This window comes from Triturus cristatus, chromosome 7, assembly GCF_964204655.1.
Source record: "Triturus cristatus chromosome 7, aTriCri1.1, whole genome shotgun sequence".
NCBI lineage: Eukaryota > Metazoa > Chordata > Amphibia > Caudata > Salamandridae > Triturus > Triturus cristatus.
The window spans coordinates 1,279,069,872-1,279,646,587 of record NC_140590.1 but is presented as its reverse complement, the minus strand read 5'-3'; the positions used below and the strand labels follow the sequence as shown (position 1 = coordinate 1,279,646,587).

General features: G+C 45.4%; 2 protein-coding genes, 1 long non-coding RNA gene and 1 pseudogene across 4 annotated transcripts; 2 read left to right on the top strand and 2 right to left on the bottom strand.

Annotated features, from left to right (window-relative positions):
• Positions 1 to 24,834: 24,834 nt before the first annotated feature.
• TBX6 (T-box transcription factor 6) lies at positions 24,835 to 86,573 on the top strand. Its single transcript, XM_085618828.1, has 8 exons — positions 24,835 to 25,615; positions 51,100 to 51,343; positions 57,583 to 57,850; positions 58,258 to 58,404; positions 59,870 to 59,940; positions 62,592 to 62,659; positions 78,837 to 79,113; positions 85,362 to 86,573. The coding sequence occupies exons 1-8, from the start codon at positions 25,504 to 25,506 to the stop codon at positions 85,789 to 85,791; spliced, it is 1,617 nt and encodes a 538-aa protein (XP_085474954.1). The 5' UTR covers positions 24,835 to 25,503; the 3' UTR covers positions 85,792 to 86,573.
• Positions 86,574 to 270,415: 183,842 nt separating this feature from the next.
• PPP4C (protein phosphatase 4 catalytic subunit) lies at positions 270,416 to 511,248 on the bottom strand. Of its 2 annotated transcripts, none has more exons than XM_085618825.1 (9): positions 511,098 to 511,248; positions 378,817 to 378,940; positions 335,702 to 335,753; positions 335,507 to 335,557; positions 335,240 to 335,341; positions 319,571 to 319,744; positions 308,099 to 308,225; positions 273,630 to 273,819; positions 270,416 to 271,200 (listed from the first exon to the last, which is right to left on the bottom strand). In XM_085618825.1, the coding sequence occupies exons 2-9, from the start codon at positions 378,912 to 378,914 to the stop codon at positions 271,071 to 271,073; spliced, it is 924 nt and encodes a 307-aa protein (XP_085474951.1). In that variant the 5' UTR covers positions 378,915 to 378,940; positions 511,098 to 511,248; the 3' UTR covers positions 270,416 to 271,070. The 2 variants fall into 2 exon arrangements, with proteins under 2 accessions (XP_085474951.1, XP_085474950.1); XM_085618824.1 differs by lacking the exon at positions 511,098 to 511,248 and adding an exon at positions 410,101 to 410,651.
• A 6,028-nt stretch (positions 511,249 to 517,276) lies between these two features.
• Positions 517,277 to 519,793, bottom strand: LOC146811833 (E3 SUMO-protein ligase KIAA1586-like; annotated as a pseudogene).
• A 12,478-nt stretch (positions 519,794 to 532,271) lies between these two features.
• Positions 532,272 to 533,565, top strand: LOC146811832 (uncharacterized). Its single transcript, XR_014965841.1, has 3 exons — positions 532,272 to 532,392; positions 533,120 to 533,182; positions 533,324 to 533,565. It is a non-coding gene; the product is annotated as an uncharacterized LOC146811832 (long non-coding RNA).
• Positions 533,566 to 576,716: the final 43,151 nt, after the last annotated feature.

Below are 576,716 nucleotides of genomic sequence, written 5' to 3'. Positions count from 1 at the left end.
GGAGGTGCTACCAATATTTTTTCTACGCCACCCAGAATAAATAAACTTACCTTTCAAGAGTCAGCACATTCACGTACCCCCAAACTCATAAATGCCCGTACGCTTAAGGAACTTCTTGTAGATTGTAGATATGACCCTGTGCCCGGCAAAGAGGACGAAATGACCCTGGCCTCATTGCGTATCAGACGAGCCGCAGTGTATTTAGGGAAGTTACCAGGAATGACTGCGCATCTAGATAAAATATATCATTTTGTCCAAACAGGGCGAGATTCAGAATGTATTAACAGAGCTATGGAATACCAGAAAGTGGAGATACAGGGGGAACTGTTACGTTTCCTCATAAATTGTGTGATCAGAAATCAAGATCGACCGGGGGTAGACCCGGAAGCAATGCAAATTCTTACCAGATGGAGCCAGAATATATCAGAAGGTAGACATGATAAGCAAAATTGTATAATAGCCATGTGCCGAAAGATCCGTAAAGAAATAGAACGCCTACACGAAGAAAGATTAGCGGTAGACCAGTTCGAACAAAGCGAGGAGGAAGGGTCAGGACTGCCCGCAGGACAGTCAGACACCATAGCCTATGTAGGTAGAGGAAGATCTTGTAATAGTAATAGATGTCTTATTGACCCGATACGTCCGATATGTCCAGATAATAACAGGAATTTCCAAATACCTATAATTAATATAAGATCTAACGAGCATTCGTTCCAAGCCGCCGACAAATTACTCCGAGAACGAAGGGGTTATCATTTTCTCGATTCTATGGATGAACAAGATTTAGCTAGGGCAGCTGTCCATTGGGTGGACAGTCCCGGAAAATATGGTGATGATACAGTAGCACGCACATTTTTGAATCTCACCCCAGATGAACAGCGGTTAGCTGGGATTTATATGATTCAACAACTCCTTATACTATATCAGAGTCAGCATTCGGACCCTGGTCCCTTACCTGACATATTGACTGAATTGCTCATGAATAGATGGAGAGGTTCAGGTACTAAATTAATTAAAGAAATTCTAGAATCAAGAAAGCAGTATATTCTTTTTGTATGTTCAGAACGTGTCTCATTGCCCATCAAGGAAAGAACCACGTATTACATGGATAGACAGAATCCCTTACGAGAAGTGCATCCAATAAAAGGCGAGGACAATGAGTTTAAACGCGTATTTGTATATACGCCCATATCGAAAATAGAATTGTTAGAAATGAAGAAAGTGGTACCCAGTCATGACAAAGATCCAGCGGGTTTTCACCGAGAAATTAAAGACATGTTACTCATGGGAGAGTATACCTATCCCGACATTATGACAATATTAAAGGTATTGATGCCTGCTGGCATTTATGAGAAACTCAGGGAAAAAGAGTGGGAGGTAGGAGACCAAAAGATAGAATGGTCAGTATTAGAAGCGGAAGAAAAGGCCCGAACTGCAGGAGCAGGACTTGGGGATAAAACTAAAGCGCTACCAGGTTTATTAGTACAGGTACTGCCACGTTTATTAACTACGAAAAAGGAAGATTGGGGTACAATTTCAGCCTGCAAGCAGAAGCAAGATGAAGACACTAGTGATTACTATGCCCGATTTGAAAAATGTTTTGGTATAAATAGTGGCATAAAAGCAAGTAGCGAATCATACCCGCATCTGTTTGTAACAAAATTAGTAGAAAATGCCCTGCCCCAAGTAAAGAATAGAGTGTTAAAATTCGAGAGTACCTGGCAAGGTAACACTCCATCACAAATGTTACAAATGTTACAGTACCATCACAATAGAATTAGAGAGGAACAAGAACATGAACACAGACGCATGAAAGACACGAAAATGAAAATGCTAGTTTCCCAGACAGTTCCAGCTGAAGGACATAAAAAGGGTATGACACATTCCAGTGATTCAACAGGACCTGTAAAAGGGACATGCAACTATTGTAAAAAGCCAGGTCATTACGTACACGATTGTCCAGTTTTGAAACATAATATCGCCATAGGTAATACAAAAGAAAGACCACGGCCACCTAGACAGGATCAGAATGAACAAGGAGCCCCGCAGCATGCACAGTCCATGCCAGCTCCACCACAGTCTATACAGTTTGTGCCAGCTGCACCAGCGCTGCCTGTTGCTGCCACACAAACCACGACACGACAACTGTACCAGACCGCACAGTACGACTATCCTGATTACCAACGATACGCATGAACAAGCCTAGAGAGGGAAGTTGACTTACCCCTTATCGAGATCCCTGTAGATCAAGAAGGACCTTATGTACATAGTGAATTATTAGGCCAAGACAGAAAATTTTTACTCGATACAGGGGCAAGTCGAACCACCATAAAACGTAGTGAAGTTCCAGGGGCACCCCTCTCAGGCTCACAGAATATTTCCCTTGGTTTTTCAGGAAAACCTATTGTTAATGAAGTATCACAGCCTCTTCCACTTACGATAGGACCTTTGACCCGAACTACAGATTTATTGCTTACTAAATCATGTCCAGAAAACTTGTTAGGAATAAAAACACTGAAAGCTCTAGGAGCTATAATATGTTGTTCTCCGGAAGGAGTAAGATTGTTTTTACGTGATTTTAAAGGTCACTATGTGTCTAAAGACATGGATCCCCGATTGCAGACTTTACCTGCACATCTATGGGCACAAGGCCCTACTGATGTTGGTTGCATGAATATTACACCATATCGAGTCACACTGAAGGCAGGAGTGGTACTACCACGAATGCGACAATACAAGTTACCACCAGATGCTGTAGTGGCTTTACTACAAATCATTGACGAGCTCATTGCCCAAGGAGTGGTTGTGGAAACAGACTCCAATGTATGTAATTCACCGATAATTCCGATTCTTAAACGAACAGATCCAAAGGCCCCGCCAGTATATCGATTGGTTATTGATCTGCGCGAATTAAACAAATGCATTGTGCCGCAATTTCCTGTGGTCCCAGATATCTCGGCATTACTGACAGCTATTGATTCCGAAGCGACATTCTTTACTGTAATTGATCTCAAGAATGCCTTTTTCAGCGTCCCAATAGATCCGGAAAGCCAATATTTGTTCGGATTTAGTTTAAATGGGCGTAGCTTTAAATTTTCACGCGCACCTCAAGGATTTACAGAAAGCCCCAGCATCTATAGCCAAGCACTGAAACGAGAACTCGACAGTATCCACATGCCAGTTAACACTGCTCTGCTTCAATATGTCGATGATCTACTGATCACCGCGAGAAGCGAACCCGAATGTGAGAAAGCATCACTGATAGTTTTACAATTTCTAGCCGAAAAAGGGCACAAGGTGTCCCCTTCTAAGCTGCAATTCTGTGTCCAGCGAGTTGTTTATCTTGGACACTCGCTGTCCAAGGAGGGAAGGCAGCTTACACCCGACCGCATTCAGTTAATAGCTAACATGCCAATACCCAAGACACAAAAGGAAGTACGAGCTTTCATAGGCCTCACTTCATATTGTAGACAGTGGATCCCTCAGTATGCATTTCTAGCAAAACCACTCATTCAGTTGACAACACAGGAGGCAGCCACATCGACTGTTCTCCCTTGGACTCAGGAACATACACAAGCTTTTGAAAGCCTAAAGAAAGCTTTATGTCAAGCACCTGTTTTAGCAACGCCATGTTACAGAACACAGTTTACACTCTTTGTTACAGAACGCGAAGGTACTGCCTTGTCAGTACTCACACAGGAACAAGCAGGAGCACACAAACCATGTGCTTATTTTTCTAGTACATTAGATCCCGTAGCTCAGGCTTTGCCTGCATGCCTAAAATCAGTGGCAGCGACAGCTTTAGCAATAAGACAGAGCGACGCCATAGTGTTAGGACATCCATTGACAGTTCAAGTACCACATGCAGTAGAGGTTCTTGTAAATAGAACGCAAACACAACACTTGACTATTGCGCGACTCACTGGGTACGAACTAACATTGTTTCAGCCACATATAGAAATAAGACGTTGTAACACATTGAATCCTGCCACACTTTTACCTGTAATCGGAACAGACCCACTAGCCCATGACTGTATTGAAGTTATTACAATAACGACGAAACCTAGACAAGACTTAACCGATGTTCCATTGTCAGATCCAGACCTGACATTGTATGTAGATGGTTCATGTATGAGAACAAGTACAGGAGAGTTAGTGGCTGCTTACGCAGTCACAACAGACACTGAAATAATTGAAACTGATCACATAAATATCTTGTCAGCTCAAGCCGCAGAGCTTATCGCTCTGACTCAAGCCTGTATTCAAGCCACAAATAAAAAAGTCAACATATACACTGATTCACGTTATGCATTCGGAGTTGTACATGACTTTGGCGTGCTGTGGCGAGAGAGAGGTTATTTAACTTCCCACGGTGCCCACATTCAGCACGGACCCCTCATTCATGCCTTATTAGACGCAATACATCTACCCACTGCAATATCAATTATGAAATGTAAGGCTCATACGAAGGTTACTGATACCATTTCTCAAGGCAATGATCTAGCCGACAGAACAGCTAAATAGACTGCTCAAACTCAAACCTCCGACATGACAAAGACAATAGTCCCGATGCCGACACATTGTATGACAGTTAAAGATCCTACTCTTGACGTAATTGACATACAGACACATGCTACACCAGACGAAACAAAGAAATGGACTGAATTAGGAGGGATCCAAACGGACCAAGGATGGATGATGAAGGAAAAGTCTGTGTGGTTCCTTCCTGATTCAATGGTCCAAGTTATAATTAACACTATACATAGTCCAGCACATCTAGGAGAAAAAGCTATGCTAGACAGCATTCAACACATTTGGTTCAATAAACATTTGCGAGCAGCAGCCAAACAAAAAGTTCGTACCTGTATGATCTGTTGCCAGTTCAACCCAGGAAAAAGCGTTCCCGTAGAACAAGGTGGATTTCATCCTCCTAATCACCCTTTTGAAGTACTCCAGATGGATTATATCCAGATGGAACGGTGTCGAGGATTCAAATATGTTCTCGTAGTTGTCTGTGCTCTTTCCCGTTGGACGGAGGCATACCCGGTCTCAGATTACACTGCCCCGACTACTGCCAAACAGTTGGTTCGAGAATTCTTCCCACGATACGGTTTACCACGTGTTGTTCACTCAGATAACGGCCAGCCGTTCTCATCTGAATTAATGAAACATGTTTCACTTCTGTTAGGATATCAGTGGAAATTCCACTGTGTCCGACACCCCGAGGCAGCAGGTCTCGTAGAAAGACATAATCAGATACTGAAAATCAGATTGTCCAAAATATGCAGAGAAAAAGGTGTCGACTGGGTAGTAGCGTTACCAGTCGCACTCTTTTACATGAGAATGGTAGCACACTCTCGAACAGGGCTATCCCCGTATGAGGTGATCTTCGGCAGACCACCAAATATGTGGGGGACGCCCATACCACGCAAAATAACTGATATTGACTGTAATATGCTGACAGATTACTTGGCTTCCTTGATGTCTGCACTACAATCTTGTCGTTCACAGGTAGCTGCAGCCTTTCCCGACAACACTGAGGTGAAACCCCATGACGTAGTTCCGGGAGACCTCGTTCTTGTGAGGAATTTTGATCGAAAGACTCAGCTGGAGCCCAGGTGGAAGTCACCCAAGTTGGTCCTGCTGACCACAAGGACAGCCGTGAAGATTGAAGGCAGAAAAGGATGGATTCATTCAAGTCATATCAAGAAATTTCATGGACTTCCTGCAGATGTAAATAGCCCACCTCGTGTGTCTTCACCAATTGACTCAAAACTACCTTTGGCTGAGGCCAACAGTCAGGAACTCTATAAACTAAAACTCAGGCCTAGACCGTCGGACGATTTGATTGTTTAAGTCCTCTCCAAGGTGAAGCGGTTGAATCTGTCTCCGACATGTATCCCTTAGACCTGAATCATGGAAAATCACGAAAAATGTTGAAACGACAGGCGTATTGTAAATCACTGCGTAGTCATTGCATAGTGACATTATTAATCTTGTTTTTCTTAAGTCTTTTAATAATTACTGCAAGTATATTGTTGCACATATATTACCCTATTGCCAGAAATGTTTACAATGTTACTGTTGAACATTCTTTTAGTGACCTACCCCCGCATGAATTGTCCTATAGACTTGCGCTGCGCAATAACACTTTCATTAGTATGTTACATCATTCCCATCAGACTAGTAATGCTACTAATTGTTGGGTGTGTGGCCGGCTCCCTCCCTATCAGAATTATGAAGGAGTCCTGCCTTTCTTTCCACATCCGTTTACACATAATGGCTCCTGTGGAGCGTGGTTTAGTTTAATCAATTCCATAGACTCAGACACAGCAGTTTATCAAGACCATTGGGTATGGGGAAATCTGAACCTAGTTTTATTTAAAGTCTGTTACCCTGACAAGGAGGGTCGCCCCAAAGGAACAGGAACTGATCTAGAAAATGAAGTATATGGATTAGGTAAATTTACACCTAATCTCATGATTCTAAAAGTCGAATCCGAAGTTGAACTCGTTTTACCCACCATGTCAGTATTCCCAGCGAAGGGTGAATTGTGTGTAAGAAAAGTTGGTTCCATACATATGGGCCATAGTAAATGCACTACTATAGTAGAATTCAGTGATCAAGGCAAATCTTCATTTAGAGCTTCTCGCCACTCCTACTTTATATGTGGTCAGACTGCATATATGCGTCTACCTCTAGATTGGGATGGTACCTGCTACATTGCATTCCTTTTGCCACCTGTTTTCCTAGCTCCTCCTGATTATTATAGAAATATTCATTTAGTACACAACAGAGAGCGGAGAGACCTCCCAATTGTCGATTATACTGAGACGGCATGGGACAAGTATGTAGATTTTAATAAAGGCATCTTTCCCTATATAGGTACTGTTACTAATAGTAAGCTGATACGTAGATTAACTAGAACCCTTGAAGCAGTAGTGAATGAAACTATTTCCGCTTTAGGCAATTTAATAGAAGAGCAGTCTGCTATGCGGATTGTTGTGCTTCAAAATCGTCTTGTCCTTGACGTCATCCTGGCTGATAGAGGCGGAGCTTGTAGGGTCATCGGATCAAGCTGCTGCGTATTCATACCAGAAAATTCGCCATCTGTATATAAAGCCATAACTCGCCTTCATAAGATTGTGAGCCAGATACACCAGAACCCAGGCACTTGGACTTGGTCCGGGTGGTTTTGGAGTGTGATATCAGCCTGGGGATGGAGAGTTCTATCCTTCCTAGGTATTGGCCTTCTCATACTATTCAGTTGCTGTCTATGTCTACAATGTGGACCAGCGATCTGTGGTCTGTGTGCCACATCGTGTATTCCACCACCAAGATTTCATTCGTCACGGAAGAAGAAAGAAGAACAAATGATGTTATATGAACAGATCAATGGATTGATGAAGATTGATATCTCTTAACGGGCAAGTAGGGGACAAGGAGGTAATGTGGAAATATGGATTTTTCTGATCAGTTATGTCCCCTATCTTGGACCCCAACTGTTTCATGTATGAATCACAAGTACATGTATGTTCCCTCCAGTTCCAGTTATGAAGACGCAAACATATGTGCGTCCACCGTCAACATGTCCTCTGTCAGATCCGCCATGAATAGGCCGGATATTCCATTCCTAAGTATGAAAGGCCACCGGCTTTATATGGTTCACTTATGCCATTCTACAGTCCAGGCAAGTAGGCCCTGATTCTGTCATCAAACTCTTCTTGCCTTCTGCCTCTGAAAACTCCAGTCTGAGCCTGCATCTGTGACCATGAACTTTGTCTCATCCTCTGCACGGCTCACGAAGCCTGACATCAGCCTATTCTCTGCCAAGAACTGTATTTCACCTTCGAGTTATCTGCTTCGCTCCCTGCCCAATGCATTCCTGTCTAGTAGTTTAAGTAAACATCCTTCCAGCTACCGAGCAATGGCTCGGCTTCTCTGTCTTTATGCAAGTAATTCATAGCCCTGTTACCATGGAATATTCCTACCCCCTCGCATTTAGTGTAGACACTTAGACGCTTGTACACGCACGCACAGTCAGTATAGAATAGATCCTGTCCGAGAGTCCTTTTTTTTGTGGATAACATAGTTCTTTAAACATAGGATGTTAGATATGATTTGGGATTAGGTTGACTTGACCCCCCAGACTTCTTGTCTCCACATGTAGAGCTAAATGTCAAGTCCCCTTCACCCCCTAGTTGCACGTCAATCACACGTCATGCTGCTGCGCGCGCATCTATGCCAAGTATAATCTTATAGATCCACCTATATATGACATCATAACCAATTATGTTCCTTTTTACTCCTTATTACGCCCATTTTCGGTTACGCATATGAATCGTCATTTTCCTTATCAATTGTTACGCCTACCGCATTCGCTTCATTGTAATGTATGTTCTATAAAAGTCATTTCTTGTCAATAATGTATGTACTTCACTTCCTGAACCCCCGTGGTGATGGAACTTGGAGCAACCGATTATAATCGACCATTGGAATAAAGCCCATTCCGAACCTCTAATACCACGGATTCTGCCTCTTATTTACTGAGCTATTTTATTATGTTTCTGTATCAAATTTAGTCCCGGTAATTAAATTATTTACCACACTATGCTCCATGTTCTCTTGTTATCAGTCTACAGCAGTGGTCTTCAAACTTATTTAATGCGCCCCCCCCCCCCCAGTGTGGAGTGGGAAAAAAATTGCCAGGCCCCCCTCAAACTTTCACAATTCTATTAAACTGGCAATGTTTAAACATGTCTAGACTTATTTAAACATTGCAGCTAAATTCTGTCACTGTTTTAGAAATGCAAACAAATACAGGATTTCCAAACATACTGTTCTGGTGAGGCAGGCCTTACTAATGTGTAATAGTATCCACAGTGTGATTATTCGAAATGGTAGTGGGGGTTTTGGAGAAAATTTGGAGTCCCTTCCCCTTCGACACCTTCTCGCAGCAAGTATTTAAATGACAAAGGATGTTAATGATGGCCCATTACAGACGTGCTTACTGCTGCTCATTTTATTAGGCTGAAAACAAAGCATAATGTTTCTTCTGGCCAGAGCATGGCGCCCCCCCCCCCCCCCCCGGGATCACTTAAGCCCCCCCCTCGAGGGGGGTCCGCCCCCCAGTTTTGAAGACGTCTGGTTTAGAGGAAGCCTGGAGTGGGCGGTGTATCCAACCTATGGGGAGCAGCGAGAAGTCCAAGGCAGTCAGCGTTGGTGGGTCATCCCCTGTGAGAGAGTTTCTGACTTTCTTCTGGGACCGCACCCTAAAATAAATAAAATATTCCTTACCACAGGGACATATGTGATTTACAATGCATTAATCAAATATTCAGAGAAAGAAGCTGCAGAAGGAATTAGGTAAATAGATCCAGAAAATATGCAAACAGTTTTTCAGTTTATCGACAATGGAATGCTCATGCTTTCTAAAAGAGTTTACTCAATAAATCACATTTTGTCCTCAGCCTTAGGCCTCCTGAAAGGCGACCTGAATTTATTACAGCACGACAGGCTCAGTTAAGAGCAATTATAGACTTAAATTGGGCACTACAAAAACTTAGATCATGTTTCAAACCATGGCAACTTCTGAATGAAACAGCCGTGTTTGAACCACACAATCTGACGTTCACACAAAAAAGAATGGTCTAAAAAGAATCTGCATATACCCTATTAAGTATAGACCAAGTTGAAGATGCATCATTTACAGTCAGTGGCACTCCGCCTATTACCAGATAAATACACAGTATTATTTCACTGCCCATTACAATCTTTCCTTTTCATGACTGTCAAAACTATAAATCTGTTGGCTGGTATGAAACTATGCACAATTCACAATTATTCCATTCATGGAAGTTTCCTTTTTCCCCCATCTGTTTAAATGAAAATTAAGATAACCCTGTGTATATCAGTACAGCAAATTGTAGAGACCCTCTAGGACATGCCCTTCTGTGTGACACCTGTTATCAGGTGGGAAAGATTAGTCCAACAAAGAGGTTATATTTTTACTTATATCTTTATTTACTAAGATTTCAATGATAAGTAACTGTTTCTTCTGGTTCTCTTTCCTTTATAAGTGTCGAAATCCAGGCCCACCGGGACGGTAGAATGCCCTTTAGAAAAGTAAAGAAAATGCATCAGGTAAGTGTTCGGTTCACAATTACCATCACTGTAGGGGAGGGAGCGTGGGGATTCAAACACCAAACAAGCATTGCTCCGCGGGAAGAGGAGACAGGGAGCGTTGGCGCCACTATCTCAAAGACTGAGTGAAGGGAGTTTGATGGCGGTGTGGGTAACGGCAGCGTCTATGCTTGACCACGGCTGACATGGAGCAGGATTAACGTGACAGGTACAAAGATTGTTGTAGCACCTAAAAGTCACAGGTTTCATTGCCAAGAAGTTAATTCTAGTGATTAACGTGTCAGCTACAGAGGGCTAGGTGGCACACAAGATTCACAGGTCCCAGTCACAGTAAAATAGCCCACTAGTATGATGCCCATGCTGCAGAGAGCAATATCCAACCTGTGGGTCACCTAGCCAAATCCAAACACGATACATCAAAGGCAGTGGGACCGTTGCAGAAATCTGCGTGTACCCTGCCGGTCTTAGGGTCCACTCTAGATGCCACAGCTCAGTGGGTTAATGCGCCTGCTACAAGGACACATGTATTGAAGGCCGCCACAGGTCTCTCTTTTAATAAAATAGTTCAGTGGGACTGCGATTCCCTTCTGCTGGGGGAGTGTGTGTGCGTGTGTGATATCTGCCAGTCACAGATCCAAGTGTCAGTAAGATAGCCCAGTCTGTTAAGGCTCTTGCTGTAGAAAGGTGTCTTTCCCGAAGGAGGCAGGATCGTCTTAGAAATAAAGCCCAACAGTGTAAGACAACTGGCACTACGATGTGTGTCTCACTTGTGGCTCTCTTTTTCATATCACAACAGGGCAGACTCAGCCTTTCATCCTTTGAAAAAATATAAAACGTCCATTGGACTAGGGTAATGACAAGGCCAGTACTAACACCTATCAGTTAAACGTCAAAATGCTGACCAATTTGTCATCTGCGCATCGCACATGGTCACAGTCACAATAAAGATAATGCTCTTAATTTTGCTCAGATACAGGTATCATGCGTTTGCAAGACAATCACCACAAAATACAGGCTTCAATCCACAATCAAATCTCATGTTTACCCTCGAGATACATTTAAAGATTGTGAAAGCACAAGAAGTATGCAGAACATGAAAGTTCATTTGAAAATACCAAAACCTGAAAGGGAAAGAAAAAAAGACGCACGTTACATTGTGTGAGGGTAATGAGAGGCCAAAGCTTGGAGCATGGCCCTGGGTGAATAGGAGCAGAGGGCCAAATGTATGAAGGCTCTGTTTTGCGATTACCTAATTGTGAATCCTTGCGATTTACAATTAGGAAATCACAAAACAGCGTGCATGAAAGTGTGTTGAACACTTTCTGTGATTCCTAGGGAATCGCAAATGACCTTCCTCATGAATATTAATGTGGTAGGTCGCAATTTGCGACCCCCTAGGAATCGCAAAAATCACAGGGATGGTGGCCTACTGGTGTCAGCAGACCACCATGTCAATGACTGCTTTTAAATAAAGCAATCTTTTTAGGTCTCGGCTAGCGAAGGCTGCGCTTGCGCAGTCTCGCTTGCGAGATTTAACGTTTTTCAGTAGTGGGGCTTGAACCCGCCCCTCTTCTCCATTGGCTGGCTTCCTAATCGGAGGCCAGCCATTGGAGGAGAGGGACGTCTGTCCATTTAAGCCCCGTCTTTTTTGGATTCGGGGGCGTGTTTTTTAGTTTTTTTCTCTCCTCTGGAATGTAAACATTCCATCCAATGGGAAGAGGAGAGAAAGAAAAACACGCCCCCAAATCCGAAAATGACGCTGCGTTTCTCCGAGGCATTTCTGCTTGACCTCGGAGAAAGATGGTGTTCATGGACAGAGCTGCAGCAAGTTACGGGGTGCCTTTGGTAAAGGTTTGGTTGCACCTCCAGTCTTGTGTTGGGTGCTGTCGCAGCCTACGGTTAGATGCCACCGGTAGAGATTAACGCCATTTTACAGCGCAGTGCAGTTTCTGGTGCTTTTGTGCTCCCAGTGTTGACATTTTTTTTTACTTTCAGCGCGAGGCTTTCTGACCCTTGACCCCGTCTCTCTCTCTCTCTCTCTCTCTCTTCAGCTCTCGTGTTGTCACCCCTCTCTTCCCCGTGCCCGCCTCTCCCCGAGTGACTCCCCCCAGGGGTTCTCCATTTCCCTCCTGTGGCTCCGCCCCCTGCCCTCGACTCACACTCTTGGCTATAGGGCTACTGAGCCCCCAGAGTGCCTCGCCATGGCTGCAGAGCTAGAGTCGGTGGAACGGCCCCTGGAGAAGCACCTTCCTGAGCGGGAGCTGCGGGAGGTGAAGAGGATCTTGTATGGGATGGAGAGCAGGTGAGGGCGGTGGCCTGCAGTCGGGGGGAGAAGGTGACAAACATGGTTGGGGGTTACAATGACCTGGGGAGGGGACTGGGGCACCTGCTCCCTATCGCTCTCGAGGGGTCCCATGCCCTGCTTACACCTTCAGAATTAGATAGTTATGACTTTGTAGCCTGCAGCATATTTTTTGTTGTTGCAGTTTTTATATAGCGTGAACTCGAGGCAAAGGTATTGGAGCGCTTGACACGAGCACCAGTTACGCACATATTCATTTTTGTAGGCACGGGATAAAAATTGATTTGGCCGCAATCACAGGATGTTGCACGGATGCCAAGACTCGATCCTGGTTCCCCAATTCCAAAGTCAGAAGCGTAGGCATCTCTGGTGTTAGGCCACACTGTCGTTCAGTATTGCAACCATGACTATTTACTCACAAAGTTGTAACAGTAAAGGCTCAACTACAAGTCCCAGAATGCAGTCTGTCCTTGATTACAAATCTTGCAGTGGCTGAAGGTTTCACAAGATTCAAGGCCGCTTGTCAACGATTATTAAGCAGGCTAGGGGTAGAGTGTTGGCTGGTCCAGGAAACGTGGGCGAGGGGTTTACCAGAGGTAAGGAGAGGCATCGGGTGACCTGAAGCCTGATGGAGGGGGCATCTTGAGGGCAGTGCGATTATATGAGACAACAGATGAAAGGAGACAGGCGGAAGTGGGATAATAAGAAAGAAGCAGTGTCGGAGGGCACTTATGTGATCAGGAAGGGGTGTGCAAAATTCACACAATTTAGACTGCTTAATGGCACAAAATTTTAGAAAAATTATGCAAAATGGAAATCTCGCATTTAGTGCTTTAAATGCGCCCTCTTGTCCATTGTGAATGCATTTCGCGCCCAGAAAATAGTGCCAAATCCATAAGTGGCGCAAACAGCAGCAGCTCGTGTTTTGTTCGTTCATGTTATGCTCGTGCTCTCACAGTAGGATTTTTAACCGAACAGACTTGAAATTATGCAACATGACATAATGGCATACTTTCGGGAATTTTACGCAACAAGCATAATGTGAAATGCCCAAAAATATGCAGGATCACCCTGGCATTACCAAAATGTCACCATGGCCTGCTTTTTCTGGAGAGAGTGGCTCTCATTTTGCAGTCATTTATGGTAAAAACAGACCTGTTTATTCATATATCTTGTACAGCACCGGCTCGTTGCCTCATGAACACGTCACGGCATTTGAGCACGCTGGTTCCATCCAGCAGTCTTCATTGGCTCAAGGATGGCGTTGCAGGGTCTTACATACAATTGCTGGTGAGGCCATGTCTCTTAGTCATGTCTGTCAAGTGACCCCGCCCCCCCATATCAGGTGACAAAAGTGATGAGGAATGGGAAGCAGGCAAGGATATCTGACAACAGGAAGTATGTTGGGATATTGAGATATAGCAGCACCCTGGAGAGGACAAGAACAACACAAATAAGGTAATGTCAGTGGGATCACGTGGTTATTAGGGAGTAGGTAGGTTGGTGCAGCGATAACATCATAAAGCGGTGTGTGGTACACCAGAGAGCTGGTGGGTATTAAAGACCCACAGCAAGCAGGCCAAGACCATCAGGGAGCCGCTCGGGGCACAGCGGTAGTAAGAAGACAATTTCTGTCAGTACCGATACGGCTGGTCACTCGGCTGCTGCCAGCAGACACCCTCGCTCCGGTGAATGCTTTTCACCACCACCATCATCTCTCATTGTCTTTTTCACCCATTCATTGGTTCTTTACAAACCTGAATTACACCGTACTTTTGGAACTGGGGTGCTATGGTTCTGACCACCTATCCCGATGAAGATCCCTCTCATGTTGTTCCATAAATTCGAAACATGTGTCGTCAACCATTAACGTTTTTGAATTGTTTTATCTCATTACTATTCTAAAAAGTGCATTCCTTTTACAAACCGACCTTTTCAAGATTCCACATTCCATTTGTACAAGAATGCACAATCATATTCATACCTTTCATATCCACCCAACAAATGATAAACAGAATGACAACACGACTACACCAGCACATGCGCTGAAGCAATATTTGAACTCATGTCTGTAGATATGTAATCCTTCAAGTACCGAGGTCTGCTGTCTATCCTTTCATTGGTTGTCCCCAGTCACTTTCTTGTTCCCTAACCTTTCACTTATTCCATCCCAGACCATCGTTGGTGACTCGGATACCTTGCTTTTGTTCCACACTCAACCAAAACAAGCATTTGCAATGCAATAGGTCTCGCATTTGCGAGAGTTTAAGCTATTGGCATTGTAAATTACAATGCCTTTTATTTATGTTTTAAAAGCCAACACGTAAATAAAAGGCATTGCCATTTACAATGCCAATAGCTCAAACTCTCACAACTGCGAGACCTATTGCATTGCAAATGCTTGTTTTGTAAAGCAGCCCGTTTTCCTGCAAATCGACCCGTCTGAGAACGAAAAAATCGTGATACATGTGACCCTAAATGCAGATTTCTTTAAATTAACAAATAAAATATATAATATGGTAAAACCTAACAAATTTGTATCGGTTTATTCAAGTCAACAATTGGATTATAGGAACAGTGCATATACTCTTTTTAAGATAAATTATTTACTTTCATGTTTTGTCCATTATTTCTAGAATGTTGCTTTTCATTGTGTAGAATGTTTTCACTATTCTATTTTTATTTTCGTTTTAACAAAACTCTTACTTTTGCGTCTTGTAATATTTGATTGCCCCACAGAGTAACGTTTATAGAGTTCTGGCCCCATGCATTAGACAGCAGAGCTGCCCCTCAGGTTACACAGATTCCTTTGGATTACATCTCAGAGAGAAGATCATTCTGGATACGGATATCCTATGGGCTCAGGCTGCTCCATTGCCCTTCCTAAGGCCACACAGTCCTTCCCGGCTCAAGCTGTATACTTCAGGCCAGTCCCTGGGGTTAGGCAGATCCTTCAGGCTCATGAATCAGGCGGCATAAATATTCCATGAAGGACACAGATTTTACAGGCTCAGGTCTTGGACAGCTCGTCTCTCCTTCAGATTACAGATGACTACTGTGCTTGGATTGCAGAACTATTCATCGGATGACAAAGATGGTTCCAGCTTCAAGCCTCAGAAAGCAGAGCTAGGCCAGAAGTTTAAACATAATACAGGCTTAAGCCTCAGAAATGTATGACAGGTTCCACCGATCACAGACACGCCTGCCTCTGCTTACAGAGACCTTGCAAGTGTAGGCCTCCGACATCTGGAATATCCTGAAGATACAAACAACTTACAGCCTTGGGCATCAGAACTATCCCTCGTTTTACCCAAATATTACATGCTGTGGCCACAGACAGTATGGCTATCTCACAGGCTCAGGTAGCAGACAGCAGAGTTATCCCTAATGTTACAAAGATCTTTTCGCCTTGAATTAGACCAATTTCCCAGGGTGCCTGTACCCTCTTGGCTCGTGCCACAGTCAGCAATGCTACCGTAGAAGAGAGACTTTACAGCTCTGGCCATTGATCTATCAATCAGCTTCCACAAATGCTAGCCAATCAGACAACAGAGCAATATTGCAGATCATACGGATCTCATGGCATATAGCGTCAGACAGCAGAGCTATCACCCAATGTACACTGTACTACGAGCTCAGGCCTCAGACAGTAGACCTATCGCTCAGCGTACACTGACCTTACGGGCTCAGTCCTCAGAGAACCAAGATATTGCCTGATGTACATAGACCTTACAGGCTCAGGCCTCAGACAGCAGAGTTATCGCTCGATGTACACTGACCTTACAGGCTCAGGCCTCAGACAGCTGAGCTATCCCTCAATGTATACTGACCTTACGGGCTCCCGCTTCAGACAGCAGAGCTATCGCTCAATGTACACTGATCTTACGGGCTCAGACATCAGAGACCCAAGATATTACCCGATGTACATAGACCTTACTGGCTCAGGCCTCAGACAGCAGAGCTATCGCTCAATGTACACTGATCTTACGGGCCCAGGCCTCAGAGACCCAAGATATTGCCCGATGTACATAGACCTTACTGGCTCAGGCCTCAGAAAGAAAAGCTTCCCTCAAGTTGCACATAAAAACCAGGCATGATTTCCGACACTGGAGTCATCCTTCAGTTCAAATAGATTTTAACAACTCAGACCTCAGAGCTATACCTTATGTTACACAAACCTTACATGTTCAGACATAGACAGCAGAGCTATGAATCACGATAGAGAGACCTTACTGGCTCAGGAGACTGAACATTCAGATTATACAGACATTACAGGCTCATCTAGCAGGTCTTGCTGGTCACACAGATCTCAATATCGTATGCATACAGGCCTCAGAACGATTCATTAGATTACTTTCAGTCAATACTCTTCATTTTGGCCAGTTGCCATAAAAGAGACATGCATTTATAAAATATTAAACATACAAAATCATGTGTTTATGTAAATAATATGAACCATAAAAGTGGCCTCCAGCCATCAATTAAATACAATGAAAATTGATAAAATATGAACCCACATTGTGCACAAAGGTAGTGCTACAAGATAAAAAAAAAAACAGTAATTATCAAAAAAGCTAAAAACTAAATCCATCTACTCGATACATAGTACCAGTGTTCTCAGCAATTAGATGGTGGAGGATGATTAGTTGTTAAAATCAGTCACCTTGACAGTACACCTCAATATGGGGTTCCCCTAGCGGCCAAGCAGTGCTGCCGTCCTATCTGCCGGCCGTTCTTAGGACATTTTTCCGCCTCATTCGCCACATAACAAATAAGAACCTGGAGACTTTAAAAACAATGTGCCTGCTGGTATCAGAATGTAAAATCCTGCAGGCCTCTGGGGTGCCAGGTTCCTGCAAATGGGGATTATCCATTTGGCTCTGGGCCTTCTATACTTGGGGCAGAAGAACAGGGCATGTGACACTGTTTCTTCGCCAATTACACAAGATGGGCAATCCGTCTTGGCCGTTCTATCAGCACTTGCCCATTTCAAAGTAATGGAACGAATAGGTAATGACCCGTGCCGGAACTGGACATACAGCTTAGTGGCCAGATTTAGTTCGACTTCATCTAAAAACTCCTCAGTTTTAGAAAAATATTTTATCCATAGAAAGGAGTCTGTCATAGAACCCAGGGCCAGGGTCGACGTGAGCATATCAGTTTAAACATTCCTAAACCACCTCTTCATCTAAAATTTGCTAATTAATAGGCCATCCCCACCTCCCCGCATTTTCGTAGAGTGGGACTAACTCAAGGCCTAGCAATTTATCACTGACATATTTAATCCAGGGGAGATTGCCGGCCCTGGAAAAGCTAAGTATCTCTTATAGGCCCTGGTAATAGTGGAGCAGTTCTGTAGTGACCCAAAATTTCTCCAGTACATTATTGGTCTGACAGCGATTCTTTCTTGGATTGACCTGTGCCCCAAATCTAGTCTTAACAGGACTATTAGAGAGCTGACCGGAAGGCTCAGCACTTGCCTAAGGAACCTATTCTCAACTCTTTCTAGGGGTTTGGTGTCCTTGTGACCCCAGAGCTAGGCGCCATAGAGGGCTGCACCTAGTGCGTGGTGGGTGTATATTTGGACCGCTGGTGTAACTGGTTTGAAAGAGGAGCTCTGGTGTACTTTCAGCACCCTCCTACATATTGCTCCAGTTTGAGCCTACGTTTTGAAATGTGTGGCACTCAATCATGCTTCTTGTTCAGGGTAATGCCTAGGTACTCAAACAAATGGACCTGCTCTAATAGAGACCCATTCAAGGTGGGTTTGGCACATGTAGTACAACACAGATTAAACAACATGTACTTAGTTTTGTTAATGTTTATTTCCAATCCTTTCTTTGTGCAGAAGCTACTAAAGTCATCCAGAATTCTTTGTATGCCCATGGGTGATTTGGTTAGGGTCGTCCACAAACATTAGTGCCGGGAACCTCATGTTAGCTGTATCTTTTTAACAATTTTAACTACTTTTTGCTGTATTTAAGATGAAATGTATTTTTTTGCCTGTTTTGCTCTAAATTGTCATGATTTTAAGTAATCGAACAATAAACTACTATACACCCTCATGTTAGCTGATCTAGGGCTGTCATTATCACAGGAATTCAGGCAGGAAACCAGGTCGTTGACACAGTCTAAAAAGTGTGGGCGCAAGAACACAGCCTTGCCTAACACCCCTATTGAATGGGAAGTGTTCTGTTACTTCTCCCAGTTAACCACAGCAAAGCAGGGCAACGTTTTGTTCATGCAGCCGTTTGATTCTTTGACATAAGTTGCTGGGGACACCCACCTCAGCCATTATTTCCCATAGCACATTTCTGGGCACCAAATCAAATGCAGATTGAAGATCAACAAATACTATGTAAAGTCTGTCCTTCTCAAGGACGATAGTTTTCCAGCATATCAACTGCACCCTAAACACTTGGGGCCCGATTCACAGAACTAACTTAAGACAAAATCCTAAACTTACTACTTTTGGTATTCACAGAAGGCATTTTGTAGTCTTAAATTAGGATTTTGTCTTAAATTAGGATTTTGTCCTAAATTAAGATTTTGTCTTAAATTAGTATTTTGTCTTAAATTTGGTTGTTGTCCTAACTTAGGATTTTGTCCTAAATTAGGATTTTGTCTTAAATTAGGATTTTGTCCTAAATTAGGATTTTGTCATAAATTAAATTTAAGTGTAACTTAAGTTTATCTTAAATTTAATTTTAGACAAAATCCCAATTTAAGACAAAATCCTAATTTAGGACAAAATCCTAATTTAATACAAAATCAAATTTGAGACAAAATCCTAATTTAAGACAAAATCCTAATTTAAGACTACTAAACTCCTTCAGTGAGTACCAAAAGTAGTAAATTTAGGATTTTGTTGTAAATTAGTTCTGTGAATCGACCCCATAGTCTATTGTTGATCGGCGATTGCGGAATCCAGCTTGCAGTGGGTTTAGGATGTTGTTAGCCTCTAGCCACTCTTGTAATTTTAGTAGAATAGTTCTACTAAAAAAAATCTGTGTGTTGTCAATTAGGCTGATGGGCCTATAATTCACTGGAACCAGGGGGGGACATTTTTTGTATATAGGGATTATTTCTGCCCCCGCCCAAGAATGGGGGAATTGGTAGCCCACTCATTAAAGAGTACCGAAAGGTAGGGACCCCATACATCTGACTCAGCTAAAAACAGCTCACCTGGAATTTTGTATAGGCTGGGGGCTTAACTCAAAGACCGCCCCGGGGTACCGACGGACAGAGCGGGGCCCCTTTCCCTGAGTCGAGACCAGGTTGAGGTGAGGGCAGTACCCACTGTTTATGGGTATCCGGTTTTGATTGCCTCTAAACCTGACCGGTGCGGTAGGAATAATTTATCTGCACACCCCACTTTTGTATATTTTATTAACACGTTTTTTCACATAAAAAACCACAGCAGTAATGTAGGTCCTGACGAAAGCCCAGATACATTTGATCGTTTGAGGGCAGAAACATGTTGACCGTACTTGCTATGGACAATAGCATAATGTCAATTTAATTTATGCCATATTGCCATTTTGCTTTTTAAATGTGACAGGGGTCCTCTACTATTAAAGAAATTTTGAGTACCTTTAGCCATTTTTAAATCTCACTATTATAATTTTACTGCTGACTTTTAGGATCTCCCACCTTTGATCTATGGGTAGTACCTCATCCAAGACAATACTCGTGAGAGATCAGGTGACAATCCTCCTTGGTTGCTCCTTCTATGCTAGTGACCGGATCACTGCTTCATGAACTGGTCCTGCTGGTTGGAGTACACAGACCCAGATGATAATAACAATTAACCACCTTAAGTGATTGATGGGTCCTGTTGAAGGGAGTGCTCTCCTATAGAGTCGTCACGTTGAGAATGGGGTTCACCTAGACCATTTTGTGTTAATTCTTTGCTCAATCACAGACCCAGGTTGTATTAGTGTTTTGAGTCTTCCTAATGGCCTGAACCACTTCATTGTAAGTAATGATCAGATACTCAGGCGTAGGTTGGAGGCCCTCCATAGCTGGTAATTGAGGCCTTCTTACCAGAACAGAAAGGACACTGTCACCCCGGATTGGAACATAGAAATGAGAGAAGTGTGTGATCCAGTCACCAGCTGCGATGTTTCTTTCGATGGCGGCAGTCCCCTGAGTGTTCCCAGTGGCTACTATATCCCAGAATGCTGCCTGAGCTTTATCCCTGGAGGCTCAAAGTAGAGTCGTCCACCTTACTTGGTCCCATTCCCTCTTGGCATTATGAACAGCCTTCTTGAAAGCTGCCCTCGTGGCTTGGATTGCGCTCCTCTCCTGTGTTTTTTATTGTGGTCATTGAAAGCCAGTTTGGCAGACCTGCAAGGCCACAAAGGTGGGTTGAGGCTCTCTCACTCGTGCCTGGCTTCTGCAGAGAAATGCATTTTTAAATCTTCAAAAAGTAGGTTATGTGCTTCCCTAATCCTTACTAGAGCGGTTTCCTGGCCCAGGTTGTAATTAATATTGCACAGGTCTACCAGGCTCTTTGTCACTTACCTGTAAATGGACTTGACTGAGTCCTGTGACTGCGCCACTGTCTAGTTTTGTGCTTAAGCCTGCAATGTTGCATGATAAGACCCTTAGGGTGGGCATAGGATCAACCGATCTTGGGCCCTTGTTGTAGGCTATTTGTACAACCATTGCCCTAGTGTCAACAGATGTAGAAACCAGGGTGGGGCTGTGTTGCTGTAATCGCCTGGTCTACTTACTGCACCGGATGTGTTTCCACCCATGATGCCCATGTGGGATTTGATGGCCCACTCAGTTGCCACACCACCCTTCGCCATGCCTAAATTAGTGACTAGATTACTCAAATCTTACAGGCAGGGTTTTAAGTGGGGCGGGCCTTGGACCCAGCAGTGATTAATACAAGCATTGGCATAGCCAATAGGTCTCGCCTTTGGGACCTTATAAGTCTTTAGCCATGCAACAGTTGCATAACTAGACACTTATAAGGTACCAAAAGCGAGACTTATTGGCTATGCCAAGCGGCCGCGAAAGTGAAAGTGATCGAGATCGCGATCAAACATCAAAGCGGCCGCGAAAGTGAAAGGAAATCGCGGTAAAGCGCGGAGCGCGCGCCCGCGCACATGCACTGTGGCTCTAGGCTGGCCTGGTAGCACTATTTGGAGCCCTCTCAATAAGTCTCGCCTGACCAGCGCATGCGCTGGGTCAGGCGAGACCTAAAAAACGACTTTGAAACGGGTCCCTATTGGGATCTGTATTAACATCCTTAATTGTACAAACAAAACCACTGATCAATTTCTTCTCAATAACTGTAAAAACCGTTAAAATATTCCAGATGCAATTCCTGTTTACATTTCATGTTTTACTTCATCTTCCATCCCCTAGGACCTTTTAAATGTTGTGTTTCTATAGGTTTTTTCATGCAACATATGAATCTAGTATAGTGCACAATTTGAACAGAGCTGCCTCCCGGTAGGTTGCGTGCCCGCTCAGGTTGTGGGTGATTTTGACATCGCACAATTGAGAGCTCTGAAGATGAAGCAGTAGGCAGGGCAAGTTTCTCACAGCGGCAGTCAGTGTGTCATAAAGGTGCACAAACTACATGAACATCCACTCCTTGGCCTCTGCAAAGAGCACAGAGTGATGACCCCATAGGTGCGAAAGTGTGAGATATGCAGATGGAAGACGTCAGCGAGATGTGAGGAGAAAAAAAGGAGAAAAAACATACAAGTAGCTAACAATTAGAGATTGTAGAGGAAAGTGGTGTGAAGGAGAGAACGGTTGTATGAAGTACAACGTTCAACATCCCTTAGTAAACTTTATTTCCAGAATTAAAATGTTTCAATTCTAATTATTCACAACAAAGTCGTTGTAACTCATTTCTCGGATACAGATAACACGCATTGGCAAAGACAATAGGTCTTGCTTGTTTTAGGTATTTGTGATGGTTGTTCTGAAACACATCTGGATGCAGAAACAGAAAACTCACATAGAGGTACCCAAAGGCTGCTCAGGTGACACTCTGTGAAGCTGGAGATTTTCGTTGAATTTTATAATCCATGCCATTAACCATATAGGCCATACCTCTTACAGCGGATTCCTTAGTTATGTTTCTTCACCCATGTCCCTTTTCAAGACCCGTCCCACCTTTTCTATCCTACTTAATCCACTGCTTACAGGCTTAGAAGCTATACTCATCAATGTATACGGGCAAACCCTTTACTGTAGAGCGGTCTCTGAAGATGCACAGAAGAAACATACAACAGGGCTACCTGTCACTTCATACAGATTTTACAGGCTTGGGGCACGGAGCTGCACAAGTGATGCAGGCTTAGAGCAGAGACAAGCGAGCTATCCGACGTCATTTTACACACAACTTCCGGGTACAGACAGCAGAGCTTTCCCTCAAATCACTGAGACTGTGTTGACTCAGGCCTGAACACTGTCTCTCGGAATACACCGAGTTCAAAAGCCCAGGTCTAGGCCAGCAGAGTTGTGCCTCCAGACGTACAGATCATATAAAACCAGGCTGCCCACACTGCTGTTCCTGGGCTCCTTTTGGAGTTTTCTCTCTCGACTCAATTTTCCTCCCCTTGTTTGTTTGTGGAAGGATGTGGGCCTGAGAGGAAGTGGTCATACCCTTTAATGTCCTCTGAAGGTCATTTGAAGGTGTCAGACTAAATATTATGCTACCTACTGCTTCAATGGAAGCTTGTGACCAGCACATGGGGACCAAGTGGCCCTTGAGGGCTGGACTGGGCTCCGAGGGGATGAAAGGCCAGGGGGTAGGGGAGAAACACGCTTTCATCCGACTCACTGTTGCTAATTGTGTTTATCTGATCGTGTGTTGACTATTTCATTGTCATGCATTGACAGTACTGACCAATCCAGGTTACATGGGCTGTCTATGTGTCAAATTTCACCCACCCAACATGGCGCATATTCTACATCAGAAATCACGCGGACAGGATGAGATGCGGGGCATGCCTCTTTGTGGCGGCTGAGAGAAATGACAGAGACGTGTGGATGCCTTCAGGCTATGGATAGAGTGGAAGCGGGAGAGGAGACACGTGGCAGAGCCACTGATGTACCACACGGGTCAAAATGCAGAAAAGTATTGAAAGGGGCCCTTCGGGTCGAGTCCGCACTATATACATCTGCATAATAAATAAATGATAATTGGAATATATCAGGCTGCACACTGCGGGGGGGCTACATGGCAGAGACTAGCTGAAACATGCCAACACCCCCGCTCAGATGGGAGACGGTGCTAATGCCATGCCAGCAGTTCGGCATGCCCAGTTCACCCACCCCCTCCCATGAGAACCAGGGGCTGGCCAGCAGCACTTCAAACAGATTTTAATTGGGAGCAGAGGGAAGGGGGAAGCCCAGGTGGGGATAGGGAGGGTGTGAGAAGTGTCCTCGCACTAGGGTGGCAATGAGGTGAGTAAACAGACGAGAAAGTTCATTATAGTCAGTGCCATGTAATCCTTCAAAGATGAAACACAGGCCTATGCACCAGAAGGTGGCGCCAGGAAGCTTCGGGAAACGTTCCTATATCGGGAACAGCCCCACAGATGGGGCGAACTAGTCCTCTGCAGAAATGTTCAGTGCAGTAGCTTGTGATAAGCCCCGATATCTTTCCATGTATTTATCTCTTTCGATCTTATGCTCTATTTTCCAGCCCCCCACCCCACTCCGCCGTCTTCAATAATCTTTCTCTGCTCTCTCCTCTTTCTTCCGACTCTCTCGCTCTACCTCGTGCCCTGTCCCACCGCTCTCTCATCCACCGGTTCTTTTTCATGGGCTCCCTCTCTCTCGTCTTTGTTTCACTTTTTCACACAGCCTCCCAAGGGGCTTTTCTTTCTTTACTCCCTCCTCCTTTCCTCCTAAGGATTTTTGAATTTATTTCGTTCTTGATATGACGCGACCCTACTCAGAGGAAGGGCGTCAAAGCGCTTCAACGAGTTTGGAGAAACAAAGCAATCATGCAATTAGGCCTGTCTTTCTCTTTTGTCTCTTTACCCGTCTTCGCTCCCACTTCTCTGTGTCACCCCATTTCGCTATCTCTCCCCTCCCAACGCCACTCATATCTCCTTCCTTCCTTCTTCCTCGTAACCAGCCTTCTTCGCCCCCTCTTTCTCTCCTCACTTTCCTTTCTGCTGCCTTCCCTTTCTCCCAGCCTATCCCCTGAACCCAACCATCACCGGGCACCTCTGCAGCCGTAAATCGGACTTCAATGAGGGTTAATTCAGTAGTAATGTGTTAAAAGCACCCTGGCCCCTCCCCTGTCTGCCCAGGTGTGAACACTCGGGGGGTCTGCGTCAGAGCGAGCGAGGGGGGTTATAAATAAGACCCAGGTCACCAGTCCCCCATTGTAGCCCTCGGCAAGAGCAACCAGGCCCCTCGCCACACCGGAACATCTGGAGAGTACGTCCTCCTTGTCCAAACCGGGATCTCCAAGTGGCTGTCGGTGCCCTCAGCTTCCAGGAGCCCCGGGAGTAGCAGACTGTGCCCTCGGAAACAGAAGTCCGTACTCTCGGGTCCACCGAGGGGTCCCCGAAAGCAGCAGCCAGTGCCCTAATCTGGCCCAGGCTCTCTGGGTGCACCAGCGGCCTGTGAATTTAGCCGCCTTCCATTGGCCCTCAGCCATCATCAAACCAGCAGCCCCTGGAGCAGCGGCCTGTGCCCTCTGACCCTCGCAGAGGACCCTTAGGATCAGCTCTCTGCCATTGGACCCTGTACACGCAATCTTCACTGGCCCTCTGATTTCAATAAACTGGATTTTATCAGAAGCAACAGTGTGTCTCTGACCCACTGACGTCATGGTTCCCTGACGCAGCAGCCTGGGCCCTCGGTCATTATTAAATAGAATCTTCTGGAACGGCGGCTACCTCACCCGTGGTGGAGCGCGGGGATTCTGGGGCAACAGGGTGCTGGCCCTTTCAGAATCCTCTGTAGTGAAAAAGCTGCCCGTGCCCGCGGCCCCATCGGGCGCTAAGCAGCAGCAGTGTGTGGCCCCTTGAAACCCGGACCCTCTCACGACATCAGAGAGAGCTGTCATGTACCACCCGGATGTCTTCTCGCACTATGGACCCTCATATGGCATCAGGACCCCTCACACCATGGCATCGGCCTATGCCGCTGGGCACCACGAGGCCTTTCGTTATCCAGGTAAGTGATGTGGATTCTGGGACGGAAAAGGGAAACAAAAACAGGGGGGTATCCAAGCACAGTGCCACTGCTCTAGGCCACGAGGGCACCTCCCCAAGAACAACATGCACCGACCCGTTTCCAATTATATCCCTTAAAGGATATATCTAGTGAGCTGGAGAAGCCCCCCCCCCCATACCAAGGGGCCCTGTCCAGAGTAGGGTGCACCGCGTTGAAATCGGAGCAGAGATGTGGCACAGGGGACATGGCCATGCATTGTGGCACACGCTGCTAGTACCCAGGGCGAGGATGTGGTGGTGGTGGGGGGGGGGGGGGGGGGTATTCTTATCAATCGAGCATCAGTAATCAAGGGGCCCCTTTTCGGCACCCGAGGGCACATGAGACATTCCACCATGGCGCAGGGCACTGACACACCGCCGCTGGTGCTAAATTTGGGGTCGGATGTTCGGTAGAGTCCCGTGCAGTGGCCCAGCAAGGGTGCACTCGGTAATAGTGCAGGCAAATTCAATGTTGCACTATTTTGCTTCATGTGTGATGGCAGGCGGGACAAATTGTTTCCCCAGTGGATATTTCAGAACGATGTTTGCACTAGGAAACAATTAAGAACATGAATGGATAAATGTACTCGAGACGAATGGTTTATTAATCATTTTACATGTAGACCTGACAAGAACATCACAGAGCATCAATAACTTCTTTAAAAAAAAAGCATTAAAGAGGTTTCGCTCCGTCCTTATTACTTATGTAAAAGCAAATAGAGCAGAGTTTTTACCTTAAATTAAGCTATATTATTCACATCAGTAAAGTGGAGACACTGACACGGCCTGTGTTTGTTTTTGAAGATAACAAGTCTGAAGTCAGTTTGCACTCTGGTTTACCCTGAATTAAAACTTTAGTCTGCAGCAAATTGGGGGCAGCCCTTAATTATCACACGGGCAGCAACTCTATCCCCCCCTTCAAATTAAGGCTGCTCCAGCAAATGGTTTGGTTAGAGGGTGAGTGTGAGACACTGCAGCGTTGGGGAGGGACAGTCTGGGGCCACCGCCCACTGTGAGCACAATGTGTACTAGAACAGCGGGGGGGCCGCTAGCAGGGGTGAGGTGACATGGCGAAGCAGTCTAAGGCTTTTTACATAACTAGCGCTTTTTAACAAACACGCCGTTTCTAAGCATTATAAATACCATTTTACTATGACACAATGTATAGTATTTCGATTTACCGACCACGGAGGAAACGAAAGCTGCGAACGCGATGGGCGTATAGCGACTATGTTTGCCATCCATCCCACCGGCGCGTGAGGAGCGAAACAATGTATACTTAACTTACTCTATGCACCTTGACCTAACGTCAGTGTTTTATAAGCGCCGACATATTGCTTTATTGCCAAATTAGAGCGCCATTTATGCACCTGGAACCCGGGCACTGGATACTTTGGGAAGGTTATGTGCTAAGCGCCCTGTTAGTAAGGTTACATTGGTTTTAAGGACAGGAATGGGACAGTGACAGCGAAGTACAGTTGCAAAGCAAGGGGCAGGGTTGAAATGCACGGGCAGAGCCGAGTCAGAATACAAATTGTTGTTATACACTGGAACCGTCAAGTTGGAAGGGGTTTGGGGTGCCCTGCAGAGCTGCACCAGAGTCAGTGTGCATGTACTCAGGGCGCTGAGGTGGGATTGGGGGCGCATTGGTAGAGCGGAGTCTGGCTCAAGACTAAGGTGGCAGGAGGGAGGCTGGACTGCAGTGGGCGAGCCATGCGTGGATGAGGACTGAACTGCAGAGTTGAGTGGCGCTGATGGAGCTGACTGAACCTTGGTGGAGGTGCAATGAAAGACTCAGAGCCGAGTCTGAATCATGTGTGATGTTGGGATTTGGGTGGGTTCCAACATGTACGAGACGAGGGGTGTAGGCAAGCTTCCCCCCTAGCACGGTTATGGTGGTTGTTGCTGCAGTCACGTGCAGGGGGGGGGGGGCAGATAATAAAAGAGGTCGAGGCCCCACTGAAATGAATTGAAAAAGAATTTCTAAAGCGCATGGCTGCCCTTGAGCGTCCCAGCGCTACGTGTACACACAGACAGACCTCCTCTGAATCGCTCACCTCCTCCACAGTGCCGCGTCACAGTGACGTACTTTTGGGGCCCTTGACACGCTGCGTCATCTGGCCTGTCATATTGACACCCACTCAAGGGTGCAATGAAAGAGCCCAGACTGAGTTAGCACGGAGCTTGGTCAGGGCACAGGTGAAGGGCTGAGGTGCGCCCAGAGGTGGCTCTATCAGGACTGGGGTACAAGGGCAGAGCTGAGTCCCTCGGGTTTGAGGTGCAATGGGAGAGCAGAGTCGGGACCAGGCTCGAGGCTCTCTCGTGCTGCTTCTCACGCACGGCTGACTTCTCAAGCACTAAAAAGCGATAAAGCGATCTCACGTTCAGGCTTCATACCCCCCCCCCCCCTTCCACCCGCCTCCAAAATATAGCGCTCATTCTATACTTATATATTATCAAAGCTGACAATATGCTCGCGCGTTACATTTCCGATTCGTCACATTACGTGGTTGCGCCGGTTTTTTTTTTTATTGTATCTAACCAGACATTGTAGCGAAAGTCGCGATATAATCTGGGGGCCAGATTACATCCGCATTCATATACGGCAGGGCCAGTGTGCAACCTGCAGGTCAATTGTGTGAATCTCACCGACATAGCAGAGCGGGTCAATGCACTCACTGCTGACATCTACACGTAACCTGCAGTTCTCGAGCTCATTATAGTTTAGTGAAATAGCCAAGTGAGTCACCGCACGCGCTTTATAGGTACCGAGATTGCAACCCGTGGTACTCAGCTCTTATTTTCCTTGAAGAATTAATGTCCTGAGATTTTTTTTACTGTGATTAGCACGTGTCTCACCTTCAGGGGGTTACACCCAGTAGGAACCTGATGGCCGCACTACTACTTTAACTACATTATTCCGATCTTAGACGGAAATGTTGGAAAAATCATATCTAGAACTACCAATAGGCGCTTTGACAAGGAAGTAGCCAAAACATGTACATAGCCCCCACTTTGAACTAAAGCGCTGATGACACCAAGCAAGCGGAGCAAATGAGCGAACCCTCCCTAGAACAGCTTCCTTCTGTCTCTTCCATCCATGCATCTATCTATTCATTCTTTCACCCTTTCAGGCACCTACTGATATCCACAATTTCATCTTTATATTCTGTTATCCATACTTTCATCATTCAGTCTGTCCCCATTCCATCCATCCATCTGCACAATTTGCCATCCATCCATCCATCATCCACTCAGCCATCCATCCACATTGCCCTCCATCCATCAACTCAGCCATCCATCCACTCTGCAATCCCCCCATCCCTACACTCTGCCAGCCATCCACCCTTCCATCTATCCATCCACTCTGCCATCTAGCCATCCACTCTGCCATCCATCCGGCCACTGCCATACATCCACCAAGCCAGGTCTGGTGGCTCAGTGGACTAATGCATCCACTGCAGGGGCCTGTGTTCGACCTCATGGTCACAATTTCAAATCCGGGCAGGTCCACTCAGCCTTTAATCCATCTGAGGTCGATAAAATGAGTACCATTGAGTTGGGTAACAATAAAGATCTGTTATTCAGCGCCAATATGCCCCGTCAGGGGGTGAATGTGCGCTTTACAAATACACATGTTATGTGATCCATCAACTCAGACTTCCAACCATTCATCCACTCTACCATCCATCAATCCTCTCTGCTATCCATCCTTCATCCATCCATCTATCCACTCTGCCGTTCATAGATTCATCCTCTCTTCCATCCATCCAGTCATGTACTCTACCATCCACTCTGCCATTCATCCATCAATCCACCCACTCTATTATCCATCCATTCACCCACTATGCCATCCTTCTATCTATTCTGCCATCTATCCAGTCACTCTGCCATCCATCCATCAACTCTTCCATCCATCCATTCCAACACCCATCCAATCTGCCATTTATCCATCCACTCTGCTGTCCAACCATCCATTCATCCACTCTGCCATGCATCCATCTACTCTGTCATCCACTTGTCCATCCATCCTTCATCCATCCACCCTGCCATCATCTATCAACTCTGCCATCCATTGATCCATTCACTCTGCCATCCATCATTCCATCCAATCTGCAACCCATCCATTCATTCACTAAGACGCCCATGCATCTTTCAATCCATTTACTCTGCCATCCTTTCACTTGTCCATCCACTATCCACCCGTCCCTTTACTTTGCCATCCTTTCACCTGTCCATTCAGCTACCATTCACTCATCCTTTCACCCACTTTTTTTATCCACACTTTCTTCTCTTCCCCCTTCCTTCTGATGTTCCTTCTTTCCTACCCCGTTCTATTCACCCAGACTTTGTTTATCCTTGCTCCTGCTGTTCTTCTATTGACCCTGTATGCCAGCATTAATTATGTTACAGATACAAGAGACCCATAAAGAACCGCACCCCACTGTAGCTGCTAAAGCGGGGTTTCACTACATCCCTGCGCTGTGATGCCACGCTAATGGTAGATTGAGCACTGCACAGGTGCTAATTAACCAACTGTTTTGATGCATAAAAAATGTGGGAACTGTGGTCCTGAGTGCAGCGGGGGCGTTGTCAGTAAGTGTGGTAGGTTTTGAGATGTGGCTAAAAGGAACACAATGTTCTTTAACCTTTTTGTTGACCTTTCACCTAGGTAACTGTGTTGCAAGGGCATTGTGAACCACGTGTCTGTATAAAAGGGGAAAAGGGTGGAAGGTTAAAAGGATGAATGGGGGAAGGGGTGGATGGCTTAAAGGATGCATGGTTGGGTGAAAGGATGGGTGAAGGGATGAAAGGGTGGATGGGTGAAAGGATGTGCGAGTAGGTGAAAGGGCAGGTGAAGAGTGAAAGGTGGATGGGTGAAAGGATGGATGGAAATGTGGATGGTGAAAGAATGTGTCAGTGGGTGAAAAGGTGGTTTGGTGAAAGGATTTGTGGATGAGTGAAATGATGCATGGGTGGGTGGAAGGGTTAATGTTTTTAAAGGATGTGTGGATGGGTGAAAGGATGGGTGAAAAGGTGGATGAGTGAAAGGATGCATGGGTGCATGAAAGGATGGGTGGAAGGGTGAAAGGATACTTATATGGACGGATGGGTGGGTCAAAGGGTAGATGGGTCCAACGTTGGATGGATTGATGGAAGAAAGGAATGGCCCCAGTGGTCGAAGTGGGGGGAAAAAGTAGGGGAACTGTAGGCGGAGAATCAGAGGGCGGGAATAACCCAAGGATCGGCACAAAGTGGGTTATGCTTCTAATCACAGAATGTCCCAAATAGGATAAAATGTGGAAGCACAAGCCATTTGTCTCCGAGCCATGGAGTTTCTGCCATCAGCACTTCTCCCTTTTTCCACAACAGCTGTTCAAACATGAATGGCAAAATATCCTAGTTTGCTAATGTTTTCTATATAATTATGGCTCTGCTATATTTGCCTCATAATGCAAGATCTGCTGCATGATCTGACCATTTAAACTAATAAATTGTTTATAGCTCGAACGCATCAAAAGTTAATAAAAAATGTGACTTGTTTTGCTGCAGAGTGGATGGCCTATTGCAAAGGTTGACTGATCACCTTTCTCACTGCTGCATTTGTATGTTACACTGGTACTAATAAGGCAAAATCTTTCCAAAGACTGTTAGCGTTTACACATATCAAAATAATAAAATATCTGAAAATATATTGCATTTCGCTGCAGCCTTTTTTTTAATGCATAATTTAGTCAATGCTGCAGCATAATTTTGTCCTCCATTGCTGCATAATTAATTCCAGTGGCCCCACAGCAGGCACCACGTGTTAAAAGTGCTTGTGAATGAAGCAGCGAGATTTTGAAGTTTGCGAACTTAGTTTGGTGTGAGTGCAAATCCTGCATTGCCAATCCCTGGTGAGTTGCAGCTACTACTGCTGAAACAAGGCCAATGGAGGTACCTATGGGTGAGGCAGACTGGTCTCAAGGGCAGAGCCGGCCTTAGCACTGGAGGTGCCCTGTGCATTAATGTTTGTTATTGCCCCCCCAATGACCACCTCTGCCATGGATTCCCTCACTACCACCCTTTAACAGTGCCCCTCAAGTCTCCATAACCACACTCTCTCTCAGATGCATTTAATTTGAATTACAGTGCCTCTCATCCCAGTGTAGGGTGTCAGAGAACTTTACATCACACACATTACACAGAGATAATCAATATGTGTGTAAATCTCTGTATAGAAAATGTTACATATGACTAAGGACTACAATGTGTAGGAGTCACATGTCAACTATACTAGTAGGCCGTATAGTTTAATAGTGATTGGTGTGGGGAAACACAAGCTCAGATTTTAAAACATAATACCATGGTTGGGGGGTTCTCTTTAATAATCAGTATTGATTTCTGTCCAAAAGAACACTTTTTGCAACATTAGGATAATCAAAGAATGGGGGAAAAAACAAAACGCTCGGATTTATACCTTGCAGTTTGTATGCAGCTCTTAGATGACAGTTAATAGCTCACTGTTCTATGTTAGGATTTTAACATATAAACTGCAAGTAACAAAAGGATCTCTCTGACAAAAGCAGTAGCCCACTGACCTATTTACATTATGTGCACTTTGTGATCTGCATGGTACATGTTCTTTGCAGCAGGTACATAAACCCTCTGAGCTACCTTTCCATGAGTCAAAACTTCCGCTAGACAAAATTCAGATCTCTCTCTAGGAAGAACATTAATCACCAGAGCCATCATGGCATTTTTATTGTTGCCGAAAATTGCTGGAGGCCAGGAAAAAGGCAGTAAGCGCTTTTAAAACCATAATATACTTGCAAACATGGTGCCTCCACCTAAAGTCAGCACCCGGTGCGGTCACACCGGTTGCACCGCCCTAGAGCTGGCAATTCTCAAGGGTCCTGTGACCTCAGTGACAGGGTCACTGTTGTTCTAGGGTGTGCTGTTTCATAGGCATGCCCGCAAGACTGGAGGTGAACTTCAGTATGGATAGTGGTGGACAAGCCTTGAAGGTTAACCTACACTTGTCATACCTGTAAGTGTGGGCGCCCACACATTGTTAAAGACGTTTAATCTAGGGGCAAGGACGGCAGGCAGACATCGGGGCTTAGACGTGGCATGCTAAGGGAAATTACTGTTTCTGGGTGGCAGCGAGGAGGGTTTATTTGTTTACGCCTTCCTCCTCCACTGCAAACTGCTTGACAGTTCATCTCTAGGCTCTGGGACATGTATATCTCGCACTGCGGAAAAACCGGTCTCGGAAAACTCATAGGGGAGTTAAAAACAACTTCTCAAGCACAGGGGAAACTCCATCATTGCGTTAAACTGATCACACAATAGCAGGCGACGAAAGAGTAACTAACTGCCCTTTTATGTGCCTGTTTATTTTGCATTTATGAATGTATATTATTTTTGAATTCATCTTCTAATGCGCCTTTTGTCTTACATGTGGCGAGAGCTCGTTTTATATAGGGTTGAACTGTTATTGTCTTCTTTACAAGGGAATGCGGTCAAAGTATGCAGTTTGAAAGAGCCTGCCAATACATCGATATTATCTTGCTTGGTTTGCCGTTATTATGTATTTATTGTTCGCTAATTACAATTCAGATCTAAGCGCCAGCATGAACATAATACGTTTCTTGTCTGGCTCTCAGTTAAGTACCCGGGTCCCCCATTTCGAAGTGCGCTTCTCACCCCCACCCGTGGTCGCCCATTTGAGCTAAAAATAGATCAAAAAATGTACCAAGAACCGAAATACATAAAGTGATTAATCCAGGATCACACGTTTTGGTTAAGTGTCTGGAAGTAGAACTCAGATCTTTTGACAGAACAAAATATAACGGCAAAAGAAATTTAAATGCAGATGAGCAGGACTTCTCTTCCCCGAGAGCGTCTTCAGTAATCCACACTTACTGCGGAGTCGGACAGAAATCGTAGTCAGTGCACCCTACCTACGTCGTGGTGTTTTTGAGATGTACTAAACAGGAACCAGGAAATAAAGAACAGATTCTTACCCGTCCCGTTTGCATCTTTGATATTGGGGGACAGGGGTTGCCTTTCTTTAGTACACATTTCTGTGCAGCGCGTGTGCGTTAATGGCAATGGCAGAGGGGGTGGAGTCTCACCACGCCTGGCTGAGCTGCTAAGGCACGGTCGGCTTTCACTTTCGTCCTTCGCAAAGCTTTCTTGTCTTTATGGGGCCATATGTTTGAAACACATGTCCCCATAAAGATAAGAAAAGCTTTTACCACAAACGTAAAGCAACCGAGACAGTCCAACTGGGACGGCTCTAAAAGAGAAAACTGTTCGTTACTTGACGCTCTTTTCCAATGGCTGTCCACCGTTTAGCATAAACGGTGACGCCAGCCAATTGAAAAGAGGGGCGGGCTTAAAGCCCTATAGAGAAATCTACCCTAACTCATTAAATCTCGCCAGCGAGACTGCACATCTCTGCGCAGCCTATGCCAGGCGAGACCTAAAAATCCATGAGGAATGAGAATGATGTCAGGAATTATTCAAGATAATTCAGAGGCATGCCAGCAACACCTTGATTGATGGCATTTAAAACCATCACAGTTACAGCAAAATCAATAGCCAAAGGCACTTTGTAATACAAAGTATAAAGATAAATTGGCACTTTCAATAGTGAATTGAACAAAATAATTAATCAGAACTTTATAATTTATTGACGAAGTACTCATATTTGGAATAGCTTTCTCGAAATGCCATTTGTTTGTACATGTTACTTTGATGAGCGTTGGCCGAAGATTTTATAGTTCAGCACATATTTATAGGTCTGGCCTAAAGAAGCTTTGCCCAAGCCCCAAAAAGCTTCAGTGATGTCATTGATGATGTTAAAGGTGATGCTATGAGTGATGTAACATCATGCAACACCAAGTGCGAGGGTATGAATAGTACAATAAAAAAATGGCACTGTGTAGTTACAGTTAGGTCAGACTTTCCATAGGAAGAGTGTTTTTTGTTTTGCTAATAATTTTGGTGCAGTTTGACAAATTTCCACAAAACTTTCCCCCCAAAAGTTCACCCACTTCTGCTCCTTCCTGGAAGTTTTCTGGGTAGTATGTAGGGGGGACTGGGGAGGGGGCAAAAAAAAAGGGAATGTTCCAAAACATTGATTTTCCAAGTTATTTGGTGTAAATCCGTTCAGCAGTTTAAAGATAGCCCGGGGTCCTCATGGGGGAGTTAAAAGGTAGGCATATCTGGACGGTTAGTTCTGCGTGAGTCCCACAGTACTGTAAATGAAAAACATAGGGTGCTTTGACCAAGGGGAGCTTTTTCCCCATCAGCCCTTTCACTACCACCTTCCTATGCATCTGATTTGCAAGCCACAACTGGATAGGCCATTACAGGACTAGGGTATTAGGTCCAAATGTCCTGAAAATAAAAAAAACTGTATGAGGCGACAGGGTAGGGATACCCTGAAGTCCAGGAACTTGTAGGTGTGAGAGAGGAGACCAGCGGGACACCCCCTGGGCCCAAAATGAAAACAAAAGTTTTGTGCCCCAGGTACCGCAGTATTTTTGCTGTATTCAGCACAGCCCTCCAGCGGGAATCGCCATTCAAGCATCTACCTCTTTACCATGCATGCTTCTCCAGGAGAAACTTGTATGTTACCGCCTTACCACGGAGGTGAAGCTTGAGCACCAGTAGCCCAAGAGTAAAAATAAAAGAAATGTGGGTTAGGAATCCACGGTGATTGGGTCATAATAAGGCATGGTAATAAGATCTTACCTTAAAGATAAAATCTCCAGAAATTCATTGAAACAACACAAAGTTCAAAGTCACATCATACTTAGATGTTGAAATAATGTAAAAACTAATATTAAAAACAAAAAAACCCTGCTAGTCACCAGTTATAGTTTACAGACCTAATTATAACTTGCGCCCCTGGTATTGCACTGCTTATCAGCTCACTTAGAACATCACTGATGACATCTCAAATGACATAATTGATGACATCACAAATGACAGCATCCCGTCATTTTTACAATGTCCTATAGAGTTTGTGGACTTGAAGTAAACCAACATGCAACACACAAAATGTGCTCACTATGCCATGGAACCAAGCTACACTCGACTGAAGAGCCCCAATCAGGGAGAAAACTGTCTTTGGTTGCTTGTGTTCTGGTTCAGGGTGGACCTGGCCTGCTAGTCGGCTGGATTGTTCCTATTGGAGCAGGGTCAGGACTGATTTGCTTATGGCTGGGTCTAAACTGAGGTGGCATGATGGACAAAAGAACGATGGGTTGGAATGCTACCCAAGCAATTGCTAGTGGTTAGGCTTATTGCAAGCATTCCTCCCCTCACCTTTTTTGTGACTAATTCAACGTTCCAGCTGTGGCAAACTTGACAGGTATGCATTTGCCACTGAAAAACACCTTTTGCCAGGCCCTATCAACAACACTCCTTAGTTTGGTAAAATACACTGCACACATTCCTGAAATGGGCACAATGGTATACAACCACTGAGCCATGTTTATAACGCCAGTGTGAGATAAACTACCTCTAAGTGAGACACCGCTACATTCTACATTATTCAACAATCTGCAATGCCACAAAATCTCCAGCGAAGGTCTTGAAATAAAAATCTCCACTTCTAAATCTCATTGCTACATAGAATTTGCCTTTAGCAATGTACTGCAAATATTTAAAATGGGCACTTTCCCAGATAACCACTGGTGGATAATCTATTGTCAAGAGATGCTTTGACCTTTCTCACACACTTTTTTTGGAACAGGCTGTGGTTTGAAGCCACAACCTACCTTAAAACACACCTGCAACCCATATCAGGTGCGCTCAGCCATTTATTTATTTAACATAGATAACACTTTTACCTCAAACTTGAATGATTTTTAAATGGTGCATAATAATACTTCCACCATGCACATCCACACTTGCCTGCAGTAACTGCGTTATTTCAATACTATACACCCACAAGTGCTCACACAATAACACTATGCTGTGTATGACTGTGTTATCAGTAAAGCCATCAGTGATATCATTTAACATGTCATGAGTGATGAAATATGTGAGGTCATAAGCAGTACATATGCAAAAGAAACAATTGATGGACGGAATGCTGGACAATGCAAGCATTCCCCCCCAGTCACAAGGATCTGCCTTAAATCCATCATTCTTTTGCTCACCACACAACCCCAGTTTAGACCCAGCCATATGCAAATCAGTCTTGACCCTGTTCCTTGTGGGAACAGTCCAGCCCGTACTGCCAAGCCATGTTCTCCCTGGATGGGAAACAAGCAACCTGGGACCGGTTTCAGGGCATCACCCTTCATCAGCCAGGCTAGCTTGAATCCAGTGGTGTAGTGAGCACGGGACCCACGTCTGGGCATACCCTTCCCACTTAGGGCGACATATGCAAAAGAAACAATTGATGGATGGAATGCTGGACAATGCAAGCATTCACCCCCAGTCACATAGTTGCAGAGTTAAATGAGTGCAGCGAAGATGCTTGCGGAATCTCCGCAAACAAAAAAAAAATCATTTTTGGACTCATAACTTTTGTCATTAACACCACCGTCAAACATGGGATCAGAGTACCTCCACCCTGATCCCTTATATCACCTTTCACACACATTTTCAGCCCTGAGAATAGTTTCACGATCCATAAAATGGTGGCTGCAGCTTTCTAATTAGGTTACGGCCGTCCAATCACAGCATTCCTGTCGGCTCATGCAGTTGCAAATAATCGCGATGTTGCTGCAAAATATTCTCAAACACAGATATCACTAACTTTTTCATCTTAAATGTCCCCAAAACTAACTAACAGATTCACACCCCGAATAACTAAAAGCGTGATCTGCGTAAAAAAATGTACCTTTCTGCCAAATTTGGTGTAACTCTGTTCAGTGGTTCGGGTGGTAGGCATGTTGACAGATCCTATGGGAATTAACATTGCAAATGCACCTTTTTATTAGCCCCATTTTTCTTAGCCCGCGATTCATGAATCACCCTAAAACTTTCTCTGAGCAACATGATTCACTGCAGAACATTTTGTAAAGATTCATCAAATGGAGCTTTTCCTGTGGATACCAGATCCTAACTATAAAAAAAAAGCACACCCACACCCACACACCCACCCCCAAGAGGGAAACACCACAGGTACAGACCACCAACGTATTTCAAAGAAGTTCTAGAGACGCGGGTTCACAGTTCCATATTTTATTCGGTATTCACCCAAGTGGTACAGACAAGTGTCCGCCCCAGACGCGTTTCGATCGCCACAGTGATCTTGATCACCTGACGCGCTGGTGACGGGTCACCACATTTGAACTCAGTATATATATTTGTTTTTTTTTGTTTTGGCTAATTAATAATGTTTGTATTAAGAATTCTATATTTATTCTAAATTAATGGGGTTATACAAATATGTAATGTGATTGAAGTGAGGTACTTTCCCTACTGTTGCTTAGACTGGAGTGGGAATAGTAAATCCTACCTCTCTGAAGTCCCAAGTTTTCCCTATTGTTGCACAGACTGGAGTGGGAATAATACATTTATCCTATCCCCTGCATGCAGCCAGCTCCATGCCAAGCATGGCTCTGGGCCAATTAAATCCTTAGGGACTCCATCTCCCAAGGCCCGTCCTTATTATGAATGGGGGCATGCATTATTGGTCCCGGGGACCCCATCCCACCAGCCCACGCAGTAAATGGTGAATTCCCTGGAGCACACCCAGGGCACCCACTGCATATTAAAAATGGGGAAGGGGCATGAAGACCACTGCCCGGGATAATATTGGCCCCAGAGACCTCTTCCCCTGGGGCCTATTTAATTAATAATTGGGGTGGGGCCCGTGCAGCGCCTCTACCCGGGCCAATATCAGCTCGGAGGAGCCCAACTCCCAGGGCCTGGCCATATTATGATGGGAGAGGGGGGCAAACAGTCCACCCTTCTGGGTAACACCATCCCCCAGGGCCCGGCCATTAAATGGTGAGTACCCTGTAGCCCACCCAGGGTGCCCAGTGCATGTTTGTTGGGGGCTGCAGGGGGTGCCCCCGTGGCCCCAGCTGGCTCGTTGGCTCTAACGGGACCTGGTATTGCTCCTGTCAAAAGGAGCAGCAGACAGGAGCAATTTTTTAATCTGTCTGAAGCTGGCAGGAAAACCGATAGAAAGCCCGCTCGCAGTGGGAGTAAGCATTTTTCATGCCCCGGCCCACTGTGAGCGGTCTTAGGGCCTCATTCCGACATTGGCGGTGTGGGAGCATAACGCCATGCCAGCATCCCGCTTCCACACCTCCAAAGTCGACCTCAACATGCCGGCCAAGTTACGAGTTTCCCCGTGGTCTGGCGGGCTGTGCTTTGGCGGTCCACGTGGTGGTGCAGTTCTATGGCTCATATGTGAGCCTTAGAACTGCAGCGCCAAGGGAGCGCCAAAGCAAATTCCTCTACGGCATGGACTGTGTAGTCCATGCTGTGCAGGAACTGGGGTTCATGCACACAGGGGGCCCCCTGCATGTATCCCCAGGTCCTGAGGCAACAAGGGGCCCTCTAGTAGGGCCCCCTTAGTTTCTTCACCGCCAGCATTTTCATGGTGTGAGCACCGCCATGAGACTGCTGACGTTGAGGAAACTCGCCATATGTTTGGCAGTGGGACCACCAAGCATATTGCAGCCTCAGACCACTGCGCCACCATCAGGGAGCGTGGATCCCTGGTGGTTGCGGCAGTCCTATGGTGGTCCGACCGCTGTAGTCATAATACGGCAGTCGGACGCCGGTGCGGCAGTCCCCAACCATCACCGCACCTCCACAGCGGGTTTGGCAGTCCGATGGAAATTGCATGCAGAAAATATGTTTTGGGCTCCCCCTTTTTCTTGGCCCCCCTCCCCCCCGCTTGACGAATCACCCCAAAACTTTCCAGGCAGCAGCTGAAGTGATTAGCATACTAGGTTTGAAAATGTCATGAAGATTCGTCAAACGGCACCAAAGTTATTACAAACATAATCTATGTTATGGAAACCAGGTCCAAGCTATAACTAGCTACTGTCGAATGCCAGATAAATATATATATAAAACCGAACTTTTCAACTAATCAGTACTGAGCAGAGATATTGTGCTAGGATTATAAAGACAACTATAATAGTACACTTTTCACGCTGACTTTGAACATCATAAAGCCACGCAAATATATTACAAAAGCTGAGTTACTGCCTTGATGTATATTGGACAACAACTCCCATAATGCCTTGTTATGGATGTATAATAAAAATTGACTAAGTAGTAGAGGTAACTCACTCAACATGAACTACTGTGAACAAGACTGAGGGCCTGATTACGAGTTTGGCGGTGTGGGAGCGGGCCGCCATGCCCCCGCATAACTCCTACACCACCAAACAGGACCGCCAGATTACCAGTAATTATGAGAGCATTGGAACTACACCTCCGCGAGACCACCAATGCATGGTCCTGCACGGCATGGATTGTCCAGTCCATGCTGCACAGGTGCAATGGGGCATACTGCAGCGCCACCACCAGGAATCAGGGATCCCAAGCGGTTGTAGGAGTTCTCTGGAGGTCTGACCGCCATACTCATACTACGGCAGTCAGACCCTGGTGCGGAAGTCCCCAAACGCCGCCACACCTCTACCACGAGTTTGGCAGTCCTATGGACCGCCAAACTCGTAATTAAACCCAGAGACTGTAGAAACGAGTCGGTGGTGGTGTTTGGCGCAATACGGATGTCCTTTGCCAATAAAGAATCTAGAAATTGAAGCTCCGGCGAGTGCAGCATCACCTTTTCGCAGATGTAATATATATATATATATAGAGAGAGAGAGAGAGAGAGAGAGAGAGAGAAGAGAGAGAGGAGAGAGAGAGAGAGAGAGAGAGAGAGAGAGAGAGAGAGGGAAGAGAGAGGGAGAGAGAGAGAGAGGGAGGGAGAGGGAGAGAGAGAGAGAGAGAGAAAGAAGTAGCAAATTAAAATAATGATAAATGTAATATAATGTAAAATACATATTTTTAAGAATTGCATTACATTTTATAAACAGAAACACACATATATGTGTGTGTTTCTATAAGTATATATTTATATCTAGTATTAAATATTATTTCAATTTATTTAATTTACGTTATATCAATGTTACATATTAAAATATTTAAGATTTACTATTTTAAACTATATATATATACATGTATATATATATATATACATATATTTATTTATTTTTTTGTATATTAAATGAAATTAACGTGAAATGATTTTTTTTCGGTTAATACATTTGTACTTACTATTATAAGTATAGGGAGACGATATTTTTCACACAATATTTTTGTTTCACAATATCATTGTTGTCGATATTGTGTCAGTGATCCGTAGGTGTTGCAGTTCCCAGTTCTCAGTGGTGGTTTGGCTGATGGACATCGTTCAAACGCTACAGGCCCTTTATTTTTTTTTAAGTAGTCAATGTCAGCAGATACGTAGTCCTAACAATGCACGGATGCTTTTATACAAAAATATAATCATACACATTTTTGAAACCAGAATATATACTATGAGAGTATTGTGAAGGTAAGTATGTACAGGTAAGCATAGATTTACGATGCTTAACTCCGCATTTATGCACCCTGTTGATATATAGCATCCAAGTTCATATATGTGGAGCTTAGTATAGTGAAACTATACTTATGTATATATATATTTACCTTCAAATATTGTGGTAGGCAATATTGTGACCCATATATTTTTGTAGGACGATATTTAAAGCACAACATTCTGGTACAACACCTAAGACAGAGACTGCATGTACAGAAAGGATGACAGCCACTGTTTGATGTTTGAAGAGCCTCTGGTTGTGTTGGTGGTCATTGGTGAATATTAATATAATGGCTTTTTTTTCAGATTTCTCATATAATAAAGGGTACCAGGTTGCTGCCAAGGCCTTTGTGTAAAAACTAGGGGTGTGCAAAATTGGTGTAATTTGCTTTTGTGTAATTACTCAAAATTTCAAGAAAATCTACGTGAAATTACATGAAATGTAAATCTGTCATTTAGTTCTATATTTTAGAGCAAAATGTATCCTTGTGTCAATTTTTTAAGTGAAATACTCAATAAGTAGTGTTGCTTGCTTCATCGGAACCCTTTTTGGTGCACTGGTTTAACTAAAGCTGGATCCCACCACGTTTTCTTTATCTTTTTCACTTTTTATTATTGTTTCCTTCAAGATAGTGACTATCCTTTTTAACACTTTTCACCGTAGTAACGTACCTGATACTGTTATTTTCACGTAGGTTTATCCTGACACTGTGTTTCAGTCAGTTAAATAGCAAATTTTGTATGCATTTGTTTTGAACCCATGGATGGTTTCCTTGCTGCATTATTGCATTTTTTTGTTTAATTGTAGAGTGATCCCTGATGAAGGGCACAATGCCCGAAATGCATTGGATTGTATTTGGAATGACAAATGGACGATAATTATCACTGTTGAATTATCATCATTGAAATGAAGTCCATCAAATAGAACCTTTTGACTGCAAACTTTGACTACGGCTTTTGATGTCCAAACAGCACTAAATGATTTACACCATTCTCTGATAGGGTGAAAGATTGTGCCCAGGAGGATTCAGCCTGGTTTCCAGGGTTGAACTATTTATTGAGTATTTCACTACGCTCATGGTCGGAGAGCGATACCCCTCAGGCATTAAAAGTTGAACTGAATAATATATTGAATCTAGAGGCTGATCACTGGCATCTTTATTTTTAATTTTTGAAGTGACACATTTCATGCTAAGAAATTGCCCAGAAAACACAATTGCTGGAAAAAACAGGCAGTCGCATTCTGGATCTTGGCGTTGTTCCCAAGATCCTGTGCTATAATTTTGCTGCCGTGGCCTAATTATGTGATGTACCATAAAGGAGTAGTTTGTGAATTTCACGTAATAAACAAAATGCAAAATGTTCTAAATTATGTCAGCAAATGGAAAATGCTACTTACCAGTATGCATCTGTTCTTGGCATGTAGAGCTGCAGATCCTCACACTTGCATTAGATCGCCATCTGGTGTTGGGCTCGGATGCTTGCACCTTGTTGTTGTCTTGGAAGAAGTCTTTGTAGTCACGAGATAGATGACCCCTTCCTTGGACGATAGTGCTCATGGGCATTGACTCCATTGTTTTTCGCCATGATGCGAAATGATGGAGTTAGTAGAAAGAAAAAGATGTCCATGTGTGTATATCTAAGTGAGATAGAACTGGAACAGATACGGGTCCCGGGGAGGTGGGTGGGCGTGTGAGAATCTGCAGCTCTACATGCCAAGAACAGATGCATACTGTTAAGTAGCATTTTCCGTTCGAGGCATATGAGCTGCAGATCTCACACTTGCATAGACTGTATAGCAGTATCTCCCCTAGCGGTGGTCACCTGTATCGGTTGCAGTAGTTTGAAAGAGAGTTTTAAGAACAGCTTGGCCCACAGAAGCTTGCTGCTTGGCTTGCACATCTACACAATAGTATTTGGTGAAGGTGTGTGTTGTAGACCATGTTGCTGCCTTACAAATGTCTTCTAGGGGAATGTTCCCTAAGAATGCCATAGAGGCCCCTAGTTTACGTGTGGAATGCGCCCTAGGGGGAATTGTTAATGTGCGTTTTGCTTTTTGGTAGCATATTTGGATACATTTAACGATCCACCTTGCAATCCCAGCCTTGGAGATGGGAATACTCTTATGTGGCGGGGAGAAAGCTACGAACAGTTGTTTTGTTTTGCAAAATTATTTGGTTCTGTCAATGTAATAAAGCAGGACTCTTTTTACATCTAGGGTGTGTAGAGCTCTCTCCGCTACGGAGTCCGGGTTTGGAAAAAACACTGGTAACTCCACTGATTGGTTAGGATGAAATGGAGAGATGACTTTAGGAAGGAATTTTGGATTTGTCCTGAGAACCACCTTGTTACGATGTAATTGTAAGAATGGTTCTTGTATGGTTAAAGCCTGGATCTCACTTACTCTTCTAAGAGAGTTGATGGCAATAAGGAAAGCCACTTTCCATGTGAGGAACTGCAGTTCGCATTTATGTAAAGGCTCAAATGGGGGTCCCATGAACCTAGTAAGAACAATATTTAGATTCCACACTGGAGAGGGTAGTAACCTAGGAGGAATGACTCTTCTGAGGCCCTCCATGAAGGCCTTAATTGCAGGGACTCTAAAAAGTGACAAGTGTTGTCTGTTTTGCAGATAAGCAGCAAGTGCTACAAGATGTAAACGTATGGATGAATATGCTAGGTTACATCTTTGCAAGTGCATTAGGTAGCAAATGATATTCTGGATGGAGGCATCCAGTGGATCAATATGGTTGTTGGTGCAGTAAATGGCAAATCTTTTCCATTTTGCAGCATACAAAGCTCTAGTAGTAGGGCATCTGGCTTCTTTAATGATGTTCATACAGTCTGGTGGTAGGTTAAGGTAACCGAACTCTAGGACTTCAGGAGCCAGATCGGCAGATTCAGCTGACCTGGATCTGGATGACTGATCTCTCCATGGTTCTGCGTTAGCAGGGATGGGGACAGGCGTAGTTTTTGGTGCGGAACTAGTGAGAGTTCCAACAGTGTTGTGAACCACGGTTGGCGTGCCCATGTGGGAGCTACTAAGATTAGTTTGAGAGACTGTTATCGGAGCTTGTGTACCACTAGTGGAATCAGTGGGAGTGGCGGAAAAGCATACGCAAATCTGCCTGACCAGTTCATCCATATCGCATTGCCCTTGGACAATGGGTGTGGTAACCTGGCGGCGAAGGTTGGGAATTTTGCGTTTTCGTGTGTGGCGAACAGATCTATGTCTGGTTGGCCCCACATGTGGAAAAATGATAGAAGAACTTGGGGATGTATTTCCCATTTGTGAATCTGTTGTGTCTGTCGACTTAACAGATCCGCTATCTGATTGTGAACTCCTGGAAGGTGTTCGGCAAGCAGATATATTTTTTGCGGGATGGCCCATCTCCAAATGTTCTGTGCGAGCTGAGACAGCTGCAGAGAGTGTGTGCCTCCTTGTTTTTGTATGTAGTACATGGCTGTCATGTTTTCCATCTGGATCAGGACAGCTTTGTTTTGTACATGTACTTGGAATGTTTTTAAAGCTAGAAATATTGCTAGTAGTTCCAGGTGATTGATGTGGAGCAGTTTTTGTTGAGTGGTCCACTTGCCTTGGGTTGTATGTCTGAGGAGATGGGCTCCCCATCCAGTGAGTGATGCTTCTGTCGTGAGTACTATCTGTGGAATAGGTTCGAGGAACGGCCACCCTTTGGACAAGTTTTTTGTGATCCACCACTGCAGAGAGCGATGTGTGCGGCTGTCTACCAACACCAGACCTGTAAGTTGTCCTTGAGCCTGATTCCACTGATGTGCTAGACATTCCTGTAAGGGTCGCATTTGAAGTCTTGCATAAGGTACAATAAAAATGCAAGATGCCCTCATGCCTATGTGTTGCATGAACACTCCGGCTGGGAGAGAGTGTTGGGCTTGAAATTTTGTGATGCGAGTTTGTATGCTGGCAATCCTGGTTGGACTGGGATATGCTAGAGCTGTGGAGGTGTTTATTGTGGCCCCCAGATATTGGTGTATATGAGAGGGCTGGAGATGCGACTTGATGTAGTTGACCTTGAACCCCAAGTTGTGTATTGTTTGGATGGTTTGGTGAGTGTGTTGAACACATTCGTTGAAGGACTTGGCTTTTATTAGCCAGTCGTCCAGATATGGGAAGACATGGATGTGTTGTCTTCTCAGGTGTGCTGCTACTACGGCAAGACATTTCGTGAATACCCTGGGTGCGGTGGTGACTCCGAAGGGAAGGACTTTGAACTGATAGTGTTGTCTGTCCACTACAAACTTTAGATACTTCCTGTGAGCAGGATGCATGGGAATGTGGAAGTAAGCGTCCTTGAGATCTAGTGTGGCAAGGAAATCGCCCTGTTGTAGCAGCGGGAGCACTTGTTGGAGAGTGATCATATGAAAATGATCTGCGTGTATATATAGGTTGAGGGGTCTGAGGTCAAGTATCTGTCTTAGAGTCCTGTCCTTTTCGGGGATTAGGAAGTACAGCGAGTAAACCCCTGTTCCTTGATGTTGTAAGGGAACAGGTTCTATTGCGTGCTTTTGAAGCAGTGAGAGAAGCTCTTGTTTTAGGAGCATGAGATGTTCTGTGGACATTGGACGCTGCTTGGGTGGTATGTGTGGGGGGGGAGCTGTAAGTTCCAGGCAGTAACCATACTGGATAATCTGTCTTACCCACTTGTCTGTTGTGATGGAATTCCAGACAGGTAGTAACTGTGATAATCTTCCCCCGACTGGAGTGGAATGGTCTGGGAGAAGCGAAAGGGAGTCACTGTTTTGTAGAGGGGGAGGTGCGAGTGTTGTTATTACCTCTGCCTCTTCCTTTATTAGGTCTCGCCTGCATAAGACTGCGCAGACATGCGCAGTCTCGCTGGCGAGATTTAACGTTTTAGGGTAGATTTCTCTAGTGGGCTTTAAGCCCCGCCCCTCGTTTCCATTGGCTGGCGTCACCGTTTATGCTAAACGGCAGCCAGCCATTGGAAAAGAGCGTCTAGTGACGTACACTTTTCTCTTTTAGAGCCGTCCCAGTTGGACTGGCTTCCCCGACTTACTGCTGGCGTAAAAGGTTTTTTTATCTTTATGGGGCCAAACACATGGCTCCATAAAGATAAGAAACCAGTCATGCGAGACAGTCCAACTGGGACGGCTCGCGAGCCAGTCCAACTGGGACGGCTCTAAAAGAGTGAAGCAGTGAAGTCGTGTTTGCCCGTTTGTCGCTCGACGGAGTGAAGTCGTGTTTGCTCGTGCCTGTTTGTCGCTGGACATGGAGAAGTCAGGTAGTTTCTCGATGGAGTTGAACTGCTTGTATCTGACAGAGTAAGGCTGTCTCTGTTTCTGGGAGGAGGCGAGCGGTGCCTGCCTGGTGCTGGGTGGAGGGGAGCTGCTTGTATCTGACAGAGTGAGGCAGTCTCTGATTCAGAGAGGAGGCGCGCGGTACCTGTTTGTTTTTGGGTGGAGGGAAGCGGTACCTGTCTGTTGCTGGGTGGAGGGGAGCTGCTGCTGTAGCTCTGGTCGTTGCTGTCCGAGTCTTGTGGCATGCCTATCAAAGGAGCTCTTACGTTTCAATGGCTGGAAAAACAGAAACGTAACCACCATTTTAGTATGGTCACATTCTCAGATCTACGCAGCAGTCCCTTTTTTGTTTTAATGACAGGTGCCTGTAACGGTAGGCAAAGCCGGCAAACGAAAGCAGAGGACGGTACGGAGCGCCTAGTGGACCAGAAAGGTTTGAGGGCGTTTACTTTCCCGTGCCGGTACCAAAGTCAGGGTGCCGGTGCCCACGCTTCGCGCTTCTTGCCACGGACCCACGTGCCGGGCTGCCTGACTGCAGCGGTGTCTCTGTCCGCAGTGCTCCGATCACGTCTCTTTCAGCAGGCAGCGGTCTCTCCACCAGGACAGACTACCCTCTGCCTCCGCTCCTGCCCCTAATCACCCCAGCCGGTCTCCGCACACCGCCGTCTCTCCCTGGACTCTCCGTGAGCCGTCTGGGTCTTCTCAACCCTGCTAACTCTACCCTTCACTGCTCTCTGACTCCCCGGTGCCTCCTTCTACACCTGTCTAGCTCTGCCCTTTTTAGACCCCTTAATCTCCCGCTCTGTCTTTGGACTGACTGTCCCTCTGGCTTTTTCTTACCCTCCCTGACTCTGTCCTTCTCTGTCCCCGCTCTGCCAGTGGTCGTCTAATTATCCCCTGCCTCCTTCTACCTCTCTCTGACTCTGTCCTTCTGTCCTCTTACTCTCCCCACTCTGCCTGGGGTTCTCAACTGCCCCTCTTTCTCTGCCCTGCGCTCTTACTCTCGCCGCTCTGTCTCTGCCCTCTCTCTCTCCCAGCTCTGTCTCTGGGCTGACTACCCCTCTCCCTCCTCCTACCACTCTCTGACTCTTTCCCGCAGTTCTCTCTGCCTCCCAGGCTCTCCCTATCTGCCGTCGATATCTCACTTTGTTTCGGTGACATCTTTCGCTATGCTTGGGGGCCGCTGTGGTTTCTGGTAAAGCGGCGCAGAGAACCATGAAACTGGAAGTCACGTGGGTTGGAAACTTTCCGCACTGAAAGAAAACAGGCATTGAAAATGCAATAGGCCTCGCCTTTTATTAAGTTAAAGCCATTTGCTTTGCTACATAATACCATTAGCAAAGCAAATGGCTTTAACTTAATAAAAGGCGAGGCCTGTTGCATTTTCAATGCTTGTTGTTATTCCCTCTGTATCCGCCTCTAAAATATCCTCTACTGGGGGATGTCTGTGTAGTGGTTTTAAATGAAGATGAGGTGTCTGCTCCAATGTTTTTGGAGGCTCCTCTACAGAAGGAGCGATGAAAGGAGCCACGTGTTTGTGGAGACTAACGCTCCCATGGACTTAGCAGTCTCAGTGTCTTTCTTCATTTTTTCTAGTGCAGTGTCTACAGCCGGGCAAAAAAGTTGTTTTTGGTTGAACGGCTGGTTGAGGATGGTAGTCTGGACCTCCTGTTTAAAGCCTGAAATGCGCAGCCAGGCATGGCGTCTAAGGAGTACACTGGTATTGATGGATCTACAGGCAGTGTCTGCAGCGTCAAGTGCTCATTTATTTGACGCGTTTGAAATTAGCTTGCCCTCTTGTATGAGATCATTTGCTTGGGTTTTATATTGGTCAGGCAAATGTTGTAATAGGGTTTCCAGTTGGTCATAGTGGGCCCTATCATATCTAGCCAACAGTGCTTGCGTGTTGGCTATGCGCCAGTGTTTGGCTGCCTGCGCAGCTACCCTTTTGCCAGAAGCGTCCAGTAATTTGGATTCTTTATCTGGGGGTGGCGCATCCACAGAGGTTTGTGAGTTGGTGCGCTTTCTAGCGTTGGAAACTACTAGAGAATCCAAAGGCAGCTGTCCCCTAATGTAAGCAGGGTCTTCAGGGGCAGGTCTATATTTTTTATCGATTCTAGGGTTAAGAATCCTGGCACGTACGGGATCTTTGAACACTTCAGGGGCATGCTTAATGACTCCCTTGATCATTGGCAATATTTGCACTGTGTTTTGGGACGGTTCGAATGTATCCAAAAGGAAGTCCTCCTCTGTTGAGTCTGAGTGCATTGTGAGGCCGTGGTAAACGGCAGCCCTATTAAGTAATTGTCCAAAACCAAGATTATCGTCGGGGGGTGATGGTTTTGATGGGTATGGCTGGGGGCTTGGGAGGTCTGGTAGATCTATTGGGACAGGGTACTCCCAATCATCTTGTGGTGGATCGTCTGGATCCATGAACGGGTCATTTGGTCACCTCCCACCCCTAGGTCATCATCATCATCTGGAGGTGGTGTATTTGGTGGAGAAGTTACAGGCAGAGGTGGTGTAATAGATTTAAGGAGAGGAGGTGGGTTAGAAGGAAGTAGAGGAGAAGGAGGCATAGGTGATGTAGCAGAGTCCTTCTTCTTCACAGGCACTTGAGGGGCAGGTGCTGTGTGTAACTTCCTCTTCTTACATGGCACAGCTGTGACATGTCCTGTTTCAGGGTTAATATAAATCTTTTTCTGTCTAGGATCGACAGGATCTGGATGAAAAAGTTCCTTTTCCTCGGGAACCGTTTTCGGTACCGATTTTTTCGGTTCCGAGCGGGGCTGGTGTTGTGTTTTATGTGCTTTGGCCTCAGGAGGCGTGGTAGAGTTCTTAGGCTTGTCTTTCGGTTCCGAGGATCTTGGTTTCGGAGCCGAAGCTGGATCTTTAGGCTTGGAAGTGTTCAAAGCCGGTTTATCCACGGACCTCGAGGTTTTCGGGGCCGATTTGTCTTTGGAGGTGGAAGGCGTCGGAACCGATTTCGGAGCCGAGTGTTCCTTTGGCTTCGGTGCCGAAAGCGCCGGCGGGACGATTACATGAGGTTTGCTCGGTCCCGAGATACCGGAAGGCTTGTCTTTTTTCTTTGGAGCCGGGCCCGGAGGCGGAGCTTCTGAAGTGTGTTTTCGATCGCGACTGGGGCAAACAGGCGAAGTCTTGACCAGTGCCTTCGGTTTTGGTGGTGGGGTTGGGGCAGGGGCAGTAGTACTCACTCGTTGACCAGGAGTGATGGGGTCGTCTGAGTCGTCTGCCTCTGACACGATTTCAAGATCTTCGGAATCTTCTTCAGGGACATCTGGGCCTTCGTCGAAGATGTCCTCTGGTTCCGGAGTTGATCTCTGCGCCATGATGTGACGTCGAGCCCTTCGATCTCGAATAGTCTTCTTCGATCGAAAGGATGCGCAGGCTGGATAGCTGGACTCGTCGTGTTCAGGTGATAGGCACAGGTTGCAGACTTTGCAATGGTCACTGTGCGGGAACTTTGCTCCACACTGGGGGCATTTCTTGAATGGCGTCCTTTCCATGAGCCGTAGGCCTTACGGCGTGGATAGGCCCAGCGGCCCTCGTCGACGACTGGAATCAAGCCGAAGATGAAGATGATCGATGTGAATCCAAAGAGTTTCTGGAAGTTTTGCGCGGCGAAGAAGTTTGAAATGAAGATTTCGAACCGGAGCGCAAAAATTGCGTCCGAACTCAATGGCGGAAAAAACAATCTAAGGATGGAGTTGATGCCCATGCGCACTATCGTTCAAGGGAGGAGTCACCTATCTTGTGACCACCAAGACTTCTTCCAAGACAACAAGGGGCAAGCATCCGAGCCCAACACCAGATGGTGATCTAATGCAAGTGTGAAATCTGCAGCTCATATGCCTCAAACATTTAATTTCGCCCTTGCTTAGTGAATATATGGAGATATGGGGATGGCGAGTTCTATGCTTTTGGAGTCTGTGTGTTAAATAAGGTGTCTCTTAATGCGCCTGAACTCTGAGGGACTGCCTCACAAAGGTAAACTTTTCTGTAAGCTTACATTTGTTTTGGAAACCACAGAACTGCATTTTCATAGTAAGTTTGCGAGTGCGGAGACTCCATAGTTGGGGAGTAGAACTCCCCACATAAAAAGATTTTAAAAAATTGATATCTTTTTATGTGCGGAGTTCTCTGCCCTGACTGCGGAGCCTCCACATAAACCTACTATTAAAATGCAGTTTTGGGAATTCCAAAACAAAAACGTAAACTTGAACAAAAGTGTAAGTTTGCCTTGGCCCAGTACAGTACCCCAGAGCCTGAGGGAATACTGGGGGGCGGAGGGGTTAGAACCGATCCACAACTCCTGAGAAAGGGCCCAAGACTGCAAAATTAATAATAATAGTGGGGGTCCCGTACTGCTCTTCAGCTCCTGAGAGAAATTTGATGGAGTATTACTGCTTGTTGACTCCCCGGATGGGATCAAAGGGTGATACCTGCCAGTTAGGTTTTAAGTCTTCTCCAGGAGTCTCAGTGTGTATGTTGTTTGCATCCAAGCTGTGCTGCTGTACTCGTGTTCTTCATCCTTAACATCTGCTTCCCTTTTCGACTCCTTCTAGACCTGGATCACACCGGCCCGCGCTTTGACTCCCTTTTCCCATCTTTGGATCCTCATCAACGTGGGCTGCCCGGCCCACAGGGCCCTGCCCTCTCCCTGCCCGCCCAACTGGGCTATGGCCAGCCACCTCCTCAGTGCCAGGCACCCAGGCTCCCAGGTAATGTGAAGATAACCCTGGAGAACATCGAACTGTGGAAGCAGTTCAATGCCATTGGTACCGAGATGATCCTCACCAAAGCGGGCAGGTATGTCCCCCACTGATTCACAGTGCAACAAAAAGGGACTTACACAAGTCTTGTGATGTGGGAGGGAGGTGAGCTTTTCTTTTGTCTTGCTGAAGATATGTGCAATGGTGCAGTAAGGTACGTGATGGTAAGGGATATGACATGGGTTGGCAGGTTATGTTACACATGTTTTACATAATATTCGTCTGGTAATCCCTTGGCCTGTCAGCAGGCATTTGACAACATATGCTTACTTTCACTCTACTTCAACCCCTATAACTACTTTCTCCATTTGAGCTTCCTTTCACATTCAAATTTCCACTAAAAAGGGAATATACTGGTTACCACTCCACACATGCCTCATCGCTTTTCTGGCACACTGAACTGAGAACCAAGATATACCTCTTGTATACATATAACTAGATTCAACATAACTACTTCCCACACTGCACCTCTACTTGGGTGACATTGGACTGCATAAGATCTTTGTCTTCTTGGACACTAGACTACATGGCACAATCATTTAATATGACCACAGATGCCAAGAAGGCTTGAAGAAGCCCACTAGACTAAACAGGTGTTGCCTTTTTTTGTGGAAATGAAGAAACGACAAACATCAGACCTCCCGATAACTGTCTATGCTTAACCCATATCACCTTGGCTTAATACTTTGTTTAAACTGTCTGCCTGCTAACAACCATTATCAGTGTGTTGCTAATGCTCCAGAATGATAGGATAGAGGAGCTGGAAAGGTGGTGAGACAGAAACAATTTCAAGTTCTGGGGATGCCTACAGGAGCAGAGGGTGAGGACGCTATACTCTTCATGCAACACAAGCCTTGGAAATTAAAAGTGAAGAAAGATACCCTAGAGGTCAGCAAATATAGTGGAATTCACATAATTAGGGGCTCCGACTGAGAGGGAGAGAACAGTGGTCCAATTATAACCTCCAGGGGCATTGGTGTGAGAGACAAGGAAGGAATAATAACAGCTGTGAGAGTGAGGAGAGCTCTCCAATACCAAGGTCACAGAACCCTGCTATTCCCAAACATACCCCGGAGAGGATGCTAAAATGAAGGCTCCTGAATGCAGTGAAAAAGAAGTTGATAAACTGGAAAGTGCACGTTGTTCTGCTGCTAACAGCAAAGCTCAGTGCGACTTGAGAGTTGACTTTTTTCCACAATGGCCTTGAACAACTTTCTGAGTACACTCGCAAATATATCACTAAAGCATGAACTGGTAGCTCACTGTCATTTACAGAGAGCACATTTACCTTTGAAATGGGCACTAAATTTGCAGACATACAATTTTTCTAATAAAACTATGTAAAACATATACGATAATGTGTAAAACACGGGTTTCATTTAGTGTTTTGATTTGTTTTGGTCATATTAAAATCTTAGTTCCCACCACACCTCAGAATTAAAAACGTCCTTCATTTGAGCTGTCTTAACTGACAATTTATTTTGAAATATTTGTACAATTCACTTACAGGTATTTCAATGTTCTTTGTGTCAGACAAAAATTGCATCCTGCAGCGTTTGTTTTCACTGCCCCTACCCCAGAGAGATTGTCACATAGTTCAGTTTAAAAAAATCTCTCACTTTGCAGTCAAGGAAAGAAATCTACATGACAAAAGAATAAGCAGCAGTTTTTAAGAAGACATAGGGCCTAATTACGATGGCGGGCGGACTTAAGTCTGCTCGACATCCTCTCGGTCGTGGGACCGCCCGACCTCCTGTCGGCGGTCCTGACCGACCAATTAGGATGCGACCAAACACTGTTCGGTCGCACTCCTATTATTTACAATGGGAGCATGCATTCCGACCAGAATGCATGCTGTCATTGAAAAACAAAGAAGTGCCGTTCATCCTTGCACCCCGTGGCAGGCACCTCAAGGTGCCTGCCACGGGGTTCAGGGATGAACAGGGGGCACCATAGGGGTCCCCTTAGCCACCAACCGGAGGACGTGCACCCATGGGGGCCTTGCTGGGGGCCCCCAAAGTCGACTTCCGACAGCCTTTCTGTGTCGGAAAGGCCGGCACAGAAAGGCTGTCAGAATCCGTAATTGTAATCCCTCGGGAGCATTGAAGTTATTCCGACTGGCGGACGGGATCTCCGAGCCCATCGGAAGACAGTCAGAATGACCAGTCAGATTCCTTTCCATCAAAATGGGCCGGTCAGAAAGGAATCCAACTGCATGATTAGATGCAATAGAAAACGGCCCAGACTGATCGTCTGAGCCGTTTCCTAACGCATCATAATCAGCCCCAAAGCCTGACATTTGATCTCTGTCTTTGAATGCACAGCAAATGTGACAAGATGAAAACAAAATTTAAAGGCATCTTTACTGCTTATTCACCTTGTGAACACCAACATGGTCCAGCCCCTACAATTTTTCAGGATGCTGAAAAATCAGCCACTTTGCTTAAAACAAACATTGCTAAAAACCAATTGGTTTCTCCTGTGCAAGAGCTACTGGCTTTACCAATGTCTTTTAGCATTGTTGTCCAGCAGCGTGGAGTGGAGTGTGATGGCATTGAATGGGTGGATTTGCACAGAGTGGAGTGGCGTAGAGTGGAGGAGAGTAAAGTGATGTAGAGTGGAGTGCAATAGAGTGGCGTACAGTGGAGTGAAGTGGCGTAGAGTGGCATAGAGTAAAAATGGAGTAGGTATAATGGAGTGGAGTTGATCAAACTAGACTGGAGTAGAGTGGAGTGTAGAGAGGCTTGGAGTGGCGTAGAATGAAGTGGGGCAGAATGAAGTGAGGTAGAGTAGAGTGGCATAGAGTAGAGTTGCCTTGTGTGGAGTAGGGTAGGGTGGCATAGAGTGCCACTGTGTGAAGTAGTGTGGCATAGAGTGGCACATAATTGGAGTGGCATAGAAGTGGAGTGACAGAGTGGAATGGCATAGAGTGGCATAGAGTAGAGTGGACTTGCATAGACTACAGTGGAACAGGGTGCAGTGGCATAGAGTAGAGTGATGCTGTGTTGTAGAGTACAGTGGTATAGAGTAGAGTGGCATATACTGCACTGGGGTAGAGTGCAGTAGCATAGAGTGGTGCACAGTACAGTAGAATGACAGATTCAAGTGGCAGAGAGTGAAGTGGCGTAGAGCAGAGTGCCTTAGAGTAGAGTGGTGCAGAGTACCGTGCAGTGGCATAACATAGAGTGGTGCAGAGTAGAGTGGTGTAGAGTAGAGTGCAGTGGCGTGACATAGAGTGGTGCAGAGTAGAGTGGCACGTAGTGCACTGGGGTAGAGTGCAGTGGAGTAGAGTGGTGTACTGTACAACAGAATGACATAGAGTGAAGTGGCATAGAGTAGTGGGGTGTACATTGCAGTGGCATAGAGTAGAGTGGTGCAAAGTAGATTAGAGAGGTGTAGAGGGCAGTGGTGTAGATTAAAGTGCAATGGCATAGGGTGCAGTTGTGTAGAGTGCAGTGGCGAAGACTGGAGTGGTGTAGAGTAGCATAGAGTGCAGTGGCATAGAGTAGGATGGTGTAGTGTAGTGTAGCATAGAGTAGAGTTTTGCTGAGTAGAGTGGTGTAGAGTGCAGTGGTGCTGAGCAGAGTGGTGTAGAATGCAGTAGCACCGAGTTCAGTGGCATAGAGTAGAGTTGCACAGAGTGCAGTCATGCAGTGGCATAGAGTGCAATGGCATAGAGTAGAGGGACATAGAGTGCAGTGGTGTAAAGTATTGCAGAGTAGAGTGCAGTGAATTGCAGTGGCATAGAGTGTTGCTCAGTAAAGTGGTGTAGAGTGCAGTAGTGCAGAGTAGAGTGGTGTAGTACAGTGGCCTAGAGTATAGAGGTGTGATGTAAAGTGCTGTGGTGTAGAGTGCAGTGGAGTAGAGTAGAGCAGTGTGATGCAGAGTAGAGTGCTGTCGAGTGCAATGGCATAAAGTGCAGTGGTGTGTAATGGTGCACAGTAGAGTGGTGGAAAGTGCAGTGGCTTCAAATAGATTGGTGCAGAGTAGTGTACAGTGACAGAGTGCAGTGGCATAACAGAGTGGTTCAGAATAGAGTAGCATATAGTGCACTGGGATAGAGTGCAGTGGAGTAAAGTGGTGCACAGTACAGTAGAGAGACATAGAGTGAAGTGGTATAGAGTAAACTGGTGTACATTGCAGTGGCATAGAGTAGAGTGGTGCAAAGTAGAGTAGAGTAGAGCATCATAGAGTGTAGTGGTGTAGATTAGACTGCAACGGTGTAGGGAACAGTGGTGTAGAGTGCAGTGGCGATGACTTGAGTGGTGTAGAGTATTATAGAATGCAGTGGCATAGAGTAGGGTGGTGTAGAGTAGAGTGGCACAGAGTAGAGTTTTGCAGAGTACAGTAGAGTGGCGTAGAGTGCAGTGGAGTAGAGTGAAGTGGCACAAACTAGATTAAAGTGGCGTAGAGTGCAGTGGTGCAGAGCAGAGTGGTGCACAGTGCAGTAGCACTGAGTTCAGTGGCACAGAGTGCCGTTACATACAGTGCAGTGGCATGGAGTAGAGTTGCATAGAGTGCAGTGGTATAGAGTAGAGAGGTGTGGCGTAAAGTGCTATGGTGTAGAGTGCAGTGGAGTAGTGTGATGCAGAGTAGAGTGTCGTAGAGTTCCGAGCTATAAAGTGCAGTGGCATGTAATGGTGCAGAGTAGCGTGGCATAGAGTGCGGTGGCGTAACAAAGAGTGGTGCAGAGTAGAGTGGCGTAGAATGCAGTGGAATAGAGTATAGTGATGCAGAGTAGAGTGTCATAGAGTGCAGTGACATAAAGTGCAGTGGTGTGAAGTGGTGCAGAGTTGACTGGCATAGAGTGCAACTGCGTAGAGTGCAGTGTCCTTGAGTAGAGTGGTGCAGAGTAAGGTGCAGTGGTATAGAGTGCAGGGGCGCAAACTAGAGTGGTGCAGAGTAGAGTGCAGTAGCGTAGAGTGCAGTGGTGCAGAATAGAGTACAGTGGCACAGAGTGTAGTGGCATGGACTGCAAGAGCGTAGAGTAGAGTGACAAAGTGCAGTGGTATAGAGTAAAGTGCTGCAGCGTAGAGTGCAGTGGCGCACAGTAGGGTGCTGTGACGTAGAGTGCAGTGGAGCAGAGAACAGGATAGGTGGTGGGAGGGAAAAGAAGCAACATGGAAGGAGGATGAGTAGGATGTAATTAAAGCTACACTGAGGGAGATATAGGAGATGGACTGAAAACACAAGCACTCAAATGGAGTGCTTTAACACAAAGGGAAAAGTAGCTCCAGAAGCAGGAGCAGTAGATGGACACAAGTACTTAGTCCATGTCCAGGGGAGGGCCAAACAGGAGAAGAGGACATGACACCCACATGCTCTGACAAAGGGGGACGAAGGAAATGAGAGCGACGCTGAAGCTAACAAATGATAGACCATGGGAGGGTTGTAAGCCCACTGTATGTAAACAACGTCTCGCAGGGCCAGTGCATGCTCTCTCTAGGCGAAACCTAAACATGAAGAACCCTGCTGGATGGAGGGGAGTGAAAGCATGAAAGGGACTCATGCCAGAAAAGACTATTGCCCCGGAAGCACATAGGTTCCATTAGGATTTCAATCAGTAAGTTCCAAACAATAGTTGTGCTAGGGAACATGTTGATATAATTCTAATGTATAAGTTGTTGTCCCTGCCTGCTTAGAAGTCATAGGCAAGTGTCGTTTACAGGAATGTCTATACTACAATGGGTAATGGGTGCTACTGCAGGGGAACCCCCCTGCTTGCTTTGTATTTGATGCTTTTCTATCGTAAACCAATAACGTTTTTAAAATAAATGTATAGGCTTGATTTACGATGTGTAGTTGAACCACCAGTCTAGAGTTGTGGGGAAAAAACATCTCCTGCACATCAGCGGGGGTCAGCCGGCCACATTGAAACATTTGACCTGTAGCAGCGGGAATTACCTCCCCAGGCCTAGGGCATCTACCACCAGTAAGGAGGAAGCCGCCCCCAGGGAAAAAATCCTGTGTGGCTGATAGATTCAGACTTTTCCACCTCTATCCCCTGCCCCATAATTCATGCCCTGGACAGTCTGATGAGTGATTCTGGAAGCGTTAACTTGTCAAAAATGTATGTCGGCACCATGACTGACACGGTTCCTGCAGAAACTCGTCATCAGATTCCTACTTAAAATGGCTAAAACATTACTACTAGAAATGCAAAAAGATTCCCAGTGAGTACAATGGATTTCTTGACAAGTTTCGTGGTAGTTAGTTGTTCTCTGCTGAGTAATTTGCTGGTGTAAAACTCACCTTTGATTTTGTCGCCTCCCGTAGACGGATGTTTCCACAGTGTAAAGTTTGTGTGTCTGGACTGGATCCTCATGCCCGCTATATGATGCTGCTGGACATCGTGGCGGTGGACAACACGCGGTACAAGTGGCAGGAGAAGCGTTGGGAAGCAAGTGGCAAAGCCGAGCCGCAGCTGCCCAACCGAGTCTACATCCACCCGGATTCCCCGGCCAGCGGCGAGCAATGGATGAAGCAGTCCATCTCCTTCCACAAGATCAAGCTGACAAATAACACCCTGGACCAGATGGGCCATGTAAGGAGGGGCAGGGAGTCATGGGACATGGCTAAGACCTTGGCTATATAGGACTAGGCATGGGATTCCAACGCCAGAGTTGTTATCAAGGGTTCCTTATGACCAACATGGCCTGTGCTCTAATGCTGAAGGTTGCTTTATTTCTTGTGTGCACCAGAGAGGGGAATCCATGTCCTACATGCATCAGGAAGCAGCAAGGGAGTGGGCTGCACCTCCAATAAGTTGGATACAGCAGGACAGAGGTGGTGGGAGTGGGTGAGGAATCTCTAACATGAGCCATACCATACTGAAAGAGGGTGATGGGCAACCATCATGGCCATACAGGACAACGGGCAGTGGACAGTGTACCTTTTATGCTATCATTGTTTTTTCATGCTTTTATTTGCATACATTGTACCCCCTTCCAGATCATCCTGCACTCCATGCACAAGTACCAGCCCCGCTTTCACATCGTCCAGGCGAATGACGTCTTCAGTCGGCGCTGGGGAGGCTGCTCATCCTTCAGCTTCCCAGAGACCTCCTTCATCACCGTCACCGCCTACCAGAACGAGGAGGTAAGCCATGTCTTGTGTACGGCTCATCTGTGCCTGCAACTGTTGATTTCAACCTGCGTCCAACACTCTCCACCTGTCCGTCAATTGACCATAAGTCTCAACTCACACCCTTCATTTCCACAGCCATTCTGTTAATATAGTCCTCATTTCTGTTGTTATTGGATCTTACCGGGACACTTATCGCTAACCTCTTGACAGAGACTGCAGGGCGATAGACACCGGTATAGGCTAAGCCAGCACCTGAAAAATGGATGTTAAAATCATTAGAACGGGAAGATGAAGGTTTCAGCAAAATAATCCCTGAACTAGATTGAAGTAACATTGGTAGAGAAGTGCCCCGCAAGGGACCAAAGGAAGGCAAGCTGGAATAATAACGGAAATGGGATAAAAAGCTCGAAAGGTTCTGGAGATAAAAAACACACAGAGCCAGCAGTGACTGCAGGGCGACGGGAGCAAATTTAAATGACTAGGAAACGGTATTCATAGCAATGGGATTAAAAGGCGATGAAGTCTCTGCATTAGAGAAATGTATAAAATAGGCCGTGGACTCAATCCTATTCTCAAATTATATTTTCTCAACCTAAATCTCAGCAATGTTGCTCAAAAAAGCTTAGAAATGCTAACATGCTCACACAGTATTCCTTAACCTGCAGCTTGATGCACTGAACCCATTTTCTCATATCCTGTCACCAACAGAAGATCCTGGAAATATACAGAATATACATTTCTCTATAAATTGCACTGTTAGTGTGTCTTGTCTCATTTACCGCTTCCATCACTTCACAAAGAGAGATGCATTAGAACACAAGCACCTGGCTTGGCGCTCTTCCAAAAAAAGGCCCAATGAGAGGACCATCACATCAGCAAAGCGTGTAATCAGCATTCAGTATGCACCTCTTGAAATCGCAGCCAATCATCTTACTATGCATGTTCAGGGTAGGCAACCCAGGACTATGTTGGTTCCATTTGCTTCAGTGTTGAGCTCATCCTCTACGTACATCTCCAGAGTACTCTGTGACCATGCAGATTATGGAATCAAACACCAGGTCTTTTGTGCTACACCCTGTGTATTGTCCAAGAATAGCTGTCAACTGACCAAATGTTCAACACAGCCCCCAGGTTTGCCTCTATGTCTTAGCATGGGACCTGTCACTTCTAAAAATGTATTGAGTGTCCGTGAGCAAAGAAGATTTCTCAACACACCACCCCCAAGATTCATCCGTAATACTGTTCCCGACTGGTACCAGAACACCACGACAGGATGGGTGTCTATCCCGTTAATCAGCAGCCCTACCTTGCTTTGTCCTCGTTTGCATCTACTAGTCCCCCATCTCCCTCTCCTTTCTCCACCCCGTTGGTCAGTCTTCCTCCTTCAGTCTGTGCCAGCACCCTATAGACATTCCACTCATCCATGCATTGCTCAAGCTCATGAACTTAAGAAATAGTTTTTTTATTCTTTCTACAGATCACTCAGTTGAAGATCAGCACAAACCCCTTCGCCAAAGGCTTCCGCGAGGATGGAATGAACCACAAGCGGTGAGAACCTATGCCACAGCTCAAGTCTCTAAAGCCAGACATGTTAAGCTCTGTGTAATCTGAATAATGGTTCTGCCAACTGAGGTGTAATCCGGAAACAACTGTGTAACCTGTAGGATAGAGATGTCATCTTAGCTTGGGCGATCTGCATAACCTGAGGAATGGTTCTGCTTTCTGAGGCTTGAGCGTATAAACTGTGTAGCCTGCTTGATAGCTCTGCTCTTTCAATCAGTAAGATGTATGCAGGCGAAGGAAATGGAATTGGTGGCATTGGGTATCATGCAGGAGGAAAATTTAATGCGGGCTTATAAACAGATCCGATTAAGTTTTTTTAGGATTAGTGTGATATGGTCATATTTCTGTTCATTGGTGATCAGCTGGGGAGCTCTGTAAAGGACAGCAATCATTTGACAAGTATCAAGAACCTACTGCTAGGTGATTAGGAACTCTGATTAAGTGGTGATTTAAATACAGTGTGCAAAAGCCATGTGATTGTTGCAGTCTGCGAGAGAGGAGGTCTTTAAAACACTGATTCAAGACATAATGCAGCTGTGACAGTTTGTTAGTAATTTAAAGATACAACTCATCATCAGATACAAAGATGTTAATATTTGCATCCGTTTCTTGGGGTTAGCCCTAAAGCTCCAAGAAATGGATGCACATCTCTAAAGTGTACAAGAGAAAAGAAATTCGCCGAAATCCCATGAAATTGACTGAAATGACAGCAGGTCGACATAAGACAAACACACAATATTTCACTACTAAGTATCCTGCCATTGATCAACAGATACACTTTCGGTATGGTTATTCTTTAGGTAGATGTCAGCCTTGTTGTAGGGTGTTGATGCAAGCTCTAAGATCAGGATCTCACTGATCAATGGCACTTCAAGGTAGAGTTCCGTGTGTTGATTATGTGAGATATCATTTTTCAAGAGCAGGATTCTATGTACACACTAAACATCATAGTTGTCAATATAGAGCCGTGAGAGATGCTATTGGAGACCTATGGGGCGAGGTGTGAGTAAATCCCGAAACACAAATTGATATCTCTGATAACATAGAGGTGAACTAGTGGTCTAATACAATATTTGAAGAGGGGGTCCCAAAAATGTTACTTAGGCTATGCAGATTTAGAATGTAGGGGTGGGTGGAACTCACGGAGTTCTACTCCGTGGAATTCCGTGGAGTTGTCTAAAACCTCAGTGAAACTCAGCGGAGTTTTGTCTGCGATGGAATGCAAGGGTTTCTGTGCTCTATTATTTATGGTGTTATTTCTGAAACGTGCCTGATAAATATTTACCAGGAGAGGGTGCCTTGCACGCAAAGCGCTCACAGTGAGTCACTTACTCTAGAGCCAAAAGACTTGGGGGCTGGGGGAGTAGGAAGGGGTTAATCAGCCCGAAGCGTCGCGCACAGTGGCGAGGTTCTTTTCAGGGCTGCCCGGAACAATGCAGCTATCAGTCTGTAACTGGCCTTTGGCCTAAAATCATTTATGGCTGATTCTCAGGTGCTGATGAAAATAAAACATTCCTAATGCCTGTACACAAAGGAGATGTTACAAGCTGACTCAGCACTCACCTCTTCGCTCTCTTGAGCACTTCTTTAAACTTGTGCTTGCCTTTATTCTCTGCACGTCGATGTTGGTCATGTCTGGCGCCGGGCACGGCTCCTCTTCTCGTCCCTACTGCTGTTGCTGGTATGATTGCCGGTGCTCATCCCGCCCCGGTGCAGTGTGTGGGGGCCTGGGCAAGTCAGTGTGCAGGGGCCTGCCTCCGCCACTCTATTATCCATTCCTCACTGACTACTACATTCAGCTGCCAAAATGGTGACCACGTCATTAACTTACTTTGTTGCCAACACATATCAAGTTTTACGTTTACAACGCTTGGGAGGGGTTGACGTCACTCACATTATGATTGGCAACCACATTGTATGTGTGACGAAGGCCTCTGCCATTGGAGAGTTGTGTTACTAAAGAAGAGAGAGGCTCTTGATGTTTACATCAGGCACGCCTTCTACCAAATGGAGCTCTGCCCACCTCAGCTCTATAGTGAGTGGTGCACAACGATAAACTCCCCTCCGCCACTCCAAGCGGAGCACGGTGGTGCAAAACTCTGTGAACTCCGCTGGCGAGCGTCCACTCTTATTAGAATGGCGTTTGGCCAAACAAAGTAACTTTGGGAGGGTTAGCCCAGCACCCCACTCTCCCCCTCTATAGTGGCAGCTGTGATTAAGTTACACTTTTGAGATGGACAACTCCAGTAGTGTTCCAGAGAGGCCCTGCTGAAGGAAAGCGTGGCATAGGTGCCAGGAGTCAAAGGCATAGAAAATCACTAACAAGTCCATTACAATTGTAGGTAAAAGTTATACTTTGTGTCTGATTCTTAAAGCATAGTCGATCAACTGCATTATCTTAGTTTCAATGCTGAAGCATGGACAGACCCTGGACTATTAGGCCTGTAGCAGCTGATGGGTGTATTGGTGCCAATTTAGATTTACAGTCTGATGTGATACTGCACCTTCTAATATCCATAGTCTGTCCTAGTCTAGGATTCCTCTAGTCATTGGTGCATTGAATGGGGAGTGGGGAAATTCACCCATTGCACATATTTGCTAATTGTTTTTTTTTTGTGGTCTTTTTCTGTTTTTAGAGAACGAGACTCTAGGATGAAGAGAAAGGCGAAGAGTCCAAGAAGAGAAACTGAGAGTTTACAGAGTGGTCAGTGAACAATCTGTTTCACCTTACCTAAATACATCTCCGGATGAAATAATGTGAAAAAAATTAAACGCTTTTCTTCCTGTACTTAACATGGACGCAGCCACCCAATTGAAAGTAACTGTTAAAAAATAAACACAATAAACATCAGTAAAGCAATGCACAGAAAATGTAGCCCCTCTGCCTACAATAAAATCCAATTTAATATTAATCAGCAGTATTAAAGGTGGCAATTACATTTCAAACCTTTAACATGTGAGGGACCAACATACCCCTCACCTTAAAGCTGTTAATTTGCTCGAACACTTGAAAAAAGCGATGGGAAAAAATCTTTAAGAGATGCCATGCCCAGTTGGTACATAGCTTCTACATTTCTCTTGATCCTTTTTTCATTCTTCAATCCATGCCCAAAGCCATTGTCCAATACACACAAAAGTGGCCAAATATAAAAAAGTAAACTTTTGTGCAAAGTGTATGCTATTGCCACATCGTAACGTGCAATAAGGTATTTGGAATAAGTATTTTTTTATAACTAATTCAATCAGTAAACTTCACACAACTTCTCCATCCCAGTCTGATTTCAAGCAGAAAATGATAGTGAAGAGCTGAAATCTACTTTATCTAAACTCGTCCCAGAATGCAAAGATGTCAATATCTGTATCCTCTTCTCATGTCCCAAAGAAAATAATTGCTTGCACTTCACCTAAAAGTTGATGTAAATTACAGCAAACAAACATGGATGGCCAATTTCTCACAAAAAATACAACTACCTTCTCAAAATTATTTTGAAACAGATGCAAACATTGACTATGAAAACATATTTTAATCCTTATATGAATACATTGACCATTTTTTTAAATGAATTTGCATTATATATTAGATGTTATTATCACTCAGCTAAGAAATATTTCTTTTATTGGCCTCAGAGGAGGAAATTTGATTCTATTGTGTTGGGTTCAATCTTTAGTCCTGAAAGTTGCACACAGATCTCGGCAGTGGTCTCTCAACATTGTACTGTGATGGCCGAACACTGACCTTTCTAGGCTATCTGGATCTAAAAGGATAAAAACCTGCTTGGCTTCTACGCTTCCTTGATATTACTGTTCGAAGACAGCTTCCAAAGGTCCTTCAGCATTACACCACTAAGATCCAAACCTACCATAACATCCCAGTTACAAAGTTTCACTCTCGCTATCATACTATTGAAACTGATTTTCCAAGCTTGAAGCATGCTTAGCAACTTTTTTTGTGTGCTATATCCCTTCCAAAGTAAATGCAGTCAATTCAGACTGAACTGAAGAACACAGAAAGAATTGTCTTTAGTGAAAGGTAATGATTTCCTTTACCCAGGAAGTTTATTTGAATCTTGGGTAATTTTTTAATTTTGCAATTAATTTGCAAACTTTTATAATCACTAAGCAACTTCAGTCTATTACAACTTTTAAAGGTCCTACAAGTTTTTGGGTGTTAATTTATCAAAAAAGTTAAGAATATTATTAACAAAGAAACAAACCAATTTTGTAATTGTTACAGAGGTTGTGGATAATTTAAGAGAGTTGAAATTGCTTTCTAAAAGTTATTTAGAAGTTTAAATTAAGTTGGAATTGTTTATTCAAAAATTGCAAAGGGCATTTGGACCTTTTGAAACATGTGAACTCATTGATAAAAAGTTTTGAGTGTCCATTTCGCTAACTTGTCAACAACCAGTTCACCATCCTTAAAAGTTAAAGATCATTTGTTTCCTAGAATTGCCACACATGAATTGAGAATTTTGTCCACATCCTGTCTCACAGTGTTTTCTCTCTTCCCTCATCCATTACATTTTGTTCCGCCCTGTTTTCTTCTCTTACTATTTCCATCCTTCTGCCCCTTTTGGTCTTCCCTTCAGAGTCTCATATCCTCTGGGCATGCTGTTTTTTCCCTTTCATCCTAAGCCATAATCCGCCCTAATTTTCTTCATAAGGCTATAAGGGAAGTGGGAAAATGTATTACTACACAGACATATATATATCTGTTCTCAAGAGTAGTAAGAGTCCGAGTAATTAGCTAACATGTGCTAATTAAAAAATGCATAATATGAAATAAGGTGGAAAATTTGGAAGCCTACTGATCTCTACACAAAGAGGCTTCTGGTCCTTGTTTGCATCTCTTTTTAACCTGTCATTCTATTATTTATTTATTTTTATTTATTCAAGAGTTTTATATAGCACTGGCTAGACCCAAAGGTATCAGAGTGCTTTACAGCATTATCACAATGACGTCAGACAAAAATGATTTCAGAAAATTGCAGTGTCGAGAATTAAAACTGGTGATGACCTAGAGGGAAACACAGAAAGAGGAGCAAACAAAACAGGGTATAGAAGCCATCACGTGTTGGTCGATTGTTCTCCGCTTGGATGAGATGCCGGTTGTATAGAAACCCTATTGTGCTGGGAGATTGCTGTCCAGCTGGTTGAGGTGCGGATTGAGGAGGAGATCCTCTAGCTGTCTCGTGAAATCTATGAAGGATGGGTTAGTCCTCAGTACTGGGATGGAGTTCCACATTTTAAGAGCTTGGCCTGAGAAGGAGCATGCCAGTGTTATTTGTTTGTGATTTTTTTGGTGGAATGAGAAGCAGGATGTTAGTGCTTTTTAGGTTTCTCATCTGACCTGCCTTTTTTGTTTGGAAGAAAGGTAAGCTGGTTTACTGGTGTGAAGGACTTTGTAAGTGAGACATACAGTTCTGAAGCTGCAGCAAGCTTCAATCTGGAGTTTCTTTAATGGCTACTTTCAATGCGGGGCAAATGTGATCATATTGTTTTTTGGGATTCCTGTGACCATCCTCGCTGCTGCATTTAAAGGGGTTCTTAGGGGGCTAAGTGAGCTTTTGCTGTGCCTATGAGGGTGGCATTGCTGTAGTCCATACTGGACAGAACCAGAGCTTGCCAGGCAGATTTGAGAGCATTTGGAGGAATGAAGGGTTTGATTTTGTTTAGGAGTCTTAGGTTGTAGAATGCGCTCTTAACAGAATACTTTATATGTTCACTCATGTTCAATCATGGGTCCAGTGTGATTCCCAGATATTTGACAGAGTCAGAGAGGGTTGGATTGTAGTTTAGAGCATCAATGGCATTTAGCCATTTAACCATTCTTGTATCGGGTGGAGGGGGGGATCTGTTTGTTTTTGGATATGAGAAGGATTTCTGTGTTATCTTGGTTGAGTTTTAAGTGGTTGTGAGATAACCAGAGTTGGACTTCGTTGAGGGTGGCATTTAGCTGGTATGCATCATCTAGTTAGGGAATTTCTAAGTAAAGCTGAGTGTCATCGGCGTAGAGGTGGAATGGGATGTTTGTTTGTTTGAGTATGACGGTAAGGGGCTCCATGTACATACTGAACAGGGAGCACAGACTGAGCCTTGGGGGACACCACAGGTTATAGCAAATGTGTCAGAAGAATTGCTTATTTTTTATTTGTTGTGAGAGGTTTTGTAGAGAAGATGTGAACCATTGTAGGACCACCCCATCTGCTTCAATCCTTTTTCGAAGTGAGTTCAAGAGAAGCTTGTAGTCGACCGTGTCAAAGGCCACCGACAGGTCTAGGAGTATGTGCAGGCAGCATCGATCTGTATCATAGGATTTGTGCAAGTCATCTATTATATTCAGGATAGCTGTTTCTGTGCTGCATCCTTCTCTGATGTTGTACGGAAACAATGGCTCGTGTGGATTAATATTTACTAATACAATGTATAATACATGATAGCGATCCAAAAAAGGGTTAAATGTGATGTCAGAAAGAAAGGCACAGCCATACACATTAGGTCTTTTGTAGAAAATATTTTTCTTTTATATAACAAAAAAGCACAAAACTTTATGCTAGAACCTTTGCCTCCAGCATAGATCCCACTTACTTTTGCTTCACACACTGAACTTCTCTACTTTCTCATTTTTTTTTGCATTTTCATACTGCTTGACACAGTCAATAACAATATTCTCTACTCTACTTTCTTGGCATCTCGTACTGTGAGCTTTCTTTGCTTTCTTTTTCCCTTTGCAGTTCAGTTCAGTCTTTCACACACCTCCATCTTTTATACAGAGTTTCTCAGGTCTCTGTTCATAGTCTGATCCTGTTTAATATACACATTACATCCCTAGCTTCCAACATCTCTTCCTTTAGTCTTTCCTTCTTTGAGGCACCTTACATCCGCTCCAATAAAACTAGAGCGCTGAGTTAATGCTCCATCCTCTCACATATTTATTTCCTTCTTTAGTCCCTCTTTCCCTTGTTCCACTATTATCTTCTGCCTGAAATCTGGGTCTACTTTTCAACTATTTCTTTCCGTTTCCGAAACATATTTCCTTAGTTATATGCACCTCTAGATCTAGTCATACAGCATCCACAAATGTCAGTGTATTCAGGCATTTCAGACAACTGAAATGAGTATTCTTTGTTTTTTGTTTTTTTTACAAACATTCTTTACACCTTGCTTCCGATGCTCTTCAGATTTTCGCTATGTCTTTAAAACAGTGATATATTTTTCCTTTCAAGGTTTCTCTCACAGCTAGTATTTTTCCGCTCCTGTGGCTCATCATTCCTTGGCTGACATTTCCTACACAGTATTGCTTTCTTTCTATTGCATCAAAGTCCTCTGTTTTTTGGTCTTGTTCCCATTTACCCTTTTTTTTTTTTTTACCACAGTTTGCGTTCCTCTACCTACCATACAACCTGATGCACAGGTCAAGATGCTTACTTCCATGCTGTTGTGCCCTTATCCTTAAACTCTGGAATGCTCCACCTTTCTAATTTCACTCTGCCACCACCATATGCATCTTTCGGACCGACCTCACAGAGCCCTTTCTCTCTTCTATGTCAAGCTTTTTCTTTATGATGCTATTTAATTTTCCTTATATCCCACCTATATAATCCATATTTGTGTCACTGACCCCAACAGAGCTGCCCTCCCCTTAGCACCTTGAGATACTAACTAACTGAGTAGTGCGCTCTACAAAACCCTGAGTGATTGATTGACTGTCTACACCACTTTAGGGAAAACATTTTTATGTCCTCTATATCAACTTGATTACAAATGCGATCTCAGCAGGTATGGACATTCTTCCCTCATGGAACATAGTGGAGATTGTCCCAATCTTTAAAAAGGGTAATAGAGCAAACCCGGCCAGCTATAGGCCTATAAGTTTAATCAACTCATTGCAGAAAATCTTCTGCAAGCAGGTGCTACAACAAGTACAGGGATGGATTTCTGAGCACCATATCTTGAGTGACCTACAGGCAGGCTTTCATGCAAAAATCAGCACGTTGGATCAGGTCTTCCGCTTCTAGTGTATCTACTGGAGGGAGGATAGCATTAGAGGGGGTAAACTATATGTTGCTTTTGTGGACCTACACACTGCATTTGATTTGGTCCCGAGAGTAAAAATGTGGAGAGTGTTGGCCGAAATAGGGTTGCCACACATTTTATTAGAAATTTTAATTTGGCGGCACTCCTCAAACATGGCACAAGCTAGGTGGGGGGATAACAACCAGCTCACCAAGCAACTCCCCGTTCACTATGGAGTGAGGCAAGGGTGCTGTTAGACCTGTCAGCCCTTTGGGTGGTCCCTCCTCATCATTATTTATTTTGTCCCACTTTTGCCTCAAACCCTGTTTGAATTTTTCCTTTTTGGGAACCACCAGACTTTTTCGTGTTGCTGCAGATTCAGGGAGCCATTTTAGCTACCCCTGAAACTTCTGTCTGAGGGCCTGGAGCACAAAATGGTGGCCACCTGTGACATCACCAGCATCCACTGGAACCTACCAGCACCTTCCAGAACATTCCAGGAGATTCCAGAACTCTGTGACAGTTGGAGACCGTTTAGAATGTTGGGAGGATAAGAGAGGCAGTTGGCAGTTGGAGCTGGCAGTTGGCACCTGACTGGTGAAGAGAGAGCAGCACAACAGTGAAGGAGGAAGGAGTGAAGCAGCAGGGGTGGAAACTTGTGCCTGGAGTGGGGTCCATAAACCCACCCTTGATACTTGTCCCTACTGATGGATCCCAGCCTATAGCCCTGTGTGGGAAGAAGACAGAAGAAAACCATCCTAAGGACCTGGACAGCAGGAACAGGCCTTAGAACCAAGAAAACAGCAAGATTCTGACCTGAGAACTGGTTTCCCTGGAGTCCGGCGTCGAGTAGCCTGAAGACCTGGAGCCCGAGGTGGAGAAGCGGCGCTGACTGAAGTAGCAGACGTCGTACCCGGAGCCGCCTGAGGTCGTGAGAGGGCGCCGACGGGGGTCGAGAGGAATACCAGAGGTCGAGGAGGAAGTGGACCGAGGTCGAGCAAGCGGCGTCATCGGAGGAGTGAAGTCCGCCCTCCGGAGTCGTCGGAGACCGAGGTAGAGGTGAACCGGAGGTCGGGAGTGAGGATCGCACTCCGGAGTCGCCCGGAACCTGAGAGGAGGAGCACCGGAGGTCGGGGGTGAGGATCGCACCCCGGAGTCGCCGGAAGTCGACATCGAGGCCAGGCCGGCCGACGTCATCGGAGTCGAGAGCGCCATCGGACCGGAGCCGCCCGAAGTCGACATCGTGAAGAGACTGCCCGACGTCGTCGAATCGGAGGTAGAGATCGAACCGAGGCCGCCGACATCGGACCGGAACCGCCTACCGGCGTCGTCAAGGAACTGACATTGTGCCAAGGCCGCCGAGACCGAACCGGAACCGCCTCACGGCGTCGACACGACTCCAGCGGCGTCGGAACATCAGAAAAAGGGCAGTAAGTGGAGTAGAGGGCGCCTAAGGCCCTGTGGAGACCTGAGAGACTGCTCTAAGGGGCTAGGGAGGTGCTGAAACCAACCTGACTGTGCCTGGGGTGAACTGGGACTAACCTAGAGAGGTTGTGTGGAGAAGGAAAGCCAGGGCATTGGTATTCCCCCCTTTGATCTACCTCAGTTTAGGCCTCAGCCTTGTCCCAGCCAGGGAGTAGCCTCCCCCCTCAAGCCTTCCACAACCCTACAAGCTGTGCCTGGGCCAAATCAGCCCTTAAGAAGTGAAGTGTTATCTGATTATATGAGGGGTGCTGTATACTTTTAATTATTTATTGGGGATACTGTATTTATTGAATTTTTATCTATTTATTGCTGCACTATATTTATAGGTCCACAGGACTTGTTGGTGTACAATATTTATTGGTACAGTATTTATTGCCTCAAAGTATTTAATTGTCTGTATATATTGCACTTGTATTTATGCCCTGTTATTTATGATCACCCCTATTTATTTCATCAAACAGCCAATATTCATTTGACCTGCACTAATTGAAACTTGTATATTGTGATTGACCTATTTATTTTTCCAATCAGCAACTAAGAGAAAAAGATAAAGAAAGAATATTTTCATAATTTTTACGGTGTAGAGTCGTTTTTGGAACGGATGCACGCATGGTTATTGTATGGGTATATTGTATGCTTAGCACTGTGCCTGTTTCCTGACCACTCGAGCCAAGCTACCACAGTGTGTTCGGGGAGTCCACCACCACCCTGCGGAGTGGGAGTGGGCGTTTCCAACATAAATTGGTGCTCAGCGGTGGGATAGAGCTGTGCCTACATATACTCAACAATAACTGTGGGTAGTCCATAGGCCTACACCGGGAGTTTTCTCACAGCGGCCTTCCAAATTGTGGGTTTTTGTTTTTTTCCAAATTTACTCTGGTGGTGGGAGGAGGTATTACTAAAGGTACCCCCCTGCATTGTTACTGCACAAAACCTGACCTCTAACCTGAGTGGGCAGGATGGAGTTTGTACTGGAAGATTTAGAAACGTACACTGTGGCCCAACTCAGGGAGTTTTGCCAGCGGGAGGGGGTGTACTGTCCCCCAGGAGCAAAGAAGGGTGCACTCCAAACCAGCTTAAGGGCTTGGGGGGAGGCACGCCGAGAAAGCAAGGCTGAGGAGGAAGACAGGGATGGAGAGCCTAACCCCGAGGGGGCTGAGATGTACCAACCTGAGGTGGGGAACCTGTCAGCAGGGCCCAGGACACTTTCTAGGAAGGGCAGCACTGTCTCTAGCGGGGGCTTATCCAGCGTGGAGTTAGCAGATCGGAGAGAGAAAAGACAGCTCACATGGGATTTAGCAAAGCTGGAGAAGGAGAAGGAGGAACAGAGGTTGGCTCATGAGACGGAGAAAGAGAGGATGGCTCATGAGATAAGACTGAAAGAGATAGAGCTTCAGATCCTAAGAATAGGGGCACAACCTGTTCCTAATGGTGGCAGCCAAAACCAAGAAATCACCAGGGAATCCAAACCTTACCTGCCAAAGGACATAGTAGCTAGCTATGGGGCGGGTGATGACATCGCTAAGTGGCTAGCAGCCTATGAGGTCTCGTTGAGGGCCCATGGGGTTCCAGTGAAGTACTGGGGAGGGGGATTGTATAAGTACATGCCTCCAGCTGGTAGGGATGCTTTATTGGCCCTCGAAGAGGATGAGCAGACCCACTACCCCACCATGAAGCTGGCGCTCATCAGAAAGTTTGGACTAACACCTGAAAAGTACAGACAGAAGTTCAGGGGTAGTCACAAGCTGGGCACACAGAATTGGGTGGACTTCCTGGACTATGCAAAGAAGGCACTGGAAGGTTGGATTCAGGGCAGTGAAGTGAGGAACTACGAGGAGCTGTTTGACCTAGTACTGAAGGAACACCTACTCGAGAAATGTTTCCCTGAACTGCGGCAACACCTGGTGGATAGCAAGCTGACCAGCCCCCGGAAGCTTGCTGAGGAGGCGGACATTTGGGCTAGTACCCGGGTGTCCACAAGGGGGACTGGAGGGGATACTCAAAAGGCCGGACAGGGCGCCCCCCAGAAGAAAGAAGGAGGGGAAAAGAAAAAGGAGTTCTCCAAAGGCCCCCAAAATAACTTCCAAGGGAAGGGAACAGGATTCACCTCTAAGGCTAACCCACCCAGAAACCCTAATCCTGGCCAGAGTCAGCAGCCAAGGGTTGTCCATTGCTATGAGTGCGGTGGCGTTGGACACTATAAAGGAGATCCGAAGTGTCAGAAACGATCACCCCCTCCCACTGGAGGAAAGCCCCCCGGAGTAGCTAGTGTAGTGCTCGGGGAGGAGATGCCCTTAACTAAGGGAAGGGAGTGGGCGGGTGTCACTTTAGTGTCCCTGGGAGAACGGGAGATGGTTCCTAAGATCCAGGTGCCCGCAAATACCGCAAAGTATGGGCAGTGGATCACCATCAACGGCCAAAGAGGGGAGGCTCTGAGAGACACAGGAGCCAGTATGACTATGGTGCGTAGCCAACTGGTGTCTCCAGAGCAGGTAATTCCCGATGTACTCCACCCAGCCGCGATGGCTGACGGCAGAACAGGTCACTATCCAGTGGCCGAGGTTCCCTTTGAATGGGGGGGGGTTGCAGGTTCACTTCGAGTTGCCGTAAGCCCTGCCGTGCCAGTCGATTGTCTGCTGGGCAATGACATGGAGCACAACGCTTGGAAGGAGGTGGAATACCGGACTCACACCGAGATGCTGGGTACACCTGACTGGGCCTGTGTTAGCACAAGGTCCGAGACTACCCGAAGAGGGAGTTCATTCCGGCTGGAGCCTGGAACAAAGGCCCAGCCAGCTGCCAGTCAAGGGAAGAACCGAGGACAGGAGGAGCCTGCCTCGGCGTCTCCACCCCGTAGGACGGATAGGCCACCGGAGGTGGTGGACCAGGAGTCTGCGGAGGGGGACGTTACCAACCTGGAGGACCTACCCATCCCGGCCGAGTGGCACGTGGAGGGAGGCCCGTCCAGGGAGGAATTCTGCCAGGGCCAGAGGGAGTGCCCTACCCTTGAGGGGCTGAGGCGACAGGCCGAAGCCCAGGCAGCAGGGAACGTTGAAGGGAACTACAGTGTTTACTGGGAGGATGGCCTCCTCTACAGTGAACCCAAGGCACCCCTACATGGATCGTCACGAGCCTTGGTAGTTCCTCAACGTTATCGAGCCTTCCTTTTAGAGTTGGCTCACGAGATACCATTGGCAGGACACCTGGGGCAAGACAAGACCTTCGCCCGTCTTGTCCCACACTTTTATTGGCCTCAGATGAAAGTGTCGTCCGATACCTACTGCCGGACATGTGTGTCTTGCCAAGCCAGTGGGAAAACAGGGGTGAAGCTGAAAGCTCCCCTGGAACCACTTCCTGTCGTTAGCACCCCCTTTGAAAGGGTGGGCATCGACATTGTGGGTCCATTAGATCCGCCGACTACAGCTGGTCACAGGTTTATCCTGGTTCTGGTGGATCATGCCACACGGTACCCAGAGGCAATACCTCTGAGGACCATAACAGCACCTGTTGTGGCTAGGGCCCTGATGGGAATCTTTACCCGAGTGGGTTTTCCCAAGGAAGTTGTGTCCGACAGGGGGACCAACTTCATGTCAGCATATATGCGGGCAATGTGGAAGGAGTGTGGAGTGACCTACCGGTTCACAACTCCTTACCACCCCCAGACCAATGGTCTAGTGGAAAGGTTTAACAAAACCTTAAAAGGCATGATCAGAAGTCTGCCTGAAAGCCTGCGGAGGAAATGGGACGTCCTCCTACCCTGTTTACTTTTTTCCTACAGGGAAGTGCCACAGAAGGGAGTGGGCTTCAGCCCCTTCGAGCTTCTGTATGGGCACCCTGTACGTGGACCTCTTAACCTGGTGAGAGACGGATGGGAAAGAACTCCCAGAAAGCTCCCCCAGGATGTGGTGAGCTACATGCTGGCCTTCCGGAGCCAAATGGCTAAGTTGTGGAAGCAAGCTTCTGACAACTTGGAAGCCAGCCAAGCAGTAATGAAGGCGTGGTATGACCACAATGCTCACCCGGTGGAGTTGGAGCCTGGCCAGAAGGTGTGGGTGATCGAACCCGGAGAGCTTAGTGCCCTCCAGGATCGCTGGTCAGGACCCTTTGAGGTGTTGGAGAAGAAGGGTAAGGCTACCTACTTGGTGGACCTGAAGACCCCTCGTCAGCCCCTGCGGGTGCTGCATGCCAACCGCCTCAAACCCCACCACGAGAGGCCCGAAGTCATCTTGATGATGGTGACTGACGGAGGAGAGGACGTGGAAAGCGAGCCTCTCCCTGATCTGTTTGCGTCTCAAGAAAAGGATGGGTCGGTGGAGGGAGTGATTCTCTCCCCATCTCTAACTCCTGAACAGCAGGAGGACTGTCGCCAGGTCCTGGGGCAGTACTCTTCGTTGTTCTCCCTTGTCCCGGGTAGGACTCACCTGTGCGTCCATGACGTGGACACAGGAGACAGCCCACCTGTGAAGTCCAAGATCTACCGGATGTCAGACAAGGTGAAGGCCAGCATTCATAGTGAAGTCACTAAGATGCTGGAGCTAGGAGTGATTGAACCTTCTAGCAGCCCCTGGTCTAGTCCGGTGGTGTTAGTACCGAAAGCTGCACCACCGGGTGCCCAACCAGAACTGAGGTTCTGTGTGGACTACCGGGGACTGAATTCAGTGACAAAGACTGATGCACATCCGATCCCTAGGGCGGATGAATTAATTGACCGGCTGGGAGCTGCCCAATATCTAAGTACCTTTGACCTTACTTCGGGGTACTGGCAGATCTCTTTGACTGATGGAGCAAGGGAAAGGTCAGCCTTCTCCACGCCCAATGGCCACTACCAGTTCTGTGTGATGCCCTTTGGGCTCAAGAACGCACCTGCCACGTTTCAGCGCCTGGTAAACCAGATCCTCACCGGAATGGAGAGTTTCTCTGCTGCTTATCTGGATGACATAGCCGTCTTCAGTAACAGCTGGGAGGATCACTTGCGTCACCTGCAAGCTGTTCTCCAGGCCCTGAGACAAGCTGGATTGACGATCAAGGCCAGCAAGTGCCAGATCGGGCAGGGGTCGGTAGTGTACCTTGGACACTTGGTGGGTAGGGGAGCGGTGCAACCCCTCCAGGCGAAGATCGAGGCCATCATGGCCTGGGAACCCCCCAAGACACAGACTGAGGTCCGAGCATTTTTGGGCCTCACGGGATATTACCGCCGCTTCGTGAAGGGGTACGGTACCATCATAACCCCCCTCACGGAGCTCACGTCCAAGAAACAACCTCGACGGGTAGTCTGGACGGAGGCTTGTCAGCAAGCCTTTGAGAGATTGAAGAAAGCCATGTGCGAGGCCCCGGTCTTAAGGGCCCCAGACTTTTCCAAGAAGTTCATTGTCCAGACAGATGCATCAGAACATGGCATTGGGGCAGTGTTATCGCAACTCAACGAAGAGGGTCTGGATCAACCCGTGGTCTTCCTATCCAGGAGACTACTTCCCAGGGAACAGAAGTGGAGTGCAATAGAGCGCGAAGCCTTTGCAGTGGTATGGGCTCTGAAGAAGTTGCGGCCATACCTGTTTGGAACGCACTTCCTGGTTCAGACCGACCACAGACCCCTTTGTTGGCTGATGCAAATGAAGGGGGAGAATCCCAAGTTGTTGAGGTGGTCTATTTCCCTACAGGGGATGGACTTTCAGGTGGAACATCGGCCTGGAGTGGACCACGCCAATGCAGACGGTCTCTCAAGGTATTTCCGCCTTAGTGATGAGAACTCCCAAGGGGTTGGGTAGCTCTCCCCACTTTCAGCTGGGGGGGACGCGTGTTAGACCTGTCAGCCCTTTGGGTGGTCCCTCCTCATCATTATTTATTTTGTCCCACTTTTGCCTCAAACCCTGTTTGAATTTTTCCTTTTTGGGAACCACCAGACTTTTTCGTGTTGCTGCAGATTCAGGGAGCCATTTTAGCTACCCCTGAAACTTCTGTCTGAGGGCCTGGAGCACAAAATGGTGGCCACCTGTGACATCACCAGCATCCACTGGAACCTACCAGCACCTTCCAGAACATTCCAGGAGATTCCAGAACTCTGTGACAGTTGGAGACCGTTTAGAATGTTGGGAGGATAAGAGAGGCAGTTGGCAGTTGGAGCTGGCAGTTGGCACCTGACTGGTGAAGAGAGAGCAGCACAACAGTGAAGGAGGAAGGAGTGAAGCAGCAGGGGTGGAAACTTGTGCCTGGAGTGGGGTCCATAAACCCACCCTTGATACTTGTCCCTACTGATGGATCCCAGCCTATAGCCCTGTGTGGGAAGAAGACAGAAGAAAACCATCCTAAGGACCTGGACAGCAGGAACAGGCCTTAGAACCAAGAAAACAGCAAGATTCTGACCTGAGAACTGGTTTCCCTGGAGTCCGGCGTCGAGTAGCCTGAAGACCTGGAGCCCGAGGTGGAGAAGCGGCGCTGACTGAAGTAGCAGACGTCGTACCCGGAGCCGCCTGAGGTCGTGAGAGGGCGCCGACGGGGGTCGAGAGGAATACCAGAGGTCGAGGAGGAAGTGGACCGAGGTCGAGCGAGCGGCGTCATCGGAGGAGTGAAGTCCGCCCTCCGGAGTCGTCGGAGACCGAGGTAGAGGTGAACCGGAGGTCGGGAGTGAGGATCGCACTCCGGAGTCGCCCGGAACCTGAGAGGAGGAGCACCGGAGGTCGGGGGTGAGGATCGCACCCCGGAGTCGCCGGAAGTCGACATCGAGGCCAGGCCGGCCGACGTCATCGGAGTCGAGAGCGCCATCGGACCGGAGCCGCCCGAAGTCGACATCGTGAAGAGACTGCCCGACGTCGTCGAATCGGAGGTAGAGATCGAACCGAGGCCGCCGACATCGGACCGGAACCGCCTACCGGCGTCGTCAAGGAACTGACATTGTGCCAAGGCCGCCGAGACCGAACCGGAACCGCCTCACGGCGTCGACACGACTCCAGCGGCGTCGGAACATCAGAAAAAGGGCAGTAAGTGGAGTAGAGGGCGCCTAAGGCCCTGTGGAGACCTGAGAGACTGCTCTAAGGGGCTAGGGAGGTGCTGAAACCAACCTGACTGTGCCTGGGGTGAACTGGGACTAACCTAGAGAGGTTGTGTGGAGAAGGAAAGCCAGGGCATTGGTATTCCCCCCTTTGATCTACCTCAGTTTAGGCCTCAGCCTTGTCCCAGCCAGGGAGTAGCCTCCCCCCTCAAGCCTTCCACAACCCTACAAGCTGTGCCTGGGCCAAATCAGCCCTTAAGAAGTGAAGTGTTATCTGATTATATGAGGGGTGCTGTATACTTTTAATTATTTATTGGGGATACTGTATTTATTGAATTTTTATCTATTTATTGCTGCACTATATTTATAGGTCCACAGGACTTGTTGGTGTACAATATTTATTGGTACAGTATTTATTGCCTCAAAGTATTTAATTGTCTGTATATATTGCACTTGTATTTATGCCCTGTTATTTATGATCACCCATATTTATTTCATCAAACAGCCAATATTCATTTGACCTGCACTAATTGAAACTTGTATATTGTGATTGACCTATTTATTTTTCCAATCAGCAACTAAGAGAAAAAGATAAAGAAAGAATATTTTCATAATTTTTACGGTGTAGAGTCGTTTTTGGAACGGATGCACGCATGGTTATTGTATGGGTATATTGTATGCTTAGCACTGTGCCTGTTTCCTGACCACTCGAGCCAAGCTACCACAGTGTGTTCGGGGAGTCCACCACCACCCTGCGGAGTGGGAGTGGGCGTTTCCAACAGGTGCGTTCTAGTGTCTACGCTATTTTTTCTTTTTATAAATGGCGTGATTGATTACTTGGACAAGGATGAATGTGATGCCCCAAAGGTGGGGAAGCGAAGATTACCAGCCCTACTCTTCACGGATGACACCTTATTAATCTCTAAATCCCCCCTTGGTCTGCAAAAATTGTTGAATAATTTTACTGACTTTTGCAAGGCGCATGGCCTGGTTCTAAACGAGGCAAACACTAAATATATGATCTTTTCGAAGGGAAACACTAAGCAACCCAAAAGGCAAATGTGTGTAGGAGTTACCACCCTTGAACAAGTCTTTGGATTCGAATACTTGGGTATTCATCTATCCTCAAATTTAAGCTGGGCACCTCAAATTGAAAAAACTCAACTATCATTAATCAAACAAACTGCCCACCTAAGCAAGATGCAGAAAAAAAACTATGTCTAGGGAAGTGGCCCCAGCACTAGAAATTTATAACACCAGAATATTGGAAGGGACTCTATGGGGCCGAATTGTGGGGCATTGGAAAAACAAACACCCTTACCTCAGTAGAAAACAGGTTTATTAGATCAATGCTAAACCTTCCCATTAGTACTCCTCTGGCCCCCATGTTTTTAGATTTTGGTCAAAAAACAATACTGCACAAGATGGGTTATAAGCAGTTAATATTTTGGCACCGCCTGTGGTCGGTAAACGAGCTTACACCATATAGAGCAGAGACGATGGACCTCCTAAAGTGATCTGATGTGAATTCTATACCATGGTTTATCTGTTTGAAGAATTTATTGAAGAGCATTGCATTGGGATGGAGGGATACCGGTCGACCCCAGAAAACCTGGCCCTTATTCCAAAATGTAGTCTTAAAAAGCTATACTAGGATACGATTATGGAGAAGAAGGCTGCCAAACGGGTGGGCAACCTGACCCAAGATTTTATTAATTTAAAATTTGCCTCTTTTTACGAGGAATCCATTGATGAAATTGTAGCTCCACTGGCACGGAAATTATTCATTCAATACCATTTTAAAACGTTACCAACCAAAGTGTTTTGTAAAATGTGGCCTAATAATGCCTCCACAGACGATGAGTGTCTTGCATACAATGCTTGCCCAGAGTCAATTGTCCACCTGCTATTCTTCTGCCCCTACTATAAAAATCGGCGGGCAAAGTAGATTGTGCCACTATGTAGATTGGTAGGACCTGGGCATTACTTGGAGGTAATAAGAATCTTAGCCACTGACATGAGTAGGGTGGTAGTCAGTCTGGCCAGATTGTGGCAAGCATTATGGATCAAACGTTCCAAATGTATTACATAGTTTCCCAAATCCTTGTATGGTGCTATTTTTATTGAATTTATCTATGCTATATTCTGTATTTTGTATACTGTTTTTATTGTTTGCATTATTTTTACATTTTATGGCACTTTGCACTTTATAAGATCCTTGTGATCGAAAATAAAGAATTTTGATGATGAAAACATTTTTATGTTCATTACAAATAAATTGCTTGAAATACATGAACCTGCCCACCTATACAGACTATTGACACCTCAAGTTGGTAACAGATGATATACAATCATAAGAATAAAATATATAAAGCTGCCTCTTGTTTCTTCCCAGAATATAAACAGGTGCGCTTGTCTGGGCCATGTGATTCCACATTGGATGAGGAGATGGGAGTGCGGCCCCTGGACCTGGTCATGCAGCTTCCCAGCCCTGACTGCTCCTTCCATCCCATTTCTCCACCTGCCACTCCCTCTCCAACCACTCCTTTTCCTCATGTGCAAGAGAGCCAGCCTCAGGAAATAGGGGTGCCTGCAAGCGCGGAGGCCTACTTGCAGCACCCTGCTGCATTCCATGGAATGCAAACTGCAAAAGAAAGCAGCATGTTTTCCAGGTATGATCTATAACATAAGCATTCACAACTATTTTCCCAGGGGCCATAACGTATGGTCGGAGGTGTGGCTGTCAACAACAATGATGCACGCATGGGTCTCTGCTGGGAGTTGTAATGTGGGCACAGGGGAGCAAACTGTGAGTCTTAAGAGTTATTTTGATGTTTTTGCAGCGTGAATCTTTTCTGTATTCAAGTGCTGTGCATTATTCTTCCATCTAGTGGTTGGGTCCAGAACTCTCCTATTGTAGTAGTCTATTTTCTCTTTTTTTTGGTGAGTGTTGACTGTCATCACCATTTGGTGATTGGTCCAGCCTTATCCTGATGTCAGATGACCATCCCAGAAGCCTCTGCGCAAGGTCGCCATCTTCAGATTCTTTTTTCCGTTGTTGAGTCTAAAAGCATTGCTGAAGGCTCGCCAACCGTCATAAGAGAGAAGAGTAAAATGAAGGATAGTGGAAGAAAAGTCAAAGTTCCAGAGAAAAAACAAAAATCGCAGCAGTCGCAAAGAAAGGGGTTTGGTTTGAAAGAATCCACCGATTTCTAGAGAGGGACACCAAAGAAGTAAGTGCAGCATGTGGGCGGCCAACAACAGAAGCGCGGAGAATATATGGGTAGGGGGCCCCTGCTCTGAGTGACATGGAGAACACACCCTTCCACTTCTGCCTGGAGTGCCACCCAATGTTTGCCCAGAAAAACAACCACCAGGTGTGTAATCTCTGTCTATCGCGAGATCCCCACATTGAGGGCTGCAAGGTTTGTGCAGGGTTCAAGCCCAAAATTCTAAGGGCAAGAAAGAAGCAAAGGCAGGCACACCATGCCATGAGAGACAGAAGAAAACTCTGTTACTGAAGGACTTCGGACTGTCAAGAGAGGAGGAAGAGGACAACATCGCAGAAGGTGCAGAGGGAGAGGGACCGGACATTAAAAAGGAGGTAATCGATGTCGAGCGAGAGCACAAGAAATACAAAGGAAAACAGGCAATGCTAAAGAAACAAAAGTGTGAGGAAGTCTAGAACAATGGATTCTAGAGCCCAAAAGGCTGCCTCTGTGCTAAAAGTTTCGCCGATCAAAGCAAGTCGAGGTCAAAAGAACCCCTCGAATCCGACAGCAAGGATACTGCAAGCAGACAAGCTTCAGAAAAAACATCGGCATCTAAAGCTGACCAAAGTCGAGAGAAACATAAGAAGGAAGCAGCCGAAACACCTGCAAACGAGACCTCGACACCGAAAAAGAGCAGCAGACAAGTACGGTGTCCAGTTGGAGGAGGAAATATTGCAGACATGCTTTCTGCCAGAGACACTACTACCCTCACAGAGTAAGGGCCAGTACTTGTCAAGCTTCCAAGCATCCTAGTCCAGGGTAAAGAAGCCTTCAAAAGCCAGGAACTTGCAGGTCATTGACACCCAGGGTCGAGAAGAAATAAAAGCACTCCTCGAAGGACCCTGCATACATATTAGGTAATGCGCTAGCGGACTCCAGCATTGTGACCACCACCAGGAAAAGAGCGAAAGTACCAACTACTTCTAGACCACCCCCAGATAAAGAAGGCAATGAAAATTGTTGGGAGGAAGTTTGAAAGTGGAGCTGCAACACAGTGCCACATTGCAAATTCTAATGCCCTGCTTAACAAATATGCCCAACTACACTTGGAGGAGGTAGCAGAACTAATGAAACATTTGCCAGAGCAGTATCAAAAGAGAGCGACCTCCCTCATGAAGCAAGGGAAGAACATCGGTAACTCTTACCTAAAATCTGTGCTAGACACTGCAGACACAGCATGCAGACAGCTGATGACAGGGTAAACCCTGAGAAGGCACACCCGGCTGTGAGTGTTGGGCTTCAAGAATAAAGTCCAAGCCAATATAATCAACACCCCGTACAATGGGGAACACCTTTTTGAAAGTGCAGTGGACGACACACAGTTACAATTAAAGAAAGAGCAAGACACAGCAAAGTTGATAGGAGCCCTACAGTTCAAAGGGCAACAGAGAAGAGAAGTCACACCTACAAGAAGACCGCCTGGATGAGGGGGCTCCCAAATTGCCACAATCCAACAGGGCTTCTGTTGCAATGATGGATTGTAGTCATGAGGTAAACCAAAGTAGAAGTTTATTTGTAAGTTACAGGATGGTAGTTACAAATAGATGAGTTAGTTCAAGCTGAATCCCATCCTCGTCGCCAATGTTGCTATGATGGATTGTAGTCATGAGGTAAACCAAAGTAGAAGTTTATTTGTAAGTTACAGGATGGTAGTTACAAATAGATGAGTTAGTTCAAGCTGAATCCCATCCTCGTCGCCAATGTTGCTATGATGGATTGTAGTCATGAGGTAAACCAAAGTAGAAGTTTATTTGTAAGTTACAGGATGGTAGTTACAAATAGATGAGTTAGTTCAAGCTGAATCCCATCCTCGTCGCCAATGTTGCTATGATGGATTGTAGTCATGAGGTAAACCAAAGTAGAAGTTTATTTGTAAGTTACAGGATGGTAGTTACAAATAGATGAGTTAGTTCAAGCTGATTCAAGGTCCCACCAGGAGCTGCATCTCTGCTGCTCAGCCCACTCTCTCTAACTGTCATTCCTCCAGTCCACCAGGCACACCAACATTCCACACAGTCATCAGGCATTCCAACATTCCATACACATACTCATGCATACTGGCTAAGCAGCAGGAAATGTAAGTACAACAGCTTCCAACACACAAGCCACGCACAGACACCAACGCAACAATAGCAATATCAAGCGCCACAGAGAGAGAACCTTCACAGATGAGCGAGAGGCAGAGGACAGCTGCATACTGTGCGACATACTGTGTTATGCTTTATCTGATTTGCTATCAGTCTACCACACCTTTGAGTAAGCCTACTCTGCTTGTTATGGTACTAAATGGTCAGATGGCCTCATAAAGGACAGCAGTATATTGGGTAGAGTGCACCTCCTCTGCTCTTCTTGGTTCTATGGCCTCATGATCCCCACATTCCAGATGGAAAAAGAGACCATCAACATGGCACATAGTTCTGTCGACTTTAAAAGCATCACTTGCATGAGTGGAACCCATGCCACCAGAATACCATACCATCAGAAAACCTTGTAACTACATAGGCATATGGGATAAAACAGGACACCACCACTCCATGCGGGTAGATAAATGTAAAAAATTTAAATCTAGTATTCTTTTTTTTTTTTTTTTTTTTTTTGAAAAACCTTTATTGACATTTCAACCAATAACAAGTATGGGCCTACAACCCCCGGGGCCGGCCGCTAAGCAGTCAGAGTAACAGAAATCAAATTTTATCACAGGCAGCACCTCGGGGGGCAGAATCTCCATTCTAGTACACTCTTGGCCACTTGAACAGCCCAAGTAGGAGACCAGGATACAAACGGTTTTCATTTTATAATAAGGGAGGATGGAAGGATCAGGTGCCAAACAGTTTCCCAGCAGCGAAGAATGACAGGCAGAATAATAAACGTCAACAATAAACAGCAATCTATCTAATCAATGGCGTTGAAACAGGAAGTTCAGGATGTGGAGGAATATCACGGCCATTTGCGCCTGCAGTCTCCTGCCCTAAAATCCAGAAAACACCACGGAAATTGTGGCACACACGAAAATGCGGTGATTAACAACGAAGGAGTTCTACCATGCTGATCCCAGAGAAGAAAGACCAAGAAGAATAAGAGAAGAAAAAGGAGGCCATGAGAAAAAAAAAAAAAAAAAAGGGGAGTAAAGACTAAAGAATCCCCTCCCCCAACCCCCCACCCTGCACCTCTGCAGATGAGTACGGCCCCCCCCCCCCAGCAGTGTGCCTGTCGCCCCGGAACCAGACCCGAAATATAGAAGAAACAGAGAAAAAGGAGTAAGAAAAGAAACCCCACCAGACGGGGGGTAGAGAGAGTATTAATAAACTGGAGGAGGGCCTTCAAAACCTGCCCCCGGCTTCTCCCTCCCGCACAATATGTTTTCCCCCAAAGCAAACAATAAACAACACAAAATCGCCCATGTCAAAGAAAAAAGGGGAGCATTATGCACCTATTACACTAACAGTTATGCCGTGAGAGCACGCAACCCCTGAGCCCGCCCGCCTATTGAATGACCACCTCTGAAGGATTAGCCTCATCCTTGGCCACTCTTTGCGAATCCACCCATGCATACCCATCGACCCAGTGCCATGTACAATGTTACAAGGAAGAGGAGCGTCCAAAAAAGACCAGGAAGCGACACACACAGGTAGGGTGGAAGTCTCTGAATACCAACACAGTCAGCATTATGGAGGGTCGTCTTTCCCAGTGCTGCCCCAGGATCTGAACTGCACACAAGGTCCAGGAAGGCGAAATCAGCCAGGGCAGGCGACCGTTGCTTGTATATTGCCTGGGTGGCCGGAGGCCGCGCACGGGACAAGGCCACCACCCCCCACTCAGGTCCAAGACCTCCGGAACAGACCAGACCCACAGCCGGCCGATCACACGTTAGTTCACTGTCCGGAGTTTCCAGCTGTTCGCTATTCACGGGGGCGGCCATGACACTATCCTCCTGTGTGCAGTGTAGGAAGTCCCTGTGTACCTGGGGACAGGCAGGCCGCAACTGTTCCGACGCTGATGCCACCCCATCAAGCTTACTCCCTAATACCCGGGCGCCGTGAACCAAGGTGGAATGAAGGGCACCGAGAGCTTCGAGAAGGTCACCGTACCCCAGGACAGCTCCCGGCGCTCGCTCCGCTACGCTCCTCATAGTTGCACACTCCCAATCTTGCTGCGACCTAGTGGACAGGATGGTAGACCTCGTCCTATCAAGATGGCCGCTGGGTAGGTCCAACCCAGAGTGGGACCGGGACTCAGGGACAAGCGCCTCGAAGTTCCATGTCACTGAGAACAGGGTTCCGGGGGCAGGCAAAAATTTATCCGGTGTGTGGTCACGGGTAACAGTCATCCCCACCACGGACCAGCGCCCGCGAAAATCCGGGAGCAGCCCGCAAGAATCAGGGCGAGTTATGGGCGGCGTCCGGCCAGCTCACCGGCGAAGGCTGAGGCAATCACCGGAGAAGCTTGAAATTGCCACCTCGGGCATGCACTCGTTCCGCTACGCTTAGTGGTAGGAACGATCACGGCGAAATGTAGGCCGATATTCGCACCGCTCCGGTAGTCCGACTCCACCCAGTCACCAAAGGCCGCTGTTGTTGAACTGCCGCCCGGCCATGTTGTCCACTCGAGGTCCCGGTTCCAGGGCGGCACAGGCCGCAAACTTCAAATGGACATTTCTCCGGCGGTACCACCGCCAGAAACTTCGGAGTCACACGATCGGTTGCCGCTCTCATTCACCAACACGGGGATATAGCGCAGGCTAAGGATCTCATGCAGGATATCTGTGCGGGATGTGGAGGTTCACGGAGCCGGGAGCCTACGCTGCCGTTCCGGTCGCCATCTTGGCTCCTCCCCTCCTAAATCTAGTATTCTTAAAGCGCACAGGTACCCGTAAGCATCCCTGCGCTGGGGGCCGTCGGGAACATTACGCGAGCTATTGCCCAGAGTCACATGGTGCTGGGCTGACCTGCTGCCGGTGCAGGGGATCGGACCGTGATCCTCAGCGTCCGGCGTCAGTCGCCCTGGCCGCTGCGCCACACCTCTTCCCATTTATTTAATTTATAATTAATTAATTTAATTTATATAGTGCATTACTGAACCATTGGTTAATCAAGCACTGTATCAAAGATATAAAAGACACCGCAAGAGAATTATTCATTGCACAATTTTAAAAACACAGTTCAAGTGAAGTTATGAAACCACTGAACTTTGCCTGTCATGGTTAGCTTTCATAACAGCATGCATACCATAACTCACACACCAAATGCAGTGATCATTCCCTCACCCTTGATGCGACTTATGAACAATATTCAACAATATAACAATTTCAGTATTGTAGTCATGCAAACCGCTACAACTAATGTCACCAAATATCAACTTTCTTTTTCCAGAACAGAGATCAGTGTAGTCTCTGTCTTCCGGTGTGGGTATGCAAGCGCCCCATTACACAAACTGTCCAGCCATATGAATACCGGTAGGGTGCCTGGTTCTGCAAGATTCCTTCTATTGACTATAACGTTTAGATGCCCATTTATGTTTAAATAGAATCTTCATTTGCCTTTTTTATTTTATGTTCTTTGGGTATAGTTTAGCATGCTGAATGATATAATGAGGATTTAAAACTCTTTTACCACAACAAATGTTTAACTCCATTTCTCCATTTCTTACAGACCTGCTGGTGATGTGCCCCAGGAAAGCAACATAGGGAAGTCTGAAGGACTCAACATGGCTTACCTCGGGCCTGAAGACCCAGTCGAGCCAGAAACCAGCCCCTCAGCTGAGATCTCCCATGACTTCCGTGCCCAACCTTCTACCAACTACTCCACCTGCTACAGCTTTGACTTCAACTCACTCGTGGGCCATGGAGGAGCTGACTTCTCGACCATGAGCTATGGTCCCCGCCTGGAGGAGGGCCCGTTGGCAATCCGTGGTGTGGCAGGTGGGCCGGCCTTCCCTGCCAGCAACGACCTACGCTTTCCGGCATTTATGCAGAACTCTTGCAGTGCCTATGCCCTGCCCTTCCCAGGTGCTCAGTTATCCCGCGCGTACAGTACCCAGGCTGCCGCCGCCTACCTGGACACGGACAAATCAATTTTTTAACAATCATAAAGATGGTGGTCTGCAGCACAGACACTTACATACCACAGTTGATTTCAACAGATCCCTATGCTCTTTCCGAGGCAGCAGAGACCATGGTGTAGTATGAAGAGGCTGCATTCCCCATCCTACATCTTCTAAGCACCAGCAGTGATCACTGCATAACCGGACAGGACAATGCTGCTCTAGTGCATTCTGCCCATGTGGGTAGAACACAGGCTGTTATGCTCTGTCATTGAGAGGTAACATAGGAATTCTAAAACCCAAAGTCCCTTATCTCTTGACTAATTATTTTTTTATTTAAGAGTGCCTGTTAGCAGATCAAAGATACAGCCCACACATGTAGAATGGGGCAACAAGTGGTCTGACCAACTGCACAAGGCTACAGGAACAGAGTAGTAAATAGTCTCGCTGGTCCCGTGCTATTTCTCTACCTGTCCCTAAGTTTATGCGTGACTTCAGGAAAGTCCAGTTAGCTCATTATGTCACTGTCCAACTCTAGCCAGCCTTGTCCAACACCGGCTCTGCAATTTCAGGAAAACCCATTCACCTCATGGTGCCTTGGTCTCACTCCAGCTCTACCTATGACCCCTCTCACTCTCTGACCTATCCTAGAAGAGGTTACTTGCACTTCCTAGCCACACCGAGGTTATAAACTATTAGATTTTCTCTCCTATCCTCTTCTTACTTCCCTATTTATCTGAACAAATTGCCTGTGTTTTTTATAGTTAAAATAAAAGAGATGTAATTACTGAAAATTAAAACAAATGCTCAGACTTTTTCTTAAGAACTGTTGTCTTGGTTTTTCAAATGGACTTATTGCATAGACATTACATATACAGTCAGTGAAAGCAGCTAATAACTAACTAGTTTCAAATAAGAAAGATACTCAGCATACACAAAGTTAAACAAAAGGGACAGCGTGAAAGTGAGTTTCTATTAATGAGGGAGTAATTGTACACTAACCCAGACAGAAAGTCATAAGGAAACATCTGAAATGGTAATGTTGCGTACGTTACGACTTTGGTGTAACTCTACAAGGTGTGCTTTCCCACCCATGAGCAAAAGGTAGAGAGGATGGATGGAATGCTGAACAAATCAAACATTCACCCCTAGCCACAGATCTGGGTTTAATCCACCGTTTTTTTGCTTACCACGCCACCCCAGTTTGGACCCAACCATATGCAATTCAGTTTTGACCTTGATCCCCATGGGAAAAGTCCAGCCCGAACTGCCAGGCAAGGTCATCCCTGGACCGGAAACAAGCAACCTGGGACCGGTTTTGGGGTATCACCCCTCATCAGCCAGGATAGCTTGAATTCAGTGGCACAGTGAGCAAGGCATACCCTTCCCACTTAGGACTACAAAAGAATAAGGAACATAGGATGACATGGATGACCTTGGTTCAATGCACCAGTGATGAATGTGAAAGACAGGCTTTGCAGCATTAATCCTTTTCTGGATTCACATGCTGTGCATTATTCTGCCATCTAGTGGTTGGGTCCAGAATTGTCACTGTTTCTCTCTTTCTTTCTTTTCGCGGACATCGTCGACCACCATTAGGTGTTAGGTCTATCCCTTGTGTGACGTCAGACGGTGCCCTGGAAGTTCCTGTGCGTGGTTGCCATCTTCAGAATCTTTTTTCCGCCGTAGGGTCTGGGAGCAAGGAAAGAGTCTCCAAATTTTTGGCCAGAAGTCCATAAAATGTTTGGATTTTAGGCTTAGAAACCGTTTAGCATCGATTGAGAAGGTATCGGAGAAGGAGAGGGACCTCCTTCCACAAATTCTGTCGAGGACCCTATTGGAACAGCTCAACTACGCTTGTGGACTGAAAATGAGGCACGGTAGGGCGATGGAAAATACCCCTTTTAAGTTTTTCCCCTAATTGTCACCACAAATTCGCACAATGCGATCCGCACAAGGTCTGTCACCTCTGCCTACCAAGGAACCACAGGGTCGAGGACTGCGCCATATTCATGTTGAAAACTCTCAAGGCAAGGCTAAAGCAGAGTGAGGAAAATCACACCGCAATGTAATCATGCAGCAATGTTCAGCAGTCAGAAGCAGCAGGTATCAATGAAGGGCTTAGGCCTCTCAACCGATGAAGATGAACAAGGTGTGGCTGCAGAGTCAACCCACAGTAGATCGGACTTTGAGATCTCGAGGGGGACGCCGAAAAGAGACGTGCCGCTAAGATGATTTGCAAGGACATCGAAAAAAGACCTGACAAAGTATCTGAAACCCCTCACCCCTCGGATACCAGGGGCCCCGAAAGGAAGGTGCAGAAGGCAGCCCAGGGGTAAAAAAAGACAATGACCGAGGGTCAGCCATGGCCAAAAGCACCACACAGATACCATGCCAGGGATACCAATGATGGGAAAACATCAAATTCAATGAAGACCAGTTCCGGTCGAAAGGTCTCGAAGGATAACACTAAACCTTCGGAAACAGCAACCACCACGCCTAGAAAAAGGAACTCTCCGACAAAGAGATCAAAAGGGCCCTTGATGTGGAGAAGAAAAGAAGACGGCTAGAAGCAGAAATGGCAGCACTCCTTCAGTGTAAGAAAGAGTTCAATGAGGCATTACAGGAATACAGAATTCCTTCAAAACCATCCACGGCTTTAGAGGCCAAGGAAGAAGAACATATACTTGAAACACCGGCAACCCCCAAACCTCATGAGGAGGAAGTAGAAGAACTCTACATCCCAGAGGAGGAGGAAGCAACAGGGACTTTCGAAGAAGAGTGGAACGTCCTCGACATGGAGAACACCGAAAAGGTCTGTAGTTACCCCTCGGAAGGCTTCGCCACCAGACGACATTGCCTTTTCTAACAGTATCATTAAAAGAATAGCTGATACTTTCTGGGTCCCCTTAGAGGAGGAGAAAGAAGACTCATGTTTTCTCCTGAAAATATTGATGACATCCACAAAAGGCACCCAATATCTCTCAATGCTACCAAGCACACCGGACCAGAGCAAAGAGGCTTTCAAGGAGTCAGCCTCAACAAAGGGAGTGACACCAAGAGTCGAGAAGAAATACAGATCCTCCACAAAAGATCCCAAATGTATTCAGGGGAACACAGTGGTAGACTCCATCATTGTCCCCACAGCAAAGAGAAGGAGCAACAGTCATTCCTCCACTGGTCCACCCCCTGAAAAAGAGAGTAAAAGAATGGACATGGTAGGTTGGAAAATTGAGCGGGAGGCAGCAACATAATGGCACATCACCAATTCTAATTCTCTTCTCAACAGGTATCGTCGCCAACAATGGGACAACATCGAGGAGATAATGAACAAGCTCCCTGAAGAGGGCTAAATCAATAATACAGGAGGGGAAAACATCTATCTAAAGTCAGCTCTAGATGCAGCTGATACAGCCAGCATTTAAATGTGCACAGATACGACCCTTAGAAGGCACGTTGGGTTTAGAATTACAGGATTTAAACAAGAAGTGCAAACAACTATAATTAATAAGCTCTTCACAGGAGATGCCTTATTTGGACGTGAAGTAGATAAGTCCTCACAACAAATAAAAAAGGACAACGAGACAGCTAAGTCAATGGGGGATTTGCTATATAGCGGCACCTTCAAAGGGGGAGGAAGTCATCTCAGAAGGCCCACAGAAAGGGGGGTTTTCTCGACAGGACAACAACAACACAGACGCAAGGCAGCAGACAACAGTCTAGCCAACAGTCCGGATACCAATCCTGGCAGCAACAACCAAGACAGTCTTTTTGTGACAAAAGAAGAGCCAGAGGACAACCCTCGAGGGGAGGACCATGCTCCAAGTGACTTGAACACAGAAAAGGACCCCCACACAACACCTGTGGGAGGCAGAATAGCACATTACCCTTAAGAATGGGGAAATATACCTGCAGACAGTTGGATTTTAAATGTAGTGCACCACATCTATTGTATGGAATTAACAAGCAAATCTCCACCAAAGAAGAAAAAGTTTTTAAAAAAACAGAACTTTTAAAATTAAAGGAGGAAATAAAATAACTCTTACAAAAACAGGCAATAGAGAAGGTACCAACAAAGAAGCACAACAAAGGAAATTACTCACCTTATTACCAGAGCAAGATCTCAGATTAAGACCAATATTGGGTCTCAAATTCATAAAACAATTCATTTGCACGCAGCATTTCAAATGACAACTCTACAAGAGTTAATTCCAATGCTATAAAAAGGGGACTACATGGCAACAAGACTTAAAAGATGCCTATCTGCACATCCCCATGAATCCAGAACACAACAAGCATTGGCATAGCCAATAGGTCTCACTTTTGGGACCTTATAAATATTTAGCTATGCAGCACAATATCCTTGGTGCAACAACATCAACTGTTGCATGGCTAAACACTAATAAGGTCCTAAAAGCGAGACCTATTGGCTATGCCAATGCTTGTTTACATAGTAACTGTTGAGTATCAGCTACGTCCTACTCCCAAATAGACAGCTAGCATGTCAACCGACCAGAGTGAGAGAGAGAGAGATTTAGAGAGAGAGAGAGAGAGATTTAGAGAGAGAGAGAGAGAGATTTAGAGAGAGAGAGAGATTTAGAGAGAGAGATTTAAAGAGTGAGATTTAGAGAGAGAGAGAGAGAGAGAGATATTTAGAGAGAGAGATTTAAAGAGTGAGATTTAGAGAGAGAGGGAGAGATTTAGAGAGATTCAGAGATTAAGAGAGAGAGAGAGAGAGATTTAGAGAGAGATTTAGAGCGAGAGATACTTAGAGAGAGAGAGATTTAGAGAGAAAGAGAGATTTAGAGAGAGTGATTTAAAGAGTGAGATTTAGAGAGAGAGATTTAAAGAGTGAGATTTAGAGAGAGAGGGAGAGATTTAGAGAGAGATTTAGAGAGAGAGATTTAGAGAGAGAGATTTAAAGAGAGAGATTTAGAGAGAGATTCAGAGATTTAGAGAGGAGATAGAGAGAGAGAGAGATAGATTTAGAGAGATAGATACTTAGAGAGAGAGAGAGATTTAGAGAGTGAGAGAAAGATGTAAAGAGAGAGATTCAGAGAGAGAGAGAGAAAAAGAGAGATTTTTTAAAGAGAGGGAGAGAGAGAGAGAAAAAGAGAGAGAGATTTAGAGAGAGGGAGAGAGAGAGATTTAGGGAGAGGGAGAGAGCGAGAGAGAGAGAGAGAGCGACCTTGTGCCACTGACAGTGGCTGGTGTAAAAACAAGTACATTGTGGTGTACTAGTGTGCACAATGTTGCCTGGTTGTGTCGTAATATAAACAAAAGGCATTGTGATGTACCAGTAAACACAATTCACCCAAATTGAGGTATAAAATAAGGGTACTGCAATGCACTAGTGAGCACAATGCACCTGGATTGTGGTATATTTCGTACAAAGGTGATTGTGATATACTGGTGAGTTAAATGTACCTTGTCTGTATTGTTATGTAAACAAGGGCCTAATGATACAGCGTGCAAAATGCATCCTGTGTGTGGGTTATTATGAACAAAGGACCTGCGAGTGTACTTTTGTGCACAGTTTACACTGTTTGTAGTAGACGATTCACAACTAATACTCGATATACTACTGATATCATTGGAATTTCTATAAAAACATGACATTGTGATATACTAAAGAACATAGTACTATTTGATGTGGAGCACAATCAATAAAGACTAGTCTGCCGTACTACCATTCACAAGGCAACGTCATCGAGGTATAATAAGAACAAAGGGTATTGTAATGGCCTGCAGACTCAATGTACCTTGCTTGATACTGTAAAGAAAAATCACAATGATGTACTAGCGTACACAATGCACTCTGATTCTGGTATCCAAAAAGCAAATGCACTTTGATGCACTAGTGAATACACTGCACCATGATTGTGATAAATTAACAAAGAGCATTATGGTCTACGAATGGGCGTGATTCACCCAGACTGTAGTGTAGTAGACAAATGTTATTGTTATGCACTAGTGTAGCCTGATGGTGGTAAATTGGAAACACAATGCAGTGTCATGTATTATGCACTATGCTTGTGGTATACAATAAATAACGTCCATTGCTGTAAACTGGTGAACAGAGTACATCCTGCTTGTGATACAGAATAAATAACAACCATAGTGATGTACTAGTGAACACAACACACCTGAGTGCACAATGAACCCAGACTGATGTACTAGTGAGAATAATATGACATGCCGGGATGCTGGTGAGTTAAGATGGCAAAGACACGAGACCAGCTTTTAAGATGGCAGATGAGGGCAGGGGGTCCCTTTTCAGATCTGCAAGATTGATGGGTTTAAGACTCCCCACTTTCCTGTTGCTCCAAAGGAGACCTGGTTCACTAAATTCCCAATTGTACCCCTATATTACAAGGAAGTTGACAAAAATTACGAACTGCAGAGACCCGTCTGTGAGGGGAGACAGAGTGAGACATGAGACAGCGGGCAGAAAGAGAGTGGAGCTAGGCAGAGAATCAGAGGGGGGAGTAGGGGTGAGGTGAAAAGCACGTGAGAGAGGTGCGAACCCCTAAAGAAGAGGAAAACAAGCATTGGCCCATCTGGAGAGTGTTAGGGAACACAGGCAATGGGGGGGTGGGGGGCGAACTGCAGAGACCCATCTGTGAGGGGAGACAGAGTGAGACACGAGACAGCGGGCAGAAAGAGAGTGGAGATTGGCAGAGAATCAGAGGGGGGAGTAGGGGTGAGGTGAAAAGCACGTGAGAGAGGTGCGAACCCCTAAAGAAGAGGAAAACAAGCATTGGCCCATCTAGAGAGTGTTAGGGAACACGGGCGGTGGGGGGGCGGTGGCGAACTGCAGAGACCCGTCTGTGAGGGAAGACCGAGTGAGACACGAGACAGTGGGCTGAAAGAGAGTGGAGCAGGCAACTTGAACAGCAAATGTAAACAAGAGAGGAAAGCCAGATGGCGCCGGGAGCAGCAGCAGCCAGCAGGTGGAGCGGGGAGACGGAGCTTTGGCGGGACATTAATAGGAACACTTAATAAATAAATAAATGCATGCTTAAAGTGAAAGCGGCACCGTTCTCGTTGGGAGGGGTGGGGGTGAGTTTTGAAATTGATCATGGTGCCCTGTACCAAAAAAGCGCCTGGCCACTCTGTAGCTGTGATGTCGCCTCATGTTCAGCTTGCCTGAGGCACTGAGGTGCATCCCTGTAATAGGAGGGAGGGGGTGGGGGGGCGAGAGTGGGGGCAGAAATAAGCAGAAACAAGATGCGCGGCCTCGAGATGCGCTCTATGGTGGGAGAGGGGGAGGAGCGCTGAAGCAAGCGCTTGGGAGAGCAAGCGAGAGGAAAGCCAGATGGCGCCTGATCGTGCGCTGTAAGGGTGCCCGCGAGCGATGCGAGGAATGCACGTTACTATGTGCATAACCGCACGCTCTAGGCCACACAAAAAGTTGTGGTTGGCTTTTTAAAGCCCACTCACTAAATATCTCGCCAGAGCAGCGCATGCGCTGGCTCAGGCGAGACCTAAAAACGACCTCAGATTCATCCACAAGAACACACACTACCAATTCAAAGCCTTACTCTTTGGAATAAGATCAGCACCCAGAGCTTCCACAGAATGCCTACCGGCAGTGGCAGCATCCTTAAGAAGGAAGGGAATCCATGCCTATCCCTATCTAGATGACTGTTTGGTGAAGGCAAACTCAAAAATGTTACAAACACATTGAGAAGATGATCACAACGCTGCACAGATTGGGTTTCTCAATAAACTTCAAAACATCATCACCAAATCTGAAGCAGGAAATAATTTTCCTAGGAGTAAGACTGATAATCATACTGACAAGGATACTGAGGAATTACTAGATATTATGTCCTGTTTTGGCTTGCTGCCGAGTGTGGAAGGACCAACTTATTCAGCAGGTCACACTCTTGAAGTCTTTACCAATATTCCAAACTTAAATTTCATAGAGACTCTTAATCTGATCTGGTCTCATCATGCAGCTGTAATTGTTGCCAGCTCTATTTTGTTTAAAAGCGACCCTAACCATGTAACTGGTAACACAAAAATCAACCATCCATGGCATAAATTACAAGAAGTTGACCTAAGATCATATTTATTAGACTCAACTGTAGATCCTGAGACTGCATCAAAGGACTATGAAAAATGGTTGCACTCTGCAATTAATTCTCTTGTACCTAGTCCAGACTATCTAAAAGATTAACACCTTTTCTCCATGGTTTAATGATAACCTTCGAGGCTGTAGTGTGGAGGAAAGAATACAGCTTAGTTGAAAAAGAAAAATATAAAAAATGCTTAGCAAGATATAAACAATTTATTATTGAGGCTAAATCAGACCATTTCACACAAAAAATTGCGCTTGTTGAACATTAAGATTTCAACTAACAAAACTTCTACTGTTCTTAAAGAATTTGCTTGTCCAACAGTGGAACAAGTAAAGCAGCTAACTCTCATTACAAAGTCAGGTTCTCCAGCAGACCCATGTCCACCATCTATCATTCAGCTTATTCCAGATATCATTGCAGAACAGATAACGAAGATTTTTAACAATATGTTTTCTACAGGTGTATTTCCGACGCTTTGGAAAAAGGCCTCCGTTTTCCGCTCATAATAAAATCTAATCTTGATCCCCATGATGTTATTAATTATTGCCCTATATCAAGACTTACCTTTCCAGCCAAATTGGCTGAAAAGGCCATGAATATACAGCTGACAACATATATTGAGTCAAATAATCTTCTGCATGTGACTCAGTTTGGGTTCCGCAGTGGACATGGTACAGAAACCCTTCTCATCGTGGCAACTAAGGAAATCAGGTCCATACTTGATTGGGGCAGCAGAGTGGTCCTCATTCTGTTGGACCTATCCACAGCCTTCGACACAATCGATCATTCTCATTTGCTCGACCAGTTGAGGAACCTGGGGATTAAGGACACAGCCTTGGCCTTGCTTCACTCCTTTTTGGCTAATAGGACACAATCAGTGACTCTTGGCGATTGTACATCTGAACCATACACGTTGCTCTGTGGTGTTCTACAGGGCTCATTACTGAGTCCTACATATTTAATTTATATATTACCCCTTTGGCTTCCTTAATTAATTCTTTGGGGTTTCATTGGTGTCCTATGTTGACAATACCCTGTGGAAATGTGCTTTTTAATGAGCACACCGGAGCAGGGGTCACCCTTCTCTGTCCACGGGTCCATAGATCAACAAAATAGAGATTGGCACTGAAGCTGGAATTCAAATAACAAGTTTATTAATCACTCATGAGTGGGACCACGTCCACACAGCACTCTCAAGTGCTGCCTGAGGTAGTACATTGAAGTCACAGAACACAGGCCTTATCTACAGCTTTTTCTGCACTCTTAATCATGTGGATACAAATAGAAGGTACAGGCCTACACAGGAATAGTTACCGACAAACATGGGCAGATGGGAGATCACTTAGTCAGCAAAGTGGGAGGGGGAGCAGGAGTGCTTATGGCAGCAGTAAGAGATTGACAGTTGAGTCTGAGACCAGGTGTTCTGGCAGTTACAAACTCTTAGCATGCATATTGCTTTTAGCTGAATCAGGAAGTCAACTAAAATAGACAGCACAGGCAGGGAAAAAGACGAGCAGCAGAGGATGGGAGAATTACAAAGCCAACAAAATGGATGCCACAAAAAAGATGGTTTCAGCTTATGCTAACAGAAATGATTTCAGATTTCCACAGACGACCCTTTTAGCATATGCTGAAGACATTTTCTTAAGCTTTTGAGGGAATACGAAAATTATCGTTTATATCAATCTGCATCATTTCATATACCCAGCAGTTGGTAACGTTCGTGGAATTGTGTGTATGGTGCAACATCTGAATTAAAGTGTTATTGAGGTAGGACATTCTGTGCTTCTGCTCATGATAAGGAAGAGTAAAGTAATGATGTTCAATGGGGACAGGAGTAGTAGCAGTCAGTAGATTTCGGACAGGAGCTACTTCCTTCTCAATCCATGTTATTATAGCAACAGAAACAACAGTCAAAGTAAGTCCAGTAGCAATTATTGTTCTTTTGCTACAAACTCTTGCAGCAGTTGGTTTCTTCTCCTTAGGCATATTCATTTCATTGACAAACAACAAAACAGATGGTGCCCTAAGGTCTTGGGCAGACGTTGGTTTCTTCACTAACATTGAGACAAGTAGTCACTAATAGACTACCCCTCTTTGAAGTCAGTCTTTAACCATCCAGGACAGTGGCTCAGTCTTTTTCAGCAACAAAGTGTCTTTCTTCCTGGGTCACAGCTGATATCGGAATGTACCAGGAATCGTGTGGTTCGGGAAGAATTCCTCAGATCCTTCAGGTGACGTGACTTGTCCTTTCTTGGTCACCAGGATATCGCGGTGATTTGCCAACGCAGCTGGGCTCACTAGGTCTTGCAACACTTTTCGACAGTGTGTCGCAGGGACCCAGTTTTTCCGGTTCGTCACTCGAACTGCAGTCCTGGTAGCCAATAGTACCTGCTCCGGTCCTTACCACCTCGGTGCTAGGGGGCTGGTCCTCTGGAAGGACTTGATTACCACGTAATCTCCCGAACCTGTTGATAAATAGAAGACAAACTGTCAGTCAACTGAGACAAATAGTCATTCATCAATACATAGGGTACATCATGTATAGGGCGTGGCTTAGGAATCTCCCAAATATTCATTGGCCTTCTGAAAACCACCTCATACGGTGTGAGGCCAGATCGTGTATGTGGTATCGATCTAATGGATAGCAATGCTAAAGGCAGTGCATCAGGCCATTTCAAAGATGTGGAAGCCTGTATTTTAGCCAATTTCAATTTGAGGGTAGAATTGTAACGTTCCACTAGTCCTGCTGATTGTGGGTGAAAAGCAGCATGAAACTTCCACTTAATTCCCAACCCTTTCATGAGATACTCAACAACTTTCCCAATAAAATGAGGTCCGTAGTCACTCCACAAAACTCTGCAAATGCAGAATCGGGGAAAGAACTCCTTTAGGAGCACCTTTGCTGTAGTAAGAGCTGTATTATCTTTTGTAGCGTATGCCTCCACCCATTTACTAAAGGCACAAACCACTACCAAGACATACTTTAGGTTGTTGCAACGCTCAAACTGATGTAATCCATTTGCAGGACCTCAAAAGGTGCAGTAGGTATTGCAAACCCTCCTGTTGGAGTTCGTGTTCCCTTTCCAGGATTATACTGGAGACAGATCAGACAGGACTAGACTATTTTCTTAGCCATACTGACAATCTCTGGATGATCCCAAACTTACATAAGTTGCTTTGCTATTGAGGATGCTCCAACATGTGCCGGCCCATGTGCCATATGAATCATAGGGTGTAAATAGGCTGTGGGTAACTTCCATTTGGTCATTTCTATATTCCTCCAACAGCCCTCATCATCCAATGCTCCCTCCTTGGACCATTGGTCTAATTCATTAACAGAGGCAGATTGCTGCATGTCCAGGACCTCTTGCCTGGCATCACGCCAAAGTTCAACCTGTAATTTAACTACATACATAGATGTGGTACTTTGCTGCATTGCTATCTTCCGAGCTGTGTAATCTGCAAAGGCATTGCCTGCTCCTATTTTATCGGTCACTCTCTTATGTGTGCTACATTTAACAATTGCCACTTTCTTTGGGTAGATCAAGGCAGTAAGGAGATTATGTACTAATTCCCCATGCACTATTTGTGTCCCATGTGAAGTGAGAAAACCTCTTTCTTTCCATACCTGCCCAAAGTTATGAGCCACGCCAAAGGCGTATTGGCTATCAGTGTAAATGTTAACAAGCAAATTTGTACTAAGCTCACATGCTCTTGTCAGTGCTATCAACTCAGCTGCTTGAGCTGACTTCTGTGGGATACGATCTGTCTCAACTACTGTCTGAAGTGTTGTAATTGCATAAGCAGCAGATGTAGTTCCATCAGGCAACTTCAAGCAGGATCCATCAACCCACAATTCCCAATCAACAATAGAAAGAGGTGTATCTTGTAGGTCAACACAACCCTTTGTGTGTTCTTCAGTAAGGGATATACAGTCATGTAACTCTTGTGGCTGAGACTGGGTTGCTGGAAGTGACAATAATGTAGCAGGATTCTGAGTCAAACATCTTTTCAACATGATATGAGGGGCCAAAAGTGTCAGTTCATATCCTGTCAAGCGGGCACTGGTAAGATGCTGTGTCTTTGTTTGATTTAAAAAGGCATCGACTGTATGAGGTAGTAACACAAACAATCTATGTGACAAGACTATTCCCTCACTCTGACGTATGGACACTGCTGCTGCCGCTACCACTCGAAAACAGCCAGGCAGCGTGCGGGCAACTGGATCAAGGACAGCAGAGAAATATGCACAAGGACGTTGTTTATCACCGTTTGTCTGTCTTAAAACCGAGAGTGCACAACCTTCCCTCTCGTGTACATAGAGTGTGAAAGTCTTACTGTAGTCTGGAGTTACTAATACTGGTGCAGAACAAAGAGCTTGACGTAGCTGTTGGAAGGCATGCTAGCATTCAGTAGTCCATGGGAGAGGCATTGGAGTGTCTATAGTCAAAAGGGCCAGCAAGGGTTTAATAATGTATGAAAAGCTAGGGATCCACTGCCTACAGAAGTAAGGCACGGACGTCCTTCAGAGTACGGGGCACAGGAGTATCTAAAATGGTCTGAATGCGATCTGGTGTGAGTGCACGTCCTTCCTTAGACAGGAGGTGACCTTAATAGGTAACCTGCTGTTTACAAAACTGCAATTTCTTCAGAGAGACTTTATGATGATGAGAAGCAAGAAATGATAACAACAACAGTGTTCCTTCTTCACACTGTTCAGAGGTATCAGTCGCCAACAAGATGTCATCGACATATTAAATAAGAGCCACCCCTTTTGGTACAGGAAAAAAATAAAGCTGCCTTTTCCATGCTTGACTATAAATGCTATACTCTCTGTATACCCTTGTGGAGCTCTACAGAATCTGTATGATCTATTATTCAAAGTGAAGCCAAACAAATAACGGCTATCAAGGTGAATAGGTATTGAAAAAAATGCATTCTTTAAATCAATGACACTAAATGTAGTGGCAGTAGGAAGAACCATAGTAAAGAGTGTTGTGATGTCAGAGACTACTGGGTATTGGGACACCATGATTTTGTTAACCTCTCATAAATCAATAATGAATCTGTAAATTTTAGTGTCAGTGTCTCTTTTCAGAATAGGAGGGATAGGGCTTTTACAAATGTTATAAGGGACTTCTTCTACAACCCCCACCTTGATCAAATCCTAAACAATGTGTGTTAATGCTTCACCGCTTCAAATGGATCTTGGGGTCGGCTCGATTGCAGTAGAGGTCGCCCTTACACCCTTGTTATATTGGCGTCGTCTATGGAGCACCCCTGAACTATCTGTGTATAGAGAGGAACTGAGGGAAGTGGCAAACCTCAGGGGAGCAAGCAAAATCCCATGGCTGGCCCAAGAACGCTCCAAATTCCATGGAAATGGGTGACTTATGGGCTAGTGCCGAAGACAGTTGTTCGTCAACTCCTAGGAAGGCTCTGTGAAAGATCTACAAGGAATACAATCTTAACTTATTGCAGGGGAGTCTCGGGACCGGCACACTGACAACATCTTACTTAGAAGTAAAACTGCAATACAGGTTAGAACCTGTCATCAACGATATACAGCCATCCCTTGCTAAAAAGCTATATTTGCAGTTTAGGTATGGTACACTTCCCCTATGCTCTTTTACATATAAGTGGGGGTGGCAGTTCTACTAAGGGCTGTCCGACATGTAACAATATACCGGAGACAGACCTACACTTATTATTTTTCTGCCCGGCATATAAGAAAGCGAGACACCATTGGTTAAGGCAGTTGTGCAGAAACCTCAGAACATCCCATTGCTCCCAGGCTTTCAGGATTTTAAAATATGATACTAGTATTCCCATTGCCTATTCAGTTTCACGCTATTTGTTTTCAATGTGGTGTGTAGGCCGAGCAATTCTAAAGATAGGGTTAGCCCAATCAACTCATCCTGCTCCCCATTGTGAATCGTTGTCTTTTAAATCTGATTTTATTACATTTTATGATCTTCTGACATGTATTTTTTAAATATTTACTATATTATATAACTCCCATGAATTCTTGATTAATATTTTAATGTGTATGCCCTTCATTGCCGAATAATTTGTATTGTCTGTATTGTATTTTATATGCTTTTCATCTGTGCTTTTATGGCCTTGTCAGGCCGAAATAAAGAATCTCTCTTGAGTTAATGCTTCTTCGCCTTCCCGAGATATTTTGTATTGGGGCAATCGAGGCAATGAAGCACCTTCCTTCACTTGAATATACACTGGTGGAATAACCACTTGACCCACATCGGTATCTGATTTAGCCCACAAATTACTAGGTAACGATGCCAGAGCGCTATCCTCTTTAATGAGACAAGACCACTCAACCATTGGATCGTTATCATTTAAGATAACATGCACACCTTCTGGGGAACAACGTATTGTAGCACGAAAATGTTTAAGCATATCGATAGCCACAATATTATCCGGCGAGGTAGGGGAGAGCAAAAATGGACATGCTGCAGTGAATTTAGCAAGAATAAATGCAAGTGGCTGTGACAGTGGGCTAGATGTAGGCGACCCATCGAATCCTATCGATGTTATCATTGTGCCAGACAGGGAAGCCCTAGCAACCAATTTTTTAGACAGAGCACTACGAATAGCTCCTGTATCACCCAGAAACGGATCAGTAGAGCCCAAGACATTTGCATCAACATAAGGACCTTTCTGATCTACTGGGACCTCAACCGGTTCCTTACCCCATCCTAGGCATTCCTATGCGTAATCAGAATCTGCAAGACCATCAGCAGGAAAGTCAGACATTTGATATTGGTTTCGTCTATCAAAGGTATTAGAGTAATTTGGTCTGTGCTCAACTGCCTCAAATCTAGGACGAGTTCCTGTGCCGCCTCTGTTCCCTAAATTCCCTGGGCGTCTTCTTATAGTTCCTCTACCCCGTTGATACTGCTGACCTCGCAAAAGGGGGCACTCAGAACGCCAATGTCCAATCTCTTTACAATAAACACACTGATCAGAAGACAAAGTTGATCGAGAGAAAGGGGGTACCCCAGGGGTATATACTGCACGTCCGCCTCTATCACCACTTCTGAATGGTGGACCATATACTTGAGCCAACACAACTTTTGTTTTTAACTCCTTTACCCTCTTTAGCTTTTGCTTCCAATTTCTGACGCTCATAATACTGGGCCATAGTCAAAAGGGAGACTGGGGAGGACGTAGTCCACGAACTCTCACTGACGTTAAGGCGACTAGCTATTTCTGGCAACATATTAGCGACAAATTTGTCAGCGAACAAATGCTTACCCGTGTCATCTGTCAATGACTGCCCACTAAAGTCATGGAATGTCTCTTCAAATCGTGTAAAGAAATCTGAAACTAACTAATCCGGTTTCTGTTTACAGGACGCTAACGTAGTCCAAACTATTTTTTTAGGGGGAATAAGAGTTTTCAACTTAGTCACAAAAGCTTTGGGAAGATCTAAAATCTCCTGCTGGGGTTTCTGCTCAGGCTCCCTGGCCGCATCTATTTCTTCTAAACGTGCCCAAGTATCGCCATATTCTACATTATCATCTATTTTCCGAATCGTTCTCCACATATCAGGGGGCAAAATAAGTCCAAACAACATATCGATATCTGGCCAAGTCATAGTGCAGGAGCTAATGGCTCCTTTTTCTTCTTCATAGAAAGCGGCAGGATTTTTCCGCGGATCGGGCAAAGCGGCTTTAAGAGCCATAACATCCACTCAACGGCAAGAAGTATAAACCCAATTATAAATAAAATATCCTTTTGCATCATCTGAATCTTTATCGGCACTTGTTCCCGCACCCTTCGGAGGAACTTACAAAGGCCCAGCTTCACGGATCGCTTTTACAGTAACCACAGTATCACTAGGGTTATTGTCTGTCCCCAAAACTTCTTTTTGCACTGGGGTCTGAACTGTTTGTGCAGTTTTAACTTTACTAGCTGATTTTTGCTCCACTTTTAAACGTAGTGTATCATGTCTTAATTTAACCACTCGCCTAATTAGGTCAGGTATATTTGAAAAAAGGAATGTTCCATCATTTAATTGTTTATAATCAGAATGGATATCAGTGGGCTCTAAGTTTTTAGAAATGTTTCTAAAACCAAGTATAACCTCCCAGGTGAACTTCTCTGCAAAATATAACTGCTCTAAATCCTTCCACTGCTGAACCATTGCTACAAGGTCTGGAGCAGAAGTAGTCCCACGAGCTTCTCTGCGAGCAGTGGATCTGATAGTGGCTTTTTCGTCAACAGTCAAAGTAGAGTGAGTCTGCCGCCCATCTTGCTTCTCTAAGTCTTTATGAAAGATCATCCTCAAGGGCAGAGGGAAATATATACGGGGGCGGAAGTCGATCTAACAAAATGGAGCCATCCTGAGGTTTATTAAGTATGGGACAAATGGGGCGCCTAATAGGGTACTGGTCAGTTACCTCTAAAAGACGCTCCCTTTCCTCTTTTTCTTTTATTGCCTTCATCTCTTTATTTTTTAATTCTAACGCTTTTTGATATATCGTTTTTCGCTGTTCTTTTTCTGCTATAGCTTCTTCTTTCCTCACTCTCTCTTGCACTTCTTTCTCCCACATTCGTACACAATCAAATATCTTGTTGACTTTTTCTCTTGAATAAACACTGCTCTACGTATTGAATCTTCTTAAAGTCAAATGACCCATTCACTGGCCATTGTAGATCAGGATCCTTTTTTAGGTCTCGCCTGACCCAGCGCATGCGCTGGTCTGGCGAGACATTTAGTAGGTGGGTTTCGAAAGTGTTACCCACATTTTTGTGCTGGCTACAAGCGTCAGTGCACGATGGCGTGCACGCGCACAGCTGCTCCCCACATTCCCCCCTCCCTTCTCGCCCAGCCATCTGCCTTTCCTGCGCCAGCCTTCAGCCCCATACCCCTCCCCCGCTGCTGCGCGCGCATCCCTAGCATGCGTCATCGCGATCACTTTCGCTTTTAGAGTGATCACGATGAGGGATTGATGGCTCCTTCACACTGAGGCCCACTGTGTCAACCGAAGGCTAACGCTCCGCTCTCCTCTGGAAAAGCACTCTTCCCCCTAACCCTCGAGTTTGCATCAGAGACATTCAATGTCCGCACTTTACAGAAGTCTCAATTCGGGTTATACTACCTGTTTTTGACCATTCACTATGTATCGAGCCCTAACCCCTCCCTCTTGGAAGATCTCTTCTGACGTGAGGGACCACCTAATGGATTATAGCCAGCCTCACCCTGTTCTCCGTATCTGAAACATTCCTTCATTTGGCCAGCCACATCCTCCTCTCCCCCCCCCATTAACCATGTAACCAGACCCGTCGCTGCCACTTCCTTAGCTGCATAAATTAGTGACCACCGCTCCCCCAGCGCGATTTTGTCTACGTCTAACCTTAATCAGAATCCTAAATCGGCCCGCTCCCTTATCTATTCTTATATTTCACTCATTATATACATGTATTCAATATTTTTAAATGTGTTCCTTTACAAGTAACATATTCAACACTATCAGCTGTGTTCCTATTATAAAAACCAACAAGCATTCTCTTTACTTTGCTTCTTCTCAAAGATTTCCTTTTACGTTCAGGTGTTCTCTCCAGATAACTGTTATAAGCCACACCCAGTGGCTTTGCAGTGCCAGATACCTATATGCTTCTGAGAGTGTCTGGCAATTCTCAGCAGGTCACATGCCACCCAAACTGCAAAGTCTCACACAAGTCTCAGAAACCATATCCCGCTCATACTCAGAATGAACTACTTCTCCCAGAGGTCACTGTAAGTTGTCATAAACGAGAGACAAGGCAAGCACTGGAACAAATTGCCGCCCGTACACCAACCCAACCCCCCTCACTCGCCTTCAGCTCTCCCCAGACAGCCCCCGACCCCAGCCATGTCTCCCAAGCGCCCGTAGGAATTGCCACCAATCCAGCCGGCCTCATAAGGATGAAAGGCTGAGATAAATGGAAGTCAAATCACTGGTGTGTGTGATTCACTCCTAACACATCAGCCCAAGCTCTGCATCCCCTAGCTCCAATCCAGGATGGCGCTTTGCAGCAGCTGCAGTAAAATGAAGCGCCACGAACTGCACAAGGAGCACATCTGCCGGCCAGGCCCCGGACACAGAGCACACAGGCCCGCCGTCAGCCACCCCCTTTTCTGCTCAGCTGACTGCCTCCCTCCCTGTCGCTCTCCTCCTCTGCTGGTCTCTTTCCTCGGCCCTCACCACTGGCTGCCATGTCTGCCCCCACTCCCCCCCAGTGGGTGCCTGCTGCTCCTTCCTTTTTTTTTTTTTTCCCGCATCTTTTATATAGCGCAAACTCGACCCGAAGGTATTGGAGCGCTGTACATGAGCACCGTATTTACATTACATTGGTCTCTGCCCTGTGTTCCAGCCAACCTGTGGAGAGCCCAATGATTCCAACCTGGCCTGAGGAGGACCCCCAGGCAATGCACCTCTACAGATGTTCACTTGCGCCATTACTGAGGTGCTGCATTTCATCATATTCTTCGCGCCCTAGTAAATATGAGCCAATACTCTAATGCGAGATTAGCCCCCGCCTCCAAAGAAACAACAACATTCTCACCCAGAGTTGCTGACTGCAAAGTACATGAATGTCCTTAACTAACATGATATATTTCGAAGTCGCTCGTAGAATTTTGTCTCACTTCATGTTACGTCATTACTTCAAAGCGTTTTTTGCTACGTTGATGCAGCAAAGTGATTCATATTACGACACTGCCTCAACGTATTTCATTAAGTTCCACTCTTGCAACGCACTTCACATCATTCACTCGCTACTAAGTGCTTAATGGTACTCTGCAGCAAAGTGCCTTTTCTTAACCCTCTGTAGCACAGCACTTTGTTACTCAATTTAAAAGGGGTCAAGTCTGTGGGTATTGTCGAGTGTTGGCTGTTAAGGCTCAAGTAAACACAGGTAATAATGATAATCTTCCCACAGTCAAATCGCACTTTGAACTCAGCACTCCATGTACAAGTTATATCTCGTTTGTGTAGCATGCAGGATAAGTTGGTCACGGTGAGAAGGTGAAGGTGATAGCATCTTCTCACCCTTAATCTGTAAGTGTGCACAGTGGCCCAGCTGCACTGACATGCATCAGGCAAGTGTCTTGACAGTGAGTGTAGTTTCAATGTACCCCTCACAGATGTCAACAAACTCATTACTTCTTTCATTTTCTGTGGTCAAATCCAGTGGCGACCGGCATCTACGGGGGCAAGCAAATGGGAAGTCTGCAAGCTCTTACAAGCACAACAGACCTCTGCACTCCAGCCTCCATCCCAGGAAACCCGATGCCTTTACGCCCAATTCTTCTGCATGACAGGAACTGCAATGTAACACATCTCGCATTTACGTGAGTTTGAGCAATTGGCAATGTAAATGACGATGCCTTTTATTTATGTTTTGGTTTTTGAAACCTAAATAAAAGGCAATGTCATTTACAATGCCAATAGTTTAAACTTCCGTAAATGCGAGACCTATTGCATTGCAAATGCTTGTTGTATATTTATTCCACAGTGTACTATACATTAGGGAAGAAATACAGTATTTAATAAACATATGTCTATTAGGTGTCCCCTCTGGGGGAGCCGTCTGACTTCTTTCTAAATCCATATTGGTACCACCAAGACAGCAGCACAACCTAAGGAGTGTGCTGGAAACAGGCATGCTACAAAGTTTTTGTAAAATATTACTTTTCAAAATATTCAAAAGTAGAGAAAAATCTCCACATTACCTGCCTTTATTTTTTGCAAACAAAACCAGAATCTTGGCCAAGCAAACAAGAGTGCCGCTTCAGCGACCTTACCAAACAAGAGTCTCCAACTTCCAACTGCCAATCTCTTGGTCGACCTAATGGTCACTGCAAAAATAACGCCAAAGGATACCTCAGTCGGGACCCGCCAACACCTGAAGGGTCAAATCGAGAAAACCAGAAAAATCACTTTGGCTGCAAAGACAAGGGTCTTCTCATGCAGGACGTCTCCTCAGCAATATTCCACTATTCCGTAAAGACCACTCCTTCGGACGGCCGCGTCTCCGATGAGGACCCACGTGTCGGGCGCCAACTGTGGAAATGTGCTTTTTAATGAGCACACCTGTGAAGGAGTCACCCTTCTCTGTCCACAGGTCCATAGTCCAACAAAATAGAGATTGGCACTGAAGCTGGAATTCAAATAACAAATGTATTAATCACTCATGAGTGGGACCACTTCCACACAGCACTCTCAAGTGCTGCCTGAGGTAGTACATTGAAGTCACAGAACACAGGTCTTATATACAGCTTTTTCTGCACTGCTAAGCATGTGGATACAAATAGAAGGTACAGGCCTACACAGGAATAGTTACCGACAAACATGGGCAGATGGGAGATCACTTAGTCAGCAAAGTGGGAGGGGGAGCAGGAGTGCTTATGGCAGCAGTAAGAGATTGACAGTTGAGTCTGAGACCAGGTGTTCTGGCAGTTACAAACTCTTAGCATGCATATTGCTTTTAGCTGAGTCAGAGAGTCAACTAAAATAGACAGCACAGGCAGGGAAAAAGACGAGCAGCAGAGGATGGGACAAAAAAATGGATGCCACAACCAAGATGGCTTTAGCTTATGCTAACAGAAATTATTCCAGATTTCCACAACCCAAATAGTGATTTCACTCTCTAAATCTGATCACAGCTCAGATGAGTCATTTAGAAACTGCATGTCTGCAGTTAGTGTTCGGATGGGCAGTAATTTCCTCAAATTAAACTCATCCAAGACAAAGTGATATTGCTCGGTACAACCCTTCCTTCTGGTCCTCATCTTGGTGGCCACAAGAATTAGGGTCTCTGCCAATCCCCATAACAAAAGTTAAAAACTTTGGTGTCACTCTTGATGATAGATTCACATATAAGAATCAGGTGAATGCAGTTATGTCATCATCCTTCTGTGTTTTAGAAACCATTAAAAAGATCTTCCATCGGATTCCACTTGAGCTATTACATATAGTAGGCATTGCATTGGCCGTTTCTCATATTGACTATTGCAATGGACTGTATTTAAATCTACAGAAGGGACTGTTAACTAAACTACAAACTCAGCAAAACTCAGCAGCAAAAATGCTGTTAAATCTTCCTAAATTTAATTTGGCTGCTCAGGTTCTTAAATAACTCCACTGGCTCCCTGTGGAAAAATGTACTATCCCCAAAGTGTTATGCATAGCATTCAAATCCCTGAATGGTATAGGACCTGATTACCTAAAGAGGAACTTTAGATTATATATTCCAGGCAGAGATCTTCCTACCAGTACCTCCAGAAATCTGGTGGTCCCCTCTTACAAATGGCGGTTGTTTCAACAGAGGTACAGCCTTACACTGGAACAGTCTGCCTCACAGTATAAAATCTGCTTCAACTCTTTTTACTTTAAGGAAAACCCTAAAGACATGGCTATACAACAACTAAGTAGGGCTTCACTACGTTGTTATAGGCTAGCACCAAGACGACTCCAGGCATAAGAGCGGTTTACAAAACTCTAAATCAAATCAAATTCCAAGATGGCACGGGCATATCGGAACCAAGGAGGATCCAAGCAATCAAAGAGCAAACTCGCCTCTACCAGACGGGACAGTCTCTGACAGTGAGGACAGTTATGAAATGAATAGGCATGATGGCATCATGCATCCCCCTCATTACCCATACACATCTACACATGCGCCCTTTACAAGAATGGCTATGCAACAGTTGGTCACAAACCACAGGGAGTTTGGAGTATGTCGTGGTTGTAACAGAAAAGGTACACAAGGAGCTACAATGGTGGGCATCCAAGAATATAACACTAGACAGACCTTGCAAATCACCAACTCCCTCAGTGACCATTACAACAGATCTGTCTCACAAAGGATGGGGAGCGCATTCAGGAAACCTAAAGATACAGGGTCAATGGAACAATTCATAAACCCATAAAACATATCAACTTCCTAGAGATGAAGACTGTGTTTCTGGCACTAAAACTATTCAAGCCCACATTGCAGGGAAGATGGTATTGTCAAACTCTGGGGAGCCTCAATAATAGACCTGTTCGCAACAGTGGAGAAGTGGAAATGCCAATCCTTCGCTCCTAGGTTTCAACATCACATATCAAAAGGGAATGTCCTGTCACTTAATTGATCAGGGAAATTTCCCTACGCCTTTTCTATGATCCCTCCACTATAGAGGGTACTGGACAAAGCCAGATAACCAGAAACAAAACGAATCCTCATAGCCCCTCAATGGGCAAGACAAACCTGGTACTCAAGCCTACTCAAACTGTCCAAAGGACAAATGATCAGATTCAAGGCAGAAAAAGACCTTCTCACAATGTAAAAGTCAAGTATTTCACCCCCGGAACCAGCAACACTCAGTCTAGCAGCTATGGTACATAGAATTTGGACATCTGAATGTACCACAAAGAATAATGGAAATACTAAAGGACGCAAGAAGGCCAGCCACAAGGCAATGCTATACAACTAAGTGGAAAAGGTACCTCATATGGTGTAAAGAGAATACCCTCAATTCAATATCTCCACAGGAAACAGTGTTAACATATCTTACCCACTTGCTAAAGTGTGCAATCAACTATTCAAGCATCAAGGTACACCTGGCAGTAATTGTAGCTTACACTAGGAGATCATCATATAAAGGTATTTTCACATCACCAGTCATCAAAGGGTTCTTAGAAGGTTCCAAAAGAATTGCACCCCCAAGGAAAGCTCTAGCCCCTATGTGGAGCTTAAACACTGTTCTAGCACAGCTTATGACAGAGCCTTTCGAACCCATGCACAAAGCAGAACTTCAGCATATCACAATGAAAACTGCATTCTTAATCGCAAATCACTACCAAGAGTAAGTGAACTACAAGCATTAACTATTAAGGAACCATACATGAAAATCCACAAGGTCAAAATAGTTCTATGGACCAATCCCCAGTTCCTACCCAAGATAGTAACCAAATTTCACATGAATCATAGCATTCAGTTGGCAGCTTGCAGTTTTCCTCAAGAACGCTCAAACACGATTGGAAAGAAGTCTTCATACTCTGGATGTAAGAAGAGCGTATATACCTATATATGACTTTAATCCATTGAGAGCCACACTCGAAGTGGGCTTAAAACTATGTACAATCCTCATTAAGGCAGAAGACAAAGTTGATCGAGAGAAAGGGGGTACCCCAGGGGTATATACTGCACGTCCGCCTCTATCACCACTTCTGAATGGTGGACCATATACTTGAGCCAACACAACTTTTGTTTTTAACTCCTTTACCCTCTTTAGCTTTTGCTTCCAATTTCTGACGCTCATAATACTGGGCCATAGTCAAAAGGGAGACTGGGGAGGACGTAGTCCACGAACTCTCACTGACGTTAAGGCGACTAGCTATTTCTGGCAACATATTAGCGATAAATTTGTCAGCGAACAAATGCTTACCCGTGTCATCTGTCAATGACTGCCCACTAAAGTCATGGAATGTCTCTTCAAATCGTGTAAAGAAATCTGAAACTAACTAATCCGGTTTCTGTTTACAGGACGCTAACGTAGTCCAAACTATTTTTTTAGGGGGAATAAGAGTTTTCAACTTAGTCACAAAAGCTTTGGGAAGATCTAAAATCTCCTGCTGGGGTTTCTGCTCAGGCTCCCTGGCCGCATCTATTTCTTCTAAACGTGCCCAAGTATCGCCATATTCTACATTATCATCTATTTTCCGAATCGTTCTCCACATATCAGGGGGCAAAATAAGTCCAAACAACATATCGATATCTGGCCAAGTCATAGTGCAGGAGCTAATGGCTCCTTTTTCTTCTTCATAGAAAGCGGCAGGATTTTTCCGCGGATCGGGCAAAGCGGCTTTAAGAGCCATAACATCCACTCAACGGCAAGAAGTATAAACCCAATTATAAATAAAATATCCTTTTGCATCATCTGAATCTTTATCGGCACTTGTTCCCGCACCCTTCGGAGGAACTTACAAAGGCCCAGCTTCACGGATCGCTTTTACAGTAACCACAGTATCACTAGGGTTATTGTCTGTCCCCAAAACTTCTTTTTGCACTGGGGTCTGAACTGTTTGTGCAGTTTTAACTTTACTAGCTGATTTTTGCTCCACTTTTAAACGTAGTGTATCATGTCTTAATTTAACCACTCGCCTAATTAGGTCAGGTATATTTGAAAAAAGGAATGTTCCATCATTTAATTGTTTATAATCAGAATGGATATCAGTGGGCTCTAAGTTTTTAGAAATGTTTCTAAAACCAAGTATAACCTCCCAGGTGAACTTCTCTGCAAAATATAACTGCTCTAAATCCTTCCACTGCTGAACCATTGCTACAAGGTCTGGAGCAGAAGTAGTCCCACGAGCTTCTCTGCGAGCAGTGGATCTGATAGTGGCTTTTTCGTCAACAGTCAAAGTAGAGTGAGTCTGCCGCCCATCTTGCTTCTCTAAGTCTTTATGAAAGATCATCCTCAAGGGCAGAGGGAAATATATACGGGGGCGGAAGTCGATCTAACAAAATGGAGCCATCCTGAGGTTTATTAAGTATGGGACAAATGGGGCGCCTAATAGGGTACTGGTCAGTTACCTCTAAAAGACGCTCCCTTTCCTCTTTTTCTTTTATTGCCTTCATCTCTTTATTTTTTAATTCTAACGCTTTTTGATATATCGTTTTTCGCTGTTCTTTTTCTGCTATAGCTTCTTCTTTCCTCACTCTCTCTTGCACTTCTTTCTCCCACATTCGTACACAATCAAATATCTTGTTGACTTTTTCTCTTGAATAAACACTGCTCTACGTATTGAATCTTCTTAAAGTCAAATGACCCATTCACTGGCCATTGTAGATCAGGATCCTTTTTTAGGTCTCGCCTGACCCAGCGCATGCGCTGGTCTGGCGAGACATTTAGTAGGTGGGTTTCGAAAGTGTTACCCACATTTTTGTGCTGGCTACAAGCGTCAGTGCACGATGGCGTGCACGCGCACAGCTGCTCCCCACATTCCCCCCTCCCTTCTCGCCCAGCCATCTGCCTTTCCTGCGCCAGCCTTCAGCCCCATACCCCTCCCCCGCTGCTGCGCGCGCATCCCTAGCATGCGTCATCGCGATCACTTTCGCTTTTAGAGTGATCACGATGAGGGATTGATGGCTCCTTCACACTGAGGCCCACTGTGTCAACCGAAGGCTAACGCTCCGCTCTCCTCTGGAAAAGCACTCTTCCCCCTAACCCTCGAGTTTGCATCAGAGACATTCAATGTCCGCACTTTACAGAAGTCTCAATTCGGGTTATACTACCTGTTTTTGACCATTCACTATGTATCGAGCCCTAACCCCTCCCTCTTGGAAGATCTCTTCTGACGTGAGGGACCACCTAATGGATTATAGCCAGCCTCACCCTGTTCTCCGTATCTGAAACATTCCTTCATTTGGCCAGCCACATCCTCCTCTCCCCCCCCCATTAACCATGTAACCAGACCCGTCGCTGCCACTTCCTTAGCTGCATAAATTAGTGACCACCGCTCCCCCAGCGCGATTTTGTCTACGTCTAACCTTAATCAGAATCCTAAATCGGCCCGCTCCCTTATCTATTCTTATATTTCACTCATTATATACATGTATTCAATATTTTTAAATGTGTTCCTTTACAAGTAACATATTCAACACTATCAGCTGTGTTCCTATTATAAAAACCAACAAGCATTCTCTTTACTTTGCTTCTTCTCAAAGATTTCCTTTTACGTTCAGGTGTTCTCTCCAGATAACTGTTATAAGCCACACCCAGTGGCTTTGCAGTGCCAGATACCTATATGCTTCTGAGAGTGTCTGGCAATTCTCAGCAGGTCACATGCCACCCAAACTGCAAAGTCTCACACAAGTCTCAGAAACCATATCCCGCTCATACTCAGAATGAACTACTTCTCCCAGAGGTCACTGTAAGTTGTCATAAACGAGAGACAAGGCAAGCACTGGAACAAATTGCCGCCCGTACACCAACCCAACCCCCCTCACTCGCCTTCAGCTCTCCCCAGACAGCCCCCGACCCCAGCCATGTCTCCCAAGCGCCCGTAGGAATTGCCACCAATCCAGCCGGCCTCATAAGGATGAAAGGCTGAGATAAATGGAAGTCAAATCACTGGTGTGTGTGATTCACTCCTAACACATCAGCCCAAGCTCTGCATCCCCTAGCTCCAATCCAGGATGGCGCTTTGCAGCAGCTGCAGTAAAATGAAGCGCCACGAACTGCACAAGGAGCACATCTGCCGGCCAGGCCCCGGACACAGAGCACACAGGCCCGCCGTCAGCCACCCCCTTTTCTGCTCAGCTGACTGCCTCCCTCCCTGTCGCTCTCCTCCTCTGCTGGTCTCTTTCCTCGGCCCTCACCACTGGCTGCCATGTCTGCCCCCACTCCCCCCCAGTGGGTGCCTGCTGCTCCTTCCTTTTTTTTTTTTTTCCCGCATCTTTTATATAGCGCAAACTCGACCCGAAGGTATTGGAGCGCTGTACATGAGCACCGTATTTACATTACATTGGTCTCTGCCCTGTGTTCCAGCCAACCTGTGGAGAGCCCAATGATTCCAACCTGGCCTGAGGAGGACCCCCAGGCAATGCACCTCTACAGATGTTCACTTGCGCCATTACTGAGGTGCTGCATTTCATCATATTCTTCGCGCCCTAGTAAATATGAGCCAATACTCTAATGCGAGATTAGCCCCCGCCTCCAAAGAAACAACAACATTCTCACCCAGAGTTGCTGACTGCAAAGTACATGAATGTCCTTAACTAACATGATATATTTCGAAGTCGCTCGTAGAATTTTGTCTCACTTCATGTTACGTCATTACTTCAAAGCGTTTTTTGCTACGTTGATGCAGCAAAGTGATTCATATTACGACACTGCCTCAACGTATTTCATTAAGTTCCACTCTTGCAACGCACTTCACATCATTCACTCGCTACTAAGTGCTTAATGGTACTCTGCAGCAAAGTGCCTTTTCTTAACCCTCTGTAGCACAGCACTTTGTTACTCAATTTAAAAGGGGTCAAGTCTGTGGGTATTGTCGAGTGTTGGCTGTTAAGGCTCAAGTAAACACAGGTAATAATGATAATCTTCCCACAGTCAAATCGCACTTTGAACTCAGCACTCCATGTACAAGTTATATCTCGTTTGTGTAGCATGCAGGATAAGTTGGTCACGGTGAGAAGGTGAAGGTGATAGCATCTTCTCACCCTTAATCTGTAAGTGTGCACAGTGGCCCAGCTGCACTGACATGCATCAGGCAAGTGTCTTGACAGTGAGTGTAGTTTCAATGTACCCCTCACAGATGTCAACAAACTCATTACTTCTTTCATTTTCTGTGGTCAAATCCAGTGGCGACCGGCATCTACGGGGGCAAGCAAATGGGAAGTCTGCAAGCTCTTACAAGCACAACAGACCTCTGCACTCCAGCCTCCATCCCAGGAAACCCGATGCCTTTACGCCCAATTCTTCTGCATGACAGGAACTGCAATGTAACACATCTCGCATTTACGTGAGTTTGAGCAATTGGCAATGTAAATGACGATGCCTTTTATTTATGTTTTGGTTTTTGAAACCTAAATAAAAGGCAATGTCATTTACAATGCCAATAGTTTAAACTTCCGTAAATGCGAGACCTATTGCATTGCAAATGCTTGTTGTATATTTATTCCACAGTGTACTATACATTAGGGAAGAAATACAGTATTTAATAAACATATGTCTATTAGGTGTCCCCTCTGGGGGAGCCGTCTGACTTCTTTCTAAATCCATATTGGTACCACCAAGACAGCAGCACAACCTAAGGAGTGTGCTGGAAACAGGCATGCTACAAAGTTTTTGTAAAATATTACTTTTCAAAATATTCAAAAGTAGAGAAAAATCTCCACATTACCTGCCTTTATTTTTTGCAAACAAAACCAGAATCTTGGCCAAGCAAACAAGAGTGCCGCTTCAGCGACCTTACCAAACAAGAGTCTCCAACTTCCAACTGCCAATCTCTTGGTCGACCTAATGGTCACTGCAAAAATAACGCCAAAGGATACCTCAGTCGGGACCCGCCAACACCTGAAGGGTCAAATCGAGAAAACCAGAAAAATCACTTTGGCTGCAAAGACAAGGGTCTTCTCATGCAGGACGTCTCCTCAGCAATATTCCACTATTCCGTAAAGACCACTCCTTCGGACGGCCGCGTCTCCGATGAGGACCCACGTGTCGGGCGCCAACTGTGGAAATGTGCTTTTTAATGAGCACACCTGTGAAGGAGTCACCCTTCTCTGTCCACAGGTCCATAGTCCAACAAAATAGAGATTGGCACTGAAGCTGGAATTCAAATAACAAATGTATTAATCACTCATGAGTGGGACCACTTCCACACAGCACTCTCAAGTGCTGCCTGAGGTAGTACATTGAAGTCACAGAACACAGGTCTTATATACAGCTTTTTCTGCACTGCTAAGCATGTGGATACAAATAGAAGGTACAGGCCTACACAGGAATAGTTACCGACAAACATGGGCAGATGGGAGATCACTTAGTCAGCAAAGTGGGAGGGGGAGCAGGAGTGCTTATGGCAGCAGTAAGAGATTGACAGTTGAGTCTGAGACCAGGTGTTCTGGCAGTTACAAACTCTTAGCATGCATATTGCTTTTAGCTGAGTCAGAGAGTCAACTAAAATAGACAGCACAGGCAGGGAAAAAGACGAGCAGCAGAGGATGGGACAAAAAAATGGATGCCACAACCAAGATGGCTTTAGCTTATGCTAACAGAAATTATTCCAGATTTCCACAACCCAAATAGTGATTTCACTCTCTAAATCTGATCACAGCTCAGATGAGTCATTTAGAAACTGCATGTCTGCAGTTAGTGTTCGGATGGGCAGTAATTTCCTCAAATTAAACTCATCCAAGACAAAGTGATATTGCTCGGTACAACCCTTCCTTCTGGTCCTCATCTTGGTGGCCACAAGAATTAGGGTCTCTGCCAATCCCCATAACAAAAGTTAAAAACTTTGGTGTCACTCTTGATGATAGATTCACATATAAGAATCAGGTGAATGCAGTTATGTCATCATCCTTCTGTGTTTTAGAAACCATTAAAAAGATCTTCCATCGGATTCCACTTGAGCTATTACATATAGTAGGCATTGCATTGGCCGTTTCTCATATTGACTATTGCAATGGACTGTATTTAAATCTACAGAAGGGACTGTTAACTAAACTACAAACTCAGCAAAACTCAGCAGCAAAAATGCTGTTAAATCTTCCTAAATTTAATTTGGCTGCTCAGGTTCTTAAATAACTCCACTGGCTCCCTGTGGAAAAATGTACTATCCCCAAAGTGTTATGCATAGCATTCAAATCCCTGAATGGTATAGGACCTGATTACCTAAAGAGGAACTTTAGATTATATATTCCAGGCAGAGATCTTCCTACCAGTACCTCCAGAAATCTGGTGGTCCCCTCTTACAAATGGCGGTTGTTTCAACAGAGGTACAGCCTTACACTGGAACAGTCTGCCTCACAGTATAAAATCTGCTTCAACTCTTTTTACTTTAAGGAAAACCCTAAAGACATGGCTATACAACAACTAAGTAGGGCTTCACTACGTTGTTATAGGCTAGCACCAAGACGACTCCAGGCATAAGAGCGGTTTACAAAACTCTAAATCAAATCAAATTCCAAGATGGCACGGGCATATCGGAACCAAGGAGGATCCAAGCAATCAAAGAGCAAACTCGCCTCTACCAGACGGGACAGTCTCTGACAGTGAGGACAGTTATGAAATGAATAGGCATGATGGCATCATGCATCCCCCTCATTACCCATACACATCTACACATGCGCCCTTTACAAGAATGGCTATGCAACAGTTGGTCACAAACCACAGGGAGTTTGGAGTATGTCGTGGTTGTAACAGAAAAGGTACACAAGGAGCTACAATGGTGGGCATCCAAGAATATAACACTAGACAGACCTTGCAAATCACCAACTCCCTCAGTGACCATTACAACAGATCTGTCTCACAAAGGATGGGGAGCGCATTCAGGAAACCTAAAGATACAGGGTCAATGGAACAATTCATAAACCCATAAAACATATCAACTTCCTAGAGATGAAGACTGTGTTTCTGGCACTAAAACTATTCAAGCCCACATTGCAGGGAAGATGGTATTGTCAAACTCTGGGGAGCCTCAATAATAGACCTGTTCGCAACAGTGGAGAAGTGGAAATGCCAATCCTTCGCTCCTAGGTTTCAACATCACATATCAAAAGGGAATGTCCTGTCACTTAATTGATCAGGGAAATTTCCCTACGCCTTTTCTATGATCCCTCCACTATAGAGGGTACTGGACAAAGCCAGATAACCAGAAACAAAACGAATCCTCATAGCCCCTCAATGGGCAAGACAAACCTGGTACTCAAGCCTACTCAAACTGTCCAAAGGACAAATGATCAGATTCAAGGCAGAAAAAGACCTTCTCACAATGTAAAAGTCAAGTATTTCACCCCCGGAACCAGCAACACTCAGTCTAGCAGCTATGGTACATAGAATTTGGACATCTGAATGTACCACAAAGAATAATGGAAATACTAAAGGACGCAAGAAGGCCAGCCACAAGGCAATGCTATACAACTAAGTGGAAAAGGTACCTCATATGGTGTAAAGAGAATACCCTCAATTCAATATCTCCACAGGAAACAGTGTTAACATATCTTACCCACTTGCTAAAGTGTGCAATCAACTATTCAAGCATCAAGGTACACCTGGCAGTAATTGTAGCTTACACTAGGAGATCATCATATAAAGGTATTTTCACATCACCAGTCATCAAAGGGTTCTTAGAAGGTTCCAAAAGAATTGCACCCCCAAGGAAAGCTCTAGCCCCTATGTGGAGCTTAAACACTGTTCTAGCACAGCTTATGACAGAGCCTTTCGAACCCATGCACAAAGCAGAACTTCAGCATATCACAATGAAAACTGCATTCTTAATCGCAAATCACTACCAAGAGTAAGTGAACTACAAGCATTAACTATTAAGGAACCATACATGAAAATCCACAAGGTCAAAATAGTTCTATGGACCAATCCCCAGTTCCTACCCAAGATAGTAACCAAATTTCACATGAATCATAGCATTCAGTTGGCAGCTTGCAGTTTTCCTCAAGAACGCTCAAACACGATTGGAAAGAAGTCTTCATACTCTGGATGTAAGAAGAGCGTATATACCTATATATGACTTTAATCCATTGAGAGCCACACTCGAAGTGGGCTTAAAACTATGTACAATCCTCATTAAGGCTTCTTGAAAAGCATCCTCATCTTCGTGAGTTACTACTTTTGGTAAGGTCCGGCACACTATTTATCCCTCTGAAACCAAACAATGCAGCAGAATATTTTTCTTTCGTTCCTGGGACATATCATCATTTATTCCCTACATGTAGGTAAGAACTCCTCCTTCCAACGCATCCAAGGAATTGGTGGATCAACTTTTTGTTGAAGAAATTTAGCTGGTGGTTCGAATTGAATGTTTTCTTTCTTTTTTTTATAGCACAAATATCACAAATACCCAAAAACGATGTGCAAAAGCTGGATATAGGGTTGTCACAGGTGTTCATCGCACAAGAAAATTATTTTCCACCACAACGGTAATTAACAATGATAAATTTGAACTGCTCCCTCACAACATTGTTAAAGCAAATGCACTTCTTGCGCCAAAGAATTGCTGGATACTGGGACACATTAGGCATTTCCAAAATGGCCGTGCACCATACCCGCATAACGTGAGCGTCCTCACGTGAGGACGTTGCACAGCAGTTGACGAAGCTAAAAAGTCAGACAAGCCGCTCTGATGCGCATACAGTCAGGCAACAAAGATGGAATACTCAGGACACTCATCAGCCAGCGCATGCAGTAAGTTTCAAAAGATGCCCTCTGTAACTGCAAACAGATAGTGCTATGCTGTGGACCTGATACTTCCCAAAATACTGCTGGTACGTTCTCTTTCCTCATAAAGTACGATTTGCGACTGATGCTGTCAGTACCAACATACTGTTCTTCACTTCTAATTTCATCCCGCATACTCCGGTGAACGTTTCCTTCTGAGGTTCTGCAACGCTGTAGGGTCCAATGGAGAAAACATTGCTCTTGTGCTGCCAAATAATAAGTATTTCTCCAGCTCTTCATCACCTGTTAGATATCACACATACCACAATGCCTATGCTTAGGAGCAAGGTTTAATCCATGCAGCACAGTGCTGGTCCCAGCAGGTAATGACCAACACAAACCTTACATCACCAGGCTCTAAAGTTTAGACTATTATTAACAGTCTATGACCACAGTGTTTTTAAAGGAAAACATGAATAACATGGAGGTGAACAATATAAGAAATGCAACAGCTATGCTGATATTTAGTTCAATATCATCCTGACAAGAGTGCGTTAAATGTATTCCCAAGTATTTTTGGGATTTGGGCTGCCATATTAATCCCATATCGGTAAAGTGTGCCTCCATTCGTTCAAAGGGCCATGGTACCCATGGGAACTAAACATGATTTGTTGCAACTGGTCTGTATTTCTGACAGCTTTCTGAAGTCCTTCAATATTTTAAGCACATGCAACACCACACTCTCTGGGTCTTTCACACAGATAAACATAACCTGTGTGGAGTAACACCACATGCATCAAATCTCCCACCTTAATGCTCCTATCCACCATATCTAATCTCATTATAACGGCCAGTGGTCCCATGGTAAGGGCAAACAAAGGGGGCAAGAGAGGGCACCCGTCTCATAACACCACCAGACTTCCATTTTGTTGCTATCACATCTCTGTTCTATACTCTCACCTCAGGGTGAGTGTACAATATTGCAATCCAATACACTATACACGGGTCAAAAATTAAATTCAACATCTCCAGAACCTTGATCATAAATTCCCATCCCATGGTAGTGAATGCATTTTTCATATCACCGCATAGCCTGACTTGACCATTTCTATATAGTACTTCACGTGTGCATGCAAGCTTGCGCAGGTTAGATTCCATACTCATCTTTGGGATCAACCCAGACTGATCAGTATGTACCAACTTGGGGATTACTTTCACAATTCTCTGAACTATCACTTTAATAATAGTGTTAACATCTGTATTATTCATTTATAAGGGTTGACAGTACCCCACATGCTTGGGGTCCCTCTATGGTTTAGGAACCACCGTAATTAGGACTGCTCTCATTTTTTCAGGCAAACAGCAGGCCTATTATGCCTACTCACCAAGTTCCAGTAGAATACTCGGGGTCTTGCCATACTGCATCTCCCAGGGAGCCTCACCCCAAGTCCTCCCAAGTACGTTGCAATTCCATTTACTGCCTTGTTTCTTAAATATGCTTCAGCTTGCTCCAGATTCAGGGTCTCTATTTGTGAATATAATCTTTGAAGATATTTCTGAAAGGCGCCATTTATAGCCTCTTGTGCTGTTTTTATCTGGCTGGCATTATCTGTCCCTGCAATTATACTTCCTCTATTTAGACATCTTGCTCTCCCTATGGAGTCTACAGTGACATGATCTGTGAGTGTATTTATCTAATCTGTGGTATAATTTCCCCAAGAGGTGTTTTCGGTCAAACAGGTCCTGGCTTTTGCCCAGCACTTGCAGGGACTGCTGCTCTGGCTCTTCTATTTTCCTTTCTACTTAACTGATGACAACTCCTCCAACCACTATCTTCATCGCCTCCCATTCATTGACATTGATCTGTGTCAATCCCAGTTTGTGTCAAAGTAGTCTTTTAGTGCAGGTTTCATTGTTGTTTTGATCACTTCATCTGGTAGAGCCTCTCCTCTTAACCACCACAATGGGATTGGAGGTTATTGCTGACCCTGGGTGTATTGTAAGATCAGTGTGGAGTGGTCAGAGGGAATTCTGTTTATGTGCTCTAATCCAGTGCAGCCTGAGTATAACTTGAGGCTAATAAAAAAGTAATCCAACCTATTATAGGATCCATGAAGAGGTGTGTAAAAGGAATTTACCACATCATCTGGATGTCTTACCCGCCAAGGCTGTAAAGTACGTCTAGTCTGGATTCCCAATCTTGGAGGCAACTATCTTTCCCAGTGGGCATTAATGAACCGAAATCACACACCCACGCCATTGGGATTCCTAAGTGGGCAAAAATGTATTTCTTTTTTTGGGAAGAAAAGTCATGTCCTCTATGCTAGAGGATTAGACATTCAACTGGCACACCTCTCATCAATTTAAATCTCCACAGAGCATAATTTACCTCCTCTGAGAATGGCAATGAATCGTCAATACCCCAAATGGGATCCTACTTTCAATCCACATGGACACTCTCCTCAAGTAAGTCAAATAGGTGGCTGAGTAAATTTGACCCATCAACTTTACAGACAACCGGATATGTTCTGGGGCAGCATAGTCTCCTGCAAGAAATCAATTGTAATGTTTTGTCTTCACATAAAGTACACCCTATGCGATTTTGTGTAGTTTTTAGCCCTCTGACACTCAAACTGATTATATTTACAGAACTCAGTTAATGTTAATGTTAATGTTAGAGAGATTTATAAGAGCGCACAAATACCCGGAGGTGTCTTGGCGCTAGGGAATGCCAGACGCAAACTCGCCCCTAATACTGAAAGAGCCAGGTTTTTAGTTGCTTTCTGAAAACCGTCAAGAAACTAACATTCCTAAGTTGGAAGGGAAGGGAGTTCCACAATTTCGATGCACCATAATAAAAACTACGGCCTCCCCAGTGCGCCGTGTGAATTCTCGGTACCAACAATAATCGTGCCCCCATAGACCGAAAATGTCTGGTTGGTTGGTACCATGTAAAAAGATCCTGCAGAAAGGATGGACCTAGGTGATGCAGAGCTTTGAAAACAATGCATAGTGTCTTGAATTCAATGCGCCAAGATACTGGAAGCCAATGGAGATTGCGAATTTCATTAGAAACTGAGCTATGTCTGGGGATGTCAGATAGAAGGCGAGATGCCGAATTCTGAATCATCTGAGTTTCCTCAGACACTGCTTCTGGGCGTTAAGGTAAAGGCCGTTACTACTGTTTTCCTGGTGTTGTCGGGATGTACGGAAATATTTTCCTTATTTTCTTTATGAGAAAATATGAGGCAGACACCACGGCATTCGTTTGATGGCAAAATGTCAATCTATTGTCCATTAGCACACCCAGATTCTTTACTTTAACCACTGGCTTTGGTGGTGGGCCCAACTCCACTGGCCACCACAGATTGTCCCAGGGGGGCTGTATGCTGCCAAAAATCAAGACTTCCGTTTTATTGGAATTGAGTTCTAAGCAGTGTGCCGTCATCCATCTATTGATGGCACTCATGCAGCATCTAAACTGCGAGGCCGGGGAATGTTGAAGTTTATGTGCCGCTATCACAATCTGGGTATCGTCGGCATACGTGGTCAGGGTGAACCCAAATTCCCGTATGAGAGGGGCCAGTTCAGAGATATAGATATTGAACACTGAAGGGCTTAGTGAACTGCTCTGAGGGACACCACAAGGTCGAATGTAGGGATCTGAGTTAAAACCGTTGATAGATACGGTGGATTTTCGATCAGTGAGAAAGGAGGCCAGAAGTGCCCGCGCCTCCTCTCCTACTCCCAACTTCTCCAGACAATTTTGCAAGAGGGAGTGATCCACCGTATCGAAAGCAGCGGATAGATCAAGAAGCACGAGGGCCGCCGCGCCTCCTCCATCCATAACTGCTCTGATCTCTTCTGAAGCTTTGATCAGTGCGGTCTCCGAACTATGATCTTTGCGGAAGCCGAACTGGGAATGATCCAACAAACTGTTCGCGTTAATAAATTGCGACAGTTGATTGTTCATAATTTTGTCCACTATTTTTGCAGGCAAAGGCAGTCTAGCGATAGGTCGATAATTGATAGGGTTGGTAGCGTCTAAGGTAGATTTTTTTAATAAAGGCAAAATAGATATCTCCTTCCAACTGATCGGGAAAGTAGCAGACGAAAACATCAGATTAAAAATATCTGTAAGACCTGGACTCACCAAATCTGCCAGTCCTTTGAGAAACGTCAGTGGACATGAATCCAATGGTGAACCTGACTTAGATTGATGTACATATTTTCTTACTTCATCTAAGGAGACCGGGGCGAACGCAATAACGTGTGATTAGTAATATCTAAGCCACATGAGTGTGGTAAAGGGCAAGAATTAGGAGCCTCCTTAAATGCTTGAAAGATTTCGAAGACCTTAGATTTAAAAATATCGGCAATGTCGTTACAGAATTTCTGATTGACCTCTGATTGACCTTCCTGCCTGTAATATTGGGTGTGGCCAGTTTGTTGATCACCGCAAACAATTCCTTGGGTGAGTTAGCAGCCGAGTCAATCAAATGTGTAAAATATTTTTTCTTTTCTGAGATAAGAAGTTTTTTATAGTTTGATAACGCTATTTTATAGGCTAATTTACCCGGCTCATCATAATTTATACGCCAACGCCGTTCTAGATGGCAGCACATCTGTTTTTCTATCCGAAGATGTTCAGAGAACCAAGGGGCGGAAGGCGTAGTCCTATTGCCTGAAAAAGTTTTTAAAGGAACCGAGGCGCTAACTGCACCCAGAATCCAGTTAGTGTAGTTGGTAACGGCTAAGTCCACCTGATTCTGGGGGGGAGGGCGATAGGTTTCCAGGTATGTGTAAAGGGATGACTTGTCCACTTTGTTCCAAGCTTTACAGGTGGAGGCTGGCCGTTTGGTAGTATCATCCTCTCCCACCCTAAAAAAGGGAGGTTGAACTTAATTAATGAGGGATCTGCCCATGTTAGTGGAAGAGTTTCCTTAACCGTAAGGCCTTGGGTTGAGGAGAAAACGCCATCCAGCGTGTGTCTGGCTATATGTGTCGGTGACTGTACCAATTGAGTGAGTCCAAGTGATCTTAAGGTATCTAATAACCCCATTGAGTCTTTATTTTCTAACTCTTCCAAATGGAAGTTGAACTCTCCAAGAATAGTAAAATCTGAATTTAAAATGACTGGCTCAAGCAAAGTGTCTAGATTGGTTAGAAAGGTGTTACGGGTGCCTGGAGGACGATAGAGAAGAATTCCCTTAAAGGTCACTTTGGGATTGAGTGTAAACGAAAAATGTAGAGCTTCATACAAATGAGTAGAAACAGAATGGTATGTGGCCAAAAAATGATCCCTAAAAATAATAGCTACTCCACCCCCTTGTTTAAAAGACCTGTCCACTCTTTCACAGTATACCTCTTTCTTTTGCTCAAGACCTACATATCCAGCGTGGTACAGCCATTCATTACTACACTTCCACTTTCGACCATCACGTTCTCTCTCTTGCCACGTACTCATTTACAACAGTTCCAAACGTTTACCCCACCCACTGACTCATCGAAGAAAATGATCCCTAGTATTATTATATCTTTGCATCAGGTATAAACTATTCTTGCAAGGGTAAAGATCTCATTCTTGTTCGTATCTACTTCAAGAACATTTATTTTTTGTTTCCTGGTCCAAACTCAACTTACAGCAACTAATAAACTCAGAAACAACAAGAACTTATAACTAGTGAGGTATGCTGGCAATCCATGGCTCTGACTGCGCCCCGTTGCAGGTATTCAAAGGTCAGTACAAAATCCAGAATTATCTTGAATACAAGGCGGTGAGGAAAACTCTGGCAATCTTCCTCCTTCTGGCCCGTACACCGTGCAGGTGACAAAGTAAAAAGGTTGTTACTTTACATGTAGGTTGCCTTCTGGTTTATCTGTCCGTTGGCTGCCCATCTCTCATTTAATCAGATATTAAGTTTCAGAGTTCAATTCTCAACATCCCATAGGGATATACACTTTTAATTTTTTATTTTTATTTTATAAGGTTTTTATATAGCGCGAACCAGATCCCGAGGGATATCAGAGCGCTTTACACAAGGATGAAAGGGAGAATAAGAATCCGGTAACGATATCAAGTAAAAATAGCAAACAGTTGTAGTCACAATAATCACAGACAAAGGGTACACAGCGAGTAATAAAATTAACAGGTAAATAACAGGCTGCTACGAGGGGCACACCTTACAGCCGAGAGGAGCAGAGAGCAGAAACACAAGTTGGTAAAAAAAAGTTGTAGGGTCAATGCAACACATGTTGGTGCACTAGTTAAAGGATCAGTGGTTACGAGCAAATGCACATAGCCCAACTTAAGGTAAGAATTTTTTCATTAGGAATCTTTTGGCTTCAAGTTTGAAAGCAGTTATTGATGAGATTCTGCGCAATTCAAGAGGAAGAGAGTTCCAGATATTTGGGGCAGCACCTGAGAAGGCTCTACGACAACTTCTCTATTTGTTCATGATACGTGGTTTCAGGAGGAAATTGTTAGCGCTTCTTGAGGTTCTCTCACCACACGATAATTCAAGCTTGTGTGCTAGGTACCTGGGGGTGTTGGCGTGCAGGGCTTTGTGCGCTAGAACGACAATCTTTAACTGAATTCAAGCTTCATAGGGCAACCATTTAAGAGATTTTAGGACTGGGGAAATGTGCTCATTTCGTTTGGTACCAGTAACTAGTCTGGCCGCAACGTTCAGTGCTGACCTTAGTGGAGCCAGGGTGTATTTGGGAAGGCCACAGAGCGTAGCAATGATTCACTTCAGTGGGGCAGCTGTTTCAGACTGAGGCCTTTCCTGTTTCAAGTGTGTGTGTGTTCCACCCGTCACACCATCTTTCTCACATAGGAGGCCCCAGACCTCCCTTTGTCTCCCCACTGCTTCCATCCAACCAGCCAAGCCCAGATTCTAGAGAGATAAAGCAATGAGTTTTGTTGTCTTTGATCACTTTCAGCTTAGCAGAAGAGAGTAGCATCTATTTTAATTCCCTGTTGCAATGTCTTCGCTTCAAGGGCCTCGAAATATTTCCTGTAACCCTCTATTTGACATCCACAGTTCATTGTGCTCATTCAGCACTTTGAAGCAGCAGGAAGGAAGAATGAGGCGCTTTATACTGCAGTAAATAAATACATGCTGTACTGCACAGTGCTACCGCTGCCCCCATTCACACAGGGTTAACATTAAGTAATGCTATGAGGAAGAGGGTTACTTCCCAATTGTTTCAAAGCTCTGTCAGTTATAAAAGCGCAAGCAATAATAAAGATTGGACTAAGACCACACAGCGTGTGAACGTGGTGAAGCTGGGCTTAGACCCACGTGTCCTGATTCTGAAGTAAACAATACACTGCAACGATAGCAATTATTAATGCGAACACCGGCGACGCACCTCTTACACATGTTTTCAGCAGGCGCTGCCATGTGTGACCCCGGCATAAAACCGGACGAAGTGTTATTATTGAATCTCGCTTTGAAACTCGGGTGAAAGAGCACCAAAGCCTTGGTAAGTAAATGGTCTTTTTAAAGACCTGCGAAGTACTCTGGTGTGGCCGCAGTAAGAGACGGCAGACCACAACAGCTCCTCTCCCCCCACCTGAGCCAGGCAGGGGGCCTGGTGTTGCTCTGGCCCTTGGGCCATTCACACCTTGGCTCCCCCATGTGCCGTACCGGCTGAGAAGCAGTGTTTTCACTAACACTTCCGCGCCAGGCCACCACAGGCAGGCCAATGGGGGTATGGATACAAGGGATGCTGGGCCTTCATTCCACCTCGTACCTCTTCCAACACCCTGGTTTGGGAGGGTCCTGGTGAACACGGACTGTCGCTCCAGATTCTCGGCGTACAGATGGCTCCATCAAGTGGCCAAGTGGTGCAACAACTATGAAAATCAGTGACACTCGGTTTAAACCGGGTCAGCTGATTTTCATCCGGTAGGGTACTGTTGGGCACAGTCGGTTTTAACCGATTTCCGGACAGCCTACTTATATTCAGTTCAAATCATTTAATTTCTTTTCGATCCTTTCCTACTTCTTCTTTTCATTATGGCAAATAGATACACTTCAAAATGTCTTCTTTAAATGTTATCCAATAAAGAGAAGAACAATATTAGACTATTTAAATAAATGTATGGTGGGTATATGTGTTCTACAAGAAACTCATATTTATTACAATATTCTGGCGTATATGACAAAATAGTGGGTTGGTAATATAATTTCATTGCCTGTACTGGGACATAAAAATGCTGTAGATATATTTTTCTCTCGTAAGATGCAAGTTACCATTTTAAATTGCAAACATGATTCTTATGGTCAATATGCATATGTTCAAACATTATTTGATAAATATTCTTTAATATTTTTGCTCCTACACAAGATGATCATATGATGCCCTATTTAAAGTATTCCTGGCTAATACTAAGTTAATTAACCATTGAAAACTCACTTATCCCACTGATAAGGATTTTACTTTTTATTTTAATGCTCATTCTACATATTCCCGTGTTACCTAATTACTTTCCTCAAGAAATGTATGCTATTCAATTTCAAATCCTAAAATAGAACCTATAAATGTTTCAGACCATGCCTTAATTTCATTTTCATTAATTCTCGAGGATATTCCCAAACATATGCCTAGATGCAGAATGAATGTTGATACTGTACTATCTGATGCAAATCAATAGAAATTTGTATCTGCTATTTGTGAAAACATGCATAATAATCAACCAGAGGAAACATCTAACATTACTCATTGGGACGCTTTCAAGTCTTATGTTAGAGGTGATGCTTTCAAGGCATATGGCAGAGGTGTTGCTATCTCTAGCAAGGCACATAAGAATAAAATATTTAACTTAAATCCTTATAGTTTAGATCAACAAATTTCCAAAGCTGAAAATCAGTTTCTATCATCTTCAGACATTCAAGTCAAAACACAATCACAAAATGTATGATACAAACTTCACTAAATAAAAGACCAGGTGTTTTTATTTGCAAACAAAAAGTCAGTTTCCTATGCAATGCAAGCAAATCTGGATGCACTTTTGCTAATTCCTTACAATCATAAAAGATAAAAACGTGACACATGCTCTAAGAAATCCAGATGGGTATTTACTTCTCTCTACGACGGAAATAGCTACACAATTTCAGAAATGTTAATCAAACCTTTGTAGCAAAGCTCAAGATATTCAAGATATCAGATTAGATAAATTTCTACTTAATTGCGACTTACTGTCTTTATCAAAGAAGTGGCTTACCCATGCCACAAGTAGTGTTGGTCGGCATGGCACACAGGGATGTGTACCATGTCAACTTCTTCAGTTTGGTCTACAACACGCAGCCTGCACTGGCAGTGTATGGGTGTTAAGGTGAGGGGTCTCAAAGGTTGGCATAATACAGCCTTCAGAGGCCCTCTCTGGTCACGGGATCCTTGGTACCAGGGGTACCTTTTTACAAGAGACTTACACATGGCCTAGAGGTGTGCCAATTGTGGAAACAAAGGTACAGTTTTTGGTAAAGAACAGGTGCTGGAGCCTGGTTAGCAGGGTCCCAACACACTCAGTCAAGTTGGCATCGGGTATCTGACAAAACGTTAGGGGGTAACCATGCAAAAAGGGGCATAAAGCTTCTAAAGAGAAATGGAAGTTCTGTATACCCCATGGTTGATATTTAGGCCATGACATCTCAGCTTCGGAACAGCAAATGTCCTTCAACCACATAGAAGCTATCTGTAAACTACTCATATTTGTTACCGTATCCCACATATGCAATCTTTTTTAATGCCAGACTATTGCCAACAGTGGTTTTTGGGTTATGCTAATATTGGCAAGCTTATTCAATAATTTATTAAGAAAGACACCCATGAACCATTGGCTTGGTCCAAGGAGGCAGAACAATTCTTTGTATCTTTGAAACAAGCATTTTTCTCTGTGCCGCTTCAAATTACAGAGTTGTACCAAACCTATTATCTTGCGTATCCTTAAGAGGGAGAGTTTTGCTTTGGGGCTTGTTACAAGATAAAGGGGAGAAAAATAACCGGTTTTCTTACAATTCCTCTGCCCCCAGTGCAGTTGCAGCAAAGTTGCCTCTGTGCCTGCAAACAGTGGCCGCAACTTCACACCCGGTTGAGGTGTCCAAAAACATAGTACCTCGGTCACCATTTAAGGTTGCTGTAACTCCAGCACCTTTCAATATCTAAGTTATGAAAATACGAAATGTGTTTTTTCTGCTTCTCATATTATACTAGTACAATGTCCTTCTGTTGAATTGTACTTCATTGTTCCCCACTGCAACCAATGCCACATGCCTGCTAGCTCACCAATGCCTCGCTAACGTAACCTTGCATTGGTCTCTCTGAAGCACCTTTGTCGACTTGTGATTTTATATATTATGTTGATGTCTCTTGCCTCAGAAACAATAAAGGATTCCAGGTAGCGGGTTATGCTGTTTGTACAACACATGAAGTTATTCAAAATCAATGTTTACCTCATGTACACTCTGTTCAAGTAGTTGAAGTGATAGCCCTCACTCATGCATGTATCCTAGCTACGTTTACTGCCGTAAGCATTTTCACTGACTCAAAATACTTGTTTGGAGGTGCTTATGGCTTTGGGCCTCTCTGTATGCCATGTAGATTCCTCACCTGTACAGAAGCACAGATCAGAAATGGGTTTTATATAAGGGTTATGCTTGCTTCTCTCATGGCTCCATCATAGGTTGCTATTGTTAAATGTGCTGCTCACCAAGCCACCCACAAAAAAAGTAGCCAATGGTAATACTTTTGCTAATCAAAACTGCCAAAGGGACCGCTCTGTGTTCCCTATCTTGAGTTGCACAGTGTATATCCCAACTCACGGAGGCCCTTATGCCTACCCTAAACGATCATGTTGAGTTACCAGAATGTGCCCCAATCAATAAAAAAAAAACACCTGATTAAAACATAATTATAACATGCATTTGCAATGCAATCGATCTTGCATTTGTGAAAATTAGAGCTATTGGTGTGGTGAATGAAGGTGTTTTTTATGGCGGTGCTGATGTAGGCCATTATGCAGAGTACACCAGATGTGAAAGGTAAGCTTTTGATCTGCTGAACCATCTTGCTGCTTAACTCGCGGAGCCACCTTGCAGCTTAACTCTGTGTCTGGGCTGCAGTTTTTCCCCACTTTACAACATGGCTAGCCAGTGTTCATGGCAATTGTATGTTTTGTGGTCTACTGGTGTGCAAACACCAGGGCACAAAACAAGACATTTTAAAATATGGGATCTACTTGCAAATATCATATTGCCTAGCTAAAAAAAACAACAAGAAAAAAACAATCAAATACATCAGGAAAATGTGTTTCTTGGTCTCCAGTTCCAGTTCCTCACATCTGATTTGAGTAACCTCTTGTGTCTTAATGGTTTTTATCTCTCTATCCTGGTAGAAGTAGTCCTGAATTTATAATGGGAAATACCACGTGTACCAGAATGCACAGAGAGACCGGTATTGGATGAACCATTGAGCCTGTTGTCATCCATTACACATCAACCCATGCCCCTTTGGGACATTGCCAGATACCCACACTCTTAGCCTTACCCTGCGCTCCGACAACCGGGCATGGCATGACACATGACGTGCACAACACATGAAACTGATGCATAACAACAAGTGCTTTCTGACACACAGCATCCATCGCTCACATTACCCAGCACCCCCTGGGGAGCACCCGGAGGCACAGCTCTTCCAACAGGTTTTATGTACCCTCTGACAAGAACCAACTTGTGCCTGGCTTTGGAATCTGTGAGCAGGCAGCACTTTCTTATGACAATGCTTACTACCAGATGGCCTTTAAAGGTATCAAACACACAAAAGGTGATGGGCGAAACTGGTCCTGGGCTGTTTGCATTCAGTTCAGAGAGGACCTGGCCTGGCAGTTCAGGCTGGACTGTTCCCATTAGAGCAGGATCAATAGGTCTCGCCTTTGTGACTTTATAAGTGTTCGGCCATGCAACAGTTGATGTTGTTGCACCAAGGATATTGTGCTGCATAACTAAACACTTATAAGGTCCCAAAGGCGAGACCTATTGGCTATGCCAATGCTTATTTTTATTATTAAGCAGGTTACAACAAAGCAGTGTTCTATGCTTAAACAATATTGACTTTGATGCCCCACTGATGCGATCAGAAGAGAAAATTCTATGCTGGATTGTACACTGAAATCAATGCAACGAAGATTTCAAGATTAAACATGGACATTTAGTTATTTACAATGAAGCGAAATAAAGCTTTGGAGTAATGTACAAGCTCATGGACTTCACGTTGATTGCTTGATTTCCTACTTAATGCGGAATAGCTGTAACCTATAAGGTCAGTGTTACACGGCGCAGCCCACCACTTTTATGTGACTATTCCCAAGTTAGACACAGGTTTAGATTTAGCAACACTTTGAGCAGGTGTAAAATCTCCGAAAGTTACACAAGCCGGAACAAAGAGTGGATTTATTTACTTTACAGCGCAAAAGATTTTTGGTGTGGTGGTAAATTGCATAAAAGTGACGCAAAGTAGCGCTGCTTTGTGCTGTGTTGCCTTACTTGGTGCCAAGGAGTGGGCATTTCCACGCTACCACCGATTGTTTTTGATGCAAAATTCTATCTAGGAACATTTGTAGGCATGACTTTGCACCACAAATAGTGCCTCCTTGAGGCAGGTGTTAACATGAAAAATCTAACTTTCCTTGTGTGCTGCACGGTAGAGCACACGGGTAATATTTTTGTTAAGTTTTAAAGTATTTCTTGGTATAGTAATGTACTGGAAGAGCGAACACCATTCCAGTATCCGCACACGGAAAGATATATGAGAGAGAGAGAGATGGAGAGATGTGTGTTTTTTTCTCCTGAGTTAGATTTATCTACATGTATGTCATATTATTTTAAGAAAATATAAATCCACATCTGAAATCTCTAAACACAATCTTTGGCTGCAGTTCTTGTGTCTCCCATTGACACATACAATTGTGCAGTCTACAAATGTGCGCGTTACTTACTAGTACTCCAAACTATTTTTAAACACGCATTAAATCAATAGCACAAACCTAACACAACTAATGCACAATAATTTTTTTTTTTTTTACTAATCTACTAACTACTAACCTTGGGTTCCAGCATAGGGTGCTTCTCGCCGAAAAAGCGCTTCAATGCCTCGTCAGGGGTCGTAAGTGCTATATGAATACATTTACAATTATTAATATTATTTAGTCTTTGGCTTCGGAATGTATTTATGTCAGGGCGGGTTACACACCGAGGCCCAGATGTACTAAAGTTGTCTGCTCGTGGAAGCGCCATTTCTTAGCAGATATGTGTCTGCACTGTATCCCCCGGGCGCTACGCTGCGACTTTGTGTCCTGCACTGCACAACTTTTGAATAAATCTGCTCCACAGAGACGACAACCTCTTCCAAAAAAATGTTTTGAATACATGCGTACTTCTTTATTCGTTAACTTATTGATTAACAAAGTAAGCACTGGAGGTCACCATGTCCGCAGAGCAGTATTCATGAGCGCTCGAGGCTACGAATTCGATTTTGTACTAAATGCCCTACCTTCTCGTGCCCAACTTCAGCATGTGGGGGAGGGGTCGCCCAGTTTCAACAGTAAAAGAAGACAGAACACCTGGGTCTTAAGGAGGCCTCCTGCACCCATACATAGCCTGCGGTCACACTGCGCCATCATCACAGGGGGTGGCCTGTCGCCTGCAGCGAAATGATCAGAGTGGGCCCAAGTCACACCTCGGCCCCCTTCAAAGACGCGGAGCTTCAATGGACTCGGACCGCGGCCCCGACTCTATCACTGCCCCATTAAAGAGCAGGGGAGGGGCAGGGAAAGGAGGGCTTTTAACTCATTACCAGATGACAAACTTCCACAGCTGGAAGGGGGTGCAGGAAGGGCACTAATGAAGGACACGGGACGGGGCGGGGCAGAGGCTGTCCAGGGATCACACAGAGTGCCCAGGGAGTGACAGTCGCAAATTCGAATGAGATGAAACGTACCTGACACGATGAGACCTGGTGCCCACCCTTGGCGTGCAAACAAACGATGCCTTATTAGTAGGAAAAAGAACAGTCCATGACCCAGTTCTGGCAACGCGTGTAGTCATGTATTGTCATTGCACAGGAAGCTGGGGCGCGAAGAGCTCCAGGGGCTTGCAGAGGTCAAGTTAGTGGGCGCTAGGGACCACCGACCGCTGAGATACCCTTGAGAGCGCACAAGCCTATACAGAGAGCACACAGGGTGTCACGTCACGACGTGCACAGAACAACACCTGTAGTCTACGCCAGTGAAGGCCTCAGAGGCCTGGGCGCAGAGAAGCCTCGGCTCAGCGTGCGGCGCCTCCTTTGCTTCCCCCGAGCCCCTTCTCATTTGGAGTTCTCACGTACCTGTGAAAGGTCAGGCGTTCCCTTCACACCACAGCCCACATCCCGCCCTTCCGCGGAACCAAACGGGCCTGATGGAGCGGGCAGCTGCAGGGAGGGGGGCCGAGGAGCCTTCCTGCGCCCTCTGGCCGTGTGCAGGGGGGGCCGTGGCAGGCGGAGCGCGCCCACCTCTGGACATCATCTGTCACCCTGGGCTCTACGGAGGAGCCGGAACGACGGGCCAATGCGCACCAACGTGAAGGGACAACGAAGGAGAGTGTTTTTTTGCTAGAATTCGGCGCTTGTACGGGCTCATGGGCATACGATCAGTGATGGCTATTTGGTAAAGTGGCAGTAAAAATAAACAAGTATTGGCAAAGTCATTTTTTACGAGCTTGAGTTTTACAAAGAGGCGGTAGCACCAGGACGGCAGCAGCGGATGTTTACTTCCCATAAACAGAGATCCTTGCACTGCTGCTGCACGTGAGGGACTCTTTGCGTGCACTGCTGTGTCACAATCTGGAACCGACCTCTGTGATATTGAAACGTGTGCTGCTGTTACCCGCGCCACACCTCTGCTGCACATGTGTATTTATTTATTATTGAATTATTGTTATATAGCACAGACCTCATCCAGCAGGGGTTAAGCGTGCTCTACCTAGGTGGGCGGGAAAACAAATATTATATTGTTAGTTACCTAAACACAGAGGATTGGTACACAGGGTGGGTCGTGGTACACAATATTGGGAATTAAAGAGGATTACAATGCAAATGGTTAACAATTGCGTAGATTCACAAACACTAGTAAACAATGCATATCAAGTAAATATAGGTGGAGTGTAAACTAGGATGAAGCCCGTGTGGGTAAAACATGGTAAAGTATAGACATCAGGAAATAAATAAATATGTAAGTGGTAAAAATGAAGATGCCAATGGTCTTACAAATAGGCTTGCGAGCAATAAAGAGGCTTGGATTGGAAGTAATCGAAGTACAAAACAGCAGAATGTGTTTGGGTAGAGTATAGTAACCCTTAACAAAATGTGTCATTAGTTACAAGAGGCCTCCGAGGTTGAAAAGTGATGCCAAGGCAAGCAAATGGTAGTGGCAGATCACAGATCTGCCACTACCAATTAAGGATGTCATTCATCTCCAGAGTTAGTTATGACGGTGAACAGTTGGTTAAATGGACACTTTATAGAATCTACCTGGAAGATACCTACTGACAGGGGGCTCAGCTAGAAGATGTGGATTAAACAGGGTGGGGGCAACTTCTCATCAAATAGCAGGTTCTTGAGGACGGATGTGAAGCGTTGAAAAGGGGGGGCATTTTTAAGATAAAGAGGGCGGCTCTACCATACTTTATGGGCATTGCCGGAGAAGAATCTGCATAGGCTGGATTTTTTCAGCAGTGAGGTGTGTAGAGTGATGTGTATAGGAGCAGAGGTCGGCGTGCCAACAAAATAAACGGGAGAGCCAGAGTAAAGGGTTGGCTCTAGGAGCCTGTGCACATGCTGAGTCATGACTATGTCTGTCATGTGTAAATCTTTCAAAAAGCATAATGTAAGAATAGGAAATTTCTTCGAAATTAAAAAAGCGTATTTCTATTATGCAGAAGTGTCTCACCTTAGTACATCAGATTAAATAAATGCATTAAGAGGTATTTATCAAAAGTGGGTTTTTAAACATAAACTTAGAAACATTCTTGCTCCCCGATATGATGACAATGCCCTTAATGAAGCAAGAGGCAATTAAGTTTTCAATGTACCATATATGTGGCCTAAGTTGTTATTTTAGATGGAGCAAAATTATACTCTAATAAAACATACACACATAAGAGCTTTTTGTGCAGCGTGCATCCTGAACCGAAGAATTTCAAGGTGGTCTCATATGTGACAATGAACAAAAAGGAGGGACAGTAAATTAAAGTATTTGGCTAGGATCACACACTTTGGTCAAATGGGGAAGCAGAGATTGATCCCAGGGTTTCACACTGTGTAGTTTGGTACTAAATGGATATCTCTTTCGCTCTCCTTTTTTACATCAAGGGTTAAGGCTTTGTCTTTAATTCTTGGTTCATCAGGTTACATAATTGGGTGGCAACCAGAAGCCGCATGAAAGCTCAGCTTGCTTTGGGCTCAAGGGTCCAAGAGGACCTTGAGCTGAGGCAGAGCTAGGCATCTGTCTTTAGCCTGGCTCAAGCCTCTGTGGCTCACCCACCTTTAGATAGGAGGCATGTTGAGGCAGGAGGAGCTCTAGGTCAATGAAGGATTAGGATGGATCTGGTGTTGATTATGAGGGGCTCCGAGTGCAAAAGCCAAAAGAAGGCTTTGGACAAAAGCACATTTTGCAATATTCAAAGATGTGAGTGATCTAGCTTTGAAGTGACAGTGTACAAAAGGATGTGAACTATGACAGGAGAATACAACTTTTAGCAGTAGAAAATAAAATTTATTGAATTGATTGAAGAGTTTTATATAGCGCTGGCCAGACCGGAAGGTATCGGAGCGCTTCACAGCATGGGTAAAAAACACATAGTTTGGCAGTCGTAAGCATAATGTTTCAAGGCGCAATTGGAAGTCTCGGCGCACTGAACGATAAAGCAGCAAAGGAAGACACAGAGGATCACAATATAGAGCGAAATGACTTGAGCCGAGTGAGCCTAGCCTCCTTTAGGGGGAGGGGAAAGAAAGCCGCAAACTACTGCAGTACCCCAGCAAAGGAAGAAGAGCTCACATTGAGCATAAGGACATCCAGCTTATGCAAGATAGTTACATTTCTGGCATTTCCACACAAAAAAACAGGGCAGTCACAAAATAATATGGAAATCACCTGGTGAAAATGAGAGCACAGCCTTGGCAAGATGGTGAGACTTCTGGTAATACAGCGAGATAATACAGTACTGTAGTGAGGAAACCAGCACTAAGGCTGGACAAAGGGATATGTATCTTTGGAAAAGGAGTTAATTTATTTAAAGGCGAGTAGTAATTATCAAGGTGCGAAGTGTAGTCAGAATTGGTTCAGAAATGCTAAGATCTAAGTAGTAGAGTGCTGCAGAGTGTAATAGACAGACGTTGCTTTTGGAGAATAGCTTGAGTCTTACCAGCACTCAATGGTTAGTTCAGGTCTTGATGGAACATGTCGTTGAGCTGGGAGGAGAGGTAGAAAGTGGCGAGTGCCTAGCCCTAATGCACTTATAACAGGCCCAAACGGGTGAGGCCAGCAGCTGTCACTGTCCGTTTGCTAGGGATTTCCTGGTTGGAACGACCTGGGAACTTTTCTTTTACTAAAATGCAGCACTAACACTAGGTGGTGGCCAGTCATGCGTTGCGTGCATTCAGTGCTAGTGCTGCATTTTGGCTTCGGTAACAAGACCTCCCCCTGGGGCTCCACCTGGTGGCCGTCGGAGCTAGGACCAACACTCACGACCATGCAAGAATCAGGGGATCGTCCTAGATGACAAGCTCAACACGACAGCACAATCAACGCAGTGAGCACCTCATGCTTCCACATCCTGCACATGCTGCGAAAGATCTTAATACGGCTGCCACAGAATACTAGAAGGACCTTCATGCAAGCACTCATCACTAGCAGACTGGACTACGGCAACACTTTCTATGCCAGAATCTTCAAACGACTCCTACAAAGACTCTAGATTGGCCAGAACGTAGCTGCAATACTCATACTCGACCTCCCACACTGCACCCACATCACACCACTACTCCTTAAAGAGCTTCACTGGCTCCCCATTCGCAGGCGCAGCCAATTCAAACTTTTCACACACACATACTAAGCCCTACACAATACAGGACCAGCATACCTAAATGACCACATACACTTTTACTAACCAACCAGACTCCTACGCATTGCCTCACTCTCACTCGTACACACCCCCTGCATATGCCAAAGCAAAGCAGGAAGTCACTCATTCTCCTACATTGCACTCAAAACATGGAACAACGTTCCTCTACACATCAGAGCCTTCTTCTCACTTCTTGAGTTCTGCATGAAGCTGAAGACCTGGCTCTTCGAATAACACAGCGGGAACCCCACACCTACACTCCTGCCCAATCGCCTGGATACCTTCACGGGTAATTAGTGCGCTATACAAATCTACATAACATAAAAGGCCAGGCACTGTGAATGGAGCCTTGGAGCTGCATCATATCAGGAGCAAGAGCTGAGGCAGAAGTGTAATTAAATTAAAAATAAATAAACAAAAGAATAATAGGTATGAATGCTGCTGTTGTCCCAACTGAACCCACCTTGCAGGGTATAATGTTTGTAAATAACACGCATTAAGAGTGTGAGTGAAGATCAGGGAAGAATACACCGCCTGGCCTATCCACACACAAGGTGCTTTGCTTTCTTAGTATATAATGGTGGCTGTGACTCACACCACCTTTTTAGAAGGTGGTAGGAATGCTAACACACAGTATAGGGAACACATAGGGAAATGGGTTTCATCTGCTGGGGTCTAGTCTGTGAAGTGGCAAGTGAGGATCACTGTAGACGAAGATTGTTAAAACTCATTCCTTCCTTGTTTCTTTCTCGTATTCCTTCCTGTCTGCCTGCTGTCCATGTTATAACATACCAGCATAATTCTGTCTAAAGCGATGATGTGATACAAGAATGATATGAGGTGAGAGTCTGTATAGATTCTGTGATGGTTTAATGTCACCATTATATTTTGATTAAACCCACCCCCATTGCTTCACCTTCAAGTCCTTTGTACCTTGAGCACTGTTTTCTGTCACACTGCACAAACTCTTGGTAATAAACTTTCTTTGTAATTTGATATTGAATTTCAGTGGAACGTCACATAAAATAGAGTTAATCACAATACAATGCCTGCAGTTTCAAAAGTCACAATATTTAGGATTGTTCCAGGATTGGTTCTATTACGGGATGCTTTTCTTCTATTTGCACCTCTTGCGCTTGTACTTCTATGTGAATAATACTGAAAACAAAATTACAAGAACTGGAATGCATGGGTATGAAAAGTTCTGCAAGATCCCAAGTAATTCACACCAGGTGTATACGGAAGAAAAGATTTGGCTATGCGGCAACTGGCGGAATTTGGCTTGAACTCCGTGTTACAAGAGTAACGCAGAGTCACCAAATTCCACCAATTCCACAAGTGGAATTACATTTTCTATCCAGGCCTAATCATGATCCTGCCTTGTTTTTGTTTCATAAGGCTTACTGGTTGAGCTGAAGAACTCTGTATGATGCGCGTGTACTCAAGAAGTGCTACTGTGATTTGAAAAGACTATTGAGCAGCATTTCCAGCCCTCTACCTACATGTGTTCCTCTCTACTGATGAAGGACGACTGTCCTGAAACACGAGGTTATCTCCAGAGATACTCAGCACTGACTGCATCAACCACAGTGAAAACAAAAGATTGTTTTAATGGAAGTAAGTGTTACCATGCACTGCTTTTACCATAATGCCTGAGCGAACAGGGTGGTGGGATGTCAAGGCAGTGTGATCCCGCTCTTTTTTTGTTCCATAAGGCTCACTTGAACTGGTTGAGCTGACGAGCTCTGGTAATGCACCTGCACTCAAGGTGTGGTATTGTGACCCGAAAAGACTGTTGAGCAGCGTTCCAAGTACATCTAACTGTATGTGTTACTCTGCTAATGAAGAACAACTATCCTGAAACATGAGATTATGACTAGAGATACTCAGCACTGGCTGCACCAACCACAGTGAAAATGAAACTTCGTTTAATGGAAGTATTACAATGCACTGCATTTATCAGAATGCATCTGATTGAACTGGATGTGAGGATGTCAAGGCAGTGCGATTAGGGGTGGGCAGAACTTCCAGAATTTCACTCCATGGAATTCGGCTTAGTTACATAAATACTTTGCGAGATTCCATGGAGTTCCTCCAACAGGTGGAAATATGCATGTCACACTGCAATTTAGTACCATAAGCGCTTTCCGCGCCGAAAAATCAGTGCGAACGGCACCACGCGGCGCACAAGAGCGCACAGCCATTCAAGTTGATTTTGCTGCTGCTTGAGTAGATATCTACTCAAGAAAAAGCCCTCTGATCGTGGGGGTGCCCCTGACCGCCCGCGTTAGAAAATCCAGTCGGAAGTCCTCTTAGAGACTCGAAATTGCGCTAAGGGATGCTAAATCAAGCCTGTGCTTGCCAGGTCAACTTTCTGGAACCTCGTGGAAAGAAAGGATTTTGCTATGAGGCAATTTGCGTAATTTGGCTGGGTGTTACAAGAGTAACGCAGAGTCACTAAATTCCACCAATTTCATGAGTGGAATGACATTTTACTCCCTGGCCTAAGTATGATCCTGTAAAGAGAAGGGAAGTAGTGGTTTGGAGTGTAGGACAATGGCGCCACTTTGGGAGAGTACCATCTATAGAGTATTCTGAGCAGTCAATATTGGTAACGGTGCTGAAAGGTGAGGAGCACCACTAGTCTCCCCAGGTAATCGGCATGTGCCAATTGGGGTTCTAGAGTGAAGGCGACGTTCGTGGTGATCTAGTATCAGGGATCCAAATATGTCCCAAGATTCAAAGTAACTCTTCCGATATGTCGTGTTCCGTGGGTCCAACAGTCGCCTTCCGTTCCTATCCGAGTACGATAGGAACGGAACGAGTGCGGGTTGGAAGTATCACCGCAAATCAAATTTGACTAAAGGGGAACATAGCCTTGATAAAGTCGCGGGTGTAATACCCTGTGCGACGAAACACGTGTCGGCCGTTGGATGAACAAAGGAATAAAAGAAAGAAAATCTCAAGAATCATCGCATTTTGTCTTACTTGATGCTCACAGCTTGCTATTTTAACTAATGTACTTGTTGCTCACGTGTGCTGGGGACATTATTTGTTAAGTATGATCCTGCCCTGTTTTTGTTTCATAAGGCTTCCTTGAGCTGGTTGAGCCGAAGAACTCTGTATGATGTGCCTGCACTCAAGAAGCGCTACTGTAACCTGAAAAGACTGTTGAGCAGCATTTCCAGCCCTCTAGCTACATCTGTTCCTCTCTACTGATGCAGGACAACTATCCTGACACATGAGCTTATGTCTAGAGATACTCCGCACTGACTGCACCAATCATGGTGAAAACGAAAGCTTGTTATAGTGGACGTGTGTGTTAGCATGCACTGCATTCACCAGAATGCACCTGATTGAACTGTATGGTGGGATGTCAAGGAAGTGTGATCCCGCCCTTTTGTTGTTTCTTAAGGCTCCCTTGAACTGGTTAAACTGACGAGCTCTGTGTGATGCACCTGAACTCAAGGAGTGGTACTGTGACATAAAAAAGACCTTTGAGCAGCATTTCCAGCACCTCCAACTGTATGTGGGACCCCTACCGATGAAGAACTACTGTCCTGATACAGGAGCTTATGTCTAGAGATACTCAGCACTGGGTGCATGAAGCATGGTGCAAACTACAGATTTTACAATGGAAGTAAGTGTTACCATGACTGCATTTATTAGAATGCATCTGAGTGAACTGGGTGCTGGGTTACCAAAGCAATGTGCACCTGCCCTGTTTTTGTTTCATCCTCATTATATACTGGAAATGTATTATATATATTTTTGCTTTATGAAAATTAACAATACAAGAGATCTGAAATATATAACTGCATCCTGACTCCACATATAGAGTATTGCTTGCTCTTTAAGTCATTTAGTGACGACCTTGAGGCTGTATTGATTAACACCGTTGAGCAGTGGTCCTAGGAAATGCCACGGAAAAAAAACTTCCATCATGTTAAGGTTATTCATTAATTTAGGTCTCTGAGACGGCCTGACTGAGAAACCAGGCGCAGTGGGACCGAATTGCAGACACTGCGAAGCAGGTCCAGTTCCAACCACAGCTGCAACCTGGAATGCTACTTGTACCAAGGATTCCTCACCATTCACAAGCTGGTGCAGCATGATGAGGAGGAAAAGAGTAAGAAAGGTCCAATTATGGCCCAGTCTCCTTCAAACTCCTCTCCACCATCACAGGTACGACCAATTGTCAGCTGACTACTGGCCACTGTTGGTGTGAATCATCCAACTTGTACTGGTGTTTTAGCTAACAGCACTATTCATGCCAGGAAGTCTATGTCACTGTTTTCAATAAGAAATCTGAAGCTACAAATTCGAAAATACCACGTGGGCTTAAAAGAAAAGGTTGGTGAAATGTCAATACTTTCTTTTGCATGTGTACTGTTTTCTGAAAACTGTAGCCTTGCTGTCAGATTTTCTAGTCTGGACCTCAGAGTGTATGCTCCTTCCCACAGAAATCACCAAGCCAATTAAACACATAAGATTCCCATCCTTGCCCTGAAGCCACTTCCCACTTCTTGTCACCTGACATAAAAGGCCTCAACACTGACCTCGCCTCCTGTTTTTTTCCCCCCTGCAGATCACCAAGGAGAGGCACAGCAAATTTTTTTTTTGTGACTGGAAAGCCTGCTTTAGCTCATCTAGAATCAGAGTCCAGTGTAAGAGGTCCTGCTATTGTGGACTGAGCATGGAAGCTTATGCAAGGATGTAAGAGTCAAGCTGGTCTGGAGATCTCATAGCCCTGGGAGCATCTCTCACAGCTCACATGCTCTTCAGTTCGAGCAGGTGTGTAGGGCTTCCGGCGACCTCGCTGTCATTGGTCCAAGTAGCAGACGCTACTATTGGTTACAGGACAGTGGACTTCAGGCCGCAAGGGGATTGGACCACATTATTTTTGTAAAGGCTGCCATTGGTTCCAGAATGTCAGGATTTTGTTTTAGCAAATGATGGTGCCACGGGCCACAGCGATGATTGGAAGGAAGCTGGAGTTTTGCTCTTTGGTTACTTATGTGGAGCTTTGTGACTGTTTTTTCAAAGCTCGTTTCTGGGGCAAGGCAACAAACTATTTATTTAAAGAAGAGTGTTTCTTTTCTCATTGTCAATTGCAGGCATGGTGACAGGAAAGTGCAAGGAAAAGAGAAAGAATACTGAGGCTTCTAGCCCTCATGTTGCTCCAAAATTAGCAGAAGTACAGCATATGATTCAAGCTGCTGTAGCTGCTGTTTTTCGTGTGAGGAACTCTGTCTCTGAGAAAAAAAACAACAAGCATTGGCATAGCCAATAAGTCTCGCCTTTGGGGCCTTATAAGTATTTAGTTATGCAGCACAATATCCTTCGTGCAACAACATCAACTGTTGCATGGCTAAACACTTATAATGTCCCAAAGGCGAGACCTATTGGATATGCCAATGCTTGTTTTATTTCCTCGTCTTTATCTGCAGTCTGATGGTGTCACAGCTGCTGTGCCTGTGCCGAGAGCCACCAGAGATGGTGAGCTTGTCTTTAAAATAAGCGGTCCTGCTGGTCCTAGCGTAAAGATAATAACTCCCATTGTGAGATGGATTGTTAAACAAAAAGTCGAGGATCAAACATTTCACCCATGGTTAGACAGAGTCATCTGGTAGCCATGTCTAGCCAGTAAGGACTGACCACACTTAAAGTGACACCAGTCCAGATGGGTGGCGCTCTTTGCTCGGTTTGCCTGAGCGCGAGGGTGTTGTTTGTTTACCGTAAACCGGAGTGAATCCCGCCTCCCTGATGCTTTTCCTCACAGTACGTCAGCGTCGCCGAGCGACTCTTCGATGTGAAGATGACAGCGCCAGTCTGTTCCCTCTTTGTAGTTTGACTGCTCCAGTGATTTTCTTTTCTGTCTGACTTGCAAGGGAAAGATGACAAAAAAGAAACAACCACCAACAAACAAGATGACAAGAGAAGGGGCTGTGGCAGTCGTCCCTGCCATTTACTCGGAGGGAGACGACACCCAGGGTGCGGGGCAGCGGCCTGTGTTGAGAAAAGAGGAGAAACAAAATGTGACGCCTCATAATTAAGAGGCCTTTAATTGCTGCCACCAGCTGTTGCGCGACAAACATGAGTGCTCAGCAAAAGATTTAGCGCCAGTGTCAGTAACTGAAATACACAAGGACCGCAAACACAATGGAAGAGCTAATTAAACAGGCATATAACCGTCAAGTCATCATCTATCTGAGCTGTGTCAACTACTGCAGGGAAATACGCAGGTTCTATGAAATATAAAAGCCTCATCTTAAAAACAACTAAGAACAAGATCTCTTCAAGGTGCTTTGCATTTGAAGAGCGAGAAGTTAAAAAAGATGTCAAAAGTGAAAGCAGGGGTGCGCGCGCAGCAGCGCCAAAAGTGAAAGTAATCACGCTCCAGATGGCGCCTCGGGCACTAAAAGCTGGCAGCTGTGCACATTCACGCTCGCATGAACGCAAGCTTTAGGCCAGCAAAAGCCGGCGGGTAGCAGTTTGAAAACTTTTAAAACCCACTTACTAAATGTCTCGCAGAGCAGCTCATGCGCTGGCTCAGGCGAGACCTAAAAATAGGTGTCTCGAACCTTCCAGATCCTGATGACGATGATATGGAGGAAAAGAGGTCAAGGAAAGGTTCATTCAGGGATCAGATCTCAGGGATGTTTTACAACATGTCAGAGATAATATGGCTTAGAGCAAAATTGACGCAGGAAACCAGACCAAGTGATAGTAAAAGGCCTCTTTATTAGTACAGATCTACAGTTCTGAAACTCATTAACATTTACACATTTTAATTAATTGCCTCACTAATACAATAAGCAAAACCTAACGCCCCACACTTAAACCTCCACACAACAATAAAAATGTCCCAAATGATTCTCAAAAATGCCCAATCTACCCCATCCCCTTTCTTTCATTCACTCACTTTCACACGTAACTCAACCCTCGCTCCCCTGTGTCCACTCTGCCAAAGGGTCCTCTGCAATGCCCCCAACCCATCCAGCCTGTTGCGAGCTCGTCCATTTCTACCACCAGGAAAAAACCCTCATAAGGCTTTTTTCCTGAACCCCGCCCCAAGATTGTTTTCATATAAAGAACAACTCCCTCATCACTTCAAACTGTTGCTGCAACATTTAGCACCACAAAAACAAGCAGGGCTTGAAATTATGTCTGTCACCAAAACAGCTTACGTAATTAACACCACCTTTTAAGGGCTAATGTCAACACTCATTTTTGTCTGATTTCAAGCAGATACAATTCATTCCCCACAAATGATATATGGACTCAATCCTGCTGAAAGAACTGAAAATCCTCTATTTTAATATCCATGTGTTCTAACCAACCTATAACCCTATGTTCACAAGAATGATGCATCTCCCGGTTAACCTTTCTCCTAGCTCTTTCAACTGCTGTGAATTTTACTGCTCCTCGCCTAACCCTTTGAGGCACCAAAGCTGTCAATACTATTTTTGGACCTGACCATGATTTACATATCAGCTCATGGTCCTACTTCATTTCTTTTATCAAGGCCAAACAAGATCATTCTCGCCCAGGTGTAGGAGTAAAATGTATGGGCACACTCTGACAGACACCAAATTAGACAAGCAAGGCAACAGTTACCCCATTTCATACCCCCCGTCCCTACCAATCAATTCGTATCCCATCACTACGGAAACCAAGATTCCTTCCAAGAGGACGATTTTCAGCCTGTTTTGCCGCCCATTTAATAAAAGAGTGTCGGACGATCCAAATGGAAAAAAAAGACACCAGCAGTCTGCCACACAACCTGAAATGAAGAACAAGAGTTAGCAACAACTTAAAGGTTAAGCATCATCAATATCCCTGATGTAACGAAGGCCAACGTCCTAATCTTTTAACCTCATTCAAAGAGAACCCCAACCTGGAAGCTTCAGAAGCAGCGCCAGTTCTGAAATAAGTGCCAAAACACTTCACCGATTTGACATCAAACTTTTCTTATTACCCCCAGCACATGAGATGCTAGAAGTCTAGACCCTTCTTGATAAACAAAAACAAAATCAGAAACCACCCCCCCTCTGATTTAAATACCAGCCATGCTGCCACTGGACACACTGAATCACCAATTTTGTTTAGCACAAATTTAGCTCCTCTTCCTCTCTGGTCTGTTTTAGATTTCTCCAAAAAGAATTGTATAGTATCACCAGTCAAGGTTACATTATCAACCCTCACACACCCTGACTTGCCTCTCCGCAAGAGTTCATATATCCTAACAGCACCAAAAAATAGTCAACACATCAATAAACTAAGCAATAATTCTTCAAAGAAAGAAAAGCATATGGAAGAAGGCCTTTCACCATACACAATAACAACTTCAGGGAAATGGAATCCCTAACAAAACTACCTCATTTATTTTCTTTAGACCAGCCTTGCAACATCCTCCTACCCATCCCACCTGCCGAAGGCTCATATCCCCAGAAATATTTTTCATAAAACTCAAATCAGCTAACTTACCAGAAACTGTCGTGGCTTTAATCTTCTTATGTATGTTACTCATAATGAAACCAAGAACATCATCCCATATCATACAAAGCGGGGAACATGGTGGCTGGCAGATAACGGCCGCAAGCGTTTCTCTGAAGTTGGCGGCCCCTCCTCCCACTCCCCAACACTTACCGGCATTGCGTGCATAGCACCCACTCTCTTTGATGTGCCTGCCTCTGCAGCCCCTTGGCCCAGGCAGGATGAAGGCCTGGGGTGACTCCCCGCTGGGAAGCAGCCGCAAGGGAGCTGCAGAGGCTCCGGGCTGCTAGCACCCAGGTCCGGGTTTGGTGTGGCAGAGACAGTCAGGGCCGGACTGGGAACCAAAACTGGCCCTGAAAAAGTGCTCGGCCGGCCCCCTCGGGAGGGTTAGGGGTGCGGCCGAGCTCTTTGCCAGGGCCAGTTTTCGGCTGATTTTGTTACAGTGCCGATTTTGCAGCTATGCTGCAAAAACGTCCCTGTAACAAAAACGTCGCCCATGGGCCCAAAACCGGCGCCCACCCGTACGGCGCACCAGGGGATTGCCTGGTGCCCGCTACGGCCAGTCCGGCCCTGGAGACAGCACAATTTGCAAGGAGACTCTGGAGGGCCTCCCACATGCTCTGGCTATGCTCGATGAGTTGCATGGTGTTCTCCAGTCCCCACAGTGGATTTGGAAGATCTGGAGGAGTATCCTGGGGGCAGTAAAAAAAAGTTCAGTGGGCCCAACCTCTTTTGTCTATGGAGAGGAGAAGATCACCTCTAGAGAAGTCTACAAAACTGTGTGTTTAGGTCTCAAGGTATACTTTAAATACCAGAGCTATAGCAACAGCGTTGAGGGTAAGCCCTGGGTGTGATTGCACCCCAGTATGTGTAACCCCTTGCCATCGGTCGCACTCTGCCGGCCCTGTCCTGTTCACACCGGAGTCCAACAATTGCCCAGTTTTTAGGCGCCCGCATCCTGCCTCCCCAGGGCACTCCAGCCATCCCATGCTCCGCCACCTCCAGAGCCCCCAGCTGCGCCTATGCAGTCACTGTGGTGGGTTGCTAGCATCTTGCCATCAGCCAGCTGCGTAGTCCCAGCCCATTCGTTAAGGCGAGCCAGGTTGGCAAAACTCCTCATTCTGGTCATCTGGGGGGCACCAGCAAGGTGGCAAACACCGCCACAACCCCCTCAGAGGGTGAGGGAAAATATATGTAAGAATCTTACCAATGTTTCCGCAGGAACATCATGGAAGTGTAGCAAGATCCACTACTTCTCCTAGTCACCCATTGCACCTGACATTATGAAGGTAGCAATGGTAACCCGGGGAAGAAGGGAAACAAAACAAGGAAAAAAGGGAAGAGTCTCCAAGTCGTGACTCAAACAATCACAGGATTCGCCAGGACAAGTCAAGAGGCTGTGGGCTGCAAAGAGAATCAATGCGTAAATAATAGGACAATATCTATTTTAGTTTGTCTGTTTTTCTTATATGTCTTTACACCCTACCTTATGGTCTCCCTTCTTCAGTGACTGGGTAGCAATGTAATAGTGGTTAAGGCTGTGTGTCTGGCACTAAAACAAAAAGATAATAATATAATGTAATGCAAAGACCCTTGGAAAAGGAGGAGATACTGTATGCAAAAATCTATATGTGTGCCTACCTCTTTCACCCTGTGCTGCTCGTGGAAATAATCCCAGGTAACTATCTGTAAACAATTTAACTAACTGAAAAGAAATAGTCCTTTTACTCAGGTATTGTAACTTTTATTCGTTTTCTTTTTTTTAGAAAACCAAGGAAGGGGCGGATCACCACAGCGCAGGAAACACAGGACATGGTAAGTACTCAATTGTTCATAAAATAATAAGTCAGCGCTAATGCGCTGTTACCGCAAGACTGATGTTTCTTTGTCTTTCATCTTCTTTTCTGTATCTTAATGAGCAGAAAACAGGAACACTGGAAACAACAATGGCGTCCACTGGAATGCAGGCGAAGAGAACCCGAGCGGAGGGAAAGCAGCGAACACGCTGGGCAACAGAACGCGACAACCGAGCACCACTGGAGGAAGGAGCCCGAGAGCAGGAACACCGCGTCCCCGCCAAATCTACCGCGAGGAGCACGACGACCCAGAAGTGAATCAGGTAAGTGAGAGGCTCCCAACAACACTAGAACGCGAAGCGCGGCGGGCAGAGGAAGGCCGGGGTTTTAACTCGCCTGACCTGTCCTCGCACATGCGCTTCTAGACCAGCAGCCATTTTGGTAGTCCGGTCAGCACCGCGCAATCGTGACAAAAAAAAATAAAAAAAAAAATATATATATATATATTACCTACTGGCGGTCGCCAGTAGGTAGTTATAGTTAGGACCCCTTTTCCATAGGAAAACCTCAACATTCTATTTTGAATAACTTTGGCGCCGGTCGACGAATCCTCGCGAATTTTTCAAAATAGGTGGGGCGCTACGCTCCGCTCCTACCCTGAAAGTCTCGGGGGGATTCGTCAAGCGGGGGCTGAGAAAAAAGGGGGGTCCCAAAACGCGTTTTCCCCATGCATTTTTCCATAGGACCTTTAGACAGTGCTACAGCCCGAACGGCTGAACAGAGTTACTTGAAATTTGGCAGAGAGGTAGTCCCCAGGTCAAGGAAGTGCCTTTTGTAGGTTTGGTGTAAATCTGTTCAGTAGATTCTGAGAAAATAGCCTTTAAATCAATATATATATATCTAAGCGCGCTCCGTGCGCGCTGGGTGCGCGCACCTCGCCGTGCGCGAGCGCAATTCTGATTGGTTGTTAGATCTTAGTAAACATTCGAATCGGTGGAAATCAGGAAGCAGCGGCCGCCATTTTGTCTATCGCATAAAGAGGGGGTGATAAACAAAGGGGGAGAACTTGAAAAGGGGGCAGAGTGGGTAGAAATAGACCCAGTAGGCATTGTAAGGGGGTCAAAGTAGGACCTTGTAGGGCAAAAAAAAAAGATTAATATTTTGTTAAAAAATATCACCGAAGGGAGGAGCCAAGATGGCGACCGGAGCAGACGCTTGAGCGCCCGGCTCCGTCGGTCCGTGGCCTCGGACTACTATCCTGATGCCCATCCTCGCCGATTCTCGAGGTGCACCGTGTGCGAAGACGCGCTGACCGCGCTGCTGCTTTCCCGGAGTCTTAACCCGCCCGGATGCCCGAGTTCTGGGTGCTTTTGTCCTCGGCACTGAAACCCTGCGCCCTTACGGCCTTTGCCTGCCTCCTGGAAGCTCCGCAGTTACCGGACCAGCTAGCGCTAACCTGAGCCCCGCGGTCCCGATCTCGCCTCGCACCATGGATCGTTGCCTGATGAGCCCGGGGAGAGACGGCCGGACACCTTCTGCACCCTGTGCCTGACGGGCTGGAGCTGTGGGGTGGGCCCCGGTGCGGTGAGTCTCCTGCCCCGCTCTGAGGACCGAGCTGTGGGGGGCTGCTGCCCCCTTTGCCTATTGCCTAGCCGGCGGCGAGGGGGACCGGCGAGAAGATAAGCGACTGTCGGCCTTTCCTGTTGCGGCGTAGACCTGAGGGGAATTGACCCCTTGCCACGACCCCCCCCCCTGGCCATTGCACCGTATAGCGGCAAAACATGGCGTTGAGTGCCTGCTCGCGGCTGGGGGGTGACACTCCGGTCTCGCCCGCTGCTCACTTCGCCCTCCCTCTTCCGGACACCAGCTCCACAGTGCCGTCCCGGATTGCTGCCGATGTTGGGGCCCGGCTTCCGCTGACATGCGGCTCCGTTCTGGCTGTCCTGCGGGCAGGCGCGTAGCTAGGGGGGGGCGGTGGGGGCGGTCCGCCCCAGGCGGCACTATTGTTGGGGCGGCAGCCGCGCGGCACTACTGGTGGCCCGTTGCGGCGGCCTTTATAATTTATTTGGGGACACTGACACTACTGTTACAGTAGTGTCAGTCAGTGTCCCCAAATAAACTATAAAGGCCGCCGCAACGGGCCACCAGTGCCGCGCCGCGCGCGCGGCCCTGTTTGAAATGCAAGCGCATGCGCACCGTCACCACCCAGCATAGGCCCGTGACGTCGCAGGACACGAGCTTCTGCAAGGTTGACAGCGATCCGGGCGGAGGTAGTGGCAGGCCGACGGAGCTGCAAGCAGAGAGGAGATACAGAACGCCGGGCGCAAGTAAGTGATGTTAGATTAAGGGTAGAGGATGTGGTCCGTCGGCCGGCCTAAACTGCCGCCTTTGGTGTTCGAGCCTCGAGGTCACCACACCGGGTGCTGGCTTCCTGGGGGCGCCGTGTTTGAGTCGAGTTTTATTATGCTTTTGAAGCACCTGCTGCAGCATTTCTTCTCCCCACCCCCGCAATTACCAGGCCTCACATAAATGTCAAGATAACTCGTGTGATTAATTACCTTCCTGGCGAGAGATCCGCATTTTGTATAGTTGAGGTTTTGATTTAGGTGAAGTTAGTGCAGATGGTTAGTATTCCTGCTGCAAAGAACGTGTACCAAGTAGATTACAGAGTACGTATGATGTAAACAGATCAGCAGGTTACTGCTTTCAAAAGAGACATCCTTTTGTTACTTGCAATTTATAACTTAAAGTCCTAATATATAGTATAGTGAGCTATTAACTTTCATCCTGGAACTGCATACAGACTGCAAAGTATACATTATTAGAACATTAATTAATGTTGCAAAAAGGGTTAATTTGGCTTGAAATCGATTCTTATTATTAAAGAAAACTCCCAACTATGCGGTTTCATTTTCGCCTCGGAGTTTGTGCTTTTCCACACCAAGCACTCTTAAACTATACTGCCTATCATTATGGATGACATGTGACTCCTACACTTTTAGTCCTTTGGCTTATGTAACATTTCCTACACACTGATCTACACGCGTATGATTGATTGTCTCTGTGTAATGTGTGTGTGATGTAAAGTGCTCGGACACCCTACACTGGTATGAGTGGCGCTATAACTAATTCAGTGCATCTGAGAGAGTGTGGTTATGGAGGCTTGGTCACTGTTAAAGGGTGCTAGCGAGAGATACCTGTGGTGGTGGAGGTGGTCATTGGGGGGGGGGCGCCAACAAACATTGTCGCACAGGGCGCCACCAGCACTTAAGCCGGCCCTGGCTCTAATACCTTCGGGTCGAGTTTGCGCTATATAAATATGCAAAAAAAAAAATGTCAAAGTACACAAGTTTTGTGAGTTCTGCTATAAGCACAGTTGCTCCAATGTGCTTCCGTGTTCACACTCCACTGAGTGGGGGTGAAGGAAGGTGTGTTTGTGATATGTTTATAGCTTCTTTAGTTTCTTGAATTAAACTTGCCATGGGTTTATGGTGAGCCTGTGTGTCAGTGTTGAGCTGTGATATCTAGCAACCATATGCATGACGTTACAAATTCTGCAGTAAACATGTGGTAGGTGCATAACATCTTGAAATAGTTTTTCACGTGTGATGCACTGGACAGTCCATGAACTGATTGGCTACAGACCGCCACTGTTTCACAGCCTAGCTAATGCATGCAGTAGATGACCCGAGGCCTGGTGATTGCGTGCGAGTGAGCAGGTGATTGTGTGCGAGCAGGTGATTGCTTGGAAGTGAGATCACAGAGAGCCATCACTGGGTCAGATCTGTGGAAGTTCTGCATGCTTTCACAGATACACAGCACCAAGTGACAATGGCTGTCTCTTCAAAGCACCAGCCATAGTCTGTGCCTACCTGCTCCACAGGGTTGTATGTGATTTCATAGAAAAACGGTTAAATGCCACATAAACTGACTGTTGGAAACTTTCGGGATGAATTGCATTTACCATTTCATAGAAACCGATGAATAGATTTAGCATGCTTATTGTTTAAGGTGTAAATCAAACCCTTCAGGATGTCACGATTGCAAAAAAAATCACAATATCAACACTTTTGTAAAAATGCCTCGCATTTTACAAAAGTGCCTGTGAAATTTTGATAATGCTTAAACTTTTGCCCTCTCCACCGCCCGCTCGTGAGGTTGGATCACTGCATTTCTAAAATGTTTTAGTGGCGCAGGCCCTGCGTCTTCTGCAGCAAAGCAACTCTTTCTCTCCTCTTCAGCGCGAATATCCAAAACCAGCCTTACCCCAGCTAATTTAGCAGCAGAAGTAGGCTCCAGCCCCTGAAGGTGGGGCTAATATGTGCGTTCTCTCTCTTTAGTAATATAAAACCTGCGGGACTGTGAGACTGAATAGCTCCTCCGCACTTCTTTCTGGACTGATTAGTTATGTTTCAAAATGTGCACACACTGCACTACGATGCTGAAGGAGTGGGTGGAGGAGTGGTAATACGTCAGCAGCCAGCAAGAAGGCCCAGCAAGTTAAGACCTCTAGTTTTACCTGCAGGTCAGAAGTTTGAATCGCAGTAAAGTGGATCTTAGCCTTTCATCTTTTCAAGGTTGATAACCAGAGCACTCTGTGAGTAATTATAGAATATGTTATTTAATTTGAAAAAAAATCCAATTTACTTTTATTGTAGTAATGCTTCAGGTGCCAATAACTCTTATTTATTTGAAGTTTTTGAAAAGTGCTCTTACAATTGTCCTTTCTCACATTCTCCATGTATCCAAGGCTGACATTCAGTTCTCCAGTGTGCAGCATTGAAGTAACAATTACCATGCAGCACTGTACCCTGCCTTCTCATCACACCTCATTCCACCCTGGCCCACTCCTTCCTGTCCCACCCTATACCACAACCCTACCCTGTCCCATCAAACCAAACCCCCACCATGCCCATCTCATCCCTTACCCTCACATCTCATTTCTTCCCTCACATCTCACCCCACCCCATCCCATTTGCATCAAATCCCACCTCACCATCTTCTCAATCCATCCCATCTGAACGCTACAAGATCAAACCCCAACCCTACCTACCCTCTACTCATCTCATCACATCACCTCGCATCATAGCCCATCCCAAAGACCACCCCATCCCTTTTACTTTCCCATCCCCTATCCCATTGCATTCCATCCCACCATTCTCCCATCTCTTTCCATCCACTTACATTCCATCCATTACACTTCAGTCACCATTGCATCTCCCTTCCCCACCCTCCCTTTTCCCATTTCATCCCATCTTCTCACGCCCCATCTCACTCACCTGATTCCAGGGGCATAGCTAAGAGGGGGGCGGTCCGCCCCAGGCGGCACTATTTTTGGGGTGGCGGTCGCGCAGCACTGGTGGCCCGTTGCGGCGGCCTTTATAATTTATTTGGGGAATCTGACATTACTGTTACAGTAGTGTCAGTGTCCCCAAATAAATTATAAAGGCCACTGCAATGGGCCACCAGTGCCACGCGCGCGGCCCTGTTTGAAGTACGAGCGCATGCGCACCGCCACCTGCTGCTTGCAACTGCTGCCTGCAGCGTACGCACGCCGCCACCACCACCTAGCATAGGCCCGTGACGTCGCACGAGCTTCTGCAAGGTTGACTGCACACTGGGCGGAGGCGTCCGGGTTCATTGTGCGCGGCGCCTGGGGTCTGGTCCGGGTTGGGACACAAAATAGTGCTTGCGCTTCCTGTGGACGGCGCGGTGCAGCGGAGCTTGGGGTGCCTTGGCTTGGGGTCTCCTGGTGCTTGCGAGGACGGGACATTTAAACCTGGAGCACTGTTTGTGGAATGTAGCGTGAGGGGAGCTTCATTCAAACAGGTAAGCCCCGGCGCAGTTCTTGTCTATTAGGTTCCTCTTGTGAGAGAAATGGGGACCGGGACAGGAAACGTTTATCCTTGCACACAAAGGCTTTCTTCGTTACTTTTTAATATAATTATGTGAAATGGTGACAGGCTGTGCCCTTACAGCCCTAGATGATGCAGACTTGATACATACAACAGTGTATTCCTGGTGTACCTACATAGAAGTTTGATTCAAACTGTTTGAACGTCAATATTCAAGCTTAATTTGGGAAATTTTATAAAAAAAATAATGGAAACACAATTGTAAGCAGCTAAATATAAAAAAAAATTGACAAGGACAGTCATTTTGATTTTTTTTTTTTTTTAAGTGGAACGGTCTCTTAAAGCTTCGCTAATTCACACACAGCATAGGGACAGTATGGACAGCTGGTATGCAACGTTTTCAAACACACAGAGAATTTTTTAGCATGTGTAGCAGCAGTTCTGTTATGTTGACCTGCCAGATATGGTTCAGAGTTAGCCAATTACTTGGCCTCGGCACTTTATGCAGACATCAGTCTGCGTTTGTGATTCATCCATCAGAGGTTTTCCAGTAGAGGAACTGAATCACATTAATGTGGGTGGCTGGCTTGGAAGACATTGGTTATCCTCATAGAGCTGTTCTATAAAGGGAGTTGGGGGGGAGGAGAGACTCTTGACACTTTCCAGCCTAACCTGTGTTAATGTTGAGTGTGTTTGGGGGTTCTGCGTGGTGGTTCACAGTGGAGGTTAGGGCCTTGAATCCTTCCTCCTAATTAGTGTCAGCTATGGTAGTGTTGTTTGAAAGTAATGCCATGTGCCCTTCTAAATGACACAGGTGGTTGATGTAAGAGTCATTCTAGTGCAATATTTGTGGATTTTATGGTTCTCCTTTGGTATGCATTGTTCCTCATCTAGGTTCAAATTCAAAAATTCCACCCTAGGTTCTTATTTGCCTGCATCTTGTAGTTGGAACTGGCCTGTCTCTTGCTTTCATTGTCTCTGTTGTCTTGTTCTAGCCTTCCATTTCTACTCTGCCTGATGTTTCCCAGCCTAAAGCCGCTCAATATTGAGGTCTCTCTGTCTCCAAGGCCTATCTATTGCGTCTCCCGGTTCCTTTGTTTTACCTGTCCCGCTAAAGTATGAGAGGCTCTCTTTCTCCAAATGCCATCCTGAAAGCATTAGTTCCCGAACCCCTCTTGTTCACTGGTTCCCTGTTCCCTAGTTGCTTAGACACCGTGCAGACAGATTGTCAGAAGGACAATCACCTATTCAGGGATAGCTCAGCTGCTATTAAGGCATAGCTTTGCTCCCTGTAACTTGTTTGGGAATGCTCTGTTGTCTGGTGAGAGTAGCTCTGCTGACAAAAACCTTAAAGGATAGATTTGCTGTTTGCACTGAGTAAGAAATTAACCAGAAGAGCAAGGGATTGATCAGATGAATGGTACTAATCAGCTGGCTTTGACATGTGATGATAGCTGTGGTCACTGTGGCACGTAAGTAGTCTTTTTGCTATCTGTGACATATGAGTGATACTTGTACTATAAGTGCTGAGTGTGGAATAAGTCTTCATCTGAGTTAGTGGTGGCTGTGCTGTTAGCGCCAGTTAGACATGTGGGCTACTGCACCTGTCTCTGGGTAAATGTCAGTCTGTACCCTGCCCTTATGTTGATGTCTTCTTGTAATTCTCCTCAGGAAACAGCAGGGATAAACTGACCTCTCTGCTTCCATTCTCTCATTGATACATTTACCTGCGAGCACAGGCAAGCCTTTCTACTCTCTCTTCCTAAATAATGCATTCATCTGTAGAGCCTAGAGTTCTAGAGAGAGTTGAAGGTTGTGTGAGCTATTTACCTTAAGCATTTTGGCTTGTGAGAGGAAAGGAACATAAAAGATTGAGATACAAGATACAAGAGAAGAACCTGGTATTCTCTGATCCCAGGGCACCAGGGCCTAGGTTACGAGAGCTCCAGTTGTGATCGCAGGTTGCCAGTGTGATTGCTCCAGTTAGTCAGCAGTTGTCTAGGCGCATCCAGGTCTGTGTCCACTAAGGTTATGAACCTTTTGAAATGCGTAAGGGATCTGATGAAGGGCTTTATTCCCGGATGTCTGTGAGTAGAGCGATACCAGTAGTAGCAAGCTACCACTGTCCAATGATTAAGCCGTGGACATTTTGAAACACACATGCGTAAAAGCACACATAACTTACTTCATATCCGGACTTCTTTTAAGTGGTTATTTTTCTCCAGACCTTGGTTCTGCCATGCCTACATTCGGGTCTGGGAGGCAGCTGAAGACGTGTGTTACAGGGACGTGTGTTACACAGCCTTGGCGTTCCATACTAGACACGTTATTATGATTTTACTGTTTTTGCGGACTTTTAACACTGTTGGTTACCATGAAAGTAATGTGAAAACAAAATTGCAGAAAAATGTAATGTTTCTTGTTTCTTCTGATTATTCACGGAGTCCCTGGATAGGGTTGAACATATTCCCATGGCCCCTACAGCTGTGTTTAAGGATTGTGATGACAATGTGTCTCCACTCCCTATATTTTAGCTTTGGGCCCCCTGGGTAGGCTGTGCACCATGTGTGTGCTGAGGCTGCTCTTAAGGAGAGATGCACTATTACAACCTGGCTTTGGGTCCCAGGGAGTTGGTTGCTGCTGCTTAGAAGTAATGACAGGGCGTGATCCCTGGTTGTTGCCATTGGGCCACCAGAGAGGGCTTTGTATCTGGTCTGTGTTGGCAAGGTTGTGGAGCTGACTGACCCCTTTGTGCTGCGTTTAGTTCTAAGGGCACACAGTGAGTCATTACCTGTGAATAATTAATTTGCTGTTTTTGAAAGATAAAGAATTACAGGCTTCGACACTGTTAAGTTGGCTCTGGGTCCTTAGAGCACATCACGTTTGTGCACGTCCCCACTGCTTTAATGGGGGGGACCATGATATTTGGTCATTTATTGTCAGCTGTAAATGACGGATCCCCGAACAGTGTCATGTATGTGCATGTTTACATTGTGCTGAGGTGATAACCAGGTAATCGTTCACGCAGCTTTCTGATAGATGTCGTACGTGGTTTTTCTGAGTCCCCAGATAGATCATGCAGTCTGTGTGTCCTCCTTTGTACTGCCGGTCACTGGTGTATTCAACTGTGTAGCCTTGGACCGTGTCATGTATGTGCATGTAACTTGCATGATCGAGGTAACTATTAGCGGCGATGCTACGTGTCTCTCGGACCTCTTTCAAGTGCGTGCTGTCCTTTCTCCTCCCCCCCCCCCCGCACCGGGGCGGCAATCTGAGGGATAGCCCCGGGCGCCACAAGCTCTAGCTACGCCACTGCCTGCGGGACTTTCAACTACAGATGTGCGCTGGCCTGCAGGCGCTGAGTGAGAGGTTTGACCCCATACTGTCGGCTGCGGGCCGTGGGCGCACTGTTTGTCATCCACAGGGCGTGGGTCCTCCGGTGCTCTTGTCCGCTTGCGGGGAAGCAGCGGCGGTGTATGACTGTGCTACACTGGTGCCTTCATCTAGCGCTCCCGGCGCCCAGGGTCCACCGCTCTCCACCTCAACCGCGGATATTTTGTCCCCCTGGTCATGGCTGCCTGCTTTATTGTTCCCTGCCTCACCGCGTCCGCGAGGCTATCCTGCTGAGCGATACCTAACGGCTTCGAGGGACCGTCCGCGGTGGCCCACTGCTGCCTTTTTGTGGAACTCCTGTACCTTACTTGCCAGGTTTGGATTTTATGTGGTGCAACGAGGGACCTCAATCGATGGTCGGCGGCCATTTCGTGATCCTACTTTACCATCCTCTCACAAGCGGCCATCTTGTCTTTGTCTGCTCGGGACACGGGGCCTTCACGCAGGAGCTGGTTTAATCCCAAGCCCGCGATCGGGCCAGGGCTAGACTGACTTCTATCGCTATGGTTTATGGACGGGCTGGCCTGGGCCTGGGACTGTATGTAGGTTTTGCGCGCACTCGTCGCGACTTGTATCCCTTGCTTAAACTGTGGTGCCATGGTATCTTTGCATGCCGTTTTTTGGCGTAGAGGGCTCTCAGTGTGTGGGGGCCATAACTGGCTGATGGTTCGGGGCGCTCTGGTGTCCAGTGGGCTCCTCCCCACCTTCCTTTTTGTTTTCTTCCCTTCTTTACTCTGTTCCTACTTTCTCTCTTCTCTATATTTCGGGTTCCTTGGGCGACAGGCACTATGCTGGGGGGGGGGTAGGCCGTAGCCTCCGCATTGGTGTAGGGTGGGGGGGTAATACTCTGTTCTCAATTAGTTCTATGGGCCTTTTTTTTCTTTTATGTCTCTGTGCTCTACTTTCTTCGATTCGGGGTCCGGGTGTGGGGTGGATCGAGTGGGGGCGGCTCTGGAGGGGTGCGTACTTGCTCATGTGACTATCCTGATATATCTCTGCACCGCCTCACTGATTGAGATTTTACTCCCATTGTTGTTCTTACTGATGTTGCTGCTCGCCCGTGTGGTGAAGCTATCTTGCGGACTCGAATCTACTTTGCTCTTATCCTTCATTGACTTTTTTTCTCTGAGAAAATTATCAAAAAACTTAAAATTAACCTTCACCTCTCCTTCCCCGGGTTTCAAAGATATTTCCAGTGTGTGACTCATAACCGGTTGTTAATCCTGACCGTTGATGCACGGGGGCTGTAATGTGGGTATCAGTGCTTTACTGTATCGTGGCCGGCCTGACGGTTGTAGGCCCGTATTTGTTCTTTTAAGATGCACGAATAAAGGTTTTTTTAAAAAAAAAAAAAAAAAAAAAAATATCACCGAGTGCGCGCACCCAGCGCGCACCCGGAAAAAAACTTAATAAAACAAATTAAAAAAAAAACGCATTAAAGTGTTTAGATATAAGGTGGCTCTAAAAAGAGCCCTTGTGTTTATTGTTTGTTTTTTGGTACCTACAAGTAAGTACATGGCCCATCTAGCGTAACGTGGGCACGCGGTGCGCTACGCGCACCGCGTGCCCACCGTGCGTGCACGCCACTAACTGCGTAAAGTGGGCGCGCTGTGCGCGAAGCGCACCGCGTGCTCACTGTGCGCGCACGGTGCGCGAAGCGCACCGTGCGCGCACGGAACGAACTGCGTTAAGTGGGCGCGCACGCCACGAATGGCGTAAAGTAACTTAGCATTTAAAAAACCGTACAAATTCACTGAAAAAACCATAGGTTTCACACACGTTATAGTTAGGAATTAGCATTTAAAAAACCTTGCAAATTCACTGAAAAAACCATAGGTTTCACACATGTTATAGTTAGCGGAAATTTTACTGATAAAAAACCAATGAAATTCCCCCGTTATAGTTAGTGCAGGCAACTATAACTCACGCGACCGCAATCTTCTGCTGATGACATATGTGTCTTTATGGAAAAAAAATATTTGTAATATATGTATAGCTAAAAATGTATGGAAGAAGACATGGGCAAATAAGTGTCTAAATACAGTATTAGCATCAGCAGAGGATTGCGGTCGCGTGAGTTATAGTTGCCTGCACTAACTATAACGGGGGAATTTCATTGGTTTTTTATCAGTAAAATTTCCGCTAACTATAACATGTGTGAAACCTATGGTTTTTTCAGTGAATATATATATATATACACACACACACATACATATATAAACAAGTATGGCAGTTTGATTTGGTTGGTACTATAGCTACCTGCAGATTGATAATTTCTTTAATATTCCAGGTATCATTCTGGATACGGAACCTTTTTTAAAGCTTTCCCATGGTAGTAGGAGGTGCTGGCTCCATCACGTGACCTTACTGGAGCCATAAAGCCCCCCATAAGCATGCTGAAGTCAGTTAACATTCATGTTTTAACATGTCTTCGAGGCAAATGGATGAAACCAACATCCTATTGAGATAGGTGCAGTTTTCAGTAATATGAAGAATACAAAACAACAGAATAATTGCTAGACACAGCCATGCAACAGGAAGAAAGGAGGGTTCAGGAAGAATCTGCAGGTAGATATAGTATCCACCAGAAAAGGCATCACCAAAGATAATTAACTTGTTCTTTTGGTGGATACTGCTACCTGCAGATTCCTCACCTTTTGAAGATGGGTGCATGCGTGATCACGTTTGTCACTGGAGGAGAGTGAAACAGTTTTCCTTGAGAAAGGTTTCCGCTCACATGCCACCATTGTAGATCCACTGCAGTGTGCCTAGTAATCTTGATACAGGCTTGTAGATTCCTGCCATGTTGGAACCACTGCCTGCATTTGCACCACTGAAGGGTCCTCGCGTGCCAGCGGGCAAGGGTAATCAACAGAATGCTGAAGGTTAGCTCACCAATCAGATGTAAGATGGTCAGGACAGAAACGATCTCTCCATCCTGAAAATTCAGAATAATAACCTAAATAACTTGAAACCTCTGAGGAGGTAAACAGGCTCAATTCGATGTGGTGTCCAGTATTGCTCCCAGGGCTGGACTGGGAAATCAAAGCCGCCCTGGCAAGCTTTTGGCAGACCGTACGGTGAGTAGAGAGCGAGCATAGCGAGCGGGCCTGATCACTTCAAAAGGGGCTGGGGGGGGGGGGGGGATTTCTTCTCCAGGAAATTTGGGGAAAATTGTCAAAAAAGATGGCTTTTTGTTATCTATTCAATTGTATTATCTTTTAAAGCCTAGTAAATGATGACCTTACAGTGCACCAGGATGCCCAATCATACCCACAGGCATTCTTGTGAAGAACACAGTAAATAAGATGTCACGCATGAAACATGAGTTTAAATATAACATAAGTGCACTGCACACATTTACTGTTAAGCACAGCTAAGAAGCATAGGTGTGTGTGATACAGTACCTGTGTATTGACTCCTCTTTGCCTTCCCAAGGACATTGGTATTGATAATTTTTATAAACGCATGCAATAAGCGGGGCTCATCTTTGCAGTATCATCTGCTTTACAAGTTCATCCACTGAGGGCCCAATATCTGGTTCAGGAGGCACACCGATTGATGTGCTTGAAATTCCAGCTCAGTCCTGCCTGGATGCAAGGAAAGTATAAGGTTCCAATGAAATGTAAAACCAAGATAAAGGGGTAGTGGGGTATAGATTGCGCAATATGATGTAACTATATATTCAAAAAGACAGCAAATCTATTATCTCTTGTATGAAGGTGCTCCAAGGAGATTGAACATGAAATGTACCCAAAACTTTCCAGCAGCCTCAGTTACTTGAAGGGCATATTCAAAGGGTCTCCAGCCTTTTCTGTAATAAGAGATACTTATCATCAATGCAAATCATCTCAAGCTACTAATATTATTAGTGTTGTAATGCCACATCAGCCAGCTGTACACTAGTGGCCGCCCTATGCATGTTTATCAGTTGGAATCATGTTAGTTCATGAGGTAGGATTGCCAGCAGTAATGGAAAAACGGCTTTGCCGATTTGGAATGCCTTTATGTGGGTAATACATAATAGCCATTGATGCAGGGCCCCCGATATCCAAGGTAATAATGTTAACAATAAGTCTCCCCAACGCCACATGATTTTATCACTCAAATATCAGTATTAAATATATTTTGGAAATTAACCATTTTCCTTATGCATCAGCTAATGAGTTCTGAAAAGAAACAACTTTTCATCTTAAATATGCACCTTTCAATTTTGGTATACATATATTAATTTAGCCAAGTAAAAACTTCTGATTTATTAGGCTGTACTGCACACAGGAGAGCTACTTACAGGTAGCTGAAGTGCTACCAGGTTCACAAGCTACTCGTTGGAGACGCCTGGCTATTCAAACATAGCTACGAATATGTGGCCCTGGAGAAGAGGAAGTCTGAAATTAACAACTCAAATGCTCAGTAGTCTGTCTCAATCGTTAGGTGATGTGGATACAGAGGTAGGCAAGGTCTTCTTTCCCATCCCACAATAGATCCAGGCTATGCATGATACCCCCTCTTACTTTCGCTCTCATTCTTCTACTACAGTCAGGTGGTTTATTATAGTTCAGATTGCTCCTTGGGATCGTCTAATATCCATATACTCAGACTCAACTATAACAGTTTTGTAACTAAGCTATTCTCCAGAAAATCACACTGAAGCCAGTCTCTTAAACAGTGAAGAAAGACATCTATCCGCAGCAGCCCTTTGATTTGGGCTGTGCATCAGCCTTCCAGATTAGGAGATTCAAAGAGCAAAAATCCTTCTGACTATGACAATGAGCATCTCTCGGCCTTCTCAATGCCAATGCATGGACTCCATTGGACAGATGAAATCACTACAGCATCCTAAAATTGAAGGCAATCTACTTGGCAGTGGTGATGTCTCTCTAAATAGAGATGAATTAAAGTATGCTGATCTGTGCTCTGTTACTGGCTCCCTCCCGCCATCCTTGTTGTAGCGTGCTCCTTCCCTTCCTTCCATGGTCATGCTAGCCCGTTCCACTCTCTTCTTGCTGTCGGTCATTTTGTGTTACCTCTGCAGATCCCACCCTGTCCCATGTTGCTTGCCCCACCGGGACCCAAAAAAAATAATTGAAGAAGCCAAGCAGCTCTCGCATACCCAAGAGCTGTTGGCTTTGTCGCTGTCTTTTAGCCATGTTATGCCGTGTTGCTGCTGGACAACATGGCAAAGTAAAAAATAACAAGCATTGGCATAGCCAATAGGTCTCGCCTTTGGGACCTTATAAGTGTTTAGTTATCCAGCACAATATCCTTGGTGCAACAACATCAACTGTTGCATGGCTAAAGACGTATAAGGTCCCATAGGCGAGACCTATTGGCTATGCCAATGCTTATTTAATGTTTCTATTACCTGATTCCACTGATTTAAGTAAGAGGACGATTTCAGGAGCGGCTCAGCACTTTTTTAGGGAAGGCATTTAAAGTCAATAACAGAAGAGAGGTGCGGGAGAGCCCATGGAGTCCTATAACACAAGTGAAGTGTAGTACCCCATGGTTTGGGAATGACATTTCAGATGGGTTGGCCGTCAAGACCGTGCAGAGTCGCATGAACATGCTCAGAGGAATCATTAGCATTACATTTCTCTCCGAGCACTTTCAATGCACTCTCTTGGGTCTTCATTATCATCCCATTTGCAAAACTAACAGAGTGCATCGCCTCCTCTGCTCCGAATTGGTTGGAGTGGGTTTCGTAAATGACCTAGGAGCATGGACGGTAGAAGACACATGAAGGTTGGGCTTGCCTTTGGCCTGAGGTTCCAAGATGACCTCAAGATGAGCTAGAGACAGCTTTCTGACTCAACCCTGGCTCCAACATTCAGTGGCTTGCCCACCTCTAGCTCACAAAAGCAATAGGGCGTCCTAGTAACCCCATGAGAGCTTGGGTAACAGTATCAACTGAGGTAAAAAGGTCAATAAGGGGATAATTCAATACATTACATTTAGATTATTTAAATGCATTTTTTTTAATGTTGTGTTTCACCTCTCGCACATTATAACTCTCGGCCAACCTAAAAGGGCTTCTACCTGGTTCCGCAACACTAAATACATTGATCTTGAGACTCTGTGTGCTTCTGCTATGCGTTCACTTCCTAGTCTAGACCCTAACGCGGATGTCAACGATCTCACTCCCCATTGCCTCTCAATCCTTGCAGTCGAAATCGACAATGTCGCTCCACTCCAAAGTAAAAGGAAAATACCCACCCCCTCAGCACCTTGGTTCAGTAAAGCTCTCTATGACAAAAGGAAAAACCTTAGAATTTTGGAGAAACATTGGAGACAATCTCCATCCACCTCCAATCTCTCTCTTTTACGTTCAGCAAGATCCAAATACCACAAGCACATCTTCCATGAAAAAGCATCACATTTCAGATCCCTGCTCGACTCAGCTAAAAACAGACCCAAAAAACTTTTCGACCTCATCAAAAACCCAAACTGTTCTCCCCAAACCATCAAACCTGAGGATGCTTCAAAGAAAGCAACTGAATTCGCTATATTCTTTGATGAAAAGGTCAAATCACTGGTGGATCAGGTCACCCACCCCACCCCCATTGAGGAGCGAAAATCCTTAGTCACTTGGCAGAACTTTGCCGCCATCTCGGAGGATGACCTCCTCAAATGCATCCTCGAAACCAAACCCTCCAACCATTCTTCTGACCCCATACCTAGTGTCATCGCCATTGATTTCTATACCAATACTCTCTCTTATTGGACCAGGCTAGTTAAGGATCTCTCCCAGCTGTCCTCAAACAGGTTACCCCCTTCTAAATAAAACCTCTGCAGATGCGAACAACCTCAATAACTTCCGCCCCACCACCAATCTGCCTTCTCTTTCAAAGATCACAGAAAAATGTGTTGCAAAACAACTTTCCCAACACATTATGGACAATAATCTCCTTGACGTATTCCAGTCTGGCTTTATTCAAAATTGCAGCACTGAAACAGCCATGCTGCGAGTGATCGATGATGCGCTGCATATACTCGATTCAGGGGAATCGTGCCTTCTGATTCTTCTTGACCTATCTGCAGCCTTTGACACTGTTAATCACAACACCCACCTTAGCACTCTTCAGCAGAGAATGGGTGTGGAAGGCAAGGTTGTTAGAGAATGTGTCGGAACAACGTATGTAAGGAGAGCATGCCATCAAGGACTTCAGTGTGTAAATCTTGCCAAAGTGCATGTACAATGAGGATAAGCTGACCCTGTATGCCACAGGGGTCCACGGAACCATCAAAACGTTTTACCTTGAGGAAGATGTAGATGGAAGAGTGATCCCGGTGTGGGACCCTGCACACCTGGCCGAGACAAAGGTCTCCTAACAGGAGCTTTGCATTGCCAGTTCTACTCCCCTTTACCCCCTATAGTGGGATGAACCCGGCACTTTTACTGGAAGGAGGAGCCAATGATACATTCCTGGTGCTGCAGAGGAGCAACCGTGTTTGAGAAACTCCATGATCGCTTGGTGCAACCTGCCTCAGTCAGCACCATACTCACCTGGACCTGCTGCTGTCGCTGGAGCGCCCAGGCAGGTGTACATTGAAGCACTCTAGTCACTCTGATTATGTGAGGTGTGAATAAGAGAGACTATGGGCCTGTTGTCCCCAGGGGGGGAACCTGAAGCTAGATACTGATTCAGCTTTGGAACACATTCTGCCTTAAAAATAGAGTTAAAGTGGTCTCTTGTGACTCGGACTTTTAGTGCGGAGTACCCTGGATGTATCCTATAGGGAATTGTTATTACCCATTACTACAAGAAGGTAGGAGGCAGTAGGACCCAGCAAACATGCTAAGGTTGCTGAAGAAAACAGATGGCTGGCTGCATGTGGGTTCATAAGCAACAACCATGGCATCCACACTTCAAACAGTGTAAGTGAAGTCCATTGATACATTGCCCTTTAGTTTGACTAAATGTTGGAAACACAATTTTAGTTGTCACGGATTATACATTATAGTACTAATCTGTTTTTCAGCTGGTATTTGGATGAATGACACCAACACTAAACTGTTAGGATAACATAGATCCCTAAAAGGTGATACATCCTAATGGGTGCTCTTGCAATGGGAGAGCTTTTCTTGAAAAGTGTCAATATATATTATATATTACATTTGTGACCCTATCTACTAATGTTAAAGAACAATGAACTTTAGTTGTGTTTGAGGTATGATTAAATACATATATGAAATTACACTTACATTGTTCAACATCCTCACTTGAAAAATCAGATGGGTCAATGGAATCTGGTCCACCTGTAAATACACATATACCGACAATAACACACTTGTGAAATCAGAATAAAAATGTATTACAAAATCTACATTCACTTCATGATCATAAAAAAAACGTGATTTATTATGTGAAATATTTAATATAATTTTAAAAAGGCATAACACTTAACTTAATTGTGCATATTTATTAATATTTTTTTAATCACCCATGACATATCATATTGAGTCGATAAAATTATATTATACCTTAACAATCTTGGAACAATAAGGAAGGACACAGGATTGAGAATGACTAGATATATATATCGTTATTTCAATATACCTACCCACATGTCCATAGACTTCAGTCCCAATATGGTGAAGCGAATCTTTCTTGTGCTTCAATATCAGACCGGCGATGTGGCAACTATTGGATGGTCCGCTCAACTTCACTTGCTTCATTCACCCGGTATGCAAACCTATTCAACTGACCATGTCTCTTGTGTAGTGGATATCCCTGCCCCACCCGTCCTCCTCTGCTTGATGGATTCACAGTAGGTACCGTACAACATAATACAGTAACACCCCTATTTCTTTGGCAATATTTTGGGATGTTGCTACAGCTTGCAACATCCTGGGATTCCTTATCATATATAGACATCTTCAATTGTTGTACAGGCCACCAATAACTAAAACACCATTCAAAAATTCTATAACTTATTTTTGTGGAGATTGCAAGTGTTTAGCTGACTTTCTTCTCAAGCTTCTCCTTGGTTTCTGTTGTACTCAAGTTCAAGTATCTTTATTTGGTGTATACAACATCCATAAAAGCATCCAAAATACAAAATCTTTAAAAAACAATTCCAGAAAACAATGTCCGCAATACATAAATCAATCCTGTAATTATCATATAGTTCAATTTGCAAGCACAATTCCTCGTCTTACATCAAAAGCTTTTTGTATATATGACGCGACATAAAAACTTATCCTTGGGTCATCGAGGTTAACAAGTAATTTCATAGCAGCATGGGTTGTCCGCACATTAAATTTGTTAAAAAGAGGTTTCAAATAAAAACGCCTAAAATACAGTAAAAGCACAGTACTTTGTTTAGATCGTCCGTCACAAGCGCCCGGGGTAGTTGGATGCATTCTTATCATAGGGAAAGAAACTAGGTAGTGTGCTATTCCCAGCCGAAGTCTGAACGGTGTGAAGACCTTGTAACTGCAGACAAATAATCTTGAAATCCCATTCTAATATCAATTGTTTGATAGAATATAAAAGTAGTTTACTTCCCTACTTCCCTCATGCGGGTGTCTTTGTTGTGGGCCACAAATGTATCCCTCATCTCACGTTTAGATAGATTTATCACCTTTGGTTTAATCTTTAGCCCAAATTGATCTCCAAAGCAATAGTGGGCGCATAGCAATCCGATCAGATAAGTAATCTAAACCCACTTCTTGATGAGATATTTCAATAGAGGCTGATGTAGGTAAGCTTAAAAGGCTTTTTAATAAAAGATTTTCCTCTTGTTTTAAAATCTTGCTACAGTTGCGGCCCCAGACCCCTGCACCGTATAAGGCAATGGCGACACATCTAGCCTTATATATGTCTACCATATCTTTTATATGGTGATCACCTAACTTTGATGCAAACCGAAAGATCCCATGTGTACTCTTAAACATTTTTGATTAGACATTTGTTAACTCAAGTGTCCAATTCTCATTGCCTGAGAATGTTATTCCTAGGTAACAGAAATTGTTAACTGTTTCTACTGGGGTACTATCAATTTAAAAGGTCCTGCATTTTTTGGGCTTACGGCCACATACCATAGCAAAAGCTTTTGCTTTATTAATTAGTCATTTCCTACTAGCAATAAAATTCCCAAATGTATCCATTAATCGCTGGCGGCTTACCAGTGTTCTAGAAAGTAACACAGCATCATCTGTATAAAGCAGAACTGGTATAGGAATACCGGCAATTTGAGGTGCGTCCTCCGGCACTTGTTGAAGGGCATTATCGACTTCATTAATAAATAGTGTAAAGAGCAATGGTGCTAAAACGCAACCACGGATGCCTCGTTTAACAGCAAAATTTGGAGTACACTCACCACATTGCCCATATTGAACAGTACATGACAGGGTTTCATACAGCCTTGCCAGAAAAAAATTATAGGTTTGTGTGCTCCAAGGTTAAGCAGAATAGGCCATAAAATAGTGTGATCAACAAGATTAAAGGCACTACTAAGACCTGCGAAGCACAGATATAAACTCCCCTGCTTAGCACACATGTATTTTCCTATCAAAAGTTCTAAATTAATACACTGCTCTATTGTGCCAAGCCTTTTTCTGAAGCCATATTGAGCTGGTGAGAGTATCTGATTCTCATTAGCCCACTCTTCTAGTCTTACCAGTAATATTTTACTCATTACCTTTACCGATGAGTCAAGTAAAGAGATTGGGCGATAATTTTTATCATCCGATTTATTTCCTTTTTTTAAAAAAGGAATTATAATTGATTAGCCCCATGTCGATGGTATGGAATCTGTCACAGCTGCATTAAAAACTCTCGTAAGTATGGGGGCCCATAAATCTATAGTTGCTTTATAAACATCTACTGGGACCCCATCTGGGCCCCGGTGCTTCCCCTCCCTTACTGCTGGTTAATCCCATCTGAACCTCCTCTAATGATATCTTTAGGGGTATAACCAGCCATGTGCTCTGTATTGAACTTTGGGACCTAGATATCTCATATTCTACAGGATTAAAAATAATTGAAAAATGTATTACCCGTGCCTCACAATGAACATGTGATAATAACTCAGGGATTGACTCACACTTTAAAAATGGTGTATTAACAGTTTCCCTGAAAAACTTATTGTTAGCAGTATCTGCTGCCATTTGTAACTTGTCCCACGCTGCCTCCTGTAACTCCCTTCTCCTAATTTTCAATGCAGAATTATAATTAAAACGTAGGTTTTCAATTCATTCATTATTTTTTGGTATATTATGTAGAGCATGTCTCAGTTGTTTTAGAGCCTGATGACATAGATAATCAAACCAACCCTTGCATTGTTTACTTTTTTTCCCTTAGAGGGGCAGTTGGAATCCCTTCAATAATTCTGTGGTACTCAAAAATGGAAAGAATGAGGCATGTACATGCGCACACGTGTGTTGCATGTTGACCACTTATGTTTGCGCAATTTTGCTATGATTTCAAGCCATTTTGTGTGTATAAACAAATCACATATGTCATGCTGAAATATTACAATCAATACATACAGTTGTAGATAATTCGTTTCCCAGGCTCTTTTACAGTCTTAAGATAGCTGATATATTAGTGCAGACAGTACATGCATATATCTCCTTTATCCACTATTATGTTGTGAATGTTTTTGCATCACACCTCTGCACCTTAGTGCAAGAGTGTCTGCTAGAGTATAGCATAGGATTTGTTCTGGAAGGTTACTTTTCCTGTACAAAACAGTGTGTGCATAGATATCATTTACATTTTTACACACTTTGGATGTGTGCTCTACAGGCATCATACATGTAAAGTTAACAAAATCAGGAGAAATACATGTATTACTCCATTGTATTCAAGACTGCTTCAAAGTGGAAGCATTTTGGCCCCAATACTGTCTAGTTTACTTAGTACACAATGTTTGCATCACAAACCATGGGTAGTTGCATGGAATTTTCTATCAGGTATACACGAAACACCCCCTTGACACAGAAAAAAGCAAAGAAGAACTAGGTGCAGCATTGCACTACTATGAGGGAACTTTCCAGCCCACAACAACATTTGTGCTTGACAGTGAAGTAAGTACATCTTTCGTGCAAGGTTTTGCACCACAAAACACCATTGAACAAATGTTTCCCATTGTGTAGGTCAAATAATAATATTTTGAGGCCCATCTTTAGAAACACAGCTTCTTGTAGAAATGTTATGAATGATTAGATTTCATATTCTATTGATTGCAAGTTCTAAAGCATGTTTCAGAAAGTCAATTAAAAAAAATCTAAAAATAGTTCCATACCGTTTTTATGGTTCATTATCTTTTGATATGTTTTATTGCACAAGTATATATACATTTATTCATGTACCCAAAAGCAATTTTAGATGATGGATTATCATAATAAAAACACCTTTAAAAATAATGCTCACATACACATTTAGATCATTTGTAATGCATGACAGTTTATGCACAAAATGTGTAATTTTGTTTTTTAATTGTACACACAACTTTAAGTAGTTTAAGCAAAGTTTTTTCCCACACCTCATCATCAGACAATGTTAGATACATCCTTAGAAGTGGACACTGTTGTTCTATGCTTTTCTTACCATTGTATAGTGATCTGGATTTATATTCATATTAGCATTCTGCAACTCCTGTGCTACAGCATGCGCTCCAGGGCAGAAGCTATCTTTTCATGAGAGGCCATTAGCAATGCATTTTGTGGCATCGTATATTTAAAATCATCTCTGAGACCAGTAACTGTTTCCAACATTCTTTTAATGTGTTTAACATATCAACAATGTCAAACTGTGCAGGTTGAGTGTCACTTCTTCTTTGAAATGATGCATTTGAACTTGATATTTTTGATTGTCCTTTATTTTTCACAAGATTTAGCAAGTTCTCATGGATATCCATAAGTGTGCATCCATAACATTCAAGAATGAGTACAATCCTTCAATTCTGTCTGGAACTGGCATTGATCAATTTAGATATTGTGTTGCCTGCTTCACCATCACCATGAAATGTACATGGCCCTTCTTTCACAACTTCTAGAGTTTTTTCCTGTGTGTTGTGAATGCGTCTTTCAAAGGCATGCACACCCACATATACTGTTGATTGCTGCCTGCGTCTGGTTGAAGCAGAAGAGGAAATTATATTATTTTCTGAATAGGCCTGTGTTTGACCATCTGTATGAGTTTGATGCGTTGCTGGTTCATCTTCCAAATCCTGCAGCAGTACCTACAGTGTTTCATCAGTGCTGGGATGCCAACGGGTCGCCATTCGCTCCCTAAGTCAATCTAGTATAGTACAGTAGTCATCTAGAGATGGTAATGAAATATCAACATTGTCTCTTCCTTCAAAATCAAGTGAAAGGTTATCTTGTTAAATCTCATGATCTGCACACATGCGTAGGGAGAGAAATATTAAATATTTGAGTATGATTATATATCTATTCTTATTATATGTGTATTAGGAAACTAAAACATATATTTGATGTGCATACAAGTGTAATTAGTTCCTGTGAGATTAATGAAATTCTCCTTACTCCAATAGGATGTATTAATGTGACCTTATCCAGCTCAGACATAAGACAGTTTAGACTCATTGAGGTATGACATCTCAAATTACAGAAATAATGGTTTGTGAGTGGGTGATGCTGCTGTTCCAGTGAAAGTGTGACACAAGCATATTGTTTAATTGCTTAAGACATACCTGTACACATTCATATGTTACTTAACTCATTAAAACCTGTAATACATGGTTCAACAAGTCAGGAAATAATTACAGAGTACACTTAAAGTGCAAACCTATCTTATTAGACGAACTACTGATATTTTCTTAGTGTTTCTGTGTGCTGAACAGTGCAGCACACACGCTAATTTGGACAACTAAAGTAACAAGCATTTGCAATGCAATATGTCACGTATTCTTCAGAGTTAGAGATGTTGGCGTTGTAAATGACAGTGTCTTTTAAACTATGTGTTTTGGTTTGGAGTGTAGTGGATGTATGAACAGAGACGTAGCTGCAACACTGTCTAGATCAGGGATACTCAAAGTACCGCCCAGGGGCTGCATGCGGCCCTCCTGACCTTTAACTTCGGCCCCCTGGTGAACAAGAGCACTGCGCTGCTGTTCACCTGACAGATCAGGAACATTCAGAAAGTAAAACAAACAGGCACACTTTATTTACACGTTTTACACATTAGCTAAAGTAACCATTAGGAAGAGAAGAAGGTGCCCTAGACAACTTATCTTTAGGAACACCTTTAGTTTTGAAGACATCTTGCACCAAACATGTAAAAACATGATCAACTCTCTGCAAACTTGTAGTGTATTCTTTTAACATCCATGAGTGCATAACCTTAATAGATCAGATTATCGCTGCATTGAGAGGCATTTATTAGCAGTGATAGTTTTCAAACATCATCTTGGAAACACTTATGCCGCCCCCATTTTGAAAACAATGCCACATTAGAAATTAATGCTTTAACTTTAATTGTTGGTGCTTGCGAATAGAGCATAGGTGGCAGACTGAAGTCATGTGAAGAAGGCTTGGTTTGTTGTCCACACCATGCATATGCTTCGCCTCCCCCCACTCTCACCTTTCATCACCGACCCTCCCATTGCTGGCATCGGTGCGGCCCTCAGGCATGCCACAGAGAGTACTTTGGGGGCCCCTGGGAAATGTTTGTGAGTACCCATGGTCTAGATGACTAAGAATGGGGAATTACCACTGGGAACAGACACAGCTGCAGGACTGCCTAGAGTACTTAGAATGGAGGAGTTAACGACTGGACCAAAGAAGCAGCTGCACCACTGTCTAGGGGACTAAGAATGAGGAATTACTACTGTGACTAGATACACAGCTGCAGTGCTGCCTAGAGAACTTAGAAGGAGGAATTACCACTGGTACAAGAGAAGCAGCTGCTGCACTGTCTAGACAACTCAGAATGAAGAATTACCAATGGGACCAGAGAAGCAGCTAGCAGCACTGGCTAGAGGACTAAGAATGAAGAATTACTACTGGGAACAGAGACACATCTACAGCATTGGCTAGAGGGCTGAGAATGGGGAATTAACACTGGGAACAGAGATACAGCTGCAGGACTAAGAATGAGGAATTACCACTAGATCCAGAGAAGCAGCTAGCAGCACTGTTTCGAGGAATAAGAATGAACACTTACCACTGGGAACAGAGAGACAGCTTCAGCACTGCCTAGAGGACTTAGAATGGAGAAATTACAGACAACACCAGAGTAGCAACTAGCAGCACTGTATGGAAGGCATAGAATGAGGAATTACCACTGGTACAAGAGAAGCAGCTAGCAACACTGCCTAGAGGACTTAGAATGAGAAATTACCGACTGGACCAGAGAAGCAGCTAGTAGCACGACAGAGGACTAAGAATGAGAAATTACCACTGTGGCCAGAGACACATCTGCTGTACTGCTTAGAGGACTTAGAATGAGGAATTGCCAACAGGACCAGAGAAGCAGCTACAGCACTGTCTTGAGGATTAAGAATGAGGAATCACCACTGGGACCAGAGAAACAGCTAACAGCACTGCCTAGAGGATTTAGGATGATGAATTACCGACCGGACAAGCTGCTAACAGCACTGTCTAATGATTTAGAATGAGAAATCACCAACGGGACCAGAGATGCAGCTAGTAGCTCTGCACAGAGGACTAAAAATGTGGAATAACCACTGGGATCAGAGAAGCAGCACTGTCTAGAGGACTTGGAATGAGTGATCACCACTGGGGCGAGAGAAGCTGCTGCAGCACTGTCTAGAGGACGAGAATGAGTAATTACCACTGAGACCAGAGACGCTGCTGCAACACTGCCTAGAGGACTAAGAATGGGGGATTAGCACGTGACCAGACACAGATGCAGCACTGCCTACAAAACTTAGAATGGAGGAATTACCAATGACACAAGAGTAGCAACAAGTAGCACTGCCTGGAAAGCTTAGAATGAGGAATTACCAGAGTAGCAGCTAGCAGCACTGTCTAGAGGACTTAGAATGAGACATTTTCACTGGGACCAAAGAAGCAGCTAGTAGCACTGTCTCCATTGAATTAAGTGTGCAGTCCACTGCAGAAGATGGGTCAGTGCTTAATTTGTCCACCAACATTTATTTTTGAGAAGTCTACTTAAATTTCATTATCAGACTAGAACCCAGGGAAAATGGGAAAATGCAATGAAAGGGAGAAAGAAGGAGAAAATAAAAGGAAACAATGGCAAAGAGTGACTGCAAGGATAAAGAACTTGCAAGAGTGAGATAAAAATATAGGAGGTGTATGGTGGTGGAATGAGGAAGCATGAGGTTGAATGAAAACTAGCCAACAGTGATATTTGGAAGCTCACAGCATTTACCAGTATGAGCAGCGGGTTCATAAAAAAAGTTTGTCCCCTGCACTTCTGTTTTTTTTTAAAAGTTTTTTTTTTTACAAGTTTTGCACTGGGTGGTGTGCGGTGTGTGGAGGACTTGTGGATATCAGAGGTATGGAATTATGTGGCTATTCGGACAAGGCTACACTAGGATGTGGGAGGATTCCAATCTCTGGTGAAGATGGCGCTGAGGTGATGTCTGCAGGGTGGAGTTTTGAGTGTATGTTGAGAGCTTGAGTTATAGTAGATGCTCTGCTGTTGGTTTGCGAGTAATAATGGTTGATCTTTATACCATTATTAGTAGTAATATTCCTTTTATTCTGGTGCTGGAATTGAGTGGGAACCAGCTGGATTCTGCCAGCTATTTCTGAGTTAGTCCCATGACTTTCCCTGAAAGTGACCTGATTCTCTGGGGAGACTCATGAGCACATTAGCGGGTTCAAACACTTTGATTTCACTTCAGCAGGAGAAGTTGCAGTATTCAGGTTCGCATAGCCCTGCCGTAAATGGCTCATTTCAAGGACAATCACTAATATACTGTGTCCAAGTAGCTGTTGGATGTCAAATGAAGCAGAGATGAAACCTTTCATCCAGGTTCTGCAACAAACAATGGTACAATCCGGTGTCACTTCGCAAGTTCCCAAAAGTTAAAGTGAAATCTAAGTGTTTTTGACCTAAGGTATCTGTATTGTTAAGAATGTGTAGTTTAAAGGAATGTCAAGTGCGTCAATCGGTGTGTGTAATTGCAAGTACAATCATATATGTAGCACACTATAAAAAGTACATTTTTCGACACTCAGTAATGAGGATTTATCACTATTCAGCTGAACAGTTTTATCAACGTTAAATAATGAAAGATTGAGTTAAAACATGCAAGAATTCGAAATGACACAATGTTACATGCAGATGTTTACAGTAAGTTTTTTGCTCACTGAAGCAAGTCATCCGCTTATAAATAGAGATCTCCCAGCTAACTAATCTCTGAAACAACAGTTTTAACCCACTAACCCTCCTTAAACAAGAGCAATATGCTGCCTGAAAAAAAGTCACAAAATCTTTGAAAATGAAACACTCATAACACTTGTAGCATTTAGTGGCCAAAATACGGGCTACTGGTGTCTCTGTAGCACAAAGCGCCCAGACCATTGTGAAGAAAACAGAAGCCATCTGATACACTTACCACACACACAGCTAGGAAGTGAAATCAGTGTGGTGGTAAATAAAACGCTTCTGCGCACAGGGAACAAAACAGGTGTTTTGTCTTTTGTTAAAAGTTTGGGCCATTATTTAATGTTTCCTCTTTGAGAAATTAATGTATTGTTTGTTCGCTAAGGCTTCATGTTTTTTCTTTTATTAAAAATAAAGAAAATCCGAGAGAGGCCAGAGGAGGGGAAGGATCACACCCGAAGTTTCCAGGGGAGCTGCCTGTCTGCATGGGAACCCTTCAAGACAGACATCTCCATCTAAGCCCTCTGATATAATTGAAATGGCACGTTTTCGCAGATGCGAATTAGCCGAAGGCATATGGTTTTGATGCCCGGAGGGGGAGAGAGAGAAAGAAAAATGACCCTTTGCACACATTAGCAAAACAAAAGTGTGGGAGATAAAGACATATTAAGGTCAAAATTCTTCTCACTTACAGAAGAAAATAATGAATACTGGAAGCCTCCCATTGTTTTCTAATGCAATCTATTTTATCAACAAATTTAAGAGTGCTGCTCAAATGGTCTAATTGAGTGTGGAGCTAAACGAGAAACACGCCCTGTGTTGGTTATTTAGGAACTGAAACTATGCCTAGTCGAATACGACTGGGGAAATATTACATGAAAGCCAGTGCTAGGGCTGAGCTAATTGTATCCTAATCCTTTGCCCTGGAGGCGTTTGGAAAGCCTTGATCAAGACTTCTTTTGTTTCTGTCTGTCTCATTCTCTTTCCCTTTCCTCATTTACAGTTGGGTTATTTTTTTCTCTTTTCTTCCTCTCACAACAGTTTCGGTTTTAAGGGCAGCGTAAAAAAGGACAAACGGAGATGAAGTAACCAAGGTTTTGTTGTGTTTAAGAGGGGACGCGGGACAGCTGCTCTCTGTCTTCAGCCAGTATCATAAAACCGAGGCTGTTGTGTGAGGAAGGGCATACTTTTAAAGATAAGGTTTGCATGCTGCGCATTCGCACCAGGCTGCTGCTTGCCTGGCTCTTCCAGGGGGTGGTTGATGCTGCGGGAGGGAGAATGAGGAAGATTTGTCGCCCGCCATTGTGTAAAAGCGCACAATGGCGCACTGAAAACTAAAATATGTAAACTTAAAGGGAGCGGGAGAGAGGAGGGAGGGTTGGATGCCAGCTAAAGCAGCTGCTGGATATAAAAGAAGCTGCTGCCATTGCTATTCACTCGCAGAGCATGTAAAAAGAAAGTGCTTACCAACTAATTGAAGGAGACAGTATAACGCCGCACGTAAACGATCCAGTCCTGATGAGCGGTCCCATAAGGAGACAGGGCAGTAAAAAGGCGGGACTAAGAAGCCTCATTATGAATCGGAAGCCAGCATTTACCATGGACGATGACAGCAACCAATGAAAAAGATGGGCGGGGCTTCCACGCCACTTCTAAAACCTACCCTACTACAATATGCCTCGCAGAGTGAGTAGCGCATGCGCGCTGCAATGCTAGGCGAGACCTAAAATGTATTTTTGTTTCAACAGTGGTGCCACTTTAAAATTTCCATCATTTTGAGATGCCTAATCTGGTAATCCTTTTACAGTACATATTATTCCCATCAAATGTATTGGGCGACTGAATATGAATACCCATGCACCGGATATGGAAGAACCTTTTGAAGATAATTGATGAATAGCAGAGGGAAATACTGCTTTGTGTAACTGTAAAGTACAATCGTCACCCACAGATTAAATAGTAGGATAATATTTTGTGAAGAATATAGGTGTTACCTTTGTATGTCAAATCCTATTTCTGACAAAGCACAATTAATTTCTAAACATACTTGTTTTTATAAGTTATTCTCACCAAAATGGTTTTAACTGAACAGTGAGGAGGGTCTGATCATTACCCTGCAAATATCTGGATGTGCGCACATGCTCTGCACAAGAAGAATATAGTTTACATACTGTTAAAATAATATATGATAAATTTTTGTAAATTTGGTTGCGTTAGTGCAAACAGTAGCTTCTTTCTAATTGTGTTATGAGACAAACAGATTCGAACAATAGAAATATGATTTGGGGGCAGGTGACAGATACAGCACAGTTAGGAGCTGTTAGCAGATATGTTCCAATTCCTAATATATTTATTATGTCACTTAAGCAACAAGATGATGATCAGCTGAGGAGTGGACCTGCTGTTTGTGAACTGAGAGGAGACAAAGTTCATTTACTGCTCCCTCCTGGAGCAAGAATGAAGAAGTGGACTTTAGAGGGATTTTGTTTGATTTTCATCTAGGCGCTCTAGGCAATGCCTGCACTTATTATGAACCTTGACTAGCGCAGTCATTTTGTCACACTGTAGTAATCAGTAACCGATACTTGAGTAACATGCGTATGCATAGTCTGGGAATAATTGCACGGACTACGTTAATATGAGTTTCGGTCTTTAACATTTTACAGAATCTAGAGCACTAATTTATATTCTTGAAGGACTGTTACACAGTAATAGGGCTGTCTGTACATTTTAAAGAAAAACGAGAAAAATGAGCAGATGCCCTTTTCCAAGAAAGATATTTCGGGAGTGAAACACGATTTGGAAGCAAGGAATACATAGAAGATTTTTCTGTGAACATTTTGCATATAATGAAACTGATAGAACTAAGACAGGATTGAACATGTTGTGACATATAATGGACCAGACTACATGTAAAATAGGGTGGTGTTTGGCTATCTTTATTTATTTCTATGCTTGTATTTCTTATTCAAGAATGTGAATATTGAGCAGCCCAATAGCCCTCTCTATTTCTGCACTCAAGGATAACCGACTTCTGCTGTGGTATAGAGAGTGATCATATATGAACACTGTGGCCCTGCGGGGTGCATGTGGGTTGTGCTCATCCTACATTTAAGATAGTCCATCCCTGCTGGTCCTGCTCTAATCCCTCCTCAAGTTGAAAACTGGGCACCTTAAAGCTTTACAAAGATTTCTAGAAGAGTTACTCAAATAATGGGCGTCTGTAATGCAGATCACCCAGCGTCTCTCTGTCCTCTTAAGGCTCAGACTATTTACAGAGTAGATGAACTATTTGCTGATGCAGCGAGGAGGAGGAATGAAAGTTCATACAGTTATCGCCATAAAGTCAACAGGGGACCCACAGAGTTAGCTTAAAACAACCAGTGAACATGACCTGAGTGTGCACTATTCCCCATTCATCCTTCTTCTGTCACATTGACAGGCACTGAAAGCAAAGAAAGACTGGATAAGAGCACCACTCTGGTCACTCATGCATAGAGGTGTGTGAGCCACTTAAGTCTTGAGCCAGACTCGAGCCAAAGGCCTGGCTTAGGCTCAACTCGAGGTCCACTTGGTCCCTCGAGAACAAAACGAGCCGAGATATAATGTGGTTTCGGCCTGCCTCTCATTCTCTTCCATCATGTGCCAACAATTAAAAACAAAGCAAACACAAGGAGATGATGGGCGGAGCACTGAAACTTTTCAGACACTCACCACCAGTCATAGATCTGGGTTGAATCCATCATCGTACTGTAGCTCACTTCGCCACCTCAGTTCAGACCGAGCTAAATGCAGATCAGTCTTGACTCTGTGCCTCATGGTAACAGTCTAGCTCGAACTGACTGATTTGCATATGGCTGGGTTCAAACAGGAATGGCATGGGAACCAAAAAAACGATGGATTTAGGTCCAGATCTCTATACTGGGGTGAATGTATGACATTGTTCTGCATTCTGTCTGACTGCTTTCAAATTGGAAGCCAAAAGATTCTTAATGAACAAACTCCTACCTTAATTGGGCTAGGTTCACCTGCTCAAGAACATTACCACTACAACCACTGGACCATCATTGGATGCTGCTCTTCTTTACCTCATAGTGTGCCCCCATTTAGTCCGCTATGTATTTGCTTATTGTATTACTCTCCTTGGACCCATGCGTCTTGTAACTATGTGATTATTCTTGCTTTTATTCCTACTTAATGTCGATATTGTATGTGTTACCCTCCTTCCATCCTTTTTGTAAAGCGCTCTGATATCCTTCAAGATCTTGTTTGAGCTATATAAAACTTTATGAATGAATAAAGTGTTCTTTTTAACAATTAAAAAAAAAGCATACACCTTTGTGCTTAGAAAGGTGAGAAAGAAGTTGCCATCTAGTGAGTGAATTGCATAATATGAAACCAGAACACCTGGGACCAGTAATGGTTTCCCCCTTGACCAATTTGTGATACTGGGCAATTTTTTTATTTTATGAAGCTTCTTTTTTATTCGTTATCACATATTAGAGCGCTTCCTAATATGTGAGTTAAGGGTGTGTACTGTACAAAAACAATCTGATGTACTAAGGTGAAATGCTTCTGCATGTTAGAGAAATACCTTTTTTTAATTTTAAAGTGACTATCATATTTTAACATGAAGTTTGTCGCTTGATTTAAATGGCAATTATTTTCAGGGCTTAGCTCGTGCACCGGCTCTTAGAACCCAGCCAGAACCTTGGCTCAGCTGTGGTTCATCTCTCCCTGTTAATTTGTTGGCTCACCCACCTCTACTCTCACCCACATAGGTCCTCAGCAAGTACAACACACTTCCAACCAAGCTCTCCCTCACTGTGTAGCATGCTACTTGCCCAACAACTGCTTTGGAGTCTCCCAATGGGATATGGCGTGCTTTACCAATGGGGGGAGGGTGAGCATCAGATTACAGACCATCTCGTTGGCACATAATGTTAAAATACATTATATGACACGCAGGGCGCATGAGAGGGGCTTAAGAGGCAGTTGAAAGAGAGAAGAATACAGATTAATAGGAGTACTAAATGAGAGAAACACAATATTTTAAAATACAATTTTTTTTAGGTCTTTCAAAACGGAGATGAGAGAGAGTGAGTCTGCGTTTCTGTCAGTGTGTGTATGCAAAAATCACAGGGGAAATACGACAGACACTTCAACATAACCAACTGAAAGCCCCTGTACCCAACTATTCATCTGAAAATACATTTATTAGGGGGTTGTAACCAGGGCACGAGGCGGAGGTACACGCGCGTACACGGCGTTCACCCACTATTTTCACAGGGTGGACGCCATGCACCCTGCCAAGAAGTTGGGCCTCACAGAAATATGTTGAACTTGTCCCAGTGTAATTTTGAGACACCGGAACACGTTTAGCAGCTCCTGCACATGGTCTGCTTTCCATTGCCAGCCGCAACATGGAGGCAGCGAGGGGGCTTTTTTATCATCTCCAGCTGGGCAAAGATAAAGACAGAAGTTATGGGGCCAACAGGACTCCTTTTGGTCGAGTATCGGACTGGAGGCGTCCTGAAACCTCACAAACGCAAATGCAACGGCGAGGAAACAAAAGCACACAGCTTGTTATCTCTTCACAGGTACTTAAGAGATGCATGCTTTTTACTTTGTTGTATATGCCTAATCTTTTTTTTTATATGAATGTGTCACTTTGTAAGCAACTGGTGCTCATGTAGCGCTCAGTTTGCGTTATATAAAACACCGGAAAAAAAAAAAAAAGATTGTCAGATCGGTTGGTCTGTCCCAGTATTTACACAAATAACAATTGAAATAGCACTATTTTATTTCTTTTATAGCGCTACTCATCCAAGTGCAGAGTGTTAGAGCACTTTACATAACATGCACATTATCCATTCCAAATAAATCATGTAAATGTGTAAATCAATGTATAAGATAAGTTACATGAGACAGTCAGGGTTACAAGGTGTAGGAGTCAAATACCCTTCGTAGCTCACTGTGGTCTACTAGAAGGATTACGATGTATTAACTATAAGTAACAAAAGGATCTCTGTGTTCAAAGCAGTAATCCACTTACCTAACTACATAAAATAAGAATCTGTGATCTGCATGATACACGATATGCTTTGCAGGAGACAATTTTTAAAAAAAACATATTTTATTGTATTTTCAGTTGGCACATGTTATAACCTACACATATCACAGTACTATTGCATAATGAAGTGGTACATTTGTGCTCACAACATTGTATAAGATGCACACCATGTGTGTTGTAATGTCATAAATAACAAACCAGAAGAAGGTAGAACCAAAATAGAGGTTCAACAATACCCAAACGCCCCCCCCCCCCACCCCCAAGAACAGTGGGTGATTATGTTTTGCAGGAGACAACTTAATCTTCTATACTACTTTCATTCAAATTTGGGACTGCATAAAACACAGATCTCTCCAAAAAATGTGTTAAGCTCCAAAGTTATTCTACCATTATTATTATTCCCTGAGATTTACTGGGCACAGCTGCAGCAGATGCCTTAACCCCCATAAAATACTGTAAAATGCAGAGTTTACAACCAATTAAGCAGAACAGATCTACTACCATGCTTTTCCTTGTTACCAATTTCTATGTGGCAGGGTTTTAAACAAATGCATTAGTTCAATGGAGTTTGCGTCAGGATTGCACCACTTTTTTTGAAGAACCCTGGCTCCAAATCTCATTTGTTAAATATCATAATGCACTTAAATGTACTCTTGATGCACCTGATAAACATAGGTGTGATATCTTAGTATCTGATGTCACTTCTTGTGATATCCCTTCCAGTGAGGTCACTTCCTGTAATGCCACGTGTAATGTCATGCGTCATGACGTCATGTGCTTTGATGGCATGCGTCATGATGTCACTTGCATACTGGCTAACTTGGTCAGTCACATACTTCTGTTTTTTAGGTCTCGCCTGAGCCAGCGCATGCGCTGCTCTGGCTAGACTTTTAGTGAGGGTTTCAGAAAATGCTACCACTGTGGCCTAGAGCTTGCGTGCATGTATGCGGGCACACGCTTACTAGCAGAGGCGCAATATGGCTTTCCTCTCTCGTCATGGGTCACAGGCCCTGGCTGAATTCAATTCTCCTTATCTCCAAAGTTGAAAACAACCCAGCACGGACCTTCTCCAGCCTGCTCTTTCCACTCTCGACCCCTCCCTTTTGACAGGGAGGAGGGAAACTGCTCCTGTTTGCAAGCCTCACCCCTATTCATGCCATGGAAGTTTGTCAATAGGGCATGAACAATGCATTTCATTTCTTTAAAACAAGTGTCCCTGTCTCCCTTTCTACTCTGGGCTGCTCGCTCCTCTGGCCCCACCTCTAGGCTTCAAGGTCAGAGTCTGCCAGCAGCTTCGCTCTGCAGCTCTTCCCTCCTCCTTCTCCACCCCCTTTTTCAGAGGGATGGGGAAGGGAGGCTGGGTCCCAGCACGGACCTTCTCCATCCTGCTTTTTCCCCTCTCGACCCCTCCCTTTGGACAGGGAGGAGGGAAACTGCTCCTGTTTGCAAGCCTCACCACTATTCATGCCATGGAAGTTTGTCAATAGGGCATGAACAGTGCATTTTATTTCTTGAAAACAAGTGTCCCTGTCTCCCTTTCTACTCTGGGCTGCTCGCTCCTCTGGCCCCCACCTCTAGGTTTCAAGGTCCGAGTCTGCCAGCAGCTTCGCTCTGCAGCTCTTCTCTCCTCCTTCTCCCCTCCCCCTTTTTCAGAGGGGATGGGAAGGGAGGCTGGGTCCATTGCAAGCTTCTCAACCAGCAGCTTTAGATATGTCATAGAAGCGGCCACTTTACCCTTAATACGTATTTAATTTCTTTCTTTCTCTCTCTTTTTCTTGCACCAGATTTGTGTCTGTTTCAACACACAGCATGCCCAAGACAGAAAGCAGCCTTAACCTCTCCTGCTCCAACAAATGCTCACATTCTTTTTAATTTCTTTACCGTCTCTATTCACATTGCAGCCTCCTTCAACCATATTTTAACAAGCATTGAAAATGCAATAGGTCTCGCCTTTGATTAAGTTAAAGCCATTTGCTTTGCTAATGGTATTGTATGGCAAAGCAAATGGCTTTAACTTAATGAAATGCTTGTTTCTACTGGCCAGCCACTCGCCTACCTCCACCAGTCTGGCCTGCATGCTCGGACGCTGTGAGGTCCCTGACCGCCCTCCCCCACCCCGCCAAGCTCGCCACACTCCCCATGCCTGGCCCTCAGCTCTGTCTTTGTGTCAGCTCCACATTCTCTCTGCTTGCCAGGGCCCAGCCCCACGCAACCGGTCTCTGAAAGAAGCCGCGGCCCCACCGCCTCACCTCTCTTACCTGCTGCTGCCGTGGCTGTTAGAGACGCTGGCCCCAGTGACCCCTCGGGCCCTTGTTCTCCTCTACCGCCCAACCCAGTGTTAGGCCCTGGTGCCTGTTACCTTCACATGCCCGGCAACGTCCTTGGTGGCGCCGGCCCCTCTGTCCTATGGCGCAGGGTGCTTGCTCCTGCAGTGACAGCAGTGGTCGCCGCCCAGTGCTTGCCTGGCGTCTGTCCGGTGGGGAGTGGCGTTGGCGTTCCCTGTGCTCAGACCCAGCGGAGGTCCCGGCTGCCCTCCGGTAGGCTGTGACGTGCTTCGTGCAGAAGGAGAGCCCCCCGCCGGTTCCTCTGCTAGGCTGGGTCTGGCACACAATGGAGCTCAGAGAGCAGAGGGAGAGCAGACTGCCACCGGAATCCCATGCCCACCATAGAAGACAGCGAGGGGGGGGAGGGAGCAGGTGGAAGGACGGGGGGAGGGCAGAGGGTGGGAGAGGACACGGCAACAGAGAGGGTGGTGGGACAGGAGGATGAGAGGAGGCAGAAGGAAGGAAGAAGGAAGGAAGAAAAAGAGAAAACTGAGGGGGGCAGAAGGAAAGGGGGTAAAGAAAAGTGAGACAGTAGAGGTCGAGGGTCTGATGGTGACAGGCCAAAAGTAATGTTTTTATAAATAGATTTAATCTAAAATGCAGTCCACTATAGTATTATATTTATATACATTTATTTTTCCTCAGTCGAAGTCAATACTGATTTTAGTGACCTGTGACTGGAGAAGAGCGGAGTCAACACCAGCGGGAATTGAACCCGCGACTCTCACACAGCTTGTCACTTAACTCGTTCTACTAAGAGATGTGACGAGTGTGGCGCGCGCTCCCTTGATGCGGCTCTATTGTTCCGCGTATGCGGGAATGGCATGGCAAAGGGGGTGGAGTCTCACCACGCCTGGCTGAGCTGGTAAGGCACAGTCGGCTTTCACTTTCGTCCTTCGCAAAGCATTCTTGTCTATATGGGGGCATATGTTTGAAACACATGGCCCCATAAAGATAAGAAAAGCTTTTACCACAAACGTAAAGCAACCGAGTCAGTCCAACTGGGACGGCTCTAAAAGAGAAAACTGTATGTCACTAGACGCTCTTTTCCAATGGCTGGCCACCGTTTAGCATAAACGGTGACGCAAGCCAATGGAAAAGAGGGGCGGGGCTTAAAGCCAACTAGAGAAATCTACCCTAACTCATTAAATCTCGCCAGCGAGACTGCGCATGTGTGCGCAGTCTACGCCAGGCGAGACATAAAAAGAAATTCTAACATAGACTGTCTCCCTTGCAAAACTCGGGGAGGGGAAAGGAAAACATACCTGTCTCTCAAAGACCGACCATATTTTAATTCTTATCTCTAAACTGTAAACCACACGCTGTCAATTCAGGAGTCTGTATTTCATTTCGTTCTAGTGCACTTTTAAATGCATGTCTATTCAGTACAGACTTACACTGTCCTGAACAGTCACAAAACTGCTTTCAATTTAAATGAACACTTCTTTCATAACATTTCTCTCATGCTGCACGAACTTCCTATGCTAAAATAAATGTACATTCTAATACTTCTGATCAGGCCCATATTTTTACATTCTACAAATTAAGAGTGTCATCAAAAAGGGGGAGGGTTTTTGCTAGCTAGGCTCCTTTCAATTAATTTTTACAAAGCAATGATGACAGCAAGAGGCCAGATTAAACTCATTCCAGTCATGTTCAAAAAGAGGTCCATTCATTACTCTGCCTGACAAAGCAATTTCAGAATGCTCTTTTATTTTTTTCATACAGTCTGAAGACTGAACCACAACAGAACAGTCTAGAGACTGTACCAAGTCAGAGGCAACCCCAAAAGCTACCTCACCAATTCAAGACATGCCACAGAGTGTCACACAAGTGCGATGCACTCCAGAGACTGCGACTCGTGCACAAGGCATACTTTAGACTGCCATGCACGTGTCATGCATTCCCAGACCAACACTCAAATATAGGACCCTCGGTGGACTGTCCTTCAATTTCACTACAGTCCAAAATCCCACACAAGGTGCCCATAAGAGACCACCGTGAATCGGCATTGGCCCTCACATATTTTATGCCACATGATGCTAAACATAACAGGGCCAATACCGTAGTTAACATAAACATCACATTTTTAGGGTACCCTCTGGAGGCACCAGCTGCCTCTTTTCCAATTTAACATCACATAGAAGAAAAACATACACGCAATCTTAATATAAGATACTTACACTATCCCCCACGGACAAACGCAATACCAGTCAAATTTACTGGTCCAAAACCCACATAAAAAGATGGTCCAAAGACCAATGCAGGCAGAACTCGCCGGTATGTGTCGTGCTGTGCAGCTCAAACAGCTCACTACAAAACACAGTCCGAAAGCTCTACCTTATACAGCGCAGCTGAACCCTGCCATGAAGCACAATCCCAGAACCTATCTCATACAAAGTAGCTCAGAGATCCACCTCGCGACACGACCCTGCGGTCTGTCCTAGTAGCTCCAGAACCACTACGAGACTCCGCCCAAAGACCTGCTTAATACAATGCAGTTCTACAATGCAGTTCGACACCGCTACAGAGCACAGCCCAGAAGCCTGTCCCATATGGTGCAGCTATGTCCAAGACAAAAGGAACCAAGTCACTTACCTGGTACACAACTACTACAGGACACAACTCAGGGGTCTGCCTCTTCCAAATGTGGTTCGACACTATCTATAAGCACAGCCTTTTAAGTTCTGCCTATATAGCGCGACCCTTAAGGTCTGCCTCTTCCAAACAAGTTCAAACAAGGACAGCTCAAATCTGTCGTCGAGGCTCACAACTTTCTGCAGACTTCCGTACAAGTGAACCTGCGTGTTGCAAGTCGCCCCGCAAGCACAACAGGAATCAGGACAGGACAGATGACCTCTCTATCACCGACGCTTGCGTAGCACCCCTCTCTGACACTCTCTTCCTCCTCGAGATTCTTCCGCGATCTTCTTCTAAATTAATTTGCTTAAGATAATTGGTTCAGCAATTCGATTCTTCTCAGCATCTCCGTCTGGGACTTCGCCGTGCTCTCGGATCGCATCATGGTCTCTCGCTCTAGCTAACTAATGCTACCTCAATTAAACCTTTCCTTATGCTTGTACCACAATATCCTTGGTGCAACAACATCAACTGTTGCATGGTAAACACTTATAAGGTCCCAAAAGCGAGACTTATTGGCTATGCCAATGCTTGTTTAGGACTTGTGGCCTGGTTGTAACGCACAACTCCCCCTCCCACCCGAGACAACACCCCTGTATACAAATGCACAATAGAGCAAAGAGTATGAGGCTCAACTAGCCCCTACTTCAAACCAGTCCCTTGCGAGACGAGAATTATTTTCGTGTTGCTCACTTTGTAACAGCAGGGCTTAATTTGTGCCGGTGCTTGCCGGTGCTTAGCACCGGCACCTTTTTATCAGGGCCGGGTCTACTCTACATTGCCAACCAACATTATTGCAGTCTGTACGTCAAATGTCATGTCAAATTAAATCAAATATAATTGTTGGCTTACTACATGCAGTCTTGTTCATACACTCTGTTACAGTCTGAGAGAGTCTTCAGTCCTTCGGGGAAGAAGAGGGTTGATGACGACGTGCAGTGTTGCTGAGACAGCGCAGCGAGCCCGATAATTTAAATCCATTAAATATTTGCTATCAGTTGCAGTGTTGCTGATGGGCGGGCCAATGACTGGGCTCCATTTGGTTCTATGGGGGTAGGGGGCCACGGCAGGCAGCGTATGCCTTGCGTAAACTTTTTCCTCCAACGGATGGTGGACCACGCCCCCACACACACGCACTGCATTGGACCAGTAGCAGCAGCAGTTAGTATGACATCAAGGTGGGCCCTTTTATTCAGCTGCGCAGCAGGCCTCCTAATAAAGGCAGCCCCACCAGTCCAGCAGTAACCGAGCGATGACCGCAGTAAGTTTATTATGTAATAAACAATCCGATGCTCATGCTCACGCTGCTTTTTTTCTCAAACGTGGTGACGCAGTGACGGTCACCTGAACTGAGTCAGAGGCCCGCCACTTCAGGCCCGAGAAATCATGCCACTGGTGCCGGGGAAGGCACCGCATGCATTGCTCGGCCCCCCGGGGCAGTCTGCCATTACTTCCGCCCTTTCAGCTATGTTTGATGAGCACAATAACTGTGTGCCCACCAGACAGGACAAAGCAGACAGGGCCGGTGCTCCAAGGCTGCACTGGAATCCCTTTGGCCCTGAGATCGAAGTAAACAGCGCGATGATCGGGAGCAAATGTGCTCAGCCCTCTTTACTGCAAGTCGCCGTCGGAAGACTGATATGACTAAGAGGGGTGACGCAGTGGCTGCCAAGCCCACGCAACATCTAACTATGCAGCGAAGACTGGGCCAGTGCAGCCCCCTTGAGGTAATCAATGCAGGGGACAGTTCCGTTTAAATTGCACGTTTAACTTAATATTTTTAACTTAATATTGCATTTGCATGGTGACCGCAGCTCTTACCATTCCACACGCATCCTAAGCTCCAGTCTGGCCCTTAAATCCACATTACCTTTATAAAAGTAGTCTCCCCAGCATTCCCCACAGCTCTAATAAATGACATAACTTATAGGAAAGAGTTATATGACAAACTCAAGTATCAGTCGAGGGGAGGTGAGGCGCGAGTGTAAAGATGAGAACGAGGCTAGTGTTCCTTGGTTCCCACAGTGTATATGATTTCATTTACCCCCAACAAACGCCTGGCTGAAGGAACAATGAATAATGTCACTATAACACTTAAGGTTGGCATTTAACTGACAGGAGGGTTCTTTTTGAGGTTAACGTGCTAACTTTACATCAGTGCAAAGTCAACATCCATTTGCACCACTTGCGCTTTTTGTGTAGTAACGAATCTGGCAAATAGCATGCGCCCCAATGTCCTTCTGGTCATAGGTCAGTCCGACTCTGGCACTCAAGAGAAAAACAAAGCTTTAATCGATGGCGCACACAATCTTTAATATGTTACAAGTTCCATTTGCACTACGTGCCTGCATATGGGGGCAAAAAATGTCTACTTCATGTGAGTGCATGTAAATCAGTCACTTCTCCCAGCTTTAGTCATGCGGGCGCCATTTTCTCCAATCACCTTCTCTCTATTATAGAGCAACCGCAGCCTCCTGCGAGCTGCTAAGCTGAATGTATGAGCTGTGTGTTCGTTTTTGTGTATTTTCACACGTATCCTTGTGTGGCGCAAAAAAATACTTTTGTTAAGTGGGTTAAATCTATTAATTGAGTTGACACTACTGTAGTGCAATATTTGTGATACTTTATAAAGCGATGGAAACTAGCGTAGGAATAAAACCTTTCATGAATTAGGTACAAACTCTTTAAAGGGCACAAAACCTTCGAGTTTCAGTGTGTACAGTGTATGTAAGTAAACATAGGCACAGTGGATGAGTAGAGGTGATTAATTGTAAAGCATTTAGGGCGACAGGCCATAGATCTTTTGTATAATAGCTTCCATTCAACATTCCACACAAACGCCGTCATACAAATTGACCTTTTATACAAGTGTGCATATTGTATACGACTATGATTATCATTCTGGCACTGATTCTCATACTATAAAAGTATATAATTCCTTCTTGTTGTATATAAGCTCTTCTTTGTGACTGTTTCTTAACCTGTGCATTTTTGCCAGCATAACTATGCTACTATCCCTGAAATTGTGATAGTCGGGTATTGTCACTGGGCGTCATGATTGAATGTCTGTCACGGGCCCTTAGAGTTTCTCGTTGCTCAAATGGGTGTCATTTTTGATAATTGTTTTCTCTGTCTTCATTGCTTAATTTTTGATCGCGAGAAACTGTCAGTCGTTGGAATGTCACTCATAATTACACTAAAATTATGAACATGTCAGACATAGCAATCTGAAACCTTGGCAGCTATGAGCACCGAGTAGGCAAACATGTGAATCATGACACAATAAGAAATGGATGAATTGGGTGGGGGCTTGCTGAAACCCTGCATAAGTATATTACACTGTTAGAAACAGAAAGATGAAAATACAGATGACAAGGTCAACGTTCACACAGGAGAGGCTGAGCTCTGCAAACAGAGGAAGGGAGCACCTTTTCACAGGCTCCCCTTCCAGTGGATTTCATTTTTTAGAAAATGGAAACGCCATGCAATAAGGGGCTTGAGAAGCCTGCGCTGGTGAGAAGATGCAGTGAATTCAGGGATAAAAACAACTGTTATCTGTAGCACTGTTTTCGTTTGGAGTTCTAGAAAAGACAGGGTCAGCTGCATCTCTTCCATTAGCTCTTGTGCAGCTTAAGCAGGCTGTGTTCCTCTGACCTTCGTATATTCATGGATCTTTCTGGCAAAATGTAGGATTTTAAACTGCTTTTCACAGGGCAAATAGGTGTTAACTTGACAGTATTTTCCTACTGTTTTTGATTAACTACTTTTAAAGCACACACAATTCAACCCAGTGAAAAAGATATATGAATCAAATACACTAATTAAGTTTTAAAAAAATGGCATTGTTGGGACAAAAGTGTCATTTGCATGACTGCCAGTGTGCCCTGCCAGCTCTGCATGCCCGACCTGCATTCCTGTGATCCTAGGTTTCTGACTTTTGTCATGACACATACTAATCTCATGTGTGTAAATTGTCTGAGGAGCAATCTTTTGATGATAATAGGTTCTGGACTCAGTCCTGAACCGGGAGGGGTGCACCAAGCATCCTGTCCCTATCGTGAGTTTACTGGTTTCATGCTTCGAACGCAGAAATGGCTGTGTACCATGATTGATGAATTACAGTGGTGGGCCTGTACCTGTGAGGTGTGAATACACACTTAGACGCTCAGTCATGTGAAGTTCTGCTGCTCACGATGAATCTGGAGTCCTGAACACAACATTCCATGCGTTGTGCATGTTTGTATGTCTGTGTGGGTTGTTGTGAGTTTGTTGTGTTCGATGTTATAGGATGCCATGCACAAGTGATACTGGCCCACAAGTTAGGGTGTCTGGAGCAGTGAGACACGCTTCTTGCACTCCCAATGTTATTTATGGCCCTGGAGCGCCTTCTAGTGGGTCACATTTTTCACGTGTCCCTTTTAAATGCATTAGTCGTTTTAGCTCATTTATTCCCAAATTGTGCTTTAAATGCACTTTTTATTTAATCTTTTTCAAAATGTTCACAGGGCAGGGGGACCTCCTAGCAAATCCTTACTTGCGTGAAGGCTACCTTGCTGACATTCAGATCGGGTATTACATCTGACTTTCAGCAGTGCCAGTTGAGAATGTGGGCGGAGCCAATAGAGTAATTAGGTAGAGGAAGTGGGTGGAGCCAGGGAGAAAGTGGGTGTGGCCTCCGGAAAAAATGTTGAGCACCTGGACTTCATATTTTACAAATTAAGCACTGTGTAACAGTATTCGGTCTATGAATACATTTCTTCAGTGAGGGCAACCATCTATCTCTCGCACCCCCCCCCCCCCCCCATCTAATTTTGAAGACGTTCTTAAGTAGTCTTGTGTGCCAGTTAACGCTAAAGATTTTTGAAGTTTAAAGCAAGACCATACTTTTTATCTGCATGTTCTGCGAATATACGTTTAATAATGTGTGCAACGTTCGGATGTGATCAGTTAATTTGTGTTTAGCAAAAAACGTATTTGGATTTTTTGTAAAACGTCTTTAGGTGGGATTTTGTCTGAACTCACAAATAACTCTAAATGATAGAAAAGATAGTCTAACGAGGTTGGAAAAAGAAGATGCGGTTGTCTGGTTTCATACTGCATGAGATATAAATATGGCAATACGGATCCAGAAAAAGCACTCGATTTAATCAGGATTTACAAAGTGGTCACTTCCTTGCCTCATGGCCAGGAAGCCTAGCGACACCACTGCAGTAGTGGCAGCTGGCTTGTTTTTATATATATATTTTAATTACAGTTTTAGATAGCGCGAACTCGCCAGGAAGGTATTGGAGCGCTTTACAATGAGCAGCAATAGTCACACAATGACAATATATTTTGATGGAGAAGGAGCTCCAGGCGACTCCGTCCGTTCTGGATACCGTACAATAAAATCCCCTTAGTTTCTGAGCCTAGCCTGCTCTCTAGCGGTACATAGTGGAATGACACAAAGAAAACACCATAAGTGCAGAGCAAAACGTTTAGCACGGAAACGACAGCTCAAGCGTCTCTTTGACTATCCTGTTGGCTACCTCAGTTCCAACACCATCTCTCACTAATGCATAATCATATGCTTCCTACAGACACAAAGGGGCTTATTTATGAGAGCCCTGCGCAACTTTTGAACCATGTAGAGTGAAATCTCAATGTGATATATGAAGTAGCGAAAAGTCAGCCTGCGTGGTTTTGAGTGGCCTCATAAATCATGGGTAAAGCAACGCAGCGCAAATCACGGCGTCGCCTTACTCTGCACCTGGAAAGCGTTTCATGGGCGTGGCGGTGGGTTTTCCCACGCAACACCCATGGAATTTTACACTGCGTTAGATTTACAAAATCATGTAAAACTGAGTTCCGTATGCCTCTATAGGTGAGGCATAATGAGGAGAAATATGTTTATTTTGCCTCGTTTTTTCATCTTTCCAGGTGTGGTGCATTCTGCAACACACATAGAAAGGGGAAAACGCCTCTTAGGATTGTTTTTGTGCAGGAAGATGCCCCTTCCTGCACAAAAACTATCCTGCTTGCAATGGAGGCACCCTTGCACCATTGTGTTGGCATTAGGATGTTGAAATGGCGCCAGTGCAGGGAGAAAGGACAGGAATGCACTGTTTGCTTAAATACGGTGTATTCCTGCTCTTTCACTTTGGCGTAGGGCATCACAGCAAGGTGCCTTGATGCACTGACCTACACCAAAATCCCATAAATGAGGCCCAGAAAGTGCACAGCAGAGGAAGTGAAAGTTTCCCTTGGGGACTCATCTCAGGTACAGCATGGTGCTAGTAGTGTCAGCTTCATATACAAATACAGAATTGATCTCTGTCTGGGTCCTCCCCTTCTCCCTCTCTACAGTACTCTTAACTACAGAAAACAAGTGAGGTTGAGTTTTAAAGATACCTCACTTACTCAGTGACCCCATAAATCCTACTGATCATTTTACCTTTGCTTTTCACCACTCCTCAAAACTCACAATTCACCTCCTCCTGCCAACTTTGTCAGCTCAGCTGCTCCATCATTTGGGTCCATACCTTGAGGACCGCTCCCCTCCTTGAGGACTGCTCCCTATCTCATCTTATAAGTTGCACCTTAGGAAGAGGTGTGGCCTAATGTCCAGAACTGCCAACTTTAGAACTGGTGAGCTAGGTTTGAATATGGTTGTAGGATAGGCAGTGAGATGTTGGGGGTGTAGCTATCCAACTCAGGGTGTAGGGGTCAGATGACCAAGGTTAATGATGGACTGTTTTCATGAGGAACAGGGTCAGTACTGATTTTTATTAGGTGGGCCACTGTCTAGAGTGGCAAAGTGGGTGAAAAACAATGGGTTGGAATGCTACACAGAGCGATTGCCACTGCTTAGACAATTTGCAAGCATACTCTAATCACCTTTTAGGAATTTGAATGCCAGTGGTGAGCCTGGAAACCTGAGACTGGCACAGTTTGCAAAGGCTTTTCCAGCCAATGTTTGTAAATTCCAAAATCTAGAACATTAGCACCTATTGAAGGAACACTTCTGTGAGCTAAAATTTACTATGTTACGGGGTAAACCAGTCACTATATATATTGAAGTTTCCACTCCAAAAAATGAACAGGTTAAAGGCTCTCAGTGAAATGAGAAGGATGAGAAAAAAACAACACAGACTTAGCAAATCCGAATCAGGGACCCCAGACTCTACTATGAAGCCAAGAAAGTAATTGGGAGGTCTCACACCCCAAACACAATCTTGAAGCTACTCCTCTGCCCATCCCACCTGGGCCTGGTAGCACTCTCTGGGAACTCATGATTATGGTCAAATACAAAACAACGGCCTGAGTCCCTGCCCTGGGGTCACTTTTTAAAATCTATTTTACCTGCACACATTCTTCTTCATCTATGCTATCGGAAGCTTTAGTGGTAGAGTTGTGAAATCAGTGCACATAGGCACGGCTCCATGTTTCCAGTCCTCGCCTTTTATAAATTATTTTATCAAGTGACTGATGGCCCCAAGTACTAAACCTGAGCTGCACATGAAAGTGCGATCACTAGTAAATTAATGGAGCAAGTTGAGCCAGAACAAAGCCATTGGTCTGGCTTGGCTCAAAACGTCAGTGCATGAGCCACGCCATGAAAATGTTTGACACAAATATCATAAAAAAATATAATGTAAACATATGATACAGTGTCTTCAAAATTCAAAAAAGTGTATTTTCTTTAACACGTGGACGCGTTTCACCTTACTACGTCATATTATATCACTGCATGGACTGATATTTATTAAAAGTGATAGTTTTTAAACTTGGACTTATAGATATTAATGGCATTAGTGATCTAAGAGGCAAGTCAGTAATCATATAAAACCTAAAGATAGCCTAGATTCTTAGTATAGATGGAGCAACATTGGAGTCTATGAAACCAAACTGAGAAGTGCTTGTACAGTGTGTGATAGTACAGAAAAAGTAAGTGCTGTGAAATAAAATGTTTGCCTAGAATCACAGTTTGGACAAGCAGGGAAACCGGTATCGATTCGTGATTATCTGGCTTCACATTCTGAAATTCTGCCACCAGATACATATTTCTGTCACGCTCTCCTGTTTTATATCAAAGGTCACTGTTTTGTCATTTATTCTTGGCACAGGACAAAACAAAACAACATAGCAGACCCAACTCATGGCACCCAGACCAGACTACTAAGCAAGGAATGCATTTATTTGGGGGGTTACACCCTACCAACCAACCCTCTGAAGCTATGCACCTGGGGTTGAGTCCTGCTTGTTGGTTCAACATCCGGTGATGTTGGGCAAATCACTTAATCCCCCATTTTCCCACCCCTTTCCCCCACCAAAAAAACCTCACCTTGTGTAATGTAATCCGGTGCTCATGTAAAGTGCTCTAAAGCCTTTGGACCGAGTTTGGCCTATGTAAAACTGAAAACTAAATAAACCTTGTGTACACCAGCAAACGAAGGGCAGCAGGACAACAGTCCTTAGGTGGGAAACACAAGCAGCAACAAAAGCCAGAAGATGCTCATTGTATATAGATGTCTTACTTTTATTGGTTCCAGGTGAAAAAAACATGCTTACGTGCTTATGCATGTTAATATCTGCTTCGCCCCTTTTAAGTGTATAGTCTCCAGAGTGGTCTCTGATGCCTTTGCGAGCTATAGCCCTTGCCTTGCTACAGGTCTTCATCTCTTCTTTGATAGTGAAGCATGCTTCCCACACCGGGCAGGAGAACAAAGTTCCCCAAAAATACTAGAGGCCAGATTTACTATTCCTTCACACAGCGCAGAAAGGGAATTTGCTGCACTGTATTGTGTAAAATTTGAAATACTTCTGCTCTCTCCCATGACTGGCTCAATTCAGGTAGCCTATGGCCAACACAAGCACTCTTGTCCCATAGTGCAAAGGTGCTTCCATTATGGGCATGATTGTTTTTGTGCAGGAAGGGATACCTTCTGGAACAATAACAATCCTTTTAGGCATATTCCTCCTAGTAGGTGTAATGCAGAATACAGCACACTTGCGAAGAGGAAGTAACGAGGAGAAATAAAGAAGCTCCATTTCGGTGCAAACCTGGGTTTACTGTTTTTATTAAATCTGGGTTTGCATCAAGATACATGGGTGGATGCATGGGAACGCCCATGCTCCACTCAAGTAACACCTTTCCAAAGCAAGGCAGCAGAAGGCACTGCGTTGCATTACTCTGTGGATGAAAGGTGACTCAAAGCCACTCAAATCTTGATTTGCACAGCTTTGCATATGTCACTTAAGCATTTGCGTTGCCTTGTGTGACACAAGGACAACGCAAGTGCATAGTAAATCTGGGCCTACATTTTCTTTGGTTCCTTTCCCAAACAAGCTCAGGGTACCTATCCATCTTGGGACTCTTCTTCCTATAAGACTAATCCCATATTTCACTTGCATCCACATAATCCTCACATTTGTTGCACATACAGAATATATACATCACAAGTAGAGCTGAACTTTTGGGAGGAAGAGGAAGGGTCTAAAAAGTCAACCGAAGGAGGCGGGGCTAACACTTGAGACAATGGGCGGAGCTATTGTTAGGGCCAATACTTGAAGGTGGAGTAATATATTGTGTATTTTCAAAATATGGGTCAAACCCGATACGATTACATCAGTGTTTTAGTGGATTTGACAATGTTTATTGGCTACTGAAAGAGACCTTTGAAACGGGATATCGGTAATATGATAACCAGAAATCACGTTAGAACCAGTTTTCGGAAAGTTAATTCAAGATGACAAAATTTTTTGAAAATTCCCAAACAATTCCATTTAGGAAATGACAATGAGCTCATGAAACAATTTTAATTTCATCTCCAGAAAGTCACTCCTGTTTCACTGTTGACCAAAAGGTTGTTCTCAGTCAGTTTATCAGTAATGTTAATGCTTGTTGGAAGCCAAACACATCCAGAGAAAAGGAGAACCTTCAACAGGGCAAAGAGAAAGACCGGGTAGACAACATGGTTACCAGTCTGTTATTGTAGCAAATAGTGCACAGAGTGGTGTTTTCATTGGTAACACAGTATCATAGGTATGCTGCTTTTGACAGAGCCAGGCTTAGCTTGAAACCGGAATAAGGTTTCACAAGCATTTTCCTGCAAAACTTCACTAGTTCAAAGAGGTAGGACACAGCGATGCAATGCTTACACAAGGGGAGTGCATTTTTACTACCTCTGGATAGACACCACTTTGAAGAAAAACCACATAAGGCATATGTTAAAGCAAATTCGATCTCTGTTTTACAGTGTACTCTGAGAAACTGATCATAGGAACACCTTCCTGCACATAAAAAATCATTCCACCCAACCCAGGCACCCTTGCACGATGGTGCAAGCATGCCTGCATTGGCGCTAGGTAGCTTAATTTTGCGCCAGGGGAAACACAGGGGTGCATAGTATCTTTGTAAATACAGTGCATCCCTGCGTTTTCAGAATGGCGGAGCACGGCGTTAGCAAGTTTTGCTTAATGCCACACTCCGTCATTCTGTGGCACATATGCCCCAATGTTTCCGTTCTTTTCACATTAACAGTTCCCATGCTTTTTTGTTAAAAACAACAAGTGCGCCATATTTGGTGGGACTGCCCGATTACCCGCCCTTATTGGGAAGAGATTCTGGCCCATATTAAAGACATCCTGGGGTATCCTATCGTGGACTCTTTGGAACAAGTACTGTTGGGCCTTAGAGACCCGCTTCTAGAACATCAGACCCGAGCGGATAAAAAAATCTTCTGGCTCTGTACTGGGGCGGCTAAAATTACCTTGGCAGCGGCCTGGAAAAAGAGGGAGGCCCCAGCGATTTCCCTCCGGCATGCGAGGTTGTGGAAGTTGTTGAGCATGGAGCGAACGGCAGACGTATTTTTAGGAGACTTTAAGAACTTTGTTTTCCGCTGGGGGCCCTTAGTGCGCTTCCTCTCTCAGGGGCTACCAGCTGCAGTGTGCCCACCGTCGCTTAGAGCCCTACATCTATTTCAAGTGTGAATACCGCAGGAAGCTGGCAAAGGTATGAGTGAGTGCGTGCTTCCACCACTGGAGGGTTGGGGGAAGGGGGGGGGGGTTGTTAGAGGGGGGGGGGGGAGTTTCCCTGGTTGTTTTTCTTTGGTTTGATTGATTCTTGTGACAGTCCGGAATCCGAGAGGGATGGGCTCGAGATACGGGACTTGGATGAGCCGGCCCTGGAGACCCACCTGTAGGTGTACAATTTAGTGGGGCGGACTTTGTCCAACTGTAATGCACCCGATCCGGCGAACCGGCCTTGGCCCCTCATATCCTCTTTAGCGCTACTCCCTTGCTGGGCCGGACAATAGAACATTCACTAGTCATAGCGGCCCCCCTCATCTAGTGCAACTCCCCTGCGTGGGAATTATGGCGGAATTGTCGCATGTCTTTTTCTTTCTTTAGTTATTTTTGTTTGTGTCTGTTCTTTCATTACAATAAAAACAATTTTGACAAAAAAAAAAAACAACAAGTGGACCTTCAGGTGCCTCTGGCTGAAAGGCAAAGGAGAGGATGTCCTATTCTGTGAAGCCAAGGTAGAATCAGACAATGAACAGCAAACAAACCTTCTTGCCAGGGTGCCTGCTACCTGAAATAAATGTAAATATGTGCAATTGGTTAACCAGCAAATCTAAAGCCTGCTTATGAGCCAGTATATGGCTTTAATTGATGTAGTAGTAATAGACATTGATGGAGTCATTGGAGGCTTCATGGAGAGTAAAACATTTTTTCTAGAGTTCTTAGTTCTGGGTGAGTTCTAAAGGAAACTTATAAAAAAAGGTTTGCACTACGTTGTAATGATTGAATATTACTACAAAAAAATATGTTTTTAACACACTTGTATTATCTTAAACACTAAACCTCTGTGCCTATTTTGTATTTTGCAACAGCCTATCTTATACCATGTGCAACACAATTTTCAAATAATGACTTGTTTATTCACTGTGGTTTGGGTCGCAGGCTGGGACCTCGTAGCACAACAAATACACTTGTTACTATTCCCCAGTGCAACAACCAGGATTCAGTTCTGTGACTGCCTGGTTAGACACACACACACAGACTTCTACAGTGATCGCATTAGTCAACTGTGCTCTTATAACATAAAATAATAATTTCCAGCTGATTTCTTTAACTTGCGTTTATTTTTCATTTATTTAGGGTGTGTATATTTTATAGGTACATACCTGAAGGTGAAAGGCCATCAAAACAGTTGTAGAATATTTTGTTCATTTTAGCACGTTTCTGAATTCATATCCAGTGCACTCAAGAACACAGTTCTCTTATGTTTTTTATTTCTTCAACCTCTGTAGGACCTGAAAAATAAATTGCACAAGGCTCTCATTAAAGCCCCATCTCCAATGCTGCCCAGAACACATCAGTTAAAGAACTGTGTGTGTGTCATGGAACCTGCAGCCTCCCTTGCTAAGACACACAAAGGAGGTAGAAGTGGTGGGTTGCTTTCCGTAACACAGCACAGTATGAGTCAGTGCAAACTTTCATCACATTCACAGAAGTTACAACATTGACAGGAACATCAGGGGAAGGTGGGTCCAAGTACAGAAAAGGTACAGCAGGACAAATATTCCAGCAGTTGCCTAGACAACATGAGTATTTTCAGAATGGCTCCAGTGCCATTCGAAAGAATGGATTTTTTAATCCTAGTAATTTTTTAGGTCTCGCCTGGCTTTAGCAGCGCGCATGCGCTGTAACGCCATGCAAGGGCTTCTTGGAATCAATACGGTTCCAAAAGCCGTGTGTCCGCTCCACCTGCAATTGTTATTGGCGTGCATCGGTTTTCATCACTAATTATGCTAAACATGTTTCATTCGTGGCACAGGAGGGTTTTTAGTCCCTCCTGGTTGCCACCCTGTCCGCTTTAGGCCACGCCCACCGGGATTGGATGTTTTTCTGGCGGCGAGATGGCGTCTTTAATCTTTACTCGTGGCACTTTTTTTTTTACTATGCACTTTTTTTTTTACTATGTTGCAGAGTGCATGTGCAGACTGCTCGTCTTGCACTGTCTGTGCTCGCCCATACACCTCCCACTCAGTTTGTTCCACCCCCTCCTTCAAAGACCCATCTAAAACCCGCTCTGTGCTAGTCGCACCTACACTGCCATAGTGCTCTCTATACTACCCCTACCTCCTCCTTCTCGCTCAGGCTTCGGGATCGCATTCCCATCACTGCTCATTCATCCGACGGTGTTTACTGTCCCATCCTCGTGCACGCCCGTGTGCTACCACCAAAACCGGTCTATGCGCCCTTCAAGGAGCAGTATATTTACAGCATGCGCTGCTTGTTTGCTTTCGTTGGCTTCATGGCGCTGGAGGTCTTGACAGGGGGGAAGGTCTGCACGGTGGCTCCCAAGGGTCACTAGTATCTATGTTAATCAGCCACGACCTCTTTGCGAGCAATACTCACTTGTGAGTGAGTTTGAAAGGTTCAGTTTTTACCTGTTTTCTGGAGCACCTGTTGTTTTAGGTCGATGCTGTTATTTGTGCAGTCTGATTTAGCGTGCATTTTATCCACAGATACTAGAGCAGTGTTGGGTTTGGATCAAGTCCCAAGCAGGCCATCAGTAAGTGCTTTGTTCAATCGGAGAAGCGGTTTGAAAGGGGACACTCCCAGTTGAAGCACTTCTGTCAAGACATTAGTCTTGACTGACACAAGGGAAAACTAAGGTCCAGGACCTTAGCTGCTCTCTGCACTACCATTGCAAATTAAGCTCCCTCATCTATAGCCACAGTATGGTGGAGAAATCACACTAGTATCTGGAGAAGTGTCTAGTCCACAGGCTTCACCCAGATCTTCACACCAGTCCAAGGAGTCATGAGGTTAGTATTCTTTAGGCCCCCCCATTCTTCCCTGAATCCTAGTCCATAGCAATAGGGCTCAGGCTCTGGTCTGTAAGGTATGGCTCCAATCGGTGCCTGCATCAGGCGATGCCCCATCAGCTCTGTGTCGTAAATGGGGATGGCGCCAGGAGCGTCGCTCCCAGGACCAGGGAAAGGTCGACATGGCATGACTGGCACCAATCAGGATCCATTTGTGGATCCCTGGGGCCCAACTGGTGCTGGAGCCAAAATCGCAGATCCAGTAGGGGCCGCTCCCAAACCCGCAGGGATCGAAGGCACGCTGGAGGGAACAGGTCGCACAATAATCAGGTGCATAGCCTCATAAAACTCTCTCAAATGGGCAGCCTTCGCTCCCGACACTCGGGGAGGCGCGGAGCCAGCCCAGGAGCTGGCTCAACTGCAGAGCCAGGACTCGAGGGACTCTCCTTCCTCTCGTCAGCTCACGGATGAGGAGAAGTCGAAGTACACTTCAACAACTTCTTTTTCTTATGGCGGGACTTAGCTGAATGACCTGACAACTTCCAATGTGAGAAACTCCTAGAACTTCATGATCGCTCCCGGGGCTTTCCTCTCAACTGGGATCTTGATCCTCGTGCAGTCGCATGTTGAGCCACCAGAAGCTTGAGGCATCGCTCCTTCAAGGTGTTCGGGTGCATGGCGTGGCAACCGGAGCTCATCCTTGAAGCCGGCTGTTGTAATTAATTGTTACTGTAAGTGGAACTCGTTCCACACTTGTTGTTATACTTTGGTTTGCTCCGCCCCCCCCCTCCTATTCCCATGTAGTTGGTACCTTCCAGGGAGCTCATGTTAGAATGTTGGTGTTTCTCACCTGACAGATGGAGTGGATGATCGGTAATAAAGTGACGTGGACTTACCAGCTTGGAGTCTGTTATATTTTCAAGATTACAACACTGGCGACGAGTTGCAGAACTGCGGAGGGGGCAGCTGATCATCTCCCCTTTGATTTCTCTTCATCAAAGTTATAAGGATTGTGGAGGTCGTTACACACCCCATCTGAGGAGGTAGATGTCCGGATTTGCTGGGAAACACCTCTCACTCGATGCCGTTTGGAGAAGTGCTGTGGAGGTTTTCACACGCCCCATCTGAGGAGGTAGACGTCACGAGCTGTTGACCGGAGTTGCTGTTATACAACCCCTCACCTGTCGTAGGTCAGCCTTTGTGCTCGGCTGTCCTCAGAGAAAGCGAATCAAGACGACCAGTGTATCGACTTTCAGCCCTAGTACGTACCCTGCCTACTTCTTCGCCGTGCCTGTGGCATACGGGAGTGTGTCACGTTCCGGCACCTGGAGTTGTAAGCGGTGGCCGGAGGTACCCACGGAGTCCTATAAGCCTTCGTATCCTTCGTGGCTTGTCAGGGGGTCGCCGGTGAAATCGGCAAGCGGAGGATTGAGATCTTGCCTCAGCGTTGTGTGGTGAAATTGGCAAGTGGTGGGCGTTCCTCCTCTGAGCCCTGGCGAGGGCGGCGATTCCTGAGGAAGGCAAGATCTCCAACCGACTGCGTCAGTGAGCGGCAAGCGGAGGATTGGGATCTCGCCTCAGCGTTTTGGCTCCACCCCAGTGGACGAGAGGTTCCGCTTCGCCTCAGTTTCACCATCCGGCGCCTCAGTCTCCCGAGAACCGGTAAGGGGCGAGCCCTCAGGTGACGTTCCGACGGGACTGCCACACCTCTGAGCCTGGGGGTGTGTCGTGGGCGGTCCCGCCGTCCTGTGATCGGCGCTTCGGCGGAGTCTCACAGCAGAGATTTCCTTCGTCATTGTACACCTCCGGAGCCTGGGGGGTGCCCCTGGTCGAGTCCGTGGTCCGGAGTTCGGCGTTTCAGCCACCAGAGGGCTGATATAACTTTCCTGTGGGCAAAACTTTGAGAGGAGTATGGATTTTGCTCCGTTCAAACCACCGAGGCACCATTCTACTACGGCTGTGTGGCGGTGAGTCAGAGTATAGTGCTCCGTCCATTAAAAAGGGGTTGCTCACCTGAATTTTTCTAAGAGCCTTGGCTCAATGAGATTGACGTGCTCCCACTTTTGGGGGTAAGGAAGCACCTGGTGTGGACTCGGGTCTTCTATTTCTGCAGTGGGTTGGCTGTCCGGTGTATCTCCTTCTACCCGGCTGGGCACAAGGAACCAACCTATTAATTGGGCATATCCTGCTGTGTGGAGGGTTTTCTTGCGCTCCGCTTTATAATGGGTACACCAGGAATTAGCCAGCCACCCTCATTCCTCAATGATTGTGGGGATCCGGAGATACATTGGAAGGATTGGACAAAACTTTTTGAATCCTACCTAATCGCAATGGGGGGGGGAAAGATTCTCCGCCCTCAGAAAACAACACATCCTATTGCATAATTTGGGGGTACATGGTCGCAAGGTGTATGAAACACTACCGGAACCTGAGGTGGAGGCTGATGATGAATGTGATATCTATGATATCGCTCTAATAAAGTTAGAAACACACTTTGGGGACAAGGTAAACGTAGTTCTGGAGCGTCACAAATTTTTCACCAGAGCACAAGGGAAAAATGAGTCCATTAACAATTACATTGCAGCCTTAAAAGGTCTTACGCAGCTGTGTGAGTTTGGGGACCTTAATGATTCGCTCATTCGTGATCAACTGGTCAGATGCACGAACAATAACAGGGTACAAGAGAAGCTACTAGCTAAGAATCCCGTGTTAAGGGAGGCCATCTCAATTGCGCAATCTATTGAGCACACAGCAAGATGTGTTAAGGAAATGAAAGTCAAGGAGGAGATAGTCTCCGTGGTCCAAGCTGAGTCTGGTGAAAATAGTGTTCATAAGATCCAAGAAAAGAGGAGTAACAAGGAGACTGCCATGGGGAAACATATTACTGAGGGGCATGTTTTGAAATGTTTTAGATGTGGTAGCAGCAACCATTTGGCAAACAATCCTGTATGTACTGCAAGAGGTGTTCTGTGTAAGAAATGTAACAGGAGGGGGCATTTGGCAAGGGTGTGTAGAGAGGGCATAAGTAACACAGTCAGTGTGGTTAACACTCAAGAAGAGCCACAGGCTAGATATGTGTTTCAAGTTAAGGACAGCGATACAGGTACAGAGATTAACTATCCAAAGTGTATTGTGTTATTTGATAACAAACCCCTTGAAGTATTTGCAGATTCATGCTCTCCATTTACGTTAATAAACGTTAAGGATTATGAGGGTTCGCTAAAAGGAGGTATTATGAAGTTATGTATGCCGGATATATCTCCGGAAGGTTACACTAAAGAGCCCATTCCCTTAGTGGGCATGACGAAGAGCCATTTGAACTTTATGGGGAGGACCACAGTGGGTAAAGTGTATGTGGTAGAGCGTGGGGCCAACTTGCTAGGGTGGCAACATCAGAAGGAGTTGGGGATCATCCTGGATCCTAATAATAAGAACCAAGTACTGCTAGTTAAGGAACCGGTTAGCAATGGGCACCTGCAAGAGACTTTCCCGAAGTTGTTCACAGATAGGTTGGGCAAGCTAAGGGACTTCCAACACAAGATTAAGGTCAGACAAGGGGCTAAACCTGTGGTGCATAAGACACGTCCTGTCCCTTTCCGCCTCAGAGACATGCTTAAAGAAGAATTAGACAGGCTGAGTGAGATGGGGGTCATCCAGCCGGTAGAGGCCACTGAATGGCTCGCACCTTTGGTCCTGGCATCTAAAGGAAATGGGCAAGGCATCCGCCTGTGTGTGGATCTCCGCTCACTGAATGACAACATATGGGTAGAAAGGTTCCCCCTCCCCAATATCAATGAAATGTTGAGTACCATGGGGAGGGCCAGTTTTTTTTCGGTCATTGACTTGTCCATGGCGTATCACCAAGTGGAACTGCATCCTGATTCAAGACCGCTAACTGCTTTCAGTTCTCCGTTTGGTGCATATATGTTCAAGAGGATGCCGTTTGGCCTCGCGTCGGCGGCGTCCATTTTTCAGAAAATAATGCAACAGGTTCTGCAGGGGGTTAGGAACACACTCTGTTTCCAGGATGACATACTGATGTATGGGGCCACTGAGGAAGAGCATGATGATACGCTCAACAGGGTGTGTTGTAAACTCTCAGATGCGGGACTAACAGTGCGTTTGGACAAGTGCAAGATTAAGGTTACTTCGGTCGACTATCTAGGCCACACCATATCCAGAGAAGGTTTTAGACCTAAATACAGCCTTATTCAAGCTGTTGAGGATGCCCCACACCCAGCTAACAAAGAGGAACTAAAATCGTTCTTGGGACTAGTGGAGTATATGTCAAAATATGTGAGAAATTTTTCGGATTTGTGTGAAGGGTTGCGGGAGCTCCTCAAGAAAAATGCAGAGTTTGTGTGGGAAAGTAGACATGAGGAGATGTTTGCAAGGATAAAACAGCAAATTGTGGAGTCCCCGGCTCTTGGCACTTTTGATCCTAAAAAGAAAACCATTTTAACGACAGATGCATCTAATAAAGGATTGGGGGCCATGCTGTCACAGAAAGGGGATGGAGAAGAAACAGTCATCGCTTTCGCGTCTCGCACGTTGACTTCATCTGAGCGCAACTACTCAGTTATTGAGAGAGAAGCATTGGCCTGTTTTTGGGCAGTACTCCACTTTAAGTTTTTTCTGTGGGGCACGAAGTTTGTAATACACACTGACCACAAGCCTCTCACCTTCATGTTTTCTCCTAAACAGGCTCAGAGCGTTTCTCCGCGCATAAGTAAATGGGTCCTAGGATTAGAAAATTACTGTTTTAAGGTAGAGTACTTGCCAGGTCCGGAAAATGTCATAGCAGACTACCTATCGAGGGCACCTGTAGAAGGAGGCCCTAAGGAAGAAGTGCTAGATGTTCCCATTTTCCCGATCCATCTCACGTCCATTACTAACGGTGAGTGGGAAAAAGGAATGAAGGAGGACACAGCCATGGAAACTTTAAAGAAATTCATCATCAAAGGATGGCCGGAGAAATTATCGGAGGTTCCTGACAGTATCAAAGACTTTTGGGAAGTGAGGCTAGAATTGTTCCTCCTCGAAGGTCGCATACACCGCGGGGATAAGATCATTCCTCCAAGGGAGATGAGGAGCAGGATAATTGACTTGGCCCATGAGGGGCATCTGGGCAGAAGCCTCACAAAGAACAAGGTCAGGAGTTGTTATTGGTTTCCGAAAATGGATTCCATGATCGAAGTAAAAGTTAAGGAGTGTATCAGCTGTGCAAGGAGTGACAAAAGCAAGATCCCTCACAGAACTCCACTATCACCAGTCAGTGTTCCTACGATCCCATGGACAAAGTTAGCGGTAGACATCATAGGGCCCATGGACAAGTTAGGCCCACAGAAGCGCTTCATGTTTGTCCTGGTGGATTACACCTCCCATTGGGTCAATTTCAAGTTCACGGCATCCACGACAACCAATAACCTCATCACGTTTTTGAAGAACATTTTTGTATATGAAGGTATCCCTGGCACTTTGGTCACGGACAATGGGGTGCAATTCATCTCGGAGTCAATGAAGGACTTTTTGGAGGAGCTTAATATAAAGCATGAGAAGACCGCACTCTATTGTCCGAAAGCCAATGGCCTAGTAGAGAGGGTGAACAGGATGGTGAAGGAGCACATCCAACTAGCTATCATCAATGGGTTCAATGTGGAAGACTCGTTAAGAGAATGGTTGTGGGCATACCACACAGCTCCCAATATGGTTACAGGAGTGTCCCCCTTTGTATTCTTAAGAGGGAGGGAGCCGGGTACCAAGATGCATCCCAGGTGGTTGGGCAGTGGGAAAAGTGTTGGTCACGATCTAGACCAGAGCAGAAGGAAAGTTGAGGGTCATCAACAGAAATACAAAGCCTGGTATGATGGGAAACATGGGGTGAAGGATGTGGAGTTTGAGCAAGGTACGCTCGTGAGGGTCAAGAAACCTACTCATGTGACACCAGGTGCGAGTAAGTACGGGGATACCACGCAAGTAGAAAAAGCAGGGAAAAATGTAGTGCGTCTGGAAAGTGGGCAGACATGGAGTAAAGATAGAGTGGTTAATGCAACGTAACCTTTAGGGGTTATGCTACTCTGCAAAGGTACAGATGTCAAGCTTGCTTTCCCTACAGAGGGAGATGTGTTGTAATTAATTGTTACTGTAAGTGGAACTCGTTCCACACTTGTTGTTATACTTTGGTTTGCTCCGCCCCCCCCCCCCTCCTATTCCCATGTAGTTGGTACCTTCCAGGGAGCTCATGTTAGAATGTTGGTGTTTCTCACCTGACAGATGGAGAGTGGATGATCGGTAATAAAGTGACGTGGACTTACCAGCTTGGAGTCTGTTATATTTTCAAGATTACAACACCGGCCTTCTTAGATAACAACCTGCCACACCAGGAGGAAAAACTTCAAAACACTTCTACAAAACATTGAGGGAAGATACCTTGGGGGTCCAGCCATTTCCAGAGGCGCAAGGCCACCTGGCACAGTCCACCACTCCAAGATTGCCACCCCAACCCAGAAGCGATGCATCAGTCACTACTGCCATTTCTGGAAGGGAAAGGGCTCTGCGAAAGACCCAATCGCATTGCAGCAGCTGCCACTGGGAAATCTTTTGCAGTCTCCTTCTAGATCTGGAAATGGTCGGAGAGGTCCCCTTGATGTTCATCAATCCCAGCAGCCATTCTGAAACTGGGATCATAGCTTAAATGTCCTGGACTCTCTTCTCCGAAGGGATGGCACAAAACCAAACTGTGTCCAGAATGGCTCTGATGAAAGGAAGTGTCAGATAAGGTGTCAGGTGTGACTTCGGCATGTTCATAGTGAACCCCATAAACTAGGAGGTTTGCCATCATCTGGAGGTGGTTTAAGACGGTCTGTGGGGAGCCTGCCTTCAACAGTCAGTCACTGAGGTACAGGAAGACTGGCACCCCTGTGCTCCGAAGCTCCGATGTCACCACCACCATCACTTTTGTGAACACCCGAGCGGTGCTGGTGCGGCCAAAGGGAAGCTGTGAACTGCAAATGCTCCTCTCCCACCACAAATCGCCGGTAGATTATGATGACTTGGCACAACAGGAATATGGAAATAGGCGTCCAGCAGGTTTAATGCCACCATCCAGTCTCCAGGGTTGAGGGCAGACAATACCTGGGCCAGGGTGAGGATTTTGAACTTTTCCTTGCAGAGAAAGAAATTGTGAGGGAGCATATCCAGAATAGGCCGAAGACCTCTGTCCTCCTTAAGCACTAGAAAGCAGTGGGGAATAACAACCACAGCCCACTTCTGGTGCCAGCACCTCCTCAGACAGCTAAAAGGGCTTGCACCTCCTGCCGCAAATTGTAGAGATGGTCCTCAGTCAATGAAAGGAAGGGTAAAGTGTAGCCTTTGCAAACAATTTGTTAAGACCCAACTGTCCAATTTGATTGCCTGTCAGCCCAGACAGAATCAGTGCATTCTGCCTCCCACCAGGTGGCTGTGACCCTGGGAGCTGGTGGTAGCACAAGTAGAAGGTCTCTCGGCTTTGTGCTGCCTGAAGGTGCACCAGAGGGAGTCAGTAGAGATGCGAAGAGCTGGAGCATAGCTACGGGGAACTCTTGATTTGTCACAGCTGAAGGCCACAGAAACTCTAGTTGAGCCTAAACCAGTGCAGGATCTGCTTCAGAGTCAGTCGACTTCGAGAACTTGGGGAGAGATGGTTGGCGCCGCACACACGCTTCGTCAGGGGAGTAGGAATGGCACATAGAAGCAAAACTCTGCTTCGACCCCTTGTGTTTTTTGTACTTACCGGAGGACTTCAAGCTGCTCCAGAAGCAGGTCTTAGTCGTGCTCTATTGACTCTGGGAACAGGGCCACGATCGAGTCTTGGAAAAGGCCTTGGAGCAGTCCAGACACTATGTCTTCTTATGCTTGCCAACACAATTTAGCCTTGTGTTCCTTGATGGCCTTCAGGTTCACTGATGCAGTCTCCACAGGTCTTGGAGTACTGGGTGGCCCGATCCCAGGCAAACCTGGTGAGGATGTGTCACAGACAACTGCTTTTGACAGTCCTTGTAGGGTTTCAAACCGGCCATCTTAGGGGGTGACACACTGGATATATGTTTGAGGAAAAAATTATGAAAAAAAGTCTCAGAGACCAGAGAAGCTCTGGTTCCATATCTGATGTCACAGAAAGAAAGGACATCAGCATGAAGGAGTGGCACGTATAGGCCCTGCACATACTTTTTCAAAACAATCTCAGTGCTGCGCCACAGGGCATAACCTTCGGGCATGCAGTGGTACTATGGAAAAGTTGGCGGATCCAGTCTGATGCCTGGAGAATATTCAAAAGGTGGGGAATCTTTTCTCAATCAGAACATCCACACAGTAGTGTTTAGTGAATGTATGTGGAGCAGACCAAATACCTGCTTTACATATGTGCGCTATGGGACTGTTAGGAAGGGAAGTCATGGAGGCGCCCTTTTTTCAAGTGGGGCCTAGGTGGAGCAGACAATTGCCTCTTGGCATTGGTGTAATAAGTCTGAATGCACCTGACCAGCCACCCTGCTTTGCCCCCTTTGGAGAGAGCATGGCCTTTTTGTAGTTTAGTGAACAAAACAGTAGTTGTGTCATGCAAAAGGTCTTTGACCCGTCAAGGGCATGATGGAGTTTCTGATATCTAGTGTGAGAAGAGCACTATCTGCTATGGAGTCTTGGTGTGAGAAGACCCTAGGGAGTTCAATAGTTGGAATAAATTGGAAAGAGGGTACCACCTTAGGTAGAATCTTTGGGTTACTCCTAAGGATGACTATAATTATGCACCTGGAAAAAAGGTTCCTGGGGGCAAGAGCTTGAAACTCACTCACTTACCCTCCCGAGAGATGTTGAGAAAACTAGAATGGCCACCATCCAAGAGAGAAATTGGAAAGGGCACAAATAAAGGAGGCTCAAAAGGAGGGCCCATAAGTCAGGTTAGGACAATGTTGAGGTTCCAGACAGGGGCTGGGGTACACTGGATAGAAAAACCAGTTTGAGTCCCTGAATAAATCTTTGATGACTATCACTCTGGAGAAGGCAGAATGTTTCCTATTTTGCAGGTATGCTGCAACAGCAGCTAAGTGGAACTGAACAGATGTGTAGGCAGGGCCTGACGTTTGCCTATGAAGCAGGTAAACTATGGGCTGGATTCATGAAGCTAAACGTACACTTTCGTTCAAGTTGATGTTTGTTTGCTACTCACAAAGGGATATAAGAGTAGCATCTGTATGAGAGCTGAGTCCCCGCACATAAAAGATAGGACAGTCCTATCTTTTTATGTATGGGGACTCCACACTAGTAACAATATTACTGTTAAATCCCTTTATGAATAGCAAGCAAATGTGAAGGTTTATCTTTGTAAATCATGCCCTATTTCTCGGACCGCTGGTTTCAATAGGTCAATGTGTTTGGTAATTTACTATCTTTTCATAGTAGGTGTGTGTGGCGGGATTTCGGGCCTCCTTCAGGGTAGACATACATTCAGAAGGCAGATTTAGGTAGACAAACTCTTAAGACATCAGAATTCAAATTGCAGGATTGAACTGCCTTGGGTTTGAGTGCCCAATGGTGCCCTGGTTCTGGGTTGGGTCTGGCAGGTTGGGAAGCTTCCCGCGGGGAACTAGGGACAGATCAAGAAGGGTGGTGAACCAGGGTTGTTTGGCCCATGTGGGAGCCACCAGGATGAGAGTGAGATGTTTGCCGAAGATTCCAGCCACAAATCATAGTGGGAGAGAAGCAAAAGCATAAGCAAATAATCCTGACCAGTTCATCCACAGTGCATTGCTTGTGGGTGTGGGAATCTTGAGGCAAGCTTTGGCAGTTGTGGTGTCCTGTGGTGGCAACAAAGTCTACATCAGGGACCCGAACAACGACAGCAGCAGAACTTGCAGGTGGATAACCCACTCGTAGACTTGTTGCTGCAACCTGCGGAGCAGGTCTGCAAAGTCATTGTCTACTCCCAGTAGGGACTCTGCCAGTAGATGGAACTTGTGGTGGAGTGCCAAACACCAAATGGACCGTGCTAATGAAGATAGCTGTTATGTGTGCCGCCTTGTTTCTGGACATAGTACATGGTGGTTATATTGTTTGTTCTGATGAGGACTGCCTTGTGTTTAGGTGGCAGAAGAAAGCTTTGAGAGCTCTTCCACCACTGCAGAGAGCTACGGGTGCTGGCCCATCTTCCCAATGGCCCACCACTTGGGGCCATTGTGCAGCTAGGCACTCTTTTAGCACATGCATGTGCAATCTTGCATGGGGACCTATGGTAATAAAGGAGACCGTTGTGCTGAGGAGGCGCATCGCCATCCTGACTGTTAAGTGGTAATCTGGCTGAAAAAGAGGCAATAACAACTGGAAAGCTTGAACCTGTGCTTAGCTGGGGTATACTTTCCCAATGACTGAGCTGAGAACTGCTCCTAGGAAAGTCTGTATCTGAAGGAGCTGAAAGGGGGAATCGACTGTGTTGATGGTTAAACCCACTTTGTGTCCCAGACATATGATGGCCTAGGTATATGCCAAGCACTGTTTGTTTGCACTCTTGATCAATCAGTTGTCTAAGTAAGGGAACATGTGGATGCCTCTCTTCCTGAGATGAGCAGCTACCACGGCAAGACATTTTGGGAACACCCTGGGGGCCATGGTGAACCCCGGAGGGCAGCACTTTGAACTGAAAATACTGGCCACATACCTCTAACCGCAGGCATTGGCAGTGTGCAGGGTTAATTGCGATGTGGATATAGGTATCCTTCAGGTTGAGTGAGGTAATTAAATCACCTTGCTGCAGTAGAGGGATGACGTCCTGCAGCGTAAACATATGGAAGTCCTCTAATAGTATGTATTTGTTGAGGACACATTAGGTCGAAGGTAGGCCTGAATGTCCCGTCCTCAGTATAGGGAGTATACCCCCTTGCTGAACTGGTGTTGCAGTACAGACTCTATTGCCCCCTTGCACATGAGTGCCTCTACTTCCTGCTGAATGAAGCGCTGATGTTCTGGGGAGTGTGTTTGCGTGCAGGAATGTTCGGATGGGGCCTCGGTTAGTTCTAAGCAGTAACCCGGCCTGGTGATGGGGAGAACCCACTCATTGGAGGTTATTTCTTCCCACCATGGAAAAAACCTCTTTAGTCTTCCCCCCATTTGATCTACAGGATGGAAGAGGGAGTTGTTATTTAGAGAGGGTGGCTCCCTTAGCCGTACCCCACTCAGCTTCTACCGCAGGAGTTGTAAACCCTATTTGCTCTCCTGGAGTACCCAGTGTCGATGTCTTGTTGCTGCGTCTGGTAGTAGGCAGATATTTTCAGTGAGGTTGCTTTGGCACCACCTCTAAACTGGGACCTACAAGAAGGACCCCAGAGAGAAGATGTTTGGAGAGCCCCATAGCCTGGGCCGTATCAGTGTCCTTTTTGATTTTCTCCAGCTTCTGATCAACCTACGGTTCGAAGAAGTGTTCGAAAGGCAGATTGAGCAGATGCAGTTGAACCTTCGGCTTAAAGCAGGAGACATGCAGCCAGACATGGTGCCTAATAAGGGCACTTGAATTTATGCCCTGCCGTAATTCTGCATCTTGGACAAACTAAAGAGTGGTGTTTGAAATGACCTTGCCCTCTGAAGCAAATTTACGGCCATGAGTTTTATACTGAACTGGGAGATGCTGTTGTGTAGTTCCCACTAAGCCGTAGGATCAGCGCGTTTGTTGGAAAGCAATCTTTGGGTGAGGTGCCTAGACTGATTCCAAGCACTCCGGTAGGAAAGGTTGGCCTAGAGGCCAGCTAATTCACAGTGCCACCATAAGTCCCACTAACCCTACTAGGGAGCGTACAGTTTCTGGCAACCACGGATCATGATAACCCTGACCCCTCAGGGATCATGGTAATAGATCAGAACCTCTTGCTCTGTTACTTGTGCTTACTTGTGTTCAGGGAAATATACAGAGAGTACACAGTGGGACGTTTTTAATATATTTATTGAACCAACATTATTCTTGTATAAAATACATGTGCTGCAATAATCAGTAGACAGAAGCAGATGAAAGTTATTACAAGCACCAAAGGATATATAGTAGATATAATTCTACCATTGTACTGAGACAGTGTATATATGCAGGCATACAAGGTAATAATTCAGGCGTACTTCTACTATGCAAACCCTACTCTATGTGTGTCTAGAGTGTGTGTAGGTGTGAAGCCAAGAATCCCCCCCCCCAAAGGACGATACAACCCCATTACCTGGCAGGAGAGAATGTAGGAACCCGCCTGGGTCACGAACTGGACACCCCTCAAGGAGATGTCAAACCGTTGCGTGGTGAAGTCTCAGCATGTAGGGGCCCTCGGTGTCAGCTGAAGTGCCTCCTCTGCTAATCTTTGGGATGCTCATTATCTATAATAGAAAGAATCCTTGTAATGTACGTATAGATCAGCAATGTTATGGGTATGAAGATAGCCCTGCCACCCCATGGATGAAGATAGAACGACATTTGTGCATGGTGTTTGAGGCATCATGATAATGTTATGCGAAGATAGATGCATAAACAGAAGTAGTCTCAGAGAAACTAATCCAATATAGTCCAGCACGTGAATATGTGAATAAGGTGACAGCAAAAATGTATTGTGCAAAATTAGGACAATGTAAGAAAATGTGCATCTTCCTTACTTGTGTCTAACCCGGGCACATGACAATGCAGGAAAGGTTCCTCAATCTTGTCCCAGTGGGCTCAAACATATCTAGACAGCTGTCCAATTGAGTTGACAATTCTCCAGTGAGCCACCGATTGGGCAGCAACCCGCTTGCAGACTGTGTCAACTTTTTTACTCTCTTTATCTGGAGGAGAGACATCACCAGTGCCCTGGCCATTGGCATGCTGCAAGGACCATGAATGAGTCCTGTGACAGTTGGCCCTGGACATAGAGTGGGTCGGATGGTGAAAGCTTTTTTTATTTTTATTGACCCTTGGAGTAACCACCTTGGCCTTCATAGGCTCTTTGAAGGTCTCCAGTGATGTTTTAAGCATGCCTTTTAGCGTGGGGGAGGAACTGTACCAAATGCTGAGTGGGGGACAGCATTTCAAAAAGGGAGTCTTCATCTTCCTGGACCTTGTGAAGCATTACCTTGTAGGAGGTGGCAGCCCTGTGAATGATCTCATGGTAGGAGGTGGTATCATCAGGAGAGGATAGCTTGACTGGGTTGCGGTCTGGGTCAGTATCATCTGGAGTGATGATGCATAGTCATCCTAAGGGTCCGTCTCTATGCTCTGGTTCAAATGGGACCTCAAATAAATCGAGCGGATATGACCAATAAGAGAATATGGGCTACCCTCTGGTAAATGAGTCAAAGGGGTTCCCTGTGGTTGTCCGAGGAGGTGGCAGAGGAAAGTGGAGAAGGAGATGTGGATAACAAGGTGGTAGAGGACTAGTGCCTCTGCCCTGGTGGTTAACTTTGTCTGGAGATATAGGCTCCCATGCAAGCTTCTCCTTAAATAATACTTTGCTATTGTGATGAACAGTATCCTGAACCTTTAGAGGAGACTCGGTAACAAATTTCTTGGTCTGCGGGTGGATGAAAACCCATTTATGTCAGGTGTCAAGCTCCATTTTGAGATGCTGAAGAATGTGCTGCTCTGTTTCATCAGATCCAATGGCAGACGGGCCTTTGGTGCCACAGGAGTCTTTTCACCCGTAGGTGGAGGAGCTTTTGGCACCAATGGGGCTTTTGGAGCCAAAGAGGGCTTAGAGGGTGCTTTTGGTGCTGGTGTGTAAGGGGATGTCGGCACTGGAGACCAGACCTTATGAAGCTGTGTTTGTGGCAGCTATGGACTTCAGGCAGTGGCAGACACAGACTGGAAGCCTAATACTGGGCTTCGGGGCCATACAGCACAGGGGCAGAGCTCTGTCAGTGTTCGATGATAGTGTAGTGGTGGTACGAACATTACCCTTTGCCAGAGAATCTGCTGCTTTATCCTGTATTGCAGGTTGTCACCTGGTGACTGAGTTCTGTGTCCTTAGCATTGGACTGGCCTGCTCTCAGATTAGCTACCTAAAAAAGCCTACCAAGACAGGGGTAAAGGTCCAAATGTACTTCCATATCACAGGAGTAGTAGCAACATGTGTAAAGAACTTTCTTGGCATTAAGCAATACATGTGCATTTATGGGGTATATTATTTCACATTTCACCCACATTCATTCTTCTAGCTATACGATTAGGTTAGACAACAGCCTTACCTAACATACTGATCTGAACGCTGAACACAAATTAGTCTTCAGCTGAAGCAAGTTTGTAGCCTATCCTGCCTATGGCTCAACTAGGAGAGTGTGTGTGTAGGCTTTTAGAGATCCCAGGGATTATTACTGTTAACCACATTACTACCAGGGGAAAAACTGTGCATCTGATGAATATCAAAGATATCCCAATATTTATGACTATTCGCCTACATCTTGAGCAAATACATCACACTTGTGCCTATTATGCCGGCAGTACATCCTGCAAACACACACACGTCACACCTACTGTGCATGAATTGTAGGCAGCTTGGGGATTGGTTGACCATCCCTGTGTATCCTATGGCTAAACAACCAATTTGTGTTTAGACAAATTCAATTTGTGCTTGGCACAGGTTTACTTGGTTCTAAGTATTTTAAGCCCACACACTGTCTTTTCCCCCCAGTAGTAATTATAGTCTTGGATTATATTACCTCAGTATGGAACTAAGACTAATGATTTCCTGTCCTCAATTTACTTCACACATTTTACTTTTTCAAACTGTGGTGTCCCATAATATGTCATTGTGATGACAGGATATCTCATCACTTATGCCATTGATGATGTCATTCAAGGGGTAATTAGGGATGCCATGTGTGGAATCAGTGGCAGTGCCTGATAGGAAGAGCAAAGTATGGTTTGGGTAGCTTGTGAATATCAGGGCTTTACAGAATTTGCATTGGAACCATAAGACCAGCGTTTTTTTCATTGAATGTGAGAGGTTTCGATGCATACATATAAATGTTAATGATTTCTGTTAACCCTAATTTACATTTTACAAAGCTTTTCAGTGATTTCTCTACATGATATACTACATCTAGCGTATATCCCTCTGCAGTGCACCCAACCATGGGTGCCACCAATGTCTGCTGCTCAAAGCATTTGGGTGTGCACATCGGAGATTGGCCACTAGCCCAGTTGCCTATGCTGCTACCACCCACTGCAAGGGATTAGACTCCGACGAGGATAGGTCACATGTGAATCTATGAAGGATACGAATGTCTCAAACTAAAGTCCTAGGTTAGTGTTTACTTCTTCTCCAGCAGTGGAGCATTCAGGCTCACATGTCTGAATCACAGGCGTAGGCAGTATGCAAATGTTAATGGAACAATTTGCCATGTAGGAAAAACGCAAATATTATTAATATTTTCCATGTATGCTTAGTGGACAAGGGTTACGTGGTGTTGAAAAAAATGTCAGAATGGATAATCCTGACTGCAGACTCTCCTGGCATTTCCACATCAAGTCAGTAATGTGCTGTAAACGTGTGTCACCATCCAGCAAATGGCCAGGTACAGGAACTCCGGCATATAGAGCTCCAGTCACTTCCTACTATCTTTCGTAATACACTGTGACAATACCATTGAGAAGACTACGCCAAAAGGAAATCATCGCTGCTACCCGCCTGGTGAGGTCTTATTTTAATAGGACCCCCTTTGAGAATGTGAAAAAGCATACAAATAGTAGATTCGTTTTCCTAAGTTTTTGTTTAGTCAATGTAGAATTGGGACTTGTTAGATGGTAACAAAATGTAAGGCCCTTTCAGTGACATTTACTGCCTTCTGGAAAAAACCTTTGCACCACTGGCTCATTTAAATGAAAGTCTGATGGCACCTTTGATCGGGACAACCTTGCCTTTGAAAAATGTCATAAAATGCTCCTCAACTGGACTGGGATATATTTAACTGCCCTCCAGGAATCAGCTGAAAGATTTAAAAGAGGAGCTAATTTCCAAAATAGAAATTTAATGTCCGCCTCGTGTATGGCTGAAATGGACTTTTCTTCAGTTAACTCAATCCTCCAGCAACCAAAAGGGGGCCCAATACCTTTCTACCAGATGGAAATGCCTTTAATAGCTCCATAAGAAATAGATTTTTTTATTTTCTTTATTGAGACCTTCAAAATGCAAACATAATGGGTTGTGCATAACAATGCTTAACATCTCAAAGCAAGTGATGCAGTTTGATACTTCGCAAATAACGAAATCCCAGTAATTAACAGGGTACAATAGCAATAGACAAAAGGATAACAATGACTCGCATAAGTGGATCATATTAAATACAATTCGCTGCATACAGCGCATAATGTGTCAAGGACTAAACGTACTATATGTTTCTCAGTATCCAATAGTAAAGTACCATAAATGATTGTCTCCATATCGCTCATCCCGGCCACCCATATCGCCAACTGCATCTTATCCTCTGTCTAGGGGGTGTAGCAATAAGTCATTTGTCAAGGGAAACCAAATGTCCTGTGGGCGAGAAGACGGCGCGAGCAGGGAAACATATGTATCATTCATCGTGTCGCAATGTATCATATCTCATAGCCACGCCTTAATGGTTAGTGCATGCGTACTGCCCCAATGTAAAGAGATTTGTCGTTTTGCGAGGAGCAGAGCTATTGCCATGAATCGCCTAATGCTTTTCAGGAAAGGTTGAACGTAGCCAAGCAGTGCCGTCAGTGGTGTAGGTTGTATAGTTTGCTCTACCATTAGAGATAAATGGTGGAAAATCACTCTCCAGTATGCCAGAACTAGTGTGCAATACCACGCAAGGTTTGAGAAATCAGCATCTGAAGCCGAGCATCGAGTGCACATATGTGAGGTGCTGGGATCTTGTAGGAGAGTAGGATCTGAACGTATGTTGCCCCCACTTTTTTTCTGATGTTTACACTGGTTTCTGGCTATATTCTGGCTGGGTCCCTGCTAATCAGGGCCCCAGCCTCTCTGTTCTCTCTAACCAACTTGGAGTGCATATTAGATGCACTAATGATTGGATACTGTGGTACCTTATGAGCCCCTAGTATATGGTACCTTAGGTACCAAGGGCATAGGTACTTCACAGGCCTACCAGGGGCTGAAGCATGTATTATGCCACCCCTGGGAAGCAGACTAAATCTGACACCATAGGCCTGCTACTGCAGCCTGGGTGAGGTGGTGTTAGCACTCCTCACTGAAGTATAGGTTCCCTATATCTTGCCTTACACACACATATAAACCTATCAGTCACCCCTATGGCAGGCCCTATCAATCCTGAGGGCAGGGTGCTTGGTTTCCATGTGAGGGGGTGCCTCTGCCTGAGCAGGGCCCCTCTGCAGCTCTCAGAGTCTATTTTCTGTAGCTGTTTGTGGATGCGGTTAAACCATATACACTTAAGTGCATTATAACCTAGCGGTAAAGGCTAACTTTAGGATGGCCGCATCAAAACATGTTGTGTTTGGTGTCAAACGCTTTGGAATCATACCCCCACACCAGTAACTGGTGTGGGAGTATGATCCCACCCTTCTAGAGGGAGAGACATGTACCTACTGTGGAAACATGGTAGAATCCTGAAGAGCCCTGGCATCACAAAATGGATGCCACCAGCACAGACACTGGGCTACCCTCCTGCTGCTGACAAACTCGCAGTGGAGGAGGCCCAACAATAGGCATCCTGTCACAGGGAGGTGTAACCACCTTCCAGACAGGATTTAGTGTATTGGGGCTGGGTGGGTGCACTCCTAGAGTGCTTTGAAGTCCTGCACTGGGGGAGCAGTAGGCTCCTTTGTGCATATGCCAGCTCAAACCGGTTCAGGGGCTACCAGCCCCTCCTCTGGCACGAAACTGGACAAAGGAAAGTGGGTGTAGCCACCCCCTCCCCTGACCCTGCCAGAGGAGTGGTCATAGAGCTAGTCCCTCCCTTCCTTGTATAAGTTAGGGAACCCTTGCCATTGCAAACTAGATATCCCTGGACAACGCTCTGAAGAAGAATCCTGGACCTTCGACGTTGCACTACCTTTGGAAGACTGAAGAATCTCCCTTGGAGTCAAGGAGTGACTCCCCCGCTTGGCAGGCACCAAAACTTTTCATCAACCGTCGCAAACTTTCCCGCTCGAGTCCGAAATCCCTGCAGCCCCAGAAGTGGATTTCCTGACTTCTCCAAGGCCATCGTGAGTCCCCTGCGAAGCGAAGCTGAGGCAAGTGGACCCCACGAGTTACAAGGAACAGCAATACCCGGGTACCGTGCACTATTGTCGAGTTCAACCCCTTCACGACGTTCTACAAACTTGTGCTTTGGACCACGTGAGGCCCAAGCCTCCAGCAGGATTTCTTCCAGAGATCTGAGGCCTACCTCGTCCCGAGTGACCGTGGGCTCCTGGTGAGTGAATCCTCCCAAGGCGTCTCCGCGATCCCTTGCCGGCAGGCTTGTGGGTCCCCAGAAGACTGACAGAACCAAAGGGCTTCCCTGGTTGCTCCAGGCCTGCCCTGACTTACCCTTGCTGGGTGAGTCCCTCAGACCTTGCTGGTCTGCACCGCTGACTTTCTTCACTTTCCACGAGACTTGCTGTTGCCAAGGCTTGTTGGCTCACATCCGGTTTCCGACACATCAGTAAGCTGCAGACTTCGTGGGACACTCCAAATCCAGCTCTGGGTCATCCTCAACGCCTCCTGGACCTCGTGGCTGAAAAGTCAAGACACCCGTGATCACCTGAAATCACCCGACTACTGTGGGCATCCAGCTTCCTGGCCCCGGGTCATTAGCAAGTGACTTTGAACACTGTCTCCTCTGCTTTCAGGTCTTCTTTCTTCTGAATGCAGCCTTGGATTCCACCGGACACTTCTTCTGTCTTCACAAGCAGCAAGTCTTCTTTGGCTCCCATTGAAAACGACGCCGCGACCCAACAGCAAAAGACACCTATGCACCCGGCTTCCCTGGGTGAGGTAACTCCTGCACTACGGTGCTCCTCTGTGTGTTGGCTCTAGAACTACGTACCCTGGAAGTGACTTGCTTGTAGACTCTCCCGAAGTATCATAAAACTTTAAAATTCCAACCGCGACTTGCTCCATTGAAGTCTATTGGGATCCGTGGCTGTGTTCTCACACTGCATCGGTCTCCCGTGGGTCCTTTACTTACCTGCCTTGGGTGGATTAGTGAGGCCCCAGCGCTTCTGAAGACCTTAGGCCTTCTCTCTTCTCAAGTCGTTCTTCTTATACCTCTTTTTTAGTATATGGTCTGGTACGCCCCTAGGGCCCCAGCCATATAAGTGCTTAACTTGTTGTGAACTGTTGATTTTTGCATATGTCCTTGACTTCTAATCTCATAAAGAGATTAGCAGAGTGTGTCTAGTAATAAATACATATATATTTAATATATATATATACCTGTGTGGTGTCCTTTCATTTAGTGATTCAAGAGATTATAAGGTAAAACAAGCTGCTTTACATTCCTCCAAGACTTAGCCTGAAGGCTGCTCTCCACATCTACCGCTAGGATAGCTTTCTTTAAAAGGTTGTCTTAAACCTATCTACCATAAGAGTCGAATTGTACTGGTGCAAGGTGGCCACTTTAACTAGTGACCAGCATATACCAGGCCAACTTCTCACAGATCTGTTTTAGCCAGTAGTTTCGGAGTTATGTAAGCACGTGTATATACTTAAAATGTAGCAATTTGTGGCGATAATTATTTGAAATATGGCGCGTTTGTGCACCACAATAATGCCATATGTCATCTGTTATTGATATATTCAAATTCCGCTCCCAGGCCGCCCGTGCTTTAATGCCAGTCACGGGGCACAGAGACAATGAAAGATGGTACAGGCGTGAATTAAAGTGGGCTCCATCTGGTGAAGCGATAACAAGCGTGAGGGTGGGGGAATCTGCTGGTTCCGATACAGCATCCGGGATTGCCTTGATTAAAGATCTGCACACTCTATGTAGAAGAAATCTGTACCGCCATGGTGCATGGAAGGGATTCCTTGAACAGATCGCCCACCGTCCAGAGACCATGCTAAAGCAAAGTACTCTTGGTAAGAGCTTCAGTGGTGGGGGGGTAACCATGTATTATCTGCCAACGAAACCTTTGCCAAATATAAGAAGTTTACATGTAGATATTTTCATAGTTTCGTCCACGCCCAACATGTCGTGGGTAGCATCTGAATCACCAAAGGGCAGCGGGGCAAGCCCTGCGGTAATACCACCGAAAGTGGACTATGATGTATTTGGGAGTGTTCGGGTTTAAGGTACTGGAGTCGGGCATCACGGATGTTACCAATATGTGAATTGGACTGGAGCAACAAGATAATGTAAATAAAAATCCAGGACGTCAAATCCCCCCCGTTTTGGGAGCGTTCAGGTTTAAGGTACTGGAGTCGGGCATCGGCAGTAGTACCAATAATATGTGAAATGGATCGGAGCAACAACATAATATAAATAAAAGTCCGGGACATCAAATCCTCCCCGTTCGTACGGCATATGTAGAGTGTTCCAGCCTATACATGGTTGTTTGCCAGCCCGAACAAGCTGGATGAGAATGGGACCGAAGAATGTCGAAAACATTTGTAGTAAGGGTAATGGGTATGTTTGAAAATAAATATAAAAATCGCGGAAGGACCACCATTTTTATTATGGCGATTCTTCCAGGCATGGAAAGAGGAAATGTGAACCACCTATCCACTTAGGATGAGAGTTGATCTATGGCCGGGCCATAGTTGAGATGGACCACCTCGGATGCACTGCCAAGACATGCCTTCCCTGGACCGGAAACAAGCTTCCTAGGACCGGTTTCTGGCATTTCAGCCATCCATCACCACCCCCTTTTGTACCGCTTTGTTCGCCATAATTGGCAGGGTATGCTCAGACGTTGAGTCCCTTGCTCACTTTGCCACTGGATTCAAGCAAGTCTGGCTGAAGATGGCTGAAATGTCAGAAACCGGTCCTAGGAAGCTTGCTTCCGGTCCAGGGATGGCATGGCTTGGCAGTTCGGGCTGGACTGTTCCCATGAGGCACAGAGTCAGACTGATTTGCATATGGCCATGTCTGAACTGGGGTGGCAGAGTGGGCTAAAGAACGGTGATGGATCAAACCCAGATCTGTTGACTGGGTGTGAGTGTTTGATTGGTTCTGATGCTCCGTCCATCACCACCCCCTTTTGTATCCCAAAGTATAAAAGGCATATCAAATTAAAAAAGCCAATCGGGATACCAAGTTTCTGTAAAACCGCGTATAGAAAGGGCCATTCAAGTGAATCAAAGGCCTTTTCATCATTGAGAACTACTACTGCTGGTACTGTAGGCTCAATTTGGTTCATTACTGAAAAAATAGCACACAAATTTAGTGCAGTGGATCTACCGGGAATAAACCCCGCTTGAAATGGGCACAGTATGGTATCTACAAGTAATGATAGCCTGGTGGCCAATATTTTGGCCAGGAGTTTATAGTCATGGTTAAGTAATGATAGCGGTCTGTAAGCGGTGCAGAGGTAAGGTGATTTGCCGGGTTTAAGCAGAAGAATGATTATTGCCTCCCGCATGGTAGTTGTGTATGGCTTCATTATATACCTCCAATAGACTGGGGCGAGTTCATGCTGGTAGACTTTGTAGAACTCCCCCGATAGCCCATTGGACCCAGGAGCCCGATTACTGGCTATATCTTTTATCACCTGTTTAAATTCATCTGTGTCAATTGTCAAGGCCAAGAATTCACGCTGTCCGTTTTCTAACCAAACCATAGCTATTTCTTGTAAATAATCGGTCTGGGCCTGTCCTGAAGGGGGATCATGAGTTGTATATAAATGAGTATAATAAGTCAGAAATGCAGCAGTGATATCAGACCCTCTTGTTAATGTAGCGCCAGTGTCAATGTCTAAGTGGGTGAAGTATGCTGACTGATACTGGGGTCGAAGCAACCGTGCAAGTGCCCTACCCGGCCTCTCACCTTCGCCATAGACGTGGGTCATGGCGTATTTGCCCAAGTATTTAACTTCTCAGGCGGCCAAGTCCATGAACTCTGACAGTAGCGCTGCCCGGTCATGTAGTGACACAGATGAAGCACTGGTTTGTGCAGCATTGTCTATTTCTTTAAGTTTCCCTTCCACTCTCTCCAAGTCTCCTCGAATGGACTTGAAGGCATCCCACAATTCAGCCTGCAAGGAGACAGACCCTTCATTTAGGAGGAAGTACTCCCTAATGACGTCACCCACCTCCATATGGAAAACAGAATCAAGTAAGGCTGAAGCGGGGAACCTCCATAATGGTCGATGTTTGGGGATTGTCGGGAAGTCAAGCACGAGGAGCACAGGAGTATGGTCAGATAAAGTGCGGGGCATATAATCGATCGACTGGACCTCCAGCAGTAACCGCGGTGTAAGATACCAATGGTCAAACCGTGACCAAGAGCCATGAGGGGTGGAGTAGGAGAACGTTCGAGCTGTGGGGTGCTTTTTGCACCTTGGGTCTGATAATAACGTAGATTGTAAGAGTGTAGTGAGGCCCAATGTTGCATGTGGCTTCGTGATGCGGCCTGGGCCAAGGGTATCTGTGGTGGGTTCCAGCTTGAGGTTAAAGTCACCCCACAGGAGTATAGTATCAGCATGAAAGTGGTCAATCTGTGCTACGAGTTTGGGAAAAGTGGGGCATAATGAGTCTCCTGAAGGAAAACTATTTGGATATGATGTCTGGCCATCTAGGCCAATACCTGGCAGCTTTTTTTTCGGGCTGGATAGTCCTCTAACATTCCAGGATAGACAGCGAAGACACAAACAAGAGTTGCGTGTCACTTGAGAGGTCATCTAGTCAGCATGCAACATTGCATTACATCATGCAGATATATATGAGTCACAACAATAAGAATACGAAGGAGTCTTGCATTGTACCAACACAGAGAAGAACAATAAACAACCAGAAACAATCCCACCCTCATCCCCCACCCACATCGGATACGGGAAAAAAGCACCCGGTGAATCCCAAAGTAAGCAAAGCACACAAGGGAAGAAGAGGAGAGGAAGATAGAAGAGAATAATGAGGAAACCACTGTACTGCACTTTACTTTTAACATTAAAAGTAAAGCGCGGGTGCCGCGATGCTTGCAATCAGTCACATGAAATGCATGGTTTCGCCGTATACAATTGTACTTCCTACGCCGGGCATATTTTACCCCACCCAGGATTAGCAAGATGTTCCCCGGTGCATCTACTACATGTCCGTGGTGCGGTTCAACTGATACTGACTTCCCTCACAGATGTGCTTCTGTGCCCGGATCCATACAAGAGTGTGCCAGCATCTATTTCTTTACTTTTTCTATAATCGCGGCACCCGCGCTTTACTTTTAACATTAAAAGCAAAGGAAAAATGGACAGGCCTCAGTATTGAAAGGGGCTGAACGACAGAGAGTACATGGATTACTATGCTAAGTGATGTATTCCAAATGGCATTCTAGCCCTTGTCATTTATTCTGCTGTTATGATATCCAAGCACAACTGTTCGTTGGTGATGCAGCTGAAACATCCATCAAAGGCCTGGCCAAATGTGTTCATGAGTCTGCTTGGAGGAAACTGGAGATCAAATCTGGAGCTTAAAAGAGCTTTTTGAAACATCATGGCATAACGGTTCTTGGCTGACTCTTGGGAGATGGGTTTCTATTGGAGTTGGTTGGCTAACTTAAGAGGGACAGAGTTGGAGGGTCCTCTTTCAACCTTTCATAAGCTTCATTACTGGGGTCCTGACCCGGTCACGTATGGGAACTTGAAATAGTAGTTTCCTTTGTCCTAACCAAGCGGAAGAAATTTCCAGAGATGGCAGGAATGCCTAAAGCAAAGTTGGCATTGAGGGTGTAAGTGACAATCCACCAAACCAGGGAGTACTTAAAAGCATATTTTCTGGGCTACGATCACCATATCCAATTAAAAGTATATGTTTAACAAGCATTGGCATAGCCAATAGGTCTCACCCTTTGGGACCTTATAAGTGTTTAGCCATGCAACGGCTGATGTTGTTGCACCAAGTATATTGTGCTGCATAACTAAATACTTATAAGGTCCCAAAAGCGAGACCTATTGGCTATGCCAATGCTGTTTTATATATGGGAACGATTACAGTTGTTTGCCATGATAGCGGTGCATTTGTTTGAGCAACTTTATTTAAAACATTTGTTAAAATTGGAGCCCATAGATCTTGGTTATCTAGGAATACATCTATAGGGACTCCATCTGGACCTGGAGCCTTTGCTCGTTTGTATTGATTTAAAGCATATTTCATTTCAGCAAGTGTAAAGCTAACAGGAGGCTCATCAATCTCCACAGCATGGGGAACGGATTGAGGAATTGTCATGTCGTCCACACCGAAAAGAGCTTCAAAGTGATTCATCCAGGCCTCCTGGTCGACATTGGTATCTATAGTCATAGCCTGCTCATCCTTTGTGAACGGGGCATTAATCAAGGAACAGAAAGCTTGTGAGCTTTTTAGTATAGCAGCCTTCTGCAAATGTTCCCACCATTGTTGTTTTAAAAACTTCAACCTAGTGGTCCTTGCATTTTTGTAGGCATGACGCAAGCCTTTTACCAATGATGTATCTCGCGGTTTGGGAAACCTAAACTAAAGAGGGCCCCTGAGAGCAAAATACAAGGGGGAGAAGGGATGGGGAAATAACCAATATCAAACAGAGACTCCCCCTATTTAATTTTTCATTGGTAATGCATCCAAAAAATCATAAACGAACCTCATTTAGCCACAGAAAATATTTTTATTTGAGTTTATTTAATAACGAACAATGTTATAGAAAAATAGAAATATGCAAAAATGTATTCAATTCAAACAATAACCAGAAACACTATAAATAATGAGCGAGCCAATCCTTCAAATAGCCTTCGTAGGCAATACACAAAATTACACCTCACAGAACATGTCTAAACAACACATATGATCAACAATACATAATAGAAAGAAAGATGAAAGAAAGACAAAATACATCACAAAGTTAAAAAATGTACATTACCATTTGAATAACACATATAAGACTACAAATAACAAATGAAATCCTTCATTTCCATTAATTGACAAACAGAGCGCCGACGCGCTTTTCGGAAAGGACCGAGGTCCAACAAGTCCTTCATCAGGGCGCAGAAGATCACAGTCATTAAGTGGTCACAGATCCAATCTAAAATTTCTTTAAGTAAAATATAAATGTAAGCTGCGAGGTGGGAGGGCTCCTCAGAAACACAGTATAGAACTGGCTATAATTATTTAAAGGCCCGGCCACTAATTGCCAACAACGAAAGAAAGGTCCAAATTGAGGGCACGTAACCTCAAATTGTAGGTCCAAAGTGGGGTGGCATATGTGCCTGGCAAACAGGAGCCTGTAATAATAGGCACGAGCACAATATTATGTGAATATTCCTGGATTTAGGGTCTGGACACGCCGTGTAAATATTTGTTATTTGTAGGGGCCACGCTATGTCCACAACTTCTTAGAATCAAGGCTTAGACAAAGATGTAGTGAGCCGGATAAAGGAGACTGGTAAATAAGAATCAAATCCCGAGGAGAGGTTCCCCTAATCCGTTGGTATCTCGCGGTATGGCCTTCAAAGCTACGTGCAGGCTCTTTAGCGTTTCGTCACAATTGTTATCAAACCAGCTATATTTTTTAAGTTGGCCGTTCCGGATAACACGGGTTAAATTATTTTTAACAGTTAAAATTGATTCAAAATCCAAAAGCATGCCATCGTGTAAATCAGAGTGTAAACAACTGTATGGAAGTGGGTTTCTGTTGCAGTAACCCCCCCACTTTTTGCCTGATGACTGATGCACTTTTCCTTGGTGTGCCCTGGGCTCCTGCCAATCAGGTGCCCAGGGCCTGTGTTCCTTCCCTAAAAACTGCCTAACAGCCAAAACCCAATTGGCATCTCTGGTCACATGTCAGCCCCTGGTAACTGGTACCCTAGGTACTCAGGGCCTTGTGACCAGAGAAGGCCCCTAAGGCCAGCAGAACTTATTGTGCCACCCTTAGAGGCCCTGTACCCTGACACACACACACTGCCTTTGCAGGCTGAGTGTCTTGGTGCAGAACAAAACAAAGAGTTGACATGGCACACATCCCTGTGTGCAATGCCCACAACACACACTGCCCTGGCATACCTCAGTCACCCCTAAAGCTGGGTGCCCTATGCCAGTGGTGTGGGCACAAGTGCATGAGCCCTGTGCCCCTACAGTACCCAGGTCCATTCCTGGGCACTGTAAGTGCAGTGCTGCCATTAAGAGTATATGGTGCTGGGAGGTCGTCAACACGAACTTCACAGCACCATTATGGCTACAGTGAAGACTGAGAAGTTAGGTATCAAACTTCTCAGCACAAGAAATCCACACTGATGCCAGTGTGGGATTTACTGTAAGATGCACGACAGAGGGCAACTTAGAGTTGCCCCCTGAACCTAACCTACAATCCACATCTTGTCTGAGGGGCTGCCTAGGCTGCCACACAGCAGACATGGTGCGGGACCCCTGGGTAGAGAGCCATCCGCTCTCCTGGGCCTGCAACAATGCACATCCTGGGCGAGGTGCTAGGTCTTCTCCCCCAGGATGGGCAGGAGAAGCTTCAAAGGCATGCCGCCTTTGTGAGCTTCTCCAGGCCACTTGCTGTACTCAGCAACTGGCCCCCACCGGTTCTGACCCCCTCTCTGGCGGGAGGATCGGCGGGAAAAACTAAGTGAGGAAAGGGGGTGTGCCAGCCTCTGCCAACCCCACCCCTCAGGCAGGGGGAGGGGAGGTGAAGCACATCTCCGGGCTTTCGCCATCTTGAAGATGGGAAGCCCTGCCCAATCAGGACTAGGCTACTGCCCCTCCTCCCACAGGAGAGTGGCAGGATAGGGGGTGTACCCACCCCGGGGAAGGGACCCATTGGTCCCTGCCCTTTACCTACCTGTAACGCCCCTAAATTTAGTGTTTAGGGGCACCCTGAACCTACCTACCTCGGATCCAGATTCCGAAACCGCAAAGAAGATCAAGAAACAAGAAGACCTGCTGTGCAGCTGCTAACAAGAGGAAGACCGGCCTGTCGACCCTCAAACCTGCTCCTGCTAAACCCCGACATCTCCAGAGGTCAGCAACCTCACAAACCCCGGAGAACCCGACTACCTTGTGACTCTAAGCAACTGGAACTCCCACGAGCAGTGGTACTGCTCAAAGCAAGTAACTGACCCCTGGCATCAGCCAGGAACCGCGAACCCTGCACACTCTGCACCAGCCAAGCCTGGCCTGTGCAAGAGTGGACAAAGACCACGAGGACGTCCCCCCGGCGACTGTGACCCCGAATCCAGCACCCAAGGACCCACCTCGATGCTCCAGACGATGCCTGCAGCCTCAGAAACAGGGACCCCTCCAACCGCGACCAGCAGAGGGTAAGATTTCCCAACGCCAAAAGGCACCCCTGCACCCGGCACCCTGCGGGCCCCTGTGCCCAACTCCTGGGTGCCTACCTATCCTCCAACTACCCAACTTACCTCTCGAAGTGGTGGCCGCACCTGAAGAATCTTCGCATCGAGCTTGCAGCCATTGTTCGTTCTTGAGCTTCTCCATTGAAATCCATTGAGCGTCCAACGGCTCAAAAGCACCCTGCACCCAGCCACCCGAGTGCCACTGGCAGTTCAACCTCTACTCTAATCTACTTCCCCTCTTGCCCTGAGCAAGTGACCAGGAGCCCAGCTCCCACAGCCGCATGGCCTGCTAGCCAGCAGCCACCAACCAAAGGCCCCCTGCCTCCCATAGGATAACATTGGGCCTAACTCACTCTGCACCTGGCTGCCCCTGTGCCGCCGAGGGGGTAACAACTGTACTTACCTGACCCTGGGAGACCCCTGAGTCTATGCCCAGAACCTTAACTCTGCCAGTCGAGTACTTACCCAAAAGCCGATAACTCTTTTCTTCCATAGGGTAACATTGACTGGTTTCACTTGGGAATTCTTCTAAGTTTGGAGTTCCTAAACTTTCAAATATTCACCTAAAATCAACCGAGTAACGAAAACGAAAACACTCACCTGCTATCAGGAGAGATCCCAGTGCTGGATCTTGTTGCCCAGCACTGACCCTGAAAAGTAATTACAACCATACTTACCGCTAACCCAATTTTCTTCCATAGGAAACCATTGATTATTTTCTGCGAAATTTCTTCTGTCGATTTTTGCACACTACAAATATTCTTTAAAAATCGCACCAACTGTGAAAATGTAATTGCTTACCTGTTTTAGATAGATGTCCAAGTGCTGAACCTAGGAGCCCAGCACTGGATTACAAAAGTAACGAGAACCTACTTTACCTGTAGTTTGAATTTCCTTTCATAGGATAACATTGCCTGGTTTTTGCTGAAAAAGTTTTTAAATGTTGATTTAGCAAACTTACAAATATTGATTAAAAATCGCCTATATGACAAAAACTCATTCTTTCAACTGCTTACAGGAGATGCCCCAGTGCTGGATCCAGGATCCAACACTGAGTTAGAAAAAGTAACATTAACCCCACTTACCTGCTAAGTGAATTTCCTCCCATAGGATAACATTGGTGATTCTATGTGAAAAAGTTTCTAAGTGTCAACTTTTAAAATACAAAAATATTGCTTAAAAATCACAACTAACCAAAACGCTTTTACTCAATTGTTTACAGGAAATGTCCCAGGACTGAATCCAGGATCCAGTCCTGTGGTTAGAAAAGTAATCCTTAAAGTAACTGTTAGACCTGTCAGCCCTTTGGGTGGTCCCTCCTCATCATTATTTATTTTGTCCCACTTTTGCCTCAAACCCTATTATAATTTTTCCTTTTTGGGAACCACCAGACTTTTTAGTGTTGATGCAGGGTCAGGGAGCCATTTTCCCTACCCCTGGAACTTCTGTCTGAGGGCCTGAGACACAAAATGGTGGCCACCCATTGTCACCTGTGACATCACCAGAACCCACTGGAGTTTTCTAGAACCTTCTGTAACATTCTAGAACCCTGTGACAGAGGGAGGCAGTTTAGAATGTTGGGAGGCCATCTCAGAGTGGCAGTTGGCAACTGACTGGAGAAGAGAGAGGACAGAGATAGAAGGAGGTCGGAGTAAGGCAGCAGAGGTGGAAACCAGTGCTTGGAGTGGGGTCCAGAAACCCACCCTTGATGCTAGTCTCTACTGACCAAGCCCAACCTAAAGCCCTGTGTGGGATCAAGACCAGAAGAACCATCTTAAAGGACTGAATAGTTGGAACAGGCCTTGAAGAAGAACAGCAAGTTCCTGACCTGTCCAGCAGCGTCCTCCTGGAGTCCTGATGTCGAGAAGCCTGGAGACCTGGGGCCTGAGGTCGAGAAGCGGCGCTGACAGAAAGCAGACGTCGTACCCGGAGCCGCCAGAGGTCGAGTGAGGGTGCCGACGGAGGTCGTGGAGAGGCACCGGAGGTCGTGTAAGGAGTCACCCGAGGTCGGGTGAGGGCGCCGACGGAGGTCGTGGAGAGGCGCCGGAGGTCGAGTGGAGAGTCACCCAAGGTCGAGGTGAGGGCGCCGACGGAGATCGTGGAGAGGCGCCGGAGGTCGAGTTGGGAGTCACCTGAGGTCGAGGTGAGGCGTCGACGGGGGAGTGAAATCCGCCCACCGGAGTCGCCGGAAACCGAGGTGAAGCGCGCCGGAGGTCGGGAGTGGAGATCGCACTCCGGAGACACCAGGAAGTGGGGAGTCCGAGTCCCTGTGACGCCGGAAGGCGACATCGAGACGAGGCCGTCCAGCGACATCGAGTCGAGACCGTCCAGCGACATCGAGTCGAGACCGCCCAGCGACATCGAGTCGAGGCCGCCCAGCGACATCGAGTCGAGACCGCCCAGCGACATCGAGTCGAGACCGCCCAGCGACATCGAACCGGAGCCGCCTCACGCCGTCGAAACGGTGCCGAGCGGAGCCGATCATCTTAAAAAGGACAGTAAGTGGTAGAGGGGGCGTCTAAGGCCCTGTGGAGCCCTAAAAGACCATTCTAGGGGCTAAAGGGGTGCTAGAACCAGCCTGAGAGTGCCAGGGGTGAACTGAGACTGGTACAGTGACCTACATAAAGAGCTGTGTAGTTTGGAGGGCCAGATCTGTAGATTACCCTTGTTCTGCCTCAGTTTAGGCCCAGCCTTGACCAATCTAGGTGGGACACCCCCATGCCATCCAAAGGTCCTTAAGTTGTGTATGGACAAAGTAAGGCCAAGTGACCTCATGTAAATGATTTGAACTGTAACTGTCATTGATTGTTTTACCTTATTTATTGAGGTGCTTTATTTATTGTCATCCACTATTTATTCCTGCACTATATTTATTGTCTGACTGTATTTATTTGCCATCTGTATTTATTGCACATCTATTTATTCTTTGCGTAATGAGGACCTGAACCTATTTATTGAAATTCCAATGTAGTATTATTTATTTGACCTGCTCTTTTGAAGGAAAATCCTATTGTATTGTATTTATGTAATGAAACCTGCAACTAAGAGAAAATAAGATAAAGACATATATATTTTCAATTTGACTTGCATTATTTTTACGGTGTAGTGTCGTTTTTGGAACGGATAACCGCATGGTTATTGTGAGGGTGTGATGTACGCTTAACACGGTGCCTGACCCCAACCGCTCGAGCCAAGCTACCATTGTGCTGGGAACCTGGTGACTGCTAACCCGGTTGCCCGGTTTCCAACATAAAATTGGTGTTCAGTGGTGGGATAGAGCTGTGCTTGCGTCTACTCGACAATAACTGTGGGTAGTCCATAGGCCTACACCGGGAGTTTTCTCCAAGCGGACTTCCTAATTTGGAGTTTTGTTTTTTCCAAATTTACTTCTGGTGGTGGGAGGAGGTATTACAAAAGGTACCCCCCTGCATAGCTTCTGTAAGCAACTGTCTTCTATCCTGAGTGGGCAAAATGGAGTTTGTGTTGGAGGATGTGGAAACTTATACTGTGGCCCAACTCAGAGAGTTTTGTCAGCGAGAGGGGGTGTTTTGTCCCCAAGGTGCAAAGAAGGGTGAACTCCAGACCAGCTTGAGGGCTTGGGGGGAGGCACGGCGAGAAAGTAAGGTTGAGAAGGAGGACAGGGATGGAGAGCCTGACAGCAAGGGGGCTGGTTTGTACCAACCTGAGGTGGGGGACCTAGTAGCGGGGCCCAGAACACTTTCAAGGAAGGGCAGCAGTGTCTCTAGCCACGGCTTATTAGAAGCAGAATTCACTGACCGGAGGGAGAAAAGACAGCTCACATGGGAATTGGCGAAGCTGGAGAAAGAAAAGGAGGAACGGAGGATGGCTCACGAGTTGAGGCTCAGGGAGATAGATCTCCAGATCCTACGGGTCGGGGCACACCCTGTTCCTAGTGGTGGCAGCGCAGAGAGAAATAACCAGGGAATCCAAACCCTATTTGCCAAAAGACATAGTAGCTAGCTATAGTGCGGGTGATGATATCGCCAGGTGGCTAGCAGCCTATGAGGTCTCTTTAAGAATCCATGGGGTTCCAGAGAAATATTGGGGAGGGGGATTGTATAGATACATGCCTCCAGCTGGTAGGGATACATTATTGGCCCTGGAGCAGGATGAGCAGACCCACTACCCCACCATGAAAGTGGCGCTCGTGAGGAAGTTTGGACTAACACCCGAGAAGTACCGACAGAAGTTCCGGGGTAGCCACAAACTGGGCACACAGAATTGGGTAGATTTCCTGGACTATGCAAAGAAGGCATTAGAGGGTTGGATACAGGGCAGTGAGGTGAGGGACTACGAGGGGTTGTTTGATTTGATGTTGAAGGAACACTGCTCGAAAAATGTTTCCCTGAACTGCGTCAACACCTGGTGGATAGCAAGCTGACCAATCCCCGGAAGCTTGCTGAGGAGGCGGACATTTGGGCTAGTACCCGGGTGTCCACAAGGGGGACTGGAGGGTACTCTCAAAAGACCGGACAGGGCGCCCCCCAGAAGAAAGAGGGAGGGGAAAAGAAAACAGAGTTCTCTAAAGGCCCCCAAAATAGTTCCCAAGGGAAGGGAACAGGATTCACCCCTAGGGCTAACCCACCCAGAAACCCTAATCCTGGCCAGAGTCAGCAGCCAAGGGTTGTCCATTGCTTCGAGTGCGGTGGTGTCGGACACTATAAGGGAGATGTGAAGTGCCCGAAAAGACCACCCCCTCCCATCAGAGGAAAGGCCCCCGGAGTAGCTAGTGTAGTGCTCGGGGAGGAGATACCCTTAGGTAAGGGAAGGGAGTGGGCGGGTGTCACTTTAGTGTCCCTGGAAGAACGGGAGATGGTTCCTAAGATCCAGGTGCCCGCAAATACCACAAAGTATGGGCAGTGGGTCACCATCAACGGCCAAAGAGGGGAGGCTCTGAGAGACACTGGAGCCAGTATGACTATGGTACGTAGCCAACTGGTGTCTCCAGAGCAGGTGATTCCCCATGTACTCCACCCTGCCGCGATGGCTGACGGCAGAATGGGCCACTATCCGGTGGCCGAGGTTCCATTTGAATGGGAAGGGGTTGCAGGGTTACTTCGAGTTGCCGTAAGCCCTGCCGTGCCAGTCGATTGTCTGCTGGGGAATGACATGGAGCATAATGCTTGGAAGGAGGTGGAATACCGGACTCATGCTGAGATGCTGGGTACACCTGACTGGGCCTGTGTCAGCACAAGGTCTGCGACTACCCGGAGGGGGAGTTCGTTTAGGCGGGAGCCTGGAACAAAGGCACCGCCGGCTGCCAATCAAGGGAAGAACCGAGGACAGGAGGAGCCTGCCTCGGCATCCGCGCCCCGTGTGACGGATAGGCCACCGGAGGTGGTGGACCAGGAGTCCGCGGAGGGGGATGTTACCGAACTGGAGAACCTACCCATCCCGGCAGAGTGGCACGTGGAGGGAGGGCCGACCAGGGAGGAATTCTGCAAGGGCCAGAGGGAGTGTCCTACCCTTGAGGGACTGCGGCGACAGGCCGAAGCCCAGGCAGCAGGGAACGTTGAGGGGAACTACAATATTTACTGGGAGGATGGCCTCCTCTACAGTGAACCCAAGGCACCCATGCATGGATCGTCACGGGCCTTGGTTGTCCCTCAACGTTACCGAGCCTTCCTTCTGGAATTGGCTCATGAGATCCCCTTGGCAGGACACCTGGGGCAAGACAAGACCTTTGCCCGGCTTGTCCCACACTTTTATTGGCCTCAAATGAAAGTGTCGTCCGACACCTACTGCCGGACGTGTGTGTCTTGTCAAGCCAGTGGGAAAACAGGGGTGAAGCTGAAAGCTCCCCTGGAACCACTTCCTGTCGTTAGCACCCCCTTTGAAAGGGTGGGCATCGACATTGTGGGTCCGTTAGATCCGCCTACTACAGCTGGTCACAGGTTTATCCTGGTTCTGGTGGATCATGCCACACGGTACCCAGAGGCTATACCTCTGAGGACCATTACTGCACCTGTTGTGGCTAGGGCCCTGATGGGAATCTTTACCAGAGTGGGTTTTCCCAAGGAAGTTGTGTCCGACAGGGGGACCAACTTCATGTCAGCATATATGCGGGCGATGTGGAAGGAGTGTGGAGTGACCTACCGGTTCACCACTCCTTATCACCCCCAGACCAATGGTCTGGTGGAGAGGTTCAATAAGACCTTGAAATGCATGATCAGAAGTCTGCCTGAAAGCCTGCGGAGGAAATGGGACGTCCTCCTACCCTGTCTATTGTTTTCTTACAGGGAAGTGCCACAGAAGGGAGTGGGCTTCAGCCCCTTCGAGCTTTTGTATGGGCACCCTGTGCGTGGACCTCTCAGCCTGGTGAGAGACGGATGGGAAAGAACTCCCAGAAAGCTTCCCCAGGACGTGGTGAGCTACATGCTGGCCTTCCGGAGCCAAATGGCTAAGTTGTGGAAGCAAGCTTCGGACAACTTGGAAGCCAGCCAAGCAGTAATGAAGGCGTGGTATGACCACAATGCTCACCCGGTGGAGTTGGAGCCTGGCCAGAAGGTGTGGGTGATCGAACCAGGAGAGCTTAGCGCCCTCCAGGATCGCTGGTCAGGACCCTTTGAGGTGTTGGAGAAGAAGGGTAAGGCTACCTACTTGGTGGACCTGAAGACCCCTCGTCAGCCCCTACGGGTGCTGCATGCCAACCGCCTCAAACCCCACCATGAGAGGCCCGAAGTCATATTGTTAATGGTGACTGACGGAGCAGAGGACGTGGAAAGCGAGCCTCTCCCCGACTTATTTGCGTCTCAAGAGAAGGATGGGTTGGTGGAGGGAGTGATTCTCTCCCCGTCCCTAACTCCTGAACAGCAGGAGGACTGCCGCCAGGTCCTGGGGCAGTACTCTTCGTTGTTCTCCCTTGTTCCGGGTAGGACTCACCTGTGCGTCCATGACGTGGACACAGGAGACAGCCCACCTGTGAAGTCAAAGATCTACCGGATGACAGACAAGGTGAAGGCCAGCATTCACAGTGAAGCCACTAAGATGCTGGAGCTAGGAGTGATTGAACCTTCCAGCAGCCCCTGGTCCAGTCCGGTGGTACTAGTACCAAAAGCTGTACCACCGGGTGCCCAACCGGAACTGAGGTTCTGTGTGGACTACCGGGGACTGAACTCAGTAACCAAGACTGATGCTCATCCGATCCCAAGGGCGGATGAATTGATTGACCGGCTGGGAGCTGCCCAATATTTGAGTACCTTTGACCTTACTTCCGGGTACTGTCAGATCTCTCTGACTGATGGAGCTAAGGAAAGGTCAGCCTTCTCCACGCCCAAGGGCCACTACCAGTTCTGCGTGATGCCCTTTGGGCTCAAGAACGCACCTGCCACGTTTCAGCGTCTGGTGAACCAGATCCTCGCCGGAATGGAGAGTTTCTCTGCTGCTTATCTGGACGACATTGCCGTCTTCAGTAACAGCTGGGAGGATCACTTGCGTCACCTGCAAACTGTTCTCCAGGCCCTGAAACACGCTGGTTTAACGATCAAGGCCAGTAAATGCCAGATCGGGCAGGGGTCGGTAGTGTACCTTGGACACTTGGTGGGTAGGGGAGCGGTGCAACCCCTCCAGGCAAAAATCGAGGCAATCATGGCCTGGGAACCCCCCAAGACTCAGACTGAGGTCCGAGCTTTTCTGGGCCTCACCGGATATTACCGCCGCTTCGTGAAGGGGTATGGGACCATTGTGGCCCCCCTCACGGAGCTTACGTCCAAGAAACAACCTCGACGGGTAGTCTGGACGGAGGCTTGCCAGCAGGCCTTTGTGAAACTGAAGCAAGCTATGTGCGAGGCCCCGGTCTTAAGGGCCCCAGATTTTTCCAAGGAGTTCATTGTCCAGACAGATGCATCGGAACATGGCATTGGGGCAGTGTTATCGCAACTCAATGAAGAGGGTCTGGATCAACCCGTGGTCTTCCTATCCCGGAGACTACTTCCCAGGGAACAGAAGTGGAGTGCAATAGAGCGTGAAGCCTTTGCCGTGGTATGGGCTCTGAAGAAGTTGCGGCTATACCTGTTTGGCTTGCACTTCCTAGTTCAGACCGACCACAGACCCCTTCGGTGGCTGATGCAGATGAAGGGGGAGAATCCCAAGTTGCTAAGGTGGTCTATCTCCCTACATGGAATGGACTTTCAGGTGGAACATCGGCCTGGAGTGGACCACGCCAATGCAGACGGTCTCTCAAGGTATTTCCGCCTTAGTGATGAGAACTCCCAAGGGGTTGGGTAGCTCTCCCCACTTTCAGCTGGGGGGGGACGCGTGTTAGACCTGTCAGCCCTTTGGGTGGTCCCTCCTCATCATTTATTTTGTCCCACTTTTGCCTCAAACCCTATTATAATTTTTCCTTTTTGGGAACCACCAGACTTTTTAGTGTTGATGCAGGGTCAGGGAGCCATTTTCCCTACCCCTGGAACTTCTGTCTGAGGGCCTGAGACACAAAATGGTGGCCACCCATTGTCACCTGTGACATCACCAGAACCCACTGGAGTTTTCTAGAACCTTCTGTAACATTCTAGAACCCTGTGACAGAGGGAGGCAGTTTAGAATGTTGGGAGGCCATCTCAGAGTGGCAGTTGGCAACTGACTGGAGAATAGAGAGGACAGAGATAGAAGGAGGTCGGAGTAAGGCAGCAGAGGTGGAAACCAGTGCTTGGAGTGGGGTCCTGAAACCCACCCTTGATGCTAGTCTCTACTGACCAAGCCCAACCTAAAGCCCTGTGTGGGATCAAGACCAGAAGAACCATCTTAAAGGACTGAATAGTTGGAACAGGCCTTAAAGAAGAAGAACAGCAAGTTCCTGACCTGTCCAGCAGTGTCCTCCTGGAGTCCTGACGTCGAGAAGCCTGGAGACCTGGGGCCTGAGGTCGAGAAGCGGCGCTGACAGAAAGCAGACGTCGTACCCGGAGCCGCCAGAGGTCGAGTGAGGGCGCCGACGGAGGTCGTGGAGAGGCACCGGAGGTCGTGTAAGGAGTCACCCGAGGTCGGGTGAGGGCGCCGACGGAGGTCGTGGAGAGGCGCCGGAGGTCGAGTGGAGAGTCACCCGAGGTCGAGGTGAGGGCGCCGACGGAGATCATGGAGAGGCGCCGGAGGTCGATTCGGGAGTCACCTGAGGTCGAGGTGAGGCGTCGATAGGGGAGTGAAGTCCGCCCACCGGAGTCGCCGGAAACCGAGGTGAAGCGCGCCGGAGGTCGGGAGTGGAGATCGCACTCCGGAGACACCAGGAAGTGGGGAGTCCGAGTCCCTGTGACGCCGGAAGGCGACATCGAGACAAGGCCGTCCAGCGACATCGAGTCGAGACCGCCCAGCGACATCTAGTCGAGACCGCCCAGCGACATCGAACCGGAGCCGCCTCACGGCGTCGAAACGGTGCCGAGCGGAGCCGATCATCTTAAAAAGGACAGTAAGTGGTAGAGGGGGCGTCCAAGGCCCTGTGGAGCCCTAAAAGACCATTCTAGGGGCTAAAGGGGTGCTAGAACCAGCCTGAGAGTGCCAGGGGTGAACTGAGACTGGTACAGTGACCTACATAAAGAGCTGTGTAGTTTGGAGGGCCAGATCTGTAGATTACCCTTGTTCTGCCTCAGCTTAGGCCCAGCCTTGACCAATCTAGGTGGGACAACCCCATGCCATCCAAAGGTCCTTAAGTTGTGTATGGGCAAAGTAAGACCAAGTGACCTCATGTAAATGATTTGAACTGTAACTGTCATTGATTGTTTTACCTTATTTATTGAGGTGCTTTATTTATTGTCATCCACTATTTATTCCTGCACTATATTTGTCTGACTGTATTTATTTGCCATCTGTATTTATTGCACATCTATTTATTCTTTGCGTAATTAGGACCTGAACCTATTTATTGAAATTCCAATGTAGTATTATTTATTTGACCTGCTCTTTTGAAGGAAAATCCTATTGTATTGTATTTATGTAATGAAACCTGCAACTAAGAGAAAATAAGATAAAGACATATATATTTTCAATTTGACTTGCATTATTTTTACGGTGTAGTGTCGTTTTTGGAACGGATGAACGCATGGTTATTGTGAGGGTGTGATGTACGCTTAACACGGTGCCTGACACCAACCGCTCGAGCCAAGCTACCATTGTGCTGGGAACCTGGTGACTGCTAACCCGGTTGCCCGGTTTCCAATAGTAACTAATTGCATTTAACTAGAAATGTAACTAGAAATTCCCATTGTATTATTGGGTTTGAAATTGTGTTGCCTATTGCAACCACTGTAACTGTTATATTCAAAAGTTTATTGCCTATTGAAAAGTATTTATCTAAAGCGTCTCATCCTGAGAAAGTATATTTTGATACCCATTGTTGGTTCTAAAACAAAACAACTATATATTTGTATACAAAAACCATTGGCCTAGAGTTCAGTTCTTGAGTGTGTGAGACCATTTGCTGACTGAGTGGGTACAACAAATGCTTTACACTGTCCTCTGATACTGCCTTACTGCTCGGCCAAGCTACCACTTTAGAGAGTAAGGTTATATCTAACTTTAGCCTCTGCCAAACCTCTGGGGACTGTGGGCTCTGTACACACTGTACCTATTTGGGAACAGTATATACAGAGCCACTTTCTTACAATAACAGATTATTTCCCCATATCGTTTGGACACTAACTTTGCCAAAAATCTCCCAGTGTCCACTTTTTTCCACTTTAAAACAATACCGTTCGCTCTTGCAATCACAGGGTTTATGGGGAGTTTATAGGAACACTCAATTTTTTTTAGTGGTTTGCATACGAAAGGTTACTGCAGCATGATCTACAATGCAATGGTCTCGGCAATATTATAGGTAGAGCTATTGGTATTGCTCATTATTTTTTTATCATTATTGTATCCCTAAATAAATGGCATTGTCATTTCTATTGGCATTAGCTTTTTTTTTTGCATATGTGATACCTATTGCATTAGCAGAGAGAGAGTGAGGTAGTGAGATAGAGAGAGAGAGTGAGGTATTGAAATAGAGAGTGAAATAGTGAGAGAGAGTGAGGTAGATAGAGAGTGAGGTAGTGAGATAGAGAGTGAGGTAGATAGAGAGTGAGGTAGTGAGATAGAGAGAGTGAGGTAGTGAAAGAGTGAGGTAGTGAGGGAGAGGGATGTTGTGAGGTAGTGATATATAAGCATAGAGTGATGTTGTGACTGGCCTTTCTTGTGATTGGACTCAATTCTATTTCACGTTGGATATTACATTTTACAACTAACCTATTATTCACTATGAATATATGCCAGCTACTAATTGCTCATCTTATCTTTCAGAATGGCTTGAGTGTAGTAGGAAGCCCGCATATTTTAATATCAGTTCATGAGTACATCTGGAGCGATGAGGCTCAGCAGACAGGGTGTACTGGCTGCCCGTGCATAATATGCGTACACCTGGATGCTGTGCTTTGTAGCCATTGCTGCAACCCCAGTACGCATACCTTTGAAATGTATTACGTGTACCTTTTCATACTGTACAGTGCGGTCATATCGCTATTTAATAAAAGTGTTCTAGTGAAATAAGGCAACTGTGGTCATATGTAAAACAGAACGATAGATAACACAGGGTTTTGGAAATACACAAACCTCTCCCATCAGTTGTGCTGCCTCTTTTTCAGTGCATTGAAAAATAAAACCAATACAAAGAGAATAGCTGTGGGAATCAAAAAGCAGCGTGCTAACAGTATAATTTGCCACCCTTCCAAATAATCAGTTCTCACCCCCTCCCACTAACCTTTCCCTGTCAGATTGCGTTGTGACGTCCTTTGTTATTGTAGCTCCACCTCACTCCCATTCGCCCAGCATATCCCACGCCGCACCCAAGCACCGACATGCTTATCTGAGTGTTCTGGTGAGGCACCGTGACCTTGGCACGAGAGCAAGGCGTAATTACACACGAAGCACGTTCCACCTCCTCTGTAATCAGCATGCTATGCCTTGAAAGGAAGTATAACACTTTAACCTCACGAGTTTCTATAGTTCTTCTCTGTCGCTGGCTTGAACCCTCGTTACAACAACCACATACTACGCAGCCGCAGCGTCAGAGCCGCGTTGCACGGTAGTTACTTAATGACGTCTGCCGGGTGGACCGCGAGGCGCTCGATCTGAAGGCACTCGCTTTCATTTAGTTGCGATTTTCCTGTGAACGCGCCTGCGGATTAAACGAACTGCAGATTACTCCCCCAAAAAGCTTTTAATAGCTCTAAAATTATTGTTTTGCGTGATTTGGTAATGCCGGTGTTATAAACTTAAAGAAGACACGGAAAACAGCACTCGCGGCACAAGACCTAAAATGAAGCAAGGGGGAGAGGACGCCATTAACACCGCCGCCTTTCTCCGAGGCAAAGCAGAAATGCCTCAATGAAACGCAGCGGCGGTTTCAGATTCGGGGGCGCGTTTCTTTTTCTCTCCTCTTGCCATTGGCTGGAGGAGAGAAAAACACGCCTAAAAAAGGGCGTGGCTAAAAAGTGGAAAGAAGAGCATGGAACACGCCCCCGAATCTGAAAAAGACGGAGCCTATTTGGAGGGACGGCTCTCTCCGCCAATGGCTGGCCTCCGTTTAGGAAGCCAGCCAATGGAGGAGAGCCAAAAAGAGAGGCGGGCTAAAGAGCCACTCTCAGAAACATAAGATCTCTGGACTTCCGGTTCTGCCTTAGGCAGACCGGATGGTCCCTCGACCTAAAAAAGGCCTATCATTACATCGGAAACCAAGACAATCAAGGGTAGAGGAAGAAAAATGGTTTAAAAAAGTACATTCTAACTGACCGGTTAAGCCATCAAAGACATTTTAAAAAACAAGGTCATTTATTGTTACTAATCTGTTTAGGGTGTTACCATACTACGTGTGACAAAAATGGGGGACAGTCCTCTTCATCATCCTGTATTCCACAAGGTAGCACATTGAGCTTATCACAAGGGTGGACATTAAAGTCCCCAAGCCAAATTATATTACAAGGTTTACTGGATTTATCCTGTAACTCAGTGACATCTCTTTCCAGTGATGCCAACACCACTGCTTGGTTACTTCCAAAACTATTATTATAAAAATTAATAAGAAGACAACAGTAATCCAAACAATATTCAATTAAAATGATGTGATAATAAGAGGACCCATTCAGAAATTCCTTCACTTTAAATGGGAGAGCATTAGAGAATAATGTCAGCAGACCGCCCTTAGCCTGACCAGCAGATGACGGAACGGCTGGAGTATGAAAGGAACGGTAGCCATTGAAATATATTGGATCACTTTCCCAGGTCTCTTGAAGGCAGACTATATCACTAGAAGTCAACAAGGAAAGCCATTCATTATTGGACCTTTTTTGGTTATAACCAGCAATGTTCCAAGACATAGCCGAAATGAAACCAGAAGAATTCCCTCGAGATAACAGACACTGGGGCAAGTTAGGGCTACTTTTAGGTCTGGATGAGGTCACTGCAGGAATAATGGGGGGGGAACGGTGTGCAAGGGATACCTTTTCTGCAAATCTAGAGCAGCGTCCCCACTAGTTAACATAGTCTCAGAATCCAGTCAGTCACAGACAGACAGACAAGCCTTCTAATGCAGCAAATCTATTTCTTAGTGAAAGCGGGGGAATTAAAGTAGGGGGAGGTTGATTGAACGGGTGGCGGGGAGGCCTCCAGATAGTTTTCCGCCTATAATTAGGCATCTGTTGAATAATATAAGGTTTATAAAAACAAAACAAAGGTAGGACAAATATTTCAGAATGAAATAAAGACTTATCTGGTAGGATTGATAATAGTTCGCCCACTACATTGCAGCTATCAAAGTTCACTACGATACAATCGCCTTTGATAGTTTTAGGGGCTCTTCCTACCCAAGATACCCTCCTTGCCATAATGATATTACGATATACATTGGAACTTTCACCTAAGCAATTAGATAACCAATGCTGGGATTTATTTATTAGCTTCTCCGTATTTTCTAAAGTATTAGAATTAAGTTCTGGAATGTTAATTAGAACCATAACATACGGACAAGCAGCTGGGGGGAGATCTAATGTTGACTTAGGCTTCCCAAATTCATCTTGATGTTGAAAAGCTCCCCTACGCGAGCTTGATGCCTGTAGCCCTCCCTCCAGACAAGTCGCAGATGTAGGTGTAATGGGGTGTAAATGAGTAGCAGTGGTACTAGCGGATATTTGTTGTTGACCATATAACCTCGAGCGACCAATATTCTTAGGATTACCTTGTGCCTGTATCTGCATTTGAGTCCTATCGTGGGTTTTATATACATTAGCTCTCAGCTTATTAGCAGAATCACGGTCGAAAACAGGAGGAACAATAGAAAGCCCCGCGGTTTGTTGTTGGGTGTTGTTTTTCATCCCGCTAATGACAGCATTAGGCCTATCAAACCTTACAGAGGGGTCTATACCTTGCTGGGAATTAGAACTAGCTGCGTCAGTTAGTACAGTAATACTAGGGAGGGGCTGGGTCGAGAGATAAGAAGTCTACAAAGAAATCAGTTTTTCCTCTATTTGAGACAATTTATACAGTATAGTGTTCAATAAAACAGTCATCATAGTTTCTAATCTTTTCATTAAGTCAATCACAAGGTTGATCAGTCCCCAAAGCAGGATAATTAACAATTTCATTTTGTCTAGTGGATCGAGTAGATCTTAGTTGTAATGAGAGTCCTGAGGCCAAGTTCTTACACCCAGTATCTTTCTCCTTACAGATCCGTTTTGTAGTGCTTTGTTTTAATGTACCATCTCCCTTTCTTTTTTTTACGTTCGTATCTGGCTGGTTTTCTCCCACTTGGTTGGCCATTAGTTGCTCCTGGTTAATATTGGAGTCTCCATCTGTGGTGTTGGTAAAGGGTAAAGGTAAAGATGGATCCACAGTTGGAGCTCCAACAGAGCCAGGTTCATCTACTAGTTGGCCCAAGTTCGATCGGTCGGTGGCTAAAGACCCTTGTCCCAAAGAGGAATTTTTTTTGCATGATCAGAGTGTCCAAGTAAGTTCAATTTCATGAACCAGGACCGATTCTGCTCTGGTTAAAAAGGCATCCAGGGTCCCAACATGATCAGGTCCTTGTTTTCCCTTGGGATTTTTTCTTTTATTCATTATTACCCTTAGTTATACAGATCACCCCCACTCAACGAGCAACTTCTTTAACAGCACAATGGGTAATATTTTGAAACAATGTTTATATATTCAGACGAGGTTCAATGCCTCCCTACCTTATCATTCGGGTTGTAGCGCTCTGATCCCCCTGCAGCGATGATGATTTTCCAGCAGGGAGCCAAGAGGCCCAGCCCATCCTCTTCCAGCCCCTGACGGGCACAGATTGGCCCGCCCTTGGCCCGGGAGTCGCGCTTTTTAGCCAGTTGTTGCAGGAAAGCTCGTCCCTCCTGGGAGAACACTGGAGGCACGGGATTCTGGGACAGGCAGTCCCCAACAGGTACTGGCATCACAGGCTTCCTGCGCCGCGGTGGTGAGTCGCGCTTTTTAGCGCATTGTTGCAGAAAAGCTCCTCCCTCTTGGGAGAACACTGGAGGCACAGGATTCTGGGACAGGCAGTCCCCAACAGGTACTGGCAGCACAGGCGTCCCGCGCGGCGGTGGTGGTGGTGCGTCGCACTTTTTAGCGCGTTGTTGCAGGAAATCTCCTCCCTCCTGGGAGAACACTGGAGGCACAGGATTCTTGGACAGGCAGTCCCCAACAGGTACTGGCAGCACAGGCATTGTGGTAAGACGAGGAAAACCTTGCAAACAGGTGTTGAAGTACCTTTTGTCCCACTTTAGCTTCCTTAGTCATCTGTATATCCACACAGTAATGTTTGGCGAATGTGTGTGGGGATGCCCATATTGCTCATAAACATATGGATCCACCCGTAGGTTGAGTATATTAGGAAAATTCTCAAGAAGACGAAATGTATCCCACGGCCGTGGAGAATACAAATCAGTTGTTTAAATACCCCTCACACACCAAAAGGGCCCTTGGTGTCATGCTTCATCATAGGGGTCTTCCCGCCCCTCTACGGGACGGGGCGTGCTGCGACCTACGTCTACGCGGGAGCACTGTTATAAGTGAAACCACTATGTGTGATGCAAGGGTGTGAGAGGAAGGGTCAGGAGTGAGTGGAAAAGTGAATTAAAAAATACCTGGCTCTTCTGGTTGAATGAACTTTATTAAACCGTATGAGCTGGTATTAGTAAAATAGTGGGGGGAGGAGGAAAGTATGCCTCAATGAGCTAGACCTCCTGATGGTGCCGACATGTTTCGAAGCTTCCCCAAGCTTCTTCTTCAGGACCTTTTGGTGTGTGAGGGGTATTTAAACAACTGATTTGTATTCTCCACGGCCGTGGGATACATTTCGTCTTCTTGAGAATTTTCCTAATATACTCAACCTACGGGTGGATCCATATGTTTATGAACATTTGACCGGGAGGAAGTATCCACCTCCACCACTCGGATGAGTGGTACCTCTCCACTCCCTATTTTGTTTATGTTTATATTGTAGACAGCGTACAGCTGTGGGAGTTTTTTCTCTCTTCTATTCCCAGTATTTCTGGTGTCAGTACTACAATTGACAGTACGACTATACCCTATACCAGAGGCTATCTACCTCTGTTAAATTAAATAGTTGTTGCTCCACACTTTGCATCACCGTCTTTTTGTACACACATTTTTTCAAACCAGACACACACTCTCTTATCAAACCATTTCACATAGTATCAACATGGCAGACAATATGGGTTTAACCTTCGCCGAGGACGAAGTGGAAAGGATTCTAGCTGCAATCAATCCTTTTGAAGGTTTGAGTAATACAGATCCGGGTCCTAGTAATGCTGATTGGGATGAACTGGCAAATCTGAGGAGAAACCAGATCAGAACCGCTTTGCATGGGTTACTGATGACCGAGTACCTTCGGGCTAATGCGGCTCCCCAGGGCCTAATAGTCCGTAATGAACCCTACATTTTCCAACAAGACAAGACATTCAAACGCGATTGGTCATTAATATCATGGCATTGTACCCGTGACTGGTTGGTCCTAATTATAAAAACAGCCACCAGACTAACTCAAGAACTAAAGATCGAAATTCAGAATCTTGAAGTACGTCTGAAAGCGTACATATCCCCCAGTGTCCTCAAAAAACGCCTGGAAGAACTCAACCAAGAAATAACTGAGTTCGAAATGACATTAAAACAAAACAAGTACAACAAACTCAAAAAGGACACGGCACGATTCAGCCATGAACGAGTTTATCCTTATACCAGAGACGACTACATTCCTAGGAACCAAGATCAGAATTATGATGGAGACTCATCCGATACTGGCTCGGACAACTCTAATTCCAGCAGAGGCAGCGGCAAACGGTACAATAGAGGGAGAGACAATTACAATCAACGTCCTTTCTACCCGAGGGGTGGTAGGTGGAATAGCTATCAAGGACCTCCCCCTTATCCTCCATTTGCATATGGTCCACCCATGATGGGAGGACCTTTTCCACAGTGGATCCCACCTCCACAAGAATATGAATACAACTACCAAACCCCGCAACCTTTTTTAGGGACGCGCCAGGGACCAAGGAGAGGTCGGAACAGGGGTGGATACAACGTCCACTGGTCCACACCAGAGACCGAGACCCCCAGAGTATCAACAAGGAGCATGACCAACAACATGCCCCCCCAACCGTCGACAAGCAGGAAGTAAATTTAGTGGTCAATCTTACTGACTTGACCCTGACACCTATACAGAGCAAGGTCCTTGAAAGGGGACTAGGCTTTGTACCTACCAATCGGTTTGATAAATTCAGGATTCTTACAGAAATCAATGAATTCATTCGTAAACTGAAATTGAACATATTTTTCAAAGACCAACCTACCACTGAAGGAAGTAGAAAAGATACAGGACTTCGCAACAAATCCACCTTTATACCCCCTGACTCTACACTTCCTGTAGAAATCCTAGCTTTTGAGAAAGCTGTGATGAGAGAAATACAAGACATCTCGACAGGGGATGACAACACTTTTCAAAATACATCAAGGTTGGAAAGGGAGGCAATACGCGAACTATCCACAAACCGGGAAATTATAATCAAACCGGCTGATAAAGGGGGGGCAATTGTGTTACAAACTACTGACAAATATGACCAGGAATGTAAGAAACTCCTTGGTGATCGTAGAAATTATGGAGTCCTCCAAGAAGACCCTACGGAATCTATCAGAATCCAAATTGCCACCATGGTTGAGGAAGCCCTTGCCAATGACTGGATTTCAAAGAAAGAGGCTGATTTTCTGATCAACACAAATCCCAGAGTACCATATTTCTACACAATACCTAAAATCCACAAGAATCTCAGGTCCCCCCCAGGTAGACCTATTGTGTCTGGGGTTAATTCCATTCTGGAACCTCTTTCCAGATTTGCGGATGCCTTCCTCCGCCCGTTGGTTCAGGCAACCAACACCTACTTGCGAGATACTAAAAATGTCCTACAAATACTACAGGATATTGATTTTGACCCTACCAAAAATCTCCTCATGGGCCTCGATGTGGAGAGCCTATATACTAGTCTCCCACATGAGGAAACATTGCTCATTATCGAGGAGGTACTATTTTCTGCGGCTTGGGAATATCACACACCACGCAACTTGGTGATGGAATGCGTCTCTCTGGCACTCACCAGGAACTTCTTCATGTATGCTGATGACATATATGAACAAAGACACGGGACCAGCATGGGGAGTACCTTTGCTCCCAGTCTGGCGGGCCTCTATGTACACCATCTAGAGGCCACCAGGATTCTGAACAACACCAACCCTTTCCTGATGCACATCAAGACCTGGAAAAGGTATATAGACGATGTTCTGGTCATTTGGGAAGGTGATGCAGACTCAACGGAGGCATTCATGCTATGGTTAAATCAACAGAATGCCTTTCTTAAATTCACCCATACAGTTTCAGTCAACAACTTGGTTTTCCTTGACCTTAATATCTACCCAGAGGAGGGCAAATTAAAAACCACTACACACTTTAAAGAAACAGCAAAAAACTGCCTACTTCTTTTCGATAGCTTCCACCCCCGCCATTTGAGAGAGAATCTACCGTACGGACAATTCCTCCGTTTACGGAGAAATTGTACTGATACCAATGAGTTCAAGAGACAAGCATCTGAACTACGCCAAAAATTGATCAAACGCAACTATCCTGGAAGAATCATTGACAAGGCCTGCAAAAGGGCAAAGAACAACAATAGAGAAGCGCTCTTAGAAGACAAAGTGGTTACCACAGTTGAAGATAGACCCATCTGTGTAACCACTTACAATACGCACTCAAACCAGGTCTCAAAAATAGTAAACAAACACTGGCGAATCCTCAACAGCTGCCATCTGAACATCACCAAACCGATGTTTGCACACAAGAGGGGCAAGAACCTGAGAGACATGCTTGTCCATACAAGACCAAAGAACACAGCTCGTCCTGCTATGGAGGGTATGTTACCACCTGTACAAGGACATTACCCATGTGGTAATTGCAGTACATGTCATCTTACGAGAAAAAGCAAACATATCCAATTCCGCAATGGTGAGGGGTGGGACCAGAGAAGCTTCACGAATTGCAACAGCAAGAACGTGGTCTACCTGATCACTTGTCCATGCGGTCTTGAATACGTGGGGATGACCACCAGACCCATCAAAATACGAGTGGGTGAACATCGAAGCAATGTCCGATGTGGTAGAAGTACTACCAAAATGTCCAACCACTATATATCCAGTGGTCATGGCGTAGACGATTTGAAGTGGACAGTGATTGAACAACTAGGTGGTGAACATGGTCTGCTTGAGAAAGAACAACGTTGGGTCTTCCGTTTGGGGACCCACATCAATGGATTAAACGACGAAATACCTTGGAACCAATTCCATCTGTGATATGTAGACTAAGGTGTCTATGACAATGAGATAAACCCTTCAGGATGTGCCCAGGAGCGTTATGCCCGTGATGTACCTGTACTACCTTTAATTCCAGATATGACAGTTCCCCTACGCTTGGATAGTACATCGGTGACTGTAACACTCCATTACACATAGTCAGTCTATTGGTATTTCCCTTGAAACGATAGAAGATCTCATGTCGCCTTATCTGCCCTGGATATTGTATGCCCTCCCAATGACAGTATTTTGATCAATGGGGGCTATTATCAATGTGAAAATTTATATTATCCTTCCTGTGTAATACCCCCGAGGTTTTTACTATTTTCACTCTCCTTTTCATAGGTATCCTGATTTTTTGAACATGGCATGACCAATCTTAGAAACCATCTTCATGCATTTTACTAATTTTCGGTCTAAGTATTATATTAGATCCCTTTTGTATGTCTACTATCGTATTGTACCTCCCGTATATTTTTTTCATTGGAAACCCGAGGTTTTTACTATTTTCACTCTCCTTTTCATAGGTGTCCTGATTTTTTGAACATGGCATGACCAATCTTAGAAACCATCTTCATGCATTTTACTAATTTTCGGTCTAAGTATTATATTAGATCCCTTTTGTATGTCTACTATCGTATTGTACCTCCCGTATATTTTTTTCATTGGAAACCCGACCGATACATTTCCGGTTCCGGGTTATATCTAACAGTGACAGCTGCTGTTTAGTCCTTTTGCGCTGTTTCCCGACCGGACCGGGTGACTTCCAGTTCCGGGTCAGGATACACAGAGAGAGCGGGCCAACGCGCAATGGTGCAGTCAGCATATTCGCGCGCCAATTAACCTCAATTGAAGGGACTATTTAACAAACCTTATCCTCTAGCTCAGTATCATCTACGGAGCCGACCGGGGTGGTTATTTTGGCGGGACAATTTCCCAGGGATTCGTAAGTACGGCATAGCCGACATATGTAGGGAGTTCCTTTCTTCGGACCAGTTCCGAGGCCCTCTCCATTACTGATGGGACTTTCTCCTTGTTCTTCCTAAATTTACCATCTAGATAGCCGAGTTGGCATTCCCCCCACCAGGTCCTGAGCTCATGAAGTAATTTTCTCATTTACAGCAAGTATGTATGTTTTTCATTCCAGCGCGTTCATTCTGGCATGATTTTCTTTGTTATTGGTTAGTGTTAGAACCCAGGAACTTTGTTCCTGTAAGAATAGAGTGTGTGTTTTTTGTTATATGTGTGTCTTTTAGTCAGTGTCTATGTATTACACAGTTGCTTCATCACAGATCACGTGACAACGTTATGGATAGCGTTAAGAAGAGAATATTGTTTCACTTCCTTTTCAGTTCACTAAATCACAAATTGATGGATTGATCTTCGATCTACGTGACGCATGTTTTTTTCTTTTAGGTAAATGGACCATATAAGACCTATTTAGGCATTACTAACCATTGGAAGTTATTTTCTTCCCACATTATTCTATTTATTTGGGACACAATACGTTAATTTTTCATTGTAAATACATCACTGTGAGTCTTAGGAAGGGATCCTTAAGGTCCTGAAGAAGAAGCTTGGGGAAGCTTCGAAACATGTCGGCACCATCAGGAGGTCTAGCTCATTGAGGCATACTTTCCTCCTCCCCCCACTATTTTACTAATACCAGCTCATACGGTTTAATAAAGTTCATTCAACCAGAAGAGCCAGGTATTTTTTAATTCACTTTTCCACTCACTCCTGACCCTTCCTCTCACACCCTTGCATCACACATAGTGGTTTCACTTATAACAGTGCTCCCGCGTAGACGTAGGTCGCAGCACGCCCCGTCCCGTAGAGGGGCGGGAAGACCCCTATGATGAAGCATGACACCAAGGGCCCTTTTGGTGTGTGAGGGGTATTTAAACAACTGATTTGTATTCTCCACGGCCGTGGGATACATTTCGTCTTCTTGAGAATTTTCCTAATATACTCAACCTACGGGTGGATCCATATGTTTATGAACATTTGACCGGGAGGAAGTATCCACCTCCACCACTCGGATGAGTGGTACCTCTCCACTCCCTATTTTGTTTATGTTTATGATGCCCATATTGCCGCAGCAAATATAGTGTCTATTGGCACATTGGCCATCAAGGCCAGGTTTGCCCCTTTTTTTCCTTGTTGAGTGGGTTTTTGGCCTTGTGTTTAGAGTCTTTCCTGCTGAGGCAAAGCATGCATACTTGAATTGCCTGTACAATTGAACGTGCAATTGTCCCCTTTGTCATGGGTGCTCTCTTGTTGGACTTTGAGTGAGACGAACATTTGGTTGCCTTTACGGAATTGTTATGTCTCTTGTAGATAGTATAGTAAAGCCCTTCTACATCCAGGGTATGAAGGCTTCTTTCTAGTACTGTTTGAGAGTTTTGGAAGAAGACTGCTAGCTGTATGTTCTGTGTCATGTGGAATTTGCTTACTACCTAAGGTAGGAATTGAGGGTTTATCCTTAGGCTAATCTTATCCTTGTGGAATTGCATATATGGTTCCTCAATAGTTAATGCTTGTAGTTCACTTACTCTCCGTCGAGAGGTTATGGCTATTGAGAAGGGAGTTTTCATAGTGATGTATTTGAGTTCTGCTTTGTGCATGTGCTCAAATGGTCCAGTCATTAATTGTTAGGACTGTGTTTAAGCTCCATATCGGGGCTGGAGCCTTTCTTGGGGGTGCAATCCTTTTGGACCTTTCCAGGAATCTTTTGATGACTGGTGCTGTGAAGGAATGTTTACATTAATCTCCCCTAGTGTAGGCTGCAATTGCTGCCAGGTGCACCTTTTGGCTTGAGTAGTTGATGTTACTGTCGATCCAGAGTGTAAGATATATGAGCACGGTTTCCTGTGTGGAAATAGAAATGAGGGTATTGGTTTGTGTACACCATGTGGTGTACTGTTTCACCTAGCTGCTTAGCATTGTTTTGTGGTCTGTTTTCTTGCCTCCTTTAGAATTTCCATTGATCTTTGCAATAAGTTCAAATGTCCAAACTCTATTTATTCAGGCGCCAGACTGCGCGTCGCTGGTTCTGGGTGAAAGATTTGACCCCTTTGCATTGTGAAGAGGTCCTTGTCTGCCTTGAACTTGATCCTCTGTCCCCTGGACAGTTCGAGTAAGCTTGAGTACCAGGTTTGTCTTGCTCATTGAGGAGCTATGAGCATTAGGTTTGTTCCTGGTTGCCTGGTTTTCCCCAGAACCCTTAGTATTCGAGGAATTGGAGGAAAAGCATATGCAAATGTCCCTGACCAGTTTAGTGACCGAGCATTCCCTTTTGATAGGTGGTGTTGGAACCTGGAGGTGAAGGATTGGCATTTTTTGTTCTCCATTGTTGCAAATAGGTCAATTTCTGGAGTTTCCCCAGAGGTTGAAGATTGTTGCAGGCTCATTTGTTGCATCTCCCATTCGTGCGAGCTGCTGTTCTGTCTGCTGAGCTGATCCACTTCTGTGTGGTCTTTTCCTGGCAGGTGAATTGTCTGTAAGCTGATTTTCTTTGTATTTGCCCATTTCCATATTTCCTGAGCTAGCTTGCTTACAGTAAATGATATTAGTCCTAGTTTATTGAGGTAGAACACAGTTGTGATATTGTCCGCCTGGATCAATACTGTATTCCCTCCTATGTGGACTTGGAATGCCTTTAGTTACAGGAACACTGTCTCCATGTCTAGGAAGTTAATGTGTTTTATAGTCAGTATTGCTCCCCTGAACTCGTACCCTCAGGTTTTTTTTAATGTGCTCCCCAACCCTTGTGGAACGCATCTGTTGTGATGGTCATTGAGGGAGCTGGCCTTTTGAAAGGTCTGCCTAGTGTGATGTTCTTGGATGCCCACCATTGTATCTCCGTCAGAAATTTTTGGTTACAACTACTAGATCTTCCCAACTCCCTGCCGTTTGTGACCGACTGCTGCATAACTAGTCCTGTAGAGGGTGCATGTGGAGACGTGGATGAGTGATGAGGGGGGATACATAATGCTATCATGCCGATGAGTTTCATGACTGGCCTCACTGTTTGAGACTGACCCTTCTGGTAGAGGCGAGATTCTGGTCTGATAGCTTGTATTCTTCTTTGGGTCAGGTATGCTCATGCAATCTTGGAGTTTAATCTTACCCATTGGAAGGTTTTTTCCTTGTGCTGGCTTTGTTGATTTTTTGTGGTTTATAGAGAAACCAAATTTTTGCAGTGCATGATCACATGATGAATGTGTGTATAACATCTTTGCTTTGAACTTGCCTTCACCAGCCAGTCGTCTAGGTAGGGACAGATGTGGATTCCTCTTGTTAGTGATGCAGCAACCGGTATTAGGCACTTTGTGAAGACTCAGTGCCGATTTTATCCCAAAGGGCAAAACCCTGAATTGGTAGCAACTGTTCTCGTGGAAGAACCAGGGGTATTTCTTGTGAGCTTGGTTCATGGGGGTGGGCAGATAGGCGTCCTTCAGATCTATTGTGGCCATGTAATCTCCTCTTTGTAGCTGTGAGATAGCCTCCTGTAATGTTGACATTTTTAAATGCTGCATGTGAATGAATTGGTTTATGAATCTGAGTTCTAAGATGGGTCTTACTGTGAGAGCTTGCTTTGGTACCTAGAAGTAAGGTAAATAGTTTCCTTTGTAGTGTTCCCTTGGTGGTATTCTCTATTGCTTGTTTTTGTAGGAGTTCCCTTATTTCCTGTCTTAATTGTAAGAGTTCTGTTACTTGGGACCTCTTCTTTTTTTGTGGGGGTTTGTTTATTAGCTCTACGCAATAGCCATGGTGGACCACATTTAAAATCCAGCTGTCTGTGGTAAAGTCTTTCAATTGAAGTAGGTGGTGCACTATTCTGCCTTCCACAGGTGTTTATGTGAGGGTCTTTTGTTGTGGGAAAGTCAGTTGGAGTTTGCTCCTCCCCCTCACAAGAGTTGTACCCTGGCTCTTCCTCTGCCCCGAAAGTCTGCCTTGGTTGCTGTAACCAGGCTTGGTATCCAGACTGCTGGTTTGATTGCTGTCCACCGCCCTGTGTTTGCTGTTGTTGTTGGCCCGTGGAGAAGACTTCCCCCTTCCTGTGGGTTTCTAAGGTTAAATCCTCCTCTTGTGTAGGGCTCTCATAGGCCTGGCCATCTCATTGTCCTCCTTTATTTGTTGAAGGGGTCTATCTACCTCACTTCCAAACAGGGCGTCTCCTGTGAAGGGTCGGTTAGTTATTGAGGTTTGGACCTCTTGCTTGAAGCTTGATATTAGGAGCCAGGTGTGCCTTCTTAATGTTGTGCCTGTGCACATTTGTCTCCTGGCTGCATCTGCTGTGTCTAGGGCTGATTTCAAGCAGGTGTTTGCTATATTTTTCCCCTCCTGTATGATAGGTGTTGCCCTATTTTTATCCTCTTCTGGGAGCTTGTTCACCAGTTCTTCGATGTAATCCATCCCATTGTTGATGGCCACACAGAAAGGAATTGGAGTTAGCAATGCACCATTGTGTTGCAGCTTCTTTTTCCATCTTTCTACCCACCATGTCGATTCTTTTGCTTTCTCTCTCTGGAGGTTGCTCCTTCTTGCTGTGGTGACAAGCATGGAGTCTGGCACTGTGTTTCCCTGAATGTATTTAGGGTCCTTTGTTGAAGGTTTATATTTTTTATCCACCCTTGGGGGGTTACCTCTTTTGTTGAGATGCTCCTTGAAAGCCTCCTTGCCCTGCTCCAGGATGCTTGGGAGCATTGGGAGGTATTGTGTCCCCTAGGTGGATGGTGCCAAAGTCTATCGGAGGAAGCAAGAGTCTCCTTTTCCCTCCACTAAGGAGGACCCCGAAAGTGTCAGCTGCTCTCTTGATGAGGCTGTTGTAGAAGGCTAAGTCGTCTGGTGGAGAAGCCTTCAAGGGCTAGCTACAGACCTTTTCTTCTGGCCTTTGTGTGTCCAGGTCGTTCCATTTTTCCTCTAAAGTCCCCAAGACTTCCTCCTAATCTGGTGCGTCGAGCTCATCTTCAACATCCTCGTTGTGAGGTTCGGGGTTGCCAGAGCATCGAGGATATCTTCCTCTTGTTTGGTGTTTTTTGCAGGAATTTGGAATTCCTTCAGCAAATCATCAAACTCCTTTTTCTGTTGAAGGAGTGCCACCATTGCCGCTTCCAGACGTCTCTTCTTTTCCATCACTAAGGCCCTTTCGGTGTCTGAGGCCGGGAAGATCCTCTTCTTCGGTGCTGTGGATTCTGCCGCCGAGGGTGTGGTCTTTGTCCTTGCAGCACTTGCCTTCGTCAATTTCGACAACCTTCCATTGTCCGTTTTCCTGGGGTGGGATCCGTGGATTTCTTTTGGTCACAGCTGGATCTCAGATGTTGTTTTCTTCAACTTCTGGGCTGCCTTTTGTGCCTTCTTTTCAGGGCCCTGGTTTCTGACGGGTGAGTGTTTCTTACCTTGTCTGTCTTCTGTGTCCTTTGTTGCCTTCTTCACGGTACGCGTTCTCAGCGTACCCATCGAATATCTCGGTCTGAACCCGTGTGTCGATTCTGCGGCCACTCCTTGGTCGTCCTCGTAACTGGAGAGGCCCAAGTCCCTCTACGTTGGTCGATTCTGGCTTTGGAGCATGTCTGTGTAATGGTCCTCCCTCAGCTTTCGGCGTACCCTGACTGTCTTTGATACGAACACCGCTCGGACCTCGCAGTCTTTAGTCTTGTGATCCCTCAGCAGGCAGAGGTTACAAACGTCGTGTGGGTCAAGTTGTGCACTTGTGGTGGCACTTTCCTACCTCGCTCTTCTTTGATCCATGTGCGTAGTTGCTCTGTCAGGGTCCCCCCCCCCGACAGGGAAAATTGTCTGGAGGTCTCTCTCCTCCGGTGTCTTCAGTCGATGACCGATGTTTTTTCCCCACTCAAATCGCTTGATTCTATCGGGGATTCTATGCAAAATTTCGGAGTGTCTCCTTTTGCTTCCAGACCCAACGGCGGAAAAAAGAATCTGAAGATGGCTATCATGCACAGGAACTTCCGGGACGCCATCTGATGTCACACAAGGGATGGACCTAGCACCAAATGGCGGTTCGACGACGCCCCAAAGAAAGAAGAGAAACAATTTGAATTCTGGACCCAACCACTAGAAGGTGGAATAATGCACAGCATGTGAATCCAGAAAAGGATCATGCTGCAAAAGTTATGTCCCACCCCCCTCTGTCTTTCATATCCTCATGCTGCTAAGGTTTGTTTGGGTAGTAATAAATTCTTATTATTTAACCCCTTCAGTGCCCGCCCCTTTCCCCGCCCTGTGCCGGCCGTTGTATTAGCGGGCGGGGTCTATGACGAGCTGGACTCGTCATGGGCACAGCGCTACCGCGGCCCATGACGAGTCCAGCTCGTCATGGGCACTGAAGGGGTTAAGTCAACACTATCCACTGCGTAATACTCTGAATCCTGAATTTGTGCTTCTCCAAACCAAGCACTCTTAAAAAGTGCCTACCAGTGTGAATGACATGTGGATCCTACACCTTGTAGTTCACTTTGCCCTACTGGCTAATTGAGTCATATTTGCCTTATGTAAAATTTTCTATCCACTGATTTGCACATGTAGGATTCATTTTCTCTGTATGTGTGATGTAAAGTGCCCCAACACCCTACACTGCTATGAAAGATGCTATAAAGCAAATGAAATGCATGGGACTGAGCAGTTATGGAGAGATAAGAGGCACTGTTGGAGGGTGATAGCGAGGTAATCATGGAAGACTCCCAATACAGATAGTCGTATCCTGGTGCACAGTAAGGTCATCCTTTACTATGCTTCAAAAGCTAACAAAAGAACAAGTTACTTACCTTCAGTAACTATGTATCTGGTAGAGACACAATCTAGCCCCAGATTCCTTAACTTAGAATATCCTCCAGGTGCCAGTCTGGATCCAGAGATTTTTCAGCAGTACCTCTGCGTGCCAGGGGACGGCGTGGCGTGGCTCCGCTCTGACATTGTCCATGGATGTGACGTCAGTGGAGCCACACAAGTCCCTCCCGGCTCACTGAAGTCAGTTTTCTTCTTTTGTGCGCTGCAACGCGGGTCCAGGAGAAGTGGTTCCTCTGGCCTGTTTTGGTTTTTGACCTTACTAATGCCTTTTGTGTCCGGGAACAGTGTGCCAATGCCTTCGGGCTTTAATAATGACAAATGTGTTTTAGAATGCACCATTTTACCCAACATTTTCTGGGTGAGGGGGCAGGGGTAGCCCTCCAAAGCCACCTTTGAGTTGGTCAGGCTCACTCGTTGTACTTGGTTTGCACTGTATGGAGACTGGTCTGAAATTTGCCAGGGCTGCTTTGGGTTCCCAGTCAGGTCCTGGCAGAAGCAGGAGCCTCGAACTGTGAAATAAAACCAAAAATTGAAAAGTTAATAGCTGAGATGGAGCACCAAGCTTCCATTAAAATGTTTCGATTTTGGCGTATTTTTTCGCAATAAAATATTAAAATCTTTAGTAATTTGAGTATTTGTTTGGTGTGCACACGTGTGTTGATTTTTTTAAAATAACGGTCTGCAATTTAAAACGTAAAAACTGCTTGGGGGTCCCTGGTTTCCAGCAGCAACTCAATGGGGGTCCTCAGAAGTCAAACGTTTGGGAACCATTATAGACTGTTCCTATTGGAGCAGGACCCATGCTGGTTTGCATATGTCTGGTTGCGGTCCTAGGTGGCAGACTGGTGAGGGAGAAAAAACAATGAACTGTAATAGCTCCATAGTACTTGCTAGTGAGATTCCACAAGTCCATCATTTTTCTGCATGCCCTTTGGCATAACGGACTAAATTGTGAGTGCCATCTGATCAGTCCCACATGGCCTGAAGCTTTGTGTGAGCCATGGAAAAGTCAAACAGCTGGCACCCACTTCTGCATCTTCCTCGCTACTGGAAACTAGCAGCAAGGAGAACAAGTGGTTGGTAGCTGGTATGCTCCTACATCCTTTGCAAATGTTAACATGTCTGGTGATGTATTCATGTGAACAGGATGGGCCGCTAAACCAAATGAAGAATATATGCACATACTCATGTTTCCTTTTTAGGTCAAGCCTAGCGGCAGGGCACATGCACTGCTCGCTCTGCGAGGCATGCTGTAGTAGAGTATGCTGTGGAAGCTTTGCTCACTCTCCTCCCATATTTTTCATTGGCTGGTGTCATTGTCCTTGGTAAATGCTGACTTCCGATTCATTATGAGGTTTGTTAGTCCCTCCTTGTCGCCATTTGTAACCACCCATAAGGACTGGACCTTTTACTTGACACGTTGCAGACCGCTTTATCTAGTGGGTAGGCACTATTTTGTTATTGATCCTGATGGGGACAATGGCAGCTGCTTTATTGTGTCGTATTTGCATGTGGAGTGTGGCACCCGCTTCAGGGATAACACTCCGTTTTATTATTTTTTTTTATTTAACACAGAGCGTGGCGCCCTCTTCAGGGACACCGCGCTCTGCAATGCAATAGGTGTTGCTTTCGGTATTTGAAATGACAATGCCTTTAAGTTTTTTTAATAAAAGGCATTGCCATTTACAATGCCAATAGCTCCAAAACTCGCAGTTGCGAGAACTATTGCATTGTAAATGCTAGTTTTTGGTTTTTGCAACACTGTTCAGCAGACAAACTATTTCTTTTGCTCTTGAGAATTGAATCTTCACAAATGCATTGGCAAAACCAATAGGGGAGACCTACTAGGTTTGAAGATCGTAGCTCCTAACAAGGTTTCGGAACATTGACAGGAAAGACCTGGTCAGTGTCCATACATGTGCACCGCATCAACAGTGTACAGAAACTCATTGGAAAGATATACATACTTTCACACATGCTATTTTGCCATTAATACTCAAAACAATGGATGAGTTTACAAAACAAGAAAAAGTATCAGTTGGCAAAGGCGCCATTCCATAAAAAATCTGTTCAGTTGTTTCAGAAGTGGAGAAACATCTACAGGAAATCCCATTTGCTGCTTAATATTGTGGGACCTCTGGGGTTATGGTTAGGTCCAACTCTCCGTTCAAAAACCTTTTTTTTTCCCTAATAATTTTGTCACAGTTTTAAATGTTGTTGGAGGAAGGAGCCACAAGATAGTGACCTTTTCCATTTTAAAATCCAAATTGAAGCTTTGAAATGTGCAGGAAAAAAAAAAAAGATGTGGACGGCGTTACACCAAACTTGGCAAGAAAGTAGAACTTTACACAAGGAAGTGTCTGTGCCTGGGGTGAATCAGTTTTGTAGAAATTACCATTACAAAATGATTTTTGGAAATCCTCAATTTAAGCTCACTTGTCGATTAAATTTAGCAAGCCCAGAGATAAAACTTCTATAGACCAGGCTTGCGAGGTCATCAGTTAGTCCATGGATGGTCCACGAGCCTGTGTTTGGGAACGATCAGCATACATTTTTTTACAAAATGTAATCCAATTGCACAAGGGAATATTTGCTGCCATTCGTTTTGGCTCTTTAAACCTAAAGCTGGGTTGCAGACCCAAAGCGGATTGAATGGGCTCAAACTGAACAAAAAAATGTTGGTTACCATTACAGGAGACAGGGACAGATCCCGCCCCTGTATCCCCAGGTGTTGAAAGTAAAAATGAAAGTTAAAGGGGCAGGCAGAGTTCGCAACAGATTTTGCTTGACCCAGGTTGTGTTCCAAGTCTGCAATGTGCCCATGAGATTCCGGGAAGCTTCGGGCAAAGGGTCCGACGCCCTTGCTGCACATTCTGCATGCTGGTCCACAAACCCTGCAGGATGTCCAACAAAGATACAAACCTTTGCAAGGGTCGGCTAATCCTTAAATGAAAAGAATAATGTAATTAAATAAAACATTCGGTCCATAGGTCAAGTCCTATGGTTTAACTCCTGCTTTACAAGGCTCTGCCACCCCATCCCAAGACCTCCCTGCAATGAGTAGGACAGAGGGCTAGGTCAGAGGCCAGGCCTGCAGTCAACCCACGCAAGACATGGCTATTGGCCTCATAATATCAATACCAATAAGCAGTAATACTTAAAGCACAACATAATTAAATAAGACATACAAACGAAATGGTTACTTACCAGTAGGAGTAGTTTTGCAGCTTGAAAAGGTTTCTGGATCACATGCTGTGCATCATTCCGCCATCTAGTGGTTGGGTCCGGAATTGCCTGTTTTTTTTCCTTCTTGTTTTGGTCTCTGCCGACCACCATTTGGTGCCAGGTTCCCCATGTGACCTCAGAAGGTATCCTGTAGGTAGACGTGCATGGTGGCCATCTTCTTTTTTTCGTTGTTCTTATGTCTGGTAATCCTTGAGATGGTTTTGTAAAAATAGTGATGTAGTCCTCTGCTTCCCCACCTGTTTGTTTTCCCTATAGGGGAGGCCGGGTGGCTCGCATGTGAATCTAGAAAATTCTTCAAGCTACAAAACTACTCCTACTGGTAAGTAACAATTTTGTTTTGCAGTGTGAATCCTTTTCTGGATTCACATGCTGTGCATAAGATTATGTATCGGTTTCTCTCGTGTCTGGGAAGCAGTGGTGAAAGAAGACCTGGCAAACGGGTGTTGAAGTACCCTTGGTCCAATTAGAGCTTCCTTATCCATTTGAATATCCACACAATAATGCTTTGTAAAGGTGTGTGGTGATGCCCATGTTGCTGCAGCGCAAATGGAATCAATGGGTACATTGGCCATAAATGGCAGCGTTGCTCCTTTCTTTCTAGTGGAGTAAGCTGTTGGAGGCATTGTTAGTTCCTTTTTGGCATTGGTATAACAATTGGATAGCTTGTACTATCAAAAATGGCTTTGTTTCCCTGGTCTGTTCTGTTTTCTGCAAATAATACAGTAAAGCCCTCTTACATCCAGGGTATGGAATCTTTTCTCTGCTTTAGTTTTTGGGTTCTTGAAGAAAACTGGCAGGAGAATTTTTTGATTTAAGTGATACTTAGATACCACTTTTAGCAAAAACTGTGGGTTAGTCTTTAAGATTACTTTATCCTTGTGGATTTGTAAGTAGGGTTCTTGCATAGTTAATGCTTGCAGTTCACTTACTCTTCGTAGTGATGTTATAGCAATGAGAAAGGCTGTTTTGAGAGTAATATGTTTGAGGTCTGCTGCATGCATGGGCTCAAAGGGTTTTGTCATCAGTTGAGAAAGTATTGTATTTAAGCTCCATGTTGGTGCAGGAGCAGCTCTTGGAGCTATTCTTTTTGTTCCTTCTGTGAACCTTTTGATGACTGGTTTGTAAAAAAGCTTTTGCATGATTTGCCTCTTATGTATGCCACTATGGCAGCAAGGTGCACTTTAAGGCTGGAAAAGCTGATGTTGCTGTCCAAGAGTAAGTAAGATATGTAATAACTGTTTCTTGTGTATTGATAGAATTAGTGTTTTGTTAGCGGTGCACCATGTGGAATATCCTTCCATTTTGCTGTATAGCATTTTCTTGTTGACTGTTTTCTTGCTTCTTTTAGAATTTCATTGGTTCAGAGCAGTAGACAGATGCCGAAATTCTATGTATTCAGGCACCAGGCTGCTAGCTGTAGAGTTGATGGTTCCGGGTGAAAAATCTGGCCCTGTTGCATTGTCAGCAGGTCTTTTTCTGCTTTGATCCTGGCCATTTCTCCTTTGGATAGTGCTTGGAGAGTTGAGTACCATGTTTGCCTTGGCTAATGAAGGGGCAATGAAAATCATATTTGTTCTTGGATCCTTTACTTTTCGTAGCACTCTTTGCACCGGGGGTATTGGGGGAAGGCGTAAACAAATGTCTGTGACCAATTCAGTGAATGTGCATTTCCCTTTGACAGGTGGTGTGGAAAACGCAAGGCAAAGCTTTGGCATTTTATTGTTCTGCATTGTTGCAAACAGGTCCAACACTGGTATTCACAGATGTTGAATAGGTACTGAATAGGTGCCTTCTGTTCATAGGGATATGTAAGTAGGCGTCCTTGAGGTCTATTGTTGCCAAGTAATCCCCCTTTTGAATCTGTGGGATTATTTCTTGAAGGGTACACATCTTGAAGTGCTGTGTTAGAATGAACTTGTTTATGAATCTTAAATCCATGATTGGCCTTAGAGTCTGGCCCTGTTTGGGTGCTAGAAAGTATGTAGAGTAATTTCCTTTGTACCACTCTTGCGTTGTTACCTTTTCTACTGCCTGTTTGTGGTATAGTCTTTGATTTCTGCATTGAGCAGTGTTTGTTCTGATCTGGTTAATTCTCTTGTTTTGGGCGGATTTGCAGGAAGTGTCTTTGCGAGCTCTATGCAATATCCGTATTGTACCAAATTTAATATCCAATTTTCTGTTGTGAATCTTTTCCATTGTGTGTGGGAAAAGGATATTCTTCCCCCACTGGTGTTTTGTGCAAGTCCTTTTCCGTGATAAAGTCTGTTAGAACTGTTTCCTCTTCCTCTAGAGGATTGGCCTCTTCCTCTGCCATTCCCTCTTCCTTGAAAGGGCTGCTTTTGCTGTTGTTGCAATGGGTTTACCCCCAATACCTGTGGTACGGGCTAAGAACCTGGGAGTGATTCTTGATTTGAAGCTCTCCTTCAGTGACCAAATCAGCAGGGTTGTCTCCTCTTGCTTTTTTATTCTCAGAACCCTCAGGAAAATCAAATTCCTCCTCCCGGAAGACAGTAGTCATTGCACTCATTCTGTCTCGACTGGACTACTGCAATAGTCTCTATATTAACATCCAAAAGAGACACCTGGCCAGACTCCAGATCGTGCAGAATGCGGCGGCTAGGCTGATCACAGGGACACCTAGGTTTGTCTCGGTAAGGATGGGTCTCGGGACACTCCATTGGTTACCTGTTAAACAACGAATACAGTTTGAGGCTTTGTGCATAGTTTAAGGTACTCAGCGGAGTTGGTTCTGATTTTTTGCAACATGCCTTACAGTGGTATGTTCCTGGAAGAGTTTTACGCTTGGTGCAAGCCAAACAAGTGACCCTTCCCCGCTATGACAAAGCCAGTTGGGGCGGCAGGAGTTTTTGCCATTGTGCTGCTAAGGCATGGAACAGCTTGCCTTTCCATCTTAGAAACCTAACTGAGCTCCTCCCCTTTAGGAAAGAATCAAAAACTTGGCTATTTACAGAATTACTTTTCCCAGCAAACAACCACAGGTTCATTTCTGAAGGATAGTGCACAGCGCCAGGACACCTCAGGGTAACAGAGCGCTATAGGAGTCATATTAACATAACCTTGGTAACTAGACTGTTGACCCATCTGTTGGTTTGGGTTCAGTCCCTGAGATTGTTGTGGCATCTGCGGTCCTTGACCAAAGCTGCCTCTGTGTCTTTTCTGTTTGAGAAGCCTACTCTTTTAAAAGAATCTCTTTGCTGTAGGGCCCTCATTGCCCTTACTGTTTCATGGTCTTTTTTAATATGCTGAAAGGATTCATCCACTTCCTTGCCAAACAGAGCTTCTCCTTTGAATGCTCTCTTGATAATTGAGGTTTGAACTTCTTGTTTAAAGCCAGAAATTCTGAGCCAGGCATGCCTTCTGAGGATGGTTCCTATGCACATTTGCCTGCTTGCAGTATCTGCTGCATCTAGGGCTGACTTTAGGCAGGTGTTAGCCACATTTTTCCCTTCGTGGGCAATAGATTTTGCCCACTATGTCCTCCTCGGGGAGTTTGTTCAGCAACTCTATTTCATCCCACTGTTGGTGGCAATATCTGTTTAACAGGGCATTATAGTTGACAATGCACTACTGTGCTGCTGCCTCTTTCTCCATTCTCCTCCCCAGCAGGTCCATCCTCTTACTTTCGTTTTCAAGTGGTGGCCCTGTGTTGGACACTGCATTGGCTCTCCTCCTGGCTGTGGTGACAATAATAGAGTCAGGTACTGTACTTCCTTGAATATATTTTGGGTCATTTGAGGAGGGCGTGTACTTTTTCTCTACTCTGGGGGTTACCCCCTTGTTTGATGCTGGTTCTTTGAATGCTTCTTTGCATTGGTCCAGGATATTTGGCAGCATCGGCAGGTATTGTGTTCCTCCTGAAGCTGGTGTCAGAGTTTCTAGCAAGAAACATGTGTCCCCTTATTCCTCCTCCAAGGGTACTCCAAATTGATTTGCTGCCCTTTTCACAATATCATTGTACAAAGCTATGTCATCTGGAGATGAAGCTTTCGAAGGGTAGCTGCAAATCTCTACTTCCGGGCTCTCTGTGTTGAGGTCTTTCCACTCTTGCTCGAAATTCTTTGGAGTTTTCCTCCTCTTCAGGTATGTCTCCTCGGGTTCTTCGCCTCGAGGTTCTGGTGTCGGCAGAGTCGAAGATCCCTTCTTCCTCTCCTTCGGCGTCTTCTGCATCAACGTTCTCTGGTTCAGCCACCAGTGTTTTCGGGATTCAAAAATCCTTCAGTGAGGCATTGAAGTCCTTCTTTTGTAAGAGCGCTGCCATTTCTTCCTGGAGTCTTCTCCTTTCGACCTCGAGGGCCCTCTCGGCGTCGGTGGCCGGAGATTTTCTTTTCTTCCCGACGTCAAGTCTTTGGCGGTGTAGTGGCCTTTTTTGTGGGTTCGGTGTTGACCCTTTGTTTCGGCGTCTTCAGTCATTTTCCCTCCTCTGTAACCTTCAGTTGGGTTCCGTGGGGTTCTTTCAATCGTGGCCGACCTTCGATCGCCTTTTTGCTCGGTGTCGGGGCTGCCTTGTGCGCTTTATGTTCGTGGCCCTTTGGTTCTGATGGATCTTTATGGTGTCTTACCTTCAGTCTTTTTGGATCCTTAGCCTTTTTCTGGGTGTGGATTTTTTCAGAATCCCCCTCTAGAACCTCAACGTCCGATCCTCAAGCGTCGACTCCGCTAGTGCTCCATGTTCCTCCACGTCGCTCGAAAAACCCAGGTCACAGGGAGGTTTTCTTCGATGTCTGCGACATTGTGGCGTAGTGGGCCCGTCTTGGACTTCGGTGCCTCTTTAGCGTTTTTTGTAGGAACGCTGCGCAGGCCTCACAGTCCTGGTTGTCTTCGAGCAGGCAGAGGTTGCAGACTTTGCGTGGGTCGCGTTGAGCGTACTTGCGGTGGCACTTGGGGCAAAATTTGAATGGGGTTTTCTCCATGGCCCCTACCTCGCCATTTGTGGACCAGAGTGGTCCTATGGTTCTGCCTTACTCACGACGTTGATGATCGATATTTCTTCATTGACGTTGATTATCGATTTTCTTTGCTAATCTTCTTTTTCAAAGTTTTTGGGGAATTTGTTTCCGGAGCTTCCCGTCTTGCTTCCAGACCCAACTGCGGAAAAAAGAATCTGAAGATGGCCACCACGCACGTCCACCTCAAGGGCACCGTCTGACATTTACAATTTTGGAGCACTCGCATCTTATACGGTATTCAATACAACCGTCACAAAAAAACAGAAGAATAGTAAATTGGACTTTTGTTTCTTCTTTAATGCCACCAGATCCTCCAATCCCAGTCACCATCTGACATCACACAGGTGACGTACCTGGCTCCAAATGGTGGTCGACCGCGATTCCGGACCAAACTACTTGATGGCAGAATGATGCACAGCATGTGAATCTAGAAAAGGATTCACTCTGCAAAACTAATAAATCAATTTGCATTCATAGCAGTCTCTTTCATACTGTTAAGGGAAGTGATATATAATCTCATCTGTATAATTGTCTATGGTGTTTGTCACTATCACCTGCGGGGGAGTGAGTGAAAAACATTGCCTTTGTTCAGGTCCTGCAGCAGCTATGTACCACCAAAAAACATTCACGAACAGTGGATTGGTGGCCGGTACTGGTTGAAGGCCAAGCCCAGCAGCCAACACCCACGTCACAGGGCCGAAGGCCATACCAAGCAGGGTTGGGCACCTGCACAGTTTGAAATTTGCAAAAAGTTAATCTTAAAAAACTATAGTTAAAGTGAAGTTATGGTTAGAGTCGGTGATTGATTATAATATCTTAACATCTATTCAAAATAACCTCTGAAATTCATTACAAAAAAATTAACAAAGTTATGGGGATTGAGTAGATTTTTTTTTTTACAAACCTGAATTTCCAAAGTTATGATGAGCTCTGGAATCTATTGCCTGCCTGCCTGCCTGCCTGCCCAACAGCCGAATATCTTAATATTTTGGTTTTTTTATTTTAAAAGATCTCTTCTTAATTATATTTACACACATTCACACCCCTACATCAGACCTAAATTCAAGATTTAGGCAGCACCAAGAACACCCTGCTAATGCGTAATGCCACACTTAAATATGAAATCAAACACGGGGATGTTCTTATTTTGCAGTTGAAGAATTCTGCTCACAAATCACGAGGCTGTAGCCCGAGGGTTTTGTAAAGGTCACCAAAACCATACTACATGTTATGTATTTTGTGTTACATTTTAATTTTGGGTCAGTTAGCTTGAAAAACATTTTTTCAAATAGATGTGAAACGTGAAATACTGGAGTATAAGTTTGTCTAACACCAAAGGCGAGAAAAACAGCACTGATTACATTCTTAGGAAAAAACACCTATTGCATTGTAAACAAGCATACTGTGCCTGTGGAAAGGAGAGGCAGTCAAGCTGTTCAATGAATGGCGGAAAACAATGAGCACTGAATGCAATTACAATGTTCAGGTTTTGCTCATCTTTCATAAACAGAATATTGATTAACCATGGCCAATAGTACAGCTGTGCAGAGTGCTTTTAGGATGTCATGACTATGATCTAAACATAAATGTATGTACACAGGACCGCTTTTAAATTGTATTTCAGCTTCCTTTGAAGTATTATAGTAATAACTGCACAGTGTTATTTGTAGCATCATGGGACTTTTTAGGCACTACCAACTCCCTAGGAGGCCTGAATGCACGATTTTGACAATTCTCTAGGGTTTGCCAAGTACTCTACTTAAGTACTGCAGTCCAATTTATTAATGGTCACTACTTGAACCAGAATGGTGAAACAGCACCCACCGAGGATGCTGCCCATTTTGTACTGGGGACCACAGATTCCTCCCCAAAAAATTGCACATGCTCACATTAAATATAGTGTTTTTCTGTGGCGCATTGGGAGAAGGGTACAACTCTCTTTCACAAGGAGCTATATATAATCAGGCCCCATCTGCTGTGCAGACAGTTGCATTCACAGTATACAGCCTGAAAGACTTGGGATGCTAGCATGAGGTTTTGGACATGCTAGTAGTTAGCGGCGTTAAGGTCCTTGGGTTTTTGTAACTGGCTGCCCAGTTTCAGGTTCAAGGATAGCACAAGTTTTCGATTTAACCATTTAGACTTATTGCTCTGGATTAAAGCCAAAAAGCAACTAAACAAGACAATATGACTTCTACAGACCTCTCTGGGAATTTAGACTCAAAACCAGAGTGTCCTGACTTGTGTCTTCTCAGAGAAGAGCACAGGAAGCAGATTACAAGCAGCAGCGTCAACCACAAGTATGAAAACCACTTACGGGGCTTGGCCATCAAACACTTAATTGAGAAATCGTGTGAATCGCAATATATTGTTGCATCTGCTCTCAGCCCTCTGCAGCCTGCTGGGACGAGCGGTGGAGCTAATCACATCAATGGTAAACTACTTCTGCCACCAAAGAATCATCTAGAGGGGTTTGAAAACCTTCATGCGGTTACAGGAAAGGAAACAGCTTAGATCTAAATTACTAGAGGCAAGTAGCAACAAAAAAAAAAAAGTCACCAGCAATAAAATCTCTTCGTGAGAAGCAGTTGAAAATGAACGTTCTCAAAAACGCAAGAATCTGGAGAACTCAAGTTAGTGGCAAAAAAACTAAAGAGACTCGCATGGTGCTAGTTATTCTGAGAGCTAAAAGTCCCTGGTAAATGTGGAGATGCCAAGCGTTTTGATATCTGGTTAAAAGAAAAAAGAAAAAAAGGGAAACATTTTAAAATACATTTTTTAAAACAAATGAGCCACAGAGTTCCTGTGGTGCTGTGGAATATGCAAATGTCATTAATCTGGATAGATTAGGCTGTTATGTAGGAATAGCAGGGTATTTCCTAGACCAGCAAGTGCCTCAAATGTAGATGGAAGGAAGCTTCCCAACTCTCTTCCAGTTTCTCAGAACCAAAGCACCTGATTAGATACCATTCCTGCCAGCGTTTGTTCTGCCTGGAAATTTCAAACTCAAAGACAACAAGATAAACCAAAGGGAGAAGTTACTTACCTTCAGTAACTCCTTATCTGGTAGAATGACCTAGCCACAAATTCCTTACCTTGGAACTTCCAGATGTCAGGCTGGATCTGGATGGTTTTTCTTAGCAGTACCCCTGCATACCTGTAGGTGGAGTCTGTCGACTCCATGTGTTATCGTCGGCATCATGATAGTCGATGTCGTGACGTTTGCTTTGTCAATATAACTGCCACTCTGGCACGCTGACGTCAGTACTTTTCACGACTTTCCCCGCCAAAAGCCCGCAGCCATGAAGTGACTGACCATGGTGTGTTAAATAGAAGCTAAGGCCCTGAAGGGGGATCAGCCTGGACAATAAAAACAATTCTGCAGTGCGGGGAGGATGGAGGGGGTTGGTAACGAAATTGTGGCTAGATCATTTTCTACCAGATAAGGCGTTACCGAAGGTAAGTAACTCGTCCATCTGATACATCTAACCGCAGATTCCTTACCTTTGAACAGATACCCAAGTAATACCTTCCCCGGAGGAGAGACTGTGGAAAAGTTTAACCTGGAAAATACTGCAGGACAGAGCGGCCAAACAGGCCTTCTCTGCGAACCTGAGAATCCAGGCAGTAGTGTCTGGCAAACGTGTGCAGAGACACCCATGTGGCAGCTTGACAGATATCAGCAATCGGAACTCCACGCTGGAGGGCTGTGGTAGCTGCCATTACCCTGCCTGAATGAGCCCCAAGGCCCTCAGGAGGCTGCTTCTTAGCCAAGGCGTAAAAGATTTTTATACAGAGGATGACCCAATGGGAGATGATTCTCTTAAACCGAACGCCCCTTCTTTGCTCCCACGTATCTTACAAAGAGTTGGTCATACACCCGGAACTCTCAAGTGCGATCGCAATAGAGAGATGGTGCCTTTTTTGGGTCCAGGAGGTGGAGACGCTCCTCTTCCTTGGAAAGATGCGGAGGTGCATTGAAAGGGGGCAGGGTAACTGACAGACCGAGAAGAAAGGGAGTTACAACCTTGGGCAAAAAGGATGCCCTAGTTCTCAGCGTCACTTTTTCCGGAAAAACTGTCATGTAAGGAGGCTGTGATGACAGTGACTGCAATTCACTCACTCTCCTAGCAGAAGCAATTGCCACCAATAATGAGGTGTGATGGTGACAAACTGTAAAGGGCAGTTGTGCATCGGCTCAAATGGTGCACACATCAAGAAGATGAGGACCAAATTAAGGTCACATTATGGCATAAGAAAAGGAGAAGGGGGAAACAAGTGGGTTAAGCCCTTCAAAAACCTCTGCACCAGAGAGGACTTGAAAAGTAAAGGCTGATCTAGTAGCCAAAGAAAAGCTAAGAGGGCCGAAAGATAGCCCTTCAGAGTGCCCAAGGAGAATCCTGCTGGGCCAAGGAAAGGATAAACAAAACGATATCTGCCAGAGAGGACAAGGGGTCAATGGACCTTTCTGTACAATATTTACAAAATGTGTTCCATCAGCAGGCGTAAACCGATTTCGTGGAGGGAAGCCTGGCTGCCAGAATAACCTTACAGACTTTGGGAGGGAGGTCAAAAGCGGTCAACTGTCCCCGCTCAATCTCCACGCAAAGAGGCAGAGAGTGGATAGGTTCGGGTGGAGAACCCCTTTCTGCTGCTGCGAAGATCCTCCTGAAGAGGCAGCCTGATCGGAGGATCGATTAACATATCTAGAAGCTCGGGATACCAAACTCTCCATGCCCAGTCCGCAGCCATAGGAATTACTTGTGCCCGATAGCTTCTGATCTTCTTGAGCACTCTGGGCAGGAGTGGAATGGGCGGAAAGGCATATAGGAGGCCTGAGCTCCAGTCGCAGCAAAATGCGTCGCCAATGAGAGCCGCCTTGGAAACTCCAACGCGCAAAACTGCGGAGAATGGGAGTTCTCTTCGGAGGCGAACAGATCTAACCAATGCTCTCCCCACCGCTGAAGGAGACCTTGTGCCACCTCCAAATGGAGACGCCACTTGTGATCCGCAAGGCACCTTAGGCTGAGCTCGTCCACCCTGGCATTCAGAGAACCAGCCAGGTGTTGACCCACCAGGGAAATGCCCTGTTCCAGCCAAGTCCAGAGACGCAGGGCCTCTTGAGAAAGAGTCCAAGATCCAAAGCCAGCCAGTTTGTTGCAGTACCACCTGGCGATAGTGTTGTCCGTGAACACTTGTACGAGCCTTCCCTTTAACAACGGCAAAAAGGCTTTCAGTGGCAGATCGCCTGATGCGCCAACAGATTGATACGGAGCTTGGCTTCCACCAGAGACCTATGATCTCCACCTCCCACAGATGGCCACCCCATCCCAGAAGGGACGTATCCGTCACTACTGAGCTCTGGGTGGGGAAGTGAGAGGGTTCTGCCCTTGCACCAATCGCTGTCTGTTAGCCACCACTGCAGGCCTCTCGCATTGCCCTCTGAAATCTGAAACGGGTCGGTGAGATTTCCTCAATACTGTGCCCATTGGAACTTCAAGTCGCACAGCAGAGCTCGCATGTGCCACAGTGCATGGGTCACTAGCAGGATGCAGGAGGCCCAATAGCCTCAGAGTCACTCACCGAAATCCAGGAGCAAGGCTGAAACATCGGTATCGTAGCCTGAATATCCTGGACTTGTCGTTCGTGAGGATAAGCCAGACACTGAACCATGTCCAGAACCGCTCCAACGAAAAGGAGTGTCTGAGAGGGAGTCAGGTGTGACTTCGGCACATTGATAGTGCACCTCCAGTGAATGCAGGAGGCTTGCCGTAGTCTGGACGTGGAAACAACTATGTGGGACACAACTATGTGGGAGACAACTATGTGGGAGACAACTATTTTGGACAAGCCTGCCTTCAACAACCAGTCGTCAAGATAGGGGAAGACTGGAACCCCTGATCTTCGCAGCTGCAACCACCGCCATCACCTTTGTGAACACAGAGGGGTGCTGGCGAGTCCAAAAGGGAGCACTGCATATTGAAAGTGCTTGTAGCCTACTGTAAATCGCAGGTAGAGAAGATGGGCCGGCAGGACGGGTATATAAAACTAGGCATCCTGCAAGTCCAATGCTACTATCCAGTCTCCCGGGTCCAGAGCAGACAGGGCCTGAGCTAGGGTGAGCATCTTGAACTTTTCCTTTTTAGGTCTCGCCTGGCATTGCAGCGTAAAGCGTTGCTCGCCCAGCGAGAAAAAGCTTATTTCAGAAGGGGGCTTGAAGCCCTGCCCCTTATTTCCATTGGCTTGCGTCACCGTTTATGCTAAACAGTGGCAAGCCATTGGAAATGGGATTTGTAGCCACTGCCCTTTTGCCTTTTGGGACGGCCCATCCGGACTGGATTCACGGCTCTCGTGAAGCACTTTCTTATCTAAGTAGGCGTGTTATCTAAACAAGCAGTGATCCAGTCCGGATGAGCCGTCCCAAAAGGATGCAGGGCTGCAGGCAGGCACAACACACCCCACCGTCACTTTACGAAAAGGGCGGTCTGGCCATACTTCAGAGCTAGTCACGCTCAGACGCTGCCCCTGTTGCGGTTTGTTTTATTTTTTTATTTTTTATTAAACACTGCCTTTCACTCTTCTAAAATGTTGCTGCTATGCATGCTGTCCTTGGCAGAGTACAAAAATATCCTTTTCTCTGATGTTATCCAACTAAAGACTCATCGAAAAGTAAGACGAAGGCAACTTTATCACTTAGAAACACAGGGCAGGTTCGCAGCAGCAGAGAGAAGCAGACAAAGCTGGCAGACATCGTTCCGAGCTGCACAGTAAGGGGAGGGGGCGCGGGGAGGAAAATAAAGGTCAGAGGTAACACTTGTTGCAGTGTATCAAAACACAACAAAACTCTGGCTCCGGAGGCAGAGCATACTGCCTCATGATTATTTTACCACTACATGTCCCACCCTCCCAAACCCCTTCCCGTACCCCCAGTCCGCATTGTGACATTGAAAGGAAAATGACAATCTTTCTTAGCACTTGAGAAATGGCGGGCACAGCCCCATGACTCTTAAAGACCCCAACTGCATCCCCCCCCTATGCTTTTTAACACTCCTTTGATGCTATTCTACAAGGCCCAGAACTTGGGAATTCACAGCAGTTGATCACCCCCCTCTTGTCCTCTGTAAGCCCCTCGACACGCCAGCCTCCTGCTGACGTAGGACATTCCCTGGACCCCTCAGCCCACGAAAGCGCCGGACCTACAACAATATCCACACATCCCCTCAACTCTACTCCGTTATCCCCGGTAGCCCATCACCCACCCACATCACACACTGGCACGATATGCGCCCCATAGGAACTCAGCACTCACTCCGGAGACAATCCCCCCCCCTGCCCCCCCTCCTTTCCCCCCCCTCCCCCCTATCTCTTGTGGGTGCTGGATTTCCAAGGGATCCTGCTACCCCCCCTCCCAATCCTCTTCATCCATCCCCAACGCTTCAGAATAGAGCAGGTTGAACGACAAAGCGCCGTACGGCTCAGTCTGTGCGTCGGAGGACGCCAGCCCTGCTCCGTGTCGTCGGGTATGAGGTTAGGGGTGACGCAGCCAATGCAGAGGATCACGGCGCTGGACGTGGCACCGGGGAAGGTCACTGTAGAGGTGTGACCGGCTCCGGACCCGGGAATGGGTCCACTCTGAGGCAGTGGCGCAGTTGGCAGGAGCTGCAGGCACAGAGCCAACGGGGATTCCTCCATTAACTGAGCCTGCAGGGTTCAAAGGCGCGCTGGCAGGGTCAGACAGCTCAAATATGGCGCACAATCCGTCCTAAAACTCTAAGCAGGATGGAGTCGCTCTCGCACCGGGAGAGGCAGGGAAGTGCAAAACCAACCCAGGCACCTGCTCCGTGGAGCAGGGCCTTGAACGCCCCGGTTCCTCCATCGCATCATGAGACTGGCAGGGTGAAGTCGACGAGTTTGTCCTTTTTGGGGTGCCCCTTACCCGACTTAGACGACTTTGACAAAGAGGACCTCGATTTACCAAAACGGTGCTCAGACCTCCCTCTCGACTGGAATGGACGAGGAGACCTCCACAGTGCCGGGCAGCAAGCAGCTTTAGGGACCACTCCCTCAAAGCATCCAGCACCATGGCCCAGAAGTCTGAGAACGACTTGGAGTCAGTCGTTGCGCTCCAGACACCAAAGATACACTAAGTAGGGGTCCGTGACCTGCACGGTGACAGGCACCACACGGCTTGAACGCCGTCTTCTTACTCAACATGACTCCTACACACCAAAAGAAGTCAACAAAAAGTTGCAAAATGTCTGTCACAAAATGACAGGGGGTAGCTCTCAATGGATCCGCGCTGGCTGACGAGTAAAGAAAAGAACTGACGTCAGTGCTCTAGAATGCCAGTTATATTGAAGACGAGGACGTCACGACGAAGATCACGATGACATCATGCGGAGTAGATTGAAGTCACGTACCGGCACGCAGGGGTGCTGCTAAGACAAATCTTCCAGAACCAGCCTGACACCTGGAAGTTCAACGGTAAGGAATCTGCGGCTAGATGTCCATCAGATGATATAAATCTATAACAATCACTGTGAATCACCACAATTCGCCTGTAAAAATCAGTCACTGTGCAATTTAACGATTAGAAAATTTAGTTAAGAGCAAAAAGATCAAAACTTCTGGAACTTTTAAGCCACTGTCCAAGAAAAGTAAAAATGCAAGAATTTTAAAAAGGATTTTCTTTTTTTATTAGGAGATTCTTGTATCTAACAAAACATTAAATTGGGAAAAATAGACAGAAAAACATAAATAGAAGCATGATGACTAAAGATCATTTGTATCAAGATTTCATAGTTTCTTGTGTCAGCCTGTTAAGTAGGTAAGAAATGCGAGCCCTAGCCTCAAGGAAGCCCAACCCCATTCGAGATGAACAGTCCGAGACAACTGGTGTGTGCAGAATATGGGAATTTTACCTCTTAAAATGTATGATATGGAGATGCGAGAGTTGGGCACTCCTTGATCAGAGTAAGCTATAAAAAGGAGTTTGTAGAGTGAAAAAAATATTCAACACAATAAGTTAAAATAATGCAGGTGTAGGTGTGATGGATGAGATGCTGGACTGTAAAATACAAAGCATATGGCACAGGAAACTTCTTGTTGAATGAGAGCACTCAGATCGCTAGCCTCCACCCCGCAAGTGTACCAGGTTTTTTGTACCAACACTCAAGTTGGGGTGCAACAAGATGTGTCCGGCCCATTTAGGCCCGCCACACCCCAATCCCTTGCAGAGCAATGTCTCCATCCTCACCGTTGTGAAACAGAAGTAGGGTGCAGTGCACCAGGTGGTTTGGCCCCTTTACAGTCACTATTCTGTGCTCATATTTTGCAGGTGGCATGGATGGATGGATGAAAAAGCTGAGAGCTGGAACTGAGCAGAGGGGTAATCCAGCCACCCGACAGAGGCACTAGTTAAATAATTAAAAAGAAAAAGGTGACGGAGAGTACTCCAGATATGAAAATATTTATTAAAAAGGCAAACACGTAGAAGAAAGTATTAAAAAGTGAGCACATCCCAGAGAGACAGGCATAGACGAAGGGAAACAGGAATATTGGTCTAATTTGATAAGTTTTCTTTTGGGCTACAAACCCCCACCTACAGACATCTCTCCTTAGTACACTCGTAATGTAGGGTCAGTCGTCCGTTCTTGTTGTACATCTTGTATCTTGACAATGAGTGGTATTTTTTTTTTTTTTAATAAAGTGTGGAAATGGGGGAGAGGGGGCACTAACAAAGCCTACCCCTGGGGCAACTGAAAGGGGCTTCAAAATACAATCTTATAACAGTGCGAGGCAGTAAGGAAACCCAATAACAGGAGGGTTTGCAGGGAATGGCTAATATTTGAAGGGTACACACACCCCCTGTTAGGAACAAACCGGGTTATTTCCAAGTCCTACAAAAATATTTGTCCGATTGAGTTCTTGAGTGTGTGGTAGGTGGGAGGGCGGGACTGCTGCTCAGCACAGAAAGAGCAGAGGGGTGCCCGCTCTCTCAGGCACCTATGCATGTTCCCTACAGTGTTTGGAATATTGGACACAGTTCCAGCTGATGAGGGAACAGAAAGGGATTAAGAGGATAAGAGCAGAAGAGATGCTGCCGAGGTCACAGGAAGTAATCTGCCACTGGTTTCTTGGAGGGGATGCCTCTGGTCTCCTGCGGGGCGGCCTCAAAGATGATGAATTCCTTCTGAAGGTGCTCGTCCAACTCTAGAATGGCTGCCACATTACCACATCTGTAAAGAAAAGACAGAAGTGAGTACACAAATCTATCTCTCCAAAGTAGATTGGCATAAGGGAAACGCAAAGATCACTTTAAGTGTTTTTGTTAAGCTCTAAATGTGAATCTAGTAAAAGCAAACCCGGATATGAAAGACAGTTGTGAGGAAATATGAATTTTTATGATCGATTGTGTCCCCTATCTTAGACCCCAACGGCTCCATGTGCATGCTACAAGTACATGTATGTTCCCTCCACTTCAAGCTATGAAGACGCAAATACATATGCGTCCAACGTCAACATGTCCTCTTTCAGATCCACCATGAATGGGTCGAATATTCCGTTCCTAAGTATGCCTTGCCACCGTCTTTATATGGTATACTTTTCACGTTTTCCAGTTCTGGCAAGGTAGGCCCTGAATTCTGCCATCGAGCTTTTCCTGCCTTCGGCCTCTGAATGCTCCAGCCTGGACCTGTATCTGTATCCATGACCTTTGTCTCACTTCCTGCGCGGCTAACGGTGCCTGGCCCGGCCTGTTGCCTGCCAAAACTGTATTCAGCCTTCAAGTTATCTGCTCCGCTCCTCGAGAAATGCATTCCTGTCTAGTAGTTTAGGTAAACATCCTTCCAGCTACAGAGCAAAGGGCCCGGCCTTACTGTCTCCGTGCAAGTAATTCATGGCTTCTGTTGCCATGGTAGGCCCATGCCCCCTCGCATCTCATGTAGACACATAGACGCTTATACACGCACTAGAAGTTAGTATAGGATAGCCTCTGCCTGAGAGACCTTTCCTTCCAGATAATACAGTTCCTTAAACACAAGATATTAGATACGATTTGGGATTAGGTTGTTCTGACATCCCAGACTTCTGTCTCCTCATGTAGGGCTAAATGTCAAGTCCCCTTCACCCTCCAGTATATGCGTCAATCACACGTCATGCTACTGTGCGCGCATATTTGGCATGTATTTCTGCTGATTTTGCGGGATTCTCTTATGGATCCACCCACTTGTGTCATCATCATAATGACGTTTCTAGTACATGCCCTCATGCACGCCTATTGTAACGCCTTTATTCATTACGTATGTGTATTCTTATCTCTCTTCTCAGCTGTCACGCCTTCTGCATATGTCTTCACTGTAATGCATTTACTATATATATGATAACCTGTCAATAAAGTATTGCTCTATCCCTTCCCGAACCTTCGTGGTGACGGAATACGATTGCCTGGTTCGAACCAATTCCTTTGTAAGGAATAAACCCATTTTAAAACCTCAAATACCACGGATTCTGCCTCTTATTTTTACTGAGTTATTCTTATTGAATTTTACCGCATAAATTAAGTCTAGGTAATTAAATTTACCACATAATTGGCGCCCGAACATCATGTGGATGATGGGTGGGAATGTGCTACTGTGTGCAGTGCTAACAACCAGCTTTAAAATGGCACAAGCCAGAGACCTGTGAAGGAGAAACTACGGAAAGGCTGGAATGGAAAAATGTGCACATTGTTAGCAACTAGCACAAACACAAAATATCATTATGAAAGTAAAATCTTGAAACTGGCAGAAGAAAATGGGACTTATGAAGCGATGGTGGCGGTTTTGATGAGGGCTAGAGGTAATGTGTATGCAGGCAGCCTCCTGCTCTGGTACAACTCAAATTGTGCATCTCTTGCACAGGACTGGAGATGGAACTACAAATTAACAGGAAACACTAGCATCCCCTTAAGCATAGCAATGCATCCTCAACCAAAACACATGCACGTTTTAATAATCAAATATGAAAGCAGCAAACAAATTCATTAGGAAACTGAAAACTACCAAATTCAAAACGCCTTCCTAATCAAGATCTCCATGTTGGCACTAGGGAAGGATCTTTTCAATAAATTGCACCCAATGTATATGCAGTAGTCTACCTTTGATACTATTGCACCAAGAAACGCTGTCAAGCAGCTTTCAGTTGCATAGAGAAATCCAAACCAGGTAAACTGACGGATTCATGAAAACTCAAACCAAGTTCTATATAGTGTAGGGCAGGTGTCAGTGGCCAAAAACCAAGACATGCAACAATGGTTGGCTGCAAAATAAGTATTCAACTGACTGACTTCAACCGGAATATGAAAATGTCACTTAACTAGAAATATAGTTTTTAATCTTGAATAGTTTTAGATTAGTATGTTGAGCATATTTATTTAGCTTGTTTAGTGATCAGGTCCTTGAAGTGGATTCTTTTCGTCAAGGGTTTGCACTTTGGGCTGAAACCATTGCAGTGTCTGATGAGATTAATTTGAGACATTCTGCTTTACACAACATCCCACATTTATATGAGAGAGGCGAGCAATGCGTTGTGTTCATTTTGTGCTCTGTGTATTTTGGCAACACTTTATTTGCTGAGTCTTTATTGTTTGTGGGTTTTTTGCAAACTAAAAGAAATTTAGGACACTCACCTATAGCAGTAGTTGGGTGCCGACCACACAGTCAGCACAGTCTCATTGAAATGCCACTTGTAACCTTCCATGACCAACTGGTGGGCCCGGCAAATCATGTCTATGTCATTGGCCGCGTTGAACTGTGCCACTACGTCACTGCCAAAGAGGTAGCCGGCTCCCCGTGGGCTCACCCCCCACCCGGTCGTGTCTGCAGCATAGGAGGAAGAGAAAAGTCCAGTCAAACATGGCCGGGAGCGAATGCAGAGAAAAAAGCAGAGCAAAGTGAAAAGCAATACAGACACAGTATATGGAAAACATTCTCAACAGCAAAATCCCACCTCAAGCTTGCTTAAACCTTTTGCAAATTTCAATAACAAAACCATAACAAATAGGTTTACGTCACGTTTGCAGCCATGGTAGTGCAGGTACAAGTATGTGAATTAATAAATTATACAAGCTAGAGACCAAGAGTCGCAGGCATCTAACATAAAATGTATTAAAAAGAAAGATCAAGAATGTTCATAAGCACAGGCAAAGCCAAATGCTCTGCCTAGTGTGGAAAGGGGTGGTTTTGTAATACATATATATACATACACATACGTGTGTGTATATATATATATATATTTATATATATACATATATATATATACACACACACACACACACACACACACACACACACACACATATACACACTTTTTTATTCAAACAGTACCTTTGTTACAGTATACACTGTGTTAATGAAAGTTTGTAAACATTTTGAAACAGTAAAAATTCTGGTACATCTTGATGCAAAAGCTATCGCTAGGAATAGAAATAAAACTGTTGCTTTAGAGTTGTAACATCTTCACACTTCCTCCCAAAGGCAAAGTAATTGGCAAAAAAGATGAATGCCTCATGTGCAAGCTTGCAAAACAAAATATGACCTATAATGGATTTCATTATGTTGAAGCCAACATTTATAACTCCACATTAAAGCTGTGAAATAAAGCGACCGCTTCATATGAGAAATTTGTTCCAGCATGCCTTTGTTTTGGATTACACAGAACTGGTTTATTTTAATTAATGTAACGACATCAAAGTCTTAGTGAGAGGAAGAGCCAGCTGTGCATTTTCCGTATAGCTACTGGAAACTGCATATTAAGTCATAAATTGGGAGCCCGGTTTATGGTATTTGTTTTTGCCATTTTGGTCTGTTTATCCAGATTTATTTTGGGTTCTGTAGAAAAACTAAAGTTGAAACTAACGTATTTCCACTTTTATTTAACAAATAAATTCACACTAGTGATTCCCTTACAGTTTTCAATTATATAAATGCTTGTAGATTATAAATCCACACACTCATGTGATAATATGCATATTTTAGTATTGTGCACATCTACAGCTATTCAAGCCTCATTAGGATACTTTTTTTCTTTCAAGATTGACTCGTAAGGGAATTACCAGTCAATCTGCTCATCTTATGGTCTGTGATTGACAATTAGAATCACTCCAAAAAAAAAAAAAAACGTATTTCTATTTTTATTTAAAAATAAAAACGGTCAAGAATATAGATGGTGTTCTGTCTGCATTTATCTGTAAAAATCCATAAAAACAAAAACTGGGAGCCTTTGTCATTACTAACAACCCCTCTGTAAGCTGAAGGTGTAAACCAATTTGTTTAGTTAGATGCAGAAAGAAAAACAATTTGCTGTTTTAGTAGGCAAAGAAACAAGGTTGTAAATTGCATTTTAACTTAGACTTCTTTCTTTTGAAGTGAACAGACTTCTTTATAAACACATCTGTTTTGCTTGTTTCACCTTTCGTTGGTGATGGGCTTGATTTAATTTCACATGGTTAAATTGGAATACTCCAGAATTGCACAATTTACTTGCAAGTATAAGGTACCAAGTGTACCCAGGGCTTGTAAATTAAATGCTACCAGAGGACTGCAGCATTCATTGTGCCATCCACTGCAGTGGCACTGTAAGGCATGTCTCCAGGCCTTCCATTGAAGCCTGGCTGTGAAGTTTTGAAACTGTAAATTCGACCTTTCAAAAAAATCCAGTTTGAGTGGCCTAAACCTTCCTTTTAAATATTAAGCTACCCCTAAGTAGGCCTTATTGACCGTATCGCAGGGTGCATGGCATTTAAAGTAAGATGTGGAAAAGTTTAATGTTAAACATGCCCAAGTGAAAAAGCCCCAATAGCTATTTCTACTGTAACAGGGTTGGCTATTCCATAGTACAGCACTGGGATACAATATTAAGTTTAATAAATGTTAACTCAGGCCAGGAAACTGCGGCAAAGCCTAATTCACTTGTGCAGTCGGATTTAAAATAAATATTTTGTAAAAATAACTTTTCAAATGTTATCTTTGCCCTGCCAGACGTCTGAAAGGAAAATCTGCATATGGTTCTCCCACTTCTGCTAGCCAAGAAGTTACTTTTCAGTAAGTGTGAACCTGCTCCCGGGATATGTGTGTATGCGTGCGTGTGCGTGTATGACACCCATGCCTGCACCCTTCTTTTGCCCCCTCAAACCAACCGGCCTCTGTCAAAGTGGGCCTCTTGTTGATATCAGTGTCAGATCCTGCTGGAGTATCAAGACCAACTTGAAAGGTCTGCTTGGTTTACATATTACATTTGAGGCGCATTTCAAAGGAGGGAACCAGAACGCAAAAACAAATTGTGTCTCCCCACTGTTTGGTTGCTGAAAACGAAGCTTTGTTATACCAGACTTCTGAGTTTGCTGGTGGTAACGGGATTGCCTAAAACTGAATGCAATGGTAGATGTGGGTCAACACTAGGATTACCACAGTACACTCCCCAGATACACTCAGAGCCCTCAGAGACCAGGTTTAGTTTGGCCGAAGACTTCAGTTATCTTGAAAAACGAAACGCTCAAAGCAGGTTAGTCTCTGGAACCTTTACCCCATTGGTTAGGACATCCCCACCCACTAGCTCAGGTCAGGCATAAATGTTGCATCTCTAGGAACCAACTTCAGAACACCCCAGGAAGATTAGAAGCGGACTGAACCGGCATTATGAAACCTGAGAAGAGCCTAGAAGACCGGACCAAAGTAGACTCCAATGACCTTAAGGCTGACCTCCTATTAAGGCTACAGGGCACAAGCTACAAGAGGCCTTTTTATGCATTACTCCGCGGACCAGTGGCACCTGGATCAGGACTGGATCTCTTGTTGGCTTCCACTCAACACCCTGGGAGTCTATGGGCCTCCCCTGAGGTCTTGGGGAGCATTAGAAGTGTACTCCTGTGGAAGACTGGGACTCAAAGCTCAGACGTCAGCAGGTAAAAGCTCTGACCAGGATGGACCTGGTTAGTAAGTCAGACCCACGCTCCATTACAGTCAGCCCTCAAATTGTGCCTATGTCCTGTTCTACCACAACCATCAACACACGGCACTTTTTGCCTCTTGACGTTATTTCGATTTAAAACGAAACATTCACACCTACGGTTCTGAAATTGGATTTAGTTTATTAAATGTTACTTTCTTTTTCGAATTCATTTTGGAGTTTTTATTTTCCGATTAAATTAGGGATTTTTATTGTATTGCATTCCAACTTTATTAATGTGCTCATAATGTCGTAATGGATAAATACTTTTTGCACATTGCCTTTAAAGTAAAGCCTGTCTGCTCTGTGCTAGAGCTGACCGAGGGTTGAGCTCTGGTTAATTTAGCGACTGATCGATTATTACTTGGTGGGTAGGTACCCTCCCAGCTAATTTAACAATTTTTTACAAGAAGCAAAATCAAGGTGGTTCTCTAATAACTTATTAAAAATGTTTTTAATGCTCAGATGTAAAGCTTGTGTTACCACCCCCCTACACTAACCACCACACTACCAGTTTGAGATACTGCTCTTCAGTGTCACCATGGCCCTTGTGTTTATTGGTAATAGCACTCACCTCAGGAGGGGAGGAATTGACGTCCCCTACCTAGACAACAGGCAAATCAAGAGCTTAAGCAAACAGGAATGCCTAGCCCACGCCTAAGTCTCCATTCAGCACAGTCTAGCATTCACAGTAAACATTGGAGCCACTCCAAGTCTAACACTTCCTAGGGTCAGTCAAACAGTTGTTCACAAAGCTTTACTCTGCACCCAGAGGATGCAGCCATTCCAACAGCTTCTCCCTCTGTTTTTAGCTACCCCATCCACATAAATCACCAGTTTCCTCTTGTTGCAATGTATCTTCCATATGAAGATGACTTTGCATACCTAGTCAGCAGAACACGGCAACAAATCCATGAATGAGAACTCCACCCACAAGTCCGGCTTACTTTCAGAAATGAACACCCCAAACAGACCCGGACGCATACGAAATGCAAAATGGGCAATACTTGGTGGATGCTTCGTCAGTAATCTTTCTGTATGCCTCTCCGCCGCTCCCACTGATATGATACGTGGTCAGGAATTTGAGGCAAACATCTCTTACCCTTGTCCTGGCAGCTCCAATGTGGGCCCGATAACCATAGTTATCAACTCTTCTAGAAAGGTCCATTGCCCCTCCAAGAAACTCCAACAGGCCAGACCTTCCAACACAGAGCCATGGCAAAGTCAGACACCCAGAGCCCAGGCAGCTCAACCGAGCGACTTGGCTTCTCAGGTCCTACAGTTGGAGTACCATGGTCTACTTCAAGGGTGTATGGACATATTAAGAGAAACCCTTAGGACCACTACACACATCTGCGACACTAAGTGTAAGTGGTTTGTCTGTGAATGCACACAGACATTCTTACACCTACGGTGCAAGTTAATGTTGATTTACCTAGACTTTTGTTAAGTGTTGGAGGTAACCTACACATCAGTTTGGCTACACCTAGCCACCATTGCTGCGTTCATGGAGAGTAGGGAACACTCTTCCCTCTTCAAAATCCCAGTAATCAAAGCTTCTATTCAGGGCCTTAAAACTAATCACTTCACCAAGAGCACTTCCAGGACCAGTCTGGAATCTTAACCAGACTTATGGCACCCCCTTTTGAGCCACTGCATTCATTCTTTTATTTACTTAATTTTTTTATTTTATAAGTTTTATATAACACTAGCTAGACCTGTGGGTATCAGAGCGCTTTACAACTTGAATGAATAGAGTAGTGAAAACATAGTATAAGGATACATGAGGAGAGTATGCATAACAAACATTTTGAGACAATACATCAGAGGGGTGAGTCAAGAGGTAGCTTAGGTAGATGAAAACAGTCAGAAGACCACCAATCCTTGATGGTCTAGGTAGTAAGGAGAGTCAACTGGGTTATCAGAGTTTGGTTCAGTTGGCTTTGTCAGTAAAGTATTTGTTGAGGAGATGGAGTTTCAGGTCCCTTTTGAAGCATGAGGAGGGGTTGCATCTGAGTTCAATAGGGAGTGTGTTCCACAACCTGGGTACACTACCCGAGAAGGATCGTGACTGGGTGGTTTTCTTTTTCAGAGGGATGAGAAGCTGTGAGTTAGAGCGTCGCAGAGTTCTGGCTCTTCCTGCTTTCACGAGTTTTCTGTTTAGGTAATTGTGGGGATGTGTGTGAAGGGTTTTGTGTGTGATACATGCAGACTTGTAGATCCATCTACCTTCAATAGGAAGCCAGTTCAGTGATTTAAGGGTTGATGTGATGTGTTCAAACCGTTTAATGCCTGTGATGAGTCGGACTGCCATGTTGAGGACTGACCTTAGTGGGGCTAGGTGGAATTTTGGTGTCCTTGTAAGGGTGGCGTTCCCATAGTCCAGTCTAGAGAGAACTAGGGATTGAACTATTGTCTTGAAATCATCCTGGGGAATGAAAGGTTTAATTTTCTTGAGGTGTTTTATGGAGTACAGTGCACCTTTGGCAGATTGTTTGACATGGTCTCTCATTGACAAGTTCTTGTCCAGGGTAATGCCTAGTGACTTTACTGAATCAGAGGATGAGGGAGCAGTTTAGGGCATCCAGGTTCTTAAGCCAATCTTGTACTGGAAGGTGGTTATTTTTTGAGAGAGAACAATATTGATTCAGTTTTGTCCGGGTTCAGCTTTAGGTGGTTCGGGCGAAACCATGATCGTATCTTGGTTAAGCGCGTCATTGAGGTGTCAGATGTCACTGGGAGATTTGATTTTGTAATAGAATTGTGTGTCATCTGCATATAGGGGATAATTAACTCCAGTTTGCTTTAGTATGCTTGTGATTGGTTCCATGAAGAAATTGACGAGGGCCGGGGAGAGGATCGATCTTCGGGGGACACCCAAGCATGACTTGTGAAGGTTTAGAGAGGTAGGAGTTAAATTTAATTTGTTGTGATCTGTGTTGAAGGTAGGAAGTGAAGCATTTTAGTACTGTACCGGTAATGCCAGAGCATCTTTTTAGAATCTCAAGTAACGCTGTATGATTTATTGTGTTGAATGCCACAAATAGGTCAATAAGTATGAGAAGAGAAGCTTCACCTTCATCTAAGGATGTGGATATCATCGGAGAGATTGAGCATGGCAGTTTGTGCTACAGCACTTTCTGAAACCAGAGTGAAAGGAATCAAGGAGGCCGAAATTGTAAATAGGTTTGTTGAGTTGTTGGGAGGACGCATTTCTCTAGGGTTTTAGCTAGGAACAGGAGATTAGAGACGGGTCTGAGGTTGTTTAGATCGTTAGTGTCAGCCCCGGTTTCTTTTTTAGACTAGCTGTGATTTGTCTAAGTTGGAGGGAGTCAGGTACACAGCCTGGGGTGACAGGAGTTAATTATTTTTGTCCAGAAGGGGGCGATGTGGTGGAGATTTTGTACTATTGTGAGAGGGAGGGGGTCAGTGGTGTAGAAAGTGGGCTTCAGGTTTGCAATTATGTTGAAGACTTCTATTTCAGACATAGTTTTGAATTCCGACCAGTTGGTATAATTTTTCGTATGGGTAGGTATCCGGTTATCCTAGGCAGGAATATGTTCAGTTTGGTCAGAGGCGAGCATGGTGGGGTAGATCGGGTAGGAGGTAGGTTAGGGCTTTTGAAGCAGGATAGATGAATTTGTGATCTCTGTGAAGAAGCTGACGATTTCTTTGAAGCGTTCATTGGTGGCTATTAAATCCTGCAAAGGTGCGCTGTTAGTTGGTCTTAACAATGTTGAAGAGTTCCCTGGGTCTAATCTTAGCTTGGTCAAGCTGGTTGCGAAAAAAGGATGCCTTTTCTCTGAAGATGTGTTTTTTATATGACACCCAAGTGGCTCCAAGTGGATTGAGGTGTATAGTCGAGGGGTTTTGTCTCCATGTCCTTTCTGCCTGCCTGAGTTGTCGTATTTCATTATTCAGATCTTCGTTGAATCAAGAGTTTGATTTGATGGATCTCTGTTTGAGTGGAGCAACTTGATCTAACGCTTGTCATTGTTGTGTTAAAATGTGTAGTGAGGTCCGCGGCAGTGCGAGTAGGGGGGGGGGGGGGGGGGGGGGCGGGGGGGGGATGGAGCTGTAGTCGGGCATGAATCTTGGATTCTAGTTCCGTGATGGGGATTTTTTTGATGTCCCTGGTCCAGTGTTAAGTTTGGCAGACCGTGTTGGTTTGTTTCTAGTGTGTGAATCGATATTAAACAATGAGGTGGTCGGACTAGTCAATGGGAGAAATCTATCTTCGAGATACCAGTTCATTTTTGGTGATGACCGCATCTAGAGGAGCTCCTTTGATGTGGGTTGGTTCATTGCAAAGTTGTTTAAGGTCATTGATTTCAAGCAGGTTGGAGAGGTTCTGGACTATGGTGTCTTCTGGGTTATTCCAGTGAATAGTGAAGTCACCCAGGAACACGTCTTTTCTATCAGTTAGTGAGAATCGTGTTATGAGGGCAGTTAGATTTCGACGAAGTGGGCACACTCACCTGGTGGGTGGTAGATGGTGTGGAATTTGATGGGTGCGGAGCCTTTGGTTGTAAGTTCAACACCAAGGTATTCAATCGTCCGGTATTCTGCATTTTTTTAATGTGGCAAGTTGTATGCCTTCTTTTTGAATGATAGCTAGGCCGCCACTTGTTCGAATCTGTCTGTCCAGTCTTATATCGTAGCCTGGCGGGGTATGTCTAGGGGGGGGGATGGGATGAGTGATCATTGAGCCAGGATTCGGCGAGGAAAGCTATATCAATTTTTTCACTGAGTATAACTTCAGCAATATCTGTGGAGTGTAGTACTGCTGATCTACAGTTGAGAAGCATGTATGATCTAGTACAGGGATACTCACTGTTGGAATTTACTGTACGAATAGTAGTGTATTGAGCCGGTGGTCTGGGAGATACAGTTCTGGGGTTTCTGCTTGTGCCGTGTATTACCGGGATTGAGGAGGGAGCGGTAATCTGGCTCATTGGGAGGTAAAAAATGTTGATATCAGTTCCGGAATGGAGAAGGGATGGAGCGCACAGGGGGGACATTGGGCTTAGTCCTTCAAAGGAGTAGGGAGCCATGTGGTGTCTTGTCAGACCCTCCAGCATTTTACGAATCACAAAAAAAAAAACGCTAAATCAGCTGGCAAGCGTGATGGCCGATATATTTACCAAACCAGCCGCAAAAAAAAGTCTTCCGGCAGGCATAAAAAAAAAGTATGCCATTTTATTGGCTGTACGCGCATACGTCACCACGTGAACAGCGCATTAGTTGCCTGCTTCCTCCATTACAATATTGCTGAAAGAGGAGCGAGAAAAGTAAAGTATCGCTTCTCTGCTCTCCAGCTTGCAGGCTGGACTGCTGTTCATATAATTGCAGGAAACTATGTCAAAAATTAGAATCCCAGCACGGGGACGGACAGAGAAGGGAAAGGACTGTATTTTTCCTTCTTGGGCAGAGAATACAATGACCGTGTCTGCGCTGCCGCTTCAGCTGCCCTCCCAACTTTTTCTTCCTCCCTCTCATTCCCTCTGTTCAGCAGCTCGTCCTCTTACTAAAAACCCTGACTTCGGAAACGGTTCTCACCCTCCTCTTTTGGTAATTTGTTCCCCTGTGAAATGGATCCAAAAAAGAAAAAACAGTGGAAACGTTGAATTTCAGATTTTTTTTTTATTCCAAAGCAGTGCTTGAAATGGAAAAATAGAAGTGCAGGTACTCAGTACCAGAGTACCTGCTTTTTTTCTGGGAGGTGCCAGTACTCTCCAATTAAAGGTATTGCATTTCTCTTTAGAAGTGCCGGTACTCATTCTCTCGCAAAATAAAAAAGTGCCGGTACTCCGTACCGGACAGTACCGGTCCATTTAAAGCAGTGTTCCAAAGTGCACCTGCAGGAATAAAAGGTTCAAAATATATATGAAAAATAACTAAATAAAGCCAGACAGAGGGGTAGCAAAGTGGCCAGATTGATTTTATTCACACCCAAACACATTTGCACCACTCTACAGAGTTTGCAAGTGAAGCGCTACTTTTGTTTGCTTGTCTTTCTTTGAATAGCGGCGATTTCCCCCGGGTGGGGAACTAGTGCACCAATCCTGGAGGTACTGCAACACGTGGATTGGAAAATAAAATGTGTACTGCGGCTCGGTGCTTAGGGGAGTGATCTTTAAACCGTACTGCTTACGTTCTGTAAGGATATAAGCAATGGACAATGAAATGGGTAGATTCCATGCCCTGTATTCATGTCCTTAACTTTTCAAGCTAAAGCACTCACTGATTTCTGAATACTGAGTGTAAAAGCAGGCTGGTTTATTTTTTTTGTAGGCAGCATTTCGCTCTAGTGCGTAATTTAAATTGAGCCGCATCCAGGTGTTTATAGCTGGGCACAATTGGGTTGTAGTTGAAGGCAGTGCGAGTTTCTCTCAATGGGGCAGTATGGCGTTTAGTGGGGGAGAGGATGTGACACCATGGTCAGAGCTGCCAAATTTGGAACGGGGGAATCTGGTTCTGAAGGATGATTATTGCGAGATGTTTGTCCTGTCAGCACTACACATAAAAGGGAGTCAGTGCACCCAGGGAGCAAAGGGGGCCTGGGCGACTGCACCCAGGGAGCAAAGGGGGCCTGGGCGACTGCACCCAGGGAGCAAAGGGGGCCTGGGCGACTGCACCCAGGGAGCAAAGGGGGCCTGGGCGACTGCACCCAGGGAGCAAAGGGGGCCTGGGCGACTGCACCCAGGGAGCAAAGGGGGCCTGGGCGACTGCACCCAGGGAGCAAAGGGGGCCTGGGCGACTGCACCCAGGGAGCACAGGGGGCCTGGGCGACTGCACCCAGGGAGCACAGGGGGCCTGGGCGACTGCACCCAGGGAGCACAGGGGGCCTGGGCGACTGCACCCAGGGAGCACAGGGGGCCTGGGCGACTGCACCCAGGGAGCACAGGGGGCCTGGGCGACTGCACCCAGGGAGCACAGGGGGCCTGGGCGACTGCACCCAGGGAGCACAGGGGGCCTGGGCGACTGCACCCAGGGAGCACAGGGGGCCTGGGCGACTGCACCCAGGGAGCACAGGGGGCCTGGGCGACTGCACCCAGGGAGCACAGGGGGCCTGGGCGACTGCACCCAGGGAGCAAAGGGGGCCTGGGCGACTGCACCCAGGGAGCAAAGGGGGCCTGGGCGACTGCACCCAGGGAGCAAAGGGGGCCTGGGCGACTGCACCCAGGGAGCAAAGGGGGCCTGGGCGACTGCACCCAGGGAGCAAAGGGGGCCTGGGCGACTGCACCCAGGGAGCAAAGGGGGCCTGGGCGACTGCACCCAGGGAGCAAAGGGGGCCTGGGCGACTGCACCCAGGGAGCAAAGGGGGCCTGGGCGACTGCACCCAGGGAGCAAAGGGGGCCTGGGCGACTGCACCCAGGGAGCAAAGGGGGCCTGGGCGACTGCACCCAGGGAGCAAAGGGGGCCTGGGCGACTGCACCCAGGGAGCAAAGGGGGCCTGGGCGACTGCACCCAGGGAGCAAAGGGGGCCTGGGCGACTGCACCCAGGGAGCAAAGGGGGCCTGGGCGACTGCACCCAGGGAGCAAAGGGGGCCTGGGCGACTGCACCCAGGGAGCAAAGGGGGCCTGGGCGACTGCACCCAGGGAGCAAAGGGGGCCTGGGCGACTGCACCCAGGGAGCAAAGGGGGCCTGGGCGACTGCACCCAGGGAGCAAAGGGAGCTGCATGACTGAAATCAGGGAGCGAAAGGAGATGCATGCCTGAAAGAGTAAAGGGAGCTGTGTGACAAACCAGCGAGTGGTGAAAGTGGTGCCCTGGAAGGAGTGCATACATGGGCGCTAGAACAACCAAGTGAGAAATACGGACACCTCACACGATGTTAGTAGATTGGAGCTGTGCTTCCGAAGAGCTGCAGAAACTTTAAACATGCCTATTTCAAAGTGGAATACTATGCTAAAACAGCTTGCATTGATTTAGGGCAAAAAATGAATGATTAAGAGTAAAATAAAGTGCCGCAACAATGCAGCTAAATTTAGATTTTTGTGCCGCAAAATTTGCAAACCTAGGCCGCAATATCCTGGGTGGGTATGTCTTGTGGGGCCACGGGGGTGTCAGTGTAGTGGGGCAAAGTGTAGCTACCCCGAGTGTGTGACCAGGGTGGTTTAATTGGGCAAGGAATGTATGGTCTAAGGAGGAGGATGTCGGTAGCTAGAGTCGATTTTCTTCTCCATTTGGATCAGTCGTATGAGTCAATTGAGCTACAAGCCTTCGGTGAGAGTATTGTCGGTCTAGGATCAGTGGCAGGAGAGAGTACTTTGGGAATTATGAATGTGGGAGGATGGTGTTACTTGGACTAGGAATGGGGATTGGGTGCACTGGTGAAGTCGGGTCATTGATGCGTCCAGGCTTAGGGTTGGAAAGGGGCGATGGGGGTCTTGGGTCAGAGTCATGCACATGTGCTGTGCTCAGAGGGAGGTCAGCGTCCTTCGAGTTAGCAATGGCTTTGGTAGGGAGGAAGGTTCTGGCGTGTGGAAAGAGGAGGGTCTTAGGGCTAGAGATAATTTGAGCATGCAGAGTCAGGTCTAATGTGGTCTGGAGGGCAGTGCCTAAGGTGAGTTCACTAGAGGACCTACTGTGATTGGTGTCCGAGCTGCGCATCGCGGGATGAGCTTTAGGGGAAGGGGGGTGGGGGGGGGTGTTATTAACTGAGTATTTGTTGGGTGGGGTAGGGTTTATTACAGTCATTATGGTGGAAGTTTGTCGGGGGAGTGAAGTAATGGGGGAATTGTGATTGTAATGAGTAAAGGTGGATGTTTGTGTTGGAGAGTGAGTCGGCTGAGGGGGAAAGGGTCAGCTCTGGGTTTGTAGTCCGGGGGAGGGAGGTATAGGAGTGGGTTAGATGCTTCTGTTGAGCTAATGCAGAGAGTAGTGTAGGGAAGTAACTGTCAAAAAAGGTGAGGGGAGGGTCAGTGGCCTGTATGAGAATTATTCCAGTTCTGAAGGTGGGGATGGCGAGTTCCCCTCTAAATGGGAAGAAGGCTAGACATGGATATTTTTTAAACATTGGTTATTTTGGTTGACTTAATGACTTGGAGGTGGAGAAGGAAGATGTTTTTCCATTTTGTGGGGCATTTAGTGTAGAAGCCAAAGTCGGTTTTCTTATAGCTGTTTGTTGCGCTGTGGTAGTGGTCAGCTACAAGTGTTTCCGGGTGGCGTGTCAAAATTCTGTTCTTGAAGTTTTTATTTGCGTTATTGGACATTTTCAGGGTAAGTTATGGTCCATGATTTGAGTCCATAGCGCACGATGGCTAATGATGGGGGGTTAAATTATAGCTGTAACGCTACCTACTGCATACTTTGAGTCTCTGAATCCTTGACATGGGGTAGCAATCTTCTTAGGAGTGTTTAAGGGACCAGCTCAACAAGGATAGTCGCAAAATTGTATGCCCAGGGGGTGCTTAGTTCACTTAGAAGTTGGGTAACTGCTGAGGTGTGGTGGGGGAAACATACAATGGGTTAGGGTTTCTTTGGTCTATTGTTAGTTTAGCTCTATGAAGGTCGGTAGGGAAAAAATACTTTAGAAGTTAGGTAATAGTTTTTAAGTGAAGTGGAGTAAAATACACGAGCATCAGTGGTTTATTGGTCCGTTGTATGTATGAGGGCTGTGCCATTCCAAGATTGCCACCGTATTAGAGGAGTACTAGTAGGAGAAAGGCAACAGTGGCCATTTGTTCGTAACAGTTGTTAGGAGAGGAAGGAGAGAGGGGAGTTATCAGGGCTTTTTTGTCCTTTGCCAGTTTTGGATGCAAGGAGGAGGTGAAGGCAGAGGTTAAAATGGTGCACAGAGGAAGTGAGGCTGAGGGCAGAGATTAAAATGATGGCCTTTGGTGGGTGAGGTGTATTGTAAGCGTGCAACAGGAAAGGTGTTCCCAAATTCAGTGAGATCCCGTGCATGCTTCATCCATCCCAGACTACTCAGGCTGACCAAGAGTGGACATCTAGTGTGGACATACAAATCCCATTTTCCAGTGTCAAAATGGCAGTCATCCCCTAACAGAGAAAGACAACCTCTGTTTAACCAACCTTGGGCTGGGCCTTCTGCATTGATCTGCTGTGGTTATGCTGAATAAAGAACCTCAGCGAGCATTGTCAGAGGGCAGCGCTCTCGCAGCTGCCGCCGACAACTCCCCTTCCCTTCCCCCAGTGGGAGTGTGGGGAAGGGGGAGGGGGGTGGTTTGCCGTCCAACTACGGAACGCCTGTTTGCAGGCGTGCCTTCCCACCGAATTTCTTTCAGGAAGGTTCGTTTAACGGGGTTGGTTCAAGTGGGATCATCGGGCCGCTGCAGCTCGGTTCAGAGGCTTCTGCTCGGCCAGCAAGGACAGCCCTCTCGTAGTAGCCATCAACAAGAGTGGCATTACTAAATATCACCGGGGGGAGGGGGGAACTCGGTCCAGAACCACGCCAGGCGATTCTGAACAGAAACAAGCCAAGCAGGGAGTTCCATACGCTGGAGCTCCCCTTGGTAGATCACCTCCCCCGAGCCTCCTGGGAGCCGCCACTCCGATTCCGAATGCTGTGCGGTCAGCTTCGGGGTCCCATGTGAGCGGCACAATGGTCGGGCCGATCAGTCTTTGCCTTAGCTGAGACTCCGGGTAGGTCGCCTCCCACGAGCCTCCAGGGAGTCGTCGCTCTGGTTACAAGTGAGGCGCGGTTTGCCCCTGGCTTCTCAGGCTCCCATGTGAGCAGCGCGATGGTCCAGCGGCTCAGCCTTTGCCGAGACCCCGGGGTGCAATTAGGAGACTCAGACGAGGTGAGCAGGTCGCAGAACTCGATCGGCAGTGGTGGGCAAGCCGTTGCCTTTGCAGAGACTCCCGGGTGCAATCAGGAGACTCCGACGAGGTGAGCGGGGTCGCACAACTCGATCGGTGATGGTGGGGCCAGGCCAGGCAGGGATTTCCAACAAAGTTGATCCCAAAGCCCGGGACCTCCAGTTGAGAGCTCCATGCCTGTGGCCATCTTGGCAATTGTGCTATTTGCAGTTTGTCTTGGAAGGTTGTCTTCTTGGTTGCCATTATGTCTTAGACATATTAGCAGACTACAGGCCCGCACATTACAGGAAACCTTTTTCCAAGTCCACAGTAACAGGATGGTTCTTAAAACCAACCCTAAATTCTTACCCAATGTGGTCTCCTATTCCTCCCCGCCCCTCCGTAAACCAGTGTTTGTACAGATATATTTCACTCTTTGTGATGCTCTCCATTCATGATTGGCCACTATGGTTTTATACTCACTAGTCCATACCTGCTCTCACCTATTGATCGAAAAATGATTTAACAATGGAGTTGGTGCCTATGGGCATCCAAGACCAAAGGAGGAGTTACCAAGACCCTGTGACTCAAAAGACTTCTATGAAGAAAAAAAAAATGCAATCCGAGATCAACACTAAATGTCAGGAGTATGCAGAGAATGGGAATCTACAGCACTATATACAACGAACAGATGCTTTCACGGTAACAATCCTTATGTATATGTGTTTGTTTTGATTTTTCAAACCTCAGTAGGACCTACCAGTGAATGATGATTTACGTACCAGTGGAGGAGAAATCCCTGAAGTCTCCCCAGATGTGTTGTGTGTACGGGGTTGGTGATAACCCTGGTGCTGCCGAAGGCAGGATTGGGGAAATGGCCGTGGACTCCTCTAGCCCGCCGCTTCCTAAAGAAGCTCGGAAGGGGCATGGAGGGCACAGATCTTAGCAGTCTCTGTGTCATCCTTAATTTTCTCAATCATTGTGTCAACCTGAGGTCTGAAGAGGTGCTCTCCTTTGAACAAGGTGTTACGCCTCTGGCTTGTATCCAGACACATGGAGTGGTGTAAGAGAGGTTTTGAGGTGTTCACTCCTCTGATTCCGCAGATACAGAGGTCAAAGATACACCTGATAGCAGCGTTGGAGATGGCTATTCCTTCGGCCACAAGTCAGTCAAATTCACTTTATTCGGTTTGTTAAAATCATAAAAGCATACTACGTTAAAACACAAGAACTTTTTTTTTTTTTAAAGATATTACAAAAACACAATCATCACAAAATACAGATAATGCGAAATCTAGATCATCAATATACACAGGAGTAATTAATTGAATTTTAAATGTACTAGTTAATAGCAGTCCGCTGAGGTCAAAAAACTTGCTATATTAAAAATTTCCAAAACATTGGTCAACATTTGCAAATGTATAAAAGCAGGTCTAGCCTGTATAAAACCTTTGCCTTTTAAAATGGGTAAAATGAACAGATTTCGAATGTGCAAAAAATGCTCACAGAATAAGACAAAATGCATTGAATCCTGAGTAGAAAAATCACCACATGTACAAACATTCAGGTCCTCCAGCTTTTTCCATCCCATTGGTTCAGCAAGGAGTAAATGCAATTGATTCAGTCTAAATCTCACCAAAAGGAAACTATGTTGGTTAGTAACTATATTTAAATATGGTTCAATTGTTTGCTTAATTCCCTAGCCTCCCCGTCCATTTGTGATAACTGCAGGTACGTGCTTTTAACCCAGAGCATGTCCACCTTTAGGAGTTTCTCTGGGGAGTTCAATAGCTCTCGTCTCCCCAAATAAGAGGCAGTCTTTCACGTAGCTTAACCAGGGGATACTCCTTGCTAGGTCAAGGGCCAAACAATCGCGAATAATTTCGCGGTTCATCCCTAGCGCCGGGTCTATCCAAATACCCATCCATTTAAATAAAGGTGCCATTCCTACGATATCCGATATGAAACCTGAGCCTGTTTCTTGATGGATAATATAGGTAGATGTCGATTGTGGCACAGATAGAAGATTTCTTAGGAATTTATTTTACACTATTTGGATATCACCAGATTCTCTGAATCCCCAGAGATCTGAACCATAGTTTGCTATAGCAAGGCATTTAGGGCCATATGCATCAACACATTTTCCCATAGACACAGAATGGGCAAAACCCTTTGATGCATCTGGCCCATAGCCCTATAGATATTTAACATAGCATGCATTGGCTTTGATCCCAATCTACGAGCTGAATCTAGGACAGCAATGGTAGATCTAGCCATTGCTTCTCTTTTGGCTTTCATTTGTGGGAGCCATGTACCCTTTTCATCAAATAACACTCCTTGGTATAAAAACAATGCCACCTGTGTTATTACATTCCCTTCACAATAGTGAGTTTTACATTTCTTGGGCTTTACCCCCATAATCATAGTGTGGGACTTGGAAAACATCCAGGTCCAAAGACTTCATGAATTCGGCAAAGGTGGTTAAAAAATGCTGTAGGCCAATCGCCGTTCTGGCTAAAAGGGCGGGGGGGGGGGGGGGAGATGAAATAGGAGGTGAGTGCAGAGGTGGTGGTTGTTTAGGTTCGGTGGAAGAGGAGGAGCAGAAGCTTTGTCCTTAGTCCTCTTGGAGGGCAAGAGAGGCACAGGAGTACCTGGTGGAGAGACTTCTTCAAAAACAAGTCTGCCCTTCTTTGGCAGAGTCTTTTCTGTAGCACTTGCCTAACCGCGGGTAGAGGATTATCCTCCTGTCTTTCGGCTAGCTCCTGCTGCAGTCTCTAGGACTAGGCTTTCCTCAATCTCGTTAGTAGGGGGACTTCAGAGCAGTGTGTGATTTTGGCACCAATGGCACTTTCCGCCTTGAGGGTGGGGCCAGTTTCAAGGTTGGCACCGACAGGTGTCATGGAACTCTAGGCTTGTTGAGGGTCGAGATTGCTGTAAAGATTTAACGGCTCGGAGACCTTGCTCCACTGTTAACAAGCACTTGGGAGTGGTGGCACACCTGAAGGTGGTCGCTGCTTAAGCACAGGGCGCAACACCTAACCCCTGGAGGGGCAGTGCTCTGTTTGCAAGTATAGCCATTTATCAACAGTACTTACTGAAGACATGGTTTTCAATTGAAGACCGGAGACAACCTAGGTGGATAAAGCATCCTCTGGTGCCACCTCTTCCAGATGCTCTTTCTCCTCTGGACCGAGACGTCAGAGTCTATGATCTCGGTACTGAGTTGGCATGCTGGACATTCCGGTGACTCATTCGATTACTCTTCTTCAATGCCGAGCAGGTCAGCCTCACAGGAGACGTCTGGCGTTTGAGGAGAACTTAATTCTGGAGTGGGTCTACCATCTGTCAAGTCGCTGATTGAGTGTTAATGCTGCGGAACGCCGAGCACGAGTTGCACCAGCTCTCGTCGTGCTTCAGTGATTAGAATGGCACAGTGATCATCTTCTGAAGGGCATCCGTTTCATCATGCATTTTCTTTCTCTGAAAGTAGTCTGGAGCATGTGAAACACGAAGGGACGCAAGGGTAGAGTGGCCCTGTCGCTCAACGACAACGGAGTGGAGGAGCAGAACAGGTGCCGTAAAATGGAAGAAAGTGCACTGAAAAGTATTTTTGCAATTGGATGGATAGCAATGGACTAAAGATATGATGGGAACCGACAAAATTGTAGAGACAGGGAGAAACGTTGAGGCCTGTTCAAAACTGATGGCAGATAAAACAATCCAACAATGGAGTTGGTGGTCATGCACATCCACGACCAAAGGAGAAGACACCAAGACCTCATGACTCAAAAGATGTCGAAGAAAAACAAGCTGCAATCGTCATAGCCCAACACGAGATAGCAGGAGTATGCAGAGCATGTGTATCTACAGCCACACATACTACAAAAAAATTTCTCTTGAAATTAGCAGTGACCGCCTCATTTAAGCTGAAATGTGCACATGGTGACATGGTATCAAAGTCACTCTGGCTTTTAACAACATTACCTATGTGCTTCCAAGTGTCCGTAGGAAAAATATAAGCTTTGGCTCTGTGCAAACAAAGTCAATGCACTATAACAAAATATAAAATGAAGTTGACAGCAAACAGATACTTTTGTGATTTTGCTCTTCATAAATTAAAAGGAGCCAGAATAAGAGGGATATTTTCAAACTAAAGCAAATTAACAGAAAGACTAATAAGCTGCTTCTGCTAAACGCAACTTGGAACACAGAGGGTAGATCAAAGAACCAATGTAAAGTGGGAAGAGAGAACCAGGACAGCCACCTATGAAGTGCCAAAACAGAAATGAGATGGAACACTGAACAAGCACAAAAAAAGTCCTACGTCAGCAGCAAAAGAATACAACAAATACAATAAAAACACATGGTGAGAGAATTATGCCCAAGTGAGGAGCAAACAAAAGCGAAGGCGAAAAAGTGAGGAAAAAAAGAAAATGAAAAAAATAGAAGTCCGAGATTGACAAGAACGCCATCCAAACAAAAGCAAGGACTGAGGGAGACAACGGGGGGAAAACTAAAAAAACATGCACTCTCATGAAGTGCTTAACCAAAAGGAGTGCCTGAAAAGTAGGCAATAATTATACCATGCTCCAGGGGAGGGACAAAAACAAGAAGAGGAATGTGACTGGCCAACCGGGGAAGACCGGCATGAGTGCCCCGGGGGCACTTCAACGAGGCGACTGGTGCTGACTCTAGCGACGGAAGAGGGGCGGAGCTAAAAGGGATACGTAAACCCAGAAGCAGAGACATCGGGAGAGAGACGCGAGAAGGACGAGGAGTTCCAGGGAGAGCGAGGGAAAAGAGAAAACGAACATCAGGAACCTGCAGAGTCCATGAAGGAAGCCAGCCGGGCGGAGGCTCGAGGAGACAACGACGCGGCGGAAGCAAGGGCCAAGACGAACCCCGAGGAAGGCGTTCCGGACGAGGCAGCCGGGACCCCGTCATCGGGCTCCGGTTTCAGGCGAGTAGCGGGGAAGACGGGGCGTTCACTGTTTGGGTGGTGGCAGACGGAGTCTGGCTTTTCAGGATTGTAAGGGGACCGGGTGGAGGCAGCCGGGACGGCCAGTAGAGGGGTCTTGAGTCCCCGTGTGTGTGGGAGCAGATCAAACAGAATAAGCGCCGCAGAGCGTAGGGAAGACCTCACTCGTCTCCAATGGGAGTTCCCTGATGAAAGGGCCCAGGGACGTGAATCGGGTGGGTCAATACCGAGAGAACGAGATACACCAATCCCGCAGGGTAACCCGGGGAAAGGACAATCCCAGGGAGGGGGAATTGACAAGAGTAGAGAGATAAAACCGCACTGACGCAGGGACGCTAATCGCCTCTTCTTTTCTGTTTTACCGAGGGGGACGTCCAGCGGGACTATTCGCGAGAAGAAGACCCGAACAGAGACCAAGAAACCCACAGGCCCTGCAGCAAAGAGACCGCGACGACGAGCCAACCCTTGCCCAAGGAGGACAGCTACCCTATCGTTTTCCCCTTGTCCACTGCCAATAAAAGCCTGCATAACATATCCCCCGGCTTTGTCCTCTGAAGCGTGACAAGGAAATAAAACCCACAAACCCAGTCTTGAAACCAGGATGAACTGTATACGTAGGTTGTTTTATTAAAAGTATGCCACATAAAGTTATGACTACTACATTTTCTTATTCCAACGCAATAGCAACGAAGGCAATAAAACATGAAGTTTATGCAAATGAGAATCTGCCCAGTGAGCACTTGCCCTAGGGTTCACAGCAACATCCCAACAAGGAGTTCGTTCTCAGTGTTTACATTGATTAATATAGAATAGGATGACAGATCGCTATAGAGGTCGTCTAAATGTATATTATTTTAAATTAGTCCACAAGATAACTAGATGCACAGTTTCAGGCGGTAATTAGTTACTAAAGAGTAAATAAACTTAAACATAGGCCACAACTTTCCCTTAAGAAAAAAAAAAAAAAAAAAAAAAATCAAATAAGGAGTTGAAAGTGGTTGTTAAGAATAAAGAGTTTCTGCAGCAATCGAAAGCCATGTTGAGTAAAATGATAATTGTGGTGGTTACGGTAGTGTGGTGGTGGTTAGGGCAGGGAGGTGGTTAGGGTGGAAGTTTGGGCGGGAGCCGCGGTAAGGAGGGTGGCGGAGGTGTTTCGGAAGGTGGTAGGGACAGGGTGGTGGTAGGCTGGTTAGGGTGGTGATGAGGAGGGTGAAGGTGGGGGCGTGAGAATGTCGTTAGGGTGGTGGGTAGGGTTATATAGAGCAGTGGTAAGATGGCTGTGTGGTGGTGGTTTGAGGGTGAAGGCGGGAGTTGTTAAGGTAGAGTAGTAGTTAAAGATGGGCAGTGGTGGTTGGCTGGTTACAGTGGTGGTGGAGGGTTGATGGTGGTTAGGTTGGTGGTGGTGAGGGTTGTTAGGTTGGTAATGGTGAGTAGGGTGGCGGTTAGAGCAGGATGGGGTTGGTAGGGTGGTGGCGGAAGGTATGCTGGTAAGGGTGGTGGTAGGCAGGTTAGGTTGGTGGTGGTAGGTTGGTGGTTATGGTGGATAGGGTGATGCTCTGGATGGTGCTGGTGGTAGGGTTATGGTAGGGTTGCGACTGAAGGGTTGTGGTCTATTGGTGCTGGTAGCTGTAGGGTGGTGGTAGTAGGGTGGGATTTGAGATTGGTGTGCGTGTTCAAGCAGGGAGTGGGAGGGAGAAGCAGGGAGTGGGAGGGAGAAACGGGGGGAGGGAGGGAGTTTACAAACAAAACGCCAGCAATATTTTTTCCAAAAATCTACACGAAATATCTTTTAAACAGGCAAAAGGAAATCCTGACCAAAAAAAAGACAGCATAAGAGAGGGGATACTTTGCAGGTGACCTAATTAACTCAAAATTTGTGCCATGAAGCGCTACAAGGCCCTGTTAATGGCAGATGTGCAATATATAGGATAAAGTAAAAAAAAAAAAAAAAAAAACGAGTTATTTTGGAGATAGATATGAATAACTGTTCCTCCTCCTAAAGACATTGTGCGGTAAGAAAAGGAGCTGTGCTCTTTATCTACATCGGGGAGGATTTCTCATAAAAGACTTGCCTCACCAGCCTGCTTGAAATGTGTATTAGCAGCATATAGCATTGTGGGACTTCTAGTCTCCCTTGTACTATTCCAATGATCAACTCAATTTGCAAAGAAAGTGCTGCTCATACAAAAAAAGCCATTTTTTCTCAAGTGTGTACAAAGGCTAGGTTTCCACTTGACAGCTACAGGCAGACCATGGTACATGAATGTCTGGGTGGGAGGGGGTTGGTTGGGAGTGTTGGAAAATAGTACCTTTGGGTTAGTAGGTGGTGAGGGGAGTAAACCTGCGTTAGTCTCTAAACCTCCAGGCCCATTTTTAGGTTGATCCTAGCGTTGCAACGCATGAGCTGCTTGCTTTGCGAGGCATGCCGTACAAGGGTAGGTTTTAGAAGTGGTGTTGAAGCCCCGCCCATATTTTACATTGGCTGGCGTCATCGTCCATGGTAAATGCTGGCTTCCGAATGATAATGAGGCTTCTTAGTCCCTCCTTGTTACCGCCCTGTCTCCTTTTTGGATCGCCCATCAGTACTGGATCTTTTACTTGCGGCGTTACACTGTAAGCACTTGTACTGACCCCTCTCTGATGGACGGGGAGTCAGACTCTCTGCCGAGATCTGTGAGCGCCAGTCGGGGCGTGGCCCCCTCCCATCCCACGGACAGATGGCTTTTACAAGGCCCTGGCGGGGCTGGGGTTGTCGGAGCTCAGAGGAGCCTCTGCCGCTGTCAGGGACTTACTGACTGGGGCCTCTGTATCTGCTTCCGCTTTTTACTATTTTACTGCCTGCTCAGGATTTTGTAATTTTTTTTTTTATGGTCTGAACAACTCCTAATGCAGCACGCCGCCCAATTCACAGCCACAGTACTTCCTCTGCTCTTTGCTGGCCCTGCTCACTCTCCTCCCCTTATCCTCGGTGGCTCCCCTGGTACTGCCCATTCCCTCTCCTCAGACTGCAGCGGTCTCCTTCTGCTCATCGGGCTCTTTTCTCCCCTGCAGCCCACACGGTGCAGCAGATTCCCTCCACCCCTGTTTTTTTCTGCCTCTCCCGTGCCGTGTTTTAAGGTTCCCTTACTATCATCCTTTCTCCCAGCCCTTAAGCTTACTACCCTCCCATTTGTTGTCCTTGGCACCTCACGGTTTAAGTTTTAGTTAATTGACTGTCACAAGAAAAATAGAGTTTATATTTATGCGGTGTAGTAACTACATTGAAAGCGAAATGCTACATTTGAAAGGTAACTTTCAAGTCCTCGGCTTGAAATCAAAGGTTTGTGGTTGTAATCTATACATGTCTGTTTTTTATGTCAACTAACTCCCATATGACCTCCTAGTTTGTCCACCTTCTGTAGCTACGTTTCATTTAGTAAAGTGCTGTACGGATTGATGCCACATTTTGCGTAGGCTTGCAGTGTTCTATTCCAGCATGTCTAACTTCTTGTTTGAGTTTTATTGTGTGGGCTTGTGTCTGGTCCAAACCGTGGCTCAGATGGCTTCCTTGGCGTGGAAGCAGATAGATTCCTGGTGACTACCCATGGCCGTACGGAGAGCCTGCACAAGGTTATCAGTTAGTTACATTTCTGATGCTTAGTGGGTTGTGTATATGCAGCAGATAGGAAATTATATTATCAATTTAGAGTGGGCACTCTTCCGATAAAATCTCGAACGTCGAAGTGGCACAATGCTTTAGATACTAAATGTACCATGTGCCCGACTCTGGAAGAGTCTATTGCCTTTGTATTGTTTGTGTGCCCAGCATACAAGGGTCCGCGACACAAGTGGCTTAATCTGATCTGTATTAATCTTGGCACGAGATAGTGTAAAACAGTCGTGCGAATTCTGAAAACAGATACATGTGAAGATGTAGCCATAGCTATGGCAAAATTCCTTAGCTGGACATGGGCTCGTATAAGAATCAACTTTGAGGCCACTGCAGTAACTCTATCCAATAATTAGCCGGTATATATAATCAGGTGGTGTACTCTGTATGTATTGCATCTCCTTGGGAGTTTAATATATGGTGCTTTAAACTATCTTTTAATATAATGGATATAAATTTTACTTAAAACTTTTATTATTATTAGGGGATACTAAATTTCTACATGAACACATGATTTTAATGGGTAAGACCCTTTATTTGACATTTTATAGGAATTTTAAATTGAAATGATTATTGCTCCCAACGTATCTTCATATAGTATTTTATGTCATTGTATGTTTGTATGTGTGTCTTTTATGATTGAAACATCGAATAAAGACTGATTTGACTGAGTATATGCAGTACCAAAGTGATAATGTGTACATGGGTTGATTGCGTATAGCATGGTGTGGGTGCAGCACGCCTTGTGTTTCTATTGAGTTTGCGCTTAAAACCATGCACTTGTAGCATCGAGCCTGGACCAGCAGAGTCAAGTGTCTGTTTGTAAATAGGATGACCAGATATCCTGGATTTTCCAGGACAGACCTGGTTTTTGGGAGATTGTCCTAGGCACATTTTAATACATTAAAAACATGCCCCTTTTTTTTTTTTGTTAACAAGGTACTAAACTCCTCTTAATTACTGCTGCATTTTGAGTCGACTCAGTGCATCAGTAGAGTTAACTTGTGATTCAATAAGAGAATCAAGGTGGAAATGTGAGCATGCATGTTTTAAGTAATGTGCATGTTCCCATTTACACTGACCATATCTTGCACAATCACAGTGTAGACAGAAGTGAGCCCTGCAGATGCACAGCCTCGCCTGATTATGTAACACAGCAGTATTTAACTGGAGCAAAGGGCCATAGATGGACTCAGCCAAAATCCAGGCTCCGCAGCCTTTCTCTGTGCTTCATCCCAGCATGGGTGATAGGGGAGGGAGAGTTATTTAATCGTAAAACAATGTATTTTGGGGGTTTAATCTTAACCATGCGTTTCACAATCTTAATAGCTAAGCTGATACCAAAAAGGGGGCCCTGAATGTGTTTTCTTTCGTTGTGTTAGGGAATTAAAATTATTCAAATTTCTGATATACTTGCATCTCAACACAATTGACGCCCCACAGAAACTTATGCTTGCTTATCCAGTTCACTGGTAAGTCACTGACATACCACATATTTCCACTACACAACTTCACACCACACAATTCCACAACAAACAATTCACCACATCTCCCTCACACTCCCCATCTCCCCGCTACACTCACACACTCTTTCTGCTCCTGTCACAAGTTCATTCTCCACTTCCTGCACAAAGTACCTATCCCTCTCTATCTTCCTTTCTATCTATCCTGTGCAGCCCTCACCCCTATTTATTCACCATGCCATATAATTACACTAGCCAAATCAACTCCACACCACTCCACAACCAACAATTCCAATACAACCCACATAATTCCACACCACATACATCCACTGCACTCCAAACCATAACACGCGAGTAAAAAAACATTGTCATTTACAATGACAATAGTTCTCTCGTAAATGAGACCTATTGCATTGCAAATGATTATTGTGTTTCCCTAGTAGGTGGTGAGCCAGTGGGCTGCTTTAAGGGTGGGGGGGGGGGGGGGGGGGGGGGGAGAGGTGTTGGTCTGTAAATCTTAACAATTACAAAATTACGTTATGTGCAATCTTCTTTGCCGCATCCCTCACATATTGTGCTTATTTTATGTACAATGAAATTCGCCTCAGGAGGGTCAACTGACTTTTTTCCACTCCCTCTTTTGTACAACAGAGACTAGAACAGGAGGGTGGAATGGGGCATATAACATGGAAGGGGAGGCAGGGAGACTACCTACAAAAATGCAGTTATACAGGTCTCCAAATAAATTCAATTAATTGCCAAAGCTAATAGTTCTCGCCAATGTCAGATGTATTGGCTTGGTTGATGTAATTTTAGCCACGTTGTATATCTTTTGTAGGATAATGTTTGCATGGTAAGGTATTGCCTGTCAAGTGTATAGTATGGTGTGATACGGTCTTAATTTGAATAGTAGGATATGGTCTTGGCAGTCATTGTATGGTATGGTCTGTCATTGTATAGTATGGCATGGCTTGTCAGGGTCAGTATGGTATGCATGGTCCATCTGTATAGTATTGTATGGGCAGCCACTGTATAGTATGGTATGGTCTAGCCGAGCATTGCACAGTATGGAATAGTCTGACCTGTCACTGCACAGTAGGCATAGTGTGGCATAGCCTGCCATTTTATAATATGGTATGCTAAGGTATAGCCTGGCATTGTGTAGTATGGTATGGCCAGCCATGGTTTAGCGTGGCCCGCCGTTGCATAGCAAGGCATGACCTGCTATTGCATGGCCTGCCATTGAACAGCATGGCACGGCCTGCCACTGAACAGCATGGCACATTGTGGCCGGTCATCGTATAGTATGTTATGGCCTATCACTCTACAGTATGGTATGGCCCTTCATTGTATAGCATGGTATGGCCTGGGACTGTATTGTATGGTATAGTATAGCCCACCATTAAGTAGTAAGTTTAGTATGGTATGGCCGGTCGCTGTATGGTATGCCACTGTAGAATATGGCATGGCCTGCCATACAGCATGGCATGGAAAAGGCCGGTCACTTTCTAGGATGGTATTGATCTGTCATTGTATGGCATGTCATTGTATAATATGGCCTGTCATTGTATAATAGGGTTTAACTATGGTATAGATGTTGTATGGTATAATCTGATTTGTGATTGTATTGTATGGCTTGACATTGTATAGTATTGCATGGACTGTCATTGTATAGTATGGCCTGCAACTGTATGGTATGGTATGGCCGGTCACTATTGTATGGTAGGGAAGGTCCATCATTATATAGTAGGCACAGGATGGTATGGCCTATCATTGTATGGTCTGTCATTGTATAGTATGGTATGTTTTGGCATTATATAATATGGCAAGGTATGGCACTGCATAGTATGGCCTGTCACTTTATAGCGTGGTACGGTGTGGTGGGTCACTGAATAGTATGGTATGTTGTAGAAAAGTATGGCACGGCCTGTCACTGTATAATATGGCACGGCCCATCACTATAAAGCAGATATGGTACGGTATGGCCTGTCATTTAATGGTGGTATGGTCTGTCATTGTATAGCATGGTATTGCTTGCCATTGCATAATATGGTAAGGCCTGTCACTTTATGGAATGGTATGGTCAGTCATTGAATCGTATGGTATGCTGTGGTATAGTATGGAATTGCCGGTCATTGTATGGTATGACCTGTCACTGTATGGAATGGAAAGGCATGTCAAGGTACAGTCTGGTATGACTTGTTATTGTACAGAATGATCTGGCACTTTATGGTATGCTATGGCACGGTATGGTACAATCCATCACTGTATATTGTGGTTTGTGATTGTACAGCATGTTCTTGTATACTATGGTATGGTCATATGGTATGGAACAGACTACACTAACAAATTACCATACTGTACAATGACATACACTAAGTTATGGTAGGAAGCACATTAGGAGCGGTCAACCAAGGACAAAAGTGTTTTACAATGTAATTTTCATGCTAAAATGTTCTATCCAACCCACAACCGGGCAAACAAACTAATTTAAAACCCACCACGGTTTTTCCATAAAACATTTTAATCATGCCCAAGATATCCTATAAATCATGAAAAAAGTATCAAAAGCACTTTGTTACAAACTAAACGAGTGACTGCTTAACAGTCGATAAGACAAAGCCATTAATGTATTTTGAAATTGTTAAAAGCGATACAATCTTGTGACCTTCTGGTGTTGTTCATTCTGCACCAAAGAGTAGAAGGGAAGAGGATGAAAAGTAATAGGAAACAGGAGCACAGGGAACAAGCAGGGAAAGCCACAGCACGAGGAAAACCAGGAGCAAGACAACTTTAAAACTAACACAATTGTATTAAGTGGTGCAAGTAGAAGGAAAAAAATAATCCAGAGACAGATGGTGGAAACAGCAGGAGGATACTCCCAAAAGAGAAAGCTGTCTTGCTCCATGCTACAGGCACTGGGGAAACACGTAAACAGAAAATGAAGGCAAACAGACGCCAGCATGTACTGACCAATCAGGAGCCAGCAAATCAGTGGCAGCTCCTCTGCTAAGGCAGAGGAGTGTTGCCCTACTACTCTGCAGCAGTAAAAGAAAGGAAAACATATAATAACGTAATATTAATATTTAATTTTGTTCTCCTGCAGCGGCAGCTTTGCTTGAGGGGGCAGGGCTGCAGAGCAGGGGAGGAGTAGTAGAACCCTCCTATGTGCACACTGTTTTGGGCGACCTGAGAGGGCCGGCCAAACAGTCAGTCATGCACACTTTCCCTGTTCTCCATGCAGGCTGCATTACAGCCCACCCCTCCACTACCTGGCTGAGCGCTGCGTCACGGCGCTGCAGCATTGTGATTGGTAAGGGGAGCCTGGCGGTGCTTCCTGTTTCTGGAGTCGGACGCAGGAGAGTAGCAGCTTAGTCACGAGACCCGGCGGCAAGGTAAGTTATTTTTTCACCATGTGACCCGCGCCCTTAACCCACCAGAGAGCCATGCCCGCTGCCACTGCAGCAAATAATAAGGACAATGAACCCAACAAGAGGCAACCTAAAACCTCTGAAAGCGCGCAGGCAATGGAGCATTACTTGGGCCACACTTCAAGGAAAGGACAAACACACAAAGAGGAAGTGAAGCCGGCATGCTTTGACCAAAGAGAAGTAAAGAAATTAAGAACGACGAAGCACACCAATTATAAGCGATAGGGGACTATAAGCCCCTTCCTTATAAAACAGTGCTTGAGCAGTCTCGGGCAAGCGCATGAATCTTAAAAAGTTAAATGCTGCAGCTCCAAAAAAAAAAAACACACTACCTTTGGCAAAGCCAATTTGTCTGGCTTTTTAAAAATACCAACAGTACCCATGCATCTTACATGCTGTAATACATAAAATGCCCCGCACACAAATACATAAGTATCATGATGGTAGGGGAATTGACCATGATGACAGCAATGGGAGCGGTCCAATACCCGTAGTAGTAGTGATGGTGACGCTCGTGGTGGTAATGGAGATGCGGGTTTAAATTGTAGCATTGATGGCGGTTATGGTGGTAGCAGTACTAGAAATGGTGACGGGGTGGTGGTTGTGATGAAGGCAGTAATAGTGGTGGTGGAAATTGTAATGTGATAGTAGATGTGGTAGCTGCCAAGTATAAAATGGAGTTGGCACAAAGGCTGCTAGGTGCGCTACACATGAAATATGCAGCCTGGCAGTACTAGCTGGGGAGATGCTGGATGCTTGGAAAATGAAGGATTTGCCCAGCAGCCCTGGCAGTGAAGAAGCCAAGTCTCATAACAGGGCTCATTGCGCAGATATTGAAGTGACTAGGTAAAATGCAGTCCCCATAGAGAGGGGATGATAACCTGCACAATACCTAGCAGGCTGATCCAATTGTGATCACCCCAACAGGACTAATAGCTTAAAGCAGCTAACCCCATGCCCCAATCTACGTATGATGTATAGTGGTTTGAACCAACATGTCAATGGCACTCCACGTGCATAGGTCACCCAAAATCCCTCTCTGCATGTATGCAGGTTTTAATGTATTTTTTTGAGAAAATAAGCGGCTGGTGGAACAGCTAAAGCAGTCATTAAAGGAGACCTAAAATAACAACAGCTGAAGGACCAAACACGAAGTTGCAGGGCCCGCAAATCCAAACTTTAGAGTTGTCACAAAAGTGGACACAGAACAGATCAACCGACTTCACAATGATGCATTAAACCTTCCAAAAATATAAAAGGGCTCCACCCTCTGAGCCTCTTGCACTCAAAGAAACAGTTGACCAAGAATGCTTAAAATACACTGCAAGACGGAATAAACAGCAGTACTGTGGGGCGGGACCAAAGTTTGAGCAGATCACAGATAAGAAAGATGGGCCCAGTCAGCCTAGCCATGTCTTATGTAAATAAAATCAAAGGACCCTTCTCTCCCAGGAAAACTATAAAGAAATATCACTAGCAGCTAATCAAATTTGCCAAAAATAGATTTAGTGTTCATGGAAAGTTGTGAAGACCTGCTTAATGCCCTCCATGAAATCTTTAATCATTCGAACCGTGAAAAAGAACACAAAGGAAAGGCTCATTCCATAGGAGACTATAGCGGCCTGGGTATATGAAAAGAACTGTAAGCCAGATTTAGCCAAATGAAAGATATAAATGCACTTACAAAATGGGAGGCGTATGGCGAATGTCCGAGACCAGCATGACTGGGCCAATCCTGCCCGTCTTCCTAGGTCACTAGATGGTCCACTGGAGGACTGTATGGTAGCAACTGAATATCGTTTTATGGAGGCTTTTGGTACTTTTGAAGGGGAGGTGGGGCGAAGTCAGCAACATGGCCAACAATTAGCACTCTCCGAGAACACCCATAAAAGGGAGAATTGCTGCTTTAGACTTTAAAAGGAAACTGGACTACGTTAAGGAAGTAGAGCCCTGATGGCCTGGAGGGCTGATTCCGAAATCAACTTGTGTCTTAGAAAAAGGGGAGTAGGATTCAATTAACTGAACACTAGTGGTGGGAACCTGCTGATGCTGTACACAACTTGTCTTCATTTGAAACCAATACATTTGAGGGCACTAAATTTAACCCAAATGTCAAACAACTTAACATCCTGCAGATAGGGCTTCCTCGGCATGTTGGTGGTCCCCTCGCGGATCCCAGTAGAGTTCTTGCTGGAAGAGATGAATGCAGCTAGGGGCTTAATTGGGTCCACAGGATGTGTCAATACAGCAAGTGGAGGAAAATGGAATTTCTTATTGCTTTCACTGCTTGCCGAGACAGCAAGGTTAGAGGAACATATGTTAAGAAAGAGCAGTTTTATACACTGACAATAGGGAATTATATTTTGCTATGGTTGGTGAGCTAAAAACTGAAAGTACTGGTTAACAGCAATATTGTCCCCACATTTCTAGAAGCTCATAACACTTTCAGGATAGTGATTTTTTTGCGTGGTTTCTTTACATTTAGATCTGGCTTGATAGCGCAGCTGACTACAACACTACTATTATACGACCACTACTTTAAAATATAGTTAAAGTGAGCTTTGGCTCCACCATGAAGAGTATCTGGCACCTCATGCTATTGCCACATCATGTTGCGTGCTTGCACTGCAATGCATAAGGGGCTATTTTACTTCTCAATTTGAATGATGTTTTTCCAGTTTAAACCACACGGAAGATTTTTCTTTTTTCTTTTTCTAACTATTTGTAGTCAAAACTAGATTAAATGGACTTTGCTGGCATGGTTTGCTCTGGCAAAATTCCAAACACTTCCCAGTAGGTGTGTTCTGCCCCTGAACGCTGGAGAATGCTGGACTACACCAAACTGGCATATTTAAACTTTAGGTAAAGAAATAGAAAAGCTGTTCAGAGAACGGCACCTAAGGCATAAAAGTTGGTTGTGGGGTGTTTGGTGCAGGGGTGTCTTGGCATCAGATTCTTCTTACCGGCTACGGAGATACTCCAGAAAAGGGGCTACAGGAGTCGTTGAGACTCAAGGCAGGTCAGGGATCACCAGATCCCAGGTCAGGATCGCACCTGGAGAACTCCTCGTGGTGGTGGGCCACTCAAACTTGGGCCGTGGGAGTCTGGTGCAGACTCGCAGATTTGGCCGGAGCCAGAATCTGTTGGTGAGCAAATCCGGTGCTCACTGGAGTCAAACTCTGGTTGGGGAAGTCAAGGCAAGGCAGGTCCTCCGGGTTCTTGGGGGGGCTGCAGGACACACCAGGGTTTCACTTGAGCAGGTCGAGGTCGGGACAGGCCGGTAGGGCAGAGCCAAATCAGTTGGTGTCCTCCACTTAGTCTTTCAGCATGCTCTTCGGTCCTTCGTGTATCTTCTTGTCTAAGGAGGCATGGTTCAGGGTTGCCCCTAAATACTACATTTAGGGGTGTTTCAGGTAGGCACAGGTTGGGACCAATGGGTCACTTCCTTGGGGTGGGCACACCCTATTATGCCACCCTCCAGTGGAAGGAGGCCCAAGCCTCACTCTGGTTGGCTGGGTCCCGCATCGTAAAGATGGAGGGGACAGAGCTGTGCTTTGACTCGCCTCCCCCACCTGAGGGGTGGGGTTGGCAAAGGTGGGCTCACCTCTCCTCCTATCTTGGTTTTCCCACAGATTCTCCCGCCAAAAGTAGGGGGCAGAACCAGTGGGGACCAGTTGCTGGGAGCAGCAATAGGCCTGGGTCAGCTTCTAAAGGTGGCAAGCCTTTGAAGCTTATCCTTCGTGGACTCTGCTGTAGGATGGATTAAGCCACGCCCTATTTACAACACTAAGTTAGCATAAACGAGATCATTGTTAGCAAGCAAGCTTGTCGTTTCTGCTGCGCTGCACACAACACTGTTGTTGTTATTCATTTTAGAAATGCTGACTCGACTTTGCCTTACAGGATAACAAACTGTTGTTTCACATTCTTAACCGTGAAATGTGCCCTTGGTCTGTACATCATGCAAAGAACGAGTCTGGGTCACTAGAAGGTACAGAGTGTTGTGTTTAGATTGATCGTACCACTTGTTAGACATATCATGCATACAGCTGCCAATATCTGAAGGACAAGCGTCTTTAATATTGCAGAACAGTTTGGTTTTACATTTATACACTGCCCATCCTGGGGGAGGCGGCGCCGGCGGCTTGGCACCTCGACCCAGGATGCGCTTTGTTTCAAGACCCGGAGAGCGGCAGGGTCTCGACCCAAGGGTCCAGAAACATGTCTGGTGGTGGCAGCTGGCGAGCAGCCACTCAGCCAAGACACTCGAGTCAGGTCATTTTTCATGGGGAATCTCTAAGAAGCCCTCTGAGTGCATTTTTCATTAAACCTAACGGCTAGGGCGGTCAACCTCAAAACTGGGTAACTGGGTTCGAGTCTCGGCAAGGACGCTGAACATCCTGTGATTCTGGGCAAATCACTTAATCTCGCTGTGCCTAACAAAAATTAATGTGTCCTCATATAATGCAACTGGTGCTATGTAAAGTGCTCCGATACGCGATTCGGGCCAAGTTTGCGCTATATAAAACTCTGTAAAATAAATGTAATTTTTCTTTTTTTTAAGTTGGTTTGAAGTGCTGAGAAGTTTGATATCAAACTTCCCTGTTTTCAGTAAAGCCATTATGGTGCTTTGGAGTCCGTAATGGCAAACTCCCATACCATATACTCTTAATGACATAAGTGCACTTACACGGTCTAAGAATGGACATAGACACTGTAGGGCTCATACACCTGTACCCTCACCATTGGTATAGTGCACTCAGCTAAAGGGGTGGCTGACCTATGCCATAGGCAGTGGGCTGTAGGAATGGCACACAGGGATGTGTGCCATGTCGACTCTTCACTGTGTTCTGCACCAAAACATGCAGCCTGCAATGGCAGTGTGTGGGTGCAAAGGGACAGGGACTCGAAGGGTGGCTAAACAAGTGCTGAAGCACATAGTGAGCTTCCCTGGTCACAGTGCCCTTGGTACTTATGGTATCTTTTACAAGGGACTTGCATGTGGCCATAGAGTTGCCCATTCAGGTGTGCAACAGTACAGGGAAAGAACATAGGCCCCGTGTACCTGGTTGGCAGGAACCCAAGGCACACTTAGTCAAAGAGCAGCAACAACATGGCAAAAAGTGGGGTGCAAGTGGGCGGCAATCATGCAAAAAAGGGGCACTATCCTAAAATCTTGTATTAGGAAATTTGGGGACAACTACCAGATTACGATTTGCCAAACTAAGTTGTCTGCCAGGAACATACCACTGGAATATAGACCTCATTGCTACAGGTCCTGATCCATATAAAGCCCTGTGACCTGCTCACAGGGCCTTAGACATAATGCGCTCTCTCCCTGGTAACCAGTGTAGCTCGAGTAATTCGGCTGAGACCGACTGGTACTTAGCAAGGTCTGCTATCGATCTGACTGCTGCATTTTGTACTGTTAGCAGAATGTTTAAAGGAGATTTGTTTAAGCCAAGATAGAGCACATTACAAGAGTCAAGCCTGGAAGATATGAGAGCCAGAACCACTTGTTTACGCCCAGATATTGGAATGAATGGAAAGAATTTACAGAGGATACTATTTATGCAGAAACAAGTGGAGACAGATTAACCTGCTGGTCGAAGGCCAGATCTGTGTCCACAATCATACCTAGATTTGTTAACGAGTTAGAGGGCTTCAGCAGTGATCCCAGCATCTCTGGCCACCGGTTGATAATCCATATGGATGGCTGATTGCGAAACATTTGGAGCTCTGTCTTGTCTCCATTTAGTTTTAAACAGTTATCTTGCATTCACTTGGCTACTGTTATCATACAGTGGTTGAAATTGGCGAAGACTAATTGTTTTTTTAAATCTAGACAATTATTTGGGTGTCATCCGTGTATGAAACTGCCTGTAGTCCAAATGTCAGATTCAGTTTTGCTTGTGGGGATACATATAAATTGAATAACGTTGGGCTCAGGGAAGATCCCCGAGGAACCCCACATGGCAGGGAGAAGGAGTCAGACTTGAATTGGTTGATTGTCACCATCTGAGACGCATCTGTGAGAAAGGATCTTTAATCCCTAGATCCTTAAGTCGACCTATTAGACTGGACAGGGAAGACTGTATTAAAGGCTGCGGGAAGTCCAAAAGGATCTGTACCACAGCCTGACTTGTGTCAACCACTGATCTGATATTGTCCACCGCTACCACCAGTGCAGCTTCCATGCCGCGATTGCTCCTAAACACAAAACAGACATCCAACATAGCATGTGCCTCGATTTGGGACATGAGCTGTACATTCAGATGCTTTTCCAGGATCTTTGCCGGTACAGGAAGCAAAGAGATGGGTTAGTAGTTTGTTTTTTTCCCTTTAATGCAGTGGGTTTCCAGATATGGCTTTTTCAGAAGAGGCCTAACTGCAGCTTGTTTGTATAGACTAGGTTAGCATCCTGTACTAATAAATATTCATAATAGAGGTCAGGGTAGGAGCAATGGTATTGGCTACTACACATTATATTTTGAGGACAAGTCTCAAAAGAGGACCCCGACCTTACACTATTGAGATATAACTCAATATGCTCCACTATCATTGGGGTAAAGGATGTTAGCTGAAGGCACCCCTATTTCATCTTGGCGCTCTGGAGCATGAGGTCCAGAACGTGATTTAGAGAGTGAATACATATGTATTTCATTCGAAGGTGGATCGAATTCCCTGTAAATCGTAAAAGAAATTAGTCTGGAAATAGCTAATGATAAGCCGACCAGGAGTCAGGTCTGCAATAATCACCTCGGAAACAGAAAGGAAAGTCACTGGATTCCAGACATGTGTAAGGCCATACCAATGGCAGAATTTTTACTATATAATGCCCTTAACAAAACAAATGCTCAATACCTTCAGGGTCAGACCACAATAGGTCACACATTGGGCCATCGTGGGGCACCTCCTGCTTCCGGTCTATCGTGCGGATCTGGTCCAGGGTCTGGATAGATGGGGACAGGCCACCATGTACACAGAATATCTGAGGAGTCAAAGTAAAAAGGACTTTAAAAAGGTTATTTTTGGACAAACGTACAAAGCTCTTTCCTACCTACTGAAACTCAGACAGCACACAGCTAGTACAAACCAACAAGTCAAAACAAACGTAATAAATTAACAGCCATCGCTGGAAGGTACACCAGCACTGAAAAAAAAAGTCCATTATCGGAAACCACGAAAGTCCACGAAGACACTAGTCTGACACCTGCTAATTTCCTGCTATTTACATGATCAGCATAATCCGCGGGTTGTAAACAAATAACATTACTCACTTGTAACATTAGACCTGAATCTTCCATCACTCACAGGGATGCACTCAATCACCACCTTTAGACTAGAGCACCATGAAAAATGAAATAGCCATGTATGGGGTAATTAATGTTTGAGGACAGCTGGAAAAAACCTCTTTGCACACATCCTATCATACCATAAGTTGTAATTGCATTAATATAGCACAAACTAGCTGATGTGTTGAAGTGCTCTGCAGTGAATAGCACACTACTCAGGAACGAAAAGCTAGTGGTTAATTCAATTCTTTATAGTTATATTGGGATAATCTTATGCACTCAAGGAAATTATTCAATGGATTCACTTCAATTTCTTTGTGGGAGGTCAAATGAATAGGAGTTAGTTGTGATCAATAATGGAGGCTTTGTTAGATCATGCAAATGTTTGGTGGGATGAATGGATAGGCTAGAGGAGATTAGGTATGAATACATTGCAGGGATATAGTTTAAAAAGAATGGTTGTGATTAGGGAAGGGGGTGTGGGCAATATGCAAAGATCTATTAGAGGATAAGACAGGCATGCAAGTAAGATATATCCGAAAGTAGAGGTATGCAGAGGATGTAGGAAAGGAATGGGTCACTTGAAGGAAAGAAATTCTGGGGATCAATCATAAATCGGGGTTCATTTTTTATGCAGGGTTAACTGAGAAAGGCTTTTTAAACTTAAATATTAAAGAAACTACTTTATCTCATGGTAAGGTTGGCGAGGTGCCTTGGAATCTACAACATGCGCCAAGCTGCTAGCCACACAATTTAACCAGTCAGCGTGACACTCATTAATTTACAAGCTTGCATAAAGCATGGCAGGTGTTATGGAGAGAACAAGTGAGGAGAAAATCTAAAAACAATGCAGTTTGACACTCCAATTTCATTAGAAAGCAGGCAGATCATTGGCAACAAATAGACTATGGAAATTACCCAGGAATGCCAGTTTCTCACATTGACTGTGCCCCTGGACATCCAGGAAAGTAACTAATATACCAGTAACTCATTCATGCTACTTCAGTCCTCTCAGGAAAATGAATGGGAAATCCGGCCAATAGATTATCCTGGAGAAAGTATGTCTCGAGAAAGCTGTGCCACCGGGCCCTTTTTAAGTGTTCATAGACAACCTATGTTTTTAACTTGACAATCATGCAAGACAACTCCATTTCACTTCTGGTTCACATTGAGATCAGAGCTGTGCTACCAAAGTGCAGATGCTTGGTTTTTTTTTGTGTGTGGGATTTCAACCAAGGGTGGCTACTGCCCTCTGTACCTGGTTTATGCAGTGACCAACTGAGGAGGGGATGACTAGTCCAGAGATTCTGGCAATTTCACCTGTATCCCAGTGGAAGCACATTAGCTCTTTGCAGTACAGGCCTGTCCATGATGAAAAATGTGTTTGGCTCACAGCTGAAATTGTGGTTCTATTTTAGTGGGGAGGTGAGCGTGAGACACAGATGGATATTTTCCATAATCTAAAGGTTGCGATTCGACTCAGGAGTCATTGCCTGCACATACACCCTTTAATGTTCACCTTCTTGAAATGTTGTACCCAGTAATAGGATGGGAGGTTTCCAGCCCATATTCATTTGGCCAGAGTAGGTTTCCCCCTCCACTGGCTATAACTCGTCCATACCCCACTTCACCTCACTTAGCAACAGGAGTAGATGAAGGTCTCAAAGGTGAAACTGAACTACGATTTCAGATCCCTGCATAATCTGCCCAGCAACATGATGCTCCTACAAGACTGCAACATTTAAAGATTTGTCAGCTCTTTCAGACTGGTTAGTTCTGGCATCAGGCATTGACCACCAGAGGAATAGAACTGGACCCCTAAAGTAATTGTCTGAACTGTGAGGAAGCCATCACACCAGTGTAGAAGAAATGAACAGGGACTGGAGAGGATTGTCCGCTTGACAGTAATACTCACTCCAGACTAGGCCTAAATCATCTTGACTATTCTAACCCTCACGATTTGAGATATTGTTTGAAGCTGCAGTCCAGCCTAGACCATAGTGACCAGACTACCAGAGGAGACTGGTAACTGCAGTGAGTACCTTGGATCCGGTTGATGACTCAAACAAAAAACAACCCTCTTGAAAACAATCGGTACATTTCAAAATACCAGATCCAAATGGAAGAGAGACAATTAGGAATCTACTGAGAGCTATCCAATTATTTCCCGCAGTCCTACATCATAATGGGCCTTTGTGCTCTGGACTCAAGCTGATGGGAGAAAGTCCTTAACCGGACACCTCTGACCCAAAAAAAGGTGTCGGTCTCCTCCTACCAGGAGAAACCTTCGACTTTTCTTAATGATTATATTGGGGGTGATCATGGTTGTTTAGTTGGTGGGTTTAGGGGCTTCATATTTATGTGGTGCCACTTTCTAGGACTAAATTCAAAGACAAGGCCCTTTATTCCAGCTCCCACAGCCGCGTGGCCTGCTTGCAAGCAGCCACCAACCAAAGGCCCACTGCCCGCCATAGGATAACATTGGGCCTAACGCACTCTGCACCCGGCTGCCCCTGTGCCGATGAGGGTGTAACAACTGTACCTACCTGACCCTGGGAGACCCCAGAGTTTATGCCCAGAACCTTAACTCTGCCAGTCGAGCACTTACCCAAAAGCCGATAACTCACTTTTCTTCCATAGGGTAACATTGACTGGTTTCATTTGGAAATTCTTCTAAGTGTCGAGTTTTGAAACTTTAATATATTCACTAAAAATCAGCCGGTCAGCGAAAACAAAATTACTCACCTGCTATCAGGAGAGATCCCAGTGCTGGATCTTGGTGCCCAGCACTGACCCTGAAAAGTAATTACAACCGTACTTACCGCTAACTTGATTTTATGGCATGACACGGATGCTAATATTATGCAAATTCTCCTTTATTGCCAGAGCTCAGCAGTAACAATGAAGAGAACATAGAACTTGTGAACATTCTGTAAAACAGCATAAAGACTGTGAGCACACAGCCATCATCCTTATTTGTTGCTGCTGCTCGCAGAGATAAAAAGTAAGATCGAGTGAAAGGAGATACTTATAAGTATTCATTACTAGCGTTATGATTGATTGTTTGTAACCGTTATTTGTACATGACTGGGTCCTATTGACCCCATCATGTCTTTCTTCCCTTTCCTCAGGACCTCCCTTATGGGCTTCTTTCTTACTCCCGTGTCAATGTCGGTCTTTTAAGCCTTTCATCTGTCATTGTTATGCTCAATATGCCCATTTATACCCCCTTGCCGCAAGAATTTTCACTCTTTTAGTCTCCCCTTTTCTCGCTTTTCATTATGCGAGTTTCAAACTTTACCCGAGCGCTAGCCGTTGCCTAGCAGCGCCTTGATCGGCCCGCTCCTTATACGCGTACACACCCCGCCATGTAGCACGAAGCCTACCGTGTAGCGCGAAGGCCGCTCCGGTCTAGTCTTCTCTCACCGGCGCATTCGTGCTGCCTCCCCCGTCTCAGTTAAGCCACCATTAGCGCTTCCTCCCCAACGCTGCCGAAATTGCTTTTTTCTCTTTGCCTCGCGAGCACCAATGTATTAGAGGAATGCCCCTTAGAGACAACCACGCACGTCGGAAACGTGCGTGGTTGTCATGGTTTTTTTCTTTATCAACACTTGTCAGTTGCTCCCTCGTATCGCCTCGGTGAAGTGCAACTGTCATTACGTTTTATTTACCCTCGAGGACGACTATTTTTGAATCTTACTGCACGAATTTACAAGCGGATCCTCAGATCTTTATACCTTTTTACACGTATTTTACCTTCTCTGTAAAAAAAAAAAAAAAAAGGGGGAAGAGGAGAACTACGGTAGGAGGACCTATTTAACACCTACTAGCCTTTAATATTACATCAATTCGCTGATAAGCGGAAAAGACAATTTCATTAAGTTTTTGTCGACTTTCTTCTATTATGTCTTCCTCTGACACATCGCTGGAAACCAAACTAGACCTAATGGTTTCCAAGGCCATGGACTCCTTCAGCGAACGTATAAATAAAAGATTTAATGAAACTATAAATAAAAAATTTGACATTCTCACAAAGGCTTGGCCCTCTACTAGCGGAGCACATAATCTTAACCCCAAAGAAGGGACAGTAAAGGTCCCAAAGAAAAGATCCGGAATACAGCAAACAGAGCAAAAATCTAAAAGAATTAAAGTCTTATTAAATACGGATCGATCTCGCTTTCAAGGCGGAGACCAGAATGATGCCCAGGGCATCTCAGAAGGGCAAGATTCAGGCCTACAATCCCCTATACAAGTTGACAGCGACGAGCAATACGAGGCGGAGATAGATCTCATGCTCCTCGTCCTTTGATTCGGACATCAAGGTCCAGGAAAAGAGTTCTACTGTCAACACCGAAGAGGCAAACAAGACCTCAGGATCAAAAATGGGTATCACTGACCCCTTTGGAGAAATCATGTTTGATCCTTTACTAATTAAACATCCCTTTTCTCCCGAATGGATACAGTCACAACACGTGGCAGACTACATTAGCTTTTGGCTAAGGAGAGAGATCCCGAAGGAAGTAAGGTCTAGACTAAGATCAGAATGCCCTCGACCATCTCTCCCAGAAAAAAAAAAAAAAAAAAAAAATCTCATTCACACCTGAACTTGACCCTAAAGTTGTTGCGTTCATAGCCAAAGGCGCAAAGGATCCAAGGAAAGGGATAGATAAAAGTCTTAGATCTTGCCAAGACCGCCTAATGGACCTAACCGGACCTCTAACCAAAATTTTTGATATGGCAGAGAACGCATATGTTGGTGGCATCCCTGTTGACGCGAAGGAACTTCGCGTATGGATTCAAAGGTGCATTTGTCTTCTCGGCAATGCAAACACTGCCATTTCAACTGAAAGGAGAAAGGGTATACTCCTCAAAATAGACCCCAAACTTATTGAACTGGCAAACCAAGAGGCAGGTCCAAGCTCTCAAGGTCTCCTTTTTGGAGAAGATTTTATCCGTGATATGGCAAAGTACGTGGGAGCTTTTAGCTCCATACAGAAATCTCAACGAGAAATCAAAAAGGTCTTTCAGGATAAAATTTTTGGCCGGGCCGGGAGAATGCGGGGTTGATTCCCTGGCCGTGGACAATCCATCCTTCCTGGGACGAGGAAATAGATTCCAGCAATCACATTCCTACAGAGGTCACTCCTTCTTTCCTCAAAGACAACGCTTCAGAACAAGACCCTTTCGAGGCGAGAGGAGGAGCAGAGCCTTTTCATCATGTAGGTCTATCGATAGACCCTTCAGATACCCCTGTAAAAGTGGGAGGGAGACTAGCCCTTTTCTCTGGCAATTGGACACTAATAACACAAGATCCCTGGGTCTTACAAACAGTTCAAGGCTACAAAATAGACTAAATAGGCTTCCCTTTCCAAACAAAAATTCCTCACGAAATAACCTTTTCAGAAGATCAGAAAAAACTAGTGTCCCAAGAAGTCCAAGATCTTCTAAACAAAGGGGCTATAAGAGAGAGCTCAGAAATAGGCTTCATCAGCAATATCTTTCTGGTCGAAAAGAAAGACAAAACCCAGAGACCCGTAATAAATTTAAAAAATCTGAACAGTTGGGTTTCCTATCACCATTTCAAGATGGAGGGAATCCATCTTCTCAGAGATGTTTTGAGGAAAGGGGATAGGCTAACACGTCTAGACTTAAAAGATGCCTACCTCACAATTCCGATTTGGCCACCTCACATGAAGTTTCTCCAGTTCACCTGGGAGAAAAAACTTTGGTAATTCTCAAGTCTTCCTTTCGGCCTGTCATCAGCCCCTTGGTGCTTCACCAAGGTCTTACGTCCGGTGGTAGCCTGGCTAAGGGAAAGGGGAGTAAGACTGATAATCTACTTAGACGACATTCTTATTATGGCCCAGTCCGAGGATCAAATCCGTCGACACACGAACCTTACCATTCACCTTCTGGAGCATCTAGGCTTCATTATAAACACAAAAAAATCGTGTACTACCCCTCTACAAGAAACCCAATTTTTGGGATTCATGGTAAACACCATTTCGGGAGAATTAAAGCTACCAAGGGAAAAATTAAAGAAACTCAAAAAGGAACTCAAAACGATCCTCGCCCTGAAATTCTTTCCTTTGAGACTTCTAGCGAGAATTCTGGGTCTCCTCTCCTCGACCATTCAGGCCATATTCCCGGGCCCTCTCCATTACAGAGCCCTGCAGAGACTGAAGGCGAAAGCCTTGAAGTCGAGTCTTTCCTACTCTCAGATGACTTACCTAGACAAAGAATCGAGGAAAGAACTTATTTGGTGGTTGAGGAATGCAGAGGCGTGGAATGGCAAGGCCATCTTCGGGGACATACCAGACCTGATTATAGAGTCGGATGCGAGTTTGCAGGGATGGGGCGCAACTTGCGCCAACCTTTCCACAGGGGGGCGGTGGACTCTAAAGGAAAAGGAACTTCATATCGACTGCCTGGAACTTCTAGCCGGTTCCTTTGCGGTTCGGAGTTTTTCGAAAAATTCGATCAAGTGTTCCATAATGCTCCGCATGGACAATGTCTCTGCGGTAAGATATGTCAACAGGATGGGGGGACCTCGTTCGAAAGGTCTGAGCGAAATAGCGAAGGTTTTCTGGGACTATTGTCTGGAGAAAGGTCTGTCGGTCACGGCAGAGCACATCCCAGGCTTGAACAATCATGTGGCAGATTGGTTCTCGAGAAACTTCAGGGACCCGAGCAATTGGAAGTTGGACAGGAGGATATTCCTTACCATCCAACAACAATGGGGCCCCTTCCAGGTGGACCTCTTTGCAGACAGACTAAATACTCAGATGACCAAATTTTTCAGCTGGAAGCCGGACCCGCTAGCATCGGGAGTGGATGCCTTCCTCCAGAACTGGCAGGGCTTAAAACCATAAGCCTTCCCGCCCTTTGTAATGCTACCACGCCTTCTCTCACATGCTCGCAGATATCTTCAGAGCATGGTTGTAGTAACTCCCCTTTGGAGGTCGCAAGCTTGGTTCCCGGTCATCCTGGAGATGGCCATAGACTTCCCAATCCTGATTCTGTCTTTCAATCATCTCCTCCTAGGCCCACTGGGGGAAGTTCACCCTCTTCTAGAACAAGGAATCCTAGTCCTGACGGCATGGAAGATTTCAGGCGACAATGGGAGTTCCCTGGCCTTTCGCTCAATGCTTTTAGACTCCTATCTGAATCATGGGCACCTGGAACAAGGAAAGCATATCGATTGGCATGGAACAAATGGGTTCGCTGGTGTCTTCAACGACATTTCGATCCCGTTTCAGCTGATTTAGTTCACGTTCTTAATTTCCTTTCGGAAAGATTTGCCTCCGGCCTTAGTTATAGAACCGTAAATGTTTATAGGTCAGCCATTGCGGCTGGCCACTCTCTAGTTGACGGCGTTTGTCAGCCAATCTCTTTTAACTAAAAAGATTATGAGAAGCATGCGGGTTCTCAATCCCCCAACTCCTAAATACTCTGCACTTTGGGACGTGAGATGTATTTTACAGCGATTTCCTCTTGGGGAGATAACTTCTCTTTCTCTCAAACTTATTTCCTACAAACTTACTGTCCTACTTTGTTTGGTCTCTTTTAGGAGAACATCCGATGTTAAAGCATTAGACATCTCCTGCAGATCTTATCAACCAGAGGGAGTTTGTTTCTATCTTAAAAAGAGGACTAAAACTATGTCTGCGTCCATTTTCTATCCTTTCTTTCCTGAGAATGATTGTCTATGTGTTGTTAAATGTCTTAAAGAATATGAGAAAAGAACTTTTGGTATAAGAGGTACTGAGACACAACTTCTGATCTCCTATAGACTTCCTCATAAACCAGTTTCTTCTCCTACCCTCGCGAGATAGGTGAAAGAGGTGATGCGTGAGTGTGGTATCGATATTTCTATTTTTGGCGCACATTCCCTTAGAGGGGCCTCTGCTTCCAAAGCCTTTATGCTTAGTGGTGGATTACAAGATATCCTTAGAGCCGCTGACTGGTCGAATGAAAATATGTTCAAAAAATGCTATTTTAGACCTATCAATAATGTGATTGACAGTGTGCTCAATTCACTTTAAACTTGCATAATGTTGGCCTCCGTGTCATGCCATAAAATTTAGATTTTTCACAGCCTGGTGGGCAGAAAATCTGGATTTTATTAAAGACACGGAGGCTAATATTATCCCTCCACTGTGTCTTCCCTCCCTAAGGAGACTTTGTTACTTTAATCTATTTATTTCTCTCTTTCAGAATAGAATCCTTTCGTTTTTTGGATTATTGCAATGACTCCATCGATATTTAGAAGATTGGGATTCACTGTTCTTTTTCCTGGTTTTCGCAGCTTCGAACAAAGAAGGATGATGGCTGTGTGCTCACGGTCTTTATGCTGTTTTACAGAATGTTCACAAGTTCTATGTTCTCTTCATTGTTACTGCTGAGCTGTGGCAATAAAGGAGAATTTGCATAATATTAGCCTCCGTGTCTTTAATAAAATCCAGATTTTCTGCCCACCAGGCTGTGAAAAATCTAAATTTTCCTCCATAGGATAACATTGCCTGGTTTTTGCCAGAAATCCTGTGTCGATTTTTGAAAGTTACAAATATTCCTTAAAAATCGCCTGTATAACAAAAACGATTTCTTTCAACTGTTTACAGGAGATGCACCAGTGCTGGATCCAGGATCCAACATTGAGTAAGCAAAAGTAACGATAACCCTACTTACCTGCTAAGTGAATTTCCTCCCATAGGATAACATTGGTGATTCTATTTGAAAAAGGCTTCAAGTGTCAACTTTTAAAATACAATAATATTCCTTAAAAATCATACATGTAACCCAAACGTATTTACTTACCTGTGTCCCAGGACTGATTCTAGGATCCAGTCCTGTGGTTAGAAAAGTAATCCTAAAAGTAATTAATTGCATTTACTTAGAAATTCCCATTGAGCTCAATGTTATAATTGGGTTTGAATTGTGTTGCCTATTGCAACAACTAACTATTACATTCAAAAGTCTATTGCCTATTGAAAGTATTTAACTAAAGCATCTCATTCTGAGAAAGTATATTTTGATACCTATTGTTGGTTCTAAAATAAAACAAGCATATATTTTTTATATATAAACCATTGGCCTAGAGTTCAGTTATTGAGTGTGTGAGACCATTTGCTGACTGAGTGTGCAACAAATGCTTTCCACTGTCCTCTGATACTGCCTTACTGCTCGACCAAGCTACCACTTTAGAGAGTAAGGTTATATCTAACTTTAGCCTCTGCCAAACCTCTGGGGACTGTGGACTCAGTGCACACTGTACCTATTTGGGAACAATATATACAGAGTCTCTTTCTTACAGACTTCAAATTAGAGTATTTAATGGTATAGAGATAAATGTATTTTTTGGGGGAGGAACGGAGCGAAACATCCAAAACCTAGAACAGCCATTAAGCACAATATTCAGCAGCCACCTGTCTCTTGATACTTTTTTCACTATTCCAGATCACTCTCCCACCGGAGTGATGAACGTAAGAGGGGAAGTGGCGATAACTGCTTGGCTGGTTTGCCTGCAGCAGTTGGTATTTCATAACCACTTCTTCCTTTTGAGTACTTAGAAGCTAGAAGAAACTTTGATGCTGTGGTTATTGTTGCTGCCGCCGAGTTGCTTGAACCCTCTGTTGCTGGTAATGCCCACTCATAGGGTTTGTATTGGTGTTTCATATACTCATTAAGTTTATCTAGGACCACAGCTTTCATCGTCTCCAACTCTGCCTTCACGAACTGTATTTCATCTCCCACATGGGTTCCAAACAGAGTGGTTCAGAAAATAGGTTTAGCACTGCGCCTATGGTTTTAAGCCAGTAAGGTAGAGTCATGGAGAGTGACAGAGCCAGCCCATGACAGCAACTATAGGAAGACAAATCAGCTGAGCCACAAGCAGTTCTGATCGCCTGGTTGGAGACCATTAAACCCTCTTGTAGAACCTCTGAAAAATCTTCAGTCATCATGAGGTAGTTTCTCCTCAAAACGTTCCGCAGGATCGATCATCATAGCACCCAAGTGTGGCAGCAGCACTCTCAATCTTCATGGCAGTTGTAAACATGCCACAGAACCTCCTACCAATAGCATCCATCTATCTGCTTACTCTCCTTTTCAGGGGGTACTCAATGTTTAGGATGAAGTGCTAAGGTACTTTAAACTGTATGTATGGCGCAATTTTAAGTGATGAGATGTTGCCCAAGATCTGCTCGATGCTACATCTTTAGTGGTGAAAGCTTTAATACCAGTTAGATCAGAAGTGACGTCTTGGAGACCCGGACCAGTGATGTTTCCTGGTGAGGACTCATAAAACGCCTCACTGAAGTCTGGATCTTTCTCCTGAAGCGGTCAAACAACTCACAGGAGTTGAGGGTCAGTATGAAGGTGGCAAAGCCGAATGAGGCCACATAGGTTATGGTGGAACTGGAGGTATAGGCAAGGCAAGACGAGGACCTTCTGGAGGAGTACGCAGCACTAGTTCAGCAGGTAGCCATATGCACTAGAGATTGAAACTGGTGAGGGAGGCAAGGACCGTGCTAACCTGGTTAACCTGGCAAGACAGCTCCTGACTATGAATAAGTCCTTGAGTAGACAGAGTCTAAATGTACTTGCCACCTCATCTTTCAAACCAATTCCGCAGACTCCTGGAAGACCTACTCAGTGAGACATCCCTTTGAAGCAGAGCGCCTCCTCGGCAACGATACAGGCTTCAACATAGACCTTAAACATTTAAGTCGACACATCTGTCTTCCAACGTTAAACCAGGCAACAATGGTGAACAGGTTGTCACTGAAGTTTCATCCATTTGATATCATACCACACTGCTGAAAACAAAAAGCTATTGATTTCCCCGTGTGATACTCTTCTAGCCCAGATTTGAATTAAATGATTACTGCCTCAACCTACTGTGCAAGAATGAGACTCAGTGGTTCCTTTTGTTACTGTGTCCTCTACATAAAATGCTCTGCTCTGTTCAATCAAATGACAGAGGCCCGTCTAAAGAGGAGCCTACTCTGCAGTCAGACAGATGTCTGCCATCACGGCTTACCTTTCCATCGATGATGGCAGACAGGCTGAGGTAGTCAAAGATTTCGGTGCAGTACCGCCATACTGTGACTGAGCCATACTTGCGCAGGCATTCGTCATAAAAGCCATAGACCTGGGTAATCTGTCGGCTCTCGTGGTTCCCCCGAATCAGGGTAATACGGTCTGGGTATCGCACCTGATGAAAAGAGGAGAAAAAGACACATGAAATGTTACATATTAAGAAAAGGGAAGGGCAGAATAAGGAATGTTGGTAATTTGGGTCAAAATTTAGAATTCAAATAGAGGACCAAAAGTAAGAGATGCAAAAAAGAAAAGGAGGAGGAAGCATAATATATATAGCACCAAAGAGAGGGATTAGGTATAAAAGAGGAAGGCGGGTGATCCTGTAAATGAGAGTTGAGGGGCAGCATATAAATACATCAGTATAAAATAGCATCTAGGAAATAGCCCCGGTTCCTCTGCCTGACTCATTGTAACAGCTATGTAGAGACATGTATTTGAAAGCATGGGAGAGGCAAATTTCTTGCCTGCTCTAAAGCCTAATGAGATTGATACAAGATGCAATGCAACCTAACCGGCCCACAAATACTACCTTCATTGCAGTACCCAGGTTAATTTATTTTTTATTTTCTTTAATAAAAAAAAAAGAGAAAAGGAATATGCTACTTACCAGTATGCATCTGTTCTTGGCATGTAGAGCTGCAGATCTACACACTTTTGCATAGATCGCCATCTGGTGTTGGGCCCGGATATTTGCAGTTTGTTTTTCCTCTTGGAAAGTCTTTGGAAGTCACGAGGTCGGTGACTCCTCCTTTGGTTCGTATTGCGCATGGGCTTCGGCTCCATCCTCAGATTGTTTTTCGCCAACAGGGAAAGATGGAGCGTAGTAATAACAGTGAAGAAACCCATGTGTGTTGTATCTAAATAAGATAGACTGGAACAGATACAGGTAGCCGGGGAGGCGGGTGGGCGTGTGTAGATCTGCAGCTCTACATGCCAAGAACAGATGCATACTGGTAAGTAGCATATTCCGTTTGAGGCATAGGAGCTGCAGATTACACACTTTTGCATAGACTATATAGCAGTTCCCAATCTTAGCGGCGACCACCGGTATCTGTTGCAGTGGTTTGAAATAGTGTTTTTAGTACAGCCTGGCCCACAATAGCTTGTTTTGCACATCTACACAGTAATGTTTAGTGAAGGTGTGCGGTGTTGACCACGTAGCTGCGTTGCAGATATCATCTAATGGGATGTTCCCTAGAAAAGCCATAGAAGCCCCTATCTTTCTTGTAGAGTGGGCTTTAGGGGGGAACAGATAGCGTGCGTTTTGCTTTGTGGTAGCAAATCTGTATGCATTTTACAATCCACCTAGCTATCCCTGATTTTGAGATGGGGTTGCCTTTATGAGGTGGAGAGAAAGAGACAAACAGTTGCTTTGTCTTTCTGAAAGGTTGTGTTCTCTGGATATAGTAAAGCAAGGCCCTTTTAACATCCAGTGTGTGTAGAGCCCTTTCTGCAACAGTTTGAGGTTGCGAGAAAAAAAACGGTAATTCTACCGATTGGTTTAGATGAAAGGGTGAGACGACTTTGGGTAGGAATTTTGGGTTGGTACGGAGGACAACCTTTTTGGAGTGCATTTGGAGAAAAGGTTCTTGTATAGTAAGTGCTTGTATCTCACTGACCCTTCTGAGGGAAGTGATGGCTACAAGGAAAGCTGTTTTCCATGTGAGGAATTGCAGTTCGCATTTATGCAAAGGTTCGAAAGGCGGTCCCATTAGCCTTGTGAGAACTATATTTAGGTTCCACACAGGTGAGGGTGGCACTCTGGGGGGGGGAATTATTCGTTTTAGGCCTTCCATGAAGGCTTTAATGGCAGGTACTCTGCAAAGTGATAGGTGCTGTCTGTTTTGTAGGTAAGCGGAAATTGCTGCGAGGTGTAGCCGAATGGATGTATATGCTAGGTTGCACCTTTGTAGATGGAACAAATAGCATATGATGTGCTGTATAGATACGTCTAGAGGGTTGATTGTGTTGTTATGGCAATAAACAACAAATCTTTTCCACTTTGCAGCGTAGCAGGCTCTAGTGGTAGGGCGTCTACCTTCTCCGATGACGTTCATGCAGTCAGGGGGAAGGTTAAGGTATCCGAATTCTAGGATCTCAGGAGCCAGATCGCAAGGTTGAGCTGAGCTGGGTCCGGGTGTCTGATCTCTCCATGGTTCTGGGTTAGGAGGCATGGTGAGAGGTGTAACTTTTGGTGTGGCACTACAGAGAGTTCCAGCAGCGTGGTGTACCACGGTTGTCTGGCCCATGTTGGAGCTACTAGAATCAGTGTGAGAGAGTGCTGTTGTAGCTTTCGCACCACTAATGGATTTAGTGGGAGAGGTGGAAAGGCGTACGCAAATTTGCCTGACCAGTTCATCCATATCCCATTGCCTTTGAACAATGGGTGTGGGTATCTGGCGGCGAAGCTTGGGCATTTTTTGTTTTCGTGGGTGGCAAAGAGGTCTATCTGTGGATGCCCCCACATCTGAAAGAATGGGTGAAGAACCTGTGGGTGAAGTTCCCACTCGTGGATCTGCTGCGTCTGTCTGCTGAGCAGATCTGCCATGGTGTTTTGGACTCCTGTGACATGTTGGGCTAGGAGAAAGATTGTGTGGAATTGCCCATCTCTATATGCTCTGTGCTAACAGAGAGCTGTGGAGAGTGTGTGCCGCCTTGTTTTTGAATGTAGTACATGGCCGTCATGTTGTCTGTGCGAATAAGGACTGCCTTGCCTAAAATCTGTGTCTGAAAGGATTTTAGGGCTAGAAAGATTGCCAGTAACTCCAGATGGTTGATGTGGAGTAACTTTTGTTGCGGCGTCCATGTGCCCTGCACTGTGAGATGTAGTAGATGAGCTCCCCAGCCGGAGAGCGATGCGTCCGTTGTTAGGATTATTTGTGGAACCGGGTCCAGGAACGGTCGACCTCTGGAAAGATTTGTGGTGTTCCACCACTGCAAAGAGCGATGGGTGGGACCGTCTACCAACACCAGATCTGTCAGTTGCCCCTGGGCCTGGTTCCATTGGCGCTCTAAGCACTCTTGGAGTGGACGCATCTGGAGTCTTGCATGAGGCACTATGAAAATGCAAGAGGCCATCATCCCTATCAGTTGCATAAACACTCTTGCTGGGAGGGAGTGTTGAAGTATGAATTTTTGACGCAAAGCCTGAATGCTTGCAATCCTGGCCAGATTGGGGTAGGCTATGGCTTTTGAGGTGTCTATGGTGGCACCGAGGTATTGCTTTATGTGGGATGGTGTTAGCTGGGACTTTTGGTGGTTTACCGTGAAGCCTAGTTGGTGAAGTAGCTGGATTCTAGTGGTGGTGTGGTGTACACATTGATTGTAGGACGCAGCTTTTATGAGCCAGTCGTCCAAATATGGGAAGACGTGAATGTGCTGTCTGAGATGTGCCGCCACTACCGCTAGTCACTTGGTGAACACCCTTGGTGCTGTTGTGACCCCGAATGGGAGCACCTTGAACCGGTAGTGTTGCCCGTCCACTACAAATCTGAGGTACTTTCTGTGGGCATGGTGTACCGGAATGTGAAAATATGCGTTTTTCAAGTCCAGTGTGGTGAGAAAGTCGTTCTGGGAGAGGAGCGGAAGTATCTACTGAAGTGTTACCATGTGAAAATGGTCCGAATTTATGTATGTGTTTAGAGGCCGGAGATCTAAGATAGGTCGTAGAGTCTCGTCTCTTTTTGGTATCAGAAAATATAGGGAGTAGACACCTACATTTTGCTGATGTGGGGGGACCTGTTCTATTGCGTGTTTTTGTAGGAGGGAGATTACCTCCTGTTTTAGAATCGTGGAATGTTCTTGCGACATTAGGCGTTGTCTGGGTGGAATGTTGGGGGGGGGGGGGGGGGTAGATGTGAGTTCTAGGCAATACCCTGAACGAATAATGTGAGTCACCCATTTGTCTGATGTGATGGACTCCCAGACGAAGGAAATTTTTAGTCTGCCCCCGACCGGAGTGGGATGGTCTAGAGGGAGCAGGGGAAAGACATTGGGTAGGCGGTGTGGCAGAGCAGGCGGTATTTGTTTTGCCTCTGCCTTTATTATTATTGCCTCTATAGCCGCCTCTTTGATAACCCCTTGTGAAGGTGGACTGAGGAGGGGATTTGTAGGATGTGGACGCGCTATCTGAGGAGTAGCCTCTGCCCGTGCCCCGAAAGGAAGAGCGGCGAAAGGAGCGCCTAGGAGGGTGAGACTGTAGGGCTCCCATCGATTTCGCGGTATGCGTGTCTTTCTTCATCCTCGAGGGCGTCATCTACCTTTGGACCGAATAAATGTTCTTGGTCAAATGGATGGTTTAATATGGAGGCTTGTACCTCAGGTTTAAAGCCTGAAACTCTCAGCTAAGCGTGGTGACGGAGGAGGACACTAGTGTTAATGGCCCTGGAGGCTGTGTCTGCTGCGTCTAAGGCACAGCGTATAGAGGTATTCGTTATGGTCTTACCCTCGAATTAATTGGCCCTATTTTTGTATTTTTCTGGGAGATGGTGCATGATGGTTTGTAGTTCATCATAATGCGCCCTGTCGTATCTGGCCAATAGCACGAGTGTTGGCGATACGCCATATATTGGCTGCCTGTGACGCAGTGCGTTTTCCTGACGCGTCCAGGAGCTTTGACTCTTGGTCAGGCGGTGGTGCTTCGCCTGACGCCTGGGAACTTTATCTCTTCCTTGCAGTGGATACCACTAGGGAATCCAGTGGCGCTGGCCCTTTGATGTATGCAGGATCTGTGGGGGGCAGCTTTATAATTTCTCTATGCGTGGGTTTAAGACCCTAGCCCTGACTGGGTCTTTGAAAACCTCTGGCGCATGTTTTATTACCCCTTTGAGCATAGGTAGTATAGCAGTAGACCTATGTGCAGTATCAAAGGTGTCTAGGAGGAAATCTTCCTCTACTGGGTCAGTGTGTAGCTCTACCCTGTGATAATGTGCCGCCCGCTGAAGTAGGTGGTGAAAACCTAATGAGTCTTCTGGTGGAGATGGCCTGGATGGATAAAGTTCATCTTGTGGGACATCTGGGATGTCTAGATTATTATAATCACCCCGTGGGTCTGGGGATCCTGTAGGGGTAGGGTCTTGTGGCACATCTGCTGGGTCGTAGTATGGGTCCCCCTGATCATCATGGTCTGGAGACTGGGTCGGAGAGCGATGAGGCAGGGAGGGGGGGGCAGAAGGTGAAGAGGGCGGAGGTGGAGAGGGTGGAGGAGGTGGGGAAGGCACCCTGAAAGGGGAGGTAGCACAGTCCTTCCTCTTTGGAGGTGGAGCTGGCGTGCCCAAATGTCTCTTTTTAGAAGACCGTGCCAAATGTCCAGTTTTTGGATCCTTGGTAAGTGTCTTTTGCAAAGGATCCGGTGTAAAGAGTTCTTGCGACACTGGTTGTTTGGTCGGCGCCGATTTTTTCGGGGCCGATGGCTTTTTAGGCTTGTCTGTGCCGTGCTTCTTTGGAACCTCCGATTTTTTGGTCGGTGCCGAAACAGACTTCGGCGCGGGAGTGTCGGTGCCGAGGGCCTTATGATGTTTAGTCGGTACCGAGAGGCTGGGTTTCGTCACCGAGGGCTTTGGTGCGGAGCTCAGTGTCGAGGTAGAGGCCGATCTCTTCTTCGGTGCCGAAGGGTGTTGTTCAGCACCGCTGGCAGGCTGGCTCGAGCCCGAGCCGCCGGAAGGCTTATTAGGCTTCTTCACCGGGCCTGAAGGTGGCGTGATCGAAGCAGCGTCTTTGGTCCTGCCTAGTCCCGTAAGCGATGGCGTGACCGAAGCCTTTTTGGGTGTCGGCGCGGGTGTGGTGGGGGTATTTTACTCACGAACCTCTGCGCCGGGGTGATGTCCTCCACATCAGAGTCGTCGGCTTCGGAAGCACTGACTAGGTCCTCTTCGGTGTGCTGCTGTCCCGGAGCTTCGACGTCGTCCCCGAAGATGTCGACTGGAACGGAAGTCGAGGAGTGCGCCATCTTTCGTCTGGCCCTTCGATCTCGAATAGTCTTTTTGGATCTAAAAGACTTGCAGGCGGGACAGTCTCGAGCCTTGTGTTCAGGGGAGAGGCAGATGTTGGCACACCTCATGAAGATCGGTGTGGGGGAATTTGGACCCACAGAGGGCACTTCTTGAATGGAGTTCTTTCCATCAGCCGGGATGGAGCCTGGATAGGCCCGAAGGCCGCCGTCGATGACTGGAATCGAAGGTGTATCGAAGAAGAAGGTGATTGTAGGAGATCAGGATCTGAACAATACCACGGAGAGCGAGGATTCCGCTTCGATTGTCGAACTGGAATGTTCGGAACCGGAGCGCGGTATTACATCCGAGCCCAATGGCGGAAAAAAACAATGAGGATGGAGCCGAAGCCCATGCGCAATACGAACTAAAGGAGGAGTCACCGACCTCGTGACTTCCAAAGACTTTCCAAGAGGAAATATAAACTGCAAACATCCGGGCCAAACACCAGATGGCGATCTATGCACAAGTGTGTAATCTGCAGCTCATATGCCTCGAACATACATTTACACTTGGAACACTGTACTTGCATTGCAACAGGAAATGGCACGCTACATCAACTTCTACTCACAGGCATAATAATGAACCTTTAAGATCAATGACCAATAGGTTAAAGAGTGTTTGGGGTGCAAGTGTGTTAATACATTTTATATTGTATACAGTATATTTGTGAATTCACCTCGTCCTCACGAGTCAAGAAAAATAAAAGGTGAGGCAGCTGCATACAGGCTGTTTGTTGTGGTTAAGAATTTTAGGCACCTGCAGCTCTTGACATTTTGCTAAAATTATTAGTTGACACCACCAACCCAAGAGTGCTGCTCTACTTTAATCTCTCCAAGAAATGTGCACTTATTTCTTCATAAATGGTGTTCTCCATCAAAAGGAGATATCTGGTAACTTTGGCTGTAAATCATCTGAACACCTGACTGATAGGTGTGAGAAAGTGCCATCTTTCTTGCATGGTATGCCCCCACTTTTTGCTAAATTGCTGAATGTACTTTGACTGAGTGTACCCTGGACTCCTGCCAATCAGGTGCCCAGGGCCTATGTTCCTTCCTTAAAACACACAAACTCCAAATTGGCAAACCCTGGCCACATGTCAGCCCCTAGTAAATGGTACCCTAGGTACCCAGGGCCTTGTGACCAGGGAAGGCCCCTAAGGGCTGCAGCACTCCTTGTGCCACCCTTAGGGGCCCTGTACCCTTACACACACACACTGCCCTGTACCCTTACAAACACACACTGCCTTTGCAGGCTGAGTGTCTGGGTGCAGGACAAAATGAAGAGTCGACATGGCACGCATCTGTGTGCCATGCCCAACACCCACACTGCCAAGGCATATGTCAGTCACCCCTCTGGCTGGGTGCCTTATGCCCATGGTGTGGGCACAGGAGCAGGAGCCCTGTGCCCCCACAGTACCCAGGTCCATTCCCGGGCACTGTAAGTGCAGTGCTGCCATTTAAGAGTACATGGTGCTGAGAGCTCGTCAAACACGAGCTCCACAGCACCATAATGGCAACACTAAAGGCTGGGAAGTTTGGTATCAAACTTCTCAGCACATTAAACCCACACTGATGCCAGTGTGAGATTTAATGTACCAAGCACCCCAGTGGGCATCTTAGAGATGCCCCCTTACAACTAACCTACAATCCACGTCTGCTCGGAGGCTGCCCAGGCTGCCACACAGCAGACACGTTGCTGGACCCCTGGGTGGGAGAGCCCCTGCTCTCCCGGGCCTGCAACAATGCACATCCTGGGTGAGGTGATAAATCTCCTCCCCCAGGATGAGCAAAGGGAAGCTTCAAAGGCATGCCGCCTCTTGGAGTTTCCCCAGGCCACTGCAACCCCCCACTCTGGCGGGAAGCTTGGCCGGAAACCCCATACAAGGACAGGGGATGTGCCAGCCTGCCCACCCCACCCCTCAGGTGGGGGAGGCGAGGTGAAGCACATCTCCGGGCTTTCGCCATCTTGAAGATGGGGGGCTCTACCCTATCAGGATTAGGCTACTGCCCCCTCCCACAGGAGAGAGGCAGGATAGGGGGTGTACCCACCCCAGGACAAGGACCCATTGGTCCCTGGCCTTCACCTACCTGTAACGCCCCTAAATCTAGTATTTAGGGGCACCCTGAACCTTCCTTCCGGAGATTCCAGATAGAAAACTACAAGAAGAGCAAGAAGAACAAGGACCTGCCCTGCAGCTGCTAAAAAGAGAAGACACCAACTGCTTTGGCCCCAGCCCTACCGGCCTGTCGACTCTCGAACCTGCACCAGCGCGGCATCTCTCGTGGCCAGCAACCTCACCAACCCCGGAGGACCTGGCTACCTCTTGGCTCTAAGCCCCTGCGACTCCCATGAGTAGAGGCTCTACTCAAGAAACCTATTTTTAACCCCTGGCAGCAGCCCGGAACCGCGGACCCAACACACTCTGCACCAGCCAAGCCTGGCCAGTGCCGGAGTGGACAAAGACCCTGAGGACGACCCCACGGCGACTGTGACCCCGAGTCCGGCACCCAAGGACCCCCCCTCGACATCCCGGAAGAAGCCTGCAGCCTCAGAACCAAGTGCCACCCCAACCGCGATCAACAAGAGGGTAAGATTTCCGACGTCAAAAGGCACCCCTGCACCCGGCGTCCTGCGGCCCCCTGTGCCCAATCCCGGGGTACCCACCTAACCTACAACTACCCAACTTACCTCTCGAAGTGGTGGTGGCACCTGAAACATCCTCGTCCCCGAGCCTGCAGCCTTTTTCCAAACCGGAACATTCCCATTGAGCGCCCGAAGGCTCAAAAGCACCCTGCACCCAGCCGCCCGAGTGGCCCTGGCAGTGCACTCTCTACACTAACCTACTTCCCCACTTGCCCTGAGTAAGTGACCAGGAGCCCAGCTCCCACAGCCGCGTGGCTTGCCAGACAGCAGCCACCAACCAAGGCCCCCCTATCCCTCATAGGATAACATTGGGCCTAACTCTCTCTGCACCCGGCCGTCCTGAAACCGCTGAGGGTGAACCAACTGTACCTACCTGACACTGGGGGACCCCTGAGTCCATGCACGGAATTTCAACTCTGCCAGTCGAGTACTTACCCTTAAACCGCTAACTTCATTTTCCTCATAGGGTAACATTGACTGGCTTTTTCTTCAAAAATCTGTGAACTTTTCAAAACTGCAAATATTCACCAAAGATCAGCCAAGTGACAAAAACGAATTTACTCACCTGCTCCTAGGTGAGCTCCCAGTGCTGGATCTTGGTGCCCAGCCCTGACCCTGAAAAGTGTTCACAACTATACTTACCTCTAACTCATTTTTCTCCCATAGGAAACCATTGTATGCTTTTCTGTGAAATTTCTTCTAAGTGTCTATTTTTGCAAATTTGAAATATTCTTTCAAAATCGTACCATTTCTGCAAACGAAATTACTTACCTGTTTTTGATAAGGACCCCAGTCTTGGGTGTAGGTACCCAGTCCTGGATTACTAAAGTAACGATAAAGTACTCTACCTGCAATTTGAATTTCTTGCCATAGAGATCCATTGAATGTTTTCTTTGAAATATTTTCTAAGTGCTAACTTTTGAAATAGCTAAATATTATTTAAAAATCATTACAGTTAAGTCGACTTTCATCACTTGATTCTGAATACTGACCCAAGGCTGGATCTAGGAGCCAGACCTGGAATTCCAAAAGTAATCTGAAAAGTAATTTATTACAAATAACCTGAATTTACCATTGAGCTCAATGCATTGTTATGTTTAGGAAATAGGATTGTTTATTGCAACCAACTGTGACTGTTTACATAAATTTATTGCTTAAGACAAAAGTATTTATATTCAACCGCTCATTCTGAGAAAGTATATTTTTATCCCCTTTGTGGTTCTAAAAATAAAACCAGCATATATTTTATATATATAAACCATTGGCCTAGAGTTCAGTTATTGAGTGTGTGAAACCATTTGCTGACTGAGTGTGTACAATAAATGCTTTACACTGTCCTCTGGTACTGCCTTACTGCTCGACCAAGCTACCATTTTTGAGAGTAAGGTCATACCTAACTTTGACCTCTATCAGCCTCTGGGGGACTGTGGACTCTGTACACCCTGTACCTATTAGGGAACAGTATATACAGAGCCACTTTCTCACAATAGGTCATCCAAGCAAGGACAGTTATTGCCACATTGGCCCATGAATTGCCCCTGCACCAGGTGTCCAGGCCAATGAGCGATCTACTTGAACAAATTGAATCCATCTACAGCACGCTGTGTAAAAATGTCTGCATATACTCAGGCAAACAAGTTGTCACCAGACTGCCATAGCATGTGTGGCCTGCAAAATTAAACACGATGCGATAGAGGTTTTAAGAGTCAGACTCCTCGAAAAAAAACAATTTAACAATGGAGTTGATGACCATGCACACTATCACCTAAAGGTGAAATCACCTTACCGTGACTGGAAAGACTTCTTTGAAGAAAAACAACTTGCAAACATCCTGACCCAACACTAGATGGCATGAGTATGCAAAGCATGCAAATGAACAGCACACATGCCTCAAACACGCACTTTCTTCCACATTGTATCAAAAGGTCAGATTCACAAACCCTGTCTCTGAGATCTGCCCTATCACAGATTAGGGGAAATAGTGCATTTTGAGTATGCACAAATTAACAAAGGGAATTTGGACAATCAGATTTCACAGCTGCATCTTGCCCATGCCACTACATGGAATCAGGTGTGAATATGGCAGGAGCACATCCCTCATTCAGTCAGACAAACTGAAATGAGCATCTGGTGTATTTTCAGATCTGCTACAGCAGTCCTCATCTAGCACAGGCTTCTGCAGGATCAGGCAAAATGACTGAAGGGAGCAGAAGTGTCTCTCCTCTACTTTCCAGGACATTATTCATGAACCGTGGAGTACCCATTTACTTTACTGCTTTTCTCTTGGGTGTGAAAATATAGATCTAACCATTGCACTCTACATTCATAGTACTACTCTTTAATTCGAGAGTAGCTGTATAGTACTACCTGTGTATAAACATCTAAGTTACAAACAAGTGTGGAGCGAAACAAAGATAGTTCGAGCAACAATGAGCTAATGTACATTTGATGAAAAGAAGCTACATCTGGCACTCTCGAAAGAAACTGGAATGAAATAGTGGATTTTTGAGGTGAATAAAAAGTAATTCAGACTGTCGAATTTCTAGTTTACTACTGTGAAATCAAGCATGAAACCCAATGAGAAACAATTGTTTAGTTCCCTCTCTAATGCTAGCAAACCCGGGGACTGAAATTTCTTTCTTCTGATTTGAAAAGAACTGAACGGTGCCATTTTAGGCACATCACAGCTTCTCCATCTTGGACTACAAAGCAAGTCACTGTGACAGGTTGCCATCCGATATGGCTAGTGTTGTGTATAACAAGACATTGAGAGGGTGTTAGATCAGAGCCAAATATTGTGCTCTTCCACAAAAGGACCACCTGTAACCCAACAGAGGGCAGGATAAGGTTATTACAGGAAGGCTTCTCGGGCATTAGTAATGTAAAAGAGCCACTGGCACTTATGACAATTTCAAATGAACTCCCCTGAATGAGAAGGAATCCATATACATTGAAGACAGCCCTCCCACAGAGTATAGAAGGCTTTGTGGATTCTTTCCAGGAATGTGGCAGGGATCTGAAAAGATTTCCAACAATGAATGGTTACGTTTTATTGACGCTTTTGACATCATATGCTGTCAGGAGACATGGGCCTATGACCACATCTCAATTAATGGGTTTAGGTCTTTTTTTTTTTTAACTTGCAGTTCCCTCGCCAGCTGGAAGACCTGCTGTAGGAAGTGGGGGTCGGAGTGATGGGGATGGTAAGGGGATCTTTTGTCCTTGTATCAACTGCAGCAGGGAATTGTCAAGTAAAGGAACTGTTTTTTTTTTTACTTATCTCCAACTAGTGAAGAGATCTCATCCTAAAAAGTATAACATCATTTTAATTAATTTTTATTATTATTTTGAGACTCAACCGGTGGGGGTTATCGAGGATCTAAACTTATCCTCTTGGGTTAAATAGATGAAGAACCAAAACGGGTTACTCTTCGAGGGGGGAGATTTTAATATACCTAAATGCATCTTTAGTGGGAGCCATGTCTGTGGAATCAATAAGGGGCTGAGTGATCCGGTTAGTCATTTCACGCATTACGCGTCTGGAGAAGCATTGATAAGCATCTGGATTGAGTGCATGTATGCGTGCGTCTGACGTGTGAGCTGATGAATTTCTAGTGTTCGTGCTGTTTTTCTTTGTAGCCACCTTGTGGGTTTGCGTTTGCAATCTTTTGTGTATGTATCTATAGTGTGCATGTGTGTGTATGCTCCCAACTCTGTTATGTGCGCTTCTAACCTGCGTTCACTGTCATTGTGCTGCCCTTGTGTGTAGTGTGAATGTTAAACATAATACATATTATGTCTGCAGTGAGTTCCTGTGTAATGCTGCATGGGCATCTGTACTGCTTGTAATTTGAGTGTCTGTATGCTTGAGTTCTGATGCACAGACAGCTGTACTATATGTAATGTGTGCTCTGTGCCCATGTTGAGTGCGTTTGACTCTAAGTCGGAGGGAGGGCTCAGCCTCCACTGCTGAGGGTACGCTGGGCACATCCACAGGACTAGGGCAGCCCTGTAAGCACCGCCCAGATCAAGTGGGCAGAGCTCAGAGTGAGCAGCTGCGCCCAGGATCAGAACAGAGGATGCAGCACTACCGCTCCTGCCCAGACCCCTCCCTTTCCCTTGCAGAGAAGATGGGAACCTCTTGAAACTGGCGCCAAGTACAATAATTACAGAAGCATAAAATGCTAATCTAATATTGATACTCAAATGAAGTCCGTGATCTGGCCAAGATGCACCTCTCTCCAAAGTGCAGGGTGGGTTGTGCAGGGGCTACTGCACAGATCTCTATGCATTATTTAGGCTGTCTAGTGATCGTGTTATTTACCTACAACTTGCGCACTGCTTTCCATCTCTTGCTTTTAGCCAAGACCTATTTTTGCAATTTGCAAATTATAAAATATTTTCTTTGTTGCTCTGAGACAAATTAATGGAATTCAATGTGTTTCAAAGGGGCTCTGCTAAACAAATACTTTACCTATATTTTTGTAACTTTTCTAAACTATTGATCCAATATTATTGAAGTGGTTTGCACTTACGACACTTGACTTTAGTAATTCACCATCGCATCTATGCTGGGAGGTGGGGGGTTGGAACAGAAAAGAAACAGAAAGGGCTGAAGGGTGAAAGGGAAAAGAAGCAACACGGCTAGTGGAGATGGCCTGAAAACACAAGTACTCATATGGAGTGCTTGAAGACCAATAACAAAATGCTCTCATGGGACGCCAACAAGGTCTAATATGTTTATGGCTGAATAGAAAAAAAATGAATGCAGAAGGGGGCCTCAGAGTATAATAAAGAAGTAGATGGATTCAGAAAAGGTTTAACAGCAGCGGGGGCGGGGCAGAGGGGTGAAACGGGAAAGCAGCAACAGGGATACGAGAGATGGTCTGAAAAACACAAGTACTCATACAAAGTGCTTGAAGACAAAAAAAAAAAAGTGTGCTCCAAAAATGGAAGCAGAAGAAGGAAACCAGTACTTGGTACATGCTTTACGGCTGGGCCAAACACAAGACTAGGACATGTCGCCTAGACACCATGACAAACAAACACAGCAAGTAAGAGCATCACTGAAGCTTACCAATGGTAAGCTATTAGGCGGGAGTGACCAAATAAAATGTGCTTGTATGTTTTTTCTTTTGCAAGGTGCATTTGAACACCCTTTTTTAGAATCTGGTACATACTCTTTAGAAGTTATCTGAAGGGGCAATCTGGAATGTGGATCAGATGATGCTTGGGACAATTACTCTGGAGCAGTGGTAAAGTAGAATGAGCGTGTGAAGGAGCCAGACTTTGCTTCTTCGACACATAACCACATACTGGCAGATTACAATAAGGCAACTACCAATATAGGATCTATTGGGGCCCCTCTTGAAATTAAGCAGCTCCGCTTGCAAGCACATGTTGCAGGGATTCTGCTTATGCACAGGAAACCAGGACCTCAGTGAATTGTGGTGTACCAAAAACTCACCTCAGAACCCATAACCCCTTACCCGACCAGCATCAGTGTCCCATTCGTTATCCGAGGTTTAGCTCGGCGGTCCCAATGTATAGACAACCCAGAACAAGCGACTTAGTGTATTTCTCAGGAATGGTGGGAATCAGAAATACCTGTTCGTAATTATTCTCATATCAATCCACAACAGAATAAACAGACACGGTAAAGTTTAAAGAGTTTATTTTATAAACCTCGTGTCCCAAGATGCAGTACTTATTTCTATCCTCTACTCTGCAGTCTCCTGTATAAAATGAGCAATGTGAAGTAGAAAAATATGAACCAGCACTGCCGGCATCAACGATGAACAGGCTGCACCTCATAAAAAGTAAATCCATGTGCCAAGGTCAGACACACATTGGTGGAGAAGTGGGGATTAAAAAAAAAAAAAAAAAAAACTTTGGCATAGACACATACGAGGGAAAAGACGTAGCCAACGCAAACTTTCACATACGCAGTGCTGGCTTCGTGTGAGAAGAGATAGCGGGTTTTATCTCCACACAGTTAGTTGTTGACTCCATGAATTGTGCAGCACCTGACTAGTGTAGGGAAAATGAGAGGATCGACAAGTAACGGGGTGCTGCAACCAGCTAGACAACCCCTTTGCAGAATACAAAATAGTGAAGAATAATGCCAAGCTAAGGTAAAACAACAAGAAGCTAAAGGAGGTCAAAAAGAGCCCCAATGAAGCAACAGAATCCATCTGTAGAAAAGTGAAGCAGCCGGGAGAGAGAGTAGTCAAGGTAGTGTATATGATGAGGAAACTGTCCACTAAAAAGATGGGCCTGTTCTTTATATTGTTTTAGAATGTCTCAAGAGACTTCCCTTCCAATTTGTAGGGGACGCACATTTAGGAAGTTAGCCGTAGGTCCTTACTGTTTCTCATTTCAGGAGGATGATGGCAGATTTCATTGTGCTGGTAGATGTAATCCATAGCCAATAAATTGGAACCCATGATATACTAAGTGCATGAACTGTTTTCTGGCGTACCTTTGAATGGTGTTAAGCATCAAGATTGTGCTGTAAGGAAGTACCATTTGGACAACCATGTGGTTCCAATGCAGTAGAGTGCACAGAACATGTTCATTTTGCTATTCATGGAAGGATGAGTTGTACTGTTAAAGAGCATTTCAGTTAATACAATTGTGGCAAATGTAAAAGTTACATAACTGGGTCTACCTCTACTCATCATGATATCACCCTCGTAGTACTCATTCAAGTATCAACCAACAAAACATATTCCAGTTTCCCACTACCAAAAAACTTTGGATGAGAAGAGCCATGGATGGTGGGTGGGACCCTTTCCCCATTTGTTCAGGCTTTTGGGACGAAAAAGGCATTGCAGTTTATCTAAAAACTTGTGGTCGTTTGCAGCAACAAAAAAAGCATTCATCTCCTCAGTCCATCCCCAGCCTTGAGCAATGCTGTTCCAATTACTCCTACATTAAAGACCCATGTCGTGCAGAACAAAGCAGCTGCATACCTTCAACGCTAGCAGCAGAAGGAAGGTCTCTACGCTGTAAAAACCACGATCAACAAAGTCGCCCATGAAGAGATAGTTTGTTTCTGGAACATCGCCTCCGACCTACAAGAAAACAAGATGGAAGAAATGACAGAAGGTGGAAGGTTGGGGCTGTCGGTGTTACATTTCAGAAGGGGCACGCTGTTACCAGTACAAAAAGACTCCGCATATGGGAGATGGAATGAGTGATGGACCTAAAACACGAAAAAGGAGAGAACCAGCACTCACCCTAAATAACTCTTTAAGGTCATAGAACTGGCCATGGATGTCTCCACACACCTGCAAGGAAATAAGAATATCCTTAAAAGTGTAGCCACTCATGTACCCAGCAGCTCATTTAACAAACTATATCTAGGTCACAAACTGGAGAAGTACTAAAGAATTTTCACAGATATTTGCTTGTATTATAAAAGCCATACTCACTGTGACTGGAGAGTCCACTCGCTGTACATTGCTTTCCTCCACCAATATCTCCCTGGAAGAGAAAAATAAAAATAGATGAGGAACTGCAAGAGGAAACTACTAAGTGCCAAATTCAGGATTCAGAAGACCCGTGTGGATGCACTAGCAGAGGAGACCCCTGTTCCTCACAAAAACGTACTCTGAAGTTCTCCATACCCCCAGTCACTTGAACATAGTTTTAAGTGTGCGTGCTTTAAACTAATTGTAGGAATGACAGGCTATAAATTATTGTACAAGTACAGGCAGCCCACAAGATCTGTTCCACCATCTATAATGAAGGAATAGGACACTTTACCCCGCACACTTTTACTCCGCATGCCGCTACCCCACAGTTTTTACACTGCAAAATCTTTTACAATGTTTGCGGTGTAAAGGACTGCGTTGTAAAAGATATTGAAGCGTAAAAAATGCAGGATTATGGCATGCGGTGTAACCCATGCAGGGTAAAGGATGTTTCCCATACTGAAGCAAATACGCTCAAAAACAGAGGCATCAGTCCAGGACTCCACCAGCACTGCTATAGTGCAAAGGTCACCTTGATAGCTTGGCAGAAGAAAACGCTATATTGTTCCTGTAGCCTGACCGTAAGACAGACTTCAAGAGACCAATACATTATTTCACTTATCCACATGATCTGCAGCCCTGGTGTTAAACCTCTAAATGCATCAGCAGAGTGGTTGGAGATCGAAATACCATAATAAAAAGGAAATTTGAAGGAAGAAGCAAATTTGACAGGCGGAGTTGTGTGGAAAAGTAGGGTGTGTTCTAGACCGGGACTGAAGAGCAATTAAAGGCCTGTGTGTCTGTGGCACGTTCACTGTCCCCTCCCCACATCCCCATGCATAAAATGTGCTTGGACCACTAACTAGCCTTTATTCACAGAAATATGCTCAGTCAGCACCTTACTTTAATCAATGCAAAGACAGCTAGAGTGAGTAGATAGTGGTATGTGTTTAGGTTAGCACTGGGAGAGGGTCTACAATGTTGTGGATCCTCCCCGTGTGGGAGTTTGCATGGTACAGTAGTACACAATCTCTACCACTACCAGTCACTGTCAAGTTGCTCAATTAGTAAAATGTGTGTTCATATATCATTGGATTCCTAATTAATAGGCCTCAGATTCAGCTTCTTGTAGATGCCCAAAGGAGCCGTCCTCTGTGTAGAACTGTAAAGTCAAATAGTTAAGAACTTCACTGGCAGTTGAGACATCTCCATTTCCAACATCTACTAGAGAGAAATATCCATAAAGATATAAAGGATTACAAAAAGTTATCTTTGTTGTAGTTTGTTCGATTGAATACAGAGGTAAGAGACTATTTCCACACTGATTACAAATAACTAAATTCCTAGTCGTTATTGAGCCCAAATGTCTTAGTTTTCAGTCGTATAATCCGTAGATATCAGGAGTTACACCAAAGAAGAACTTTGCAGACTGAATCCTGGTAAGGGAATGCGTGGTTGCCCCTCTATCAACCTAAAGGCCGCTGACAACGGCATGGAAAGCACTTGCCCCAGCTGCCGGCTATACTTCCCCCCCCACGTTCTTGACCTACCAGCTTCTGGTCCGGGTGTCAGACCAGCAAAGAAGACTAATACTGCTGATGCAGGTCCCTTAAAATGCATTTTATTAAACGCCAGTTCTTTACCTAAACATAGCACAGACCGTGCGCTATTACTGGAGGAACTTGGGATAAAGTTGGCCTTCGTCACAGAGTCATGGACAGATAGTGCCTCTGGACCAGACTTGGTGAAGGCAACTCCTCCAGGTTTTCATGGTTATACACTGGATAGGCCATACAAAAAAGGGGGCGGGCTAGTGGTTATTTACCATGATTCAGTGGAACCCATCTTTCATACTGCCTCCAACACTTTGTGAGGCATCAGCTTTTAGTATTCATACAGCAAACTATAGGACCTTTACAAAAGGTATACTGCTCTATCGCCCACCTGACCCCAAAAATGGATTTCTGGACACATTAGGCACCTTTCTTGAGGAAGGGCTATGCCTAGAATCTTTCACGGTGCTGGGTGACTTTAATTTCTATCTGATAGTCCCCCTGGATCCAGATACCGCTAGACAGGAGCAAATTATGGGGCTGGTGAAGGTCCAGACCCATGAAAGAGGGCACAACCGCGACGTAGTTTGTACTTCAGTTCTCCAGCTTTCGTGGACAGATGACTGTGCCATTCAATTTGAAATGAATGGTCACGGGGGCCATTTTGTCAGTATACAGCCAACCCAGGAGATTGCAACTAGGGCCTGGGGAAGACTGGACACTAAGAAACTTGGAAATTCTTTGAGGCGCTCAATGCGTCCTCTTCCTCTGGGAGTGGAAGAGGCCACAACAGCCTATACTCAATGGCTAGGCACAACTTGCAACCATCTAGCCCCTGAAAAAAGTTGACTCCTAAACGGGCTCAACCCTCAGCACCCTGGTTCTCTGATGAACTTGGAGATAAAAAACTGGCCTGTAAGCAATTAGAGCAGGCCTGGCGTAAAAGGTATGCAGATACAGAGAAGGAAAGGTATAAACACTGCATTACTATTTATAAATAGCTTTTACTAGAAGCCACAAAAAAAAAAAAAAGTTTTTCACAACGCAAATAGCACTAGCCAAATCTAACTCAAAGGAACTTTTTAAAACTATTTAAAACATTGACTACCCTGAATGTTCCAAAGAGCCAGAGCAACCCTGAACTTTGTGATACACTTGCTGATTTTTTTGAACAAAAAATAGAAATCATCTTTACTTCGTTCACCCAAGCTGACAAAAAGGCACATGTGCATTTGCATATGAACGGACTGGATAGTTCATGCCTTCACCCAGGGGTGGGGAAATCATATCGCCCGACGCCCGAGCCATGTTGTTTTTTGTGACGGGCAAGAAGATTTAATGTCTATTTTGTACGATGGACAAGTAGACATTAAATCACGTTAGTAATACAAGCGCAGAGTACCCACAGCCAATCAGAAAGGCTGGAAGAGAGCAAGAGACTCTGATTGGCTAGCAGCCCAAGACTGAGCTCGAGCCTAGCCAGTGATTGGCTTGTGGAGTGAAACGTCAGTCTCACTCAGCTAGTGGTAGTTTGTAGCCGGCCGCTGCGAGGCTTACATTTATATTAAAAATAAGCACTGCCATAATGACCGCTTAGAAGGTGTATCTTCTTGCAACCAACTCGCTCTAAACATTAATAGAAACTCACTGCCTGAAAGCGTCTAGTGAGGCGTCCTTGTGGCTGCAAGAAGGGCGGGCTCATATTGACCTAATCGCTGCTATTGGAGCAGTGCCGTAGCCGTGCTGACTGCACCTTTTAATTGGTCGGCGCGGAGCAGATTCAAACACCCCTTTTGCGCCAGGTGTGCTGCAACAATCATAACGGAACGAAGGCTGAGAGGCGGTCTTTGAGCAGGTCGGTGTGCAGTGCTTCTCCCGGTATCATGGCGAGTGACGGCAGCAAATAGGAGCAGTAGAGGAGACCGGCAGTGTGTGTGCGCTGCATCACTGCCTGTGAGTGCTGGTGTGCAGACTACGAGCATCGCTAGCCCATGTCCAGCACCTTAGAGTGGCATCTCCTCAACCGCGGGATGGCCTGCCTGTGCGTCATTTCATCAGTGCTTTGCAGAGCCGAACTTGAGGTACACGATTACGAGTCTTTTATGTTGAATATATGTCGGGGCGGGGGGAGGGGGGGGGGGGGGCATCTCCCTCGAAGTATCTGCACTTGCCACTCCTCTGCCCCCACCCTCTAGTAAGAGAACTCTGCCTCGCCACCCCCCTTCTCCACCCTTCTCCTCTGTAATGGAAGATACTAGAAGCAGTCAGTAGTGACCTGTCACTCCGTGACCTGAAGAGCAGTTAAACTGACATTACGCACAGCAGTGTTAATTAGCAACACAGCGGCATCCCCGGGGCTAATTACTGCATAGCCCCCAAAGCCAGTGGTGGCAAACGGGAAGCCCCCAAATGGACACCAAAGCCTCGCCGATCGACTCCTGCCCACACTTTAGAGGTTAAGACCAGCATAGGATCGAGTGGGGCAGTACTCTCTGATACCGGAATGTAGACATATACAAATCATAAAAATAAAAACACAGTGCCATACTCTATTGCTGTTTTGCAGCTGAAGCGATATGGTATGTATATTGTTTCCTAGAGCTGCGTCATATGCTTCAAAGCACTACACCAAAAACAAAGAATTCTGAAATACTATTATATTGTTCTCAAGGGGTGAACATTACCCAGTGAGTCCGACTCCACCACGGTGTTCTCTACTATTTCCCGCCAAGGCCGTGCTGCCTAGAGGGCGGATGAAGGCCTTAGTCATTGCTCACTGTGTGACTGTGTTGATATGTGTGCATGCATCGGTGATTCATTTAGATGTGTGTCTTGCGCAGATAAGGTCATGGTTTCACGGGAGCATCAACTTGCCATTGTGAGCATTCGCATTGCAACTCCCTTGCTTACCTTGTAAAGTTTTAAGGGAGTGTAATGTACTGCCTCAAAGATCGTATTGCTCCCTGGTGTGCTAAACTCCGATGCAGAAATATGTATGTGGCCCGCAAGTCATTAGAATGTTTGTAGATGTTCCTGCTTATCTATTCATCCTTCCTCTCACAAAAAGGACAGACTTCAGCAGCCAGTTTGTTCAAAGGGTCTCCCACTTCAAATGTGAAAATATGGGGATTTGTGGCAATATAATTCTTCTACTTTCTTGTGCCTTTTTAAGGATTCCACGTCCCTAGTAGTCAAGTAAAAAGGTCAGTTTGGTGTGCGTGGCCTGTTCATCAGGTACGAGTGCTGAAGGCTCAATAAATGGAAATGTTGTGCCGCCGTGGAGGTGCAGGGGTGTTGCTATTCTTGTTCTGAGCCACATCCTCTGACTTTGTCTATGACGAAATTCCTAGTAAGTAAGAGGGTTTCCAGCCTGATGGATTAATTTGAAGAAAGGACAGGTAAAAGCACTCCCATATCCAAAAAAAGCCAGAGCCCTCAGATAATAGAGCTCACAGCCAGCCTGGTTTTAAATGACCCGCAGAATCCAGGGAGGGGAAGGCCTAGATGAGTTATGGTAGCGTGGGGAACAATAACGACTACCGAAAAAAGTGATCTTGTGTCAGGTTATCTCCCTGAGCAGAAGTCGTTATTATGGATACTGAGACTTTAACATTTGCACAAACTGTGTTCACTTCTTGCCTGTCTAGATTCTTAGAATTATGTACCAGCATTCCTGCGTCTCCCATCTCTAGATGGATTTATAGTCACTCAGAAGGCTGGCCACAGACTTCAGTGTAGTGTGCCCTGCCCAACAAACATCAGTAGAAGTGACACCTTTCACACTTCTGCTGTGCTAGCAGCAACACATGCTTCCATGCCACGGGAATGTGATAAAACTGGAGGATAAGTGCAGAAACTGGCAGATGCTTTTAAAACTTGCATTTAATTTTCATTAAAGCTGTCCATTATAGTACTACTTGAAGGTGACAGACCAAAAAAAGCTAAACAATTTTTGCTACTGCTTTGACCGCACCCACAGACTCATTCACCCTGCATCCTTTTTGTGCAGCATAACTAAGTTTCCATTCTTTTATAATGTACTTCAACGACCACTGAGCCTACAGCACCTTCTCCAGCCTCACATACTGTGCCTGCTACCAATACTGCACTCACACTGCCCTTGCTTCCACCACTGCACTCACACTGCCCCCTACATGCAGTATTCAGAACTGGGCATGAGAAGGAGTAGGGCCAGGCCTCCTGTCACAGTCTCAAGACTGGGCAAAGGGAGCAAATAGTCACATACTGCAAAGAGAGAGTGGGGCTGCTTCATCACCATATTACCAACCACCATCCCTATGCCAATCACACACACGCATACCAATCCTGCTCCCTCCCTCCCTCCTCCCCTTCCCCAGTTACAGGCAGAGCTGCCGATTTCAAACCTTGGGGACCACGTTTGAGTCTCAGCGTTGCTAAACATCCAGCGATTCCGGGCAGTTCCCTTAATCTGCCCATGCCTAAATAACATGAAGATGACCTTGTGTAAATGTAACTGGTGTTCATTAGAAGCGCTCGCCTACGGGTCATGTTTGCGCTATGACAAAAACCTGAAAAAAAATAAACGCCGACACCAGGCTCACATTACAAGCTTGGTGCTTTCCTTTCACAGATGAAGCTGACTCCCGGTTTAACGGTGAAAGGCAAGAATTGATGTAGGGACAGGAGTAGGTGGGACAAGTAGATTTTACAGGACATGTAGATCTCAGTGGCATTTTGTCCCTTGGCCAAGTAGATTATTTTAAAAATTCCACACCCCTGCTTCACCGGCTTTAGAACAATTCAAACCCCTAGGGATACCAGAAACGATTAAACTTCTGAATTCCATCCGCTCATGAGCCCCCCACCGATCCCTGCCCAGTGTGGGTTATCAAGCAAATTCCAGAAGTGATCGGAACAGCACTTACGCCTCTGCTGAATGCCATATTCAGTTCGAGCAGATTTCCCAAAATATGGAAGAAGGCCTCTGTTCTTCCGCTGTTGAAGAAACAGACTCTGGATCCAAAAGATCCTAACAACTGTATGCCAATTTCACGGCTCCCACTCCCTGCTAAGATTTTAGAAAAGGCCATGAACACCCAACTCCGTGCATTTCTTCAGTCTAACAACTCTCTGGCCCCATCCCAATATGGGTTTAGAGCAGACCACAGCACGGAACTGGCTCTTCTTAAATCCACGGAGGAAATTAGAGAGGCCATTGACAAGGGAGGCAATGCCATACTGATCCTGCTGGATCTGTCTGCGGCCTTCAACACGGTCCATCACGAAGTGTTCATGGACTGGTTGTCCGATATAGGAGTAGAAGGTCGAGCATGGAAACTCCTGCAATCATTTCTATCTGATAGATCAGAAACTGTGGATCTGGACGGCAATATGTCCAAACCGTTCTCCCTTCCATGTGGGGTGCCACAGGGCTGGTCACTCAGCCCGACACTTTTTAATATCTGCGTGTCATCCCTGGCAGGAGTCATTAGATCCTTTGCCTTTCAACTCACCTCCTACGCTGAAGACACTCAAATAGTGTGGTCACTGACTGAGGGTGGGGAAAAGGAAACAGGGGCACGTTTCCATGACTGCCATCTCGGGCTGGATGTCCGACAACTGTCTCAAATGAAACTCTACTAAGACCGAGGTCATTAAGTTTGGAAACAATCCCCTTGTGTGGACACCCGAATGGTGGCCAGAAGACCTTGGTTCCTGCCCCCTACCCACTAGAGAAGCAAAAAACCTTGGGGCATTGGTGGACAATAAACTCATCATGGGAGACCAAATAGGTATGGTGATCTCGGCCTGCATTCTGGTCCTAAGAATTATAAGAAAAATGAAGTTTTTCTTGACTGAAAGCAGTCTTAAGACAGTGGTAACAGCTCTTATTATGTCCTGTCTGGACTACTGCAACGGCCTATATCTTAATGCCCAAAAGCAACACATCAATCGGCTCCAATTAACTCAAAATGCAGCAGCCACATTGATGTCAGGAACGCCGAAATTAGGCTCTGTAAAAGAGGAGCTTAGGCAACTGCACTGTCTCCCGGTCAAACTTCAAGGCCATTAATGGAGCAGGACCGAAGTTACTTAGGCGTAAATTCCAAGGGTATGTCCATGGAAGAATGTTACGCTCCACTGGAGCTAAACAAGTTCAAGTTCCCGGATTTAAAAGAGTCAATTGGGGAGGCAGGAGCTTCATCTGTGCCTCTAGGGCATGGAACGAGCTTCCTTTTCATCTCAGCAATGCCCCGGATCTCTTCTCCTTTAGAAAGGGGTTGAAGACATGGCTCTTCTCCCAGTAGCATACATACCTGTGTTCCCCAGTAGCCAGTGCTTAGCGCCAGGACACCCCAGGGTAACAGTGCGCTCTACAAGTGCGATTAACATAACATAATGAATTTAGATTCCAGGCATCATAGTGTTTTTTTTCTATCACCACATCTTTCATTTTGTGTGATCATGGCAATATTATAAAACTTCATTGCTTTCCAATCATTTTAAGGTTGTTTCATGTAATGCTTTGCTATTGCATAGCTGGGATCTTTATTTGATACTGCGCAAATGTGTTCTAGAATCCTCCTCTTGAGCTTTCATGTAGTAGTGCCTATATATTTGAGGCCATACTCGCACTCTGCCATATACCACATATTTCGACACTCGATTTTTAATGTACTCAAGTTAAATGGTTATTCCTGTCCATTATTGGTCTCATATTTTTTCTGCTCTTGCATGCCTAATAGGGATTTCATATGATAAAGCAAAGCCGGTTTGATCTTTTAGTGAGCCAATCCTATGATTTACTGTCTTTAAAGTGACTAATGTTTCTTTAAGAGATGGTACTTTTCTGAAAGTTATGAGTGGTCTTAGTCCCAATATGCTTCTAATGTATGGATCATGGCAGATTAAGTTTCAATGTTTGACAAGTTTTCGTATTTGCAGACTTTTTCTATATGTTGAAATTGGTCTTCAGTTGTATGAGTGTCTTTTTTTTGGTTATGAGTGTTTGCATAAAGGATTTCTGTTTTACCCTAACAAGATCCTTTTTGACATCTTATTTGCAGCCTCTTTAGAACAATTAAATACATTCTCGTCATTGGAACAATTTCTACGCACACGCAAAAGTTTACCATATGGTAGGTTTCTAATTAAAGTTCTGTGATGAAAACTGGAGACGTGCAAAATGCAAATGGGGGCTGTTGATTTTGAAATTGACGCCCCGAGCTTTAGAGTCCTCAGAGGCCCTGGGAACCCCATCGCCAGGGCTCATTCCTAAAATAGGGAGGGGGCCACACCCCCTTGCCCCCTCCTGAGCCCCTAAAGGCCCCAGGAAACACACCCTTCTGACCGAAATTACTGAAAATGGATTGTGGGGCCGTGCACACCCTCCTCCTCCGAACCATTAAAAACCCCGGGGAGCACAGTCCAAGGGCTGATTAATAAAGGGTGGCACGTGCCCCTGTCCTGCCCCCCCAGCCGCCCCGCCCCCCAAAGCCAGGAATGGAACCCCTTCCTAGTTCACTAGCTATGTCCTGGGGATATAGCCCCGGGACAAAGCAGTTTCCCTGCCCACACAGCGCAGGCATGGAAACCTGTGTTTCCATCACTTGCCTCGAGCATTTTTTTGAATCTCCAAGCAGACTTTTGATCTGTTTCCCTGCCCGCCTCAACAGATTAAAATAGCAACGGCAAGCAGAGAGTCCACTGGGGCTTCAGGACCCTGGTGCTCCCCTGCGGGGCCCCAACAAGTGAATGATGTGTGCGCTGGGTAGACACCAGGGCACCCGACTTCAATAGTGCGGTCCCCGGTGCCGAAAAGGTTCGGGGGAGAGGGCATGACCCTGCCTCCCCTTTAATTTTACTAGTGGCCCTTAGGGACCTATTAAGGGTCGGCGAAAGGGGGCAAGTGGCCCCCTCATCTTCCAAAAACATAAGGTCTTGTGGCCAAACCAGCCACAGGCAAAGGCCTTGCGCAGCAGGGGCTTGGCTTTATGTATGGTGATAAAATATTACTTTACGGAAAAAAAAGAAACCTAGAAATTTACAGAAAAAGAAAGAAAAAAAATTCAAAGGTTAAAGTAATGTTATAGTTAGTTGAAAAAAGCAGTAATTCACCAGTTAAAGTTAGCAAAGCCAACTATATTTGTGGCCCTACATGCACTGCTTATTAACCCACATATTACATCACTCATTGCATGTTCTATAACATCATTAATGACATCAAAGAGGACCCAGCTTCTTTTCTACACATTGCTCTATAAACAATTATAGCATTAGAGGTATGAAAGTAAGTGCAAAATAGCTCAGAATAATATGAAACCCTTTTTTTACTTTTGCAACAATATGACGTTTTGCAGTGACTTTGTCAAGCCTGACAAAATTAGTAATCTGAACAGGTCTAAATTAATTTCAACATTGTGGTTTTTATTTAGTCCTTTAACTAGAGAAAAGTAGCCCCAGGGATAAATTGTTAACACTAACTGCAGCCAAAGTGGGTGATATTTATTTGTACATACAAAATTCTTAATAAAAGCACAGACTCCCATAACACAACATATAGTGATACTGTATACAAGCGTCTGAAAGGAGTATAGTGACTGTGTGAGACCCCAGTGAAGTGACCATAACCAATATGTGATAAAACAAAAAGTGACCGTATTAAAAGGCAGGTTTATTGGAATTCTAAGGATGTCCATTAGGAATTCTGATTCAATTGTTTTAGATCCAGAACTTGTGCTTCGGTTTTCTCAAGACTCAATTATTGATTACAGACGTTTTGACTCCATTCTGGATGTCGCAGTCTCCTCGGGACAAGGAATTCTGTGGACTAGAGGCACTTAGGCTCATGTCGAAAGCGCAAATTCACTGTTACTTACCATCAGTAACACCTTTTCTGCTATTGACAAACCTGCAGATTCCTCACCTTGTGAATAACCCCAGGCAACAGACTGAATTCGGTGAATTTTCACTAGCAATTGCCTCACTTGTCAGTAAGGGGTGTTGTGTCTCCATATCAGGTCTGTCCTGATGCTGGTTAAACGTTGGGGGCTGGTATATCTCCACCACCTTCGTACGCTGACAACAGTCTTTCTGATGTCGGTCCAGGCCATCGGATGAAATCAGAATATGCCAGTATGCAGATCTCTAGATTGGGAACTTATTAGGGAACTGTACGGGTCTATTCCGCAGAATGAGAAAGTGGGTGGGTCAGTGAGGAATATGCAGTGAGATTGAATCTCTACCACAGAAGAAGTCACTGAAGGTAAGTAGCACATTCTTCAGATAGAGACATCAAATTGCAGATTTCTCACCTTGTGAACAGATACCAAAGCAGTACCTCCCAAGATGGAGTCTGTGGAATCACATATACCAGGAAATCTTGCATGACAAATTGGGCGAAGGGCCTGTTCCACTGTAGCTGCCAGAAAAGGCATTCATGCTTTGTGAACGTGTGGAGGGACACCCACTTAGCAGCCTGACAGATGTTCAAGACTGGCACACCATGCACCAGAACATTGGTAGTCTTTCCTCTAGTTAATGATAGCGCACGCCTTCTGGGGGCTGCATCTTGGGTAAAAATTAGCAAATATTTATGCGTAATACAATCTACCAGGAGATAGTTCCCTTATGTTCTGCTTTCCTCTAAGGATCAAAACAGTTAAGCCACTCCTCTTCCTTGGACAGATGAAGTGGAGGGTTGAAAGACAGCAAGGAGCAGGATTGCCCTACGTAAAACGTCATGACTACCTTCTGCAGGAGTGTTGCTTTTGTCTGGAGGACCAGCTTGTCCACAAAGAACAATGTTTACAGCTGCTCTTTGGACATGCACTGAAGCTCACTCACTGACTAGGCAGAGGTTAGGGTAATGCAGAAGCAAGTTTGTATTGTGAGCAGGTGTGGAGAGGAATTGTGCACGAGTTCAAAGGCAATGCACTTAGCTGAGAACCACATTTAAGTCCCACTGAGGCATTAGAGAAGGTGTTGACAAAAACAAGGTGGACCAGCCCTTTCAAAAAACGCATCACAAAAGGGGGTTTGAAAAGCGATTGGCTATTTTGGCAAACCCAAAAAGGCCAAAATGTAGCTCTTAACTACTGCCAAAGCAAGGCTTCCCAGACTACGGGAAACAATAGGAGGTCAGTCAACTTTGCCTGCAAAAGCCAATTATCACGGGGAGAACACCTGAGAATATATTTCTCCCGGTGTCCTGCATGTACAGTTTTGGTGGAAAGAAGCCTGGACGCCAGAATTATATCTCCCACTTCAGGAGGGATGTTGAAAGCCATCAACTGTCGCTGCTCAATTTCTACACATGGAGGTATAGGCTGTGTAGGTTCAGGTGGATGCAACAGGAGGTCACCCCAAAGGGGCAGTCATAGTGAGGAAAGAAGTTAATAGCTAGAACTTCTAAGTACCACACTCTCCTTGCCAAGTTCAGGGCCACTAGGACACCTTGAGCCCGGACTTTCTCAGTCTTTCAGTACTCTTGGCAGTAGAAGTAGGGGCTGAAATGCATACAGGCACCCTGAGCACCTGTCGAAACAAATGGCATTTCAGAGTGAGACTCGACTTTGAGCACTCCAAAGCACTAAAGTCTGTACTACACTGCGTAATCACTACGGTGGTGAATAGATCGAGCGAGGGTTCTTCCCATTGCTGGAAGAAGTCCTATGCTGTCTTGGAGTACAAATGCCATTTGTGATCAGCTAGTCAACCTCAACGGAGTCAATCTGCTTTAGCATTTAAAATTTCTGCTAGGTGCTGGGCGATCTGGAATATACCCAGAGCATTCAGCCACTTCCAGAGACGTAAAGCCTTCTAGTACAGGACCCATGACCCCACACCACTCTGTTGGTGCAGTACCACATGGCAGTCATGTCTGCAAAAATATGTACATGTTCCCCTTTGATGGTTGGGATAAACGCTTTCAGTGCCAAGCGAATAACTCCACTTGAGAAAAGTGATGCGGAGCCACGCCTACGCCGGAGAACAGAGTCCTCTGATATCTACCCCTCTCAGATAACCACCCTAAACTAGCAACAATGCATCTGTTACGACTGTCACCTCTAAGTGGGGTAGGAGAGTGATGCGGTTGAGCAAACACCATTGCAAGCCGATCATAGTCTCCTCTGACACCTGGATGGAATCAGAGGTTAAGCCGACTGAGGGTTCAGATGCCACAGCAGGGCCCACGTGTGCCATCTGGTGAAATCCACAAGCAGGATGCAGGAGGTTAAGAGGCCAAGAAGCCTCAAAGCCACTTTTGCCGAGACCCAGGTCAAGGGTTGAAAGACTGGAATCATCGCCCAAGTGGCAGAGGCAAAGCTCGGACGAGCAGTGTCCAGGATGGCCCCAATGAGGGGGAGCTGTTACGAAGGAGTCAGTTGTAACTTCGGCACATTGATGGAAACACCCAACGATGCTAACAATGCGGTTGTCCTCTACAAGTGGCTTTTGACTCTGTGGTAAGTTCGCCTTTAGTACCCAGTTGTGGAGATCCAGGAAGACTGGTACGCCCAACCTTGGAAAATGAGCTGAGACCACCACAATCACTTTTGTGAACACCAGAGGTTCACACTTCAGGTTACATGGAGCACAGAGAATTAAAAGGGCTTATGGCCTACATAAATATGCAGGTAACATCTGTGGGATGACAGTGAAGTGGAAAAAGGCATGCTGCAAATCCAACGCCACCATCTCGTCTCCTGGGTCCAGGGCAGACAGAACTTTTCCATTTAAAAGGCATATAATGTTGAGGCTGAAGGATGCTTAGCCTCTTTCAAGGTGCCCATACAATCGTACAGCAGATTTAGATGCCTATATTGTATGAAAACAGGAGCCAGGTCGCTAAGTTGACAATATAAGGTTGGGATGCAGGATCTGGCCTCCTAACTTGTGAAGAAGTTTAGGTTTGCACTGCAGTCTATGTGGTTGCTCTGACAGGTGTACAAGGCCAATAAAAACCATTGCTGACATCCGGTGCATCCTGGCTCTGCTCTAAGTCAACTTGATCATTAATGACAGAATCAGAGGTATCGAAGGAGATGCATAAAGAAACATCCCTGGCTTGTCTACCAAATGCTCATTCCCCATTAACCCTGGTTGATCGCATCTGGAAGCAAAATCAGGAAATTTAGTTGTCAGTTTGCTAAACAAATTGAGGAATTACTTACCTGTAAAAGAAATCTAGTAGAACTTTGTTCCACAGAACTCACTCATGATTTTCATGTAATGCTATGCTGAGCAAATCTACTTCTGCACACCTTAAGTACTACTGTAATTTTGCACTGTAAGCAATTTCCAAATGGAGTGAGATTCCTGGAAGCATGGAATGGGTCTCTTCTTGACATAATATGTTGTTGCACTATCCATTTGAGCTAGAAGAGACTTGGTTGTGAATGTTGGGAAACTACTTCAGTCGGATGGACTTCTGTTAATTCAAAGAGTGATTTTGTAGGAAGCCTTTTTCTTGGACCACATTCCATGTACTTGAAGGTGTTCTGTGTCAGTGTTTCATGGCATATGAAAGGTAATTGTCGGTGTCACATCTAATGGAAAGGAATACCATTTCAAGATTTTCTGAGATCTGCACCACCAGGAGAATTATTTAATCAAAAATAGAGACAGAGCATGTCGGTCTATCCAGCTGCCTGAACACTGGCATCATGTATCCTCTGGATATTGATAAAGAGGGCTCATGTGCAACCTGGCGGAAGGTACTAGAAAGATGGAGTAAGCAATTTACCACTATAAAGAAAATCTGGTACGTTGTAAGATTCAGTAACAGTCTACTCAGATTAATTAACATTGCTACTACAGACCTACTCTTTCAGCCTGGATGACCAACACAGAGCAGAGGTAATGTATCCACTGAAACGGGATTAATGCTGATCTGTGGTTGACTTGCAAACCCACACACAACAGGATAGTAAGAGTAAACGGATAGTGATGTGGTGCTTCCTGAGACTTGCCTCAGGCAGTCACAGAGCAAGAGGTAGATAAAACATTACCTTTTGGCTGTGCGCAACTACTACTGCAATGCGCTTGGAGAACATTCATGATGTTGACTTCAAACCCGAATCTTAAGACTTTGCACTGAAAGTGTTTGCTGCCTACAAGGAACCCTAGGAACTTCTGATGCTTTATTGGAGTGTGGAAATAGGAATCGAGGTTCAATAGGACATACAATTCAATTCAAAGAACTTTATTCGGTTATTGAAAAACAACCATAGAAGCACAGTTAAAATATCACACCAAATTTCCACAAATGTTAACAATAAAAGGATAAAAATCAATAAATGCAGGTAAAAACTTAGTTAACACATCACAATTGATTTACGACATCTAAAAACATTTTTTTTTTAAACGCAGTTACAGAGGCAATAGTATAGACATTATCCAAATACTGCAAAGCGAAGAATGCTGGTCGACATTGTCTCAGACCCAGTCTTTTGAGGACAGGAATAATCCAGGTTTTCCTAGGCTTAGCATAAACTGTGCAAAAAAACAATATATGGATAGATGACTGGGCTGATACATCATCACATGGGCAATTACAGAGTGTTCTGGACCAGTCATTTACCTCCGGGAAACTCAAAGATCGATGTAAAATGTCTAATCTAAAACGTGTCAACAGAAACCAGTCATAATCCCTAGTGGTTAACAAAATATACGATTGTACATTTGTCGAGGTCAAGGTAAGATTGTGTGCTACCACTGAAGTCTTGGCCATTTCACTTGATAATCTAACTTCACTCATGTATGACAAACAAATATTTTTAAAGGTCCTTCCTTGATACCCTACACATAGTAGATGGGTCGTTAGAATATTCAACATGGCCTATTTGAATCAAAAAAGTTTTGACATATTTCAACCATCTTATGTGTTTTGCCCCATCAATGCCCAATGCATCTTTTAAAACTTGGCGATTAAAGGCAGATTCTTCAGTCGTCCATACCCTATGCCACAAAAGAACAGGCTGTATCTTGATCACATCCCCGATATACGGCAGGCCCAATTCAGTGTGACAGATAAATGTTGACGTACTCTCAGGTACTGCCAAAAGATACCAGAGGAAGATGTTTTCTGCCAATTGTAGTAAATTAACATTGCCACTTATGGAGCTGGTATCTGGGGATATGCCAATCGCCACACATGAAGCTCTATAAATACGTAGCAATTCCCCCGGAGAGCGTCTACCCAATTTCCTACTGAAATTGGTTAGGGCCATCAATGATTTACTAAATAACAACCTTCTTTCTTTAATGGCCCTACTCCTAGAACCTGACTGGTCGAATAGAATCCCCAGGTATGAAAAGGTTTTTGTACACTATTGCCCTAGTATTAATGTAAACAGAATTTTTCTTTTTAATAGCCCCGGTCTCACACTTCATAGAAAATGTTTTTGAGCAGTTAATTGTAAGGCCCAAGTTAGTCATGAAATCTGTGAAGGAAGTTACTACCCTTTGAAGACCAACGGGCGTGCGTGCCATCAAGACCGCGTCATCAGCATAAAGGAGTGCAGGGATGGGGCGTGTAGCTACCAGGTCCCTGCAGTCCTTAATTAATACACCTTCAAGCTTATTTATATATAAAGAAAATAGGAATGGGGCAAGGACACAGCCTTGCCCTACTCCTCTCGAAACCCTAAAGTGCTTAGTGCAATCTCCCCCCTGTCCAAAACGAACCCTTGCCTTTGCCCGCTCCCCCCCCCCCCGCCGAGTATAGCTGCCTTAAAAAAGAAATTATAGGGTTATCCACCCCCAGCCCCTCTAGTATCTGCCAAAGCTTTTCATGAACTACAATAGGACATACAACGTTCCTCTGAAATAATTGTGGGGAAAAAGTTGATGCAAAATAGTGGTTAACTTGTCCTTTATCCATTTGTTTGCTTTCCTGAGATGGAAAAATGGACCTAAACTCCTGTTTGGTTGTCATTGTTCCAGTCAGAAAGTAGCAGGAATACACAATCTTTACTTTTTGATGAGGGTTCTCCTACACAGATTGTTTCTTCAATAGGGTGCTCACCTAGTTTTTGGAGCTGCTCCCGATTGAATCAGGAGAATCTTGTTGGTGGCATTTCTGGAGGAGGAGCCATTCGGCACAGTAATCAGCACACATGCTTCTTTTTTTTTTGCCGCCCTGGGAAATTTTTAGTAAACCTTTTAGCCTCCAAAGTGACTAACGGAGAAGGGGGAAAATTAGGAGCCACTGCTGAGCTGACAGCATTCCTGCTACATTGTGGCCACCTTTACCATAGTACATTTTCATTGGTGGTATGGCAGACTTTGCTGTTGATGTTCCTGGGGCCACTAAGGTGTTTACAATCTCTGGGATAGAAAAGGCTGTCAAAGAACATAGATACTTTCAATATCTGAATCTGTCTTCTTGCGGTGCATCTCATCACCATGAGATTCAAAAAATGTACTGCCTGACAAGGGAAGGCTCATGATTTGCCGACTTTATGACTAGAGTGTGGAGAGTCATTGCAGCCAAAGGAGATTAGATCAACAATCCATCCTGAAATTCATTACGGATTTGCTGAACATCTATCTGGTGGTCAGCATTTCTCTGTGGGGGCAGCAATCAAATCAAAATTCCGCTCACTCTAATGGATATTGCATAGTTTTAAGTACTCAACTGACCATTAGACCACCGAAAATGTACACAGATGTGAATGGTGACTATGTCACTATATGCACAGCTCAACAATATGCACAGCTCAGACCAAACAGACTCCTTTGATTATACTTAGGAAGGGGCAATAGCATAAACACATTAAAGTACTCCCGTGGAATGTGAGCATCCTCAAGAACTATGTTAAGCGACATAGGATTCTCTCTATTTAGCGATATATATTGATATATTGCTTCAACAAGAGACATGTTTGACACTGCAGGAACATATTACACAGGCTATGAAATGGGAGGGGACGCTATACTGTGTCACTTCCTCGTATGCTAGGTGGTATTAATCGGTGTGGAAGGTAGAGTCCAGTTTGCATCTATAGATGTGAGGTCCGACCGGATGACTGTTTCCTCTGGTAGGCGATGTGTCAAATGGCTATGCACTATGTTTAACATCTATGCCCACAATTTGGAAGATAGGACGTCTTCCCTAAACTGCAGGACCTGGTACTTTCACATGCAGGGCATTTCTCCCTCATGGGTGGAGGATTTTAATAGTGTGATGTCACCTAAGAAAGGCAGACGCAAACAAAAACGGGACTCAAGTCGAATAGTGGAGATCAACCAGTGACAACTGACCAATATGTAGAGGGAAGGGCAACAGCATGCATATATTCTTTTTTATTTTTTTATTTGCCACAACATGGCTCCTACAATCGACTGGACTACTTTTTTCTTACCCTGGACATTTGCATTGACTGTCTGCATGTAGACTATATGGGTATGACTCTTTTGGACCATTTCCGGGTGGGTGCTGACATTTGAACAGTGTCACAGGAAACCCTATATACCCACATGGAGAATGAGGACTGAGGCACTGCTAGATAGGAGACACATAACAGATTACATTGAAGTTAATTGAGGGCTTATCAACCAAGAGTTACTGAATGGGAGGCAAAGAAGGTAGTCTTACGAGATACAGCTATTAGTAATGCAGAGGTGGAGGCCGGGCCAGCTCCGGCCATTTTGGAAGGTGAATATGGCAGACTGAGTAGTGAAGGGGATATATCAGGGGAAATGCTGACCTGGGTGCTCCAGGAAGAATCTAGACACTGGGAGACACAGTCATAGGACACAGGAGCACATAAACAGTGCCTTTCTGGATCATTTGCTGCAGGTGTATGTAGGTGAGATTGCGCTGGGAAGATTTGGATTAAGACTTTTGCCAGTAGGGAAGTTCTAGATCAGCCGATGACTGGCAAGCAATTGGGTGTGGCACTGGAAGTCCCCTGGTACTGACCATTTCACCTGAATTCTATCAGCTGGCCCCTTGTCAGTAGATGGATAAACTGCTGCAACATTAAGAGGAGCCATATCAAGAAGGCTGCCTGCCGAGCACGATTAGGGAGCCACTAATTGTGATGATACCCAAGGCAGGAAAAAACCTTGCAGATATTAGGGTCTTACGGAAAGTTATCTATAATCAACTTTGACAGTAAATTCATTAGTAAGTTGCTACCATTCTGATTGACGCAAGGTACATCTGTGTGAAACCACGGGGATCGGAATTTATCCCCAACATAGTCACTATATTTAATTTCTGCAGGCTGGTGCATTTAGATTATCATTTGCACACTCAAGAACTGGATTATGAAGTAGCTTCACCGGATCTCAAGAAAGCCTTTGCAACTCTTGACAGAGTGTATGTTCCAGATACTAGAGATAATGACCTCTGGGCATTATTTTATGAGACTAGGAGATAGGGGTCACAAATATTGTGACATTGTAAGTAACATTTCTTTGAAGCATTATTTAGTAAAATGTGTTGATCCACGCTAGTATTTTCCAATAATATTCATAATGGAAATTCAGTGTAACCAGTATCAAGATAATGGGAAAAATGAAAATAAACAAGCATTGGCAAAGCCAATAGGTTTGGTATTGGCGGTCCTATTGGTGGCCAGCCTTTTGTTGTGTCAATGAGAGTCTTGTTTTGATATGGTTTTTGTAAAACTTTGTGGGAGCTGCCAGGTCCTCCTCATTAGAACAAACATTGGCAAAAAGCACTAATACTTTTTGGTCTCAAAAAGCACACATCCCCACAGTAGTGCTTGGCACTGAAGAAAAACTACTTTGTGTGCCGATATGCTCCTTGTGAAAGAGCAGAAGGCAGTCTATCCAAAGCTAGAGGGATATAATTTTAATAAAAACTAAAAGGTCTTGGTTAACTCCAGATCTAATTAGGGGCCCAATTCTTAAAGAAATTCACAAAAATGCACCCATGGTATGTCCTTGAATTCGTGCACATTTATGCCTTTCATGAATTTACAGAACATGCAGGTGTAGATTTGCTCATGCAAAAATCTGTTGAGCGTTTAGAGATTCACTTTTCCTCTCACCACTATTTTCCCCAACCCTGGAAGATGTTTTACTTTTGCTACTGTCGAGTTTAAATTTCCAACCTGTCTAAGTGAGGAAAAAGATTAGAGAAGATGTCAAAACCCCATAAAACATGCATTAAGTAGGTTTGCACAGACTCAACAGGGCATTCCAACCCTGGAGCCATTTCTTAACACTACCTCCAGCCTCAGTGTGTAGATCTGCTGAAAGGTGGCAAAATAAGGAAATTGCTAGAATTTAAACCCCACTTTGTTATGAGCCCTGGCATAATCAGAAAGGCTAACATCAGCGCTTTTATTTATTTAAGTCATCAGCAAAGTGCAGTTAAGGTGTCCTCAGGCATCACTCGAAAGGAGTGCTGACATTCTTAAACCGTAAAGGAGTACAAAGTGAACTCCAAGTTCTCTTTAGAAGTGTGAATGCTGTCTAAGTTTTGGATTGTCAATAATAAAGATGATCAACATACAAGATCTAAGATAAACAATTTCAAACATCTGTGGTTTGCTTGGAGAGATCAGATTAATAGTAGTAACTCGTCCCATCTGTAAACTTGGTTGGCATGGACTGGAATGTTAAAATGACTTAAAAGCAATTAGCCCCCCTTCCCCTAAAAAAAGATTTTTCTATGAGACAAGATTATCAAATTCGTTTTTTTCTCAGAGTTCTGCAAGCCCCAGCATCTGTCCAGGGCTCGAAAAATCATAAAAATCTTACTAGACATGCAGGTCGAGTAACTTGAAAACACTACTAGACCTAACCAATGTACTTGACCCACAAATTGGTCTCATCCCAATTGTCACACAGTTCACTTTACAAAATCCTCCAACTTAAGTCACAGAAAGAAAAGTAAATGTAGAAAGAAACGGACATTAGACCAGTCTTTAAAAGCAGCGAAATGGGACAAGATACAAGATTGAGGCATCTTTATTGCTCATTCACTTTGTGAGCAAGCATAACACCTGCTGTCAGCTCGCCAAAATGGGCGGGTAGGCCATAAAAATAGCTAGTCCTGATTACATCTGGCTCACTATTACGAGTGGGTGAGTGGATATTGCGAGCCTCGGACTCTGTGGAAGTATGGAAGGCAGTCCTTCGCAAAAAAACGTTTGTGTTTAAAATGGATGCTTAAGCTTGAAATTCGCAACTTGCAGAACCTATATTCACAGAATTAATTCAGCTCCAACTGATTACGAGTGCTTTGAGATCAGTCTGGATTTTCAAGTCTTGGAATTCAATTCAAAGATAGCAATCATTGGTCATGCTAGGCTTAACATCAACTAACAATACAATTTGGAAGCAACTCAATTTTGTTATGATTATAGTTCTTAGAGTTCGCGAAAGATCCATGGAAGTATTAGAACAGCAGAATTTTTATTTAGGATAATTAATTGATCCTCAATTCAATTAATTGATTATCTGATATTCATTCAACTTTATTCAATCTTTTGTAAAACAGATCATAAAAGCACAAATACATCCTAAATATTACAAGAGAAATTATATATATATATATATATATATATATATATATATACACACACACATATATACATATACATACACACACACACACACACACACACATATATACACACACATATACATACATACTGTAACGCCCTGAACGTCTCAGGATCGTTTAACAGACACGATAATGAGAACTAAACCTTCACAAGTGGTTGCGTTATTTTAATGAAGGCAAAAATAATACAAGGAATAAACAAAGGTTATAGTCACTGGAATCCTCCAGGCTAAGTACGTTACCAGCCCACAGCACGGATGGTCCTAACCGTCCTCTGCATATACGCCGATCCCGGCGTATGCCAACAGAGGACAGAAATGAAATGGCCGACAATGCCAATCGGTAGGCTGTGAGGGGCACGAAGAGTGTTGGGGAGAATCGAGGAGTCAGGGAAACACCCAGCCGGGGTCTCTACCTGAAGGGAGCAGCCGCTCAACCTCTTCCTCAGACTGCACCGGGACACGGAGTCACCTCCTGGTGATACGTCACCGATACCCCAATCACAAGCAAAGAAGACTGAACCGAGAGCAGCCGCTCGATCGATCCCGTGGACTTCCGAGTCTGTAACGCGGCAAACACCTCCTGGTGTGCGTTACAGCTGGCAGTCCCTGTATCTCTGGTCGGGCTGGGAGTTACGACTCCAACCAGCAAAAGCGCCACTGCGCTTTGACTCAGCCGAGTCAAAAAGCGAAGCTCAATGGTTATCCGGTAGAGCTTCCGGGTCCTTCACAGGTGACGATGGGGCAAGACACGGCCCAGGGAGTAACGACTCGACCTACCTCCGTTCTTGCCTTACTGGAGCACCACTCCGGAACACTGCTCTTCACTAAGCAGGTACGTCGGTGTAAACACAATATCCGACAGCGTTGTACCTCCCGGTTCCTCCCTTTATAGGGCGTGTTTTCCTTGAGTTATGTAACAGCTCTCCTGTTTACATAAGGGCGTGTTTTCCTTGAGTTATGTAACAGCTCTCCTGTTTACATAAGGGCGTGTTTTCCTTGAGTTATGTAACAGCTCTCCTGTTTACATAACCTCTCAACCGCTAAGCATCCTGGGAGATGTAGTCCGTTTTCGCTGGTTACCGTTTTCCTCCCCTCGCATGACAGGAATTTTTGACAGTACATCCTCCCTCTCAGCGGCTCCCCACGGGTCCAACGATGGCAGGAAAACGCCGATGGAACAAGGAGACCAAGCGCGGAGCATGAACCCCTTCAGCCGGTTCCCATGACTGCTCCTCCGGGCCATAGCCTTTCCACGCAACCAGGTACCACAGCTTCCCCCTGCGCCATTTGGACGCCCGTATGCCCGACACTTCATACTCCACCTCCGACTCCACGCATACCGGCCTAGGTGTCCCAGACGGCTTGGAAGGTGCTGGTTTGAGCAATGATACATGAAAGACAGGGTGTATCCGCAATGACTGGGGCAAGCACACCTTCACGTTCACGGGACCCATACACTTGGTAATTCGATAGGGGCCCATGTACTTGGGATGGAACACACTGTTCTTTCGAAACCTCATGTTTCTTGTGGATATCCAGACGTAGTCTCCAGTGCGGTACAGTGGCCCGGGCCTTCTCTTCCTGTCTGCCGCAGCCTTGTATCTTCTCTTGGCCTCTATTAGGACAGCCCTTGAGCGCATCAACGTGTCTTTTATGTGTGCCACCCTGTCCGCTGTGGCGGGAATCCTGTCCTCTCTGAACGGATGTAGAAATGGCAAGAACCTGGGATGTTGGCCATAGTTGCTATAGAACGGAGATGACTGTGTGGAGCTGTGAGTGGCGTTGTTATAGGCTATCTCTGCAACCCATAGCAAGTCGACCCATTCTTCCCTGCCCTGGTCCACAAAATATCGCAGATACTGTGAGCGTTTGGTTCAGGCGCTCGGTTTGGCCGTCCGTTTGAGGGTGGTAGCTGGTGGACAGGGCGGTCTTAACATGCAGCGCAGTGCACCAAGTCTTCCAGAATTGCGCAGTAAACTGCGACCCCCGGTCCGACACGATCACCCCAGGTAATCCATGCAGTCGTACCACATTCTTTAGGAGTAGTGACGCCAATTCCCCGGCCGTAGGGACTCTCTTGCAGGGGATGAAGTGCCCCATTTTCGTCAAGTAATCCACCACCACCAGTATTGCCGTCATCCCCTGGTCTACCGGTAGGCCCACCACGAAGTCCAGTGATATGCTATCCCATGGTCTATCCGGGGTCGGAAGTGGATGTAAGAGCCCTTGGGTTCGGCCATGGTCGGCCTTCATGGTAGCACACGTAGGACACTCTTGTCCCCACCTCCTGACATCCACTCTCATGGTTGGCCACCAGAAATGCCGTCCCATGCTAGCCACCGTTTTTTCAAAGCCCAAATGACCTGCGCATGGAGAGTCATGGCACCAGATGAATGCTTGTTTCCTTAGCCTAGGCGTGGGTATCAATAGGCACCTGCCCTTCAGGGGTATCCCGTCCTTCAGCTGCCATTCTCTGTGACTGAGGAGCCACCTCCGCCATGCGAATGACCTGATCCCTCTCTTTATTCCCCTCAGGAAAGTATCCGGTTGGATAACCCCCAATACCATCCTCGGGGAAATGATGGAATGCTCGGTCGCAGGCAATGGTTCCTTAACTGCAGATTGACGGGACAGGGCGTCCGCCTTCCGGTTTTCCGTCCCCGGCCGATATGTGATGCGGAAGTTGAACCCCGCAAAGAAGATCATCCACCGCAGCTGTCTGGGAGAAAGGTGTCTTGTGGCCGTCATGAACTGTAGGTTCCGATGGTCCGTGTACACCGATACCACATGTCTTGCCCCCATCAACCAATGCCTCCATTCGGTGAAGGCGTCCTTGATTGCGAGAAGCTCCTTCTCCGCAATATGGTAGTTGCGTTCGGCGTCGTTGAGTTTGCGGGACATGTACGCAACGGGATGAAGCACCCCTGTGTCGTGGTTGCGTTGGGACAAGATAGCCCCCAGCGCCACATCCGATGCGTCCGCTTCCACCACGTAGGGGAGATCCGGATCGGGGTGAGCCAACACCGGCGCCTTACCAAAGGCGCTTTTCAGGGCCTCAAAGGCTTTGTTCGCTTCAGGGGACCAGACAAACTCCTTGGACTTCCTCAGTAGCTGTGTGATTGGGGCCACCAATCCTGAAAATCCATCTATAAACCGCCTGTAAAAGTTGGCGAAGCCAATGAAACTTTGGACGTCCTTCACGCTTTGGGGCACCGGCCATTCTTTCACCGCCTTGATCTTTCGTTCTGCCATCTCCTGTCCCTCTGGACTCAGCATCACTCCGAGGAATTCCACGGATGTGACGTGGAAGTCACACTTGCTGAGTTTACAAAACAGCATGTTTTCCCTCAGCTTTTGGAGCACAGCTTTGACGTGGTGTACGTGCTCCTCCACACTGGACGAATAGATGAGGATGTCGTCGATATATACGACCACGTAGATATCCAACTCCTCTCTGAATACCTCATTCAAAAAGTACTGAAAGGCTGCCGGGGCGTTGCACAGACCGAACGGCATGACGAGGTACTCAAAAAGGCCGAACCTGGTCTTAAAGGCGGTCTTCCACTCGTCTCCGTCCCTCATGCGCACCAGATGGTATGCCCCTTTCAAATCCAACTTGGTGTAGATACGAGCTTTCTTGACCTGTTCCAGAAGTACACTGATGAGAGGCAAGGGGTACCGATTCTTTACGGTTATCGCATTCAATGCCCTAAAGTCCACACAGGCTCTCAGCTCCCCATTAGCCTTCGGGATGAAGAAGAGTGGCGAGGCGGCCGGAGACTTGGACGGGCGGATGAATCCTAGCTTGGAGTTTATCCAGGTACCCCCGGAGATGCACGTTTTCAGGCTCCGTCAGGGCATACAGCCTGCCGCTGGGAACGCTGGCCCCTGGCACCAGGTCGATCTGGCAGTCAAACTGTCTATGTGGTGGTAGCACTTCCGCCTTCACCTCATCAAATACATCCTCAAAACTGTGATAAGCCTGGGGGAGAGCCACATCTTTTTCTGCCGCTGTAGCCACCGTCTGACTCCCGCTCTCATCTGCGTCAAGGGATTCCGTTCTTATTCCACAATGCAGGATGCAATACGGTGACGTCAGTTCGATGCGATGTGTTGGCCAATCCACAGAGGGGTTGTGTTTCTGTAGCCACGGCAATCCCAATATGACGCCATATTGGGGAGCTCGGATGATGTTAAAATCGATTTGTTCCAAATGGTTCCTCCCACATCTCATCGGAAGGACCCCCGTGTGCTGCCCGATGGGCCCCGTCACCAATCGCCTTCCGTCTACAGCATAGACGTCTTTGGGTACAGCTTTGGGAAGAAGCACTAGCCCTAGCCTGCATGCCTCGTTGTGGTCCATAAACATGCCAGTGGCCCCTGAATCCACCATGGCCACAACGGGTATCCACTGGTCATGCACTCCCACGTGCACCGTGAGAAACAGGTGTCGTTGTCCCTTAGTGACCGAGTTGGAAAGTGAAGGGATGGATGAGTGACTCCGAGATGCCCCTTGTTTGGTCTGGGAGTCCTCTAGTTTTCCGCCGGTACGTCCACCACGGCTGTTACCGACCGGTTGGCCCGATAACGTGACGTCTTCGGTTTGGCAGGGCATTCACGTACGTAGTGGCCTTTTTTGCCACAATATAGGCACAATCCTTGTTTACGGCGTGACTCTTTCTCAGTGGCTGTGAGGCTCGCTCGTATTGCGCCGATGTCCATGGGTTCTCCCTTGGATGCGGTGGCAGTTTCAGGACTTCCCACTGTCACATAGGATGGAAGGGATTTTCCTTTCCTCCCATGATCCCCCTTTCTTTCACTTAGCCTATGTTCCAGCCGTAATACCAGGTTGATAAGGCCCTCACATGTCTTGGGTTGTGGGTCAATATGAGCCACGGCGTCCTTGAGCTCATCGCACAGCCCGTGATGGAAGAGCGCCGTCTGTTTAGCAACAGGCCACTTGGTTTCCGCAACCAGCCTTCGGAACGCGTTGAGATACTGCACCAGGTCGTTGGATCCCTGTCTCAACTCAAGCATTTCACGGTCCGCCGTGTACGAGTCAGCCCTTCTGTCGAAGACCTTCAGGAATTCCTCGCGAAAAGCCCCCCAATCACATAAGATGGGGTCGTCCCTGCTCACCAGAAGTACGGCCCATTGTGCCGCGTTTCCAGCCAAATAGGATATAAGGAAAGCCACACGAGCCTGACTCGTGGGATACGCCCTTGGTTTGCACGATAAATGTAGCGCCACTTGTGTGAGGAATACCTGCACTGTGTTAGGATCCCCACTGTACCTCTCTGGTGTTGCCAAGGGGACGGCTACCGGCATTTCCACTACTACAGCAGGGGTCTGGTTCGTGAGGGAGGTGCTGGGCGTGAGCGGGTCCAATTGGATAGCATCCAGTCTGGCTTTTACATCGGCTGTTTCTTGCCTGGAGGCAGCCAATTCAATTTGCACGGTCGCTAAAGCAGCCAGCACATCATCAAGTGTTGCCATGTCTGTTATCGACCGGGAGACAGTTAGTGTTATTAAGGTCGGATATTTTGTAACGCCCTGAACGTCTCAGGATCGTTTAACAGACACGTTAATGAGAACGCAACCACTTGTGAAGGTTTAGTTATTTTAATGAAGGCAAAAATAATACAAGGAATAAACAAAGGTTATAGTCACTGGAATCCTCCAGGCTAAGTACGTTACCAGCCCACAGCACGGATGGTCCTAACCGTCCTCTGCATATACGCCGATCCCGGCGTATGCCAACAGAGGGCAGAAATGAAATGGCCGACAATGCCAATCGGTAGGCTGTGAGGGGCACGAAGAGTGTTGGGGAGAATCGAGGAGTCAGGGAAACACCCAGTCGGGGTCTCTACCTGAAGGGAGCAGCCGCTCAACCTCTTCCTCAGTCTGCACCGGGACGCGGAGTCACCTCCTGGTGATACGTCACCGATACCCCAATCACAAGCAAAGAAGACTGAACCGAGAGCAGCCGCTCGATCGATCCCGTGAACTTCCGAGTCTGTAACGCGGCAAACACCTCCTGGTGTGCGTTACAGCTGGCAGTCCCTGTATCTCTGGTCGGGCTGGGAGTTACGACTCCAACCAGCAAAAGCGCCACTGCGCTTTGACTCAGCCGAGTCAAAGAGCGAAGCTCAATGGTTATCCGGTAGAGCTTCCGGGTCCTTCACAGGTGACGATGGGGCAAGACACGGCCCAGGGAGTAACGACTCGACCTACCTCCGTTCTTGCCTTACTGGAGCACCACTCCGGAACACTGCTCTTCACTAAGCAGGTACGTCGGTGTAAACACAATATTCGACAGCGTTGTACCTCCCGGTTCCTCCCTTTATAGGGCGTGTTTTCCTTGAGTTATGTAACAGCTCTCCTGTTTACATAAGGGCGTGTTTTCCTTGAGTTATGTAACAGCTCTCCTGTTTACATAACCTCTCAACCGCTAAGCATCCTGGGAGATGTAGTCCGTTTTCGCTGGTTACCGTTTTCCTCCCCTCGCATGACAGGAATTTGACACATACACACACATACATCTATACATACACACAGGTTAAAAAAAACGGTTCAAATTTGCCATGTTCATATTAACAGTTCACATAAAAACTATTTAAAATTCAGTTAAAATGCTATAAATCTCATAATAACAGGTTAGGCCCATATTGCATATGTAAAACTAATTCTATCTTAATTATTACTAATTAGGCATCGACCCACATGTTTTCTTCCTAAAACAAGTCCACAAAAATGATACGACGGAAAAACATGCAAACCGGTCGGTGAGGTCCTTTAAAAAATACAAAGCCACCTTTAATTGTTTGAATTTATAGTACCTCAAAACTGGAAGAATTAATACTTTTCTTTCATTGGTGTAGTACTTACAGAATAATATTATATGGAGGTCTGACTGAACAGAGTGATTATTACATGAGCATGGTGACAAATCTAGGAGTTTGTATAGTTTTTCAGGATACCCTAACTTTAGTGGGATCAGGTTCATTGGGAAACGCAACAGAATAAATCTATGCTGTGCATTAATACGAGAAAGATAATTGAATATGCTACTTACCAGTATGCATCTGTTCTTGGCATGTAGGGCTGCTGACATTCATATCTGTGCATAGATCGCCGCCTAGTATTGGGTCCGGATGTTTGCACGTTGTTGTCCTGGAAGAGTCTTCGAAGTATCCTGAGATAGGTGACTCCTCCCCTGGACCACAGTGCGCATGGGCATCCTCTCCATCCTCAGATTGTTTTTCGCCATTGTGGCAGTGATGGAGTAGATACAGAAAGTGATGACCATGCTATACAGTAATTCTGAGAGCTGCAGCTGCTACAGGCGCCGGGGAGGAGGGTGGGCGATATGAATGTCAGCAGCCCTACATGCCAAGAACAGATGCATACTGGTAAGTAGCATATTCAGTTTGAGGCATGTGGGCTGCTGAATTCTGTGCATAGAATACATAGCAGTACCTCCCATTAGCGGCGGCCACCAGTGCCAGCTGCAGCGGTCTGAAAAAGAGTTTTAAGAACAGCCTGTCCTACAGCTGCCTGCTGTTTTGAGTGTACATCTACACAATAGTGTTTGGTAAATGTATGTATAGTGGACAATGTGGCTGCTCTACATAGATCGTGTAAAGGAATGTTTCCCAGGAAAGCCATGGAGGCCCCTAACTTACGTGTTGAGTGGGCTCGTGGGGGAATCGTTAATGTGCGTTTAGCCTTTTGATAGCAAATTTGAATACATTTAACGATCCATCTGGCTATACCTGCTTTGGAAATGGTGTTGCCCTTGTGTTGTGGAGAAAAGGCAACGAAAAGTTGTTTTGTCTTCCTAAAGGCTTTAGTTCGGTCTATGTAGTACATGAGGGCTCTTTTTACATCTAGTGTATGGAGCATTCTCTCTGCTACATTTTGTGGATTTTGAAAGAAAACGGGCAGTTCAATTGTTTGATTCATGTGGAACTGCGATATTACTTTAGGCATGAATTTTGGGTTGGTACGTAGTACGACCCCGTTTGCGTGAACCTGTATGAATGGCTCTTGAATGGTTAGTGCCTGGAGTTCACTAACTCTTCTTAACGAAGTGATTGCCACTAGGAAAGCTACTTTCCAGGTGAGGAATTGAATCTCACATGAGTGGAGAGGTTCGAAGGGTGGGCCCATCAGTCGGGTGAGGACCAAGTTGAGGTTCCACACTGGCGCTGGTGGGTGTCTTGGGGTAATTACTCGTTTAAGTCCCTCCAAGAAGGCTTTGATGGCAGGCACTCTGAATAAAGAGAGGTGCTGCCTGTTTTGGAGATAAGCTGCTATTGCGGTTAAATGGATACGTATAGAGGTGTACGCCAGATTGCATCGGTATAGGTGTAAGAGGTAACAAATTATGTTTTGGATGGATGCGTCTAGCGGGTTAATGTCATTGTTATTACAATAAATGGCAAACCTCTTCCATTTGGCTGCATAGCAAGCTCTGGTAGTGGGTCTCCTAGCTTCCTTAATGATCTCCATACAGTCAGGTGGCAGGTTTAGGTAGCCAAACTCTAGGACTTCAGGAGCCAGATCGCCAGGTTCAGCTGTTGCGGATCTGGGTGCTGAATTTCTCCATGGTTCTGTGTCAAATGCGCGGGTTTGATCCGTAGCCTTTGGCGCGGCACCACGGAAAGTTCCAGAAAGGTGGTGTACCATGGTTGGCGTGCCCATGTGGGAGCAACCAGGACAAGCGTCAGTGAGTGTTGACGCAGTTTGCGTGCCACCAGCGGTATTAGTGGTGCTGGGGGAAAAGCGTACGCAAATCTGCCGGACCAGTTCATCCATATCGCATTGCCCTGCGACTGGATGTGGGAACCTGGCGGCAAAGCTTCGGCATTTTGCGTTTTCGCTTGTCGCGAATAGGTCTATCTCTGGATGACCCCACTGTTGGAAGTACGGTTGGAGTACTGACGGGTGTAGCTCCCACTCGTGCATCTGGTGGCTGTGTCTGCTGAGCAGATCCGCCATCTGGTTGTCCTTGCCGGGGAGGTGTTCCGCCATGAGGAATATGTTCCTCTGAATGGCCCACTTCCACATGCTCTGAGCCAGATGAGACAACTGTGGAGAGTGCGTTCCTCCCTGCTTCTGTATATAGTACATGGCAGTCATGTTGTCCGTCCGGATCAACACGACTTTGATGCACAAGTGTACCTTGAAGGCTTTCATTGCCAGGAAGATTGCCATCAGTTCGAGAAGGTTGATGTGCATCTTCTTTTGTTGTATTGTCCATAGTCCCTGCACTGTGTAATTGAGTACATGAGCTCCCCATCCCTGGAGAGACGCATGCGCTGTCAGTATTATTTGTGGAACAGGCTCTTGGAACGGTCGGCCCTTGCAAAGGTTTTGTGGATTCCACCAATGCAGAGAGTTGTATGCCCGACCGCTCACCAACACTAGGTCTTTTAGTTGCCCTTGAGCCTGATTCCATTGACGTGCCAAGCACTCCTGAAGCGGACGCATATGTAGTCTCGCGTGCGGGACTATGAAAATGCAGGAGGCCATCATGCCTATCAACTGCATGAACACTCGCGCAGGAAGGGAGTGTTGTGGTTTGAACTTTGAAATCAGCATTTGCATGCTGTTGATTCTCACTAGATTTGGCTGAGCTGTGGCTGCCAGAGTGTCTATGGTCGCACCTAGGTACTGTTGTACGTGTGCGGGTTGGAGATGTGATTTTGGGTAATTTAGTGAGAATCCCAGACTGTGAAGAAGGTGAATGGTGCGTGACATGTAGCTGGCACACTGCTTGGCTGACTTTGCCTGAACAAGCCAGTCGTCCAGGTAAGGGTAGACGTGTATGTGTTGCCTCCGTAGGTGTGCGGCTACGGTAGCTAGGCACTTTGTGAAAACTCTGGGTGCTGTTGTCACGCCGAAGGGGAGGACTTTGAATTGGTAGTGCTGCCCCTGAATAGTGAACCTGAGATATTTTCTGTGTGACGGGTGTATGGGTATGTGGAAGTATGCATCTTTGAGGTCTAGCGTGGCTAGGAAGTCTCCCTGTCTGAGCAGCGGGAGAACCTGTTGTAGGGTGAGCATGTGGAAATGCTCTGTGAGAATGTAGTGGTTGAGGGGTCTCAGGTCTAGTATAGGTCTGAGTGACCCGTCCTTTTTGGGTATTAAGAAGTACAGAGAGTACACCCCTGTCCCCTGCTGGTGGACGGGCACGACCTCTATTGCGCCTTTTTGCAGCATACTTAGCACTTCCTGCTGTAATAACGCTAAGTGCTCTGAGGACATAGGACGGTGCTTTGGCGGTATTGTGGGTGGAGTGGAGGTTAGTTCGAGGCAGTAACCGTGCTGGATAACATCTTTGACCCACCTGTCCGTGGTGATGGTAGTCCACGTGGACAGGAACCGTTGGAGTCTTCCCCCGACAGGTGTTATGTGGTCGGGGGGGGGGGGGGGGGGGGGAGGGAGAGGGCGTCACTGTTTGTTTTTGGGGGAGGACCTGGTATTGCCGTAACCGCGTCCTCTGCCCTTTGTGCTGGAGCCACGATATCCACCTCGGGTGTTTTTATCATAGGTACTTTGTGTGCCCCCTTTATTGTAGGTTTGCTGTGACCCCTGTCCTCTACCTGCTCCTCTATTTCCGGGGCGACGAAAGGAGACACTACGAAATGTCTGCGTTTGCAGAGCCCCCATTGACTTTGCAGTGTCTGTGTCTTTTTTTATTTTTTCTAGGGTGGTGTCAACCTCTGGTCCGAATAAGTAGTCGGGGTTGACAGGCTGATTGAGGATGTTATTTTGAACCTCAGGTTTGAACCCGGAGATTCTTAACCAGGCGTGTCGTCTTAGCATAACGCTAGTGTTTATTGCTCTCGCAGCTGTGTCGGCGGCATCCAGTGCACACTTAATGGATGCGTTTGTGAGAAGTTGTCCCTCCCTGATGAGGAGCTCCGCTGCCTCTTTGTACTCGTCTGGGAGATGTTGGAGTAGGGTCTCTAAGGTGTCATAGTGTGAGCGATCGTAGCGAGCTAGGAGCGCCTGTGTATTGGCAATGCGCCATATGTTTGCCGCCTGGGCTGCAATCCTTTTGCCGGAGGTCTCTAGCACCTTGGACTCTTTGTCCGGGGGAGGAGCATCACCAGTTGTCTGCGAGTGTGCCCGTTTGCGAGCATTAGCAACTACGATGGAGTCCAGAGGTAACTGGCCTCTAATGTACGTAGGGTCCCCAGGTGCGGGCTTGTATTTTTTCTCGATCCTGGGGTTTATTACTCGTGCCCTGGTGGTTTCTTTGAAAATGTCCTTTGCTGGCTTGAGGACACCTTTCAACATGGGCAGAGTCTTTACAGTCCTCTCTGAGGATGCGAAAGTGTCCACCAAGAAATCGTCCTCGATTGTGTCTGAGTGGAGTTGCACTCCATGATTGGCTGCGGCACGTTCAATGAGGGCGTTGAATGCAGCAGTGTCCTCTGTGGGAGACGTTTTTGCGCCATAGAGCTGTGTGTCCTGTGTATCGAGAGCGGCACCTGGGTCCACAGGGTCATCCCAAACTTGATCAGGGTCCTGCTGGCCTTCAGGGTCTATATCCCTGGGGGTGTCGTCACCCATATAGTCCTCCACTGCGTCAGTGTCGGAGTGCGTCGGGGAGAAGGGCTGTGGTTCTGGGTAAGAGGTGTGGAGGTGTTCATAAAGAACCGGTTCCGATTCCGCCGGCAGTTTCTGCTTTAGCGGGATCCTGTAAGAGTCCAAAGCCTGCTCGGAAGTGATCTTCCGCTTTCGGAGCATGAGTCTGCCGGTGTCGATGAAGTGGGACGGTGATGTCCCAGTAGGAGAGCGTGTTCTGATGTGGAACAGTTTCGGCGCCGTGGATGGCGGCAAGCCAAAGGTGATGTTGGTCGGTGCCGAAGGTGCCTTTTGAGCCTTTTTTGGCTCGGAGGGCTGCCTTTTCTCTGATGCGTTGCAAGGACGCTGCAACTTGTCGCACCTGGAACGCCGACGGTTCTTTGGCGCCGAGTGGTTCTGTAGAGGTAGGTGTGGACTTGTTCGGAGCCACAGGGTCATCGAGCCGAGGAGAGGTAGTAGCCGCTGACGGCGTCGATGATTGTACCGTAGTCGCTGCTTTCGAGGTGGATTGCGATGCAGCGGCCATTTTAACCTTGGTGGTCGGTGCCGATTGTTTCGGTGCCGGGGGCCGATGCGCTTTGGCGGTACCGATGGCCTCTCTTTGGGTCGGCGCCGACATCGGCAGCAGCGAGTTCAGCACCGAAGTCCCTTTTGGTGCGTTCGGAGCCGACGGTTTGGGCTGGCGTCGAAGGTAAGGTGGTCCTCGAGCCGACCAGTGTTATTTTCACTTTCGGTTTCTGTGGAACCGGTGCGACGATTGGTTTCGGTTTCGTGGAAGGGAAACCATTCTTTTTGGGTAATAATGGCTCTCGCTGGGTGTCCAAGGCCGGGCCAGAGGGCGGGGCCGGAGGACTGCGGGATTGATCTTGGGTAAGGCCCGAAGGCGATCCCTCGACCGGAGCCGTAGACTGACGCTCCGGGATATCCTCCATTTGGACGGGTAGGCCCTGTTCGTCACCAGAGCTACCTTCTTCGGCCCCTAAGGCCTCATCGTAGTCTCCTACCTCATCGTCGGCTTCTTCCCTGTGAAAAAGCTCTTCATCCACGTCTTCCGACCTGGAACCGTGTTCGGAAGCGGGGCTGGAGGGTATGTTTTCCACGCTTTCAACATCTTCGTCCTCGGTGCTGAAGATGTTGGTCGGGGCCGGTGCCGCCTGCTGCGCTTCAAGTCTCGCAGCTCGTCGATTCCGGAGAGTCTTCTTGGATCTGAATCGTGCACTGGCCATACATTTCGATTCGTCGTGATCCGGTGAGAGGCATTTGTTGCACACCGGGTGGACGTCGATATGGGGATATTTTGCGTGGCAAACAGGACACCGCTTGAATGGGGTCCTCGATTCCATCGTCTATGGCGGGTCAATGGTCGGATATAATGGATCCTAAAAAGTTGTTAAAGTCGCTAAACTAGCTAGTAAACTGTCGATACCGATTGGGAACAGTACCGACGAAACTAAAGGCCTTTTGGCCTGAAAACTAAATTTTCCTAACTTGAGTCAAGATAAGCACATCCGAACCCAATGGCGGAAAAAAAACAATCTGAGGATGGAGAGGATGCCCATGCGCACTGTGGTCCAGGGGAGGAGTCACCTATCTCAGGATACTTCGAAGACTCTTCCAGGACAACAACGTGCAAACATCCGGACCCAACACTAGGCGGCGATCTATGCACAGATATGAATTCAGCAGCCCACATGCCTCGAACAAAAGCTTCCCCCCCCCCCCCCCCCCCCGGTCTTGGTGGAACCAGATCATATGCAATGGAAGAATTAGGGCGTTTTTTTCCCCCCTTCAAGCATAATTTGCTCTCTGTATGAATAATTCTGTTATCCTTTTCTTCGTAACCCTTCTGCAAGATTCAGGGTCCTGAAATAAAACACCTAGCCCTAGTGCATTCAGTTGTACCTCTACATAGTTTAACCAGTCAATTCACTTATAATAATCCAATTTACAGCAATCCTTGATAACACATTGCGTCAAATTTACTGTGGACCTCCACCAAATTTAGAGCCACAATAGGATTGGTGGCAATCTTATACAGTCGCTCAAATAAGGTAGCCCCAATTCAAGGTGTAAGATATTTTAAGGAGGATTGTGGTACAGATACACGATTTTTAAAAAGCCATCTTCCAGTTGCTGAAGGTGGTCGACATTAGCCATCCCCCAGACTCCTGCCCCATATGTTGTAGCAGACTGTTTTTGCAGAGTAGACATTTTTAATTGTGTCCAGGGGACAAGCTCCTAGCTTCTTTGCAAAACTTTTGATAGCTTGGAGACTTTTCCATACCCTGCACTCTTGCTGCCACCAAGTTAGACCAGGAGCGATTTTTATTGGAGAGAACTCCTAGGTATGAAAAACAGTCTAATACTCCAAGCTGTCCGGAAAGTAATGGTATCCGGGAATTTCAATGAGGTAGGATTTAAACTGGATTAAAAAAAAAAATATGGGGCTTGATAGGCAAGAGGTGTGGCGCCGCAGCCAGGGCGACTGACTCCGGAATCTGTTGGGATCATGGTTCGATCCCCAGCGCCAGGTCAGCCCAGCACCATGCGACTCTGGGCAATAGCTTGCTTAATCTTCCCGACGGCCCCCAGCGCCTAGAGACCCTTACGGGTGAGTGTTCGCGCTTTACAAATGTAGATTATTATTATTATTATAGGCATGGTTACAAATTGAAGCAGTTCTTAGAACCAGTGAGCCTAAAGTCTGTTGGATATTGGTAGCTAAATGCACTTTAAGCCATCTATCCATATTTCAGAAGAAACATGGCAACAGCACTTGTCAGACCCATTTTAAATTGATTATGAGCCAAACGAACCTTGTAATGATTTTCTGGCCAATTTAGATTTTGAAAAACAGTGATGTGGCGCAAATTGTAATAGTCATTGGATCAAAATCAATAAGGAACATACAAACACTTTATAGCAGTTATTAATTATAATCCTAGCTAGTGGGGCCAGGTTAGTAGGCCCTTTGTTCAGATTCACTGGACGGAGTTGGCCCTCCCACCTAACAGGGTGCCCATGTGAAATCGATATTTAAAAAGACATCGGTTCTATCGGGAGGGGTTTTGTAATTTTAGTAGACAATGGCGCTATTATTCTTGGTCAAGAGTTCATGTAATGGTTTTTATATGCTCTTCTCTAAGCTTCTGATGGTCAAGAAGAAGTGATACATTTCAAACAGAGTCCAAATATAAACACTTGGGAATTACATTTACCCCAATCAGAGGTATTCTAAGGCAGCTTTTACTTCTGGGGCTTGGTGGTGGTTAACTGACTCAATATTTAGCCTGAGGCCTTATGAAGGAAGCCACTACTTGTGGGTGTGCGCGGGGTGGGGGGGCATGTGTGAGGGTTTTAGTGAGATTCCTAGTGCAAATGGGTTACAGACAGATGCTTGTAATACATTGTACACTTATGTCATGCCCTAAATGCCGTTAAATAAGAAGGTAAAATTCCTGTTGAATGCAGTATCGACAGGAAATGCAGTATGCTGCTTTCATTTGATACGGAATCTCCAGAAGTGGCACTGCTAAAAAAAAAATTAAATACTGTAAAGATGGAAAAAAAATGATGTATTGTATGCATGTAATTGTATTAGTTAATGTACTGTTCTGTGTTAAAAAGGACCATAATAGTGTAATAAACTGATATTTCAAAACAGTTGTGAGGAGTTAGCCCCAGTGTTTATTACCTGGTTGTAAACCGGTATTCATTAAGGAAGGCCTGAAAATCTGGCTTATCCTTCCTTTGCAATGTTTCTGAGAAACGCTAGTGAGAATTCCAAAGGCAGAACTGCCAGGTGTAAGGGATGGACTAGCCCATCTTTCTCCTCCAGGTCTACGCCCCCTCTGTTGCAAAGCCCGGAATATCTTGAGAATAGTAAAGTAAAGCAGAACTAAGAAGCTCCCACAAAAGGTACACCGTAATTAAGGCTCTCGGTGACCCGCTTTAACCGATTTTTTTAAATATATATATATTTTTAACATAAATATAGAAAGAAACCAGCATTAAAAATGCAATAGGTCTCGCCTTTGATTAAGTTAAAGCCATTAGCTTTGCTATACATTACCATTAGCAAAGCAAATGGCTTTAACTTAATCAAAGGTGAGACCTATTGCATTTTCAATGCTTGTTACACACGGTCTCCAGTCTTGGATGCGGGTGTGCCAAGAGCCACTGGAAAGGTGATTTTGTCAGCCCTTTCTCCAAGGTTTGCATTTAGACTGGTGCCTCCAAGACTCCCTGTCTCGAAGGTTTGGGGTGAGTGTTACTTTAATGAACCCCCACCCTGCCTCCTGTATGGAAGCTTTGAGTGTGCTGGAGGGTCCCAACGGCCCTGACTCCGAGCATCATGAGACATTGGAGGGGCTTCGGCTCCTCGGGACAGATTTACAAGCCCCCTGCACCACTGTTGCGTCACTTTTAACATGGGAAAAGGGACGCAAAAGTGGCGCAGCTCGCTTGTAAATCTAACCCTAATCTCCAAGGGAAGGGTGTGCTTGAGGGTACCAAGAGGCCTATTTCCAAGGGGTGGGGCATGGTTAATCTTCTCAATCCCCCATTCTCAAATGTTGGGCAGGAAGTGGCTTTCCTCTACCCCACCCCACTCCAAGGGTTGAGAGAGGCCAGAGTTTCACATGCTGCATGCCTCCAAGGGTGGGGGTTGAATACTGTTTGCAGAAAGCCCTCTCTGGCTCCCTCCAATGAGGTCTCAACGCCTCTGCCTCCAGAGGTTGTGAATATTATATATCCTCCCAACCCCCTGTACCAAAGGGCTGTGGATGAGTGTCCCTCCCCAGCTGCCTGTCTTCAAGGCATACGGCGTGCTGTATCGTCCAAACCTTGACTCTCCAAGGGCTGTGAATGGGTCCCATCACCCCCACCCCCCGTTCTGGGCTCACACAAGGCCTGAGAATGCACCATGTCTTTGAGGATGCTGCAGGAAGGGCTGCGGATCCCGGCTGACAGCAAGTCTAACCCCCATTCGTGAGCAGTTTGCCGCTTGATGATAAAAAATTGCCTTGTTGCCCTGTGTCGCTGAGTGACAGCAAAACGCAGAGTACACTCTTCGAAATTTGCAAAGAGGAATCCTCGGAAAAGAGGGAAAAAACACCCACCCTTTCTGCCCAAAATAGACCAGCAATTTCATAATTTCCACATTACATCGGGATCGCTTTCTCTCAAGAAAGGTTTTTAGTGATCCCATCTGTCACCGGTGCGAGAAAGATGCCGTCCCGTATCTTCCCCCCCCCCCCCCCCTCACATGAGCCCACAGACATCAAACAGCTGGCATCAGGGCGCCTGTAAAGAGGGGATTGGGCAGCACTGGAGCTTGCTCGTGCATAGGCCAAACCTGCCGAAGCCACGCCTTTGGACAGACCCTAGGGAAGCCGTTAGCAGGTGCATACGAGATGACAAAGCAGAGCAGAGAATACTTCGGGAAAGGACATTTGCTTCACCGTGGACAACATTTCCTTTAGAGTCGTCCCAGTGAAAACAATGTAACCTAACCGGTCCGTGAATGTGCACTATTGTCCCAACGGCTCCGGTGTATTTAGGATGTTTCTGAATCAGATCAAGCAGAGAGTGCGAGAGAAGGAGGGGGAAGGAGGACCAAAAAAATAGAGCTGTTCTGTTCCCCCTCTCCTTATAAGCCTCTCCTATCTCCATGGATTGCGCCAGGCCGCGCTGCCCCTAATCACCCTGGCACGAGCCAATGGGCGGGCGAGCTGCGGCTCTTTATAAATGTCTGACTCATTAGATCACACATTATTTAAGTTGTCACCGCCACCTCTATCTCTGTGTGACCCTCAGACTGCCGCCGCGTCCCTGACCCGCCAACCTGCGAGACGAAGGTAAGCCGCGAAACCCACGCCGGCGTGCTCCGTCCATCGAGTTGCTGTAATGCTTTTTAGGTCAAAGTCTTTTTCTGCCGTCCCACTTAGACGGCCTCGGCCTGCTGGCTTAAAAGGTTTATCTTCTTATGGGGCCATCTGTTTCGCCCCATAAAGATAACAAACCTCTTACGCCAGCAGTAAGTCAGGGCAGTCAGTCCAAGTGGGATGGCAGAAAGAGAGAAAAGAGTACGTCACACAGAGCTCTTTACCAATGGCCAGCCAACGTTTATCATAAACGGTGACGCCGGCCAATGGGCAAGAGGGGCGGGGCTTAAAGCCAACTAGTTCATCTCCCTCAAAGTCATAAGATCTCGCCAGCGAGACTGCGTATGTGCGCAGTCTTACGCTAGGCTTCGACCTAAAAAACTATTGCCCGAGACATTTAGTAAGTGGGTTTTCAAAGTGCTATCCACTGGCTTTTGCTGGCCTAAAGCTTGCGTTCACGCGAGCGTGCACAGCTGCCAGCTTTCAGCGCCCGAGGCGCTATCTGGAGCGTGATTACATTCACTTGTGGTGGTGCTGCGCGAGTACCACTCGCGTGTTTGCCGGAGCACTCGTGCACCCCTACTTTCACTTTTGCAGTCTTTTTTTTTTTATCTGCAAATATGGCACCCACTCGCCTTCCGCTCTCCCATTACATCTCAACTGAGTTAGCAAATGTTTTCAGGCGTTTGCACTTTTATTCCGTATTGTTAGTCTCAGTAACTTTGACGCTCCTCCACCCTGTGAATCCCTCTTATCTGGGCGACGAGGCAGCTTCCCAGCAGAGAGCAGGAGGCTGCGGCCTGAAGTCGGCTGTTCGCACCACCACCTTCGTTTTCTTGCCTCAACATCTACTCAAACTCCTAGCCTGCGGTCTTTGCTGTGGAAGGTTCAGGCTGGTAAAAGGACAGTTTTTCCCACCGCAATAGGGCCAGGGTTGTTGTACATTCCAAATAGCACCTTAAAGACGTCTCTCCCAGCAGCAGGTCAAACAAGTTTCAAAATCCACTGTAATCAACCAATCTGTAATATTTAAAATAATAAAAAAACTAGCGGTTTTGGAGAATACAGGAGGGAGATCAACTATCGCAACTTAAACAAACATTGGCAAAGCCAACAGATCTGGCAGGACATTCATTTTAAAAATGCTGCGCAAGTGTGTTGCATGCACATTTTTTTTATTATAGTAAAGCCTTTCCTATTGGCTCTGCCAATGTGGAGAGGAAAGCAGTGGCAAAAAAAGTTAAGCTTTCTGTATAGAATGCATACAGGATATGAAGAATGGAATACGACAAGCAGCGTGATGATTATATGTACTTTTTCTGAAGTAAAAGTTACTCATGCATTCCAGTGGAATTACTTTTTGGTATGGTAAAAAATTCCACTTAACAGGCATGATGGGCGTGTGTTATACTCCACAGGGTGGAGCCAAAGGCCACTGGATATGTAAAAAAACAGGCATTGGCATAGCCAATAGGTCTCGACTTTGGGACCTTATAAGTATTTAGTTATGCAACTGTTGCATGGCTAAACACTTATAAGGTCCCAAAGGCGAGACCTGTTGGCTATGCCAATGCTTGTTTAATATAGAACACAGGCTTTCTTTTGGATGATACTAATGTCAATCTTGAGTAATAGGACAATAACGGTGTAGATTGACAGGTAGGTCAGTTAAACAAATCCGAATTAAGCTTAAATAACTGCAGCAGTACAGCAATTTAAGAGGTTCTACAAAGCAAATGTTTTCAAAATGACTATTGTACTGTAAATAGCTGCAATCCATTGGACATTCAAACATGAGTAAACATTTGTCAGTTAAAATGGAAATGTACCCACTACAGCTCAAAATTTTTTCACTAACCACCGATTGATAAATACAGACAGAAATGTCAACAAAATAAATACCATAAAATCGGAATCCCTAGGTCTATAACTTAACCTCTTTGGTTTTGAGGCGATACCAGATATTGGACTGTTTTCCTGAAGCAGAGTGAAGGGATGCTGGAGTCATTTCTCACTGAGTTCTGCGTTTTATGATGCAGCACGACACCATCCCACTACAGCACGGCCTAGGTGTCGAGGCAGGCGCGTGGAGGTGCTGCAGGAGAGGACGGAGGAGTGCTGCAGCACATGATTGAAGGGCATTAGAAGCGCGCTGGGACCACAGTACTGAGGCTGCAAGAAAGACCACTCTGAGCTGCTGCGAAAACACAGTTCAGCGAAGCTTAAGTTAATGTTCATATTTGGCACAGACCTCTGGATAAGCAGACTACAAAAATCTCTCATTACCTGGAGCAGGTGACAACTTTACTGAGTCCATCGGGGACACCCGCCTGAGGACGAGCACACAAAGGATCATGTTTCGGCTCCAGCTGCCAAAACTCCCCACATAATAGGCATGGGACGGCACAAGCACAATTATTATTACCAAAGGCACCTTTCGCACACCCCATTCTGCAGAGCTACCCCCCCCCCTCCTCCTGTCTCAGAAAGACACTTCAAAATGTCAGGCAGCAGCACCAGAACTGTGCTTAGAAAGCAAACCTGCGATAGATGGAGAAAACATCAAATACTCCTGCTAGAGCTGCACAAAGATGGAGCACACACCAAATACTTCTGCTAGAGCTGCACAAAGATGGAGAACACACCAAATACTCCTGCTAGAGCTGCACAAAGAGGGAGAACACACCAAATACTTCTGCTTGAGCTGCACACAGATGGAGAACACACCAAATACTTCTGCTAGAGCTGCACAAAGATGGAGAAAGCACCAAATAATCCTGTTAGAGCTGCACAAAGATGGAGAACACACCAAATACTCCTGCTAGAGCTGCACAAAGATGGAGCACACAGATGGAGCACACACCAAATACTCCTGCTAGAGCTGCACAAAGAGGGAGAACACACCAAATACTTCTGCTTGAGCTGCACACAGATGGAGAACACACCAAATACTTCTGCTAGATCTGCACAAAGATGGAGAAAGCACCAAATAATCCTGCTAGAGCTGCACTCAGACTACATAGGTGAGCGAGGGCAGAAAGACAACAATGCAGAGAAAGGCTCACTATAAAGGCCATTCAAAGTGACACCGGCAGCCACTAGCCTCGATGGAAACAGAGGAGCTGTGGTTCACAAAAAGTACACACAGCAGTCGCACACTTACAAACTGGAAACCCAGATGCGACCAAAGACTCCCTAGATCAGGACTGACTACAAACGCAGAGTATGGCACTTTTCCAAATGACCACTAGAAACGTGCACAAAATTGCTGTGAAAATCACCATAATAACAAACACCGTGTTGATTATTTACTGCCACTTGGTTTGTGCGTGTTGTGTACAGCTTATATTGCTTTCCCACTTCTGACATTTAACTTCACCTTCACACTTGGCACAGCTGAGCGAGAATTCACAAACTACTAGCTCAGCATCGGGAAGTTTACATTCCTTGACCCTTTTCAAGGTCCTTTTTCGATGTGCGCCTTCTGTTAGTTTTGGTTTCTGTTTTGGGTACTCTCGCTTGAAGGATTTATTAAGAAACCTATGAAATTGTCATGAAATCGGGATAGGTTAGCATGAGGTGATCACAAGAAATGCACGATAACTGCTGCCGCTGTGCACAGCGATATCACACGGTTTTCTATAACAAACATTAACAGATCCTACATGGGCATACAAATAGGCCGTGTTATCTTTGGCGCCAAAAAAAGGTCAGAACGATCATTGCATTTGGGATGACATATGAAAAGTTACAGTAAAAATAACAGCAATCATAATAGTCTTGTAACCAACATCGATAAAAAAGTAATTTGTTCTGAAATATGGGGTGTGTCATAATCTACTGATTACAAGCATTTTGATACTGTTGGACCCCAGACTTTGCTCAGCAACAGCCGATTAATGCTCACCAACCCTGATCTTGTTTATTTTTGCTAGCCACAGCCTGCTCGTGGCCAGAGGTATTACCCACCTACTCCCGACAGCTAGTAAATCCGCCACGTTTTTTATCGCCTATCTGCCTGTGACACACACCAACAGGAAGCAACTCATCCTAGCCATCATTCACAAAGATTAAACATGCAGACCACAGACAGCACTCCCCCTGCTTTTCCCAAAACCCCCCCCAAGCCTGACCGCGTATCCCACAGCCATCACATTGCTTGACTTGCAGTCTCTTCCAACTGAATGTGGGCAAAGAATCACCCATCCGGCCTACCTTTAAGCACGGACCACAAATAGCACTCCCTCTGCCTTCGCCCAAACTCCCAAGCCTGACCCCTGCATCCCACAGCCATCACCACATTGCTGGAGTTGCAGTACCTCCCTGCTGAATGTGAGCCAACAATCACCTACCCGCCCAACTTCAGCACAGACCACAGATAGCACTCCCTCTACCATCGCCCAAACTCCCAAGCCTGACCCCCCCGCATCCCACAGCCATCACCACATTGCTTGAGTTGCAGTACCTCCCTGCCGAATGTGAGCCAACAATCACCCACCTGGCCTTGGCACACAGCGCCTTCACTTCGCTCTCCTTGATGAGCTCGCAGCGTCTCAGTTGTTCTATTTGTCGGTCCAAATCACTGATATCGGCCATTCTCCCTCAGCCGGCAGACAGCACCACTGAAAAACAAGAGGAGTGTGTGATCGAGAAGATGCAGCTACAAAGAGGTCCTCCTACGATTCAACCGCCCTCGTTAATCGCTACTTGGGGCAGAGTGGCTGGGGAATCTGAAGTCTCCCGCTCTCCCCCATGCAGATCTCTCCCAAGACGCTATCTCATTAAGGGAAGGAAAATAAGTTTTGCCTATCACACAAAAGAACCTCACTCTCTTACACAATGGCAAAGAGAATAAGAGGGCCAGGAGCCTAACAGGAACACCGACTACATTTTGGTTTTGAGGTTTCAGATGTTCCAGGTCACTGACTAATATTTTAAGGAGCTGAATCATTTGTTCATGTTTAGAAATCAAATTAGGCTCATATGCATGTTAAACTTCCCACACTTTTTCACCATGTTCCAAATAAACAATAGTAAAGAGGCATCACTCCATACACACATTTTAACAAAACGAGCAATTAGGTGCCATTGGGAATCACAAAGTCTGTGCGGTTTGTAAACTGTGGGCAAAGTAAAATCCCAATTCAGTTTTACAATTGACGGAAAAAACACAAACACGCAGAGATATCTCAGTAAACGATAAAAAGTGCCTCAGATTTACGTTTGTTGTCCCATTGCACAACCTAGGGGCTACTTCTGTTACATCGCCATAGAGCTCAAAGAATGAATCACACTGACTTACTCAAGGGAATTAAGAAAATGAGCAATGATGTGGATAAAATAGGAAAAACTAACAGATTGCATGATTACTAACGGCAACATGAATCTACCTACGATATGGAGATAGGTTTTGTGGAGTAGGATGAAGAAAGATTTTTGTGCGCCACTTGCAAATTAAATGTGCCATTGTAGTCGAAAATCTGATTTTTTTAACTAGATTATCCTGAAATAATAGTTTTAAAAAAAAATCTTTAATTCCCGGATTTGGTGAGAGAGGGAGGGGAATAATGGGAGATTAAAGAGATGAATCACTGGAGAAGATATTTGAAATATATAACAAGGTAGAAGTATAAATGTTGTTCCCAAAACCCCAATAAAAAAACGACATGTTTACAAAAAGGACAGTGTCTGACCACATGAAAGCCAAGGTTTAAGGAACCACTTGGGACGGCCGACCCTGCCCCTCTTCTTACCATGTCCAAACCCAGACACCCCCTTTCTCATCTAAGTTACTAAACTCAAGTACAAGATCATACTACCACTCGTTACCCAACCCCAAACACTCAAATCTTTCAACAGCACACCGCTTTCTTGTTCCCCCTGGCTGTTCTATTGCTACCATCGGTTTGTGGGGACATGACCCATTCCAGCAGAGCTTGCTCTTTCTGCCCACTACTAAGCAGAGTCCCATTTAAATTGAAACTGGCGCCAGCCTAAAAGGCCCATAGTACATTTGAACATGTATGTCAGAAACCACCCAAACTATGGGACTGGACCAACTACCCCTTCCAACTCTTAGTATCGAACAAAAGTCTTTGCCACACTAAAAAAAACCTTGCAGCCACATGCTGAAGTCCTGGACCTGATGCATGTTTAAAGCATCTCTCCCAAAAGGTTCTGTATTCAAGCCACTGAAAAAGGCCATCATCACCCATCTACTAAAGGAAGCTGTGCAACCTGACATAAGGTACCCTCTCCAATCTGCCATGTTCCTACAAAAGCCTAGACGAGCACATAGTATCTCTACCCTTCAAAAGGGAAGAGAATCTGTGAATGCCACCTTTTACATCCAAGAATCTTGCGAGCTCTGTTCAACATCTCAGTCATGTCACATCATCATCATCATCATCAATATGCAGTCATGATTGCTCTAAGGGATCACACAGTTCACTCACCCAATCCACCTGTGGCGCAATCAAGATCTTTGGTTACAATAGAACACGGCTACTGTAATATGGCAGCAATTGCAATTTCAGGCAGTTAGACTGCAAGTGAAATGCCGCAAGGGCCACCACATAAAACAAGTCTTCAGAGATTGCCACTGACTGACGGTGATCAAAGAAAGTTAAGCTTAAGCTTTTCTCTGTCGTCAAAGGTTAGTACTCCACAAACCTACAAAAGACTAGATATGAGGCAGATGTTAGTGCCCAAAGCTTCAGAATGTCTTGAAGGAGACCTTGAGGGTAGTCCCAAATATGGTTTGCAAAACAACTCTAGCATTCAGACTGGATTAAGTTGTCATCCAGTAGGTAGTAATATCGAGCAGGGTCAAAGCCTCACAATCAGTTACAGTTTTACTACTGTAATATCTTTGACAATCAATTGGACAAGCACAGCTCTGAGAATAGCTGCAAGGCCACAAGAAGCTACTCATAAAACATGTTGGTACCAGGACTACAGCTACAAGGCTGGGGTTCTATTAAAACCTTGATAATCAGGTCTAATGACACTATGAATTTGTTGTTGGTCAGCCAGATGGAAATCTAGCATCCTGGGTCCAGAGGAGACTCGAGCATCTCAACAATGGTTAGATGGGATTCCAGACTTCAAGATCACAAGCTTTTTTTAAACCTAGGACAAGGTCAGCAAATGCCAACTTACTTTTATTGAAATCCCATGGCACAGGTTAAAGAGGGTGGACCCCTTCTCTTCAGAAGGGGTCTTGAAAAGGCTGCTCCAGAATCAGAACTGTAAGATCCCAGGCTTCTAGTACTGGGAGAAATGCTTTATGATGCAAAAAAGAACTCAAACACACAGCTAAGCTGAAGCAGGTCTTCAATAAAGCCTTCGTGGCAATCACTCAGATCGCAAACAGCTGCTACCATCCTCTAAAAGAGAACGTTAACAGCTGTTGGGACAAAATTATGATTGGCTTTGGTAAGCGGAGCTACCCTAACTTGTGTGCGTTTCTGGGCAGCCACATCTTATTCCTCGAGTAAGACTGATAATCATACAAGCCCACTGAAAGTGTTACATGTGTTTTAGTTTAAGTCAATAGCAGAGCTAGCAGAGGAAGGAAGGAACACTGTATGAGTAGCAATTCGTTTCTCAACCATTGCCATTCTCCCAATTCACCTATAAGGATAGGGTTGTGTCTCAATTCAAAGCCAATATCCATTTCAGAGTCATCCAGAAAAATCATTGTATTTTGACAGCAACAAAGATACATTTTTGCACCATGGCAGCAAGAGTCAAGATTTTAAACATAGTACAGAATGGTTTATCAAGTGGTCCCTCACTACATGAGAGAGTCTCAATTTGGTTGGTGGATGGTAGCCCTAGCACAGTGCAATGTCTGATCATCTATGCTACCAGGTTTCAAAAGCTCCAGGGAGGGTGAGGACGACGCTTGGAGGAGTAGTCTATTAAAGTCGTTGGAGACAAAAAGGTAGACTAGCCAGCTGGAAGGTCTGTGCAAAACAAAAACAAACAAAAAAACAATAAAATTCAGATAATCTAGGGAATCTTATTTTTTCAGACTGAACTCATGATAGCTCGCAAGATTGTTGACATTTCACTGTGCCGATTACAGAAATAGGTGTACCAACTGACGCAACATAACATCTATGTAGGTATGTATACATTACTTGACTCCTACTGTAGGGAAACAAAAACTCCCTCCAATGCACTACTCTACGTCTCATCCTATAACTCTCTCAATATATCCTCTACTCGGACTCATGCCAAACCTCATTCTACTATGATCACCCTAATAACCCTTTGACTTTTTCCTCATCATCCCACTTTGGCTCACCCCAAACCTCATCATACTACTATGATCGCCCTTATAAATCTTTAGACTTTTCCGTCACTCTATACTTTGACTAACTCCAAACCTCATTTACAGTTGTACGACAGAACAATGCAGGGAAACAGGTCGCAAGCCATAACCACACATTTTTTTTTACAACGTGTATGTTTTTACAATGGATGTCATTACCACACATTGTTTAACCCCTTCAGCGCTGCGGGAATTCCCCCGCGGTGCTGAAGGGTTCGAGCGCGGGCGGGGCCATGACGGAACGGTTCCGTCATGAGCACAGCGCAACTGATGCTCATGACGGAACCGTTCCGTCATGGGCATGGAAGGGGTTCAATCATTTAAAAACAATGTATTTGTATGGGGGAGACCCCCCCAATTTACCTTAAATGTGTGGTAAAGGCATCCGTTGTAAAAACAAGTCATAAAAACATGCATGTTAAAAAATGAGTGGTAAAGTCACAACGTGGTAAAACCTAGTTGTAAAGGCCTTTTACCTCATTTTACTACTATGCTCTCCCAAATGGGAGACCTGGCTTGGCAGTTCGGGCGGGACTGTTCCCATGAGGCACAGGGTCAAGACTGATTTGCATATGGCCAGGTCGAAACTGGGGTAGCGTGGTGAGCAAAAGAATGATGGATTTAACCCAGATCTCTTGACTGGGGGTTAATGTTTTGATTTGTTCTGCATTCCGTCCATCAACTGTGGGTCTTTTGCTTTCTCGCCCTAAGTGCATCGGGTATGCCCAGACGTGTGTCCCAGGCTCACTGTACTTAGAGATTACTCCCAACTAATAACTGAATTTTTAATTTATCAATTTCATACAAAATGAAGCCAAGGGTGCTGCACTGCTGCAATGTGTTGACCTCACATGCAACTAATAGTTGTGACCTAACAGGATGAGATCCTGGATGCAGTGCGCACTGTACCTATTGTAGAACCAACTGTTCTGTATATTATAATCAAACACTTTTTACTAACATTCTCTCTACAAAAACAAAGAACCAAATTTCTCCTAATTATGGATTATTCATCAATAATTCATGTAACACTTTACATATACATGTTTTTATAATACATATTTCCATAGTGTGAATATCAAATTAATGAAGTTAATTGTTAATATTCTAACACAAATAAAATGTATGCTGAAAAAGTTTCAAAAGCATCGCATTTGACATTTAACACGGTTGTTGATACAATGCCCAATGTATTTCGGGACTTCAGGGGTGAAATCTGTAACCAAAAAATACCATTTACATTCATGTAAACCGATTTACTACTAGGTTGTTAGAGGTGGAGAGAACCATTAACCAACAGCGGAAAAAGTGCCACATTTTTATAGTGTTGTTGAAAACAAGGAGACCCTTTTCATCCATTAAGTCAAGAGAATTGGTGGATTTGTAATGGAAGAAGTTCCAAAACTATTAAGTAGATGTGTAAAAAAGCAAAACACAGTGAGGTTAACATGCGAAACATGGATCCCGGGCCATACCCCAATCCAAAAGAGAAAAGTATTAATGTGTCAAACGAAAAAAGTACTGGTTGAAATCGGTGAACCGGTTGGTGCTCCTACCTGTTGTATTGTACTGTACTCCAAATTATGCCTAATGCCTGTGGACAACCATGATGTAATTATTAATTATCATGAATCATGGTTATACTTGCAAATGTGCACAAAAGGACCCAAGTGTCGCTTACCAAAAATCCAACCAGCAGACGTATGACGCTAATTCACAAAATCTGTTTTTCAAGTGGATAGCTCGAAGCACATATAACTGTAGACTACAGAAAGGATCATGTGTGATGGTCCAACATGTGTGTAGAAAATATAGTGATAACGTTAAATTGCGGTATGCTTACTTTCGCTAGAGGCAAGTCGAGCGTGTGCTCTTGCAATTGCAAGTAATCTTGCCGATGTATTATTATACGTCAAACTGCCAACAACAAGAAAATAAACGTAAATGGATTGCTCACGCGTGAGAAAACTCCAACAAGACCCTACGGTAAATATTCTTACCAGAACAAACGAAGACTGTCGCTCGCGATCTTACTGCAATGATTTGGAGTTTCTATGTTAACTCAACACGGGTATACAAATGCGCGCAAAATACGTAACGGTGGTGAAAATCAAAAGAGGACTATACGCAGAAGACTGCAGGAAAACGGACTGCTCATCCTCACCGATGAAACTAAAAGAAAGACTGTCTTTTTGCTGGGTGAATGCCGATAGATGATAAACATGGATAGATGCAAACGTGCCAATAAATGGAAACCTCTCATAAAAAAAAAAACAGGTGGCTATGTATATGCAATGGGTATTAAAAAGATATGAAGCCTTATGTACAGCATGGTAGATAAGGAATCTATAAGAGGTTAAATGAATGCGGTACCTTTTCTTGAAACCTCATTTATATTGTGATTGGGTGATAATGATACGTAGTGGAAACTGTTCCACCAAGTTATTGAAAATATGAGAAAGAGGAATAAAATGATGTGAACAAAAACCATGAATATAATATCCAGACTGGAATGCCATCATGTATTGGAACGTCAACGGTACCACCAGGTACGATCCAGTTATAAAAAGAAGAACGATAATCGAGTAATATATTGGAGATTAAAGAAGAGAGAGATCATGTGAGAAACTCGTTAAGTATTGCTATAATTAACATATATGATTCCTGTTATTAATGTAGAGGCAAATGAATTGCGTGACTCTTGATAACTTATGTGGGGGGGGGGGGCCTGGGGTGTCACAGTGGAGGTCAGGCCCCCTGCTTTCTATCTCTGAAGTGCACAACTGCCCCCTCGAATGCATAACTCCAGCTATACTGCTGCTCTCCCAGAGACCCTGCAGAAGAGCAAAGCGGACATTCCTTCCTTCTGCTCCACAGCTTGAGATTGGAATCTGAGGGTTGCACAGTTTTACTACATTACAATTTGTAGTTATTCCTACGCGGCCGCTTTTAGCTGCCTATAGGTGAAAGCTTGTTGTGACCACAGAGCTTCCAGTGGGATGAAAAACAGTGGAATGGCCTTAGTAATGAAGGGCGTGACAAATCATGTGAACGGCTATCCTGTGCTTTACAAAGTGTGCTGTCTGACCGGCATTGAGGTGCCGTTTGGGAGTATTCTGCTGTTGCTTCCAGACTTATCACACAACAGCAATCGCGTGCCTAAACCAAAACAAACCAGGTCTGGCTGCTTTGCGAGTGCTTTTTTGCAGTTTGATATAAAGGAGGAACAACAAGGATTCTGTTGTAAATTATTAGAACTAGTCATTATAAATGGTACACACGTGACCATCACAATGTGTGCAATGGAGAGAGGCCAAAGACTGGATGATCCTGTAGTCTTAACACGGTTATGGCTTGCACTGCCTTCAGCCTCATCTCCAGTGCTCAGTCGTGCCCCCCTTGTGAACACCCTCCAACCACTAGAACTCATCAAAATGTGACTCCGCTGACACAAAGAGTTTACCAATGTTAAAAAACTCAAAGTCTTTACTTGCATAAAATATGCAATGTGCGTACAGTGACTTGATGCTAAAACCAATGGAAATCCAATAGGTTCCCAAAGGCGAGGCCTTTTGGCTTTGTAGTGTGTTTTAGTGCGAAACATCAAAGAGCTATGTTGCCCTTCTTGCATGGTTTGTGCTATTTTGGCCAAACCCAAAACGTGACCTCCAAATACTTGTAATCATGAACCCACACATTGAGTCATACACGTTTCGACTCATCATCCCACTTATTCCTGTGTATCCTAAGCAGGCAAACATGTTGATCCCACCAGCAACTTCCACAAATAAACGCCCCAGACCTGTATCCACGCAGTAGTAACACGAGGCTTAGCCCATCGCTAACTGCTGCCCAGTAGCTATTACTTGCCTAAGAGATGATTAAGTAACGTGTACGTGCCCTCCTGCAGACTTGTCAGGTACCACAACTCACATGCTTACTGCTCATGGAACAGGACTGAGCCACCCACCCAGAGAGAGATACTAGAGCACAAAAACCAAAGAACAAAATCACAGGAATGACTGACTCTGGTCTGAGATAGAAACCTTGAAATCCCCTTCGGAGCTACAACATCAAATTATTGCAGCCTGTTTGCCTTACCAGCAGCATCCGGATGTCAGCAGAAAGGTACTGGCAGATGCACCTACCAGTGTCGGACAGTAATGGCAACAGGCTGCACTGTAGGAAAGTATAACAAGCATTGGCATAGCCAATAGGTCTCACCTTTGGGACCTTATAAGTGTTTAGCCATGCAACACTTGATGTTGTTGCACCAAGGATATTGTGCTGGATAACTAAACACTTATAAAGGATCCAAAGGCGAGACCTATTAGCTATGCCAATGCTGGTTTGATATTCTGGAAGTGCTTTTCTGCAGAATATCCTCAGGATAACCTCTTCTTTCGACAAATCTTTGTTGAAATTCGTTGAGCTTCTTCTGCGCTATATCTGGTTTTGAACAGATCCGTTTAATCTGGATGAATTGCGAAAAGGGCAGATTGGAAATTAAACCGCTAGGATGGAAGCATGAATAATGTAATGTATTATTTCTATTTGTGGGTTTCGTGTAAATTTCTGTTTGCAGTCCAAAACCAGTTGGATCTTTGATGACCAAAACATCAAGAAAATTAACTTGCTGTGCACTGATAGTGTGAGTAAACTGAATTCTTGGGTTCCTTGTGTTCAACTCCCGTATAAGTTGTTCCAAGTCGGTTTGTGATTGAGACCAAATTAAAAATATATCAATATATCTACAGTATTGAACAAGACCCCTGGACCAAGTTTCATGTGTCAAAATAAAATCATTTTCAAATTTTGACAAAGATATTGGCGTATGCCGTTGCTCCTGAAAGGCCCATGGAAGTACCAGTTAATTGACCATAAAAGTCATCCTGCCATTTGAACTAACTGTTGTTATGCAGGCAAAAAAAAAAATAGGAGCTTCATTAAGAACACATTTTCTTGTTCTGTTTGTTTCATTTTCAAAGTGCCCATTCCGTTGCTTGTAATCCTTCGGAGTGTGCTATGGATGTATACAAGGCGGTAACATCAATTGTGCATAGTATCCAATGTGGTTGTGCAAATGATTGAATAGTTTGAAGTTTGTTTTAAAAAAATCTGTAGTGTCTTTCGTGTAGGTACACCAATTTTTGTAGAAAATGGTCCAAGTATCTCCCCAACGGATCAAAGACAGAACTGCATCCAGAAACAATTGGTCGAAATGGTGGATCAGTGGGATGTTTATGAATTTTTGGAACCATGTAAATCCGGGGTCTGCGGGGGTTGCTGGTAAATAAGTATGATTTGAGTTGTGTGTCAATACACCCATTTTGTTCCGCTTCAACCAGGATATTTTGTAGAATATGCTGTAATGTGCCCGTTGGATCACTAAGTGCCAAATAAGTTGTGCCATCTAGGACATGATCATTAACTTTTTGTATGTAATACGAGGTGTCAATCCCAGTGCTCCTCCTTTATCTGCTGGTTTCAGAGTTAATTTTGTGTTGTTAGCTATTGATCAAATTATTCTTTTTTCATGTTCAGTTAAATTTGTCCTTTTCATTTTTTTGTAGTTCAATTTAGATAGGTCATGTCTCACAATGTTTTCAAAGATGCCCAATATTTTGTGCGAAATGGGTGCTTGAAAATTGCTTTTGGGTTTAAATACTGATAAGGTGGTGTCCTGTGTATCGCTGGTAGATTCCACTACATTTGCTAAGTAATGTTTGAGGTGTAGTTTTCGCATGAATTTGTAAAAAGCTATCTCCGTGTCCAATTTGGTAGTAGTGGTGGTTGGTGCAAAAGACATGCCTTTATTCAAAACTCTCATTTGTTGTTTAGTTAAAGATGTTGTGGATTTGTTGATAATTAGACTATGCTCTTCCCACAGCGTAATGTTTTTCCCGCCTTGTCCTCTCCTGGTTTTATTGCGGACTCTTGTATTACTGTGGTGCTCGATAATGGGGGATGTCCCTGATCCGGTGCCTGGGAGAAAAAAAGATGTGGAAGATGTTGTAGGTATTTGAGAATCCCCTGTTATCAGTGTTGTTGATGGCCCTGTGGTACAAGTGCTGCCTTGGTTACAGGTGGTCGGTTTAATGCTGGATCTTGATCCGTTACCACACTCATCAGAAGAGGTGATTGTTCTTTTCTCTTTTCTCATTAAACAGTCTTCTTTTTCTCATTAAACAGTCTTCTTTCATATATTTCTGCCCAACTATACACCTCGTTGAGCTTATAGTCAATGGTGTCTCTACGGTACTTGCAAATCTTGCCATCTTGTAACTCTTTACTGTACCGATCTAATTTCGGATTGAGATCTTCTAGGGTGGCTGTCCAAGTGTTCGTTTCAAGATGTCTTTCCAAATCTTTTTTTAAATTAAAAATCTCTTCTTCCAATTCGTGTATCGTTTGAGAGTTGCTCAATGATTAATAAGATTTAATCTAAGGAACATTTGTTTAAAATTGCAAGCCATTTATCCATGAAAACGGAATTAAGATGGAATCTGAACAACATCGGACGTATTGATAGTCTTAATCCTCGTGGTATTCTCCTAGTTTTATGGTACTGTACCACTGGATTCAAGCTATCCTGGCTGATGAGGGGTGAAACCCCGAAACCGGTCCTAGGATGTTTGTTTCCGGTCCAGTGAGAACCTGGCTTGGCAGTTACGGCTGGACTGTTCCCATGAGACACTGGGTCAAGACTGATTTGCATATGGCCAGGTCGAAAATGGGGTGGCGTGGTGAGCAAAAGATTGGTGAATTTAACCCAGATCTCTTGACTGGGGGTGAAGGTTTTGATTTGTTCTGTATTCCGTCCATCAATTGTGTGTCCTTTGCTTTCTCTTCCAAACAACAAGTCCAAGAATCTTCCCTCATTTGTTTCACCCCAAACCTCATTTTACAACTATGAGCTCCCTAATATCACGGTCTAGACTCTTCCCTCCCGTCTTTATCCTTTTCAATCAAACTAACAGACTCGCATGTCCACCGCTCAAATCAACAATTTATATTTCCCTATACTAATCCACCACCAATCCCTTGGGTTCCAGAGTAGCCTGCTACTGGCTGAAAAGCACTTGAAACGACTTGTCAGATGTAGTAAGCACTATATAAATACTAAACAAACAAGCATTGGCATAGCCAATAGGTCTCGCTTTTGGGACCTTATAAGTATTTAGTTATGCAGCACAATATCCTTGGTGCAACAACATCAACTGTTGCATGGCTAAACACTTATAAGGTCCCAAAGGCGAGAACTATTAGCTATGCCAATGCTCGTTTACTTCTGCTTTATGTGGAGTGTATTTATCATGCATTCGATGAACTGCACTACGGTTAATAAAGTCAAGATTTCGTGTAAATAGATGCATTTAATTTTAGTGCGTGGACTCCTTGTGCAAACGTAGTTCTTTAATGCAGACAGCATGCTGGACCACAGAGTGGACGCTCACAAATGCTTATTTCGCACCGTATATATGCACAAGAATATGGGTGATGCCTTCCAGGCCACTGGTTTTAAACACACTTTAAAACTTTTGCTGATGCCATTGACATGATCACGTGCAACATATGAGAAAGACTACTCTGCTGCCTAGAGCGCACTTCAAGATGTGTATTCAACACCCCTGCTGTTTAAGGTACAAAGTTGCAAGAACTGACTTTGGCATAAGAGGACACCATTACTGTTTAGCATTACTTCACGGCAGAGAAAACTAATGCCCTCAACCCCGTAAAAACGAAAGAGGGAGATTATATGACGTGCCTAAGACAGCGCAGTGAAACCGTAGAGGGGAACTGGAATGCCGTGTCCAGAATACCTGACATTACTGAAGTGAGATGGACTTGATATCAAATTAAGACAGAGGTAATGGCACATATGGCAATGGCTGTACTTGCATCGCCTATATACAAGCACGCCCCCACCACTGTAAGGCCTTGTGACTCTCCACCAGTAAACATTACACTGTGGGTATCTTCGCACTGAGGTTCAAGAATGTACAACTGGATATAAAACAGACTCGCTAAATTTCAGACTCTGCATTCTCTCAGCTGGGTCCTAAAAGCTGAAAGCGGCTCGATCTGGCTGGAGATCTGTTTTAATACTCCACGCTGGCTGCCACCCAGCAAGTACGGAGAAAGAGATAGAAAAGGTACTTGATAAGGAGGCCTGGCAAAAGAGCAGCACATAGTTCCAGTTCCAAGCCAGGCAGCCGCTGGAGACTAGATCTGCTGGACGGCTGGCAGGCAGGCAGAAGTACTGATGTATGTATGCAAATCGCGGATCTTCAAGGTGTCTAGACTCCTCCCTAAACTACTATTGCTGGCATTATCATAACAGAAAAAGGTGACTGCTTCCGGAATATTTCCCAATCAAAGACGGATGTGTTACAAATGAAACGGGGAAGATTAAAGAACATGCCTCACACTGACCTCCCAGTTTTATCGTACTTTTGAAAATTATGGCTTCCATTGTATATTCAGTGAAACACATTAGCATACTTAAATACCATAATCAAAGTTGCACCAATATGCTGTTGAACGCCTTGCTGCCGAACTTCACTACTTGAGTACATCGATTCCTAATGCAATAATTGAGTGCATAGAAGAGACACAAAAGTACACCCTTCAAGACCGCTGTTCGCAAAGCTTCCCAATACTTTAATTTCCACCAGGACGAGTGTTTGCTCATACAACATTGTGTTTGCTCATACAATGGAGTGACGTTTATTCTGAGATCTGTTTGAAGAGCAGACCTCCCCTAAAAACATGGCCCTGAACAGTTTTATTTGTATTTACTAGACTTGCCAATATAGAAGTTTATGCCTTGCCAGTGAAAGTAAATGTGCCCAAATGACATTTGTTACAAGTGTACTAATGACATCACGATCACTCGTTTATTACTTCAATGAATAGGTAAGATCCCATATTATTAAAAACAGCACAGCTTTACTAACTTGGGAAAACAATTATTTTCTCAAAAGCTCCGTTCTGGAACCATTAACAAAAGACGTCTGGGGTCCGTATTCAATTCCAATTTCTTTGATTCTGGCTCATAGAATGAAATTAACTCCATATTCTTTTGCTTGGGTTAAATACACCAGTTTGTATTTACTGCACGTAAAAAAAGCAGTATGGCAAAACAAACATGCAGAATTGTTGACTGAAATATGCTCTTCATTGTTACCACTTCTGAAATCATTATGCATCATTATGATGGCTAACCTCTCATTGCCTTCCCTTCTGTGGTGCTTAAGGGCTGTAAGGAGTCAACAGACCGACCCACTCCTTCAGCATGTAGTTTAACAGGCATGGCCTGGTTACGTTTGAAAAACAAGCCCGCGAGTGGTGCAAAAAGGCACAACTAGTGAACGGGGAGGAGTAGGTGAAAGGCACAATACGGGAGGGGAGGCAGGCAAGAATAAGTCTGCGAGTGGTGCGATCGAGAGCGAGCACCAGGCAATCTGTTTTCAAATATCGCGCCCGCGTCTGGGCATGATAATTTAAAACAGATTGTGCCCTTAACAGCAAGCCTTAGGTCGTGGGCGGTTACATTGGCTGGGAAAGGCGGGACACGCGCCCGCCTTTACCCAATTGCATGCTAAAGGCGCACGCAAATGCCAATTAAAATACTGAAGAATCCACACAAGCACGAGCTTGTGAAAAATGGATTTCAGCTGCAAGAGGCCGTATCCTTAGAGCAGCGCATGGGCGCTGCGCTAAGGCTCGACCTAAAAACTAAGTAGTAGCAATACATTTTCCACCGAGTAGTGTCTTCCAAAAAATGTATGATCACTATTTAAGTAGACCTGCAAACTTTAAAAAAAAAAAAAAATTAAATGTCTCATTGTGAGGAGGGGGCACGTGCCGAGAAATACCCAAGAGGTATTTCTGCCCTCTCCTCCACCAAACTCCCTGCAACATAAAAATAAAAAAGCTTGTTGAAACTGGTGCAGCTGTCCTGGGTTAGTTTTAACCCATAACAGACATCGGCTGTTAAAAGCCTCCAAAGAAGAGCTTCAAATTCACTCTTTGCAGTATGTTTTTCCTGCTAACACGTGATATTGTCTCCTCACCAGGTGACCGTATGAAGGAAACCAATATTGTGGGACGCACTGTAGCACTGCGCGGTGGCAGGTCTGATTTAAGAGTCTATCCTTTGGTGAATCATAGTACTGCCTTTGTCAGTTTCTAGAGATTTTGCAGTTATTGACCAGCTTATCACTTGTATGATGTATACATTTCCAGTTATTTCATGAGCGATTTAAATTTTAGTGATGTCAATGAGGGTAATGTCACAGACACTATCCTTTGGACTTTGGTTAAATGATATCCATGTAGATGTTATGTTAGGTTATTGGCATTTTTGTAGTGCTTGCCACCCTTAAGCATTATCATTCTGGGTGCCTTTAATGTGGCACTAGGAATGCCATCAGTCAGCAGTGTTTGATGGTGCTTGGTAGCATGAGGTTAGTTAAGAGTGTTCCATGTGCTGTCTAAATTGTGTTTGTTGGTCTGAAGTAAAATAAGTTTGCATTTGGCTGATCTTTGTAGTGTCCTTTATCTATGTTATTTGCCTTTGGATTGGTGGTCAGTTTCCTTTCTTCAGTCTGAATACTGTGTTTTTGTTACATGCACTATAATAAAAGTCCTGATAGGTAAATATGATGTGATGTGTGAATGAGGGGTGTGGTATATTTATGCTGGTTTTATCACAGTATACCCAGAGTGTACTGATGTGGTATGGTAACAGTGCTATTGGTTTGGCAGTGCGTTGCCACCTACCTGGCTGTGGTGCCATATTGAGTCCAAGAGGGTTTACAGGTTACACCCAGAGTGGAGGTCAGTGGATAACCATTTGCAGGTGTGTGATATTTTTGAGCGCAGTTGGTGGTACAATGAACCCCACATTATGGGGTACCTGAAGTGTGTTGTGTAAGTGTATTATGGACCATTGCCTACAAATTAAAAACAAACAAAGAGCCTCACACAGCTATTCTTTTTTTCAAAGCACACACTGTGAACAAAGTAATTAGACGCTTTGGGCCCATAAAAGACCATCCTTGCTAAAATACTAATGAAACAGACAATATGCAGTCTAACAAGATCACGAAGAAGTAGAATTTTTCCCGGAGGAACAAAGATAGGTACTCAGGTGGGGACGGCATGAAAATTAAAAATAATAATTTACTGAAAAGGAATTGTGCATTCGGAATAAAGAAGCCACCAATCTGGTATGAAAGGCTCCAAGAAACGAGAACATGTCTGCGGCAGCCGTTTGTTTCCCACTCTGCTCTTCTGGGTGGGTGGGATGGAACTAATCTTACAAGCCGGTTCAAAACATTTCACTGCTTCTTTTATCGCCCGTGGCTGATGCACTGTAATTACCTGAAAGGTAGCACGCGCCTAGATTTACATTTTATGAGCGGTTTGAAAATCTGCCCTGCTTAATAACCTGTACCGCCAAGAAAACAATTTTAAATTGTCTCTTACAATTAACCGCATCCTCTGCCTTGGATAAATCAAAATGTTACCACCGTATCAAAATGTTAGAGGGGCTGTGTAACCCACCCACAGCCTGATTACATGCAACACTAATTACTACCAGCACACTCTGAATTTTCTGCACATTAGAGGCTTTTGGAGGAGCTATAAAAATAAATTCAGGCACCATTAATTTGCATTTGTATTGAAATTTCCCTTTGGCAGATGGCCAAAAATTACTTCTTATTTAGAGCACCAGAACTGCCTGTTTGCACATTAGTAGCAGAGGAGAGGGAAAAATTTAAAGCAAGAAGGAAATTTATGTCACGTTCATTACCTGTTAAAGCATTATCCTGCATGAATAAGTTATTTCCTACAAGCACAGAGCCTCCAGCTGCTGGCAAGCGGCACTTTGGAGATGATAAAATCCCTTTCCAAGTCACACAGCAGACAATCATAACAAGCCCGGAAGTTGTGTGCGCGCGCACACACACACACACACACAGGAAAAAGTGAAAGCAGGCTGGCAAGTGGTGTGCGATGTGCACGCACCATGACAAGAGGAAAGCCAGATGGCGCCTCTGCTCGTCATTGTGCGCGTAACCGCACACTCGATGCCAGACAAAAAGCTGTGGTAGCACTTTTAAAAGCCCACACACTAAATGTCCCGCCAGAGCAGCGCACACGCTGGCTCAGGTGAGACCTAAAAAGGAGACCCTGCTCACTGGATTCAAAATCAGTTAAATTTTGCAAACCGGCAAGTGGACAACAACAAAAATATAAAAATTGTGTTTCTGGGCTGAAAGGCAAAACACCTGTAATTTAAGGTAATAACCGTGTTGACACATTCTTGGTGTCCAGCTCCTTATCCAGGTACCACCAAACGAAACACTCCAAAAAGTAATATGAATGGATCCCAGATTGTGAACTGATTTGACAAATCAAGAAAAGTCAATTTGTAGCGATTTATCAGAACTCACTGAGCTCACAGCAAGACTATGCAAGCTCCGACACTCCAAGTTAAAGTTAGCTTTGAGGAGCCAGATTAGATACATGCAGATGGAACCACTTCGGGGAAAAATACCATCCCTACCATGCGTATAAGCGGCATGCAGTACAGACTTAAGCAATGCAAACAGACAGTTCCGAATATGGTGCACCCATTGCAACTTAGTGCGACACTGTTTTAACATACTGCATGGCAACAATGATACATCATAGGACAGTATTGTAATAACGATACAATGCTTCCGTTGAAATCTACCGAATACCTTTCTCAATTTGTGATACTGCATGCAATATGTCGGACATGAAGTGGCATCACCACAAGAAAGCAAATGTTAAACAGCTGGATAGAAATTTCAATGCACACAATGCAAAGTATTTTCACTTGCAGGGCACATATACCATGGTATATATTGCCTAATGGCCCCATGGGTTATACTAATTTGCTGATCTACCAAACCAAGATAATCAATCACAACGAAACATGGTAGTAGAATGACAAACATGATCCGTCATAGCTAAGTTGGGGGATGTTGGGTACAGAACGATACTACCAAATTATTATGATGCACAGTGGACTTTTTGCTCTCTTTCTTGTTCTTTACCAATGTGGATGTCGATGCAGCACTGTAGCAGTATGTACCATTACAATGCTCAGAGTAACATGTTTGTGATATGGAGTATGTTGAAAAACTACTAATAAAATTTGTTTTAAAAAAAAAATGATCCCCCATAGCTTTATTGAGGATACTGCATTATTCTTAAAATTATAATACAACAAATGCTATTAGCTAGCGCAGACTGCACAAGATGCAAGAAAGTGCTCCGTAAATGATTATATATATATATATATATATATATATATATATATATATATATATATAGATAGATACACTCCAAAACAACCACGTATCACACAATAATAGACCATTAGGTTAAATGTCTCCTAAGGACAGAAACATCTTGCGGATGAAGGACTGGAGACCATACCATGGATGATCCCGGCTTGGCCCGAGAGCACACACTGGTTCTCTACCACACAGCTGGATATAATCAAGGATCATATGCGACTGGGAAGATTACCTCAAATGCAGACTGTGCACGAGGCATTAGACAAACAGTACTGTCCTGGGGAGAACCATGGATTTATTCTATCTGGGTCGAAACGCAGACATACCAGCAGGGTTGTCTTTTACACAGATATCAAATGATTATTCTATGTGAACAAGATAACAGTAAAAGAACTATCATTGGCAAAGTCTGTAAATCTAACTTTTTCTCAAATGGGTTTTGCAATAACTGACTAAGTATGTGCCATATGTCCTAAAATGAAAAACCCATTATGAAGCAAAATCCTGGTCTGCAACTGAAGCTAGGAGCAGGGTTCTTTACCTAACGCAGTAGCAGAGCTTTGCTGTAAACTCATAGGAAAATGCTATGAAATCAGCCAGAAGACAGTTTGAGTTTTAAGTGGTGAACTTAAAAGGCAAACAAAAGATTGACCAGTAGATACATCTGCCCCCCCCCCCCCCAAAAAAAATCTTTGTTGCAATTTTACTTTGATTTTTTCCCCAAACATAAAAACAGGACAGCAAAGTAAAACAAAGAATGCAAAAAAGGGAGTTAGTACTGCCTCTTTAGGACAAGCCAAGACCTTCAAACACAAACATCGTAAACAAAAAGAATATTAACAACTAATTCAAGTATCATTGTGTAAGCAAAGTAAATACTTCAGAGAGGGCACACTGGCTATAGTTTGACAAAATAGATGTGGCCTTCCCAAATACACCCTGGCTCCACTAAGGTCAGCACTGAACGTTGTGCCAGACTAGTTACTGGTACCAAATGAAATGAGCACATTTCCCCAGTCCTAAAAATTATTAAATGGTTGCCCTACGAAGCCTGAATTCAGTTAAAGATTGTTGTTCTAGCACACAAAGCCCTGCACGCCAACAACCCCAGGTACCTAGCGCAAAAGCTAGAATTATCCTGTGGTGAGAGCCTCAAGAAGCGCCAACAATTTACTCCTGAAACCACGCATCATGAACAAAAGAGAACTTGTCGTCGAGACTTCTCAGGTGCTGCCCCAAAGATCTGGAACTTTCTTTGCTCTGAATTGTGCAGAATCTCATCAATAACTGCTTTCAAACTTGAAGCCAAAAGATTCCTAATGAACAAATTCTTACCTTAATTTGAGCTATGCGCATTTGCTCATAACCACTGATCCTTCAACTAGTGCACCATCATGTGTTGCATTGACCATACATTTTTTTTTTTTTTTACCAACTTGTGTTTCTGCTCTATGCTCCTCTCGGCTGTAAGGTGTGTCCCCCAGTAGCAGCCTGTTATTTACCGGTTAATTTTATTACTCTCTGTGTACCATTTGTCTGCGATTATTGTGACTACAACGGTTTGGTATTTTTACTGGATATCGTTACTGGAGTCTTATTCTCCCTTTCATCCTTGTGTAAAGCGCTCTGATATCCCTCAGGATCTGGTTCGAGCTATATAAAACTTTATCAAATAAAAAAAATATGTGATCCAACATCCTCCAAAGCCTAATGGGATACCCAAACGGGACAATGCAAGCATTTTTTAAATGACATGTCCTTGATGGATAGCAGGTCCAAATAATGACAAACCAGAAAACCACATGAAAGCCAAAGGAGGCATCTAAAGCCCACTCTCATGCCTTTTTGTATTTTTTTTTTTGTTTTAAACTGACGAGATATAGTCATTTGGAAGTGAAAGCTGCCAGTGGTCATGTTTGAAAAGTCAGCAATCTTGATAATATAGACCATAGTAGTATTCTGCTATGGCTGCAAAGTGACAGTTAATCTAAATTAATAACTACTTAGCTCGGAAGTAGTACACAAAAACTGAATTCTCTCTAGCCAACTAAACTGTGTGACAAAAGAGGCACCAGTATAACCAAGACAAACACGTTCATCAGGATACACTGCTAACCAAGACTGTATCACCAGCAACTCAAAAGTAAGATGAAGCTTCAGGGAGGACATGCAGGTTAGTCAGTGTACACTGCCAGAGGAGATGGTGTGGATGACTCGTAATTAATTGGTAGACGATGCTAAAAGACAGCTCATGAGCAAGTCAGTGTACACAACCTTTAATTAAATCACTAGGATTCCCAAGAATGTACATCACAGGTGGAAGCAGGAGTAAATATGGTGATAAAGGAGGATAATGAACATGTATCCAGGTTACCTTGATTCCACGGTACTGCTCCTACAGTTGGATATTGCTATGTCCATTTAACTGCGACGGCCAGAAAAGCAGATTGAGGACAGATTACTCAGTAATAAGGCAGAACATTCAAACAATTACAATAAATCCTAATCAGAACGGCGATATGCCAGAGTTCAATCACTGTGGTTTTCCCACAGCTCCAACTCCATCTAGCTTCCGCTCCCAACTGGATTAGGTTTATATTAAGTATATAGCTCAAACTGTCACCTGTAAAAAGAGGTATCCTGGCAACAAAACCAGAAAACATTCTAACGCAAGAGAAACTACAGCATATGAACACAGCTTATAATTTTGGGGAAGGGGGGTATAGCCAGGCTTTTAGATCTCTTCTGGATTTGAGACGATGAGGAGAGACTGGTCCGCAGAGCTGAGTGAGGGGAGGATGGTAAAGGTGAATGTTTTCATTTTACAAGCACACTTTCATATACGTCACCCCTCTTTCCCGATCTCTCAAACAATATGCTCCACTTACCTCAAATCCACGTGGAGCGAGCTTATTGCTAGAGATTCGACATGGAGAGTGATGAAACATGAGCACTGCAGGCCCGACAGAAGTCCCCTAGGTCCCCATACCAACTTAGTATATCGACACAGGGACTTTGGTCTGGACGCAGAGGGCTATTAATAAGGTATTCCATGCCCATCTATGTCGCATGCATAGTGAACATTTGTATCCTTCTGACAGGCTACAGGAATTTCTAGCGGGCACCCAACCCCAGAGTCTCGACCCAAAAGCCAAGTAAACCCAAGATGACCCACTCTCTAGAGAGGAGATCCATACCGCTATTCAACACCTCAAAACTGCGAAAACTCTGGGTAGCAACGGCCTGCCTCCGGAATTCCATCATAAATATGCGGATATTGTGGCCGACAAACTCCTGGACGGTTTTTATGAAGCCCTGCGCATCGGTAGCCTACCGGCAACAATGCAGGAGACAGACTAATGGTACTATAGACTGGAAGAGACCCAATGGCCGCTTCGGGCAATATCTCTACATAACATCAATGTGAAACTTCTTGCAGTGTGCTTGCAGCTCACCTACTTCCTCAGTTAATGGGCTTAAGTCATACGGGCTTTATCCCACAACGTAATACCCTTCAGAATATACAACGGTTAGCCCAGAATATCACGCCCACAGCTCCAGGATGATGCCTACGCCCCAACACGGTTAGACATTGAGCAAGCATTTGACTTCATGAATTGGGCCTACCTATGGCGTGTGCTGCAAAAAAAGGGCCTCGGCCCAAGATTTGTCAAACGGATTAGTCTCCTTTACTCTGACCCACACGCCAGGGTGCATTCCAGTGGAGTTGTCTCTGGGCCATTAAGTAGAGGTACTAGACAAGGGTGCCCTCTCCTGTATTAAGCTTGCCACACTAAAGAGGACATGGGGCCAAGGAGGTGTTGAAGTTCCACATCTTGAACTCGACTACATGGTGGCACACCTGCAGCAGATGGTTCATTGGCTGGATCCGGAGGACAACTGGGAAATACAGCTATGGGGCACCTATGATGGTGTTCCTTACCGGTCCTGCTAATGAGTGGTTTGCGGGTCACCTCCCTTATATTGTTAGACTAGTGGGCAGTGCCAGTGTTCGGGTGGGGGGTAGGGGTTCAGCACACACCTTACGCCCCGGCCATTGCATTGCAGGTGGTGCAACCCTTCCTACGACATGCCGACTCCATGTCAGTGCAGAGATGGAAGGAGAGGGGTTGTGATACTACTGAGGACCTTTTACCCGTCACCCTGGAGGAAGTTTATTTCAAGAGAAGAGGCCACTGAATCATTTTCATTCAGTACAGGGTAATACCTCCAATATGTCAAAATATTGACCACGGCTCGTGAGCTCCGACGGATCTTTCCCGATGAGCCATTCTGTTGCAACACCCTGGTGACACTACTAGATATGGCTCAAGGCAGTAGACCGATATCGGACATTTACAGGTCGCTGTGTGATAATCTACTGCTGCAGACACTCCACACGCAAGGCAAGTGGGAGGAAATATAGGGTGGGATGCCTCCAACAGCTGGGGAACGAGAAAGTGTGTAGTCCGCTCCAATGCCCGGTTCAAGCTGTTGCAATATAAAGCTTTGCATGTTCTCTATGCTACTCGACGAGCCAGCTGCACACCCTGTGGGGCCCAGACTTTAGAAATATGGTATGGTCTTGTACTTCTGTCTCCTTACTGGCAGGAGGCACTGCAAAACACGAAGAGCTTCGGGCTGGGCGATACCATGTGAGATCCATCAGGTGTTGGGCCCGATTCCCTCTCCCACAAAGACAAATTTAGCAGAAAACGTGTCCTCCTAGGCCTGGTGTTGGCGAAGCGGCGCATAGCAATTTAGTGGCCTAGCACGATGCCACCCACATATGCAGAATGGCTAACAGATGGGTCTGAATGGGCAGCTGCAGAAGAAGTGCAAATTACGCATGTTCGTAGAGATGGTAAACTGGAGGACCACTTGTGAGCCTTGTCTGCAATGTTATCTGATTTAAAGGAACCACGGGTGGCAGCCAATCCCGGGGTTGGGATCCCCGTAACATGATCCGTGTGCCCTTACATCATTGGGGGTGAGAGCGGAGGATACCCCGACTTATGAATGGGTGCACCACAGACTGCTATGGACTATTTACCCGAAACTTCTGGTGTAATGGCAGGGGGGAAATGTGCACGCGAGTGTTTGGTTACTAGTTGACAGGGTCCAGCAATACATTGCAGACTGTTTTCCAGAATAACAGTTTTTTCTTCTTCTGTTGCTATGCTGTCTATTTTAATATGTAGATTCTGCCATTAGGTTTTCTTCTGGCCAAATCTCGCAACAAATATACATGACACGTATGTATACAGCTATGACCGGGATTTAAAATGTACATCTATAGGTCTGTTTTTAGAACTTGAGATGTAACATGGCATAATTCTTTGCGCAGGCTATATTGTCACTGAAACCCAATAAAATGTCCCTGAAAAAAAAAAAAAAAATCCACGTGGAGCACTGTTGCAGTATCTTGCATTCAGTTTTACATCGTATGTAAAATGTGCGAGTGGGGCTGTGAAGTAAGCCACAAGGGGTGGGTTAGACCTAAACCCAGCTCAGGCCAAACAGCGCCTAGTCTGTTTCACATCTCCCAGACTACTGCTGCATCGCCCACCTCACCCAAAGGCTAAAAAAAGGCTACGAGAAGAAACCAAAAACTCAACTGTGGCTTACGAGCTGAATATCTTACTCTTTGAATTCTTGCTATGTACCCAAGGTGCCTTGCTGTCAGATCAAGGAGCAGAATAGAACCTCCTGAATTATTGAGTCTTGCTGTTCCTTTGAAAAGCACTCAATTTAAAATATATTTCCAATCTGAGCAGACATCGATGCAAGGACATTTGACTTCAGCAGATGTCCACTTATGGTAAAGGTAACAAAACGCAGAAAACAATTCCATGAGTTCAAACAAAATCCGACTTGTCTGCAAACGTTTAGCAGGAGTCCTAGCACAAGCTGCCTCCAACAAGGTCACAACACCTGTCCAAAGAAGCAGCACAAACCACTCATAGGTCAAGCGAACCATCTTCAATTTGACTGTTTTATGAATTTCATACAAAACGGCTGCTTCGTGAAGGCACAAAACAGGCCTTGTGAGCAAGCAAGTCCGGAGTAAGGCGATAACCTTTGACTTGGTTGTTTAACCAATAAATACTCAGGGCGGAACACCAAGCTCATGCAACCTTTTCATCTATTTACCGGAAGAGAAGAGGCGGCTCTGGTAGGTACCTTTGGTTTTTGAACTATCAAAATCTTTAGACCGAGCCTGGGCAGCATATGTGCTGCGAGGCATGCTGTATTAGAGTATGCACTTGAAGCTCGGACCACTCTTGGTCCATATTTTTCATTGGCTTGTGTCTTTGTCCTTTGTCTATGCTGGCATCTGATTTAGTAATCGACCTCAATACACAAATATTTAAATATTAACAATAAATCTCATTGCACACCAGCACTGTTGGGAGACTATTCTGAATGCTCTCCGATCAACCTCAGAGAACACATGTGGGAGTGCAGCTTCCTCTGCCCCCAGCCCACAAGGAAGCCATCTTGGAATGTTGCCAGAGATTTGGCTCACTAGACTACATGCAAACATCAAACGCAAGCAACCTCAGTTTAGAAGTTCATCAATTCTCTTTCTTTTCAACTATGGGGTAAAAATATGTAGTTCTGGGAAGAGTTGACAGTTCTGGACAGACATGCGAAGCAGGAAATCATCCCAGTTACGCTTACACATGAATTACAAAAAAGAAACTCATTAAATTAGGAGTGGGTGGATGGATCTAACCAGTTATACTCATGCAGTCTAATCTAACCATTAAACGACCGTTACAGAATTCGAGAGAAATAGAAATTAAAAGTGAACGGATAGGATTACATTTATCAGCATGACCATTTAAAAGAAAAGGCACTGATAAGTAGAGAACCCCTTATGTCTCTAAACAGGCATGCAACCAAGACATTATTCACAGTATATCACCACATATCCCCAGAGCCAGGTCTCCGACATGCCAATGAAAATGCGCACTGTGTCATCTTTATTCTGTATAACGTTGCTGTAGTTAGCCAATGAGGATTAAGTACAGGTGACAGTTCTAATAGTATTAAAGTAGGAGGCAGGGCCGAGCATAAATTTGGGTGGAGCTACAGAATTACATTACATTTTTTCTTGACATTAAAATACTCCCACAAGTTCAAAATAGTCTAGGTCTACCCACTTTTTAATAAATAAATGTTTGTTCAATATATTTCAGTATCAAGGTGTAGGTCTAGTACTTTTTGGCACATTATTTACCCACAAAAATAAAGTATGAGCAAGGGTACCACAATAAAGGCAATTATTTCCCTGTAAACCAGGGTACGAGTGAATGCATCATCACTGTTACTCATTCTCAAGGATTAAACTGGAAGTCTTTAAGGAGCTGACTGACAAATTGCTGATTCTATTAAGATAGGTTGGTGTCCTGATGGCGTAGGTTTACAGGGGCCTCGAGTTTCTATAGCGTGTATTTTATCACGCTATTTCAGGGTCATAAAACACCTGAAAGACCTAGCTGTATGCAGGATGCCACAACTAAGTATTTGCGCTCGTGGTGAATTAGTGTTACCATTCGAAAACAACTGCTTCTTGTGGTTAAACCCGGTCATGAAGCACTGCCCTGGAGGTAATCACTCTGGCAGCCAGTAGGGGCAAAGCCCAGGATGAGTATTGGATGATAAAAAACCATTAAGTGACAGTGACCATGTCATTAAATTACTACTCCGATGATTCACTATAAACAGGCATTTAAATTCGCGCCGTACCAAAGCTCCAGTGTAGGTAGAGTGGACATCCTTCAACAGGTAATGGTATCGTAATAGGAAATTCAATGTCTCGTTCTCAAACTATTGCATTTTTTACAAGCATGCTCTTCAATCCATGACAGCCCCAGCATTCACCACATTCATGTTGAAATATTTCAGCATGGAGCTGTTAGTTTAATTGCGTCAGTAATTGTCAGAGGACTAACTCATGACTTTGAACCAAACTTCAAACGTTTATGTTTATTAATATACTGCCCATTGTTCACATACATATGTATGAAACCTCAGAAGATTCTGGGTCTCATCTCGTTGGTCCATTCTTGGTCATTAAGTTTCACAACCAAGTCTCTTGGAATATAGGCTCCCCAGTGTCCTGGCAGTGTGGGAGAAGCCACACAGAAACCTACTTCAACCTCGGTTTGCCATGGGTGTCAACATTCAGCAAGCAAGAGAGCACACATAGCAGATTGACCTTTCAATGGCATCGATACAGACTGTGAATATGCAAATTTCTGTAGACAGATTTGTATTTCTGTATGCATAAGACCCACTTACATTTGTAAAAACAATTATGCACAAAAGCACACATGCAGTTTTGTCGAAAGGCCATAATTTAGGGTCCCCGTAAAAGGTAGCCATCCGCCCATTACACCCCCCCCTTATTGCCATTCCCTTTTGTCAGATTAATTTAATACTTCTTCGGATTGCATTTTTTTCTGCATTCTGCCTATTGTAACCTTCACAGCTACCATTAAAATGTATAGCAACACTGATTACAGCATTTAAAAATGGCACACAAATGGTATCAAGTGCACACATTTTCCCCCTTTTATGCTTCAAGGGTAAATATTTTAAACTCCTCAATTCCTCTTTCAATTCTCCCTCTCCTCTTCCTTGCTAACTCACATTCCTTCCTCACCTCTCATTCTCCTCTTCTTTGTGACCCTTCCTCCAATAGTCTACTTTCCTCAACTTTATTTCTTCTCTTTCCAGATAGTAGCTATAGTCGGTATAGCATTATTCCAGGTCAGACTGAGGGCTTCATTCCTTTAAATCAGGTTTAGCTCTCTAGTCAGATTAATGATTGTTGAGGCAGGGGTTGGAAGGCATGTGCAAAGGTTCTCACGTGCAGAAATCTTAATGGAGCAGTCTCCCATCTAATGGTGAAATTCATACAAGCCTCATTTTGCTAAAACCTTTTAAGAGAAAGCCTACCAACTAGATAGGGAACAAAGTAACCGAGTCATACATCAGGGCACTACTAATTTTGGATAACGTTTGGTATTGGTGGGTAGCAAAACAAAAATCAATTTTGTTGAAGAGCTGTTTTTCCATCAATAGAGCACTTTACCAAAATGTACGCTCATACAAGCTCTGTTGCAATTCTCAAGAAGCAGTACGATTTTAAGTAAAATGTGTACTCAATAGATAAGCGACGCTTTGCTTACAAAATTGTAGTCAGAAGGGAGAAGACCAATCCCCCAGATGCCGGGAGAAATTTGTCCTAGCCTGCAAGGAGGAGGCTGCCAGTGTGAACTAGAGTGAATGATCATAAAAAGCTATGAAGACAATTGTCTTTAAATTGCTTGCAACTTTGCCTGTGGCATGATAATCACTCTGCCCAGCTGGCAAATTATTCAAATATGGAGACGAGGCGACACAAAGATGGTTCCAAGAGGTTTGGCAGGATTGACAGTGGCATACGTTGATCCATTTTATCTCAGCTCCTGTATCTTCACTTACTGCAGAGCAAAACAGTCACAATGACAAACTCGTGTTTGGCATACACACCCAACAGCTAACATTTAGGGCAAAACAGATGTAAGTGTTGTGATGACACCCGACAGGCACAGGCCCTCTCTATATGACATTTTTCTTACCCAGTATAAAGCCTCATCAAATTAGGATGGATGCTTTCACAAGCCTAAAACCCAAATGTACTTTCTTTTTGATAGTACTCATGAATGTTTCTGGTCAGTCACTGGACCATAGTAATACCCAAGAATAACCTTTTAGGTTGGCAGAAAGGATTGTAGCTTACAGACCAAGCTTGAAATTTCTAAAGACCCGTAATGTTGGAATTCAATTGGGCTGCAGAGCAAGGGGGCTGCTTTGTCAGTTCTCTGGGATAGTAACACCTGCTTTATTCCAGTCAAACTTTTTTTAGTTTGAAAATCATGGCATAGAAGAACTATTAACTTACCCTGGAGATCATTATTTATTGTAAATAATGTATCGAATCACATACTGCTCATCCTTAAAGTTTTCCGAGGCAACTGACTTGATCCAAAGATTTTACCCGGCACTACCAATGCATGCGGAAGCCCGTTTCATTTATCTTTCGCGTTCCACAGCTCCGGGCACAGAACATTGCACAAACAGCATGCGATAATGTGCCAGTCCCTAAATTAAGGCAAAAACAACAGTTGATGGACAGAATGCAGAACAATGTCATATATTCACCCCAGTATAGAGATCTGGGCCTAAATCCATCGTTTTTTTGCTCACCATGCCATTCCAGTTTGAACCCAGCCATATGCAAATCAGTCTTGACCCTGTGCCTCATGGGAACAGTCCAGCCCGAACTGCCAAGCCAGGACCTCCCTGGAATGGAACCAAGCATCCTAGGACCGGTTTCGGGGTTTAACCCCTCTTCAGCCAGGATAGCTTGATGCCAGTTGCATGGAGAGCACGGGACTCACGTCTGAGCATGCCCGTCCCACTCGGGGTGACCAATGCAAAAACAAGTGAGAAGGGTATGCTCAGACGTGGGTTCCCTGCTCACTACGCCACTGGAGTCAAGCTATCCTGGCTGAAGAGGGGTGAAACCCCGAAACCGGTCCTAGGATGCTTGATTCCGGTCCAGGGAAGACATGGCTTGGCAGTTCAGGCTGGACTGTTCGCATGAGGCACAGGGTCAAGACTGATTTGCATATGGCCATGTCTGAACTGGGGTGGCGTGGTGAGCAAAATAACGATGGATTAAACCCTGATCTGTGACTGGGGGTGATTGTTTTGCCAATGTGCAACATTCCGTCCATCATCTTGTGTGTTTTGCAGTCCCTAAATTAAGACCTTTTTAGGTGACAAGGAGGTCACTTCACAAGAACACAGAGGTGGCTGGACAGTAAGGAATCTACAAGTGGATAAGAGCATCAGCCGGGAAGAGAAAACAATTACGTTCTTCGGATGGATACTTCTAACCTCAGATTTACCACCTTTAGAATAGATACCATTGCAGTACTTCAAAAGGTGGACAATTTGGGGAGTGGAATCAAACCAAAAACTTCTGCACACAGCAGGCAAAGTGACCTTTCCACCAGACCTAAATAGTATGGCAGTAATATTGCATGAACATATGTACTTTATCCCACATTGCAACCTAGCAGATGTCTAGAACGGCCACACGCCTTGCCAATGCACTTGTAGCAGCCCTGGTCCTCATGTAATACGCCCTGAAATTTTCCAGGGGGCTAGTTATTGTCCAGTGTGTAATAGATTTTGACAGGTCTCTTTTACAGCGCTTATCCTTTCTTCATCCTTAAAAACATGAAAAAGAGCAGATCTACCCAATAGTCTCTCGTGAAGCAGATGTAAAAATTCAACACTCTCTGTGGCTCAAGGCATTGGGTCCCTCTTCCCCCGTTGCAAGTGAAGGTGAGACAAAGAAAACTGGCATTGTGATTAATTGGCCAGCATAGAAGGCCGTATCAACTTTGAGAAGAAAGGTCACACGTGTCTTAAACGCCAACTTGTCCAGAAATAAGATGGTGTATGGTGATTGGCCGACAACTTCTGTAGTTCACTTATATGGCATGCCGGTGTGATGGCAATAAGAGTCTTCAGCGTCAAGAACTCTAGAGGGAAGCTAGCAGAGACAAATTGTGTGTACATAAGAAATGTCAGGACCAGTGTCAGGTCCCAATGAGGTATCTCAAACAGTTGAAGGGTGGAGAAGGCTTACATAAGGGTCAAGCCTTTAATAAAAAACATCAAAACAGTGACATTAACAAGAACAAATGGTTTTGTAAGCACAGAGGCCAAGAGGGTATAAATGCAACCCTTCACATAACCTTTCAGAGTACCAACAAGACCCAGCCAGGCTACAGGAAGAACAACAAAGGAACACCTGAGAGTCTGGCATGTAAGGGTGGACGTATTTCAAGCATCACACAGGTAATAAACTTCTCCCTGCACAGATGGACTTGAACATCCACCACTTTGGACTGCAAGTCATACTTGGTAGCTCAGATGCAAGAGCCCCCTCTTGTGTTTTGAGACAAAAGGTCCCGCCGAACTGATAGCCTGACCGAAGCACAAACGCGCAGTAGTTTTAGGTACCACATACGCCTAGTCCTGTACGACTAAGATGCCTTGCGTCCAGTTTGAACTGAAACAGGTCTTTGTTCAATTATAGCTAGAATATGCAAATACCTTTGAGGAAACACCAACATGTAAAATTATTCACACGTCACGTTAAACTGTGGTGAATAGTTACATCCTGGGAAAACACCACTGTCAATTTTAGGAATTAACGATAGTAGAGAGTTCCCAACTGTGTGATTTGATTTGCCTGCTCACACTTCTTCACTGCTAGAAAAGATATCCGTGGTGCCATATTCTTGGAATAAGCAACTTAATTCAGTAACACACTCCCAGAGATACCTGGTTCAGGCCCCACAGCTCAGAAACCAAGCTGCTGCCCACCTGTGCACACAGCCACTCTTCTCCTGTAGTCTGAACCATACATCAATGCATATGAACAGCACACCACTTTGTAAGCAACTCCACAAATCCAGAAATATCAAACTATCAAGTAATCAGTTACACATAAAATACTATGAGACAAAGCAACAGATTATGTCACGTTACTTTGTGTTGTCAAGAAACAACTCTTGGAACCGGGCCGAATCTGCATACAACGTTGACGCATTTCGCCTAAAGAAATAAAAAGCACAACAGAGAAAGAAGGATCTCGGTGTTCTACCAAGCAAAACGCCAATTTCTACAACTAAAGACCTACCACACATCATCCAGACAGTTCGCGATGCCTTGAATTTTGAAACAATTAACAGCATAGAGCAGTGTTGCAACTTTAAAACAATTTCGGATCATAACACCGAGCTAAATACATGCTTAGCATCCAAATACTGCAGCCGAGATTAACAGTCACCCATCCGTACTCACACACATCAAAGTTGGACAACCCCATCGAAAGTTTGTAAACATTCCGAAGACACTGACTGTTGAGCCTACTCTCTTAAGAGCAAAGGGAGTAAACCCCAACAGACTATCAAAACAACTATAACCCTATAATGCACATATAGTACGGAAAGCAAACGGCTCAAGAAGTCCACGCATGCTCGAGACAACTTGCAGCTCGCATACAAATAATCTGCATGTCTCTAAGGAGAGTGGCCGGTAGTTAAGGGACACCTTCAAGCTAGTATATCGGCGGCAAGGCAGTTTTCATCATGGCCTAAAGCTTTCGGATTCTGACACAAGTCTGGCAACTAGGTGGGGATGTAGAGGCTCTCTTGCAAGGGAAGGTATGAATCTTTTGCATGTTAGAATGGTAAATTAAATAAATGAATAGTGGCTAGAGGCCACTCAGACGGATAAAGTCATGGGAGTGGAGATGGATACAAATCCGCAGATGTAGGGGTTGTCAGGGGAGCGAACTCACTTGTGCAAACTACACTATGGCGAAATGTTGTTGAAAACCTGCATGTTGGTTAAAAAGTGATGTTTTTTACATAATGAGTTGTCATGTGACCCGGCAAAGACTGCTATCCTAGTCACTGGCTTTAGGTCTCTCTTTACATTTCTCACTGTCCACACATATCCGTGCACCTGGAAACAGTAGCACGATGGTGGGTTGGGGTCTTTACAGACTCCACCCCTTAAAATAAGCTGGGACATTTCAGGTTACGTTGCCTCGGTAGACTATGTGAGCATTATGCCCCTGACACAGTTTCCATCTACATCGCACACATGCCCCATGAAACCGCTCGCACTGTCCACCACCGCATTTCCCGGGATATCAACAAATAGTGAACTCTATAACCCACTTCCTGCACACTCCTGGCCTCCAAACCCCCAAAGTCTGGCAAACAATATTACAATTAGCGCTCATTGCAGTCTTTTCGTCCCGAAACATATATATACTCACCCCCCGTCACCACCGAAAACACAGCACCCACGTTCACAGTGGCTTCCTAGCTCCCACCCCCTTTAAACTGTACTTCACCTCCGGATCAATCAGTTAAGACGTTACAGTGCCCAGGCCTCTTCAGATCAGACCAATTCCACAGCTACCTTCTATAGACAAAGATATACTTACCACTGCTCACCAGCCGGTGTCCAGGCCCACCGTTTATTCCCGGCCGGGCCTCACTCCCCCTCCTCCGACCGTCCCTGCCGGAAACAACTCTGACTTCGTTTGAGGCTGATGAACGAATAGAACTGCCGGAGAGGGGGAGGGGAGAGCGAGAGCGACGTGCGCGTACCCGGAAAATGACGAAACTAGGCAAGGCTAGTGCGTAGCCAATGACAAAACAAGGTTGCAAATTGTATAGGACGTGCGCAGGCGTGGTACATACGTCTTACACCAAATAAAACGAGAATTAGGAGGCGCGTGCTCGGCCAATAAGCAGAGGCTGAACAATTCTTTGGGAGCGCGCAACCAATGCAATAGGAGTGGGACAACTTGTCTTCGCGCGTACACGTCTGATAAAAGAACAAGATCTGCGGTACGACAGTGTGTGATCGCGCGTCTAGTTAGATCGATTAACGTTCGAGACCGGCCTCCTCAGTACGGGGTTTGTTCAAACCGAAAGTATAAGGCACAGTATATTTATAGGCAGGAGCCATCTTATGTGTGGAGTCCAACGGAACCGGAAAGACAACAGGATGACGCATCTACTGACGTGTTCAGTTGTCGCCGGACAATAGGGTAGGAATTAGTCGGTCAGCGAAGGGTACGAGTTAGAAGGAAAATCAAGTGGCTAACAGGAGTGTTCTCTTCAGCAGTGTTACTGTGTAGTTGTGAGTCCATAACATCCTTAAAGAAATCACTGTGTTTTCAGAACTACAGTGGTAACGTTTGGCTCTGCTTACTGTACAGTACGCCGCCTATAGATAGTTCCGGGGGCTGATTGGGATGGCTCCCTCGGCCTTGTGCATTTTGAAAAGAGTGACGGAGATGCGTCTTTTTGGTACTGTTACCATGTGAGTTTGTAACCAAGGACGCGATGCTGAAGACCGAGCCACTGACGTGACCTAAGACTACAAATCCAGAATGCACTACTTTGTTAAAAGAAAAACCCGCTCTGTCTCCTTGTTCCTTTGCAACATGGAGTCATCTTGTTACCAATGTTTAGTACCCTCGATTAGTTAGTTGGCAACCACACCCGGCTCTAGGAATTTTCATCTGGATGGGTCAAGGGTGCCTTCGGGTAGGCCACTGCGGACTCTTCCTAAGGTAGCCTGTGATCCAGCGCAACCCCTAATTCATAAACCAGGGACCTTGAAACATATCACACATAATTCACTTACCAAACAACGGGGCCCATTACCCATAAATGATCCCTGAAAAGGAGGGCTGGATTAGGGGGGGGTTTAATTTTGTATTGTATTTGGTATTTGTTAAGTGCATATATCACAACTAGAAGAACAACTACAGAGACTGCAGGTGGTCCAGAACACCGCTGCGAGACTAGTTCTCAACGCCCAGCCAAGGTCTGCATCACTCCCCCTCTTGACTAAACTCCACTGGTTGCCAATTAGACAGCATGTAAAATTTAAAATCTGTTGCACCATTCACAGATGTCTATTTGGCAATGGACCTAAATATTTAAAAGAAATATTTAAACCCTACAAACCCAGTCGAACCCTGCGCTCCAGCAGTCCGCAACAACTCCAGGTTCCCAGGATAAAAAAAGTTAGGTAGGGAGGGCGAGCCCTGTCCTACAAAGGCCCCATCCTTTGGAACTCACTGCCCCCTGCTCTCAAAAATATTATACATTTTCAATCCTTCAAGAAGTCCCTGAAAACGTTTCTATTTGTCGCCTGTTAGGTCTCTCCCCCTTTCATCTCTCTGTTCTATTTAAAATCTTGGCTCCTTGGTTAAGCATCAGCGCGGAAATACCCCTTCGGGGGTCGACTTCCAGCGCTATATAAGAGTATAAATAAATAAATCACCTGTAGGCCACCTAGCGCTATCTTATACTAAAAAAACAGAAAGAACAGGGGCGAACGAGCTAAAAAAAACAGGTTTTGAGGGATCTGCGGAATTTCTTGTGATCGGTTTCCAATCAGAGATGTAAAGGCAATGCGTTCCATATTACAGGAGCAGTTCTGGAAAAGGATCTACCTCCGTTCCTGACTGTGCGGACCTTAGGTGCAGTTAGGAGTTGTTTACTGGTGGAGCGAAGGGTTCTTACTGGTTGATGTTTTAACAGTTTCTTAGCTAGATATTGCGGTCCTTTACTGTTGAAGATTTTGTGTACCAGACAGCAGGGTTTGACATGTATCCGCTTTCTGATGGGCAGCCAGTGGAGGGTCTTCAGGCTGGGAGCCGAGGGTGAGCAGGAGCGGGGTGGGGGAGGGGTTCGGGGGGAGGTTTAGGGCCAGCCTGGCCTCAGTGTTCTGCAGGACCTGAAGCTTTGTTAGATGTGCTTCATTTATGGATGCTAGTAATGCGTTTCCATAGTCCAAGCGGCTTATGATTAGTCCCTGTACTAAGGGCATGCGAGAGGATAAAGGAATCCATTTAAAGATTTTTCTAACGCTACGCATTAGACCATAGCTGGTGCAAACCACATTATTAATGTGGTCCGACATGGAGAGTTTGTTGTCTATTATCACTCCAAGATTGCGGGCTGCCGTCTTGGGTGGGGGGGGCAGGGTCCTAGAGAGGGCGGTCACCAGTCGTTGGTCCATAGTTTCCGGGCATCACCAAAGAGCATGTTTTCTGTTTTACTGGCGTTAAGTAGAAGATGGTTGTTTGTCAGCCAGTCATTTATAGCCGTCATGCAATGTTTGAATCTGCGTTTAGTGTCGGTGCGATTGGGTCCCTGGATAATTGGTAGTTGTGTGTCGTCCGCATATCTTGGCTAAGGGAGACCAATACAAATTAAATAGTGTAGGGCTTAGGATGGATCCCTGTGGGACGCCCATGTCAATATACTGGCTACTGGAGGAAAAAGCTCTGATTTGGACCTTGGATGATCGGTCCGTCGGGTAGCTCGTGAGCCAGTTCAGTGCGGGGCCCTCAACACCAAACTCCCATAGGCTCTCCAAGAGGATGCCATGTGAGATAGTGTCGAAAGGTGCCGATAGGTCAAGTAAGACCAGGATAGCAGATTGTCTGGCGTCAAGAGAGAGCCTGATGTTATCGACCATCTCTAGTAAGGACGTTTCGGTGCTGTGGAAGGCCCGAAACCCCGATTGAGATGGGTTCAGCAGGTTCTTGCTTTCTAGGTGTTTGGATAGTTGGCTGTTGACCAGTGATTCCATGATTTTACCAAACAAGGGTAGAAGAGAGATTGGTCGGTAGGTGTTTAGGGTCGTCTGACGGCTTTTTTAGGATGGGTCTGACTATGGCCTCTTTCCAGAGTGAAGGTACGGTGGATTGAGATAACGAAAAATTGAAGATTTTGGTCTGATTGGGGAGAAGGGCAAGTCCAATTTTAGGATTTGGGAGGAGGTAGGGTCGGTCGGTGAGCCGGATTTATTCCTACTTAGAGTGGAAGATACTTCTTCCTCTGTGACTGCGTGAAATTCTCTGGGAGAGTTTGCGTGCAAGAGAAGGTTCTCAGTCTGTCTCTCTTTTGGTGGTATGTCAGTCGGTTTGGGAAAGAGTTTGTGAATGTCATTTATTTTATTCACAAAAAAGGATGAGAGGAAGTCGACCCACTCCTGGGAAGCGTCATGCGTTGGTTGCCGGGGGGGGGGGGGGGTGAATTCCTTCACAATCTTGTACTGCTCTGTGTGAGAGTTGGAGGCCTGATTAATTCTGTTGCCTAAATAACTTTTTTGGGATGTGGCTATATGATCCATATAGTGCCGGTGTGTTGTTTTGTAGTACTGTCTGTCTGTTGTGTTTTTTGTATGCCTCCATTTACGTTCTGCCTTCTTAACTGCAAGTTTGTCAATTTTTAAGTTTGGGGTGAACCAGGGGATGAGTTTGTTTGGACATTTTTTTTTCTTTCTAGGAGCGATTATGTCTAGGGTTGCGCTGATGGCTTGTTCAAGACATTTGGCTGCCTCGTTGGGAAAGGCCAGCCCCGAAGGGAAGAGTAGGACAAAGTGTGCAGAAAAGGACTCTAAATGTATCTTATTCCAGGCCTACTTAGTTTAGATTCTTTCGTGGGGTGTAGTTGGATCGGTATTCCATGTATTCGGAACCTTATTACATAGTGGTTAGACCACAGGACTGGAAGTAGTTGATCGATCTTTACTTGGGGGGAGTTTGTGAATAGTAGGTCTAAAGTGTGACCAGCTATGTGGGTGGGACCTATCACCAGTTGATTTAGGCCTAATGTGTTTAAGCTGGAGGTAAGATCATTTGAGTGTGGATCAGATTGAGTTCTGCGTGATAGTTAAAATTCCCTAATAGGAGGAAGTTAGCAGCGGCCAGGATGTGTGGCGCAATTGCCTCTATTAGATTGCTGGAGAAGTGGGCTCTGTTGCCAGGGGGCCGGTAGAGAAGTGCATCTCTCCAGGTCTCCTTGCTGGTGCTCTCTATTTTAAAAATACAGATTTCGCCCCATTCTGCCTGAAAGGACTCTATGGTGTGTATTTTGGTGTTTGTTCTAAAAGCAATAGCTATCCAGACACCCCTTTTATACTTTCTATGATTCTAGTCAGCTGATAATCGTGAGGGAGGGCTACGGAGATGTCTGGTTGTGAAGATTCGTGGAGCCAGGTCTCTGCAATGCAGAAGTCAGGTTTCTCTGAGTCTAGTAGGGACCAGATTTCTATGTTATGTTATCTGGAATTTATAGAGCGCGCGGCTACTCAGTAGAGTGTCCTGACGCTGAGAAAAGACCACCATAACTGCTGACAGACGAACACCCCCAACCACAGTGCCAAAAAAGCCTATAGCTGTAAAAGCCACGTCTTCAGATTCCGCCTAAAAGTCAGAACATCCGGGATCTGTCGCAGCGGGGGGGGGGGGGGGGGGGGGGGGGGAGGCTATTCCAGAGTCGGGATGCTGCTACTTCGAACAATCTTCCCCCTACCAGTGAGTGCTTGACCTTCGGAGTCAAGATCAAGCACTGGGTAGAAGTTCTTAAGGAACGCTGAGGCATGTGCTGAAATCTTTCCCTTAGATATGGGGCCCCAATCCCATGGAAAGCTTTGAAGACCAGGACTAAGGCTTTGAAGTGAATTCTTTTTTGCAGTGGAAGCCAGTGAAGTGAGGACAAGAGATGAGAGGTATGTGTTCTGGGCCTAGTTAGAAAGATGGCCCTGGCTGCCATGTTCTGAATAATTTGCTGACCACCCAGTAGGTACTCTGGAAGTCCCAGATACAAAGAATTAACATAATCCAGTCTTGATATCACTAAGGCCTGGACAACTGTTTTACGATGAGAGACTGGTAGGAGTGGGAGGAAGTTTTTCAACATTTTCAATGTCCCAAAACAGGTACCTGCCACAGATTGGACTTGCAGCTTCATAGAGGGAGCAGAATCCAGTTTGACTCCCAGATTTTTCACAGTAGTGGCCTCAGACAGTGGGGGAGACATGTCTTGTGGCCACCAAGCGTGCCAAGCTTCTTGTGGGCGAGGGCCAAAGAAAAAAATCTCTGATTTATCAGAGTTGCATTTTAGTTGATTACAGCTAAACAACGAAAAAATCTCAGAGAGGCAGTTCTTTATACTGGTCCCATCAAAGTCCGAGCCCTTCTCGCACGTGAACAGTTGAGTGTCGTCCGCGTATGACACTATTATAGCACCATGCTTCTCAGCGAGAAGGGCAAGAGGGGCCATGTACACATTAAACAGCGTGGGACTGAGAATCGATCCCTCCACGTTCAAGGACGGGATTTCTGCAGAGAAAGGTGTTGCCCAGTCTGTTTGAGAGCGATTGCTGAGAAAGGATGTCAACCATTTCAATACCGTGCCTCCAAACCCGCCCCCCTCAAGTCTTTGCAAGAGTCGCTTGTGGGGGACGGTATCGAAGGACGCGGAGAGGTTGAGTAACATCAGAACCGCGCTCCCTCCTCTATCTAACGTGGTTTTAATCGTCTCAGCAACCTCCAGCAAGGCAGTTTCCGTGCTGAAGTTGGCTGTAAAGCCCGATTGACTGGGGTGTAGGAGATCATTGGCCTCTGCGAAGTTCGTAATAACTTCGTTCACATATTTCTCCAGGACTTTGGAGAAAAAGGGCTGGAGGGAGATAGGCCTATAATTGCTGATAACCTCAGGATCTGCCGTAGTTTTTTAAAAAGAGGGAGTATTTTGGCGTTTTTCCAAATTTGAGGCATAAGGCCCTCCCGCAATATGGTGTTTAAAATTGAATTAACAGCTGGATTATTCACTTCCGCTATGGATGACAAAACTTTAGCCGGACAAGGGTCTGAAGGTGAACCAGACTTGGAATTTTTCATAAAAGAAAGATTGATTGAGGCTGATATTCGGGAATTGCAGAAGACAGGCATCCACGCTGTAGCAAACTTCCTCCACCTCTAAGGGTTTATCCATAAAGGAGTACTGAATACTTTAAAAAAAATTTGTGTAAGAAGCTGGCCACACGCTTGGTCCAGTCGCTAGTGGGGATGAAAGGGCGGCTGATATGTAAAGGAGACGAGAAACGTTTTACAATAGTGGCGTGTTTTGGAAGGGAGCGTGCATTGCAGTATAGGCCTGTCAGGTGCTTATGCTTTAGTGCTGCGGGATTTATTTGGTAGTGTTTGATACTACGGCTTGCTATTGTGGGTTGCCCGCTGAGTGGAGAGGGTTCATGGGTCATGAGACCCATGGTCGGTTGAGAGAGGATGTTGCCTTCCTTGTCAGTTTTTATATATCAGTGTCTGGCTCTTTCAATAGTCCCACCAAGTGTTCCCACGCCCTAGCTGCCTTAAGTGCTCTGTCACTCCCCGTCCTCTTTGCCAGTTGTAGCTGAACTATTCCATCACAGTCCGTCCATTTGATAGACTCTCTTCCATCGATCTGAGCTCGGGGACCCACTCGCCTTCCAGTGTGCCGTGATTTCCCTCTTGGCAACTACCAATCCCATATCTATAAACTTGCTGGTGATCTTAGTTTTAGCTGTGTGGGGAAACCAATGCAGTATACAAGTCCCCAATGCCAGATCTAGCTCCCTGTCCGTCACCGCCTTCAATAGTGCAAGTACGTCCTTCCAGTAATTAGTCAGGAGCGGGCACACCTGGAGCATGTGATGGAAGTCTGCCCCTTCACCCCAACACCTTGGGCATTTGTCTGAGTCAGTGTTAAAATATGTTTTGATTTTTGCTGGCGTGAGGTAAGCCCGATGTAAAACAAAAATGAAGCAATTGAAAGCGGGCATTCCTGGTGCTCTTCCACGCTCGCTCCACTATCTCAGCCCAAGCCCTTTCTGGAATCTCTCTCCCTACGTCAACCTCCCATTTGTACTTGAGTATGTCCAAAGGGGGTAGCTTCTCAAGAGTCATGCGCTTGTACAGCATGGACTACTTTAAACCTCCCCGTTGCAGTCACTATGTATTGACAGCCTAAAGAAACATTAGGTTCCGATTGGCCCTCTCTCCAATGCGCACGAATAGCCGCAGTGAGCGCTGCATGAAGTAGGGAGTCCCCCCCCCACTCTCAATTCAAACCGCTCCTGCACTGTACAAAAGGGCAACATAGTCCCGTCCTCATATAGATCCCCCTCTCAGCCCAATCAAGCATCTCCCGCCAAGAACTCCCGTGGGGAAGCGCCTCGCACAAAGAGAGTGGTATATCAGGGGCATACAGCACTTTCAAACCTGCCCTCTTGAGACTCTCCCTCCAACATTGTCTTGCTGTCTTAAAGTCCGCAGGTAGGGCACCCTTTTGAACAGGAAGATCCAACCCTATTTGAGAGAGCTGCTGCATCTCCGGGACTCCCCCTCTCTCCTCCCCCACGCCGCGCAGTGTCATCGCCACTTGCTGTGTCAACCACTGCAGCTGCGCCGCTAAATAATAGGTTTTAAAGTCCGGCACCGCCCATCCACCCTCCGACCATGAACGCATTAGTACTTTCAGGGAGACCCTCTGTCTCCCATTACCTCATAAAAACCCTGTGATCAAGGTCGTAAGTTGTTTAAATATCTGCGCTGGTATCCAAACCAGCAAGGTTCCGAAGAAGTACAGCAGTCGGGGAAGTGCCACCTTTTTAAGTAAAGATACTCTCCCGGCTACTGACAATGGAAGCGTTCACCAAAAAGCAAAACTGCCCGCCAAGCCTCTGACCGCTCTAACGAGGTTGCCCTCCAGTATATCTGACCTGGAATGATACATGTGGACCCCCAGATAGGGGAGGTATCTACATTCCCATCGGACTCCCTTTGTGTCCTGCAACTCGCATCTATTGCCATCAGTGGGGAATAAGCAGGATTTAGCCCAATTAACCCTGAGGCCAGACATCTCCCCTAGTTCACGCAGTACTGCCTTTGCTCCCAACAATTCTCTCTCTGTGTCTCCTAGGAACATAAGCAGATCGTCCGCATACAGGGCTATATGATGTATTTGACCTCGTACCCGTAGCTCCTCAAAATATCTCCCAGTCCTAACTTTCGCCACCAATGGCTTCATGGCCAATGCGAACAAAAGAGAGGAGAGCGGGCATCCCTGCCTCATGCCCCTGGTCACAGCGCAAGCGTCCGATATCACCCCTCCCGTCCGGACCCGCGCTGTAGAGGATTTATAAAGTAAAGCCGTCCACGCTATAAAATCTGCCCCCAATCCGAATCGGGCCATGGCATGAAAGAGATAGGGCCATTCCAAACTGTCGAAAGCCTTCTCTATATCAACGGCAAATATTGCGGTGCTGGCCTTGGGGTAAGAGTCCGCTTCGAGTATGCGCAACAATCTCCGAACGTGGAAGGCCATATTTTGAGTACGAATAAAGCCAGATTGGTCGCGATGGATTATGGTTGACATGTAGGGCAACAGACGGGTGGCTAGGATACGGCTTAAAATCTTATAGTCCCTGTTAAGCATGGATAGCAGACGATATGCCGTTCGATCCCACGCCGGTTTACCAGGTTTCAGCAGCGGGATAATAACCGCCTCTCTTGTGGACACAGGGAGATAACCCAGGTGCCACGCCCTATTATATAAGGTCACCAACCGCGGCGCCAGCTGCTCAGAGTAAGTAGCATAAAACTCGATCGGGAGCCCATCCGTTCCCGGCATTTTGTTCCGCGCCTCTGAGTTCAGTATCCCCGCCGAGCGCCTCAGCCTGTTCAACCTCCAGTTGCGGGAGCTGGAGCGTATAAAGCCCTCTAATTCCTCCCCGGTCCTGTCAGTCTTGCTCCTGTACAGCTCATTATAGAAGGCGTAAAACAGCTTGTTTATTCCTTCTTGAGTGATGCAGGCACCTCCCTGCGTATCTCGAATCTCCAAGATTGGCGACCCCCTGCGTGTTGGATTGGCCAGCACGGCTCCGGACTTCTCCCCCTCGACATGAGTGTGTGTAAGATACGCCTTGTGGTAAAAGCATCTTAGGCGCTCCACCTGCCTCGCCAGTACCTCCCTTACCTCTTCCAAGTCCCGCTGTCTATCAGGATTTTCAGGGCGCAGTTTCTCAACTTCCCGCAAGTGGTTATCGGCCTCTTCTACTGCCGCCAGCAGCACTCTGCTCACTCCCACCATTTCAGACATGCAGCGCCCCCAAAGCCCCACCTTAATGGCGTGGAAGCAGTTCCCCCATTATCCTCAAAGTATTGGGTGATGGACGTACTCTTCACATCCCGAAACACTGGGTCCTCCATCGCCTCTGGGCGGAGCCGCCAGGTAGGTATCCGTGCCCGGATTCGCGACCAGCACATCCGGAAATATACTGGGTTATGGTCCGATAGTGTCCTGGCAAGATATTCACTGCTCTGCATCCCAGCCTGTACGTCCGGAGTACATAACAATGCGTCCAGGCGCAAAGCAGAGAAATAGGAATAATCCCGGTCAACCGGATGTTGGGTCCGCCAGGTATCCACCAGGCCCCATCGGGCCTGCCAAGTTCTCCTGGCTTCTGCAACCTTATAAGTGGGAGCATTAGGGAGTGTGGGATGGGAGCGGTCCAAAGCCACATCTGTTACACAATTAAAATCCCCGCCCAATAACACCGACCCGGTAAGGTAAGGTGCCAACTTCGTGGACAACTGTGCAAAAAAGGCGGGCTGCTCCACATTGGGAGCATATACTACTCAGAGGGATGTCACGCCCATCTAGTTTCCCAAGGACCACGACAAATCTGCCCTCTGGATCAATAAGCTTTTCCCTACATTGGAAAGGCAGCCCCGCTCTCACCCAAACCAATGCTCCTCTGGTGAAGGCAGAATAACTTGTGTAGTACATCTGACCTCGCCATCGCCGCTGCAACGCTGCCCCCTTCTGCGTCTGCAAGTAAGCTTCCTGTAACAGCGCAATATGCACTCCTCCGCACTAAATATGCATGAAGCTTTTGGCGACGCCACATAGAATGCATGCCCCGCACATTCCAGGATATACACTTCAAATCATTTGGAGAACCCAGTCCAACTGTGCTAGGAAAGCAACCCTCCGAGTTAGGTTAGTGATATGCCTGGCCCTAACATCCCCTGAAACTAAGAAACAACCCCAACTCCCCCACCCCAGGACAGTTAATACAAAACTAGTACCCATCCAAACCACAAAAACAACACACTCAAAGGCCCTCTGACGAATTCAAAGGTGTTGGGGATTGCAACTGGCTCAAATAAGTCCCAAATAATGCACATCAGCCTCGAAACAGCTTCACCAGTCCGGCCCGTTCACCATTCCATCGCTAGCAGCACCAGTTCACAGACTTCCAGCTTGGTACAGGACTGCAGGCATCCGCGTCAGGCTATGTCATCCGCCGTCTGCGGTGTCACCACCGGCATCCGCTCCTCGCCAGTTAAGGATGACAACAGAGTCATCAGTGGAGTCGCCCTTCTCTTCACCCGATGCAGGGGCTTGGACCTGGCTAGTTCCACCACTGCCTGCAGCGCCACTGCGCACTCCCTAGCCGTCTGTGTCAACGTGGGCTTCTTTTGGGTCCTATTTCGGGTACGCCGACGATGTGGCGCGGGTCTTGCGGGTCCCCGGTCTCGCATCTCTCCCACGGCCCCATTCCTCGGCGTTTCCTTTATATAGTTCTCCAGCCAATCCCAAGCTTCCTGAGGAGAGTCGACATAGTGAGTAGTTCCATCCAGAATAATATGCATCTGAGCCGGGAACATCAGGGAGTACTGGAGGCCCTCTTCCCGCAATGCCTTCTTGACTGCTATGTAAGAGGCGCGCCTCCTTTGCACCTCCGTCGTGTAATCCAGAAACAATGTGACTTTAGCATTGTCCACAGTAAAGGGGCCATCTGCTCTCGCCTTTTGTAATAGCAAGTCTCTGTCCCTGAAATGAAGCAGGCGGGCCACCACCGGCCTCGGGGGCCTCCCGGGCGCCAATGGTCAAGCCGGCACTCTGTGGGCTCTCTCAAGCGTGTAAAAGGCTGTGAGTCCTTCCGAGGCTACTACATTTCTGAACCGCTGTTCCAGGAACTACACCATATCGCCCCCTTCTGATCCTTCCAGTAGTCCCACGACCTTTACGTTGTTCCTCCGGTTGCGCCCTTCTGCATCCTCAGCTCTGCGTTCCAGTGTCGTTACCCTGTCCGTTAAGGCTTGCACTTGCAGGGTCACATCTTTGTGCGCTAGCGCTAGGTCCGCGAACTAGAGTTCAGTTTTTTTTGGCCCTCTCAGAGAGTTTCTTGTGTTCGTCGCGCAAGAGGCCAAGCTTCACTGCCACCGTGCTAATGTCCTGGTGAAGGGTCGCCTTTGTGTCCGCTATGGCAGCCAGGATCTGCTGCAGCTGCCTTTTGCACTGGGTCGTCTGAGGCACCGGTCTCTGCGGTTCATCCGCCTGGTCCTGGGGCACCCCTGCCTGGAGGCCTTTAGGTTTGCCCATTGTTACCAGGGCACCCCTGCAGGGTGCAGTTCGCGTCCCTCTCCGAGCCCTCCGCAAGCACAGTTCACCAATCAAAAGGCCCGGTCACCTCCGCACCTCCACTGCCTCTGGGACACCAGCAAGGCCCAGATCGTGCCGCCTAATAGAGGGCCCTGCACCTCTCGAGTGCCCGATTGTACCCCCAGAAAGCTAGGTGGCGTCCTCGTAGGTCAATGTATGTAGGCACACCAGGGGTCCACTCCGGTTTGCAGTGCAGGCCATCAGCCGAGCTTTAGGTCCTTTGATGACCGCTGGTCTCCGCCAAGATATCGCGCGTCCTCTCCCAGTCATCAGCTCCGTCTCTTCCTCCCAGGCAGCCCAACAATAGTCAGTTTTTGCCCCAGTATAGGCTCCAAGCAGGGGTCTTGGTCAGTGGAGGAGGGCTCCCCAGGACAGCATCCCACAGGCCACAACTGCTGAGCAGGGCTGGGGCAGGAGGATCCCCCGCACAGTTCCTCAACGCATCCTGCCCTGTGTACCTTCAGCGAGCCGTCCGCTCGCACTTCCCCGCTGGGCCACGCACATAGGCCCCAAGACCATGCAGGAGTCCGAGTACTGCCACCAGGGACCCAGGAAGCATCCACACTCGTTGGGGCCTCCAATTACCACGTTGGACATGCCCCTCTTGCCGCTGTCGGCTCCTGCGTCTCCGCGGCCATTTTGTGAAAGCTCGGCACCCCAGAGCCGCTTCACGGTTCTTGCTGGAACTCGGCCGGGCCGCACTTTCCACTCCGTCCGAGCCTCGCAGCTGACGCTCAGCCCCTTCCGAGGACTCAATGGGCCAAAATTCCACCCCGGCTGTGCGTATAGTCAGGATAATAGCGAGGCTGACCAAGCCACGCCCCGATAAATACATTCATATGCTGTTATTATTTGTTATGCATTTTGCAACATTTCAATATAATGACATCCACTTCACATTCAAATTGTACGAAGCAATGGCAGTTCCCACATTCGCTGTTGCATCTTGGCACATAAACAATAGGACACAGGTCAATATGGCCTTCACACGGATAACAGCTGGTACACTCGGTAGTTCATGAGCAGGCAGAGCTCTCCACGCATGCGTACTTTATACGAACCAAGTCAACCACATGCAGGCTTGGACAAGAGGCCATTTTCATGCAGGCCCAATCTCGTACTAAAGTAAATAGACACAAAAGAGTATTAATTCATGAAATAAAACCCATTATGTTTAACTCCCACCATACTATTACCCTGTATTAGTTATTACCTAGCGAAAGCTATTAATTTAAACATAACATAAACATGCACTAGTATGTTTTTCACAGCGTAAACAGTTAATACGTGCTCATGCCATCATGGTTTAATATATTAAGTAAATGCGTTTGCCGCATGTGTGTTCAGGGTTGGTTAGTCCGTGCAGTTTATACTCTATTATTTATTTATTTTTATTTATTTATGGGTTTTATATAGCGCCTGAATCACCCCATACGGGGTATCTCTGCGCTGAGACAGCCATTGACCACCAAGCAAGTGAGATTAAAAAAGCTCTGTTTTCAGCAGTTTCCTGAAGACTAGTAGGTTGGTGCACTGACGTAGTTGTAGCGGGAGGAGATTCCAGTATCGTGGGGCAAGGTGAGAGAACGACTTCCCTCCCATCCGCGCCAGTTAGATACGGGGAGTGCATAAATATGCGAGATGACTCGATCTTAACATTCTGGTAGGAGAATATCTGACTAATTTATGAGTCAGATAGCCAGGGCCTAAATTGTGTAAAGATTTGAAGACCATACAACAGATTTTAAACCTGATTCTCTTTCTTATAGGGAGCCAGTGAAGGTCATGGAGCAGAGGAGCTGAAGGGGTCCTGGGAAGTGCATTGTTGACCAAATGGGCTGCAGCGTTCTGAACAACCTGTAGTTTATTTAAGGATTTTTCTTTGGCTGCAATCAATAGAGCATTGCAGTAATCCAATCTACTGATAATCAACGATTGAACAAGAGTTTTACGAGTGGTTAGAGGAAGAAAGGGACAAACCCTTCTCAAAATGCGGAGAGTGTGGAAGCAGGTACTGGCTGTAGTGTTTACATGATCTTCCAGAGTTAGATCCTGATCAATACGCACTCCTAGATCTTTTACTATATCTTTGGGGGATGGAGCAGAGCCTAGCTCCTCTGGCCACCAACTAGGGGACCATATTAGTTTGGCTTCTCCAAACAGCATTATTTCCGATTTATCAGTATTTAATTGAAGGAAATTCTCCCTCATCCAGTGCGCAATACCCTTCATTCCCTCAGAGAAGGTATCTTGAGTGTGTGGATTTGATTTATCAAATGACAGCAAAAGTTGCGTGTCATCTGCATAAGATATGGGGAGGACTCCAAGCCTTCTGAGGTGTTCTGCCAAGGGGGTCACATAGATGTTGAATAATGTGGGGCTCAAACAAGAGCCCTGTGGAACCCCCTTGTTAATGTAGGTGGTTTGAGAATGATAGGAACCAAGAGTAACTGTTTGGGTCCTGTTTGTAAGGAAATCGATTAACCAACTCAGCGCTTTACCCCCAACACCTATCTCCTTGAGGCGGGTAATAAGAACCTGATGGGATATGGTGTCGAAGGCAGCCGACAGGTCAAGCAGGACCAACATCACTGCTTGACCTTTGTCTGCTGCCATTCGGATATTGGCTATGGCCTCCACCAACGTTGTTTCGGTGCTATGTTTTGGGCGGAATCCAGACTGTGATACATCTAGGCATTGGGTATCTTCTATAAATTCAGAGAGGTGTTTATTAACATGTTGTTCGAGAAGTTTGCTGTAGAGGGGGAGCAAAGAAATAGGTCGATAGTTGGTAATTTCCTCTGGTGACAACTTGGGGTTTTTCTTTATGGGAACAACCTGAGCAGCTTTCCACTCGGTTGTGAGGACACCTTCATCCAGGGATTTATTGAGGATAGTGCAAATAGAGTTTGCAAGAGAGGTTGACAAAGTGGCAGCAATTTTAGCTGGCATAAGATCTGAGGGTGAGCCTGATTTAGTACTTTTTAGAAGAGCGTCAACTTCCCGATTGGTGCATATAGGGAAGGTGTCTAGTGTTTGTAATGGAATTTTAGTGGGGATTGAATTTATAAGCGGACTAGAACAGGGGGCGGAAGTCGAAGTAATTTTTTGGTAGATTTTTTCTATCTTCTGAACTAGATAATTTGCAATGTTATCACATAGGAGTTGTGTGGGGGCTACCTCAGTACTGCATGCTTTGGGGTTGGTGAATGTATTTAGTATTTGGTAAAGCATGCGGGAGGAGTTTTCAGCATTATCAATCTGAGTAGCAATATATAGTTTTCGAGCAAGCTTTAGATTTTTGTGATAGGCCTTCAATGCCTTTCTAAATAGAACTTTATCAGCTTGATTATGTGAGAGGCGCCAGGTACGTTCCAACTTTCTACATTGACATTTCTCTGTTTTCAGAGAGGATGAGTACCATGGAGTCTGTGCCCGTTTGTTAGGGTTTAATTGAGATTTAGAAGGGGCTAGATCATTTATGGCTGCCATAATGTTAGTATTCAAGGATACTAATTGTTCCTCTAAGCTGTCAGATTTATCGTAATGTGGGGGAATGAAGGAATCCTGAAAGGATTGAGGAGTAATTTTATGCCATTGCCTAAATGTTCTTATGGATCTAGTTTTAGAACCTCCTAATGTTTGTTGACTCTGGACCGAAAAGTCTATCAGATGATGATCTGACCAATCAAGAGGGGTCGTTGTGTTATAGTGGATATTCGAGGAGTTGGTTAAAATAAGGTCTAGCATATGTCCGGCCTGATGCGTCACATCGGTGTTTATTTTCCTTAAATTTAAGGTGGATAGATCATTTAATAGGGAGAGGGTTTCCTTGTTATTGAGGTTTTCTCCCTGAACATTGAAGTCCCCGAGTAGTAGAAAATTGTTGGTGGAAATCACATGTGGAGAAACTAGTTCCAGTAAACTACATGAAAAGTTGGATAAGGGCCCCGGGGGTCGGTAGACCAAGGCACCCTTCCAGCTTAGTTGAGGATGCAAGTCCATTCTGAAGATCAGTATCTCCATCATGTCAGTACAATGTTGTTCGATAATTGTAACTTTAACAGGGTCCTTAAATAATATTGCTAATCCTCCGCCTGCCCTGAGAGGCCTATCTTGTCTTTGGATATTATAGCCCTCAGGAAGAGCGATAGCAATATCAGGATTAGAGTGGGATTTTGTCCAGGTCTCTGTTAAAAACCCGATGTGGGGAAGGGTAGAAGATAGCAAATCCCAGATATTGGTGGCATGTTTAGGTAATGATCTCACATTTGCCAGAAAGCAGTTCCAGCTTGGCATAGATGTTTGCAGCAGACTTACTGGCTTTAGTCGAGAAGGAATTGTTATTATAGAGATATCATTATGAACTGAGCACTGGAATTTACAATGTCTGCAAGAAACCGGACCTTCAAGGAGAGCTGGGAATGTGCACGAATGAATAGAGGGATTTATAAGGTGACTTCGAAATCTAATATCTTTAAGTTCAGCGTTGGAGTAGGTTAAGGATGTAGAGATGTTTAAATGCAGATTAAGGGAAGCACAGGCAGGGGTGCTGGCAACTGGCAACGGCCAGGCGCTGCGCGCGTCCGCTGCGCGTCGCGCCTACCATCCCTTATATGCTTCCGGCTGAAATGCTACCTGTCTGACCGCAATGGCTGGCCTGAAGTGCAGATTGCCTGCCTTCCGGTGGGTGTTGCTCCCTCCACTCAATCGGAACGTTCCGCGGTGGACCGGGGAGGCACCTACATCGCTACAAGGTATGAGTCAGATATTATACAGTCAAACTAACAGATTACCAGATATCTGTGCGAGTTAATGGGGTATTACTGTGATTACAATCCACATCCACATTAATCATGAGTCTGTGCAATGAAGTTAGCAATGTGATAGCGATCAGAATGCCGTTCACAAATTAAAACATATAACTTTTCTAAGTAAAAATCATAAAAGCGGAGCCCTTTACCAGGCGCTCACGTTGTTGCTGCTAAGGTCAGCCTGCAAGGAATTCAGTCACTGGCGCGTCCGCTGCACGTCGCGCCTACCATCCCTTATATGCTTCCGGCTGAAATGCTACCTGTCTGACCGCAATGGCTGGCCGGAAGTGCAGATTGCCTGCCTTCCGGTGGGTGTTGCTCCCTCCACTCAATCGGAACGTTCCGCGGTGGACCGGGGAGGCACCTACAGCGCTACAAGGTATGAGTCAGATATTATACAGTCAAACCAACAGATTACCAGATATCTGTGCGAGTTAATGGGGTATTACTGTGATTACAATCAACATCCACATTAATCATGAGTCTGTGCAATGAAGTTAGCAATGTGATAGCGATCAGAATGCCGTTCACAAATTAAAACGTATAACTTTTCTAAGTAAAAATCATAAAAGCGGAGTTGAGGAAATAAAAATTGTGAGACCTATATGTCCCCTATGTCCCCCTTAAACGCCTTATGTATACATGCATGTAACCCATGCATTTCCCCTCCATGGCCTGTCTATCATGATGCTTATGCTATAAACGTGGCCTGCCATCATCCAGTCTCCCATGAGAGAAACGACAAATCTGTATTGAGGCCTACACGTTTTGCATCATGTTTTCCTGCACCACATGAAAACCCGTGTTTTGTGGCTCAGCCAGACCCGAAAAGAGGTTTCAGGCCTCAGACGCTCAGAAAGCTGCAGCTGCGTATCCTTGGCCTTGCACACTTGGGCCTCAGCCAAAGGGGCCCTGTCAAAGGTGCCGAGACAGTATTGAGCACGGTTATCTGCTTACTCCTACAGAGCCGCATTCCTGCCTGGAGAAGGAGGGATAAACATAACCCATCTGCAAAGGAGAAAGCCTAGCCTTTCTGTCTCTTTCTGTGAGATTGCAAAGCTCACGTCAGTAAAAAGCCCATAGCCCCCATGTAAGGCCTCTGCAGTAAATGAAGTAAATGAAGAAATAGATGCCACATCGGCTCTTGGTGGTGGGCAACCTATGTCACCAATCAGTCCCTGCTCCAGACTTTAGATATCAGATAAAACAAGATGTGCTGGTCGTCCTGACACTGAAGGCCTAACTTCCAGAGTCCCCGACTGCACAAGCAGCCTTCCCCACGTCAGTTACACGTCATGCTCGAGTTGAGCACAAGTAAGGCAAAGTTCCAGTACAATTCCAGCTGATCACGCAACCCCCTCCAGGTATCCACCCACCTATGAAAAATTACCTATTATCATCAAGTGGACGCCCACATGGACGCCCACCTTCACGCCTACTTACACGCCCACATGCTCTTATCTCATTCTCTCTTGCTCTTCTGCTTACGTATAATATAGAATGTATATATACTGTACTCTGTGAATAAAGTTTGAGAATATTGAGGATATTCTGAGAATACTTTGAGTCCCTTCCTGATCCCTTGTGGTGATGGAGCTATTCTCCCTTTAACTCGAGTTATTGGAATAAAGACCTTTAGAACCTGATACCACAGACTCAGCCTCTTGCTTTATGCATGATCATATTGATATTATAGAAATTATGGGAGCGTAATATTTTATTTACGATATAATGGCGCCCGAACAGTTCAATCTCTTTCCCCACACGCCGGAGATGAAGGTCCAGTTTTGCCCCCTTCCACAGCCGTGACGGACTTCAAGTGCGCACGTCGCTGGTTTTCCCGCCAACTCCCTCAGGCCAACGAAGGAGGAGGACTGCGACCAGGCATCCATACGAGGCGGTGAGGATCGCGGATCGTCCTAACCCAGAGCCCACCTGCGAGAGAGCTGTGTCCGAGGTTTCTAGGGATCCACCCAAGATACGCCATTCCCTGCGCAGCGTCAAGTATCCGAGGCCTTCAAGTTCAAGTTCTGCTTCCCGGTGAGTTTCTCATGGGGGTTGCAATACAGACGGGTTCATTTGATGAACACGGTAAAGACGTGTCTCTCTTGTGAGACCGGTATGTTCAAGAGCATGCATACAAGTACAAGTTTCCAGGTGCACCGATTTAACTGTATGAATGTTATTGTCTTAGTCAGGTTCAGTTAGGTTTGAATGTGTCAGGTTTTTTTATGTAGGTTTGTTTCATTGTGGTTTTTGGTTCATTGTGATTTTTGTTTTCGGCTACATTCCAACATGCCGTTATTTTCAAAACTGCGTAAGATATGTACCAGAAAAGGTGTACTAGAGGAACCAGTTAACATTCCGCCTAGGGACACACCTGGACATTTCATGTACTGTAAGCATGGTTTAGATGCCGTGTTAATTTTTAGAGCTATGGGTGGATTACACAAAGGATTTAGAGACAAAGTATAGATGGCCTATCACGGGAATGTGGGATGCGGAATGCATCATGAAGGTAGAGTACGAGCTATGGAAGAGAAACTGTAGACCTGCTCAGAAGGATGCCATTGAATTATGGCGCAAGGAGTCACATAGAAGAACAGAGTAAGTGTTTCACAAAGCAGAGAGAAGTAGACAGGAGTCTGAAAAAGCCAAAGAAAAGAAGTTACAGGAGGAAGGGGAGCGGGTAAAAAGAGAGCAGGCTGAAAGGGAAAAGTACTGACGTTGCTGGTATTTATCCCGTCCTTTCAGGGGAACTAGCATGAGTGGCCCCAGTAGAGAGACCAGTTAGAGTGCCACCGCAAGTACCCCGAAAAATAAGACCGACAGCATCCGAAGCGTTTGTTACCACCTACCTAGAGGAATCCCCACCAGCATACCTAGACGGATCTTTCCCTGCACCCCAAACACAGGCCCAGCTCCAGGAGTAGATGGATAGGTAACAACCAGCCCCTCACCCCAACCGAAAATGAATTAGCACGGTCAGCGACCCTGTGGGTGTCCCAAAATTATACATATAATAATGATATAGTAGCTCAAATGTTCTTGAGCCTCCCACCAAAAGAACAGCGCATAGCTGGTGTTTAGATGGTCCAACATTTGATTACGTTGTCAAAAGGAAATTGAGAGGGGTGTAGCTAGAGAAAGAGCAACACCTGTGATTTGATGACACCCCTAATGTACAAAGTGTTAACGAAAAATAATTAGTGATCGGTTAAAAGTTTAGCTTGAGAAAAATTGTGGGTATTTCGAATTTGCAAATTGTTCAAGAATACAGGTTTGTGTTCTTGGTGGTTCAGTGAGCCTATGTGCTGGGTCCAGACGGTTGTGGGTCCTGGTACACGCTGAACATGCAGAGACTCCCACCTATTAGAGGTTGAAATAAATAATAATCCATTGTGTGAAGTACTACCCAATATCTGCCCTGTACTTGTAAGTTATGTGCTGTACATTATTCACAGTGAACGTTTCTACTAAACTGAGATTAGAAAAATAAGATTATGACCCCCTGAGAACAAATTGTATATAAAAAAGATCTTTCATTAGGGTGAATTATTGGTTTATATGGAATTGAGAAGACTTTTTGTCTTTGACAGCTTCAGAGTGAGGAGAAGGTGGGGGCTGAATAGAGCAGAATGTGATACAGAAATCGGAGACAGATTCTGACCTTGAAGCCAGTGAAGGTGGGGGCCGGTGAAGGAGCAGAACAGAGGCTCTGCTTAGAAAGCTTCTCTGACATAGCATCTGTGTAATACCTACAGCCGGAGAGCCTTGAGGGCCAGGAGTAGAGAAAGAAAAACAGATGGCTGGCAGCCCAGGCTCAAGCCGCGCTGAGGGGCTATTTTTAGCTTCTCTGATAAGACAGGGCAGCTGAGAAATGAAAGTCGAGAAACATTCCCTTGTTCTATTATGTGCAAAACCAGTGCCCCGAGGAAATGTCTATGGAAAAGTGTTGTTTTATTTTTTAGCAAATGTTACATTGCTTCTAGACAAAAAGGAAAATGATGCTCTTGCTTGAAATTTTAAGGGCTATATGCCTATATAAAAACGATTTTCAAATTCAGACAATTTTAAATTGTGGCCCAAAAGTTGCCACCAGTTGGATTGGCAAAATAATCCAAAGGTTACAAGTATGAGAAGACACATGAGATATGCGCCTTCAAATAGGAAATGAGGGTACATTGTGTTGAAATAGATGCATAACACCTTTTTAAAAAGAAATGTTCGTGTGTTCTTCATTTTTGATTATTCTTGCTGGTCCTGTGTGTCAGAAACGACACAGTCAGTTCAGCTGACAGCTGGTCATCATTAAGATGACCTACTGTCAGATGGGGGTGAATAGGGCAGGAAAATCAGTTATTGATTATAAGCCTGACAAATTAAGCAGGCCAGAATGTTCGCCTCTGAGCTGTAGGTACGGTAATTGCGCATCACTGCTCATTTATATATGTTATTGTCTATGCTTTCTGTGCTTGGTATACTGATGGCTGGGCATATGTATTTTATATATGTTTTGTTTTTGTGTTGTATTGACCAGTCTGTTTAGCATTTTAATACAAGTTCTCCTGTGCAGTACAGAGATGGTCGTGACGACGGCAATCTTTGCACAGCGCTTGGCTGGAACTTGTTTACAATTACTAAATTTCGCAGACATGATATTACCATCATCATGTTGTTAAAATAGCAGACAACACGTTATCAGTGTATGTCTAATTGGTATTGGAGATGAATAAAACAAAAGAAAAAGGCTATGCAAGACTAAAATATGTTTCACATGACTGCCCTTCTCTTATAGACAGGCAGCCTCGGTCATATGTTTCCAGATTGGACATTAAGGAACGATTATGATCTGTACAGTCGCATCTTAACTCTTGAAATGCCTGTTTTAAAATAAGGACTGCCACACCAGAGTGACAACTCTTCCTTTTAGAATGTTGTAAATGGGCTTTCAGAAATGAGGCTCGGTATTTAGGGTAATGAGAAAATATCTGACAGGATTTCCTTTTTAAAAGTTTGCTTTAGTAAGCCCATTCTTGTAAATGGTGGCGCCAAAAGTTGACATGTTTTTAAATTAGGCTATTGGATTTGGGTTTCTGAAGGGAGGAGTTTGAATATGAAAGGCGAGGGATGCAGTTTATTGTATAGGTGGAAATTATTGCAAAATGACTGGTTTCTTTAGCAGATAAATTATTAATTATGGAATTATCAACATTAATAAGGGTTCTTAAACTTGGTTATCGAAATATTTAGGAAACTTAGCATTCCTATTAGGGCCTCCTAGCATTCATATTGCCTTCAGGTTGGTGTAGGTTCACATAATAGGGACATTTGCATATGAGATGTCATTTGGCCAGCCTATGAGCTCGCACAATGGGGTTTGTACATTTGTTAGAAGGATTTCTCGCCATTTCAAATACGCTGTGTATCTCCTATAATTTTGCTTACGCCCAGTTGCTACACGCAGGGTTTGGTAGTGTTTGACAGCAGTGAAATCTGTTTCAGATTTCCTCCTGTCAAAAAGGGGGGAAGGAGGAGAATATTGGCTTCCTGCTGGCCCCTGAGGAGGTTCGCTTCCCGCTAGCCCCTTAGAAATTAAGCCCCTTAGAAATTAGCCCCCTTAGAAATTAAGCCGAGGAAATAGGTATGGTGCTTTCCCCTTTTCTCATGTTTTATTGTGATCTTTCAGGGGAATTAGTTGTGGGCACCGGAACGTATTCAATTGATTTCTGGTTTTTCACAGCCCAAGACACAAAAGGAGGTACGTGCATTCATTGGCCTCACTTCATATTGCAGGCAGTGGATCCCCCAGTATGCTTACATAGCCAAGCCCCTAATACAGTTGACGACACAGGAGGCAGCTTCTACTAATGTCCTCCCTTGGACACAGGAACACACTGTGGCATTTGAAGAATTAAAAAGAGCTTTATGTCAAGCACCAGTTTTAGCAATCCCTGATTACAACAAATCTTCTATGCTTTTTGTGATAGAGCGGGGTGGAACAGCACTCTCTGTCCTAACACAAGATCATGCAGGAAAACACAAGCCCTGTGCTTATTTTTCTAGTACATTGGACCCAGTAGCACAGGCTTTGCCTGCGTGCCTAAAATCTGTTGCAGCAAACAGCCTTAGCCATAAGACAAAGTGACTCAATAGTGCTGGGCCACCCCCTGACAGTACAAGTACCGCACGCAGTGGAGGTTCTCTTGAACCAGACACAAACACAACACCTGACTGTAGCAAGACTGACAGGTTATGAGCTGACGTTATTTCAACCACACACAGAGATCAGACGATGCAACATACTGAATCCTGCTACTCTTTTGCCCTCCAGTACAGAAAACGTTTCACCACATGACTGTGTTGAAGTAATACATACCGTGACTAAGCCAAGACAAGACTTGACAGACGTTGCACTCCCAGACCCTGACCTAACACTATATGTTGACGGCTCATGCATGAGGACGGGGGCGGGAGTATTAGTGGCAGCGTATGCAGTGACCACTGCTACTGAAATCATAGAGACTAAAAGAATAGACATACTGTCAGCACAAGCAGCAGAGCTCATCGCCCTGACACAAGCATGCATAAGAGCTAAGCACCTGAGAGTAAACATTTACACCGATTCTGTGGAGAGAAAGAGGTTTCTTGACCTCTCACGGGGCCAAGATACAGCATGGCCCCTTATTCAAGCCCTTCTGGAAGCGATACATTTACCAACAGCCATAGCTATCCTGAAATGCAAAGCACATACTAAAGCCACAGATACCATTTCTCAAGGCAATGATCTGGCAGACCGGACTGCTAAACAGACAGCTCAGACCCCACTAGACATGACAAAGTCACAGGTACCATCAGTGTCCAAAGCCATGACAGTTAGGGATCCTTCCAGGGATGTACAAGACATACAGACACATGCTACTCTAGACGAATTAAAGAAATGGTCGGAACAAGGAGGGGTACTGACTGATCAGGGTTGGATGACTAAGGGCAAAACAACATGGTTTCTTCCTGATTCGATGGTACAAGTGATCATAAATACCGCACATAGTCCTGCACACTTAGGAGAGAAAGCAATGCTAGACAGCTTACAGAATATATGGTTCAACAAGCACCTGCGTGCAGCAGCGAAACAAAAGGTCAGAACATGTATGATCTGTTGCCAATTCAATCCAGGTAAAGGCATTCCGATGGAACAAGGTGGATTCCATCCACCTGACCACCCTTTTGAAGTGCTCCAAATGGATTATATCCAAATGAACAGATGTAGAGGTTACAAATATGTCCTGGTACTCATGAAGCAGGTGTCCCTTCTGTTAGGGTATACCTGGAAGTTCCATTGTGTGCGACATCCTGAAGCAGCAGGCCTTGTAGAAAGACATAATCAGACCTTAAAGATAAAACTAGCAAAGATTTGCGCAGACAAAGGTGTAGATTGGATGGTAGCCCTGCCGGTTGCCCTCTTTTACATGCGAATGGTAGCCCATTCTAGAACAGGCTTATCTCCCTATGAAGTGGTCTTTGGTAGACTACCGAATATGTGGGGCACTCCAATGCCTAAAAAGATTACTGATGTTGATAGTAACATGCTGACAGATTACCTGGCTTCCTTGATGTCTGCACTACTCTCTTGTCATTCGCAGGTTGCTGCCGCCTTCCCTGACAACACCCAGGTCAAGGAACACTCCATCACTCCTGGGCATTATGTCCTAATAAGGAACTTTGATAGATCGAGCCCTCTTGAGCCGAGGTGGAAGGCGCCGAAGTCGTTAAAGTCAAAGGACGGAAAGGATGGGTTCATCTTCATCATTGTAAACGCTACTTCGGGAATAGCGATTCTTTCAAAAAGGACACTAACACTAACTTTTCGGACTTTGAGCCCCCTTTTCTAGAGGAGACTCCCCAGCAGGAGTTAAACTTAGATCTAAAAAGTCAGAACCCGTTTGATCAATTAAGTCCACTAGGTGGTGAAGCGGTTGAACATGTATTCTGGCTTGCATAAGATCTTGGACAATAACATTAAAAAAAAAAAGAGCAAGATAAAAAGCAAATACTGTAAAATAGTACGTGGTAGATGTATAGTGACTTTGATTTTTCTATCTCTTCTGTGCATCACGATATGTATCAGCTTAATACTACATGCTATTTTTCCTCCTATTGCTTCACTCTTACACTTCTCCACTAATGATACCATAAAGCACACATTTAGTGATCTGCCATCCCATGAGCAATCATATCGACTTGCCTTACGCAACAATACCTTTATTCAGATGCTGCACCATTCACATCAGACTAGCAATGCTACAGACTGCTGGGTCTGTGGCCGACTTCCCCCGTATCAGAAGGTGAAGGGAGTGTTGCCTCTTTTCCCTTTTCCATCCTCCCATAATGGATCTTGCGGAGCATGGTTTGCCTTAATGACCTCCATCAACGGGGATGCCAAAGAATGTCAAGACAAGGAGTGTAGTGTGGAAATGTGGATTTTCCTGATCAGTTATGTCCCCTATCTTGGACCCCAACGGTTCTATATGCATGTTACAAGTACATGTATGTTCCCTCCAGTTCCAGTTTCTAAGACGCAAACATATGTGTGTCTACCGTCGACATGTTCTCTGTCAGATCCGCCATCAATGGGCTGGATATTCGATTCCTAAGCATGAAAGGCCACCGACTTTATATGGCTAAGTTACTCCATTTTTACAGTTCAGGCAAGTAGGCCCGATTCTGTCCTCAAAGCCTTTCCCTGCTCTCTGTCTTTTGACAGCTTCAGCTTGAGCTCGCATCTGTATCCATGAACTTTGTCCTACTCCCTGTGCAGCTAACGGTGCCTGCCTCGGCCAGTTTTCGCCTGCCTGCCAAGAAGCTGTATTTCACCTTCGAATTATCTATTTTGCTCTTCAGCCGATGCATTCCTGTCTAGTGATTTAGGTAAACATTTCCTTTAGCTCACAAGCAAAGGACTCAGCCTTTCCGTCCTCCTGCAAGTGATTCATAGCCCTGTTGCCATGGAAAGTTTTCTGCCTCTCGCATCTCATATAGACACTTAGGCGTTTGTGCACGCACACAGTCAGTATAGACTAGATTCTGTCCGAGAGTCCTTCCTTGTGGATAACATAGTTCTTTAAACATAGGATGTTAGATATGATTTGGGATTAGGTTGACTTGACCCCCTAGACTTCTCGTCTCCACATGTAGAGCTAAATGTCAAGTCCCTTCACCCCCTAGTTGCACGTCAATTACACGTCATGCTGCTGCGCGCGCATCTATGCCAAGTATTATCTTATAGATCCACCTATGTCTGATAATCCTAACCAATCATGTTTCTTTTATTCCTTATTACGCCTAGTTTCGATTACGTACCTGTCATGTCACTTTTCTTATCAAATGTTACGCCTTCTACATTCGTTTCATTGTAATGTACTTATTATAAAAATGCATGTCTGTCAATAAAGTATTGTACTTCACTTCCTGAACCCTCGTGGTGACGGAACCTGAAGGCCGCGACTCGAGTCGGCCATTTTGAATGGAATAAAGCCCATTTAGAAACTCTTATACCACGGATTCTGCCTCTTGTTATTTTGAGCTATTTTACTTTATTTTAAGATCCCGTATGAAATTCAGTCCGGTAAAGAAGATTTTATTTACCACATAATGGCGCCCGAATAGGGACACTTTCTCATCTCACGCGCCGGCGGTGCGTTGCAGGCCCGGTCTCCTGCCACAGCTGGACGGACCATAAACGCGTACCAGCAGGATTTCCTGTAAGCTCCCTCCGGTCAAGCGGGGGCGACTGAGGCTGCGATCAACCCAGACGAGGCGGTGAGAAGTGCGAAGTATCCCGACCAGAGCCTAGCTGAGAGAGCAAGATCCGAGGTATACAGAGGCCCACCAGGTTTCTCGAAATCCCGATGTCCAGAGGGTCCGCTGTCCGCAGTCATCGAGTCCTGTCCATTCTCTGAGGCCTTCCGTTTCAAGGAGCTACTCGGTGAGTACCATCGCCGAGGAGGCGTGTTGACGCGCACATAGGTTGTGCCGGTCAAGACGGATTTGGGTACACAAATCCGGTCTGCACTGTTTAGCAGTGTATATGTACTGTTTAGCAGTATATCAAGTATTCCGAAGTATGCAGTTATTGTCAAGAATTCAGCGTGGTGATTAGTTAGGCAGACTGTCATCATTGTCGGTCATTGTTAAATGTTTAATGTTTAATGTTTTCAGAAATGTCTTGCATATTGTGGTATGAATGATTGTTCATTGTACACTGTTCATTATTGTGTTTTTCGTATTAAGTGAGTTCAAGAGTAAGTATCAGATCAGTTGTCAATATGCCGCTCTTCTCGAAGTTAAGACAGATTACTACCAGAAAAGGGGTGCTTGAAGAAGCAGTTCCTATTCCTCCTAGGGACACTCCAGGGCATTTTATGTACCATAAGCATGGCTTAGATGCCATATTGTTTCTTGATCTATGGGTAGATTATACCAAGGGATTGCCGGAAAGTCAAAGGTGGCCCGTAGCGGGAACCTGGGATGCAGAATGCATCATGAAAGTGGAGGAAGAGTTATGGAAAAGAAAGGTCAGACAATCACAGAAAGACGCTGTTGAGTTATGGCGTAAGGAATCTCATAGACGAACAGAAAAAGCACGTAGGCAAGAAGAGAGGAGTAAAGAAAGTTCAAATAAAGTTCAAGAAAATCTATTAATTAAGGAAGGTATCCGAGTGAAATCAGAACAAGTAAATAGACAAAGAAATGCTCTTATGAATGGTATGTATCCCCTTCTAGCCGAAGGACTACCTAAGGCTGCTCCAGAGATGCCAAAAGACTTGCCACCCCCATTATTTCCAATTAAGGTACATCCAAAAGGGCATCCCAGAACCGCCGAAGATGTTTTTCTTTCCTCATATCTAGACGACGCAGCTCCCGAGTATGCTAACGCCACACCACATAGACCGTCTGGCGGAGGGGTTCAATGTCAGGATCAGGTATCTGTCCCCGTGCAACAGCAAGTCCCGATACAAGCTTCGGCAAGCACATCTGTTTCCGCATCTGTCTCCGCAGTCGATCCTACAGGGATATCGACACCCATAGTTGCTGTGTCACGTTCAACGAATCCATTCACACCCGACGCCCCAGATGGGGCCACGGGAGGTGCTAGCAGTACCTTTACACCACCCAGAATAAATAAACTTGTTTTTCAAGAGTCAGCGCATTCACGTACACCTAAATTCGTAAGTGAACGTACGCTTAAGGAACTCCTTGTAAATTGTAGATATGACCCAGTGGTTGGTAAAGAGGACGAAATGGTCCTGGCATCATTACGTATCAGGCGAGCCGCAGAGTATTTAGCAAGGTTACCAGGAATGACTACGCATCTAGATAACATATATCATTTTGTTCAAACAGGACGAGATCCAGGATGTATTAACAGAGCTATGGAATTCCAGAAAGTAGAGATACAGGGGGAACGGTTACGTTTCCTCATAAACTGTGTGATCAGAAATCAAGACCGCCCGGGGGTAGACCCGAATGCAATGCTTATTCTTACAAGATGGAGTCAGAATATATCAGAAGGGAGACACGATAAGCAAAATTGTATAATAGCCATGTGCCGAAAAATCCGTAAAGAAATAGAGCGTATTCATGAAGAAAGATTGGGAACAGACGAGTTTGAGCAAGATGAAGTGTCCGAATCAGGGAATTCCGCAAGACAGTCAGAGACCATAGCCTATGTAGGCAGAGGAGGATCCTGTGATAATGCTAGATGTTTTTCTGATCCCATACACTCAGTATGCCCAAATAATAGCAGAACGTATCCGACGCCTGTAATGAATCTGAAGTCTCCTGAACATTTGTTTCAAGCCGCAGATAAAATACTACGAGAACGAAGAGGTTACCACCTCCTCGATTCCATGGATGAGCAAGAATTAGCCAGATCAGCCGTTCACTGGATTGACAGTCCTGAAAAATACGGTGATGAGACCGTAGCACACACGTTTTTTAATCTCAGTACAGATGAACAACGTTTAGCTGGAATATATATGATTCAGCAACTCCTCATATTATATAAGAGCCAACATGCTGACCCTGGTCCTTTACCTGATATATTAACGGAACTACTCACGAACAGATGGAGAGGTTCTAGTAACAAGCTAATTAAAGAGATATTAGTGTCACGTAAGCAGTATGTCCTTTTTGTAAGTCCGGATCCTCTCTCGCTGCCCCGCAGAGAAAGAGCGCCGTACTATATGGATAGACAAAATCCCCTACGAGAAGTGCACCCAATAAAAGGCGAAGACAATGAGTTTCACCGTGTATTTGTTTACACACCCATATCAAAAATGGAATTATTAGAAATGAAAAAAGTAGTACCTAGTCATGACAAAGACCCAGCGGGTTTCCACCGAGAAATTAAAGACATGTTACTGATGGGAGAGTACACCCTTCCTGATATTATGACGATATTAAAGGTGCTTTTGCCTGCTGGCATTTATGAAAAACTGAAAGAAAAAGAGTGGGAAGTGGGTGACCAAAAGATAGACTGGACAGCATTAGCAGAGGAAGAAAGGGGCCGAACTGCAGGTTCAGGGCTCGGGGATAAAGTTAAACTGTTACCAGGTTTACTAGTACAGGTACTGCCACGTTTATTAACTACAAAAAAGGAAGATTGGGGTGCAATCACAGCCTGCAAACAAAAGCAAGATGAAGACACAAGCGATTATTATGCTCGATTTGAAAAATGTTTTGGTATAAACAGCGGTATAAAAGCAAGTAGTGACTCATATCCACATTTATTTGTGACAAAATTAGTGGAAAATGCATTGCCTCCAGTAAAGAATAGAATATTGAAATTCGAGAGTACCTGGCAAAGTAACACTCCGTCGCAAATGCTACAGATGTTACAGTATCATCACAATAGAATCAGGGATGAACAAGAACACGAGCATAGACGCATGAAGGATACAAAAATGAAAATGCTAGTTTCTCAGACAGTACCAGCAGATGGTCACAAAAAGGGTGTGACACATTCTGGTGATTCTGCAGTTCCTGTAAAAGGAACCTGCAATTACTGTAAACAACTGGGCCATTATGTACACGATTGTCCAGTCCTGAAACGTAATATAGCTACAGGTATTGCAAAGGAGAGACCACGATTAGTTAGACAAGATCAGAATGAACAAGGAGCTATGCAGCATGGACAGTCCATGCCAGTTCAACAACAGTCCATGCCAGCCTCACAGCAACCCATACAGTTTGTGCCAGCTGCACCACCGTTGCCTGCTACTGCCACACAAACCACAACACGACAAATGTATCAGACTGCACAGTATGAATATCCTGAGTATCAGCGTTACGCATGAACCAGCCTAGAGAGGGAAGTTGACTTACCGCTTATCGAGATTCCTGTAGATCAAGAAGGACCTTATGTACATAGTGAATTATTAGGTCAGGATAGAAAATTCTTACTCGATACAGGGGCAAGTCGAACAACTATAAAACGTAGTGAAGTTCCAGGGGCACCCCTCTCAGGCTCTCAAAATGTTTCCCTTGGTTTTTCAGGAAAACCTATTGTTAATGAAGTATCACAGCCTCTACCACTTACGATAGGACCTTTGACACGAACTACAGATTTATTGCTTACTAAATCATGCCCAGAAAATTTGTTAGGAATTAAAACTCTGAAAGCACTAGGAGCCATAATATGTTGTTCTCCGGAAGGAGTAAGGTTGTTTCTACGTGATTTTAAAGGTCACTATGTGTCTAGAGACATGGATCCCCGACTACAGACTTTACCAGTACATCTATGGGCACAAGGCCCTACGGATGTTGGCTGCATGAACATTACACCCTATCGAGTCACACTGAAAGCAGGAGTGGTACTACCACGAATGCGACAATACAAGTTACCGCATGATGCTGTAGTGGCTTTGCTGAAAATCATTGATGAGCTAATTGCCCAGGGAGTAGTTGTAGAAACAGACTCCAATGTATGTAATTCACCGATAATTCCGATTCTTAAGCGAACTGATCCTACTGCCCCACCAGTGTACCGATTGGTTATTGATTTGCGTGAACTAAACAAGTGCATTGTACCACAATTCCCTGTGGTCCCTGATATATCATCATTGTTGACAGCAATTGATTCCGAAGCAACATTCTTTACTGTAATCGATCTCAAGAATGCCTTTTTCAGCGTCCCAATAGATCCGGAAAGCCAATACTTGTTCGGATTCAGTTTAAATGGGCGCAGCTTTAAATTCTCACGCGCTCCCCAAGGATTCACAGAAAGCCCCAGCATCTACAGCCAAGCACTGAAACGAGAACTTGACAGTATCCACATGCCAGTCAATACTGCACTGCTTCAATATGTCGATGATCTGCTGATCACCGCGAGAAGCGAACCTGAATGTGAAAAGGCTTCTCTGACAGTTTTACATTTTCTAGCCGACAAGGGGCACAAGGTGTCTCCTTCTAAGCTGCAATTCTGTGTCCAGCGAGTTATTTATCTTGGTCACTCGCTGTCCAAGGAGGGAAGGCAGCTTACACCAGATCGCATCCAGTTAATTGCTAACATGTCAATACCCCAGACACAAAAGGAGGTGCGGGCTTTCATAGGCCTCACTTCATATTGTAGGCAGTGGATCCCTCAGTACGCATTTCTAGCAAAACCACTCATTCAGTTAACCACACAGGAGGCAGCCACATCGACTGTTCTCCCTTGGACTCAGGAACATACACAAGCTTTTGAAAGCCTAAAGGAAGCTTTATGTCAAGCACCTGTTTTAGCAACACCATGTTATAGCAAACATTTTACACTCTTTGTTACAGAACGCGAAGGTACTGCCTTGTCAGTACTCACTCAGGATCAAGCAGGATCACGCAAGCCATGTGCTTATTTTTCCAGTACATTAGATCCCGTAGCTCAGGCTTTGCCTGCATGCCTGAAATCAGTGGCAGCGACAGCTTTAGCAATCAGACAAAGCGATGCCATAGTATTAGGACACCCATTGACAGTACAAGTACCACATGCAGTAGAGGTTCTTGTGAACCGAACACAAACACAACACTTGACCATAGCAAGACTTACCGGTTATGAACTGACATTGTTTCAACCACACATAGAGATCCGACGGTGTAATACATTGAATCCTGCTACACTATTACCTGTAATTGGAACAGACCCACTAGCTCATGATTGTGTTGAAATCATTGAAATAAAGACGAAACCTAGACAAGACTTGATAGACGTTCCATTGTTAGATCCAGACCTGACGTTGTATGTAGACGGATCGTGCATGAGAACAAGTACAGGAGATTTAGTGGCCGCGTATGCAGTCACAACAGACACTGAAGTTATTGAGACAAATTGTATAGATACTTTGTCAGCCCAAGCAGCAGAACTTATTGCTCTAACACAAGCCTGTATTCAAGCCACAAATAAGAAAGTTAATATATACACTGACTCACGTTATGCATTCGGAGTTGTACACGACTTCGGCGTGCTGTGGCGAGAGAGAGGTTATTTAACTTCCCATGGTGCCCACATTCAGCACGGACCCCTCATTCATGCCTTGTTAGACGCAATACATCTACCCACTGCTATATCGATTATGAAATGTAAAGCACACACGAAGGTTACTGATACCATTTCTCAAGGCAATGATTTAGCTGACAGAACAGCTAAACAGACTGCTCAGAATCGCACATTAGACATGACAAAGCCAATAGTTCAGACACCAACACAGTGTATGACAATTAAGGATCCCGCACTTGACGTAATTGACATACAGACACATGCCACAGCAGAAGAAATAAAGAAGTGGACTGAACTAGGAGGGATCCAGACAGATCAAGGATGGATGACGAAGGAGAAATCTGTATGGTTTCTCCCTGATTCCATGGTTCAAGCCATTATAGCTACAGTTCACAGTCCAGCACATTTAGGAGAGAAGGCTATGCTAGACAGCATTCAGCACATTTGGTTCAACAAACATTTACGAGCAGCAGCTAAACAAAAAGTTCGTACCTGTATGATATGTTGTCAGTTTAATCCAGGAAAGAGTGTTCCCGTAGAGCAGGGTGGATTTCAGCCTCCTGACCATCCTTTTGAAGTCCTCCAGATGGATTATATTCAGATGGAACGTTGTCGAGGATTCAAATATGTTCTCGTAGTTGTCTGCGCTCTCTCCCGTTGGACAGAGGCGTATCCCGTATCAGATTACACTGCCCCGACTACTGCCAAGCAGCTAGTTCGAGAATTCTTCCCACGGTACGGTTTACCACGTGTTGTATATTCAGATAACGGCCAGCCTTTCTCATCCGAATTAATGAAACATGTCTCACTTTTGTTGGGATATCAGTGGAAATTCCACTGTGTCCGACACCCCGAGGCAGCAGGTCTCGTGGAACGACATAATCAACTTTTAAAAATCAGACTGTCTAAAATATGTCAGGAAAAAGGTGTGGACTGGATAGTAGCCTTACCAGTTGCGCTATTTTACATGAGGATGGTAGCACACTCTCGAACAGGGCTATCCCCTTATGAGGTGATCTTTGGTAGACCACCGAATATGTGGGGGACGCCTATACCCCGTAAAATAACTGATGTTGACTGTAATATGCTGACAGATTACCTGGCTTCCTTGATGTCTGCACTACAATCTTGTCGTTCACAGGTAGTCGCAGCTTTTCCCGACAACACCGAGGTGAAACCTCATGACGTAATTCCCGGCGATTATGTTCTCGTCAGGAATTTCGATCGGAAAACCCAACTGGAGCCAAGGTGGGGGCTTCCTAAGTTGGTCCTGCTGACGACCAGAACAGCTGTGAAGATCGAAGGGAGAAAGGGCTGGGTGCATTCCAGCCATATAAAGAAATTTCATGGACTTCCTCCAGACACAAACAGTACTCCCCGTGTGTCTTCCCCCATTGACTCAAAGCTACCTTTGGCTGAAGCCAGTAGCACCGAACTCTATAAGCAGAAACTCAGGTCCAGATCCAAACTGTCGGACGATTTGATTGTTTAAGTCCTCTCCAAGGTGAAGCGGTTGAATCTGTCCCGACATGTATCCCTTAGGTCTGAATGATGTAGAGTCCAGAATCATAATGAAACGACATGCTTATTGTAAATTACTGCGTAGCCACTGTATTGTGACTTTATTAATTCTGTTTTTCTTGAGTTTTTTAATATTTACTGCAAGTATATTGTTGCATATGTATTATCCTGTTTCTAAACGTGCTTTCAATATAACTGATGAACATTCTTTTAGTGAATTACCCCCACATGAGTTGTCCTATAGACTTGCGCTGCGCAACAACACCTTCATTAGTATGTTACATCATTCCCATCAGACTAGTAATGCCACCAATTGTTGGGTGTGTGGCCGACTCCCTCCCTATCAGAATAACAAAGGAGTTCTGCCTTTCTTTCCACATCCGTTCACACACAATGGCTCCTGTGGAGCATGGTTTAGTTTATTAAATTCCATAGACCCAGACACAGCAGTTTATCAACAACATTGGATATGGGGAAATCTGAATCTAGTTTTATTCAAAGTCTGTCACCCTAATAAGGAGGGTCACCCCAGTAGAACAGGAACTGATTTAGAAAATGAAGTGTATAAATTAGGTAATTTTACGCCTAACCTCATGATTTTGAACGTCAAATCCGAAGTTGAATTAATTCTGCCCACTATGTCAGTATTTCCAGTTAAGGGTGAATTATGTGTGAGAAAAGTTGGTTCCATACACATGGGCCATAGCAAATGCGTTACTACAGTAGACTATAGTGATCAAGGTAAATCTTCATTTAGAGCTTCTCGCCATTCTTACTTTATATGTGGTCAGACGGCATATATGCGTCTGCCTCTAGATTGGGATGGTACCTGTTACATAGCATTCCTTTTGCCACCTGTTTTCCTAGCTCCCCCTGATTATTATCGAAATGTTCATTTAGTACACAATAGAGAGCGAAGAGATCTCCCAGTTGTCGATTATACTGAGAAGGCATGGGACAAGTATGTAGATTTCAATAAAGGTATCTTTCCCTATATAGGTACAATATCAAATAGTAAGCTGATACGCAGACTCACCAAGACTCTTGAAGCTGTAGTAAACGAGACTATAGCCGCCCTAGGCAATCTGACAGAGGAACAATCAGTGATGAGAATTGTTGTTCTCCAGAATCGTCTTGTCCTTGACGTCATCCTGGCCGATAGGGGCGGAGCTTGCAGGGTCATCGGATCCAGCTGCTGCATATTCATACCAGAAAATTCGCCATCTGTATATAAAGCTATAACACGCCTTCATAAGATTGTAAGCCAGATACACGAGAATCCAGGCACTTGGACGTGGTCCGGGTGGTTTTGGAGTGTGATATCGGCCTGGGGATGGAGAGTTCTATCCTTCCTAGGTATTGGCCTTCTTATGCTTTTCAGTTGTTGTTTATGCCTGCAATGTGGACCAGCGATTTGTGGTCTGTGTGCCACATCATGCATTCCATATCAAAGTTCTCGTTCAAAATGCCGGAAGAAGAAGGAAGAAGAAATGATGCTCCATGAGCAAATCGATGGAATGATGAAGATTGATATCTCTTAAAGGGCAAGTAGGGGACAAGGAGGGAATGTGGAAATGTGGATTTTCCTGATCAGTTATGTCCCCTATCTTGGACCCCAACGGTTCTATATGCATGTTACAAGTACATGTATGTTCCCTCCAGTTCCAGTTTCTAAGACGCAAACATATGTGTGTCTACCGTCGACATGTTCTCTGTCAGATCCGCCATCAATGGGCTGGATATTCGATTCCTAAGCATGAAAGGCCACCGACTTTATATGGCTAAGTTACTCCATTTTTACAGTTCAGGCAAGTAGGCCCGATTCTGTCCTCAAAGCCTTTCCCTGCTCTCTGTCTTTTGACAGCTTCAGCTTGAGCTCGCATCTGTATCCATGAACTTTGTCCTACTCCCTGTGCAGCTAACGGTGCCTGCCTCGGCCAGTTTTCGCCTGCCTGCCAAGAAGCTGTATTTCACCTTCGAATTATCTATTTTGCTCTTCAGCCGATGCATTCCTGTCTAGTGATTTAGGTAAACATTTCCTTTAGCTCACAAGCAAAGGACTCAGCCTTTCCGTCCTCCTGCAAGTGATTCATAGCCCTGTTGCCATGGAAAGTTTTCTGCCTCTCGCATCTCATATAGACACTTAGGCGTTTGTGCACGCACACAGTCAGTATAGACTAGATTCTGTCCGAGAGTCCTTCCTTGTGGATAACATAGTTCTTTAAACATAGGATGTTAGATATGATTTGGGATTAGGTTGACTTGACCCCCTAGACTTCTCGTCTCCACATGTAGAGCTAAATGTCAAGTCCCTTCACCCCCTAGTTGCACGTCAATTACACGTCATGCTGCTGCGCGCGCATCTATGCCAAGTATTATCTTATAGATCCACCTATGTCTGATAATCCTAACCAATCATGTTTCTTTTATTCCTTATTACGCCTAGTTTCGATTACGTACCTGTCATGTCACTTTTCTTATCAAATGTTACGCCTTCTACATTCGTTTCATTGTAATGTACTTATTATAAAAATGCATGTCTGTCAATAAAGTATTGTACTTCACTTCCTGAACCCTCGTGGTGACGGAACCTGAAGGCCGCTACTCGAGTCGGTATTTTGAATGGAATAAAGCCCATTTAGAAACTCTTATACCACGGATTCTGCCTCTTGTTATTTTGAGCTATTTTACTTTATTTTAAGATCCCGTATGAAATTCAGTCCGGTAAAGAAGATTTTATTTACCACAGTAGGGGCGACTGGGTATGGGGTAACTTGAATAAAGTCATGAATGAAGCATGTTTTCCAGATGAAGAAGGTTTTCCCCAAAGAAAAGGTACAGATCTAGAAAATGAAGAGTACCAGCAAGGAAATGCGACCCTCGACTTTATAGTGTTGAATGTCAAGCCCATACACAATTTAGGTCCATCCTCAATTACAGTCCTGCCAGTAAAAGGGAACTTGTGTGTCAGAAAAGAAGGCTCAGTACATTTGGGACACAACAAGTGTAATACTGTAATAGAGTTTAAAGACAAAGGAAAGTCCTATTTCAGAGCATCACGACACACCTACTTTATTTGTGGCCAGACAGCCTATGTGCAGCTGCCCTTAGACTGGGGTGGGACGTACTACATATCATTTCTTTCATCCCTAATAACGCACCGTCTGTATACAAAGCAATAACAAGGCTCCACAAGATTGCCCAAAGCATACATCAAGACCCAGGCACGTGGACTTGGTCCAGTTGGCTCTGGAAAAAAATATCGGCATGGGGATGGAAAGTGTTGACCATCTGTGGATTAATACTACTAATGATCTTCAGTTGTTGTCTATGTCTGCAGTGTGGCCCGGCCATTTGCGGCCTGTGTGCTACTGCATGTGTTCCACATCCCCATTTACAAAGCATTGAAAATGGAAAAATAATGCTGCAAGATCAGATCGACTATCTCATGAGAATAGATGTGACGTTAAGGGTCCACTAGGGGACAAGGAGGGAATGAGGAAATAAAAATTGTGAGACCTATATGTCCCCTATGTCCCCCTTAAACGCCTTATGTATACATGCATGTAACCCATGCATTTCCCCTCCATGGCCTGTCTATCATGATGCTTATGCTATAAACGTGGCCTGCCATCATCCAGTCTCCCATGAGAGAAACGACAAATCTGTATTGAGGCCTACACGTTTTGCATCATGTTTTCCTGCACCACATGAAAACCCGTGTTTTGTGGCTCAGCCAGACCCGAAAAGAGGTTTCAGGCCTCAGACGCTCAGAAAGCTGCAGCTTCGTATCCTTGGCCTTGCACACTTGGGCCTCAGCCAAAGGGGCCCTGTCAAAGGTGCCGAGACAGTATTGAACACGGTTATCTGCTTACTCCTACAGAGCCGCATTCCTGCCTGGAGAAGGAGGGATAAACATAACCCATCTGCAAAGGAGAAAGCCTAGCCTTTCTGTCTCTTTCTGTGAGATTTCAAAGCTCACGTCAGTAAAAAGCCCATAGCCCCCATGTAAGGCCTCTGCAGTAAATGAAGTAAATGAAGAAATAGATGCCACATCGGCTCTTGGTGGTGGGCAACCTATGTCACCAATCAGTCCCTGCTCCAGACTTTAGATATCAGATAAAACAAGATGTGCTGGTCGTCCTGACACTGAAGGCCTAACTTCCAGACTCCCCGACTGCACAAGCAGCCTTCCCCACGTCAGTTACACGTCATGCTCGAGTTGAGCACAAGTAAGGCAAAGTTCCAGCACAATTCCAGCTGATCACGCAACCCCCTCCAGGTATCCACCCACCTATGACAAATTACCTATTATCATCAAGTGGACGCCCACCTTCACGCCTACTTACACGCCCACATGCTCTTATCTCATTCTCTCTTGCTCTACTGCTTACGTATAATATAGAATGTATATATACTGTACTCTGTGAATAAAGTTTGAAAATATTGAGGATATTCTGAGAATACTTTGAGTCCCTTCCTGATCCCCTGTGGTGATGGAGCTATTCTCCCTTTAACTCGAGTTATTGGAATAAAGCCCTTTTGAACCTGATACCACAGACTCAGCCTCTTGCTTTATGCATGATCATATTGATATTATAGAAATTATGGGAGCGTAATATTTTATTTACGACAGAGCCCTTTACCAGGCGCTCACGTTGTTGCTGCTAAGGTCAGCCTGCAAGGAATTCAGTCACTGGCGCGTCCCAGGAGGTAGTTAATTTGATGAGGGTGTAATTTTACAAACTTCACTCCATCAATCCCCTCTTTGATGGTTTACCATCCTAAAATACCTAAACATACGATTTGTATTGCTGTTATTATCTCTTTTGGCCCTTGCTCCTTACATTTTACATATAATTTTCTTAAAGTTCTTCCAACTCAATCTCTTCTATTTCTCTTCATACCTTACTTAACTTTTTCTTTCTTTTCTTTGCGTCTTTTCTTCATACTATTATGTCATTCTCATTGTTAATATTAAAATTGCTACAGAACCTATTGGCACTATTAATTTTCCTACTAGGGAACTACATATAGAAGAAAAACAATTGCTTATAGTAGAAAAACTCTTTCTTAATCTCTCCCAGACACCGTCAATCTCTAGTTGGGCTACTTCCTCATGCAAATTTGTAATATTTTGAATATATCCTTCCCGATTCTTACTTTTATCTGGAATGTAAGTGCAACAATGTTGAACCTTCAGCATTCCACAGACTCCACCCTCTTTTGCCAATAATATGTCACGGGCAAGTCAATTTTGCATAACCATAGATCTCATTGTAATCATTTCAGTGTTAATCATCACGAATCCTCCAGGAGTATCCGTTGATAAATGATCAACCACTGTGGACATTTGTCGAATTTTATATGCATTCAGTGTAACCCCAACTCCAGGTATCAATGCTCCAAATATATCGCCTACAATTTCCGAAAAGCTTTCTCTTTTTACACGGGTTAATCCTGGCTTTACTTCATGGATTCTATTTGTGCTTTTGTCTACATGGTAGACTTTTAGAAAGACAATCCCAAGATAACAAGTTCCATGCCAGTGATCTGGTAGCCGATAATGAGCTTTCTTCCCACAGACATAATATATGCCTGGAAAAACAGGGTCAGTTCCTCCCTTTAATCCCCAACCGCCAATTATTTTATAGGTATATTCACATTCACTGGAACCAATTAAGTAATTGTTATAGTTAGTCTTTTCCCTACGTAAGCATAATTATTCTTATAAGCGTACTCTATATCGAAGTGCTTTGTTGTCGGGTAAATATCTCCCATGACGTGCAGGTGCTATCTTATTGAACTCAGGTTCTACAGGGACTTTAGAAAAAATTGTATTTACATTGGAATAATAGTAATCCAGTTTATCTGTTCTATACAACAAACTTGATAAGACACTACAAGTCACACCATATGTCAAAGGAAGGTGATGGTAAGTCACACCTTCTAAGACAGACAATGGTAATTGCATACACACATAAGTCACTCACATCCATGGTTTCCACATACTCGTACAGTAATTTGGTAAAGACATTCAGAGAAAGATTATTAACTGATCTATCGTGATGAAAACTACTAGCATCTATCTGATCCAGGTGAGTAATAGGAGTTTGCTTAGTGTCAGTGTCTATTCTTGGGCTTGTCAAATTGTTAAGACGAGGTGTATCTTCTTTTATCAGATGTAAAGGCATGACAATTGTTAGTATCACCTAAAACACTATTAGTATACAAGTAAGACACAAAAAAAGCTTTATAACATCTACGCATAAAACTACATCTAGGTCTTGTTACTTGTGTATCTGCCATAGCAATATTAATCTTAAGTGAAGTTCTAAGGTAGTGTAATCCTACACTTCAAAGGCTTTCTTCTTTACCCCTTCTTTTATTTTAACTAATTTTCTCCAAATGTCTTCTGGATCTTCTGAAATTTTCTTCAATTGATAACCTTGCACCTTAATTTGTTCTCAGTCTCTTAAGGTGGGTTTAAATCACTCTTCACCCTGCTCGTTGTCAGTGCTGTTTCTTTCTTTGTTCAGATCTTCTTCTTCAATCTCTTCTAACACTATGTAGGTCCAGTCAGGTGACTTGAACTTTTGGTTTGGTTTTCTCACTCTCTTTGGTCGCAGCACTGATTTGTCATCTGACTCTCCCTGTTCTATCTGACTTGAAACTTCCTTTATTTGTCCGAACTTATCCTCAGGTCTTCCTTTCACTACCCTGTATTTCTGCCTTTTAACTCCGCTTAGCCAATGGTCGTCTCTCCTTGCCCTTTTTGGTTGAACTACTTCTTCTTCCTTGCTCAATTTGTATGTTCGTTTCTTTGCACCTACTCTGAATTTGTTTTCTTCTTCACTTTCTTTTTCTTCATCTGTATTTCTTTCTCCTGTCTCTATTCTAAACTTTCCCTCTTCATCTAAAATGTGCTTTTCTTCTGGTTCAACAGCAGTTTCCTCCTTAGTCCCAGTAGTTGGTGCCCACTCTACTTGATTTGTGCTAGGCTGTTCACCATCAAACTGCTCTTCACAGTCATTTTGTTTGGACTCTCCAGTCTCACAGTCTATTGCTCTAGCCTCACCAGTCTCTTGTACTTCGGCTTCTGATTCCGAGCTCGGATCTGAGATCTCCAAATGCCGCTCTACTGGTCTTTCAGGTGGACTTGGGACTCGCTGAGTATGACTGGCATGGATCCAATTAGATATGCCAGCACACTTTATTGCTGTAGTTGTCACCAACATGACCTGGTGTGGTCCTTCCCAGCGGGGCTCTAGGCAAGTTTTTCTTCTATGCCTTTTCACTTGAACCCACTCACCAGGGCTCAGGTCATGGGCTTGAGTCTGCTGTGTTGTGGTCGGGTTTGCTACAACCTGATGAAACACAGAACGTACCACATCAGCTAATCCGTTGCAATATTCAAGGATGAGATCATCAGACATATTTATCAATTTGCTGGCAGGTATAAATGCTTGTCTCCTTGCTCTTCCCATCAAGATCTCATGAGGACTCAACCCTGTTTTTTTGTGAGGAATGCTTCTGAGACTCATCAAAACTAGGGGTAAAGTGTCAGGCCAATGCAGTGCTGTGGATTTGCACACTTTCCCCAATCTGTTCTTGATTCTACTATTTATCTGCTCTACTATTCCAGACGCCTCTGGACGATAGGCACAGTGACGCTTTTGTTGAATGCTCAATGCCTCACAAATTAGTTTGATTGTTTCACTAGTGAAGTGTGTACCTCTATCTGTTTCCATAGTGACTGGAAAACCATATCTAGGAATGTATTCTCTCAACAGGAGTTTTGCCACCGTTTAACTGTCAGTCCTTCTTGTGGGATAGGCTTCCACCCAACGGGAAATCAAACACACAACGACTAACACATACTTAAGCTTGTTACATGGAGGCATCTCGATAAAATCGAGTTGTAGTCTAGTAAAAGGACCTATTGTTCCTATACTAACTACGGTTTTTCTTCCTGGGTTTTGCTGTTGACACGTCAGGCATATCTGACAGAGGCTCTCTGCAGTGGTCCTGAACTTGGTATTAAACCACGTTTGTTTGAATGATCTGACCATAGCGTCTCGGCCGATATGTGTCACTCCATGATACATCCTTGTCATGTGAGAGAGCAAACTGTCTGGCATGACTGGTCTCCCATCCATGTATACCCATACATCATCATCTGCTCGTTTCCTACATCCTGCTTTTTCCCATTCCTGTTTCTCTTCTTCACCTGCCTCTTCCTGCAATTATCTCACTTCTTCCCATGTTTCAATAGTGTTAGTAAACATAAGTTGACAAATCGTATTTTCTTTTGCTTTTCCCCGATTTATGGAAGTCTCATTCTTTGCACAATATTGTGCTACTTGATCAGCAAATCTGTTGCCTTTAGTCACATAATCATCTCCTGATTTATGTGCGGCACATTTGACCACTGCAATTCGTTTTGGCAATTGTAAGGCTTCAAGCAATTCTTTTACAAATTGACTATTCCTGATGGGGGACCCTGAAGAGGTCAGAAATCCCCTCTGCATCCATAGTTCTTCAAAGTCATGCACAATGCCAAAGCCATATTGGCAATCTGTAATTATAGTCACCTTCTGATTTCTTCCCAATTTGCAGGCTCGAATTAGAGGCACCAATTCGGCAACTTGTGCAGATCTTACCCCTACAGTACAGACTGCATAGGCAGAACTTAACATACCTGTTTCAGTTCGCAAACATGAACCATCAACAAACATCACACAATCGGATTCTTCAAGGGGAACATCTTTAATGTCAGGACGCGGTTTAGTGCAAAATTCAGTCACATCCAAACAATCATGTTCTGCTTTATCTCTCACTTCTTCATTCAGAGCATCTGGCAATAATGTGGATGGGTTCATATTTGTACATCCCACTATGGTGACATTTTCTGCACCTAGAAACACTCTTTCATATCTAGTCAGACGACTATAGGTGAGGTGCTGAGCCCGTGTTCTTGTTTAAAGGATCTCAACTGAATGTGGCACAGGATGACCCATTATGATCCCATCACTCTGTTCCAGACTCACACATGTAGCAGCTACTGCTTTCAAACATCCAGGTAATGCGGCAGCTACTGAGTCCAAAGTGGCAAAAAAATAAGCCCCAGGACATCTCGCCATTCTATGCCTTTGTGTTAAAACTGCAAGTACACATCCATCTCCCTCACTACAATATAACGCAAAATCTTTTGAATAATCAGGTATTCCCAAAGCAGGTGCCTGACACAGACTGTCTTTCAATTTAACAAAAGCTTCCATGCTCTCCTCATCCAATTCAATTGGATCTTTCACATCATTTCTCTTCAACCTCTGTAGAGGTTTTGCAATTAGGGAAAAGCCACTAATCCACTATCTACAGTATCCAACCACACCTAAAAATATTTGCACTTCTTTCTGAGTCGTAGGTGGTCTCATATCCTTAATCACACTGATGCGCTCTGTTGTTACCTTTTCTGATTCCCTTTTCAATCTTGTGACCTAAGTATTGGACCTCTTGCTGACAGAATTGTAATTTCGCAGAGGACACGTTATGTCCACCTTCTGCCAAATGGTTCAGTAAGGCAATAGTATCTGTAATACAAGCCTCTCGAGTTTTTGATGCCACCAGTAGGTCATCAACATACTGAACCAGAACCGAACTTTCAGGCATTCTCAAATCTTCCAGACATCTTTTCAAGATCTGGTTAAAGATTGAGGGACTCTCAGTGTACCTTTGAGGAACTCGGCACCATGCCAAAACGCGGTCTCCGAACCGGAAGGCAAATAGATACCGGCTATCCGGGTGTAAAGGAATCAAAAAGAATGCATGACGCAGGTCAATTACAGTATACCATTCCGCATCATGTGGAATTTGATAAAGAATCACTGCTGGATTTGGTACAACTGGGCAACAGGGCACAACACCTTTCTTAGATCTTGCACTTTTCTATATGTTCCGGTTGGCTTTTTCAGTCCCATAATAGGGGAATTGCAAGGACAGCTCATTATTTCCTTCAAAATTCCTTGCTCAATCATTTGATCAATTACAGGTGCTATTCCCGCTATTACTTCTGGCTTCATTTTATACTGTGGTGTATTGTGATATTTAGCACCATCCTTCACTGTAATTTCAAGCGGGTCTACTTTTCTCAGCAACCCAGCCTCTTGTCCTGTGAAATCCCACACATCCGAATTCACTACCTTCATCAATTCTTCAGGCACACGTTTATCTTTCAGAAGCGAAAATAACTCATTCACTTCTGTTCCTTGCTTTGCTAGCACCATTTTAAAAGCGACATCCTCATCCGGTATCTGGAATGCAATACCATCTGGTGTGCAGTAAATAGTGCAATTAATCTTGCATAGCAAGTCTCTCTCTAACAAATTTACCGGACTCTAGCCACACAATGAACCGATGCATTTCTTCAAATGGACCAATATGTACTTCAATTGGTTCAGTAACTGGAGTACTAATCTGTTTATTTGAGACTCCTACTACTTGGATAGTTTCTCCCGAGAGGGGTAGGTTTGGAATTTCTGCTGCTCTCACAGTAGAACGGGAACCAGCGTCCACAAGAAAGGTGATATCATTACCATCCACTTTTCCATCAATAAATGGACCTGTCTGATCTGCCAAGCACGCACTCTTCCTCCCCCCCTCAGGTACCGTCATTGACTCAGCTCATCATCACTTCCATTACATTGCATCAAAAATTGGGGACTCACATTTGTGTTAGTATTCTTACCAACCTGGTCTCCTCCGTGGAACCCTGTATCCGCACTGTATCTTTGAGCATTTACATTGTGTGGTAAAGGTAGTTGCGGGACCTGATACTGGGTATCGACTACCTGCTGCTGCAGTGGTTGTTGCGCACCTACCTCACTCTGCACCAGTGAAGCTAAAAGTGGATTTCCTCCATTAGTTCTCTTCACTGATCTACACTCATTCTTCCAGTGTCCATACTTTCCGCCCGCATGACAAGGACATTCCTTTTTCGCTTCTTCTCTGCTCATTTGTCCTCTGCCTCCACTAGGTCTTTTAGCATTCTGATTTACTCCTCCCGTCTGATTCATGGACTGAGAATTCAACTGAACTTCCTGCTCCTCTGCTACCTTTACTTGCGCCCACATAATTTTTTCTTTTAATTTGCGACGGCGTGACTCAATATCATTGCTACAATACTTTGCATACCTTAAAATCGCATCAATTGTCTTGGCTTGCCAACACAACATGAGTTGTTGAATCATCTGACTAATCTCAGGTCTCAATCCATACACAAATCTATACACAAAATGACCCATATCTTTGTCTCCAATGTTCTCAAAACCACTGTACTGCTTAAAAACTTTTTAAATAACTTTTCATAATACACATGAGCAGATTCTTGCGGCTCTTGGGTGGTTCTATCTATTTTTACCCAATCAGTTTCCTTGGGGGAAAATCTTACTTTACAAGATTAGGATCTCTAGGATATTCTTCTTTTGGCCAATCAACTGTAATTTTACATTCTGTCCATAAATCTGCAGGGACCACAATCTCCAACAATCCATCTAAATCTTCCAGCAACACTTTCAAGACTTTCACAAACCTCTCAACTTGTTTGTACCATTTTATGGGCACTGATTGGTTGCCGTTTACGTTTCAATCCTTATTTCATCTCATTGTATCCTGGGTTCTGTTATTCTAATGAACATATTCTTGTTCCTTGGTTAGAGGAATCTCAAAAGAATCTGTTTAGTTGTATTTATTGGTCACTGGGCAGTCCTATTTCTGTCTTCAAAGTCCAACATTAAAACATGTTTTTCCCCAACTTGGATCTGATAAAAGTCCTAAGTTGTATTTCACCCGTTCTCTATTCAGTTTGGGGCACAAGGGTTTTGTTAAAAACCACCCTCCACTCATCCGGAGTTCCTAGATTCTGAGTCGTGTAAAAGATTATGTAGCTGTCGGTCGTCCTCGTGCTCTTCCAGCGCCAGTCTGGAACAAGGAACAAGAATATGTTCATTAGAATAACAGAACCCAGGATGCAATGAGATGAAATAAGGATTGAAACATAAACGGCAACCAATCAGTGCCCATAAAATGAGAGACGTATATTTGTTGGTCTTGACAAAGATGGGATATTAAATAGAACCATCGAAACGCGTCAACTCTGTACTTTGCACAGTCCGTGGAACAGCTTATCCTATAGATATAAAACGAGTAAAGTGTATCTAGGATCAGCCAAGAAAGTGTTTAACCCGGATGTGATAATTGATGACAAAATGTACTGTGTGTTGCCCTGAGCTGATTACGAACATTGGAACCCTGCAGATAGTTACCTGCTCTCCCTGCTTGTCCTGTGGTTGCTGCTGGCTCTCATTTCTCCCGCCGCCGCTTTGCTGACTACGCGGCCGCCGAGAGGAGAAAAACTTCAGCCCCCAGAATCCCCAGCCCCAGGAGCAGGTGACGCTAATCACGCGCCCGGAGGTCCTATAAAAACAAGCACACCTCCGGGGGAGCGGGTGTTGCCCTGAGCTGATTACGAACATTGGAACCCTGCAGATAGTTACCTGCTCTCCCTGCTTGTCCTGTGGTTGCTGCTGGCTCTCATTTCTCCCGCCGCCGCTTTGCTGACTACGCGGCCGCCGAGAGGAGAAAAACTTCAACCCCCAGAATCCCCAGCCCCAGGAGCAGGTGACGCTAATCACGCGCCCGGAGGTCCTATAAAAACAAGCACACCTCCGGGGGAGCGGGTGTTGCCCTGAGCTGATTACGAACATTGGAACCCTGCAGATAGTTACCTGCTCTCCCTGCTTGTCCTGTGGTTGCTGCTGGCTCTCATTTCTCCCGCCGCCGCTTTGCTGACTACGCGGCCGCCGAGAGGAGAAAAACTTCAGCCCCCAGAATCCCCAGCCCCAGGAGCAGGTGACGCTAATCACGCGCCCGGAGGTCCCATAAAAACAAGCACACCTCCCGCGTCGCGGGACGCGCGCGGGCGGACGCCGGGCTAAGCCCGGGCAAAGGGCGGGCCCTCAGTGGCCGAGGTTGGCCGGGCAGGGCCCCGTTATTTCCATATTGCTGCTCACAGCATGTACATTCTCTACAGCTATTGAAGGCGATAAAACGGTGAGGGTGATACAACTATACAACTATTGACTGGTCGCATATATAAACTATACATTGACAGTTGATTCTTAGTATATCATTGGTTAATTTATTGTGTATTAGTTTTTTGCTTTTATCCTTTTACTTGATACAAAATGACAGCCAAAAAACTACGCTCTGGAAGAGTCTTAGGGGGGAGATCATGTATTAAAAATAGGTCCAACCCCCTGAGGAATAATTTTGAACATAGTCTACAATTGAAGGGACAGATGCAGTTGTTTAAACTATGGGAAAAACCAGAGAATAAATATATGGAAGTTCCAGTCACTACTGACAATGAGACAATAACTACGACGGAACCGCAGATAGAAGCAGCCTTCGACACTAACTCTAGGTCAGCTACGGAAAAAGTTTCTCCCACCTTACTCCTGACTAAAGATGTAGACATCCTAGCATGTCCTCCCAAAGGAGATAATTCAGTCTTACTGAAGGCAGATTTGAAAGGTTTTCAGTATAATACTCCTAAGGTTACAGAAGAGAAGGTGGAGGATATAAAAGAAATCTCTATTCCGTCTAGTATTGATCTAGAATTGTGTGGTCGTTATATGGGTGAGAGGGTTGTGAAACAGCCTGATCCTTGTATTTCCTTAAACGGAGCAACGCCTTCAGGATTACGGCTATATAGTAGCACCCCCTCTATGACATCTAATGATATTTTTTCACTGCAGAGCGATTTGAAATCTCCTCAACTTAACCTATCAGGTATCTGCTCTCTTACTGCACCTGAATATATAAAAAATGAAAAACCAATTTCTGATTCTCTGATAGCACTTGAGCATCTGCTGACCTCCATATTAGGTTTATTGAATAAATTCGTTGGGAGCACTGACTGTATTATGGATTCAGTTACTGAAATATTGAAAGTATTAACTGCCAAAAATGCTGTGAACAGGTCTATTTTTCCTATCGAACCTATTGCTCAGAACGTTATTGATAGTAACATTGCATTAAGAAAAAATGTATCTGCGGGGTTGGTATTAAAAGTAGATATTCATGAGCCCTCAACCTCTTCTTTACCAATCTCTGCATCTTTGAGGAAAGAATTAGAACCGATTTTGAAGGAAGAACAATCGGCAGTGGTTAACCCAACCGCTGGAAGCGAATTTTTTCCTATTTTTATTCAGGATAAAAAAGAACCTGAAGGTATTGTGGTGACTACTGGGACAGTAATAGAAAAAAGCAGAAAGATTAAAGGGAAAAATAGGAAACCTGTTCGCAAATATAAGAAGAAAAGACAGAGGAAAATGATCTTTCAAGAGCATGTAAATACAGAAGTAACTGATGTTATAGAAACTCTAGATAGTTTAATACAGGAGACTTCATCTATTGAGGTTGCTGGTGGCCTCACCGATCCTCTAGCTGAAGGCCCCCCCGGTGTCAGCACCTTGGATGGAGGACCCCTTTGTTCTGAGGCTGGTGGGATAGAACCTCTTGAACCAAAGGATGAAGTTACAAGTAATAGGCCTATTGAAAAAATAGTACTTAATCCATCGGCATCTACTTTTTGGCCTTTAGCGCATGTGACCACTAATTCATCTACTGTAACACTAAAAACTTCCAACCCATGTGTGGATACTTTGTCACTGGATTTTCTCCCCTTATTCGATTTAGACCTTAATATGAATAGATCATGGTTGCTGAATTCCTTCAAGGACATTGAATGCTTAAAACTTATTTTGTCAAGCGACATTGATTTGGTTTCAATAATGGGGTTTGAAAATGGTCCGCGCGTAAGGGTAAAATTCTGTTCAAAAATAATTGCGAATCTTGTCCTCCAACAAGCGGAATCATTTCAACGTAGAGGGATTGATGTGCTGCCCTTTATTAATAATGGAAATCATATGTTCTTTAGAAAAGGAGCTTCTGAGCTGGGACTTGGGCAAGAAGACCCAATTATTCAAAATAAAGATCTAAAGATACGGGTTTCTAGAGGAAAGCGTATGGTCTCTCAGGTACCTTCTCCCCCTGAAAATCTTCTTATTTCCATGACAGAAGATAATCAACACTGGAATTGGCTTCCTGGAGTTTTATCCAGTAACACATCGAACAACTTAAGACCGTTTCTACATCTTTAACAGTCAATTAAAAATCATATCCTGGAATGCTGCAGGATTACATAATTGTCCTCAGAAGTTTGATTATCTGTTCTCTCTGAATGCAGATGTGCTATGTATTCAGGAAACATGGTGCAAAGATTCTCTTTATGGGGGGAAAAATTATTTTGTATTCGAGGCCCCAGCCACACCCTCAAGAAAAGGGCACGCGAAAGGAGGAATAGCCTGTTTTTTATCAAACTCATTACAATGGCAATTTTCCCATTATAAGGACACTAGTAATCTTTTTCAATCAATTACTATTAATAATTTAGTGTCCACAGGTAGACGGTCCTCTCTTGTAATTCTTAATGCATATATCCCACCTGAAGAGATTTTTAATACCGTTCTGAAGCGAATGTTTTCTTATGTCAAACAACTACTGGAGCTCGATCACCCCCCATATATATTACTTACGGGTGACCTAAATAGTAAAGTGTCCACTTCGAGTATAGACTTGTTTAGAAGTAAATTTAAGGAAGAAGCATACAATATACCCCAAGCAATCTTTCCTAGTAAAATGAAAACTAACAAAAGAGGAAAGATATTACTTGAAGAACTTAGTTATGTAGAGGGGTTAATTGTAAATGGTAGGATGCCCTCTGACACTCCGGCTAAGTTTACACATAATTCCTGTAGGGGTGAATCTATTTTGGACTATGTAATTACGGATTATGATTCATTTTCTTATGTTCAGGACATGATGGTCTCTCAATCTTGTTTGAGCGATCATAATGTGATTAATATAATAGTTTCATTACAAACCCCAGATACTGAATCATGGTCTATAATTAATAAAGGTGTTTCAATTCATTGCAAGTCTGGAAGGTGTTTCTGGGACCCTTCAACTATGAAAGACGTACAAAATATTCTTGCCCAAACCTTACTTGATCTAGATGATTGGCAGGGTAGGGAATTTTCATGTTTTGAAACTCTTAAGGAAACCCTTACCATGAGAGCTAGGAAATTAAGTAAACCTAAAAAGCCATATCTCCCTCCTAGTTTATTATTACCCCTAAATAAGGAAATAAATAAACTCGTAAGGCAACAGTTCATTAGTAGAACTAAGGAAAATGAGTATAAGATAGCCTTATTAAGAAGAAGGCGAGCTAGACTTAGAATCAAATTAAAAAGAGAAAAAGAAGATTCTCTCTGGATCAGGTTAAGAGAGGCATCGGCCTTTAATAAATCTAGAGAATTCTGGACCCTAATAGGGAAGGGATGTGGGGTAAGAACTTTCCCTATCTCTATTGCCGAAAATGTCTGGATATCATTTATATCCAGTTTGTATGCTTCTAATAATGTAGAGGGGGATAGCTGGGATTTAGCCCTAAATAGTCAGCCTATTATAGAGCTCCCATCTGAGAAAACGATCGCTTCGGTGATAAAGAGTATGAGTGCGTCCGGAGCTATGGGCCCGGATGAGCTGCCCATGTCTATAATAAAGCAAGACGTTACATCCTGGAGTAGGATTCTCCTTCCAGTATTCCGTGCGTGCTTTTTACTGAGATCAGTCCCTAATTCGTGGAGGGGAAGTATATTAATCCCGATATTCAAAAAAGGAGAGCGGGATAGCCCTGGGAACTATCGTTTAATTGCTCTTTTAGATTCGATAGGGAAAATTTTTGCAAAATGTCTTTTGATTTTAATCTCCGAATGGATGGAAGCGAATGACATCCTACCTTTGGAACAAACTGGATTTCGTAAAGAGCATGGTACACTTGATAACTTAACAGCATTACAGGTGATTGTCGATAAATATGTACGTGTTCGCGGTGGTGGAATATATGCGGCATTCATTGATTTCTCCACAGCGTTTGATAAGGTCGACCGACCAACCCTGTGGAGAAAACTCGCTATTCTAGGGATGCCGTTATATTTGCTCGAACTTGTAAAAGCCCTCCACTCGAACACGTGGTGTAAGGTATTACAAGGTGGAGAAAGAGGTTTGTCTCAATCTATCCCCTCACCTAATGGGCTAAAACAAGGGTGCATATTGGCCCCTATATTGTTTTCTCTCTATACGGCAGACCTTCCTTCTTCCATTTCAGTGTGCGGTGGGATAGCCCCGATAATTGGAGGATCTCCTGTATCAATTCTAATGTATGCAGATGATATCCTCATATTAGATTTAACTCCGAAGGGCTTGTCTAACCGCTTATGTGCATTAAATCAATTTGCAGAAGCAAATTTCATGAAGATTAATGCTTCGAAAAGTAAAATCATGTGTATTTTTGGAAAGAAAAAATGTAGGTCTGTAAATTACGGATGGGCCATAGGCGGACATAAGCTAGAGGTGGTAAAAACCTACACCTTTTTGGGTAAAATAATATCGGCAAACTTAAGTGAGAAACTCCATACAGATCATAACTCGCGTAAAGCATTAGCCCATGGTATGGGATTATGCTCCTTGTACAAGGCTACAGGGAAGAGACACCTTACACTATTTATGGAGGTATTTAGGGCAAAGATCCCTGCAACTTTATTGTATGGGTTAGAATTAGTAGAGTTAAAACACTGGGGATTTTTACATAGAATGGAAGGAAAGATATTAAGAAGAATTACTTCCATTAATACAGCTTGTTCTGTATCCTCATGTAGATTGGAGTTCGGACTCAGAAGTTGTTGGGTACAGGGGCTGATAGCTCTGGTAAGGTGGGTAGCTTGCATAGCTAGAGGTAAAAAGGATTCCTTACGGGAAGCCATAAAAAATGAGCTTCTGGGCAGTTTCAATGAGTTTTCCCTGTTAGTAAAAAACTTTAGAGAAGCAGTAATTCTGTTAGAGCTGGATGTAAGTACTCTGTTCCTACTTACTCCCTCCAAACTAAAATCTAAATTAAAAAGTGCATCTTGGGAGCTCAGTTATAAATTGGATATGATTGCCCAACAAGGAAAATCGGAAAGGCAACTTCTTTTAAACACATATACATTAAAGCTGCCACAACAATACCTCACATGGAATATCCCCCACAGAGTCCGTAGGTTTTGGTACCTGTTAAGACAAGATTTGCTTCCACTAAATCCACTTTTAGCTAAATGGTATGGTGTATCTCCTATATGTAATCTTTGTCATAATGCTGTACAGGATCGTAATCACGTTCTGTTTATCTGTCCTGTTTTACGCCCATTGCGTTACAAATGGTTGAAACCTATCTGTTTACAATTAGGAATTTTAAATGTAAACACTTTTTTTCATGCACTTTACTGTCCTCCAAATGAAATGTTCTGTTTTAAAGTTTTTAACTTTTTTTTAGGTTTTTTAAATATTTATTGAATGAAATATAGAGAAATATCTGTCAATTGTCAGACCAGTGTATATGATGTATCTTCTTCTCATCTGTTTGTCTGTGATTTTATTGTAAGTATTGTTGTATAATTGTGTCTTTATTTTATGTGGCCCTCTTTGAGAGCCAAAACATAATAAACTTAAACTTGCCTACTGGTAGGCTGCATACTGTCTGTTCTTGTCTCTGTTGATTGTTTTGCCGATGTATTGAGTCTGTTTGAGAAACATTTTCTCCTTTTTCTTCCTGTTGATTTTATTACATTTTCTGGAAATACTGATTTAAATGAAATACGTTTATATTTAATGTATGTATAACACATGCGTTCATGGTACATGAACTTGTTGTATGAGTATAGACAGTCACATGTCTATTTTTAATTAAGATGATTGGTTAGGATTTTAATAAAACAATTTTTTAATATTCAATTATTGTATGGTCCAACCTAATTTTGTGTAAGTTCTAACACATGGGCTATAATTCTTGTTGGTAGTCTAAAGATCCAATCTTTATTTCAATTTTCAACCAAGGGAAGTTCTTTTCTACTTGTCAGTAGTACCCTAATCCCCTGGTTTGGCACAAGGGGTCCCTCTCATTTTAATTTTATATTATTATTATTTGTAATACATTTCGCAACATTTCAATATAATGACATTCGCTTCACATTCAAATTGCACGTAGCGATGGCAGTTCCCACAGTTGCTGTTGCATCTTGGCACATAAACAATAGGACACAGGTCAACATGGCCTTCACACAGATTACATCAGCTGGTACACTCTGCAGTTTGTGAGCAGGCAGAGTTCTCCACGCATGCGTACATTGTACGCATGCGTGGAGAACTCACACATGTCAACCACATGCAGGCTCGGACAAGAGGCCATTTTCATGCAGGCCCAATCTCGTACTAAAGTAAATAGACACAAAAGAATATTAATTCATGAAATAAAACCCATTATGTTTACCTCCCACTATACTATTACCCTGTATTAGTTATTACCTAGCAAAAGCTATTAATTTAAAGCAGTTTTTCTGTTATTCGTGCAAAATGTGCAATGTACAACATAACATAAACATGCACTAGTACGTTTTTCCACAGCGTAAACAGTTAATACGTGCTCGTGCCATCATGGTTTATTATATTAGGTTAATGCGTTTGCCCCATGTGTGTGTTCAGGGTTGGTTAGTCCGTGCAGTTAATACTCTATTATGGAGGTAGTTAACTTCATGAGGGTGTAATTTTACAAACCTCACTCCATCACCTGCAACTCCTAGATTACACCATATCTACTTCCAAACAAACACCACAATACACATGGTAGATTCTGTGTATACACAGAGCATATAGAGCAGTGTTTCCCAAACTGTGGTCCGCGGACCCCCAGGGGTCCCTGACACTTTCCCAGGGGGTCCGCAGGCAGCAGTTTAAAAAGCACTGCACTTGTATGATTAGAAGTTTTCAAGCAACAATATAAGTGTCAAGATAACATCAGTGATTAACGTACCTGCTGGAGAGAGATGAGAGTTTTGTCCTGTGGCAGCTTTGAGTTATCTAATGTAGAACAGAGGGTTCATATGCCTATTGCAAAGAAAGTGTACCACCCATTTTAAATAACAGTATTTTATGTGCATAGGTGAGTGGGTTACTGTGCAGTACATAAGTGACAACTGTAATCTAGCACAGTGACCTATAAACTGTCATCAAAGAGCTGCTTGCAAACTGCATGGTACAAGTTAGTAACATGTTTTTCCCCTGTCTTTCATTATCCTGATGCTGCTAAAAAGGTTTATTAGGGTGGAAATACATTTTTATTGTTAAAGTCAATGCTAACCACTGTCTTATGTTCTGAATCCCGTTTTTTTGTGTGCTTCTCCAGACCAAGCACTCTTTAAAAATGCCTACCAGTATAAATGACATGTGAATCCTACACCGTGTAGCCCCCTTTGCATTGTGTAACATTTTCTATACACTGATTTACACTTATGATTTATTGGCTCTATATGTGTGTGATGTAAAGTGATAAACGTGTTGTAGACTGCACCAATGTCTCCTAAATTACTTTGAGGGAGAGCCTCCCAAAGCCCCCTTTGTAGTGGTCAGGCACACTCACTGCACTTGGTGTGCACCGTATGGGGACTGGTCTGAAAACATTTGCCAGGGCCGCTTTGGGTTTCCAGTCTGGCCCTTGCAGGAGTAGGAGCCTCGTACTGCGAAATAAAACCAACCATTTAAAAGTTAGTCACAGAGATGCAGCACCAACCTTCCCATTAAAATTTTGTTTTTTTGCAAATTCTTTCAATATAAAATACTAAGGGGGATATGTACAAAAGAAGTGGCGGAGCGTGTCGTTAGCCTCCGTGGCTTAACGGCATGCTCCGCCACTTCAGAAACGCAGGGCTGCACCATATTTACAAGAATATGGTGCAGCCCTACATTTCGCCCTGTGCTGGTGCTACACTTAGGAGTGTAGCGCCAACGCAGGCACCCTTGCATCACAGTGCAAGGGTGTCTGCGTGCAGGGGAAGATTGTTTATGTAAAGGAAGGTCCCCCCTTCCTGCACATAAACAATGTTGAAATGTGGTTTTGTCACTTGTATGTGTGCAGCACACATGGAAGTTACAAAATGACATTTTTTAGGTCTCGCCTGAGACAGCGCTTTAGCACTGCTCTCGCGAGAGCTTTTGTAAATGGGGGATCTGGAAGTGCAAACGAGTGCTTTCAGGCCTCCAAATACAGTGCATGGGCGCGCGCACCATTTGGAGGCCTGAAAGCACTCATTTGCTTTCACTTTCGCGGGCCGCACGGCAGTAAAGATCGGCAGTAAAGATTGCAATCTCTTTGTTCCCAGCATCAGTGAGATGCAAATGATCAAACAGCGTGAGGCCAAAGGTCTTATTTTTTTTAAAACAAACCAGGTCACTGCTACAGTGAAAGGAACAACAAGCATTTACAATGCAATAGGTCTCGCATTTACGCGAGTTTGAGTTATTTACATTGCAAATAACAATGCCTTTTATTTGTGTTTTCGTTTTTCAAACATAAATAAAAGACATCGTCATTTACAATGCCAATAGCTTAAACTCGCGTAAATGCGAGACCTATTGCATTGCAAATGCTTGTTTTAAAGATTGTTTATGTGCAGGAAGGGTCACCTTCCTGAACATAAACAATCCAAGGCGTTTTGCTTTTTCCATGTGTGCTGCACAAGTTAGCACACATGGAAAAAGCAAAAATGAGGAGAAATAAAGCATTTCTCCTCGTTTCGCCAAGTTAAGACCTGGTTATCTATCTGAGGAGTAGACTCCGCCCTTATCAACAAGACAGACCTTTAAGAGCCAACCTCAAATGCTTTCTCTCCACACCGCGCTTTGCGAAAGCAAGAATGGGTGGCAGAACGTTTGAGGTGCGTACCACCAAATGTTGGAATAACCTCCCTCCCCACTTACGCATGATGTCCAAACAGGAATTCAGAAAGGCCTTAAAAACCTGGCTTTTTAGTCAGAATGACTAGTCTTGCGTTGTCCTCTGCCCTGCTCACTGTCTGACTATAGCGCCGGGACACCCCATGTGGGGTAGCTGTGCACTCTACAAATGCCTTTTATTCCTATTTTTTCCCTGGTCTTAATTTTGGCGCTGCCTCCTATTTACCCTGCCCTTGTGAATAGGGGGCAGCATAAAAATCAATGGGTTTTGCGGTGGAATGCTCACCGCAAAACCCTCTACCCACCCCTTTTACGCTAAGCATTGCACCAAAGGGGGCCTTATTTACAAGGCAGCGTTAAACCATGTTAATGGCTTACCGCTGCCTTGTAAATAAGGTGAAGCCCCTATCAACACGCAAACGTTGCACAAAGTGATGTTTCCATGGTGGTAGGGGCTTGTAAATATGCCCCTAAAATCCTTAGTAATTCGAGTATTTGTTTTGTGTGCACACGTGTGTTTATTTTTTTCAAATTACTGTTTTAACGTTTGAAATTTAAATCATCCAAATTGCTTGGGGGTCCCCGGCTTCCAGTTGTGACTGAGTGGGGTCCTCAGGAGTCAAAGGTTTGGGAACCACTGATGTAGAGGGTAGAGTAGTGGAAAATTGAGCTAAGGTTCATTTTAGGGTTTACTGGTGGGTAGTGCTGTTGTAGTCTTAGTTTATTTCCATCAAATTAATTAGATAAACACAGAATACCAATGATTTGTGAGTTTGAAGTGTATGACTGGAAATTGTCTGTGTTAACATGGAGGGAAGCTGTCATCCTACACGCACAGGTGAATTTTTCCAGTGCCTCTGGAAAGTTTCCCTAAATGGAATGACACCTAGACAGAACTGCTGGAACTGGGATTGAAATCTCCAACTCTCCAGGCCGCAATCCTCATGTCCTTTGCACAGGAGTTTGGGACGCCATATCACATGGAACTCTTAAAACCGCAGTTCCACCATCTAAGACAACTGAGTAAGAGGAGTAAGTAAGATAAGCAAGAGAAGGTTAACATAACAAATCTACATGCACTGGCAGCAAAGCAGAGACTCAAACAGTGAAGATGTAAAGAAGAAAATCATCAAGATCAAACGTTGATGGTCCAAAAGAAGTTATTGAACCCGGAGTATCAACATTCTACCTCCAAAGAGCCCCTATCCCATGAGCGTCAGAATGCCATTTAATCAGAAATTCAAGATGAGGACCTTCAACAAGATGCCACCTTTCATCCCAGACAGAATGGAAGCTGGTTGCGGACAGTATAGCACACAGCCATCTGATTCGTGGTAGCTCTCTCTGGTTTAATCTTTTATTTTGTGTATTAGTGCAACTACTCAAAACACTTTGCAGTGATGCTAGCTGTGTAGTATAGCCACAAGCAACTCATCAACACAAGCACCAGGCCTACATCGACTTTAAGGTGTTTGCCTCTTTCACAAGAGTTGGTTGCCACTTAATGCAGGAGATCAAAGAAGAAACTAGGCTCCTTACAGTCAAGCAACGACCCCAATGTAAATTACGCACCAATGGGGACCACTGATAATGCATCAAATAATCTGTGCATTTCCACCAGTCCATAAAAGCTGATTAAAATTGTCTCTTCTACTTATGACAGACAGTATGTTAAACTTTTCATTGATAAACTCCAATTTTCCTTATGTAATTTACATATGAAAGCTGTGTCCCAGAGCACCTTAATTCCACATATTTCTACACTGGTTATAGCTTAGAATCGAATGCTCGGGGGCGTAATCAGGAATCTGCAGCCTTTCGGTATAGGGTGGCCCCCAGCCCTCTAGGGGGCCTCATAACCCTTCAGAGGGCCTCAGTCATCCCACGGCTAATGAATATCTGTGAGATATGGGGAGCTCAGGTGCCCTTCATTACATTCTGCAATTGAAAATGATCTGGCTCCATCAGGTTCCAGGTGGTCCCACCACACCAATCTGCTGACCCCACTGCGGTCTTGAGAAAGGTGCACTGTGTCATCACGTCACGAGACCTCCAATAGTAAAGGAAAAAGTTACAGTGTTCGGCTATATTATTAAACTCAAAACACAAACGTAAAAAGCCTCACCTCCAAGAGCATTCATCTCTGGATGCTACCAGTGGTGTAGCCAGTGTGTCATGGGCCCTAGTGCAAGAAACAAATTGGGTCGCCTGTTTTAACTGTGAAATACAACAATAATCAGCTTTCAGTAGTTCCTTATAGCCTCTGGGCCCTGGTGCCACTGCACCTGCTGCACCCTGGTATCTCTTGTCTTCTGCTGGGTGATGGTGAATAGTGGGATAAAGTGCAGCATGAGTGGTGTGAGTGTAGGGTGAAAACTGTCGATGTGAAAGGCTCGAGTGAGCGGCATGAATGCAATACCAGAGGAGGGCCCATGTGAGTGTCAGGTGAGAGGAGTGCATGCAGAATGAGAGGGATGAGTGCAGGGTGTTGTGAGCAGTGTAAATGCAAGGTAAGAGGTGTACCTGTATGTGAGTGAAGGGGAGCGGCAAGAGTGAACAGTGAGCTATGAGTGACTAGTGAGTGGATGGTGAGAGAAGTTAGTGCAGGATTAGTGGTGTATCCATATGAGTTCTGGCAGACTAATGTGCCTGTGTGCAGGCCGGGTGAACAAAGTGCATGTATGAGTGCAGGCTGAGAGGTGTGTCTGTGTGAGTACAGGGTGAGAGGAGGGAGTGCAGGGGGAGTGAGGTGACTCCAGGGTAAGTGCTATGCTTGTCTGTATGGTGTGAGTGCTGTGCCCAAGAGAATGAAGGTTTAGCTGTGGGAGTGCTTATGTGAGTGCACGGTGAGGGATGTGCCAGTGTGAGAGTAGGGAGAGAGGAGTGACTGTAGGGTGAGTGATGTGCCCTTATGGGTTTGGGTCCGGGTGAAAGTGCTGAGTGGGAGGGATGAATGCATGGTGAGTGATGTGCTTGAGGGAGATTGCAAGGTGAGCAGTGAGAGTGACAAGTAAGTTAAGTGTCACACGAGTTCAGGGTGAGTAGTGTACTTGTGTGACTGTCGGGTGAGGATAGGGTGAACAGTGTGAGTGCATGGTGAGTGGAGTGAGTTCAGTGTGAGTGCAGAATGAGCAGTGTGCTCATGTGACCAAAGGTAAGTGGAGGAGGAACGGCATGAGTTCATGGCGAGTGGCAAGAGTGCAGTGTGTTCGCTCTGAGTGCAGGGTGACTAGTGCGCTTGTGTGAGTGCAGGGTAAGATGAGGATGAACAGTGCGAGTGCATGTTAACAGCATGAGTGCATAGTGAGCAGTGTGAGTGGCGCGAATGAGGAGTGAGTTGTCTGAATGCAGGATGTATACCCAGAAACTTGGAGTAATTTAGTATGTTATTGACAGTTGGCGAGTAGGGTTTCAGATATAAGTTAAACTATTACTATTATGTCATTAATCGGGTGGAAGAAATAAATCGTTTGCTGATCCTGAAATCTTGTGATTAGTGTTGCCAGCTGACTGGATTTCTATCGGCACCACCGGCCAGTGCAAAAAGCACCTAAAGCTGCCCTATGGGACCCCAATAGTGTTCAGCATTAACAAAATCAGATAGAAATCTGTACATACTGACACGGGTCAGATGCCATGTGTTTGGGTGCCGGTGTGCTCTCGTAAGCACTGCCCATCAAGACTTACCGCACTCCAGCTTTTCATGACACTTGTTAAGATTAAGCTCTGAACATACACCACACAAAGCCCAAATATGTAGTTAACTGACCATTAAAAATACAACACACTTGCTGTTTTAGCTACTTGCCATTTAGAAACATTTCAGGACAATGAGCTCCTTTTAACAACGTAGGAAAGATGTAATAATTTGGTACTTCCCTTCAGTCTCACCCACCGAAAACTTCACAAATCATTGAAACAGATATAATCACACTTCTGAACGCACACATCCACCAAACAGAATAACATTCTGTTGCCATCGAAACAATCATACTCTAGACTACTGAAATGCACTGTGATGCCATATAAATTTCAGATTCTGCGCCATAGACTTGTAACTTAAAAACAATATATGCTTTATGAGCAGAACACCTGTACCTGTGCAGAGTTGCTAATAGAAACGTTTTTTTAATTGTAAATGCTCAGGTATGATAAAGCAACTTGGCTAGGGCACAGCCAGAGGTAGTCAAACCTAGCAAAGGAGCATTGGTTATGGAGACAGATTCCCAATGACAAACACCTAGCAAAGAGTAATGTGCTAGGTAACACAGAGAACCTAGGGCAGGATTGGAGTTACATGAGCCTACTTAAGGACGGGGCCCGACAACCCACAGCATTTCTCGAGTGATATAAACATACAAAGCAGCCACAGTGTGGGGAAAACAAGAAACGTGTCAGAGCTGGATAGACAGAAGCATAACAAAAGGACTTGGGATGCACATTTCATTTCCCAGGCTTAAATGCCAGTGGAATCAGACTGAGAAGTATAAAACAGACTCACTAAGACAGGTATGTGGTGACACAAGCATAGCACAGAGGCTTACCTGGAACAGCTGCGCACAGGACTCGCCCATGGCCTAAGCAAGTCAGTCTTACTTTATAGCACGTTTGACTACAGAAATCCAAGCAGCTGAGTCTATTTAGAACTAGGCGTTGTGTTGTATTGAAGGAAGGAGTTCCAGTAGACCTAGTAAGGTTAAAGATGAATCAGTTTATTGTTCTTAGATGTTAAGCAGGTTCTCCAGTAAAGATGTAAATAGCCCCACCAGGAGCAGCCTCTCTGCTGCTTAGCCCAGGACCCAACTTACACTCTCTCACACAGCAATCCACACATCCCATTACATCATCATCCACACCAACATTCTACCCAACACATTCGCACTGGCTGAGCGGCAGAGAAACAGGGAAGATGCATAGTATGAAAACCTTAGATCTAACACACCTTCCCCCTCTATAGAATACACAAAAACAATAGAAAATATAAGAAGATCAGGGAAAAAATTGGAGGGCAATTTGAGGAACGCACGGATGCAGATAAGTTTGAGCTGCTCTACACAACTTTGAAGCAGTTTCAGGGTGAGGCTCGTCAGGAGAGTAAAAGGGCAAAGCATGCGAATAAAAGAATCCAGTCTTCACTTTCAAAAATTGACAATTTGTATGAAGAAGCGGCTAAAAGGCTCGATGAGGTTGAAGAGAGAACGTGCAAGGTGGAGGAGGAGGTACTGATGCTGCAGGAGTTCAGACAAAAACAGGAGAAGTCAGCTTTGGATGTCCTCTGGAAGCTAGAAGATCTCGAGAATAGGCAGAGAAGAAATAATGTAAGAATCCTCGGCGTGGAAGAAGGAAGAGAAGGAGGAGATATGAGGGGGTTCGTGGTGGAGCTGTTGAAAGGTGCATTTCCAGACTTGGGTAATTGGGACTGGGACAAAGAGGTGCAGCGTGCACATAGATTCCCTCTGGTTCAGAGGAAGAACAATGCAGGACCCAATTCAAGAGCCATATTAGTCTATGTCGGGAGCTATTTGCTGAGGGAAGAGATAATCACGAAAGCTAAGCCAATGAAGAAGCGAACATATAAAGATATTTCTTTCTTTGCTCGCCCAGATTTTTGCCCCAAAACAGTGGAGAGAAGATGGCAAATGAGGCAACTTATCACACCTTTCCAGAACATTGGATGTGAAGCGTATCTATTGTTCCCGTCACGTCTCAAGGTCATCGTTAATGGGCAGACTAGAGTGTTCTATTCAGAAATTGTGGCACAGGAATATTTAACCTTTCTTAAGGAGGAGAAGGGGCGAAGTGGAGAAAGGGAACAAAGCAGGCAAAATGACCGTGGTGCAGCCATTAGAAACACAGAGCGACTAACATAGTATTGTTTAGGTACAGTATTGTAATGGTGTAATGGTGTGAAGAAGAGATAGGAAATTGAAAATGAAATAAAAGGAATTGAGGCGAAGATTAGACTTGGTTACAGCAATGGGTCTAATTGCATCAGCAAAATGAAGACTTAAGAGGTAGGGGCACGGGCGGGCTGGGGTGTTTCTATGGAGGGCCGGCCGTCACACTTAGGTCGGGATCGACCTAATTGCCGGTATGGGGGGTGGGGAGGGAGGGGGAAGAGAGCGGGTTGGGGTTTTTAGGGGGGCGCAGGGCACGGTACGTATTGGACAGGTGGAGGTAGAGAAAGTGACGCAGAATGGGCAAGGAGGATTTAAGGAGAGGGTAAGAAAGGGGGTATCAGGGCAAGTAGATTTAGGTAACTCGGAAAAAGCGGATGCTGGGATACAGAGGGATGTTGTCCTAAGGGTAGCAAGCCAAGATGTAATGAAGGATAATTTAAGGATAAGGAAAGAAAGGGGAGAGGTTTTGTGCAACGATTTCTATGGGTTTCTATGGGTTTTAGGTGTGTAACGTGGAATGTGTGTGGCTTAAATGACGCACAAAAAAGAATGAGAATCTCTATTGCTCTAAGGCAAATGAATGTCGATCTGGTGTTTGTGCAGGAGACACATATAATGGATACACAAGTATATTTGTTGAGTCAGCTGGGCTTCCACTTATTGGTGAGTTCCAAACAAGGGGTAAAGAAGAGAGGGGTCGCTATTCTTGCTAGAAATAGGTCTATTGGGGTAAGGAAGAAAGCGCAGGATCAGTGGGGGAGGTGGGCCATGGTAGAGTGCTTTTTGGATGGGGTATGGACTACACTTATATCAGTCTATGGGTCAACGGAAGATGACCCCGAAATTTTTCAATTTTTGGATGTCGAGATGGCTACCTGGGCCCCCAGAGTGATTATAGCTGGAGATTTTAACATTAATGGGGCAGATGGGCTAGGGCAAGGCTCTTTTGGTAAATATAAAGGAAGAAAGAAAAGAGTGAGCCGAGCGTTGGAAAATTTAATTGTTAATAATGCTTTAGTAGATGTTTGGGGGATAAAACGGGTGGCCGACATGGGGTACACGTACTATTCGGCCCCGCATCAAGTGTGTGTTAGGTTGGATTACTTTTTGATCCCCAGTTCTGACGTGACGAACGTGCAGATAGATAAATTACCAAGGCTATTCAGTGATCACAACCCATTAATACTTACTTTTTTAAATAAACCAAATAAAATAATTGAGAGACAGTGTAGCAATTGGACGTTTGAGAGGGGACTGTTAAAAAATGAGGCCTATGTAGAGCATATGGCCAAGTGGATCAAAGACTTCTTTCTGTTTAATAGAGGCAGTGCGCCAGCGGGAGTAGTTTGGGATGCCTTCAAGGCAGGAATTCGTGGCGAGACAATGAGTTTTAGCTCCTATAAACGGAAACAAGAACGGTTGAGGGGTGAGGAGGTAAGGGGAAAGCTGGTTTTGGCTGAGGCCAAATTGGAAGAATGTCTCCGGAACGGTATCCAAGTTGATAACGCATGGAATGAGTTACTGAAAGTGAAAGTCGAGGCTGAAAAGGATGTGGCTATCAAAGCAGCAGAGTTGCTCACAGCTAAAAGGGAGAAGTGTTATGAGTGTAGTGAAGCCGTAGGTAGGCACCTTGCGGTGCGGGCAAGGCAACAGGAGGCTGCTGGAATAATAAGGGAGATTAGGGATACGGTGGGTAGGTTACATTCGGATTCAGAGGAAATTCGGGACGTATTTAGGAGTTTTTATGAAAAGTTATATACTGAGGATCTCGGAGAATTTAACAACTGGGCTTTTAATGAGTACTTTGAAGGGTTGACGGGGGTAGTACTAGAGGAGGACGCAGCAGAGCGCTTAGAGGGGTCATTGCAAATAGAAGATATAAAAGAAGCAGTCTGGAAATTACCGGCAGGCAAGGCAGCAGGACCGGACCAAATCCCTGTAGAATTTTATCGGGTCTTTTGGGGGGCATTAAAAGAGAGTATTACTGATACAATGCAGCAGGCGCAAATAGGATCTTCAATCCCTGCATCATGGGGGGGCGCGGTAATTGTATTAATATTGAAAAAAGGGAAACCCCCGGAGGAGCCTGGATCTTACAGACCTATTACTTTAATGAATTCCGACGCAAAAGTGTTTTCTAAGGTGTTGGCTACTAGGCTTGCAGGAGTGATTACGGATATAGTGAGTAGGATGCAGCATGGCTTCATTCCAGAAAGGGGGACAACTCACCATATACGTAAAGTGATCACGCTATTTGATACTATGGAAGTTTCAGGGGACCCGATGGCCGTTATGCTATTGGATGCGGAAAAGGCATTTGATCGGGTCTCCTGGGGCTATCTATGGGGGGCTATGGAAAGGGTCGGCATAAAACAGGGATTCATCAAATCAATTAAAGCCTTGTACCTGAATCCTGCTGCTGCTATCCGGGTCAATGCAGGTTATACAAGCCAATTTCAAATAAGTCGCGGAACTAGGCAGGGGTGTCCTTGCTCGCCTCTGCTGTTTGCCATTTATATGGACCCATTTATTCGTCGTATTGAGGTATGTGGGTTGGTTAGTGCTCTCCCTACTTTAACTGGTCAGTGCAAAGTGTTAGCTTATGCTGACGATGTGGCTGTTATTACACCAGTACCAACGGAGTCTATTAATCAAATTGAGCTTGAGGCAACAAAATTTGGTTATATTTCGGGATATAAGTTGAACGTGGGAAAGACACAAATAATTAAGAATCGTTTTGCGATCTGTACTGATAATCGTGTCACTCACTCAGGTATATATTTAGGGATTCTGATTTCGGCTGATTTGGATGTATTAGTAGAAAGGAATATTGCTCCATTAATTGGTAAAATTCAAAAAGACCTGGATAGACTGGAGAATTTGCACCTGAGTCTAGTGGGGAGAACAAATGTAATTAAGATGTTAATTCTCCCTAAGTTTTTATATTTATTTAGGGCAATTCCCCTTCTGTTTGATGCTAGGTGGTTTAAAAAGATAGAACATATGTTTAATAGATTTATTTGGGGGAAAGGGAAGACAAGAAGGGCACTTAGATTTATGACACTGCCAAAGGAAAGGGGAGGGTGGGCAGTGCCCGATCTAAAATTGTATTATTGGGCTGCAACGTTCCAAAACATGTTAGGGTTGGTGGGGGGTGCTGAGGCCGAAGGGGGTAGCGATCTAGGTACGGGTGCAATATACGGTCTGGTATTGGGCAGGGAGGCTGAAAATGTGTTTTTGAAATTCACGGAGCCCAGCTACTACAAGCGCACTAAATTTAAGACTATCATGGCAGCATTTGCAGTCTGGAAAGCATTTCGGAAAAGGGCAGGCTTGGGAAGGTTCAACCGCTATACTAGGCTCAATGATAATCCTAATTTTCCTCAAGAGATTTTTGCTGACTCAGTGTTCGCAGAGTGGGTAGCTAAGGGGGTGAGGAGCATAGGGGATGTTATGGGGGATTCAGGTATTTGTCAATATATCGAACTCCAGAATAGGTATAATTTGCAAAACAATCATTTTTTTAAGTTTCTGCAAATTAGGAGCTTTTTGGCGAATAAAATAGGTGGATCTTTGGGGTTTGATAAGGATTTGGTAATGGAAACGATTCGGATAGGGAAAGATTGTTCGATTAAACGATTTTATTATGAATTAATGAAGGGAAAGCAGGACGACCTAGTGAAGTGGAGCGACAAGTGGAAGGATAGTCTGAGTGTTAGTCAGGGTTGTTTTGAACTTTCCCTTGAAGAGGGGCATAGGCTCCTGTGCTCTGCACCACTGCAGGCGCAGCATTATAAAACGATATATCGCTTGTATTATACCCCACTCAAAATAGCCCAATGGGGAGGAACTTTAGGAACAAAATGCTTTAGATGTGGAAGTGATGTAGCAGACCTAGAACATGTGTTTGCTACGTGCCCTCACTTAGGTATGCTGAAGAAAGAAGTTGAGAACTTTATAATGACTGTTTTGGGAATTAATGCCTTTTCGTTAACTCCCCCAATTATTTTGTTAGGCATAAATGAGGAGGAAGGAGGGATGCAGGCAGGGGGAGAGTTTTTGTTTGTAGCCGCTGCAGTTTATAGATTGTGCTTGGCCTCGGCTTGGCTCAATCCCTTACCGCCCACGTATCATCAATGGCTTGCTAAACTACTTTTCGTGTATCACCTTGAGAAGGAGATATATGCTAGGAAAGGAAAAAAAGGGAGGAAATTGGGCAGGATAATCTGGGATCCTATCACTAGGTGGAAAGAAGGAAATCGCTAATTTAGTTTAATGAGGTAAATAGGCCAGTTAACTATGTTTATTATGTTTATTATGTTTATTATCTATGCTCTGTTGCCTAGAAGCCGCACAGTTTGTAATGCGTTAGAGATGGGGATAGTAGGTGTTGCAATTATTGATTGTATTTTTCTTTTGACCTATTGTACTTACCCTTTACTGAATGCATTTCTGCCACTATTTTTCTTTTTCTCTTTTTGTTTGAACTGTTTTTTTCTTTTCTATCGCTGATAACGTACTGTGCCCTGTATATATAAAAATGTCAAAATACCTAATAAAAAGATTTAAAAAAAAAAAAAAAAGAAAATAAGAAGAAAGATCACCATGATACCAAAGAAACTAGCAAGAGAAAAAATAGCAAAATGCAAACTGTAACGAATATGCTACTTACCAGTATGCATCTGTTCTTGGCATGTAGAGCTGCAGAGCCACACACTTAGGATAGTAGATCGCCATCTGGTGTTGGGCTCGGATGCTTGCAGGTTGTTGTTGTCTCCGGAAGAAGTCTTTGGTCACGAGATAGGTGACTCCTCCCTTGGACTACAGTGCGCATGGGCATCAACTCCATCCTTAGATTGTTTTTCGCCATGATGGGAAATGATGGAGTTTGTAAAAAAGAGAGAGATGTCCATGTGTGATGTCTAAGTAAGACAATGCTGGAACAGATACAGGTCCCGGGGAGGTGGGTGGGCGTGTGTGGCTCTGCAGCTGTTCATGCCAAGAACAGATGCATACTGGTAAGTAGTATATTTCGTTCGAGGCATATGAGCTGCAGATCACACACTTAGGATAGACTATATAGCAGTGTCTCCCCTAGCGGTGGTCACCTGTATCAGTTGCAGCAGTTTGAAATAACGTTTTAAGGACAGCCTGACCCACAGAATCTTGTTGCTTTGCTTGCACGTCAACACAATAGTGTTTAGTGAAGGTGTGTGTTGTAGACCATGTGGCTGCCTTACATATATCTTCTATGGGAATGTTTCCTAAGAATGCCATGGAAGCCCCTATTTTGCGTGTGGAATGCGCTCTAGGGGGAACTGTTAGTGTGCGTTTAGCCTTGTGGTAGCATATTTGGATACATTTAACTATCCACCTAGCTTTCCCAGATTTGGAAATGGGGTTGCCTTTATGTGGTGGAGAGAAAGCAACAAACAATTGTTTTGTTTTGCGGAATGATTTGGTTCTGTCAATGTAGTAAAGAAGGGCTCTTTTAGCGTCTAAGGTATGAAGAGCTCTTTCAGCTACCGAGTCAGGACTCTACTGATTGGTTAAGATAGAATGGAGATATGACTTTTGGAAGGAATTTCGGATTTCTTCTAAGAACCACTTTGTTGCGGTGTAATTGTAAGAATGGTTCTTGTATGGTTAAAGCCTGGATTTCACTTACCCTTCTGAGGGATGTGATAGCGATAAGGAAGGCCACTTTCCATGTGAGGAACTGTAGTTCGCATTTATGCAGAGGTTCAAATGGGGGTCCCATGAGCCTTGTAAGAACAATGTTTAGATTCCACACTGGAGAGGGTGGTAATCTGGGAGGAATAGTCCTTTTAAGTCCTTCCATGAAGGCTTTGGTCGCAGGTACTCTAAATAGTGACAAGTGTTGTCGATTTTGTAAGTAGGCTGCTAATGCTGCTAGGTGGAGACGTATGGATGAGTATGCCAAATTACATCTTTGCAAGTGCAGTAAGTAGCGAATAATGTCTTGGATGGATGCATCCAACGGGTTTATATGATTGTTAGTGCAGTAAATGGCAACTCTCTTCCATTTTGCAGCATAGCATGCTCTAGTGGTAGGTCTTCTGGCCTCCTTTATAATATTCATGCAGTCTGGTGGCAGGTTTAGGTAACTGAACTCTAGGACTTCAGGAGCCAGATCTAAAGATTCAATTGACCTGGATCTGAGTGTCTGATTTCTCCATGGTTCTGGGTTAATAAGGACGGGGAGAGGTGCAGTTTTTGGTGTGGAACTAGCGAGAGTTCCAGTAGTGTTGTGAACCACGGCTGGCGTGCCCATGTGGGAGCTACTAGGATCAGTTTGAGAGACTGTTCCTGAGCTTGCGTACCACTAATGGAATGAGTGGGAGAGGCGGAAAAGCGTACGCAAATCTGCCTGACCAGTTCATCCATATCGTATTGCCCTTTGACTCCGGGTGGGGAAACCTGGCGGCGAAGGTTGGGTTATTTTCTGTTTTCATGTGTGGTGAACAGATCTATGTCTGGTTGGCCCCATTGTTGGAAAAAGGGCAGTAGGACTTGTGGATGTAATTCCCATTCGTGGATCTGTTGAGTTTGTCGACTTAACAGATCGGCAATTTGATTGTGAACCCCTGGAAGGTGTTCTGCAAGTAGGTATATGTTTTGGGGAATGGCCCATCTCCAAATGTTCTGTGCGAGCTGGGACAGCTGGAGAGAATGTGTGCCTCCTTGTTTTTGTATGTAATACATGGCTGTCATGTTGTCCTTCCGGATGAGGACAGTTTTGTTCTGGAGATGTAGTTGGAATGATTTTAGTGCTAGGAACACTGCTAGCAGTTCCAGGTAATTGATATGGAGCCATTTCTGTTGAGTGGTCCATTTGCCCTGAGTGGTGTGTCCGAGGAGATGGGCTTCCCATCCTGTGAGGGATGCGTCCGTTGTCAGCACAATCTGTGGAAGAGGCTCTAGGAACGGCCGCCCTTTGGACAGGTTTTTTATGTTCCACCATTTGAGAGAGCGATGTGTGCGGCTGTCCACCAACACCAGATCTGTAAGTTGTCCGTGAGCCTGGTTCCACTGACGTGCTAGACATTCTTGCAAGGGACGCATTTGAAGTCTTGCATAAGGCACAATGAAGATGCATGACGCCATCATGCCTATGAGTTGCATGAACACTCTTGCTGGAAGAGAGTGTTTGGTTTGAAATTTTGCGAAAAGAGCTTGTATATTGGCTATCCTGACTGGGCCGGGATATGCTAGGGCTTTGGAGGTGTTTATGGTGGCTCCTAGATACTGATGTATGTGAAAGGGTTGGAGATGAGATTTGTGATAGTTTATTGTGAATCCCAAGTTGTGTAAGATTTGTATAGTTTGGTGAGTGTGTAGAACACATTTGTTGAATGACTTGGCTTTTATTAGCCAGTCGTCTAGATACGGGAAGACATGAACTTGTTGTCTTCTGAGATGTACTGCTACTACTGCTAGACATTTGGTGAATACTCTGGGCGCGGTTGTTACTCTGAATGGAAGGACTGTAAACTGGTAGTGTTGTCCGTCCGCCACAAACCTTAGGTACTTCCTGTGAGCAGGATGTATGGGAATGTGGAAGTAAGCGTCCTTGAGATCTAGTGTGGCAAGGAAATCGCCTTGTTGTAGTAGTGGGAGCACTTGTTGAAGAGTGATCATATGGAAATGATCTGAGTTTATATACAGGTTTAGGGGTCTGAGGTTGAGTATTGGTCTTAGAGTCCCATCCTTTTTGGGGATTAGGAAGTATAGTGAGTATATCCCTGTAGCCTGATGTTGTAAGGGAACTGGCTCTATTGCGTGTTTTTGAAGGAATGAGAGAACCTCTTGTTTGAGGAGCGTAAGATGGTCTGGTGACATGGAACGCTGTTTGGGTGGTATATGTGGGGGGGTAGTTGTGAGTTCCAGGCAGTAACCATACTGGATAATTTGTCTTACCCACTTGTCTGTTGTGATGGAGTTCCAGACAGGTAGGAACTGTTTGAGTCTCCTCCCGACTGGAGTGGAATGGTCTGGGGGGAGTGGAGGAAAGTCACTGTTTTGTGGCAGGGGAGGTGCGAGTGTTGGTATTGCCTCGACCTCGTCCCTTGTTGTTGTTTCCTCTATATCCTCCTCTAAAATATCCTCTACTGGGGGATGTTTGTGTAGCGGGTTTGAACGTAGAGGAGGTGTCCGCTCCCATATTCTTGGAGGCTCCTCTGTAGAAGGAGCGTCAAAAGGAGCCACGTGGTTGTGGAGACTGTAATGCTCCCATGGACTTAGCAGTCTCGGTGTCTTTTTTCATCTTTTCAAGGGCAGTGTCTACTGCTGGCCCAAATAGCTGTTCTTGGTTGAATGGCTGACTAAGTATGGTAGTTTGTACCTCTGGCTTAAAGCCTGAAATGCGTAGCCAGGCATGTCGTCTAAGGAGCACACTTGTGTTTATTGCTCTAGAGGCGGTGTCTGCGGCGTCAAGCGCACATTTAATTGATGCATTTGAAATAGTTTTCCCTCCTGGATAAGGTCATTTGCCTGGGTTTTATATTGGTCTGGCAGATGTTGTAACAGATTCTCCAACTGGTCGTAGTGAGCCCTGTCATAGCGTGCTAGTAGGGCTTGGGTGTTGGCAATACGCCAATGGTTAGCTGCTTGTGCTGCTACTCGTTTGTCAGAGGCTTCTAACAGTTTGGATTCTTTGTCGGGTGGTGGTGTATCTCCTGTGGTTTGGGAGTTGGCGGTTTCCTAGCGTTGGAAACAACCAAAGAATCCAAAGGGAGCTGTCCTTTGATGTAACAAGGATCTTCAGGGGCAGGCCTATATTTCTTTTCTATTCTTGGGTTAAGAACCCTGGCACGGACGGGGTCTTTAAATACCTCTGTGGCGTGTTTTATGACTCCTTTAATCATAGGTCAAATGTGTACAGACTTTTGAGACTGCTCAAAAGTATCTAATAGGAAGTCTTCCTCAGGTGCGTCGGAGTGCATGGTGACGCCATGGTAAAGTGCTGCTCTATTTAATAATTGGCCAAACCCCAGGTGGTCATCTGAAGGTGATGGTTTGGAGGGATATGGTTGAGGGTCAGGCATGTCTGGTAGAGGGAATGCCCAATCATCCAGTGGCGCAGTATCTGGATCCGTGAATGGATCATTAGGATCACCCCCTACACCTAGGTCATCATCATCATCCTGTGGAGGTGGTGTATGTGATGGAGAGGGTAGAGGTAAGGGTAGTGTAGGCAGAGGGGGTGGGGTAGAAGGTAGTATGGGAGAGGAAGGAGGAATAGGTGATTTTGCAGAGTTCTTCTTGTTTATAGGAACTGGGGCAGGTGATGTGTCCAGTTTCCATTTTTTACATGGCACCGCAGTGACATGTCTAGTCTTTGGATTAATATAGATCTTTTTCTGTCTTGGATCAATGGGATCTGGATGGAATAGTTCTTGTTCCTCGGGAACAGTTTTTGGCGCCGATTGTTTCGGTTCCGATCGAGGTTTTGGTTGATCGGTGGAGTTTTTGGCTTTAGGAGGTGTGTGAGAGTCCTTAGCCGGTGGTTTCGGTGCCGATGATGGTTTGGGAGCCGAAGTTGTATCTTTCAGCTTGGGAACTTTCGGTGCCAGTTCATCTACGGGCCTCGATGTTTTCGGTGCCGAAGGCGTCAGAGCCGATTTCGGTGCCGAGAGGTCTTTTGTCTTCGGTGCCGGTGGAACAATGACATGCGGCTTGCTCGGGCCCGAGCTACCGGAAGGCTTATGTTTCTTCAGAGCCGAGCCTGGAGGTGGGGCTTCTGAAGGATGTTTTCGGTCTCGACTGAGGCCAGCAGGCGAATTCTAGACCAATGACTTTGGTTTTGGAGGGGTTGGGGCAGGGGCAGTAGTACTCACGCGTTGCCCAGGAGTACTGGGGTCGTCTGAGTCGTCTGCTTCGGAGATGATTTGTAGATCCTCGGAATCTTCTTCCGGGACATCGGGACCCTCATCAAAGATGTTTTCTGGTTCCGGAGCTGGTCTCTGTGCCATGATGTGGCGTCGAGCCCTTCGATCTCGAATGGTCTTTTTGGATTGAAATGCTGCGCAGGCTGGACAGCTGGACTCGTCGTGTTCCGGTGATAGGCACAGGTTGCAGACTTTGTGGTGGTCACTGTGCGGAAATTTTGCTCCACACTGGGGGAATTTTTTGAAAGGCGTCCTTTCCATGAGCCGTAGGCCTCACGGCGTGGATAGGCCCAGCGGCCCGCGTCGACGTCCGGAATCGAGCCGATGAAATCGATGTCGAGTGAAGGTGCTTCGATGGTTTTGTGGAAGTTTTTCGCTTCGAAAAGCTTGGAATTGAGATTTCCAACCAGAGCGGAAAAGTTGCATCCGAACCCAATGGCGGAAAAAAACAATCTAAGGATGGAGTTGATGCCCATGCGCACTGTAGTCCAAGGGAGGAGTCACCTATCTCATGACCAAAGACTTCTTCCGAAGACAACAACAACCTGCAAGTATCCGAGCCCAACACCAGATGGCGATCTACTATCCTAAGTGTGTGATCTGCAGCTCATATGTGTTAACATCCAGGCGTCCTGTACCCTTTCCCTGTCTCCTAACACTAAAGAAACTACCTCTCCCACAATGAACTGTAATGGTTCTCATCCTGTATGCTTTCCCATACTGCAGTGAACACTGGTCAGCTGATATCCCCACAGTATAAAGCCTGCCCTCTCCTGTTCTCAGGTGCTTGGCTTTCATTCGTGTAAGAACCACGCCCCTTGTTCATCTGAATCCTGATGCCTGAACTTCGCCGGATTCCCTCCCTTTAACGAATTCCCTCTCAGCTGCTGCCGGTTATCCTGCCTTCCTCGGACCGGAGTGTTCCTGGATGTATGCAGTGTTGATCCAAGCTGTAAGTGTTGGCGACTCTCACGGAAGATGCTGAACGTCCCGTAAAACGTGTTGCTGCCATTTGAACTCAAGACTGTTTCGTTTGATTACGGCGTGACTGGCGGTGAGAGACAACGAGCATAAACACGTCCCTCATTTTAAGAAGGCGCGAAGTAGCGCTTACCGTGTACGAGTGAAATTAGCTAGTTTGTATCGGATTATTTTGTTCTTCCTGATATTTTTTTTTGCCGTCTACACGCTGGCCACAGTGGTGAGATTATACTCTTCTCGAGGTTCAAGAAGGTGAATATCAACGACACACCTCGATTCAGCGCTAGGCACAGTCACGTGTAGTTGAATTAAGCTGAAAATCTGTTCTGTGCACAGGAGGAAGCCACGGTGTCTGCTAACGTAACGACAAGGCGCTTTTCTTTTCCACGGAGAGATCCAGAGACAGTTAGCACACAAGACATTTACAGTAGTAATCTCACTCAAGATATACAGTCTTGCTCCTTTCTGAAAGAACTAATATCCTACTCCTTTTGGGACATATGTAGAAGTCTGAATCTAATAGTGACAAGATTTTCTCACGCTGGAATATTCCCGCGGCCCCTTCCTTGCCGCAATTCCATATTGTTGATTCCTACGAACCTCCAAAAATTCTACAAGTTTCTTGATTCTGGCCTTATGTGCGGTGAGTTTGGGAAAGCATATAGTTAACAATACGTAGTCCATACACAGAGTATCTTTGCTCTTTATGTTTTTATGTCCTAAATATTTCTTCTGTTCCTTCTTTGCAGGAATATCCCTCCCTTGATTCGCTGCCCTGCCTGCCTTCCTGGTGGTTCTATTTGGGTCTCTCCTCTCCTGGTTGGTACAGGTGACCTTTTGAGTATATAATATCTCGAAGAGCCTCTACCCTGCATGAGTAGTGAGACACTTTCTTCGCTCCCGCGGATATTGGTTTCCTGGGCATTCTTCCCCGTGGTCGTGACAATATGCCTCGAACACAGCATTACATAAGAAATGCTGTATAAACATTGCAGTTAAAGAGGGTGTGGCTTGGGAGCCACTGATGGCGGACACGTGAGCCCGAGGCTCCGCACCAGCCTCGCCATTTCTCCGTTCTAAACCAGCATTCCGGCCTGAACCCTGGTGCAAGTGTGAGGGGCTGGCCATCGTGCACGCTGGGGGCTCTGTTTCTCCCTCCGGCACGCCTCGCACGCTTGTCGATCTGGCAGATTGGCTGCGCCGACCGCGACGGCCTCACAATGGCTGCCGGAGTTGGAGAGTAATTCCGTGGAGTTGCCTGCGGGTTGAGCGGGGGTGCGGCGGCTGCTCCTTGGCGGGCAGCCATGAGGCCCGTTCTCGGCTGCGAAGGTGGCGGCGCTGGGGCACCTGGAGGACAGCGCTGGCTGGGTGCCGCTGGACCGCGCTGTTGGGGCTTCCTGTATGATAATGTCAACAGCCTGAGAGGTGTGGCGGCTACGCCTTGGTGGGCGGCCGCGCGGCCATTTCCCGACCAGTGATGTGACGGCGCTGTGGCAAGTGAGAAGGAGCGCCAGACGGGCGCTGCAGGCTCGGACTATCGGGGCCAGCTGCTTGGGACTGTTCCCAGACTACTTGCACGGAGGTACGAGAGACAGCGCGAGTGCCAGTCGTCGATGTCTCGTTAGCAGGGTGGAGACGGCGTTGACCCCAGCGGGAGAGAGTACTGGCTGAGGGCGATCGGCCCGGACTGGTAGAGCCCGCGGTGTGGTGGCGGTGGCGGCTCACCTACACGGCGTTCCGGAGTGCGGCTTGAGGGTGGCCTGGACGAGAACTGCCTGCTGCGCCTGGCAGGCGGTGGAACGTGTGACGGCTGCGGACACTGACGCTTGCCCATCAAGCTGTCTGGTGCGCTGGTCGAGCAGGCCGAGAGCCGGAAGGGAGGCCTCCTGCAGAGTCTGTTTGCGTGGCACCAATACGCCCGGGGGCCGAGAAAGGTCCCCCCCCCGGTGCCGGGGAGTGTCGGTGAGCGGTGCATGAGAGCGGCCTTGGACACCCTCCGCGGCCGTATGCTGCTGAGTGCGCGCTGGTGCTGACTGGTGTTGGGGTGCTTTTGTGGGGTCTCTGCTGAGCCGGGGAGGCCTATCCAACACTGGAGTGGTGGGCGCCCAGGAAAAGAAGAACTCGGTCGAGAACAGCAGACTCTGAGCCCTTCTTCATGGGTAAGCCCAGGGGGAGGCAGGCCGGGCCCCAGCCGGGCTCGGAATCTCTTCCACCGGAGCTGGCTGAGAAGGAAATGGGGGACGATCAGGTGGAAGTGCCGGTCCAACAGCAACTGGCCAGAATCCTGGAGGCCACTGCAGACACCAAAGCCATGCTACACCAGGATATTAGCACTGTGGCGGTGGGCTTGGGCCTGCTGCGCGCGGAACATGCCAAACTAGCGGACAGGGTGAAGCAGTCGGAGGTGGACCTGGCGGCGTTGTCCCCCACGCACCACAAGCTGTCGGCCCAAGTCAGCGAGCTAGCGGGTAAGGTTTCCACCCTGGAAAAGACACGGAAGGGTGTAATCGGCGGAATAATGTGCGGGTGGTGGGCCTTCCGGAGGGCGTGGAGGGACAGGATATGGTCTCCTACCTGGAATCCTGGCTGAGAGATGTTGTGGCGCCTCAGGGCCTCTCTTCCTTTTACGCCTTGGAGAGGGCCCACCGGGTGCCTGCCCGCCCTCCGGTGTCTGGCCGCCCCCCCGCGCGCGTGTGTGGCGAGACTGCTTCATTTTCGAGATCGAGACTTGCTGCGGAGGAAAGCTCGCTCCGATGGTCCCTTTGCCGTAGAGAACAGTAAAGTCTCCCTATTTCCTGACTACACGCAGGAAGTGCAACATCGTCGCTCTTCGTATTTGGAAGTTAAAAATACCTTGCGTGAGGAGGGCATCCAGTATTCCCTGCTGTTCCCAGCCCGGCTTAAGACTATGTTGGACGGGAAAACGTTCTTTTGTGAGGACCCTCAGCACGCCTGGGACTGGATTGAGTCCTACAGATCAGAAGGTGCCCCCAAGTCGACTTCTGAGCAGCAGGCGGCCAGGTCGGTCCTCTTGGAGAAAAGACCAAACGGCCGAGTCCGTCCCAGATGGAGGTGGAAAGAGTGGACGCGCTGGCTACTGTGGCACACATGCTGCGGGGCAGGGATTCCTCTTCTTAGAAGGATTCTGAGGCCAAGTATGGGGAAAAGGAAGTTGATACTGACTCGTCGCAGGCTACGAACGATGCCTGCCCCAGGTGACCCCACAGACGGCGGATGGCATTGTGGACTAAAAGTTGTTCTAGGGGGGACCTCGGTCCCGCATTTCTTCTCGCTCACCCTCTCTTTTAACCTTACTGCTCTCACGCTCCATTTTCTTAGGTGCTCTGGGCTGCGCTGTCTCAGATGCTGTTTCTTGAGTTCCATGCTGTGCGGGTTTTGTGGGTGCAGGCACCGGGGCGGCCCTTTTAGGCGCAGCTGGCAGGAGAAAGGATCTCTAGTACACCCACTTTCCTTCTTTGTACGCTGTGCCCCCTCTGCAGGTTCTAGGGCTGCTTGCCTTGAACCTTTCCGGTTTGGTGTAGGATACCACCAAGTACGTGGCTCTTGCCATGGTATGTACGTTTGGGCAGCTGACCGTTGTCAGACCGCTCCTGGGTTGGGGAGTTTCCTTGTTGGGGTTGTTGAAGTATGCCAGGGGTTCCGGGACAACTCCGGGATTGGTACTGGGACGGGGGGATAGGGGGATTCCTGCTCTGATCTCTCATGGCGGGACCTGATGGTCGCCTTGGGAAGTATAAATTAATGACATGGAATATTAGAGGGATGGGTTTGCCTTCCAAGCGCTATAACATATTGAATTATATTAAACACCGAGGGCTGCACGTGGTTTTACTGCAAGAGACACACCTCACTGAGACAGAGGCGCAGATGGAGGGGTCAGTTATATGCGACAGAGTACTCGGCCTTCTCTCGGGGGGGCCTTGATATAGGTCAGGCCGGGGGTGCCCTTCCAGCTCACCCGGAAGGGGATTGATAGAGAGGGGCGGTATGTCCTCCTTAATGGTGTTTTGCAGGGCAGTGAGGTCACCATGGGTAGCGTTTATGCACCAAATAGAGACCAGATAACCTTTTTTGAATCGGCTTTCTGGTGTCCTGATGAGCTTTCCCTATGAGAATCTGATCTTAGGAGGTGACTTCAATTGTGTGTATGATGTGCAGTGGGATAGGTCTATGCCTCCACTAAAAGGGGCCGCAGCTGCCTCCATAGCTAGGGGACTCCGTGGCTGGGCCTCTGGTTGGGATATTCATGATGTCTGGCGCCTCCAGCATGCTGCCGTACAGGAATATTCTTATTATTCCCCTTTCTACGACCTACACTCATGTTCTTTTGCTCCCCCACTCTGTTCCCCTTGATATCTGGAGCTGAATATCTTGGCAGTGCCCTCTCTGACCACAGCCTGGCTTTGGCCCCGCTGCCTGAGAGACCCCCGATACCGCGGTGGAGACTGAACACTTCTTTGTTAGATGATGACGGGTTCCGTCAGGTGCTTGCTGGGGCTGTGGGTGATTATTTTCGGACTAATCAGGGCACCGCTAGTACGCCATTGGTGGAGTGGGAGGCGTTTAAAGTGGTGACTAGGGGGCTCTGTATGGGTCAGACTCTGGGCACCCATCGTTTGGTGACCCAAGAGCTGGAGGAGTTGAAATCCCAAATTCTGTCCCTGGACAGGGAGCTCGCTGCGGGGGGTGGAGGCCCACGGGCAGCTAGCAGAGGTTAAGAGTCTGTACAGTGCCACCTTGTACAGTGCCACCTGGGATAGGTTATGATTGGTGGATTTCAACACGTATCGGGCTACCCAGTACGTTGAGGGAGGCAGGGCTGGGAGGCTCTTGGCTTGGTTGATCGCATCCGACAGTAGAAGTGGGCCAATCCTGAGTGTTACGGATCTTCACGGTCACGCACTCTCCTCTCCGAGGACGATTAACGACGCGTTCCGAGAGTACTATGTCCGGCTCTATGACTCCCCGGGGCCCCCCCAGGAGGAGGCCTTGTTTTTGTATCTGACTGCTCAACCTGTGGTGCAACTGGATAAGGCAACTAGTGACCCGCTGGGGCTCCCCATACGTGCGGGCGAGATTCGAGCAGCGGTTCGGGATATGGCCCGTGGTAAAACACCTGGGCCTGACGGCTTACCAGCTGAATTTTATAGCACTTATACTGACATACTGGGCCCGCAGCTTGAACGCGTTTACGCCGCTGCCTTCCAGGCTAAGCGATTACCACCCACGCTACGTGAGGCGCTCGTTATCCCCTTGCCCAAGACAAAGACTGAGCACGCTCCCATGACCGAGTTCCGTCCTCTCTCCATGCTGAACATGGATTTTAAAATTCTGAGCAAGGTGTTAGCCCTGAGACTTCTCCACCATATGCGTCGCCTGGTCCATGTTGACCAGAATGGTTTTATTCCCTCCTGCTCAACGTCCAGTAACCTCAGGCGGTTATACCATGTCATGTATCACTCGGACCTCTGTGACTATCCCAATGCCGTGGTGGTGGCCATTGACTTCGAAAAAGCATTTGACACCCTCCGTTGGGACTTCTTCTGGGCAGCTATGGGGAGGATGCAGTTGGGAGAGGGATGGCTGCAGTGGGTCCGTCTCCTCTATGGAGAGCCTTCTGCTAGAGTGTGCACGGGGTGACTGTTTCGGCTTCCTATCCTATTTATAGGGGGACCAGGCAGGGATGCCCCCTGTCGCCATTGCTCTTCGCCCTGGCAATGGAGCCCCTGGCCTCGCGGATTCAGAGAGAGGAGGCAGTTTTGGGGATATCCTTGGGCGGGGCCTGTCACATTATCTCGCTATATGCAGATAATGTCTTGATTTATCTTCGTGATGGCACGCAGGGGGTCCGCCCTATATTGGCCATTTTGGAGGAATTTGCCCTTTATTCGGGTTTGCGCGTTAATGGGAAAAAAAACCTTTGTGTTCCCGCTGCACCCTTCCATGGACCAACCTCTGTCCTTACCGACCACTATAGAATGGGCGCCGATATAGTTCAAATATCTGGGGATACGGGTCTACCATACGCAGGCCGATCTATTCGACGAGAATCTCGGGGGCGCTCTGCGGGCACTTCAGGGGAACGTGGCCTTTTGGCGCACTCTTAAGTTGCCAATTATGGCACGAGTGGCGTTCTCTAAAATGGTGGTTTTGCCCTGCCTGCTATATTTTTTTGTTAACCTCCCAGTGTTGATACCGCAATCCTGGTTTAAACTCTTAGATGGCCTTTTGAGATATCTGGTGTGGGATGGTGGCCGCAATAGGGTGTCCTTGCAGACGCTGCCGCTCCCGTTATCGGATAGTGGTCTGGGGGCCCTAGACTTTGAAGCCTATTATCTCGCAGGACAATTGCAGTGGCTAGCCAGATAGCTTGATGGCAGAGATTTGACCACACTGCCGCTTCCCGCGGAGGCTGTGCAGACTGAGCTCTTTCCCAGGCTTCTCTGCAAACGCCGGAAACGTTGCCATATGGGCGTGTTGCTTTCCGTTGCGGTGCGATGTTGGGATAGGTGCGCGTCGCGTTCTGGAACTAGGCTGTTATACACCCCTAGCCTTCTGCTGTGGTGTCTTCCTCAGACTGGGATGGGTCCCCCGTTACCGCAGCGGCAACGGGCGGGATGGGAAGAGGCCGGCGTGTTGACAGTGGGAGACTGTTACAGAGACGGAGAGCTGCTCCCTTTAGATGACTTCCTAGACTACCACGAACTCTCGGCAGGGCAATTCTTAAAATACCACAAAATGAGAGGGGCGCTGCGAGCATTGTGGGGAGACGGCGGTGTGGAGCCTGCGACCCACCCCGCCCTCCATGCGGTGGTGACGTTGGGTTCAGCGGGGCACCTGGTGCGCTGGCTCTACATTGCTATCTTGGAGTTGTGTCTGGGTTCATTATCTAGCCTTCGGGAGAGATAGGAGGGGATCCTGCATCGGAGTCTGTCGGACAAGGAGTGGCAGAAAGTTCTGAAAGGCCACAAGAAAGTCTCACGGAATACAGCCTTTAAGGTCCTGCAATTTAATATACTTCATCGAACATATCTTACCCCACACAGGCTAAATGTGGTTTATAGTAGAGTGAATATGTTCTGCGCCAGGTGTTTGTTGGAAGATGCGGACTTTGATCACATGATCTGGTCCTGCCCACAGATCTCTGCTTACTGGGTTGAGATATTGGACATTGTTAATAGGGTGCTGTCCCGTACGTTGGTGTGTGCTCCTGAGGTTTGTCTGTTGGGCCTTTTTTCGAGGCCTAAAGCCCGTAAGTTAGGACACCGGTTTGTTGATTTGGCCTTCCTTTTAGCTAAAAGGCGGATAGCGCTTGGGTGGAGGTCTGCGCATCCCCCTCAGGTGACCCTCTGGGAGGAGGATGTCTCATGTTGGGCTAGAGCAGAGGAGCGGGCCCTGATTGCGGAAGACAGGATCACCAAGCGGCGGCGACCGTATGCGGAACCATGGGGTGATATCCTTAGGGCCTGGGAGGCCCGACATGTCTCTGATGGTCCGCTGGGAACCGATTTGCTGGAGTCTGAAGGCTAGGAGGTTTTGGGCGCTTGTCACTGGGGAGTCCCACTTCCCTCCCGCTAGCTGAGGATATGAAGCTGTGTCCCCCCCTCCTCTCAGCTTGTCTCCATCCCTCCTCCTCCTCCCCCCTTTTCCCTTCCCTCTCTCCCTCCGTCTCCACATGATGTATTATTACATTTCTTATCTCTCATGTAGGAGCGTATGGACCCCTGGCAGTTGTTCGGTGTGTTGTTTGGTATTTGTGCAGTTTTGCTTTTGCTGATTTTATGAACACAAGGCACCTTCTCGTTGTGTGTTTTTACTTTTTTTTCCTTTTTGTTATTTGCTTTGGCCTTCCACTCAAGGGCATGATGATCCTTCTGGACATGTTCCTTCCCCTCTTTCTTTTATTGTGTTATTATGTAGACAGCTGCGGGTGGACTGTCACAAGGACGTTGGATAGAAGATCTCGGCGGAGGATGCCTAGCAATCTTTATTAAACTGTTGGCACTTATATGTTTTTCTCGCTCCCAGATCCCTCTCACTATTTTGCTTTTGAGGCTGCAAATTGTCAAGTATTGTGAGAGTACTCCTATTTTTAAAAAAAGAAGCATGTCAAACTGTGTATTTTGTAAATGATTTTCCTTTTCTTTGCCTGTGCATCCAATATCAATAAAACATATTTTCCATGCGCTACAATAAAAAATTTGCAGTTGAAGAGAAGAAAAATGAACGAGAAGATATTGCAGATACAAATAATATGCAGCATTACATCAAAATGCTTAAACATGCTGAAACATGCAATGAAGAAATGGAATACATAAAAGAAGAATAAAATAAGTGACAACACAAGGATGGAAATATTGCACACAAGTACCCGATGCAACACACATCTCCCTTCTTTAAAGAGCAAAAGAAAACAAGAAAATTAAAGAAGGATGATAATCCGTATACAACATAAACTAAAGAAAGAACGTATAAAAATAAGTATAAGTCTTCCACACGCATACAAATAAAAAACAAAGTGCGCCAAGTTACCACCACAACCACACCAGCTGGCCAGACTGGCGAAGAAAAGGAGGGAAACACGGAACACAAAAGAGAAGATGAAACACACCCTAAAAGAAACCAGGCACGCTCATAACAAAACACCACATAGGACTACCCAACTCACACATGTGCAAAAAACAACTAAAACAAAATAAGCAAAGGGGGCTTACACCCAATAAGAAAAAAGTGAAAGGGTCACTTACACCCAACCAGAAAGCAAGCAACGGATGGCAACACCCAACTAAAAAAGCAAGCAACAGGTGGCTCACACCCAATCAGAAAAAAGCAAACAGGTGACTTAAATCCAAACAGAAAGCAAGCAACGGGTGACTTACACCCAACCAGAAAGCAAGCAATGGGTGGCCACACCCAACCAAAAAAACAAGCAACAGGTGGCTTACACCCAACCAAAAAGCAAGTAACGGGTTAATGCACCCAACCAGAAAGCAAACAGAGGAAGACTAACTGAGTGTACTGCTACCCACTGAAAATCAAAAGCAAGAAAAGACAAGAAAGTAAGAAACTGAAAACTTCACCAAAATAGTGAATTCCCAACAAAAAGTGCAAAGAAAGTGCGATCTGCGTGGACTGCACCGCACAGAAAATCAGTAGTGCAGTCACACCACAAGTAAGATCACTCATAAGACTAAATGCCAGAAGACATAATAACTTGCACACGAGAGCAAAAAGAAAACACTGTTAATAGAAGTCATATAAAGAAGCAAAAGATTAAAAAGAAGATGCTCTACATAGAAGTACAGACAGGAAAAACGTATAAAACCTGCATGCCAAGAAAGAAATGCATTAACAGCACAGTAGCATATAAATGGCAATATGGTACATTATATGAATAAAATTAAAGCAGGAATATCAGAAATATAAAATGGCCGTACTATACGAAACAAATGAGCATCAATACATTGTATAATTAGAGAAACGTTATATAACATAAGTGAAATGTCAAGAAAAAGTGATGGAAAGAAAATGCAGGTGCGAGAAAAAACTGAAAAATGCATAATAGTAAAACATCGAAATTATGGTAGCCAAAATGAGACAGCAAAACACGATGCTTAAGTACCCAGTATAACCTAAAGTTCAGCACTTAAAGGTGAAGCAACGAGAAAAACTGCAAAGCGTCTCTCATCCAAAGGAGGTAAGACTCTAGACAGTAAAATATGTCCCCCGAAATACCTAACATATATGGCTCCACTGACGTCATAGAGAAATCAGCATGGAAACTTTGGAATGGAGCAGGCAAATAGCCGCAAATAAAATGGCAACATGTAGAGAAGACACACGTAGGATGGCTCAAGGCGCGCAAGTGTGGGAAAGCGTCTCCAAGCAGCGAGGAGCCCAAGGTTCCAGGAAAGCATGAGGGGAAAGAAAACAAGTATTTGCAATGCAATAAGTCTCGCATTTGTATAAGCTAGAGCTATTGGCGTTGTAAATGGCATTGTTTTTTACTTTTTTTTGTGTGTAGTGGAGTGCGATATAAAGTAAATCAGATGATTTGTTTTCATATATATTTATGCTCAGTTCGAGGTGATCCTTGTGGGACTGAATGAATGGAGTTGTTAACTGCTTTAATGCAAAGGTAAAACAAAAAGTAACACAAAAATAATATATAACCGTAGGAAGACTGGGAAGTCAGAAAATGCAGAATTCAAGTTAGATGCAGCTTTGTAAAAAGCAACAAGGGGTGGGGGGCGGAAAGTAACAGTGCTGAACCATACGGAATGAATGATTATCTTTGTGTTTGTGTGCTCTTACTCTGTCTCGCATATTACAGACACTGGTACAAAAAGGCAATGCAAACTCAACACAGCTACTGAATAATCCCTAAAAATTATGCCAGGTCCTGGATGTGGCAGCAGCCTTTCGGGTGGTGCTATGAGCAGTACTAATGAGCAGCAGCTATGCACTGAAGGCTTTAACCTCTTGATGTTGTTTACCCTGGGCGTTCTATATGGAGCTTGATACTGCAGCACATAGGGAACAGCTGTTTTAGTAAGAGGGTGGGTTTTGTCATTCCTAAGGCAGATCTGTTAATTTACGCCCATCCCCTACAAGAAGCAAGGCACACCACAGGCTGCTTAAAAAACACACACATTCCTTGCCATACTGAGATCAGATAACGAGAAGCAAACTCTTCCGCCCAACACAAAAATTAGAGCAACAGCACCAGCTAAAATTTTACAAAACCATAAATTTATTTTAGTAATATCCTGAAGCAAGGTGAGTTTGGGATGTGATTTGTAACAATTTTAAAATTAAAAGAACTCTGAAAAAGTAACCATGAGCCTCTCTCCCCCTAACAGCTTACAGCACTATTACAGTTAAAACAAGCATTGGTAACGCACAGACAACGGGCGAGACAAGCAAAATGGGCAACTGACAATAAGATGGTAAACAAGCAGTGACAGCAGGTGGTGTTGTGAGGGAGGGGGTGGCACAGACTGGCTGCTGACTGCTGGGGAGAGAAAATCATGAGACATATTACAAGTAATTGTTTCAGACGGGTCTGCAATGGTTGGGCTAGGATGTGAGAGCGAAGGAAACAAGCAGACTGAGATTTATGGGCTGATGAGGGAGATAAGCTATACGTGGTGCGTGGATGTTGTGAGAGATGGCAGGGAGGGGTCCCGGAAGAGAGACTCCGGGTGCGAGGCTCTGCAAGTTTTAAGTGTATGCGTTTGTCCTGTTGCTGTTGCGATGCCTTTGCAACGTTAATAGATGTGCTATAGTCTTTGGAATCATTGTACACAAAGCTGTATTTATGACGTTCTTACCTTAATGATACGCTCTGTATTTAGGGCACGGCTCTCCTCACTTTGGAGCCTTGAAATGGAATAAAGCGCCATACTCATGATCGCCTGCGTCCACCTCCTAAAAGCACACCCGTGTAATCAAGGGAATGCCCTTCCCAGGCGCTATTACCCAGGGAAGTAAAATAGAGGAAGGGGTTAAGGGTGGGTGCATGGTGTGAGGGTAACTGACTAACAGAAACAAAACCACCAAATGAACAAGCCCGGCGGAGCGTGGCGCGCGTGCTTGGCGGAGGAGCGCATTCCAGGCGGGGGAGCGGACCCTTTGAGGTGCGCTGCCAAAGCGGATTGCAAGGCGGCACGATGCGCGTGATTGTGCGCGTGCTAGCCATGCAATCCGCTTTTGGGAGCACTTTGAAATGCCCCTTTACAATAGTCTCGCTTTGCGATCGCTTACGCGATAGCAAGGCGAGACCTAAAAATGTCCAAGAGCGCACTCGAGAGAAAAAGAGCGTGCACAGAGTCCTTGGATTCCTCATGGGCCATTTGAACATCACACTAAAATAATGGTGAGAATGTGGCAGCAAATGTGAGCCGTCTAAAGATCAAAATAAAATGTCACTCGGTGAGTTCAGACCCCGAAAATTATACTTAAAATGTCTCTCCGAGAAGTAAAAGGAGCATCCCTCTCCCGGAATTGTCTTGTGAGCCATGGCTATATGGAGATGAGGAGGAGCTGAAAATTCATTGCGGACAATTGATATGATGCACATTAGAAACAGTAAATTTGCGCACGCTGAGCTAGTAGATTCAAGTGCCATATGTAGAAACTGGACTTGAAAATTCACGAAATTAAAGTTGTAACTCACAAATTTTCATTGACCGCAGCAGAATAGGAAGCACCTCTCTCCCGCTGATGAGCCAGTAGCATCAGAATTAAGTCCAAGTTCATAAAAATATGCTGCAGACAGACATTTCTCAAATGGAAAAAAAGTGCCAAAACCAAAGCGAGTGCACCGGGGCAAAGCGGCACCAGGTTCAAGTAGAAATGCAAATAAGAGGCCAACACAGGTTCACTGCAAAGACAAACAGTCTTGAAAGGGCGTGAAGGCAGATCATAAGTTACGCTTAATCCTTGTACAGAAGGGATACTAATTCACCCCAGTCAGGCAGATGAAGCGAAGACATCCATAGAGAGATAGCTGAAATGTGTAGAGTACTTGAAGTTTGCCACTTGACTTGTAGTGGATGTGACCAGAAGCAGGAAGCATACGCCCTGTCAATGGGCTGTCCTGTGAATCTAGACACTGGTGGGGCAGCAGGGCGCACAATCCTTGAGAGGGTTCTTTTATAAGTATATTCTTGAATTAAAGTTCCTTAGAAGTAGCTTGAAGTAAGTCCTCACACTTAGTTTTTAATCCAACTCGTCGCCAGTTTATGTTGTATGGTAGAAAGGAGTTCCAGTAGACATAGTAAGGTTAAAGATGAATAAGTTTATTGTTCTTAGATGTTAATTAAGCAGAGTTTCCAGTAAAGATGTAAATAGCCCCACCAGGAGCAGTCTCTCTGCTGCTCAGCCCAGGATCCACCTGACACTCTCTCACACAGCAATCCACACATTCCATTACATCATCATCCACACCAACATTCTACCCAACACATTCACACTGGCTGAGCAGCAGAGGCAGAGAAACAGGGAAGATGCATAGTATGAAAACCTTAGATATAACATGTTGTTTTGATGATAATATTGCGTCGCACAAATTTTCTATTTATAATTTTATTCTGCTGCATCATAGGCAAACCCTACATGGAATAAAGTAGAATATACTCCTGTATGGAATGTGACGAACATTGCCTCGGTTTTATGATTTACACTTCAAAGCTAAAAACCTTTTGTCTGAAAAGTTGATCTGACATTTTTTATGCTGGTAGAAAAGGATCAATCTTGGTCCACTGAGAAAATAGGCCTTGTCTAAGAACTGAGCAGTTTAACACATGATGATCTATGCAGGGTAGAGAAATGGAGTGTGTAAAATAACACAGCACCAAATTATTGCCACTGCTGAAAAATGAGCTGAACGTCATAATCTAAACAGAAACATGTTTTCATTTTTGCTGGATGTTTGTCCTGTTACTGATAGGGTAATAGTATACTTTCACACCCCTTTGGTTACTGGGAGAAACAAGCATTTACCGAACCAATAGGTCTTGCCTATTCAAGACCTGTTGAATTTATTTTCAGTTATGTTACATGGTATGGTATGGTATGTATGCCCTGTCATAGTATAGTATGATATGGTCTGCCATTGTATAGTATAATATGGTATGGCCTGTCGGAAGTTATAGTATAATATGATATGGATTTTTCGTTATGGTATGGGATTGCCCGTCATATGTTATGGTCTTTCATTGTATAGAATGGTATGGTAAGGCCTGTCATTTTATAGTATGGTATGATATGGCCTGTCATATATCATGGAATGGCCTTTCATTGTATAGCATAGTATGGTATGCTGTGGCCTGTCATTGTATGATATGGCCTTTCATTGTATAGTATGGTATAGAATAGCCTGTCATTGTATGGTATACTATGGCCTATCAGTGTATGATATGGTCTGTCATTCTATAATATGACGGCCTGTCATTGTATTGTATGGTATGACCTGTCCTTGCATTGTATGCCATGGTATGGCTTGGCCTTGTATGGTATGGTGTGGCATGTCATTGTATGGTATGGTACAAAAAAACAATCATGCGTCCAATGACAAAAACGCCTTACGCCTCTGCTTTAAAACCGGAAGTTCTGATTAACAAGGTTTAGCTGTGGTAAGAAAACATGATTTATAGGTTAGAAGGTGGGCCATTATACAAGGCAGATTAGATTAATCTAACTCTCTCTCCCTTTTATGCTAGTTTATAGAGCAACCAAAATATCCACAAACAATTCAGTGTTCCTTAAGTGAAATACTTCTTGCCCTTTACCAACCTATCTACCAAGTAAATCCTCTTTGTATTCATCGTCAAAAAAAGATAGTGAGTTAATTGGGAGGCAGGGTTGAGAAAATGCAGACTGAAACAAGCACTTAAATGAGAAGAAAAACAGCAATGATGACTGTGAAGCATATTGTAAAGTGCAGCAAAGACCACAAAGGGCACCCCAGCACTGGTGAAAAATCCAGAAAAATGCCAAAAATAGAAAGCTAAATATCGAGCGCCTGACACAGAATAAAGCATTGTCTAAAGTGCGAGCCAACAAAAAGCCAGGTTTTAAAGAATTTCTTAAAATTTAAATGATTCACTTCTTATTTAATCAGGGGCTGTAGCTGATTCCAAAGTGTGACTGTGTTGATGGAGAAGTCTTAACCACCATTACTTTTGAATTTTGGGTACTAACAAAAGCATCACAGTTTTAGATCTTAAACCATGAATAGGAATGTATTTTTAAATTGTTCACATAAGTACGCCAGAATCATAAAGGCCAGGCGAAGACATTTGAAAATCACCTGTTTCCAGATTGGCAACTGTTTAGTTTGGCGGGATAGTGAATGGCTGATTCTTTTCTTTTATGTCCCAAAATAAGTCTTGCTGCCATATTCTGGACCATTTAAAATCTGGCAAAATAAGTCTTGCTGCCATGTTCTGGACCATTTAAAATCTGGCAAAAAATATTAGGGTGGTCTCATGTAGGGAGAATAACTGTATCAAGTCAGGACATGATGAGTGATTGGACTATTTTATTTTTCACAATTGCATGAAAAGCGGCAAAGGATTTTCGTTAGGGTTTTTAATACCCCGAAGGAATTTACTGTGAGTTTACAGATTTTTTTTTTTTGTGGTGTGTTGCTAAAGTGTCCTTGGAATTAGTTTCCTGCTGTTTCAGATACAGTGGCTGCTTGCCTGCTGTACTCTATGACCAACAGCAATCTACCTATACGTTTGTCTTATTGCCCACATCTAAGACTTCAGTTTTATCTGAGTTCAGTTGGAGTTTGTTCAGCATCATCCACACTGCCACAGAAATCATGCCCTTTTGGAAATCGGCACTGATCTGATTAGTTTCTCCATCCTGTCTATTCAAGTTCAAGTTCAAGAAAAACTTTATTCGGTTTAAAAAGCAAAAACCATGAAAGCTACAACATCAGAAATACAGATTTACACAAGGATAATATTAAAAAGAGAAAAACGACAGAACATATTATAATTAGGGCTCCCGGTTTTATGGTGTTTATTTTTTTGCCATTTCCGTCTGTATTTATCTGTATTTATTTTTTGGGCATTTTTTCTGTATATATCCGCATTTATTTTTTCCGCAACCAAAAGACGACGCTGCAGTTAGTATTTTTCCACATTTATTTAAGGCTATCAACAGCTCAGTACTACCACAATTTATATTCGCATTTTAATGCAAACTAATATGATTTTACAATAGTGTCAGTGTGTGTGGAAATCGGCCACAGTCATGTACTTGCCCTAGCCTTTAAGTGCAGTTACAACTTTGCAGCTGCCATAAGACATAGAAGGGGCCGTCATGGAGAAAATGATACTCATAAAATTTACTCTTTTAAGAGACCTGCCACAGTTTGCATGGAGCTAACAGAGATGAGGGATTGTCCCTCACTTGTGCAGAAACTGGCTTCGAGCAGCAGATACAGTGGCTTCTGTAGAGCCAAACACTTCTGGGGTTGAGCTGGAAATGGTTTAATTTAGGCCCATACACTTTGCAACTCACACTAGAGTGGTTGATGGTACCGCCTCTAACCCCATATTCGAGTGCACAGAATAAATGCATCTCGAGGCTACGATTTTAAAATAAATAAAATCTTAACATTAATTTCCTCACATAAACTTACGCCTACACTTGAAGCTCATTTTCAGCATTTTTTTAAAACCACACATGCTACTGGGAAAACTGCAACAGTCTACTTTTGAGGAAAAATTTTGTAGTGATTGGTGTTAAAGAAAATGCTATCTTAAAGGGGAAGTATAAGAGTAAACATCCCATCTAACAGCATACTTTCAAAAAGTCAAAGCTGCCTTTTCTCCCTAAAAAGCACATAGTTGTAAACTCTGTAAGCAAAGTTCCACAAATTGTAACCTCTGAATAGCGTCAGAGCTGTCCTGCAGCAAAATGGAGGGTCAATTGCTTTTGGCCTCATCCCAGCCAGAGGGACTTTCATTGTTAATGTGGACACTGGAGAACGGTGATCTAAGCGTGGCTTCTGACCTCCATCAACACTGTGTGACTGGATCAACTGCTGAATGTCTAACTCCCTTTGTCACCACTGGCAGGGCCTAGAAACAGAGGAGTAGGTCCAAAATTAATGGATTGACAAGCGCGAAATATAACGAAGCGCGCATTTAGGACTCGGCCCCCCGGGCGCCCGGGCACGCCCTCATCAAAGAAGTAAACAGGACGGCAGCCTCAACTGCTTCCGGGTCAGCGCGACGTCACTTCCGGCCGGAGCCGGCACCTCAGGGGGAGGGGGCGAAGGCCTATTTAGGGCAGCTGGCCCTGGTCCTCGCCCTCTCTTTCTTTCCTGCGCCGGCCTCGGAATGCAGGGTGTATTAAGTACAGTATTTGTTGGAGCCGGCGCTTGGTACAGCTGGGACATGGCTGGCAGTTACTAGTGCTACTAGATGGCCTGGTCGGGTACAGGGTTCACCGAAGAGCACCTTCGGAATACGGATGGGGTCGAGGGATACGCAGGGGCGAGGTGTTCGGCATCATTGCCCTTGGTAGGCAGCATGTAGCTGGTTTGAAGATTAGTCACACCTTGTAAGGGGCTGGTAGTTGGGGCGTTTCATTTCAGCAGACTTCAGGCAAGAACCCCCCCCCCCCCTTCGAGTAACACCACACTAGACTGACTTTCAGGTGACACGTCCATTATACGTTTTGTCGAGTTTGGGGCTCCCAATAAGGCGGAGGGGTGGATGTTGGGTAAACCAGGCATAACACATTGATGGTGTTTATCTATGACGTGGGGTTCATGTGAAGCACACATATCCCGTGGGTTCAATGTTGCGCTGCGCAGGACTTGGGAAAGACTTTGGGAGGTAGGGCCCTCTGCACACCTGCAATCAGAAGGCATCCCTGTTGCGCAGTGTCGCTCAGGTTGCCAGGCGACACATCTGAGTGAGGTGGAAGCCTGCTTAGGTAGTGAGGTCAGGGGTAGGGGGCATTGATAGTCACGGGGGAGCCTATATCTGGTACATGGACGCAACGGGTGGTGGTCATTTTCTGGGCAAAACTGGGGGTAATTCCTTCCAGAGGTTAAGGCGTTAGCAAGAGGCGGGCGAGGGGTCCCTTACTTCGAGAGCAGTTATCTGACATCCTTACCTGATTTCTTGCATCACGGCAGGGGGGTAGGGCGCCGGTGGGGGCTCTCCCAGAAGAAGCTGAATGGTACTGGCATCGTGACTCAGGGGGTTGGGAGGCTGGGAAATGCCTGGACACTGGGTTAGCCTAGGGAGGCAGGCTCCCTACTGACGGAAGTCTGTAACCGGAGCAAGTTAAGAGCGGTTCTGAGGCGGTGGGTGGCCGTACAAAGGGGTATACATGGCTGTTGGGTACCGTGACAAATGCGGGCAGAGTGGGTGCATATTTCTTACGGGGTTATTTCCCCACAGCGGTCGATTTAAGGTAGTGGGCCTCAAGAGTCAGACTAGGACCCGTGACATGCACAGCAGGATAGATAATTCACTGGCAAGGGTTAGGTAGGGTGGTCGAAGAGAGTAACTGTGGCCTAATGGGTTAAGGTCCAGGATGCTTGCTCTCCATGTTACAGGTTCAATTCCCATTGTTCTGTTCAGACAGATGTCGTTTTCGACATGGCTGATCCTCAGAGCCCACACAGTGGCAGCGGGTGTCAGACGTCGTGTGGGACTCCCGTCCCCTGAGTGGGTTGTCTTGCATTGCAGAGGTAACAAGACGAATCCAGCCATTTGAATCAGGCATGCTCTTGGCCTGGAGTTGAGGGGAACTTAGTGGTCATATGGTGGGGTGGGGAGGGCGAAGGGCGGTCTGCCCTGGTCCCCCTTGTGGCGGTAAAGAGGCCACAGAAATTGCCTTTACATTGTTAAGGGGAGTCCTCCTGCATACTCTTTAGGCCAGCACTGAGGCGGAGAGATGGTAAGCTCACCCCAGAGAGAACGGGACACCGGCTGGGGGCAAGGGCGCCAGTTTTAAAATAGGGCATGGGGCTTCCGCCCCTGGTTACTCCCTACGAACGCCCGATGAGCAGCCTGGTGGTGGAGGGGTGGGCCCCTCAGGTGGCGGATCTAGACCAGAGGACAGGGGCTCACCCTTCAAGGACGCAGGTGGGTTGCGCCTTGCGTGGTTCTCAGTCGGTTGGGGGACGCGAGCCAGAAGGCCCCTTAGTGCTGGAGCAATAGACAACGTTCTTCGTGTAAGTAAATTGAGTTCTCCCCGACTTGCGGATGGAGCATGAAGCTAGGGAGAACTTTAAATTAAAATGGTGATTAACGTTTTGAATTTGATAAATACAGATCATATCAAATTGTTTGATTTATATATTGTCATGTTTGTGTGAAGATTTGTAATAAACATGGCCTTTTTAACCCACAGCTGGTTGTTAGGCATTGTTTCGTGGGTTTGGAGGAGGGCTGGGCCGGGTGCCATCCTGGGGGGTACGAGTCCTATGACAAGCGCGAAATATAACGAAGCGCGCACTTAGGACTCGGCCCCCCGGGCGCCCGGGCACGCCCTCATCGAAGAAGTAAACAGGACGGCAGCCTCAACTGCTTCCGGGTCAGCGCGACGTCACTTCCGGCCGGAGCCGGCACCTCAGGGGGAGGGGGCGAAGGCCTATTTAGGGCAGCTGGCCCTGGTCCTCGCCCTCTCTTTCTTTCCTGCGCCGGCCTCGGAATGCAGGGGGCTCCTTCAATCTCCCACCCACCCGTCCCCAAGGATAGAGTTTGGTGAGGTGTTGGATTTAGATTGGAGAGCGGCGGTAAAGAGGCCACAGAAATTGCCTTTACATTGTTAAGGGGAGTCCTCCTGCATACTCTTTAGGCCAGCACTGAGGCGGAGAGATGGTAAGCTCACCCCAGAGAGAACGGGACACCGGCTGGGGGCAAGGGCGCCAGTTTTAAAATAGGGCATGGGGCTTCCGCCCCTGGTTACTCCCTACGAACGCCCGATGAGCAGCCTGGTGGTGGAGGGGTGGGCCCCTCAGGTGGCGGATCTAGACCAGAGGACAGGGGCTCACCCTTCAAGGACGCAGGTGGGTTGCGCCTTGCGTGGTTCTCAGTTGGTTGGGGGACGCGAGCCAGAAGGCCCCTTAGTGCTGGAGCAATAGACAACGTTCTTCGTGTAAGTAAATTGAGTTCTCCCCGACTTGCGGATGGAGCATGAAGCTAGGGAGAACTTTAAATTAAAATGGTGATTAACGTTTTGAATTTGATAAATACAGATCATATCAAATTGTTTGATTTATATATTGTCATGTTTGTGTGAAGATTTGTAATAAACATGGCCTTTTTAACCCACAGCTGGTTGTTAAGCATTGTTTTGTGGGTTTGGAGGAGGGCTGGGCCGGGTGCCATCCTGGGGGGTACGAGTCCTATGACAAGCGCGAAATATAACGAAGCGCGCACTTAGGACTCGGCCCCCCGGGCGCCCGGGCACGCCCTCATCGAAGAAGTAAACAGGACGGCAGCCTCAACTGCTTCCGGGTCAGCGCGACGTCACTTCCGGCCGGAGCCGGCACCTCAGGGGGAGGGGGCGAAGGCCTATTTAGGGCAGCTGGCCCTGGTCCTCGCCCTCTCTTTCTTTCCTGCGCCGGCCTCGGAATGCAGGGTGTATTAAGTACAGTATTTGTTGGAGCCGGCGCTTGGTACAGCTGGGACATGGCTGGCAGTTACTAGTGCTACTAGATGGCCTGGTCGGGTACAGGGTTCACCGAAGAGCACCTTCGGAATACGGATGGGGTCGAGGGATACGCAGGGGCGAGGTGTTCGGCATCATTGCCCTTGGTAGGCAGCATGTAGCTGGTTTGAAGATTAGTCACACCTTGTAAGGGGCTGGTAGTTGGGGCGTTTCATTTCAGCAGACTTCAGGCAAGAACCCCCCCCCCCCCCCCTTCGAGTAACACCACACTAGACTGACTTTCAGGTGACACGTCCATTATACGTTTTGTCGAGTTTGGGGCTCCCAATAAGGCGGAGGGGTGGATGTTGGGTAAACCAGGCATAACACATTGATGGTGTTTATCTATGACGTGGGGTTCATGTGAAGCACACATATCCCGTGGGTTCAATGTTGCGCTGCGCAGGACTTGGGAAAGACTTTGGGAGGTAGGGCCCTCAGCACACCTGCAATCAGAAGGCATCCCTGTTGCGCAGTGTCGCTCAGGTTGCCAGGCGACACATCTGAGTGAGGTGGAAGCCTGCTTAGGTAGTGAGGTCAGGGGTAGGGGGCATTGATAGTCACGGGGGAGCCTATATCTGGTACATGGACGCAACGGGTGGTGGTCATTTTCTGGGCAAAACTGGGGGTAATTCCTTCCAGAGGTTAAGGCGTTAGCAAGAGGCGGGCGAGGGGTCCCTTACTTCGAGAGCAGTTATCTGACATCCTTACCTGATTTCTTGCATCACGGCAGGGGGGTAGGGCGCCGGTGGGGGCTCTCCCAGAAGAAGCTGAATGGTACTGGCATCGTGACTCAGGGGGTTGGGAGGCTGGGAAATGCCTGGACACTGGGTTAGCCTAGGGAGGCAGGCTCCCTACTGACGGAAGTCTGTAACCGGAGCAAGTTAAGAGCGGTTCTGAGGCGGTGGGTGGCCGTACAAAGGGGTATACATGGCTGTTGGGTACCGTGACAAATGCGGGCAGAGTGGGTGCATATTTCTTACGGGGTTATTTCCCCACAGCGGTCGATTTAAGGTAGTGGGCCTCAAGAGTCAGACTAGGACCCGTGACATGCACAGCAGGATAGATAATTCACTGGCAAGGGTTAGGTAGGGTGGTCGAAGAGAGTAACTGTGGCCTAATGGGTTAAGGTCCAGGATGCTTGCTCTCCATGTTACAGGTTCAATTCCTATTGTTCTGTTCAGACAGATGTCGTTTTCGACATGGCTGATCCTCAGAGCCCACACAGTGGCAGCGGGTGTCAGACGTCGTGTGGGACTCCCGTCCCCTGAGTGGGTTGTCTTGCATTGCAGAGGTAACAAGACGAATCCAGCCATTTGAATCAGGCATGCTCTTGGCCTGGAGTTGAGGGGAACTTAGTGGTCATATGGTGGGGTGGGGAGGGCGAAGGGCGGTCTGCCCTGGTCCCCCTTGTGGCGGTAAAGAGGCCACAGAAATTGCCTTTACATTGTTAAGGGGAGTCCTCCTGCATACTCTTTAGGCCAGCACTGAGGCGGAGAGATGGTAAGCTCACCCCAGAGAGAACGGGACACCGGCTGGGGGCAAGGGCGCCAGTTTTAAAATAGGGCATGGGGCTTCCGCCCCTGGTTACTCCCTACGAACGCCCGATGAGCAGCCTGGTGGTGGAGGGGTGGGCCCCTCAGGTGGCGGATCTAGACCAGAGGACAGGGGCTCACCCTTCAAGGACGCAGGTGGGTTGCGCCTTGCGTGGTTCTCAGTTGGTTGGGGGACGCGAGCCAGAAGGCCCCTTAGTGCTGGAGCAATAGACAACGTTCTTCGTGTAACTAAATTGAGTTCTCCCCGACTTGCGGATGGAGCATGAAGCTAGGGAGAACTTTAAATTAAAATGGTGATTAACGTTTTGAATTTGATAAATACAGATCATATCAAATTGTTTGATTTATATATTGTCATGTTTGTGTGAAGATTTGTAATAAACATGGCCTTTTTAACCCACAGCTGGTTGTTAAGCATTGTTTCGTGGGTTTGGAGGAGGGCTGGGCCGGGTGCCATCCTGGGGGGTACGAGTCCTATGACAAGCGCGAAATATAACGAAGCGCGCACTTAGGACTCGGCCCCCCGGGCGCCCGAGCACGCCCTCATCGAAGAAGTAAACAGGACGGCAGCCTCAACTGCTTCCGGGTCAGCGCGACGTCACTTCCGGCCGGAGCCGGCACCTCAGGGGGAGGGGGCGAAGGCCTATTTAGGGCAGCTGGCCCTGGTCCTCGCCCTCTCTTTCTTTCCTGCGCCGGCCTCGGAATGCAGGGGGCTCCTTCAATCTCCCACCCACCCGTCCCCAAGGATAGAGTTTGGTGAGGTGTTGGATTTAGATTGGAGAGCGGCGGTAAAGAGGCCACAGAAATTGCCTTTACATTGTTAAGGGGAGTCCTCCTGCATACTCTTTAGGCCAGCACTGAGGCGGAGAGATGGTAAGCTCACCCCAGAGAGAACGGGACACCGGCTGGGGGCAAGGGCGCCAGTTTTAAAATAGGGCATGGGGCTTCCGCCCCTGGTTACTCCCTACGAACGCCCGATGAGCAGCCTGGTGGTGGAGGGGTGGGCCCCTCAGGTGGCGGATCTAGACCAGAGGACAGGGGCTCACCCTTCAAGGACGCAGGTGGGTTGCGCCTTGCGTGGTTCTCAGTTGGTTGGGGGACGCGAGCCAGAAGGCCCCTTAGTGCTGGAGCAATAGACAACATTCTTCGTGTAAGTAAATTGAGTTCTCCCCGACTTGCGGATGGAGCATGAAGCTAGGGAGAACTTTAAATTAAAATGGTGATTAACGTTTTGAATTTGATAAATACAGATCATATCAAATTGTTTGATTTATATATTGTCATGTTTGTGTGAAGATTTGTAATAAACATGGCCTTTTTAACCCACAGCTGGTTGTTAAGCATTGTTTTGTGGGTTTGGAGGAGGGCTGGGCCGGGTGCCATCCTGGGGGGTACGAGTCCTAATGTAAATATTTCGAACGAAGCATACAAACGTATTAAGAAATGGGAAAGTCCACCAAACCGTTCAGGTTTCCATTTCCAAACTGTGACCTGCAGCAATCTTGTGGACGCTAGCATCCAACGCTGCCTTCACTCTTGCACCACGTTTTGCTCTCTGCCACTGTGGTAAGACAGGCACAGGGAAGACACAACAAAAAGCCCAGGCCGCTGCTGAGAGTCCGAACGTCGGCACAAGATCCTGGAGTTGATGTGAAGTTATGACTAGAGGGCCAGCATGTGAAATGTCAGCCGCACTCGAGCACTTCACAGGTCTTTAAAAGACCATTTGCATGTTAATGGGGCCTCGCTGTTGTTTCACCCCTTCTAAGAGCCCCTGCAGCTCCACTCTAACCATTGCTTAAAGATTCAGCCCCACCCGAAATTTTTCCTTAGCCCCCCCCCCCCCCCCCCGAAATGTGGCTCTAGTTGCGCCTCTGCATTCTGTGACATACAGCATTCAGGTACACTTGGAAAATGCATACATTCACACATGCATCCGTGAATTCATGTTTGTACTAGAAGAATATAGTATTTGGTCACTCATGAAACTATAAAACAATGGAATCATCGCGTTGAAGTCGGTAGTACATGGGGCTCAAACAACTAAGTCATGGAAGTAGATGGTAAAATGTACCAGCCGGGCGCAGTCTCGTCTCATTGCTGTCTGGTGCGCTCCCAGTTTATCTACCACAGATGCGCTCATTTTAGTCCAATGTGAACCCCCAGATCATAACATTACCAAGATATAAACAAATGTTAATCTTTGGCAGGGGCGACTTCTTCATCAGGGTGGAGTGTTGCCCCACTAAATAAAAATGCCCCAGAGATAAAAAAATAAATGGGTATAGAGCCGAGCGTCAGGGCGGGGTGATTGCTGCCGAGTGGCGGCAGCAGGGAAGAGTGGTGACCTGGGCACAAATTTAAAGTGCGGGTGTCACTTTGGCCGGCTGTCTTACGATGGTCAGATCAGGCCTGCAACACCCATTGGACTGGAAGGGCTTCAGTCCCCCCTCCCCCCCCCCCGTCGTGTGTGGCAGCCGGGATGAGAGAGCTTCCCGGGCATACACCAGCCGCACCCGAGCACTTCACAGGTCTTAAAAAGACCATTTGCATGTTAATGAGGCCTCGCTGTTGTTTCACCCCTTCTAAGAGCCCCTGCAGCTCCACTCTGCCTAGAATTGGGGAGAGGGGCATGGCGAAGCAACTCGGCTGGAGCACGGCAGTGCAGCAAAATTTAGTAGTATTTTCCCGCTTTTAAATATAAATACAGACGAAAGAAAAAAAAATTCCGTCTGTATTTATATGTAAATATCCGTTTAAACGGAAAACCGGGAGCCCTAATTATAATTAATCCCATCCCAATCGTTTTCCGAAGCTTAAAAACAATTTTAAAAAAGCTTAAAAGTACGGTAACAGTTAGGACAGTTTCCATTCGTTGGAATTCTAAAAAAGCTGGACGACATTGATTTAAATTCATTTCTTTAAGGAATGGTATAATCAACTGTCTACGAGGTAAGGAATAAAATTTACAGAAAAATAAAATATGCATATCAGATTGGAGTGAGGATTCATCACACGGACACAGGGGGAGATTACGTGACCATAAATTCGTTTCTGGGAAGGTCAGGAGTCTAAACAAAATATTCAACCTAAAGCGAGTCAAAAGAAATTGGTCATGATTAGACAATGGCAAGGTTAAATAAGGCTGTACTTTACAATGGGTTGACACACGGAGGTACAGGGTTACTGAATTTTTCTTCTCTTCCTCTTGTCTTCTTTTGTCCTCGAGGTATTCCGTGCATAGTTTAGACAATAGGTTTCTAGATATATTGACCATTGAGAGTGGGTCTTCATAAAAATGTTGGCATCCAATATTAACCATAAAATGTTTGACGTAATTTAACCAGTCTGATCTGCCAACATTATCCAGGGTTAGAACATCCCGTAGAATGGCCCGGTTCATGACGCACTCCCTTATAGTCCATACCCTATGCCACAGAAGTATGGGTTGAATTCTAATGATGTCAGAAATATAGGGTAAACCCAATTCAATGTGGCATATGTATGTCGCAACACTTTGGGGGACTGTCAAAATATGCCTCAAAAACCTATTCTCAACTTTTTGAATTAGGTCAATATTGGAATACCCCCAAAGGGCCGACCCATACATGACTACCGAAGTACAAGTAGCTTTATATATTGTTAAGATTTCCTTTGTTGGTTTCTTGCCCAGTTTTTTAATAAAATTTTTCAAGGCCATTATAGTTTTTTGAAACAACAAGGTTCTGGCCTTGACCGCACTAGACCATGCCCCAGTGTCATGAAATAAAACTCCAAGATAAGAAAAAGTAGGGACAACTTCCAAAGGAACGTTGTTCAAAAACATTCTTTTTTTCTGCTTTCCAGGACCATTTCCACAGTACATGGAGAAGGTTTTATTACAGTTGACTTTCAAATCAAGACTAGACATAAAGGTCTCAAATGAATTAACCAAATTTTGCAGTGCCATAGGGGTGCGGGCCATCAGGACCGCATCGTCCGCATACAGGAGCGCAGGAACAGACCTCCTCCCAACCTTAGGCATGTCCTCACACTCCTGCAATAAGTGGCGCTCCAGGCCATTTATGTAAAGCAAAAATAGGAAGGGGGCCAGGACGCAGCCCTGGCGCACACCCCGACTCACCACAAACCTGCCTATTAATTCTGTATTGTCCTCATAACCATTGAAAGTGCAAGCATAGGTACGAATTTGGGATGCTGATGGTGTCAAATGCACTTTAAATAAAACCGGACTAATGGATGCCACAGACCACATTATAGGAAGAAACTTTGTAGACACCTAGCCAAACTGATTGAGCTCTGTCCTCTAAAAAGAGCTGAACTTGTTTAGGACACTGCCTCCCAACTAAGGGTGGGAGACCGTATCAAAAGCAGCTGAAACATTGTCCGTCACCAGATGGGGATCGTCCAACACAGCTGTCCAGAGCGATTTAGTGAAACTGCCTAGTCTAAAACCGTGAGTGAAAATGTTTTTTTCCCAAATAGCATGGCATTTTAATGTTGACCAGACTTCCCATACTTTTAGTGACAAAAGGCAGGGGCAAATTAGGTCTAGAGTTGGAAACTTGGATATGCTCCCTTCTTTTTCAAAAACAGAGTAACAAAAGCGTTTTTCCAGTCTGTTGGCAACTGACCTCCTTTAAGCAAGGTGTTTATGAGGAACATGAATTCCAAAAGGCATTCCATGGTCTTGAGGGCTTCTTGGAAATTAGTACTTGTAATGTTTGCCCATGACTGACCTAAAAAAGTGATATTGACAGTAGTTGTTTTGCAGAAATGCCCACTTAAGAGACAAAACTGAAGTTAAAAATGATCCGACCATGCGATAGGAACGCCCCGATGATTGCTTTCAAAGTAGCTAAAATAACATCCTGCGTATGACCCTCTTTGTTCATTGTCCTTGAACCAGTTGTTGTAGACCACAAATTTTACAACTATCCAGGAATTATTTGGTTTGTCTGTACTCATTGTCCTCACTCCAAAATATTCCAGTAGAAAAAAATAGCAGTCCAGAGCACTTAAGGAACAATTATTTAATTCATGGTAGATCTGCGCTGGGGGCCTATATATTAACTTGTCGGGCAGAGAGAAAGTGTGAATATTTACTAAAAGCACTTCACTCTTCATACATTTGGAGTCTGTAACTGTGAGACAATGAAATTGTCTTTAAAAATAATTATACAACAAACCAGTGGACTGAGAGTCTAAGGGAACATTTTAAGACCAAAGCATGGACATATTCCCCAAATATACTGTAAAAAACAACACAATATCTATGAATCTAAGAATACAGGGGACAAAGGAAGCTTTGAGTGTAAAAAAGTGGAAATCCTTTTAAAAGGACAGAATCCCATCACTCACCGAGGTGACATGCTTCATCATCTGGGATCTCTTCTTGGTGGCAACCTGGTGCAACCAAGGGCTAAAACCCCCTCTCTGAGAGGGAGGAGCTCAGGTATGTTTTCAAATAAGGTAAATATGGCTAGAATTTGCTATAATCCAACAGATGTGAAAAAGTTGTAGTGAGTGTTGGGCGCAGTGTAAAAAGTGTAAAGAAGTGATGTGCTGGTTAAAATTTGTTGTCAATAGAAGAAAAAACTTTATTTGTGGTCTATTGGTCACCAAATCGAAAAACAGTGCAAATGCAGTTTAGAAACTATAACTGCATAGATAGAAAAAAAGGTCTACATGTTTCAGCCAATGTGATTGTATGTAATCTTGGCCTTCCTCAGGACCTATGATATAATGCTACTGCGTGTGTGAAAAAACGTGAATAGGTTAAGCCAATCACAACCTACCGACCTGGCATCTAGGTTTCTCTGTGAATTATGGTGTATTGATGACACCTAGGAAAAAGAACAAAGTGACAACAAACATAATCAATTACTATTTGTACCAACTAGCACACTTCAACGAGGGTTGAAATAATCCATCGTGTCTAGCACCTAATATGTGCTAAAGCTGATATATTCAGTTCTCCTGCTGACCTATAATGCACTAGAAGAATGGCTCTTCTCCCCTGGCTACAGCTCAGGAAATGAGGCCCGCTCTGAGAAGAAAGGAAATAGGAAAAAAGAGAATACTAGGAGATGGCAATGCATAGGACAAAGTAAGACTTCTCTATTGCCTATCCAGCCTGTATTTGTCGAAAAAGCTAGAAGCGACAGTACAAGGATAGAACATTTCAGTGTGCACCAATGCGCCTGGCGAATATCCAATTACTGCAAATGGAGATGCTATTAAATAGAGCCTTCAGTATAAACTGATACTCTCATATTGCACAGCATGACATATGTTTGCATGGAAGAATAGGGCCATTTCTCACCTTACCCATATTTAAGCTGTTTAAAAAGGAAAGCGCTGTTTGCATTTTGCATATTTAAATACTATTTACATGGTGTATTGGGGTTCAACTGGATGTCTATTTCTTATCTTATTGAATCCGTCATATGCAGACCCAGTGAGGTCTAGATAGAGCAGATCGAGTATCTTATACTTTGACCATGCTGAAAAAAGTGGCTGTCTGTATAGCGCCCGTCAAGACAGGGAGTGTTTGAAAATCTTATGTAACGATGTGGCCACTCGTCTCTGTCGAGCAAGTGTTAGCGCTAGTGCAACCCACTCAATTCTTCACGGTTACTGTGAAACACAAAACAAACAAGCAGTCTGGTTGCCTATACATGTCTGGATAACGCTGCCGTCAGAACAAGCAACTCAGAGTGAGAATGGCATGCTGAAATGGGGTTCTTACCACTCCATCAGTACCTCGGGTTACCGCTGAGCCGTTTCTGCGGAGGTACCTGATCGAGGAGAGTCGCTCCATTTAAAAGTGTAAATAGAGCTCTACCGGTGTATCCAGTCTACAAATCTACCGTCACACAGTGATGACATCAGTGTGTCCTAAAAGGACTACAATAAAGAAGGGATTTATAGTCTTCATATGCCGGAGGATACTCATGTAGATATACACCTTTTTAGGATGTTACACGAACCGAAATATGTAAATCCATCGCGGATGTAAAACCAAAGGACGGCAAAATGTAGGAACCCCACCATTATAATATGCTTATCGTCACATGTTACTACTAAGTGACCGGGTGTTCTTAGGTAGGCCCAAGTGAATCATGGGAATTGTGGTTTGCTGATATGAAAGCACCTATCGAAACAGTGAAGATATGTTTTAGGAATAAACTCGCAGTTGCCAAGCAACTGCTCTCTGACTACAGTTCAAGGAATATAATCGTATCGAGGTATTGTGCCTCATTTCTCTCTACATGTATGTTGGACTAGACAAGAATTTCCTAATCTAATTCGTAACAACAAACGAAGTAGTTTACTAATTATGTTATGATGTACTCCATGTCGAGACTTACCAAGAGCTAGACCTCTCGTAATGACCGATGGAATTCTCTGGAGTATCATTGTATGAACAATATAAATATCATTGTGGTAAAAAACAAATATTGAAACAAAAGATATGGAATGTATTTCTGATCATGACACACAAAAAGAGTACACGGGAGACCTATAATCTAGGAGTGAGCAGTGACTGATTCATTTTTTTATTTTTTATTTTTATTAAATCATATCCAGAAAAATACCATTTACAAAGAGCGAAAATACCAATCAGTGAATCATAGAACTATTAATGCAGTACAGCAAAAAAAGTAACTGTCAGTTAAATAGATCAAGATTGTTAATACATTACAAAACGAATCAATAAAGTAGGAGCAAGTTTTAGCCTCAAATCCAGCTATAATCATCTGATCAAATTTTAAAAGAAGCAAGTGATACAGTACGTTTGTATAAAAAAATCAGTTAATCAATTAATACAGTGCAAGGCATTTCGGAGAAGCATGACCATTTCTTTTTTTAAATTTTTTTTATTTAACTTCCCATTCAGATTCAGGGCCACTTACTAAGATACCATTTCGTACGAATTCTAAAATTAGTGGAAATATAAAACCAGAGTATAAAAACATAACAACTCAGTGTAACAAACCACAATTTACTGTTGTTCATAAGTGAGCCCTTTGGCCAGATATTAATCAAGCTTAGAGCCTTTGGGAGTAGACCCCAATTAATTCTCTCTCACACCTCCCTGTCTGCTCTGCTCCATTTGGAGATATGTGCCCATATCTTCTTCCCCCGAATTCTAGCTTGTCTGCCCCTACAGGCATAAATAGCCATATCTTGATTATAAACACCAAGAAGCCTGGCGAGCCACATCTGAAATGTCGGAGGTTCTGCATCCTTCCACCTGGCGGTTAGTATTATCCTAAATATCGCAGTCCTCAGAAAAAGGCAGTATTCCTGTGCGGTATTAAGGCCCAGGGAGTTATCATACCCCAGAATCAGCAAAGTAGAGGTCAGTTCCAATCTAAAGCCAAATAATTCTTCCCAGAAGCCAAGCAGCCCTTCTTTCAGCAAAGATAGTTTATCACAATCATACAGCATATGAATCAATGTGGCTGGTCCAGACCCACATCTGGGACAATTATCATCTGGCCTTTTTCGCCACATATATAATTTAGAGGGTGTAAAATATAAATTAAATATAGTTTTGTACGATTGTGCTTTTAAACTTGTGGGTAGAAGTATTTTGTCAGTTAAGGATAGGCTCATATAAATATCCACATCTGGGTTCTCTAATTTCGTTGCCCAAGTTGTTTCAGTTCTTTCTAAGTCATCCGGTAATTTTGAAGTAATCAGCTATACGTATTCCTAATTCTGCTTGATTTCCTAATAATGGCTTCCATCAAAGGTATCTTATCTAATTTAATTGCTGGTCTATATACAGTAAGAATGCTCCTAATCTGAACATATTTAAAATATTGATTATCGGGTAATCCAAAATCTTGTTGTAGTTTAGAAAATTGAAAAACGTGCTCTCCCCCGCAGAAGTTTCCAATCGTACTCATCCCAAGTTCTTCCCGTTTCTTCCCCATAACGTCATTAACCTGGGGTGGGAGTAGCGATGAGCGCCATAGTGGGGTATATCTGCACACTTTCGGAATTGCCATAAATTTAGAAACCTGTTTCCATATCTGCCATGAGCTACAGATTACTTTGAAGCGTACCTTCTTGTAGTAACTCTGCTCCACTTGTCTTAATAACAACCCCAGCGCTTTATTCCCTATAGCTAATTCATAAATTGTAGGTATTCTCAAACCCCGTACTACTTTGTTATTGCTATCAACTACAAACAAGGAGACCATCTGATGAAGAAGGGCTGCCCAGTAATATAAAGTAATGTAGGGAATTGCAAGGCCACCTCTGTTTTGCGGTAGGGCTAAATATTTTAAAGCCCTTCTGACCTTCTTATACTGCCATATGAAATTGGAAAAAGTTGACTCCAAAGCCCTCAATATGTGGTATTCCACTGCAAGAGGTATTGCACGAAACAGGTACAGAATGTTCGATAACATAGTCATTTTTTTAAAGTTCCCTCTCCCTATAATAGATAAGTGTAACCCATTACCTCTCCTTAAATCCATGGCTATTGACTCGATCAGAGGTTCAAAGTTACATTTAACAATCTCGTCCACCTTAGCGCTGATTCGGACCCCTAGGTAGACTGCCGATTTCTGCTCCTCTGGAGTCATTAAAATCAATATTGTCTGTACAGATAACAATTGTCTTCCCTTTATTCAGGAAATACCCTGAAAGAAGCCCATAACTCTCAGCAGTCTTGACTATTTCCTCAATTGCCTCAGCTGGATCACTGGTTAGCACCGCAACGTCTTCGGCATATGCCGATACTTTGGTCTCATACCCCCTTGTTATTATTGGTTTGATCTTCCCGCTCTGTAAGAGCTTAACCACCAGAGGATTAATATATAAAGCAAATAAAATAGGGGAACAGGGGCATCCTTGCCTGGTCCCCCTTGATATTGTAATATTATTAGATTCCTTCCCCATAAGTTGTAATCAAGCTCTTGGTTGACAATACATTGCCTTGATTGCCCTTATAAACTGAGATCCAAAACCGTTTAACTCCAATACCCTCCATAAAAACTCCCAAGACACCCGATCGAAAGCCTTCTCGGCATCGAGGAGGATCATAGCCATCTGGCACCCCGTCCCAGTTACGATATCGAATAGAGAAATAGCCCTACGAATATGGTCTGTTGTCCCTTTTCCAGGGATAAAACCGTGCTGCCAGGGGGAGACCAGATGTTCTATAACTCTCCCAACCGATTGGCCAGAATCTTAGAGTAGATTTTCGTGTTTGAATTACTCAGGGAAATTGGCCGATATGAAGATGGGTTATCTACTGGTTTTCCTTTCTTAGGGAAGATTATAATATCCGTCTCTCTCCAAGACTCAGGGGGGCTTCCATTATACTGTACGCCCCTAAACAGGTCTAGTAAAAGAGGTGTTATAACTGTTCCTAGAATCTTGTTTACCTCCAACGGAATCTTATCGGGACCAGCAGCTTTCCCTGGTGCCATTCCTTGCAATGCTATATGGACTTCTTAGAGCGTGATTTCTTTTTCCAGCTCTTCTTTAGTTGAGCCATCCAGTCCCCCTCCAGGTTCGATGTTAGTCACCAACAGCGATATATCCTGTGCGACTTCGACAGCGCCTTTCTTAATGTCATCTTTATACAAGATTTGATAATAATTCTGAAACCCCTTGATAATATCATCTGGATCTGTAAATATTTGTCCATTTATTTTAATAGAGGGTATTAAGTTTGAAGATATCTTCTGCCTAGTACGAAGAGCTAACCTCCTTCCAACTTGCTCTCTGTTTTCATAGGAATGTTCCGGTGGGATTGGTATTCCTCTGCTGATCTTTGTGTTAACCAACCATTTAGTTCTGCTTTTAAAGCGATTATCCGGTATTGAGTTTGAGCCCCATTTTGTCCCTGTGCTATTATCGCAATATGTTCCTCTTCTGCCTTCACTAAATCCCTCATTAATTGTTGGTTCTTAATCACACGCTGGGACCTAGCCCTGGCAACAAAGCTAATGGTTTCACCTCTAAGGGCATCCTTAAAAGAGTCCCACACCACCCCCCTGCTAGCACTATATCTATTTACATCAAAGAATCCTTGTGACCAGTTTGTGATATATTCAATATATTAATTATTCACTAGTAATTTCTTATCAAACGTCCATTTACTCCGCGTTTTCTTAAAACTTGCGATTTCAACCTCCAAAATCAGAGGATTATGATCAGAAATTATCTTTGGAAATTTCTTTATACTAGCTCTGTCTAATACATCCCTTGTTCCATAAAAATAATCAATCCTAACATATTTTTTGTGTGGACAGGAGTAATATGCATATCCGGGGTTATTCGGGTTTTTCATAGCCCAGATATCCGCTAAACCATGGCTATTCTTAAGAGAATTGAATGCCCTGTAAACCCTAGGCTTCTGACCACTATATCCCCTTGGCTCTGCAGCCCTGGTCATGTATCCAGAGAAATATTAAAATCTCCACATAGGATTAACGGGCTGGGCCATGTTGCGAGTTCCACCTCTAAATCTTCAAATATTTGAGGATCCTCCTGGTTTGAGCCATTGATCGAACACACCGTACCACTGCTAGTTCTACAATAGCCCACCTCCCTAATGTATCCACTGCCTTGCGTTTGGGCCAGTCCTAGAGAGGTCTTTGCTAATATAGCCACCCCTCGAGTATTTGAGGTTTGAGATGTGCATGCTAATATGTTATACCCTCCGACTCTCAGCAGTTCTCTTTTACTCCAAGGATTGTGGGTCTCCTGTAGACATACTACATCCAACGCATTTATCTTCATTAGCTTGGCTAGTGTTACCCTTTTGACTCTGTCATTCAGCCCCACCACATTCCATGAGTTATCCTCCACATCTTAATTTAGATTTGAGTACCCATGTTGCTCCTCTTAACAATCTTTTACTCCTTTTCTTTCCCACTTCTGGTCTTTTCCTTTGACTGTACACATATTTTGTTATCATTTCTGGATATGTTTTTTCCCCCCTGAGTTTTCTCCCCCCACCCTTCCCTTGCCCACCTCCCCCCTCCTTCCACCCAACCCAAGCCCCCACCCCTATGTCCCCTCCTCCCCGCAAGAGGCACTCAGACTCAAACTTGAGTCTGTGCATGATGGATGCGCCGCACAGAACCGAGAGCCCTAAGGTTCGTATAGTCCATGTTTCTAGCTACAAGCTGCTTCTAGATCTTGGACGACCCCCCCCCAAAGAGAAAAAAAAAGAAAAAGGGATTGATTGAACCCACTACCCCGTTTACCCTTCCCACATGTTTCTTAATAACACACATTTTCTTTTTGTGTGAAATTTTAGATATCACCCTATATCCCATAGCTACCCATACAAATAGATAATAAGTGACATCCCCAAGATCTCCATTATCCGTGATCTAGGTTGCCTTTGCTGAAATTAAATACTGAATTAAATACTGGTCAGCATCAATGTTCCCTTTAATTTTTTTCCGCTGTGTGCGGCAGTGGAGGGTCTCTGTGCGCTGCAACCATGGCTATGTGCGCCAGGAACCAGACCACGCGTGTGTGCAGTGCCAAATGTCACTCCAAGCGTTTACTTAAAAAAGTGAAAAGATGGTGCATTTACACACATACAGCGCCACGTTAAGGGTCTTAAGGCCGCTTTGCAAATTGGATAAACACGCCATGACATAATTGGTTACACAGGCAAGTACACTTCAGGTTTAGAAAAGCACAAGACTCCAACGGTGGTACCATCATTAGATTTTACTAAATATTCTTAAGTGGCGCACTGTTCATTGGGTGTGTAAATGTTGCGAGCCTATACAATATCACATATACACAATAAGTTACAAAATTACATAACATATTTACAATTTGATGTGAAAGCTATGTTGGGCTATCCCGCCAGAGATAGTTTGTAAAACTTTGACATCCAGGCAAACATGGACTGTGGGAGAGGGCTGTTCAAACATGTCAAGTGGCATCACTAGATGGGTGACGGGGTTGCTTCTCACGGCGATCCTTGCCATTTTTCCAGTGCTGATAAAATCTATCAAGGTCAACTTTCCCATTCAGGAGGTAGGCCTTTGTCCTCATCAGCATATCCAAATGCTTCTGCTCCAGTCTATTCTTCAATTTACTCTTGATAGTATTCATGAGGCTGAATCCTCGTTCACAATCTGCACTAGGTGCTTGAAATGTTGCGCAGACATCAACAAGCTGAGACACCACACTATACTGAGCAGCATTGCGTACAGTAAAATTCACCATGTCTTGAAAGGTGGTAAATAACCCACCCTTTACATGTTCTGCCACCACATATTTATAATCTCTGTATTGTCGAACAACATCTTCTGGTGTTTCACAATCACTCAGGACCAAGACATTTTTATACTTTTCAACAAGTCTTTGTATATTCTCAGTCCCAAAATCAAAATGTGATTGTGTTGCTATTGCCTGGATTTCAAAACTTGCCCATTCTTTCAGTTCATCTTCAGGGAACCTTTTTTACATGTGATCACAAAGAAGGTAAACAAAAGATAAAATAGGCCCACTGTCGAACTCTTGCCTTTCCTTGTACAACACTATCATATCTCTTACATTGCTGCTCCAAAAGACAGTGTCCCCCAAATACTGTTCCTTAATTTGGCCAATCTTTGCTCTTGCATACTGTACAGCTTCAACAGTAGTCAAATAACTTTTTTGGAACAGTTTACACAAAGATGCAAATTCACTCAGAATTTCATTAAGTACTGCAAGGGAAATACGGTAGTTTGAGTCGGATAGCTTTTTGTAACAATATTTAGCAACTGGATCATTCTCTTCAACTTTCTCATGCTCAAAGTACTTAAGAACAGCCTCATAATTCCGAATTAGTGCACCAACAGCAAAATGCCTTGAAAGCCACCGGACTTCATTCAATGGTTGAAAAGAGACCACATCACAATCAGTGACTGACGCCATTTCATCCAGCTTGGACTTCCTTGCAGGAGATCTGGAGAACACAGTGTAGACAGTCCTCAATAATGTCTCCATCTCTTTAATCATTGGAACCCTCTTCCAGGCATCATCAACTCCCAAATCTTATCGATGAGCGACACAATGCTGCTGAACTAGATGGGGAATGAATTGTTTAAGGCGAGTAGCAACACCATTATTTTTACCCAGCATCACAGACGCACCATCGGATGTAAACATGACCATTTTCATGAGGTCCAGTTCATTGGCAGTGTAGAATTCTCTCACAGCAGTAGTGATAGCCTCAGCATTACACCTAGTCAGCTTCACTATGCCCCCAAACAGTGTTTTGTGCTCTGTTGAGGTTACAGGTCGGAACTTGAAGTACAGGATAAGCATTTTTGTAACAGAAATATCTGTGCTCTCAATTATCAATGTGTATTACAAAGCGTTACGAAGTTCTGCCATACCATCACAGTGTATCACGCTATTGATGGCCTCAAGGAACTCAAAGGCATAGTTCTTGCTCCTCCAGCTGTCTGGTATCTTCACATACAAAGCTAGGTGGTCATGGATGTCTTGTACAGATAACATTGAAGTATTCATCTTGATTGCCAGCAACACATTGTTGATGAGAATCTTTATTTCCTCAGGCAGGGATCTTTGTCGTTCAACTACTTTAATTCTAGTTGCTTTGTCAGTGGCAGTTTCTGTCAGCATTGCCCGCACTCCAAAACCAAATCTGGCTGCAGCACTTCTGTTTCTCAATATCACCATGGCAGACTCGTGAACTTTGCTAATTAGATGGCGTTTCAGGTAATCCAGTTTCCAGCCATCACTCCATTTCTTCCCTGTAGAAAAGTCCCCAACTTTTTTGATTTTTTGATTTCTGCTGCGTTAAAATCTATTACCTTTTGTTGGAAAGATGTTTCTAAGTTATCAGTTCATGCTTGGTGGTCTTGGGTTATCTTTACAAGAAGAGGTGCTCAATTATCTTTGTCTGGGGTTAATCATAATCCTATTTCCTATCACTCTTTTTGGATTCCTGTTGATTTCTATTTTGCATCTTAGGGGTATGTTTATGTATTGTAATGCTTTTTACGATTTTTATACTAGTTAATATGTCATAGTAGCTCTATTTATTGTCTACTCAATAATTTGTTATTAAATGTTTCCCTTCCCCCCCTCCTTTTAAGTTTATAAGAATATGACCACTTTCTGTTCTAATGGAATGAATTTGATAATTTTTGTATGTCTATGTTGTTGCTGTTCATTATAAAATTTCAATAAAATATTTTGAACACTAGAAAAGTTCCCAACAATCTTGGCTTCGGCACATGCTTTGCAAATCAAGCCCACATCTGGACTGTATTGAAATATTTCCCCAAGTTGCACGCAAACCTTTCTTCGTGATTTCTGTGTCTCAGCCTCAACAATTTCTTTCATCCACTCTTCCTTGAATACAAGGCAACATTTCTTCCTTTGTGGTGAAGCATCACACTCTGCAGAAGGTACAGCTTTGTGCTTGAACATATTTGTGATAACTGGGTTTAGCCTGCTATGCCACAAAGCCTGCAAAATAAAGGAACATGGCTAAAGTTGATGCCTATGCTCATGATTGCAATCTGTCACATAATACAGAGGCATTGCCGGCAAAACGTAGAGTGTAATTACCTGGATTTTCCTGTCCACTGCCCTGCCCTTTCAAACTTAAATGTAGCACTGTCCATAGAGCCTGCAATAGAAGTAAAGACTGTTACAGCACATTGTGAATTTGTGATACAGCAATATACCATGTGCACCATAAGGGATCTCTACCAAACAATTACCTGCTCTGCTTGTACTCACGTATGCCCGTTCAAATATGTGGGGTAGTGTCTGCAAAACCTAGAAATGAAGAAAACATGGGTAAGGGATGTTGGTATACTACAATGCACAAGATGCACCACAGTTTAACTCTACCAAACAATTACCTGTTTGTTCTGCCTGTACTCACGTCTGCCTGTACAACTGTATTTGTAGCACGGTCTGACAAACCTGCAAAAGAAAAGTGGTGCAGATTGTGAATCTATTTACCCAGCACCCCCCAAATCCAATGTGGAACATAAACAGAATTACCTTGTCTTTGTGGGTACTCACGCCTGACCATTCAACCCAAATGCCTTACAGACTGCAAACCTGCAATTGAAGACAAGATGGTTAGCAAAGGCTCTAAGAGTTACAAACAATGAATGGGACTGGCCCAGATACTCCAATAGGAAAAACGACCAAATAGTTACCTGGGATTCCAGTTTAGGCAAATAGGCACGTGCCCCTGTGCTTCATTATTAGCATCCATTAGGCTAAACTTATCTGCACCTCTCCACACAATCCAGCTACAGAAGGCCACACTGATGCGTGCAGGGTAGTGGTCAGGGACTTGGGAGGTGTTATGGTGGACTTGGAGTAGTATGTACATTTAGTGGCTGAACAATGTGGTACCAGAAAACTTGGGATCAATTCTGGCTTCTCTGCTTCACTTTGGCCGGATAACTCTGGAGATTGATGGACCAGCTGCAGAGAGATCTGGTTTTTGTCTAGTTGAAGTTTTGACTCATTATAAAGTGCAAAACAAATCCTAAACCCTCTCCTCTTACATGGATGCTCAGCAGGAATGTCACATACATGCTCTCACTTTGAAGTTAGAGAAAGAAAAGTAAACACCAAACCCCCTCTGAAGCGAGAGCTTGACATTGGAATGCACTGCAAATGTGACAAGATAAGACCAAGATGTAAAGACCAGTTTGGACACAACCATATGCAAATCAATTTTAACTCTGCTCCTCATGGGAACAGTCCATCCCGAACTGCCAAGCCAGGTCCTCCCTGGACTAGAAACAAGCATTCTGGGACCAGTTTCAGTGCATCACCCCTAATAGCCAGGCTAGCTTAAATCCAGAGGCGCAGTGAGCACAGGACCCACATTTGGGCATACCCTTCTCACTTAGGAAAGCAAAAGGCACAAATGATGCCCGAAATGCTGAACAATGCAAAAATTGTTCAGCAACTGGAGGTAGCCACAAATCAAACCTGGGCACTATCTAGCCTGCCGATAAGGGCGGAGGCACTGTGATTATGGACACTGCTGCATATCGGACAGAGTGTCTCAGACAACTGAATGATGTCAAGTCTTACCAACGGCTCAGGTCTGATCCAACGCAGAGATTACTTTTGGAAATCAAAGTTCTAGTGAATGAGGCAAGCTCTAATGGGTGGATTACATCCAATGAAGTGTCATACTTGGTCAGAGATTTTCCAACTGTACCCTACTTTTACATACTCCCAAAGGAGCATAAAAATCAGTCACCTCCACCTGGCCGTCCGATTATTTCATGATTGGGCTCCTTGCTGGAACCTTTGTCCTCTTTTTCGGACTATTTTTTGCGCCCTCTGGTAGAGAAAATGCCTACATATCTGAAGGACACTAAAGACATCCTGGTACTAGTGAGAGACTTGACGTTCAACCCACAGACAGACTTTCTTGTCTCATTTGACGTTGAGTCACTCTATACGTGTATCCCCCAGGATGAAACTTTAGCTGTAATAGAGACACTCCTGTTGAACAATCCTCCGGACTCTATTACCCCAGTGTCTTTTATAATTGCGTGTGCCAGATTGGCCATGAAAGAGAACTTCTTTCAATTCGAGGAGCAATTTCTCTTGCAGATATCCGGTACATCTATGGGGAGCATTTTTGCTCCCAGCCTGGCCAATTTGTATGTCCATGTTTTCGAGACAGAACACATTTTTAATATCAACAATCCCTATCTAGCACATATTTTGATATGGAAAAGATATATTGATGATATTTTTGTAGTTTGGCGTGGTTCAATGTCGTTACTGTCGGAGTTCAAGACATGGCTCAACAATTGCAATGCCTTTCTGAATTTTACTTGTGAGTTCAGCAAAACCCAGCTTCCATTTCTAGACATTTTGATTTCACCATCTAATGGGGGTCTTTCAACTGAACTATACAGGAAACCAATGGCAAGAAATTCTTTATTGCTATATGACAGTTATCATCCTCAAGCTTTGAGGGATAACTTGCCTTTTGGCCAATTCTTGCGGGTGAAAAGAAATTGTTCATCTACAGAGAAATATCATGAACATGCTCACAATTTATCACAACAACTGCAAGCCAGACAGTATCCCAAAAAGTTGATAAAAAGATCATTCAAACGGGCTCTGAACAATAACCGAGAAGCCTTACTGGAACCCACAATGGTGAAAGAAACCCAGAACAGATTGACTTGTGTCCATACCTTTTGTAAATTTTCCAATCAAATTAAGAATACCATCTTATCCCATTGGAGAATTTTGACTATCGGAGAGGAAAGTTTACCACGCCCTCTTTTTGCCTTTAAACGCAGCACCAATTTAAGGGATCGTCTGGTTCACACCCGTCCCCGTGTCAAAAGCAAGGACACACAGAACACTCTTTGGGGTCTTCCCACAGTACAGGGACATTTTCCATGTGGTTCGTGTGCGGCATGTTCCCATAGGACCATTACCACTGAAATTGATATTGGATCATCTAGACCATGGTCTTTGAAGTGCCATACCAACTGCAATAGTAACAATCTGATATACATTATCACATGCCCTTGTACATTACGCTATGTAGGGATGACCACTAGGAAGGTTAAGACCCGGATCCTAGAGCACAAAAGTACCATATGATGTGGTAAGGCATCAACGAAATTGACTCACCATTTCTTGACTATGAAGCACAGTCTTAATGACCTTAAGTGGACGGTTTTAGAGAAACCTTTCATCCCACCACACCATACTGACATCTCTGCCTTTTTATTCAGAAGGGAACAATGGTGGGTACATAAGCTTCACACGGATGTCTGTGGTATGAATGACGACATTCCCTGGTTACTGATATAAAGTTGATTTCGTATTTCCTGAGTCTGTGCCTTTGATGCCTCTTCCTGTTTTTCTGTCATGCTGTATTATATTTAACATTTGGCTTTCAAGTTTTTGCCTTTTAGAATTCTCCAGCAATACATGATGACCGTTTTATGACAGGGGTTTTGTTGCGTTTTGGGCATTTGGTCTCTGAACCATGCAACAATACTGATGGTGCCATTTGCAACATATCTTTGAGTGATTCTTCCACACTGTTGTATGTTGATCTGTCCATTGTATATGAACGATATGTAACACATCTTTGAGCGATTTTTCCATACTGTTGTATGTTGACCTGTCCACTGTATATTAACGATATGCCATATCTCCATCTGTGAGATTGAGTGCTGATTAGGTGTTTGAATGGACTCGTTTTGAAGCAGGTGAAATACTCCCCTTAATCACCCCGTTTTTATGGTAACATCGGGTGCCTTTCGATTGTATAGTCGTTGTGAAGAGTCTGACACTCCTCTTGACACGATCACTGGCATTGAGAACGTTTTGATCAGTACGCTATTCTGATCATTTTTTTACAACCCTTGTATCCGTCGGTACTGTGTATCATTGGCTACACATGCACGTTGAAGCGTTTCGATCGCACTCACATACGCGCAGTTTTCCAGAGATAGTGGCTATTCTACGCGCATGCCCCACCAGGTTACTTTCTCGCGCTTTCGCACATTCAGCCTATGAAGGTGATTGGGCATTATTCCCACGGGACTTCCTTCTTAAACGTAAGCACTTCCTGGTTCTGTTACCTCCGGCTTCAGGCTCACTGAAGCGCCGGCATACCGATGGACAGGTACGCTTGTCTCGAGTCTTCCACCAGAGGTTGTGCAAACCTTTTTTACGTTTTGCACGTTATTTCCTACATCACCGCAGACTGGCGAGTTTAACCTGTTTTACCTGGTTTGTTTCATGTATCTCAATACACCGTGTGTGTTATGTTGGTCTTTGGATGCAGTTCCTTGACTATACTTCGTTGAGATTTCATGGTAACCTGTCTAATTGCTTGGGTTTACCAATACCAGGGCTGACATTTGTGCCGTCCTTTGACATGTTTTATGATCGCATCCCCTGTCTAATCCTGAGAGTTTCCCTGTTTAAAGGGGTTTATATATATTTTTTAAGTTCTGCCATTACACTTTGGATGCCTGATATCTTTGGGAGGCTCTTCTGAAGGGTTACAACTTACTGATATTTACCTGCCCTTCAGGATGGAGACTTTCCCTACTAATCATTGATCACCTCATCCTTTGTAGAGTGGTGCTCCCTTCCTGAGCGGTTGCCAGGTAGAAGTGTGGCGACTTACCCAGTATTCACGGGTAAGTCAATTTCCACTTTTTCTTATATTTGAGAAAGAATCTTTGAAACAACACTTTTTCTGACACTTTATTTCTTGGTTTTTCTAGGTATTTCACATTGATCTTTGAACGTATCTAAAGAACGCTTACCTAGAGTATCCTTTACTTGGGTTCACTTATACGCAGTAGCTGTTTTTGTCCTGATGAAAGCCGTGCCTCCTTTTAGGCTCAATGGCTGAAACATGTTGACAAGTTTTTTCACTACCACGGTCTTAAACATTTTTTGACCGTCAGGTTGCTACCATTTTAACGCTAGCCAAGCACGTATTACGAATAAAGTTGTGTCTCACGTTCTTGAGCTAGTTTTAAACTTTACTTGCACTCACCATTATATTTCCTTTGCGCTGCGCTCTCACTCACTCCATTAGCTCTTCATTTGTGGATTTAGTATATCCTGATATTTTATCAATCAAAACATCCCTGAGCTCCTTCCTCACAGTGAGGGAGTTGTAGCCCCCAGAGGAACTAGGTGTTTCCTCTGGGATGGAGAATCCCATATGATGAAGCATGTCACCTTTGGTGAGTGAAGGATTTCGTCCTATTAAGGGATATGCCCATTTAGTTGTGTAGGTGTTGTTTCATTTTTTCCTCAAAAAAAATTTTTCATTACATTTGCTGATTGGATGCTGTTATAGTGGCTCTTCACACTTTTCAGATACGATACAGACCCCAGGGTTTCATACTGTTTCTGATTCTGTGTTTTGGGGGAACAAACCCTGTGTGGTCTAAAATTTTCCCTCAGACCCTCCGGTTTTCAAACCATGTGATGTTAGCACTATCTAAAACTTCATGAATTCTATATATATCCACTGCTCTGTCAATCTGTCTTTGGTCTGAAATGTACCTTCGGTTTACATGGGCAAGATTCCTCTTTGGCTCTAAAGTGCTTTTTGGAATAAACGAAGAGTATCTTTTAGTCTGTGGGAACAGCTTGTATTTACATATCCGCCATACTTTACCTCATCATGGGACATATTACAGAAATTGCACCAGCGGCGCACCAGGCATGTGCACCCACTTTAAGCACCCCCAGGGCACTTTGGTATTACAGAAGGGGTCGCAAACGTTTGTGCAAACCCTTCTGTGATACGGATAGCGCTTGCGCACATGTAGTGCCAGCTCTATCTCGAAAGGGAATTCCCTCATTTTCATGAAGGCAAGGACAGTGCAAATGAGGGAATCTCTTAGCCTCTGTGCCGCGCTGTATTATGGACGCAGGCGCAAAGCTAAAGAAGTTGTCAGGAGGCAGACTAAAGTGTAACACCAAAAAGTGGTGAACTATCAGTATCCCCCTGATGGCAGCTGTCTGGAGAGGGGAAAGAAGGTCCCATGGACTCCCCAGACATCCCCTTGCAGGGAAGTGCAGTCAGTCACTGCACCCTCCTGCAAAGGTATCTCTAATCCTTCTTTAAAGTGCAGGTGGGCGCCGCCGCCACAGTGAAACAGTAACTTTGAAACAGCCATAGTCCATGACTGCCCTGAGAGCAGTGCATTTACTGTAATAGGGTGCACTTTCTCTGTGTGCTCATGGCGCACCTATTTAAAGGTGCACCATGGTGCAAACAGAAAATTTGCATCTTATGCGTAATAAGGCCCAAGGGAGTTCTCAAAAGCATCAGGTGGATTTATAAATATGAATCATAGAATGGCTGTTTCTGTGTTGTACGTCTCTGGTTGTCAGGTTAGAGTAAATGTCTAATTAAGACCACTTCCAAATGGTGTATTTTAACTTTAAGAGTGGGAATACTGTAGTAAAGCAACTGCTGTGTTATTTATACTGTAGTATGTTACATTAGGTTAGATGGGTAACACACCAGCTGCTGTATCATGGTGGGTACAGCGCACTGGGGCGTGCTGCACAATTGTTCAACAACCAAACCGCGGCAACCATGCTAACTCGCTCACTATAATATACCGATGACATTCTGAAACTAGCAGTAGTAGCCAGAGACACTAGAGCAAGTGAGCAAGTGAGGTGGACTAGGAGAGAGCCTGTGTAGGTTGTGGACTAGCCATAGATAATATACTTATTTTATCCATTTAGAGGTGACAATGTAGTCACCTTGCTGTGCAGCGTTAACGATTTCAAACACCATAGGTAATGATATTAAAAGGGTTTTCAATGAATGATAAAAAGTGTATGATGCATTTGTGTTAACAAAAGCAAATCTGGGAAAAATATTGTACCAATATCTTTGCTTAGTCTAAACATGTTTGGGCTAAAAATAATTCTGTCTCTTTCTTATTTTTAGAGAGGTTTTACTTAAAAACGCGTTCTAGATACATAATTGTTTATGGTTTATATATTTTATTGCCAGACATGGCCTGTTCTTCCCTACATGGCTTCCAGATAAGGAGTTATTTCCAACTGAAAAGCTCCAATTGTATTCTGAAAATAACCTCACCCAACTGCAATGTCAAATCCCACAACTAGAGAGCTCTGTTTTTCTCCCAGAAATGCTGGTTACCGAAAGGTTGCAGATGTCCTAGCCATGTGTCATCCCAGTGCTTTATTAGGAGACTGTTTTAAGTCCTTCTCTTTCTGTGTAATCAGAACTATAATTTCTGCAGGTTATTTTAAGACCCAGCCAGGGCTAAAGCAGGAAACGTGGTTTTATTCAGAGCTCCAGACATGTCAACGTAGCAGAGCGGGGCTCCAGTTTGTGGGCTATCTGCTTACATAAAGCCCATCTTTCCTTTGAATGATGCTGGAGCAAGCTGCTATAGGGTGACTTATGCAGTGAATTAGGGTGACCAACTGGCATGGGTGCAAATTCAGGATGGTCAGTGTAAAAATTCAGGACAAAGGGTCAAAATTCAGGACAAAACATACGATTTACAGATATCAGAGGAGGTCGCACAATAGTATATATATTCTGCAATCAAGATTTGTGCAGGAGAAGGCACACCACAAGCTGTCACTATAATAGGGCCCATTGTCATTCTGTGATAATAGTCTCCAGTCTCAGAATGACAATGGGCCCCTCCACAGTCTTTGCGAGGTCCGGGAGGGGCCGAGTGGAAACCTTAAAACTCATGGGGCCTCTCGCTGGGGAACAGCATAGTATTATGTCTGTAAGGCGTCCGTAATACTTGGGTATACTTCCTCATGTAACCTCTTAACCCATTCCCCAGCGCTAGCTTGCTATCACATGCCTGCATTCATAGTGGGTACAAAGAAGGCTGTTAGGTGGGAAGGTTGAAGTGTTTTTTAATCTCACATTGAGACAAAGCAATCCTTACATTCCCACTTGTAGGGAAAAAATGCAAGGCGTTTGTTTCCCTTACACAATGTATAGCTTTTATTTTAGCTGACATTCAACCCAATAGCACTTAGCATGCTGAGACGTTATACCACATTGGCATGCAAAGTGCTGCTGGTTTCAAGGCCTGTGTTAGCTGAAGGCGTGACACAACGACCATTTGGCAATACTTCAATCACTAGGCATGAGGTATCTGATGGGTTTAGAAATCATGTTTTGTTATAGCTTACCTTAGAAACACACTTACTCTGCAGTGCACGTCAGTTAGTAAACGCATGGAGTTTTTGTATACAGAGGAAATATTTTCCCCCAATTTTAAGTGCTGCCGGTAGAGAAATGGTCGTCATAGACAGAACAACAGCACTTTTCAGCATCAACAATTCTGTTTCATGTCACCAGGCTACCTTAAAAATGGACGTGTCATTTGAGGACTCTGGGCTGGCGATGTAGGATCAAGATTACACATATGTCTGAGTGGGAGGCGTGATTCAGGGGCTTTAAAGTCTTAGGTGCAGAATCAACAAAATCCGCGCCCACCAAGAGGGCTGGCTCATTTCTCACACAACTTGAAGCCCATCCGAAAGTGCTGTTTCACTAGCTCTGTGTATTGGGGCGCATCTGATCTAATCAGCGCCACTGAATTGGCAAATGCGGACATTTAGCCAACACGGCTACAGCCACTACCAAATAACAGTGGAATAAGCCTAATTTGATTTTAGTATGACGTCTGTAAGGCGTCCGTAATTTGGGGACCCCAAATTACGGACGCCTTACAGACATCATACTAAAATAACTTAAGGGAAGGTTGGTCACCCTACAGGGAATCAGACGTGGGCACAGAGGGGCTCTTATGCAGGGCCAGACTGGCAGCCCAAATCAGCCCTGGTAGTCACAGGCTCTCAGCCACCACTCCTCATCTCTTGGAGAGAGCAGGACACGAAGCACAAGGAACAGTGAACGGGGCTGCCTGTACTCTCCAGCGCGTCCTTCACTCGGGAGCAGTCAGTGTTCGAGGCTACTTGCTCAAAACAATACAGCAAGTTTAAAACCACGGCGTGTGCTTTTTTGGGTAATCTGCCTTGTTTGCAGACTTGCTGTATTGTTTTGATAGTAAAGCGAGGCTGCGGGCAGATTGTGTGCTTTTATTTAAATATCCATGTTAATTGCAGCCCCTTCACGAGCTGGGATTAACATGGATACTTAAACAAAAGCACTCAATCTGCCCGCAGCCTCGCTTTACTATCAGAACAATACAGCAAGTCTGAAAACAAGGCTGATTACCCTAAAAAGCACACGCTGTGTTTTTAAACTTGCTGTATTGCTTTTTTAGTAAAGCGAGGCTGCGGGGGAGATTGCGTGATTTCATAAGTATTCATGTTAATCGCAGCTCGAGAAGGGGCTGCAATTAACATGAATACTTAAATAAGAGCACACAATCTCCCCCGCAGCCTCGCTCTACTAATCAAAGAATACAGCAAACAATCAGTACGTGCACTTCAGGGCAATACAGAAGCACACACAGCACAAACAAAAGGACAGCAATTGGCCACATTACACTTACCTCCGCTCCCGAGTGTTCACTTCAAAGTGGTCACTTCCGCCGCCATCCTCCTCAATCTGGAAATGCCCGTGTTTCACGCCACGCGCCTTGTAAAAGCGGCGCAAATACTCTCGCGGGATGTGCCGTCTGTGCGCGCTGCACACATGGCACTGCGCGCTCGAGAGTAGAGAAGTGCGGGCGCGCGCATTATTGGGAACAGTGGTCAGCATCAATTTCTGACAGGAATAGCTGGATTATTCAAAAAGGCTTGTGCATTTTTGTCCTGGAATGGCTTAATCAGCTGCCGCAACCTCCACTGCCTCTCGACAGAGGCGTGGCAAAAATCAGGTCGGACAAAGTAGGAAATTTCATTTCTGGTTCTCTTTGCTTCTGGCCTAGCTTTTTCAAAAATAGGTTGGCGCAGCCGAATGTCTTCGCCAGCTAAACGATAAGAGATTTTACCGTCCTCTCAAAACAGACCCCACAGATAGACTATGAAGAGAGATTGCCTCTCTCGTGGAAGAAGCTACAAGTGAGGGTTGGATTACAACCAAAGAGGCTGCGTACTTGACAACTCTACATCCTGTAATGCCATACTTTTATGAACTCCCATAAGTGCATAAACCTCAACGACAGCCTCCGGGACGCCCGATTATATCAGGTCTGGACTCTCTCCTAGAACCCTTGTCAACCTTTGTTGATCATTTTTTGAGACCGATGTTCAAGGAGATGCCGACGTATTTACAAGATACAAAGGATATTTTGAGACTACTTCCAGCGGTGGATTTCAACATACATTCTGATTTTTAAGTCTTATTTGATGTGGAATCCTTCTACACCTGTATTCCCCAAGATGAAACCCTGGATGCCATTAGATCGCTTCTGGATGAGAGAGAACTCAATACCATCACTCCCACACATTTCATCATGGATTTTGCCAAGCTAGCCATGAAAGAAAACTTCTTCAAGTTTGAAGACACTATCTATCTTCAGATATCTGGTACTAGCATGGGCAGCGTTTTCGTGGCTAATCTGTATGTTCATTTATTCAAACAAGAACATGTACTCAAAGATACCAACCCTTTTCACAGATCCATTTGGTTCTGGAAACGCTATATCGACGACATTTTTGTCGTATGGCGTGGGGATCATGAGTCCATCATTGAATTTCAAACATGGTTAAATTCCAGAAAGGAATATCTCAGATTTACGGTCAAGTTCGATAAATATAAATTGCCGTTTTTAGATCTACTAATCCTTGCAACATCCAGTGGTCTTGAGAGTGAATTATACAGGAAACCGATAGCGAGAAATACCCTCCTACGTTATGATTCCTACCATCCTAAATCATTATGTGACAACTTGCCCTATGGGCATTCCTCCATTTACGGAGAAACTGTTCCACTAAAGACAGGTATGAGGCCCATGCTACCTCACTCTCTAAACAACTTTGAGACAAAAAATACCCGAAAAACGGATACGAAGATCGTTTAAAAGAGCACCCACTAGCAATCGAGAAGCTTTACTGGATCCCCCCATTCAAAAACCGCCAATGACAAGATTGACGTTTGTAAATACATTCAACACACTGTCGAATGATATTCAGAAGAGTGTGTGCAAGAATTGGCGAATCCTCAATATTGGTAAAAATGATCTACCTTTTCCGCTTTTTTCTTTCAAACTGAGTTCTAACCTCCGGGACAATCTGGTACATACGAGACCTAAAAGCAAACAAATCCAGGCCTCTGACAATCTCTGGAATCTACCTGCTGTCCAAAGACACTTTCCTTGTGGATCGTGTGCAGTATGCCCCCAGACAGAACACACCATGACAATAGACATTGGTACATCAACACCATGGGTGTTACACAAACATACCAATCGCAATAGCGATAAACTCATTTACATGATCACTTGTCCATGTCAATATCGATATGTTGTCATGACCACACGCAAAGTTAAGTTAAACATCATGGAACACAAAATTACATTTCGATGTAAAATACAGGCGACAAGACTTACACAACACTTTCTAGATTTGAGACTCAGTGCTGACGAGCTCAAATGGACAGTGTTAGAACAACCGTTCATTCCACCGCACATCACAGATGTGTCCAAATTTCTGTTTTGTAAAGAACAGATATGTGTATTTAAGCTCTGCAGTGATAAAACGGGCCTAAATGAAGAAATTCCTTGGTCTTTACTATGAATCAGTCACTGCTCACTCCTAGATTATAGGTCTCCCGTGTACTCTTTTTGTGTGTCATGATCAGAATTACATCCCATATCTTTCGTTTCAGTATTTGTTTTTCACTACAATGATATTTATATCGCTCATACAATGACACTCCAGAGAATTCCATCAGTCATTACGAGAGGTCTAGCTCTTGGCAAGTCTCGACATGGAGTACATCATAACATAATTAGTAAACAACTTAGTTTGTTGTTACGAATTAGATTCGGCAATTCTTGTCTAGTCCAACATACATGTAGAGAGAAATGAGGCATAATACCTCAATACGATTACAATTCTTGAACTGTAGTCAGCGAGCAGTTGCTTTGCAACTGCGAGTTTATTCCTAAGACATATCTTCACTGATGTGATAGGTGCTTTCATATCATCAAACTACAATTCCCATGATTCACTTGGGCCTACCTAAGAACACCCGGGCACTTAGTACTAACATGTGCCGATAAGCATATTATAATGGTGGGGTTCCTACATTTTGCCGTCCTTTGGTTTTACATTCTCGATGGATTTACATATTTCGGTTCGTGTAACATCCTAAAAAGGTGTATATCAACACGAGTATCCTCAGGCATATGAAGACTACAAATCCCTTCTTTATTGTAGTCTTTTTAGGACACACTGACGTCATCACTGTGTGACGGTAGATTTGTAGACTGGGTACACCGGTAGAGCTCTATTTATGCTTTTAAATGGAGCGACTCTCATCGATCAGGTACCTCTGCAGAAACAGCTCAGCGGTAACCCGAGGTACCGACAGAGGAGTAAGAACCACATTTCAGCATGCCATTCTCACTCTGAGTTGCTTGTTCTGAGGGCAGCGTTATCCAGACATGTATAGGCAACCAGACTTCTTGTTTGTTTTTTGTTTCACTGTAACCGTAAAGAACTGAGTGGGTTGCACTAGCGCTAACGCTTGCTCGACAGAGACGAGTGGCCATATCTCTACATAAGATTTTCAAACACTCCCTATCGTGACGGGCGCTATACAGACAGCCCTTGTTCTGCCTTTAGCAGAAACTGACAGGCGCCACTTTTTTCAGCATGGTCAAAGTATAAGATACTCGATCTGCTCTATCTAGACCCCACTGGGTCTACATATGACGGATGCAATAAGATAAGCAATAGACATCCAGTTGAACCCCGATGCACCATGTAAATAGTTTTTAAATATGCGCAATGCAAACAGCGCGTTCCCTTTTTAAACAGCTTAAATATGGGCTAGGTGAGAAATGGCCCTATTCTTCTATGCAAACATATCTCATGCCGTGCAATATGAGAGTATCAGTTTACACTGGAGGCTCTATTTATTAGCATCTCCATTTGCAGTATTTGGATATTCGCCATGCGCATGGGAGCACACTGCAATGTTCTATCCGCGTCTAGCTTTTTCGACAAATACAGGCTGCATAGGTAATAGAGAAGTCTTACTTTGTCCTATGCATTGCCATCTCCTAGTATTCTCTTCTTTTCTATTTCCTTTCTTCTCAGAGCGGGGCCTCATTTCCTGAGCTGTAGCCAGGGGAGAAGAGGCATTCTTCTTGTGCATTATAGGTAAGCAGGAGAACTGAATATATCATCATTAGCACATATTAGGTGCTAGACACGGGGGATTATTTCAACCCTCGTAGAAGTGTGCTAGTTGGTACAAATAGTGATTGATTATGTTTGTTGTCACTTTCTTCTTTTTCCTAGGTGTCATCAATACACCGAGAAACCTTGACGCCAGGTCGGTAGGTTGTGATGGGCTCAACCTATTGTTCACGTTTTTTCACACATGCAGTAGCATTATATCATAGCTCATGACGAAGGCCAAGATTACATACAATCGCATTGGCTGAAACATGTAGACCTTTTTTTCAATCTATGCAGTTATAATTTCTAAACTGTATTTGCACTGTTTTTTAGATTTGGTGACCAATAGACCACGAATAAAGTTTTTTCTTCTAGTGACAACCAATTTTAACCAGCACATCACTTCTTTACACTTTTTGCACTGCGCCCAACACTCACAAAAACGTTTTCACATCTGTTGGATTATAGCATTCGCCTTATTTGAAAACATCCCTGAGCTCCTCCTCTCAGAGAGGGGGTTGCAACCAAGAGGAGATCCCAGATGATGAAGCATGCCACCTCGGTGAGTGATGGGATTCCGTCCTTTTAAAAGGATTTCCACTTTTTTACACTCATAGCTTCCTTTGTGCCAACTACGCCGGGAGATTACCCCTGTATTCTTAGACCCATGGATATTTCGTTGTTTTTAAAAAATAATTGCCACGCCTCCCCCACCTTAAATTCATAATCAGTGTCACTTTATATTTGCTAGGTAATGCCAGATGAGGATAGCTTTTAAAATGTTCATATCCCATCCCCATATATCATCTGTGAACCAAACTTCAGATCCCACCATTCAAATCCATCATCGAAAATGTGGGAGCCTTTACCGTTATTGTATATTACTAATTGGTGGATTTGAATGAAATTGTCTGGGTTAAAAACGCAACATTCAGCACTGCTGTAGCACAGACCTCTCCCTTTGCATCCAATATGAAGTCAAAAGCCATTCTTGTCCGAATAACAGTTCTTCGAGCAACCTATAGGACAGTTATACTTTCAAGAGCATTTTCTGTAGAGTTAGCCACCTCTTCCAGAACTCTAGTAGATCGACAAACTTCCTTGACAGGCCAATCCCATAGTTCAGGAACAGTCTAACAACCACTTGAATGTCTAACACTGGTTACTACATAGCTAAGAAAGTTAGACCAAGACCGGTCTTTGGCAAGCCATATATAGGCTGTGTTGCCTCAAATATGGCCAGTGCCATTTTGTTTGGTCACACTAGTTCGAGTAAGCAAAACTCCAGAAGGGAAGACCAGCTTGACAAGTCAACTTGGTTAAACAAAGGAAAGGAGATCAAAGGCTTGCATGGCCTACAGTAATATTGCAAAGGGTATATCCGACAGAAAAGCTAGTGTCCCCTTTTTCAAACCAGTCCTTCTGTTGGGTGAGCCAGGTCAATGGCAGTGGGCAAAACATTCTGGCCAGTTAGTGGACTATTCAGATTGGCCATGGTAAGAAAGGTAGGTATGTTATCAAACTCAGAAAGAGGTAGAATTACCTTTAAGTACAAGGCGGGAGCGTGGCTAAACGCCAAAAGTGGCGGACGCACTTCCCTAGTGTTCTGATGTTGTGTCCTACAAACCGTCAAATATCCACTATCAGGGGAGGAGCCAAGATGGCGACCGGGACGGCAGCGTAGACTCCCGGCTCCGTGAACCTCCGCACCCCGCACGGATATCCTGCCTGAGATCCTCAACTTGTGCTATGTGGTCGTGTTTCTGAAGGAGAGGGGCTCCCGACTGTGTGACTCCGAGGGTTCTAGCCGTGCTATCGCCGGAGAAAACTGCATCTGAACTTTGCGGCCTGTGCGGCCCTGGAGCCGGGACATCGAGTGGGCGCCGTGGCCGGGTGGCAGTGCGACAACAGCGGCCGGTGGTGACTGGGTGGAGTCGGCCCACCGAAGCGGTGTTAAACTCGGCCTACATTTCGGCGTGGTCACTTCTACTGCCCAGTGTAGCTGACCGAGTGCATGACCGGGGGTGCAAATCTTAGATCCTCCGGTGACTGCCCCTGCCTTGCTGGTGAGCTGCCCGGCCGCCGTCCGTATCCTGCCCCGATCATTGCGGGCCGCCCCCGGATTTCTACGGGAGCTGGTCCGTGGTGGGGACGACTGTTGCCCGTGACCACGGATAGTTTTTTGCCTGCCCCCGGAACCCGGTCACCCGCGACGTGGACATCGCGACGCTTGTCCCGGGGTCCCGGCCCCGGTGAGGGTCGGGCATACTTGGCGGCCATCTTGGGTCGATGAAGCCTACCATCCTGTCCGCTGGGCCGCGGCGGGCCTGTGAGCGTACGATTCTTGGGAGTGTGGCGGCGAGATCACAGAGAGCTGAGCTGGGGTACGGCGACCTCCTCGAGGCTCTTGGTACTCTTCACTCCTCCTTGGTTCATGGTTTCGTGATCTTGGAGAGTAAGCTCGATGGTGTGGCGTCGGAGTTGGGGCAGTGGCGGCCCGCCTGTCCGCACGAACACAGAGTCTACCCACACTGCGCGCAGGAGGACGCTGTGGCGGCCCCCCCTGAGGTTAGTACACGACTGGACGCCCCGGCCAGTATGCTACAGTGTGTTCGACCTTCTGAGGGCCTGATCTGTCCCGGAGGCGTTGGACCTGAGTGGGATGTGGTGGCCTCATCCCGTGCATGCCCTCCTGCGACCCAGAGACAACTCCAGCAACTAATGTCTGTTTTGGCTGCTTCTGCCTTCCGGAGCCTTGCGTGCAGTGCAGACCCTAGGGCAGCACTGGGAAGCCTGTTTCCTCACGCGGCGGACTGTGTTGCTGCTCAGAGACTTCCACCCCACCTGTGTGCGTCGCTTCTCTGTCATTGTGGGACATTCCTCTGCCTAGGAACATTGGGTATGGTGCTGGGTCGAGGGGTTGGCATGGGCAGAATTCCACAGAGTGGTCAGGGATGAGGCAGTCCCCTCGGGGGTGGTCGCCTAGTGGACGGGCGGGCTTGGGGTGGTGTGCTCTCCTGACATGGCTACTGGCACAATAGGTGCATAATGCTCCCCATTGTGGTTTGAGAAGATTGTTTTTGTGCTGTTCCTTGTTCACTTTAGGGGAACCTTACCGTGCGGGAGGGAGAAGCCGGGGGTCTGTTATGAAGGCCCTCCTCCAGTTTATAAATGCTTTCTCAACCCCCCCCGTCTGGTGGGGGTCCTTTCCTACTTCTTTTTCCCTAATCTCCTACATTTCGGGTCTGGTTCCAGGGCGACAGGCACACTGCTGGGGGGGGGGGGGGGCGTACTCATCTGCAGAGGTGCAGGGTGGGGGGTTGGGGGCGGGGACTCTGTATTCCTTCATCTTTTTCCATGGCCTCCTTTTTCTTCTCTGATTCTTTTTGTCTTTCTTTTTCTGGGATCAGCGTGATACACCTCCTTTTGCTATGCCTTGTTGCCGTTCCATGTGTTCACAACTTCCGGGGTGTTCTTGGGGAGTTCTGGCGGGGGACTGCGGGCGCAGCTGTAGACTATGTTTTTCTCCATCCTGATGTTCTTGTATTTGCTCCATCGACCGAATAGATTGCTGTAAATCGCTAACGTTCATTACTCTGCATATCCGTGATCGTTGTTTTAAAATTGCTTGTCACCTGATCCTTCTGCCTTGTTTCATCATAAAATGAAAACCTCTTTCTCCTGGTGCCCTACTTACGCTATCCACAGTATAAGCAGTACGATTTTGCTCCCCGAAGTGCTGCCTGTGTTTATACTTGTCGTTCTTGCTCTGATTGCTTAGCGGCCGGCCCTGGGGGGTTGTAGGCCCATACTTGTTCTTCTTGAACTGTCAATAAAGGTTTTCAAAAAAAAAAAAAAAAAAAAAAAAAAAAAAAAAATATCCACTATCATCTGAGGCCAACTGGGATAATGTCGAAGCCCAGAGAAAGGGTACTCCTATTTGCACCCTCGGGCGTTTTCTAGTGATACAGGGTAATCCTATTTGCACCTTCAGGGGCGTTTTCTACCTCATTGAACTGGGGCTGATGCCCAGGTGGGCATTGTGGATGTCAGCAGAGGTGGCCTGGCCTGCTTCGCCCCTCTTTCCTAATCTCCTAACCGTGGATGTGACAAGCGGGGCTGTTCCACAATACCTGGGGCCCTTCCTACCCCCACCCAGATGTGGCTAAATCAGTGCTGACCTGTGGAGGCTCCCATACGTACCAGAGCATTGCTGACCGAGTTGGTGACCTGTGACAGATGGCACTGAGGGCGGAATCCTAATCGGACTGGACATACCCTTATAGTAGAGGCCAGACGGGGCTGCCATAAGCCCCCCATTCTAGGCACGGACGGAGCCAACCTGGCTGGGAGTGCAGACTGGTCCTGAGGCAGCGGTCGGACCCACCTGATTCCTACATCACCTCTCGACCGTTGGTGTGGGCTGAGCTGCCTGCACGGAAGATGGCACTGATGTAACGGGTGGGACTGGGCGAGCAGGCCTCTAAAGTTGTGGCGCTCTGCTACACCATTCAGCCGCCACAGTGACCACCCACTGACGGACCGTGACACCCCACGGGGGGCTGTGAACTTATATTTGCCATTGTGGTGTTGCTGCCGTACCAGGGGTGACCCCCTTCCCCCAATGGAATTGGGTGAGCGAAATTCACGGCATTCTGTAGAGACCCCTGCAATAAGTGGTGATCTGCCAGGGTTGCATCTGCCTGTATCCCCGGATATCCTCAGAATTTTGGCCCACACTGCTTATTAAGTTTCATTACTGATTTCCAACCAGCCAGTAATATAAGCACAACTACTACCGACTCGACTTGAGAAACGATGGTGCATCTCCAAGGACCCCTCAGACACAGTTGCCCAGAAAGCAGACCTCCGCGACTACTACCTGCAACTCAAGGAAACCAAGAGGGCAGCCATCATTAACTGCATCAACATCGCATCAAACCGCATGAAGGACCTATTCAAAATTATCAAGGAATTAGTCAGCCATAGAAAACACCACCCACCCCTCCCAAGAACTCTGCGACTCCCTCTCAGACTACTTCCACAGCAAGATCTACAATAGCTTCAACCCCCAATCTCAACACGCTCAAGCAACCAGCAGACACCAACCGAACGATAACTACCTAGTCTCCACTCCATGCGCAGACTACCTCAACCATCATATCGTCCATCCACTCCAGGGAACCCACTGACCCCTGCCCCCACCATCTCTTCCACCTCTGAGCCAACCAAACAGCACAGAGCTTACCGGCATCCTCAAAACCTCCGTCTCCATAGCAATCTTTCCAGACGGAAACATGCAGTGGTCAGACCCCTCCTAAAAAAAACCTCGACCTACCCCAGCGACCTCAAAACTTACCAACCGATCTCCCTGCTCCCCTAACTGGCCAAAGTACATGAGAAAGCCATCACCGAGCAGTTCACCGAATACCTGGAACTCAACCACCTACTTGACACCTCATAATCAGGATTCCACGCCAACCACAGCACTGAGAACGCGCTGATTGTCACCACAGTCGACATCAGAACTCTCCTTGACCATGGAGAAACTGGCCCTGATCCTCCTCGACCTCTCTGCTACGTTTGACATCGTCTCCCACCACCCCCTCATCGACAGACTCCACAACGCCAGCATACAGCAAAACGCCCTCAAGTGGATCACTTCTTTCCTCTCAGGATGCACACAGAGCATCTGACTGCCTCCCTTCACCAGAACAACTATGAGTCTCATACAATTGAAGACCATGACACAATGATAAAGGTGGTGCTAGAAATTAGTGAAGCTGTGGATTCGAGTATGCATCTGTGTATGTATGCATAGGAGTAAAAATTCCCATCATCAACCTCAAGAGGTTAGCTTCATCATCTGGGAATGGAGGACTTGAAAGAGTACCATCTTCTACTTGGCAATTTGTAGATCTTGGTCTCTTATGTGTCCCAACCAGTGGCTGATATATTAGTTGTTGTTGGATGATGGAAAAGTATGATGGTTGCAGTGCTCGTGAGATGTGATAGTGTGAGGGTGCTCGATAAAAATTGTCTAACAAGGCACTAAACACATTTTATTAGATCGCTACCTTGTTGGCAATGTATAAAAACAGTGCTATAACAGTTTTAATAATATAATAACTGTGATGGAAAAAGGGGGTCTACATGTTTCTGCCAACGGGTGGAGTTCACCCAAGCATTCGTCAGGACCAATTTAGCTACTGCAAAGGTGAAACAGTGCTCAAGTGAGCAGTAAAGTGAATAATACAACCTGGACCCAATTTCTAGCACCACCTTTATCATTGTGTCAAGGTCTTCAATTGTATGAGACTCATAGTTGTTCTAGTATATTATAATGTTGATTTGGGGATGTCACAACTATTAGAGTCTGTAAACTTTTTCCCTTTGACCCCCACTCTTTTTCGAGATATTATAAGACTGCCTCCCTTCACCTCCACACCCAAAGACCTCACATGCTGCGTACCCCAAGGATCATCCCGAAGCCCCACCCTGTTCAACATCTATATGACCCCCTCACAGCTGTCATCAGATCACATGGCCTCGACATAATTTCCTGCGCCGATGACACTCTGCTCATTCTCTCACTCACCGACGACCCCACCAACACCACAGCCAACTTCCACAGCCCCACGACCAGGGAGTCCGTGACCAGCCGCCTCAACTACAGCAACGCTTTCTATGCTGGAATCTCCACCCAACTTCTCAAAAGACTCCAAACCATACAGTACACCGCAGCCAGACGTATCCTAGACCTCCCCAAACCGCATCACCCCACACCTCAGATACCTCCACTGACTCCCCATCCAGAAGAGATGCCAGTTCAAATTACTCATGCATGCATACAAAGCTCTATATAACCAAGGACCATCCTACATCAACTGAATGTCCACTTACCCACAATCATCAAACTACTGTATGCCTCTTGATATGGTTTCCTGGAGCACACATACAGGGGCATTCCATCGTCACTGTTTCCTACACCTCTGTCCCACTAAGAGTTCTTCTTGGCCTACCCCTATAGCAAGTGCATATGACAACCTGTTAGGATGGTTTTACAGTTTTGGTCAAACGATTGTTCTACGCTGGACCTAGTGTTGGGGGAAAGTTTTGATTTTTGTCGTCTACTGGCTCTAGCTGTCTCATATTTCATGATGGGTATGACAAGTGTGTTATATTGGGATAATGCATACTGCTGGTACAAATGTCAAATGTTAAACGTAATTATAACATACTAACTTGGAATGCTAGGGGCTGTTTCTCTAGCTTGCCACATCCGTAGCCCTGTTATTAGCCTGTTACCTCTGTCAGCATTTTGTTAGTAGACCAGGACTAGAGATGGCACTGCAGAGAACTAGGGAAGATGGAGAATTTGAAAGATAGAAACTCTGTGACGGGAGAATGCGAGACCTGTGACAGAACATGAAATGTGTAGCACTGTGACCTTGTTATGTGGTGGGTGATTCACTCTTGTGCTTAATACCTGGTGTAGGTCCTGATGCAAAAGATAAGATGGTGGAGTGACACTGTAGTAGAATAAAATGGACAAATATGTTACACCGACCCAAGCATGGATCTGCTGGCCAGCCCCTCTTCGAATAATAGAATATCGCTAATGAAGCAGAGGCCACAGCCTTTCCATTGCCTTTATTCTCATGCAATCCTAGATACTCAGGCTTCACTTGAGGGGAAGACTGGGGAAGTGGGTCTGTATCTCCTCTGACTGGATCTTCTTTATGCGGTGCAACATGTCACTAAAGAAAGAGGATTGCTACATCTTGGCAACAGAAGAGCGAGTTCATACCCTTTAAAGCATATTGGCACGCCTGGTTGCCTAAGCGTTTGAAAGATAGGGTTTAGGAGGCAGATGGAAGAGCATGCCACACTTAAGGATTGTGGTGGTCCCGTGTAATGGGAGACAGGGTAGTTCCCAAATGGACCATGGACTGGTCACCAGGTTGTGTGTACCCTTAAAACACATGTACTCATTTTATCATTGAACAAACGGCTGTTGCCAAGGCCACTCACCTCGAGCTCCTTCATGACCACTAATTGATAGACTACTTAACTACATGACCAAAATGCTATCTTTCATGCGGCTGATCACAGGGGAGCAATGTTCCACTATTCTATGAAGGTGATGTTTTATTCAGACTACACAAAACTGGTTCAGCAGCTACATACGTTGGTTGAAAGCAGTCAGACATAAACCTTGTGCAATGCTGTAGAGCTTGTTTCAGCCAAGCTGATAGCAAACCTCAACCGTAAAATGCATTTCGGGCTCTGCTTGGAGGAACAGTGCTGCCCTGTCACAGGGGAGCATGCTGAAGAAGAAAAGTCAGAGAAGGTATTGCTATTGTGCCATCGGGTGTTCCCCTGCGCTTGGGCATGGTGACCTGGAGCATGGTGGAAACACTTCAGATCGAGATCACCCTCCTCATACTACTCCTTAGAGTGCTGCCAAGGCTTGAATCTGCAGCCAGGGGCCTGCCCCTATGAATTGTTTTCTCTTGATCCTTTGTCTCTCTGGTGTCCTAAGGACTTCAGATCACCCTGTTTCTTTGAACGAGTGTATCCCACTCAGCTAATTCTTTATTAGGTATGGCCACTTTGACCAACACCCAGTTGCTTTTGGCTAGTACAGTTAGTAGGGTTGAGGATTGGACATGGTTGTGGCTCTTAGGAGGGCCGAGGCTAGTACTCTGTATGATTCAATGCTCCTACCTTTGACTAACAGGTCACCAGACAGGCATGAGAGGTTTTTTATTTTAATCTCTGTACTGTCTTAATTTGCTCTCTGTAGCTGGGTGTGGGGGTAGTGGCTTTCCAGATGTTTTTCCTTTGTTAGCTTTTGGCTATGGGTCAGCTTTGGTTGATGTGGTGGGATACAGTCTTGACTCTTGCACTATTGTTGCCACAGGGAAGATGATGGCATTGCTACAATTTTAGTAAATGTTGGTGTTGGGGAAGGAACTGTAATTAATTTCCAGTTCCCTTGTTTTCCAATGTTCTGAGGATGGGGCGTAAAGACAACAGAGAATTATGGGGTGGAAGCAGGGTTTGGGAAGTTGGTGTTTACAGTTTTCTCTATTTTATGTTTTTTTGCTCTGGTTTTGGTTTTATGGCATCTACATAGACTCAGATATGATCCTACATTCGCCATAGTCTAATGGCCGGGACTGGGCCAGCGAATGACGTGTAGGTTTTGTATGTGGTCCTGGAATGTCAATGGACTCAGTGAAAGAATTAAGCAATTCAGCAAGTGGTATTCTTAAGCTGTATTGTAAGCTACAAGAAACCAATTTTTTGAAGGCCAAGTGCACTGTCTTAGGGCAGTGTGGCTACACGTGTGTACCATGCCAAGTTATTCGAGGTGTGGAGAGGGGTGGGAGCAATCCTTCTTAGGAAATCTTTTTACTGTTACTAAAACTTGTTCTGATAGAGAGGGTTGATCTGTGATAGTAGTGGGCATGTTGGAAGGACAACACAGGGCATTCATTTGCACATATCCTCCCACTCCTGTGTCACATACTTTAGACAAGCTGAGTACACGCTTAACAAAAGCACACAGGGCGAAGCCATTGCTGTGATGGACGTGAGTTTGACCTATGTGGGAGGCTGAGGATTGATTTGCACCAATCTGCTCCATTCTTTGACTCGGCTGCTATGCTAGAGTTATGTGATGTATAGTGCCAGTGTAAACCCCAAGCCAAGGCATATCTTTTCTTCTCAGCAAACCCAAGAGTCCTCTCTCACGCATAGTTTTTCCATGCTGGCCCCAGATCTGTCCTAGGTGTATGGCAAATGTATTCTGCCCCATAACTTATCAGACCACATGCTTGTAGAGATTCATATTTTGATAGTCAGATAGTCAAAATGTAAAGCGAGCGGTTGACTCTGAAATGCATGGTGATTAAAAGATGCAGCATTTTCTGCATGTCTGAGGGAAGAGGGAGAAACTTATTTCAGACTAAACGCTGGTTAATATGCTGTGGAAGGCCAGTTATCCAGAGGTTGGCTGTGTCCTTACATTCGAAATCAAGGAAGGGACAAAGATGCAGATATTGTTTGACTAGAGACTGAGGGCCATATGTAAGAGTTTTGTGGCACAGGGTAGCGCAGTAAGTCACCTTGCTGCGCTGCCCTGCGTCACAGGAAAGGGGCAGGAATGTGCCACATTAATCCAATACGGTGCATTCCTATCCTTTTCCCTTGAGCTGGCACAGTCTTGGCAGCCTAGCGCCAACACAGGCACCCTTGCACCATGGTGCAAGGTGCCTGTGTTGTAGGCAGGATTGTTTTTGTGCAGGAAGACAAGTTTGCCTCCCAGAACAAAGAGGATGAGAGAGGTCAAAAGATGTTAGCTTTCTTTTAAATAAAGTTGAAGATTTGGAGAATCATGCTAGATCATCAAATCAATGTTTTGTGGGCATCCCTGAGGCTTGTAATAACCCTGTTCATTTAATCCAAAAATGTATTAAATCTCATATTTTGTCCGATTTCTCCAAAGATTCATCAATAATGAAAGCAGAGCTTGTGCCTGCCCAACGCCCACCTAACATGAAACAACTACGCACTATACTAGTGAACTTGCTGATTATGGTATTAAGGAACAAATTCTCACAGTGGCAATCAAGCAAAAGGCTTTTCCTACTCCAGAGGGGTATCAATTCTGAGTATTATCTGACATGTCAATTTCAGCCGCATGTTGACGGAGAGACTTTCAAGGCTTCTTGGATCAGTTTCAGGTTTGCTGGTGCCCAGGCCTCCATGGTTCAACAATCAAAGCTTAAAGTTCTATTTAAGGGACAGTTTGTTATCTTTTCAATTGTTGGTGATGCCTTTGTTTTCTAAGATTCTAAGCCAGTCAAAAATTGGGAGTTAGTAATGTTGCTGTTAGAAAAGATTTGATAATTTCCACTATATCTGGTGTAATTTTGTTATGCTAGCAATTTGGCAGCGTGAGGGGACTGGTATTGATTCTAGGTCAGTTGAAGTCAGTGAGTGGAGGCTATATTATGGTCATCTTGATTCACTGTTTGGAGTTTTTTTCTTTTTTTCTTTTTTAGCTGATAACACATGGTGACATACATAGCTGTGCGCCTACAACCCTGAGGCCGGCTGTCATTACTCTGAAGGGTACATTACATCACAGCTTATCCCACATCTCAGAGGCCGGGCATCGCTGTGTTCAAAAGGTGCAGTGCGTTATATTTAACAAATATTGCGTTATTGTACGTCATTTCTATAGCCACTTCCCCTCCGGGAACACGTAGTTTTCTTATTAAACTAAACAATAAAAACCAACTCCCTCCCCTCCCCCACCCGTAACCGTTGAGGTGTCTAGTCAGTAATCCTTGCTGTGAAGTCTCTACTCAGAAGCTGCTTCACGTCCGTGATTCCCATATCAGACAGTTGAATGTCAGCTAATGGCCTTTGTGTCCCCCCCAACCACCAGTCCCCTTCAAATCTAAAAGCAGTCCTACACATCTCTCTAGGAGGCCCTACGCTCTCCTGAAGGTCGTCCCTAAGTCTGCTCAAAGATCGACTGCACCAGGGTCTGTCTCGTTATTTGTCCCCGCCCTCGTCTCCTCTGCCGCTCCGCCCCTTCTAAGATAATCTGCATATAGTCCCCAGAAGTTTTTTGGCCTACTCCGAGGGGGTAGCAGTTCGCTAAAAGTCTCTGATTGCGTACAGCAGTAGAGCACGTCCCGTGCCCACTGCGCCACTGTTGGCAAGGGCCCCCGCATCCAGCACATTGCTACCCTACGCTTTGCCATCATCAGTCCCATGTCCACTAGCTCACGTGTTGCCCTAGGCAGTTCTCTAGAGTAACCCAGCAGTGCCACTGCAGGGTCGGGAGTAAGTTCCAGTTCCACCACTTCTCCTATCTTTTGAAAAATGGCGTCCCAGAATTTGAAAACACCCGGACAATCCCATGCCAAATGAATGAAGTCTGCAGCTGGGTGGCCGCATCTATCACAGGTCGACTCATCCCTCAGGCCGTACCTGTGTAATCTCTCTGGCGTATAATAGACTCTATTTATATATTTAAAGTGAATCAGCCTGTGCTTGCCATGCAGTGATATCCGACGCGTACCAGCACAGCAATACGCCCACATGGCGTCATCTATGACAGTGCCTAGGTCCCTCTGCCAGGCCAATCTGGCCTTGGTGTATTGCTGGGTTCTCTGTGACATCGCTATGCTATATAGTTTGGATATCAGCCTGCGGGGACATTTATGTTTGATGAGATACGTTAATTCCGGAACCTCAGGGGGTTCTGCCATATCGTCCCCTAGATGCTGCCGCCATGCCCCCCTCACCCTGTGGAATTGAAAGCGCTGCAGTTGAGTAGGGGCCACCGCCGTGGCTGCTACCTCGTCCCACGTTTTAGCAATGCCATCGATGAACAGTTCCCCCACCGCGTGGATTCCTAACGCTTGAAGGGCCCGCACCACCCCACTATCCCTGCAAGGGGACAACCATACCGCCCAGTCTAATGGCATTACCGGTGAGTATAATAATGCCCCCGTCGTTTGCTGCAGTATGCAATGCCATGCATGCCGAGTTGAATTGAGTGAGTCTAAAAACCCCGTTCTTCGGTCAGTCGGTTCACAGATGATCACCGGGAGTGGGAGTGGGTCAGCGAACAATCTCTCTAGCCTAAGATATGGAACTGATTCCTCACCGTGTATCCAACTGTGCGCCTGAGCTCCCTGCGCCACACTGTAGTACAGCTCCAAGTCAGGCGCACCCAGACCCCCCATATAGTAAGGCAATGTCAATACTCGCCAGCTAACACGGGCCTGCTTGCTCGCCCACGCCAATCGCAACAAGGATTTATTAAGCCTAGCAAAGAAGGCGCGCGGGAGCACAATAGGGATATTGGTAAACAGGAATAAGAATCTAGGGAGTACTACCATCTTCATAATTGATATCCTACCCACCAGTGACAGAGGTAGCCCAATCCAAATCTCCACGTCGTCTTCTAGCTTATCAATGGCCTTGCCATAGTTTTCCCCGAGTACTATTTCGGAGTCCACATGCAGCTTTATCCCAAGGTATCTGACCGAATCGTTCGACCATTGAAGCGGATATTCCATCTCAAATGGTGTAGTGGACGGGGTCAACGGAAATGCGATGGACTTAGTCCAATTGACCTTTAGGCCAGAGAGCGTCCCAAAGTGCACCACCTCCCGCAGCACAGGTGACAAATTATTCTCGGGATCTCGGACATAAAGCAGGGTGTCATCTGCGTACGTAGAGACCACTATCTTGTAGGTAGGGAAACTCACTCCTCTTAGGCTGTGATATTCCCAGAGAGCGCACACGCTAAAGGCTCCGCAATCAGGGCGTATAGTATGGGCGACAGGGGGCAACCCTGACGTGTTCCTCTGGAGATAGGGATAGCGTCTGTAACCAGGTCACCGAGCCGTATCCTTGCAGTAGGCTCCTTATATAGCACCCCGATCATTTGTAAGAAGACTGTTCCCAGTCCCATTCTTGTCAAAACCTGTCTCATAAAAGGCCATTCGACCGAGTCAAACGCCTTCTCCATGTCCAGGAAGACAGCGAGTGGTTTAGAGTCCCGCCGGACATGCTGCATGGTGCCAAACACCGTCCGTAAATTATAAGTGAGGTTTCTACCAAGCACAAACCCCGCCTGCTCCGGAGCAACCAGCTCCGGAGTGAACAGGGCCAGGCGTGTAGCCAAGACCTTTGCAAATAGTTTAGTATCTACGTTGAGCAAGGATAGCGGTCGGTAAGAACTGCACTCCTCTAGGGTCTTTCCTGGTTTGGGGATAGCCACCAAGATGGCCTCATGCATAGACAGTGGCATTTGGCCCGTAACACACATGTCGTCGAACAGCTCCGAAATATGTGGGAGCAATAGGTCTATAAAGGTTTTGTAGAATGTGACCGTGAGGCCATCCGCCCCCGCGCTCTATTCGCCTTCATGCCAGCCAAAGCTTCTAGAATTTCATCCTTCTCTATGGGGAGGGCGAGAAATTCCCTATGTGAATTAGTTAGGAAGGGTAACTGAATATGATCCAGGTAGTCACGTATGCTCTCATCCATATCAGTCTGTCGTGAAGCATAGAGCACTGAATAATACGACTTGAAGCGATCTGCTATGTCTGCGTCCTCCGTTAGCAGTTCCCCTCCGTCTGATCTAATCTTGGTAATGGTGGCTTTACCCCTCCGAGCTTTTAGTATATTAGCCAGTACTGAGCCAGGCCTTTCGCCCTCGCCATACACCCTGGCCGTAGCATACTTCCCTAAATGCTTCACTTCGGCATCTGCTGCCTCATGGTAGTCTGCTAACACCGTCTTCAGCTCTTCTGCGGTGCACTCCGTTTCCATCGTCAGCTGCCTGACCTCTAATTCCCCCAATTTGCGCTGCAAGGCCGACAATCTCTGCCGAATATCTCGAAGCACCCCAGAGTGTTTAGTTATGGCCACCCCTCTGATGTAGACCTTGAAGGTTTCCCAGACCGTTTGGAAACTATCCACTGAACCAATATTGGTTTAAAAAAACTTTATCGCTTCCGCCATTTCCTCCTTAAAGAGGGGGTCCAGCAGAGAGTATGGGGGAAATCGCCATGTAAATGGAGGTATGGTCTTCCTAGGCGTAGAGAGGATCAACAATATAGGGGAATGATCTGATAGGGTACGCGGCAAAACCTGGCACGTACGCACCTGTGGCATAAGAGACGTCGACGCAAGCCAGTAATCAATCCGCGTGTGTAGGTTATAATAAGCCGAATAGTGCGTAAAGCCCCCCCAGCAGGGTTAAGCGTTCTCCACACATCAGTAAGCGCCATACTGCGCATTGCCCTATCAACTATTTTAACTGCGGCAGCCGGCGTTCTGACCAATCAATCAATCAATCAATCAGTGACACTTGTAAAGCGCGCTACATACACGTAGGGTCTCAAGGCGCTGGGGGGGGGGGGGAGGGGGGGGTGCCGCTACTGCTCGAACAGCCAGGTCTTCAGCTTCTTCCTGAAGGAGAGGTGGTCTTGGGTCAGGCGCAGGTCGGTAGGGAGGGAGTTCCAGGTCTTTGCGGCCAGGTAGGAGAAGGACCTTCCTCCTGTAGTCGCTCTTCGGATGCGGGGGACGGCGGCGAGGGCGTGGTTGGCTGAACGGAGGTGGCGTTTGGGAGCGTGGAAGTTGACTCGGCTGTTGAGGTAGCTCGGGCCTTGGTCGTGTAGGGCTTTGTGTGCGTGGGTGAGGAGGCGGAAGGTGATTCTTTTGTTGACGGGGAGCCAGTGAAGGTCTCTCAGATGTCCGGAGATGTGGCTGGTTCGTGGGATGTCGAGGATGAGTCTGGCTGAGGCGTTCTGGATCCGCTGGAGTCTCTTCTGGAGCTTGGCGGTGGTACCGGCGTAGAGGGCGTTGCCGTAGTCCAGTCGGCTGGTGACGAGGGCCTGGGTGACGGTCTTCCTGGTCTCGGTGGGGATCCACCAGAAGATCTTCCGTAGCATGCGTAGGATGTTGAAGCACGCCGAGGAGACGTTGTTGACTTGCCTGGTCATGGAGAGGGAGGAGTCCAGGAGGAAGCCCAGGTTGCGTGCATGGTCTGTCGGTTTGGGTGCGGTGCCCAGGGCGGGAGGCCACCAGGAGTCGTCCCAGGCGGAGGGTGAGGAGCCCAGGATAAGGACCTCCGTCTTGTCCGAGTTCAGTTTCAGGCGGCTGGTCGTCATCCACTCGGCTACCTCTTTCATCCCTTCGTGCAGGTTGGATCTGGCGGCGGCGGGGTCGTTGGTCAGGGAGAGGATCAGTTGGGTGTCGTCGGCGTAGGAGATTATGCTGAGGTTGTGTTTGCGTACGATGGCCGCGAGGGGGCTCATGTAGACGTTGAAGAGGGTGGGGCTCAGAGATGATCCTTGAGGGACGCCGCAGGTGACTTCGGAGGCCTCTGACTTGTACGGTGGTAGGCGGACTCTCTGTGTTCTTCCGTCGAGGAAGGAGATGATCCAGTCCAGCGCCTTGTCCTGGATTCCGATGTTGCTGAGGCGCCGTACTAGGGTGCGGTGGCAGACCGTGTCGAATGCCGCAGAGAGGTCTAGGAGGATGAGGGCCGCTGTTTCTCCATTGTCCATCAGGGCTCGGATGTCATCGGTGGCGGCGATGAAGGCGGTCTCGGTGCTGTGATTGGCTCGGAAGCCGGACTGTGAGGGGTCGAGGGATCCGTTTGTCTCGAGGAAGGCGGCCATCTGCTTGTTGACGGTCTTCTCGATGACTTTGGCTGGAAACGGGAGGAGCGAGATGGGGCGGTAATTCTTGAGGTCGGTGGGGTCCGCTGTAGGTTTCTTTAGTAGGGCGCTGAGTTCGGCGTGCTTCCAGCTCTCAGGGAAGATGGTGGTGTCGAAGGAAGTGTTGATGATGTCTCGCAGGTGGGGTGCGATGACAGCGTCGGCCTTGTTGAAGACGTGGTGAGGGCAGGGGTCGGTCGGTGATCCGGAGTGGATGGAGTTCATCGTGCGGATGGTGTCTTCGGTGCTGATCGGGGTCCAGGCGTGGAGGGTGGTGGTGGGGGGTGGTTGTTCGGTCATGGTGTGCGTTGGTTGGTTGTTGAAGCTGTTATGTATGTCCGCGATCTTGTTGTGGAAGTATGAAGCGAGGGAGTTGCAGAGGTCTTGCGATGGGGTGATGTCGTTGTTTCCTGCGCTGGGGTTGGAAAGCTCTTTCACGATGTTGAAGAGTTCCTTGCAGTTGTGTGCGTTGTTGTCCAACCGGTCTTTGAATGCTGTTTTCTTGGCGGCGCGGATCAGCTGGTGGTGTTTCCGGGTGGCAAGTTTGAAGGAGGTCCTGTTGTCTGGTGTCGGTTCCCTTCTCCAGACTTTCTCGAGGGCTCGGCAGTTCTTCTTGGAGCTCTTGAGTTCGTCGGTGAACCATGGGGCCTTCTTGCTGCCGGGTCTGCTAGGCGGGGTCCTCAGTGGGGCGAGTTCGTCCGCGCAGTTGCTGATCCACTTCGTGAGGTTGTCGGCGGCTTGGCTGGGGTTCGCTGAGCTGGCAGGAGGGTGCTGGTTCAGGGAGGTGGCGAGCTGGTCTGCTGTGATCTTGTTCCAGCTTCTGCGGGCTGCCTGTTGCTGGTGTTGGTGGGTCGTCGTTCTCTTGAAGGTGAAGTGGACGCAGCTGTGGTCCGTCCATTGAAGCTCTGTGGCGTGGCTGAAGTCTATGTCTGTGCTGGATGAGAAGACTGCGTCGAGTGTGTGTCCGGCGAGGTGGGTGGGGGTGGACACCAGTTGCTTGAGTCCCAGGTTGGCGAGGTTGTCGAGCAGGGTGCTGGTGTTGCGGTCGTTGTTGTTCTCCAGATGGAAGTTGAGGTCTCCCAGGAGGATGTAGTCGGCGGAGGGGAGGGCATGCGGGCTGACGAAGTCGGCGATGTCCTCGCTGAATTGTGTGCGTGGTCCAGGGGGTCGGTAGATCAGGGTGCCTCTGAGGGTGGTGTTCGGGTTGGTGTGGATCTGGAAATGCAGGTGTTCGGCGCTGGTCAGGGTGTTGTCGGTGCTGGTCGTGAGACGGATGGTGTTCCTGTGGATGATGGCGATGCCTCCTCCCATCTGGTTGGCGTTTCGGTCCCTCCGGACGACCTTGTAGCCCTCTGGGATAGCGATGGCGATGTCGGGAGCTGAAGAGGCGTTCATCCAGGTCTCCGTGAGGAAGGCGACGTCAGGGGCTGTGGCGTCTAGAAGGTTCCAGAGTTCGATGGCGTGTCTGTGGACGGAGCGGGTGTTGAGCAGGATGCACTTGAGGTGGGTGCTGCTGGTGTTCGACTTGGTGGGTGCTGGTGCGAGGCTGGTCCGGATGCAGGTGAACTTGCAGGCGTGGCAGCTGAAAGGTCCGTGGGTACGTCGTGGAGTGGCTTGATGGCATTCTGGGAGTCGGCCGGTGTTGAGTGCGGTGAGGGTGGCGGCGGAGTACGTCAGGCGGGTCGGTCGGGATCTTCGTTGGCCAGGGGTCCTGGCGCTGGGCGCGGTCCGGTCGCGGACGGGCGCAGACGGGCTTACCTTTGGCGCGCCTTCGGCGCACAATCGGCGCGCCCGCTGCGCGTGACCGCTGCGCGTTCGCACGGTCGCCATATAAGGCGAAGTGCGCGGGTGGGCGGGGCAGCTGGGAGGCGGGAGCGGGGAGGGAACAGAAGGAAAAAGGGGCGTGGTCAGCGGTGGTGGCGGGAAGCGGGGAGCGGGGAGGGAAGGCGGAGGGCGGCGAGGTAGGCGGGCAGACAGGCAGGAGAACGCAAAGGGCTGAAACTGACTAGAAAAAAATACAGGCACAAAAGTCAGACAAAAGCTGCTAACACGGGAGGAAAATGCAGTTCAAACAAGCACAAATGCTAGACAAAACAAGCACAAAAGTCAGACAAAAGCTGCTAACACGGGAGGAAAATGCAGAAACTGACTAGAAAAAATACAGGCACAAAAGTCAGACAAAAGCTGCTAACACGGGAGGAAAATGCAGTTCAAACAAGCACAAATGCTAGACAAAACAAGCAAAAACAGACGCCAGCGGCGTCAGCCGGCAGCGAGGCAGGCAGCGAGGAAGAGGGCAAGGCGAGGGGGCACACACAGCAGCTGGTGGCCGTGCGGCGCGGGGGTGTCCCACAAGTGGGTCACCACTGACCTGGCCTCCCGATCTATCTAGGCTCGGGTTCATGACCATATTGAAAACTCCCCCCCACAGAATTTGAGGCACTCCACTATCCCTCACTGTATTGGCTAGCGAAGTGTAAAATTCCGGACAGTCATAGTTTGGACCATAAACATTAACCAATAGTAATTCGAGGCCCCTACCCTGGCAGCGCGATATCACAAACCTACCCCCATTGTCCGCTGACAGCAATTGTACCTTGTAATCCGACTTAGGGTTTATCCAAGTCATTACACCCCTGCCGCGTGTTGTAAAGCCGGCTGCGTGAGCATTTCCCATCACCCCTCTAGTGCGCAGCATGGGGCTCTGGTTTGGGAGGTGCGTCTCCTGTAGGAAGGCTATATCGATGGTATGTCTATTAAGGTAGTGTAGCACCTTACGTAGCTTCCGATAATCATTCAGGCCTCTGACATTCCAGGTCATCACTCTTAAGGAGTCCAGCAGTCATTACTGTCCTGTCTGTTACACGTTACGCCTCCCACATAGTACTGTATATAGCATTTAGAGTGGAAAATATACAATAATGGGTACTGCATGACTAAATTCGGACTAAAAAAACGATACCCACCCCTCACCCCCCCACCCACAGCAGACCACCCACAACTCGGCCATGCCGCACCCCAATTAGGGACTTCTCACACCTCCCGCTACCCTCCCCCAACAAGTTAACTCCTCAAAACTGTGGTATGCACTCGCGGGCGGAGGTCGCTCAGTTCTGAATCTATAAAGGGATATCACCGTGCACCCAGTCACGACCTCTGAGCGCAGATTTCAAGTTTCTGCTCCACCGCGGAGTAAGAATTTAACACTGTATACTTCAATGCGCGACCCGCGCCCCCCAGCCGCGTGCGCCGCTTATGTACATACCATACCCTTTACGTGGTGGGATCGCAGCCAAGGCCCAAACCAGTTTGCCAGCCCGCCCTACCTGGACCATCACCCATGCGGCGTTTTGCCGACTGTCGTGCAACCTGCCAGTCATTATTTCAGTGAGCGCACAGCTGTCTACAACCAAAGACACCTTGTCCACATAATCCCCTCCTCCACCTCCACCCCCTTAGCCCTATACAATGAAAGAACTGCCACACATGCTTGCCGTCTGTCCAGATTCAGTCTTGGTGGTCTAGCGTACTCTCCGCCTCAGCTCCCTGTAGCTGCCTCTCTGGGCTCAGCTTCCGCTCTTTACTCCAGTCTTTCAGCGCCTTCTGCAGTGTCTTTGGGTCAAGGAAGATATGGGTTTTCCCCTGTCGGTTCACTCGCAACTTGGCAGGGTACAGCATCACGTAGTCCAGCCCCATTTCCCGCATCTGCTTTTTTATCGGGATAAACTGCCGTCGGGCCTCCTGCACACGAGCCGTCAAATCCGGATAGAGTGAGATGGTTGACCCCTCATAGGACAGCGTCTTTTTCTCCGTCGCCACACGTAGGGCCACATCCCTGTCCCGGTAGTTCAGTAGTTTCGCTATGATCGGCCGCGGCGGTGCACCTGGAGGGGGCCTAGGTCCCAGTGATCTGTGCGCCCTTTCCACCACGAACATAGTTAAGAACACTCCCTGTCCAAGCAACTCGACCAGCAGCTTCTCCACGAAGCACTCCATTCTACCAGTTGGCGTCGTCTCCGGCAGGCCCGTAATGCGCAGGTTGCAGCGACGAGTATGGGCCTCAATATCCTCCGTCTTATCCTGCAGCACCTGCATGAGACGCCCTAGCTTCTTGTGTTCTGTATCCAATGAAGTTTGCTCTTCCTCAACTTCTACAAGCCGTTGTTCCGACTGGTCCAGTCTCTCTGCATGTTTGTCAATTCGCTCCCCCATCCGATCCATTCTGTATGAAAGGGCGTCAATCTTTGCACCTAAGGAGGTGATACCGTTCTGCAATCCCTTCTCCATGGAGAGCAGCAAGCTCCGGATATCCTGTCCTTCCTCCGGCCACTGTTTGGAGTTGGGTTTGGAATAGAGGGAGATTTTGGAGAAGAGAAAGTGGAAAGGCAACACCAGGATGGGCAATGGGAAATTTCAGTTTTATTAAAAAATGAAGTCTATGTACTTCCAATAGGGCTGAAAGACAACTTAAACATAAACATTTAGCTTTAGTGTCCATATTGAAATGAGATTTCGCAATGGTCGACCCTTGGCGTTCAGACCTATTCAGGTTTTTCTCAATTTGCTTGTTTTTGACAGCGTTTTAATACTGCTTCTCATGTGGATTGCTTTTTAGTTTCTCAGATGGTAAGAAGAGGGATATCTACTATTGGTGCTAATACCTTTTTAGATCATTCGTTAGCCTCTCTGGAAGTTGAAGTAAATGGTCAAGGTAGGCTCACCCGGAGATGGAAAATAGATAGGCCTCTCTTGGCAGATCTGGTCTGGAGGCAGGAAACTAGAGTATTAATTGACCAGTTTTTTCAAATTAATAGGGATTCAGCCCAAGGTTTCTCTGTTTGGGAGACCTTTAAAGCTACAGTTCGAGTATGGGTCATTGCTTATAAAGCTTAGGCGATTAGGGAATGTGCCAGTAGAATATGCAAGTTACAAGAAATTTTTAATGCTGCAGCGGAGGCCGCAGTAATAGGTTCAGGCAAAAGTGAGCTCGCAAAAGAATCCCAAAAATTTAAGAGACTTTTTATCAGAAGAGATATGTAATGAGAAAACTTTTCAGCAGAGAACTTACGAAGAGGGTCAGCACGGGCCGGATTATACAAAGTGCCCCAAGGGCGCAACAGGCTTTTGCACCCGCATTGCGTGCCCCGGGGTACTTTGGTATTACAGAAGGGGCCGCAGACACTTGTGCAGCCTCTTCTGTAATACAGATTGCGCTGGCCCAAATATAGCGCCAACACTATAATCATAGGGTGTTCCCTCATTTGCATGGGGGCATGGCCTCATGTATATAGGGGGAATGTCTTTGCCTCTGAGCCTGCGTTGTATTCTAGATGCGGGCGCAGAGGTAAAGAAGCTGTAAGGAGGCGCACTATCAGTGCACCCCCTGAGGGCAGCACTCTGAATAGGGTAAAGGGGTTTCTATGGACTCCCTAGATATGTTCTTGCTGGTGGGTGCAGTCACTCACTGCACCTGCATGTAAAGGGATCTCTCAATCCTCTAAACAAGTACAGGCGGGTTGCCGCCTGCACAGTGAAACACGGAGCAGCTGCTTGAAAGCTGCTCTGTATTTCACTTGAATGCGCTGCTCCCAAGGCAGCACAAGTTTGCGGCTGCCCTGGGGGAAGCACATTCAATATAATACGGCGCACTCTCCTTGTTTGCACAGTGTGCAACTTTTGAGAGGTGCACCCAGTGTAAAAAGGGAAAATGTGCAGAGTAGTGTAATACAGCCCCTGATGAGTAAACTTTTGGCATGGTTCTCTAAGATTAGAAAAAATGTATAATATGATTCAGAAAATGTACTTGTTGCTAAGAGGCTGATTAGAATGGCGGTCGGACGAAAGTCCGACCGCCATCCTATCAGAGGTAGGACCGCCCAACAGGATGTCGGTGGTCCCGCTCCAGTCATTAGGATGCGACCGCCACCACTGCTGTCGCAATGCCTATATTTTGTATTGTGGCGGCCAGGATAGCTTGACTCCAGTGGCATGGAGAGCACGGGACTCACGTCTGAGCATACCCGTCCCACTGGTGGTGACAAATTCAAAAAGAACAATTGATGGACAGAATGCAGAACAATGTCATACATTCACCCCAGTACAGAAATCTGGGCCCAAATCTGTCCTTTCTTTGCTCCCCATACCATTCCAGTTTGAACCCAGCCATATGTACCTCAGTCTTGACCCTGTGCCCAATGGGAACAGTCCGGCCCGAACTGCCAGGCCAGATCCTCCCTGGACTGGAAACAAGCATCCTAGGACCAGTTTCAGGGTTACACCCGCCATCAGCCAGGATAGCTTGACTCCAATGGCATATGCAAGAGAGCCTGCATTGGTGCTAGGCAGCAAAAAGTGTGTCATTGCTAGGAAAGGACAGGAATGCTCCATATAATGTGTTAAATACGGCACATTCCTGCCATAGCCCTTTCACACAGTGCAGCAAAGTGGCTTGCTCCGTTGTGCTGCATGTAAAAATGATAAATATGAGCATGTATATTGTTAGGCTTTGAAAAATGTCAAATGCACTTTATTGGCAGGATGAACAGCATTTTTCCCCGGCAATGGATAGGATTTAATTATTTATAAAGAAAAATGTTATTTATTATGACGAATGTGATGTAATTTCGCTTTAAATGAATTGGCATTTACATTTATATTGCTCTACACTGCTCAATAAATTAAAACATTTTTTTTAAAAGGATGGGTCGTATGATCATTTCATGGGCTTGGTTTGGACCTGAGAGACTCCTGCAAAGTTACTGGAGTCTGGTAATATTGGACAACCTCTAAACTGGCTTGGAGCCACCCCTCTCTGTTAAACACAAGGATACCGTCTATTTGTAGTAACCATTTGGCAGTGGGTGATTGGTAAACTGCTTCTGAGAAGCCCTGAGTGCAAACGTGCCTTTGGCCACTTGATCCCACAGATCCCAGTGTAAGTTTTGTGAGTCCTCTATATGCAAGGACCTTTGAAGTCATTGCCATTGATTTACCTTTGACAGAACTATAGCACTTAGGGCCTGAGTATGATGGCTGGGAGACCACTACCGTCAGGATTTACCGCCATCCAGCCCATTGGATCCAACTGCCGCATTAGGACGCAGGCGGTCAGAGCTCGGCTGTCTTGGGGGGTGGGGGGGGAGACCGCCATGTCCGACAGGATCAAGGATCCTGTGAAGGCAGTGGTCAGACACCTATTCCTTGCAAAGACGGCGGTGCCTGTTCAGGTACTGCCGAAGGGATTAGGTTTTCCTTTCCACCTGCCCTTTCATGGCGGTTCACCCTCCATGAAAAGGTAGACGGAAAGTGACTTTGGGGGCTCCTAGCAGTGCCCAATCCCCCCTGGCCCTCCGCTATGGCGCCTGGGGGGGCACCTATGATGCCCCCGTAAACATCCCAGCACCATGTGGCAGGCACCGGTGCAGTAATTAGCAACATCCCTTTTAGCAAGAAGCAGCCCCACACCAGAAACAGTATGCACCCCACCCAAGTGTAGCCGTTTTACTACATAATGCCCAGTACTGAAAGTGTAGAGGATAGTTCAGTTTACCAGCCAAGCACAGCTGAAAATGCACATGAAATTTCGAGACTATAACTTTGAATATCAGCACAGCCTCTGAAAGCCTCAGGATAGTTTTGCTGAAAGGCCAAGGTTCTGGAATGTCATCTTGCCCTCACAACATGAATAAACATCCAGAAGACTCAGGTCTCCCAGCTAGACCTGAACTCTCCGAATTTGTCTGGAATATTAAAATTCCATTTACCTATAACAGGCCCACCCCCAGTTTGGATTCAAGAGCACTGAACTCCACTAGGGGTGTCAGCTCCGACCTGTGGGCCTTAGGAGCATTTTATGAGAGAGATGCCATTGTTTGAAGCCTGAGAGACTGACCATATGAGTAGGCCGCATCCTGCATCATGAGGGCGTCTTCTGAGTCAACCGCCACTCCGTTCACTTCACTGCCCTCATAACAAGCAGAAGAGATGCAGTATAAGGTTATCGTACGTCATGGCCCAGAAGTTCATCTTGAGAAAACCTGTAAGTACCAAACAGACTCCTGGATCCTTCCTGTGGGAACTCTAGGACCCGGTAAGGCAGGTAAGAAGTTACACTTTATTCGAGCAAGCAGGTACGTCTTACAGTTTCGGTAGCCGCCTCAAACTGCCAGCCACACTAACCATTCCAGAACTGATACAGAACCTGTGGCATCCTGTTCCCAAGAAACTGGTAACCAGGATAGCTCATCTCCCTTCTTTACACAAATAAAACGCCAAACTTAATTAATTTTAATTGCAAGGTGTATTTGTACCTCAACCCTAAGTCCTACAGAATGTGCAACCTCCATAGTATAATTATGCATCTAATACCGCTACATATAATTTACTAACAAAAAGATTTTTCAGAAACTAACTAAATGAGCTAGAATGCTAACCAAAAGGGTTACCAATAGATAACTAATTAAGCTAGAAAGAACAAAAAGGGAGGACACCCAAGTAGAATACAAGGCATTACTTAAATTCACATTCAGAATTGTCATTGGTTGCACAAGGCATAGCATGATTCACATTCAAAAATTTCATTGGCTACACCCTATCCTCCTACTTAATAAAATGAATTACCTGACAGAACTTCTAAATCTCTTGGGTAAGATCACTGATCTACCCCTACGTGTTATTGTCCCACCACCAGACTTGCCAGGAGGTAGTAATAAACACTCACTGGTGCACCTTCCCTCAAAGAAGAAACAGATACAGCAGTATTTTCTGTATTAGTATTTGTCCCTTCTTCCCAGATCCAATCCATAGAAGTTGATGCATCAGTTATTTTGGTATTTTCTTACTCGGAATGTTGTTGCATCTTGCCATTCTACTGTGGTGCCACACTTTATTGTCACTCAAATTTACAGACTTAGAGTTTCAACAACTTGCATTGGTGCTGAAAACCTGCTTTCACCCTTTTTTGTTTTGAACCCCAACTTCACTCTCACCCAATCTCCTGGATTTAAATACACATCCTTTGTACCATGTTTCCTGTCATAATAGGATTGATAGACTTCCTGCATTGTTCTCAAATTAGATCTTCCATTCCCTCTTCCATCTGACCATTCCCACAAACCCTTATTTTGCGCCCTGCAATATTGTCCTTGGAAAGCCGTTCCCTGCCTCTCAGGATCCTAAACGGGCTTTAACCTGTACCAGTGGGTGTTATTCTATAAGCTCAAATAGTGCTCTGCAGTTCCCTTACCAAATTCTTACCGGCATTTATGGAAGCTTGAACACTTCCCATGATACTTCTGTTAAAGCATTCTGCAATGCCATTACAAGCTGGATGATAAATTAGGGGCATATGTATCAAACGATTTTTTAATCGCAAACGCTGCGATTCGCAAAATAACAGCGTTTGCGATTAAATAATCGGTAATCGGGATGTATGAGCCAAATCCCATCGCAAAATTAAGGAATTGCTAATTTAGCGATTTCTTAATTTTGCGTAAGCATTTAAGAAATCGCAAATTGCGATTTCTTAAATGATATGTAAAAAGCACCCAAGTTGTGCGAATTATCCTTAAGAAATCGCAAATTACCACCAACTTCTAGTTGGTGGTAATTTGCGATTTCCTTTCAAAAAGCACTTTTTTGAATTTTGCAAAGTGCCACGTGGCGCTCATACATGCCCTTAGGGCATGTATGTGCGCCATATGCACACACATGCTCATTTCAGGGGTGCATCAGTGTGTCATCATGACACCCTTGCACCTTTGAAATTATTCTCAAATTGCGATTAGCAAATTGCGATTCGCTATTTGAGAATTACTTCCCATTCATTCCTATGGGTCTCCTGGCCCATAGTAATGAATGGGCAGGTATTCCTTAATTGCGATTTCGCAATTTGCTAATCGCAATTAAGGAATTTTAAGAAATTGCAAAAATTTTGCAACTTTTTAAATACATCCCGTTTTGCAATTCTCTAATAGCGATTCTTTAAAAATCGCTATTTGAGAATCGCAAATGGTGATATTGATACATATGCCCCTAGGTGTTTTCTTCCCACATATACCATTCCTACTTAGGAAACCTTCAAATCTCTCTGAAATGAATTGAGGACCATTGTCACCGAGAATGGATTTAGGAATACCCTCCCTCAGAAACAAATGCTTGAGAACATTTACCACACACTTGCTGTCACAACTGTCGGTTACTTCCACCTCAGCCTTTTTTAATTGTTGTCGATAGCAACTATGAAAAAACAGTCTCGGGTCTTGGCTTAATGGCAGCAAGGCCTAGCCTAGTAACATCAAATACCACAAATGTGCCAATGCTGCACTCTTCTTAGAACATGGCCTTTCACTACGTGTATTGACTCAAACAATATCACTGGTGACTACTATTTTTTTGGTCATATTTAATTAAAACGTTTTACTCAAATTACATTAAATTGTTCTTTACAACAAATTTTCCACAGCCCTAAAAACACATCTCATAGTGATGTTCATGTTATCTTTTGAACATATATTTTCTTTTTGTACATTTGAGACACCTCCTAACATATTAGATCAATATTGACGTACACATCACTAGCTACCTATTCACTCATACCCATTCACACCGATTGATATCAATTTGGCACATTAAAACAAACCAACTGATACCAGCTATAACATGTTTACATTCTCCCTTATCATCCAAAATGGGATCCAACAAATCTATGCTCAATTCCTCTTAGGGACGCTCAGGAGCTTGCCTGCACTCTAAGGATGGCCTTAACATATGTTGCGCCTTGTCTGAATTAGCACACCTAGTTCACTGTTTTACAAACGTCTCAATATCCGCATCCATACCCGGCCACCAATATAATGACTTGACTCTTTTTTTTAATCTGATAATACCCAAATGTCCCTCATGTTTTATCTCTAGCACCCTTGCTCTTAACTGTTGTGGAACCACCAACCTGTCATTCCTGAAAACATAATTGGCATCACTCACAGACAACTAATCCTTGATTTCCCATAATGCTCTTAACTCCTCCAGTAACTCCTTCTCACCAGGCCATTCCTTTATGATAAATTCGGTCACATTGCACAGCATTACATCTTCGCTGTGTTCTAGTTCCCATTCTTCCTTCAGAATTGCATTGTTACTCTCTCCGATTACAGCCACACTAAAATCCTCGCAGTCCTCCTTTACCGTGTAGTGACAGAATAGAGGAGATCTGCTTAAGTCATCCTTTACTTGATTTTTTCCCCTAGTAAATATTCCACTTCGTACATAAAATCAAGCAATTCCAAAATAATCTTTGCAATTCTAGGAGTAGCTTTAACTATTCCTTCAGAAGTTAAAACTTTCACTAAAGGTTTGTGGTCTGTGCGCAAGGTGAATTGGGACCCCCAAACATATTGCCAGAATTTCTCCATGCCCCATACCATGGCCAACATTCCCTTCTCTGTAACGGAAATGTTTTCTTCCGCCAAAGACAAAGATCGAGAAGCACACGCTATTGTGGCCTCCTCACCAGAGTTAGTAACATGTGTCAGCACTACCCCTAATCCCTTCCCACAGGCATCAGTAGTTATAATACTATGTGCTGTAGCGTCAAAACCTTGTAAAGGGAGAACAGTGCATAAGTCTTGTTTAATTTATTCAAAATCTTTTTGTAGATTGTCATTCCACAGAAATTCATTTTTCAATTTTAATAATTGCCTCAGACCATGCGTTTTCATAGCAAAATTCTGTAAAATTTAGATTTCTGCTAACCCTAAGAGGGATCTAACTTTCATCCATAGAATTGGGAGCAGACGCATTGCTGATTGCCTCAATTAAACTTTTCTTGGGAGTTATGCCATTATCTCCTACCTCATGACCCAAATAGGTGACAGACTTCATAGCAAATTTACATTTCTTCAATTCTTCTGTCAATCCCTTCTCCGCTAACTTGCATAGGACTGCCTTTAATCTCTCCTCGTGTTCAGATTTGTTTTGGCTCATCACCAGGATATCGTCTTGGAAATACTTTGCCCCCTTCATGCCCTTAAACATCTTGTGCATTAAACATTGGAATACAGCAGCAGCTAACACAAGACCGAAAAGCATGCGTATCAACCTGTAGCAACCAAAGAGGGTGATGAACGCTGTAAGGTTCCTACTAGAGGGATGCAACTGAACCTGGCGATAGGCCAAAGTTAAATCAATAGCAGAGAACCATTATGCTCCTTCAGATTGTGCAAGAAGCTCATCAATCCTTGGCAAGGGGAATTTATCCACCATAATACTTTTGTTTAAATCTCTGAGATCAATGCATAGAGGCAAACGACCATCTGGTTTGCATGCGATGACCAGGGGAGCCAACCATTCTTCACTTTCAATCAGTTCAATTATGCCTTTGCTTCCAGCTCTGCCATCACTCCCTCATGCACACTGATAGAAATGTCCCTAGCTTTATGACACACCGGTATGGCACCTTCCTTCAGAACAATTTTATGTGAAAATCCACACATCTTCCCCACCTTACCTGAGAAGACACTGGGAAATTGTTCCCTGACTTCCTTCACCATACTTTCATGAAATGCACTGAGTACCATTACATGATCCCTTCTGTTGGGATTACGGATAATCCCTAATGCTACCTAATCAACCCATCCTAACACTGATGTTCCCTTTTTGTGCCACATATAGGTTCCCTCTGACATACCTGTCTTTCAATTAGGGTTCCTCCCCCACAAACCCAACCATGGGAATCTCCTCGCCAGTAAATGTAACTGGATGAATATCCGAAGGTTCCAAACATTTACCTAGTACTTCCACAAATTTGTTGCCCCACACTGATCACTGTACAATAGTGTATGGAGTCTGGAACAATTTGCATCTGAACTCCAATAGTTATATCACATCCAGAACAACATTCTCCCCATACGATGCATCATCAATAAACAAAACCCGTTTATCACTCAACAGCTCATTATTCTCGTCTTCCTCTTCCTCCTTGTCATCCACAAATATTTATTGTTCCCTTTGTTTTGCTTCTTCCTACACACTTTCACAAACTGGCCCATAATCCCATAAAAAACACATTTGGACTTCATGGCTGGATGTGAGAAGCTGGCCTGGTATATGATGTCCACTAATGTAAGTGGGCACCTTGCACCAGTCCAGGCAACCCTCATGGTGATTTAAGAGGTCTTAGACAACCTTAGAGAGCTCTCTAAGTGGTAGCTGTGGAGAGCAGCCTTCAGGCTTAGTCCAGAAGGAGTGTAAAGCAGCTTGTTTTACCAGAATGCAATCTTATAGTATAGATTAAATGAAAAAGAACCACACAAAGTATTTATAAAATAATGTATTTATTATATAATACTCTCTAACACATACAAATATCTCCTACCCGGAGATAAGCACAATGCACACAATACTTTAGCAAAGAATCATGGTCAATAGTACAGAATACACTGTGGACCCCGGGGGGGGGGGGGGGGACTAAATCATACACTAAGAAAGTGGTATAAGAACCACGACTCGGGTCAAGACAATGTCAAGAGGACATAGAAGTGATGGGGACCCAAGGAACCACCCAAGGTGAGTGACTAGGAACCCCATGGAAAGCGTGTGCACTGTGGGATCACGACCGCGTGCTCCATACAACTCTATGTGTAAGTCGCGGTGGGATTTTTAAAGCTTAAGGACCCTTCCCAGTGGACCCTGAAGAAACCCCGTGGAAGACAGAAGGTTGGAGAGCCACCCCAGCCGTGAATACCCTGGTACCCATGTTACCTGCACCAGGGAAGCGGGGTGCATACGTGTGAAGTGGTGTCGGAACCCGCATTCGAACCCAATGGAGGACTTCAGGAAAGTGCCGCTGCTAAAGGAGAAAGTGTCTGGTGGAATCTGAAGGTGGATTCTAGATGAGAGGTACCTGCAAGCAGAGAGGACAGCGTCTATGTCACTCAGGGGTAACCAGGAGACACGATGCGGTGTGGCTAAATATTCTGGTCACTAGAGGTGCTCGAGGTTGGGGCTACTTGGAGCCTGAAGATCTTCTTAGAAGGAAGACAACAAGGCTTTGCAACTGCAAATTGACGCGGTGCACAGGAGTTCGATTATTGTAACCCCCAAGAGGGATACTGGCATCATACTTGGTGAGAGGGCAGGACAGGCCTCAGGAGCTGTGGAAAACTATCACCCGTGTTGCAGACCCTACAGAGTCTGAAGGAGCTCAGGATCAGCAGACGGGTCGACTTAGTTGCAGTGCCTGCAAATGCAGGAAAGTGACTCTTTACTGCAAGGGAGATTCCTTCAGGTGTCTTTGATGCCCACATGCCTTGGAAGGTTCCTGTATTGTGCACAGGCACATATGATGCAGCAGACTGAAAGGGGGACGAAGTGGTACCCAAACAAAGCCCAGCGAAGTCCAGAGTGCCCAGACGGTAAAAAAAGAAGTGGTGTCTGATGTGAATCTTGTCCCATGACGAATCTAGGGACCTACTCTCAGATAAGTCCGTAAGTACCCTAGGGAAAGGGTTGGGACGATTCAGGGCCCCTCCCAGAGGAGGGTCTAGACAGGAGGGAGGTTACTCCAATGTCCTTTGTCCAGTTTTTCACCAGAGTGGGAGCCAACGGCACCCATGACTGGTTTAAACTGGACTATGCACGGGGACACCAAATGTGCCCCTCATGCAGACTGAGTGGCACTGCTGACAAGCGCACCCACTCCAATACACTAAATCCTGTCTGGGAGGTGGTCACACCTCCCTGCGACAGGATGCCTATTGTTCTGCCTTCCCTTTCTCCAGCTTGGCTCAGCAGCAGGATGGCAGAATCGTGTCTCTGGTCGGCAGCAACCAAGGCCGGTATCGGGAACACTGAGAGCCTAATGGAGGGCTCAAACATGATAGGATTCGTTGCAGCCAGTTTCGAGATGGTCATCATGTAATTATGCGGTGCCCCTCTATATAGTATATGGCTGCTTCACTGACAACCCGGGAGAATGGACTCCATAGGCTGTAGGGGTGTCCTGCTCATGCAGGGGCACCCTCTCACTAAAAACCAAGCACCCTGCCTTTAGGATTGCAAAGGTCTGCTAGAGGGGTGATTTAGGTTAGATTAGATTAAAGCTTATAGAGCGCTTTGTTACTCCAATGTAGTGTCCCCGCGTTAAGACATCCCAGTCCTTAACAGCAGAACCCTATCCACCAAAACCCCCTAGTTCTAGCATTAAAGACCTATCTGAGAAAAAAAGAAAAGATTAACCCCTTCGACGCTCATGACGGAACGGTTCCGTCCTGAGCGTCGGTTGGGCTGTGCTCATGACGGAACCGTTCCGTCATGAGCCCGCCCGCGCAACGAACCTTCAGCGTGGCGCGGGAATCCGCGCCGCGCTGAAGGGGTTAACACCAGTCCCCCGGGAATGACTGAAAGAACCAATTCTTAAGTCTTCTCTGAAACATAATTTCCGAAAGCTGCATCCTCAGCTCCAAAGGCAGTTTATTCCATGCTTTGGCTGATAGAAAGCTAAAGGACCTACCTCCCAAACGTACCTTTTGGATTTTTGGCACTACCAACTTAGCAGTGGCCACGGACCTAAGATTCTGAGTAGGTCTGTAAGGGGCGCAGGTACCTAGGCCCTCTCCCATTGAGAATCCTATGGCAGAAACATAGAACTTTAAAGGTAACTCTGGCCTGCACTGGTAGCTAGTGTAGCTCCCTCAGGGCCGCTCCCACTGGGGTACGTCTCGGGATGTTCAATATCATCAGGGCAGCTGCATTTTGAACTTTCTGCAGCAGATTCAAGTTTCTTTTTGTGACGCCTTAATATAGGATGTTGCAGTAATCTAAACGAGATGTAACCAGGGCCTGCACAATGGTCTTTTTGGCGTCTAGAGGAAGAATATCTAGGATTTTTTGCAGCATTCTTAGATGGCCAAAGCATGTGCCTGCCAGAGTTGCTATCTTTTCCTTAAAAGATATGGCGGTGTAAAAACCAGACTCCTAAATTTTTTATCTCTGGTTTAGGTGTCAGGGTTGGTCCTAGTTCTTCTGGCCACCACCTATGGGACCAGATGAAAGACTGTTAACCGATAACCAAGATCTAATTTTGCCTGCATTTAATTGCAGGCAGCTGAACTTCATCCAATTAGCCAGGTCACTTAGGCAAGCTTTAAATTTAGGCCCAGCCTCTATATCGTTTTTCTCCAATATGATAATCAGCTGGGTGTCATCAGCGTATAACACCAGTTTTACCCCATGTTTCAGTACAATATCCGCCAGTGGGCGCATATACACATTGAATAATGTTGGGCTGAGGGCAGAACCCTGTGGTACCCCTTGGGACAAAGGGTGTATCTCAGACTTTAAGAGGCGTTGTAGAACCTGGAAGGATCTATTCTGTAGGAAGTGTTTTATCCACTCCCATGTGCCACCTCTGACACTGGCCTCTCACAGACGCTCCAAAAGAAGGCCGTGAGAGACTGTATCAAAAGCAGCACTCAGATCCAACAAGATCAATGCTGCTGTCCTTCACTCATCAGCTGCTATTTTTAGTGCCTCAGAAGACAGGAGTAAGGCCGATTTGGTGCTATGTAGCGCCCTAAAGCCAGATTGAGTTTCATGAAGTATCTGGTACTCTTCCATGAACTTAGTCAATTGGGTATTTAGAAATTTCTCTGCAATTTTCGCAAGGAATGGGAGCAATGATACTGGTCTCAGATTTTCTGGAAGTGCAGGGTCCAAAGATGATTTTTTTTAAAATAACAGCACCACCATTGAGTGTTTCCAGTTGTTTGGAACCTGACCCGAGCTGAAAGACAGATTCAGCAAGTTTGTGAGCACCGGTGCAATAACTTCCCTCCCTCGTAATAGCATATTTGGAGGGATAATATCCATGGGGAAACCCGATTTGACTACTGGCATAAGTTGGAGTACGTCTCTTTCCACTGGTGGATGAAAAGGAATATGCTACTTACCAGTATGCATCTGTTCTTGGCATGTAGAGCTGCAGATATACACACTTGTGCATAGATCGCCATCTGGTGTTGGGCCCGGATGTTTGCAGTTAGTTTTTTCCTTTTGGAAAGTCTTTGGAAGTCACGAGGTCGGTGACTCCTCCTTTGGCTCGTATTGCGCATGGGCTTCGGCTCCATCCTCAGATTGTTTTTCGCCAGCAGGGAAAGATGGAGCGTAGTAGTAACAGTGAAGATGCCCATGTGTGTGCTATCTAAATAAGATAAACTGGAACAGATAATGGTAGCCGGGGAGGCGGGTGGGCGTGTGTAGATCTGCAGCTCTACATGCCAAGAACAGATGCATACTGGTAAGTAGCATATTCCGTTCGAGGCATATGAGCTGCAGATTACACACTTGTGCATAGATTATATAGCAGTACCCACCGTTAGCGGTGACCACCCGTATCTGTTGCAGTGGTTTGAAATAATGTTTTGAGTACAGCCTGGCCCACTCTAGCTTGTTGCTTAGTTTGCACATCTACACAATAGTGTTTGGTGAAAGTGTGCGGTGTTGACAATGTAGCTGCTTTGCAGATATCATCTAATGGGATGTTCCCTAAGAATGCCATGGAAGCCCCTATTTTTCGTGTAGAATGGGCTTTCGGGGGAATGGATAGCGTTCGCTTTGCTTTATGGTAGCAAATTTGAATGCATTTTACAATCCACCTAGCTATCCCCGATTTTGAGATGGGGTTACCTTTGTGTGGTGGAGAGAAACAAAAACAGTTGTTTGGTCTTACGGAAAGGTTGTGTTCTCTGAATGTAGTAGAGTACAGCTCGTTTCACATCCAGTGTGTGAAGAGCCCTTTCTGCAACGGTCTGTGGTTGCGAGAAAAATACTGGTAGTTCTACTGTTTGGTTTAGGTGAAAGGGAGAAATGACTTTAGGGAGGAATTTTGGGTTGGTACGGAGAACAACTTTGTTATGGTGCATTTGGAGAAAGGGTTCTTGAATGGTAAGTGCTTGTATCTCACTGACCCTTCTAAGGGAAGTGATGGCTACAAGAAAAGCGGTTTTCCATGTTAGGAACTGTAGTTCGCATTTATGGAGAGGTTCGAAGGGAGGTCCCATTAGCCTTGTGACAACGATATTTAAGTTCCACACAGGTGACGGTGGCACTCTGGGGGGAATTATTCCTTTAAGGCCTTCCATGAAGGCTTTAATGGCAGGTACTCTGAAGAGTGAGAGATGTTGCCTGTTTTGTAGGTAAGCTGCAATAGCTGCGAGGTGTAGTCTAATGGACGTATAGGCTAGATTGCACCTTTGTAGGTGGAGTAAGTAGCCTATTATGTGTTGAATGGACACGTCCAGTGGATTGATGGTGTTGTTATGGCAATAAACAACAAAACGTTTCCACTTGGCGGCGTAGCACGCTCTAGTGGTAGGTCTTCTAGCTTCTCTGATGATGTTCATACAGTCAGGGGGAAGATTTAGGTACCGTAATTCTAAGATTTCAGGACCCAGATGGCAAGGTTGAGCTGCGCTGGGTCCGAGTGTTTGATCTCTCCATGGTTCTGGGTTAAGAGGTGTGGAGAGAGGCGTAGTTTTTGGTGCGGCACTACAGATAGTTACAGCAGTGTGGTATACCATGGTTGTCTGGCCCACGTTGGAGCTACTAGGATTAGTGTGAGGGAGTGTTGTTGTAGTTTGCGCACCATTAGTGGAATGAGTGGGAGAGGCGGAAAAGCGTACGCAAATTTGCATGACCAGTTCATCCATATCGCATTTCCTTTGGACAATTGGTGTGGGTATCTGGCGGCGAAGCTTGGGCATTTGGCGTTTTCGTGGGTGGCGAAGAGGTCTATCTGTGGATGCCCCCACATTTGAAAGTATGGGTGAAGAACTTGCGGGTGAAGCTCCCACTCGTGGATCTGTTGTGTCTATCTGCTGAGCAGATTTGCCACTGTGTTTTGGACTCCTGGGACATGCTGAGCTAGGAGAAAGATTTTCTGGGGTATCGCCCATCTCCATATGCTCTGTGCTAGGTGAGAGAGCTGTGGAGAGTGTGTGCCGCCTTGTTTTTGGATATAATACATGGCTGTCATGTTGTCTGTTCGGATCAGGACTGCCTTCCCTGAAATTTGAGTTTGGAAAGATTTTAGGGCTAAGAAGATTGCTAGTAACTCCAGATGGTTGATATGGAGTAACTTTTGTTGAGGTGTCCACTTGCCTTGTGTGGTGAGATGTAGTAGATGAGCTCCCCAGCCGGAGAGCGACGCGTCCGTTGTCAGTACTATTTGAGGAACCGGGTCCAGGAACGGTTGACCTTTGGAAAGATTTGTGGTGTTCCACCACTGCAGAGAGCGATGGGTACGACCGTCTACCAACACCAGATCTGTTAATTGACCCTGGGCCTGGTTCCATTGGCGCGCTGAGCACTCTTGGAGAGGACGCATCTGGAGTCTTGCGTGAGGCACTATGAAAATGCAAGAGGCCATCATCCCTATTAGTTGCATAAACACTCAAGCTGGAAGGGAGTGTTGTAGTGCGAATTTTGCGCGTAGTGCTTGAATGCTTGCAATCCTGGCCGGATTGGGGTAGGCTAGTGCTCTTGAGGTGTCTATGGTGGCACCGAGGTATTGTTTTATGTGGGATGGTTGGAGATGGGACTTCTGGTGGTTTACTGTGAAGCCCAGCTGGTGGAGTAATTGAATGGTGGTAGATGTGTGTTGAACACACTGATTGTACGACCCGGCTTTTATTAGCCAGTCGTCTAAGTATGGGAAGACATGGATGTGTTGTCTTCGTATATGTGCTGCTACCACTACTAGGCACTTGGTGAATGCCCTTGGCGCTGTTGTGACTCCGAACTGGAGCACCTTGAATTGGAAGTGTTGTCCGTCCACTACAAATCTGAGGTACTTGCGGTGAGCTTTGTGCACCGGAATGTGAAAATACGCGTCTTTTAGATCTAGGGTGGTCAAAAAGTCGTTTTGGGAGAGGAGCGGAAGTACCTGCTGAAGTGTTACCATATGAAAATGGTCGGAGTGTATGTACGTGTTTAGGGGCCTGAGATCTAGGATGGGCCGCAGAGTCTCGTCCCTTTTTGGTATGAGAAAATATAGGGAGTAGACTCCCATGTTTTGTTGGCTGGTAGGAACAGGTTCTATTGCCTGTTTTTGTAGGAGGGAGACTACCTCCTGCTTTAGGAGTATTAAATTTTCTTCTGACATTGGGCGCTGCCTGGGTGGAATGTTTGGGGGGGTAGATATTAGTTCTAGGCAGTAGCCCGATTGAATTATTTGTGTCACCCATTTGTCTGAGGTGATGGTAGCCCAGACGGGAAGGAAATGTTGGAGTCTGCCCCCGACCGGAGTGGAATGGTCTGGGGGGAGTGGAAGTCATTGGGTAGGCGTTGTGGCAGAGCGGGCGTTGTTTGTTTTGCCTCTGCCTTTATTATTGTTACCCCTATAGCCGCCTCTTTGATAACCCCTCGTGAAGGTGGACTGAGTGGGGGATTTGTACGAAGTGGACGCAGTATCTGAGGAGTACCCTCTAGATGTACTGCGAAAGGAAGAGCGGCGAAAGGAGCATCTAGGAGGGTGTGACTGTAAGGCTCCCATGGACTTCGCCGTATCGGTATCTTTTTTCATTTTTTCTAGGGCCTCATCTACCTTTGGGCCAAATAGATGTTCCTGGTCAAAGGGATGGTTAAGGATGGAGGCTTGTACCTCCGGTTTAAACCCTGATATTCTCAGCCAAGCATGGCGACGCAGGAGGACGCTTGTATTGATGGCCCTGCCCTGGAAGCTGTGTCTGCTGCATCTAAGGCACAGCGTATAGAGGTGTTTGTGATAGTCTTACCCTCTTGAATTAGTTCGTTGGCCCTAGCTTTATATTTCTCAGGGAGGTGGTGCATTATGCTCTCTAACTCGTCATAATGTGCCCTGTCATATCTGGCCAATAGGGCTTGAGTATTGGCGATACGCCACATATTGGCTGCTTGTGAGGCAGTGCGTTTCCCTGATGCATCCAGTAGCTTTGACTCTTTGTTAGGTGGTGGTGCTTCGCCTGACACCTGGGAATTTGCCCTTTTACGTGCAGTGGATACAACTAGAGAGTCTAGTGGCGCTGGCCCTCTGATGTAGGAGGGATCTGTGGGGGCAGCTTTGTATTTTTACTCGATGCGTGGGTTAATGACCCTGGCTCTAACTGGGTCCTTAAAAACCTCTGGCGCATGCTTTATCACTCCTTTAAGCATAGGTAATATGGAGGTAGACCTATGTGTGGTGTCGAACGTGTCGAGGAGGAAATCTTCCTCCATGGGGTCGGTATGTAAGTCTACCCCGTGATAGTGTGCTGCCCTTTGCAGTAGGTGGTGGAACCCCAATGAGTCTTCTGGTGGAGATGGCCTGGAGGGGTAAAGGTCATCTTGTGGGACGTTGGGGATATCAGGTATATTGTAGTCGTCCCATGGGTCTGGGGATCCTGTAGGAGTGGGGTCCCCTGTGGGTAGGTCCTGGGGGACATCCCCCATGTCATCATATGGGTCCCCGTGATCATCATCTTGTGGAGAAGGGGTGGGAGAACCATGAGGTTGAGGTGGCGGAGGGGGTGGAGGTGGAGGAGGTGGGGAAGGTATTCTGAACGGGGAGGTAGCAGAGTCCTTCCTCTTTGAAGGCGGAGGTGGAGCAGGCTTCTCCAAATGTCTCTTTTTGGAAGAAAGTGTCAAATGTCCAGTTTTTGGATCCTTGGTGAGTGTTTTCTGCAAGGGATCCGGTGTAAATAAGTCCGGTGAGGCTGGTCTGTCCGTCGGCGCCGAAGGAATCGGGGCCATTGGCTCTTTAGGCTTTTCCGTGCCGAACCCGAGCCGCCGGAAGGCTTGCTTGGCTTCTTCACCGGGCCCGAAGGTGGGGTGTTGGAAGCAGTGTCCTTGGTCTTGCCTAGGCCCGGAGGCGAAGGCGTGACTGGAGCCTTTTTCGGTGCCGGCAGAGGTGTGGGGGGGGGGGGGGATCAGCACTCACGACCCTCTGCGCCGGGGTGATGTCCTCCACATCTGAGTCGTCGGCCTCGGAAGCGCTGACTAGGCCCTCTTCGGTGTACTGCTCTGGAGCGTCGATGCCTTCTCCGAAGATGTCGTCCAGAATCGTCGTCGAGGAGTGCGCCATAGTTCTTCTGGCTCTTCGGTCCCGAATAGTCTTTTTGGACCGGAAGGACTTACACGCCGGACAGTCTCGAACCTCGTGTTCAGGGGAGAGGCAGAGATTGCATACCTCGTGGAGATCGGTGTGGGGGAATTTGGACCCACATCGAGGGCACTTTATAAATGGAGTCCTTTCCATTAGCCAGGACCGAAGCTTGGAGAGGCCCGAAGGCCGCCTCCGACGACTGGAACTGAAGGTCCGTGCCGATGAGAAGGCGCGTCGAGTGGGGGAGATCGCGATCGAAACAATACCGCGGTTTAAGGTGAGGATTGCGCGTCGACCGTCGAACTATAAGCTGTTCGGAACCGGAGCGCAAAGATCACATCCGAGCCCGATGGCGGAAAAAAACAATCTGAGGATGGAGTCGAAGCCCATGCGCAATACGATCCAAAGGAGGAGTCACCGACCTCGTGACTTCCAAAGACTTTCCAAGAGGAAAAACAAACTGCAAACATCCGGGCCCAACACCAGATGGCGATCTATGCACAAGTGTGTAATCTGCAGCTCATATGCCTCGAACATAAAGTTTTCCTCACACAGTGATTTACTCTTAGGTGGAGCAAAGATATAGTTCCTGCTGGTTTCAGGGAAGGTAGCATAAATAGTCTGCTGATGCTGGCAGTACTGTTGCAATGCGCTCCAAGCAAGTGAGTTGTTAAACAATACTGAAAATATTTTTGGGGTGTTTTTTACAGATTCAATTTTATCAGTATAAAAGTCCCTGCGCGTTCTCCTAATGTTTGTGATAGAATTTAAGCACTTCTGGATATATCATCTTGTCCACAGTCTGATAGCTCACCCTCAACAGCGTGCAGGATGTTTCCACTCTTTAACCCCTTGCATGCCCGCCCCTTTCCCCGCCCAGTGCCGCGCTTTGCATTAGCGGGCGGAGTTCATGACGAGCTGGACTCGTCATGGGCACAGCGCCACCGCAGCCCATGACGAGTCCAGCTCGTCATGGGCACTGAAGGGGTTAAGCAATGCTAATTCCTCTGAGAACCATTCCGCTGAAGGATTTAAGCGGGCACTCTTGCAGGGTTTGAGAGATGTTAAGGAGTCCACTGCCTCCTTAATCCAAGAAGAAACTTGTTTGTCTGCTATCTGTGTGGCGGCCATTAATTCGGGTGAACTCAAAGCCAGTTTGTCTTTAAAGGAATCAGGGTAAGTAAAGACCATTTCCGAGTCAATATAGTCTCCAACCGTTGTCTCAGTTTGCTAGAGGCCTTCCTAGGATTCTTAATGTTGAATGGGAGGATCGAATAGTCAGGCCATACTATAGGCACAGGTGGCAAATCTTCCAGCTGAACACTATTAGAAAAGATATTAACTAATATATGGCCCCTGATAGGGGTAAGTGTGGATTAATCATTCTAGACCCAAGGTCTGTAGTCCCATTGTCAACTCACAAATTTCTAGATTTTCCTAGTTATTCAAGCCCCTAGGATTACAGAATTTGGGTAACGGATGACATAAGGGGGCACTGTTTTGGCCAACTCATTAATAAATATTCTAGCCAGGCCCGGGGGTCTATAAATAAGGAGACACGCAACTGACCAATCGCTGTTAGGAGACATGGTAAAGAGCGCAGCACCCTGACATTGGCAATTTGGTCATTTTTACCTGGTATTCTTTTTTTTTTTTTTTAAATCACCGCTAACCCCCACCCCTCTGCTCGGGTCTATCTACTGTTAAAATAGCATATCCTTCTGGCAGTGTTTCCAAAATGCCCGGCACGGATTGTCCATGCAACCTGGTTTCAACTAAAAACACCCCTACTGGCTTTTGATCCATTAATAAATTACTTCTAGATTTTAAGAGCAGTGACCCTAGATATAGGAAACCTATAACTTTAGTAAGTGGTGCAAGCACCATCTTACACAGGCTGCAATGGTAGGACTATAGTTCCATTTTGAATGGTCTCCTATGGGTGGCATAATGCATGCTTCAGCCCATGGGGGACCTCTGGGGTACCTATGCCCTGGGTACATGAGTACTAGGGACTTACAAGGGTACCCCAGTATCCAATCTGGAATGTAACCAAGTACTGAACATAACAGTTTAGGGAGAAAGCAGATAGACTGGGGTAAAAAGTGGGGGTAACCATAGAAACAGGTCCTACTTTCCTACACTGGACAGCCTAGCTGTCAACGGGCTCCTCCAGCTTGAGTTGGCAAGGATGTGAAGTGAACGATCGGGTGAGGTGATTTGTTTTAGACTAGTGCCATTGTGATGTGTGGCCAGTGGCTGTGGTCATTTGATGTGTTTTCTTTGTGATGTGTGTGTGAGTCAGAGTGCACATCCAAAGTAATCATTTGATGTATTTAATGTATATATCTTTGATTTCTTGCAGGATGTCCAGTACTATTTGCTGCTTGTTTTTTCATTATTAATATCCATGCATCTAACTGTTACATTTACCAAGTGTGTTATTTTTGCTTATATATATATATATATATATATATAGAGAGAGAGAGAGAGATCTTTATATACATTTGAATGTTGCATCTGGGAAAGCCTTTCTGTTAGAGAGCATTGCATAAATAAAACCTCAAGCCTTATTCTAAAAAGAGAGTATTTGATGTTTTCCATTTTGTAAAGGAAAACCCCTTTCTAGGTGTTGTGTTATATGTCTCCTTTCCTCGTCGTGTTTGGGCCATCGTGTGGGAGTGGCGTTTTTAAGGGTGAAGCAAGACATAAGGATACCCCAGTATCCAATCCGGGATGCACTGAACATAACAGTTGAGGGAGAAAGCAGATAAACTGGGGTCCTGATTAGCAGGATTCCAGTCAGACTAGTCATATACATCTTAGCACCAGGCAAAAAGTGGGGGTAACCATAGAACAGATGCTACACTGGACAACACCTATCCCTAGCCATATGACCCTTATTACCACATCTAAAACAAGTGGGTCGTTTGTCTTACACATGAGATTTGTTTTTACTTATGCCCTTCCCACCTGAATCATTGTAAGAGCGTTTATCATTCTTCTTCCCTTCTACTTTGGAATTGGACACATCACCAGTCGTTTCCCCCCCCCCACTTATTTTTTTAGAGCAGCTTTAGCACGTCTTAGACGTTTCTTCCTTTTTTTACTATCGCCACAATTTCACACAGAGGAGATTCTCCACAACCCCCACAATTTGTCTTGTATTCCTGCATTATTGGAATGCATTACAAGTTGATCTCTTACAAGATCATCATGCACAGCCCCAAATTTGAAAGTTACAGCCAGTTTCTTTAAAGCCGCCGCATATTTTTCTACAGATTCTATTTTCATTTACTTCCTTTGGAAAAAAGAATACCCGTCGATGGCTACACAAACAGTGGGATGGTAATGAATATCTAAATCCTCCAATGCTTCCAAAAAAACATTAGTATTCTCTTTTGGCCTTGACTTTTTCTCCATCTAATTCTACACTCTTAATCCTTCAGGCCCTAAACTGTGTAAAAGAATTTTCTTTTTCTTTGGAGGAGTGAACTTATCTTCATTCTCTTCCTCTAGAGCAGATACGTAATTCAGAAAAGAATCCTTCCAGTCAGGCCCTTTTAATAAAGGCTCACCTGGACGAGGAAGAAAAGGTACTGGAGGTGTAAGTCCGTAGCTTTATGAAGCAATTTTAAGTAGATAATTAGGTGTGCTTAAAATGTTGGCTGAGAAGCAACTTTTTAACTTTGAATGAAAGGAAGAATGGGGGGAAAAAACTTTTAAAATGCTATAACTAGTAAAGAGTGAGTAAATCCGTTTCACCCAGTTTACTGTTGATAAATGCACAAGCTGTATGCTGTTCCACCTGAAAGAAAATATAAACCAGTGCAAATACTACTACATTAAAACTACATCTCATGTGTAACTGTCACCAGAATCAACCTGTTGTGGTGTGTGTCACCAAGCTACACACTAATATTGAGTGTATTGGACTACGAGAACACTGTATTCAAAACTAAAAGTAGCCAACCAATGTGGTGTGCGCGTCACTGAAATGCACGCACCAGTCATGAAAATAAACAATAAAGTTACCACTCACAGGTGTGCACATCACCGAAATGTACAAAGTAAACTCGCTCTCCTACGCGGCAGAAACAACACGTGCATGCCAGCTTAAGACCAAGGTGGCATCGACATTGCGTGAACATACGAGAAGACGCTTGGAGCGTTGGCAGGGCAGCACGATGACGCGCCAGACACTACCTGGTTGGTTAGCTACCAGTTACACACAGCTCGCACACAAACCTCTTGTACCGACTGCTCAGCAAACTCCCAATTTCCTCCGCTTTTTACATCAATGCGACCTCACAACCACTGCCCCTCGATTCACAGCTCACTAATCCAGTTAGCCTCCTATCTGTGCTTTCTCTTTGCGCTGGACTTGAACTAACGCCACCTGTGGAATGTAACACTAATTTCACATGTCGCCACAAAATCAACCTACCATTCCACTTGTCGCCACCGCCACCCACCATTCCAGAACCCACAAAGAACCTATGGCACCTGTTACCAAGACACCATTATCCAGGTTACCACACTACCTTAGTCCAAAGAGCTTATATTTTGGTTACAGCAAGGTGAGAGGTCCAATATCACAATTAAACGTCTTCCAGAGGCAGCCCAAGGCAACGCTGGGCACCCCATCAGCCCAGACAAAGTGCAAGAACCCACATAAAACATGGTTTAGCTCAGATTTGTCCCAGTTTACCACACAACCAGATGCACTCCCAATTAAGTCTAGGATTCCCTTTAGGTGTTATCCTCTCTAGTGACTATTTCTTGCAAATGGTAGTATTTTGTGGATGGCCACCAAGTCATCTGAGCCATTCCCCCAAAACAGGCCATGGATAAGACTGTCCCGTTGAATCCCAGCAGCAAGAAGTCCAACCCTGAGCAGAAAAGCAGCAGTATGAGAGGGGACATCTCTGCTGGATGCCCAGTTCTATGGAAAAAGGAGCCTACAGACTCAGTTTACCCTCAACCTTGCTATAGAGCAAGTATAAAAGGAGCCTGACATAGGTAAAATTGAGACCTCTGGTTATTTGGAGGACCTTAACTTGGTACTTCTAGCTCAAGGAGACAAAAGCCTTTTCAAAGTTAACTACAATGATGACTGAGGGACCAGGCA

Bases quoted from the DNA above. Each gene is read 5' to 3' on its own strand.
- TBX6 (XM_085618828.1), top strand. From the start codon at position 25,504: ATGTACCACCCGGATGTCTTCTCGCACTATGGACCCTCATATGGCATC. The intron at 57,851-58,257 runs GTAAGGAGGGGC...ACCCCCTTCCAG, and splicing joins CCCTGGACCAGATGGGCCAT to ATCATCCTGCACTCCATGCA. The intron at 58,405-59,869 runs GTAAGCCATGTC...TTCTTTCTACAG, and splicing joins CCGCCTACCAGAACGAGGAG to ATCACTCAGTTGAAGATCAG.
- PPP4C (XM_085618825.1), bottom strand. From the start codon at position 378,914: ATGGCCGATATCAGTGATTTGGACCGACAAATAGAACAACTGAGACGC. The intron at 335,342-335,506 runs GTGAGTGCTGGT...GTTTTCTTGTAG, and splicing joins ACCTTAAAGAGTTATTTAGG to GTCGGAGGCGATGTTCCAGA. The intron at 319,745-335,239 runs GTATGCAGCTGC...TCTTTTCATCAG, and splicing joins TTCTGCTGCTAGCGTTGAAG to GTGCGATACCCAGACCGTAT.